The 494,286-nt window shown below is 43.7% G+C and overlaps 18 protein-coding genes and 6 long non-coding RNA genes across 71 annotated transcripts; 15 read left to right on the top strand and 9 right to left on the bottom strand.

Annotated features, from left to right (window-relative positions):
- Nucleotides 1–12,498: 12,498 nt before the first annotated feature.
- Nucleotides 12,499–24,214, bottom strand: LOC114011149 (uncharacterized). 4 transcript variants are annotated; one of them, XR_008749409.1, is made up of 5 exons: nucleotides 23,319–23,777; nucleotides 22,211–22,399; nucleotides 21,457–21,580; nucleotides 20,649–20,790; nucleotides 12,499–17,570 (listed from the first exon to the last, which is right to left on the bottom strand). It is a non-coding gene; the product is annotated as an uncharacterized LOC114011149 (long non-coding RNA). The 4 variants fall into 4 exon arrangements; XR_008749408.1 differs by lacking the exons at nucleotides 12,499–17,570; nucleotides 23,319–23,777 and adding an exon at nucleotides 24,096–24,214 and having other exon boundaries at nucleotides 19,731–20,790; XR_003552951.2 differs by lacking the exon at nucleotides 12,499–17,570 and having other exon boundaries at nucleotides 19,731–20,790.
- Nucleotides 24,215–24,357: 143 nt separating this feature from the next.
- On the top strand, nucleotides 24,358–38,470 carry IGSF10 (immunoglobulin superfamily member 10). Of its 2 annotated transcripts, none has more exons than XM_027781451.2 (6): nucleotides 24,358–24,586; nucleotides 26,526–26,655; nucleotides 28,026–28,416; nucleotides 29,172–33,584; nucleotides 34,237–35,137; nucleotides 36,066–38,470. In XM_027781451.2, the coding sequence occupies exons 1-6, from the start codon at nucleotides 24,393–24,395 to the stop codon at nucleotides 37,972–37,974; spliced, it is 7,938 nt and encodes a 2,645-aa protein (XP_027637252.1). In that variant the 5' UTR covers nucleotides 24,358–24,392; the 3' UTR covers nucleotides 37,975–38,470. The 2 variants fall into 2 exon arrangements, with proteins under 2 accessions (XP_027637252.1, XP_055673159.1); XM_055817184.1 differs by having other exon boundaries at nucleotides 29,172–29,435.
- A 2,035-nt stretch (nucleotides 38,471–40,505) lies between these two features.
- MED12L (mediator complex subunit 12L) lies at nucleotides 40,506–191,082 on the bottom strand. 13 transcript variants are annotated; one of them, XM_055817186.1, is made up of 44 exons: nucleotides 190,558–191,080; nucleotides 183,584–183,688; nucleotides 181,510–181,701; nucleotides 179,466–179,625; nucleotides 177,139–177,308; nucleotides 176,384–176,494; nucleotides 175,692–175,961; nucleotides 173,277–173,426; nucleotides 172,640–172,739; nucleotides 172,313–172,449; nucleotides 160,505–160,636; nucleotides 158,972–159,098; nucleotides 156,661–156,875; nucleotides 155,442–155,546; nucleotides 154,257–154,433; nucleotides 86,042–86,189; nucleotides 85,347–85,465; nucleotides 84,025–84,168; nucleotides 83,317–83,480; nucleotides 82,915–83,046; nucleotides 79,641–79,865; nucleotides 77,024–77,165; nucleotides 76,044–76,179; nucleotides 75,229–75,330; nucleotides 73,409–73,522; nucleotides 70,086–70,285; nucleotides 69,349–69,537; nucleotides 68,316–68,390; nucleotides 68,002–68,192; nucleotides 67,514–67,675; nucleotides 64,825–64,936; nucleotides 63,557–63,646; nucleotides 62,337–62,446; nucleotides 61,697–61,832; nucleotides 61,012–61,173; nucleotides 59,264–59,626; nucleotides 58,092–58,248; nucleotides 56,713–56,930; nucleotides 49,676–49,765; nucleotides 48,831–49,051; nucleotides 46,463–46,619; nucleotides 45,538–45,606; nucleotides 41,701–41,782; nucleotides 40,506–41,263 (listed from the first exon to the last, which is right to left on the bottom strand). In XM_055817186.1, exons 1-44 carry the CDS (start codon nucleotides 190,654–190,656, stop codon nucleotides 41,211–41,213), a joined length of 6,513 nt encoding a protein of 2,170 aa, XP_055673161.1. In that variant the 5' UTR covers nucleotides 190,657–191,080; the 3' UTR covers nucleotides 40,506–41,210. The 13 variants fall into 13 exon arrangements, 11 of the variants coding, with proteins under 11 accessions (XP_055673161.1, XP_055673163.1, XP_055673162.1 ...); XM_055817188.1 differs by having other exon boundaries at nucleotides 76,044–76,164; nucleotides 190,558–191,079; XM_055817187.1 differs by having other exon boundaries at nucleotides 76,044–76,164; nucleotides 79,641–79,868; nucleotides 190,558–191,079.
- LOC129785380 (uncharacterized) lies at nucleotides 73,529–76,268 on the top strand. The gene is made up of 2 exons (XR_008749410.1): nucleotides 73,529–73,675; nucleotides 76,047–76,268. It is a non-coding gene; the product is annotated as an uncharacterized LOC129785380 (long non-coding RNA).
- On the top strand, nucleotides 89,023–91,229 carry P2RY12 (purinergic receptor P2Y12). Its single transcript, XM_027781454.2, has one exon. It carries the CDS (start codon nucleotides 89,023–89,025, stop codon nucleotides 90,040–90,042), a length of 1,020 nt encoding a protein of 339 aa, XP_027637255.1. The 3' UTR covers nucleotides 90,043–91,229.
- LOC101924435 (P2Y purinoceptor 13) lies at nucleotides 93,086–94,558 on the top strand. The gene has a single exon (XM_005233750.4). The coding sequence runs from the start codon at nucleotides 93,344–93,346 to the stop codon at nucleotides 94,424–94,426; it is 1,083 nt and encodes a 360-aa protein (XP_005233807.2). The 5' UTR covers nucleotides 93,086–93,343; the 3' UTR covers nucleotides 94,427–94,558.
- On the top strand, nucleotides 117,244–119,428 carry GPR87 (G protein-coupled receptor 87). The gene is made up of 2 exons (XM_055816966.1): nucleotides 117,244–117,301; nucleotides 117,997–119,428. The coding sequence occupies exons 1-2, from the start codon at nucleotides 117,244–117,246 to the stop codon at nucleotides 119,031–119,033; spliced, it is 1,095 nt and encodes a 364-aa protein (XP_055672941.1). The 3' UTR covers nucleotides 119,034–119,428.
- On the top strand, nucleotides 126,032–143,333 carry P2RY14 (purinergic receptor P2Y14). Of its 3 annotated transcripts, none has more exons than XM_055817198.1 (3): nucleotides 126,032–126,184; nucleotides 140,198–140,300; nucleotides 142,142–143,333. In XM_055817198.1, exon 3 carries the CDS (start codon nucleotides 142,160–142,162, stop codon nucleotides 143,171–143,173), a length of 1,014 nt encoding a protein of 337 aa, XP_055673173.1. In that variant the 5' UTR covers nucleotides 126,032–126,184; nucleotides 140,198–140,300; nucleotides 142,142–142,159; the 3' UTR covers nucleotides 143,174–143,333. The 3 variants fall into 3 exon arrangements, with proteins under 3 accessions (XP_055673173.1, XP_005233816.1, XP_055673172.1); XM_005233759.4 differs by lacking the exon at nucleotides 126,032–126,184 and adding an exon at nucleotides 130,972–133,755; XM_055817197.1 differs by lacking the exon at nucleotides 126,032–126,184 and adding an exon at nucleotides 133,795–134,798.
- On the top strand, nucleotides 149,208–153,026 carry GPR171 (G protein-coupled receptor 171). 2 transcript variants are annotated; one of them, XM_055817196.1, is made up of 2 exons: nucleotides 149,208–150,098; nucleotides 151,826–153,026. In XM_055817196.1, exons 1-2 carry the CDS (start codon nucleotides 150,065–150,067, stop codon nucleotides 152,587–152,589), a joined length of 798 nt encoding a protein of 265 aa, XP_055673171.1. In that variant the 5' UTR covers nucleotides 149,208–150,064; the 3' UTR covers nucleotides 152,590–153,026. The 2 variants fall into 2 exon arrangements, with proteins under 2 accessions (XP_055673171.1, XP_005233815.2); XM_005233758.4 differs by having other exon boundaries at nucleotides 149,213–150,098; nucleotides 151,461–153,026.
- Nucleotides 191,083–197,242: 6,160 nt separating the features above from the next.
- Nucleotides 197,243–210,600, top strand: CLRN1 (clarin 1). Its single transcript, XM_005233748.3, has 3 exons — nucleotides 197,243–197,780; nucleotides 206,613–206,792; nucleotides 207,799–210,600. Exons 1-3 carry the CDS (start codon nucleotides 197,528–197,530, stop codon nucleotides 208,062–208,064), a joined length of 699 nt encoding a protein of 232 aa, XP_005233805.1. The 5' UTR covers nucleotides 197,243–197,527; the 3' UTR covers nucleotides 208,065–210,600.
- Nucleotides 210,601–213,589: 2,989 nt separating this feature from the next.
- Nucleotides 213,590–225,176, top strand: MINDY4B (MINDY family member 4B). The gene is made up of 8 exons (XM_055817399.1): nucleotides 213,590–214,165; nucleotides 215,057–215,186; nucleotides 216,759–216,878; nucleotides 218,153–218,244; nucleotides 218,515–218,680; nucleotides 219,123–219,264; nucleotides 221,186–221,416; nucleotides 223,022–225,176. The coding sequence occupies exons 1-8, from the start codon at nucleotides 213,960–213,962 to the stop codon at nucleotides 223,162–223,164; spliced, it is 1,230 nt and encodes a 409-aa protein (XP_055673374.1). The 5' UTR covers nucleotides 213,590–213,959; the 3' UTR covers nucleotides 223,165–225,176.
- A 3,292-nt stretch (nucleotides 225,177–228,468) lies between these two features.
- On the top strand, nucleotides 228,469–238,873 carry SIAH2 (siah E3 ubiquitin protein ligase 2). The gene is made up of 2 exons (XM_013296278.2): nucleotides 228,469–228,929; nucleotides 237,386–238,873. Exons 1-2 carry the CDS (start codon nucleotides 228,558–228,560, stop codon nucleotides 237,941–237,943), a joined length of 930 nt encoding a protein of 309 aa, XP_013151732.2. The 5' UTR covers nucleotides 228,469–228,557; the 3' UTR covers nucleotides 237,944–238,873.
- On the bottom strand, nucleotides 231,324–237,392 carry LOC129785408 (uncharacterized). Its single transcript, XR_008749470.1, has 2 exons — nucleotides 234,051–237,392; nucleotides 231,324–231,948 (listed from the first exon to the last, which is right to left on the bottom strand). It is a non-coding gene; the product is annotated as an uncharacterized LOC129785408 (long non-coding RNA).
- A 5,145-nt stretch (nucleotides 238,874–244,018) lies between the features above and the next one.
- On the bottom strand, nucleotides 244,019–249,918 carry LOC129785409 (uncharacterized). Its single transcript, XR_008749471.1, has 3 exons — nucleotides 248,625–249,918; nucleotides 244,940–245,689; nucleotides 244,019–244,095 (listed from the first exon to the last, which is right to left on the bottom strand). It is a non-coding gene; the product is annotated as an uncharacterized LOC129785409 (long non-coding RNA).
- ERICH6 (glutamate rich 6) lies at nucleotides 245,680–254,700 on the top strand. The gene is given in 8 exon segments (XM_013296277.3): nucleotides 245,680–246,092; nucleotides 246,095–246,139; nucleotides 248,258–248,339; nucleotides 248,341–248,417; nucleotides 248,573–248,654; nucleotides 249,885–250,037; nucleotides 250,323–250,551; nucleotides 251,009–254,700. Coding segments are annotated over 8 exon segments (1,080 nt in total). The 5' UTR covers nucleotides 245,680–245,956; the 3' UTR covers nucleotides 251,285–254,700.
- On the bottom strand, nucleotides 254,330–262,836 carry SELENOT (selenoprotein T). The gene is made up of 6 exons (XM_055817547.1): nucleotides 262,617–262,836; nucleotides 261,336–261,446; nucleotides 260,086–260,212; nucleotides 258,538–258,625; nucleotides 256,951–257,102; nucleotides 254,330–255,062 (listed from the first exon to the last, which is right to left on the bottom strand). The coding sequence occupies exons 1-5, from the start codon at nucleotides 262,766–262,768 to the stop codon at nucleotides 256,978–256,980; spliced, it is 603 nt and encodes a 200-aa protein (XP_055673522.1). The 5' UTR covers nucleotides 262,769–262,836; the 3' UTR covers nucleotides 254,330–255,062; nucleotides 256,951–256,977.
- A 920-nt stretch (nucleotides 262,837–263,756) lies between these two features.
- EIF2A (eukaryotic translation initiation factor 2A) lies at nucleotides 263,757–280,335 on the bottom strand. Its single transcript, XM_055817546.1, has 14 exons — nucleotides 279,993–280,335; nucleotides 277,317–277,386; nucleotides 276,948–277,022; nucleotides 275,360–275,478; nucleotides 274,092–274,191; nucleotides 273,616–273,698; nucleotides 272,282–272,355; nucleotides 271,990–272,134; nucleotides 271,010–271,126; nucleotides 268,187–268,758; nucleotides 266,034–266,150; nucleotides 265,021–265,149; nucleotides 264,012–264,077; nucleotides 263,757–263,913 (listed from the first exon to the last, which is right to left on the bottom strand). The coding sequence occupies exons 1-14, from the start codon at nucleotides 280,333–280,335 to the stop codon at nucleotides 263,848–263,850; spliced, it is 2,076 nt and encodes a 691-aa protein (XP_055673521.1). The 3' UTR covers nucleotides 263,757–263,847.
- Nucleotides 280,281–281,279, top strand: SERP1 (stress associated endoplasmic reticulum protein 1). Its single transcript, XM_055817548.1, has 3 exons — nucleotides 280,281–280,417; nucleotides 280,500–280,575; nucleotides 280,668–281,279. The coding sequence occupies exons 1-3, from the start codon at nucleotides 280,334–280,336 to the stop codon at nucleotides 280,706–280,708; spliced, it is 201 nt and encodes a 66-aa protein (XP_055673523.1). The 5' UTR covers nucleotides 280,281–280,333; the 3' UTR covers nucleotides 280,709–281,279.
- Nucleotides 281,280–288,624: 7,345 nt separating this feature from the next.
- On the bottom strand, nucleotides 288,625–319,824 carry TSC22D2 (TSC22 domain family member 2). 8 transcript variants are annotated; one of them, XM_013296292.3, is made up of 5 exons: nucleotides 317,142–319,823; nucleotides 304,355–304,428; nucleotides 300,436–300,507; nucleotides 290,999–291,050; nucleotides 290,124–290,220 (listed from the first exon to the last, which is right to left on the bottom strand). In XM_013296292.3, exons 1-4 carry the CDS (start codon nucleotides 319,130–319,132, stop codon nucleotides 291,010–291,012), a joined length of 2,178 nt encoding a protein of 725 aa, XP_013151746.1. In that variant the 5' UTR covers nucleotides 319,133–319,823; the 3' UTR covers nucleotides 290,124–290,220; nucleotides 290,999–291,009. The 8 variants fall into 8 exon arrangements, 5 of the variants coding, with proteins under 5 accessions (XP_005233802.1, XP_013151744.1, XP_013151746.1 ...); XR_008749383.1 differs by having other exon boundaries at nucleotides 290,134–290,220; nucleotides 300,399–300,507; XM_005233745.4 differs by lacking the exon at nucleotides 304,355–304,428 and having other exon boundaries at nucleotides 288,625–290,220; nucleotides 317,142–319,822.
- A 6,213-nt stretch (nucleotides 319,825–326,037) lies between these two features.
- On the bottom strand, nucleotides 326,038–427,682 carry LOC114011154 (uncharacterized). 18 transcript variants are annotated; one of them, XR_003552963.2, is made up of 10 exons: nucleotides 425,583–425,851; nucleotides 424,371–424,471; nucleotides 408,108–408,339; nucleotides 406,269–406,332; nucleotides 403,747–403,984; nucleotides 388,002–388,085; nucleotides 364,310–364,485; nucleotides 363,105–363,246; nucleotides 340,918–341,146; nucleotides 326,038–339,699 (listed from the first exon to the last, which is right to left on the bottom strand). It is a non-coding gene; the product is annotated as an uncharacterized LOC114011154 (long non-coding RNA). The 18 variants fall into 18 exon arrangements; XR_003552962.2 differs by having other exon boundaries at nucleotides 340,838–341,146; XR_008749377.1 differs by having other exon boundaries at nucleotides 340,726–341,146.
- Nucleotides 426,027–431,737, top strand: PFN2 (profilin 2). 2 transcript variants are annotated; one of them, XM_055817044.1, is made up of 3 exons: nucleotides 426,027–426,317; nucleotides 427,689–427,881; nucleotides 429,649–431,737. In XM_055817044.1, the coding sequence occupies exons 1-3, from the start codon at nucleotides 426,186–426,188 to the stop codon at nucleotides 429,744–429,746; spliced, it is 423 nt and encodes a 140-aa protein (XP_055673019.1). In that variant the 5' UTR covers nucleotides 426,027–426,185; the 3' UTR covers nucleotides 429,747–431,737. The 2 variants fall into 2 exon arrangements, with proteins under 2 accessions (XP_055673019.1, XP_055673020.1); XM_055817045.1 differs by having other exon boundaries at nucleotides 429,966–431,737.
- A 4,411-nt stretch (nucleotides 431,738–436,148) lies between these two features.
- Nucleotides 436,149–480,505, bottom strand: RNF13 (ring finger protein 13). 3 transcript variants are annotated; one of them, XM_055817043.1, is made up of 12 exons: nucleotides 480,364–480,505; nucleotides 473,596–473,723; nucleotides 470,669–470,749; nucleotides 465,839–465,964; nucleotides 461,049–461,136; nucleotides 459,189–459,279; nucleotides 458,115–458,220; nucleotides 454,450–454,497; nucleotides 452,986–453,079; nucleotides 441,504–441,583; nucleotides 439,357–439,437; nucleotides 437,382–437,637 (listed from the first exon to the last, which is right to left on the bottom strand). In XM_055817043.1, exons 2-12 carry the CDS (start codon nucleotides 473,707–473,709, stop codon nucleotides 437,605–437,607), a joined length of 942 nt encoding a protein of 313 aa, XP_055673018.1. In that variant the 5' UTR covers nucleotides 473,710–473,723; nucleotides 480,364–480,505; the 3' UTR covers nucleotides 437,382–437,604. The 3 variants fall into 3 exon arrangements, with proteins under 3 accessions (XP_055673016.1, XP_055673017.1, XP_055673018.1); XM_055817041.1 differs by lacking the exon at nucleotides 441,504–441,583 and having other exon boundaries at nucleotides 436,149–437,637; XM_055817042.1 differs by lacking the exons at nucleotides 441,504–441,583; nucleotides 454,450–454,497 and having other exon boundaries at nucleotides 436,149–437,637; nucleotides 480,364–480,504.
- Nucleotides 445,505–458,108, top strand: LOC114011150 (uncharacterized). The gene is made up of 3 exons (XR_003552953.2): nucleotides 445,505–446,623; nucleotides 453,623–453,748; nucleotides 457,084–458,108. It is a non-coding gene; the product is annotated as an uncharacterized LOC114011150 (long non-coding RNA).
- A 6,295-nt stretch (nucleotides 480,506–486,800) lies between the features above and the next one.
- COMMD2 (COMM domain containing 2) lies at nucleotides 486,801–490,667 on the top strand. 2 transcript variants are annotated; one of them, XM_055816896.1, is made up of 5 exons: nucleotides 486,801–486,938; nucleotides 487,088–487,165; nucleotides 487,590–487,672; nucleotides 488,453–488,626; nucleotides 489,136–490,667. In XM_055816896.1, exons 1-5 carry the CDS (start codon nucleotides 486,872–486,874, stop codon nucleotides 489,331–489,333), a joined length of 600 nt encoding a protein of 199 aa, XP_055672871.1. In that variant the 5' UTR covers nucleotides 486,801–486,871; the 3' UTR covers nucleotides 489,334–490,667. The 2 variants fall into 2 exon arrangements, with proteins under 2 accessions (XP_055672871.1, XP_055672872.1); XM_055816897.1 differs by lacking the exon at nucleotides 487,088–487,165 and having other exon boundaries at nucleotides 486,857–486,938.
- The last annotated feature ends 3,619 nt before the right edge of the window (nucleotides 490,668–494,286 follow it).

Raw genomic sequence — 494,286 nt, forward strand, 5'->3', positions numbered from 1 at the left:
ATTCTGAAAGCACAACAGAGGTGGATCAATCCTGCTGCATACAATAAATGTTCACTGATACACTGAAAATATTAAAGCATTATAAAGTATGGTTCATACACAAAATCCCAATTATCACAAAACTGGCAGGGAAATGAAATGTTGGCATGTTTTGCAAAGAAAGCATATAAGCGAAACGTAGTTTATAATATCTCTCTGTTTTATCCAACGACATGCCTTAGTGGCCAACTGAAGATTGATTGGAGCAATTGAAAAGTGAAAGACACCCATTTGTAGTGGCTGCAGTAACTCTGATACCCACCCATCACAGAGTATTGTTTCCATCTTCAAAGCATTACCAAGATCACCTGAGCCACTTTCAGAGATCAATGGACTAAGGTGTTTTGAACTCAACAAACATGTATAAAAATATATATACGTTGATCTCTAACTGTTAACAGTCAGTTTCAAAATCGTATCACAAGCTGATGTGTTTTAGGCAATGGATCCTGCATATGAAATTTATGCAGCTGACTGCTGCATACATGGCAGTGGTCACAGGAACTACAGTGAAAAAAACAGGGAACTACAGAAAAAAACAGCATAGAATACTGTTAGATGACTGGGAAACTAGAGGGGAGCAGGCCTAAACGAGAGGAGTCTTAAACTTCTTAGTGCAATGTCTTAACAAATTTTAAAGTATGTTATGTTCAGTGTTCCTGAATTCTCTGCTGACTGTTGCTTTTGTGCAGTATTTCAGTTTTAACACAAAAGTACAGCTTATAATATTGGGGAATAGAAAAATAATGAAGAATAGTGTGTACACCCAGAAAGACAGTGGAAATTTCCACATTGACTTGTCAAGCCAGTTCAGAAAGGAAATTAAGCTAAAACACTCCCTCTGCACAGGCATCAGAGCTGCTGAACACATTATTTGAAGGAATGGATTTGTGAAACTTTCAGTGCAAAAACCTTTGTACTTGCACATCTGATTTAGGATACTATTCTGGCATTTGCACATTCAAACAGCTCCTTACCACTATTTTCAAACTCCTCGACTGCGTATGAGACATGCTTTCCTACTTGAGCAATATAAACTACAAAACAATAAGGTTTCAAAAGAAAACTGATTCTACCTAACAAACTAAGTCTTTGAGGAACGCACCATGAATCCAGCATTTCTGCTGAGCTGATTAAATGTGTCACCCACCTTTATGCACTGCACAGAAAACAAAGAAATCAAACTGTAGGAAGGCTGAGCTTAACTGGAACAAAGCCACTAACATTTGCATGGCACATTTGGATCCAACCTGCAGACTAACGATTTTTAAGCAGAAAAAAAAGCGCCATTCTCAAAGAAAACTCAAGCCTGAACTGAAGCCAGATCCTTTTTAAATGCTAAATTTCTACGCTCTGTTAACACTTATTTCACCTTTTTATAACTTTATTGCTAATAACAGTGATATGATTTTTAAATACCAGCGACCTTGAAATTTGTTTAAAAATCTCGTTTGAACCTTAATAAAAACGTCTCGCTCAGGCTCTCACTGTAAGGCTTGCACAACAACCTGCCTGTAATTTACAGCTGCATTACTCATTCGGTAACAGGTCCGCAGGGAACCTCACTGCTGAGTTCCTTCCCCACAGCATACTTTGCTTTGAAGTTTTCAGCCACAGACCCAGGGTCTTAGCCCATGTGTACTTGTTTAGCCGAGCCAATAAATCATGCAGCTTCAGCCTCCCTCTTAAAGAGCTGCCTCTTGCCTAAAATGATTTATTAGAAAAACAGCAAAGTCACAATATACTTCTTTTTCATGAAGGTCTCTACCTTTTTTGATTAGTCTGAGGTTTCTGAAGCAAATACTTGAAGGAGTCATCTTGCTCACATTTTCCTTTGTTTAATTTCTAGCACCAAGTTGACATCAGTCTTGTGATATATACCCTGCAAAATCAATGCTACGATTTTGCAAGCACAAAATCTATATCTAGCACAGTGAACGACAGACACTTTAAGACACAGTACTTCCCTAGAATCAAACACATCAGGCTCCTCCACACCTAATAAGCAAAAACATCTTGTAGATGTTTTTATGTTTTTCCACCATGTATCACTTCTAAACTTCAACTTCTGAAAGGAAGTTTTCCTAAGGTTACTGCTCCTCTTAGAACCGTAAAGATACATGTTATTGTCTTTTTAATACACGGAATAAAACTGCAAAAATTGTTGCACACACACTGCTTATCTCAATATCAAGATAAACAAATAACACTAGTTCAATATTTGCATTGCAAGACCTTCAAGGCAGTTACTGGCGCCAAACTTTTTTTTTTTTAAACACTGCTTATTACAGACACGTGAAATAATATTGCAGTAACCTTCTCTTGCTTCAAAAATCATTTATCCATATGAAATAACACAGGGTTTCATCTCTAAATGCCATGAAAAAAACCCTAGATGCTATTTCAGCTTCACCTGTGGCACCCCAGGCACCAAGTCAAGCAGTGGTAAGGCCCCGCACAGGGCTGCAAAGGTTACAGAAAGCCCTGCTATAAAGGTGGCACCTACAAGGAACTCGCAAAATCAGCCTGCATCCTCCCACCGTCAGGAAAAAACAGAGGAGCAGAGCTGGACGAGATAAGGGAATGAGATCTTTATAAGGCTCCTCCAGCTGACTCAAGCTGATAGCATTTGCTCGATATATTTCCGTTCATTTACACCCTCAAATATATCCAGGCACTTTCAGTCTCTCAAGACAGAGCAGTCACACAATCTGAGCCGGAAAAAGAGGAAAAAAAAAAAAAAAAAAAAAAAAGAGTGCTGGCAGAAAGTGAGCCAAATGTGTTTGTCAGAGGCATTTGGATTTGCAAAATTAAGTCCTCTATGGCCAATTCTGAATCCTTGGAAACCAGTGGGAGTTTACTTATGTCATCACTGGATCAGAATTTGGTTCCTCATCCTTACTTATTATGACCTAGAAATTAAATCCAGCTCATATACAACGAACAAGATATTTTCTACACATATTCACAAGGGAAGAGTCTTCAGAAAGAGCAGAGGAAGCAGTATGGCACACCTGCTTTGTTTTAGAAGGCTTGAACCAAAACCACGTGGGGAAAAGGGAAAAGCCAACAAAAGACCATCCATAAGAGAACATTGGGTGGAACAGAGGCTCAGCATAACGAAAAGTGCAATGTGTTTCAACAACAAAGAAAACATAAGCTCCATTATTTTACACTACTTTCCAAAGCATCTGCATGTAAAATATTTGATCTATTTGGCCTCTCTGCCAGATGTTTCTTATTCTTTTTATAGTAGAGATGGGTGAGAAGCAGAGGGCACTTCTTCAGTCAGAGCAGCCTGAGTAGGAATGCCTGTATTCCCTCTGACCTCCCCTGGAGGCAACCTGAGCTTTGCTGCCGAGCTTGGCACAAATACTAGTCAATCATGGATTATTGCAGCTCCCACAATTTTCAATATGTGAGTAAAAAAGTTTTGGTTTGGGTTGAGCAAACAATTGCATTTAACTCCAAGTGCTTTGTTTTAAACCAAGCAAATTTTTAACCACTTTTCAGTGAAGATGTTATGCAAAGATAACATGAATTTGAGAACAGATTCTGTCACAAAACCCAAATATTCCACAAAAGAAGAGCTTGATAAAAATGTGAGCCATGCTGATGTGTTGGCAGCAGAGTCCTCCTGCCAAAAATCAGATGGAACCTTATCTGCTGTGAAATCTAATCTCCATTTGAGGTGTTGTCAAAACACAGGTACAGAGGCAGCAGACCCAGCTTTCTCGGCAGTGCCTAACGGCAGGTCCTGCTGCTCGCTCAGGGACATGGCTGCCTCTCCTCCGACCAGCAAGACACGTTTACCTACGGGTGGGCAGACTGGAGAGATCTGGGCAAAGCAGCTACAAGGAAACACAGGTGAAATTACACCCATGTGTGCTCTCAGCAGTGTTTTGTGAACACACTGGCCTCATCCTTCTATCAGTTTCCTGCAGGGCTGCAAAACAATCTGCAAGAGTCTCAGTCCCCTTCAGAAGTGTTCATTAACTTTATCTTCCAGATGTGTAAACCCAATTACCAAAGTTTTGCTTGTAAACAAAACGTTAGTAGTGCCACTCAGTGCAGCAATAAAACCCTTTCTAAGTCAACATAGTTTTCTCACCACCAGAGGAGATAAACACTTTCTGACTTTCACAGCTTTGAGCTTTGCTTACTTTGATGTTCTTGAGGTTTACAAGATTATGTGCACATATGTGTAATTGCAGAGACTGCAAGACTTCCCCATTCCTGTTGCACAACTATTTAACCCTCTTTTCTAGCTAACCTCTCCATACATTTAGCTTACTTTTCAAGCTTTCTGAACACTACCTTCACTTTTAGTTTAGAAACTACTGCTGCCCTTCTGGATTCAGACCTTAAAAAAAAAAAAATAATCCAAGCCCAAACCCCAACTGTCCTCATAGACTGAGGCTACAGAACAAGGGCTCCTCTCTGAGCTGCTCTAGCTGTTGCTCCATTCATCTTCCCTGAGAGGCATTTTTCCACCGCTTAAAAAGCGGCACCAGAAGCCCAGTAATTTTCCTGGTAGGGCACCGGTTGGATGTGCAAGTATCCAGGCATCATGAGCTAGCATGGCAACGTGAAAACAGCAGAAGGTTTTGGCAGAAGGGACCCCCTGTTGCCTCAGGGCTAGCACTCCAAGTCAAAGCCCACCTGTGACAGCAGCAGCTCTCTCAGGGAAGTTTGAGACTGCAGGATGAACTCTCACAAGGGCTGGGGTCCACAGCAGCTCAACCACCTTGTCCCCAGTGGCATGCTGCAGACAGTCCATGGCACACACCCAAAGTGAAAGCCCAGCACTGCAGCTCCTAGTGAAAGAAGCTCACAGATGGTTGCTGCTACTCAGCAATTGACACAGGAACATAATTAGAATAAAATTTTATTTTTAATTATGCTTCATGCCATCACAGGAAGAGTGGTGCACAAAAGTCTCTGGTTTTGCCCCACACGCATGTTTTTGCTCTCACAACTGCCTGATGTCCTTCTAGTGTAGTCACTTTGGACTTCACATTGTAAACAAAAACAGAACAAAGCCAAAGGTTATCTGTTGAACAAACAGTAAATAAAACAAGCTAGAAGCCAAAAGCATATGAATTTACAGCTAAGTACTTCCAGTCAGTGACTCGGGTCTTGGCTAATCTCAATGCCCAAAAGTGTTTTTCCAGGATGGTGGTTGCCTGGTTTTTTTCAAGGATTCAGAAACAAATTGAGACTTTTAATAAAGAAAAAAAAGAAAAGAGCCAACTTGTCCTCTTTTTCATTCTTTCCTTTCAGTGAAAATAGAATTCTGAAAGTATTTTTAAGAAAAGGAAAGTCTGCTTTAGTTCAAATGCTGGAAAACTGATGATTTTGGCCAGGTACAGTCCTGTTAAGATAGTTCTACCTATCCTCTGCTTTCCCTGTTGAGTGGGTAACTCGCCTTTCTTAGCTGCTCTAAGGGCCATGGCCTCCGTTTGAAGAAGATGAAAAGCCAGTATGACTTAGAGGCTGCTACAAGTACACCACTGTATACCACCCTGCATGCAAACACAAGTCAAAACACAGAGAAAAGAGGAATAGTAAAGTGAAGCTGCTTTAAAACTACGTACTCACTGCTTCCAATTGTTAACTAGTACCTTTATTCTCTGTTGTGAAGTGAAGGGAAAAACGTGCAAAATTTTCACAAATTAAGATTAAAATCTTCTGTGACTAAACGTAATATTTACTTGAAGTAAATCTGGTATTTAGAAATTTGTTTTTCCAAGTGCTTTGAACATAAACCAGACTTTATAAATATGCTGGGAAACATTTAAACTTCAGTCAGAGACAACTGTTTCATTTCAGAAATTAACATTGGCTTTGGGCTGACAGAGAAATAGCTCAGCATGACAAAGAGGCATCATCTGGGCCTTTGATGAAGGACAGCTTATGGCAACAGGTTTTCAACTCATAACTACAACACAAGCCCATGTTATATCACATTACAGAGAGCTAAGCTTGCTTTGGAAGTAATTTGTTCACATATATTATCCAAGTACCATCAGCCCTAAGACAGCATTGAGGAAAAAAAGGCATTTCCTTTTCATACCAAGAAAAACGCTGAAAAGCATGAAAATGAGAGGCAAATGTTGTTGCAGAAGGAAGAAAAACATTGCTCAGGTTTCCAGACAGAGCTGTTGAGCACGTGGCTTAAGAACTGCTGAAAGAATTAAGGGTACATTCCTTTCAGCTTGATTCAACAATTTTCTTCATATAAGAATTACAGTATTAAGCTTACTGTTGTGGAAAGGGAACGTATTTAGCAGCTTTTAACAGAGAGTTACTAGCTTTTAATAGAAACTTTTCAGCCAGTGTTCACAATCCACTGCAGTCTTACCCGAAGACAGGCATTTAAATCTTTACTGGTATAGCTACAGTTACTTGTTTCAGTCATTCAGGAACAGAGCTGTTGCCAATGTCCTGATTTAAATAAAAGCTCGTTTGTACAGCAGTAATACATTTTTACCTATAGATAGTTCCTTATGGCCAGCTGAAACAGGCATTTCTGACACCCTTCTTCTGCTTGGTAAACCACAGGCAGCACCACAAGAGACACAACCAGGCGCGAGGGCCAGCCACACTGCCAGCACCCGCTTCCCCAGCACTGGATGCTTGGCTCCACGTCAGTCGTGTGCCACTGCCTGGCAGAGCCCTACACAGCCATCCACCCGCCCCCCCCCAGCGGCGCCAGGGCCCTGTGCCTCTGGCTGAGCTCCCAGGAGCACCATGTGCCATCAAGAGTGGTTCCAAACAATGTTTATCAATATGGTGAAAGGCACTTTTTATATAAAAATATAAATATATGTATATGTATCAGACACCGGTTGCTGTTTCAGCACAAAACCAAACCCCAGGTGCCAGACTGCCAATAGCCCACTCGGGCTGCAGCCCTGACCCAAGGTTGCCTGCTGGTGTTGGGAAGCACAGACCCTGGAGAACGAGGGCAACCACTGGCACGGTCCCTCCTCCACTGCTGGGAGTGCTGAAGCAAAGAGAAAGAAGGCAGCCAACAGCCCAGAGTGCCTGACCCCAAGGAGACCAGCAGTAAACTACTAACCTGTCATGCAAGAGTCAACTGTGCTGACTGAAAAGCTGATGAGTTCTCTCACACAGCCGTGGTGACAGGTTTTTGAGCCAAGCCGGCTCTTTCAGGAGCCCCTCATGGCAGCAGAACGGCCCACTGGGAGGTAAGTCAAGCCTGCAAAGGGTAGCACAGGTCTGCACACCGGCAGGCTGGCAAAGCTTGCTGCCAAACATCTGGCGGCAGACACAAGGCCCCATGCCTGCAGCTGGGTCTGGGCTGCCACAGACAGCTCCTGCCAGCAGCAGGGCCGGGGTTGCTGCCCCTGGGACCCATCAGCTGCCACTTGAGTTGTCACTAAACAGGCACTGCATCATCTTCAGGAGCAGACAGGAAGCCTGAGATATGCAGGGAGGTTTTTACAGAAGTAAGAAGACCACACACCCTCCTCATAACAACACCAGCAAGTAATCTTTCCTACTCAAGCAAAATAAAATCTCACAGTGCATCAGCACTGACCTGCCTTGAGGGGGACATATGGCAAAGCACAGTATAGCTTGTTTCAGAAATGCAAGCTACTAATCGGATTAAGATAAGGTGCTAAAATTATTTTTTAAATGGTAAGATTCTGTAATCTAGATGGAGTCCATAACCTTCCCATCTAATCTGTTTTCTTTTAAAAAAGGGGTTTAGCCACAGAATGCTAAAGAAAACTAAAAATTATGTTCACCCTTTATTAAAGGTTTACTAAGGAGGGGCAAAAGAATGTAACAGTAAAGAAAAATGCTATTCATCTGGACGAAAAACAAGTGCACTTCTACTCATACCAAGTTTACTGCTGACTGCCACTGGGACAGGATGAAGTGCAATTTGTATTTCTTTTCCTATACAGAGCTTAAACTCTCTGTTGTGCCTGTAGCTAAAGAAGCGAAAAGCAAAGGCTTACCAGGCATTTACTAACTCGCCCTGTTTGCCTGCAGACACTGGGACAACAGCTGTGCTGTTCTGGCCTGGACTCTTCACAAAGCTCAGATGCGTGGATGTCTCCCTCATCCCCTCCGCACACCACGTGCATCAGAACTACACCCAGCTGTCACACACAGGGAACCTTCTTGCCGTGTGAGTGCTTTTGAAGCAGACCCTATTAAATAGGATTTCTCCCTCTGTTCACATGTTAACTAATCTAACAGCCTTTGTTTCTCAGGGCTGAGAAATATGCACCATTATGCATGGCAAAGAGGAACAAGTCCTTGAGAAAGTGAATAGATTTTCAAGTTTGGATTCTGGAAAATGCCATTTAAAAGACTTTACAAGCACCTGCAATTTGTAATGCAGGCATGTATTCAGTGGTTAACCTGTACCACAGAAGCACAGTACAGCAAGCTTGCTGGTGGCAGTATGGAACCCCACAGAAGGAATGTGACACAGTCCTCCCCTCACCTGTTTGCTGGCCCCTCAGCAACCAGGCGAGCTGCAAAGTCCCCGGACCCCCTGCAGCCTGCACAGTCCACGCCAGCGGCAGAGGAAGCTGTGGTTTGGCACGAGCGCTGCTTCCCTGCCAGAGAGACAGGCAGGCCTTTGAACATGCCAGACCACAGGACTGAGCAACAAGAGGGAGCCAAGCCCAGGAACATCCATTTCAACATTTCTGGGAAAGCTAAAACAGCAAGTATGGTATTCTGCTGCTATTGCACTTTCTGCTTGTTGATTGTTCTGCTTCCATCTCCTGCTCTCGAAGGCACAGTTTTGCCTAGTTCTTCCTTCACCCTCCATCATCTTCACAGCTCTTTAAACACACAACTCAATGCCTTCCTCCCTGTGTCAGAAAAAACACCTACACACCACTGAAAGATACGGACAGGGTGGAGGTCTCCCCCCCCTTACTGTGTCCTGTAAATTCCTATTCCAGACCCTTCCCACCGCCCAACCAGACATCCTGCCTTTGCACCTGGCTCCTGCCCTTCCTCATTCTCCCAGTGATCCGGGCTCCCTGGACAAAGGGTTCCTTAGCAGTGGTTACTCTTGTGAAATATATAACAGACTCAACATGAAATGGAAAAACAAAACACTGAGTATCTAACCAGCAAGCTTATGGCTTATACGCGGCATTGCAAATGAAGACATGCCTTTAAAAAGAGGCTATACTGATCATCTGAAATTTGTCTGTGTCAGTTCAGTAAATATAGTTCAGCTACTGCATGAATAATAGATGACAATTTTTTTCAGTAAAAAAAAGTAAGATCACATGCACTTAGACTGTTCTGATTCATATACGTTGCTAAATATAGCCACCCTCTTTAAAGCCATTATTTTTCCCTAGTGCAACAAAAAAAAGAAAGTCATGCTTTTGTTTATGAACTGTATTGAATTAAAGACTTAGTAAGATAGTCAAAGTTTTAGGTTCTTAATGCATCACTATTTAATTTCTGGATGCAAGCCAAGGAATAAACAGAAAAGAACATTCATTTTAGTGGCTGTCAAGTTGCTTCCAGATGCTCTTTCTGTTCCACATCCCTAATAGAAAACTAATAAATAAAACCAGTTTATGCTGGGCTGAATACAAGGGATCTCAAACCACAGAGCCCGAGCAATCACCAGAGGAACCCTGCTTGCCCAAGGTTCCTGATGAAAAAGCCACCCAGCCCGAGGAGCCTCACCTGCAGCAACAGGGAGACAAGAAACGGGAGTAAGGTATAGGGTAAATAAATTTAGGTTTAGTGTACTTTGAAAGCATCAGATTTCTTGACTTTTAGAACAGCAGTCCGATATTCTATAAGAGTTTTTTTATGGAAGAAAACTGTGTTTTGGAATAGTTTGCAACATTCATCCTTGGAGAGCATATTACATTCAGTAATGGAAAGGTCATTCAAACTGACTTACGGTTCTGACACAAACCAACAGAAACATACAGTTAAGTCTGAAACATACAGCATGTTTCCAAAACAAATGAAACATAATAGCAGTCACTTAGGAAATGAGTAAGGGAACACTCTGTCCTCCACCAGTCTGTTCTTGCCTTACATATAGGCCAGTACAAAAAACTTTAGTTCAATCTAGCACTGCAGAAGGGTGCCCAACCTCATTGATTAAGCTCAGGATCAGCAAGCTACTCCAGGCTAGCTGGTTAACAATGGCATTTCCTTCTCTGTTCCCTCTTACTCCCATGAACATGGCACTGATGGAGCCAGATCACAAAGGAAAAGTTAAAGCTAACAGCCCACCGATGGGCCAAAACCCCATTTCACACCTGGGTTAGACAAAGGTACGGCAACCACCAAAAAAGTATTCCCCATGTAAATAAATGTTGTTACAAGTAGAAGTCTATAAGCTCCTTTGGATGTTTTAGATTGGACTCTGGATTCATGGAATTGGAATGAAATTCCCTCCGCTGATAAAAACCAAGTTCGTATTAACTTCTAGGCCCAAGGAACCTAGACCTACACACTTGCCAATACATCCATAGCTCAGAGCCTCCCCACTGAAACAAAGCTCAAAGTGCTCTAGAGATACCTTCGGTCATAAAACTGATCAAAATTCCCACCTTCCCTTATAGTCAGCAAGCCAAGAGTGCAATACAATAAGCACAGACTTTTAACCATCACCTTTACTGAGTTTATTGGGAATTATACACATGATCTCATCAGTGTTAATGCAAGTTCAGTAGCTTACACTCCTGTACGTCCCACCTCACATATTATCAAGGTCACCTCTCCTTGAGACATAAGATATTTGAATTGTGGCCCAGTGTTACACTGAACTTATTTATACACTTAAATCAGACTTTAAACATTTCTACCATTACAGTTAAAAATTAAAGCATCCATTTTTTAAATTGCAGAGTAATATTTGGTTTGTATAATAGTTTGTATATTTTTCTGTACAAGTACTAGGTTAAACACAATCTAGAAACTATTTTGTAGGACACAGGAAAAGTAACTGCACAGTATTATTCAATGCTAGAACAAAAGTAAACAACACAAGACAAATAAAAAAACACAAGGAGTCCCATCTTGAGATGTTTGTAAAGTCATAATTGGAAGAGACCCTGATTTCCCCTGTGGTGATCCATTTTAAACCAGAGCACAAAATAAACATGTTAAATCTAATAGATGACAATGCAGCTTTAGCGTTGTTTAAATGCTGAACTACAACACACTCAAAGCAGAGTTTAAAGCAAGCCAGTCATCTCTCATTTAATTTCATCATAGGAGACAGCTATTACAGGAGCTTCAGATAGACAACAGCTACACAATGGTTACTGTGCACCATTAAAGAAGCCATGGGACAATATTAAGACAAAAGTAGCAGAAGAGACACGCAGAGATCATTATCTAGCTATAACCTCACAGCCTCATTATAAGAATTAAAAGTTTTTTAAAGCATTTTTAATTAGGCATTTTAGACTAGAAAATTGAGATACACTCTACTGAGCATACAAACAGAAAAAGTGACAAGTTTAAACTCTTCGCTTTTCAAATCCATATCACACTTCCACACTGTCTTCTCCTCCCAAATGACTTTTCAGATACTATTAAAGATTGAATAATTTCTATTACTTACATTTGAAGGTTTTAAAAGGGCACACCAAGCATTCTCCCCAACCTTCTTAGCTTATGGACGCAAGTTCTTTGCAAAATCAACACCAACATTACTTCATTTAGCATACTCAGTCCCAGAGACCATATATTTACTAACTGTGTGCTGATATAGCTATAGCAAAGAAGCCTTCTAATGAAAGTGAAACTTACAAAGGAAAGTATATTTTCAATTTTATGCAACCTGCCATGGAAAGTTCAGCAAGCAAAATAATGCCCATTAACTAAACACAGTTCCTATACTGTGAACAAGCATATCCTAGTGTAGTGTTCAGGCTTTCTTACCTTTACAACAAACATCTTCTCTTCCTTCATCCCTGTATTTCACCCCAGAAAAACCTCTAATTTTCTAGTATTGACCTTGACTTAGAAAGACCCATATAAGTATTCCTACATTTGTAAGGCTTCTCACGTCCTGCTTCTACTGGTCTTCAATCATAAGCCTCAAAACAATTTAACTGAACACAGAACAACATTAGGCCTTACCAAACAGAAGGTCTAAGCCTATGCTTACCTTTAAATGCCCCTGTAGGATTGTGGGCAAAATATTAGGCACAGTGTGACTCACTCTTCTAACACCTGAAAATAATGACATTCTCTAGCTAATTAAAAATGCTGACAAATGGAGAGCAAAATGTATCAGCTGTGCAGAAGAAAGGCTGCAGCTGAGACCTGAAAACCTAACATACGTGACTTCAAAGCATTCCACTTTTGTATCTTTTATTTAATTGCAACTGAGAAATATGTAATTGTAACTGAAATAATATATTTCAGAAACATATGCTCATCTGCAACTAAGAAATAAACCACCATGCCTTGTTTCTTTTACCATGCCGTACCTTTTTCCTTCTTTGAGCAGAGGGTTGATTGGGTTGGGGGCGGGGGGGGGGGGGGGGCTGTCTGGTTTTTCAGCTATTTAAAAGATTAATTAAAGGCCAACATGTAGGACCATCTCATGAGATGACAAATTCTTACTTCATCACAAGCAAAAATGATGTGTCATGCATCAGCTTTTTGTTTGTTTTCAGTTGGCTGGTAGATGAGTTTTAAGATTCTTATTAACAAACTACCAGAACATCTTCATTTAACCACTACAATGTACTTATAGGTTACACAGGTTTATAGATTTGTAAGTGACAACACACCACCCCTCTGGGCTCACTTATTTTTACCCAAGACACTGGCTAATAATAATTAGCAATTGTCAAATGGTTAAAGATGGTATTAGCTGTTGAACGACTATGCTATTTCAATTCCAACTGATACATTAAATCATTAAAGATAATTTATTCAGGCATATATCTATATATATTTACACCATTTTTGCATTAGAGGAACTATAATCACATCATTTTATTAGTTAATCTTACAGTGTGATGTAGTACAGCTTTACCCAGAGCATTACGATAAATAAAAGAAATAAAGAATGATGCTTTAACTACTCACTTTCCCCAGGAGCTATGTCTACTGCCCAGCAGGTGCTGCATGCCTCCTGGTGGTGAAGTATTCTGAATTCACAATGACTGCATTTATAGGCACTAATTTCTAAACTATCATATTTGGTAGTCTAGGAGTTTCAGTTCCAACCCAAAGTATACAAGTGTACCTTAAAGTATGCAGAAGACAATGGAAATACCCCAGCTCATTTTGGCTGAACTTCAGAGTAGGAAACTAATCAAAGAATGGCTTATCTCAGAAAATTCACAGTTTGAATTCGTATCATGCCCAGTATGCTCAATTTCCATCATGACACATGAAATTCTACAAAGTGCATCTGTGAGCCAAGAGACTCAGGAGATGCGTGCACTAGGAGAGAACAGAGCTTTAACAAAAAAATAGTCACTCTGTCAAACAAAAAAGACCTGTAGTGGCTCCAGAAGAACAGAGACAAATCCTTTAACCTCGTAAGATTTCTCAGTTTGCAAACTATTTGCAAATATATGTATTTTAAACCACACAGGTTACATTCAGCAAAAAACAAAAGCAAAACAAAGCTGCTGGTGCATTGGTATATTCAGGGGAAAACAGGTGAAGCTTTCCAAATTAAAATGTAAACCTCAGTCATGCTTTCTGCAAACTAGACAAAACTTTCTGCACCTCACACACTAATCAAAGCTATCAAATCATAGCAAAATTACTGGTAGGATATGAATAGATACAATTTGGGTTGGTTTGTTGTTGTTTTGTTGTCTCATGGAAGACAACAGTTTTTTATTATATGAACTGCTTGTATCAAGACAACAAGGGGAGTTAAATCCCTTAATTAAAGGCACCTGATTGTAATTTTGTAGAGACACATAAACAGAGAAGTTTCTGCATACTCTTGGCATAACTTTTTTTTAAAACTGCATATGCAGGAGTTTTCTAATATGTTTCTTCACTTCAGATCAAACAATATCATGGGAGAAATCACAAGTCACTTAGATCAATCAAAGCTGGCTGTAAGAATTTTCTGACCCATGTGGTTACTTTAGAAGTACAGTGTAAGATTGGCATTTGGGATTAAACAGTCATGCAGATCCTGACAACTTAGCAGAAACCATCTACAAAAGAAAGTACTCAAAGTGTAAATTCTCCAGTTTCAAAGTCAATTTTTAAAGCTAAGAGCGGAAGGGAACAGACTACAAGACCTAGATACTTACAACATGCAAGAGATTCAGTGCTGCAATATTTAACTGCTTCTGTTTGTGTAGCGCATTTTTTTGACATTTTATAAAGCTATGTTCATTCAACTTCTTGGTTCTTCTCATGTTTTACTTTTCATTAAGGCAGTCGGTCACAGTTCAACACTGCTGGAAAGCAGTTTCACTGGCTGCCATGAGAACTTTTCTGTGGAACCCATACAGAGGAAAGGAAAGGCAGTAGTGAATTTACTCCCTGCTGTAGAGCTCCAGCACAGTGACCGTCCTCCACTGTCCATCAATCTAAAAACTGAGCAGTGACACCAGTCTGAGGAACAAAAACTGTTGTATAACATATGCACCAAATCCTCCTACCCTCCAGGACCCACCTCATAAGCACTCAGCATCGGAAGCCTTTCCAATTTCAATAAAGCATTGCCTCTGCAATTCACAGCATAGACACAAAAAAATTCCACAAATTTATGCAACTCCATCAGAATCAGATAACAGGAGAAGGGAAGAATGACTATGTAAGCTTAGACAAAAGGAGCACAATAACCAACTAGCAGGAGTGCAGGATATTCAACCTATGAATTAGCACACAAATCAGTATGCAGGCATGTTGTGATTGTTACAGATTCCAGAGCAAGTTTAATTTTTTACAATAAAAGAATAGCTCACCATTCATATGAGCATTTGATTATGGCTGTCCCTTACATTGTCCTGATGATGACTTGCTCAGGTGATGCTGAACCCACAGGGGCACGTTTGACAGCAGCCTAGCCATGGTTTCTGTCTGAAGGCAAGGGCACTAAATGATCTACTGCAACAGCCAATCACACTGGGAACCAAGCCAAGAACTGCAAGAACACCCTTCCCCTTGCAAGGGTCATCCACCCAGTCAGACACCAGCATGATCCAGAGACTGACCTTGAACTGACAAGAGTTACATATGGACTAAGGCATAGTTTTGTGTGATCTGCATTCACTGGACTAACCTTTCTGTATCAGCATAGCTATCTTCCGCTGGCTTATGAACAAGGCCCCTAAAGCTTCCCCAAGATGCTCAATCTAACTTGTGTTCGTCCTGGTAGCTTGTTTACACTGTATACTGCTAAAGTATTCCTGTCCACAGCAAGTAATCAAGACATTACAGCTGCTGCTTCAAATTAAATTTAAATTAAAAGAATTCTATCATCCTCATGCCTTTAATAACGCAGACAACCAGAAAACTTGCCGCCTTGTCCCACACGTGGGAATTCGCAATGTGTAGTGGCCATCACAAAACAGTAACATGCTGGGTTAAGTATCCTTACGGAATATTCCTGCCAAAAGCAATCCAGAGACCTTCAAAATCTGATTTCAATACAGCTTTTGAAATTCAAACCGTTAAAACCCACCGCAGGTAAAACACCAAGGCTCAGGCTGTATGCCTGAATGTGTTTGCTTATAGGTATGAGAGAATCTCAGCCCTCTGTGTGTGTATTCCTCTGATGTACTACTTGGTCTTTTGGAGAGCAGTATACAGCACTGCATTGCATAAAGCAGATGTGACTTACAGTCCTCATATTAATAGTTCCACAAATATACTAGCAACTCAAAAACACTGATTGTTTTTTCAGAATAGATTGATGCTTTGCTGGGAGCTTGCCCCATTCATTACAATGGAACTTAAATGCCTGACTATGACCTTGAGCCACAGAAGAAGTGTGGTTTTTTGAAAATTCCCAACAAGGCACTGAGTCACATAATCCTTTTAAAGGCTGTCCAACAACCCACCAAGACAGCCTTTAACCTTATGATACTTAGTTAGTTACCCTGTTAGTAACCTACATTTCACAGTCCAGCAAAGGAGATCATGTGCTTTAAAGCTTATTTGAAGAAACTGATTTATATCAGAAGCTTCAGTCAGATGTCAGAGTTCTTTATTGCACAGGAGGTACTGTGATCACATCTAAACCTGCTATATTTGCTTTAGAAAACCTGTTAAGGCTACCTGAAGATTTGCTACTTTGACTTACTGTGTAAGACACGGTAAGTCAATGTAAACTTTGCCCTCATGTCTAAGAAGTTGAATATATTACATATTGCAGCAGAATTCTCTCTATGCTCACTCAAGCACAGTTTAATTTCTTAAGCACTCAGCCTCAGAAGCTGAGATTTATAGCTCTGAAGGGTACATTGGAAATACCACACTGAAATGTAAAATACCAGTCTGATTCTGGCTCTGAGTGTTAAGCATTGTCAGAATGCTCAATTCTGCATAAAAGATCCAGATATTTAAGATTTAATTTGGAGCATGTAAGGTTAGGTTAAGACAAGCTGAGAAACTGGAAATATTTTACTGAAAGTGTTGCATAATTTTGTGCTTACAGCCTTATCCAAGGACTGTGACCCAGTACTCATTTCATTGGACTTGGAGGAGGCATGGGCATACACAACATCTGCTCCAGAGAACCACGTAACAACAGTGATTTCTTTCCAGATGTAGCAGTACTTACTGCTGGGTTGTTCTCTTATCTCAGAGTTGTTCTTCAGGCTTCAAAAACTGGCAGATGCAACTGCACCAGATCACATCATTGGGTTTTTCTGTGTGTAGATTATGGCAGAAGCCATACCTTTTTCAAGGGAAAATAGTTTTTGACAGAAGTACAGGGCTCTAGGAGCTTAGTGACTGCTCAGTCCAGCACTGAGCATGGTCAGTTTTGACAGATTCCCGCTCCTGCCTGCCTATTAAAAATGAGACAGTGAGCAGCCTTACAGAACCATAGAATCATTTAGGATGGAAAAAACCTTTAAGATCATCAACTCGAGCCATTAACTAGCACTGCCAAGCCCACCACTAAACCATGTCCCTAAGTGCCACATCTACATGTCTTGTAAACACCTCCAGGATGGTGACTTAATCACCTCCCTGGGCAGCCTATTCCAATGCTTGGCAACCCTTTCAGTGAAGAAATTTTTCCTAACATCCAACATCCAATCTAACCCACTCCACCTGGCACAACTTGAGGCCATTTCCTTTTGTCCTATTCCTTGTTACTTGGGAGAAGAGACCAACATGCACCTCACTACAACCTCCTTTCAGGTAGTTGTAGAGAACCATAAGGTCTCCCCTGAGCCTCCTTTTCTCCAGGCTAAACCGCCCCAGTTCCCTCAGCCGCTCCTCAATCGACGTGTGCTCCAGACCCTTCACCAGCATCATTGCTCTTCTTTGGACATGCTCCAGCACCTCAGTGTCTTTTTTTGTCATGAAAGCCGTGTGTCCTGCAAAGCAAGTCCTTCACAGTGAATTACATTCTTGGATATATTTGGATCTCACACATTTCTGTTAGCTTTCTTTTTCCAGCACAAATTTAAAACTTCTTTTCCTACACAGATAAGAGATGGTGACATGCTGCTTTATCACAGATTTTGATTTCTTTATTTTGTTTGTTATTACTTCCCTATTTAAGAAAACAGTAAGACAACCTGATTCTGTCACAATCAGACACACAATCTGGTACCATACAGTGAACTGGCACAGAAGACATTAAAAGAATTTGGCCAGCAAGAAGCTGTGAAGAAAAAGAACAACATGAAAACATTTTGCAAAGGGCGTTTAAGGAGAACTAGCACAATACAGAGAGAAGGGATAGCGTAAGGAGGAATAAAATGAGGCAGAGTGGGAATGTTGTGTGACAGGAACTGAGGCACCTGGAGTACTGATCTGAAAAACAGCTGGAACAGTCTCACAAGAAAACAGTGTACATGGACGTGGTGGGGGAGGGGACCAGGAATGGCCAGTATCTGCAATGGAAGAACAAATTAAAAAGCAAACATCATCAAACAAAAAACAGGGACATAATTCAGATAAGAATTGCATTAAAAAAAATATCTCTGACACTGATGCACAAAACACATCAGTATGGTGTTCCTTAAAATTGTGTCCTGCCTTCTTAATGTAATTACTTTTGAGTCCTGTAAATGAAGGGATCATCCACCATTTCCTTTGAGATCCCAGCTTTGTGATTCAGCCCCATCACAATTTCCTTGAAGGAAGCTGATAATATACCTGAAGATACACAAGCCTTACGCAGCAACTCCTGACTTGCACAAAACACACACAGCTTCCCTGCACCTGTTTCTGCTGCTGCCACACCAGGAATACTAGCATTCTGCCTCACAAGCAGGGTTGGCCCTAGAGATGCAGACTTGCCGCTTGGAAAGTGAGACTATTCCCTTTTTCCAAGGAAGGAAAAAAAAAGTTGGGGGGGGGAGAGGAATCATTCCTTCCATACATCATTTGCTTTCTGTGACTCCATTAAAGTTTGAGTCATTTTACACTGACTTGTTCATGCTAAGGAAGGAGAAAATGCTCACTAAAAATGTAAACAAAATAATTGAAAAGCAAAATAAGCGCACCAAATTATGAACTCTAATACAGGGTGGATTAGTGTGTGCACTTGAAAAGTCTGTGTATATTTGACTCTGTAGGCCTGGTTTTCTTCAAGGATACGGAGTAGTTAAGTGATGTTGAAATATGTAATAAACTTTCACTTCCAGGGCCTTAGACTTCTACTTGATTTGAACAGTGTTTTTGCCTGAATATAGATCTCCATACTGAAGCTTGGAACTGTGAGTTTTATACCAACACACCAAACTAAGGTTCAGGAGATCTGGTTTGTTTCCTTGTGCTACCACAGATACTCATGTGCTTTTGTGCAAGTTGCCTACCCATCATCCAGCAACCTTCTCCCTCTGTGCCCCAAGACCCTCTGGTTTCAGCTGTGCCTCCCACTACCTCGCTGCCCAGCCAGCTGCCCCCGAAATACAGGTCTCCCTCAGGTAAGCCAGTTAGTTAGTCACACAGCTCAGAATGCAATGCCAGCAGAAGTGAAACAAACATAGCGCTAATGACTGTAACTTGCCTACTGTGAATTACATACACTTCAAAAAGCATACAAACTATACCAAGTTACACAACACTGCCTTTCCTCCTTGGTTATATCATATAAATGTACATTAGGAATTGAACTGCTAAAAAACAAACTGAAACTGTGTTCTACCTTTGGTACAGATAATTTGCTGTGAAGACGCAGTTTGAAAGTACTTTCTTAATTCAGCTTTTATCTTCTTAGCACTACTGAGCTTATAAAGTCAACCACACTTTCTTGCCAAAATATAGTTTTGCTTAACAAAAAGCTCCCTTGATTCTCCCCAGTAATGAATTCCATCTAAAGCAATGTCTTTTAATATTAGACCTGCCAGAATTTGCCAGCAAAACAGAGAAATCAGCATGGGTTTGTATAACCATTGTATTTTCCGTAAGGCAGCCGCGTTAAATCACAACCACATTATAACGTAAAATATTCCACATGTTCTTCAGCAACCTTCTGGAGCGAGAACTTTGTATTTTTTGTAATTAAATACTCTGTTTCTCAGAAGCATTGTAAGAGCTGGGTTTTAATTACAATACACATAGTGTATCAGTACTCTTTTCTTAATTGACAAAGTACATTGTAATTTTAATTATTTTTTTTAAAGCAGATTTTCAAGTATGTGCTTTTGGAAAATGTTCTCAGAAGAAACTTCAGTCCCTTTTCTACAACAAATTATGGAGACTAGTACAAATCATTTGAAAGTATCTTTCATCTCATGTTTATACCCACTAAAAGCCAACACTGCAATGTGTCACTCCAGAAGCCTTGACCTGAGTAATCCAATAGAAAAAAAAAATACTAATGAAAGCAATTCATACTTTGCCCTTCAGACTGTAATTAAGATTTAGAAAATATGCCTAATGATAGCCCTATCCTCTCTTTAGTGCTTAGGGGAACAGAATTCAGTAGGACCAGGGACAGTGTGATCGCTCGTTTTTCTTTGTTCTCAGGGTAGCACCTAAAAATGTTAGCACATAATTTAGTGCCAGTGCTCAGTAGAGGCTTTGTCATTTTTTCTGAGACAAATGCCAGGTAGCACAAGCAGGTTAGTGTTTCTTGACGTAAGCCCCCATGCTGCATCAAACTAAGACCACCTATATGTTTCACAAAGACAACCACTGGGCTGGTAATGAATGTCACCCAGGAGATACCTCAAGTACAGCTCTGGCTGGCATACATGTAAAATCATGTTACTACCAACTTCCTGAACTTCTCATAGTTTGTGTTACATTTCACAGTTTCAGAATACATTCATTTTTTTTAAGCACAGATCATCATGATGTTCTTCACTGTTAAGCATACACAGTCATTTTATGGATTTAGATCACTTCCTTATGTTCAATTTTGAATTTGTTTGAACAATTTCAGAACCTTTAAAAGGTATTTTTGAGGTTTCTTCTTGTCTTTTAAAGTTTGATCTTACCATTACTGCTCCAATTACATGTTTGCTATTTGCAAAGAAAACACAGTGTTAGCTCATAATAGGATGTTTAGTCATCAAATTATTCCAAGAAGTAATATAGGGAATTATTTATCAGTCAGCCACCGCAGAAATATATCCATGCCTGGAAAAAAAAAAAAAAAGAGAAAGTAATTTAGAGTTTATATACAAGATTTCACTACATTGTTTATGTTTTCTTTATCATTGTCTTTCATTTTTAATCTTAAGAAAAATTGATACTGCCCCTAACCAGACAAATAATAACACACCTAGTGTCCACTCAAATGTGTAATACCTAGCTCTTACAGTTAACCTTTTTGCAGGTGTTCTGAGATTTAGTCAATATTGAAAAATACTGTCACGCTGTGGATTAAGTGTTTGCAGTTTTCCATCTTAATATAGGTTATTTTTTCCATTCCAATAAATTAATCCCCCTGCATATGCTTAATCCCTTTTCCTGGCTTTAGATAAACTCTGCCAAGAAGGGACTCTCACAGATACTCCAAAAGCCTTTTCTTATTTATTTCCCCTGGAAAAACATTATGCTTTGGCAAAAAACCCACTCTTTCTGAGGACAACCTTAGAAAGCATCATACCAAGATTGTCAGCCTGCCGGGATAAGCAAGCAATGGTGAGACACTTAATCCAGGTTAGGCATAGTGCACTTATTTAAATCCCATAAATATGCAGAATTTACCTGATATTTAGGCTGGTGTTTTTTCAGACATGTTTGACTAGCTGTAGTTTTGGTTTCCATTTACAGGCATCATGACAGGACAGAGTTACGTACCAAAACATAGCAGTATTGTCGAAACAGCATAGTACACACCACCCATGGAAACGAGAGGTAAGCCATCTGAATAAGCAAAAATACAATTTTCAATATATCATCCTCAGAGAATTATTGTTGTTACCTGTGTAGAAACAAGTGTAAAACACTTAATCAGTTTCCTTGATGCTGCAAGAACAGAGACCTTCACATATTTTTTACCAAAACAGTCAAACAGATTTCGTTTGTCCTAGAACAAGGCTGACGAGAAAAGATAAATACTTGGGTACATGTACTACAGCTTCTGTTTGGCACCATGGCACAGAGGCAGATGTAAGCAGATTCATGCTGACTTCAGATGCATTGGCTTTCCTCAAAGAAAATTGAACAATTTGACAAAATTAGCATGTCTGATAAAAATATCAATGCTGTGGAAAGTCCAAAATCTCAGGAAAAAAAACCCAAAACATTTTGGTTGAAAATTCCTAATGAGTTCCAGGCATAAATGACAATCTCATATGAAGGTTCATGTGAGGTCCATTGCCAGGCATAGTCCGTTTCCTCATAGGCTTCCTTGCACGCTACAAGCATAACCCAGCATCATTTATTTATGTGGATTATGCTGGTTTTCTCTCATTTCACTCTATACTTTGAAGCCAGTCATCTTCTGATCTTTTAAATCAGCAGCAGACAATATGTAAACCAGCAGCGAGAAAGTATTAGACTTTGCTTAGGCAGATTTATTTATGACCAACACAACGGCCTGAGCATTTACCTGTAAGAAAGCAGCAATGGGTTGTGAGTCTGGCCAAACCTATGCAGAGTGCCATCAGGAGTGACTTTGCTCTGCCTTTGGTATAGCTATACTTTAGATAGGGTGGTTTTTTTGCGGAAGATGTGTAGCAACTCTTACCAACCACCAATGACTACCGAGGCATCGTGTTTCAGATGAACAGGAGTATTTCTGCAAAAGAACATGGGGTTATGTGACATTCTTAAGGAGCTTGTTTCTTGAAACAATACTGATTCTTTGCTCATTTGGAACATAGAGATGGAGCCACAGATGTGTAACACAATCAGAACTATCATAAACCTGAGTGACAGCTGAATAATTTTGTGTCTCACCCAAAGCATCTAAAGTCAGCTCCTGTTTGCCATGCACAGATAGAATTTTGTGGCTGCATTGCAAACAGCCACGTTAATGCAATTACTTACGTGCTGCATGTTCAACTAACTGTTCTCTGAGGGATTAACGCTGACAAGAACCAGAGACAAGGAGTGCCAAGTTCATTTGGACGGTAGTGGGAAAAATTTAGGTGCTGGACAAAAATCGGCAATGCTAGTACATGCAGAGTTGTTGGTAGATAATAGTGTTTAAGAGGCAGAGAGGGGAGTGAAAAGTTACAGGGCTTCTCCTGGCACTGTTTGGAAGATGCATTTATAATCACAGAACGGTTTGTGTCGGCAGGGCCCTTAAAGCCCACCTAGCTCCAGCCCCCTGCCCCGGGCAGGGCCACCTCCCCCCAGCCCAGGTTGCCCAGAGCCCTGTCCAGCCTGGCCTTGAGCCCTGCCAGGGTTTTCTTCCAAAGCTCTGAAATTTTAACTTTGTGCATGCAGTGATGTACTAGAATTTCCTGTGGCTTAGAGGGTTCATGTTTCATTTCTAATCCTAACTGCATAAGGATGTAATTAGCATTAATTAAAGCATCTCTGAAAATACACCTGTAAAGTTTAGCAGTTCAAGAGCTATTAGAGAGCCAGGTAACCACGTGTTAAAGCATCTACTAACCCTCCCTAACGCAAACGTTCAGTAGCAATGTGCCATCAGTCAAATTTATCGCAGTTATAAACACCCCATAGCAAAACATAAGGAGCTGAAGTACCGGTGGGCTTGATCGAGAAAGGAAGGGAAAAACCGCTCCCCCCAAGGTGCGCTTGTCGGCAGGGCGTCATCCGCCAGGTTTGCGGAGGGACCGCAACTGCCCCCGACGGCAAGGGCCGCTGTTCGGTGGGTGCGGGGCTGCCTGTACCGCCGGCCGCGGCCTCACCGCACAGCCCGGCGGGCCGGCCGTGCCCGGTGCGGGGGGCGCGGGGCGAGACCGGCCGTGCCGGGGTCGCCCGTGCCGGCAGCCCCCTCGAGGGCGGCCCTGCCGGCCGCGGGGGCACGGGCGGGCTGGCAGTCCCTCGGGAGCCGCCGGCCCGCGCCCGCCCCCCCCCCCCCCGGCGCGGCGGCGCCTCCCGGGAGGAGGAGCCGGCGGCGGGTCTCTCCCCGCCCGGCCCGGCGCTGCCCCGAGGTAGCGGCCCCACCGAGGACTGCGGCCGCCAGCGCGGCCGGGCGGGAGCCGCCGCTGCGGAGGTGGCGCAGGTAGGGGGGGCCGGGGGCGGGACGGTGGGGGCGGCCGGCGGCCCGGCCTGGGAGAAGGGGCGCAGGGCCGCTCTCGGTCCCGTGCCGGCGCCGCCGCACGGCGGCTCTGCCCGCGGGCTTTGAAATTCGTTAATTTTGCATGGAATAATTACTGGCAAGAAAGGAGCTGACGTGTTCCTCTTGGAGGATAAATTGCTAGCAGATTTATAAACACGCCGCATAGCCGGGGTCGTGATGCCACGACAGCCAAATGCGCCAGTTCCCATGTTTGCTTCCCTCGGAGATTACACTTTACCTGTAAGCAGCAGTTCATGGGGCGCATGGCACTCGGACGAGGAAGCTGTGAGGCTGGTTCTTTAAAATGACAAACATTCTGGATGTTGCACAGGGCTAAGTACTGAGAGGGAAGCCAAGAGTTTGGGGTCTGTTTTGTGGGTTGGTTTTTTTTCCAAGTTACAAAATTCTTGTTCTTACTGCTCTTGTTGAGCAACTCAGCACAGATGCCACTGTAAACGCTTGTGTGTTTGGTTTTCCTTGTAGGACTCCGTTCGCTTTTGCTGCAAAGGATGGTTGCGTAGCATTTTCCTGCAGGATGAAGGCAGCAGGCAGAGGCACACCGTGGTGGCTGGGGACCCTCCTCACTGTCTGCCTGGCTGCCCTCCCCAGCAGCAGTGCCTGTCCCAGGCTCTGCGCCTGCTACGTCCCCACCGAGGCGCACTGCACGTTCCGGTACTTCACAGCCGTCCCACTGCACATCCCTCCAAACGTCGAGCGCATCAACCTGGGGTATGTTTAACATCAAGATTTTAAATATTCTGACCAGTTACCTTTCAATACTTTGCAAAGCAGTAATTAAGAGCTTCTGGATTTAGGGCTAAAAATTACCCAAAGCAATAAATAAATCACAAGAGCTTAATGTTCTGCAGCATTCAGGATCGGTTGCAATCACAGCTAGCAAAGACCACCAACGCTAAGTGGAAATTTTGGGGATATATCACAGAGCACGTAAGAACTTCATAATGTTGTGAACTTAAATTAATTCTTTTATATTATCCCAACATTTTGCATCTGTAACATGGAACTCAGAAGGAATCTGAAATAGGGAGAATTTTTTCTGGGAAAAGATAGTTCAGAGCTCAGTGGGCTAGAAAATTAGTATGTGCATTAAAATCTTCAGAGACTTTGCTGTGACATTAGAATGACATACAATGCTGGTATCTATGCTGGTATCTATGTATTTTATGCATTTATGTTCATACGAAATAGCCCTTGTCTGAATATCTCAGGCTCCAAAATGGTTCTGTTCTGTGAGCGGTTAAAAGGAACAGGGAGCAGATTATACCCAGGCTCACCTGGCTGGTTAACATAGTTTCCAGCAAGTGTCCTGTCACATAATCAAATGAGACCAGTCAGCAATATCTGACTCATATGTGTGTTGCTTTTGATATGCGTAACTTTTGCATCATCCATACGTGTATGCAGAAAATATAAAAGGAAGTTTTCATTGGAGTCTTCCCCTTGTCTGCCTTTTGATTCCAGGCAGCATATCCAGATCCCAGCTCCTGACTCCTGTCTGCCCTTTCCTTCTGTTTTGTCAGTGTTGTCCAGAAGTGCTGTATATGAAGTCTTACAATTCAGTATCAGTACTTTTAGAGGACTGTGGGTTAACTTGAGGTGTAGGGCATGTGCTTGAAATACATTAATTACTACTATGAAAAGGCTGTCTATCTGACTGGTGAATTAACCCAACTTATTTGTCACCATGGGGCATGGAAGGTGTGACTGTAGCATGAGAAGAGTCCCTGCGTTAGCTAATCAGGTCATGCAAGTGTGATAGTAGTTATGAAGTCAAAGGCATTGCTGCATAGGTACTCAGCAATTGCAAGGCTTACACAACACCTAATTCTGGGGTAGCGCAGCATCACTACTGTCCGTAGTCACACTGGCTGGACTTAGATGTGACCAATAGTCAAACCTCTTCTAGCAGAGTAGCTCACACTTAAAGGGTGTTCTGTTTCATTTTTGGTTTCCCTGTTTAAATCCAGCCTTGACTGTCCACACTGTATGCATGTACGTGGAAATCTGTGGAGGCTGAGGCTCTGTCTGAGCTAATTAACTAGCAGTGTGCACCATTGAACCTCTGTGGAGTGGAAATAAAACTCAAGACGTACCACTGAGATGGGCAGACAGCACAGTCCAGCCAAGGGCCAGGGTGGGATGGCAAGGCACTCTGCAGAACCCACCTGCGCCATGGCCTAGGCACCAGCCATTGCCATTCAGGGCCCAGGAGAGAGGTCACACCCCAGTACCCCTGGTTCTACCTGATTCTCAGGGGACAGCACAGGAAGCTTGCTCTTGCTTACGGTCCTCTCTGTGATACTGCAGCACTGGGAAAGCCCTCAACTGAAAGAAGGAGGCTTCAACCGTATCGCCAAGCTCTGCCAGCACAAGAGCTCCTTGCTCTTCTTCAAAGCTGAGCATTCTTGCCTGCACAGTTTTGCAGTTGTTTTCCCAATCCACTGTGAATATAGTCTCAAAAAGCTGCCCTGGAAAAGTTACCAAATTTTGTGCTAAAGTGAAGGAATGACTTAAAATTTCATTGTGGCAACCAGAAGTGCTACCTACCTTTATATATTTCCACAGAGTTCTTCTTTTATTTTGGTTTTGCTTGTTTGTTTTAAAACTTGTGAAGTCCCCTGACTTAAACCCAGGTCCTTTGTTACAGTTACAACAGCTTGCTTAAACTGACAGAAACTGACTTCTCTGGCCTGGAGAAACTGGAGTTACTGATGCTGCATAGCAATGAGATAAATACAATCCCTGAAAAGGTGTTCAGGGATCTATATTCATTACAGGTAAGAAGTAAGTGACCTAATCTTAGTTTTTGTTACAACTTTTAAACTACCTGCAGTAATACTAATAAATGGAAGCAGACCCGTGGTCCGTAGCATTTTGGTTTCATGTTTCTTATTGTATCCACGTGACAGACAACAGCCTTCAGGATCCAGTATCCTAACGGGAAATGTCTTTCCTTCCCAGGTGGGCATTCATTCAGGTACAGTTTAAAGAGTCTGACAAACATACTGGTAGACATTCTGTGAGGAATATCTTAATGGGCAACTGCAGCTGAAACTCCTGTTAAATTTCCATCTAGAGCTGTTATTAACTGCTGTTAAAATGTTGTAGCTGTGATAAACTAAGAACATGAGAGGCCTGAATTGTTCAGACAGAAAACACAGTACTGGCTCAGTTGCTGGTTTTAGAGGATCAGGGGCAAGGGTGAGAGGGGAAGTCAGAAGCCAGGTGAGCTTTGGAGCATACAGACCTTCAGGTTTCAATAACTCTCATGAAGGGTTGTTCCGTGCCTGAAAGCTTGCTCGGTAACTCCTTGCAACTGACTTAATAAAACAAGCTTCATGGGAGTCATATAAGCTTTTCATCCCTTATTGGCAAGCAAGATGGCAACACAATTATAGAAAGTTTTAATGGAATTGTATTTGGCAAATAAACTTGCGTGTTATTGTGATTTTGTACTTTTCCTCATTAATTTTCAAAATACAGAATTCTTGACTGTAACAGTATAATTCCAACAGGAAAAGTAACAACAAAAAGGATGTCTTGGGTACCATATTGAATACTTCAGCAATACAGCAGGTTTGTTCATCTCATAGCTACGAATTTCACTTTTAACCTGTCAGCAACAAAATGACACCTGAGACTTGGGGTTTGGCAAGTACACATCTCACATAACATAAATCCTGAAACTGGAAACGCACTTGTCAGTCCTGTTGGTTAAACATCTAACAAAATAGGCTGTTGCATGCATTTTTATACTCATAACACTGGCTAGAACAAAAGCCACTACCACAGTTTATGGTCAAATTCTGCTTACCCTTTTCGTAAGTGTGGTTTCATTGGGATTTTTTGGAATGAGAAATAAGCATTGCTTTATTTTGTGTTTTTTAAACACTGCATTTTGTAAATGTGACTGTAGAAGTGTCACCCTGATGGACTGTTGTGTTGAAACAAGAAAGCATCCTTGTAGTCCTGAAACTAACATCACATTTAAAAATAATTCCTCCAAGTTTTTTTCCAATCACTCGCACTACTGGTCTGGTGAAGCACTTTCACTTCACAGAGGTAACCATCAATCAAAATTTGTTAGGAGTCTCATAACGATATAACATGGGCTAATATTATACATCTGTTACTTTTTCATCAACAGGTTTTAAAAATGAGTTATAACAAGGTCAGAGTACTTCAGCAAGATGTTTTCTATGGTCTAAAGAGCTTGGTGCGGTTGCATATGGACCACAATAAAATTGAATTTGTAAATCCCAACGTTTTCTACGGACTCACATCACTGAGGCTGGTCCACTTGGAAGGCAATTTACTCAAGCAGCTTCATCCAGATACATTTGTCACCTTGCACTATAGCCAAATATTTAAAATATCCTTCATGAAGCATGTATATTTGTCTGACAATGTGCTGGCATCGCTACCAGAAGAAATGTTTTCCTACATGTCTGAGCTAGAGAGTGTTTACCTTCATGGAAACCCATGGTCCTGTGATTGCAATCTACAGTGGTTTGCAGAATGGGCAAAAGAGAGGCCAGGTGAGCTGAAGGCCTTGTTTATGCTTTTTAATCATGTCATAGCATCTTATTCTTTCTCATAAAGGTAATTGTGCTTTATTCATCCATTTATTCTCCCAGAAAAGGCTGGAAGACAGGATTTTTGTAGGTGCATGTGATCAGGATAAACAGATTAATACCACTCAGTTTCCCAGATTAAATGAATCTAGTGGCCTTAACCCATTCCCAAGTGCAACTTCCCTTAATGGAAGGTTTTCCTCGGTCTGTCCGAAGATTCTGTGCACCAGGAGAATCCACAGGGAATCAAGAAAGCTCATTTTTATGTAATTGGCAAGAGTGAAGGCCACATTGTACTTGATTCTTCAAAAAAGAAATAAGGAGCAGGACTCAATGACTTTTTCTGTTGCTGCCCTGAGTGGAGGTTGGACACAGTAGTGTAGTGTTACTCCCTAAACTGCTAGAGCTTGTCTCTCTCAGAAAAAAGCTACAGCCACGTACTGCAACAGAGCCCCCCCTGCATGGTGTAAAAGCACAGGGACCAAAGAGCACTGTACTGAGCTGCAACAGCAACAGTCCTTATGAATTTTCTCTGATGCAACTGCTTAGGTTTTCGCAAGTTACTGTAGGTTTTCACAGGTTGCTTTAAGATAAAATTTTTAAATATTTTAATATTCAAAGTAACGACTTGCTGGTAGCTAAGTCTTTTTTTTCTTTTTTCTTTTTTTTTATAATAAAAATTGTATCACAAAAGCTTACTGCATTTCTCTTCCCTTCAGATCTTATAAAGTGCAAAAAAGACAGAAGCTCCGGTGCTCAGCAATGCCCAGTTTGTGCTAGTCCCAAAAATCAAAAAGGGAAAAGCTTAGCGGATGTTCCTTCTGCATCTTTAAGCTGTGCTAAACCAGCCATACATGACTCCCTGAAATTTAAAAACCTTACAGTGCCAGATGATGGGGATTTCAGTTCCGTATCTCCCAGGGACTTCTTAGCTCCTATAGGATCCATGGTTTTGAACATGACTGACCAAGCCGGAAATCGAGGTAACTTGGTTTGCGATATCCAGAAACCTAAAGAAATGTCTCCAATCTCATTTGACAAAGATGGCGACAGTACAGCACTCAAAACATCATTCTCAGCATTTCTTGTGTGTGGCATTGATTATGAACACATTCAGCAGCTATGGAGCATACTGGCACTGTACAGTAATTCTCCCTTAAAACTGGAAAGGAATGTCCTAGTGACTAACGTGCCTTTTATTAGTTACAAATATAAACAAATCTACTCTGAAAAAGATGAACTTTTTACTAATATAGAGACTGAACTGAGAGCTGAACCATCCTGGTTAATGCAAAGCAAAGTGGCATTACAGCTAGACAGGACAGCAACCACACTTAACACATTGCACATCCAATACTTTACGGATGCTCAGATTATTTTGCCTGCTGCTGACAAAAAAGAGGTGAGAAATAACTGGACCATCATCTCCAGGGACAACAAAACACAAACAGAGCACACTGTTTTAGTTGGGGGGACCGTAGAACTAGAGTGCCAAGCAATTGGAGAACCAGCTCCTGCAATCGAGTGGATATTGGCTGATGGGAGCAAAGTTAGAGCTCCTTATATCAGCGAGGATGGAAGAATCATAGTAGTTAAAACTGGAACATTCACATTACGGACAGCTGATACTTTTGACACTGGGCTTTATCACTGCATAGGCACAAATTACAACGATGCAGATACCCTCACGTTTAGGATTACTGTGGTTGATCCTTACGTGGAACACAACAGCATAAATGGAGCCCAACTTTCTACATTTGTTGGCGAAACACTCTACCTTCCCTGTACATCCACTGCTGTTCCAGATGCTGCCATTAGTTGGGTGTTACCTGAGCATGCAATTCTTCACCATTCTGTAAGAAACAAACATATTTTTGACAATGGTACCTTGAGAATACAAGGGGTAACAGAGCGAGACAGTGGCTACTTCAGATGTGTCGCAGCCAACCAGTATGGTGTTGATCTTTTAGTTTTCCAAGTGCTGGTTAGAAAAGATGAAACCATTCTAAAGAAAAAGCATGTGGCTGCGGGAGAATGGGAGGAGGGCGATGGCTCTGGCAATGCAATGCTGGTCTCTGCCACAGCACAGAAACATCCTTTAGCTACTCTGGCTACCTTGACAGCTAATCAGGAATCTTCTGCCTCAGCAGCCAGAAATTGGGTCACACAGAGTGCACATAAAAGGAATAGCTATGGGAAAATCACTTACAGGCACTACAGGGACAAATTAAGCAGACGGTTTAGAGGACAGAGAAGACAGTTTGTTTCCTCAGCCAGGAGAGTCGATCCACAGCGCTGGGCAGCCTTTTTGGAAAAAGCAAAGAGGAACTCAACTTTGATAGAAAAACGAGGACAAGTTGCAATGAAACCACGCATTCAAGCCCGTACATTCTCAGAAGTACCTGGGGATGAGGAGGAAACATCGGGTGATCTCCCAGCTCCAGAAGAAGAATTCATGATGCCAGTAACAGAGACAGCCACTGTATCTATGCCAGGGAGAGCAACAGAAAGCATGGTAACTGCAGAACCTGAGATGACTGCGACTAAAACTCCTGCTAGGAAAGCCTCTCTCCTGGTTGCTGAGGTAGTAACTCCCTTACCCTCTCCTTTTTCACAGTCTGTGTCATCTGACAGCAGGCAGCCACAAACATACCTAAAACCTACAATTACAAACTCATGGGAAGGATCTGATTTAAGTCAGATACCAGCAAATGGTATAAAACAATCAAATGGAGCAAGCAGAACATCTACAGTCTTCCCTGCTGGGCAAAGGTTTGTATATTCTGGGGAAGGTAATAACCAGCATTTAACATCTGTACCTACAACACCCATGACAGATGTTACAGACACCAGCAAGTCTGTAACTTCCCAAAATGCAGAGGACAGGTTACATGTTTTTACTAAGTCTATTGATAAGAGTTCAACCAAAACAGACCAAGTGTTTGTAGTGACAGTCAGCGAACCAAGTCTTGAATTTGGTCACATTTATTTTCAGAGTACTCAGAAACGAGTAACTCCTAAGCCACCATTGGCCTCAACTATCATGACTCACCCACAAATTCAGATTTTCCAAGATGTTACAACTCATGTGCCCCAGGCCCAGCAGCAATTTGGAAAACAAAGGAAAATTTCTGGTAGGAGACGAATTGTTAGGCCAGGACGTATTCCAAGTATGAAAGAACAAAGGTACAGTTTTGGGAGGCCAGGATCTGTCAGAGGAAGTACAGCTGTGGCTGCAGATGTTCAACTGAATATGAAATATGTATCAAATTTTTCAGCCTTAAATAATTCAGGCAGCTCCATCAGCCCATTTAGCCCAGAAGCACCTCCGTCCTCTCCCTTGACCATGAATATGCCACTGGAGTATCCAGCAGGTGCTCGTCAAAACACAGCATTTCTCAGTGAACAGGAAAATGAACCTAGTGCAACGCAAAAAGCTACCACAGCAGTCATGCCTTTTATTACAAAGGGCATGCAAGATACTACTCAATGGAAACTGGAGAGCAGTGCTCAATTTCAGGCAAATACCGATCAAGTCCAATCTTTTAGCATCAGACCACCACCACCAGCAATCCGCACAGCTCACGTCGCTACAGAAATTACACATACTATAAGCAGTAAGATACTGTCTACCCTTGAATCAGTCTCACCCAGCATTAAGCCTAGAACCTCACCAAAAAATTCCCAAGGAGGAAAAATTACTTGGGAATGTCTCTTTGGAAATGGTGCACAAAAAGAGGTTCTGAAGGAGCTACCAGAGCAACAGCCAGATACGTGTCCATCGACGGGGGTATCAACCATGCTTCCTAAAACTGCAGCAGTATTATCCACATCTAAGATGTCTCCTTTGCACTTTTTGCCTGTTTCAACAGGTGGGAATCACAGCAGCAGTTTCTCATCTTTAAGCAAACCCATCCGTTATGGCAATGGTAAGTCAGAAGAACATCTTCCCACTACAAAACTGCGTTCTTCCTCTAATCCTGCAACGAGTGCAACCAAAGAAATGGATATAACAGGTTTGAAGCCAACAGTTACACCTATTATTACTCCTCGACCTGACACCAAAATCACCAAAAGTAAAAAATCCAGAGTGGAAAGAAAGAGAGGTCAGCGGAGGAAGAGGCCTCCTAAAACATCTGCTTCACAAAGCGTGACTGCAGGCCACGGTACTGCAGCAATTCCCTCTGTGAATACAGCCATGCCTGTCGTGGCAACAGGTAAATCATTAACTATGCCTACAAGTCGTCTGCCTGCAAAACCTCTCTCTGAGAGCATTAGCACAGTCTCAGTGACAGAAATGCCAGCTCTGCACATCCTGAACACACCGGGCGCACCTCAGGACATCCCTACAGCAGGCACGCAGGCATCAGCAACCCCTGTCACATGGAGAAGCATCCAGTCAGCCACGCTACCCCCCAACAGTCGTATTGCTCAGAGCCCTGCTGTGCCGATCCAAACCACACCACAGCTTTCAAAGCCTTTCAACGCTACAGGTGTGCAACCTGCCACAGTCTGTGCAACGCCTGGGTCAGAACCTGCTCAGCGCATCAAAGCCACTGCAACGGCAGGTGAAAAATCACACCAGAAAATGGAAAATAAATTTATCCAAGAAAACCATGTAGCACAACCCGCATTCCCAGCAAGAACAGAGTCAAGTGTTCCTGCTGCCACCAGAGTCATCACTCTTCCAAGCACTCAGCATCCCCCCCCTCTGCCAGCCCCAACAGCAGTTGTGCCACCTGCACATACTGCAAGAACCAACACGCCTCCCTGGCGGGAGATCAAATTCTGGCAGAAGCCATCTGCTAAAGTCATGAAGAAAGGCGACATGTTAACTGTCAATACACTGACCGTACTGAAGGCATCACAGGTTGTGACTCCATATGCTCTTCTGTTGGGAAGGGACAAGGACAGGTCTGCCAAAGGCTGGTCTGAAAAGAGACAAGATCAAGAAACTGCCACCACCAATCCTATAGCCTTGGGCCCATTAAGCAGAAATACTTTTGCAAAGCCCAGAGTAATTGGAGGAAAATTAGCTGCTTTTACCGTGCTAGCTAATTCAGATGCTTTTATTCCTTGCGAAGCTACTGGTAAACCCCCTCCAACAATACAGTGGACCAAAATACTGTCAGGTAAGCTTGATAAACCTCTCTAGGATCTGCCTTCCGTTATAGTCTTGTAATTTGGCAGATGTTCTGTGTGACAAACTCAAGTATTGTTTCATTTAAGAGTACTGTAAAATATCAGTGAAAAGATGAACTTGGAAACAGTGAAAAAGAAAGATATCCCAGCACACTTACTGGAGTGTCTTAATTACAAAACGGTTCTTTAGGGAAATAAAAAAAAAAAGAAATAAATCATCTATATTTAACCATAATTCTGGGCTTATTGTGAGAATATTTCAGTGTTTATTTATTCAATGTTACCTGCTATTTCAGAACAGTGAGACAAAGTGAAAAGAGAAATCTGTCTGTGGTAACAAACCAACCATCAAATCAAGTTAAAGCTGTGCCAAAACATTCCTGAATATGCACAACTATGCCGAAGTACTTTTGGATATGCAAAGCCCCATCTGCTTTATCCAAACTTTGTCTCTACTGAGGACTAAGTTTTGTTTCTGCTTTAAAGCTTTCTCACTGTATATGTAAAATACTATTATTTCTCCCCTTCTTACCTGTTGTCTTGGTTATTTGGGTACAGTGGACCAGGACAGGGAAATTGTTTTCAGGGACCAAAGATAAAGAGATTCTGATGTGCTGCACTGTTGTCCCCTTGCTTCCCTAGGGACTGATGCTCTGGAAAGCCGAGGTGATGGCAGATGGACAGTGTTTGCCAATGGCACGCTCGCCATCACTCGGGTGGACCTGGAGGACCGTGGGCAGTACCTGTGCACTGCGGCCAACCCACATGGTGTGGCACGGCTCCTGGTCACCTTATCGGTAGTGGCCTACCCGCCCCGCTTCACTGGTGGCAGGTTGCAGCTCCTCACCGCTCACTCCGGAAAGCCCATGGCAGTGAAGTGCAAGGCTGAGGGCAGGCCTCCTCCCACCATCTCATGGGTTCTAGCAAATAAAACGCACATCTCCAACTCTTTCACAGGACATAACAAAGTTCACGTGGAACCGGATGGCACTTTAATTATCAAGGAAGTCACTGTTTATGACAGGGGCATCTACACATGCATAGCTAAAAACCCAGCAGGCACTGACACACTGGTTGTAAAACTGCAGGTCATCGCGGCACCTCCCACCATTCTGGAAAAGAAGAGACAACTTGTCGAGGGAATGATGGGGGAAAATCTGAAATTCCCATGCACCGTGAAAGGGAATCCTCAGCCCACTGTCCACTGGGTCCTCTTCGATGGCACGGTGGTGAAACCTCTGCAGTTCATAAACGCAAAGCTGTTCCTGTTCTCCAATGGCACCCTCCACCTCAGCAACATCGCCCCATCTGACAGCGGCAATTACGAGTGCATAGCCACAAGCTCGACTGGCTCGGAAAGGAGGGTGGTGAGCCTCATGGTGGAACACAGAGATACACTTCCAAAAATAGCTACCGCTTCTCAAGAAATGACTCAGTTGAATTTTGGGGACAAGTTGCTTCTGAACTGCACCGCAACTGGAGAGCCAAAGCCCAGGATCATCTGGAGGTTACCCTCCAAGGCAGTTGTTGATCAGTGGCACAGGTAAGAGTCTCTTCCCCCCACCCCACCCCCACCTCTGAAACTTCAAACACTGTCATCTGGTGCTCATCTAACAGCCTGCTATATGACTGAAACAATACTTTGTAAACTAAATTAACTTTTAAACATTTAACAGCAGTGAAACATCTGTGATGATGGCTTGTTATTAAATGTCTAGTAACAGACCATATTAATTGTTATAAGCGGGCGAGGTCTCACCAAAATGAATACAAGTCCTATTTGAATTAAGGAAACCAATGTTAATCATGCATTGGCTGAATTTTGTCATTTTATAGGCAGAAAAGTTATTTACAAGAGATTTTCAAAGTAGGACTGGGGAGGAAGAGGCTTCTGTACTCTCTGCTAAGTCTACCTTTGAGGCCCCCCCCCCCCCCAGTCACGCTTCATCTTCACTTTGGGAGAGGCAGCACCAGACCAGAGCTGGGATGAGGAGGGAGATCCAGGTCTGTGCCCTGCTGCAGGAAAGGCAGCCAGAGAGCAACCACTCAGTGCCAAGTATTGTTCTGGACAACACGCAGCAGTGCTGCTAGCTGCCCCAGCTGGGCACAAGCGTTGCGGGTTATCTGCAAGGAGAAGCATGAGGGAGAGGAGTGCAGGCTGGTGGGATGAGGGATGTAAGGTTCAACAGGCTGGCTTGTTCACAGAACAGTGTTCAGCGAGGCAGAGGTGGCATTGCGCAGCTTTGCGTGCCCACGTGGTGTCAGCAAACACACATATCTAGGTAACAACAAAAGAGGCAACTGCATCAGGCTATAACCCATCGGGTGGGTGGGTGATGCGGACACAGTGCCTTTGGAGGGAATGCCTGTATCATATCATGCTGTTAATACTGTCAGTCACTTCCAGTGCTCAGTATTCACCTCCAGCATTTTGTTCCATAATTCTTTTCCTCATTCTTCCCCCGCAACAGAATGGGAAGTCGAATTCATGTCTACCCCAATGGATCCTTGGTTATTGAGGCAGTTACTGAAAAGGATGCAGGTGACTATTTGTGTGTTGCAAGAAACAAAATTGGAGATGATCTGATACTGATGAAAGTCAGCATCACAATGAAACCAGCCAAGATTGACCAGAAACAGTATTTCAAGAAGCTGGTGCCATACGGAAAAGATTTCAGAGTGGACTGCAAGGCCTCTGGGTCACCCACACCAGAAATATCCTGGAGTTTGCCAGACGGGACAGTGATCAATAATGCCATGCTGGCAGACGACAGTGGACACAGGTCTCGCAGATACGTCCTCTTTGACAATGGAACTCTGTATCTCAACAAAGTTGGAGTGACAGAAGGGGGGGATTATACCTGCTACGCTCAAAACACACTGGGAAGAGATGAGATGAAGATACACCTCATGGTCATTGTGGCAGCCCCTCAGATAAAGCACAATTACAAGACATACATTAGAGTGAAAGCTGGAGATACGGCATTACTGGACTGTGAAGCTGTGGGAGAACCCAAGGCAAAAATATTCTGGTTACTACCTTCCAGCGACATGATCTTGTCATCAACGGGCAGACACTTCCTGCACGCCAACGGTTCCCTATCCATCAGTCAGGTCAAACTGTTAGATACTGGGGAGTATATGTGCGTGGCTCGCAATCCTGGAGGGGACGATACAAAATTGTATGAAGTGGATGTTGTTGCTAAGCCACCTATCATAAATGGTTTATATGTGAACAAAACAATTATGAAAGTGACAGCAGTGAGGCATTCAAAGAAACAAATTGACTGTAGGGCAGAAGGTACACCTCCCCTGCAGATCATGTGGATCATGCCTGACAATATTTTCCTAACAGCTCCATACTATGGGAGCAGGATTGTAGTACACAAAAATGGGACACTGGAGATTCGGAACTTAAGGCCTTCTGACACAGCAGATTTTATCTGCGTGGCACGCAATGATGCAGGAGAGAGTATGTTGGTGGTGCAGCTGGAGGTACTAGAAATGCTAAGGCGACCGATGTTTAAAAATCCATTCAACGAAAAAATAATAGCAAAACCTGGGAAAGCCACCATGTTGAATTGTTCTGTGGATGGAAACCCTCCACCTGACATAAGCTGGATGTTGCCAAACGGCACATGGTTTTCCACTGGCATCAAGACTTCCCAGTTTCTCACAGGAAGCAATGGTACTCTCACCATCTACAATCCTGATAGAGACAAAGCAGGAAAGTACCGCTGTGCTGCCCGGAACAAAGTCGGCTACATTGAAAAGCTGATCATCTTGGAGGTTGGCCAGAAGCCCAGTATTCTCACTCGCCCAGTGGGGCCAGTGAAGGGCATTAGCGGAGAGCCGCTATCACTTCACTGCCTGTCTGATGGCAGTCCCAAACCAAACACAGCGTGGACCCTGCCAGGCGGCAACATGCTGGATCGACCGCAGATCAACAAGAAATACATACTGCTGGAGAACGGCACTTTGGTTATACGAGAAGCCACCATTCATGACAGAGGAAATTACATGTGTAAGGCCCACAATAATGCCGGAGAATCCTCTGTAACTGTCCCTGTCGTTATTGTAGCCTATCCCCCAAGGATTACAAACAGACCGCCGCAGACCATACACACGATGCCTGGAGCAGCGGTTCAGCTCCACTGCAGAGCACTGGGGATACCAAAACCAGAAATTACCTGGGAATTACCTGACCACTCAGTACTCCCCACAGGTCACCAAGGCCGTGCATCTGGGAGCAAACTGCTTCACCCCCTGGGGACACTGCTCATCCAGAATCCCCAGCCCTCCGATTCCGGCGCGTACAAGTGCACAGCAAAGAACCATCTTGGCAGTGATTTAACAGTAACATACATTCATGTCACTTAAAGTAAGAAATACAACATGAATGAGTGTTAACAAAGTCTACAGCTGGACCGACTCATTCCTGGCATATGTATAATCAAAGGCAGCCACAGGCATGGAAGTGCCTAAACACACTTAAGAGTGATCAGTCTGCAATGACTGTAGAAAAGAGAGGAAGGACTTGGGGAAAATTAGACTTAGCATCATTACCTGGCATTGGTTCTTTCAGTGATTAAACAGATTTAATTTAAAAGAAACTCAAGGCCCTTTTGCTCTGTCAGCAAACATTGAGTACCAAACAAAATTACTTTCTGGAAATGTACCTAGAAATTTCAGTGAAGGACAGACTTTCGTATTAGTTTAATATTGTCCACCTTCTATGACTGTTGTGAACATGGATCACATTAAAGCAAGAGTATCCGAGAACCAAAGAGCAGATTTTATTGCGATGCAGATTACCTTCTTAATATGAACATTTAGTATGTTCTTTTTAATAAATACTCAATGGTGAAACAAGTAATGAAGTATGTTTAATAATATAGCTCTGTTTCGCACAGTCTTTTTTGCAGAACTTTGGGATGATACATACAGAACAACTCTGCTCTCATTTTGAAATGAGAGAGTAAGCTTTGTTTAGTGAAAGCACAAAGGCCATGTACAGAGACACTCTGGCTTGGCATAATTTTCCTATTGTCACAAAAGCATTTGTTGAAGATTTTTCACTAGAAAACAACTGCAACAATTTGCACATAAATTTAGAATTCAGATTTCTCAAATCAGCAGATAGCCCTAAGCAGCAACCTTCTGTACCTGAGGGAGAAATGCCTCCGCAATGGTAGGAAATGGTTACCTACATGTTTTATTCTCACAAATCACAGACTGGACTGGTCAAATACATCTTTAAAAGTTCAAGCCAGTAACAAAAGCTCAGTTTCTTTTCTTCCTAAGAGCAAGGTTAATGTTAGGACAGAGGGGTGCATAGATGTAATGCAGCCTTTCCCTTTAAATCTGCAAATCCAGGATCTCTGTGTCTTGTAGAAGAAAGGGCACTGTCCCTACACCGCAGCCAGCAGTGCCCAGCATGGCCCAGTCCTGCTGGAGTGGACCAGGGATGGCACAGCTGAAGCCAGGACTGTGGGAAGAGAGCAGTCTCTTCATCTGTTAGAGAAAGCCTGATGGATGTACAAAGGGTTCTGTAACCACGCCCTGCCTCATGAACAATTCCAGCTCTTTACATGATTTAAAATAATCAAAGAAATCCTAGCACGGTAGCACATCTGTGAGATGCCACTTACAAGAAGGGTCTGCAATGCAACTCCTCAGCGTTAACGTGACAGCAGCATCTGAACCGCCTGCAGTACCATCTCTTGGCAGCAGCTGATGAGCTCAGTGAGAAAGTATTCAAGTACAAAGAGCTAAATGGAAATTCTACCTCATTTAACCACATCACAATCAGCCTGGGGAATTTTTTGATTTTTTTTATTTAAGACTATAACCTCAGCCTTGATTGCTTTTATGCAGCTTTGATCATTTCCTGATGTCAACACACACATTTTGCTGTGCACTTGTTCCCTCCTTGCACAGTGTTGATGTAGTAGCACTGCAATGGTTTGACAATATGAATTTCACTGGTTAATATCTGTAATAGCTTTAGCTACTGTGAAGAACAGAAAATCTCCTTAAAAAAACTGATCAGAAGCAATGTTTACATAGGACTTACCCGACTATTGTAAAAGTCAGCCAAAATCTACTTTTCTACAGATTTCCATGTAGGGTTACTCCATTAGCTGGCTGTACTGCCTCCCCAGTCCTCGGAGCTTGTGCAGTGCAGTCTTCTCCCCTCCCCACAGAACACCTGGCTGCAATACCATCTATAAATGCTTTGTATGGTAAACTAAGCAAATTGAGTTAATACAAAGTAGAGAAAAAATAATCCTATGTGTATTTTAAATGTAGTCTGTGTTCCACTTCCAAAATGAATGCATTTAAAAAAAATAATCATATAGACTTAACTCCTACATTACATAAATAGTAATAAATTTATCGTGTTTTTTCAACTCTAATACCAGCAAAATGATATATTTGCACAGGTTTGAATAATAATGATTTATTTGTGGTAATTTTGATTTACAGTTTACTTGTGGTTTTGCAGTCAGCTGATAATACATAATACCTTACACCACTGAAAGTCACCCAGCTGTCAAGACTCAAATGCGGAATGTGCAATACTTACCGTACAACATCAGTAGCAGAGACAGGTAACGGGAATAACTCATCTAGGGCAGCTTCAGCTACAGAACTGCTGCCATCGCAGAGGCGCCTTTGGCACATTTCCCCCCCTCGCTGTGTGAAAGCTGGTAAGAGGTTTGTTACTGGAGGCACCAAGTGAGACAGAGAGATTCGCTTCCCATGAGGCTTCACTGGGAGCCAGAGACTTCCCTCAGGAAACGGAGCAAAACCCGCTGACTGTTGGAGCCTCATTACTATGTCATGCGCTCCTTTAGAATCAATCACCAGTGAACTTTATATTAAAAACACCAAATATGAAACACTGCTACTTCTAGTAGGTTTATTAACATTACATTGTGGCTTTTAATATAAACTTTAAGAAGTTCTAATACAAGCAATAGACCCACTTCAGCACCTTCTTACCACAATAAGAGCAAGAGATAATTGGTACTTTAAACGAATTTTATAAAGTGCATATGAAAATTACAGTCAAATAAAAATTTATATTGATGCTTGTTCTACCAACAAAGGAGGAGGTGAACATTTTAATGAACAAATTAACTTCTATGCCAGAATTGGAAGTGCCTTTCAGTTCAGTAGTTTGGTCCAGTGCAGTTCTTCTAAAAAAACCCAAAACCACAACAAAACCAAAACAAACAAAACCCAACCAAACAAAAAACAAGGATAAAAAAAAAAAGTGTTTCCCACAAATAAATGAATCCAGCATTCTTTGTCTTCTTTAAAAGTAACAGGACCTAAAAAGCACCAAATTCATAAAATCTGCAATAACATTCTTCAAATAGGCCCACAAGTCCATATATTTAAATCTAGTTAAACACAAAAAAAAAATCCCCAAATGCAAAAATCCCACCTTGTTACATATTCACATCAACTGCAGCACAAAAAATAATTACTGAAATAATAAGAGAAGAAAACTAAAGTCTGCTTTCTAGCAATAACTAGTGCATTGTGTTTTGAATGTTCTCTTCTTCAGTGCAAACATAACATTACATCTCCCTTCCATCTCTGCTTTAGAAGTGTGACGGATGCCCATACTGGTTTACTCCTTGTTGTGGCTGGTTACCTGGTTGATAAAGCAAAGGGAAGTGTTTGTGCCTTACGGCTGTACTCCACAGAAATACAGAAAAATACCTGTTTCATGCAGCAGTAGCAAACAACACTCGGTACAGTCCCTTATGTACCCAACGCATGCAAGATGCGCGTGTTTCCTTGGGGACTTTCCCTGCAGCACGACTGCAGAAGCCAGGGAGGAAACATGCAGCAAACGGCAACTGGCCCACTGGCCCACCAGCCCCAGTGCTGCAGTGACTCAGGCTTCTCTGGTGACCAACAGAAACTCGTGGGATGCACCAGCACGAGAATTTTGGTATTACATCACTACTGGGACAGGCAGACAACTGTTATCAGGTAAACTACTTACAAGTATATATGGCAGCACATCTCCAGAAAGATAATTCCATATTCAAATATACGTATGTACATCTACACACACACACTTACTGGAGAGCTGCTTCTGGAGCTGCCTGACCAGCGCTGCCGTCTGTTGTTGCTGCTGCGTCTGCTGTAAGCCTTGCCTCGGAAACTGTGAAAGAAACATGAAAGGTGAAAGAAACAGGCAGAGCGTGCGTGCCGTGCCAGGTGAGCCTGCAGCTTGTGCCACCCCGTCAGCTGCTGCTGGAGCTGGGGAGGGGGCAGAAGGTGGGCAGGCCGGCCTCTGCAGCAGGTCCCAATGGATTCGAACAGCACAGCAAGGTCACATGGAACAGGCTTCAAACTTTGAGAGCATTTGTTCCCTTCACCCCCCTGAAATCCTGCACATTTCCAGCTGGGTTACAGGTACCACCCATGCCCAGCTGCACGCAAGGGACAGAGTCAGTCTCTGGTTTTCCCACCCCTGGAGAGGCCAGTTTTCATCCTACAAGTCACTCTCAGCTGCTTTACTGTCTGCACTGCTCAAAGACAAGGCAAATCAAAACTGCAACTCAAAACAGACAGCCTTTTCAGCATTTTTAAACACATGCAGTTGAAGCATAATAGTCAAAAGAAGCTTCTAGAAAAGTTTTTTCCCCAGGGCAACGGCTCTTCAGATAAAAAGCAGGGTAAGCAGAAAGCACAGGCTGCTCACTTTGCTGCACGCCTGCTGCAGGGTGGGAGCTGCGCACAACTCTTGGCTCCAGCCGAAGTGGAGACAGATCAATGCCCAGCCAGCTGGGCCAACTCCTCCACAGAGCAAAATCATCATCCTTCTGTTCCCTACCCAAGGCCCACCAGGACTGAGACAAGGACCTTCCTGCCCATGGCATTCAGCACAAAAGGATTAGACACAAAAAGCCGCCAAAGAGATCTGCTGTTACTAAATTAAATCATGACTTCAATCACTTGGAAAGTATTCGGTGTAAATGTACCGACTCTCACATATTGGCAGCCTATTTACTGACCCACGAAGGCTATCGTTCAGGTAAGGATGGGTAGGAGAACGAGCACCCACTTTGCTTTCCACACCTCTGGCTGTCACTCAGGAAAAAAAAATAAAATCATTCTCTATTAACAACTTTTGTTGATCATCCACATTTATGTCAGAGCATGGAATATATTACACACCACACTACTGCATTAGGACAGACAGACCTGCCACAGACTGCCTGCGTGTGTACCCCAGTGGGATGGACACTGCTGGTGCCAAAGGTCTGCGTATACCAGCAGCATTTTCTTCACTTGGAAAAATGCATCACCTGTATGAAAGAACAATGCCTGCGCACCAGCGATCAGAGACTCCTGAGGACAGACAGCTGACGGCACAGCTCCCTCATACCTAGCTACTCCTGGGAGGGAAACAGTGATGAATGAGGTACTGCTATGCCAGCAAGCACAAACTGAACCAAGCCTTCGCCATTTACTGTGTCTTCCTCTCAAGGCCTCCGAGCTCTGTTTCCCAAGTCCTGCAACTTTCCTTCTCATTAGATTTGATGAAAATGCATGTGCTTCTAATTAAGTGATTTTTTTTTTCTGCTTCTGCAGAAGGATACACAATACACCTTACCAGTTTGAAAACTTGGTGTGCTGAATAAAAATGGAGTTATTCAATACTCTAACAACATCATAGGTGCTACAGAAAATGCCTGTGCTTTGTTTCAGTGAAACCTTTTGCTTAATGAAGGGAGTTGCGATGTTTTACAAGACTTCAGCATCTTTTTCCTTTCTGAAACCAAATCCTGTACTTAAAATACGTTGTGTAATCTTCTGGCTAACAGTCCTGAGTAAATGCTGACTTTAGTAAAAAACATTAACCACACCAGGGTTTCCTGGGGACATGAAACCAACACACAGAAAGCCTTCTGCTGTGCTAAGTGCTGGGAGAGGAGCTTGCAGCCAGGCAGGTGCTCACTCTCTGCGACTCTCTCACACATGTTGTTTGTTCTTGACATAAACACTTTAAGAAAAACTCAAAAATGAATGCAAATTATCTTTCAATAGCTGTCAGATAAATGTCTTTCATTTATCCTTACTCTTGCACTTACAAGCCACACCTCAGAGTTTCTCTATCAGATCACACTGATTAATGCTTTTAAACTCAGAAGGTAGCTATTTCAGCATTACTGTTATTTTCTCCATTTTTCTAGAGCAAACTTTTTCTAGTTATCCTCACCTACCCTAAATATGCCTGGAAGAATTGCCCAAATACAGGAAACAAGCATAATGACATTATACATTCACTATTCATAAAAAATACTGGGTAGTGATAGTGATTTGGTAAGATCATTACCTAAACGATAAAAAGCTCCAATTCAGCATACAGGAATGTCTCAGAAGCGATTTTGTTTGCACAGCTGTCTTCAGGCAGCTCTGTTTTATGACTAACGATTTAATTTAAAAGGATCTTCAAACAATGAAACCCATTTCTTCCCCAGCCAGTTAGCAGTACAACCAAGAAATCGAAGGCCCAAAGTCACCGACAGCCACCCGTGATGTGACCTCAGGCAGGGCTGGGAGCCCAGCAGTGGCAGAGCCACCAGCGGCCGCAGCCGACACCAGAGAGAGCAGAGCAAGCGTGGATGCTTGCACAGACACGGCGCAGAGAAATGCCAAGAATCAGCACCCTACATTTCCAAGTGAGTGCTTTTCTCAGTGTCACATCAAAAACTAGTTCCACAACTAGCATCAGTTGTGTACGTGATCCTGCTTTCACTTCAAAACATTACAGAGACAGAAAAATCCACCAATTTATATGCAGCAGCTACAGACTTCTCATCAAGTTTAAATTTTTAAAGATAGCAAGGGCTATTAATTATTACTACGATATATTAACTAGGATAACTCTCATAAAAGTGCATAGCACAGCAAGCATAAACAGGAAGAATTAATTCCGGTGGCAGTAAGGCGTTAATTTACTTTCACCTGCTGCTCTGGGACTACTAACAGGTATCTGTACACCCCCAGGATGAAAGAACCCTGACTTTTCAGCGGGGTTTACTTGGTTCTGTATCAGGTTTTCAAAATAGTCATGTATTTATGCTGCAGTAGGAGTAAGACTGAAGATGACTTTAAAGCACCTCATTATTTCCCCGCCTCTGAATTTGCACAAAGAAATTTAAGGCAATTTGTCTGGGCAGTCTTATTCACTGGTGATGGAAAAGAACCAGAACCGCACCAGTACCCATTTTTTAACTATATCCCCAAGTAATTCTCAAAAGAACTGCTATGGGTGGTTATTTGTATTGTTGGCAAATTAACCATTAGTTTTAAATCAATACCACGAAGTGTAACATCAAAAAGATATGTTAGAATGAACTTTTCCTACACACACACACAAATCTCTTTTTTGCCCAAAACAATGTGCCGTCATTGGCCCAACTTTGGCGTCAGTTTTGACTGAATTGGTGAATGAACCATGGAAGTGCAGGAGGCAGTGTGTACTCCGGTCCTGGAAGGAGCATCTCTGAACAGCAAACTGCAGTGCATTGCTGCAGAGGTGCTGAGGGTCCAGCAGGGCAGTGCATGAGCCCTCCTTGCCACAGCCAGTGTTCACTTGCCTCCCCATCAGAGGGTCGGCAGGCAAGGTCACCCCCAGCGACACCTCAGCGCATGCGTGACCCACCTCTTGCCACGTTTTGGCGAGACGGACACAGTTGCGTGGTCTCCTGCGGACAGGTGCAGTTTTCCTCTGCCCACGCTTGGAGCCTGCCAGGCACTACCTGGATACACTAGGAGGCTGATACCGGGAAGCTTACACAAACCCTCTCCCCAGACTGCCACACCACCCGCCTCGGGAAGCGACCAAACCCACCCCCATCACTACCCTGGCACCTCCCGGAGCACCTGGCAGCCACCTCTGCTTACCAAAGGCTGCTGCGGCTGCACGGGCTGGAGACCAAGCGCCTGCTGCTGCCCTGGCTGCTGCTGCTGCAACTGAAAGAAGATGGGCATTGAAGCAATGGTGAGACGACACACGCTGCCTCGGGGAGCGACTGCGAGCCAAGCAGGATGGCTTTTCAGGAGTGATTTCCAGCACAGGATCAGGGCTGGCTTGCTGCACCGGTTACTGAAGGCCCCATTTGGGAGAGGCCTCACAGCTCTCCACTTCCTGCACCAGCCACATCAAGGCTGATGGGGAGCATTGTTAATAGACAAAAACTCAAAAGTCGGTACACTTAATTTACTACAACATCAAGATATTTTGATAGAATACATTATCATTCCACAAGAACTGGCACAGATAGTAATTGCATTAAAATGCAAACATAATTTGAAAAAATAATTTGAATAATCAGAAGGCCATGGGAAGGATTTTTAATGTAATTTACTTCCTCTGTGCCCAACCCTACGTATTTAGCTGATACACTGACAATTCTCTCCAAATTAAAAATATATCATCAAAATATAGGAAATAGGCCAGATGGGCAGCAAGCCCTTTGATTTAATTCTGGTATACATTATAAAGCCAGAGCAGAACCACTGCTTTGGTCTCACAGTCTGCCAGGCCATTCTCAGATTTAGCTTCCCCAGAGGCATTCTACAATCTCGAAACAATGGAAGTACTGAATTTTACTTCTACATCCAGAGCTCTCCTTTGGAAGCCCCAAATGTAAACTGAATTATTGCACTCAGGTAAAAGCAGTTCGGGTTTATATCACCAGGCTCTGCTGCTCTAGACTTGAAGACATGTGCAAAGCGAGCACATAACCCCACCACCTGGCATGGTGATGCTTACACTCCCTCCCTGCACTGAGACACCCTTTGCCTCTGACACAGCCGAGTCCCTCACCTGGAAGAGCCTCTGCTGTCGCATCTGCTGCTGTCTCTGTCTCACCGACTCCGGAGGCAGCTGCACTGAATTCAGGGTTGGGTGGGGACCCGCAGTCGATGCACTGTCCAGTCCCCCTCCAACCAGGGAATTTGGCTGCAAAGGCTGATGGCTGAGTCTGGTCAGAGGAAAAAAACAACAGATTATTTACAGACAGAGCACAAGTTACTCTAGGAGTACTCAACTGTAAGCTGTGACACTAGGCTTCCATAGATCTAAAAGACATTACATTCTACAGGAAAAATACATTTCCAAACAGGAATGCTTTGAAAAATATTCCATGATAGAAGCTGTACCACACCATTGCCTGGTAACTGATGAAGGTAATAACATGTTCCTCTAAACAGAAACAGATCCAAGCATTCAACTCTTGTTTTATTAGGAAGAGTGATGAGTTTCTACAATTCAAGCAAGAATTCCACATAAGCACCAAAATGTTCTCCAGACCGAAAGATCTCATTACGATGAATTTAGAATTGGTCATCATGAGGTGGTCTTTTTACTTTCTAAAATACTAAAAAAACACACCAAGAAAGTGCTTTCTTAGGATGTTATGGGAGTAATTTAACATTGACAAAGCAGAAAGATATACATGGGGAAAACATGCCAGCTAGCTAGCTCATAATTTAGCTTAGCTGTTTAAAACTCAGTAAAGCCAAGGCGGTCCACGTTAGCAGCTTTATTCCTAACCCAAGGCACCCTGTAAGCTTTACTACAAGGCTGTCAACCAAGCCAAGGCCAAACTTTCTGAAGAGGTGCAACCCTATCCATAATTGAGCATATTCTTCAGACATCCGGACTTGCAAGAATTTAACAGAAGTTAAGGAACCAGCAGAATATACAGTAACATTCACAATCCCAGAAGCGCCGACTTCATTAAATATAACAATATAATGTTATAATTCAATATATAAGCACCAACTTCAATAAATACAGCAATTGATTAGCAAGTCATTTAAGTACACCTGAACTTAGCATCTAAAGGAGATTTTAGTTTTGGGATCAAATTAGAGCTGAAGCAGAGAAAGAATAGCATCTCTACTTGGTAACTGAGCACATCAGTGGCACTCCAGGATAAGTTACACAGGAACAGTGAGACAGGACTGCAGTTCTGGCAGCCAGACCACCTCATGATGACTGATGCCTACGCGCAGCTGTGCTGCTTCAACGAGCTCACAGATGGGGTGAGCGCTGTGCTGCACAGGTACCCCATCACGGCTGCGGATGGGCAGTGCGTGCAGAGGCACACCTTGCAAATTTCGACTGTTCCCCACCCCCCAACTCCCTCTTTAATTTAAGCCTGTGTTTTGGGGAGTCACTCTACATCTATTTGAAGTGGAAATTAAAAGTGATAAAATTTCTGATTCGGTTAAGAGCAGAGCTGGACTGTCGCAGCACTCCCAAAACCAGCCAGCTGCAACAAGGTCTTTTACCATCACATACCAACACACTCTTCATGACAGTCCCTCTGCTGCCCTCTCCTAGTCTCTCCTCATCCAGAGCACACGTTCTCTCTTCCCTTCTCTCTGCTTCTTCCATCTCCCTCTTCATTGGCTGCCCAACCACTTAACAGAACAGCCACAGCTGCACCTTGTCTACATCAGCCAACCCTGAAGCCAGCCCACGGTTGTATATTATCAATTATAATTAACCCAGCTTCATTCCTCTACACTGGACTACGCTGAAGTGTTAGAAAAAAAATAATCTGATTCAAGACCGTCATTGGAAACACCAGTTTTCTACCTTGTTTACTCTGTGACACTCCCTTTTATAGATTTCTTTCCTGCTTAATTTTCCTTCTGCTTCATTACATTTCTTTAACAATTAATATTTCCTCTTTCTCACAGGCATTGCAACTTAGCTGCACCTCCAAACCAAAATCAATTTAGTCTATTCAGGCTTAGCAAAAATTCATTTGTCTATTGCTAGTTAAAACTACCAAGTTAGTCTTGTGTTTTCTTGACTAGAGACTCTTTGGTGAACCTGGAGTATTTTTTGTTTAAAACCACACACGTTTGCATAATATGGATACCGTATCTGTGTGTGTAGTGAAATAAGACCCAACAGCTGTCTTTAAATTAATTTTTATGTTCTACAAACACACAGGACAACTGGGCTACAATATGTGCCAAGACTAACTTAAAATAAAAATTAAATGAGGGAAAAACCAGGGGGAGATCAGAGAGAAAGGCATATTTATTGCTAATTAGACCCAACTTTAACCTCATTTTGATTAATACACTTTATTTGAAATAAAGCCTCAGACCTTTAAACAAAATTGCCATGAAAATCCTGCATGTTACCAGTTACGAGAGCTGCAGAGGCTCACCGCTGAGTGCCTGTCAAAGGCTGGATATATGCAGCAGCCTGCTGTTGAATATATCCGCTGGGCTGCTGTTGCATCTGCCGCAGCCTCTCCATCAGCACGGGGCTGGAATGAGCTGCTGAATATGCTCGGGGGTTGTAGCTGGGGGAGAGCACTACACCTGCAGGCTGCTGCTGCTGCAAAGGCATCTGAGTGCTGTACATTGTGTATCCGTGAGGCATGCTCTGCAGGGAGAAGGGACAGACCAGTAACTCCACTGTGCCTGTATGTAACTTAGCTTAACTGTAAAAGAAAGAGACGGACGTTATCAAACAGCCCAAGCTTGGGCAACCAGAGGCAAGTCAGTGAGACGCAGAGCTGTACCCATGCCCCGACCTGCCAGCCCCCACGCTGCCTGTACCCCACGTCCCTGCGGGTTCAGGCAGCTGCAGCGTGGTCACAGGCAGCAGGATGGCATTTGCACCATGCTCACCCTTCCCCGACAGGCCCCGAGCACCAGTGGGGCTCTGCTCCACAGCTCCATCTCCTCCTCCCCCCACAAAATCCCCAGTACCAGAATGACCACGACATAACAAGAGTTACTGGTATCTCACCTGACATTGCTCGTATTTCAGGCTTAACACTGAAGTACACTTGCCTTTACCAGCAACAACATTAGGAAAAATTAGGAAGCAACCACATTAAAAATGTTTAAAAGCCAAAGCATGCAGAGACCACAAGCATCCTAGAAGGAGGCCCCACCATTACCCTCGGTCACCTGCACGAGGCACATCCCAAGCACAGAAAAGCAGGCTGGGGGCTGTTTAAAAGTATTTTTATGCAGATGCTCCATGGGAGTGATGCAGTACCTGTGCTTGCTGTAACCCTGGGTACTGTGGAAGCTGAGACGGTGGTCGAACTTGCGGAGTGAAAATAGCAGCTTGGTCCATTGGCTGACCCTGAAAGACACATAACCCATCAGATACAGCCTCTGCACCCCAAACAAGTCCAGTTCTGGACACAGAACCCACCAAATTGTGTCCTAAAAAGTCATGGAGAGACTTGATCGCTTCCTTCAAGACAGCACCGCTGCTCAGTGCCAAACTGCTGAACTGTATTTACTCACAGGGAGAAGGAAGAATTGACTGCTGTCTGATGTCTGACACTACTGTAACACTGCAGCCGTGAAGAAACAGCCATTTGCTGAACAGTCCTGCCAACACACTTAAAAATGGGGTTTTGCAAAGGATTAGAAAAAAACATTCTACCTGTCTTGAAGACAGTACATTAAATTATACAGGAAGCTTAGAGTGAATTATTATCTCTAGTATAAATACACAGTTGATATCTTTCTCAGGCTAATTACTAGCTTTCCCCTGATGAAGCACGCAAAATGCTGATTAGCAAATTTTATGACGACATACAAAATACCAGTATGATAAATGGATAAGCAAGCATCTCCAGCTCCCAAGCAGTACAGCTTGGAAACACACTCTGTATTTGTGATCAGCAGACAGCCTTGTTTGTTCACTTCAAATTGCCTCAATATTTATGCCCAATTAATGGCAACTCACTTAAAGATTTGAACTATAAATGCATTAGCATGTTTTGCAGCACCAGGAAAAAATAAAATGTTCGACTTAATTTCAGGACCAAGATTGTAATAAAAATGGTGAATGAGAATTTGCCAAGGATACAATCAAGTCTGTGTATTTTCCGTGCAATTGTGATGCTGCACAGCTGCACTTGATCACTCTGAAAGCCATTCTACTCAAATGAAGCTCAGTAGCAGACACGAGCTGGAAGGCGTGATGCTCCTTCCCTGTAGTTGCACTGTTCACCACAAAAAACTAACAAAAACCCCAAGCCCTCCAACAAAGCCTTCACCATTTTAACCAGGCTATCCTTACAGAGATGTATTATAATTCAAGGCTAAAAGTGACTTTAAGAACACACTGCAAGCAGCAACATGACAATCAGGGCTACCTGGTGGAAAAGATAATCTCCCACAGGACAAAATACCCAAGCACCATTGGAACTCTCCTCCTTTATCTGCTCCCAGCCCTTCAGTGGTAACTGTACCAACTGTTGGCAAGTCTGTAAGCACAACCAGCCGTCCTGCAGTTCAGCTGTTATTTTGCATTGAGCTTAAAAATACATGCATCCTCATTGACAGACCTGGGAAACAAGCAGAGCTACCTATTGTGAACGGGAACCGCTGGGAGAAGCAGTACAGTAGAGAGAAAGTGTTCCAGCTTCAACTGATCTGGCCCCAGGAGATACAGACAGCTGTGACCGGGGCTGGATTAACTGCCCTGTGCTCTGGGTAGAGAACAGACAGAAGGGGTCAAGGGCAAGATGCAAAACCAGGGGCAAAGCTGCCACAGGGCTGTCACATACTCAATTTTTTTCATACCTTCCTTTCTTTTAAAAGCAAACAGAAGAGACTGACCTAGCCAGGCTGCGTGCCAGCCTCTGGAACCACAGCTAAAGGGGTTACAAAGGTGCAGACAAGGCAGCAGGAAGCTCGGATACCACAGGCTATGCCAAGGAGGCAGAAGCTACACTAAGAATTTGTTTTAAAACCAAGCCAATATCTTGTGGAAAATTCCTAAAAACAAATTAGGGAGTATAGAAGGTGCTAACAGAGTAACATCTGTCAGGCCTGACAAAAGTTCAGACAAAATTACACTTATCTGGAAAAAATCTGTAAAATCAGATGTGGAGCTCTCAAAACCACCACCTGGAAGGTGAGGAACTCAAAGGCTGAACAGCACATACATCTGGCAGGTGGGATGCACATAAACCCAGTGTCAGCCAAATACAGGGGGAAGGTATTCAAGCACTTCAGTTTTTTTTCTTTTTTTTTAAACGGAGGCAAAAGAAGAAAAACAAAAAAAGAACAAGAATTTCTCCCAAGAAAATTGCTTCTGAAACTTTTCCTTAAGGTGCCAATCACAGGATAGATCAAGATGTAACCTCAAGTCACCCAAAGGTGAAATCTGATAAAGCCATGACTGATTTCTAGAAAAAAAGAAGTAGCCTTAAGCTCTTCTCCCCAGTGATACAAGCCCCCGTGTGGGTTCTGCCGGGCTGGTGTGCAGAGCGGGGCTCCGTCTGCTGTCCTTTTGTTTCTCTCAGTGGCAGCTAACCTGGTGCACCCAAGAGCAAAGTTTGTCCACTCAGGTCTATGCAGCGTAAAGTGTTCGTCCAAAGTCAGTGGAAGTTGTATCAATGGAAACTGCATTAGGCCCTAATTCTGTAAGAAAAATACTAAATAAGCAGCTGCGTGATCCCAGCAATACACAGTGGGCAGAAACCCACAAGTGAGTTTTGTCACTGACCTTTTTGCCACCGCCTGAAGTGCACACGAAGCAGCGGGGCCGGCAGGGCGTGTGACTCGAGAGCAGCATGCCCGTACTGCAGGCTTCGCTGCCCAGGCCAGGCAAGCACCACACGCAAACCCAAGTGTGAAAGGTAAGCAAAAAGCTGTTCGTTAGGTAGGGAACAGACCGGTTTATTCCATGGCAGCACATGGCCACCAAGCAATCTCCTGCATTGTGAGAGAGCACTGCATTCCTGAGCAGCAACAGCAGATGTTGCTAAATTCAAAGGGGTACTTCTCCCTCCAGGCATAATTCAGTAAAGAGTTAACCAAACATGCGAGCCAATTGCTGCAAGCCAGAACTGTGCATGCATGTCAAACCAAAACAACAACAAAAAAAGAAGAAACCCAAACCTTTTTACTCAATGCTAATGCAATGTTACAGTAATAACCACTGTGCTCTTTGTTCTACATGCACCCTAAACTGAAGCAAAATGTACTGCTTTTTCCTGCTAAGATATGGGTCCATTGCGTATTTGCAGGGAATTTTCTTCTAGGTGGTGCTGGGGCTGGCAAAAGTGATTGTAGCAGCCATGGCACAGTAGGCTGACTTGACCAAAATCTGACCAAATCTGACTTTGAAAGTAGGTAGTAAAACACTAGCACTTATTTAAATAAGATGATGATGATGATAGATTTGAGAGACCTCATGGTATACTTGCTGCATATCTAGATGTGCCCAATTAATTGCAAACATGGTGATCTGTACCCTATTCTGATATGCTATCAGTAATAACAGGAACGATTGCACATGTGTAAAATATGGACAACAGGGTAAGCAGCAAAGCTTTTATAAAAACACATTTTGCGTTGTCTTTCCAATTAGTGCTTTTAACAACATTGCAGTTTCCTTAAGACAGGGCAAAAGTCCTGCAAACTAACTCTAAACCTGCTTTTCTAATTAATACCTGGAAAGCTTTCCAACACAGACATTAGGGATGAAAGTTCATGCCATTATTGGTTTTCCCCAGAAACAACTGAATTCTATGAAACAATAATTTAACAGGTAAGTGTTACCTGTTACTTGCTTTGGAAGTAACAAAATATTATTCCATTAGTTATACTAATAACTGCACATCCTGCCACAGCTCAGAAACAGACCACCAGGCAGTACACTGTCGTGCTCAGGTGGGACAAGAAGTATTTTGGAAGCTGCAGCCCACACGGGGCCAGGGGAGCTGACCCTCGCTGCCTGAACTGAGCCGCACAACTGCGTCCCACTGCAGCGGGAACGGGCCCATGCCATGAACGCTTCAAGTGCTGGTGGCATTTGCTGGCCAAAAAGGGCGTGTGCTCCATCCCCTACTGCTCATCGGACAGGCTAGTTCTGCTACAGTGGGCGGCCGCGGAGAGGAGCAGACCCCACCGGCAGCGGTGAGAAGGCAGCAGAATGGGAACAAACAAACCATGCTTAGAGGGACACGGCATCAGACATATCTTGCAGCCAGCCTGATCTTTCACAGCAAGAAGCACAACAGAAGAGGGAAAAAAACCTGATCAACAATATAGTTATTGTAAATTTTTGTAAGAAAATAAATATTCTATGTGAGCAAGTATGTTCACAGCCTTCCCACATGCAGCCACTGCGCTACCTAGGTGAGAGGAGTGCCAAAGCATATCATTCTCATCAAAAGCAAAGTGTGCAGCCTGTGTGTTCAAAGAAACCCAGAAAAGAAAAAATAAAAAGTTCATGGTCTCAGAGTGGTTACCATTATGTTGTCAAAGCCATCCTGAAGGGATACAGCAGTGCTACAGACATCCTAAAGGAAAAGGACAGGCGAGAAAATAGCAAACAATACAAAGAATATACACGATTAGGCTTGGATTGTTAGTGGAGCAGTACAGCACCTTTATAGAGCTCACCTGTATGTAACTCAAAGAATGACGGTGTTTAGGAATGCTAACAAGATCCTTTTAGATGTTTTTTATGCTTATGAACCTCAATACTTTTATGAAATTTATGAACAGAAACTAAATGTGGAAAGGACTCCTTACCATGCACAGGAGCCTATCAATTCCATATATAATACTCAAACAATTTTTAACAAGTCCTGCTCTTAAAGACCTTGCACCATAGCTATTCATTTCCAGGAGCACAGCATGTATGGCACAGCGCTAAGGAGCAGAGTCCTGGACTGACTTTACAAAACTGCCCAGACCACTGCCAGTGACTTCAAGCTGAGTCGGTAATTCCATTCAGCAGCTGCAGAAACTTCCTTATTTAAGCTCTACCCAACAACATACACCACACAGTAGCAATGCTTACAAAGCATCTTGTTCCCAAGTTTTCAAATACTGCCTTCAGGCTTCTATACTGTGATAGCATTTTCTACTCTAAATCCAGGGCTGCATGAAGAACTACAAGCTCCCCAGGGATGTGTTCCTGAAGGAGCACACCGTGCACGCATGCAGGCAGGCATCCCACTGGGGCAGTCATAGTGCCAGGCAGCATACAAAGTCCCAGTGCCACTGGGACCTCGGAGGGGCTTCTCTGATGCCAGCATTGCCAGCTCACACGTAGACAACAGGGAAAGCAAAAAGCATGGCCTGGTGAATTGTGCATTCCTTTCATTACAGTGAAAGTTTTCACATATCAGGATGAACTAATCTCCCCAAACATCCAGAAAGGCAGAATGTTAGAAGCAGATGGAAAACAACGTGTCCATCTGTGGTACTGCCCAGCACGCCATGAAGGACCTGGCTGTGCAGAACACTCTGTGCAAGTAATGGGAAACAACAGCTGGGTTTGGATGGCTCTGGTTTGACTTAGTTTACATCAGTTTAACTTACACTGACTTATTGCTGAAATAAAAACATGGCTGATACGGAACTACTGACTGATGAACATCCAGCACGTGTTATACGTTATCTGAAATAGGCACCTGAACCTACCCTGTCAAATTGTACTGCAGCTTTTACACTGTAAAAGTTCATTCCAAATCTTATGAAAAAAGTTCACTGAAGACACCTTATTATCTTATTTAGTCATGGATTCATGCCTTCATGATAGTTTATTTTCCATACTGATAACCTGTTTATGTAGCACTTTGGAGAAGTTAACCATTGTTCTTTACACCTCAGCTACTGCCCCTGTTTGAAACCAAAAGGGAAACACAGCATTTTTTGTCCTCTAAATGTGACAGTGTTAAACAGCAGCATTCCTTAAATGTGAAAATGTGTTATTTTACATCTTCATTTACTGCTTTTTGATCCATCTAGCCATAAGTACTGATCATTATTTGTTTACTCAAGGCTCTTATTTAAGCTTGTATTCTATCACAGTAATTGAAAGCCAGTTGAACCCAACACTAAAATAGTGAGATACTGCCTAATGTAAGAAATATTACAGGGTTTCTATTAAATAAGGGGCAATAGCTCACTGTAGAGCCCAGTATCCTAACATGTAGGTTACCTAAATCCTCAGCACCTCATAATGCCCACAGGACAGCAGCGACGGATCTAATATCCACTGTACCACTGACAAGATAAAACACACACCTAGAGTCTTTGGGGCCTTGGGCCTTGGGTGTTTTGTTTTGGTTTTTTTTTTTGGTAAGGTAGAAGACAGCACACGTATAGGGAAACCCTGGTTTCACAATTATGAACAGCCCCATATAAAACTACTGTAGCCCATCAGCAATTTAAGCACTACAGAGGGCTTCACATGCATTGTAGCAGACATTGAAAGAGGGATGAGAAGGATAATGAGGGAGGGAGCTGTAACAAAATAGAGACAGCATACCAGAAATTACGAGGATACTTGCTGAAAAGTTAACCTATTTTCAGCAAAGAGGATACATCATGGAGTTTGAAGGCAAGGTAGCATAAAGGCAATGTAATATATACTGCAGTGAGGGTAAGAATGGGTACGGAAGGACAAACAGGTGAAAAGTTACTGGGTCTACCACCAACTACTGTACACATATTGCTGATTATCTGGGATCCAAAACCCAATTTGTTGCTCTTGCACCATCGATTCAAAAGCAGCCTGTCTGTAGCCATACTCTGAAAACTAGCTCAGATGCCAAAGGGTGTTGTGCAACAGCCATGTGCGGTCTGGCGTACAGCAGCTGCAGTCTGCCGAAGTGTTAGAAGAAGTAGCAGCTACTTCTAGAGAACATGGGCATCTGTCTGCACACATGTATGGAAAAGGCTCTTGCCAGACCTCTTGGATTTTTCATTGTGAAGAGCATTGCTGTGCCTCTGCTGCTTACTTGTCGCTCAGTGGTATGTAGCACCATGCAATTCCACTATGAAAGCCTCTGTGACACAACAGGGAACACCATCAAGTAGCAGAAGGAAAACCTGATTCTATGAAACACAGCAAAAATAGAAGGGACTAAGGGACCAAAGGGCAAATGAAGTTTAAATGCAGATGGTCCTGGTTAAGCAATATTTGGGGAATTACTGCAGTGGCTAAATACCAGCTGGCTCTCCACTCCATAAACCTGTGCAGGGCAAGCAGCCCCCAGGGAAGGCAAAAACCACTGTGCTGCTCTTCAGACAGAGGTTTGAACAAACCTGTTGGAGAGACCGTGACTGTGCTTGCTGCCTGAGGAGCCGCTGCTGCTGCTGTTCTTGCTGCAGGAGTTTCATCTGGAGCAACTGCTGCTGAGGTGTGATTGCATGGATAGAGGGGGGCTGCATCATGGTGCCGGAGCGCCGCTGCAGCATGTTCGACAGGGCTTGCTTCGTGTTTGTTGGAACGAAGGAGCCTGTCGGATCCAGTCTGGAACCACCTAAAAACCACCCAAAACACAAATGTGTTCTCTGCCTTCGTAAGAGCATTGTTGGTACAGATCACTGCTCATTCATCAGCTCCTATTTGGTTAGCTCTACAGTAATGGTGATAAATTTATCTCTGCAAAGGCAGACCACTAGTGAACTGGATTAAACCGTATTACTGACCTGAAAAATTGAACAGGCAAAATAACTTTGAGCACTACCACTTGTAAATGAGAAAGAAAAGCAGAAAGGCTATGGGCTGTTGCACGTTCTATGTCACATAAAACATTTGACTACTACTGATGAAAAACAAAGTTGCATGTCAGATTAAAAGCGTGGTATGAACAGCTTACTATGTCAAGCCAATTTCATAATGGGATGGCAGTAATTTATGCACTCTATGCTACTTGATAAAAATCATGTATCTATATGTCAGACTTACAAAGTTAATCTTACACATTTGTTTTTAAAAGCTGCATTTCCTTAAACGTTTTAGCCACTGTCTGGTATATTCTGAAGACTTTTACACACTTAGAACACAGATCTAGTTGTATTTGGGGCTTCAGAAAAAATATTTAACATTTATAACTGGAACCAAACTTCTAAACTTCTGCGTAATACCCGAGGACACAACAGTATTTCTCAAAAAATCATAAACTGCTGCCCCCTAGAGCAGGTACAATACCTGTTAAACTGGGTACACGTTAACTGGAAAGAACAAAACAATCCTACAAAAAATGAAGCTGAAAATACCACAAAGCTGAAAAAATGCAAGCCCGTGGATTGATTTATTCCATCTAGCAGATGTTAAATTAGCCACCATGTTCCTTGGTATGAATCAAAGAAGAAATAAGCCAAACATAAGGCATTTGTTCCTTTTAATCATCCCTTCTCTTCTTTCACTCCTCATTGAATTTCTACTAGCTTTCTTGTACTATTCACCACAAGTAAGTCATTCTTGCTTATCTACCAAAAAAGTTTAATAGCTTAACAGAGACAGAAAGTTTTACAAAAAACACCCCCAGAGACCTATGGCTAACTAAGGAATAAAATAAATGCCATCAGCAGGCACAGCCTGCTTTGGAGAAACAAAACACGGCTGTGAGAAGTCAGCTTTTGCCACACATCAAATAACGCCACGGTGCTGTGCCTCTGCCTGCCAAGCGCACACATACCTGGTGGGAGGGGCTGGCCCTGCACGAAGAAGCCAGCCTGCTGCGGCTGCCCCACCATGTTGTAACCCCACAAGGCAGACGGCGGATGGTGCATCATTTGAGAGGAAATTGGCGAGTAAGTAGGAGGCACTCTATACAAGTTGTTCTGCGGATATTCCTTGAAATATACAGTAAAAGTGGATGTTACTGACATTCATACCTTACTAACTCATAAATAATGCCAATTTTCCTACTAAATCATTAAAGGCCAGAGACAGTTCCCATTGTCGTTTGCAGTGATGTAAAACACAGATTAAGTCTCAGGCTGCCCACAGGTAATTAACAACTTCATACACACTCCATCCATTTCTACCTTATTGGTAAGTATTTTCTGCAGGCTATGGTAAGGTATATAGCACAAGGACAGTTACAGTATCAGTATATAAATAACAGGAAGAACTTAACTGAAACATCAAATAACCCAGAAAATTATCTTAAAATTACAGCTACTTAAAATGCAACACATTGACAAACTAGCTGGGTACTGACAGAATACTGCCACTTCTACAGCATGTACGACCAGACTGGCAGCAGAGTGAAGAGGACAATTGCACAGAATGCTGCTACTGGAAACGTACATTGTTACTTGGGTGATGCCCAGCATGTTTCTCAAACCCTTGCTCTAGGTGATTCTTCAGCTTAGGAACCCGGACCTCAAAATCCAATAAAAACCCAAAAGGTAAGTATCTCAGAAGCCAGAACAAATTTCACAGTAAAACAGTTTATATCTGTAAAAGAACCTCTTTCAAATTGGTTTCCATTTGAATGGGACCTGGGTTTAAACTGTGTTTGATCTCAACATAATTTGAACTGGAGGAATTTTAGAAATTGATACAAACAGCTGTACTTTACACCGAACGAGAAAGCATATACGGAACCTGAATGATATTTAGTAAGATCTAGTCTACTATATTTTACATAGCACGTAAGGTCCTGAGCACTGTACGTTCCTCTACACTGAGCTCCACTTGATACAAAACCACCCTCCTTCCAACCACCTCCTCTCACTCCATTTATTAGGACCCCCTCCTCCAGGTGCATAACAATTTCTGAAAGCAGCTAAGACAGCACCATGCAACATCAGATGCTTCAGCAAGAGAGGTCAGGTTTTGTATGGGGCACCAACTACTTACATCAGCTCTTGAGCTTGACTTTGACTTTCGCTTCCGACTCTTTGTCTTCTTCTCATCGTCTGTGGCGTGTTTGCCCTGATCTGAGAGCTCTCCTGACTTTCTTTCTGGTTCCTGAGACACAGGTGTGGTGGGCTCTTCCTCCTCCTCTTCTGGAGGAAGGGGCAAGGGCTCGAGGTAGTAACTCCGTGGCTTGGGTTTGGTGTGCATGTGGTACAGGAGGAGATGCTGCTGCTCCTCATATTTTATTACTTTCCTGTCAACACGAACTGTACCAAACCATGCCCAAGAGAGAGGAGCAGGATTTTTGTGGCCTTCAAATAAATCCCAAGGGGACACCTTTTGTTTTGTTGAAACCTGAAGGCCCTGTTTCAGAATAAAAGTGAAGTTAGCATTTTAAGAAAGTTGGAATGCTACAGCAGACAACTTGCTTTTGTACATCATTAGTTGAGTCAGGAAAATCCAGTAAGGATATTTCCCCTCCACAAAATGTACCGAATGCATACTGGTGGAATTTTAACCTCTATCTGAGGCTGCAACTACATAAGAGCAATTATATTTTTATAGTACCATTTTCTTGTAGCTATGCTAAAATTCTCAAGTTCCACCTCTCACATTTTGAAGGAAAAATCAAGTATCTATCAAAAATTTCTGATCTGAGGATACCATTCCTAAAAGTTTACATATTCAAATAAGGGAAGAAAGCCTAAGCACTAAATCACAAAAAAATGCCTACCCAGTCTGCAGAATAAAAAGCTCTGTCCTTCTCTTCTAAATAAATTCACTTACAATTATGCATCCCTTCAAATTCCCCAAAAATCCAAATATACCCCAGCCCCACCCTGCCTTTTTTTCTCTGTCTCTTCTAAGTAGGATCACCCTCCAGCCTCCTCCCAGCAGGTAACAGGTCAAAAAGTTCCCAGGTCAAATGGGCTCTCGCATGTAGGATTCTGCTTGAAAAGCAAATACTTTGTAAGAGCTTTTGCGGAGTTGGACAATACCAGTCAAGACCCTATAGTGCAAGCTTATGTCAACACTCATCACATTAGCAGTTACATACTGCCCACGTGCTCTGCAGATTCAATAAGGAAGGGCATGCAGCAAACATCACTGATTTTTAAATAAATCAGAAAGTGAAAGGTTACCCAAACTCTTGAATTTGCATGAGTGGCATAAAACTGTTTCCATTTAAGATGCATATATACCTAAAGCTCTGAGACTACCTGCAAGGATCAGCAACTCATCCGGGAGAGGAGGATGGAATCACTGCCAGTGCTGGTGCAAGGTCCAAGTCATGCTAGGCTGCCTGAACCCATTTGGCTGGGGTTTAACAGCTCCCTGCGTGCCTTTCTCTAACCCCCCTCCCGGTTTCACCCTCTGCCCGAGAATTTTCATATGGATCACGCAATCAAAAACTGTGCAAGAATATCTGGAACAGAAACACATTTGATACCAACAAACAGTCTGTCATTTGCAACTATTTTTAAAGGTCTTATTCGACAAGCCAGCATTCCTCACTTTTGGCATCACTGCTCATAGAAAGCCTACCTGTTCAAAAGAGACGCAGTGCCGTGGCTGAAGCTTTTGTAAGGACTGGGGTTGCACCAGAAAGCTGTATTACAGCAGACGTACGCTGCTTTTATGATACTGCATATAAAGGCATGTATTGTACAAGCTGTACCTGTTTGCTTGAATTCCTAAGCTTCAAAAATCACGGAAAAACTGAGGTGAAAAAAAACATTTACTCTTGCCTGTTTCTTATCAATGGAGTCAAATCCCGCAATTTTGTTCCCCTTGGTGTCAATCAAGGATCCCATTGGCTCACAAGTAATAATATCACATGTCTGCTTTGGCAAAGGGAGCAGCTGGCGAACCTTGTCAATGCTTTCCGACCGCTTGTCTCCCAGCTCCTTCTAGAGAATAAATACATCAATCAATCAAACAGAAAGGGAAGGGGGTGGGGAGAAGAGAAACATTTCACTGCTTTCAGTATTAGAAAAGGTCCTGTTTCTGGATGAATCATTTCCTTGTACTTTTACTAAATTTAAACAAGTGGCTTTGCAAGGGGTTTTTGGGGCTTTTTGCGTGGGTTGTTTGTTTTCTTTTTTTAAAGAATGTAAGTTACCTTGTAATCTCTTGTTTAAACAGAATGTAAAAACCATGTAATATAAATCTAGTGTCTCAATCATGATTAAAAGTAACTGTCTTGCAGGATCCCTAATTTTAATTTATTACCAAGAAAATACTAGAAGTCTGTCTTCCCACCTCCACACTAAAATTTTATTTTCTCCTTCTACTCCTTGTTATCCTAGTGCTGTTTCAGTCTTGCTTCGTTTTCCAAGAGGCCTTCCCAGACACTAGAAATGACAGGATTAAAGGATGATCACAGAAAGCAATTTAAAGGAAATGCTGAAAATGGCAAGACATAACACTTACTTTTAGTTTTTTCACTAAATTCATGTAAGCCCTTTTGTTCTCCTCAGGCCCTCCTTGGGAAGCGTTTGACAAGTCTGAGGCAAGCGTCCCATTGATGAGGACACCCAGCATATCCAGCACGGTTGTGAACAATTCGCTGAGAGTAAAGACAAGCATTACCCTGAGGAACTACCGATTGCCAAGAGATCCAGGGACAGCTACTCAGGGCAAAGGCCACAAATGCAGCTCTTCAAACAAGCCAAGTTTTTCAGGGCGTTCTGCATACACACATACCTCAGCCTCATGCGTCAGCCCCAGTCTATGCATGCAGGTGGACTGTCAAGACATACACACAAATCTTACTTATAAACCCCAGCTCAGAGCTACAAACAGCATGAACTAACAAACAGTCACTGGGAATTACAGGCTCCCAGACTTCAGAATGTGCTCAGGTATGTGCTTGTTAAAGAAGAGCATCAGTAGTGGCTCCAGTGCTTTCCAAGGCAGAGGTGCTCCCTAACCAAGATCAGCACCGAGCACATAAATTGCACTCAAGTAGTAATAGGATAAGGGTAAGGAAAATGTAACAATAATATACATGCAATCTAAACGTATAAGCACTAAGGACATGAATTAGCTTGTTTATGTAGCGCAGACATACTTGTTGGTTTGCATATCCACAGTTCCTGAAGTGATTATCTGCAGGAGCAGAAGTGCCCAGTCAGTGGTCCACTGGGTGCTCCTCTGCACAGTATCAAACATGCCGCCTACCTGCAAAATAATACATGCAGAGCCTTGCTATCTGCTGTATCTCATATAGGCACGCTTCCTTTATCATACGGATTACTTATGAATAAAACTGCTCTCCAGTCCCACAAATTCTTTGTGCTGAATGCTATCTTGAAAGGCTGACTTTAAATAATTTTTCTTCCCCACCCCATATTCCCAGCAAAAAGGAACTACAGAAAAGCAAAATATTATTACACTGCTCCTTCAGTTCCCCATCCTCACTTTCATGTTTGATGCAACGAATTGAAGTTGGTGAAAAAATTATCAGAACTGAAAAGGTGTTGAATTACAACTTTATAGTTAGCACTTTGCTCCCACACCCAAAACGCAGACAATAATAATATGGTTGTAATAATGAAAATAATAATATAGTTATACAACTAATATAATAATATAATGTAGTTGTCTAACTATATTGACTGCCTAATTCTGTAAAATCCTTGCTTGTTACATGGGGATAAACCGTCAGTGGACAATGGTCTGGAATGTCCACAAAAAGATGATGCATTTCTGAGGTTCCAGGGACACCGAAAGGAAGAAAGCAGCACAAAAATAAGGCATGAATAAGGTATAGGCTTGTCCTTCCCATTCATTTTATATGAACAATGTCCAAACATTATGGCCAAGAGCCATCAGCTGAAACAAGAGGGACGGGCAGAGCAGAGACGAACACCAACGGAGTAGAGACCGCTGCGTCAGGGCCGAGGGGGCACTAACAGCCCTTGCTGTCCCTGGCCAACCCCACTGGGGCTCCCCCTGGTCCCAGCTCTGGGGCCCCAGGTCAGAAGCCTCAGCCTGTCCCCATGGCCCTGCCCGGCCACACCAGGGTTTGTCTGACCCCGGCTCCCCTTGCTGGGCCTGATCCTGAGCCCCTGCTGTGGGCTGATGTCCTTCCATGGACTCAGCCTGTCCCCATCCCAACAGAGGAGCCTGATGCCTGGAGGGGCTGAGGGACCCCCTCAGCTGCCAGCTTTCATTGTGCCCCGGCCCCAGCAGTGCCCTGACACAGTGCTGCTTCCTGCTTACCACCTACTCCAGAGTAGCTACTACACCTTTTTATAACATCAGGAAAACCACAGAAGGTTTTCTTACCAAGTTAAGACGAAGTTGTAGAGCTTCATGCATCATTTGCCGAGCTTTAACATCGTCCTGGTACCGTTCTTCCCTCCAGTTACTAAGGATCTAAGAAAAAGCAATTGAAGTATTTGTGACCATTATCTATAAGGAATCATAAAAGATTACTAACTTTTTTATCCTCGTGCCTGCTTAAGGTTTAGAGCAGAATAAGCAAACTAGCAGAGGGGCAAAAATTAATGTGTAAAAACCTGATAATCTGCTATCAATTGTGTGACTAGATCTTCCTGTTGTAGCAAAAAAGAAAATAAGCAGCTTTGTTACACATTTATTAAAAATATTGTTTCAAACACCCTACTTAACTGTTCACCACAGGAAAGTAAACAGACCTCTTGCACTGGATGCAGCTTCCCAACAGGATCTGGGGGATCTCTGGGTGTGAAATGACCAGAACCTTAGGGAACCTGGACCAGCTGCATTTCAGGGGAGAGACCACACAGCAAAAGGAAAACCCAGGCAGCAGTAACACCAGGGCGGGGGCAGGGAGGGGGGACACCATCAAAGGAATTAATTTAACTAGGATGTTGACATATGCCATAGCCTGGACTGGAGCAGGGAGGCAATATGAGAAAATAATGGCCCTACAGGTATCAACTTTCACTGTCACAGTAACTCAGAAACTAAAGACAGAAAAAAGGAAGCATGGACACACTACACTGGGCATCGTATATATTCTTTTAAAGACAGTCCTAAGGAGCTATTGTAGGCTAGAGCATGAATCAGATGGGAGCAGGAAGCCTTGAGCAGAATCAGCAGAGGCTGTGGAGTAAGCACAAGTGATACAAGGAGAGAGCTGCAGGCAAGGGGCCAGTTTGGGACTAGCAATATCGTTTTTTAAAATATGAAAAAATCCTTAATCTGTGCCAGCTGGAGAAGATTAAGGGTTTTCCTAAAGAAGGAAAGTTTCAAACTTATAAAAACATTTTATGATCAAGCTAGAGACTGAGAACACTGTTCCTCTCAGGACAAACATCTTTTATTGTTTTTCCTGGAAAGAACTGGAGTCAGACTCAAGTTCATTATATTTCTCTGTAACAATTTTAGAAAAAAGATATATTCACTCTCAAAAAGGAAGAAAGACCTCCCCATTCTTCCTTCCTTGGACTGTTCCTTTTGGCACACCATTGCACTGCAATTATCCTGGTTTTATGCCATCTCATACACAGAAAACTGATGACACATAAAACATCTAAGAAAGGGTGCTCATGGTTATGCGCTTGTTTTACCTGATTAACTTGATTCTGCAGCGATGTTAGAAGCCCTTCTCGTTGCTCATCCTGTCCCTTAAGGCAAGTAAGTACCAATGAAAGGAAGGGTTGCTGACTCAAAAGAGACATGCTTTAACAGACACAAATACAGAAGTCAATTAGTAAAGTGATTTTGATACTTCCCATCCTCACTCCCTTCCTTGTTTTGTCTACTTTTTTCCCCTGGAAGTGGCATTGCCTGTATTTATGTCTGTTTCTGCTTTAGTAAATTAAAGCCTTGCCAGACGAATTAAAAAAACATGCACATAAGAAGACAGCGCACCAGCCAGCATAAATGCACATAGTATGCATGTCACTAATGAGAACCCACCTAGCTCAGGGCACTGAGAATGACCAGTAATTGCGTGGACACTTGAAGGCCTGACTCAGAAACAGAACATGTCATTTTAAGACTACTTTGATAACCCAGGGATATAATTTTAGTGGAGATTAGGCAGCTGAAGTTTCTAATCCATGTTAGCAGTCTGAAGTGAATCCCAAGTACGCTTCCCCTACAAGCACTGATTAGAATGACAGCTGCCTAAACTGCACTAGAATTCTAACACAGGCTTAGTAAGTAAACTGAGATGCAGCTTTAGCTGGCTGTAGGAGACATGCCATACCAATGCGAGGGCTTTCAAAGTCTTTATTTAAATTGATGTGTATCCACTATAAACATAAAATTAAGACAAACTGGAAGAAATACAGGAACAAGAATTTGAAAGTACAACATGTGAAGTAGAAGGAAGTTAAAAATGTCAGCAAAGGGACTTGAGTAACAGCTCATGCAATGATTTTTGCAGTTTTAGATATACAAGCTCCTTGACAATTAAATGCATCCATAAGCACAATATAAATACAAATCCACACACACATGTGTCTATGCATTACAAGTATTCATTTCAACTGTTATTTTCATTAGGCATTTAACTTGACAATTAGTATAAAGGAATGGCAAAATCTCAAGGTCCCATAAAAGGAGCAAAATGGAAAGCCTGCATTTTCAAAAGTCATGTTAAACTGAACATCACGGTAGGACCAGCTGTTCATTTTCTCATTAATTTTGCGAGGAAAAGTTTACAATTTGCGACAGTTACTGCAATCACTAGCCCTGCTACACAAAGCTGAGTCTGAAAAAAGAAAGACAGATCTTATGTAAGTTGCATAAAATTTCATACTTTCCCATAGTTTCATTGGGTTTGTGACTCACAGAGTAGTAAAGTTTGGTTTTGATCAAGAAGAGACTGAAAAGCTTTGAAAAGCACACAAGGAAGTAATTTATTGTTACAACTAGAACAACTTCGTAAATGCTTTTACTTCTGCACACAGGAATAACTGTGGAGGAAGGGCTTGACAGTTTCTATAGGCATTTTATTTCGGCTTGAAAGAGGCTTGGGTTAGATTTCCTATATTAGAGCTCTCCCGTAGGAAAAGAAACATAAGACAGAGAGAGGTTCCATGTTCCCTTCTACTGATGCAAGTAGCAAAAGAGCCAGTGAATAACAGAAAAGTGCTGAAATGCTCAGGCACACCTAATAAAGGGATCCAGAAAGCAAGATGTCTTCTTCTGTCTAACAACAGATCAGGCAGGTATTGCAGATGAATTAGGACAAGGAAGAGATGGCTTCATAAAGTTAATACAAAGCATACCTAACTCAAAAACTGAACATGGTGAACAGTAGTCCTATAGGTTTATATATCACATAAGAAGCTTATCAAAGAAACAGTCCAGATGAACTAGGAGAGTCCAACATAACACAGCGTTATGGGCATACTGCAGTTATGATGGAAAGAAAAAAAATATAATTAAATCTTCTAACCTTAAACAGAATATAAGCTAGGTGGAAGAGGCTGGAAAATAGCAATAGATTTAAAAAGCTCCACAGAATTTAATGACAACGAGAAGTCAAAAATCAATACATGCAGCACACAAAGCCCAATTATTGGTTCCACGCTTGGGGAAAGTATACTGCATGAATGACACTGAAGGTGATAAAAAAAGACAGCACATGCTAGTAACATGTAAAAACAAGAAACTTATGGTGGGACCATATACAACCATTAAACACCGCAAGCTCTTGAGAAGTGATTTGCTTTCTTGAACAACTGTACTTTGGAAGAGCTTCACAAAAAGACAGACAGTATTGGAAGCTAAGAGACCTTTTTGTGTATAGTATTCAATGTAACTTCTATCATAGCTCTAAGAAAGTACAAAAAAAAATACAGGCACGATGGAAGAATATTTTACTAAATAACCATTAAGTCACTAAAAACCTTGCATGCTTGGGAAGTTAGAGATGAGCTTAAGCTTAATTCCCAACAGGAATTAAACGACATGACAATTACGGGACCTTAATGGCAAGAAAAGCAGTCTAACAGAAGAGACAACAAGTGCTCTAACTGTTCTTTGAAATCTCCAATAATTCCCATCACCAAGCTGCAGAATCACCACTAGAAGATGTCTTACAAAGCTTTCACGCTTCCTCCTCTGAAACTAATGGTATTTCTTCAAATTTAATGAAACCTGAACCCTGTTTGGGGTTGATAACTTTTTTGCTCCACAAAAGTGAACCAATGAAGTTTTGTGAACCCAAAATCCAGTCCTCGGTAAACTCCTCCTTCAAAAACACCTTTCAGCTCTGTGCACAGGTATTTCCCAAGGTCGTACCTTTTTTGTTTCTGTCTGTCTCTTTCCTTCTTAGAAGATGACCCCAAATGCTGACCTTTCTCCAGCTCCTCTCCTGCAGCTTTCAAGACCCTACCTTGAACCGAGGTAGGCAGTTTTGCTATCAAGGGAGCCACCAGCCACACTCCTCGCCGCTCAGAGGAACTAGAATTAGAACAAACTTATTTCAGCCAAAATATCCATGCAGTTTTGTAACCAGTATTAGCTGTTATAAGACTAAACTGCTTTAATAAAGCAGTTAACACAATGCATCTGGAGTAACTAGTGTGGACTGAGCAGTCACAATTTCTGGTTTCCAGAAAATTCAAGAATAGCAACTACATTTACTGTTAAACAAAATAAACAGAAGTAACCTTCAGGTAACTCATTTCTGTACATTCCTGTTTCAAATGCAAAAAAAGTCTAGGCAATTGACACAAAATTAAGCATCATGTTGGCTAAAATAATTAAAAAGGTGCTACAAAAAATACCTTAGGAATGTCTTTTTACCATTCTGTCTTGTATTACTTGTGTCAGCATTTCCAACAGAGTTTGGATTGAAGAGGCCTATACCAGAGTTAGAAGAGTTATTGTTTAGATCAGCGGATTGCTGAAACACCTCTATTGTCGCCTTTGCAATATTATCCAACAAGCTGTTCATTTCAGCCACAGACCCAGAACCCTACAGTAAAACATAAGTAAACTAGCACATTCATGGTATGTTTGTTCATGGACTACGTTAAAATTTAACATACTTTTTTTGCATTAAATATTTAGATAATAAAGTTTGAAAACAAATACTCACAGGCTCCTTCATGCACTGTTTGATCATTAGTTGCAGCTCCAACCAAGACTGCCGGAGAGTCCACTGATCTAAGTTCTAGGTAAGAATTAACATTACAGATACAAGTGTCAACACTGTACATGTCTGAAGAAAAAGAAAAAAATCTCATAATTGCATACATTACATGTCAAAGCCTCAGCTTACAAGCAGATCATCACCATCACTACTCTTTTTAACAGTCTAATGACAGGCCAAAATATCAGGCCTATTGAAGGATGTATGTTCACTTCCACATTTTTGCAGCTAATATTGTTACTTAATACTTTTAACCACACCAACTTTTCTGAATAAAAATCTTGCTCTCTGCAAAATCTGAGTTTAGTTAAATATGAGTTAGTAATTTGCTCTTTTGTTAGTAATTACATCAATCCACGGCATCGCCATCCGAGTGGATTTGTTCGTATTTAGCACAAGGCCATCTAGGCACAGTGAAAGGCAGCAGCTGCAGTGATATTTTGCAGAACACTGATCACTGTTTTTCCTGGTCCAGACATTGCCATCTTGATTCTTAACAGGTCTATTCAAAGAAAATAAGTTTTGTAGTTTAAGAAATGAAGTGCCCCTAATGCAGCTGAATTTGAAGAAAAGATCAGTTTTCCACTGTCCATGAAGGTGTTGGAGCCTTTTTCATGGAGTAGGAGTGTGTTTCCCCACAGTACAGTCACAGAGCCCTCCTGAGAGAATAGGCATCTCCACCTGCACAGCCCTGAAAGCAGCTCCCTTTGCAGTGGCTTTCTAACGACCGACAATGATGAGCGTGCTGCATGCTTGTTTCTCCCACAACCGTGGAATGAGAAGGAATGAGACACCCAAAGTCACACTATAGAACATTTACCACAGACACTGGGGATCCTGAGCACATACAATCTTTAAAGTATCTAATGCTTGATTGCACGAGGAACTGCAATTCAATGTCACATGGTGGTGCTGCTGATGACAGGTTAAGAGTCAGTGCATCACAGGTAGTTCTTCCACATTTTCCCCACAGCATTACCTGAAGTATGCGTTTGATATGCTGCCTCTGAGGGTTGTCACCCTCGGTGCATTCTTTAATACCATGGGGATAACAGATAAGTTGAAGGAGTTTCTGTGCTTGCTTGTTTGAAAGAACAGGATCCAAAATAAGATCTTTGTCCGTGCACAGCCTCTCAGGTTCTTTTAAACAGTGCTCTCCAACCCATTCCTGTAAGTAATCAGACAACAGATTCACAAGACAGTTTGAAGGCAATATTGACTTTTGGTAAGCTAAACGGAAAATTGATTTTTCCATGTGCAAAACTTTAAGTATGGTTCACGCAACATGTGAGATTAGAAATGTCTTCTGTCATTCAGTACCACCTGAAAGTTTAAGACTGTTAACAGGCTTTGCAAAATTAATTTCTTCTATACTTTGAAAGCAACTTTGTAATAAAAAATATGCTACTGCAAAAGCACCTTGAGCAGACAGCTGATGGACTGATCCTACTGTCCTCTCAAAGGGCTTGAGATTCAGGTAGGAAAAACAGCTCAATTCTGACAAAGTGCAGGGAGATGCTAATAACTAACTAAAGCAATTCCCCCTCCCCGCAGTAACACACTATGTGTTTGAATCGTGAAAATCAGGAAACCCAAACAGAACTCAAATACTGGCATACTTCAATGTTCATTTTGCATCAAAACACATGTTACACTTTTCAAATAAAAAAACATTGTTTCTCCAAATTAAGACAGAAGAGTTGTTTTAGAGGTTACCTGCTGGCAAATTGTTCTTAGCACATATCTAGCATACTCGCTTAGACTAGCAGTTTCTATGGAAACAGCTTTTCCACATGATTTCAAAGGGTGAGAGGAACCCCAGATTTCATCCTCATTGAGTTCATCTAATAAGCCTCTCATATGGAAGTCTTCACTCTTCAAGGAGTTGACATTGTTGCTGCCAATTTCAGCATCACCTGCACAGCAGAAGCACAGAAGCACAGGGTGAACTTCTACCCAAGCCCCCACACCCCCCGACCGCTTACCCGCCCAGGGGATCTTCAGAGGTACAGGCCAGCTGAGGAGAGAGGCAGTCGCATTCGTAAGGGCAGCAGTGACTCTGAAAGCCACCATGTTCAAAGTATTGTCCACTTGTTCATTTTGCATCTTTTTAATGGATGTTTCAGAAGTAGGAAAAGGTTTACACAAATCAAACACAAATAAAGCCACTATGTGCTCAACAGGAAAAAGTCTGCTGAGCATGCGGAATTGCTTTGGCAGGTAAGGAAGAGTTGGGTTACTCAGTCTTCTAAGATGCCCCTTTTCCAAGCCTTCTCTCTTTATTAACAGTCCACAGATCAAGCAACATGGTTCGAACAGTGGCCCCTTGGCCCACCTTACCATGAACCTCTTGACAAGAGAGACTCATCTTCCTGGGAATGGAAAGAGGCAGAGCACGCTGTGGGAGCCTGGCAAACACTGGTGAGCCCCTTCTCTCTGCACGGCACCGGCACAACTCTAAAACCACCATCTACCTGACACCAACAGGGGTGACTGGAGAAGCAATGAAAAAGTACTTTGGAAACAACGCCAAAAAAAATCAGACCTGGAGCAGGTTGCATTTTACGTGTTTACGGGCCTGAAACCTCAGACAAGGAAGATGCAACTACAGCATGTGGCAGTGGGGAAACCAGCCCAAAATGCTGCACACAGTAACACCCCAGATGCTGCAAGGCCATCCAGGAACGTGCACGAGAAGCAGGCTAACAAAGCCTAATGTTTTAAGTTAGCAGAAACTCCTGAGGATCTTAACTGATGCACCATACACGATAGTCATCCCTCAGAAAACCCCTCAGTTTACTGTCAAGATCAACAACTAACACGACGTGACAAGGCTAAATGGCTGGCTTCAGCTACTCAAGCACACACATTCACACCACGGCCTCTGGTTACACATATGCTAGGATTTTTTGCTAAAATCTACAACTACCAGCAAAATATTTCAAACTACTGCACCAAGGAGACCAACAGCCTTTCAGCAGCTGTAGCCACATCCCCAGACTACTATATATTTACACAGAGTGCCTGAAGCACCAGGGTGCACTAGGTCTTCCTGTGCACTCAGTTCTCCCATCACTGTTTCTGTGTTCCCTGGTACTGCATTGCTCTGGACAAAGAGTAAAATAATAATGAGGATTTAGTAGAGTTACTGCTAAGAAAAACTGCCAACACCTGCGCCCGCACCCTGGTTTGTACCACTTAAAAGAGTTACTCCTAAATAAACAGCATACAACCCTCCTTTTCACAAGGCCGAACTTGTATTTGACAGCTTGTCAAAGCCAGAGCACTGACCAAGTGACAGCTTGCAGCAGACAGCAGTGACTGGGACCGGCCCCCCAGCCGGCTCACCCCACTCTCCACTACACCGGGCACGCTCCTGCCCCGAGCTCCACACGGCCAGATGCAGCACAAGGAATAACTCCTGACGGGGAGGGGAGAGGCTGAGCGAACAGCCTTGTCACTCCGGAGCCTGAACAGAAACCATTTTTAAGTAGGCCAATCGCAAAGCAACAGAACATACCCTGGGAAGGGAAAGCAGTTAAAATCCCTCAGTTCCCCCAAAATCCAAGTAAATCCAACCCCCCCCGTACCCCTGACCCAAGGGCTGGCAGGGAGGTCACATCAAGCCCTGCAGGTCCCAAAGCCCAGGACAAGCAAAGACTGCGGGAAACAACCTGACGGGAGCCTGTGCCCAACACATGTGAACAGACGGCAGCAGTGAGCAGCCCATCCACGCCCTCCCTACGCTCAAGCATCTCATGAGGTTGTGAGCACAGCTACATCAAGCCCAGATCTGTACCTGTGAAGGACAAGAGAGAAGAACCTGGCAGGCAAACAATACAACGAAGAGACTGATACTAAGCATGAAGCTAAAGCCATCCCAGAACACTTTGATAAAACTTGTGAAGAGGTTTAGTACACCCAGGAGCAGATTACTGCAGCACCATCTTTCACTGTGTGCAGAGATTATTTTTTTTCTAACACAGATTGTTACTCACAAAGCTTCCTCAGCACAGAACTGGAACAACAATCATTTATCTGATGCTTTTCCTCAGTAAAACAAGTAGAATTTTTAAATAGCTAATGTCAGGTGCTGGCAAGAGACATCTCCAAATATAACGTTCTGGGTGTAGGAGGAGATGTGCTGCAGCAAAGGCACAAATCAACTGTGTGCCCAAATATTCCTTCCCATCACCCTGCACCAGACCCTATCCAAACCACATCCCTGCACAGAGGTGAAACAACAGCTATTCACACTATGCACCATTAATGAAGAAAAATAGCAAATCTCAGCACTCTCAATAGCAAGAGAACGTAGATAATAGCCATAAACATATCTCAAACTCACTCTCAAATCCATCAGTCCATCCCAGATAGCTATGCCTTTAAAATCTTTCACAATGTAGTCACATCTTTAAGGATCATGGGGTTTTTGAGACAGTTCTGAGACACCGGCCAGCAATAACGGCACTCCAGGTGGAGGTATACCTCTGTGGGTATGTCCACATCTGGAAGATGTTGCGCTATAGGTCACAAGAGCTTTAACTGAACTTAATGCCAAACCAAAGCTCTGAGACAGTTACTTATTTGAAAAAACAATGCACTTGTCATTCATGGAGAGTTGCTTAGCAGTGATTCTGTTACGACTTCCACAGTGACAGACACATGATTTGTGGTAAAACACAGAAAAAGGTGGGAAAAATTATTCGAGACCATATTGCCTCTCTATATTTGAGAGGGACTTGCCTGAGTTTGAAATGTACTGGGACTTGGTGGCAGGGTAGGGGTCAAAATGTGACAGTCACATCTGCTTAAAGCCTTGTCAGCTGGGGCTGACTCACCAGAGAAAAATTCTGTCTCTTGACCTGTGGGGGAAACACTACTCACACGCTACAGAAGCACCCAGAGCATCCACATTTTTCTCTTGTCCTCAGGGTTTTCCTTTCCCAGGAGCATTGCTAGGGAAGTGAACTAGCACGATCTGTTTTTTACCCAAACACTAGAACAAAAACATTACACATGACTCTGCATAACCTTACCAAGCATCAAAATTGCTTTTAAAACCGCAAACACAGCTCCCACTTCTATACTGTTGTGAGCAGCAGCCAAGAGGTGACGATCACAAGAAGAACGAATTCCGGGGAATAATTTCCCTACGGAAAGAAGAGTAAACCTTGTAGAAAATTACTGTTACTCACCAACTAAAATGTCTTTTCTACAAAATCCTTCTCATCTAGAATAGCTACTGAAGTACAATAACTGAATGAAGAACTGAATTTTCTGAAACTGAAACTGCAGACCAACAGGTGAGTCACTGAAACCAGCTGGGATACACGGTTAGGCTATATTAACATCAGAATACGCTGTGATCATTTCAATATAAAAAGGAACCTGTTGTTTCACTGGGTCCATGCAAACAGTAAACTTAACCAAAACAGGACACTGAAGTGTATTTTGGTTTTGACTTCACAGATTTAGGAAATTACTTCCCTCACCCAGTCTTCGCAACAAATGAGGCAAAATCAATTAATATAAACGCCTGTTGCACAGTTAAGCCTAATTCTGCAGCTCACAAGCAGACTGCAAAAGATGTCAGTGAGTACTTAGTTTCTAACTTGAAGGAGAAGGGAGGGAGGGAGGGAAAATGGATGAATCTACCACCTTTCTGAGGTGCCTAATGGAGGCATACGTAAGAAAAGTCAGTAACATGGTCATGTTTTGCTTGATTTGTACTGCTTCCTAGAGTTCAGACATGATTTTCCCTACCCATTCAAATCCACTCTTATTTCTAGGGAAGCCTGGGACCATGTAACATACTTATATTACTCAGACGGCATTCTTCACAGCTCTTACTTGTTTTGCTTAAATTGCAATAAAAGCTTATTTATTTCTGGTCAAAAAAGAAACTAATATTACTTCTAGATGGAAGAATCTGACACCACACTTAAGAGCTGAATTATTTTTTTTTTAGCTTTCAATTTCATTTTCCCATAGAAATTGTCTTGTCATCAAATTTGCTGAAATACTTATAAGTAAAAAAACACAGGTTATTTCCAGGCTTGTTTCCTTTTAATTGTTGGGTGCTTTGTCCTTGCCTTTTTCCTTCCTCTTTTGGTCTGTGGCAAAAACACACAGGTCAGACCACAAAATATTCAAATTTGAAAGGAAAGAGAACTACATTAAAACATGCTGAGAACTAATTTCCTCATGTTTCTTCTGTTGGACCAGATGCTTTATTATACCCTATTTAAAATTGCATTTAATTTCAATTTACATGCAAGGCTACTAAACTGCATGATGTGTATTATCCCTATTAGTTTTTGTAACACTGAGAGATGATCCACTACACAAGCTGTCACTGCCCCAACAGTACTTAGTATGAAGGAAGGTGGGGACTATGATAGGTACTGCCAACAGCAGCACTGGCACAAAACCAGTATTAACGGGTCCCAGGCTCACACGACTGTTTCAATGAAGTTCCAAAATAAATGAGAACTATCAGGAGAGAACAGTGCTTCCAAATGTATTCCTCTTTGCTGAAGTGTACACAGATGCTATGTTAAAATTTAATGTTCTTTTTAAAGATGTAATATTAGTATGACTGAGTTTTATGTCAACGTTATGCCACACCTGGGTGGCCAGGTGTTGCGAATGAGTAAGTTTCAGCAAGCTTCTATAGCGTTACATGCATATAAAATGTTTCTGAAACATGTAAGAATAGTATGTATCAACTTTCCGCTGGTGAAATGTGTAATTTTAAACAGGTTATCATTTCAACTTGCACACATGAAATCTAAAGCCATCAAAAACATCTGGGTTCACTTTCTGAAGTGAAAGGACCACACAGCAGGCAACTTACCTGTTCCCTGGGAAAAGAGGCAGACCTGGGGTGTCCTGAAGAGGTGCAGGAGTAACCGACAGGTCATCCTTGCCCCAGGCTCGGCATCTGGATCTCCACAGGCTACGGGAGATGGGACACGGACATAAGGCATCTGCCCAGGACCTCCCAAGTCCCAGTGACAGGCCTGGAAATGCTCTACGTCACAGCCCCATTTTAAGCGTGAATACAATAATTTCGTAACAGGAATCAGCATTTATGACCTTGAGCCAATAAAAACCAGGAAAGAATAATACCATTTTTGGTTAAGCAAGAGACCTAATTAACAGCAGAAAAGAATACATGGTTAAAATGGGTTTTGACAGTCAAAGCAGAAATAAGACACAAATTCAAGCAGAAAGTGAAAAGAAATGTGTGAAGTGGCTAACAAAGACAACCACAGCTACGGTACTGCAAGGCTGGAGGCAAAGTCAATGATGTCAGAGGGAAAATGCCAACATCAGGCAGACTGATGCCAGAAGGAAAGGCACAGCCTGAGTAGAACCAGCAGATATCTGAGCATATAGCACGAAGCAGAAAAGAGTTGTGAGCAGAAGCGTGTGTTGCAAAATACAAAGGGATAGTGCACTGTCAGCAGCTCTCCACTTGTCAAGGTGTGTTCTCTGATCTAACTTGGCTTCGCTCCTTTTGGGAACTGCAGGGACACACATGCTGCAATGCACAATGGGTGGCATTTCATACAAGAACGCAGTTCAGAACACACTACTTATTCAATCAATGAAGACTTCTTTAGAAGCCTTAATTCATTTTAAGTTTTTCTCCTGGTATTTTCTTACCAGCTGCAAGAAGAGAAGGCAGTGCAACATGCTGAACTACGTCTTCCAAAGAAAAGCACTGCCGGGCGATCAGTATAGCAACGAAAGTCGCCAGGGAATCATGGAACGACAGGTCACTCACCTTGAAGGAAAAACACTGCAAGGCTTCACATTAACTGCACACACCATAGCCATGATTATTAAGGAATTAACTATCAGAATAAACAGTTAAACGTTTACCCAGAAGCATTTGTCTCTACATTTTAATGCATTTCCCAAACATTTTATGGCAAATACTGATAGTTCTTGACTTTAACAAATACCTATTTCAAATACCATGAATTCTGAAGTAAAAAACATTAGCCTTACGAAAACTTGAGAAAATTTTATAGTTCTATAAAACCAGATAACACTGATACTCATTCCTTAGCTTTACGACAAGACTATATCCCCAACGTATACAACTTCAATCTGTTCCTAAAGGCATACATAATCAAACTATAGGTAAATACATTGAATCAGATATTAGATAACATTAATCACTATAATCCTGCTAACTTTAACAGGACGATGGTAACTTACACCAGGAGAGTAAGAAACAGCAAAGTGTACCACCCCTTCTACAATCTGAGAGGCAACACCAAAACAGGCTCTTTAAAACAGAGGTAGTTATTTACACATCCATCAGCATTTCAGAAAAAAATAAATGGACATGCCTGCTCCTTTTGAAGAGTATCTCTGATATACTGTATCACTTCATAATAAAGAACAAAAAGTTACAAAGAGAAAGTTCTAAGCACTACCCAAATTCTACATTAACCCTGAAGATGTAGGGAAGAATAAAAATCAACCAGAAATCTCATTAAAAGCCTTGAAAACTTAAATGGATACAGGACTAAATTTGTCCTCCGCACTTTGTATTGAACAGAAAAGTTAGTACACCTCTAAGCACACCCTAGGCAAATAGGTTTAACAGGTATTTTGGAAGACATTGAACTTACATCCACACTGCAGAGCAGATCATTGAAACCCCAGACATGATTTGAAGAGCAGCAAAGAGCTTTTACGACCCCTAACCACTCTGAGCTAAGCACCGTGCAGCATGCTGTCAGCTCTGCGCAAAGGTTTGCTATGTCATTAATCCTAGGAAAGAAGAGAAAAATTAGTACAGAAGCAGGACCTTTCATGAACAATACATGTTTAGGTCAAAGCAGATCAGTGCCTGGCAGAAGAACCAGTGTTTCCTTACTTAAGGTGGGGAATTATGTCTAAATGTGGTTATGCTACTGTACATACAACATATAGGAACTAGACAATCTTTAAGGTCCCTTCCAACCTAAACCATTCTGTGATTCTATGATATAACCTAGTGTTAACTCAGTGGTGGACAACTAGAGCATCTAGAAAATAAACCACCAGTATGTGACCTGTATCCCTAACTTGCATCCATCCAACCTACAGTAGCATAGGGTCTTTATTTTGTGTAAACCCTACCCTGCACACCCTGAGTTCCTGCGCAGAGCTGCTCGGGAAAAGGACCAGAGCACCCAAACCCTGCTGCCTGCAGCCCACCACGGCAGATGACCTGCCCTCTCTACGGGGGCATGCTCTGGCCTTCCCCCAGCGCTGCTGCACCAACAGCAGCTCCATCCTCTTTCACGCAAAAATGTCATGGAAACATGGTACGCGTGGTGCACACCTCCCCAGTCCCAGGCCACCACCGAGGTCTCACTGCAGGAGCCCTCTCCATGCCAGGCCAGCCCTACTGTTTAGGTGGGAGAAGAGTCACAAAATCAGTTGGCATTAATGAATTTTACTTCATAGATTGCATACTGTGTGATTCAGTGTATGATTCAGAGTTACATAACATCTTAAAAAACAGAGAAGACTTGACTCATCCCAGTGCAAGTTATTTTTCCTCTGCTCCACAGTGAAACTTGTTTGGCCACATTTAGATGTTCCCTTTTGTTGTCCTTACAAAACTGCTTCCTCTCAGCTGCTCTGCTCTGCCAAGGATGCGCCACATTTCATAGATTCACAGACTGGTTTGTGTTGGCAGGGCCCTTAAAGCCCACCTAGCTCCAGCCCCCTGCCCCGGGCAGGGCCACCTCCCCCCAGCCCAGGTTGCCCAGAGCCCCGTCCAGCCTGGCCTTGAGCCCTGCCAGGGACGGGGCACCCACAGCTGCTCTGGGCAGCCTGGGCCAGCGCCTCCCACCCCAACAGCACAGAATTTCTTCCTTTAACCTGACTGTCCCCTCCTCCAGCTGCAAGCCATTCCCCTTCAGGCACTGGAAGCTGCTCTAAGGTGTCCCCGGAGCCTTCCCTTCTGCAGGCTGAGCAACCCCAACCCTCAGCCTGTCGCACACCAGAGGGGCTCCAGCCCTCCGAGCATCTTCCTGGCCTCCTCTGGACCTGCTCTGGACATTTCAAAGTGGCTTCATACTGAGGCCAGGGTGAAGGACATAGAACTGCACACACTTTGGGGAGGAATCAATCAGAAAAGAACCCCCCCCCAGTTTTCCTTAAGTTTTGTGGTCTGTCAGCAACCTTTTAAAAAAGACTGCCAGCTACTGCTGCACCTAGGCCTAACAATCACGCCCAAGAACTTCCGAATAAAAATTGGAACAGAATCAGAGCAGAACACCAGGTTCTGCTGGTTTTGATTGTGTAAGAGCAGCAGAGGTGCTGGGAGCAGGGGTAAAGGCTCCCACCGATCCAAAAATCAGTGTATGTTTCACCCTGCACCACTGACTGCAGCACAGAAACCCAGGGTACAACAGTCTCAACACTGCAGTGCTGCAGTTTGCGCAAGGGAGCGGAGTCTGTGTGTTTACACACTGGAAGGAGGAAGCAACTGAGAGAACATCTGAATTATAAAAGAAAACATACTGTCAGTGCAAAAGCCTGATACTGATGTTGTTTTACTGCCGGGCTTCTTCGCTATACTTCTTGTCAGTGCCTTGAGCTCATCTAAGAAGGTCTAACATGGACATGAGACCCAAGAAGGTGTCAGGACACAACCCAGTCAGACAGTGCTGGGTGACCTGCTGCAGTGCTGACCTCGTCCCAAGCTCTCATCACTGGAGATCGACTTGAACTAGCACCATGAGGTCCCAGATACTCATAAAATCTGTCAGCAGTTACAACTCTAGCAGCTTCTAGCCAATGAAACTCGTAATACCTTAAAAAAAAGGGGGGGAATCTACATACTACATATAAAGATGAAATTCGTAATAAATGAATTACACATTTAATAAATTCAACACCGATTGTATCAGAAGGAAATGACCTAATGCAAAACCCTTCCTCATTTATAGGCTTCTAATGAGCAAAAGTTGCGCTGAGCTGTTCTGCCTCAAACAGCATATCTGCTGATACAAAAAGCTTACCGACTGTCTTACAGTACGTACTTTCTACTCGTTCCTCCATTTTGTTAGATTATGCAGATTGATTTAATGAAATCACTCAGAGGAAACTTACTGAATACATTTTCAGCAACCAGAAAGAGTAATGAATGAAAACAATGGCAAAAAGATACAAATCAAAAAGGTGAAAGGAAACCTCATATACGTCATGTAAAAATCCATCCAGTTCCGATTCCAGCACGGTTTCCCTTACCTGCCTGCATCTTGGTGCCCCATGCACACGTTCATTAGCGCATTGCAGACAAAGCTGTAGCGGTTGGCTGCGTTGTCGCTCAGAATCTTGCCCAGCATTGAGTAGTTAATGCTGTGAGCTGAGGGATTCTCAATAAAATCTAGCATGAACTCTGGGTCCCACAGTAAATTGGAATTCGAAGGCTGAACATTGCTGTATATTGTTTGCTTCACCTTAGAACAGGCACTACTGAGGAGCAAACAAAAAAAAAAAAAGAAAAAAAAAAAGAGTTGCCAAAAAACGTACTTTGCAGGAATGCTGTGGAACATGCCATGTGGGGTTGGAAAATCCTCGTTTGGTTACCGTTCTGTACACATTTTCAAACTCATTTCTGATAAGGAGCATCTACCAGAAAATAAGGCTGAAACATCAATTTCATTCAAGTTTTCCTGCAGATAAAGTCTCAAGCTTCCAAGATGCTTCTATGGCATTTCTATGACTGAAATCGTGAGCAGCTGGATGAGGACCACACACTCTTTCCTTCCTAGCAATGACTTCCTGGAGCATCAGATGTGAAATGTAACAGTGCTTCATAACGCTGCCCCCCCTCTTTATGTGTTATGACACAGCAAACTGCAGTGGCAGTAAGAAGACTTAATTAAGGAAAAATGAGAAAATTTATCTAAATTAAAAATTTCCATTTAGTAATAATGTGACATAACAGACAGCTTTTTGAAAGATTAAATCAGTAAATGGAGAAGGTAACAGCTTGACATTAACAGTTACGACAAAAGGCTAAGAAATATTTCAGGCTAGGAATACCTGTATGTTAATGGGCTTTCCTCAGGGGAAAAAAAAAGGTGTTAATGAAGGAGACAAATTTCACACACAAAATGTTCTAAGGGGCATTTCTCTCAAGCATTGGGTCTTACACCACAGCTGGAAACAACATCCACATGTACAAACTTCAGTAATTATCCCAGCTGGGAAGACGTCCTCATTACTGAAAAGATCTGTCAATTGAAATTAACTTAAAATACATTAAACCTTTGGAATTTCTTAGAACTCCACTAGCGCCTGGATCAAAAGACAGAGGAAGCACTGTGCTGCCTGGAAGACAGACGTCTGTGACCTGAGGAAGGAGCACGATGTGCACAGCAGCGCCTGGACGCAGGGCTTGGAGGGCAGCCCTGGGGCCCTTGCCACTGCGCTGCCCCTGCACATGCTGCTCCTCATTGGGATGCTCCAGAGCAGGAAGAAGAGGCTGTTAGCAGGATAATTAATCTACAAGAAGGGTAATTAATGGCCGATGTTAACCCTTGGCTCTAACAGCCAGTGTGACAGCAAAGAAAGAAAACCAACCAGTGGAAAACGAACAGCCCATACCCCAAACATCAGGCACTATTTAAACGGGCATCCTGGGCACACGTACATCCCCGACACTGCCACACCACAGCATTTACCTGCATTTACCACGGGTCACAGAAAGAAAGGCCCCAAACCCAAGCAACACAATACTAAGTATGTGAGCAAAGCTGCCTCTGAAACTGTACTTGCACAAGGAGTAATGGTGGGGCAGTGGTCAGAAAAGAGATTTAGGGGGGGGGAAAAAAAATTGAAGGAATGATTTAAAAAAAGGAAGTTTAGCAAATGCAACTAAATATACCTAGCATACTAAACCAAAACATGCAGCTCACTTAGTAAAACACGGTCACAAGAAATACTGCAGATGACATCAGGAGCCGACTGTGAAGCACTGCAACATATGGAAGGTAAGTCTCTAAATTTGACCATTTATGACCTGTACTTTATTGTCACTTTAAACTGTCTTAGAGAAATAGCTGGACTTACAGCATGCTAAAAAGGAACCAAAAAGGTTGCCATGTACAAGTTGCCAGACAACTTGTTTTGGTTTTGTTTCAATTGCAGCAAGGAAACCAAGAAGAAAACAAGCGTAGCACTCTTATCTTACACAAAGCTGTTTAAAAAATTAATACATAAATTTTATTACCAGTTTTCAGAGAATTTCTAACTCCACTTGGCTGAAAAAGGGGGTTTATTATTTAATATAGGATTTAATACCCTAAGTATCTCTGTATTACTAAATAATGTTTTTATTTGCTACTGTTGATTAGTACTAATAAAAATGTTATTTTTTATTGTGTTACTGAACTTTAGGTTTTAAGCAGAAAAATGAACATAAGACTATGACACTACTGTAGTTCTTTTAATTTTTTTTTCTAGCATTCCTCTTATTAAATGCTACTGTTCCCATGTGTTTGTAAACCTATTAAAATATTATTACCGAGAAATTTTTTCCTGCTCCCTATGAAATGAAAACCACAAATCTGAAACATGCAAACCAAAACCAGGTATATAAACCAGGAGGGGAAATAGTAACTGAAGTGGTTTGTAAGTCTCACAAGACGCGCGTTTGCATATGAAAGGTTTCCACTCCCCCTTTAAAAAGTAGGAGCCAAAAACACAGCATATGGGTACCTAAAATATTTTTTTAATTTAAAATCAAGGAACTGAACAGTCGAGCAGAAAACTTCACAAACTCAAACATGTTTGTGCCTCTCCCCACATCAAAGGAAATATTTAATAGAATATTACAGCTGCGTCAACTAAGATTTTGTTATTTTTCTACCCCATGTTGTATGTATTACAGCCAATTTGCTGATGCATTATAGGAACCAAATCAGTCACATCACAATCTGCAAAAGCAAAGGTGTGTGGAGGTGGGTCCAACGCTGCACGGCACAGCTGCCCCAGCAGCCCACTGGAGCTGGACGGCCCCCGCTTCCCCACGCCTGCTCGCTGCACCCCGGTGCTGCTGGCTGAAGCGCCCCACTGAGCTAACCACAGCGCTGCAAGGAAGGCTCAGCCCCTGCTGCTCCACAGCAGGTACCCACTCAGAGCGAGGACTTCGCAGGCTCAGGACCACACACTGCACTGCCACACCGGCACGGGCAATAGAATTGCACCAGTAAAGGTAAAGCAGCAGAGGCAACAGCATATTTTGGCAAGTGCTGGAACAGGCTGCCCAGGGAGGTGGTAGAGTCACCATCCCAGGAGGGATTTAACAGATGTGTAGACGTGGCCCTTAGGGACACGGGTTAGCAGTGGGCTTGGCAGTGCTGGGTTAACGGTTGGACTTGATCATAAAGGTCTTTTCCTATCTAAACGATTTGACAATTCTATTTTCCATGGAAAGCAAACCAAACTGAAACCACAGCAATCTACATCAGTATACAGGCTAGACAGCGGTGAGAAAAATCCCATTACCACCCACCTGAAGAGGTCTCCAAACTTGCTTCTCAGGTGGCTACAGGACACATACAGATCATAGAGGTAAGCTAAAATACACCTTTCTGGGGACGAACACTCCGAGGGATTAACGACGTGCTTTACCACTCCGCACAACCTGCAAAAATAAAACCATTTTGAGTTTGTTGCAACACACCTTAGCGTGTGTCTCATTGTTACCTATGACACAAACCCCACCATTAGCTGGGCAATGTGATGACAGACCTTGCATCTACAGGCTAAGGGGACTCACATGAAGCTCACCTGAGCTCACTTACAGCCTTCCAATAGTAGTGTGACAGTCGGTCTCACTACTGAATCTAACCCCATTTTTTGTTTAAGAGAGAAGACTAAAAATACTTTTTGGGAAATTGTAGCTGCCACAAACCCTTCAAAGACTTGTGCGGTTTGCTCCGAGTTGAGGATGAGGCAGGCATGGTAACGTCGCAGCACGGCGACGATGCAGACGCACAGCCCCGTTGTGTAGCTTCCTGCCAGGCTGGATGACTTCAGCAGCAGCTCTGCCTCCACAACACTCAGCTCGTTCAACAGCTGAAAGTGCATACACAAAATCAACGAATTTCCAAATTAAACAGGTAGAGTTAAGCGGAAAAAAAAAAAAAAAAAAAGGGAAAACTATATGGCAAAACAAAATTAAATTCCTTACTCACTAGAGAACAAGGGAAAGAGGGAACAAAACAAACTGCTAAAGTATAAGAACTGTCCCTCAGAACTGCTCTTCAGAAATACATGGCATTTCTGGCACTCAGATGCTTTACTGTGTAATATGATGGTTCTGTCTGAAACAGTGAAGCCCATCCTAAAATGCTTTGTGCTAAAATAATGAGAATTTCATAAATTTTGAAAGACTGAAAAATAAAATACATCTATTGATTCTCTATAACTGTCAAAGTAAGACAGAAGGGAAGTATCTGGCACTCTGTTTCAGAAGTCAGGAAACCGGAACAGATAAAAGCACATGGCAGCAAATGAGGAGAATTTGCAGTCCATCTCCTGGGGTTTTTTTCTGGTTTTACAGAAAATGTATCACAGCTTTATCCTGATGTAACCCTCCCAAAAAATGAACCCTGTTTACCTGTATTGCAAAGTCGATCAGTCCACTGATATTCAGTGCTGGCTCCATGAGATCAAAGATGAGCTGTATATGGTGAGCCAAAGGAAGATGATATGATGTTCCCGAGGCAAAACTAGTTATCTGTTCAAGAACGTTACTGGAGATCTGTGAAAATAAATGTTGAGAAGTCACGTGGTGACTGAGGGCTTCTCAAATACACTAGTGCTCCAAAAATCCTGTTTTCTAAGCGGCAATAGCAAGTGACAGCATTTTGCAGATAAAAGCACTAACAAATAGTACATAAATATACCTATTACTCTACTATCCAGCAAGTCAGTTGTAATGCCGTTCTATTTTCAAAATTGACAACAGAAAATGGCGTTCTGCTGCTTTACAGCTGAGTGTCAAGCTGTTCTTAACTTCTACAATACCAATTTTTATTCTGTGGAGTATTCTGCTTTAAAGAAGAGGTAAAATAGTTTTTCTTTTCCTCTTACTGCATTGTAATTTTGTTATTGATGGTTTTCAGATAATTAATAACACATTATCCTGCAAACAAAACATGTAATAAATTCATTCAAAAGACTAGATCCAAAGGTGTCTTACAAATTAAGTATCAAACATGTACCTCTTTTTCTTTTTCTTAAATATACTTTAAAACAGTAACACCTGGCAGAGTGATGAAATCCTATACTGATACATTCCCACACTTACAAGTTCTACTATAAACCAGGAAAATTAGGCTTGCCATTTAAAACAAGTTATTTATGTTTTCCAGGCAGCCACTAATACAGCTAATACAGCTTTTTAACAGTAAACATTGATGATAAATTCTAGTATCCAGAAAAGAATAAACTGTATTATCTACCAGCTTCTCAAATAGACACACTCAGTGTGTTGCACAAAAAACACAGAAGAGTTCACTGTCCTTATAAACACAGATACAGTAACATATCTTACACATACGCAAGAGATTAGTTAATTAGTACCTAATTTACCAACAAGCCTTAAACAACGCTGTTAATGGAAATTTATGTAAAATTTATTTCAAATTTTCCATTAAAAAAATCTTGACATCTACAATAATTCAGAAAGCTTCTTGCAAAACAAGCAAGCATCACCAGCCCCACCCCCCCAACAAACACACACAATCAAACCCCCACATACCTACTGAAGCAGGTATTTTAGAACACCAAGGCAGCATTTTTAATCTTGCCTTTGAAGAAACACTGCACTGAAAATTCTTGGTATATACAAAACACTTCTCAAAACCTAGATTTGCTTCCTATTTGGTACCTCTACAGCAGAATGTAAAAGGCTACAATTTTATACAAGGGAAGTACCTGAGATGTCACCTGATGTTGATCAAAATAGGACAGTTGCTGTAGTTTTGTAAACACGGTCTCTAGGGTTGGAAATGCTTCTTGTTTGGTCTTCCTGGCTTTTTGCCCTTCATCCCCAACTTAAGAGATAAAAAATTATTTTGGTCATTTTATATTTAAGCAGGAGCCCTAGTAGTTTCGCATTATTACCAATTTAAAAGACAGCAACACTCCTCAAAAGCTTGTGACTACATAAAAACCTATTTGCCTCAGTTTTCCATAATACTCAGGACAAATATCTGCCACAGCATGTAACAGCATCAAAGCTACTTCGAGGTTATTCCAATGCAAAAAGCCAACACCCAAGAAAAACTGAAAAACAGCCATACAGTTTTACTAGGAGGGTAAGGAATATGTATCACTCACTGGCCAGCATCTCATTTTCCAGGTTTTAGCCTAACGCAAGTGTTTACAGACAAGTTGTTATAATGGAAAATGGGGATTTCTAAGCAGAGTGGCCCTTGGCTGCCCTGGCGTGGGTGGCAGACTGCACTTGGTGCTGCAGGACTCTGTTCAGTACTTCACCCAGTGACCGTCAAGGGGATGAAAGCCAAATTACATGACCAACATGCATGGCTCCAGACAACTTGCCGAGCACCTCACAGCTCCTGTGATCTTTGCTACAGGCTACCATACAGCAGCATTAAAGCATTTACCACCCATTTCAGTAGTACTCTTCTTATTCAGAATTTTGAGGATGTCTTTGGTAATCTTCTTCAGCTGATGCCTCGCTTCATCACGCTCCTTACCAACGCCATAAAGGAGAATCATGCGCTGGTTACACTCATGACTTGAAGATTCATCCTGAAAAAAACAGGTCATGAGTGAAGTAACTTTTTTCTGCTATCACCTGCAGAAACCCAACCCAAGTTGCTCAGACTGCAATAAACAATAGCTAACTCCTCGTCACAAGCAGGATCTCCTGTGGTTATCAGCGTGGAGGAAACAGTGCCAAATGAATTCACTAAAGCGTAGGGTAAAAATACAGAGGGAAAAAATGTGATCTGATATTATGAATCCAGTATGTATCTATAACAACTGAGACAGAGGATGCATACGGGTGACCCTCCTAACTGTCCCCTAGACTGATATTCAGTAGCAGATTAGTAAAATGAAGACAGATGTCTAGAAACCGCGTGACATTTCTCTTATTATGTACAAGTCAATTGAAAAAAAGATGCAGCCCAACTCCTAGAATTCAATTTTGTACATCCCAAAGAAATTGAAATACATATAGTTTATTTAAATTGCTTATATTTAGTCTTTCAATAAAATGTATCCTAAAACGTTGATGCACTGTATATAACTTAAAAACCTGGAGCACTCCTCTACAATTCATATACGGTATAAATATTTTGTTCAGTAATATACTTACCTTTTCCAAACTAAGCAAGCACTACATCTTCCAACTACTTAAAAAGTTCTTAAGAAACAAGGCTGCGTACAAAAATACTACTAAAGAATCACAAGGCAAAATGGCAGTAGACGGGACTGTAACTCTGTGCTCTGAAAAGTTGCACAGTCTTACAAAACACATGCTCTCTTTTAAAAATAGTGACTCCCTTAGTAGGTCAAAAGCAGGAAGTAAGCCTCTAATGATTTTTACAAATTCTATTTCTCTCTCTTCTAGAGGAAACAAAAGCAGAAGCACTGACAGTGTCACCTGGAATTTGCAGCTGTCTGGCTAAGAAACCAGTTCAAAGTCAGAGGAAGGTCTAAGTCTCCGCACTGGGATGCACAGCTGCTCCTCCAGTCTCTCCTTGCTCCGAGGGATTCACGCATGAACGCTCCTGCAGGCCTGCATGGCGAGGAGCTAGCGGAACTGCGAGCAGCCTCTCTCAGCAACACCACCTTCCCACCACAGGAGCCACCCAGGCATTGCATCACTTCTCAGCAGCACCCTACGGTAATCTGCTCTTTGATTTTGGCTGGGGGGAAGGTGTCTGATTTGTGCATGTTTAGGGAGTACTTACTTCATTAGGGTCAGACTTGGCAGCTGAATCCGTGATGTGCTTCAAAGCATCAGACAATTTATTTCTGTCTTACAGACAGAAATAAAGCCTTGGAGCTCTGTAAGGAAGATGTCAGGGATGTCTGGGAACTAGCTGACAAAGCATGAACTCCCCCGAGTGCCTTATTTTACAAAGGCAGAGATAATACAGAAATATAGCAATTTTTACAGTTGCATCGCTACACACCTGAACGTTACTCCTTTTGAAACGCAACACTGAGCGATTCAGCGTTCCTGCCTGGCTTTCCCAGGCAACCGGGCTGGAGCAGACCTGGTCTGATCAAGATTTTTGGAGTAAGAGCAACAGTTTTCAACCCGGCCCCTGTTATCAGTTAGGCAGATGTCAGCCTCCTGGTGTTTGTGGGCAACCAGCCAGCGGAGGAACTCTTGGTTTTGTGGCCAGGGTGGGCTCGGAGGGGCGCAGTGCTACGCAGGGGGCTCAACAGCACCTTCACGCAGGCGATCGCTGCAAAACATGGGAGGCTGCAACTCCCACACAGCTCCTGCATGTTGGCTCAGGTCAGTGAAGCTCTAAATTTATTTGCAACACACACAGCACTGGTAAAGCAAGCGATTTAGGAAAATGACAGGACAAACTGTCACATTAGAAGTAAAGGTATCCATTAATACCTACATAAATGAAGCTACAAGTATCTTCAGACCTTGCTGGCAAATGTATAACCACTGAAGTAGCAAACGCCGTTAGCTGCCCTAGTGCCAGTACACAGGGCTGAAAAGCCGGTACTCCTCTCCCACTTTCGTCCCCTTGGAAGCAACAAACGGTGACTTTGTGGGGTGCCACATCCACCCGCTGAATACCCGGGTGAAATGGCGGCAGCCTGCAAGCAGCTGTTCCCAGGTCTGAGCAAGGGCAGGCAGGGGGTGGCAGGGATCAGCTTCAAGGACAACTAAAAGTGAGGCTGAAATAACACCACTGGGAGAGACTGACAGCCAGCCAGGCTGAAATACAATAAAAAGGGGTATTTGATTCCTTTTACTTCAGCCCAGCACTGTTAAATCCCCAGTCAAAAGGAGTTTAAATGCTATCCCTTCCCATGCCCAAGAAGATGCTGAAAGGGGCATTTCTCCTTCCTCCCTGGGAGGAGAGAGACAGTTTGGGCACACGTGTGTCAGACAAGCGAAATCACAGCCCAGGCCCCCAGGCACAGCCACACCGAGCAAGAGCTGCGCCATCACCTACACGGTGATGGGAACAGGCAGCGTGCTGCCAGCCATGCCGCCCCCCCAGCCCACCACCGTGCTGGCCCCTTGCCCAGCCCTGACTGCAGGCCTCGGGGAGGCTGCGTGGGCAGCTCAGGAGGTTAGGATGGAAGCTTGGGAGGTTGGGATGGGAGCTCGGGAGGCTGGGATGGAAGGGCACCTCAACATTTCAGCCAAGGAAGATGAAACCAGGCTACCTTACAAACATGGCAACATCTAGCACTCTTCTCCTGTAGAAACCTGACATCCCCGGCAAAATAAAACACAACTTACAGCAGTCAAGATCCCCACAGAAATGCTCCCAATGCAAAAATTAAGAGTAAAAAGGTTGAAGTCTTATGACAGATTAACTCATGATTTCATTTTTTTGTTTTTTACAGGGAGAGGGGAAAAGACAAAGTGCAAATGAAAGCCACAACCAGCTTCAGCTACTCTAGAAACAACAGCAACTGCACCAGTGATAACAAAATCAGTCAAGTAATTTTTCCTTTGCTTTACACAATTCTGTTCCTAGTGGGTATCATCATGAACAGCCTGGCAATGTGGGTCTTTTTTAAAATATCCAGTAAATCCAATTTCATCATCTTCCTGAAGAACACTGTCATTTCTGACTTCCTCATGATCCTGACTTTTCCATTTAAAATCCTTAGCGATGCAAAATTAGTATCATGGGTACTGAGAGGATTTGTGTGCCAGGTCACTCAGGTTGTATTTTACTTCACCATGTACATTAGCATTTTGTTTCTTGGTCTAATAACTGTTGATCGCTATCAGAAAGCCACTTCACCATTCAGATCATCAACACCAAGGAGCCTTTTAGGTGCTAAGATCCTGTCCACAGCAATTTGGATATCAATGTTTACTCTCTCATTACCCAACATGGTTTTAACTAACAAGAAGAAAACACCCAAGAGCGTAAAAAAGTGTGCCTTCTTGAAATCTGAGTTTGGCTTAGTCTGGCACGAAATCGTAAACTATATTTGTCAACTTATCTTCTGGGTTAATTTAGCAGTCATAGTTGTATGCTACATACTTATAAGTAAAGAACTGTACAAATCCTATAAAAGGACAAGATGCACAGGAAAAGCATCCCAAAAGACTGTAAATCTGAAGGTTTTCATAATTATCGCAGTGTTCTTTATTTGTTTTGTGCCATTCCACTTTACTAGAATCCCCTACACTTTGAGCCAAACAAGAGACGTTTTTGAATGCTCTGCTCAGAACACCTTGTTTTACTTGAAAGAGAGCACGCTGTGGCTGACATCGCTGAATGCTTGCCTAGATCCATTCATATACTTTTTCCTTTGCAAATCATTTAGAAAGTCCTTGATAGACATGATGTGCAAGAACACAGCATCATCAGAACTCGGAGCACGGATGAAGGAGCAGAACGAAGGAGATGACACAGATGAGACGCCGCTCTAGAGCTAAGAACCACCCATACCTGTTCTTGGCGGGCAGAAGCAGCACAAATTCCGCAAAGAATATCTAGAATCACCAACTTCCTTAGAAATTGTCCTACAGATGAAGCACAAGCACCCTGGAACCAACATCACTGGTTGCAAAAACGGTGAAACTAGAAAGCTTGAATAAAACAAGAGCACCGCCTGACCACCACCTCCACACCTGTCAGAATTGCTAGGAAAATGTTTTAACTTCTAGTTGGAGCTGTAAGGAAAAAAATTTAACCCGAGTCATTAAGTACTACAGATGAGATTATGAACTGCAAAGATTTTACAGAAATAACTTAGCTTGGGCCAGAGTAAAATCCATGACAACACAAGATCTGGAAAATGCAAACAAAATCCACAGTAAACGTGATTTTTAAATACAGGGAGTTGTCACCTTGTATACAGCTGGCAGACAAACAGAAATATAGGACATGTAGATAAACTGTTTATCTTTGCAGATTTTTGATAACAGAATAACATTTTGCTTATCTAATTATATGCTTGCAATTCTTAATCCATTGATCAATAATTAATAGTTGTATGTCAGAGGAAATTATTTCATAATCAGGCTTATCTTGATGTGAGTTAAATCTTCAAATACTTTACCCTGCTATATGAATAAACAAAAATGTACACTTTTATAAAGAACAATGTGTAATATTAGAAAATATACAAAGACTATTTACAGAATACTTAGGTCTTAGGGAAAAACAGACTCATAGTAAGATCTTTACTGATTATTAAGGGAAGCTTTTTTGCACTACACAAAAAATTTAACCACTTCCTTTTTTTCATTTGGGAAAGCTGAAAAAGAAAACCAGGAATGTATTTTCAGGTACATAACATTTTCAGGAATCATAACAACTACAGATGAAAAAGACCCTAGGCTACTGCAATAAATTATGCTTCATTTATCATCACTGCAAAACAGCTCCAATTCAGAAATACATTTCACCATCATGCAAGAGCTCAGTCCTGGCAAAAGCCATTGCCTGTCGACCCTTCTCTGGTACTTACCTGTGCCGGGCAGTGCACTGGGTGTTTTTACAACAGATACCCAAATTTCCTAAAAAGCTGAAAGACAGTTCACTTACTTTAGCACTCAGCCTTACAGTTTATGCATCTCTTAAAACCTGGACAAATTAAATATTTTACAAAACATTTTGTGCACTGCTCATTCTGGTATATACGCCGACACTGATTACAATCAGTAACTGGGTTACACTGCAGAAAACAGGGCACCATTATTTCCCTGGAACTGGCGCTGCTGGTCACTGCAGAGCGTGCTCTCCACAGCCAGCCCCATGGAGCCCAGGACTGATAAACTCCAGCTGATGCCCCCCACCCAACACTCATTCCCCCCATTTTTTGTACCTAAACATGGAGAGAGAGTAGCAATTATCTAGCAGCTGCTTTTGCTGATCAGATGAGCTGTTCGGACAACAGATCCTACAGCCACCTGCGAGCCATCCAGCAGTCACTGACGGGATACTTGGAACCTGCCTCTGGCAGCTGGGAACAGCGCCAAGGGGCCAGTCTGGGAGAAAACATGGAAGATGCTGCTTTGGACATCAGTCCTGGGGTATTGCAATGGACTCTCTCAGCTTTGCAGAATCCCTGCTGAATGAACAGAAGTCGGGGCAGGCAGCTAGGGACAGCTCTCACTGATGACAATGGCAAAGGTGACTTTCATCCCGGCCATCCTCAAGGCTCTTTGCTTTCTGCCAGCCATTTAATGACAACATCAGCATGCATACCTACATTAACCACAACGTATATGCTAACGCACAAACTTACTGTCAATACAGCTGCAGCCTGAGAACCCCAAAAAGCAATTCATGTCTGCCCACAAAGGGATGGCTTGAACGTGAGCCATTTCCCGCAAGGCAGCAAGGAGCCAGAACCCTCCGTCACATCATTTGACAGGAAAATAAAAGACAAATCACATGACTAAGTTAAACTTATACAAAAAATTCTGTTTACAGAGAAATGTACTAGATTCCAACATTATACATAATAAACACATAATAAATACATAAATAAATAATAAATACAAAGCATACCATGCAACAACAGCCTCTGCCAGAAAATAGCTGTAACCAGCACGCTGTACCACCTGGCTACACTGACAACAAAATAAACCAAAAGTTCCATTCTGGAGATCAAAAGTCAAGCTCAGGTTTATGTGTCAATATTAAGAGGCCACAGAGGGAGGGGTACAATTTCTGAATATGGTGGCGCACATGATTTTGTAGCTGAATAACCCACTGTAAGGATGACTCTGACCTGACTTGCTGGTCACACATTTGTTGACTAGTGCTGTCCAGAACAGGGGAGCGCACACACACAGACAAGGGCTCAGAGCTACATTTGAGGATTATCCTGGAAAACTGTCAGGAAACAGTCTGTGTTTGTTCACCCCACATCTCTAAAGGAGCCAAATCATAATGGCACAGTATAGGTGCCATCAGGTCTGCCTCACACAAACCAACAGCTGGAAAACGTGCCTGTCTCAATGGATGTGGTAATTTTTTTTCTTAGTATAGGAGAAAGCAGTGTACTTTCTGACAGAGGGCAAAAGGGAGAGAGAAAAACAACAGCAAACATGATTAACTAACTCGAGTGATACATGAAAATGAGGAAGGAAACAACATACCACACCAACAGAAAAAGTCTCGTCTTTCTACACATTTCTCCATTCTTAATACTTTGCTCGACGCTTCTGTTGGCAGAGGAACAGCATATGAACCGAAGACAGCCAAACACACTCTGAAACGGTTGCTGCCAGGTTTGCTCAGGTACTTGCATGATTGCAGCGTTCACGTGGTGTGATGGGGCACTCTGTCATCTGCCTTTCAGATGTAAGAGGCTGATAACCAGCAGTGTGCATCTTATGTGTTACTTAAAATTGTGCTGAGAAAGGAAAAATGGAGTATGCTTGGTAAGAAATACCAGAAGTCGCTTCCCCAGAAGCACCTTGCTTTTGGGACATAACTGTAAAATTTCTGTTTAATGTTAAAATACATTTCCATGTAAATGGTGCTCTAGGTAATATGCTGTTATACCTTGCTATCATTATCTTAGGCCTCCATAATGAAAATATACCATTTTAACTTCTCACTAGATGTTCGTTTGTAAACAACTTAAACTTAGGCAAAGATTTACATTTTCTATGAACTAGACCGGCTGATTTCTATTGAATGCACACTCAGGTTTTGTGCTTATTTGCATAAACCTGCCAGTCACTCTAAGAAACATGTAATTTTAAATATAGAATGTTATATTTTATGTTTTCTCTCTCTTTTCACCCAAGTCTATTGCAAACAATGGGAGACATGGCAAATGAGAGTATTGTCCACTCCAGTGGAGCACCCTCCTCCACACAGCAGTGCCACCGAGACACCACGATCACCCACCTCGTCTTCCCAGTACTGTATACACTCATCTTCCTTCTGGGACTTGTACTTAACAGCCTGGCTTTTTGGGCTTTCTTCCAGATTCCAAGCACATCAACTTTCATTGTCTATCTGAAAAATATCTTAGTTTCTGATTTTATAATGACCCTGATGCTTCCTCTGAAAATCCTAACGGACTCTGGACTGGGACCATGGCAACTCAAAGCTTTTGTCTGTCGCTTCTCAGCTGTAGTATTTTACAATACCATGTACATTAGCATAGTGCTACTCGGACTCATTGCTTTTGACAGATTTCTCAAGATTGTGAGACCTTTTGGGAAGTTCTGGGTGCACAACCTGACCTCAGCAAAGATCCTGGCGGGTCTGGTCTGGCTCTTCTTCTTTGTTCTCTCTCTGCCTAACATGGTCTTATCAAACAAGAAAGCAACACCCCAATCAGTGAAGAAGTGTGCCTCACTGAAGAACTACTTTGGACTCAAATGGCATGAAGCCGTCAATTATATCTGTCAGTTTATTTTCTGGACTGTTCTCATCCTCATGTTTCTGTTTTATATAATTATTGCCAAAAAGGTATATGAGTCTTATATAAAAACACAGAAGAAAAACAACAAAAGTGAACAAAGGATCAAGGGGAAAGTATTCATCATTTTCACTGTGTTTTTCTTATGCTTTGCCCCCTTTCATTTTAGCAGGGTTCCCTATACTCTGAGCCAAACGACCACCCACATGGACTGTCGTCTGCAGAACCAGCTCTTTGTTGCGAAAGAAAGCACTCTGTGGCTGGCTGCCACAAACGTCTGCATGGACCCCCTGATATACATGTTCTTGTGCAAACCATTTCTAGAAAAGGTATTATGCAGGAGAATAAAGACATTTCAGAAAACAGTTCATACAAACCCCACAACAGAACTGGACACACGAACGTCTGCTACCGAATCTTGACTGCAGCTTCATGCTCTACAGTCTCTGCATATTCATAGAGAACTTAAAAAATACTTTGTTTTATTTCTGCTGTGGAAAATGAAAAGGCAGTTGTACTGTAATATTAATACTTAATAAAAATGTCAAAATGAATTTCCTTATTTACTCTCACTGCTCAGTCTTTACAGACAAAAAACTGTCACTGCTGGCCCTGATCAAACACCGATCCCCCCCCCCAAACTGTGCTCTCCTGCTGACACCATCACTGCTAATCAAATGCTGCAGAAGCCCCGCTGTGTCGTGGCAGCACCTGCCCAGCCCCAGTATGGTTGCATGCATGCCACACAGCGCCGTGCTACCTCAGAGTCACTCATGTGACTTCCAGCCATAACCACGTCGGTCTGAACAGAAAACCAGCATCGGTGATGCTTAAAACTACGGATGATCAGTTTGCAGTCTCGTGTTGCTCTGCTGCCTCTGCAAAGCGAACCAGAACGGAGTTTTTTCCAATTTGGTCACTAATTCATGTCCACGTCACAGGATACAGACAGACTGTAGCCCATGAATTAAAATACCTTCCTATAACCTAAGCCAATCTACAAAATAATTCTATCCGCTTTAAACAAGAATAATTTACTTGTTAACACTTAAGCAGCTTACTGACTATAGCTGCTTTTAAGGACGATTTGGCTTTAATTGGGATCAAACCCCAGAGCTGTTAACTTTGTATGTCAGTAATTCTTACGCTGGGTGTCAGCTCAGCCAGCATGTCGCAGGGCAGGGAAGAGGAGGAACCATACTTGACAGAAGGAAGAAGGACATGGTTCCTCCCCATCCTTACCCGCCTCTCTCACACACATAACTGCTTTTCTACTGCCTACACACTGTTTCACCATCCTTCCTCTCCATCCTCAGCGGGGCTTTGCGGGAGGGCACAGTTGGCAATACCCCAGCCCCCAGAGCACGCTCCTCGCCCAGGACAGCAGAGAACCCAGGATTGCTCCCCTGCCACAGGCACCCCAGAGCTGTGTGGCATTCACCTCTATCCCACCACTCGCAGAGAGGAACACCCAGACATGTCCCCCTTGGTGGCACGTTCCCCATTCCCAGTCCCATCCACAGGCAAAGAGAAGGCAGCAGGCAGCACTGCCTCACCCTCGTCGCCCAGCAAACCCTTCTCCACCTGGCTCACTGCACTACCCGCAGACCTCTTCCTTAGCTGTCCTACAGGGGAAGTCCAAATAGACTGTGCCTAAAGAGAAATGCCTTTCTAATCACAAATCCTGGGATTTATTTCACTATTTTAAGACGTGAAAGAGATACCAACCGTTTACTGACTCCAACTCTACAAAGCATATAAAAAACCCCCACAAAACTGTTAAACTTACCTTAGCCCTCAGCAATCATAGAATCACAGCATGGTTTATGTTGGAAGGGACTTTACAGCTGCTTCCTTGCTTCTCAAACATGTTGCTCCTGCTGCTTGTCCCCTGATATACCTGCCACCCCAGATGACTACCTCTGCACACTGCTCAGGTGACGTGGCATTGCAGAAGGGACCTCAGGGAAAGCATCCCAACTTGCTCTTTTCCATCGGCCCTACTGCTGGCTGTAGCTCCCGTCACCCCCTGCCCACTGCCCCGTACCTGGGCACTCAGCTCCTGCTGCTCTGTGACACTGCAGAGCCAAAGCGTGCCAGTCCACAGCACCTCGCTGAGGAAAGAGCCACGTCCCTTAGGAACAAACTTCACCTCTTCTTAAGCTCTCCTGCCAGCTTTATGCCTCCTCACAGGTGCCAGATGCTTTGATCACCACTTGATTGCTGTTTTTAGAAATTAAGTATTTACAGCAGCCTAATACAATCACGCCGGTTGCTCCACACAGCCTGTTTTTTTTAAAACTGTTTTTAGATTACTGTGCATTAATTACATCTGCCTTTGGGATTCCCCAGCCTCTGCCACACAGGTAGATGTATGTCTTATTTAGCAATTTCTATTCACTCGATCTTCTCCACTAAGCACATTACATACTTTCTGTAACTGTAACACCATTTTACAACTGGAAATTGAACTAATCCCCAGTCAGCTTTCAGTTGGGTCTGAACTTCCCTATAAATCAACCTTATCTCAAACGGTGTTTCTCTCTCTCAGGATTAATTGCTATTCAGGAATTAATTCCTCTCTCCCCACACATACACAGTGTTTAACAGGATTAACTTCACTATTTTAGTTTAGGTACATTTTTAGCTGCTAAAATAGTCAACACTTCAGCAACTGCTTAAAGAAAAGTATGAGGAGCCTGAAAACGTTTCTCTAAGCCTGCTGACGTAGCACAGCAATTAATGTAGTGACCAGAGCTATACATCAGGAGAAGATGGTTTGTAAACCAGCTGTAACCTTCCACCAGGCAGGTGCCCATGGAAATCTCTGTTCCTGAGCTTTGGGCATAACAGGGAAGAGTTCAGCATGAAGCTTTGCAGCTTGGTCCTCCCTCTTCCAAATGAATCACACCAGCATAGCTGCTATGAAGGTGCCCAGAACTCTCAGCATGGACTTGTATCCAGCTCTGGATTTAAAAGTGGAACTCTGGGCCATTTTTGTGGTTATTACAGAGAAAGACAGTAAAATAAAATGAGCAGTGTGGCAGCAATAAACTATGAAAATGCTGAAGAACAGAAAACTTACTCCGCCATGGAAGTTTGGGGTTTTTTTTTTGTTTTCTCGTTCCTACTGCTTATAATACCAGGCTCACTTAACGCTGTGCATAAACACATACTGGCATTACACACAGTCAGAATTACGTACTAGGAGCCTGCATGTAAGGGTGGGTGTAACCACAAAATGGGCTGAGTTGGTCCTTAAGTAAGGGGTGTGCCAAAGGTTTCAGAGGAGTCTTAATCATCTGTTTTTCAGCTGCTGCTTCTTAGGTAGGTAAAAGGCAGCCAGAGTTACTAAACTCTGCAGCACAGAAATGCAAAGTGACTGCAAGAATAGAACATCTGGTTGATCCACTTACAGGAAAAAAAAAATTTCCCCTAAATTCTAACATTTGGGATTTTGCACTTTTTTCTGCACGTTTTTAGTTCCCTGCCTCCAGATGGAAGTAAGAATCCTAACAGTTAAAATGCCTCAAAGTTTAGGTCTCTGATTTTTAAGCCTCAAACAAATAACCAAAGCAACATGTTATATTTTACACCTGACCAAAATGGAGACATGTTTCAAGAACAGACTTCCCTCAGAGAGGAGGAAGCCATCAGCCTAGACCACAGGCAGAGAGTACCAGAGCATTCTGCTCTTCTGGGCCCTCCAAATTTCTTTAGTGCAGTCATGGAATTTAGGTAATTCAGTAAAGTTTACAAGTGTATTCAATGCAACAGTCACAATTTTTCCAAAATGGATTTTTCTCCCCACTTAACTTGAAAAGGCTGGTCCTGACACTCAGGAGCTGCTGAGAAAAAAACTCTTGCTTTTCCTAGATTCAGCAGTTGGACAAGACAGAGCAAATGCATGTAACATTTCCACATGTGTGCTTATGTGTGCTTAATCCGGCCCATCACCACCATGGGGCAGCAGCAGGGCTTTTCCTTTCCACATCGAAACGTTCACTTGCTTGGCTTTCTCTACGCTCCAGACTAGAAGCAACAAACAACCTAGAAACTGGAAAACTGGCACCAGGGCTTACACTTGTTCAAACTATTGACACTTATTGTAAATATTTTTACAGGTTGTTGGGTTGCCAGTAGGGGAACTAAAGGGCACCAGGCAGCCAAGTTTTGCAGCAAATCAATCCTACTTGGGTACATAAAGGCTTAAATACATTTCTTTGTATTATTTATTTTACTTGTGTTTCAGAAAAGGGAAATGCATTATACTTTTGCCTAATACACGCACCATCTAGCCTTCCGAACTTTGTATCAGACTGCGTCTTCAGAAGGACAGCAAGTTAATTCCTGAATGCCTAAAGACAAATTCTGCACTTCAGAATGCAGACTACGTGTCCCGACTCTGGCACAGCGATACACATTCCTCCATCAAGGCTCCTACAACCCTGAGCACTGAGAAAACTCTCATAACACACAGCAGTACTGCAATTAATTAGAAATGCAGAACAACCATTTGCATCATGACCGAGAGCTGGGAAGCCAAGTCAAGCAACAAAGATGTTACCCATACGATGACACGCAAATGCACAGAGCCCGCAGGTCGCATGTGAAAACTAAAGACACTGCAATAGACCTAAGCCTATAGACAGGATCAGCCAGCCACCGTGTGTAACTTCAGGTTACCTAGAAACATAGCATGAGGACCTCGAGGATGGGGGGAGGGGGGGGGGGGGGAAGGGAAGGGAAGGGAAGAAATGAGTCAGTTTTTAATTAGCTCCATTCCCCCCCTCCTTCCCTTTTAGTGACAGCCACCAAAACAGTGATTGAAGCAAACCACCTAAGGAAATGGGAAGTGTCAAACTCCCATGAGCCAATTTCATTGACAAAAGCACCTCCATCTTGCACATCTGAAGATACAATGCTGGAGGAATCCTCCCAGTGTTGCAAGCTCTGATCCTGCTACCACTTTTCTATGTTTGAAAAAAAGAAAAAGCCAGTCTTATATTATCCAGGTGGCTAATCTGCTTTAAAATAACCCTGTAGTTCATATTGCTAAATACGATAGTAAAGGAGTTTTAGAATGAAGCAACACAGTAGTTGTTGCAATAACGTTGTTCAGGCTCTTATGAAATCTGAGAATTGCTCTCTAATCACCAGAATACAAAAAGGGATATCCAACCTTTAAATAATGTGAACAACAGTAAAGTTGTAAGTTAGCTTTCAACTTTTCTTTACATCAGAGCTTCACATTTCTTTTGCATTGTTTTTACGACAAGCTCCACAGCATTTCCTTTTCAAGTGCCAGCTAGTCTGAACTTGCTCCAGCCTGAGAACAGCCAAACATGTTTGAATTAAAAGCCTGCTAGGGGATGCTATGACAGTGGTTTCTAACCCATCAAGTTTTACTGATACACCAAATACAGAGATTTTAAAGAAAAGTGAATGTGCCATTGCACCACATTAAAAAAAAAAAACAACAAAACATTCTCATGTAGATTTTAGGAATCTATTTAACATACAGACTTTGGTATGTGTACTCCATTCACAGAGTACCAACTACTAAACCCTTGGGTCTCTGTAAGAAATTCATTTGTATTTTTAAAACATTTCAGTTTTCACTTCTAATGTCTTTCCTTCTTCCCCACCACATGCCCTGCAGCACTGCTTCCTAGACCCCAGCCTAGGACAGCACCAACATCAGAGGTGCCTGAAGAAGAGCAGCGCAAACCAAACCATAACGCTGTTGTGTCGTGTCTTGACCGAATTCTGCAGGACTGAGCCCAGAGAAATGGATGCATCTGCCAGCACCTCCCCTGGGTCAGAATCATGCCCCACTCCAGGGATGCAGTACAGCACCATGCTTGGGAATGCATGGTCTTGTGCAAAACACAAGTCAAGTGTGTAACTTTCAGATTTAAGTGTTAAAACTGCTGTTTATGATCTGCCTGCAAATCTGCTTCCAGCCCTCAGCCGCTGCACTCAGACTTCCCAGTTCCCAAGCCGCTGGTCGAGGAGTCTGCTGTTCCTCAGAACAGAGGCAGAAGCCAACAGAGCCCCGGCGGAGGGGCATGCTGTCAGGCAGCCTGTGCACAGCAACACTGGAAGCAAGACCAACATAGTGTGAATGCTTTGTTTAGCGTGCAAGCTGTGAAGTCTCTGCTCCTCTAAGGACCTCTGACACTGGAATTTTGGGCTGTCCAGACATCCCAGAAAAGAACCATCTATTATGAGGTATGTCAATGGAAGAGAGGTTGATTTCTCCCGCAAATTCTGCAGTGTTTCCCCTGAAATGTCAGAGGGCTTCTCTTCAGGAAACCTACCTATGTGACCTACGAGTGGATGTCCACTGTTGCATCTGGATGCGTGTTCAGATGTAGCTCGAGAGCGACGCTTTTGGAAGATGGGAACTTCGAAGAGTCTAATTCCAACCAATTCTTGAGAAGCCAGCACAAGAACCCACCTTCACACAACTCTCCCACAGTTAGAGACAGGACACAGCTTGACAGCACCAGACTGCGAGCCCTGTTCACATCGCTCATCTCCACGGCCCACATGCCTGATGGCAGCGAGTCACTTACAAGCCAGCCTAATCTCCAGCTGGCTCCTTGAGAGGATGCACTAGCCAAGAGGCGAACCGAACAGCTTCAGATGGGCAACTGGCCTGAGATGTGGTGAAGATAATCTGTGTGCACAACAGCAGCCACAGACCATGACACTGCACAGCTACGCCCAGGACTGGGGTCCTTTGCACAGTCAGGCCCCACAGGATACAGACAGAAAATCACCACTGGCAATACCCACAGGAAAAGACCAAGAAGTCACCTTGTCAGAGCGTATATTCACAGAGCCCTAGCACACATACTGACAGGTCTAAGTTGCAACAAAACCAAAGAATAGACTCTTTGGCCTATGGCTGTTTTACCAGTGATAACGGGAGAGGAGACCACAGTGGTGGAAAAGTGGTGAAAAAGGTAAGATGCAAAGCTGAGCATAAACAGGTCTGACTCCCAACATGTGGTGTCAGGGAAGAGATCTGAGAAATCCCCAAAAGAATAGAGAAAGAGATTTAAATGAAATCCTCTGAATTCTCAAAAGGAAGGAGATGAGGCTAACCCCCAAAATCAGCACAGAATTTGCACTGCACCCTGTCCTCAGGTAAACCAGGTCGTACTGAAAGTCAACCAAAGAACTCACAGTATGAGGCCCATCAGGAGCACAATGGACAGAGGGCAGATGTTCTCACAGCTCTGGAGCCTCCCAGCTACTGCAAAGCCATGGGAGAAAGGCAAAACGAACAGCCTTGTACACTCCCCAGAGGCAGAATGAGGTCTCCACTTAACGGAGAAAAAAGACAGTGATTATTACAGAGACAGGAGAGAAACACCTTAAGAGACACAATGCTGAGAAATGAAGCTGTTTGTGCTGTTTGCATGGCTACGCAGTGAGCTGTACCATACCTGAGCTGCACTAACTGAGAATAGCACTTACCACCATAACCCAGGGTGGCTCCCACTGCTCTCTCCACGGGATAACTTCTCAACTAGGAGGAGCAGCCTACAAAGCCAACAGTCAGGCACATACTCCTGTCTTACACAGGCTTCACTCAGAACAGCAAACTGGATCACCACAGGTAATGTTAGGGTGGAAAATGATTGAAAGCCATGGTGGAGGTGAACCAAAGAGTGGAAGGAAAAACAGAAGGCACTATTAGTCTAGAAACAGGACAAGCAGCTGGGAGGGGAACAAAACACAAGCAGCTGCTGCTGGAGCACAAGGGACAGTTGAGAGAAGGTGAAATAGTGGCTGGCACACACTGCCCTACATAGCCATGTGCAAGGTCTGAGTTCATCAAATCTCCTCTCCCTAACTGCAGAAAAAGCCTTCTGCATCCTCAGGTTATGCAATGTGCGCACTCCAGCATGTGCATGCAACAGGGACCACCAATTAATGTCAGAATATCCAGCTCCTGAGATCAGTTTGGCAGCTTGTAATAATAAAGCTGAAAACATATGACAGAAGTATAACACGTGTTCCTGCTGGCTTCATTTGCATTAGCTGGTTTGCCTTGCAAAAGCTGGTCTTCAAAGATGAGCTGTGTCAGAAGTCTCCTATGATCAGGGACTGTACCTGATTCAAGGGAGAAGTCCCGAGGCAAGCAGGAATTTTACAGTCTGCCCACTAGCAGAAATGTGAAAATTAGTACCAGGCTCCCCTAGACACATGGCCAGGGGAAGCTGTTCACAACAACGAAGGCAGTTGGTAGGCCCTGCTCTTGCTCCTCACAAGGCTCCACGCAGCTGTCAAGGGCACCTATGCACAACGCTATGCAGTTTCAGGCAAGGGCACCTGGGGATTCAGTCCCTCAGATCTTTGAGGAAAAAAGAAAGAAAAAAGAAAAAAAAGAGCGTATGGAGAGGTCCAGGCAGAACAGACAGAGCAGTCTGAGAGAAAAGTGACTCTGCAGCCATTGCACTCTTGTAGCATTAAGATTAATTTTTATTTTCTCCTGCAAGTTAAATGAGGGAGAAATAAATCTGATTTCTTTTTAAGAAGGTGGCAGAAATGGTAAATTAATGACTTCGTGCTCTACTGACACAAAGCAAAATTCTGTCCTGAGGTAACTACTGCCATGATTATTTTGATGCTGTTAAGGCACTGAATTATCTTACTCTAAATATGTGTGCACCCAGGACCACTGACAGCCCGACTGCAGAAGTCTGTGGGCTCACAGACAGAGTCATGAAGAACACCTTCATGACAGCAAAAAGCCTGCAGTAAACAGTCTAGTCATTTTAGCTTAAATGTTTAGCTACAGATTTAACATTTTACTTTCATCCTACAAGCTATTTAGAAGAGAGAATCTGTTCGAAGTATGTTAAAGATGTCTAAATATAGTCAAATTAATAATTGACATGATAATCTCAATTAGCAGATATTTGCATCTATCCAGCACAAGATTTTTCAGTATCACATTAAATTCACATTCACCCTGCAGCCAAAACTGTATTAACCAAAAGGCACAGCCACGGTTGCACAGGTTGCTGTAAAACACAACTTGAGACTGTTTGCAACGTCTCCCTGCATGAAGACTGCTGCCTTTAACAGGCACTAACCCACCTCTCAGGTGAATCACTGTCTGCGTCCTGGGCGCCCGAGCTGCTCCGGAGCCAGGAAGTGAGCGGGAGTGCACCGCTCACCTACCCTGGCATGTGAGTCATTCCCAGGAATGAGAAAGCCAGTTGCTCCAGTTGCTCCTGGCCAGGGGAATTCTGACTCTCTGATCAGGTATCGCAAAAAAAGCCATCGGAAACAAAAAAGCCTACTTCCAGATATGGTTTACTTAACCACCTTAACGCAAGAAATACTCTCATGCCTACTGTAGTTTCAAGAAGCATTCCGGAGGTGTCTAAGGCACTTTGGAGATGCAGCTCAGACACAAGCAGAAGGCAACAATGGCGACAGGTAAGTGATCTTTGACCATCTGAAAAGCATTTGATAAGTTGTTCTGTGAATCGTCTTGCTCTTAATCACCCTCAAGTGAAAAGAAAACAGGAATTAAGATACAGGTGCTGAAAACCAGGCTTGGAACCGTAAACTGAATATCAGATCAACTAAAAGCATGGAAGTTCTCAAAATAGCACAACTTTACTAACCTTTTATTTATTCATTAAACGTTACTCGTTATCTTTTTCCCAATGGCAAAAAAAAAAAAAGGTTTTCTACTAATCATTCCTTCCAAGATATGAATCGAAGTGCAGGAGGGTTCATGGTTTCAGTAACTTGCTTCCTGGCAGAGGTTAATTCATATAAAGTTAAGATTCAGTAACTATAACATCTGAATTTGTTAGAAGAAGTTTGTACTGTATTCCTTTTCACCTCTTTCAGTAAAGGAAAGCATACTTGAATTCTCTTAATTATATTATACAGAATAAAGGTTCTCTTCCTTCATACTTCACTCAGATCATGTTAAAACTTGTCAGGTTCACTGGAAAAACCACATAGCTCCGAACAAACAACTTACAAACTATACATCTGATTAGTCTCAAAGTTTGGGAAAAATATATGGCGCTTTCAAAAACCTATGTCATTTAGGGAGTCTTTCAGATTGAAAAGGTTATTCTTAGTTAGGAAGAACTGAAAGCAGCAGTCCGATTAAAGTTTTTTATGTTAAAAAATGACTTGCCGTTTGTGCATTGTAAGGACTATAGACACCTGCCTTTACCTGTGCTTGGTCTGGAAAATCTGGTAGCGTTACCCACTTTTTTCACATCTTTTTAAAGAAGATTCTGCAATCTTCTTTCAAAAAGGGAAACCAGGAAACTGGGGCAAGCATTCAGCAGATGTCACAGATTCACTCTCAGAAGTACAGGTCCCGGATCCATGAAAGCCTCCAGCATTTCCCCAGCTACGAGCCTGCTCTGGCAGCCACCTTACTCTTTGGGTAGGCAGCCAGCTCTCAGGCAGCAGCCAGACCTTCTCCTCCCTCCCCACTCTACGGGAAGGGAGAGCTGGCAGCACCTGGGGACACCCCCCAGAGCAGAGGACGTGGGTCAGCTCTTGCAGGAGGCAGAGGAGAGCTGGGCAGCAGAGGTGGGAGAGAGCCGGAAGCCACACAGGGACCTCAGAAACAGAAAGCATCTGTTCTGCATTAGGGGGTGTGAGAAAAAAGCACCAAATTTTCATCAGCACTTGCCATGGGTTCCTCCTCCCTCCCCACTGAGGGTTGCCTCTCCCAGCTCAGCCCTGCTGTCTCACCCTCGGCTCCCCTCCCTAGCTGCCAGGGCCCCCCGCCGGGCAGGGAGGGAGCGGGGAGACCAGCTCGCCCAGCATCTGCATCCTGTCATGCACTAGCACGCACCCATGCCGTGTGCTGGAACACCAGAGCTCCCAGGGTGCTGGGCCGTCAGGCCACGTGGATCCCGGGAGCGTGGCTATGCTGAGAAGACAGACACCCAGGCAGACCGGGAACGAGCACCGGGAGGCAGACAATCACAGTCTGGAGTTGTCTGAAACAGAAGTAGCCCTTCAGAGGCTAGATGCTCCTGCTCAACCGTGAAGCCTGCTCTCTCTACTCACTGCATGTAGCAGTAGACCAGCTATACCCAGGAACAAATGAAGGGGGAAGCTCCTTCTCTTTCTATGACAAGTCCATTGCTCACCTTCGCACAACAAAGCACAGAAAGCCTTCCTCTTCGACCAAATGAGCACCCGGAAAAGCCAGTCAAGACATGTGCAGTAAGACTGCAGCATCAAACTCAAAGTGTGCAATATTTATTAAAACTTTGAAACTAAGTGAAAACACTCCTGACATAAACCAAGAGCTACAGATCTACTGTACTGCTGCCAGCTCTCAGCGATCCACAGGAAACCAGGCTGCAAGGGACACCAACCCAAGTGCTGCCAAGAAAGCTCCAGAGGAAGTCAGTGATATTAATTCTTATGTTTCAGTGGTCTTAACCCTTCCAAACATGAAATACTAACACACCATCAATTTAAAAAAAAACATAAAAAACCTGCACCCTCAATTATCAAAAGCATGTTTCCACATCTGACCAACACTGAACCTCACATGAGATACTACAATAACCACAACTTCTTGGTTTTCCTCTGATATGTCACCAACCGACATTTTCCCAAGTGACAACTGATAAGCAGTATAAATCGGGCTTATATTGCCTTCCCTGCACCAGCACCTTCTGCCACTATACAAGGAAGAGCCAAGAACTGGCAAAGCAGCGGGGTCAGAGGAAGAGCTGCAGACCCCTGCAGCCAGCACCCTGAGACCAGCCCAGGGTTTGCAGTCCATCCGTTTCTGAGAACGCCAGAGTGGGAACTCTCCAGGCTACTGATCAAAAATCGGGGCTGTACCGGGCTGAACTTCTCCCAGTCACACCCCAAAATCCCTGTTGTCCTTTTCCTTCCTCTTTGAAATACTGGTATTGCTGCAAGCAGCTAACATGGTCAGTTGTGTCGTAGCACAAAACAACTCAGCTGCCAACAGCAGATGAGGATTTTTTTTCCTTTGGCAATGTAAATTAGAATTGCACACAGAAAAAACAACAGAAATTGTTTCAATGCAAACTAAAACACTTAAAAGAGAGACTGGAACTACTAAAAGTTTAAACGGCACTGTCCAAATGCATGTACCAATAATTCCCCTCCCCCCCCCCCCCCCCCCCAGCCCCCCAGGTATTTTTTCATGGTAACCCCTGTAGTATTTGAGAGATGTGGCAGATGCACAATAGCCAGAGCTACAATGGGTGAAGCTGTAATGTGATCAGTCACATACTTTCATTCCTATTCTTTTTGACCCAGACAACACCTTGACTGTTTTTAAAGTTTCAAAGTTCCATTACGAGCTTTTTAACAATTTTTTCATTGCATAATACCAATAATCAAACCTACAAGCTAATACTTTCAGCAAAAAGCTCCAACAAATCTAGCCTGACAAAGCGGCTTCACCTCAGAGGCACGGAGCGAGCTGGCGCCTCTCGGGAGGTCCCTGCGGCAGAGCAAGCTGGGCTTGCGGGTGGCTGTGTGGCACCAGGTGGCTGTGTGGCACCGTGCTCCGCAGCAGTGCCCAGCCTGCTCGCCTGTGCAGAGCCCAGCTCCTCTGGAAGGAGCTCAAGACCACCCAAGCACCACATGCTGAAACTTGATAACTAGTTTTTGCTTTTTGCCCAAACTACTGTGTTTCTAAAATTTTCAATTTAAAAGACTATGACTTCAGGATAATAAGGCACACTGGATAAGTAAGAAACTGGGTAAGTCTGGAATTGAAGGGTGATTATTTAACAAAGATTTCCATGCTGCCCATTGCGCCCATGAAAACACAAGCAGAACAGGAACAGAAAGGCTGGGAGAGAAGCTTGTGAAGAGATTAGAAGAGGCAAAAGCCGAAGTTATTCTGGAAAAATACATGTAAATATATATTGCTTCTGGCCTCCCCCTTGGAAGGGAAGGCTAGAAATGTGACCTGGTGAGAGATTTAACACTGTGTCTTCCAAGCACCAAAAGAACTGTTGAAAGAGGACAAAGTTTGCTAAGGACACCAAAGAGGGAGGAGCAGCTGATACCCCAGCAGGTCACGCTGCCATCCAGCAGGACCTGGACAGGCTGGAGAAACGGGCCGACAGGAACCTCATACAGTTCAGCAAGGAGAAGCGCAAAACCCTGCCCTGGGGAGGAAGAGCCCCCTGCACCACGACAGACTGGATGCCAACTGGAAAGCAGCTCCACAGGGAATGATCCGGTAGACAAGCTGAATGTGAGCCAGGAGCATGCCCTTGCAGCAAAGCAGGCCAACAGCCTCGCAGGCTGCATTAGGCAAACCAGTGCCAGCAGACTGAGGGAGGTGATCCTTCCTCCTGGCCCAGCGCTGCCGGTGCCTGTAGTGCTGGGTCCAGATCTGGGCACCCCAGTGCGACAGAGACACAGACATATTGGAGCCCAGCACAGGGCTACAAATATGACTCATGTACCAGAGCATCTGCTGGACCGGAGAGCTGGGACTGTTCAGCCTGGAGAACAGGCAGCTCAGAAGGACATTATCCACGTGTACAACTACCTGAAGGGAGGGTGCAAAGAGGATGGAGGCAGGCTCCCGTCTGTGGTGCCCAGTGACAGGACAGGAGGCAGGAACTGACACACAGCAGGCTCCATCTGAACGTACAGGGGTTTATAAGTGGCGGTGTTCTGGTTTGGGGTTTGTTTTGGGGTTTGTTTTTATTTTTTTTAATTACTGTGAGGCTGTTCAAGCCCTGGAACAGGTTTCCCGGGGAGGTTGTGGAGTCTCCAATCTTAGAGATACTCACAACCTCACCAGACATGATCCTAGTCAGCCAGATGCAGCTGATTCTACTCTGAGCAGGGAGCTGCAGCTGATGAGCAACTGCAAAACACAGTGTCAGGAAGGAGCTGAAAAGACTGCAGGCGGAGGCTAACCCGGCAGCAGTGCACAGGCGGTGGTGCCAGGGGAGAGGCCAGGATTGCACTGCTCAGAACTTCAGGACTGCCACCTACACCTAATCCCACTGAGAGCCCTGCACATGGAAGCTGCATCTTGCAAGGCATATTCTTAGTGGTTCAGAGCATAATTCCTAATGGTCTTAATGGGGTTCAAAGAAAGCAACTCTACAGGGTTACAATACAGATTCCACTATCAGTAGGTTTTCTGCAACCAGAAACAACCATCAACAGCATCTTCTACAAAGAAGCAAAGGAAACATTCCAGAATTAATCCTTTCCTCCTGTCTAATTAGAGGCTGCCATATACTGAGAAAACATTAATTATCCAAACTCTGCCAACCATTGCATTGCATTCACTTTTTTTTGATGTTGTTTAAAAAAAAAAAAAAAAAAAGGAAAGAAAAAAAGGCAAGCAACTGCAACACACAGCTCCTCCTCCACCAACAGCAGCCATTTACCTGTTGCCCAACGGGACACCGTTTCTGTTGGCAGTTCTCCCCCAACTCTTCATGTAAAAGCAACTGCAGCCTAAAGCAGGCGTCCTTTAGCACTACACTAAATACTGCACTGCTTCAGAAACCGCTGGCCTTTGCTGTAGAAAAGGCCAGCCTGCACACAGCCAACGGCTGCAGCCAGCCTGCAAAGGGCAAAGCACAGGACATGGGACTAGGACACACAACAAATGCGTGACAGTAGTTTCTGCTTTTTGGTCATGAAAAATGCACATGCTTGTCATTAATGCAACAAAGGATGGGAAAGCATTTCTTCATCATCATTTAGGAACTATAATGCATATTCAAAAGGAAAGATAACTCATCTATCTTTAGGTTCTTCAAATAAGTTTAAAAAATAGTCTTACAGTCATGATTAGCAACATTTACTAGATTTTGTAACCTCTGCACAGAATCTCTGATTGAAAGTAAGTAATACTAGTCCATGAACTTTTAATAAGGAACAGTTCTAAAGACAGAGGTGAAGGTGGGGGGAGTGAAACCAAAACCAAAAACATGATAGTTCAGGCAGCATCCCCAAAAGGTCTCATGTCAGAGCTATCCCACACAGGGGAAAATCAGGGTTCATAATCATTCACTTGAAATGAGAAGAAAATTAATGGTTAAGTTTGGACAAAATATTCCAAAAGTGACTTAAGTTTGACTTTGAGAAAATTAGATATGTCTCAATAATTATTTTTTTAAAATGTGGAAATCATGTTATCCTAAGGGCATATTCCCCCAAATTTGAGAATTTTGCATATTAAACAGTATTATTTAATGCTTACTGCAGCACTCTGCTACACCCAGTTCAGGCTCTCCTGCAACTCTAAAACCACTGAGTTACAGGTGCAAACTCAGGGTGAGATTTCAGGCAATACCTACAGTACAGCATGAGTATCTATGAATAATAAAAATAGCTGGTTACTCAGGTGCAGGGTAAAGCTAGTGCAGGCACTAGAAATATGTATGGTGCTTTTAGCTGTCATATACAAAGGACCAAGAAAGACTAAAGCCCAAATTTCAGTAAGCAACTGCATGCAGGAAGCTCTACAGGTTACAGGAATGGCATACAGATAAATTTTTTTCGGAGATGCCTCTTGGGCAAAATGACCATGGGGAAGGAAGTCTCCAGTAACACCATGTCTCAATGCAGATGTGGAGGGACTGATTCTCCCTCATGCATACCAACACAGATGTCAGCTCAGTGCTCAGCACAGGCTTCCACAGGTAGGTATGCTCCCCGAGCGCTAGCGTCATCTGTCTGCTATGGAAGACAAATGGATAGGATGGGCAGGGACAGGAGAGCATCCTGGAGACAAAAGCAGCTGCTGCACCAGCTGAAGGCAGAGGGAAACAAGCTGTACCGCACCTTGCCCAGGGCCAGGACACCGTACTGTTCAGAGATGCGTGAGAGAAAAGTCAGGCTGGAATTAAGGGGGAAGTTCAAGGAGGAACCTGAAAACCAAGAAGGGCATTTTGTACTAGACACTGAAACAGATGAGAAGCTTTCTGAGCAGAGGCAGTGGGTTCCTGTTTCTGGATATGACTAAACAGACAAGCACCGTAAGCCACAGCTGAAGACAGTTATACTCTAGTTCTTATTTTCCAGCCTCTCTGCAATGCAGTTGGTTAAGCATGGCAGTGTTACCACATTACAGGGAACTAGCACACACAGCCTGCATGCCCACCACCACACTGCTAGGAATGTGGGCACTTGAAGCTGAGGGCACAAAGCCCCACAGAGGGCTATTTTCACCCTCAGCCACCCCACATTGAAGCAGTTCCCAGTTTGAAGCAGCCAACACGTGCCAGCTAGCTGAGTCAGACACGCAGGGTGGTGGACATCACCATTTGGCTCAGCCAGCCTTTGGCAGGCACGCAGGAGTGGGCACTTGCGGACACTACCACTGCAGCAAAGTGTGGCCGAGGCAGGGCCATCCCAGGAGCTCCCCACGCCAGGCAGGGCCAGTGACACCAGGCTGTGGGGCCATGCCTGGTCAGGGCATCTCCCGGGATGGAGATCCACAGCCTCCATGAGCAATCTGCACCTGTGTTTGACCACCCACACAGTAAAAAGAGCATTTTCTTGTGCTCAGATATAATTTCCAGAGTCTCAGCTTGTGCCCACTGCCTCCTGTCCACTGAGTAGAAAGAGCTGGGCTGGGCTCCCTCCTGCCAGGCAGCCATGCGGACTGCAAAAGCCTTCTCTGGCCCAGGCTGAACCACCTCAGCTCTCCCAGTCCCTCCATAGGTGAAAGATGCTATACTTGGTATATGATTTGAAGGACAATGTCTTACAGATGTTTGCCTCATTGCTTAAACCCCAGCCCTGAAGCCACTGCAATGGCTACAAGCTGTGCAACATGACCAATGCAGAAAAGAATGAAACAAAATGGTCTCTGTAACTTAGCCGTCACAGTCCAATTTTTCCACATAGAGACAGAAACTGCAAAATGGGGCAGATGCTTTGGTCTACAAGCAGCTGTGGTCCTGCTGTGCACAGCAAGTCTCCAGCTAACACAAACATCACACTGGTTCTTGTCACCATTTGCATCGCAGCAACAGCATCGCATCTCTTGGCCCAGCTGGCACAGAAGCACAGTTCCAAGGATGGGGATGTGACAACTAGAAAAACACAAAAAATAATAAACTGTGCAAACCACAAAAGTAAGAGCCACATACTCACTCACTATAGGTACAAATTCCAACAGGAATATCAAGTTATTCCACTATGCATTACCATACACTTTTACTAAACGGGAGATGGACAATCTTTAACAGAGGCCTGTGAGGAACAAAAAAGTGGTAGCGTCCTAGTTGCTGAATTGGGCTCTCTTTTAGTTAACATGGAAGAGCACTAATGAAGATAAATAGATGCAAGCAAGGGAAAACAGAACATTAAAGCTTGCTCAGGTGATGCAGTACAGGAGTGGACTGAAATAAAGAAGACAGCAGGGGTGCAGACTCCACTTGTCTGCTTGCAGAAGCTTTATGCACACATACACTTACCCTGCAGCCTACACCAATGCTTTTTTCGCCTAAATCTTTACAATTAATTCAGTGGTTTGGTTCTGATGGGCAACAAAAAAAGAATATAACTTCAGCCAGCCAATTGCTAATTTAATAAACTGCTGCCTCGCATTTCTATTGTTTACATTAACTCTGTCATTTACCAGACTTTACGGTGATGAACGCAGATTGACTGGCAAGAAGCCACACATCAAAAAGTTATGTGCTCAAATTAAATTGTATCACTTAAAACTCCACAGTGCTATGACCTAGAATATTGAGTCTAGTTCACAAAGAGAATTTTCTGATTTTTAAAAAGTTGTAAATAGGACGAAAAAAGAGCAATTAGATTTGAGGATATAGAATTTCTTTGAACAGTGAGGCAAATTAAAGCCTGAGTCATTAGAAAAATCATACAGTCATTCCCTACCCATATGACACTGAAGTCTGCCATTCCACCTATTATTTAATTTCTCATCTGAGGTTATAGCACTCATGCATATATACCAGTCTATCAACATTAGCAGTAAAAGATTACCTCATCTGTGAAACAATAGGTACTTAACTTACACTTAGCGCAGTTGACAGCCTTTAGGGGAATGGCAGAGGGGAAAAAACCACCACCAAGTGCGTAAACTACAAGTAGTAAAAAGTATTCTGGTTTAAAAAGCTACCTGAATAAAGGAGCAGCTTCAAAACCAACCAAGCAGAATATATTTGTATGGAAGAATGAGACAGCTAATTTGAATGAGATTGGTCAGAGAAAAGTATTTGGAGAACTCGACAAGGAGCGGAAAACCAGCCTTGCCCAGCACAGAAATACCATATTCAAACAAAGCCGCTATCAGAGTGCAGAGTCAGTGAACAATTAAAAAATATCTTAAAATACTCTGTAATTACAGAGAAGACAGTCTTCACCTCCCATTCCAAGAGAACACATGGAAAAGGGTGAATTCTCCATGTGTGCTTTCTTCCTGCTCCTAGAGTCTGCAATATAGTTGTCTTGATCAGAAAAAAATAAAGCTTCTGGAGTACTAGGATACACCAGATTTGACTCAAATGAGCCTTGCTCACCTACCCTAGCATGTAAATAATGAAGCCACACCACTCCAACCGCTCAGTCTACCACAGTACCGCTTAGCCTGACAGACTTAGGTAGGAAACTATAGAAACACGTTTGTACCGATGAGTCTAAGCAGCACCACCTCTGCGTATCCCAAAATTTTGTCACACAACCAGCTCTGTGCCTGCAAGAGGCGATGGTGCCTGCACTTCTCTACTGCTCCCCACAAACCTGTTTGAGACTTTAAAGCTTGAAACTACAGCAGCGTAAGGGAAAGTCTTCAGCACATAATTAGGGCAGCTGTCAGTAGGTGCTGTCTCTAACCTCCACCCCTTGCATGCACCAAAGCCTCCCCACAGAGCTCAGCTGTGCCAGCAAGGCAGGATACAAGAACACTGCTAATGCCGTTTAGCTGCCACGGTTTACATTTGTGAAGAGCTTGCTGCTTTCTTTTTCCAACCCATACTTTGTTGGGATGTTTTTGGAACATTTTTTAACACTGAAACCATCAGGAATAAGATGACACAGAGATACCCATTCAGAGTCTCGATCTTAACTGGCCTGCAGGAACAACGAGCAAGCTGCCAGTACGGCTTCCAGCGACCTGGATTTCCTTGGGCCATTAGAGTGCGATCACATTTTCACTGGCCAGGAAGACATATGTGGCAGGGATCCCCCATGGTCAGTACTCTGGGCAGGAATCATCAAGCCCGTAAGGGATTTGCTAAAAGTATGCATTTCAAGCCAGCGCTGCTTAAGAGATGAGGTGCTGCTGCTCCTGTCCCACATGCAGCACCTTCCCACACTGCCTCTGGAAGGGAAACCGAGCCCAACAAGCGAGCAGCCAGGCTGCTTCAGCAAGCATAGATTTTGCATAGACTGAGGAGATAAGCACCTGAGCAAAGTTGCAGGACAAGCACAGGAGCAGGGCTCATACTATTAAACCCTGAGAGTCACAGGTGTGCCCGTCAGAGACCAGGGACTGTAACACTTTCCCCAGAATGGCACAAAACATGCCTGTCCATGCAGAGCCTTTTCTTACAGTGATTTAGCCATTTCTGGTCCAAGTGACTGCAGTCCATCCTCTGCAGTAGTTTTCAGCTATAAAACTATGGGCTGCATCCCAAGACTCAGACTAACAGCCCAGTGGATTCATGGAGCAGTACCTGAGAAACAAGACACTACCTACAAGGAGGAAGGAAACTGCATTTTGATCCACACTGAACAGGGGCTTGAGAGTCTCAAGGACGTTGTGGATGGCCTGTCTCTGCTGATGGCAAAGCACAGAATGCAGACAGGAATGCGAACAGCACAAGCAAGGCAGGGAGAGGCCAGAGGGCAGCTAGGCAGAGATCCCCTGCAGCAAGGGAGCTTTCTCACCAGCGTCAGAAAACATCCACCGGTTTTCTGAGACAGAGAACCTTTGAGTTCAGAACCTTTAAGAGAAAGAACCTTTGGAGAGCACAGGGGCTGTCTGTACGTGAAGAGGCATTCACAGATACTACCTGGTGTTAGATTTGTACGGTCTCTTCGTGACAACATCCACCTAAAAGGATGGATGGAATGGTGGAAAAAGGAAGAAGCCTTCTTTGACAGGATTTAGAGCAAATCCCTTCAGGATCTAGAGTAATGGATAGTGCATGAAAAGTCCATTTAGCACAGATCTGATCCTCAGCTCCATCAGACCCTGCAGTATTTCCCAGCGTTATAGCATAGGAACACAGGAGTCAACAGATGCACTGCCTTGAATCTCAGGCAACACACCCAATGCTTTACTAACTTCTCTAGATGAGGGATCTGGGAGAGTAAGCGCTTGAAAGGCCTGAGAAAACAAAGCTTTCCAGGGACCACAACCAGGAATTACACAGACTTAAAAGGAACTCCGCAAAGCACGGAAATAAGCATCTCATTTGCCTAAGACGACAGATATGCATCTTTTCATAAAGTCATATATTCTTTTGATCTCAGTGCCTCCTGGGCAAAAAAAAGGATAGCTGCAAATCATAAACAACAGCAAAAAAGCGATAGGTTACTGCTTCTCAGACCAAGAGAAAACACAATATCTACAAGTATCTACAATACCCCTGACAATCTCATTATGGATCCCAGTTGTTATCAGAGCAAAGTATGCCAGATAGGAAGCTAAATCAATACAAAGCTTAAAATACTAGAATTAGAATTTTTGCTAAGGCTTTAAATGTAATTATTTGCTTCACTGCCATCTAGCGACAACTCTGCGCAGTTCATAACAGCGATAATCACATAAAACAAGTTTAGATCTCCAAAAGCGCTTCAGTAATTTTATCATCTATTCATTCCCATATGAGAGACAGTCAGGTCCAGTGTAGTTGCTAACATCTGAACTATTTTTCTGGTTTTCCTACTAAAACTTGTTAACAGAAAGTGAAGCATGGAAAAATTAATGCATTTGCATACTGTGTGAGTAAAGCAATAATCTGGAATGCAGTCTTATGAATTAGCAATGTCAACATTCCTTTGAACAATATCAAAACATTATAAAGCCATTATAGCATAAAATGAGATTTGCAGGTTTTTAGTATTTCCTATAGGCTGGCTTCTGAAGCATTTCATTCAAAACCATGAGAAAGGAACAGGAACTTAAAATTTCCATCCTGGTTTGCTGGATAGACTATAAAATTATACACACATATCTCATAACTATGTCTGAAACTTTTTTACTTAAAGAAGTGGGAGATGATAAACTTTTTAAAAAAATGCCACTCTCAGGCATCCATCGCTGTCCAAGATCAAAAACAAACAAAGGCGGTCTAAGCAAAAGATGCCAGGAGTAAGGTCAAGGGCCTTTACTACGGAGTAAGAAACCCACTGCTACAGCAGCAGTTCATAGCAAAGGCATGAGGCCATGAAACCAGCATGCTCTGGCAGCAAGGAGGCAAACTTCACCTACTGCAGTAACTGGGATGGCATGTTTGCAAATACTTGAACACTAACCTATTTTTGAAGCTGAGAAGGGTGGTGTAGAAATACCCACCTGGAGACTATTAAATCCAGAACCAATTTACGAATAGAACATTCTTGGCCAGGCTGTTAGAGGCTCACTAGCCACAGCCCAAGTTTTTGGAAAGGTTTAGTCTAAGTTTTTTGACAGAAATCAAAATAAAGAAGACAAGTTTTAAAAAGTTGAAATCCAATGTATTTTTACAGAAGTTAAAGTTGAACTGGAGTTTGCTGGGACAAAACACCCATGCAAGATAACACAGCTAAGGACAGCAAAAAAGCTGGCTGCACACTGGCACCGATCTCTGCAAAGCACCGAGGGGAAAGACAGCGTGTCAGAGCTGATCCCAGCACAAACATTTGCCACGTACCTGATGCAGACCTAAGGAGGAACTGAGGAAGTAAGATCGCAGAAAACATTAAATGAAGTGTTTCAGTGGCGACAAAGAACCCAATGACCATGAAACAAGATTTTCTTAAACCTCATTTGTAAAACAGTGCACAGTATTTGTCTGTGGGATTTAAGGAAGCTTATCTTAACTGGAGCAGATACAGAGAACGGCTGGTATCTTCAGGTCTTGCAGAAATACAAGAAGGGTCTGGGCTTGCTTCACCACAGTAAGCGAAGTCTCAGCAGAGCAAGAAGCACACACAGGGCTAAGTATCCGATATGGAGATGGGTTCTTTAAATGAAAGGAACTGGTACAAGAATATACAAAAGTGTCCACAGAGACAGTTGGGCTGGAAATTAGAATAATGTTGCTAAGTATTATAGCAATAAGGCTCCAGCACAGTTTTGTTAGTGAAGTGGAGAAAGGGAAATAGTTGTACACAGTAAAACTGATAGGCTTATGAAAACTAATGTGGCAGGACTGCCTGCAATGATGCAGTGGATGCCCAGCTGTCAGTGAAGATGTGGCAATGAAGACCTCAATAGCAGAACAGCTGTGCAGCATCTAGAGACTGGCCATCAGCACACCTCAGCCCTTTCACTGGGAATTCTAGAGGATGCCTATTTCACAAAGCTTTTGCCATGCTGGGGAGAGAAAGGTGGGGTCTTCTGTTTTGCTTTGGATTTAATTCCCATTTATTTTCCCCAGAACATAATGCTGGCACTGCTCATGCCGCATCCTGGATCTACAGCTGCCAGTGGGACTCCTGAAAAGCACTTCAGCTGAAAACCTACAGCAACACAAATGATGGGGTACAATTTGTCTTATGGAAAACTGCCAGGTAAAATACTGTTGGAAATTTCGCGATTGAGATGTGTTTACTGTATTACCGTCAGTTCCTACCAACATTTTAAAGGAGCCAGTCATTTCAGTAAAGGCTGTCTAAATACTGCTGAGTGCTGCCACTGTGGGTGTCAGTCCCGGTTTACCACACCAGCCAAGTTCAGAGTATGAACAATTTGAAATAAAATGTGATACAGTTTTATGAGACAAATCTGAAGTATTTTCACAAACATTTACACATGAAATCTTAAAATCTCTAGAGACTGATTTTTAAATACAGTTCAGTAAACTAAGATTTAAATGAGTGTTTTAATAAGCCTGAAGAGTCTCTGGATCCAGAGTCCTATCCCTTAGGTAAACAGATTGCCTTGGCTCATGAGTTGCATTCTGTCAAGACAGACAACAGCTGACACCCTGTAATTGTGATTAATAGTTCATCCCCGATGTGCTGGCACACGGCTGCACCCACCCACACCCCATGCAGTACGATGGTCACTGCAGACCCCATCCTGCAGCAGGGAGCGCCCAGCTCCACCTGGATGGCAGGTGGGTTATGGGATCTCAAATCCTTCTCACATTTCGCTAACTGGATTCACTGGCTCTCTCTACAGAGAATTCCCTCCGTGTTTCTTCAAATATTGCAAAGAAATGTTTATGTGCACAAATCGCCCCTGCCGCATGGCAGCCAGCGCCAACCAGAGCCCCCGGAAAATGGCACACCCGCTGTGCCCATGGAGCACATCCCCGTGCTGCAGTGGAGCGGGTGGCTGCCATGGCACAGCCACAGCAGCCCGTGGCAGGGACCAGCCCCGCACACAGCACAGCACCCAGCCTGGGCCTCACCTGAGCTGCCAAGCAGCATTCACCCATCGAGCTGGGTTTTCTGGTCTCCTCAGGGCAGCAGGAAGGCCAGGCAGGGAGCTTGTGGGCAGCACAGGAACCTTGGGAATATATACACACTCACACCCTGCATTTTTTTTTGCTGTCAAACTATGTGCCAAAGCACCCTTGTATTTCACCAGGAAGCACAGATGCTGTGCTCAGAGGCTAGCAAGCCATTTGTTTGACACGTGCATTACTTCAGAGCACTGTTTTAAAACCTAGGTTTTCCAGGCTGGTTAATCTGAGCAGCCTCCAGAATTGCCCAGAGATGGGACATTTTCTAGAGGGTGGCTCTAGAATGGCCCCGTTTGTAGAACACTAGAAACATACTTTAAACTTCTTTTCCCTCATTCACACAGATGATCGTCTGAGCCAAGACAACAGTACCTCATCCAACTCCACAGCAGGCTTACTTGGGAACTCCACACACAACGAATTCACCACCATCGTCTTGCCTGTGCTTTACCTCATCATCTTCCTGGCAAGCATCTTGCTGAATGGCCTAGCAGTGTGGATTTTTTTCCACATAAGAAATAAAACAAGTTTTATATTTTACCTCAAAAACATTGTGGTTGCAGATCTTCTAATGACACTGACGTTCCCATTCAAGATAATCCAGGACTCACAGCTGGGACCATGGCACTTCAACTCCTTCCTGTGCCGATACACCACAGTTCTGTTTTACACAAACATGTACACCACAATTGTGTTCCTCGGACTCATCAGCATTGACCGCTACCTGAAAGTAGTGAAGCCTTTTGGAGACTCCAGGATGTATAGCATCACTTTCACCAAGATCTTATCTGCCTGCGTTTGGGTTGTAATGGCTTTCCTAGCTTTACCAAACCTGATTCTTACAAATGGCTACCCAACAAAGAAGAACATAGATGACTGCATAAAGCTGAAATCTCCACTGGGAGTCAAGTGGCACACAGCTGTCATTTACATCAACACCTGCATGTTTGTAGTGGTGCTGATAGTACTGATAGGATGCTACATTGCGATATCCAGGTACATTTATAAATCGAGCAAACAATTCATTAGCTCATCAAGCAGAAAGAGAAAGCATAATCAAAGTATAAGGGTTGTCGTGGCTGTATTTTTCACTTGCTTTCTGCCATATCATTTGTGCAGAATACCCTTTACTTTCAGCCATCTAGATAAAATTTTAGATGACTCTGCACATAAAATCTTGTATTATTGTAAGGAAATGACACTGTTCCTGTCCGCATGCAATGTCTGTCTGGATCCAATAATTTACTTTTTCATGTGTAGATCATTCTCACGAAGGCTGTTTAGAAAATCAAATATGAGAACCAGAAGTGAGAGTATCAGATCACTTCAGAGTGTTAGAAGATCAGAAGTGCGCATATACCATGAATACACTGATGTCTGAAGCCACACCCACAGACTTTTGATAATTTGCAAGGGTGTATGTATATCATGTAAATAAAAGGTATCTTTGAGTATCTGACCATGGAAGTTCATTAAGGAACGTGCAGACATACACAGATTTTCCACTGCAGCTTACTAACATCCATCTCAAAATTCAAAAGCTTAAATCCACACAGAGATCACGTTCACTTCAGAGGGGGTTTGGGGGTTGTTTTGGGTGGGTGGGTGGGGGTTTTTTAAAGGCCAGCACAAGCTAAGGATGCCTCAGCTCAGAAAGCAACCAGGAGCTCCAGGAGGCCCCAGCCAAGATGGACAAGCTCTGGCCTTGGAGTGGGATCCAACATCCTCGGGGTTCAGTGGATGGCTGCAGAAGGGCTTGTAGCAGGTGAAGGCGAAGAGGCGGCCCATGCTCCTGTGGAGACCCCTGTGTGCCCATTGGCAGGGCAGCCATGGGGCTCGGTCTGCCAAAAGTGTTTTGCTGCTGGCCGACCACCTCTCAGCTTTCCCTCTCGGGCGTTCGTGGCACTGGCAGCACCATCTCGTCCACAGATCAAACCTAGCAAAGTGCTTCTCACCCCTTTCAAAATACCAAACATAAAAAATTTACACACGACCCTCGTTTAAGTCTCATCTCAAAAAAAAAAAAAAAAAAAAAAAAAAAAAAGAAAGAAAAAAGGCCAGAACCCACCAAACAAAGAAAAAGACTGTTAAAACAGCTTTTAATTCCCATTAATCTCATTCTAAGTGAGGGCACAACAAGAAGTGTCCCTTGACAGACTTGCATGTGACAAGACTAAGCAATCAACATCAAACTGAAAATTCCATTTCCCAGCACTTTCTATGCCTGCCTCATACAACACAAATAAGACTTGAAGCATTAGGATTTTTTTTAAATTCAAAATTATTTATAACTTCAGCTGCTTTCAATTCTTGGAAACAATAATAGTGTGCAATAAGCATGTGAAATTCATTTTTGGAGGGCAGCTCAGGCAACACCTTTATGGTATTATTTTACAACATGGTACACACAACCAGAGCAGAGGAAATATTAAAGGAGAGGATCCAAAATCAAGGCAAAAATAAGAAAGGAATAATAAAAGGCCAACACAGCAGCTGCTACAGGACAAAGTGTTGACTAACAGCTACATTATTTAAAAGAAGAAACCAAGCCCTGGAGAGTCCCCACTAGAGCTCTGTTGGCTGGGAGACCTCAAGTCGTTTCAGTGTGATTCTGGCAGGTACTCCAGACTTGTTAACAACAAGGGCACCGCTTGTCGCAACTGCTGTGCACACATTCCCGAGCTGGTTCTGCACCAGCTCGTCATGGCAGAGCGGGGCAGGCAGCCAAGCTGGCTGGGGCACCCACACGAACATGGTGGTGAGAGCCACAACAGGGTCCAAGGCTGCTCCAGCAGCTCCTCTACCCCAGGACATGGTGCAGGGACCTCTCAGGGCAAGGCAGAGGCAAAAAGACAAGTTCCTTCTCCTTTCATAGCTGCACTCTTCAAAGGAGGCCATCTCCCACCAAAGGGCACGGGCCACGGTTGCCTCCAGTGCTCCCCAGCAAGCTCAGAGCAGCTCAGCCAGGGGCTCCAGCCCAGAAGGCAGGGACAGGGTGAGCACGGGCTCCCCAGGGACGAGCTCCCCAAGGGCTGGGAGCAGGACTTGCAGAGGTGTGGGGAGCCACCCCCAGGAGCATGAATTCAGTCGCTCTTGGCTAACACGACCATGAATTCGCAGTGCTCCAGGAGCAGCCCGGGCAGGAGCGGAGCAGGGACAGCCCCAGGCTCAAACACTGCGCTGCACAGCCCCGACACCTCCTCCCCTTGCCCTGCCACCTCCCCAGGCACCCTCTGCGGCACCGCAGAAATCAGCAGGGAGGGTAAGTTTGGCCACTCAGCCTGTCCACTACAGAGCTGAGGCTACAAGGATGTGTTTGTATTTAATCCTATAAACAGAACAATGTTTATATGAATCATGTTGTCCTGTACTTCACTGGGGATTAAAGCAGAATCGTTTGGAGTAAAAGCTGCTCATACAAAAAATAAAGAGCCAACCTAAAAAATACAAATTGCAAGGAACTGACAGGTGTTTTGAACAATCAATTTTTATATGTATCTTGTGCAATGTAGTGCAATTGAGCAAACAGAAGATGGCAATAGTCCATCAGCAAGCACTTTACTCACATAAGGACTTCCTTTTAACAAAAACATTTTGACAAGAAAATCCTGAAAATGCAGCATTCAAGTAACAAGCAAAATACTGCATTGGAACACTGCATGATGAAGTTTTCTGCTGAAACAAGGGGTTGGCTTTGGGGTTTTTTAACAGTTTAGTTTTAGATTCTGTTTTATACATAATGAAAAAGTTTAAGTGTAAGATCATGTTTGGATAATATATTTGGATTAATGCAAGTATTCTGAAACAACTTACATTGTTCAGGGGAGATCATTTCTGGAAAGGAAGATAGGATATTTTGTATATTTATCCTACTTTAAATAAAAATACTTTAAATGGCTAAAATACCACAGAATAAACCCTGCTTTCCAATCAGCTCTGTAGAAAACTATGTTCACACACAACCTCAAAGACTAGTTCTGGGATAAAGTTTGCCATTTTGAACTCTTAGGGGTCTATGCACATACAAAACCAAATGAAGAGAGCCACTTTTGGAACTGGGTTGCATAGTTTAAATTCTCGTAAATGAACAGCACACTGCATTGGTTTTGTGAAATTGTAATATTTAGGACTGGAGATCAGTTACATAGACAAAGGCATTAATAACCAAAGACTCCCTTATTAGGTCTTATGTGGTTAAAGAAAATAAAGACCAAGTGCATCTGGTCTCCCTTTTACATTGTAAGTAATAGTAAATCAAATCACAGAAAGGTGTATGGCTTGTTAAATTGTGCTCAATAATTAGCACATTAAATTCATATATACACATACACCACTGGTCTCTGCTTTGCACCTATTCCCCTTTTAACACTTTGACAACACTCCCAAGGCTACAGGAACAGGCAGGTACACACAGCTTGTCTTCTCCACTAGAGGATATGGCTACACAACATCTCCCAGTAACATGCTTATTTACTTATGAGGCTGCAACTTCCCCACTTTGTGCCCTCCTGTCCACGTGCACACTACCCCACAGTAAGGCTAAGGCAGTTGGGTCATGCTACTGCACATTCCCTGATGTGCTCCATGGGCTCAGCACGCAAGACAGATAGGTATCATTGTATTTTTACTTTCTTAAAGTCTTCTCCAGTATTAATTTCTTGAGCTGAATTTTTCTATGTAATATAAAGCTTATCTTGATTTACCCAAAACCACCTTTTGTCTTGCAAGAAGGCATGCAGACCCATTACAACAGGTTTTACATCTGCTTGGAGAGAGATGTTAGACTGCGCAGTCAAAACTGTGAACAACTGCACCCCTTACTAGATGGGACTACAGCTAAGCCTGTTACTAGTGGACAGGCTATTTGCAGAGTAACGGTGCTACAGGTAAAGATGGCTCTTCCCACCTTCATTGCCCACTACTGCTCAGAAACCTTTGCCAATTGCACCATCGGAACTGATGCTCATGGCCTGCTAGACTTAAGGCTGCTCAACCACAGACAGGCTATGCGCTTCCACCAGTCTCCCCGATACCTGGTTTCACCCAGGATCTTCCATTCTCAGCATGCTCTAGCTCCTCCTCACCATAAACAACAGACAGTTGAGTCTGTCTCCCACACACTTCACTGAACTAAGTCCTATCAGAAGCAGATCACAGAATAAGCACACACCTAAGATTAAACTGAAATAACCTGACTCCCTAGACAATATTTTCAATATATAGTACAGCAGAGTATTTCTATGTGTAATGTATGTACACACAGACACACTCTATAGGATTCATCATACGTACGCAGAGCAAGAGAGCTTGAACCCCTCTCAGAATTGTAACCTTTTTCCAGGCAGGTGGTGGACTACCTACCCAACTCCAGCAAAGCCCAAAGAGATACTTCAGTGAAAACATGCCTGTTTGTCCGTAACCAGGGACCACAAAGGCCAGGCAAGGAGACTGCAGACCAGGTGTGCAGGATTCTCCCCTTGCACAGCAGGCAAGCCTGCACACCAAATGGTGAAGCTCAGTGACTGCTGAAAACATGATCAGATGGCCACCCACATCTCTTCTAGCATGCAGCATACTCCCCTTACAGGATGTGCACAAGCACATACTACACTTTCTCACTACCCACTTAATTTTTTAACTAAAGGCTGCATTTAGATAGGATCTCCTCCTAAGAGGAACAGTACTGCTGTTCCCTAGTATGGATTCATACTACCAAAAAATCTACTATCCAAAGCAACTGCACCCGGGGTGATGCCCTTCAAAGATCAACCCAAAGATACCCTTTCCAGGGAACCAAAGAGATAAAGCAACCAGTAGTTTTGGGAAGTGTAGGCCCACAAGGGAGCAGTGGGGCATCCATATGAACTCCCGCACCACAAAGAGACGATGCAGCCATGCACTCCCAGCACACAGGCCAGCCAAAATGAGTCTCTGCTCTGAAGCCTGACAGCTTGGATGCATACAACACTTCACTGTAAAATAACCCCCAAAATAAGTTTACTTTATCTTGACAGGATGTATGTGTGATAATCCTTTATCACTGTTTTTTGCACACACTTACATATACAACAGTTCTTTGATGATAGCATTTGTGAAATATTTTCCCAGGGCTAAAAATGAATTATAAAACAATCTCCTACTCCCCAAGTACCAGATAACTATAATTTGTCTGGATTTGACATGGAATTTTAGTCCTTAAAAGTTCTTCTTTAAAGAAAAGAGTACAAGAAAGTTTGTAGGAAAAGTCTCAGGCCTTGATCTATTACTGTCACTTCAGAGAACCACGTGTGGACATAGGCATATGTAAATTTTGGTTGTGCAGTCTGAGACTCCCATTTTTTATAGGACCCTATAAGTGAAACATGGTTTTCCAGGTGGAGGCATGACAGCAGATCAGACCCGAGAACGCAAGGAGCACACAATTCATGAATATTTGTTTTTGTTTCTCTTTTTCTTCATTTAGGAGGCTTTGCATTAAATTGTAATTGAGTAGCCCAGCCAGAACTCTCCATGCCATGGGGTTATTTTGGAAGAAATGTTATTTGAACATGTACTTAAGAGACAGCTCCAGACTGCTATCTGTGCAGAATTTTTGTCACTACATACATTATGCTCTTTACTTTTGAGGTTTCTTTAGAATAAACTTTACTGTAGCTTTCCATCACTGCAGCTTCCTAGGAATCTTAAAAAAGGAAACTAAAACCCCAAAAGTTCTAAAAAATCTTTAGAACATCTTTGTACCGACGCACACCACAATCTCATGAATCAAGCAATCATAATTGTGTAACTAGCACAACTGTGACTGGGATTATTTAAATGTGTCTCAGCCGTGTTCTCAGCTCTCCCCACTGGACCCTGTGCAGGAAATATTTGCCAGCAGCTTTGCTACAGGAAGACACAAAATCCAGAAGTCCTGCAGTACTTTTGTAGTTAGCATGCCTTTTAGTAGGATTATTCTATAAAAATATTTATCTTGTTCATCCTGCTTTTATCAATTCAAAAAGCTTGGCCACAGATACAAAACAATCTATGTGTTTTCACATTTAGTGGGGTTGGAAGCACTGACTACTTAATTAGAAGGTTTTGATAATGGGGTGCAGACCTGTAAGATTAGTAGCCAGAGATACTGCTTATATAGGGCAATGGTTTGGTGTAAGATCTTTCATTTAGAAAAAAACAAGTCTGAATGTCACCCCTATTCCTGTTCGCAAAGGCTTCAAGAGCTGCCACCCCAACTTGTACTTCTGTCATCAGACACATGAAGATCCACACTACCACCATCTGCCCTTCCAGTCACCAGACATGCTCTGATATGCCATCAGTTTTCTCCCATGTCTGTCTATGTGTGTGTATATCTTCCAGTTCCGATACACAAGTCCATCAGCAGGACTACAAAAAAAGTCTCTTTTCATAGGCACTGAGCTCAGACAAAAAGTTAGAATTATTTTCTTAACAAAATGCCAGCTAGACCAGCAGAAGTGAATTTTGGATTTGGGGGGAAAAAAAGACTTGTATAGCTAAAGGTAAAATACATTATCAGTTTGCCTTTAAGCCACCAAAATGATACAATATACAGCAGGGGTCTTCCTAGTAATCATGCTCACTTGCTTGCTTTCTAACCCTTTGGAAATAACACCTGTTTAGATCCTTAAACATTAAATTTCGCTGGCATTTTGAGAAAATATCCATGTCTGCATAACAAAGTGACCCTCCAGTTTGCCTTGCTGTTTAGAGTCATTCCAATGAAGTGAAACTGTACACAGAGCTGAGACATCCTGCCCACCCTTTAAGCTCTTAATCCCCTGTGCTGGACAACTGCTTACTTCTCTCACAAGCATGCAAAAAATTATCTGTGCTGCAACATTTAATCCATCAGCAGATTACATTTGAAAACACTGCGTTTTTCCTTCTTTTGGGACTCACATACTCATGGAGAGCTGCACACTTCGATCTTTTACTGGAGGCAGCACTGTGACTGACATACTTAGTTCTAGTTTAACAATTCCAAATAAGTTTTAACCAAGAATGACATTTCAAACCAGAAAGTGCAGCCATGCAATTAGGCTATCTGACAGCGACATATTTTCATGAAGTATGAAAAAGTTATCCCCAAAGTTGCTCACGCTTGGATTCTGTTATCTTTCCGCATATTACCATTTTTAGAATAATTTCATATCAATGGCTATGAAGCTTAACTGTCTGCTGCATCATGAGACCCACACAACTTTTCAGAGAGAAACCCACATAGCATCCACACATTTCAGCACTTCAATTTATATTCAAGATGACTCTGCCTGCTTAGAATTGAATTCCCTTCCCAACATACACTGGCTACTTGTGATCTTCAGAGAGGAAGCCCAGTGACACTTCACTTCTGGTCCGCTAGCAATGGTATCTTGCCTCTATTGCTCAAACACTCTGCAGCAGCCAGAGCTCGCTGCAGCTTCCCTGCACGAAGCAATGCTGAGGACCACCAGTGGCACAGCCCTCCAGCCCCATCGTCAGGAGAGCCAGCTGCTCTGAGCACACCAGGTGTGTCCTTCCCTGAGATCAGCTAAGCAGGAACGAGCATCCTCTTAACTTAGGCTTGTATCTGCACTGTGTATTGCTTTAAATTAAAATTCCACCCTCAACTGAAGTCTTGTAACTATTTCCACCACAAGCCGTTTTTAAGGTATACATACCGGCACTGGCATGGTTCACAGGGGCTTACATATTTCACTTTGTGTCTTCCCCTTTCCTGGTGAAGAAGATAACAAGCTTTGCAAAAAATATATATGTAAACAAGATCCTGAATGTACCAGGGCAATGAAGCATCCTGGTTCCACGCACAGCCTGGAGCTCTGGACGTCTATAAACCAACGAGTGCTTTACAGTGAGAGCACCACCAGAGTGGGCACCACTATCTGTCTGCCTTTTTATTATTTTCTTCCTAAGCAATGACTCCTGACCACCATAAAAACTGATTTGTGAGTTACTCAATATATTGGTTGGGTTAGTTTAGCGATTTTGTATTTCTATCAGAATATGATCAAGTTTTAAATAATGATAAATACTGAAGAGACAACTTTGGACAAAAAGAGCATGTGAGCATATTAAACACGTCTGTTTTACTATTGCATCTATATAAAATTACTCACACACAGCCTTTTTGATAAACTCCACTGCCAATAGTCTGCTAGAACTATACAGTGGAATCACTCCATTCAAATTACAAACCTGATAATGTGTTTTGTTTAGTTTGTATCATGTTTTAAGTACAATGATGGTCATCAGAAGCCTTAAACAATAAACAAAATGGAAAAATAATACAACAGAGAAAAGTGAAGTGAAAGGGAGCAAGGAAATGTCACTAGCCAGACTGAACACAGGATGGCTATTTAAAGCGACTGGAACCACTTTAAACATTTAACATGAGAAGTTGCATTTTGAGGGTTGTTTTTAAGCTTTTCCTCCTTTACCTCAATACATTAAACACACATACAAACTTGTGTTCTTAACTCGGTAATAAAAGCAAACACAGTTATCTTTATTTCCTTCTGGGCAATAAGCTAGTGAGTTACAGCACTATACTGGAAACCTGAGGAGCAGGGTCACACTCGCCACCCAAAGGTCCACTCAATTTATTTTAAAATACTTTGCATTCACCTCCCCATAAATATTTTGCAAAGAAAACAACCCTTGACTTTGCAAGAACTAAATGACAACTTTTGACTTCAACCTAAAGAAATTTCTCGTCTAGAAAGAATGAATTTAAGATTCCAATCAAAGGCAGGCTGCGTTTAACAACTTTTGCCTACTCTCATTCTGGGGATGCAATTACATTATATAAGTACGGGGCTAGTATTGTTTTCTTCAGAGGAAAAAAGCCAATACAAAACTACAGTTTGTTAAACATTCACTCACTCAACACCAACCCCAGAAGTGCTAACTTCCAGAACTCCATTACACGAAGTTGAGAAATAAGGAGAGGCAGCGCTAATTTGCAGCACACGTGTTGTTCAATGTATCTTTACACTCAGCTGAGAAGTAACAGCCATACCTGCCATATGCACATTACACAAGACATTTCTTTTAATGTTGTCAGGGTTGACAAGACCAAGATGCTTCACTTTCTGTTTCAAAGCATTCTCCAGTTTTTCTTGGGGGCGGGGGGGGGGTGGGTGGTGGGTGGGGGGGTGTGTAGCACAGCAGCAGCATGAGGGATGGGAAAGGATATCCAAACAACTATGATCCAAAGTAAGCGATACATCTACTGTACAACAGCAAAGCCCCATTTCTAGCACGAGAGCAACCACAATCTGAGACAAGACCTCAGGAAAGGAGCTCAGTGTTAGAAAGCACTGAGAATCCCTTTTAAGCAAGCTGGAATTTTTAAAGTCAGGGAATAATAAACATGCAATCAAAATCTAAACATGCAACGTGCATGCAATCAAAACTGTGCTACAGTTTGCCTCTCGTACTGAAGATCAACTCCAGCTCTGTGCTTCAGCTCTGACTGGCCTGGGATCAGTGCATGCTAAGGTCACACCCTGCCCACGTGCTTTCATTAAAAGCCAGAAGTATCTAAACCGCAAGTTCTGTCCCACTGACAAACGAACACCTCGTGACTGATGACGACACGTAAGGGGAGAAGATAAATGCATGAGACTTGCTGCTTTAGTACAGAATTGGTCAATCTTTTGAGCAGTTCCCACTTTCAGCCTTGCAGTCCCAGAGCCTGGTATGGATATGACTGCAGGGATTTTGCATGTACCTACACTCGCCAGAGACTAACAGGCTACCACATGTAAAAATCAAGAGGTTTCTCCATGAAGAAGCACCTTTTTTGGAAGAATAAGGTATATGCACGCATCCCCCCCCAAACTGGTCATTTCAATTCTGTGCAGCCTCAGAGGCTTGCATGATCAAGACAGTGGGGAAGATGACACCACACTGCTCAGATGACTGCCAGGTGTGACATTGCCAGCAAACCTCTGGTTAGTAATGAAAATTAAAGTGTAAATCTAACCAGGCGAATCTCCTGACAGCACAAGATATTGAATGCACAACGACTCAGAGTGCCAACGGATAATCGCATGGACTTTCTAATCAAGACACTGCAGAGCAGAGTCCGGGTCTGTGGATTTTATGACACTAAAAAAGGAAATTTGCAGGCAAAGCACGGAGGAAGTTTACTGCTCTTATTTATAACAAAACGACAACAGAATCCCATGACCAAAAGTTTCCATAGCTGTTTCCATCAAAAAAGAAAGACAATGCACGCCTATGTACAGAACTCAAATGCGCCTGTTTCCTAATGGTCATTTGGTTACGACCTTGTGGAGTGCTTATTCACCAATGGCATCCCAGAGAAAACTAAGATATCTCTTTCATACTCAGATAAAGACATAAGCATGATGCTTTTCTCCCTCTAACCAGAGCAGTGAGACTGCCCAGAAAACTAGTCCCAGGACAGTACAACGCAGAGGAAAAAGGCAGTGGGCTAGTGGGACGGGACAGCTCTGAGACCTGCCTTCCTCGAGGCAGAAGTACTGCAAGGTCAGCGTAAATACTCCAGATCACACACCTGTGCTCACATCCACCTTAGCTAGAAGTCTATTTTATAGATCTAAAAATATCAAATTACTGAGTCATCATTCAGGGATGGAGGCCTATGATTGGACTGTAAATCAGCTAACCAGCCCAGGAAGGAACACTACGCTTCAGAAAAACATGAAAGAGAAATTGCTCTGCACTGCAGAGAAGAGCTAGATCTAGCTCAAGCTCGCTGTACACAGGAGCAGGGCACAGCTCTGCATATCCACACCTCCTGGCATGAACTGAGCACACGTGCAGTAAGCCTGAGACATTCTAACACTGGTAATGCAGATGCGGCTGAAGGGACTTCTGTTCTCACACGTGTACAAGTAACATTAATGAGCCCTGGTCATGCTGAAGTGTAAGAGCCATCTCCAGAAAACCAAGCCATTCTTCTGGCCGGAGCCCCACTCCCATACCACATCACTACCTTCAGGTCCAACACGGCGCACAGTCACCTCTGCTGCCAATGGAAAGCTCATAGGTGGTTTTGGGCCACTTTGAGGAAACTGGGAAATAAAAAAATTGGGGTTAGAAATAACATACTAAAAAATAGTGCTTCCTTCTGTCTCTGCCTACGAAACAAAAGGCACCTTCAGCATAACTGCAACAGCAGGGACTGTACAGTGTAGCATCTTTAATCCCTCTGCAAAAAGCCTGTTGTGATACCAGACCTGCAGTCTCCCTTGGAAATCCTGATGTCTTCTTAGATCTGCTTTGTAACCAGCTCCTCAGCTCCTTTTCAAGCAGCAACAGAGGGTAAAAACCCAGCTTTCAGTTACAGGAAAGTGGGGAAAGCAGCCTGGTGCTGGTACCTTTGGAAAACAGCCAGGCAGGAGGGTGAGGAGAAGAAAGTAGGAAAAAGCATTGGTAATTAAAGCTGAAAGAAACCTGGAAAAGCTGGCTACCAGCCTGGGCTGTGCCCTGGAATTCACTGCCAGTTTGCTTTGAGGTGCTAAGTCTTCAAACAAGAGCATTTTACCAGAGCCGAGTCCTTCAGTGATGTGTTTGCCTTATTAGCCCATAGGAAAGACTATTTCTGTTGCACAAAGGTTGGTAGTTCAATCCAAATTGTTGGCTGCGGGCACAAGTCCTGATTTTCTGATGCATCAGCAAAAAAGGTTATTCAGTTCTTTGTTAAATACTCAGTTGCTTGAAACAATAGGAACAACTTTTGAATGTTTAAGCTATTTTCTCACCACGCAAATTTTCCCTTTTGCTGGGTCTTTGAACAATGGCCTCCTTCAACAGAAAGTTTGGGGTGCTGCATATAAAGTGAGAACTGCCCTGGGAAGGAAGAGGTTTAACTGAGGTTGGTGGACAGTTTTGCTTTGCCAAGAGGTTCCTCTTACCCTTTGTTTTACGTTTCTCTTTCAAACTCAGTTATCTTGACAGACAGCACTTTTCTTCCTCTTCTGCTAGGCTCTCATCTGAACACAAATGGAACATTGCTTATTTTAATTTTAGGCTTAGATCAGGAAGCTATGGGAAAAAGTTTATTATGGGTCACACCCTGAAAGTTGACCTTGGTCTCAGAAGGGATATCAAGGCTTCTGTTGCTGTTTCTGGGGAGAGATAAAAAAAAAAGCCAACAAAAAAACCCCAAACAAAACAAAACAAAAAACCCAAACAAAGAAAGGGTGCTTTTTTTGTTTATGTTTTAGAATGAATTACAAACTGTCTCAGAGGGCCAGAGGTTTTTAAAGCACTTGTGATCAGCCAAAGCCTTATCTGACCCTCTCCTCCCATCCTTGCTGCAAAAAATGACAATAGGGTGCATGGAAAGAGATGAAAAGTTTGGCTGACTAGGTGCCCTCTGGGGAGCACCTGAAAAAGCTTTGTGCATCCTCCTGCAGCTGCAGAAGGTCTGCCAGAGGCAAATGGGGCAGGCTTGCCCTTGGATAAGCCTCCTCACCCCGCACTGCAGTCCAGAGCAGCCAGCTCCAGCAAGGCCTCCCAGGGAATGGGCTTCGCAGCAGGGCGGCGCGCTGGAACGGGCAGGCCCCAGCGCCAACTTCGGGCAGCAGGCGTGCTCGAGGAGACTGTGGCAGCCCTGGCCCAGCCGAACATGGGCAGGGAGCAGCAGCACTTCACCCTTTGGAGATGTGTTCCTGTCACACAGCCGAGAGCCTGGGCCACCTCCAGCCCTGCACAAAGCTCAGCTCTGCCACAGTGAGACTGCAGCCCAGCTGTAAAGAAGAAACAGCTTGTGTTGCCAACGACTCATGTCTCTCAGTGTGAAACTGGGCTCCCAGCTCACAGGCATGACTCCTGCCTAGCCAATTTCCACATTCAGAACGAGGATGAGAACGGAAACAGAGTCTGTATTTTTCCAAAACATGCTTCAGTTAAAATAGTACCCCATGATGAGCAGGGGAAGGAACAGGCTTCTCCAGGGCCCCCTGCCCGGCCCAAAACCCTCACCGATATGTTGAGCCTCAGTTAAAGGAACATGTCCCAGTAACGGCAGTTTAACAGCCCCTCACCAACCCTGGCAAAACCCCCGGGGGTCCGGCAAAGCACTCAAAGCAGCATGGCTCCCCCCAGCTGCTCCCAGCCCATGCCTGTGGCACTGGGCACCGGAGCAAAGCAGCAGGCTGGTCACTATCGAGCCTCCCCTGGGAGGGAGGGGAAGGGCCCAAGTGGGGCGCAGGCACATGCAGACACTGGATGTGCGCACGTGTGTGCACACACCCACAGGGGAGCAACTGGCACTGGGAATGAAGCAGAGCAGGTCGTGCCAGGCAAGTGTGCTGAAAGGGTTACACTTGTGAGATGGAAAAGAGTGAAGAGACATGCAAGTTCTCCTCAAAGCCTTCTAAGGACTCTAGGTGCATGTCCTTCCTGAGGAGGGTTAAAACCTGCAACCTCTGGCGTTCACTGCTTCTTCCTAAGTTACAAGTTTAGCCCTCTCTTCTCCTGAGGCACATGAAGAGCTGTAACTCTTTAGGGCAGACAGATTTCCTTCTATTTGCTTGACACTGAAGCCTGACAGTATGAGGCATGGCGCACAAACTCTATGGGATGTGAATCCTAAAGCTACAGCCCACCAGCCCCCAGGGAAGACATAGCATCACAGGGCCCACAGAAGCAGTGCCAGGGAAGCAGGCTGTCATCGGCAGGATCCCTGTGCCAGGCAGCTGAGAGGGGACCAGAGTGTGCCCGACCTCTGATGCCCAAGAAACTGAAACCAAACTTCCACATCACAGCACCTGCCTTCCAGACACAAAATGCTCAGATTTGGGTTCCTAGAAAGGTTGAATGCTCACACTGCCACGTAAACAGAATATAAGGCAGGTATAAAAATTCTCAATAAAACAAACATCCAAACTCATCACCTGAAAGCAATGAATAATTGACAATTATGGCTCTGAACTGGGAATCTTAGGAATGAGAGAGGGGCAAGAATACTCACAATGCAGAGACAATTTTGTCTCTGAAGATACTCCCTCATTTCACTAAGATTCAATGAAACTTGAGGGGAGAAAAGGTCTGCAGGATCAGGTTAACACACACTGGCCCTGTGTAAAGGATGTGTACATGACAGCAGTGCTTTAGTAGAAGGTACATTAATTTGTCCACACCTTTTGGCTCCTTCTTGTAAGGTGGTAAACACCCATAGAAGGAAAGTCCATGAGGAAATTGTGTCTTTAGGGCTCAAGTTAATGTAAAGCAGAGCTCAGGTCACGTACTAAATGTTCATTAACACTAATGTACACAACTTACATATTTCACTTTTCAAAAATAAACATATAAACTTCAATTTCTCTCCCCAAACCTCAGATCTCACTCAGGATACACTACTTTCCCACATTCATGGAAAAGAATCTAATTTTTGCATTACCATACATTTCCACTAATTTCGTCTCAATTTCAAAGCCTCCCAGTGAACATATGGGAGGAAAGGGAAAGGAGGAAGACAGACAGGTGATTAAGGTTAAAAGAAAAAGAAAAAAGAAGAAAACCAAAAAACCCAAAAACCCATACACCAAAGAGTCATCACTTATCCCAAGAACGCATCTGCCAGCCTTTGAGCACGCCCTGAACAATGGCAATGTAAGCCCGTACGCTCCAGTTCAGAAAACTCCCATTAAAAAAGCAGAAGCTGTCAGGGTAGTAAGCTTTACAGAGAAGGTCAGAGCCAGGCCTGGGAACAGCTTAAGAAAAGAAAACACCAGCCTTTAACTTAGGATTGCTTACTGCTTTGCCAACTGCACAAATGCATCTCTCTTGAAACCAGTTCAACACTGTTCTTCATGGAAGTTACGTGTAAGTACACAAAAATAGCACTGGCCATCTGCAGCGCTTGATATCTCGACCACATTTGGCCAAGCAGCCAGGCACGATTCACCAGCTCTTCAGCTTCCTGCTTGCAGAGACACAGCACACTGACCCACCAACACTACCGAAGCAGATAATGAAGATAATATCGCAAAGCATTTGCTTAAAGAACTAAAGCCTATCCAGCTGCAGAGGAGCAGCAATGGGTAAAGCAGAGCACACAGAAGACTGCACTCCAGCCAGTAAGTAACAGAATCTGCTGTAGCTTACACAGTCTTTACAGTGTTTTACATTCTAAGGCACTTCTAAAGGGCTTATTCTGTAAATCTGTTTCATAGCTGAAGAGGGACCACACATGCAATTTTATACTTCTTTCCAGGTGAAAGACTCTGCCTTTTCATTACGCGTTTCTGTACGTTACCAATGCTTTCAAACATTCTCTTCTGATTTTTAAATAACTACCACTATAATTTCTTTTTTTTAAATCAACAAATAATGTGAACAGAAAATCATCCATGCATTATGCAAACCACAAACAAATTACTTAGAACACAAATGAGCACTCATAACTGTAAATAAATACAGAAAACCAAGGCAGACAAACTCTCACACCTATTAGGCTGAGACATGGAACAGCCTTAAGCTACGCCAAAGGCTGCTTCTCTATAGGTAAGCATTGCTCTGTTTTGTGTATCTTGGCAAAAGATATTTTTCTTAAGCAACTACTTTTTTAATTTATGACTGAGGAAACATAACTATATAAACCCCACAGATCAAAACATTAGAAAATAGAATTAAAACCCAAATATTTAAATGACAGATGCTACTATTAAAATAGAACGTTAAGGGAACAATTTCTTTATGTAAGCCACATTTTACTTCTTTAAAATATTCAGGTTTAGGACAATAAAACTACTAATCATTAAAATGTTTTATTAACATATTGTCCCGGTTTTAGCTGCCACAGAGTTAATTTCCTTCCTCACAGCTGGTACAGTGCTGTGGTTTGGATTTAGGATGAGAATGATGTTGCTAACACACTGATGTTTTAGTCATTGCTGAGCAGTGCTTACGCTAAGTCAAGGGCTTTTCAGCTTCTCATGCCCTGCCAGCGAGCATCCTGGGGGGCACAAGAAGCCGGGAGGGGACACCACTGGGACAGCTGACACTGACTGCCCCAAGGGATATTTCACATCATATGATGACATGCTCAGCATACAAAGTGGCGGAGAAAGCTGGCCAGGAGCTGCTGCTCGGGAACTGGCTGGGCATCGGTCGGTTGGTGGTGAGCAATTATTTTTCATTTGCATCACTTGGTTTTCTTGGGGTTTATGTCTCTTTTTGTTATTTTTCTTTTCATTAATTTTTTTCTTATTACTATTTTTTTTTCAATTATTAAACTGCTCTTATCTCAACCCATGGGTCTTTCCACTTTTACCTTTCCAGTTCTCCCCCTCATCCCACTGGGGGGGGGGGGGAGTGAGCAAGCAGCTGCGTGGTGCTTAGTTGCTGGCTGGGGTTAAACCATGACACATACTAGAATAATTCCAAAATTGATAGTACAGTTACTTCTAAAAGCTGATCTGTTTAATCCTCTTAATACAAAATTATAAACTGACCAGTCCTTATACCCTGGTCCTAACTTTTCCTCTTACATCCACCATTCCATAATTCAGATATTCAGATACTGTAACTGATAGGAGACAGGAAGAATCAGGGGGGGGGGGGGGGGGGGGGGTTTGAAGCTCAATTAAAAGAAGCGGAATATTTGCATTAGATCTGAAAATGATCCCACATGCAAACAACTCAAAGCATTCTCCATGTTTCTGTGTGAACATCAGGGTTTGCACAGATACTTCACAGACTCTAATCATTTAATGTTAAAATGTTGTGGGTTTAGAATAATTTAGACCCTTGTCTAAGAATAAGAAATGAAAACAGAATGAAAAGTTTAACTTACCAGGACAATTAGGCTGTTACATTTCAGATTTCAAAAGTAGCATAGGGACTCCTGGGCAACAAGAAGAGATGAAACAATTGCTGGTGGGTTTTGCAAGACAGAAATAAAATTCCACCCTTGGGGCGTCCTCAGGCTGCAACTAAAGGAGCTTGCACTGCCTGCTTGTTTTAACAAGAAATACACAATCTTATCTACAGCTGCACTTTACACCTGTTGGCTCTCCTTACTCGCTCTGTCCTTCAGAACACCAGAAATTAATCCTATATGTCAAGAAAACATCACATAAGATCTTTCTGATGTAACAACTTTGGTCAGGAAAATCTTGTTATAAAATGCTGTCAATGCTAAATGCTGTCTGCGCTAACTGGTGCCATTTTATGTGGCATGCTTTTTCCTGCCAAGCTATCAGCAGTAAGCTTTTTACTTAAGCTTTGTTCATGAACTCAGCAGAAGCGATGCACGGGTGGGCGACATGCTGGAAGCACTGTCGAGGCAGCCAGACCACCCCCTGGCAAGTTCAGGCGTGGGGCTGCCGGGGCTCCAGCACCTGCCCACGTTACCCCCGCTCACCCCCACCCTGCCTCCTGCCAGGGCAGTGCAGGGCACTTCATTGCTGTCATCCAACCTGGGGACAAAAACGTTTATTTTCCTCGTGGCTGGCTTGCCTGAAAACATCAGCTTGCAACAGTTTTGTTTTTTTTTAAAAGAGTGAGAAGATGGGGAGAAGAAGGAAGGAGGGCAGCAAGGAGAACAAAAGCTTGGTACTCGGTACTCAGATCTGAATCAGTTTTAGCAACAGATGTTTTGGGTCCAACTGGAAATGAAAATTCATTTACAATCATAAAAAAGTCAAGACCTTTTACTGCAATACTGCATACTTCTGAGAACTGTTGATGGGACTCCTCTCAGCCCAATCACTGGCAGGAAATGCTTCTAACACATCGAACTTAAAAGCTTGGGAATGTTTTTTCCAAATATAAGGAATGAGAAACACACATAAAATCATTAATTCTTAAGAATTTATGAACATTGGCTGTGTTACACAAAGAAAGTCAAACCTTCATACCCCCATCCAAGCCCATACAACCAGCCAAAAGAAAACAGGCAGCCAGGAGCTAATACAGTCCCAGCAATGAGATGTCACAGATTTATTCCATGCTTTTTGTTAAAATACCACTTTAAAAGTTAGATGATACAGCCAATTTTTTCCAAATTGAGTAAGTCAACTGCTCCCTTCAGTTAAAGAGATGAGGAAGAAAATCCATGCCAGGACCTACTGCTGCCCAGTGCAAAGCAGAGGGCTCCAGTGGTGGTCAGGTGCTGCCACTCTGCTAGGTGGCACAGGGTCCCTGTCTACAAGGTCATTCATGGGGCTGCAGTCCCTGTGCAGGCATCAGTGGTGCTAAGTGGGGACACTGCCAGAAGGGTCGACTGCACATGGCTTGGCGATGCAATGCACACAGGAGGAAAAAAACACAAGGCTGACAGTTCAGAAGGCCCAGCAGCACCATCAGGACTGGCACACGATCTTAGGAAAGCCCCACAGGACAGCATTCTGAGTTGGAAGAGGTCCAAGTCCAGCTTTTGTTTGATTCATCCCATGTTTAGGAAGTCGGGAGTTTGTAAATAACAGCATAGCATGAAAAAAACACTTCATCACCAACTGCAACCTCCTCCCTCGAGTATCTTAAAATTTTGCCCTTTGGGATCAAAAGTGAGAAGTACTGCTAAGATGTAATTAGTTGTTTACACTTCTGTTCTTCCCCTTACTAACCACAGACAGGACATACCCAGACACCAAGGCTCGTCCGGGTTGGCAGGAGCCACTGCTACTCATGGGGATGCAGCAGCAGTGACCTTCACAGGACACATGGCCTTTCTCAGCCACTTTCACAGGGGATGCTACTCTCACCGGCACTCCGAGGAGCTGCCTGAGTAGAAATATGGCTCACTCTGTCCTCTCACACCAGACAAGAGTGGTCTTGAAAGCAAGAGATGGAAGGCACAGCAGCAAGGAACAAAGACTCTCTAGAAGTCACTGTCACATTTACCAGTCCTGCTTTCCTCTGAGCCATGCTGGAGGATGGGTGCACTGAGTGCCATCACATACGATGCTATCACAGTTTTTCACTTACTGCTTTCTGCAACAGGAATGCTATTTTGTATTTTCTATCATCCTGATTCAACTATTCATCCTCCAGTACATTCTATGCATCTACAACAAACAAGAACTACCACCACCCAGTACACCATTTTAAAGGGTTGGATTACTACACGCTGTATTTTGCATGCTTTTAGTCTCTTAAGTATTAAAATCCAGACATTGCCTTACAACAAATGTTATAATAAGAACAGAAAAATAACAAAATCTTCATCCCTTGGCAAACTCACAAGAAGTCAAACAGGCCAACATATCTCCACAGTCACAGCAAATATTCCTTCCACAGGAGACCAGCCATTACAACCACGGACCCTTGAAGGTCTCCACCTGGGCATCTACCCCACCGGCTGCCAGGCTGAGCACCTTTGTGCAGATGCAGAAAGGCTGGAGACCAGCCCCGAGAATGCACCAGCTGTGAACCACCCAGGTGACCAGAGGAGAGCACTTTCCCTTGGACAGCCCCTGCTGGACCCTGCCGGTTCTGCCCCTCAAAATGCCCAGCTATGTGCCTGCAGAGAGCACCCCAGAGAAACGACAGCCAGGATCCCACCCCCTGCAACTCACAGCTAGCAAGCCCTGCTTTTATTTCCCTCTGCTGGTCCAGCTCCTAACAAACGCGTGAGCACGCCCACCCTCCAAAGCCCCACAAGGAGCCCCACAGCAGCCTGCCCTGATGGTTTCCAGCCAGCAGCTGCCCGAGCGCTGCTCGGAGCGGGAGCTCCGGAACGTGGGGCAGGCAGCTCACACCACAGCGGGCAGGGGTACACATCCTAACTGGGGGCTGCTTTCCCACTGGATTACACCAGCATGGCTGGGACTGCAAGTTCAGACCACTACCAATATTCCCTACCACATTACAAAGAACATCTTAAAAAAAATTATTCTTCTAGCACAACTCAGCACAATTTGCAATTGCTTTATTTTGTGTATTGCGCTTCCTCTTTCTCTAGATTTCTCATAACATCAGAGGTAACATTTGGCACGATCTTCCACCCTGATAAACTCCATTATGCAGTTCAAAAAAGATTTCTGGGGACAGTGAATGCCGTCAACAATTCCTGACCCCATAATTGCATTCCCTATTTATTTATTAGACAGCTGCATTAATTTCCATAAACAGCTAAAATGTGAACTCGGTACTACAGAACCTTTATCATATTCAGGGTAAAAAAAACCCAAACTTGTAAATATTACTCTTATCTTCAGTAAAGCAGCCATAAACTTTTAAATTTGACAACCAAGTTACAGAAGTCAAGAAAAAGTGCCTTAATGATATTGGAAGGATTACAAATGATAGTGTGAGGGTTTGAATACAGAAGTAACTAAGCATTTGTATATGGTTTATGTGACCTTCCTTCTGTGCATTTTGCCAAGCAACGTGATTTGCAAACCGAGTAAGTTCAAAACTTGTATATATTTTACCAAATCAGTCTTGTTAATTTGGTGAATCAAGTTTGCTTGTTTTGCAGTAGTTGATATTATTTACACAGAATAAATATACTTCACGCTGGACCAAGCATTTGAACATGAAATGCTGCTGAAGTATGAAAGAGTATTCTCACAAATCACAAATTGCTGGGTGCTAATACATACCCTCCAACACACACCAAACAGCAGCAGTTACACAGCAGCAATAAAACAGATGTTTTAAGAATTGGAAAAAGGGTGTGTGTGTGCAAGAATCCTTAAGCTTAGTCATCACCTCAAGTAGCATTTGGACCAGAGTCCTACACTGACCCACCAATTAACATCAACAGAGAAGTGTTCACAGTTTCCAGATGAACCCTAGCATGGAATGAAGGGTGAATACCTGTGCCATTTCAAGCTGTGTATTGCTTAGTGGAGCTGCTGCAAGTTCTCAGTAGAGAAGAGAATGTTCTCGTTATGAAGGTTTAAGGGCAGCTTGAACAAGAATGCAACCAGAACAAGCATGGAAGGGCAGCTCCTCTATAAAGTGGAAGCATGCCTTCTGCCAACTACATGCAACCCATCTCTGCAATCCACAAATCAGCAGAGCATGGACATAGCGGCAGCAGTGGTTATGAGGATCCAGAAGCACCAAGCAGCTGTATAAAGGCCACTCTGCTAGACTGATTCTTTACCAGAGCACAGGAGTTAGTCCATGTGGTGCCACATTGCCACAGCTCCTACGGGATTCACACTGGGACTCATGGCTGATGGAGGAACAGGCTAGCAAGGCAACAGTGTTGGCTACCAGTGCTGAACTATTCAGAGCAGCAGGGACAAGGCGTTCCACCAAGAGCTGAGTGCGTGACCAGGTGACAAAAAGAGCAGATGAATTTGATGGCAAACACAAATTATGTGACATGCAGCATCATAAAAGCCTCTAGACTTACCCATGCAGTGATGGGCTTCAGGTTGAACATGACTGCTCTATGAGTTTGTCCCTAACTGATCTTGAAGTCCTCCTGAAAGATCAGAAGACTTGTCTGCAGTACTGATCATTACAGTCAAAACAGGCATTGCACTGTGGGAACCCCTCTGCACCACAGAATTACTGTCCTATGTTATAATACACAACTCTAACAAGTGTATTTTCCAGTCTCTCACATAGGTCTCCCAGCAAGAAACGAGGCCCTGTGCCCGAGAATGGAAGGTGCTTTAGACCCTTAACAAAGGGCACCACAGCAGTCAAGTCACAAAAGGTAAGGACATGCCATTGGTATTGAAAGATCTACAGTCTGACTTGGACTTTGGCCTCCTTCTCAACCACAAACAGTTGATAAACTTGCTGGTATCAAATGTAAAATTTGTCGAGGGTATCTTTCACGCTACACAGACTCAACATACTTTAGAAAGCTTTAGGGCCCACATCTCTAAACATATGCTTCTGAAAAAATCCTTTGTTGTATGATGCCTCAGCACAAGAAATACTTCATGAACCCCTATCTGCTACTAAGTGCAAGTGTACTTTGCTTCAGGAAACCCTACAGAGCAGGAACAAGTTCTAAACACATCATAAGCAGAGCAAGAGTCCTGCTTAGACAGCCTGACAGGAGGAGAAGAACACATACACAGTAGACAGCAAGGGGAAGAGAACAGGTTTTAAATACAGTGTGTTACCATCTTAAATAAAAATGCCATTCGCTACTGGTGCTTTTCCAGGAGACCCTTCTAGTCTTCGCAATGTCACCCTAAACCTTTACCTCCTAAATCTTATTAGGATTATTACCTCCTAATCTTAACACACCTATTCACATGGTAGTTATAGCACCTGCTCTCCACACCATCTTTTCCCTTTAAAAACCCAACCAAACAAAATCAAATGCCTTGAGATGACTAGAGCTGAAACATAAAGATAGGATGGCAGGTCACTGTATGGGAGAACTACCAGAAAGACATTAACTACAGGCTTCAGGTGTGACCACGGGTAAATGCCTGCTCCGTTGTTATCCATGCAAGTTCTAGAACAGCACCTAAGCACTGGTCAGCTTTTACAGGGTCTGCAAAAAGGACACAGAAAACAACACCGCAGAGGAAACAATTTTGCCTATTTGAAAGAAAATTTCCAATTCTAGTTATTGCAAGGTTGCATTCTGTTTGAATCTGCTACACTGAGGCTTCAGTTACTGACTCTGAATTGTGGCAATATGGAAATTCTTCTTTTTCTAAAAGATGAGGTGGGGGAGGGGGAGCAGGTTTCACAGCTCCGTGGCACTAATTTTCCAGTTGCCTAGGTTCCCATTTGCCAAATGCAGCAGCATTAAATCCCGTAACTGCTCTGCCCTCCCTACAGAGGACAGTCCAACCCCCTTAGACATTCTGTCAAAGAATAGCAGGCAGCAGATGTGACTTTTTCTTGGAGATACTCTAAAATTTAAATCTGACTGACTTGAGAGGACAGCTCTAGCTTCTACGTTATGCTAACACACACACTCCTGAGTGTCATGCTACTGAAAGTTTAAAGCAAACTGTGCTAGCTGCACATACAGGCTTCTTTGAAGTGAACATTAGAAAATACTGGCATACACTAGATATTTCACACTTGACTAATAGAAGAGTGTTTTTTATGTCTGTAAACAAAACAGAACACTGGTTCAAGGAATATTTGTGTCCCCCACATGCTGCCTGGTAAACCAGTGCTAAAAATACATACTACTCCTTTAAGGCTTAATGAGATGTACTCAGAGTCACAAAAATCACTGTGGCCCAATCCCCCTCCTAGTTAGCAGTGCATAGGCTTGCTTACACCCGCAGAAAAGGGGCAGCACACGGCATGAGGACAACGGATTAAAGTTGAACAGAGAAGCAAATGGATTTTCTGTTCCAAACAGCAGCATGCCCTTCAATATCATCAAAAAGTGAGACAGCACCACATGGAAAATACTAAGTATGCATCCCTGCTGGAAATGATATGGTGTGGAAACATGGTCATTTCTGAGAAGCATGCCAAATTTATTTTGAAGTAAGAGTAGAAAACTTGTACTAATTAACAGAAACCATAGTACCATTTTATCTTACTGAGACAATCTTTCTCTGCTTCTAGGAACAAAGATATTGTAAGATGTTCAACTCCAGCACAAACTCCTTGGGAAACAACTGCAGCCACAGCACAGTAATAACTAAGACAGTCATCCCCCTGGTCTACTGTTTAATTTTCATAGTAGGACTCTTGCTGAACAGTGTAGCAGCATGGATCTTTCTGTATGTTTCTAGCAAAAAGAGTTTTATTGTTTATCTCAAGAACATCGTTCTTGCCGATCTCCTAATGAGCTTGACATTTCCTTTCAAAATTCTTGCTGATTCAGAAATTGCACCTCCACAGCTCAACATCTTTGTGTGCAGATACTCTGCTGTTGTTTTTTATACAAACATGTATATCAGTATAACATTTTTTGGCCTTATAGGTTTTGACAGATACTACAAAATTGTAAAGCCTTTACTCACCTCCTTTGTTCACACAGTTAACTACAGTAAGGTGGTCTCCATAATCATATGGCTATTGTTAATGCTTATATCATTTCCAAATATGATTTTAACTAATGAAATCACTAAAGAAAATTATTCCAGAAAATGTATAGGTCTTAAAAGTGAGCTTGGCAGACAGTGGCACAAGGCATCAAGTTATATTTGCACAGGGATTTTCTGGGTTGTTTTTCTTCTTCTAATAATTTTTTACACTTCTATATCAAAAAAAATATATCGCTCTTATAAAAAATTCCAAAGGAACTCAGAAGTGACCAAGAGAAAAACCAGTCGTAATATATTCAGTATCATGTTTGTATTTGTCATTTGCTTTGTACCCTATCACCTCTGTAGAACACCATACACTCTAAGTCAAACTAGCTCACAATTCAACTGTCAGTCAAAAACATCTCTGTACTATGCAAAGGAGTTTACTCTTGCACTGTCTGCTGCAAATGTGTGCCTTGATCCCATTATTTATTTTTTCCTTTGTCTACCCTTTAAAGAAAAGCTGTATCAAAAACTGCATCTCCAGCTGAAAACCTCAAGTGATGTTGAAATTTCTAAATCCAGAAGATCTAATACACTTCGGGAAGGTATGAACAGAGTGTAGTCTGAGGTCTGTAAAACAACGTACATTTCAGAAAGTGCATTCAAGAATGCAAATGTTTCAAACTGAACAGATGAGACCCATCAATAAAACTGAAAAAAAATTTCAGTGTAAAATACCAAGTGGTGTTTTTCTGTATAAAAACATTATTGCATATTGCCAATATATTTACTATGTGCTATTTCAGCTGATGCTATGATTGCATTATGGTGTGACACAACCTATCTGGATATGAAAAAGAGAGAGAGGAGTAACTGGAACACCACATTCTGGAGCTCCAGGCCATGGTTCTCTGAAACGATTATCCAACAGACCCAATAATCAAACTGTTTCGCTGTTGTTTCTCACAAAGCCAGGCACAACACATATAACTATCAACAAACCAGCCTGAAGGGCCTGGAACAACCCATCACTCCATGTTATCTGGAGCAGACCCCTCAGAAGCAACACGAGCAAGTTCAGCCCAAGTCTCTCTGACTTGGCCTCCACCAGCCGATAAAAAGAGGACTGAGATCCAGAGGGAAAGCTCTCTCCTGTGTTTACCAGGCCACAACATATAGGGCTGAAGGCAATGTGCAGCTTGGGAAAGGACTCTGTTCTAACAACTGGGGGTGGGGTGGGGGCGGGGGTGGGGAAGTGAGAGGAAGGAGGGAAAAAAAAGGAGGAAAAAAATACACATCAAATCCTTAAAGATCTGCACAGAGCCTGAAAACCCCTTGGTAAAATTAAGCTAGGGAAACATTCTATAAAATTAGGAATTAAACATGAGTAGTTGTCACCCTTGGACACCCAACGTCAGAACATTTCTATAAAATGCAATGCTCAATATAAGCAAGTGTTTAAAGAGGATCCTTCTATAACCTAACCAGCCTAGCTACACTGTACCATATTCCTCAGGACTCTTCTGAAAGAACATGCTGTACGCCAAAAATGTTCACACCAAACTGACTGGGATCTTAGTAACTCCCTTGCTGTTGCTGAAGAAGGAGGTAAGAACACTCAAGGAGCAGTCTGGAAACACACACACAGAGCTGTCTAGAAACTCTGGGATATATTTAAATCTAGAATGATTTGTTGGTTTTCCCATGCTTTTGGCACAATGATAAAGCATTTCTCTCTGTACAAAGGTAATACCTGAAAGCCACCAACCTTCTATATATAAAAATAATCTCTTTTTAAATTTTTCAGTGAAGCTTTTTTTTTTTTTTGGTTGATTTTACCATTGTACAGGGAAAACACACCAGTGCATAAAGTACCCACAAAAGCTTTCAGGCAGTGGCTCTGGAAGATTAATGCCTTCATTTTACTTAACAAAGATGACATAGGAACAGAAAACAGAAATAACATGCTTTACTTTCTGCCACTGTGTTTCATTTCAGTCCTAACAAATAATCTCTCAGGGTGAATTAAACATATGGTCTTTTAACCTTCTCCAAGGTTGTGGGTAACATTTCTCAGCCTGAGACCACCAATCTACAGTTAAGAGTATTTACCATCACAGAGGATTGTATTTCAACTAAAGGACTGGACAACTCTGTAGAGTTTAAACACACCTTTATGGAGCGTATTTACCTCCCTTTATTTCCCACTTGCCAACCACAAAGCATCCAGCACCCGACACCTGAGGAAACCTGGATATTCATCCTCCTCCTGAACCAGCCTTTAGGGAACATGGGTTGTTTTTTTAAAAGAAAACGCATAAAAGATTATTTATATGGTTCTTTCAGAGCTCCCTGACTCTTGTCAAACTGACACTTTGCAGGCTCTTCTCTCCAAGCAGGGGAAATAGTCTGTTGGAGAAGGGAATCTGCTGCTTTGTGGGAGATTTTTTTGTCATTTATGGCAAAAACACTTAGTTCCTTACATGGCATGGCTTGGTATTTGCCTACTTAAATCTAAGTAATTGGAGCTGTGAAAGCACACTGGCATACAGAGATGAAAGCAATTCTACAGTATATGTTTGTATAACTTTGTAATTACTTTCCAAGCTTTGAAAAAATTATTTGTATTGTAAAATTGTTTCCTCACCCCACCAGATTAGTGATACGGGAATGCCAAAATTTTACATCGAGGCACCCAGAACGGATGCCAACCAACACACTGTTTCAAAAACGACAGTAAGTTTCTAGCTTTTCGTTTGCTTTGACAAAATATTTCTCCAATAGCTTCACTAGTCACAAGATGCTTCTGTAACCCCTGATCCTACTGCCATCTGCCACTGTGTGACAACTCTCAAATAGCACTGTTATTAAACCAAATTTCTACTCCACTGTCCCAACCTTGCTCTTTATTTAGCTATGGAAGGGAAACTGGAAGGGAAAGGTATGGGGCTGATTTTTTGTCTGCCCTGGGTAAGTTAATTCTTTCAAAGCACATCATGCCTCAGATAAACCTAGCTGGCTCCTCAGACACCCAGAAGTCTTGTGGTCACAATAAGTACCAGCTCTTGCCTTGTCAACTTACACCTGGAGGAACTTCCCTAAAATTCTTTCCGTGAAAGTTACAGGCAACCCAGAGCTAAACAAGGTTCCCTTTTGACAGTGACCCAGTCCTCAGCTGCAGCTTATCCTCCCAGCTTACGCATCATTTCCCCCCATGGCAGCACAGGAACAAGAGGTTGGGTTTGGTCAGTTTATTCTTTGGAGAGCTGATTCAGCTGGACCTAGAAACTCTCTCGCAAAGGTATGGTGCCCCTGGTAAGAAGTGGCCGTGGCCAGCTGCCAAGAGATGTCAAGCACACATTTGCTCAGAAAAGTTGCCATGCTCACACATTTCAGCCTCTCCTCCCCCAGCCTGGTAGGGTTCCTGGTCACTCCTTTGTGAGGAGATGTTGTTCTGCTGTTCCAAACCTTGAGACAGGACCCAGGTAGGGTGGGATAAATCTGCTTCAAAAAGCCCATAAACACCTCACCCTTTAAACCACGCATCCTCTCGTAAACCTGCCCTAGCCATTAGCGACACTGCACAGCTGCCTACCCAGAAGCCAACTCAACATTACACCGGACAAATGACAATGCTGCCGTTACTGTGCAATGGGTTATTTATGTTAATACTGTGGGGTAAGGCTTCAAAATGGACCATTTTCTCTGCCACTGATAGAGCGCAGTAATTTTCCAGGAAAAGAGCTGAACCTAGTAAACGGAAATCTTTCCTCCAAACACTATTTCAGGACAGAAAGCTCACTCCACAACTGCCCCGACATATAAAAATACCCTGGTTGTGCAGAAATCAGCAATACGACTCACAGAGTTTAATTTTGCAGGATGCTGTCTCAAAAAATGATCTCTACTGTAAAAGAACAACAAAAGCAACATACCAAAGAGGAGGCAGATGCCACTTTACCTGACAAGGCCATACAACCAGCAGATGTAATGAGGCAGCACCCCTTGTACTGGCTATCTTTAACACAAAAGGAACAGGAGGGAAGGGCTAGCTTCCCTCTGCCAACACCCATATTTTCTCATTTCATCCCAATAATTAAGTCCAATAAATAGATTTTTGTGAGAAATTTTCATTAGCAGATCTAATAATCATCACTTCAGGGCACTGCATATCTGTAAAACACTGTTCAAACAATTAAAACTAAGTATTGATAATTGGTGGAAGGCAACAGGACAGGCTAAGGAGCTCCTTGCTATCTGACAGGAGGCCGGTGTGCTCGGCTGGCTGCTGATGACATTGGTGCCCAGGACATGGTTATCTACCTGTATTATCTGGAGTTCACAGACTGGTTTGTACCAAGCAGACCAGATCTCCCCCCTCTCCAACAATGGCAACAGGCTACACTAAACACATCTTACTTCCTTATGCTCTGAAATCTATATCCATCAGTTTTTTCTTCATCCAATATAGTTATTTCTGCTCAGAATTTGTAACTACCCCATACCAAGATCACTCCTATTTTTCATTTACAATGCAGATATTACAATGGGATAAAAAATTTTAATCTGTCAGTGAAAGTCATGAAAAGACATAAGAGAAAAGACTAAACTGGATAGTGTGTACGTGTTTGTACACAAAAAAACCCCACCACCTTCTTGACTACATGATTGAAGGACGGCAAAAACACCACTCAGAGATTGTTCCTCAAAGACATACATCAATACCGAAACAGTGACCACGACAGCCAGGCACAGGAAGAGAGGAAAACTCTCTCAGGACAGTTTGTACCATCTGCTCGTCACTGTGCCTCTGATACCAGTTTTGAACACTTCTGACAATTAAAGATAACCTGAAAGAAAACCAACTGTTTGCAAGTGGTTTTTCCTGTCCACCACCACATAAATGATACAAATCATGATACAACCAGGGTTTCCCATCAATTCTCTATGATATATCGACTGCAAAACTTCTACCTATGTGCATCTGTCTGGCTTGCACAGGCACATAAACACACACTGAAGAAATCAAAACTCAAAACTCCAAATTAACTCTCAATCTTTCAGTGCCTTTAACAGCACAAAGTGCTCATCCCCTGTGAGCAGAGCCCAGAGGGGCAGACGCCTGCTCTCCCACACCCCAGGCAGTGCTGCTCCACACAGTCCCGACACTCCCCACGCACAACGCTGCAGTATGACATTTCACAGCTTCAGAGAGTCAAACCCCAGGTAAGGAGGACCCACAAGGACTCCAAGGTACATCCAGACTCCCCATCCATACTGACGGCTCTCGCATCCTTCACGTTTCCCCAGCTCCTCTCTGCATCCCCTGTGGGTAATCCAGCACGCGGCCTCCAGGAGCCAGCCCCAGATCTCCCCGCTCTGTGACACCAGAGCCCTGGGCTTTTTCTGGACACAAAACCTTTCTCCAATTGTATATGCAAACTGTGGTGAGGTATCAGAAGTGATCCCGATACAAGGACCACCCACATCAGTCTTTGCTATGTCCAATTCAAAACACAAGGTATCCCGATTCTCTTTTAAAGGTCATTGCATTTCGAGGCCCGGGGAGGGGCGGGGCGGGGCGGGGTGGGGGGGAGGGGCTGTTTAAAGGTTTAGATGTTACTTTTCCTACCTTTGTTGTCAGAAAAGATTAAATCATTTTGGCTAAATTCCTGCCCACACCAGCACCCTTTCCCTTCCTTTCACTACTCCACAATCCCAGGAGTCAGCCTAAGCAGGCATGAATCATGGAAAATTTCAAACAAAAAGTAAAAAATTCAGCAAAGTTTAAACAACCAAAAATAGGGTTTTACGATGAGAAGCACTCAACAACCTTAATTACCACAAAATCTACCATCTAAAACTGTAATTTATGAATGAAAATGTCCTTTAAATTAGACATATAGGTAGGGGAAGAGGATGACACTGAACTACAATAAAAACAAAGAACTACGACTCAGTAGATTCACACTCTCATGTTTCTTCTCCTCCTAAAACATTTCTGTAGGAAGTGTAGACTATTCTTCAGTAAAGGCTTACCTAACCATCACTTTGCCTTTTTAGACTTGGAAAAGTTTTCTGAGCTATAAACGGACTCTACAGAAAAAGGGGAGACAGTGAAAAAACTGACTGAATGCTACACTTCAAGTTTTAAAAAAAATAAATAGAAAAATACAAGTATGGAAAGATCCGTTTTACATGATGAGTGTAACACCATAAAATTAGTCCATGTTTACTCAAAACCAAACATAGGATCATCCCAGATCATGAAGCCCTGCAAACATTTTGACAAATATGGTCAGAACTTTAAGCTTATGACTAAACTTAAAACCAGACATTCTTAATTTGTTTCTTCACAAAGCTCTGGTACGTGATTTGTAAATTCCTGTGGATTCGCAACTACAACTAAGTGCTAGCATTTTAGGGTTTCAGTGTCATCATCAGGACCTCAACACCCTAGCCTAGTGTTTTCTCCAGGTTTAAAAAAAAAAAAAAAAAGGGGGGGGGGGGGGGGGAAGCTTAATTCTAAATATTTTCCCTAATGTATCGGTTTTATTTTAAATAATGCTTGGCAAATGTCCAAAGGCTTAGAATTCTAATTGTTATCAGTAGAATCTCTATGCACAATTTAAGTTTGCAAATTAGGTTGCAACGCTAGGAAAAAAACACTCATTAGATTTCAAAAACCTGGAATCTCATGCAGGAATATTACAATGAATGAGGACCAACTACATTGCAAAATCCTGATTCCAGAGAGATTGTAAATGTAAGATGTATGGAGGAGGAACAAGACTTTCAGATTTTTAAAAACAAAAGAAAGGAACAGCCATTGATGGCACACATCTGCAGCCCCACATCAAGAATCTGGGACTAACCTGATGGAGGCTTTAGGAAATCCATGAAAAAGTCTTCAGGCATGACAATAGCAGGAGAGAGTGGAAATTGCACTGATTTCAGGTCAGCTAGGTATCATCCAGCTTACAGCACTATTCACCATTCCCGTCGGCTCTCTGATGTGGCCAGGTTAAGCAACTCTGACAATCTTCCCTCCACAAAAACTTATTTTGAATCATAATAATCCATGCTACCAGCCACATTATCATGTCTACCTCAGCTCTTTCACAGCCATATTCCTCCCCATCGTTCTCTGTTTTGTCCCGCACAGCACCAAGTGCCTGAGGAGCAGCTCAGCACCATACTACATGGGGCAGAGTGCGGAGAAGGGCACTGCCCTCAGTGTGCCTGCCACTCGGCTGTCAGCTCTGGCTTCAGGAACAGGAAAGAGAGGTCTCTCTGGGCTGTTCCGTCAACACTGACATCTTACTCTCACCATTCTTCTAGGTAACTTCCACGTGATCTAGTTATTTGAATGCTGGTTTTAACTGCGTCAATCAGCACATTTGGAAACCACAGACATGTTTTAAAAAAACAGCAGACACTGCCAGAGGAAAAGATTAACACACTATCGGACTGTGAGAGCAGTCACCAAGAGACACCAGACCTTTGAAGACTAATGCTCAGAAGACCCCAGAGACCACTAAAGGCAGGTACGTGCTTCTAGCCTTTGTCTGTTCCAGCCTATCTAGTTCTACTGAACTATTAACTGTGCCAAGTGCATAGAGAGTCAGGCTCAGGTATTTACCAGAACAGCCTTTGCTTTGCCCATAGTCAGCGTTACTTGCCTGCAGCCATGCTGCAGCCTTGGAAGCTCCAGTTCCAGCAGTATTTCAGGGCTCAGTCTGCTGAGCTGCCTCTTCGCTGCTTGCTCCTTACCAATACTGCATGTACCCAAGCCTAATTCAACTCAGTTACAGGTGTTCAGGACAACAGAGACCACCTGCAGAGAGACTACCTGCAGAAATCCCACTGCAAGAAACAAACTGCTTTTACTCCCCATTTTAAATCACTGGAGCATCCACAATCATTTTGGTTTACAAACTGTGCACATCTGGAGACATAGTTTACAGCAGAAAATAAATGTGTAAATGCAGTAGTTCTCTTACATTGTATATTAAAATTAGGAACAATATAATGAAATTAAAAATGTTGCAGTCTCATACTATTCAAGACATAAATGTATTGATTTTCATTCCAAGAAACTCTACTGAACATGTCTCCTTTCCCACATTCTATGCAGCGATCTGACAATATAGCAAACAAACAAAAAAACCCACCTCGGTTACGGAGTAGCACATTTGGTTAAAATGCAACCAAAATTTTCTACTTTCCTTCCCTATAATTTCCAGTGAAGCCTAAAGAGGAAGTGAGCACAATTATTTTATAGCTGCTTCTTTCAAAATGTGCTTTTTCTAAAAGCTGCATAAAAATACACAATTAATTTTCCTCAAAGCAGGAAGAGAGAGTAGTTTGCAAAAACTTTTAATTGATTAGAACTACTCGCTCATCTAAAATACCCACTTATTGGCTTGATGGTGCATTAACTTTGGAACTCCTAATACATGTTTATAGTACAAGACTGCTACAAATATTGCCCTTTTTTTAGGCACAGTTTCAATTGTTCAAAATTAATGACATTTTAGTACGACCATTATTAACCAGATGCCTAATGTAAACAGATTCAAACCTTTTTCTTTGGTGTTTCAGTTGGGGGTGGGGTGGGGTGTGGAGAGGGTGGTTTTGAATCAAAGAGTCACTGAGGAAGACTGCTTAAGTGGAGAAGTTTCTCAGAAGTCTATATGCTTTCAAGAACAAATCCCAATACATCTCCAAACTTTTCCGACATGAGAACAAAGCCCTCTTGAGCATCTGTGAAGGAGCATGAAGAGAAAAAAATACTTCTTCCCAATTGCATTTCTTCCATGAAATTAATCAAACAAAATTTTCAAAGAAAAACTACTGTCAGTCAGGAAAAGCTGATGTCATGGATGTCTTCTTCGTTCTTTTTGTAGGTTCTTGATCTCTCCTATTAGCAAAATCAACTTGCACAAGAAATTTACAATGTCAAGCAATGTTTCACAATGCCATGTCGGTGAAGAAACGGAACCTTTTACCTATTTTTACTACTTGATTTTCCTAATAGGAATTATTGGAAGTTGTTTCGCACTATGGGCATTCACACAAAAAGGTCAGAAATGGAAGTGTATGAGCATCTACTTAATTAACCTCTTAACAGCAGACTTTCTGTTGACTTTGGCATTGCCAGTCAAGATTATTGTTGACCTAGGAGTTGCATCCTGGAATCTGAGAATATTCCACTGCCAAGTTACAGCCTGCTTCATCTACTTGAATATGTATTTATCAATTATATTTTTAGGATTTGTAAGCATGGATCGTTGCCTTCAGCTAATGCACAGTACTAAGATCTACCGCATTCAAGAGCCTGGATTTGCCAAGATGCTATCTGCAGTCGTGTGGACAATGGTCCTCCTTATAACAGTGCCTAACATGGCAATTCCAATAAAAACCGTTGAAGAAAGACCTGGTGTGGGATGCATCGACTTCAAAACAAAATTTGGAAAAGATTGGCACGTGTTTACTAATTTCATATGCACAGCAATATTCCTGAATTTTTCAGCTATGATACTGATTTCCAATTTCCTTGTGGTTAGACAACTCTGCCGAAACAAATACAGCGAGAGTTATGCAAATGTGAAAAAAACCCTCATCAACATAACGCTTGTAACTGCAGGCTACCTGCTATGTTTTGTTCCATACCACATTGTTCGTATCCCCTACACTTTGAGCCAGAACAATACCATAACCAACTGCTCTCTGAAACAAGCTCTCTTTAAAGCTAAAGAATCTACCTTGCTGTTTGCAGTATCAAACCTCTGTTTTGACCCTATTCTGTATTACCATCTCTCCAAATCATTCAGACTGAAATTTACTGAGACGTTTGCAGCACCCAAAGAGGCAAAAGTTTCCACAGACAAAGAGGTACCAGACAGAAGTGAACAGCAAATGCAAAAGTACCGATTCTCCAATACATCAGAAGAGCATGCAATCCGCAGTATGAACAGCCATAATGCAATCGCAAGCATGGCTACCATGGTCAACAACATTCCTGCTGAATCATAAACCCAAGCAGAAGGAAAAAAACTGTGTACTATACCAATCGCTTCGTTATATGTTCACATAGTAGGTCTGAACTAGCAGAATGTTTGATAGTGCCTTTCAGAAATAGGTCCAGGTACCAGTGATGACCTACCAGGGATCAGAACACTTCAGAATACATGTTCAGACAGGCTCAAATATACTTACATGTATTTATGGGAAACACCTGAACTCACCTTTTCTAAGTTAAATATATTAAATGACTTGCTGCAATCAAGTGAAGAGATTATTTAACAGCAATTCTTCAGCTGTGAAGTTTTCATATACACAACTAAACCAAAAGCATTTTAGAGGGCATTATTTACTCCGGAAAGTAGTTTTAAGCTGCACCGATTAAAGATTATTGTACCTGTTTACATCATAGCTCCAGTTTTTATAAATAAATTTGTTGTTCTTGCCAAGTTCTACTGCCTTTCCTTGCTGCTGCTTCAATGAATATCAAAAAAGCTAACGCTATTACAGAAAATTCAAGGAAATTTAAAAATTAAGATGAAGTGTAAGTGTAAATATCCAGTGCATTCTGTTTGCTTGGGTTTTTTTAAATAAAAATTTATAAAACAGCAACTAAATTTATTAATATTCTAGTTTACTATTACTTTCAGAAATAATGCATATGTAGAATAATCAATAATGAAAATTTTAAAATCAATTTGCATGGGCAAAATCCAGCTATCTGGATTAGCTCCATCTGTAAATCAAAAAATATTTCAGAAACAAAACCAAATCAAGTTATCTTTTTTTCTAATCCTTAAAACAGGCAAAGTATGAATAAAACTTTGCACAAGCATTCAAACTCTCCTGAATAGAAATAGCTCACTCTGTATCCTCATAACAACTCACTTGCAATAAATCAGAACCCAAACTCTGTGCAGTAAGAAATTTAAAGCAAAGAAAGCTATTGTTATCACCTCATAATCTCACATGACACTTACTGTATTGAACTTTTTAACAATTTTAAATCCTTTATCATTGTTGTTTAAAAATAATATTAATATCATTCTTGAATAGATGCATTCCAGTTCAAGGCTTGTTCAATATTTGGGCCCTTTTTCCAGCACAGCAGTAAACATGAGAAGTCATCTGAATGAGGGTTTGGGATCTGGAATGCTATTCATGGGGCTTTCTTCAGTTCCCATAAGCCTACAGACAAACACAACAGCAGCAGCCAAAAATCCACGCTAGAAACAGCTAGGAGTGGGTGGGAGGAAATAACACCATTCTGTCCCTTACATTTCACAGCTATTTCTTTCAGATATTTTGGTATTCATCCATCTGTCCAATGACGTATCAAATTTTCTATTTAGCAAACTTTTGTTAGACCCTGAAAGGTGGTGGTTTTATTGCGCTGCCTGTCTCCTTAACCAAGTCATCAGACATCACTATACCTCTTATTACGTTCTTCCAGCTAACCCTTTGGATGAAACAGAGGTGCCCTTGTGCTGCACTAAAGCCACCCTGCAGCGTACAGTGTGTGCACGCTGGCAGCAACAGCACCATGCAAACTGGTCAGGAGCCCCCAGGCAGAGGTCACACAGCCCAACTCTCTTCAGACAATGAACTTCTCTTCCTTTAAATGCTTTGCCAGCACATCAGGCAGGACCGTTACGCATGCAAGTACAAAGGTCACTCACCAGAGGTATAGGGAAATGCGTTGCATATTGCAAATGACGAAGGAGGTCATAATTGGATGGGAAAATCAGTTCTCTCAGTCTTTCCCTCTTGACTGACTTCTCGCTGGTAACTGAAATTCTTCTGTCTAAAGAAGAGTTCACATTCTCACAAGACTCCCCAGGCATCGGAGAAAAAATCTAAGTCATGTAAAACAAACGTTTAAGGTAAGTGTAACCTCTAACTTTCAAAATTCAGCAACTGCATTCAGAGATATGATTTTGTTCTTGCTTACAGTTTCTTTTTAAACACCTGAAGTTTTTTAAAGATAGACAAAGCAAGGGCAATTGTAATCAAGCCTGAATTTTAAGATACATATACACATTATGTCTTCTCTATGCATATCTCCACTGTTATTTAGACAAATTTTAAACTAGCAATATTCAGCCAGATTCAGACTGATCTCCACACTTCTTATGCTGCTGTGACACAGAAACCACGATAAGCTATTCCAGTGATCAAGGGAAAATAATGAAAAGGGTGAAGTGGGAGGTGACAAGAGACATTGTAAGCAGGCATGGATATACTTGAAACCACCAATATGACAGATGTCAGGCAGAAACAGGGGTCCTGATATCCTGCAAGTGGATCTGCACTGATAGGTCTGGGCACAGGAGTCCTTGCGGATGTAGAACAAGGACCAGTCTAAAGGAAAAAACTAGGAGATTCAGGAGTAATGCAGGATCAGGCTAAAAGTAAGGAAAGAAGAGGGGGAAACAGATTTGGAAGACAGAGCCAAAACATAGAACAGTCACTTGAAAAGCAAATGGTATCAATGGGGTTCCTTGATATCAAAAAGTGGATAGCTCTGAATATTTATTCACGCTTAACTGTAATACACAGCACCCTGAACACACTGGGGGCAAGGGGGAGGAGGAGAAGGAGGGAGAAAAGACTGCACATGCAAGTGTGTGTGCAGGGGCACAACTAGGGGAAGCACCGCAAAGCAGTAACTTGTCATACAGCAGAGATACAGAGAAAGGAGGCGATGCACTGACACAGGAGACACAGGGACTGGAAGCCAAAGGACACTGGCTGTGGATGGAAGCAGCAAGGTGGTGCTAGGGGCATGGAGAGACATTCAGTGGCAACAGCAAGCAGCAGGCACAGGCTTCAAAGGCATGCAGAAAATTGAAAGTTAAACCTACTGGAAATTCCGAACCAAAATCTGCCTTAAAGTCACTCTTGTCTACATCATCAAAAATACTAGCGGTTCCTGAGTCAATGCCCATATGTTCCATAATACTATGATCCTAATAATTGCCAGAGAGAAAAACAAGTATCAGTCACATTTTATAGAAGACCCATTTAACTGATCACAGGTAAAACCAAGCACTCCACCTATTTAAGAATTAAGAAAAAAGCACTGACAGTTTTCAGATACTGACTTTTAAATCTTTATGACAAGCCTTAATTCACAAGGTATTTCTCAAGCCTAAATCCACAAAAGCATAGAAAAGGGCAGGAGCCAAAGGGGGAAACAAAACTTTACAGTATATCCCCATGAGCAATTTTGCCCCAGGGACACCTACAGAACAGAAAGCTGACTCTTGTACCTTCCTAAGAGTTATTTCCTACTTTATTGTACCATGAAAGGCAACTTGTAGAAACCCCCTATATTTCGGGGCAACTTTGGCCATGAGACCAACTTAAAAGACATACAAAAGAAATATGAGAGAATGCTTTAGCTGCCCACAGGCACTACATGGACTGTGCAGCAGAACAACAGGCTACGTCTCATCACACGAGTACACACATGGTCCCACAGCCTTGAGTTTAAAATTGTCTTCCTCTTGCACTACTTTTAGAAAAGGTTATGAACTGCTCATCTGATGGAAGGCTCGGCACTGCACCTGTACACATCACGAGGTTTGGTTTCACAATCTCTGATCAGTGGCTGTGCAGCATACACACTGCCAGCAGATGACCACACTGCGCATGGCTCACACCCATGCTGTGCCAACATGCTCCATACCATACAGAAGATGTGGGGCTTACTCCAGGCTCCACATTGACCCCACCTGCTTAAAGTTCTCCCTTCTCTTCACTGAAGCACACCTGCAAGTAATTTTTTCCACTGGTACATTTAGAAGTCTACATTGTGCCTTTTTGTTTGTTTCAAGTTACTTAGCTCACCAGACAACTGTCAGTTCAGTATATTTGCAGCAAAACAGCAATATTTACAGCTATGTACAAGGATGAAGCTAATGGATCACTTTCAATCTTCTCAAAGAGAGAGAAAGAGACAAAGAGACAGATTAAAAACCCTTAATATATCTGAAATATTAATGCTTTGGTAAAAAAAAAAAATATCTACATTTAATGAAACAGAGTACCAAACATGGGAGAAGTAGCATGAAGTGTTACCTCCAGTTTCACATCATGATCCTTAGAATAGTGTTCATCCACAGTTTCCCCATTAGGTGAACGTGGTCTAGTAGTTGCAGTGATGGATAAGTCTCCACGTGATATTAAAGTGCACATGTATGCATCGTGGGAGAAAACATCATGCCGAGTGAATTCGGAAAAAAGCAGCACCAAATTCACAAATTCTATCTTCTCATGATCACTATTTGGGTCAGCTACCCCCCAAAAAAAATAAATAAAATAAAATTAGACCGTAGTTTCAACTTATACATATTTGGGTTTCAGCTATGCAAACTGCAAACACCAGCAAATTAATTTTAACGGCCTACTAAAAATGTCTCGGCCATCCTGCACAGGTTTCTCTTTGTCTCCACAGAACAAACCACTTCCCATCTGATTTATGTGTTTTGGCTTTGCTGGCAGCTCCAGGCACAGGACAGATTTCAGCAGTGGATCCCAGAGCATTCTACCCCATACACATCTGCCCCAGTTGGGTAGGTGTGTGCCAGCAGTTAAGTACAACGTTCAACTGTTTCTAAAAATTAAGAAGAGGGGGGAAAAGGATGAGGACATCCCTTGTGTGAAGAAAAATTAAAGCTGAAGCCTTGGATTATAACAGACTACGCAAGAGTTGTCCTTTCCCCTCAAATTATACTACTATATTAAATGTTACTGTCTTATCTATAGTACTTTCATAATCATAACAGAAAATCTTTTAAAATACTTTCAAAGAACTCAAAATCTCTGCATGCCAGGGTTCCAAGATGTAAACGCAGTAATTAAAGCTTGATAGTTTAGTGTATTTTATCTGTTACACATGCTCATGCACATCAGGAAAAAGTTTATTAAAATAAATACATGTTATTTTTCCAGTGCCAAAGCAAAGCCTAGAGAAATACATCATATAAATTTTTTTTATTAAGTTTTCATTTTTCACAGCTATATTTAAATTGACTTTTTCTGTACCACAGAAAGGTTTGAAACATTGCAGTTAACAGAAAATAAGCTTTATAGCACGCCAGCATTACTGGGCAAAAAAAAACAAACCCTCCAGCTCCTGGACTACCAAATCCAAATCATCAACATTTATTTAAAAGAAAATTATGCTTTACAAGTTCAAATTAGTTCATTATATAACACTATTTCTTTTTAGAAATTCTCACTGCACTGCTGCACAGAAGCTGTAACAGTAAGCCCACCAGCACACCAGTTCAGGGCCAGAACTCTTCCCTGCAGCCCACAGTCCTGCTCACCTGGAGTTGCCTGCCGTACACCAACCCCTCAAAAGTAAGGTGTGCAGACCAGACGCTGTATGGAGCAGCATCAAAAAACCACACCCCTGCTGATGATCTGCCCTCCTTCAAAATACAGCCATTACATGCTTTCCATTTTTGGAGACACAGAAGCTCAACCACCATAAAAACAATACAATACCACAAAACTCATCCAATGCTTGAAAATACTGAGGAATATTTCAAGCAAGGAAAACATTCCCTAGCTGCTCGCTGCTCTCCCTACCCTGCCTTGCAGAGCTACTCAGGTGAAGAAGGACGATACCGTGTTTGAAACAAGCACATCAGAAACATGAATCTAAATAACACAAATAGTTCAGATGGTTTATTAAAAAACAGGGTCACCACTAGCACGAAAATAAAGCACTGCCACTACCTTAGGAGTCTGTAGTAATTTTTTAAAGAAGTTTTGCCTTTTTTGGATGTTGAGAGTTTTCAGCATCATGTTTCAAACCACTGAAAATCCTCTTTATTTTAAAGGCACCAGGGATTAGGGGGAAAAAAAAAAAAAAAAAAAAAGCACTAACCAGCAGTACTTAAGATACTAGAAACACAGGCTACAGTATCAGGCAGTTTTATTAGACCAAGTCATTTCATAGAGCAATCTATGATGAACAAAGATCCTCTTTCCAATCCACCTATTTGTCAGCTAACAGCTTTCAACTTTAACACTTGTGTGTAATTTCCAAGTCAGTCACTTCTAATGTGGATGTGTCAAAAAGAGGCGAGTGTTTGATGTCAAATAACCACAGAGTGTATTTTCCCCAAATCTCTTAACAGCTTAAACAGAAATAAACGTACTTTCTGCCCATTTTCCTTTTGTGAAAGAAAGAAATAAGTATCACAGAAAGATCTTGTAACAAGGCAGGAGATTTCTCAAAAAGTGGTGCATATGAAAATAGAGCAGATAATCACAGGAACTGCAAAAGACCTGCTACAGCAAAACAGTAACTTCAGCAGCCAGATAGCAGACCAGTGGCTTCTGATCTGCTTTGGAATATAAATTAGTTAATACTCACATAATGAGGGAGCTTGTGTATCTAAAAACCTTAGCAGGACATTCTGAAAAACAGGAAGACTGGAACCTGTCAAGGAGGCTGAAGACAGAGATTCCTTTTCATCTAGGACTTCAGATTCACCACATCTCTGCACAGTTAAATAAATTTTTAAAAGCATGTATCTGACACCCAAATGCATATAACATTCCCACAATTTGCATCTGAGGCAACTACACATGTGATTATCTCCTACCTCTTCATAAAATCCAGACTCTCTCTAGAACAACAGGTTTTCCCCATTACCTAGTTTGGTTATTTCTAAGGTGTTTTATTTAATCATTTTGGATTACTTATTGAAAAGGAATGCCTGAGACATGTACCATCATCTGCAACAACATAGTTTCATATAAAAGTAGAAATTTAAAGATATATAACTTCCAAGACCAATGTGAATATGAAAGGCAACTCCTCTTGTTCGCATAAATTACACTAAATATAGTAACAACCAGGGCAAACATCTCTGCTTTGAGTGGATTTTGGTGACAGTGAGGCAGAAACAATACATGAAGCTCCCTTCCCTCTAATGAATAGTTTGTGGTGAGGACCAGACAAAGCAGAGAAGCTTTAGAAAGTGAAAGTCTTTTTACACCTCATAATGTCTGTGTGTCTGTCTGCACAAATGCACAAGTGCTCTCATCTCTCTATCCCCACACCCAGGCTGAACAGACACCACACACCATTTTCCTGGGGACCCTTTTTTCTAGGAAGAAAAGAAAAAAACAAACTAAACAGAACCCCCATCCAGTAAAAACTGCCTGCCAGGCATTGCAGGGATGCAGGTGAGGCCAAGGCAGCGGTGCTCCAGCTATGGGGAGGTACCACTGGTCCAGAAAGCTGCTTCAAGGCTGCAGTGAACACACTGCCTCAGATAATCCTCACTACAGAGCAAATTTAGTATTACTGAAGTTTCAAGAAGTGTCAGCTCATGCAAGCTGGAGTAGGATCCTTTCCCACAACACTTTATGCCGAAGACACTAGTGTCCTGCTTCTCCAGCGAAATGCTGCATTTCCTCTGAAAAAAATGGAGTTCTACAGAATGCAAGATTTAAAGTTACACTCAAATTTTGCCTCAAAACAGATCTTAGTTTTGGAAACTTCCCAGGCTCTCCCACCAACTGAACAGCTCTGCCTCACTGGCCAAACCCACACCCCTCTTTTTAAGGCACTCCAGTTACTGTGGTACCCCTTTATTTCTTTATTTGGGCAAGTAGTTCACAGAAGTAAAATATTTCAGACAAAACAGACACAAATCAGCTAACATAGACCATTTTGAGTTTGGATGCAGTTTCTTTGTATTTTAAATAGAAGGCTTTTTCATTTAAAATTTATCTAGAATTTAAAAGCTGTATATTGATGAAAAAAAAATCCCCAGTGCTCCAAATGGCATCAAACTTACTTGTTTTGTAATGAGTAGAGATTAAAGCGATGTTTCCTTAGAAATATCTTATTTTTAAGCATACTGTTCACACTATTCTAGAAGTAGAAACAACTTACTTCTGCTTCAATTTCTGCTTGCCTCTTCTCCAGGAGTTTGGCTACAGCCATGGCCCTGTGCTTACCAGACCTTTTACAGCTCACAGCCCATTCACAAAGCAGCGTCACCACAGCTTCGTCGTTTGGGGCTACCTGTTCAGTGCAAGAACAAAGACAGAAAACTCTTTCACCCACACAGCCAACAGGCTTATTTTTGAGCAAACAGCTTGCAGCAACCAGTGTTCTGGGGGATGAAGACAAAAGCCGAGTTTTGTTCTTTAGTACTGACAGATGCACACATTTGCTTTATCCGTAGTGTTTTGAAATGAAATATAATCTGGAAGCCAAAGAGGGAAAATTCAGTTTTCACACTGCTGATGCTTGAATCAAAAATTTCCTTTATCATAACCTTGCTTCACAAAAACAGAAAAGGGTGATCTGCTTTATGAGCAAGAGAAACAGGAAAAGCACGCCACACAGAGCCTCTCAACCCAATTAACCACACAGAATTTACGCTTTCCCTACGTTAATTCTTCCAAACCTCCTCCACCTGTTTCCAGATCATTACTTGCATCCCACTGACACATTAAAAAAAAAAACAAACCCCACCTCTAATCTCTAAATGTCTATCCATCAAATAACCAAGGTCAAAAAATTCCCAAAAAGCTCAATTTACTTCTGACCTAACACAGAGATTTTGAAGAAACAGTACATGTCTTTAGAAAATCTGTATTTACGGAATAGCAGTGGGATATAATATGCTTATATCTATTGACTGTTCATCCAATCTCTGTTTACACTAACCACCCACATTTTGGAAGTAATTTTTTCTTGTGCAGTACTGAACTGGATCTGCTGAACTTCCTCGCTCCTGCCCAAGCTGGCGCCTGTCTCCGAATGCTTACATAAGACCAACCTGCAAATTAAGCAGATGTGATTTTTCTTCATTCTCCAAGATTAGTGGAAACTACAGTTACAAGTAAACATTAGAAGGGCTAGAGTCAAGCACAGCACCCTCAGAAAGCAAGCCTGGAACCTGTCAAGGTTACTTTTTTGAGAGTGATTAGGAATTACAGACCCACAAGCATGAAAGTTACTGCTTCAAAGCCATCCCAATTGTCCTCCTCAAAAATTACAAAAAACCCAGTGCTTATGCTAAACAAGGCTGGTGTGTATGTGCACACGTGTCACACACAGAAGCTTCCTGTAAACACACTTCAAGGTGACAGAGAGCCAGTGATACTAGATGACTAGGGGCAGCGGGAGTGGAGGGAAGAGGGGAAAATGTTTTTCTCTCACCTAAATGAAGTGACATGGTAACATCACCACTGCTATGGTTAGATGCAGCCAGCTAACAACAGAGTATGGATACTATGTACTTTTGAAGGCAATGCAGAAACCTGAAAGACTCTGATCTTCACACTGACTTCTTTCCCTTTCTACTAACAAGAGAAACCATGCCAACAAAAAAAAACCCCAAGCGTTTCCCAAGCAGGAGACACCAACTCAGAGGTTGGGCGCAGCATGTCAGGTCACCCATTCGCTGAAGCTGCGCCCGCACTGCATCACACCCTGCGGCATCCCAGGGACAGCACCACAGGGCCTCCTCACCCTCGCTCACAGGGAATGGTGCCTCTCGCAGAATGGCTGAGCAGCTTATCTTCTCAAACAAGGCGCACGTGATGCTTCTACAACATAAGCCCTCCAGAAAAGTGACGATGGAAAGCCCTGAAGAGATGAGGCAATGGGGCACTAATGCTGAAGGTCAGAGCTCATTGTGCTGGGGCAAACACAGAGAGCAAAATCCTGGCAAGAGAGATTTAAAGAAAGGCTTACATGGGGTACTTCTGAAGGAAAAAATGGTTGTAAGTGTCCCTACCTGGTTTTGTTGTGGCATAAAGAAAAGTGCTTAGGCTGTTTGGGAAATGTCAAATTGCAGAAGAAAAAAGCCAATTTTTTTCCCTTCAATTATCTTCCTCCTGAGAGCAATGAGGGTGCTTTTCCTCCAAGGAATATGCACACTGTACAAACGTTGCCAGCACGCAGACACTGAGGTATACATATGCATGTGCACATGTATATGTATCTCCTTCAGACACTGCCTGAGGTACTAAGCCAAGAATATGAGCCTGTTACTCAGCTGTCCTCAGAGCCATGCTCAACTATACTAAGCACTGAAAAGCAAAACTGCCAAAGCCTGCAGTCAGTGAGCTAACCACTTCCACTGCTGCTGCTCCTGCTGCTCAAGGGAACAGATGTTTAAGCCCTATGACAAATGTGAGAACAGCCCAAAGTTAAACTCCTGTCACCATATACAAGAGTACACACAAACAAAATTCAAACCTAATTTATGTGCCCATGTTTTGGGAGTCCTAGTGAGTATCACTTGCAACTTCATACCTGTGTCACTTACCTCTGACCACTACAGACACCAGACTTGGCAGGGCCTACCTTGCCTCCACTGCTGAGCCCTCCAGTCCCCGAAACCCATCACTCTGTTTAGTAAAATGGGAGCACCGTGCTGCAGCAAGCAAGCCCACAGAACAGGCATATCACAGAAGTCAGTCATACGAGACCAGCCTGCTCAGGGTGGGCTCCCATGTGGGCCACAGCCAGTGCACCCCCAGGTTACAACGCCAGATGCCAGAAGGCCATAGACACTCATCATCAGACATGCTCTCTGCACTTAAGAGGTTGTCATTAACAAGGTATCTTATTTAAATTGCACACACAACTGTTACGGTCAAGGGCTAGGGCTTACTTAACCAAGCACATTTCTTTCATGTTTTGGTTGTTTGTTTTACAGTCTTTTATGAAACTCATTGACAATAAGCAGATCAGATTGTGGTCAACAGCAAATTGCGTATTTAGAGTTTTAGGTATTAAACCAGCACGTGTTAACTGTCAGGGTTTTTTGGTTTTTAAACTAAAGATTGCATAAATTACTTCTATGATACCCCAAAGAAAAGAGAAAACCCAGGGCAAGCTGACCTTTTTCTGTTAAAGCTGAATGTTATTTCAGTTATGTCAAGAAATATTATGGGAATCTTACTTTTGAACAGCACTTCCATGTGTAGCACTGTATTAAAATTCTCTTAAAAGGGAAGAATAAAGGACAAACATTTGTGCAACTCACAAGAAAGTAGCATGAAATTATACTGGTCAGGACAGCACTGAGGTCTACATAAATTAAACTTCAGGAGATTTCACAGAATGACTGATCTGCTTGCTTCAAGCAGCTTTTTTTCAAGGGACAATCTGTTTTTTTCAGGTGGGGGTGGTGGAGGTGGTGTTAAAATTAAACAACTAGAAAGAGACAGCTCTACAGTTATGAAAATGCAGACAGTTAATTCTCTTTTTAAACAAGTCATCTGCTAACACTGTGATATTTATTAGTGTAAAAATATAACTCCCCAATTCTGTGCCTATAAAAAGCAGAATTACATTCTCAGAGATGTAAGAATCCAGCATCACCACAAATCAAACACCTAGAAGTGATTGTGAACCTTAAAAAACACAGTGTTGATTCTGCAGTTTCACATATATGCAGAACGTAACCTCTTTTGAAAGGAAAAAAAGCCTACCATAAATACTTAAACCATCAAAGGTGCTTATCCGCCTAAGAATTTCAATCACACTACTTTTAAGTGCATAAAACCAGTGAGTTTGGTTGTCAGGAACTTACATGTGCAGCAACTAAAAGTAAAAAAAAATATTATGTGAGAGCAGGTACTTATTTAAACCGTCTGATAAACACTTCTGTTGGGCAAGCTGACATCACCAGAACATTTCCATTCATCTGGCTCTGGGAACACGGGCCCCTGCAGCAGCTGCAAAAAGCAAAGTTGAAGTGTCTAACCAGCAAATATTTTATTTTGCTTTTGACTGAAGATAATAAATACATTTGAAATCTGTATCAAGTCCCTGCAATATAAATAATTACCCCAAACCCCTACATTAAGTACGCCTCTACAGCAGTACATGGGCAGTGAATGACTACGCTAACCAACCCACACCTCATCTGTAGAGCCACAAACTGGAAAATTAGTAAGTTCAGTGCTGGAAACTCCAGTGCTGAGTACTCGCTGCTTTACTGAGTACACAGACAGGGGCGTGCTGCTCCTGGGAGCTGGGGCGGCAGCAGCCTGTGACGCTGGTAACACACATCACAGAGCTCTATCTCCCTGCCCTGCTGCCTGCTGCATGATTTCCGCCCGCCCAACGTTCACATGATAGCTGTACCTCATCACTTCCCCCCTTCCACCACGTTATTTAAACATGGTAAGAATACAGTTAAGTAACACCTCTCAGAATAATCAGGCTCTGGAATAGTCTCATTTGGGATCCTGAGTCTGCAGATGGTCTGGCCTGTGGAAATGCAGACCACATTTCAGAAGGCCTCAAACTACTGCCTTGAAGAGTATCATTAAGATCACATTTGTACCCTTAAAATCTCAGGGGCACGAAAACAAGAACGATCAGTTCACACGTCACTTAACGAATACATTTTGTAGAGAAGACAAGACAAAGGGTACAGGAGTAGAAAACAGGTGCGGATAGGCAGGAACTGCAACTCCCTTGGTCCAGGTGAAACCCTCCCATGGACAAGACCCTTCCTCAAGATTCCCAAACCTTCCACGAGGCCTAATGAAAGAAAAACACTTCAAGGTGACATCAAATGGAAAAGATTATCTGCACCAAGTAACACACACCTGTGAAGCAAGATTTGAAGTTCAGGCAGCTCACTCACAACAGTTGTCTTTTAGCCATGACCCAAAATACCATGACCCAAAATACCTGTAATCTTCTGAAAGCCACCCGTCACACCCTTTCAGAGAAAACCAAAGCCTAATTTCCCCCAATTTATAACTGGACCACAAGGTGGGTGAAAAACAGAAGAAAAAAGCTGGTTTGGTTTTACTTTTAAAAAAGGCACCGCAATTACTAACACAGGAAAGTATCAAAAGGAAAGTATTAAACATTACTGGTCCTGATAGGTTTGGAGACAGGAAGCCAAAAGTACTATTAAACCTCTGCCTCCTGTAACTCTGAGCCCTTTCCCCACTACTCCTTGCTTTTATTATTTAATTTAAAAGTTTGCTACTAAGGAACTAGTTTGACATTGCACTAGCTAAGGCCACCATTGAGGCACCTGGACTGCAGAAGTTACCATTTTGTGGTGGAGGCAGGAAGAGCAAGGCAATAACGCCCAGGAGCTCAAATCACTAAGCAAAAGGAAACCCCAGCCACCTCCTACCTCACCCAAACCTCTCCCGACAGCAGCCAGCTGTGTGACTCAGTGCCGCTGGGCAATGCCCACGCTGTTTGTCACACGTGCATGCCTGGGAGCTGCCGCCCAGCCCAGCACCCTTCCTGCACTCGGAGCTGCTCACGGGCATTTGCTGCAGGCAGCTGGGTGCACTGCCTCTCACACCACTGTGCCTGCGGGCCTCAACACCTTTCAAAGGAGAGAGGTGAACAGCACCTGAAAAGCTTTTCTCCTACCCAGAGACACATGGCTGCTTCTTGGCGGGGGGCAGCAAAAAAAGCTTATAGCAGGTGTGCTCTTACGACAGTCATAGATGCCTATATATATATATACACACGTGCTCACACATAGATATATGTATGTGTATACATATGTGTATGTGCACACGCAGATCTATGTGTGTGTGTATGTATATGTATATACATACTTATATGGCTATTCCTGCTCCTTTCAAAACAGGAAGATACTGAAAATGTACTCAATGAAATCATGCAACAAATCCGGGCAGGTGCTTATTGCAAGCCAAGCCCATGCTGCAGGAAGCCAGTCTGTCCTTAAACCATGAAGACTGTTAACAAAACAAAACCAACAAATCTGATTGCTTCCTAGTACAACAGAGTTCAGACTCAATACACAGAGCTGCTTTATTCCTAATGTTGTAGAATTTTACCATTTAAGAATGCTCCCTTTACATACTAACTAAATCTCTTTTTTAATGTAGACAATCTAAATAAATCTGTAATCACAATTCCAATTAGTATTTTCAGATTAACTCCTCAGTGAAATAAAATTAACTTTTTAATATTAAACTCCAAATCTGCTTTCTAAGATGACAAAGCATTTTCAGAATCCATATTTTGATTAAGAAACAAAGAAGGGGTACAATACAGCAACATTTATTAGTACAACGCACTTTCTAGAGAGAATGGGTGAGGAACACAAGAGCCAGGAATGAGAGCACTATCAGATTTTTGTAGAGTGGGGAGAAAAAAAAAAGGGGGGGGGGGAATAATAAAAGAGGGGCCTGTGTCATCCACAAATGCCTAGCTCAAAATCCCAAATCCATGCAAATTAGCTCTGCTCACAAAACAGTCCATATACAGCTCATTCCATTTGAAAACACATCTGCACATCCATAACAAAGGAGCTCCTGAGGTGTACTGCTCTCTATGGAAAAACTGTCCCCAAAAGTTTGGGTTTTTCTAAAATCTAAAAGCTGCACTGACACTAGCAATGCAGACTAAAATACGGAATATGAAAAAATGCCTCTGACTGCAGCCCAAGAGGGACAGTCATTATAGGATGGCAGGCAAGCCCTCTCTGCAGCACAGCACTAACAACAGCTCAAAGACAAACCCTTTTATTGGAGTACAGTTTGCATATTTGCTTTAAATTAGGAGACCATCTTCAACAAGATATTAACCTCTGCTTTGAGGTTGTCTAATATAAGAAGAAAATACAAGTTGTGTGTTCTTTTTAAGGACCCTATCAGTTATTTGAGTCACAGAATAAATGTTTCCCTTCCAGAGAGGTTTTGTACTTCAACTCCCTTAGATGCTCAGGTGAACAGGAATCTGATGTTGGATTTACTGAAATAATAAAGGGTGAAAATACCCACACCAACAAGCTTCAGGTAACTGTGCAATTTGAGCAACTGAACTAATACTAACTACATTAAAAATATTATAAGAATGCTCAGAGCTCTATTTTCTCATGTGCTTGTGGAAATACTCTGATTCTGCAGATATTTCTATCCATTTTATTTTGCTCATCTTATCTCTCTTACCTGTTATGCATCCCAACACACTCAGATTCACATCCCTTCTGTAGTAACAAACTATTAAATTGTAGCTTACCCACTAAAAAGGCGTGGTTAGATCTTTCTCACAGACAAAGTGGGGCTGGGGTTTTTTTTGTTTGTTTCATTTCCAGCAAAGCGATCTCAGAAAGACAAATATTAACTCTCTGCATTTGTAACAAGCACTGTTCGTGAGAACCAAGTTCAAAACAGGACTTTTTCACTCTAAAATGAAAAACATCTCTTGGCATCATAAGAATTCAGCTGGACTTCAAAGGCAACATGGGAAGCAAGACCTAAATACAAGTTCAGAGACCTAAACTCTAAAAGCAATCCAAGGCACAATTATCCATGAGGTTTCATGATTCTACACAATGATTTCAAGATATTTAGTATCAGTACTTAAAACACCAAGCACTCTCCCCTTTCATCCATTTACCACTGCATACTAGCTAGTAAACACCAGTATGAAGTTTCATTTAATAAAGTATTCCTCTCAAAGCTCAGGTATATTTCAAGCTATACTTAACCAAATTGTATTTTTCTACACAGGAGACTATCAAAGACTTACAAAGTCTCATCAACCATCCTAAACCAAAACAAATTAACAATTAAGGGCGGGGGGGGGGGGGGGGGGGGGGGAATCCTTTCTCAATTCCCTTCCTTAGTTCTACCTGTGAAAGACTGAGACAGACAATAAAACACAGGTAGACCAAAAGTTAGGTGAGAGTTGAGAGGGTTTAAGCCACAAGAAGATGACAGGTGAACTCAAAGAGAAGTTTTCACAGACATTATGAAAAAGTCGCTATTGCATTCTCTAGCTCATGCTTCCAAGGACTCTTACTTTTTTGCACGAATTGACTCAAGTCTTCAGAGGGAGTGACCTTTAAAGGCGGTGGAGAGAAATCAAAGCTGCTCCCAATCTGGATGAGCGCAACATAACTTTAATTTAAAACTCTATGGTAGCAATGCAAACTGTTTACTGCATTTATTTATTTAAAGATACCTTCACAATAACTACTGCAGTGGTAATCATTCTGGAGCTGTGCACAAGAGATGTTCTGAATCAAGGAAACATCAGATGGAAAACACCTGCAACTGTAAATAAGGCCAGTAGTTTTCTCTGCAATACCATCTCAAATGAAAGTGAATTTACTGGTTTTTGCCACGTCATAGATCTTGAGACATCAAGTCCTCCTACTCAACCCATCTACTGAGAAACTAGAAATCAGTGAAGCAGAATTAGAAGTGAAAGGTCCCGTGCATTACTCACTGTGCACGTAGCCATGCTCCCAAGATAGTACTATTCTTACCATATTGTGATGCTACATTTTTATTGGCTGTCAGGCCTTCACATCAAAAGAATTCAGCAACTGTTATCATCATTTGGAACTTCATGGATGAAAAACTGAGCATCTGCCAGATGGATTAAGTGCTGCTTTCTGAGTTGCACACAGAGCCTGATGGAAGCCCTGTGCCTTTAAGGAAACCTACCACATGAGCACCCAGGCTATGATAGAATCATTTAGGTTGAAAAACACCTTTAGCACCAGAGTCCAACCATTAACCTAGCACTGCCAAGGCCACCACCACAAAACCATATGTGATCCATGGCTCAGATGAAGCTATTCTGATGGGATTACACAGGGACCATCACTCCTAAGACACAAAGACAGTCGGAGAGAAACTGCAAAGCAATTCTTATCTCCTACTTAAAGTCTGCTTAATAATGCAGCATTTAATAATGCAAACAGTGCTCCTCCATGCTAAGTCTCTCCAAAGCACTGGAGAAGCATTGGATTCTCCTCCCACTTCTTGTGGCCTATCTCAAGGTCAAGAACAGAGGGTTCTGGGTCTGGTCCAAACATGGATTTAACGTAACATTTTCTCACACAGCTTCAGTGTGCCACCTCTGTCATACACAACATGATGCTCAAAATCCAAGCCTTGTTCAATGCCTGCCATCCATCTGCCTGATGTGTCCTACTCAAACTCAACATATGGCCACAGCTCCATTCCGTTGTCTCATGTTCTGTCACCAGATCCCAGCCTTCAGAAACATTCCTCTGCATCTCCCTGTGGGATGAACAGCAACTCTTCCCTCTGCCGGGTCCAGGAAGCCTGGCCTTAAAGCCAAACTGTCTACACCTGCCTATCCTCCCTCACGTCTGTCCTTTGCTCTAACACTTGGAAGTCATGAGTTATGTATTAAAACAATTCTGAAGAAATCAATGGTGTGCATAAAAGCAGCACCCTGAGCACATTTGTCTGTTTTCGGTCTCCCTCAGAACAAACTTTGTAGCACGAGCCACCCTCATTCCATTCCTGCACATGCCCAGTGCTTTGGAGCACCACTCTCATAGGTACTTGTGCTGGCATCATTTGCAGTCTGCATAGCAACACTTTGCAATCCAGCAGGAAAAATGGACAGGAAATAGGATCCAAACATGTTCCAGCTGGGCTCACATCAAAACAGTGGGAGTAGATATCTGTCCTTCAAAGTACATATTGCTTTAAATAACTATGTCAGTAGGGAGACATCCTAGTGATGGCCATCTTTCTTACAAAATAAAAGTCCTTACAGGCTTACATGAGTTGCCAGCTGAAAACAGAGCACACACAATCTCATAACTCATGGCCTTTTCTGCCAAGAAAAAACAGCCTAAGTATTAAGGGGGAAGGAAACAGAAACAATAAAAGACAAACAGCATCACATGTGGTGACATCCTTGTGTGCTTAACCTTGCTGCACCAGAGCTGATGAGCAGTGGGTGCAGCGAGGCACCAACCTTCACTGGGTGTCTTGGTTAAACCATGACACTGGGATGCAGGGCAGGGCATCACCCACCACAGGTGCTCACCACCAGCCTGCCTGGGAGGTATAAGCAGCTAAACGCTACGCTGGTCACTCAAATGTAATTTTGGAAGCTCCAATCAAAATGTACAAGTACCATCAATCAGGCATTCAGCATCCCAAGGCAACCTCTTGTCTAGCTGCCAAAAATTAAGCTAGAGCCAAGCAACAACGAACAGCCTTGAGAACTCCAGATGTGGTTAAGAAGCTGCAGATAATTTTAAAGTTAAATTTCACACTGTCTCCAGACCCAGTAAGATAAGACTGAAACTTTCAAAGGTAATTTTTCTTCTTTCAGAAAGAAGTCAGCATCTTCTTTGCTTCTCTCTTCCGAACAGTCTCCTGCAACTAATGTGCAAACATAGGCACACTGTCACTTGCACATGACGCTGCTTTAGTCCTACTCAGCATTCTTCATCTCAGAGTAAAATGTTGTGCCATTAGAAGATAGGTAGCCCTGCAAATTAACTAGACCATAAAAATTTGGTTCCCAGAACTGGGGAGCATGTACTTTAAGGGAGCTGTTTAGGAGGCAAAACAGGCATGTTTTCAAGGCAACCCAACCTCACATCATAAAGTACCATAAAACAAAGGCAATAATAGCAGACAATCTACAATAAGAACAGAATAATTACTTTCAGAAGTCTCCCTAACAAAAGTGCTTTTTGAAACACAAAGAAAGGGTTTGCTAGTACAATTGTAGCCAGAAGCCAGAAAAACTTTTTGCAATACAGGCAGGGAGAACGGAAAAAAAAAAAAAAGAAAAAAAAAAAGATAAAAAAACCCCACAAATACAACTGCAGCAGGGCAACAGCACAGAACCATGTCATCTGACCCCATGGCAAACAGAAACGAAAAGCCGGCACTCAAATGACAAAGCATATCATACTGTACCCATTTTAAAAACACAAAAAACCTTCTGTGTTGAACTCCTGACTTCATCCAAGCATCAGGGTTAAGAACTTTCAGCAACTTCATCTGCTGCTGTAACAGCTCTCCTTCCTCTGTTTCTCCCTCATTACCATAATAATGTCTTTGAAATACAAAGACAATGCTGGCAAGCATCTCACCCCTACTTACCGGTTCTGAGCTTCACATACAGAGTTTATTGGTAGGTACATCTCTCTGGAAATGCTTCCAGAGATGTTATCCCCCAAATATGATATTCTACTTATTTACTGCAAAGTCATTAAAATGCTGATTGCCAATTATTATGCAGTATTTCTGTGCAAAGGGTCTTGAATTAATGTTTTTAAAATATTAATATGAGCAGCTATGACAGATTCACTAATGTTTTCCATTTTAAAACTTTACTTCAACAGTGTATTATTAAAGCCTGCTATTTCTTCTCTTCCCCAAACACTTTCCAAGGAAACTCAAGAGTTTGACATCATACATAGGCCCAGTGACATTATCCTCTGATCGGCACTGTACCAAAAATAAATTCAAAAAAGGGGGAAAAAACTGTAAAATGGTAAGGATTTCTGATAAGCTTTTTCCACGAGCTCTGAAAATGGTTCCAGGAGTACAGGTGAAAACATGAAAAATCAGAGCAGTATATAGTTTTAGAATATATGTAATATATTCTATAGTATATAACAATAGATGTAAAAGTTGTTATCAAACAATAATCCTGAATTTTATTTGGCAGCACCCAAAAAAACAAACTACAAAACCCTGAAAGATCAGTTCTCCTAAGAGAGGTTTACAGTACATAGAACTGAAGAATTCAATTACAACAGCAGAGAGCTGTTTTCTCCTAATAAATCAAATGTGTATTTTTTATTTACTACTTGACAAAGAAAACACAAAGCTTTTGGATCAAATATACACTACACACAATTCTCCTAAGTTAAAATAAAATACATTGTCTACAGATTATGAAGTGAGAGGAGAATGTAGCCATTACCTCTTGGTTATCTTTATTCTGATTTGCCCAGAAAATCTTATGATAAAGTGTCTCCATTGAATTGCTGGAATCTGATCTGTCAAAACAATGCCGATCCAACACTTCTAAGGTGTGCAAAACTCGACTGATGGTCACCCCTAGAGATGGGAGTCAGATGGGGGGGTGGGAGGGTGAAGAAAAAAAATGTTTACACAGGAAGACACTGCATTACATCCATCTGTCAAATCTATTACTAGAATTAATCATATTGCAAAAGCATTATACTCAAAGAAGAACAGATGTAAACCCTAAAGCTCCCAACATTTGTTTCCTTTTGAGCTGTCCTACCTGCGGTTGATTCTTGGCACTTGTCAAAAGACCACCGCACCTCCACAGCACGACCTCTTTGTTTTATCTGCTGTTCTACTTCATAAATCTTTGCCCGAACCTGTAAAAAAAAGACAGCTGCTAATTAGCTAGTGGTAGGAAGTCTCAATTTTCATTTCAGGCTTGTGACAGCTTTCCTCAGCAGGAGCAAGGTACCCTACAGTGTTCCACAACACTCCCTACATTTGGGAACAACAAACTGAAGTATATTCTATTCAAATGCTTTTTGTCTGTCACAAATCATCTTCTACCATAAACTATTTTTTCCTTACATCTGAGCTAGCTGAAGTTAACTTTCAGCATGTCTGAAAAGTCACATCTCACAGTACAGTACGCCAAGTTTCCTTATTTGCCATTTTACATCTTAAAGTAATTTCAGTTTAATAACAGAAAACATCTGACTGTAAATAAAATCCCTGGTATTTTCACAAAAACCAGTACCCAAATAAAGTACAAAGTCATAAAAAACTAGCACAACACTATTCTTGAAACTAGACCCACAAAAATATCTAAACTTGGCTGTAGTCCTAATGATCACAAATCATTAATTGGGAGATAAATCAGATCTTTAAATAATCTGACAACGAAAAAAGCTCACCTGCTGATTAAATGCTGAATTTCCACCTGGCATAGGTAAACTAGATGGAGCAACTTGAAGTAAATCCAGAGGTGAGCCTGGATTAACGTTCTTATTTTCATTTGTGGAATAATTCCACACCAAGGCACTTGGGCAACAAAGAGTTACAGTCTGCAAACAATAGTATAAAACAGAAGTAATTTCTTTCTCTAAACAGGTGTGATAGACAATACGAACAATAACAGATTCCATGAGACTAGAATCACTTTTGGTCTAACTGCTACAGTGAAAGAAACAAGAAGAGAGGCCTATGCACAATTACTTTAAAACACTCATTTGAGGAAATTCAGCTTCTCTTTTAATTATTTAAATATGTATGTGTTCAATTCTTATTTGCACTGCTTTCATAAAACCATCAAAGAATATCACCAAAGGCTAATTTCAGTCAGATCCTTTCTGTGAAACTTGAATGGGCTTCAGAAAAAAAGAATTTTGGTGTTCAGCTTACAGAAAGAAGCTACAAGTGAAATACTAAAATTTAAGAAACTAATTAAAATCAACTCTTCTGTCAAGATTTTAAAGCACAAGAGAGTCACTGAAATGCACCAAGAACTAAAGATTTACTTAGAAAGATTTTCTGTTGACAAGCTTCAAAGCAGCTTGTCAGAAGGTACATATTACCCTGTAGCTGTTGGTGTTGTACAGAGCAAAAGCAGAATGCTTTGGTGTTTTGGGGTCAGACCTTAAATATCATCTAAAATGATGGCAATTAATTCTTCTTACAGATGGCTATTTTTGAGATGGCTGGACTACTTCTTGGGAAGCTCCCCCAGTCCAGATCCAGATTACAAAGCAGCACCTTAGCAAAATCATTGCTTAGAGAAGTGCTCCTCTGAAAAGGAGGAGAGTTTGTCTGAATCCAGGCTGTCCTCTGGGCCCACTTGGTAGCACAAGGCAAAGGGGTAGGGGAAAAAACCCAGAGAAAACACACACACATAGACAAACCAAAACAGTACATGAAAAGCAGAAAGACGACCAGCTGTGTTGCTAGTGGAGAGCAGCTGTAAAGCTGCCAGAGTACACAGGTATACCCCAGCAGCCCAGGATGGAGCCAAACGCTGACGTTCCCAGGACAGATCCATGTTCAAGAGGAAAAACATCACAGCACACTGAGAGCTAGACAGAACCTAACTTCCTGACCCATACACCCTCAGCAGAGAGAGGGATGCAGATCTTCTCCCACTTACTTTCTTCAGAGGGGGCTGACTGAGCCTTCCCTGCATACAACCCAGCCTGCCTCCTGGCTCTGGACTTCCCACACTGTGATGACCGTAGGGGAAAGCAGCAGCCCTCAGAGAGAGGGCTGCATACTGCAAGAAAGTGTTCTTTTACTGTGGGGGTTGTCCAGCACTGAAGCAGGTTGCCCAGAGAGGTGCCAGAGAGGTTAAAAATCCAGCTGGACATGGTCCTGGGGAATCTGCTCCAGCTAACCCTGTCCGAGTGTGGGGGGTGGACAACGTAATCTGAAAAGGTCCCTGCCAACCTCACCCACTCTGTGATTTTGCGATCCTGCAAGCATTCAGTATACTCCTGATACCACCACACCAGGACATCTCTGTGCAATAACTCCCACCCCACCACCCCACCCCCCCCCATCCCCCCACCCCCCCCCCATCCCCCCCACCCCACCCCCCCCACCCCCCCCCCACCCCCACCCCCCCGAGACAAACAGCAGGAGGGCTTCAGGAAGTCTCAGCAGGTCAGCACTCAGGAAGGCAAACAACAACTGCCGCTCACCATACAAGTCCTTTTTTAGAAAACAATTTCTGTCTTGACAGTTCTGCTATTGCTGAGCAATAAGCTTAAGTGAACAGTCTCTTCTGTTGATGAGGCAATACAAACTGCTCATAATTCTGACAAAAACAGAATGAAGCAGCCTGCAGCGGCACCAAGCATCAGTGACAAGCTGGGAAAAGCAAGGGAACCCTCAAAGGTTAGAACTTGCAGGAGCGTGTATGGTACTGCCTTCTGCCCAGCCACACTCAGCAGACAGACAGGGCCTGGCAGAACCATGTAGGCTCACTGCGGATAAGGATGTGATGGCAGAGCATTACTGCACCAGAAACACTCCATCACAGAGGGAAGGCCTGGGGAAGGCCATCCCTGGGCAGCGGAGTCACTCTTTCCTGCAGCAGAGGTGCAGACAGACACACAAGCACCACAAGCTTCTCCAAGTGGTTCCACCATCATGCCTCAGCCCCTGTGGAGAATCCAGCTTCCTACTCCCTCCAGACCCAATCAGTCCTCACCCTTTCATCAACACAGGTACATTTAAAACCACAACTAGCACACCTTGTCACACCCGAAAACCACTGTTTTCCAATGAACTGCATGGTTATAGCCTTGAAAACAAACAGCAACAGAACATCGGCCTACCTGCAGCATACAACTGAGTCCATACACCAGTGGACGGTGTTGAGGGCAGGAGAGGAAATCTGAGCAGGCCAGCTGTACTGGGCTCACCACAGGACCAGGCGCAGTTGGACTAGGGGCTGCCAGAGGAGGGTTACTTGGTCCAATAATCATATGAGGAGAGTGTGCAGCTACAAAGTTGGGACCATCACTTAGCAATAAAGACAGGCGTCTGGCACAAAAATAAGCAAGGCGACGGGATAGGTAAGCTGATTGAACAAACTCTTCTGAATACTGAAATTAAAAAAAAAAAAAAAGCATAGTTTACTACACAGTCTACTCCATGTATTCATTTTCTTTAACAACCTAACATTAGGCATGCATAAACTGGAAGGGATCACCTGCAATATTTAAGAGTCCAGAAGATAAAAAATAAAAAAAGAGCAGCTCAAATGCCAATCTGTACTTCTGTCTCTTCAAAACTTCATCTGCCCTCCAGGACCAGTTACAGTAACAGAATCCTACCAAATCAAGTTAAGGATTATAAAGTATGAACATTTTAAAGGTGTTTATAAATTCCAAACATGCACTGTGCAATATATTTCCTTAAATGTCCTAAGTAAAAACGTTCATATAGGTTTCACCACCACAAATATTAAAATCATTCATGTATGAATCATGCTTATATTGACTCTGGCTTTAAAATATGCATGTACCTGCAACATTAGCGGGAGCAACAGCTTAAGAAGATCATCATCAGTGGGTCTGATTTTTTCCAAAACATCCAGTATCCACGTCAAATACTCATGTCTCTCAAGCATTCCTTCCTTAAAGGATTTAAAATAACAGATCACATATTAACTGGGAGCACTGAACAAGCAGGCGTGTAATTACAAGTTTCATTTCATTTCTGGTTTAGGTCTCATTACCCACATCAGCACAGAGCTACCAAGACCCTCAACCACCTCAACCATGCAGGAACCAGCCACCATCACAGCAGTCCTATGAATAGGGAAGCAGCTGCGTACAGCAGGTCAAATTCAGCAGGCTGTCTGACTTACGGCTGACAGACTCCCTCCCAGCAACCCTTCCGATATTTCTAACCTTGGGTAGAAACAACCAGAGTTATTCTGGGCTAGAACCATGTGGAACTGAACAGCCAGGCCACCGTTCCAACACCCAAGGTTTCACGCACCACGGTGGCTGCAGCCTGATATAAAATAATTTAAAAGACCCTTAAAAACATGGGATACAGAAGAGAGAATAATTGAATACCTTGCTGCAATCGCAATCAGGCACGCTAAGAAAATCAAAGCTTTTTCAGCTAGCAAATCTTTAAAATTAATTAGCATTTACAGTTTATGCAAGTCTTATGACAAAAGCTACCACTAAGTTCTAAAATTGAACTTTCCAAGAATGGTAACCTAAAAAAAAAAAATTAAAAAAATCCATGCACTTCTTGGAGTATTACCTGAAACATATAAAATGACAATTTTTCATTATATTCCCACTGCTTCAGGGCTTGTTCCATCTCTTGAGGCATCACTACAGAGCTGTTGCCTTGACTGGAAGTCACATGATAGAACTCTGCAACCTTTGCCAGCTGCTCCCGAAGGTATTTGGTTATAATTTGAGTCCATTCTACAAAATAAGCCTACAATTAGAACACTTCAGCTGATAAAAGGTTTCTTTCACAGTGAGATTTGAAACAAACTTACATTGCCTTTGTCATCAAATATATTCCTCTAAAGCATTAACCCATGGTTGCATAATGCAGCACCTAGTGGGAATTAACGGACTTCTTACATGCCTCTCCTGTGCATTGGTCTCAAAGCACAGATACTGTCAAGTGTGTAAGCAGCCTGCTAGCTTCGCATGACGTAAAAGGCACTGACACAAAAATATGCCTTTAGGGAATCACCTGTCTCTTTCATCAGATTTCAGCATTCAGCCACAAAACAGCCTTGAAATAGGTAAAATAAATATACTCCATTACTTCCTTCCATCTGGACCTTTACGTCCCTCTTCCTTCTCCCTCGAAATACAGCCAACATAAAACTCACCAGGACTTTGCACAAGCAATGGGATGTAAAACTGTTCTTTCTACAACCATTCTGTAACAGACAACTCCTCCAGATTTTTACTCTGACAAGAACGCAAAAGCTCAGGAGCAGTTTTTTAGGTCACAGTGACCAGCACAGTGCAGAGGTCTGCAAGCAAGACTGATTATCTTTCCTTTGTCCTAGATAAGTCAGTAGTGCTGTTTAGCAAATACAGAAACCTACTAAAAATTACCAGGTTTTCCTCCATGCTTCAGTAACAATTCTGTATTTAGCATAACCTGGAGAAATTAGTGAACAAACTTGCTTGGTCATACACATAAAGCTTTGGGAAAAGAGGAATTGTAAGGCAGGCATTCTCTTAACAGTAACTGGAACAACCAATGTTATTTGTTAGTATCTCAGAGACAAACATCTCACAGAGCTGTATTTAATCAGCATGCAGCACATTTCAGAAGAGCACACTCTTCTATGAATACATAATGCAGTTGCTTTGACAACCTAAGCCTGTTTACTGTCAGTTACAGGAACTACCACTCTCAAACACAACTATTTTTCACTGTTTACTACCCACCTCAGACTTCAGCTAGCGCGTTCATTCTTTTTTCCCTTTGCATTTGTAACTGGCAGTTCTGTCAACATAAACAGACTACGTGTTGAATGCTTTTCTATCCATATCCACTGAAATTTCTGTATGAAGCTAGCGGGTTTTAGTGTTTCCATAGAGCAGTTTAACCACATTACTTCAAACATTCACTCACTTTTGGAAAAACAATTCCAAATCTACTACTTCAAACTTATTTCATGTGACAGTATGAAAGAATATTTTCCCAAAGCAATTACCAATATCTCTGTGCCACTGAGTTAGGAAACCATGTAACCCCCTTTCTGTTACCTGAGGCACAGATATAAAACATTTTGGGAACTGTCAAAGGCTGCTCAGTAACATGCAGCAAACTACTTCCCAAAAAGCTCTCGATAACCTTTGCAAAACAGGGAATTTGGACAGAGGACACAATCTTCAGTAACCTACTTCAGAATACTTGTTCGTAACAGTCATGGGTCCCTCAGCCCAAAGACACCTTTACCGGCTTCCTTCATCCTCGCTGTGAAGCAGGTGCCACCATGGGCACCATCCTGAAGCAGAACCAGAGCAGGAGCACCTGCCTACCCCGATGCACGTGAACCTTCCCAGTAAGCACAAACCCCTTTTACTTTAAAGAGCTACTACTCCCAGCCACAGCAAACTAGGTCTAGACCAATTTATCACAACAGAGTGGACAATCTGCTTTCCTCACCTCCTCCTTACTCCCCTTTCTCCCCCACTTCCAGACAACCAAGAGGGTGTTTGTTTTAACTCCACCCTAATGAGCACACGTCCCAAGCAAAGGAACAGCCCCAGTCTTGGTGCACAGCATCACCACTTCAGTCCCTCAGGAGAGGCACAGATGCTCTCTTTTCGCTAGCAGAGGTATTCACACCAGATTAGGAAAACAACCAGCCCACACTTGCTGTCTGCTCCAAGCCTCCTGCTAGGGTCTACTCAAAAAATGCTTACAACCTTCAAGAGGAAAGGGAAGACAACCTGAAAGGCTGGAGAGAGGGGCTGTTCAGCATCTCTTGGTGTGAAGAGCAAAAGGGGAATTTGGGAGAAGGAAACTGCAAGTCACCCACCACAAACAAGAGGAGCAGGCCCCTTCAGCTATTATTATGCATTTAGACATTAGAGGTTGTTTACCAATATTTGGGTCAGTGGCCTGGCGTTTCTTGATTTTAGCTTCAGAAATAGCAGCATAGTAGGCACATGTCATTTTGATCAGCCATGCCGCTCGCAGCAGTGGCACAGAATATTTTGCTAAGTAAGCAAAAACATCTTCTTTTTTACTGAGAATAGGAACCTGAAATGAAACAGGAAGCAAGTTATATCACACAGTCCAAATAGCAGCTGGCACCTGTGGGTTAGCCCAGGCCTCCTCTGCTCAACCCCGCACTACCTGGACAGTGGCAGAACTCTTCATCAGCCTAGGAACTCGCTACACTGCCAGCACCTGTTGTCTAGACACACAGAAACTAAGAGACTTAACGAAAAAGAGATACTGCCCCACGCTTCCCCCACGTTTCATCAGGAGCATCCTTCCCCCTGCTCAGACATGCCTACAGGGCCACCAGCAAACCTCTCAATACAGCCAAAGACATGCAAAGTGCAGAAACAGTCCTGCAAGCTAGTCCTCAGAAGCTCTGGGAAATGGATATACCAAGGGTTTGGGTAAGGGCTCATCGACACGGATGCTGTCAGTTTTGTTGGGTGCCCCTGGTTCAGGAGAGTCCACAATAACCAGAGTGCACCAGGGAAACACAGCCTGGCCAGCCAATACAGCCTGCACTGGCTATGCACACAACAGGGCTGGTCCCACAAGACTTCCAGGTAAAGAGTCACCCTATTGGGTCACAGCAATCCTTACATTGTTCACATAAACGTAGAATAATTTCGAAATGCATTGTTAAAGCAACATATGTGAGAACAAGACATTTCATACCCAGTGCAGACAGAAGGGAGCGCAAGCACAACCTACCAAAAAATCCTCATTGCTCCTTCAGGCACGCTCAACCTTTCTGACAGAGTGTGTGAACAGAGGTGCATCGGCACTGAAGACAGCAGCAAACAAAGCACTGACCCTCTCCTGTTATGTTCTTCAATGGTCAGTCTAGGGACTCTACAGAATCGATTTCAGTGTTCTTAACATGCTTATTTACTGTTATCAGTGGGTTTATAAATATGGTTATTAAAAAAGAAAAAACAAACTTAAAATAATGAAAGACATCTCTCTAGCAATTCCAGTCACAAAGTTAACCTCTTAGAAAATTAAGGGGAAACATAAGGTGGTGGCATGCTTGCCACAGCAAAGCTCTTGTTCTTCTGGTGGCTCTACTGGTGGCAAAGCAGCACATATTCTTCACCAACTGCATGGCAACAGACCAAAAACTGGTGAAACTTGTACCTTCTGTTATTTTGATCCATTTATGTTCAATAGTCTTGGAGTACAAGTTCCCTGTTTCAGTTCAATTTATACTCATAAAAAATCCCAGATACTGTCAGATTAGCTGCTTGTACACAGAGCTCCAGGAAAGAAAGGCACAAATAAAAGCACCTTTATTACTGTGTTCTAGATACTGCCTTGGATGAGTTTTAATGACCACTTCAAACTTATTTTGTGCTGCTGTTCTTAACAGCATGCAGGATCCAAAAAGATAGTTCAAAATTGCCTCTTCCAGTTATACAGACTGCTACAAAGCAGCAAGAATTCTCCTTAACTGTAAACTTTAACAAGAATGCAACTAATAAGACTGTTAAACAAAAATTGTTAATACAAATTTAAATGCAAAGAGCACACAAAGGGGTTGGAGTTAGTGGGTAGGTTCTTTTAAGAATGCATCAGCTTCCTAGCTTACTATGTCCTTGCCAGACACAAGAATTTCTGTAAACTGTTCCTTTGCTTGAGAAATAGACCCTTGAAGTGAAGTGTACAGGCAAAGAATCTGGCTGTCAATACAATAAACATGCCTGAGCTGAAACATAGTCATTCAAAGGAACTTCTTACCAGCTAGATCCCAAGTTCCCCTTTGCCCAGGCACCCTCCTTGCAGAGAGGGAACACACTGCACAGCAGCAGCTGCCTCCAGCACTGCTCCACATCCAGCACATTCAGAAATACTGCCCTATTCTTACAGCCCAATTCAGTACAAATCAATATCCAAGAAATGGAGGAAGGAGTATTTTGATACCTTTTTTGCTAAGAGAGTCAGGGGTTTACTTCCTGCTAAATCTGTGAACCAGTTGTGAATTGCACTCTGAGACCGAGCAGTAACCAGCCAGTAGTTGTCTTTGGCATTTACTTGTGGTTTCTTCTTCCCTGTGTCCTGGAAAGTGTTAAGTTTTAGCTTTTCCGCTAGTATGCTGCTAAAGTAAGCGCCAATCTGGTGAGAAAAAAAAAGGCAAAACATATATGACAACGCAGTAGGTAAGCATCTATCCTACATTAATGCACGAAGGATTTCCACGTGAATAGATGCAGTAATCACTCTAGTTCAGGCTACCAATCTAATAAGATTACACTTTAATTCCCTGCAGCTAGGAGATGGGGATTCTTGATTTTAAGCACTCATGCAACACTTCTGCAGTATCACTGCAGAAGGTGCAGGTCAGCAAAACCAAGCCCAAGATGACCAGTCCCCAGATACCAGAGGTACAGCTGCCGTTTAGGCCAGGTCATGGTGAATGCCCAGAGCCACATCCCTTTGGCTGATCAGCGTCTCAGATTCAGGCCGCAGTTCAGGGTATTCTTACCAGGTCTCAGAACCCTCCTCCCCTTATTTACACTTTACCATAGCATAAAGTGTGTAAATACTGGCTTTTTGCTTCTATCTAGAACAAACTACGCTCTCGCAAGAACCACTTTGATTGTCTTTCCATCATTAGTTACAGCAGGCAAAGGTTCAAAGATCTGGGTAATCTAGGAAGTGCTCTGATTTCTATTCCAAACACCTCCACTACTACTCCATACATCCAAAATAAAAAGCTTTGCAAGATTTGCTTCCCCAGCATTTTCAATCCCAAAACAGCAGAAAAAAAACCAATATAAGTTTTACTTCCCATGTAAGCTTATTTACTTTTCAAAATTACTGTAATAGAAACTAATTTTTAGGCCTGTCAGTAAGAATAAAATGTTTTATTTTCTAATAAATATATTCATAGCTAGGTAATTTTAAAATATATGAAAAGCTTTTAGGAGATACTGAACTTATTATGGTAATTCTACACTTAAATCTTCCAAATAACTACAAGCACTTTCTTGTGAAATTCCATTTTACTTTTCAAACACTTATGTTCAATAGTCAAAAACACGAATAATTAAAACATAAGACAGAAAGCGCGTGCAAGTAACAATTCTAGAAAACAAAATCAGAAGAATGTAACAGGAAAACCTTTAACATTTCAACAATAGCAACCCTGTTATTTACTTGTATCTCTTCTTCCGCTAAACTAAAAGAGCATCAATGTGTAAGTAAATTCACACTTTCCAATAAGCCATAAAAAGTTATATATTTTAAAAGTCAAACAGCAGAAAATTACTTTGGCTGAAAACATTTGTATAAGCTTCTTGACAACAGTCTCCTTTGAAACCACTTCTTCCTGCTTTCCCAACAGAATGCCGGGGGGGGGGGGGGGGGTGTTGGGGGCGAGGGAGGGAGGCTGTGCATGAATCTGGACAAATCCCTCATAGAAATAGGGGATGTTGGGTTTTTTCCTAAACAGCTACTATTTTCAATTTGAAGGACTAATATTTTACTTATTTTTATTGCTCTTCTGTATATCACACTTCTTTGATACTCAAAAAACACTGCAGGAAAGCTAAGCTGAATTTCACTAGACAATCCAAGAACACATTTTCAAGAGACCTGGACCACAGTGACCAGTTTCTCCTGGCAAAAAACACCCTGATGAAACAGATAACAAGATGAAAGCAGGCTAAAGATGTGTAAATACTAGGAGCTCCCAGGGAAGGAGTCACTACTGTCTTTGTAAGTGAAGCAAATAAAAGAACAAGAGCAAAAATTAACATCTCTTCTACACTGAAGTGTGCTAGTCACGTTTTGCTCTTGGCATCCATGTTTTCCTCTGAAGGCTGATAACAGTAGATAGCAGAAACACTGTGCAGCCTTCTTACGTTAGTTCTGTAATTAACTTTAATATGAAGACTTCCAACTAGAAAGCAAAGCAGTCAAGAACTAAGTGCAACCCCAGCCAGCTTGGTTCCAATTTCAGTGAATATACTCAGACTGAAAAGCCCTGTCTTACCTTTGAGGCATTAATGACAATATTTCTAGCAGATCCATGCTCATCTCCAGAGAAGGCAGGTGCATTACTGAAGCCTTGCTTCACATTCACTGCAGTAAGTTCATCCTGCAAAGTGTTTTAAGAGAAAAAAATGAAATGACAATTTAAGAAGTCACATAATTCTGAGAAGCACGTTTTTATAAAGAAAATGTATGTATTTGCTAGTATGTTCCACTCTGCGTTCACCTGAACCCTCAAAGCACTTTGCACACCCAGGGGATTTCAGTGAAGGGGAACACGATGCCACTCCTATCCTCCAGTCCCCAGTAAGTGTTTGCCTTACTACAGGCTTCAAGGCCATAACTTGGTAAGGATGCCACTTGTTTTCCTGAAAGAGGATTGCTGCCCATGAAAAGGGTAGCAGGAAACAAGGCCTTGGCAGCCTTCATAAACCCTGGAGTGTTCCCTAGCACCCAGCTATAAATCTTCCTCATGAAAACAGTGCCAGTCACCAGCCATCCTGACCAGAGGAAGGGCAGCAGCGCACCCTCCTCTCCTCGAGATACACCAGGATCACTGGAACCAGATGCATTGCTCCACAACAGAATGCTGCTGCACATCCCTCGTTATCGCCAGAATCATGCGCATCCATTTTACCAACATGAAAACATGTTTGCATCCTTGTTTTCTTGAGTTTAAAACATTACCATGTCACTTTGTGGCCCCACAACCACCATTTGAGAACATCTACTGAAATAAGAAGCAGACCACCTCCAGCAGAAACAATTTCAAGTGAACATCTGTCCCTGTTGCAACAAAACCCATTTCTTCTGAAGTTACTTTCACAGTGGAAGCATTACTAGTCTCCTAACTACCAACACACCTTCATTTTGCTGCTTATCGGTATTTAAGCAGGCTTAGCTGGATCATATTTGCAGAAAGAGCACAGACCAGACAGAAGTGGGGTCAGTAGCATTTGGTGGAAGCACACACCCAAGTCTTCACAAATGCAGCGTGTAACTTCCTAAGCGAGCCCCATCCTTCCCTGTCTTCACTCTATATCTTCACCAAATTAATATTCTTCCATGGAGGCTATGCGTTTACTCACTTATGCAGGATCACATGCCTGTCAGACTAAGGTTTACCTGCACCAGTTGAATGGGAACTTGGCTTATTTGTTTTTCTTAATGTCCCTCTGAAGAGAAGGCACGGATCTCCCCCAAAGAATCAGTTACTTCCCACCAAAGATAACTCTACACAAGTTCAAGCTGTCCATGAACCACTGGTAGTGGGTGAGATAGTGGAACAATCGCCAAGCTGACTGTGAAATAACCTATAAAAATGAAGAGCAACTGCCATGCAATCAAACAAATAAAATAGGCAAAAATAAAGTTAAGAATGTCATAATTTTACTAGAATATTTTATTACTAGTTTTGGGCCACATGTCTCCCCAAAAACAGAAACCCAGAAGCTTCCGTTTTGTTTATCCTGATGCTTTGCAATGCATTTTGCTTTTCAGTATTTTTGCAAAGTTCGGGAGTAACACAGAAAACAGTAATGTATTTAGAAATAATCTCTTCTCTCTAGAGTTTATGAAGTTAGCAAGCCTCATCTGAATTTTAAATGAAATCAACAAGAAGTGCTGGAACACTCCTCCACCCACACTATCCCCAAGACAGCCTTGAAAACACAGATAAAGGCAGAGAGGAAAGTGATCAAAGAGATTATAAGCAAATAAATAAAAGGTAAATGGCAAACAGATAGAGGTATATGTTACTATTAGTGCTATTTCCATGGATAACCCCAGTTGTGTTATCTTTAAACTTCTCCTCCTTCGAAAAAAGCTGTCTATATATCATTATGCTGAAAATAACTAAGAACCGTATGTTGTACTGCTGTATCTACCACTGCTGTAGGAACAAGCTGCGGATGGACTGACAACGAAAACACATCAGTGTTTTCATTTTGTCTGTCTCAGATTATTAGCTCAGATTTCTCTCTGCCTTCAGCAGCAGCTCAGAAATTTTAAACATGGAACATAGCACAGTTGCATAACCAAACACCGACTAAAATGAAAACACACATCATCTGTGAATGCAATGCACAGAGATAGTTTTACAAATTAACAATAAAATGGATGTTCACAGAAGCTCTCATTACATCTCACCTACGCCAGCTCCATTAACAGCTCAGGGTCATTGCCTAAGAGCACAGCTGGCCCCTAGCAGAGGGAAAAGCTTCCTGGGCAAACAGGCAGCAACACCAGCACAGCTAAGTTGCACAATACTGAATGTAGCAGGGTTAGGCCCGCCTTCACTTGGCTTGATCTCCAAGCCCTCGCCTAATGAGAGGACAGGTGTGCTGCATGCTGCTGTCACTAAGTGACACGCTCTGCACTGCAACACGCTGGATCCTCTGGGCTCCTGCAGGGATGCCAAGCTGCCTTTCAAAATGTCAAGCAGGGCCCCAAGCGAGCCCAATCAAGGCTTAAAACCTTTTGCAATTTTAAATAGCCAAATGAACGTTCAGGCCCAAATTGCGTTCGTTTCAGAAATAATTTTAATCCTTTTGTGTGGGATATTCAAGACCCACTGAAGTACCTGCAGCGCTCTCTGTGAACACAACATGTAGAGATGGCTATCTTTACAGAGAGGAAGCCCTACAGGAGCTCAGCTCTACAAGAAGTCAGACCCCAACTTAAACCTGCACACATAACTTCACCCCATCGCAGCCAGGACTCTCACAAAGCATGTTCAGAGGAGGCACCTGTAGCACCTACCCAGCCAGCTGTGGTCGCGGCATTCAAATCTAGATGAGAACAAATGCACTGACTGCTAGGACCAAGCATCGAAGCATTATTGTTGGGTGTTCTGGACTGTACAAATCCATATTAATTTGTTTTTAATTATGAGGAACAAGGTCTTTCAGCTTAAGCATTCTTCTCCTTCCTTATTATTGCAGTAACACTTGCTGACTGCAGCACCAAAACAGTAAGAGAAAAGCAGAAAGCTAATGATGTCTAAAGGTTTTGAAAAACAAGGAACTGGCCAGTTTATTCCGACACCTGAGCTGAGCAAACAGATGATATATAGAACTATACTATTCAACAGTCAAAACCAAGGAGTTTTTGGAAGACATTCTTTTTCTCCCTGACCTCAAAATATTCCTTCAGCAAATAATTTTAAAAGTTGTCTATATTAAACTCATGAAAGCAACAAAACTGATCTTTTTAACCAGTCATTACTTTTAGATCCTCTCACATGTTTGATCTTTTGCTTTGTGTCTTTTTATTACAACAGGGCATGTACTTCCAGCAGCTCAGAGCAACCACCACCTTAGCTTGGAGGCCCAAACCCTCTGCATGAAAGTCCAGGATTCCAACCTGTGGCGTAGCTGCTGCAGCATCAGCCTTCCACTTGCACTCAGCTTACGCTACCCAGTGTTGGGCTTGGTTCAAACAATGAGATCAAATAATAACTCCTAGAAGATGCTGTCTCATAGAGTTCGTTACCTGGTATGCAAAGAGCCAGCCTCTCCTACAGAGCTGAGATATCATTTATTGCATAAATTTGCAGAGATGGGTGCTAGGTGGCAAATCCACAAAGCTAGCCCACCTCTCACACATGGTAAAACATTTCATACTTTGAACAATTGTTTACAATTATGTTCAGTCACGCTTAATTCTGATGGGTTCTTACCAGCCTGGTATCCAGCTTTCTTTTCTTCCATGGTACATGTTCTGTTGGGAGAGGGCTTTGTTAGTAGCGGGCTTTCTTTGCTTGAGGGGGTAACTTTCAGTATGCTAATTAGCATAGTTCACACACAGTACAAGTAATTTTCTGTTTGGTCTTATTAACCATTTGGTTCTCCTTGAGCTTATCTTGTTACACCCTAACTTGACATATTTGTGGTGCCTATCCCTTCTCCCAAGGCCATGTTTTGTTAACTATTTTCAACATGTTCCATTTTTCAAATTCTTTCTTGTTTTCATTATAGATATTTACATACTTTGTCTAAATTTCAAGTTTTATCTAATACTGAGCCGGCTGACTACAAAAAGACAGTATAAAATACTGTGCCAGTTATAGATTACTAAACAAGCTACATTTCATGATGAAGAGAGGAATAACAGTATTTAGAGGAGCATTACCCACTCTGAAGTAACGGCTCAGAAGTTGCAAGCAAGGAACTGCCCTACCCAACAGCCAGCCACAGGCAACGGAGACTAGGAAGATGAAGTTCTGTTATAAACAGATATGGAGAGGGCCAAGAAAGACTCCCAAGCGGCATAAGGGGATTAACACTGGAGAGGTCTCTCTGACAGAAATTTTAGCTGCTTTACCCATCCTACCAGTGAGAAGGTGGTCTGGGCTACTAGAGATTGTAGACGTCAGGGAACTGAGCCTTGAAAGGGTCAAACCATGCATGCTATGTGCAGAGAAGGCAATTAAATTTCCTCTGCCAGAAGGCTATTTCTCAGCATAAAATGATGTTGATTGTGCTTTTTTGTGCTTAGCAATTGAATTAAACTGAATTTAAAAGCATTACTCACAAGTAAAATCACCAGGATCTGGCCCTGATGATATGGTACATTCAGTGGTCATATCTTTGGCTTGTAATGAACGCAATTTGTGTTATGTTTTATCTATCTTATGGAGATAACAACAATCCAGAGCACAAGAAGTGTTAGAAAAATAGTCCACCGGAACACGTGCCATCAGCTGCTCCTGCCAGGGCATGATTTCCAAATCTCCCTCAAGCTCCACAATCAGCAGCAGGAATTGCTGATTATACGGAGAAACTATGTGCAAAGCACTGTCCAAGGTTCAAAAAAAAAAAAAAAAAAAACAGTACAGAAAGACAAGGAAAGCTAATTCTTCCTAAATCTTTCTCTTTTAGAGCAATACCAGGTGTTAAAAGCAGCCCCAGCAGGTAACTGCATTCAAGCAGAAGCTGTGCGCTATGCAATTTAAAGACTTCCCTTCTGCCACCCCCTTATTTCTGCAGAGAGCATGGAGCACACAGGACACACGCCAACGCTCAGGGGCTAAGCATTACCCCAAGCTTTCCACATCTTGTAAAGTAACAGATTCCCACCCAGCACTAAGGTGAATGCGCTCTGGAGCATGAGAGCACGGGGTCCCTGGAGGTGCTAGCTTCTCTTCTAGCAGAGAGGGAATTTAGAAAGGCACAGGGCGACAGCTGGCAACACTAACATCACCAGGCAGCCCCTTTCCACCTCTACTAGGACCCATAAATCCGCATTTGTCTCATTTTTCCAATGACAGAAAGACTTCACCAGCCCAAAGGCTGGGATGGCACAGGACTGTTTCCTGCAAATGCCCCCATACAACACACACTAACACTGCACGTACACACGTGGAACAAAGACTTTCCCCAAGCCACATTTCAATCACATTATGGCAAATAACAATGAGCCTGTTGCAGTTCTACTTACAAATGCACCCATGAAACGTATTTTAAATATTAACCATCTGGGCACTCGCCACTTCCATTCTTATTGTAACCGGCTGCATATTTATAAATGTGTCTACAATAATCAATCCACCACCTGACTAAAAATATTCAACAGTCCAGAGCTAAAAATTCATCTCCATACATTGTCATAGCTGAGTTCAGATACAGTTCTGCATGCCTGGTCACGATCACACACCAAAGAAAATATGTTAGAGAAGTATTTCTAGTTACCATAATCATCAAGTTTGTGAGTATGATGAGTAGTGGCATAAGGGTGAACAGACAGAAAAGATGCTAGTGGTCAAAAAACTGAGCTATGTCTCAAAGGATTAGTAATGGACTTGAATATGCATCTTTTACTGTGTGCTGTCCAAGCTCCTCTCAACCAGCACTGACCAACAGTCACTCTCTGTTGGGCGTTCTCCAGCCTATGTGAGCCAGATGATAACGCTCATGAACACTTAACAAATTACCCTTAATTAGCCTCCTTTCTGGAAGTCTCAACAAGACAACAGACCAGGGAAAGAGCAAAGCATGAAGAGCATTGCACAGCTGACCTGCTGCGCTTGCTCCGTTTAACTGGAGCTCGTCCTCACTGATGAAGCCTGATGGCTTCTACAAGCATCAAATTCAGCGGGACAAGAAGGGGCCAGGACCACCAGAAGAACAGGACATCCTGGACCACCACGCAAGAGGCAGGGGTATCTGACACACACAGCTTCCAGTATGACTCATGACACAACGCACAAGGCAAATCTCAGAGAAACCCACCGACTTTGCTGGGAGACATCCCATCCACAAAAGCCCACCAGAGGCTCCTTCCACCCACCTACAGAGGGCCAACGGCTCAGAAGCGAGGCTGGGAAGCCAGGCTGGGGAGAGCCCACAGCCAGCGCCATGGCTTCTGGCCGTGCCAGCCGTGCTGCAGCACCCACCCGAACTGCACGCTCGCCCCCTGCCCCGGCTGGCGGGGGTCTCCGTGGGTCTGGCTGGGGCACCTGGGAGCAGGACAGCCACAGGCAGGCACACAAGTACAAGCTACAACCCTGCTCACCTCTGCTCTGTGTTTTCAGGTGTGTTTGCTGACCTCCAAAACCCTCCAACCCTTCAGAAACACAAGTGGGCAGCTCAGCAGGCCCACGCTTGCCTCGGCTGGTGGCGCAGCTCACCCTCACGGGCCGGGGGTCTCCCCTCACGAGAGGTGACCGTACTCCTGACAGGCCCCTGTCCCTCACGGCTGGCGGCCCGGGCCCCTGCCCTCCCCGCAGGGCGAGTCCGGCTCCCGGCCAGCGGGGAAGGCGCCGAGGCCGCGGTGGCGGTGAGCGGGACCGCCGCCCGCGCCTCGCCGCAGAAAATGCAAGTCAGCGGGCGGCTCCGCGGCCACCCGGCGCCGCTCAAAAGTTTCGGGGGAGGCACCGGGCCGGGAGGCGAGGGCGGCGGCCCGCCGCGGGAGGGAGGCGGGCACGGGGCTGGCGGCAGGGCCCCGGCACCGCAGGCACGCTGCGGCCGGTCTCACCTCCTTCTGGCGCGGGTCCTGCGGGTAGACATCGGGCGGACCCAGGCGCGGCCGCTTGAGCGGTCTGTGCTCATAGCTGAGGAGCCCGAAGGCGGCCATGATCGCTCATGTTCGCCGGCGCGGCGGGCGGGCGCTGGAGCGGGCTCCGAGCGCCAGGGAGCAGCACTCGGCGGCTCGCCCCCCGCCTCACCCCCGCCGCGCCGGGGGCGGGCTGCGCGGCGCGGCGGCGGACGGGCGCGGGGGCGGTGCAGCCCGGCCCACCGCGGCTCTTCCCGCGGCAGGTGTCGGCCGGGACCGCCCCGGGCCCTCCTCCCCGCCGCGGGCACTGCCGGCGGGCCCCGCGCTGCCCCTCCGCCACGGGGCGAAGGCCGGCGGATCTCCGGTCCCTGAGGGGGCTGGGCGCGGGCAGCGCTGCCTGCCCGGCCTGGCGGGATCGGCTCCCCCCGCGGGCGGCTGTGCTCCCGCAGGGCCCCCTTCCGCCGCAGGGACACGGCACCCGTGCCTGGTCCCGTTGCTGACGCGGTTCGCTTCAGCGGAGGAGTAACGCAGGTGGGCGCAGCGCCGCGGAGGTAGGGCCGGCACTCCGCCGCGGCAGGCAGGAGCGGTCCCTCGGCTTCCCGGGGCGGCTCTAGCGCCCGGCGCAGCTAACCGCGGGGGACGGCGCAGCCCCCGCCGTCCGGCCGGGCAGGGCGCGAAGGGCTCGGCTGCTTGGGGTCTGTCGGAGAACCCCTACTCCCCTGCCCATGACTACGGAGCGGCACCGTGCTGCTTCGCCAGCAGTGACCGTGACCCCTGTGGGGCTGCAGCCGTGGGTGGCCCTTGGACGAGGCGCTTGGTCCATCTCCCTTCGGCTGCCGCTCCCGGTGCACGGCCCCAGGCCCCGTGCCCCGCTTTTCCCGAGGGATGCTCCCAGGGGCCCGCCTGTACCACCCAAGTAGATCCGCTGATCCCACTGGATCGGCCAAGCAGGAAACCTAGTGTCAGTAGAGGTGCGGTTTCTAATTAGCGCACCTTCAGAACAACAGTAACAGGACATCACAGCCTGCGGGCTCCAGGGGCCCCGGGCACAGGTGGCTGCCCGCACCCGCCTTCCCACCGCGGGGCTGGGTCGCAGCCCGTGTCCGCCGTGCAGACGCCCTCGCCCCGCACGGCGCCGCCTCCTTAGGTGCTGGAGCGGTAGGTGCATCCCTGTATTCGCATTACAGTAAAGCAGCATGAAAACACTTTCTTTCCCCTCTCTACCTGTTACGTGTGCCAGGTCCTCTCCTGGTGCTACTTCTCCAGGCCAGTACAAATACGAGGTACTTTGGAAATACAAGATTAAACAATCAGTTGCAAATAAGTCTAAATAAAATTAACAGCAGCACTCTACAAATGAGCTTAAGTTCCAATGTAATATGGACAAGAACAGGAAATACAGGCAAACCCTATTTTTTTTGTCTCTAAGCAATTCTCTGATCAAGCCACAGACAACTTAAAAGCTGAGGCTGAATAGGCAATAGCAATAAAGTTGAGTAGTAATGCCCTACCCTGTCTCCTATTTGTTAATGCATCGTCTACTTAAATCTTTGCCACTTTTGTACTGAGTTACTTTTCACGCATCCAGCTGTGGTGCTCACCAAAAGTGAGGATCAACAAGTCTGAGATCATCAGACTTTAATATCTAGCTCTGAGGTGCCCTCCTTGACAGATTTATCAGACTTTGTATGCAATCCAAGGGCACACTCCAAAGACCAGCAGTGTTTATCAGCTCTTTTCCTTCACTCCACCAGTGGATAAAAATGTTTCAGAGCTTTTCATAAGTTACACTGGCACACTAAATCAGTGTTGTGGTCCCTGGCTTTGGGAAGATTAATATCACTTATGTTTTAAGGTAGTATCTTTATATTTTATTCCTGAGACTTTGCCAAACACATCTTGATGCATTTAAACACACAGATCCCAGTCTTTTGGTGGTGTTTGTGTCATGCAGAATGGTCTGACACTCTCATGATTTCACCCACTGTTCTGCGTTGATTTGCCTGCATTTTACAGCACCCCTATAGCGCAGGTGTCCCAGCAGAGACTGGCCCCATGAAGTCCACAAGTCAGGCTACAGATCTGCACTATCCACTGCTCCTGTCCTCAGTTCAGTCCCTGATGTTTGTGAAGTCCTGGTTCAAATCCAGGTTTTTTTAAACCCTCAAGCCTGAAAACATTCTGACCTGAAGCTTTAAGGTTTTTTCCAGAAACACTGCCAGGGAAGCCAGGTTTGGTTGAGCTATCTCTGTTCAGAGGGGAAGAAGTATTTCACATTGCCTTTGGTCAAGTGAGTTGTGCCTTAAGTCACCACTTTAGTATGGGAATTTGAGGAATAATCTCCGAATAAAGAAGAATGGCAAATACTAGTTCGTGGTATGGTGGTTTTTTTTACCATCATGACTAAATTCTTGTCATATGCTGTGACTTTGCTGATGGTAGTTAAAAATAGAGGATAACTTTGAAAATACTGGGTTAATTATTGTTTATATGCTTTCTTCAAGGACATCTCATTGTTAATATTTGCAGGTCTATTCAGTTCCCATGGTAATGAGGGACAAATGGCACCACTTGTTGGCTAGAATCAGCTGGAGTGCCATCATGCAAGCTTCCCACAGGTGTTTCTGCTAACATGCACATCACTGGGTCATTATCACTCTTGGTGTTTTCATCCTGAACACTACTACAACCAAGGATGGCCTTCCTGGTAAATTGGTATTAATTCTACAGCAATTGTGACATGTTGGAAAAGAGCAAAACAATCAGCATCAGTTTTACATCTATCATGAGTCATTACATGACTGGATATATAGAAGTTTTCATCCATAGAAGTTATAAAAATCCAGATCTCTTGCAAAACTTGGCAGCAGTTTTGGAGGTCCAAAAATCTTTTTCTACTCTAACTTTACCATAGGATAAATTTAATTGATAAAATTAAAAATAAGTGTCCATTTGACTGCAATGATTGCCAAAGATCAAGTTCACACAGCACATTTCAAGCCCCATTAGAAATAGCATGCTAATATTGCTTTTCAACAAGTTACTGTTCTTCACCTGTCTGTATCTCACATTGCATATTTACCCTTCAGTATAGCAAACCAGGGTTTAGGCATCTGTGGGAGAAAAAAAGGAGGTGGTTCTTTTCCACTCCTCATTAACAGGCATTTGTTCTCATCAAAAATAGTTCAGTGCATTTTTTGCAGTGGTTGTTCACCTCATGCACTGTTGACCTGCCTTGGTTGCCAAATGCAGAGTCGGTGAACTGGCGTGGTACATAGTGCTGCTCATGCTGGGGACAGACTGAAAGAGGAGCCGAGCACCCGCAGTTGCGACTGAAGTCACAAGGATGGTAGCATTTTATACATCACCACTAGTACTCACATGTCATCTTATACTTACAATGAAAACTGAAATTAATTAGTTAATCTTCATACAACACTCCAGTGACTTGGGTTGAGAAGCATTATAGTCTATTTCTTTAAATTTAGGTGGTGGTTTTTTTTAAAGTTTAGTAGTTGAGGGAAAATTTGAGGTGAAAGTACATCAATGACAATTTAAAATCAGCCCTTTTCAGGAACAGCTACACAGGAGCAGACAACACCATGTAAACAGGGAGGAAAAGTGCCAAGCCCTCTACAAGGTTAGGCACAAGCTGAAAAGCCTCCCAAGCCTCCCATTGTGCCCCATACAGGTACAGCATAAGAGACAGGACCCCTGCATAGCTCATCATCCAAACACTCAAGATTGTCTGATAATAAAGCCTTGCCCTATTTTTTTTTTAAATAAGCGAAACAATGACAACAGTCTTTCCTTTATCTTTTTCATTGTGTGCATGCCTGAAGGGAGAAATGGATATTTAGGGAGACAGGAAAACATTCCATCAGCAATCTGCTTGCAGAAAAGCCAGGACCAAAGAGCAGGACCAAGAGGGAGCAGCAACCAGCCAGGATTCAGGGAGAGGTCCCAGGGTGCAGCATTGCTCTGCAGGGACAGGGAACAAAGGAGCTGACACCTGATGAAGGGCAGAAGGCAGGGAGGAGCAGCATGCCTCCTCACCAAGGGCAAAGCCCCAAGCAGCCAGCATGCAGGAGGGGGGCTATGGCAGTAATGGCTGGAGCCTCCAGAGCCTGTCTGAGCCACTGCAGAGAAGGGCAGTCATCTCCCATACTGCAGTGAAAAACAGGAGCAGATTTAGTAACACCTTGGACATATGGGATGGGAGAAAAGACTTGAGCAAGATGAGTAAGCTGCAGAGGAAGGCTCTTCTGCAGCAAACAGGATGGAACTACCAGGAAAGACCTGACTGCAATGCAGGCTGTGAAACTGCTCATGATGCTGCATGAGGCACTGCTCCCAAAAGGAGCACCCCAACACTCGGGCCAGGAATTAAGTATCATCCTAGACACAGCAGAAATTTTACAATATTCCTTGGCTACTTCAGTTTTTAAGCTTGTCCTTGAACTGTGATTCACCTAAGTCTTGCTTCTTAGTGTGATATTACCAGAAAGTGGCGAATGTAATGCTTCTGAGGGAAGAAACCAATGTTTCTGTTTCCTCTTTTTATCTTGTGATTTGCTGCACCTTCTTTGTTCTTGTCATACATCCAAAGCAGTATTTGTTGTGGGGGAGCACACAGCGTTTGCAATAAAATATCTTCTGTGATCATCAGATACCTCAGCTTCACTTTTTCCGTTAATTATCCATTAGTAAATAAGTAATAATTATCCACTCTGTAAACCTCTTATTTGTTTCACATGCTTTAGAAGTGGGAAGATGTTACAAAAACCTGTCAGAAGTTCACTGAAGGAGACCCTTCTTTTCTAAAACCAACAGCCTTTAACATCAGAAAGCATGACCTTTTTCTTCCCCCTATACTTGTTTGATAAACACAGGACCAGATACCAGGAAATATTAACTGCCCAGAAAGCAACATTGTGTTACTGCACAAACACAAAGAGACCCTGTCAGATGCCTCCTTAGTGTTTGCTGCAGAATTCACAGCTGGAGTTAGGAAGGGACTTGTATTGTCTGCCATGGCACATATTAACTGAACTGTTTTCAAACAAATGCAGTCAGGATCCATAGCTGATAACGAATGTTCCAAGAAAAAGTTACTCCAGGGCAAACTCCAGGACAATCCTTCACTCTAATTTCTAGCTTCTCTATGCACAGTGTTATCTCCAGCCCATCCTCACGCCACCAGCCACTGCCTAGCCTGCTGCAAGATACGGCTGGACCAAGGCAAACCCCCTCTGTGCTGGCTGCTCCTGTATTGCCACCTCCACTTTTCTGAGGGCTTCTGAAACATCTTAGCTCATTCAGAAAATTACGTAATTTTCCACGGCATAAACTATTTCTCCATATGGAAAGACTATCAGAAAGCTGACTCTTGGAAAAAAAGCATTTATCTGCTTTGGTGACTACAATTAAAAATTATTTCCCCTCATCAAATTCTTCCAGGACATGGCCATTTTTATATGCATACGTTCAAGTCTGTTCCTTTCACTGCTATTGCGTTGGTGATAATCATAGTAAAACATCAGAGTCCTTCAAGGAAGAATAAATGCATTCTGCTCAAGTAAAGTATTCAAAACAGTCTTTAAAAATGAGCATTTTCCCCAAACCTGTATGGATTCAGCACTGTGCACAGTGCAGGCTCCATGGTTAAGGATCCCAGCAGTACAGCAGCATGCTATTTTTTTGGTTACAACAATCACACCACAACCCACAGCTTTATTTAAGCATTAGCTTAAAAAAAAAAAAAAAACAGTAGTAAATCGTTTTTCTGTACACAGCCTTGCTTCATTTTAATGCCAAGTAATGCCAAGGTTGTCTCAAAACCTGCGTAGTTAAACCAGACTCTGTCTTTAAGCCTATGTGATAGGATATTCTTAAACCACTTGAGTACTCCTGCAATGGATATGCATCCAGTTAACAAACCACTAAGTTGATATGGTCAGGAAAAAAAATCCAGCCCTCCGTCTGCCAAAGTGACTGGCAGTCAGATTGATGCAGATGGCCATGCTTCTGGTCCCAGCCGAGGCCCTGAGTCAGCCACACCCTGGAGGATGGGTTATTTCATGCCTCTGACTTTGGCTCGCACAAAGAAAGGCAAGTGCCCAGCAGCAGCAGGAGCCCAGCAGTGCATGGCCTGCACGATGCACCGGGAGCCAGCATGCTGCTGAGCCTCAGGGTAGGTTGGGTCTTCTGTAAAGAAGAGAAAATGTGTTTGTGTACATTTGAAACCTGAACTGAAACGCTTGTCTAAGCATTCTACACACTACAGCCAAAACAATACGATAGGTAAGACACTGCCCTTGCCAGGGAAAAGCAAGTGTCCAAATGCAACCAAATACTGCAGAGGGGCCCTCCTGGCGTTGCAGGGGTACAGTGTGTTACCTGTGCCATTGCATTCAAAAAAAGGTGGGCGGGGAGGGGGGAAGGGAAGAATAAAGCAGCTTAGCATTGCTAGTTTTAGAGGAAAACCTGGAAAAACAAAACCCTCTGAAAACTTCCTTTTTAGAGGGCAGATAATCAGATGCAGCAGCCAAGCCTGTCTCACATCCCCAGCTTGCCCAATCAGGCAGGGGGCTGGGAACAGCAGAGCACTCAAATTACCGGGAGGTCCCTTCTGTCATCCTAAACCCTCGTTATCAAGTGACAGAGGATGCACTGGAAGACTCTACGAACTGCTCTATTTTCCAGCTTATTTAAACACATCAGTGTGCAAGCTGGAGCTATACAGGAGGGGACAGGGGAGAAAAACCTTGACAGCATCTCTCAGGAAACGTGTGCCCCGTGGATGTCCACAGCTGAGGCTGCCGGAGGAGAGGGCTCATGCCTCAAGCTGGGCTGGCTGCATGCCAGGGAGCTTGGCTCTTTGCCATGCTGATGAAGACCTTGTCGCTGCCTTGCTGAAAGCCGCGTCCCTTCAAGGACTTTGCACACCACCATGCCAGCCCAGCAGAAGAAAATTATCTTTTGCATAGCCGGGGTGCTGAGCTTTGCTTGTGCGCTGGGGACCGCAGCAGCCATCGGCACACAGCTGTGGGTTAAGGGGACGATACTCTGCAAGACGGGAGCGCTGCTTGTCAACGCCACCGGCCAGGAGCTGGAGAAGTTTATTGGCAAAATCCAGTATGGGCTTTTCTATGGCGAGCGTGTGAGACAGTGTGGGCTCGGGGGGAGACCTTTCCAGTTTTCATGTAAGTAATAATGTCATCTGAACTATTTAACACCACACTGCTGACTGCTAGGGGAGCTGGGATATAGCTGCCCCAGTGTCCCCTTGCTCAGGCACAGCACCTAACAAGCATGAAATTCTAAAGCAAATGCTGCTGTTAACAGTGTTCTGATCTTCAGGTTCAAATAACTTATCTTCCGATACCAGTAAAGCCACACTAACATTTTCAGCTATCTATACTTCAGTTACACAGATACCTACATTTCAAAAGATTTATACTATTACTTTAAAAGGAACATTTTTCGTTTTCAATTAGTCTGTCACCTTCCTCTGCATGTGTGTCAACATTACGTCTTATGTGCTTCATGAAAAAATGAACTGAACTAGCAGAAATCTCATGAAAGAGCTGGAGCATAGATACGTTTGGCTGCTGTTGAGAAACAAAGCAGCCAAAAAGTTAGCAATCTGCTGCATTAATTGGAAGAACAGCTGGCTGATGCTAGCTGACATTCAGTCAGTTGATCTGCAAGTTGCATTTCATATCTGACATACAGAATTTTATCAAAGACTGTTAGCAATGGTCTTGCTTTGCATGTAATATTCATAACCTATTTATCTTCAAGGATAAGATCAATAAAATGATCAAGTGAACACACAGTTTGTACATAGCAGCAGATTAAACAGATAATAACAAACAGCCATTTGTTATATGTACAATGTGCCACCTGAAGTTACTGCTTCTAACTGTGTTTTGTATTCTGCTAGAACAGCACTGGTAAATTGCTTACATGAGTCATTTAAGGCAAGGTAAGGTTACCAGATGAAGTATCAAAGATTATTTACTGTATAGTATTTTCCCCAAAGTAGTAGACCAAATTAATATCATATTAAGATTTGCCATCTCTAATTAAATTCCATTACTGGTCTATTTATACAGCTGAAGTTCTCCCCTCAATTGCTTTGTTTGCCATCACAGTGTGCAGCTATTCCACCCTGCTAGTTGTAGGCTGGGGTGAATTTTCAGAGGGGTCTACTAAATCTCAAGGAATTTGTTTTCTGCTGTAGCTGGAACTGTTAGGAACCACGGCTGACAAAGCGGCTAGCGATCAGCAGCTCCAGGCTGGCACTTGTCCGGGTTCATTACAGCCACAGAGTGGTGAGGCACAGCTAAACTGGGGTAAAACAAGGACAAGACGCAGCTGCAGCGCTGGCCAGAGCCGTGCCCCGTGGGCAGCCTCACTGGCCCTGTCGGGTGTGCACCCCAGCTCCCACACCTCCAGGATGGAGCATGGCTGAGTAGCCCTGCCAGAGCTCCCCAAGCCCAGAGAGCAGCAGCAGGATCAATGCGTGGGCACTTTGGTGCAAGCGAAGTTACAGGAAGGTCACCCACAGCAACCTGGACACAGGGCAAGCAGCAGGGCAGCCTCTCCGGTCTGGATTAGCTCAGTGTGCCAGGCAGGACTAAACCCAGACACAACAGGCAGCCCCCATGCCAGAGAAGCTCATCAGCTTCTCTTTCTAATAATTTTCTTTCCATGTATTTGTTACTTAGATGCTTTTAAACCATTTCATTGATGTGCCTCGCATTCAGGCTCTCATCTGTACATTCCATCATTATGGCTGAAATATTTTAATATACTGCTTATGGGATTGTAGCAATAGTTTCAAAAGAATTTTAATTTAGTGGGCAGTGCGAATTAATATAACAGGTACAAGACAGTACAAATGCACAACTTGTTAGTTATTATTTAATAATATTGATCATAACTTTTTTATTAGCTCCTAGTGCTACATCCAGGCAAGCTCTGGATCTGTGCAAGTACTGCAGAGCATTTTCAACCAAAAGCACTCCAGGGTTACAGAGTTTGCTCCCACTATGGCCATACATTTTCTATCTACGCTCTCAGAAATCTCATGTAACCAAGCTTTCCTACCCAAGTATTTACCAAACTTGCATTTATAAGTATAGCTTCAACAGTGCACATAGACACAAAATGTAACCAAAGAACAGAAATAATGTGAAGTTTTTGATTAGTCACAGCTAAGCAACCCACTTTGAAATGGTAAAAAAAACCAATGTTGGAAGAAGGGTTCACCGGAGTCAAGAAGATGCTCAATACGAGTTATGCATCTTGCTCAACTTTATTAGTTTCTAACACTACTTATATAGAACCGATACACATGCATATTCGTAAAGCAGAAATATAATTGGTTAGTAGTCTCTAAGTGCGCGCGGTTCTCACACCCCTAATTATCATGACTAAAATAAGCATTCTATCCATGTAGCTCATTGTGTTGTTATGCTTCAGCCTTGTAGTTTGTTACTCCCTATATTCCCATACTGCTCCCTATCTTTCTTGGCCCTGCACCTGCTTTCCCAGCAGCTGTAGCTTGCTACAGCCACGGCCTGTTGGCACAACATAATTACTTGGTCTCAGGATTCAAGAATAGCTCAAGGCTACCTTTCTTGTTAACTTCAGCACGGCAACTTCAGCACAATTCTGATTACAGGCCTATTCTAATACCAGGCCTGGATCGTGCAGATCTTCAGAGATTCTAAGGCCACGCTTCTGCAGCCATTCTTCTACAAACCAACACACAAAACCTAAGTGTTCATGCAGACCTGCAGAATCCTACTGCACGGGACAATATTAAAAATTGATTTCTTTAACAGGAGTGCCTAATGTATGTATTCAAAGAACTCCAAGGCTTTCAGGAATTGCATAAAGAGTAACAACATTGGAAGAGTAATTCACTCAACATCAATCAATATCACTGCGCTCATTTTCAGACAGAGAAAATAAGGCTTGAAGCATGTGCTTCAATGCCTGTTCCCAGGATCGCAAATCAAGGCTGGATTTAATTTTATGCCCAAGACTCCTCAAGTGATAAGCAAAGCTGCTAAGATGCCCGTGAGGGAGCATCATCCTTGCCTAGGGAGAGCAGCCTTGTTCCCAGCATCCCAGCCCACCAGGCATCCCTCAGAGCAGACCATCACCTGCAGTAGCAGAGCTAGCCAGTCTGAAGCACTGGTGTCAGAAACACAGCCCAGGGGCCTGCGCAGACCTAAAACCAAACCCAAGCTTGCTTATTAGAGCATTCTTTTACCTTTTCTTCTCCTTCCATACAAGCCGAGTATTAATAGTGAAATATTTCACTAGGTCTCGCTCGCAACATTGCAAGCCTGTTCCTGCCTTTACATAGCAGTCTGAAAAGGTAACGCTATGAGGTGACCTCTGGCACTACTTATACCTGAGATGTAGCCCATTTACAGCCCAAAAAATTTCACAAGCCCAGTCCTACTGACCATGGCACTCCACAGGGCAGGGTTTGCCTCTGCGGTCTTTCACTGACAGTGGAGGGCAGAAGCACTGCTGTCCTCCTCACAAATTGTTCTCAGATCATCATTTATTTAGATTAAAAAGCAAACGCAACACTTATTTGAATAGGATTTCTATTTAGAAACAATGATTAGGTGCCTCCGCAAAATATACCTCTACTAGGAGCATTCCCTTCAGAGACCAGTTATGAAAGAGGCTGGTTTGTGTTCTCTGGGGCTGCAGCAGACCCATCCCATCCGAGTCAGTGCTCTCGGGAACTCACTGGGAGCATCCTGGAAACAGGATAACCATATACAACATACACATCCATAGTTTAATGCACTGAAGTGCACTTTAGCATGTCTGAGAAAAAAAGGCCTGGAAAATAGGCTAAATGATTTAGTTCTATGTTTGTTCCCATTAAATGCTCCCCTCTGACCACTATATCTCTTTTAATTGTAATATGAATTTGCTCTGCCAGCAAACCCAGTTCAGCTGGGGCAAGCCTTCTGCTTCATTTGCTCTTGCCGATTCTCATCAGTTTCTGGGTCAGCAGTTCATTTTCTAAAGGTCACTGGCTTGCATACCTAACACCATTCATTCATTACAATGAAGGAATGTTTTTCTTTCAAGATGACATAGCTGCTGGAATTAATTTTCCAGATGTGTCACATATAAAATTCTAATAACATAAACAACTATAAATGCAGGTGCCAAGGGAAAGATTCAATACAATCCAGTAACATTTTCTTAAAATCAAGAATATAAAATTGTATTATTAAACACACAGTTTTGCATGTTCTCCCAAAACACCAGGTAGAGTCACGAGAACTAATACTATTCCTTGTAAGTCTGTACAAGTAGGGAGTCTTCGGCCTCTTTGTCGCATAGCCTGAATGGTACAATAACAAAATTGCACCTTATACCACACCAACAGTACAACTGCTTCTCACGCCTGTAAAAATATGAAATAAGTAATGAAAGGTCCAGTAAACACAAGGTCCAATTTCTAAAATGTGCTTTGTGTTTATTAAGCACAACTGGCCAAACTGGACAAACAATAAGTAGCCATCAGCAAAAGCAACCTTTTATGCAGGCAAACTCATGGAACTGTTTGTGTTGGCAGGGCCCTTAAAGCCCACCTAGCTCCAGCCCCCTGCCCCGGGCAGGGCCACCTCCCCCCAGCCCAGGTTGCCCAGAGCCCCGTCCAGCCTGGCCTTGAGCCCTGCCAGGGACGGGGCACCCACAGCTGCTCTGGGCGGCCTGGGCCAGCGCCTCCCACCCCCACAGCACAGAATTTCTTCCTTTAACCTGACTGTCCCCTCCTCCAGCTGCAAGCCATTCCCCTTCAGGCACTGGAAGCTGCTCTAAGGTGTCCCCGGAGCCTTCCCTTCTGCAGGCTGAGCAACCCCAACCCTCAGCCTGTCGCACACCAGAGGGGCTCCAGCCCTCCGAGCATCTTCGCGGCCTCCTCTGAGCTCGCCCCAACAGTTCCATGTCCTCCTTATGCTGGGGGCACAGAGCTGGACGCAGGGCTGCAGGGGGTCTCACCAGGGAGGAGCAGAGGGGGACAATCCCCTCCCTCGACTGCTGGCCACGCCGCTGGGGATGCAGCCCAGGTGCGGCTGGCTTTCTGGGCTGCAAGCGCACGTTGCTGGGTCATGTTGAGCTTCTCATAAACCAACGCCCCGAACATGATCTCCCCAGGGCTGCTCTTAGTCCATTCTCTGCCCAGCCTGTATCTGTGCTTGGGGCTGCCCCGACCCGCACGTAGGACCTTGCACTTGGCCCGGTTGAACCTCATGACGTTCGCGTGGGCCCACCTCCCAAGCCTGTCCAGGGCCCCCTGGATGGCACCCCTGCCCTCCAGCCTGTTGACCGCACCACACAGCTTGGGGTCGTCGGCAAACTTGCCAATTCTTCCTGTAGGTAAATAGGTACATTTAGCAAACAGGTAGTTTTGCTGTGTGCAGCGCTTGCCTACACAAAGACAGCGAGCAGCAGTGTTCCTGAGCTCCCCGCGCATACAAGCCAGGCTGGTGGGGACAACCCCAGGGAAGGGGGTCTGGAGGAGCAGAGGCTGGGGCCAGCGCCATCCCCAGGAGCAGGCAGCTCCTCCATTACCCAAAGGTGTGAGTGTCCATGCAGCACCCCAGACGGTGGGCACAGGGCTCTGCTTGCCCTCTTGTGCCCCTGTGCCTTGTGACATCTCCAGGCCGTGGCCCCCTGTGGGCACTGGGTGCCCCTCTCCACTCCCAACCAGCCACCAACAATGGAAAAGTGGATACTTATTTAACACAGCTTCAAGAATAGTTTGCAAACATTTGGTCCATTAATTTCCCTTTCATTTGGTCAGGGAGGTAAATTGACTTGACACCACATTACCTGCTTCTCTGTGTTTACTGCACGGCAAGCTGCAGAGCTGTTTGCTGGTAAACATTTTACAAGGTAGAGTAATTTATGTGAGGCTTTTTTACTCTCGGCACGTTACAGCTGCAGCGAGGCAGTGCCAAGGCATTATTACCCCCACTTTAATCATGCCCCTGTGGATCAGGAGCAGTTAAGTGTATTTGATGATTCCTTCTAAAATACCTGTTGTTGCCAAACAAACATGAGTGACTAAAAATTATTCTCTCATACTGAGTCTAATTGACTAATCCCTTGTGCCCTAGCTAAGCAGGATGACAATTTGAAACAGTAGCTAAAAAGCTGCATACAAATACTTAATTTTGCATAATTTATGCATAAAAATACATAAAAATTCCTAAATTTTTGTGTACATAGTCACAGCAGCCACAACATGGCTGGAATGCAGCGCAGCCTTCCGCAGCCTTTGGTCAGTGAGCAGGTGCTCCATCAGGTAGCAGTCATTAACTCTGAGCACAAACCCGCAGATGCCCTGGGCTGCCACTTCCACTGCTGCAACCCGGCCTGCCCCGTGGGCTCTCGTGGGGCAACTGATATAGTGGCAAATACAGCCAACATAAAAGCTCCCGGCTTTTGGAAACTTAAAGTTATACAGCATGTGGCAAAAGCATCACATTAACTGTGTGATGCACCCGGTACTTGCACTTACCCAGCAAGAGCCTTCATACTCAGTCCCACGGCACACAGCTCTGCTGCAAACAGCCAGCATCCCACCTGCCAGCAGCAGGAGAGCTGGCCAGGCACAGCACAGCACCGGCCTTTGCGGCTGCACACTCATTTTGTGTGCTCTATCTTATTTTAGCTCTGTACCCTCTTCTTTATCGTAAGATTTCTCCATTTCCTTTCATCGATTTATCATCTTCCCTTTTTGCCCTTGGACTTCCAGGCACAAAATGTTCCACACGTGTTTTACTTGGGGAAACAAACACAGGGGAGAAGGTTTTGGTCATTTACAATGTGCTCATTCTTTCAAAATTCCATTCAGAGAGTTTGTTGCAAATAACTCATTGCTGTAACCTTTATGAATTTCTCCCTCTCTAGTACCATACTTCATTTTAAAAACAATTTAAGAGACTAATGTATGTACAGAAATATCCTTCCTGTTTTTTACAGATTTTTATCAAAATACCATTTTTTTTCTATTTTCTAAAAACCAGAAAAAATATTTAGAAAATTCTATTTTCTAAAAAATATCAAAGGGTAGGAGGTAAGAAACCTCCTATCTTTTTAGGTGTCTGCATGCCTCTGGCAATAACTGTTGGTGGATTGTCACACGAACAACTGCACACGTCATCTTCCCCAGGTATTGTACATCCCTGGAGCCTTCAATGTCTCCCAGCAACGCACAGTGCACAACACATTTAACCTGCCAGTATGTCAGCACTGCAGTTTCACTAATGATTTCCTGCTTCTCCATAATAAAATGTGGACTTCATAACTTAAAGAAGTATTATTTAAGGTTTTCAGAAATAACACACATTTTTTGCCAAAATTTTTCAGGTATAAGCTTACAAAAACAGCACTGTATGTTGATATTAAAGCAGTGGAATCACTACTCTGAAACAGAATGGAAGTCAGCATCTCATCCTGGAGCAGCTCTTTGCTTCCCTGGCAATGAAGTGGCCAAACCCTGACATCTGTGCACTTTAGGCACATCAAACCCAAATAAATGTGGTGCTCCAAACCAACCACACCCCCCAAGGCTAGGCCCATGTCTCCTGCCCAGCCATCTCCTTGTTTCTCCATACAGCCAGAGCTTGGATATTCCAAAGGACTTTGTCCATCACACGTTGCCCATGATGTGGTCCAGACCAAGAGGCCAGCACAAGGGAGAGGGAGCCCGAGGGACCCCTATGCTCACAGGGGCTGCCCAGCCTCCCCTCTGCCCACACACCCATCCTGGCAAGAGGGAGCCAGAAGCAGCATCCCTCAGGAAGGGGAGCTACCTCACCCCATCCTAGGTACCCCAAGACACACAACACATGTTATATGGATACTGGCAGAGCATTGGGAACTTCTCATCCTCACCTGACCCTCCCTGCACCTGTGTTTTGGAAAATAAAATATATACAAGACTCTACTGACCAGAACAATCCAGTGCAAGAAACATGTTTCATATGAATTGCTGACCACTCCAGGCAAGGGCAGGTGTGCAGTGGCACACACACTAACTGTAACTAAGCCCACAAGCTGATTAAGGCACAGGCAAGCAAATAAATATCAATTGCTCTCTGCTCACTGAATAAGCCAAGCAGGTATCATTTCATTTCCTATCTCATGTCCCTCAGTGGGACCTCATGAACATAAATGCAGAGAGTCTGTTTCTGGACTTACTGCCCCCCTGCTCCAAAAGAGGGCTAAACGGCCAAGCCTCTAGCCAAGGGAGGCAAGATCCCACCCATAACAGGCACTGCGAGTAGCCCCTCATGCCATCCTGCATGCTGGTACAAGGCAGACCTGCACTTTCAAATACAGCTCCCAGTTTTTTTTCCCCCCAAGAATGTGCTGTTTGCATTAAGGACCAAATACCACCTTGGCAGATGGTAGGCATGTAACCCTCCACCTTGCATCTGCATCTGGTTTCTGAGGAATGAATAACCCCAAAAGCCTCATGTCCTGAACGGTGCCTACCGGTGGAGAGCAGCTTGTTTTGCCAGCCAGAACACTGGGGTGAGGGAGCAGCCACCAAGGATGCTGATCCAGATCAGGCCCCCAGCGTTTAAAGATCTGGAGGTGCTGGGGGTCACCCCTCCGCGAGCCTGGTGGAGACAGCTGTGGGCAGGTGCCAGGGCTGCGGAGGTGCCATTCTGCATCTGCACATCCAGGGGGATAACGTGCCCAGGGAAATACCCTCAGGAAGGGGAGGAGAGGCTTTCTCTGGAGCTGGTCTTTCTCTCCTGGCCAGTCTACTGAGTTTCACAAAACACTTCTACCTCCAAACATCCACAAAACCTGTTTCTAGTTAGTAACTTCATTTTCACTTTTGGTTGCATTTGGAAGAGCACAACTTAAAACAATTATCACAAACCAGCAGGAAATCCCTGGCCTGACTTCTGAAATGACTTTATCTAATATGTATAATAACAATTTGTTCATTTTGTTTTTAGTTTTTCCAGATTTGCTCAAAATTATCCCTGCAAGTATCCATGTTGGTGTCATTCTCTTCTGTACAGTACTGATAGTCTTTGCTCTGGTGGGAGCAGGTTTCTTCATGTTCAATGCTTTTGGCAGCCCTTATGAAACCCTGCACGGCCCCATCGGGTTGTACCTCTGGAGCTTCATTGCGTGTAAGTACCACCCCACCCCTGGCCTGCCTAGCTAGTGGCTGTCCATGTTTGCTACTTATGTTGGATTTATTGGCATAGGAGACCTTATTAAGGACCATGGCCACACTGACTATAAACTGGCAAAATAAAGCTAGGTAGAAATGCAGATGACTTTGCCATATCAAAACGTTTTTTCCAAATTGGAGTTAAGAGATAAAATACCAAAACCCTTCACGAGGGCAGGCGATGGGATGGGATGGGTACAGGCAAGCAGGCAGCCCCGGCACCTTCAGCCCTTCTGCATAAGCTGGCAGAAAAACGGGATGGTGCCCACAAGCCCCAGGGACCTGGAGCTGGGGATGCATCATGGGCAAACAGTCAGAGCCAGGAATTGTACCAGAGATGGGAAAAAACAAACTAACAGTCATTGATGCAACTGCTCATATTTACCACAATGGGAGGTTTCCAGCTGTGTAGGTGAGAGCACCACTTAGACAGCAAAACCTTCCCAAGGAAGGAAGGAACTGAGAAGCAGAGGGAGAGATTGACAGCAACTTGCTGTAAAAGCGGTCTCTGAAAAAACACTGCCAGCAGGGATAACGAACCATCCCTGTCCCTCTGCCACTTATTGAGGGTAAAGCCCATTCTCTGTGCTGCTGGCTTGGCTGACAAGAACATTTACTATTACTTTACAAGGTATTACTATTACAATCATAATTTAATAAAGTAGTATCTATTTATCTTTAAACATGAAGACAGTATGTTCAAGGGGACAACGAGCAGCTTAAAGCTGAAAGGGCACAGATACTTTACTGGATCAGGGTACTACAGCAGCTGTGCTAAATATTACTGGTCCCAAGCCAAATTCAATTAAAAAAGCTTACTAACTTCAATACCCATTGTCTTGGATTCTAAAAATAATCCCTATTAAAGCTAAGTTACAGTGGCCATAATAATGCTATCAATATGGCTTTTGATCGTGATGCAGGGACAGCTGAGATGATGAGCATCTCCCCCTCCATTTCAGGTTCCTGCGGTTGCCTCATCATGATTCTTTTCTCTTCAGAGGTGAAGATACACCACCTTTCAGAGAAAATTGCTAATTTCAAAGAGGGAAGTTTTACATTCAAGACTCACAGAGAGCAGTTTGCAAACTCGTTCTGGATCATCCTGGTTTGCTCTCTGGTGCACTTCCTGAATGCCTTGCTAATACGATTTGCTGGATTTGAATTTCCCTTTTCAAAATCAAAAGATTCAGGAACAACCACTGGAGCGGTTGACCTGATGTATTAGAACTACATAGTTAAGAACATTTCAAGCCATGAGGTTCATCACTACTACATTCAACAGCCACCAGGTGTACTAACTTGTAAATGATTAAAGATGTTAAAAGAAGTGAAGGTTTCAAATAAACAGCAACATGGCATATGCAGTAAACTAAAGAAGACAAGCTATTTGGTAATGTCTAGATTAAAATTCCTTCTCTTTCTTGGGGTAAGACCTAAGACATTTGCCTTTTTTTCCAGTAAGTTATTTGAAAAGTAGCTGGTGCAAAGAAAACCAGTAATATCAATAGCGTTGAACAGGATCTGGAAAATAAAAGGAACAAGTTGCAGTAGAGGCACACACTATCACCAGCAGCAGTTTTGCCCTTTACCCCTTGTGAAGGCAAGGATGCAGTTGTTACTGCGTCAGGGCACTGGAGAACAAGGACGCTCAGCAAATCTACAGGTATCAAACGAGAAAAGAAAGTGTACAGGCTTTGCTCCTAACACGCATCAGGCTCCGTCTCAAAAGCACAACACTCAGAGGGAACACAGTGCTACAGCAGGTGCTTGCGGGACAAAAGCCAAACACCTGAATCCACCATGAGCACTTTAACCTGCATGGCAGCATCATCATTTCTGTCCATAAAGCTCTCTTTTGGGTTTTTTAGTTTTAACAAACTCAACTGTAACTCTTTGGCCCTGAAGCCACAAAAGACATCCCTGCCCCACACAATCACTGTAGCTGGGGGCTTTACTGGCTTGGTTAGAGCACCGTGCCCAGCAAAGCGGGTTGTAGAGAAGATGCAACATACTCTGTCCTGCTTGCCCGAGGGAGGCAGCCTGGCTTGGTGCTGCTGAACGCTCCCTGCAACACACCAAGGCAAAGAACATTTCCCAGAACAAAGTGACAAGAACAAGACCAAGCACCCTTCCCACTGCACCGCACCCTCCCAAAGCCTCATGGGCAGAAGCATGAAGAACCTTGCCCAGAAACAGCCCTGCAAACACTCCCTCATCAAGTAACACAAATAAACAAAGTCAAAACCTTTGGCAAAGGGCAGCAATGGAATAGCACAACAGACAAGTTTCCAAGGCATGCCACAGCTCAGCAGAGACCGATGAAGAAATAACATGAGGTTCTCTACCCCAAGGAGTGCAGGAAGCCAGAACGGACAAACACATCAGCACTTGCACCCTTAAGCATCGGCAAGGTGGTTAAAGCAACCGGACCACTCATCCTAGGTACAGCTAAACCAGCCCTGTTACAGACAGACAGATCAAAAGAGCATTAACACCACCAAACACTACCTCCTCGGGATTATGCAGATGATGTAGTGCTCATCACAGGACATAAAAACAACACTGAAAGCAAATACAAGAGGTGCACAGAGAGAACACTGCTGCCCCAGCTGCCCATATATACGCAGGGGCTGCAGGCTGCTTCTGCACAGCTGCAGCTGAGGAGCAATCATCCCACTCGGCACCCACTGCGTCACCTGTGCTGAATATCAAGCCCAGGCACCTGTTAGCATTCACCTCTGAAAAAACTATATGCTCCAAGCTCCAGCAACTTGCAAGGTGACCTCACTGACTTTTATGCTATTTTTTTATACTTTTACTACAAATGGCAAAACATTGCTGGTTTTTTTTGTAAAAGTTTTGTAAGTTATACCACTACTCCACAAATCCTTTCACAAAGCAGCTCTGCCTCCTCATGGTGTATCACATCTCCCTAGATTATGACACTGTGTAAGGGCTACTGCAAGTTGCCACAACCCCCAACTTTTTTTCATCATTTTCTTCTTACTTGATATGCATATTCTTCCTAATGTGTCTTAACACATGATTTGTATTACAACTCATGGAATTGTTTACTATACAGCAAACAATGAGGAGTAACACTTCATCCTTCTTGCTCCTGATGCATCATGAAGCTGCTCTGTTTTGCAGCTCTGTAGCAGCTTCAGCAATCCCTGGCACATGCCATCAGATGCACAGCCTGCTCACATCTGTGCGGCTAAGCGATACTTGCCAGTCCTGAAGAAGGAGTTGGCCCATATGTGTAAAATACAGAGTTGCACAGAAGATAAACCCATTCCCACCCCTTTTGCTCTGCAGCTCATGACTCGGGATCCAGGGGCTTTCATGGGGGGATCACCTCACAAAGAGCCCAGCTCCACCACTCCCCCCACATCCCACCTCACTTACGAACATGAGCCCAGCTGTTATTTTCATTCATATCCAGTTCCTGAGGCAAACATAACAATTCTTAATAGCAAAATAAAATGAAGACAATATTTGTGTGTTTGACCAGCTGAAAGTAACAGTTGGAACAAGCGTGACCTGCTCAGCCTGTACTCCTGGATGAGCACCAGCACATTTCCTGTGGCTCACCTGTAATCAATGAGCATTAGCTAAAGAAGTTTTGCCTGCTTCATTTCTAGACTAGCATATTTCATGATTTAAAAAACAACAAGAATTGTATAGTGAGGAGAAACACATATTTTGAAGGTTCTTGAAAAATCAGATTATTTTGTATTCCAATAAGAAGTTAGTATGAATTTGTGTCTGTGTGTGTGCATGCAGTGTGTGTACATATAAATACAAATATATATGTATATATATATATAAAATCAGTATATGGACACAAGAGAGCATACCAGGCTTAGACCACCGGCCCATGATGCTGATGTAGGGGCGAACAGCAGAGCATCGTGTTGCAGATGTGGAGCTCACCGTGCTCTCTGGCCCTGTATTGCACCCCACTGCTGTGACTGCCCTGAGCAGGGCTCCTGGAGGCCATGCTGCTGGCTCCCACAGCAGACCCTTCTAAAGCACATCCACCTTAACGGATTTTATTGTCAAAGTCACTACCCCAAGCAGAGATCATTTATCATTTGGAAATAGCACGAACCACAAACTTAGTTGACTTCCCCACACCAGCATGAGCGGTACACCCACACCAAAATCTGTGGATGTCATTCCATAAAGCACAGCCACGAAATGAGGCACATCAGTAAGACCTGGCAGTATGGAGAAGTTCAGTCATTAATGCGGCAGGAGCGATGCTAATGACACCTGCAGCCAGACACCCTACAGCCTGGGCCCAGGGTGGGCTGAGGGATGCCCCCCCACTGCCTGACACAGGAGGGATGCTCAGCGCTGGCTGTGGCTGCGAAAATGCCAGTGCTGCTGCCCTTGCTAGGAGCCTTTCCTCTCTGAGTTACTGCAGAGCTGAGATTGTGCTAGGGAAGAAGTTAATTAAGCTTCACAGCTTCCCCTCCAACATCTCAGAGCATTTACCTACACCATGGAGAAGTTGGGAGAGCTCTGCGCCAAAGCCCTGTTGATGCCAGTTAGGGTTTCGCCCCTTGGGCCAATATTCACTCATACCTCTAGCAAAAGGGTTTTGACATCTGGAGACAGAAGCTGCCATGGAAACGCAAAGCTTCACTAACTTCTTAAGAGCATTATTTTGGCTGCCAGACATTGTTCCTGTCGGAGGCCAGGAGGTGCAAGTCCACATCCCCTTCGGCCTGGCGGTGGCACACAGATGGGGATGTCACTCAGCTGCCATCACCCCGAGGCTGGACGCCACACTCCCTGGGTGGCAGCGGGCAGGCACACAAACGGCCCAGTCTGGATGAGGTGGGAAAAGGGGCGAGAGGAACCAGCCCCTCAGGGGTGACAAGCTGGGGTGGTGTGGACACTGCACACAGCCAAGGGATGGGGTGTCCTGTGCCACGTCCTGCCTCCGGTTTTCCAGACCAAAGGCTGAACCAGGCAGGGGAGTCGGGGGGTGGGGGTCTGCCTTCTGCAGCCAGGTCCTGTCCTGTTTGCTGACGTGGTGCCTGAATTTGTCATCACCACCAGCACCAAGAGTTATGTGGACTTGATGGGCAAACCCACATTTCAGTCCCTCATTTTGTGACTAGACACAATGCCACACACATTGTTGACAGGATGATGCTATTCCTGATGGAAAACACAATAATGGGTACAGGACACTGTTCCCCACCACAGAAACTGCTCTGTTGTTTCACCTGGTGTCTCCAAAAGGGCGCAGCTTGCTGGAGCAGCCTGCACAGCAGGGGAGAGCCAGGTAAGGACATTTGTACCCATTTCTCAGGAACTGGTGCCTGCTCCAGCAATGGCCAGTCCTACAGAGCCAGGTTCATTCTCCCCTGCCGTGAAATACCCAAATTTGGTGAAGTCTCCAAATCTGTAAAGGCAGCTTGTCCCACACCCTGACTTCTAACCCCTGGAAAGAGACAGCGTGGTTTGCATCAGCCTGCTCCATCGCAGTTCACTTACAAATGTGGAGTAGATTTGATCTACTTTATTGTATTTACAAATCCATAGGTAAATCTTTTCTCCTTATGTCAAAAATCTGAAGAAATGACAAGAGCTAATAAAAAATCGACTAATGAGATCAAACAGTGTTTATCAGAGAGGGAAGGATCAACTCCCTGACTTTCCAGGCCAAACTCCTGTGCCCACATGCAACCTAGGGAGGCAGTTAAATGAAGCAGGGATGCACTCAGTAGAGGACACTTTGCCATTACAGGCCAGCTCCTAAGGGGCACCTTTCTTTTGAGCCAAATTCGGTTCTTAGGACTCAAGAACTCAAATCCCATTGACTGCAGCAGGAATTGTCCTCTGCTTCCCGCACCTGGGAACATGCCAGTGAGAAGAAAAGGCCGGCCTTAACTTTGATTATCCCAGTTTATAAGCACTCTGGAGCTGTGACTATTGGTAGCACAGTGGTGCAGAGCTGCTGCTGCAAAGTTCCCGTGCAAGAGCTCTCGCCCTGCAAGCACGCGGTGGTCCTCACCCCAATACACTCAGCACGACACCCCCACCTGGCTCTTCCCCTGCCTTCTCCCAAGCAGAAATGCGTGGTTCACACTCAATTTGTTGAGAACATGCTGGATACTCTATTCTTTCTATAAGGAAGTGCTACTCCAATAGAGGTAAAGGGAATAAGGGATTTTATGTCAGTTTTTAGGAAGCCAAAAGACTGGAGCCTGTGTTGCACCAAAAAAAGAGAGCAGCTTTTTTTTTACCAAGTAAAAACACATTTTCTTCAGCTGGAAGAAAAAAAACCAGGCATTTGATATCTCTTGTGCAGGCTAGCCCAGGTAGTTTCTCTTTTCACAAACCAAGATTTGAGCCAAGCTGTTCCAAATGACCCTGCAGAGAATGCAAAGCCATCAGAGCCGGACTGTGCGGCTGCCCCAGACAGACCGAGCTCAGACACACCTGGGGAAACCCAGGGCAGCCCTCCGGTGTGCCACAGGGAGCCAGGCTCAGCTTGGTAACATCAGCTCAGCCTCACGGTTTTTCCACCAACATTCAGACAGATACCCCCAGTCGGTGCGTTCTCACAGACTGAAAGAGGAGAGAAACAACCATGAGATTTCTGTGACCTCAGCAGCACGCAACCAGTGGGGTTCCCCCCACTCAGCCACGCAGTACCCGATGTGCCCGAGTGCCAGCCTTGCTACAGGGAGCGGCAGAAGTCAAGGGAACATCGGTGCATGGGTTTTGCCTTTCTCCGGCTCATCACCCCACTGAATTTGCTCAACTTCACAGACGTCTGCTAAGTCTGCTTTTTTTTTCGCTTGAGCTATGCACTTCCCACCCAGCCCTCACAGCCCTGAGTCCATCCCTCTTGTGGTCAGTCGGCACAGAGGGAGCTGCAGCCCTGCAGCTGGAAAATACCCCCTGCTCCTGCACCAAGCCTGAAGCCAGCCCCTGCAGAGCTGCAGTCAGCTTTGTACAGCACTCTGTCCAGCATTAAACATTCATGCTGCTTATACAGCGAACAGAAAAACATGGACTGTGACGGGCCCTCATGAAAGCTTAACCACGGCGTGACAGTGGGAGATGACAGCGAGCCCCAGGGGGTGTCAGGCAAATGGGATTCGGGTGCTGGCATGGGTCTGGGGGGAGCTGCTCCCTGAGCAGTCCCAGCACCCACATCCCTTGGCATCACCTGGAGCACAGGTGGCAGCAGATGGGTGACCATGAGGCTGAGCGCACCATGCCACAGACAGAGCTAGAGGAGATCACCAGCAGAATTTCAGATCTAAACAAATGGAGAGAAATTTTTAGTTTCCATGGGTAAGTTTTTTCTTCTGCTTCATTATTGCATTTTTAATTGCAGGTGTTTTTTTAATACAATTTTTTTCAGTTATGTTTTATTACAATACCTATGTGACCATGGAAAAAGGTCTTCAAGTACCCAGTAATGCAAGTACTACAGCTTTTACCCTTCCTTTCCCTTTGCAGTTCTTTCCTGTCTAGTCTCCTGTTTCTTCATATGTTAGCAATGCCTCTGCTGTGTTGGTTGTTTTTTTTTAATTTGTCTTTCATTTTCCCTTTTCAGCCTGGAAATCAGCAATACAACACATCAGGTAACTGTTTCTCTCAAAGGTCACATTTTGTATTTGTCTAGTGGTTTTTGCAACCGTTCCACCAGATTAGCATACTGAGGAAAGCACACATCTATGTATGTAGCACAGCAGAGCATTTTTATGGAGATTTCTTCTGCTCCTCCTTTAAGAAACATGTTTTCTTTAAATAATATAAAGGAGTGTCTTGCTGATCTAAATCAAAGTGACAAGAGTAGTCCAACATGAATTAACCTTTCGTTTAAAAGTAATGGTTTTCATGGTTGGTTTTAGAACACAGGAAGAAAGGATAACAAATTAAGATCTCTAGAATATAAATATTTGGAAAGCCTGCTGTGTCTTTAGGTTGAAAAGGGTGATGTTTGTTCCCTGTAGTTCAGACAAACACAACATTACTTTATACTCCAATCATTAGCTTGTAGGGACGTATTTGTAACGTTTGAGAAAAGCTGGAACTCAAACACACCAGCTGCCTCCCCTGCTGCTCTGTGAGCTCACCCCGGGCTGTTGTGCCCACCCCTCTGGGAATACGAGGCAGCGGGTAACTTTGGGTGCCTCGCAGCCATGGGATGATGGCCTGTCTGCTCCTCTCTCTGTGCAGCGAGGCCAGGGCAGCGATGGCGATGGCCCACCTGCAGCTGGGAAGCATCACCCCCCCCTCCACCGTGCCCAAGCCCTTCCTGCTGTCTCCAGACACAGGTGGCCAGCCCATCTCCTTGGAAATGGCAACGGTGAGCATGCCTGCTGAATTAAGCATGAGCTGTAATTTAATCTCATTGAAAGAAAGAGACTCGAATGTCACCTGGCGTTCTGGGAGGCCCGTGGGCTGCAGGCTGCAGTTAGCCGTAACAGAAGTACATAACCGTAATGATTTATTTACGAGACTTTTAAAGAACACTGCTGCAACACAACCTTAAAACTAATATACAATAATTCTCATTAGGTAACAGGTCAAATGACAAAGTGCAATGTTTCCCTGCTCTTTGGTGCTTTCCTAGTGAATAGCCCCAGAACAGGAGGCAGAAGGCCATGAGGTCAGTAACATATTTCTACTCTCACCCAAATATCTGGTGTTGACAGCACTCACGAGGGTGCCCACTGCCCCTGCTCATGGGAAGAGCCTTCACCAGAAGCTCGGGGGGGTTCTGTGGGTGATGGCAGAATGGGCTATAGTGCCAGCTTTACTGCCCGTAACCCCCCACACCAAACTAGTCCCCTGTCACTTGGGCACAAACTTCATGAGAAGCTCAAGGGCATAATACCAGAGGTGAAAGCCTGGCCAGGGCTGCATTACTGGATGCACATTGAAAAAATCTCCAGCCCTGAAGAGATTTAGATACACAACCGTGCTTACTGTCAGCTTCATGTGAATCCACTCCTCCAGTTCACAACCCACTCGCACAAATCACCCAGATCAGCAGCAAGTAATTTTCAATGGGAAGAGCCATGATGTATGTTTGGTTTCCTTTGCTCAGCTAATACATCATTCACAAAAATTAAAATTAATTGGAAAACATGTTCCAGGTGGGCCCTCACTGTGTCCACAGACTGGCAGTGCTGCCAGGAGGCAAGCTCACCCCTCCAGACACCCGCACCCTGGCAGGTCCCTCGCAGCACGCAGCACAGGAGAGGGAGGGGGCAGCCAGGGCCAGCACCCCCTGGCCATGGGGCAGTGTGCTTGTGTTAAAAGTCACCATAAATGAAACTCAGCGGCACAGCGACAGCAGGCAGAGCTATTTTAGGTAGGAGCCACATGTTTTTTTGAACTTTCTCTTTTAATTCAGCTGCCAACCCAAAAGCTGGCTGTGCGTGCCAAGACAGGTACTAGACACAGGACACGCTCCACAATGGCCACATGGGCCCTCCGAGGTGGGGGCCACAGATGAACCCTGCTCTGCTCCCCACCAGCACTGCAATGCTGCTGTGCCGCTGCTGTACAGGGGGCTTGCACGGGCAAACACAGGTGTTTAGCTCTGTCCTCAGAGGCCCTGCTGATGACGATGGGCACCTTGACCAGGTCTTCCACCAAGAGATGTGGTGTTTCTGAAGGTAAACTATTTACACACTGCAACTGTACTTCACAGGGGTGGCTGAATGCTGAGTCAAGCACACTGTATTAACCACAAACATCATCTTTGCTTTGAAATTATGGGGCCTGATTCTCAGGAGACAATTTTATACCACTCTGGCTGCAAGCACACATGCTGAACCTGTATCCTGAGGGCCTTCTGACATTAAACATCCTTCACAACACTAGGATGTGAAGGGAACGGAACCCAGCGCATCCTTCTCCTCCTCGACAGGGGCTGAGAAAGCTGCTATTTGGAAACCTGTTCCACCTCTTCAGCTGTGAATGGGAAAAAGCGTACTTCAGGTTTCACGAGCCGTACTCTGACCTGGCCTATGCTTTGGAAGCAGAGAAGGTAAATGTTTCTGTGCAACAACTGGCACTGTCTCCCCAATGTCTCTGGGGAGTCACCTTTGGGAGCTGGAAGCCAGCACTGGGTGCCTCAGCAGTGCACATGCCTGCTGTCTGTGCTCTACACGCCTGCACCCCACATTTGCACCTCACCACTGTGCACCCCTGCACCCCATGCCTGTACCCTATGCTCTGCATGCCTGCATTCCATACTTACACCTTGCGCTCTGCACACACTTGCACCTCACGCTCTGCATGCCTGCACACCGCACTGCATGCTGCCCAGCTGAGCTTTCTCCATAGGACAGGTGCTATGGGCTTCCAACCGCAGTCACACTCCACAGCTGTCCTGAGCAAAGCTCCACGTGCCATTGCAGTGGAGGTGCTGAAATGTGTCTGGAAGTGGGATGAGCTGTCCTGATCCAGCAGCACGCTGCAGCCACAAACTTTAAATACCATGGTACTAAAAGTTTCCAAAGCAAAGGCTCAAGAGAGAAGCAGCAGGCTGTTGTAAGTGGGCACAAATAAGCAGTACTTGCCTGTTTCTATTTTGGCAATTAGTTGCCTATTTCCTGCTGACCCACCTGGAAATCAAATAAGTGAATTCACTGACATCTTCATTTACTGAATAAGGGAGATTCTCTTCTTCCTTATTTACCATCATTACACTGCCCCCAAAAAAGCAGAAGACTAAGATACACACTTAAAATTGCAAATTTTAAGGAGATTAAAATGGTTTTTACAAATGCAGGTGAAACACTCTGAGTTGAGAGGCTCTGTGACTGCAGAGAGAACAACAGCCCTGACAGGTTCAGCCAGCACAGCAAGGAGCAGGCATGGTCACCCTTGTGCATGGCCTCACATCAGCCCCATGCTGCCTTGAGACTCTGGTCCATTTGCTGCGACGCTGGAGGAGAGAAACAAACCATGGCACTTCTTGGCATACACGGTACCTGGACTACAAAGCCCTTCCCTGCAGCTGCAGCACTGCAAGGGACAGACCCCTGCCCAGGACCTCCCCTCCCCATGAGCACTCAGCCAGGGCCACGCTGGAGCCTTTTCCTGCATAAAGCCTTCTTGGTTTTAAGCACATATGATATTTTTCAATTTACTTTTCCATTTCTCTCAGGAGTTGTAAACATGGCTTCCGAATTCCCATGTCAGCTGACACTGACAGTGGGATGGCTCACGCTGGCCAGGGGCTGCTATGATTTACAGGAGACTGACACAGCACGTGCTAGTTCAGGCACTGGGGAATGTTGTCTTTTCTGTTTCTAGTGGGGACCAAGAGCCATTCTGATGGCTGTACAAGCACACATCATCAAGTACCTGCTCTTTGTAAGAAACACGGAATATACTCATCTGGAAAGGTAAGTAGCTGAGCCTTCTTCCCATGGGACATACGGAAACGATTTCCTTGCATTATCTGGACTAAGACAGACTAGCGCCAGGCTCTAGGTTTAACCAAACTAGACCCAAGTTCAGGTTCACAGCTACAGGTGAGGATTTGCATGCAGCAGAAAAGCCTTGTCTGACACCCAGGCAACACTTTCTCCCACGAAAACGTTCAATTTGTAAAAGTAGTGATTGCTCTTTCATCCCGCTCCCTGGTGCCACCGCCTCTGTCTCCCGCACCGCAGGCTTTGCAGGATAAACCGGCGGGAGCAAGGGGAGGCGCTGGCTGCAGCCCTGGCAGACACCCTGTGGGCAGCAGGAGAAGGTGGGAGAGCCGTGATCTGCCTCGTCACTGCAGCCATCCACGTAATGCCAAGCAGAGGCTACAAAGCCGACAACTTCACAGAAAGAGTGAGTACAAAAATGCCTTCTGCAAACAGGATTTTCTTTAAAGACATTTGGCCTGAAATTCTTAAAGACGAGAAACGTAAAATCTTATAAACCTGTTCCCTAATTTACAGGGCATCACAAACTGTGAGCACTTTAGAGCCACGTCCCAGCGGCAGCCTGTAAAACACTCCTGCCTCCTCACAGAGGCCTTAGGGCAGTCCAGAGGCTGCCGTTCCCTTTCGTTAAAGGCTGGTCTTCCTTCTCCCACAAAAAGCAGAAACCAGCTAACGTAAAGGAGTTCCTCTAACTCTTCATATAGAGAGCTGAACTGCTCAGTTTAGGAAGGGGCATTACTGCATTATTCTATCACTTGTCTAAAGGGAACACTGGATTAAAAAGCTCAACTTTTTGATATAATTGATGTTTCCTTTACAAAATCTTCCCCTACACTTGTGCCTGACAGATCCAGCTGTTTGAGTTCTCTGAGAAAGCAGCAGCTCAGGAGTTCATTTTTGACCATATAAACTGTGTAAGTATGGGGTATCTGCTTTATTCTGAGTTACCGTGTTGCTTGCTTATGTCTTATTTCCCATTCGAAAGCGGACCTTAAGGAGCTCATTCGTTATCACCTTCAGCAGGACATTCAGACTGTTAATGTACAGTTAGTTCATGGATTATGTTCAGCCTTTCCTATGGGAAGTGATCGTGCTCCCACTAAAATCCCCAGGACTTTGTACATTACTCAAATATGAGATACAGTTCCTTGCAATTTCAGCAAAAATCTGGGAAAAAAGTGTACAAAACCAGTTCAGCCAATAACTGGAAGTTTCTTCTTCCCCCCCCCATCCCCCCCTTTTTTTTTTAACCTGAACCTATTCAACAAAATTAGTTGCAAAACCTTCCTGGAATAACACATTATTAATTTGGCTCAACATACTCACTTAAGGTTGTATTAAAGCAGAGGAATTGTTTTAATTAAACAACATATACCTGCCATAATTACTCCCCTGTGATTACCTGTTTCTTTTTCCAGTTCAAAGATGAAGGAAGTCACGGAGTAATCCTATTTTTATACAGTTTACTCTTCTCTAGGACACTTGAAAGGTATTATTTCATTTCTAAATCATTTTCCTCTGGTTTAGTTAAATCTTCTGAAATGGTATTTTCCTTGTTTTACTTTAAATGTCTATTCTTAGTCGAATGTGGAGAAGCAACTGTCCAAGAGGCAGACACAGACCCGCTGGCCAGACCCGTGTTTCACAGATACGGATCTGCCTGCACAGGCAGGAGAAGGCAGGAGGGGCAGCAGAGAGAAGAGAAACCCTTTGCACACACAGCAAAAATAATGCACTGTATAACACCAGGAGTTATCTCACCTGTAGTCACTGTTACAGTCAATTACACTTAAACAGGAAAATCACAAGAAGTTTATTTGAACACAGAACTCTGCCAGTGTTACTATGCTGGCAGAGGTCACTGAGAAGTCTTCCTAAATCCGATGTAATTAGATTTGGGTAAAGATGCTTTAGAAAGGTACAGAGGCATATTTATACCAATATAAAACATGCTTCATACCAATGTGACACTATGATAGCTATTTAACAAAAAATTGCACTGCTACTTCAAATAGTTGTGTCCAGGCTACACCAGAGTGTACGTGAGGCTGTTCAACAGTAACTGCAGCGAGGGAAATCTCGTGGGGTTGCATCTGACTCTAAATTAGAATTTTAGGAATGGATCTGAAGTGCAAGAGCCCCAGCTGAGCATAAAACTGCTGTGCCAGGACAGCACTGCTGTGCCAGGAGCAAACAGAATGAATGAGTCTATGCAATTTCTTCCTGTTGCCTGTTAATCAGACAATGATGTACAGCAGTCCCCTCCGGCACTGATTTGGCGCTACTGTAATACTCCGTGCTTGGTTATACAGGGTCCAAGAAGATCTAGACTGCACAGCAACTCCTCTCTTAAAATTCGGTTTTGGAAACATCACCTGTACACAGGTAAAATTAGCCTCATTTCTCAAATTCTCACTTTGTATTATTCCCACATTTGATTTAGGAAAAAAATCTCACTTGTTAATCCAATATAAAAAAAAAGCATAAAGCCGCAGAAAAATACTTTGCAACTTTTCATCATGACTGTCCATTTAAAAAACAGATGATGATGATAATAGTAACAACAATAGTAAAGCCACAGGTAGTCTGGCGCTCCTCTCTGCTCATGACAGCACTGGGGGCAGGACACCAGCTGCTGTTCTGCAAAGGACTTTTGCTCTGCTGCCTGATGGCGTGACCGGGGCCGTTTCCCTGCAGGCCATGCTCAGTCTGCTCCTAACAGGCCGAGCCAGCCCACACAAGCTCAACGACAGCCGGGGGCCAGGGCCCAGCAGTGAGGGCACGGAGACACAGTGGCGGAGGGGCCCGGTGGGCTACCTGCACTGGGACAGGGCACAGGCACAGCGGCAGGTGAGCGCTGGCGCAGCCCCGCAGCCGGGGTGTACCTGGGGTCCGTGCACCAGACACTGAGGCTTCAGGGCCAACAGCTGTGCCCAGCGCCGGGCTGTCCCCCTCTCCCAGGTGTGCCCCAGGCTGAGGACACCCCGGCTGCCCATCTGGCTGTGCAGCGTCAGCGGGAGGTACAGCGTTCTCTTTGGCACCGACAGCCAGCTCCTCTCCGACTGGAAAATGGAGAGAGTCTTCCACCTGTACTTCTACAGCGGGCAGCAGGAGCAGAGAAAAACAGCCCGTCTAACCATAGGTACGCTCCACGCTTACCGGGGCAGGAGGGGAGGTGTGGCTGTCACGCACAGATGGTGCACAGCACTGCCGTGTGTATAGTGGGTGAGTCTACTTACACATACAATTCAATGCTCTGTATTTAATATATTAATACTTACACACACTGTATCTAACATTAACCTTTCATGGAATTTGAGGATCCTACTCCAAACAACAGCGTAAAAAGACACGAATAAAAACCTGGCTTTGAAAGGACCATGACCACTTTGGAAGGAGTAATGCTCTCCAGCAGGTAGCACATTGCTGGGACAACCTACAGGAGTATTTTCTATAGAAGTAGTAACTCCTGAGTCCCTGCGTAAACTCCGGTTTGCCAACACCCCCCCAAGCCCACAGCTGTTTCCTGGGCATGGTGGGTGCTCAGCGCTGGCGCAGCCACGGCCGAGCTGTTCTCCAGTGCTGGAAGGTGGAGCAGGGCTCTGGTGGGCAGGTGCCCAGTGGGCTGCCAGCAGGATAGAGCCTATCGCACCCACAGAGCATGCAGCAGGGCGGCACCGGGCTCACCTCTCTGGGCACAGAGCCCGTGACCTCGTCCCAGCATGGGGACAGGCAGGACTTTGCCATTTTTTCCCCTATTCCCAGATGTGGCCAAGGAGTTTTTATTGGAGAAATGACTTTTTCCAGATAAAAGATGCAACTGCCACTTTGGTGTTACAGACTCAATAGGGATATATTGTTTAAAACAGTGTTTCATTTCCCATTGCTATTAAGCCCCCTTCAGACCAATACAAATGCCCTGCTGACTAAGCATCCTAGAACAACTAGTTGGGAGAAGGGAAACCTACAAACACACACTCCTCTCATGCGACAAATCCCAGGAGAGAATGTTCCTGTAAGTGCAAAGTTTAAATACAAATGGAAGCAGAATCTTTGCTTCACGATTAGTTCAACGTTTTGAATAAACCTATTTCTAATGCAGCGATGCTGGCATGCAGGGTGGGTTAACAGCCTGCTTTCAGCATCCAAGTTAAACTTCAGTTTATATTTTCCTGCGCAGCAGCCAGGTGCCGCTGTGACTCTCATGTTCCCCCTCAAGTTTTAAATCCGCACCAAAAGTGAACTGCTCCTTGTAGCATCAAATGGGCTGCAAACCAGGCTGCTTGCTTAGGATGCAAGTTTCTTGTTTCTCCGTGCCACTGTGCCCCATTTACCTTCGCTTTCTGAATGCCCAGTCCCTTTTCCTCGCTCTCTTTTCACTATGGCATTTAAAGTAACATAAGAAACTTGAAATCACTACATTAAAGGCTAAATTTGCAGGAAAGAAGGGCGAGTCGAGATTCACGGTCATGATAGGCAGCACGGCCACAGATAAGGATGTGTGCAGCTGTTCAGAAAACAATATGCAAATGTACCCTGCAGGGAGTCGAGAGCTGCATTTATAGCACCTGAATTTCCCAAGTTGGGGGCCTGCACAGCACAGGGGGCAGCACCCACTGGCCCAGGGCGGCCAAGTTGGGGCAGGGCAGGTGCCACACATGCAGCAATCCAGCCACTTCTGCCTTTTTTTTTGGGGGGGGGTGGGGGGGGTGTTAAGACTTTTTTTTAAACTGCATTTCCTTTCCAGACACTCATTCACATCACTGGGAAAAGGACCAAAGCGAAGACCCAAGCAGCCCAGGGAAGAGGCGTCCGTCCGTGGAGATGGCAATCAGGACCAAGTGGGCAGGCGCAACAGTCAACTGGAATGGGACAGACCCCTTCTTTTGAGGAGTCAAATGGGACAGATCCCTCGTTCTGAGGAGTGCCAGCATCTCCCACTTGCTGCCAATTCCACCAAACACTGTGGTCTGGAGGAGACAAAAGGCTTTCACCAATAAAACAGCCTTTGGTGCCCTGAGTGGATACGCTGTTCAGCAAGGCATTACACCTGCTGCAAAAGCCCATGACAGTGAAGAACAGTCACAAGTGACACTGCCTCACGGCATACACTTCCCAGGTGGTAGGATGCAAGTTCTGCTTCCCACAGCAGCTGGCAGAAAAAGGAAAGAGGGTGGCAATTTGCTTTCCTCATGCGCCCAGGTGACCTCTGAATTGAACAGAAATTCCAGAAGGGGGGCAATGACAAGTGCAGACCCCACATTAGCTTGCTAACCAGCAGGGTCCTCACCCTGGCTGGGTGAATCTCAGGTTGGTTACAACCACTTCTTTTTTATTATTTTTGTAAAATTCAAACCGTTTAAACTTCTGGATCACTTGCAGAAAGGTTATTGTTCTCAGTACAGTTGTCACTAGCAACACACATTTTGGTATGAGTAATAGGTCTTTTTTGGGTGACGTCTATAAAAAAGAAGTGGAAAGTGATTAACGTGAGCAAGGAGCGATGCGCACTGCCCGCGCTCACCAGGCTGCTGGAGGGTGCCAGAACTTAGCCATGCTCAGAGTCAGTAAAACCACTGAATCATAGAATCATTCAGGCTGGAAAAGACCTTCAAGAGCAGAGTCCAACCATTAAACCAGCACAGCCAAGTCCACTGCTAAACTATGTCCCTAAGGGCCACGTCTACATATGTTAAATACCTCCAGGGAGCACCCAAAACCTGGGGGCACTGGCGAGAGGGCAGCCCCCAGCACCAGCCATGGAGCTTCCCGCACAAGCCAGAGCCAGACGGTGCTGGCAGATGACAGGCAGCCTGCCTGCAGGCAGCAGGGCACCCACCCCACCAGAACCCCCTACCAGACTGGGGAGGCCACATTGCCTACCTAACAGCACCTGGGGCTGCCCGCAGGGGCTTCGCATCAGAGCCAGGGTCAAAAGGGTGGAGAAGAGCCCACCCCAAGGCAGGGACCTTGCAACGAGACACTGCAAGACAGCACTGATTTTAACTGGGGAATGCCAGCATGCGCTTATGCAAATAATGAATTAATAAAGAATAAATGAAACTGTGCAATAAATGCTAACAAAGCTCAGTCACTGAGCACAACATGGTATATTGTGAGGCTAGTATGCCATATATACTAAACGGGTTACTACACAGATAAAAAGGTGTGAAGACCAGCCTTCCAGAGCTGTTTTCCACAGTGAGGAGGCAGCACCAGCCCTTCCCCTTGCTCTCAACAAGCCGGGGGCACGGTCAGCACACCCTGCCCTGCCTGCACTAGCTCTCACTGGTGCAGCAGAGAGGGGCCCCAGCACTGCTGAGCCAGTGCCAGCATGTCACCCTGCCATGACTGTGCTGGCAAGGCCAGCCACTGGTGCAGGCTGGGGAACAGGGTGTCAGCAGCAGGGTCCCCCATCCCTTCGGCCGTACCATCACCCCCAGACACCTGTCTCTCACCCCAGCCCCTGCTCAGGCACACCCCACTGCTCCCCATCCTGCTCACAAAACTGGATGAAGCAAACACCCATCTGCTAAAGACAGAAAAAGGAAGAGAAACCATGCTGTATCAGACTGCAGGAACAGACACCCTCACCACCTCCCTCAGGCTTTCATCCTTCTGCCCCCACGTCTTCATGTCTTTTTATAACCTTGCAGCACAGGACTAAATTTAAACTGCTGATTTCCCTCAATGAGAATCAAGTCCTTGCTCATTTCTCTGAGGGGGCATATCACACTTATGGGTGCTTCAAAAATGAGAAGCAATGATGACACAATCTGGCTATTAGTCAAGCTTGTCTGAAAAAAACCCCACCGCTCCAGCACCTCAGAAAGCTCTGTCCTTGTGACAGGGGCAACAGCTACAGTTTTTCACTTCTAGTCTGCAAATTTCTTTGCAGAAGAGAAATAAACCTTGCAAAAAAACCCACGCATCCCACAGATACTCAGGGGTGCTGTCATGCCCTGAAATACAGGAATATTGGGGGGGGGGGGGGGGGGCGGGAATCAGGGGCTACCTAGCAAGGAATGTGAGCAACAAATCCAGACGCACGCAAATGAAACTCATGCCATGTTTTGGCACCTTGCACAAGTCAATCTCCAGGACGAAACACGTATCAGAGCCTCTGCCAGCTCATGGACAAGCTGCAGGTTTTTACCTCCAAGGCAGTCACACAAGAATGGAGAAATGGGATCAGCTGCAATGAAAAGGCTGTTGGGGCCACACATCACCTCTGAAGACAAACTTTCCTGGCAGGTAGGAAAGCTGTCAGCTCCTCCCCACACCGATGTGCCAGCATCTGTCAGTCTCGGCTGGGTACTGCCGCTTCCCTCCCATCCACCGCCCTCCTCTTCCCAGCCACATAGCCTCAGAAAGTGGTGGAAACAGCCATAATCTGTGGGGCTCATCTCCCACACAGATCTGGTCACCAATGGGCAATGGGCTCTGAAGCTGCAGAGGAGACAAGCACAGCTCGTTTCTGTATTTACCACCGTTTTACAAATTATCTTTCTATTGCAAATAATTATTCTTATGGCACAGCATGGTAATCCACGGCACCGCAGGGAGCCAGGCTGTGGTTATCTCCAGAGACTGGTGTCTTCTTTAGCAGAGGATCAGTAACCCTGAAGCAAGCCAGTGGCAGCCTCATACCTTTCTGGCACCAGCTCAAAGTCTGACTTGTGCTTTCCCATTTATCCCAAGAAGAAATGGACTCTATTCAGAGTATCTTTAAACCTGACACCAACCTTCTAAAATCTATTTTGTACATTATTTGTTTCAGAGGAGTCTTTGGGGCTGCTAGAAAAAAGAAAGAAGAGGGACAGCCACATTCTGACATTTTTAAAAAATATTTTTTTTTACATATATAGCTTAAATAACATATTTTTAAATTATCCTGTATTATAGAAAGCACAGAAAACCCCACGTTTTATTTGTGTAAACATCCACAGCATTTCAGTCTATTTGTGACAAGGCTCTTATTTTTCCCTCTTCCCTATTCCACAGAACATAAGTAAACCACAAACTAACTAAGAGGTCTTCTCCAAGACCATAGGATTATTCTGGCCTTGTTTTCATGCCAGGCTGTGGGATCATGGGGAAGAGAACTCAGCACTCCAGGATGGAGACTAGAATCTCAGGGCCTATCAGCTTTGATTGCCTCAAAAGACACATGCATATGCCCATGGCAAAGTTTTTCAATAGCTTTTACAAACCAAGTTCTATGTTTTGTTTTGATATAACCTATAGATAAAAAAGGTAAGAGGGAAATTTCTCAGAAATCTTAGTAACTCAGTAGCCTTTTTTAGTCTATATATTGTATGGCCATACAGTTTCTAGAGAAAATGGTACAAACATCTCAATTATACCATGTCTGAATCTATTATTTTTCCCCCAGCAGTTAGTAATTAAAGACTTTGGCTTCCTGTTGTGAATTCAGTTTTAATTGGAAGCATTTTGGTAAGCCCTTTGTGAAGATTTTAAGCACAATTTTATTCCAAGATGCCAAAATACTGTCACTCTTTGATCGTGATTTTAGATATTATTTTTTTTAAACTACTCAGTGTAACTCACAAATCTTCCCTTGGTACCATCTGACTTCTAGGGCTCGTGGAAAGACAGCTGTCACAGGCTTCATTCAGTGCAGCACTTGGTTCCTATAAAAATGCACAGGTGCTTATTTCCATTTGTGCTTTCCTGGTGAAGCCCACCCTATGTGATCTTGTTAATTTGTACCTGATAAAGCCCAAGGCCTTTTCAATACACCCCAATGCACAGTGCATTATCAAATGATTTCTCAAAACAGCAAAGGAAAACCACCTATAAAACACTGTTGGGAGAACTGTATACAAAAGGATTTTTTTTCTCATTTCTTGGCATGTGCCATCTTGCAAGGTTTAATGGAATTTTACAAACGTGAGAAAAAAATCAGACTTCAGCTAATAAGGCACCTTCTCTTCAATGAGAGCTGAGTAGAGATAGTGCCTTAACTGAAAATTTTGCAAGGCCTGGAGTCAAGAATGAGTCACAAACTGCACATCCTAAAGGAACGCTGGTAATAACACCGCTTCAGTGAAGTGTTAAAAATGTCCCATGTGGGTATCTTGGAGGAAAGTATTGCTCATTTAAGGACAAGAAGCCTCGGAGCCAAACTGCAAGAACTCTTGGGAAAATAATGTACATGAGAAAAATGTGCCCATTTTGCTGACAGGAAATAATCTTGTATGATCTAGTGTGTTCTGGTTGCCCTGACTGGGTGTGCTGCATGGGGCACCGGGCAGGGCTCTGCACACAACAGGCGAGCACTGCATCTACGCCCAAAGCGCGGAGAGCTGTGACACCGTGGGCGCCGGAGAACACCCAACAAGCAGCCCATACACAGATTATATATAGATATATATGCGCGCCTGTTTAATGGCGACTCCCACCACCTAGAAGCAAACAAGTTTCTTCATTCCTCAATCTTGCTACAGTAGGCAAGAAAGTTGGGAAGATTTCTGTCCTGAGCCATCAGTGGCTTCATTCCTCCAGTGTTCATGCAACAGATCGCAGCTTTTTCCCTACCAAATGTCTTTTCCGTGGGGAACGAAAGCACAGCCCGTCGCCCCTTGCCAGGTCCCCAGGTGTAAAACCAGGACTAAGGAAGTCGCTCATTCCAGGGAACGTTTCCAGCCAGCCCAGGACACCCCGCATTGCCCCCTTCGCGTTTGTGGGGCAGCCCGGCCCCGCAAGCGCCGCCCCGGCCTGCACCCAACCCAGCTGCCCCAGGGCGCCGCCGCCACCGGGCCCGGGCCCCGCCGCCCGGGGAAGCCCCCGCCGGGCCCGCAGCCCGGCCAGGCGGGAAGCGCCGCCACAGGCTCGACCCCGGCAGGCTGGCGGGGCCGCGCCCGGGCGGGCGTCCGCGCCCCCGGCGGAGAAGACCCCTCGGCCGCTGGGGACAGCCCGCCGCCCCCGGCCCCGGCGGGAAACTGCTCCTCGCGTTCAGGCGGAGCTCCCCGCGGCGCAGCCCGTGCCCGCTGCCCCAGTGCCGTACCAGGGGCACCAGTGCTCCCCCAGCCGCCGCCCCGGCCGGCACCTGCCTCGGGCCGGGAGCGCCGAGACGCGGGATGGGCCGGGCCATCCGCCACCTCATGGCCAGCGGCAACGACGCGCGCGCGCCTGGCGACGGCCCCACCCGCGCGGGGCATGCCGGGAGCGGGACGGAGGCCGCGCGCAGCCGCCGCTCGGCCCAGCACCGCCCCCGCCCGCCCTCCCCGGCGGCCCGATGGTGGTGGCGGCGCGGCGCGATGAGCCGCCCGTCCTCTGCCGGCCCCGGCGCTAGCAAGCCCTGCGGCAAGCAGCAGCACGCCCCGTCCCCCGCCGTGCCCGCCGCCGTCCTCCCGGGGCCCGGCGGGGCGTCTCCGCCGCCTCCCCCGCCGCCGCCGCCCCCGCCGCAGCAGCAGCAGCAGCAGCACCACGAACTGACCTCGCTCTTCGAGTGCCCCGTCTGCTTCGACTATGTGCTGCCGCCCATCCTGCAGTGCCAGGCCGGGCACCTGGTCTGCAACCAATGCCGGCAGAAGCTGAGCCTCTGCCCCACCTGCCGGGGCTCCCTCACCCCCAGCATCAGGAACCTGGCCATGGAGAAGGTGGCCTCGGCCGTGCTCTTCCCCTGCAAGGTGAGGCGCTCGGCGGGGGGCAGCCTGGGCCCTCGCTGCCCCCCGCCCTCTGGGGTCAGGCTGCCCGCGGGACCCTCGGCCGGGGGGCGGGCACACCGCGTGCACCCGCCACGCTCGGCAAGAGGGAGGGAGACCTCGCGGTGGGGGGAGGGGGCTGAGGCGGCGGGCACGGCGGGGGGGCGAGGCCCACCCGTGCCGGTGCCCAGCGCAGGCACGGCCCTGCCGCGGGGTGCGTTTCTGTAAGGGCAGAGGACCGCGTGATCCTCTCTTGGCCCGAGAAACAAACAAATCGCGGCTGCCTGCCAGCAGCCTGCCAGCGGCCGGGGCAGGTGCAGCGGCTGCGCTGGCCTGGAGCCGCACGCCGGGGGGCTGAGGAAGGGAGAGCAGCCTGGTGCGGGGGCTCCCGATGTACCTCTCGCCTTCGTTGATACAGAAATCTTGCACCTCATGATAAGACTTTAAGGGGGTTTCTAGGGTTCATCCAATGTAAGCAATCGCAGGTTCCACTTGGCAGCTCGCAAAAGGCAGTGATTTCTTGGCATTTACAATAAAGCCCATGCCACAGATACCCAGGAGTCTCCTCCTGCAGCAGCACGTGGGACACATCCAGAGCCACCACAGACAGCAAAGCTGTAGCTCTGCAGAGTCTTCCTTTTCTGCTGGTCCATGTCCCCTTCCTCCCCTTCCCCAACATAAACACAGAACAGAAAAGGAGTCGCTTGCTGACCTCCATTAGCCTGTTCAATAGTTCTGCAGGTTTCTAAAGTAAAATGAGACAATGGGAGTGCTGCCAGACTTCTAATGATTCTTCCCAATTCACTGAAAATCCTGCTCTAAATTTTGCCCTCGTGTTTGGCACAACTGGTAGATAGAAGGGCTAGACTTCCCCCCACCCAGTTATTTTAACCTATGCTGATGATGTTCAGTCTTAACAAAGTGTTTTGTGGAGGCAGCAGAAATTCTGTTGGTGTCTCTCAGTGCTAGTTCTCTGCAGCCCTCCTTCAGAAGGGGCAGGGGCTGGTAAGCTGTCAAGTCAGTAATTACATCTGAATTACTCTCCCCCCCCCCCAGCCTGTTCTGTCTTGGCACTATTTCAAGTATTTGGATTAAACATTTAAGTCTCATTTTTCTAAGTCGGCTTTCTACTTAAAAGAACTAGGTGAACTGCTCTAAAGTTCCTTCCTAATAGACGTTGACCAGGATGGCAGATAATGTACAGACAGGCAATGCTGAGAGGGTCCTTTTTACATGTTCCTGGAGTGCCTTTTGATATACCTCTGTAATATCAAAAGCACTTCAAAACCATAGGCTGAAGTGATGGAGGGACACATACAGGAACTGCTGGAGCCATTGCTGATGTGGAATATGAGAAGAAAGTTCTAAAATACAGAGCTGTCTGTGGTGAGGTGGAGAGCTGTGGCCAGGCTGGCAGTGGGACCAATGGAGCTGGAGTGGGCACTGCTGGGCTCCGGTGGCACATGGCGAGCTTTCCAGTGAGAGCTGCGCGCAGGCACTCACCACCTCTGCCTGCAAACGCCAGTCCCTAGCAGCAGCTTTCCCTGGCCAGCCCGCAGGAAAGTCGCTAAGGATGCACAGGGAGTAATGGCACCTCCAGAGCAAATAGTCTGTGTCAGTTCCCGCAGCGTGTCAGTTCCCGCAGCGTGTCAGTTCCCGCAGCGTGTCAGTTCCCGCAGCGTGTCAGTTCCCGCAGCGTGTCAGTTCCCGCAGCGTGTCAGTTCCCGCAGCGTGTCAGTTCCCGCAGCGTGTCAGTTCCCGCAGCGTGTCAGTTCCCGCAGCGTGTCAGTTCCCGCAGCGTGTCAGTTCCCGCAGCGTGTCAGTTCCCGCAGCGTGTCAGTTCCCGCAGCGTGTCAGTTCCCGCAGCGTGTCAGTTCCCACAGTGCAGCATGGTTGGTGGCAAGAGCCCCTACCACCTCAGGGGGCTGGCTGGGTCACAGGTGTGGGGGGAGGCTCTTGGCAGCTGGCAGGCTTTTGATAGCATGGGGCTGTTTGACTGCTCACCCTTGAACAGGAGTTAAGCACACGGTGGCAATAACAGATGGAGTGTGGCGGTGGGAGGCAGGTCCTCTCTGCTGAACACAACAACAAGTGTATGGAGTCGGTCTCATCTGTGACAGCTGGTACTCCCTGCTTGTCATGAGCAAAACAGATGCATCCAGGCTGGAGCGGCTCCCTGGACCAGAGTCTTTGCAGCCCTTCATTTGCACCATGGTGCAGCTCTGCTACATGCAAGCTGCCAGTCTGTCCAGCAGTTGAACTGTCAGGCTGGACTCCCGCTGGATTATCCCCGTGCATGGCAGATAAACAAAGCATGGGAGAAGGAAGAAAAAGCCTACAGACTCCTGTAAAGAGGAGAAGATAAAGACTGTCCTAACGTACCTGTCAGGTGTTACTTTATTCACTTGGTAACAGAAAGGTTTCTTATACCCTTAATTGATGAGCTTGGCTTCTTGATCACCCCTTGAGGTCTTGGTTCTCCATGGGTAGAGGAGTAAGCACCAACAAAGAGAAGTATGTCTAAGAACACCCCACACCCCATTCCCCCCCTGCCCCCCAGGAGAACTGAGTAGAGATTCCTGCATCTGTTGGGCAAGTTCTGGTTCAGGTGTGTCAGCTGTAAACACTTCTCCAGTTGGGCATTCTCTAAATAATAAGAAGGTGTCTAGCACATACCGAGCAGTTAAGAAAACAGCACTTCAGAAACTTCTCCAGGTATTACTCCTGTGGTTGACATTGTGCTTTTCACAGCAGTGGTGAGGAGAAAGAGGGATGCTGGTGAGGTTTGCAATGGCTGAAGCAAGTGCTGGTGATCAGGCAGCTTAGTGTCATGGTTGTGGGACTGGGAGAGCTTTGCCTCTGAGCTGGCAGTGTTCTGGTGGTCTCTGCAATAACCCAAGGTGCAGGTCTGTGCTGGCTGGCACATCAGAGGCTCCAACAGGCAGGAGGCTGTAGACTTGGCTTGTGCTGTCCTGGGGCTTGGTTTGGCTTCTTGGTACAGCACCTGCAAGCCAGTTGAGAGCTGGACAGTGATTTTGAACCAGCAGCGGCTGGTGTGCCACACCTCACAGCTGCCTGATGAGACACTAGTGCAGGCAGGAGCCCTGGGCCATGGCGTGTAGAAGGGGACAGCTGGGGCAGTGCAGGGTGTGGCAGCAGCCCCTGGCCCCAGCTGCGCATGTGGGGAAGCCGGGCGGTGCTGCTGGCAGCACAGAGAGTTCCCCTGTGCCATGCTGCCCTGGTCACACATGTGCCTCTGAGTTGCCTGGCATGGACTCGAAATAATGGTGCTCACAGGGGCCCGCTGAGGTATGACGTGTGCGCAAGCTTGCACTCTCCCTGTGCACCCACGTCTGCTCCTGAGCTACCTCGCTCGTCAGGCACCCAGAAGCTCCTCGCAGAGGTGTAAATAAGTCTCTGTTCCTCTTCCTGTGCACACCCTTTCTTTTATGTGGATTTTGTCTACCATGAGCAATTCCAGCTCTGCTTGCTTTCACTGGTCCAAAGAGCTGCAAAGTGAAATTAGCACGCATTAATGCTTTTCAGTCTTACTTCTTGGGCCCAGAAGCAGCAACACACTGTCAGGACTGTAATTCTCAGTCGGTGTTAAGTTGGCCACAGGCAGCCAGCAGGGAGGTGACCCACCATGACCCTCGGCAGTGGGCATCCATCGGCTGCTGCAGCAGTACCAGGGGCTTCAGCAAGGACCCCCCCACGCTGCAGCCAACAGACAGCAGCTCACTGTGCGCAAAGGCCTGGCCCCGGTCTGGCTTGCCAGTGGTTTTCACAGTGTTAAGAGAACCTGATGTAAGTTTTCTGAGAGAGGAGGCTGGGGGGGGGGGGGGGGGGAAGTCAGAGCTCCAGAAAATGTGAAAGAACAAGTAGAGATAGTGGTCTGTCTGGAGGAGGTCCCTGCACTTCTAGAGACAACTGTGAATGGTACTCAAAATAAGTAGGATTGACACACAACACAGCTGACAGAGAAAGGGGGATTTGGCATTGCCCATGGCTATAGCTGCTTTGAGAACTGTTCTTAAAATGCTTTCAGAAAGAATTACAGTTACTGCATCTCTGCACCTTACAGGGCATCTGGAAAAAATACAGGAGTATTTAAATCTTAAAGTCACAGTAAAGTTACTAAAAATGTGAAATGCCTTTTAGTGCTCTGAGCAATGTACAGAAGATAAAATGTGCATCACAGTCAAACTCCCAAATTAACGAGTGCTAAAAGGAATTAGTTGCTTTCTTTGATCTTCTAAATAAGTGCAAGTGGGAAATAATATAAAGGTGCTCTCTAGTTATGAAGCTGACTTAATTTGGATATAGGTTCTTATGTAACTTTGGGGGTTTTGTCCGGTACTGGCTATGAAAGAAAATAAATCCTGTGAGTTGGAAGCTTCTTCAGCAGACACCAGAATCCATTTTCATAGCAGTTGCGTGAGACATGCTGTGATCATTAGCTGCTAAACTTGGAACTGTGACCTGGCTAACTGAGCAGCGTAGGGTGGGAAAGGCGTTTCTCAATTTAACCACTTCATCCAAAGCCCATGAGAAAACAAGCAAGCGTTGTGTTCTGTTGTCATCAGCAGAACTGCAGTCCTCATGTAACCACCAGTATTAGCTGAGATCTGTGCCCTGCTCTGTTTTGCTAGCCTTTTGTGGTGGGACTTGACAAACAAAGATGTTCATGCTTGAGTGATCTTGGCATGGCCATGGAAATTATGTGGGACCAGCACTCCTCATCTGCTCGCTGTAATACTATAGGCAGTTCCTGCTTGCATTTCAGTTTATAGCAGAACTTACCTCCAACATACATAGGCAAAACCTAGCCCACTACTGAGGACAGAATATCCAAGAGCAAATTCAGTGTTTGTTTACATACTGATAGCAGCCCGGTTAGGCAGCTATGTGGATGGCATTTAGGAATCAATGTATCAGGGGTTGGGGGGGCACACGGATGATGCGACCAAACAAAAGAAAAAAAACCCACCCCCAAAAAAACCCTCCTGCATAGGTACACCCATGAGTTCTCACAGCTGTGATTAAATCAACCTAACAATAAGCACATGGGGCTTGATTTTTCAGGAGATTGAAAGCCTATCTTACCAGCTTTCCTAAGAGTGGCGATGTTCTGCATCTTGGAAGCTAGGGCAGGTATGTCATGTGAAGGGAGTCTTCCAAGATCCTCAGACACAGCCTTCTCTAAGTGGAGATACTGCTATGTTTCTGACTCTCCAGATGGTTCTGGTCCTTTTGAAGAAAAGTGAATCCAGTAAATTCATTGTACTGTACTCTTAGACTTTGCTTTGTGTAAAAGCCTTGCTGCACCTCACAACCAGCGCTTTGTATTTTAAAAGTGGCAGGCATAGTGAGACTGCATATAAACTAACAAGTCTTAAATAATACCAGATTAATCACTTTCTTTAATTTTCTTTAGACAGGTGGTAGGAGGTAGGCAAAACCACTCTGTCCATAGACCACTGTTGCTAAACCATCAGTTCAAGGGAAAACATGACAGGTTTCCCATGTAAGCAAACCACTTGCAAACAGAAATTTCACATTCATGTTGTTATTGTATGCAAACTTACCTACCCCTGTATATTGTCCAGTGCTGCCTCTGCAGAGCTTTTCTTTCATTTAAAAAAAATTATGTCATTTGAAAGATTTTAAGTAAATATACTAAAGCTAAATAAGGTCACACTTCCTATTTCCAAGACATAGTAGACTCTTAGGGATTTTTTTAAAATAAAAACAGAGTTTGTTTTGGTTTTAATTGAACAGACATCTGTTACACACAGAGGTCAGCTTACATCACCTACCTGCACATGTGAATAGAGCTTGTATGCTTAATATGAAATAACACAACATTCACTGCTCCTTTCCCAGGTGAGTCATAACAGCAGACCCAGCACTGGTGGCAGAGCAGTTTATAAATGCACTCTGCTGGGTCCCTGGCTGTGGCCCAAGCTGGGTTCCTCACCAGTGCAAGGCTCTGGAAAGCACTTGCCATTTTCTGGGCTGGACCTCACTATGGATCCCCAGGAGAGCTCCCTAGGATCACTGCTAGACTGGGCTGAGCATCTGTACCCAAGCTTCTGTATATACTTTGACAGGCTGGAGGAATCTTGAAAGCAGGAACAGGTGTTTTACAAAGCTCTGGAGAAGGGAGGAGCACAAGAAGGTGTCGGTCCTCGTCGGCTCCCTGAACATTGCTGACACACATACAGGAGCAGATAGGCCTCTTCTTTCCAAAAGCATTATTTGTATCTCAAGCTACTTGCATACTAGAGGGAGAGTTTGCTGGGTAGAGCAAGCGGGATTTGGACTATTCCCAGCTCTGCCACTGATTTCCCATGTGGCTTCAGACAAGTTACTTATCCTGTGTCCCTGCCTGCCTTCATTTGCAGGGTTGATAATACTGGTCTGCCTCTGCTGAGCACTTTCAAGCTTAACTGATGGTTTCCAAATGCTTTGGGACACTCAGACAGTTATCCTGTCAAAGTGAGGTTCAGAGCAGCACATGTGGAGTGATACATGTGGCAAGAACATGGCATGCTAAGTCATGTGTATGGTGATGACCTCTGAGCTGACTGTTCCGCTTGGGAAAGAGAATACAGTGCTAAACAAACAACTATGAAAACAAGTATATAATACTTTCCAGCATGAAATACTACAAATGATGAGAAGCGCAATGAAAAAGCAGAAAACAGTCATGCCAGGCCAGGCACTAGTGGCATGCCTGCACTGTTAACACTGTGCGCAGCCCTGGCTCCCAGTCTCAAGGATGGGGTAGAGGTGGAAAAGGTGTCCCAGGTCAAGTAGCTCAAAGGTATCATATAACCTGTACACGGGAGAGATGAAGCAGGCTTTTTGAATGACATTCGCCAAGCAGCATGAAGACAGCAAGTCAGTTTTTGCTGTTCATCATCTCCCATCATTGGTAGGGCTCCTTACCACACGAAACCCGCAGTGATGGGTTTGGGAGCATGCCAAAGCAGATACTTCTCCCAATAAAGGGCAAAAGCCACCGCTATTTGCTTGTCATTGTATTTACACTCTCGCTTCTGTAGTCACGGCTGGTCACTTATGCGTAGACGTCTGGGTTTGCCCTGTCAGCAGCTTATATATTCTTATTTTTGTTAATGAGGTTCAGACGCAGAGCTGCTTTTCAACACCTTGCACGACTGAAGTGCTAACAGGGGATATGAACCTGGGAAAGGCCAGTGGGGCTGGAAGCACACACGTACCTGGGTCCCTGCAAGGCATGGCAGACCATGTGTTTCCAGTGAAGAGGCTTCTGCCTGGGGCAGGAGGACCCCTTTGTTCCACTTCAGCACCCTGCAATAAAGCCAATAGCAGAGGATTAAGCAGAAGGGGCAGACAGAGTAAGTGAAAACTCACCTTAACTCTTCATGGCTTATAAAACAAGCTCCTCCAGAAGCACAAGGTCTAGTTTCTGTCCCAGTATTCCTAGTGCCATTTTCACAGCATGGGTGATTTGCATCTGGGGCATTTAACCCTTTCAGCTTGCACACATATTAACCCAGAAATAATAAATTATGCTGAAACCAGGACTTGGTTATATCTGTCCTCAAGGAAGTGTCATAGCACCCTTAAGCAGCCATGCACATATGTAACCTGTGTGGTAGTGTTAACAGCAGTGCTGATACCACTACAGATACCTACGGACTGTGGGAGCTGTGCTCTTGGGGAGAACAGGAGAGGCTTTTTTTTTTCTATGGAGGTAGCATGACAGCAGTAGGTCAGTGTGGACAATGGAACTGACTGCAGAAAAAGGAAAAGCTACCCTGGATGTTTAAAGAAAATTAACCCTCTGAGTTGCCCAATGACATTGAGAGAAGTTAGATGGTACTTGTGTGCTAGCTTTCTGCTCAGTGAAAAATCATCCTCTCTCTTTCCACTTCTCACAATTGCAGTGTTGAAACTGTTCCAGTGTTTAAAAAAAGCTGTGGGGAATATGCATTTGAATTTAATGAGAGTGCTTTTGCTCTGTGATGGTAATAAGGTACGTCTGTTTAAAATACATCACTCTAGTAGCTGTTTGCTGAAACTAGAATCCTTTGTTCTTTTTAAAGAAAAGAAAAATCCAAACCAGGACTACTTCAGCTGATCTGGACTGATCAGATCTAACTACAACAACAAATGTAACTACAACTCAGCCTTACAATCCATTTTATCTAAGTGCTTGCATTAGGAAAAAAAAAAAACCAACTACAAAAGACAAGAAGAATCCATTTTAAAATGGAAACAAAAATAAGTAAAGCTCAATTCTGAATCCAGGGCTGAACAGAAGTATCTAATGTAAAATTTGCTATGAGAACAAGAATTCTGGTTGATAACCAGTTTCCAGTTGACAGGTGGGAGCAGTGGACACTAGTGCTGGTGCCTTTCCTGATGGCTTGTATTTGGTCTTTTTCTAGTATGCCACAACAGGCTGCTCTCTGACACTCCATCACACAGAAAAGCCAGAACACGAAGACATCTGTGAGTATCGTCCCTACTCCTGCCCATGCCCTGGTGCCTCTTGTAAATGGCAGGGATCCTTGGAAGCTGTGATGTCCCACCTCATGCATGCCCACAAAAGCATTACCACCCTTCAGGGAGAAGACATCGTTTTTCTTGCCACAGACATTAACCTTCCTGGGGCAGTTGACTGGGTGATGATGCAGTCGTGCTTCGGTCACCACTTCATGCTGGTGCTGGAGAAACAAGAGAAGTATGAAGGTCACCAACAGTTTTTTGCCATTGTGCTGCTCATCGGCACCCGTAAGCAAGCAGAGAACTTTGCATACAGACTGGAGCTGAACGGCAACCGCCGCCGGCTGACCTGGGAGGCAACACCCCGCTCCATCCACGATGGGGTGGCTGCAGCCATTCTGAACAGTGACTGCCTCGTTTTTGATACGGCTATAGCACACCTTTTTGCTGACAACGGAAACCTCGGCATTAACGTGACTATTTCTACATGTTGTCCGTGATGTATTTGCATAGCTAGCAAAACCTAGGCTGTCTGGACACTGCTTTACTTCACCATGGGTTTTCTTGTTGGGGTTTTTTTTTGTTTTTTTTTTTTAAATGATATTCAACTATGTCATCGTGTGTATGCTAAGGTTCCTAACTAGCCAACATTTTTAACTTTGGAGAGAAGAGGAACAAGAGCATCCTGTAAGTAATGCAAGTGGGAAAAGGTCTTTTTAAATTCTTGGGTGCCTTAGGAAGATTCCACACACAATTAGTTACCTTTTTTAATTTAACCATCTGTTATTTAAAGAGTGCTTCCATTAGACATACGGCTTAAGAGACTTGAAGGTCTGCATTCCTGTTTGGAGCACACCTAAAAGCCCTTTCAGCAGGAACACAGACTTTCACTGGTGAGCTTTAATAACAGTTTTTAGTGGGTGGGAAAGGAAATAAATCCAAACAACCTCTCAGTGAGAAGTTGTGATTCAAAGGGGAACAATAGGTACTTCAGTGTTGATACTCCATTTCCTGCTGCCTTATTAAAAAGGGATGGGCACTGGATCGTTTGCTGTGTTTTTAAGAGAAAAAAAGGGGAGGAGGGACTGGGGTGATGCATGGTAGTTTCACAGAGCATGGCAACTGCCAGCTCCTGTCCATTTTAGGGGGATCAGTGAGCCAAGCACATGGCACGAGCACTCACAGCTGGGTACAGGTGAAAGCAGGAGGCACGTACCCTACGTATCTCAAACAGCTAGAGCAAACAATATAGAAATACACTCAAGCAGTCCACGTGCAGCTTCCCTTGGAGACAAGTAATACTTGACTATTGATTATTGTAAAAGACTAATAATATAGCAAGAGCTTTATGGCCAGTGTTGCGTCATTTGCTATTTAAGTTTTGTTGCCATATTTACTTTTATTTTGTAATAAATATTTTGCAAAAACTACACTGCATAGCATCCTGTGCTAACATGCCTGTGCGTGGCAGTAGCTGTTGCTTCCCGGTTACTTAGTGCCCTCTGCCTTGCTAGATCTGCTGGGTTCCCCTGGCACGGCATGGGCCAGCTCACCCAGGCAAGCAGCAGGCACGCTTGCCCGTGCCACCTCCCAGCCCTGCTGCTGGAGAGGGCTACCTTACAGCACTAGCAGAACCAAACCGGGTGGGGATTTGAGTCCTAGGGGCAACTGTGACAGCCTGACTAGTGCAAATTGAAATCACAGTCTGTCACCCACCAAAGCTGAATCTGCCCGCAGCTCCCCCTCTGCAGCCAGAGCCTTCTGTCTGAATCACATAAGAAAAATACTAGTTCCACGTACAGCTTTACAGAATATTAAGATGTTTGCCACTTGCAAGAGGCAATGAGTTGTGAGGTGGTACAGTCCGCTGAGTTACTTAACAGTAGGGAACTTCACGATAGTGAAGTAAATACACTTCACATGTAAAAATACACATAAACAGATGAAGCTTGGTGTGAATAAATATAGTAATACATAGTGAGGATAAACAGTCCTAAATGCATTCCTCTAAGGAAGAGCTCTTTAGAGTTATGACAGAGTCCTATGCAAACCATCCAGCACCTGGTGGCAGTCCCCAGAAAAGCACGAGAGAATGACCAGAACCACATCAACAAAGGGAAGCTTGTTCCAGCCTTGAGAATTTGGAAGTGACCACAGAAAAAAACCCCCAAACTTCCAAGGAATTACTCTAATCTTGTCATGTCCAGTTCCTATAAAGGTCCTACATTTGATCTCATTTACAATGTGCTGGCAGAACTCCAGGAGCAGAGTGAACTAATTTACACCTGCTTAAGCAGGATCAAAGTCAAGCTCAGGCTCTGACAGGCGTTAACACCTGTGCTTTCAGCAGAACTTGTTAAACAAGTATTCCTAAGGATTCAATTCATTTTCCCATATTTCAGCAACATTTATAGTGGAAGATAATTTTTCTTACTGACAGTTGGAGCATAAGAGATTTTTCATGTAAAACAAAACTCAGTGTGTCTTTGATTATTGGATTAATTAATAGCATTAATCCTGCTGTGTTGCCTATAACCCACATTAGGTAGGTTAACATTATTTCAGTAGGTCTTTCCACACCATTCAGTTTTAAGGGAATGGCAAACTTTTGTTTCCTCTCACAGCAAAACAAAACCCCGACACCTGGTATCTTTTCTGACTGAAACTGAATTTAGGATAAGGAATACCTGAGCTGCTGCTGCCAAAAAGTGCTGTGTTTCCTCTTCAGATCACTGAGTGAACAGGTGACATTCATTCCAGCACTTGATCCAAGTGTTTCAGGTTTTTTTCCCTACACAGCTGGGTGCAATGTAGCTGGTAGGGCTTCCCAAGGGTGACATCCAAGGGTCAGAGGCAGGAGAGGCATGCAGGGCACCAGCACCTTGCCAAGGGAAGTGGTGGTACATCAGTAAATGTGTGAAAGTTCCTCAAAATATTCAGAAAAAAAGTTACCGAGACCAGCCTGGTTTTCTTAACAAAACTCCTGACCACCAACAAAGCAATCTGACTTTGAAATGGATGAAGATGCCCAGGGAAAACTGCCCAGGAGTCGGCCACAAAAAGGGAGCTGCAGCAGGCAGACCTTGCTGCCACTGGGAGCCCTCCCACTGCCCAGCCAGGCTACAGCAAACGGCAGGCACGCAATAGCCCCTCTCAGCTGTACTCAACACCGCCTGGGAGCCAGTAACTGCACAAGGCCACCTGGGCAACCATGAGTTGTGCCTATGAAGCAGTTTTTCTGTTGAGTTGCTATAGTATGTTGTTGACAGCTCTCCCTAAAAACAACTTCCACTTTAAACACAAAAATGCAAAAACTTTCAGGTACTGGGTAATTTGTAACAAGAGTATAGCACAACTCAGCTGGTTCCTGACTGTATCTGTGCCAGCGTCAGGCTGTGTTTGGTGTTGGGACAGGAGCTCACCTCCAACCACACCACAGTGCTGGCCACACCGCAGCCAGAAGCGAGAGCTGTGGCAATACCGTGATCTGTGCCAAGCAACCGTGGAAGCACTCTCACAAGACCCCAACGCTACAGGGAGCTGTTGGCACCAGTGCCAGCTGAGCAGCATGTCCAAAGACCGCACTAGTACCACAGGCTGCACCGCAACATACTCTATTTTTACAAATGACTGAGACATAATTTGCTCCAGAACTCACGTGCTTATAAGCCAAATGCAAATTCCTACACAACACCCAGATAATGTAGTACATGTGCGTTGTCCTAAAGTGAACTAAAGCCTGCATTTGTTTGCAAACAATGTATCTGAAGAAAAAGGCTTGCCTTCAAGCTGTAAGCGCAAACTCCTTGGAGGGAATCAACAGCACCTAGTCCCACGGGACACATCAGCAACAGACGCTTGTTAAATGACACAAACAGGAGAAAACCGTATAGGCAGGTGTGTCAGGTGCAGGTGTGTCAGACGGCCAGCCGAGCTGCCGCCGGCCCTCCCGCGGTCGGCCCACGCGCAGGGAGCGGTGGCCGCAGCAGCGGCACGAGGCCCCAGCGGGGCCCGGCGCTCCTGCACCGCCTCGTGCACCTTCAGCTCCCGGGGCGGCGCCGTTTGGGCCCCCCGCCCTGGCCGGGCGCCCGGGGCGGCTCTCCCACCGACAGCCCCTGCTCCACCACACGCAGGGCCCCGGCCTGCAGCTTTACGGGGCGCCCTGTGTCGCTTCCGCCAGCGGAGGAGGCCGCCCCGGCCGACCGGGGAGCAGCGGCCCGGTGCCGCCGGGGCCTGCAGCCGAACCACCCCGTCCGGCCGCCCCCGCCGCCGGGCCCTGTCCCGGCAGCCCCCGCGCCCTCCGCGTCGCCCTGGAGACGGCGCGCGCCAGCGCCTGGGCCGGGGCCGGGCCGCGCGGAGCAAGGAGCGGAGGGGCCGGGTAGCTCCTTCCCGCACCGCCCCTCTCGCTGCCACGGGCGGCGCCCGCCGGCTGAGGAAAGGGCACTGGCGCGGGCCCGCGGGAGCTGCCCCTCCCGGCGCGGGCGGGCTGCGGCGAGCACTCTCGGCCGCCAGGCCGCGCCGGCTGCACCTGCCGCGGGCGGATGTTGACGCGGTACGTTCGGAAAAAGATTCTTCACCGGCGGGAGCGCGGCAGCTGCTTCGGGGCTGCTGCGCGCGGCTGAGGGCGGGTTTGTGCGTTACGCAGAGGGAGGTGGCAACGCCAGGCGGGGCCAAGCGGAGACCCGGGGGCGGCTTCGCAGGGAAGCGTGCGTGCGCGCCCGCCCTGCCGCTTCCCAGAGATCCTTCCGCAGAGCGGCGGCAGGCACCCAGGCCGCCGCCCAGGGCCGCCCATCGCGGTGCCGCCGCTCAACGAACGCCCGGCGCCGCCAGCCCGGGGCGGAGCTCAGGAGGCGGCGGCAGCAGCAGCGCCCCGGTCCCTGCGCGAGGAACCGCCAGAGCCCCGAAAACGCGTCGGCTTTTCCCCCCTCCTGCTCAGCCGAGCCCGGAGGCACGGCATCGCACCCCTGCCCGCGGCGTCAGCGGTACGTGCTGCCCCCTCCCACCCCCTTTGCGCACACCGTGCAGGCCCGGTGCTTCACGCCGAGCGCCAGGCAGCTCTGCTCTCCTCAGCAGGAGAAAGTCTCCTGCATCTCGCGTGCCTCTCAGAGCAAGAGCGACCCGCGACCCGGGCCACGAAACACAGCGCAGCTACTGGAAGTGCTAGGGAAAGCTGCGTGCAGACCCAACCACACAGGAAGGGGACGTCCACAGCCCATGGCAGATAAACGTCGCTCTCTTTCAGCCGTTGGAGGGCGTTTGTGTGGAAATGCACTGTGAATGCATTTGCAGCAGTGAAGCGTTGTAGGCTTTGCACTTCAGGTGGAGCTTCAAAAGTCCTTGGGATGATGACTGTTGCTGTAACGATCAAAGAGCAGAATAACCAAACTTGTGCCAGGGGTAAACCATCTACCTGGGTTTGGATGCAGTGCCGGTAGAACGAGATGATACAGAAGCTGCAAAGCCCTTTAGAGAGGGCAGAGTAAGAACGTGGAGCATCCACCTGCCCTGAGCACCGTGCCCCAGGTACCAGGCCCTGGGTCCCTCCATGCCACAGTGCACCCAGAGCCGTGCCCTGGCAGTGCAGCTCCACTGATGCACTTTGTGCTCCCTGAAGCTGCTGTTTCTCAGGTGGGGTTTGTGATCAGTTGCCCATCTGTGACACAGCTTGATTGTAGAGGATGATAACTGCACATCTTTGAACTACAGTTTAAAAAAAGTTCAAGCAAACCAGTAGCCACATCATTCAGCCTTCTAAAAGTATAAGTGGCTCCCATAGCACTGCTTTCCGCTTTTCCTCCTGTGTTGATGCATTCACTTCCAGGTGCATTCCCAAGCTGTGGTTCCCACTGCAGGCCTGGAAGCTGGCTGTTGACCTGGGGCTGTTGTGATTTTTACCCCATCCTTTTCAAACACGTTCCGATTTTTCCATACTTTCCAAAAGAAGAACTTAGAAAGGATTTGGTATTTCTGCTTGCCCAGAGTTTCATCTCACTGAGTGTTTTCTGGGAAGCAGAACAAGCTTACTTAGAAGGGCAAGACAAATTGGGCGGCAAGAAGGGGGGACTGAAATTCAAGATTAAAATATTTAGGAATGTGTTTAGTGTGCCTGAAGGGGAGGCTATGGCAGCTGGCATGCTGGCCATCTCAGTGTTCAAACAGAAAGTGATGTATATGGGAAGCACACAGTTGTGCACCTGAGGCAGCTGGATGTCAGTAGCGCTGCCCACTGAGAGGAGAGTTGGGACTCCTGGGGACAGCGACAGACACCCAGTCATCTGGCATGCTTCCCATTGCCCCAAAGACCAAACAACCCTTCGCTGTACTCCTTTGTACAAGTATTGATTGTGCTTGGAAATGAGAAAAAATTTCAATTGTCTCTATAGCTCTTTCTCCTTGGGACAAGAGAGGCTGGAAATGCTTTAGAGGATAATGCAGTATTAGAGATTAGTGCTACAAGTCACCCTAAGCACTGAATGACTCCAGTGGGACGATTTTGTAAAGCCCTGATCCAATTTTAGTACCCAGTTTCAGTCCCTCAGGCATTTGGGAAGGGTGACATGCAGATCCCAAGCCGCCCTTCTGAAAGCGTAGGACCAAGTCTGGCAAGGTGGTCTTGGGCAGCTGACGTAGTTGGTGAGAAAAGGCTGGCATGCTGAAAAAGGAAGAGAACAAGCATGGCTAGAAGATGAGCTTTCTGAGAACACAGCACTGCTGTTAAGTAATTCTCCTTATCGCTTTTACTTGCAGCCCTGTCAGAATAGTTCAGCAGCTAAGATGTTTTGTGTGACATGGAGATAAGGAGGCACCCAGGTTGCATATATACATTTTATGCTTAATTAATGGTTTTACCCCTGAACCAAGATACGACTCCACATTGCTTTTGATATTTTTTCTACATGGAGTCCAAAGACTGTGAGGCTGTTCAAGAAATCGTTGTGCATGCTCCCCTCCATAGGTCTGTCGACCCTTCTGGCCTACAGACCCAAACTGTCACAAGAAAACGTACAGATTGAGGTGGGTCAGTGGTGGGCATTCCCTACTGTGTGGCTTTTTTTGTCTATTTTAATTCCTACGATTCCCACGTAGGAAAAATAAAAATAATGCCCCTTGCCAAGCCAGTGCAGACGTTCCTTTATGAAAGGGTTCTTCTTTTGTGAGGCTGTTGGATCGATGCTGCTTGTGCACACCTGAACAGCAAGAGGCTGTACAACTCCTCTCCCCACCCCTGTATCCTATGTTCAGAATTTCCTACCAGATCTTGCCCTGTGGCTAAATCAGAGATGGAAAATTTATATAAATACTAGGTATACAGTCAAAGAATACAAGCAGGGAATAGAGTTCCCCATAACCCTTAGCAGAGTAAAGTCACCAGAGAGTTAATCCTAAGTGTGAGGTGGGAGCAAGGGAATTTCCAGGAACTACACTCCAGAGAAGCTAAGTATTTCAAATTAATATGTTCAGAAATGATCTGAGTGACAGTGCTAAACATACAGTACCGTATATGAAGTGTAAGTGAATCACACCAGCTAAGCAGCCTGGAGCAAGAACCCTTCAGCCCTTGCTGCTGCTGCTGGGTGGCAGCTCTCTCTCCAAGGATGCTGAGCCAGCTCTGTGGCCCTCGGGAGCAGAGGCATCAGACATGAAATTCAGCAGTGTGCTCTCGGCAGCTGTATCTTCTATCAGTTTCAAAATTTCAGAATATCTAGTATCCATTCTCAAAATATATCCTGCAGCAGCCCAGATTTGCATCTGGTTAAATATGCTCCACTCTTTTGCCATCAAATCTGCTGATGTTTCCTCATGAAATTCCCCGCAGATTTTCCTATGGTCAACAGTGCGACTGTTGCAATTCTGCTGCTGACAGATGTAATACCTAGAGACAGGTAGAGCCAAAAACACAACTGCAACTGTAGGAGGGATAATACTTGGGTCTAGCTTTTACCTCAGGTGCTGAGACAAAGCTTGAATTTGTATTTCTCTATTTTGCTGCATGAACGGTGACATGCGTTTGGATTCCAATTCCAGAGTCACGAGAACTCTGCAAGTTTGCCTTCTGCTGGACTGTTTAGCAGGAGGCCCAAAGCTTATATAAATATCTAAGCCTATAGCACAGGCTTAAAGAAAAGTAAATCAGTATACCTGGCAGTGAACTAAACCATTCATTTCCTTGAAGTTTTCTTTTGCTGTCTGATGGTGCGAGTACCTCCAATTACGTACAGCGTACAGACCAAAGCCGCTGGCAGATCCTGTCAAATAGAAAGGAAGCTAGGTAAGAAAAAGAGTGAAAATATTCTGGTAGACTACCCTGTTTTCTTGATCTTGTGGGCAGCTCTCCTTCTGTTTTACATAAAAGCTTGATACAAAATCCATTACAACATTTAGCTCTGCTGTCAGTAGAGCTGATGCCATTGTAATCAGAGTCTGTTCACTGAAATCTCTGTATGGGAGCAATTCCTTTTTGGTGAGTTATTATTTTGGTGATATTCCGTTGCCTCTACCTGTTATTTGCAATTATGCGAGTGGATAAAAAACAGGTTCAGAAACTTGTGTTCCTACAGCAAGGATATTCAGTACTTCTAGCTTTCAAAGCAGGATATATGAAACGTGTACCAGGAACGCTTTCTTTTTCCAGGCAGCAGGAGAGACAAATGGCCAGTTAGCTTTCCTGGCAGCAAAGCTGACAAGCGTAGCTGAATGTGAGTTTGCATTTCCTTACGTATTTCTTTGTCTATTTATTGCAACAATTAATTCAATGGAATTACTTGTCTCTAATGCTCTCTAATTGACAGGATTTATACAGTGACATGTTAGTTCATTGTCAAGTGTGCATTCCCATTAAATTAGATACTGCTGTATTAAATAACCCCTTACAGGAAAAAACAAAATCAGTTACATTCCCATTGCACAGAGAGGATCTCCTTGCTGTAACTTTCAGTATTTATACCTGAACATTTCAGCTGAGATGCACCTTAGAGAACAGCAAGTTGACGAAGCCAAGCCCTTGGAAGGTAGGAACTGCCAAAATCAGGGTGATCAGCTGTGGCAGTGCACTTCTCCCCCTCCTCTGAGCTGTTCTACGACCTTGGGAGCTGCAGCTATGCCTCAGTGCCTTGAGTAGCCAGTTGGGCAGTTAGGCACCCCTTGACTGCACCAATTAACTCTTACTCGGCTAAGGCAGAGAACGGCACTGAAAATCCCATTGACTGGTCAAAGCAGGGAAGAAGAATGGAAAGAAATCAGTCATTCTATGACAACCCCAGCACGTTCCTGCTGGATCGCAGCCTGAGTGGTAACCAAGTGGAACGCACATTGTTCCTGGAATTTCTGAGAAAAGTACCAACTCAGGTTGCACTCGGGATTGAAATTTGCTGATGACTGAAGTAAATCATCTCACAGCCTTATAAACAGCAGTCCCAAAGTGAGACCCTTTTGAGCTCTCCTGGACCACAGCGGGCTGTGACCAGCACCTCCCCCTGAGCGGGACACCGCACACAGCTCACAAACTGCTAAGTCTGCGGTACCACGATACCAGGGGGGGCATCGTGGGAAGGCAACGATAGGGCCTGGGCTGACACCCCTGCTCCTCGAGGCTCAACCCTGCTGCCAACACTGAGGAACGCAAAGGCATAAGACTTATTTCACTGAGCTCCAGCACAAACTTTTAGTAGGTATACCTTTGCTGTAATATATATTGCAAGCTTGAAGTAGTTAGGTTAATGATATCATTTTGTGATTAAAACCAAACTGATTTGCTGCTAAAATCTTATCAATTGTGAACAAACTTTCTCTTCCTCTCTCTCTCCCCCAAGGTCTAACCTGTTGTCCAAATCTGCGACTAAGAATAGATCCAGTCACACCTAAACTCTGCCAGAGTTTAGAAAACAAGGGGGCCTATTCTGAACCTCATTATTCAGCGGAAGGGTCTCCCTTATTCTTTGCCCCACTTTCTATATCTTTCCCTTTCAGACATAAACTATCAACCAAGTCTGAGACTAAGATTGAATCCAGCCACACCTAATCTCTGTGGGAGTTTAGGAAGGAAGGGGATCTCCTCTAAACCTCATGACTCAGTGGATGATCTCCTTTACCCTTTATAAACTTTGACCTTTATAAACTGTTTCCAACTCTGTCCTAAGTTGATTTATCTCTGTGCATTTACTCCATGTAATAAGTAACAGAGTGAACCTTGCCACCGAATCCTGTGTAGTCAGATTTCCACATATTCATATTAAACCTATTTCACTTAAACTCTTCGGTGGTAACTCTTTTCAGTGACCTGACCTAACCACTCCTTTTGCGACATCAATGTTTCGCCTAATCGGGTGAGAAGACTCCACTAATTCCTAGCCCAGGCTGCGGATGACTGAGCAGCCCTTTGGATTGAGCTATAAAATCAAAGGCATTTTGACTAAGGACAGATTAAATAGATTTACAATATGAGTATATTTTCACAGAGGACAGCCAGGCACCGAGGCTTTTGTGGCACCAGGGATTTCAGATTGTCAGTCCTCCAGAGCATGGAGCCATGAATGCTATCCAAAAAAAAGTTACTCTTTACTCACACAGATGCGTATATATGCCTAATTGAAAAACTACATCTTTTTTTCATAGCCCTGTTCTCTGAAATAGCTGAACACTTTGGACTGCCCTTGTCAGATAGAAAATACCCCGAGACAGACTCCCAGGATGGAGCATTTCAGCCAGAAATTCCCACTCCCCCAGGTTACAGCCTCTCTGCTGAGGTGGTCAGGCAGCCCCAACATCAGCGCTGCCAGCCCTACCCCATGCACACAAACCCTCCCTTTGCTCTCTAGGTTCAATTCAAGGCAGCACGATTTCCTACCTGCTTTCTCAGGAGCCCCCATGGCTGAAGGGCTGGACACCAGTGCCCGGTGTGAGCAGCAGAGCCTGCGGAGCAGCCCGTCTCCCACCGCATCGCCTGCTGCAGTGTTACCCCCACGTGTGGAAAGGCATGTAGCTGCTGCCTGATGGCAACGGGCTGCACCTCAGATGTGTCCACACTCCCAAGCTGCTGCAGCCTGGCACCTGCCCGCCTTTCACAGGCAGTTGGTGCAGGGCTGCTCGGCTGCTCCCATCCATTTTACCATTTCTTTTTCAGTCTTAAGTAGCAAAGAATGAACTGTTGGAAAAATACTACAAACATGGAGGGAAATTCCTTACCCTGCTTCCAGATGGCACAGCGCAGTTATTGCGTCCTTCACGGGGTCCATTTGCCTGCTTTAGTTCAGAGTTGTAACTAATTTTAAGTGTGTCCTAGTCTGCTTTATCACCAAATAACCTGGTCCACCACTCACACTCGCTTTAACAGTCTGAAAAAAAGCAGTATGAAACAGCTTATAGAGCTCTTGGTCTGAAGTTTTTCAGATCAGCCAGTCTTCAGCGAAGGCTGGGCACCTGTGTCTTTAATACTCATCTTAAGGAACTTAAGGAACGTGCTAGCCCAGTGTTCAAGCCCCACGCCCAAGTTCTGGCACTGCTGGCTGAGCATGCTCCCAAAGCTCCATCCTTCCCCTGGGGACAAACCAGCAGGTTTCCCACAGGCTGACTTCCCTGTCATGCAAGCAGGAGTACTTAAAAGGTGCATGGACAAACTGAAATCACCAGTATAACCAGGAGTACTGTTTGAAAAATAAAACCGTGGCCATTTCACCAAGGGACTCCACAGCTTTCAGGCCACCTTTGCCATTACTTAAGCTGTAACATTTTAAGCCACCCACATTATCTTTCCTTACTGTGGCTGACTTCCTTCTGACCCAGGGGTGTATCAAAGCATACCTGAGCTCTGTCACCAAAGCAACCAGGCCCCAGACTCCTTCTCTGCTCTGCCCTCCAGGCTGCCTTTGTCCCAGGGTAGCTGGCGGTCGGTCAAGGCAGTGGCAAATGACAAAGTGCCATAAACACATGCACTCACTTCACCAAGTCTTGCTGGAAGGAAACCCCAGTGAGACACAAAATACCTGCTGTTTGGATACCTTCAAGTCAGGTTTCCGGGCAAGGGCCTTTCCCCACCTCCATTTATTTGGTTTTTTTCTCTGGGAGGATAATACCTGCCCCTGTTCTCTCTGCTGTCATCCAAGTTGAGTACTTTCATCACTTCACTTTGCTAGGCTCATACTTTCAATCATAAACATTGTCCAAGAACGTGTCTTTAAAATAAACTTGCTAAGCGGTTCTGCCTGGGTTATTGGTTGTAAAACAACAAATGTATTTTCTGTATCTCTAACCACTCTTGTCAGTGTATACAGAACCCTTCAATATAGGGGAAAAGTACTGGCAGCACACCATCATTCTGCCTTTAACACAGTGATCTGAGTAATACATAAATTTTTATACTCCCAAGTAACAATCTGAAATATTTAGTATGTAATGATAGACCAACCAGACAAAGAAAGGGGTTATGAACACCTCATCTGACAGCAGCTATCCATCTGGAAATGTGGCAATCACTGTTGTACGAGAGAAAGAAGGGCTTATTTGTATCGTACAGGAAGACAAGCTGAGTAACACCAAAATACAAGCAGTATTTAAATCTGATGACAGAAGTACTTGCTATTACCCAAACAGATCTGTGTAGTACATTCAAGTTGTTCAGAGCAGTTTTACTCGCCACTGCACATTTTAAATTTCAAGGGTCATAAAGGGTATTTTTAATAGCATTCAGAAACTAAAAGACAAATATTGCAGCTCATGGGCCTTGCTTCGGGTGCTTCCCAGAGGAGCAAGGCTACCCTAGCTGTATCTTGAGAGGCGGGGATTAGATTCCAAACTAGCTGTGCCTCAGTCCTGATCCTCTGGGGAACAAGGGACACCGGCTGCGAGAGCTGCAGGGTTCAGAGTTTTGATTTTCCTCTCTTTTAGGTTAAACACGAGCATTCAGGGAGGGCAGCATTTGGACCAAGCAGACAGCAGGCTGAGAAGGTGGATGTGGTCAAACAGTGTCATGTCATCAGGAACTCACGTCCCACTGAGCCCCATCTTCATCGCCCTGAACCGGCATGCGGGGGTCAGGGTGCTGGGCCAGAACAGGACCAGTTTCCTTCCTTGCCATGGGACAACAAGCAAAATCAATGTGGGAATCAAAGTGCAGGTATTTCTCAAGCACATGGGCAGCTCCACGCAAAGCCATTCCCTACTGCAGAAGCAGGGTGGCCAGGAAAGCTCCCATCCTTGGGGAAGCACACTCATCCCACAGTGGGTGCTCCCTATGTTGCCCCATAGTCCTGCCCCCCAAAACAGCAAACAGCAGAGGTGTACCTGTGCTCAGTCCCACGCAGACAGGGGGCTTGCTAGCCTCGGCAGCCCTGGCTCTCTGCAAGGGGCTGTAGAGTGCAGGTGCTCGGTGTCCTTGGCTGTGTCGCCAAGGGTCACCCTGGCTCTGCCACGGGTATGAGCCATGTTCCAGATGGGCAGGGGTGCGCGGCAGCTCCCTTCCTCTGTGGGCTCCTGGCACAGCGACAGGTTTGTCTGCTGGCAAGAGATAAAGCCCCGAAGCCCTGTCCCACACTGCTGTGGCTCTGCTGACACTGTTCACCTCCACTCCCCAGGTCGGTGACACTGGACAGCTGCCTCCCTCCAGCCGGCTCAGCGAAGATGAGCTCCTGCTGCTTGCCTTCAGGGTGAGGATTCTGCAGCTCTTCAACAGACTGCGTGGATGCCTAAACTTTCCTTCTAATGAGCAATGGGACAAAATTAAGCCTCCAGCGTACTTTATCACACAGACTTTAAAGATCTTACAGCTTTGCACAACTTCTGACATAAGCCATGAGCTATGCAGCTCAGTCAGGGCAACAGTAAACGCTCCAGTCTGGCAGCACATATAGTGTGAAGGCAAAGCGAGGCAGAGGTGCTCCCTGACACCGCAGCACCTGCACAAAGTCAGCAAGGTTTTGCCTGCAGCCCTGCTGCGCGCCCACACTGAAGTGTATCTTACCATGGAGGCTTGGAGAGGGGCTTTGCTCAGGGCAGAGTAAATCCACACTTGGGATGTCGGTGCATTGCTCCTGAGCAACCTCCCTTCTGCCTCCTGGCAGAAACCAGCCCAGGCTGACCAACCAGTCATTTCAGCCCATGGAAGCAGCACAAAGACAAAAGCAAACAGAGAGAGCACAGCTAAGTCACAGCCTGTGACAGGTGTACAAGGAGCAGGTGTTTGTTCAGAAGTTGCCCACACAGGCACTGCTCTACAAAACTGCAAATCTGAGAGTTCAGTTCTGGCCTGTTATGCCATTGTAGTTCCAGTTTTCAGCAGGGTTATGTCTGATTTACACCAGCATGAGATGAGGCTTCAACACAGATGTCTGCTGTGAACAGCTTATGTGTAACGGCCCATTTTTTACACTTGTGGCAGGAAACGTGAGACCCTTTTGTCCTTCCCTAGTCTGCACCCAGCTCACAGCAAGTCCAGCAGACCTGCCATCTACCCTTCTGCTTAACAAGCCAAGATCAACAAGCTTGAATTCACCCCTCAGATTTATTATTTAATATCCATTTTGTACAGGTGAAATCAATCAAGGGTTCAAACAGGGTTTTTTTAGATAAAGAGGTCTTTACACCTTCAGTTTTTAAATCACAAAGTACCATTGTGCAGGAAGGGAGAGCAAAAACCTGCAATTTTAGCACTAGGACAGCACACGGGTATCAGTACCTGCTGCTCCCCAGGGATGCTGGTTGTTGGACCCTTCTACACAAAAGAAAGACAGATTTAATAAGACGATTAAAGGAGGAGAAAACCCTTCCAGGATTATTGAATACACGGAGAGCACAGGGGGCCCAGGAAGCCCCGTGCTGAGTATTTCTGGAGGCTGGGACGGGAGAAAGGGTGAACGCGAAGCAGCATACACTTGCCCCAGCATCTGTCCCACTGGGCACCCCCAGACACAGGCTGCTAGGCTCAGGACACCTGTGAGCCAAAACTGCCCAGCTGGGCACCGATTTCAGACTGGAACAAATTAAAGCACCACCTGATTAAAGCACCACAAACAGAGTCAGCAGTTGGTGTTTGGCAACTGGTTTTAGTAAGGCTGGCAGGTATCACTGCCTTTAATGACCGCCAAGGTTCTTTATTTCCATTTTATTGTTCCATTTTTCCCTCCGGAAGAGCTCTACGAATGGCGGTAGTGGGGCTTGGCCCAGCCCATAAAACCAAGCCTGCTCTGCACACCCTAAAACCCAGAGCAATTACAGACACGACCAACGCTGCCCAGCCTGTGCCCCACAATGGGAAAAGCTTCTGATGCATTTAAGAGAGATCAGCAAAAGCTCTCGCACACCTAACTCCAATGTATCGATAAGCAATCTTGACAGATGAAAGAGAAGGAACACTGGGAGCAGCAAGCAGACCGTGAACAATTCAATAGGCAAAGCAAAAGCTGTGCAAGCCAGCAAAGCAAAACAAAAAGTAGGGCGATATTGTGAACTGCTCATGGAAAGTCTTAGCCTAGCAACACATCTGTGCATTTATTTGTTTTCTAATTTGTCTGAGGTGTATAATTAATGAGAAACTGAAAATCTATCCACACTGGAAACTTTTGGTTAATCTCTTTCAGCAGAGAAAGCACGAATTACCTAAAAGAGATAATTTCATCACAAAGCAGCTTTGAGGCCACTGTGTTTAATGGCAGTGATGAACAACACCTTTGTAACAACTGGCATGGACTTTTCTCTCAGCTGGGTGGAGCGAGCTTTTCGTTACCCAAAACACTTCCTAGACCAGCCCCTAAATCCTCAGGGAGGGTGAAAGAATTCTTACACACCATGACAGTTGCCTTCATCACCACTCTCCAGATTCCCTTCTCACCTGATTTACTGTCCCAAGAGAGGTAATCTCCCTTCCCACCCAGAGAAGATATTGATAAGACAGATCCAGGAAATACTTCAGCTGCTTTTACAAGAGGCATGAAACCCTGCAGCCCAGAGCAGGGACGAGCAGGAGGCAGACACTGCCGAGACCAAGCTGGAGCACGCCGCAGCCGAGACATACAGTGGTGTGGAGGAACTGCAGAGCGGAGGCTGCAGCCTACAGCTCACACTGACCCGGGAAGCCAACCTGAGCAAAATTCCCAGGCCCTGCAGCAGAGTTGCCTTTGAAACTTGGTTTTAGCCCAGTGAGCTTCCCCGGTTCAACAGCACCTGAACTTTGGTCGTGGCCGAGTTTTGGTAGGTGCACAAAACTAAACCACAAAGCTCCTTCCAAAACACAGAGGCATCACGTCGTGGTTTCACCCCAGAGGGCAGCCCAGCCCCTACGGCCACTCTCTTGCTCCCCTTGGCTGGGATGGGGGAGAGAATCTGGGGGTGAAAGTGAGAAAACTCATGGGTTGGGATGAAGACAGTTCAACAGGTAAATCAAAAGCCACATGCACAAACAAAGCAAAGCAAGGAATTCAATCACCATTCCCATGGGCAGGCAGGTGCTCAGCCATCCCCAAGAAAGCCACGCTCCAACACTTTTAGGAAGACAAACACCATTACTCCCAGCATCCCCCCCTTTCCTTCTCCCCCCAGCTTCATATACTGAGCATGACACCATGTGGCATGGAATATCCCACGGGTCAGTCAGGGTCAGCTGTCTCGTGCTCCCCCCAGCCTGCTCGCTGGCAGGGCAGGATGAGGAACAGAACAGCCCCCAACACCGTGCCAGCACTTCTCAGTTGACAACCAACACATCCCGCTACCAATAGTTTTTGGCGCAAATCCAAAACACAGCCCCATACCCGCTACTATAAAGAAAACGAACTCTACCCCATCCCAAACGAGCACACTTAGACAAGACAAGCGCCAGATTAATGACTTTGGAAAGCAGGCTTTTTATGCATGTTTTTCAGTTGCAATTTTAAGAATATCCATCAGTGACTCAAACAAGGTACTTCACACAGTAAATGAGAACTCTTTATTTAAATTAACTTTCTTGGTTTCTATTTAGGACAGTAGAAAGGCCCAGCTTTTCATCTCTTCAGAATGGTCAAGAAGAAAACATCTTCAGCTGGCCAACACAATTTAAAACAGCAACTGACCTTAATTTTTACTGAACTCACAAAATGATGTAACTACCCTGCATATAATTTTGTTTATATAATTTAGTATATAATGCACTGTTCAACTCTGCCATATATTTTGAAAAATATACAAACCTGCTTTAACCACATTAGAGATATTTGACAGCTGTCAATTACTTAGCAGTTTAGGACAATATCAGACACTCCTAGAACTTCATTTTAAACTACAAAAAGAACATAAATTCATATAAAATACAACAGATTAAACAAACTTCTTTTTTCTGAGGAAAAACTAGGTATCAACTCAATCTGCCATTGTGTGAAACATGAATATAAAATAAGTTACAATTAGTAATGCCTGCATTGTTGAGCTATGAACTGGTCGAATGAAATCTTAAAAAAACTATACAGTATTATTGCACTCCATGACTGTGCAGTATCCAGAAACATGCCAACACTGAAAGAGGTCTTTCATTAAGTTTTTTTTCAGGAGGCACAACGTGGCTGCGAGAGAAGCATCCAGTCTGTACTAACAGCGTGCTGTCTTCAGTACAGGCCTTCATGGGTCTGAGCCACGCTGCCTTTGGAAACCACCACTTAATGCCTGGAAACGGAGACACAAGCATTACAGTCGGCAACTGCTCCCGCATTAAACAAGCAAACCATCTCCAACACCGGCAGAACAGAGAGCTGAGGCATGTCTGTGAACGAGGGAGAACCGCAGGCTACGCGTGCTTTGGATTATAAAAGCTGAATTACAAGCACTCTCTCTTGGGAGGTCATAACTCACGGCAAGAGAATACTGCTCCTATGATTTCACCCTGGGCAATCACCTACAAGGATACCATCAGAATGATACTACGTTAGCGTGAATTTAGACAAGGAGACATTAAAACACAAAGTCGCCAAGTCTCAGAATTAGACTCTCTAACCTGCAGTGTAATTTCCTACAGGGATGGAAATACAACTGAGTGGGGGGTTTTCTTGCTGTTTTTCTAAACTTGTATCCCATTACACAAAATTCTACGTAAGAACAGCCTTAGCATGCTTTGTAAGCTCAAAAGCGACATCAGTCTGCTTTGCAACAAAGAATTACTACCGAGACTGTCAAAATCATACATATTGGATGTTAAGCTCCAGCAAGTCCATCTGAAAAGTACAGGAAACACCCAAATTTTTAATGCTAAATAATGTTTAAAAAAAAAATAGGAAACAACTTACTTCATGATTGAGATGACTTTTGCTAAATGACTAGGACAAACCAGACTTAACTGAACAAACAGGATATGCCTGCAGTCAACCGTTCCTCTCATTCCCTGCATGAGGACTTTCAAGGTCACAGCCCCTCTGAATTGCTCTCCCTGCTTCAGGAAGCTGCAGGGGTTAGTGGAGGGAGAGATCGATAAGGAAAAAAAATGGGGTTTGAAGTCTGAGCTCTGAAGCAACAAGAAACAAGGGAGCAAGCGCTGGTTACTGAGCGTGGCTTCCTACAAGGGGAGAGACTGCCTGTAGTGCTCTGACAGAGCTTGGGTTTCTCTGAACGTACACCTCCAGGCGCTACGTTCATGCTCATGTAAATGCAAACTTTCAGAAGCCACATCACATGAAACAAAGCTCCAAAGAAAATCTGTAGAGGTGTCTGAACAGTGCCAGGTCATTAACTGTGCTGCAGCTGGGACCAGCTGGTCAGTTTAAGGTGGTGAGATGAGTTGCAAGGTGTCAGTCAACAGAAATGACAGCACAGGGTCTGCCGCTTGAGAGCAGGGTGTCTGTTGGAAGGTAACACCAAGACACCAGCTGCTCAAACCAAAGTGTCCTTGAGCGAAACACTGTACCACAGCACATCAATACCTCACCTACACAGTCTCCTAAGCACTGCTCATTTTTGAACCAACAGAAGTCTTTTTGTACCACATCAATGTTCCCATGAAGAATCATAAACTACATATTTTGAAAGCCACAGGTGATACAGGAACATGGAACTGGTTTGTCATAAAAATATATAAGCATGGATTTGAACCCTCTGCTCCTAACAGTCAACAAGTATTTGCAAAAGGTTAGAACAGTGCAGCACACAGGTGGCAGCAAGAAAATGCTCTACTTTCCAGGGTCACAGAATTCAATTAGGTTACAAGTTAAGAGAAATCCTTTGCACACACTCTGTTTTAAAGCACATAACACAGTCTTGTTTTCGGATCTCTGCAAAACACAGTTCACTAACATAAGGCCTTCTGCACGCAGCAACACATCTTTTCCTGCCCAAAGGAATGCCAGCTTCTAGTTTTGAAACAGGCAGAACAAACCCCAACCCAAAACCTCCCACTGAAACAGTACCCGTAAAATCATAACTGTCAATTTACTTAAAGTCACTAGAGCTGGTTCTCCAGTAAAACACTTTTAAATGAACAAACACACAATTACAATGTTCAATCTGCAACATGCGGTCCTTCACATCTGAGTCAACAAACAACTGGTGACTAGAAGAAACTTACAAGAAGTTTCAGTGCTGATAGATGGGGCTATGATCGATGATGAGGCATTGACTCCATATGCACGTTGAGCTTCATTTCATTATCAAGAATTTGTACAAGCTGTTGCATGGAAGGAAGGTGGCCAGACTCCAGCTTAGACCACACTGGAACATCTACCACAAAACACACGGGAGGGGAGAAAAGCACCATTACATTGACAAAGTCAGAAAACATGCACTGCTATTTTAAACATAAAATTGAAAGTGTCTAGGAACCTATGCACATTGGTACTATTTCATATGAAGGAAAACATCTGGATCAACAACACTTCAGACCACCAGCTATACTAAAACCCAGTGCAACTAGGAAAACCAGGAGTCTAATGCTTCCACTTCGAAGTACATCATAGGGATTTAAAGGTTCAAAATATCCACTGACAGAACACCTAAAAATAGCAAGTGCCAGAATAGCATACCGAGTTTTTTAAACCATTGCTAAATCTTTGAAACTGGTAGGTCTCATTAGTCTTCATCTCACTCTGCCTAACATCTAAGCCTGGCCCTCAAAAGTTCTGCTTACCACGATCTGGCTTGGAAGGTTCCACTCAAAGTAGCTGCAACCATTACCTGCCACCACCCAGCCCCAGAAATATGAAAGGCAGCACAGCCCATAAATACCACAGGGTAAAAACGACATTCGTGTCCAATGTTGTCAAATAACCTGTTCCCCCAGCTATCCCTCACTGCTATAGCACTTGTTAACTCACACTGAAAAATACATTGTTCTCATCTACATAAAGCAAAAGCCAGATGGAAACCACATTGTCCCAAAACACAAACCAGAAACTTGGAGAAGTCCAGATGTGCCCGCTCACCCCTACAAATGCTCTGCTGCCCATTCCAATCTGAGATTTAGGACTAGAAGTGCACTGAGTTTAACTATTCTGATGCAATACAGTCTGTCTTTAACAGGTTCTGCACTATATGACTTGACTTAGAAACTACTATGGTGCAAGATTTATTTCAGTTATCATAAATTGATATTATAAAGCACAGAGCTGGATGACACGGCTGTACCTCCAGCTTGAAAAATTCTGTACTCCAAGCTTACGTAAACTCTAAAACTATACAATTATTTGAAGGCAGAAGATCCACAGACTCTTTCGCTGTCCACTGGTACTGAAAATGTGGAAACAGCAATGGATTCGACAGGATTCCAAAGCTAAACCATAATACAGAACAGGATAGGGAAAGCCTGTAATTAACTGGAGAGTACACTTCCCTAGCTGATCCTTTCTTACTTAACGCACATCACATGCAAGAAACACACGATACAGTTACTCCAAGTGACCAAGCATTCTTCTAGGCAAGTTTTTATATAACTATCTCAAAATATACATAACTGACATCTCTATAAGCTGCTTTATCAGACTTCTATGATTTTCATCATTTACTGTGATACAGAACAGCTGACATTTCAAAATGAGTGTCAATTACCACATACCATCACATTTTAAAACATACCACATTTCATAACATTATCCCTCATTCGCCCACAATCCATGCACACATGCAACACAATGAGATTCCTTTAAAGTTCTCAGCTCACCATTCAAAGTTATTTCAAATGCACCTGTTGACATACACTGGTTTTCAATCATGTTGCTCAGGAAGAAGACCATCATACAAGCATAAACCTAGAAGAGAACAAGAGAGAATCCCAGATGCTTCAGCCATGTGAACCACAGTTTATTTAATTCACTCTTAATAAGCACTGGAATTTTACAGGTGTCCTTGAATTCACCTCTGCAATTTACCAAGTAATCTTCCCATTGCATAGACACCATCCTTTCAACCTCTTTTTAAAAAAGACAGTGCACGTCACCTTCCCTAGACAGGTATCAAAACGGTTCTGAAACCATCCAACTCACAATCCTGAATCAAACCAAGTTTTATCTTCTCGCTCCTTTTCTCCACAAATCTACGTGCATCTTAACAGCCAGCTGGCATAAGTACAGGGCTATGATGGCAGTTGCAGGGTGACAAGGGAACGCAGCTGTTTCTACATATTGCCCGTCAGCGTTAGGGCAACACTGCGGATCAAAGAACCACAGGCCAAGACACAAACAGCAGAGCGAGTCAAATTACATTTGTTCACAAGAATTGTCAACCCTCTAGCATGTCTTCAAGCTAATTATCTGGAATTTTCTTTGTGCATTGGTGCCTCAGGGTGCAATGATGTAATCTTCAGCAACACAGCATCTCCCTCCATCACCAGTGCCTCTATAATTCACTTTTCACGCACAAGGGCACATTCACACAAGTTACTGCAATACTGAAGAATTTAGCATGGGCGAACTGTTAGTCGTTTACAACATCACAGATGTACTGCAGCTAGCCTAGCTCAGTAGCACATTTGGCCCGTTTAATTAATCAGGATATATTACAGCTTCTATGCATTCACATGGACTGGTGACAGAGACCCACTGCACTGGGTAGCTCAGTTTCAGGATTCATGCACCAATAAAACACATACAGCTTAATAAACTTATAAATTGCTTTTGTTTAGTAGAATAAATCTGGAATAAGGTTACTATAAATCAGAGTACAAGAACATTAATCTGTTAGCATCATCAGTACTGACTCATAGGAATATTCATCCCACAAGGCAAAGCTAGTCATGCCCAAATATGTTCTGCAAAAACTCCCACAAAACTTCAACTTGATTTTTCTAATCACCATCTTAAGTGCATGCCTCATCTATTAAAAGTCTGATGAAAGCAACAACTGCAAAATAGTTATGAGACAACAGAAAAGGGAAGATGTAATTTTAACACCAACATTGCCAGCTTGAAACGCTACTCTGGAGCCCTAAAAAATGAAACCAAATTTTATCAACTTTGTCAGTAACGTTCATCTCAGCTGTGCTTCTACAGCAATCAAAACTGGGTCTGCCAAAAACATGAAGCACTACTATTAAGAGTAATTAGGCTACCACAAAACTCTCAAGTGTATTTAGTTACAGAAGCTTAAAGGTTCTGTTAAGGCTGCAGTGCGTGAAAGTTACACCAGTAAGAACTGTGAAGTACTACCAGAGCACTCTCATGAAGTCATTCTAAAATGGCTTTGAAAAAAAAGAGAAAAGTATACTGTTTACCTTATTTTCTTGGCCCCACTGCCAGATGCTTGGAGCTTGCATGCCAAAGAAAGCAAATGGATCCTTGCCAACAATTATTAAGCCTATTAATACTAGTTTGAAGACAGACAGGAAGGATGCTATGTGCCTATCAAAAGATAACACATAAAAAGTGACTCAGAAGATTTGCAATTACTATTTCACCACCTTATAGCTGTAATTCATCTCATTAGAAGAATTTTGATAGTGTACAGTCAAGAGATTCAGAGGAAATGCAGGTAAGTTTATCTCCCTGAAAAAAAACCCAACAAAACAACAAACACAATAAAACCCAACACACGTTAACAAAAACCCACATCCTCAGACAGACACTATTCTTGTACACCTTGCATACAGATTTTTTTCTTTCCCTAAGCAGACCTCAAATAGAAATCTGCTTTCAATTTATACATGTCCAAACTGGGTAATACATCCTGTTTGTTAAAGAAGTTGTTCCATATTATAGAGACACATTTAATTGACATGCACTACTTCCTCATAAAGCATCTTGCCAACAGATGCAGAAAACCCTACAGTTTTTTTCCAATAATTAAATCTATAGCCAAAAAGCAAACACTGAGGTATTCAATCCTGTACCATTCTTACCATTGTAGTTATTACAGTAGTTAGCTCAAGAAGTGGTTCAGAAGCCACCATAGTAACTATGGCATCACTCTAGCATGTACAGAGTGGTCTAAATAATAGGAAAAACACTATTTTCATTTTGTCTTTTTCCAATTTTTGGGGCTTCCCCTCACCTCCCTGCCAACTGTAATAAAGGACATCCTGGTAGCCTCTCTGATGAGGCTAGCTCTCCCCTGACTTAGATGTCAAAACCAAACTCTTCCCTCCTCTGCAACCTTAACCTACTGCAGGAATTTGTCAGTAAGTGCATAAGCCTGAGCAACAGATGTGAATTTATGTCCAGATACATCATGGAAAAAAAAAGCCAGAAAACCTCACTGTGAAAAAACCCTGACTATATAATTTACTTCAGAACAGGACAGGACAGGCCTCATCATACACACAATCAGATGGTAGTTTGTATGGAAAACTAAGGTGGCTATCTGGAAGGGAGAAAGTAACTGAGCTTGCATGTAACCATAAAGAAAAAACCCCATAGGTTTCTATTTCCAATATTATTTATGTGTAAATGCACACGTTCACCACTCACCATGCTGTGCCTGCACAGTGGAAAAAAAGACAATTAGTACTGCCAGTCATGTGCTTACCTATATATAGGTTGAGGAAGGTAGTTCTCCCCTTCAATTCGGATGTCTGGGTACCGCTGGCTAATAACCCGCATGTACTCCTCAAACACCCGCCTGTAGCCTCAGGAGACACTGAACACAGACAGGGATTGTCATTGAAACTGGAGTGCTACATTTTAAAGTAGCTGCCGAACTGGCAACACCGCTACTCACACTGTTCACAATCCATAGTTTAACGCAAAACCAAAATTCTTCATGCCAAAGAAGAATGCCGATCTGCGGCGCGGTTACACGTCAAAAGCCCCGAGAGCCGACGGGTCACCCGGCTGGACGGACCGTCTGCACGTACCAGCGCAGAGGCAACGCTGTGGTGGAGCCCACCGAGCAAGGCGCAGCTTGCTTCCCCCCCGTAAAAATTAAGTTAGGAAGCCAGCCTGCCTACCACCTCGCTCCGCGGCCAAAAAAAGTTCTCCAGAACGCCCTTTTAATTCCCCCCTAGTCCAACGCAGCCCTTCGCGGGACAGCCCACGGATGGGCTCCCGCCGCTCCCCGCCATTTCCGTACTTGGCCGCCGTTAATCGGGATGAACGTCACGGAGCCGCCCCTCGGCCAGCTGCTCTGCAGGAGCTGGAGTAAAAATTACCTGGCTTCGTCCCGCCACATTAGGTACCGAAGTACCTGCAGCGAGCGGCCTTCCGCGTGGCAGGCCCAGGGGGCCGCCCCCCCCGGGCACCCTCTGCCCGCCGCAGCCAAAGCGCCCCAAGGTGCTGCCCCCCGCACGCCAGTGGCACTGCTGCAGCCGCCTGCTCCCCGGCCCCACTCCCAGCAGCCGGCACCACCACTCTCGGAGGGACTTCAAGGCCCCCGATCCCGCTGCCCGCGGTCACTAAATCCATTTTTAAAGCCTCAGCCCCCCCCGCCGCTCCCGGCGCACCCGCAGCCGGGACACCGCCACACCTTGCACCCGCAGGGCCCGAGGCTCACGCTCGGCCGCGGGCCGCCATTTTCCCGGAGTCATCGCCCAGCAAGGCCGTCCGCCAGCCCCGCTGCCCCCGCAGCCCGGCCCGCTCAGCCGCGCCGGCCTCGCACGCCTCACAGGCCCCGGGGCCGGGATGCCCCGGCCGCTCGCCCAAGGCGCTCCCCCCGGCCGCACCCCCGGGGCCGCCGCACGCCCGCCGCGGCGGGGAGGGGCGAGCGCGGGCGTAGCGGGGCCGGCCGGGCCGACGCGGGGAGGACGAGGAGGGAAAGGGATGCGTAGGCCCGGGCCCGGCCGGCGCCGCCATCTTGCCGGGCGGCCCTCACCAGATCTGGAACTTGAGCAGCGGCCCGGTAGCGTAGGCCATGCGCAGCTTCTTGGCGGGCAGGCCGCCCTGCTCCGCCGAGCCGCCACCCGGGCCCGCCGCCAGCGCCAGCAGCAGCAGCAGCAACAGCAGCCGCCGCCCCGCCGCCCGCATCTCGCCGCCGCCGCGGGAGCGCGCGAGCCACCGCACCAAGGGCACGCGAGCGCCAGGCCCCGCCCCAGGCGCGCCGGAAGAGCCCGGCCTCCCGCGGGCGAGAGTGGGCGGGCGGGGGAGGCGGTGCCGCCACCGGGCTCCAGAGAACCCCGCCAGGGACAGGGCGGGCAGCAGGCGCCGTGACAACCCCACTGAAGGCACAGGGAGCCCAGGCGCGGTGACGGTCCCACCGAGGGCAGGCGGCACCCCGGGGAATGCCACCAAGGACAGGGGGGCAGCAGCCACCTGACGGCGCCGCCGAGGACGGATTTAAGCGCAGGAAGCCACGGAGCAAGCTGCCCCCGGCCCGCCGCCTTCCCCGGGCCGCGGTGCGGGGGCCCCCGCGTGCTCGGCTCTCGGCTTTTAACGCTCACAGATAAAGTGACCAGGCAAGAGGAAGGGGGAAGTTAGAACTGGAAGGAAGGAAAATAAAAATCACACAGGAACAAATACTTGCAAGGCTGACCACAGCAGCTGCAGCACCTGAAGCTTCATTTATCCTTAGCAGTGAATTATTTTTGATGGTGGTGGCATGGTCTCGTTCTTTTAAACACTCTGCCCTTGAAACAGAAGAACAAGAGTACTTTTTATTATCAAATGCTCTTTATTTTTATCTACATCCCATTATTGCATAAAGATCACATCTTTTTAAATATAATAAAGCTATCAAATAGGTAAACCTCATCACCCTCCCTCACACTCAAACAAGGAAAAGGTAAACCAACAGGCTGCTTCTGGGCGTTGGGGGTTTTTTTTGTTGGATTTTTTTTTTGGGGGGGGGGGGGGGGGGGGGCGGAGGGCAACATGCTTTAAGAACATAAGCACATTTCTAGTTTGAACAGCAGCAGCAGCACCAGCTGATGTGATACTCGTTACTTGTTTAGTTTCACAAGTGCACAGACCTTTAGGAAAGCTTTGTAAAAGGCAAGTATGCAGCATATATCCTCAGTCATTTGCTGAAACATTTTATTGTGTTCAAGTTAATACAAATTATATTTTTCATTAACTTTGTGCTAACACCACACCAGATTTCCAATGTTTTAAAGACCCAGCTCTAGGTCTTCCAGTTCCTGAAGGAGAGCAGTTTCTTTCTGAATCTTCTCCAACTAGAACAAAAAAACAAACAAAACCAAACACAAAATGTCACAGATGTAGCTTATGATAAAATAAAACTTGAATAAACTCCATACATCTGGAACAGTACCTGATTCTTCTCTAGCTGTTTGCCCGCAGCTGCCTGTTCTTTCAGCTGCTCAATTGCCTTTAGTTTCTGGAAAAAAACGAACACACACACATACCATACTAAAGACAAAAATATTGGTGAACCAAGTAGAAAAGAAAGAGTCTTAGAAGTTCCTGCACTTGCAATTGCCTGATTTACCAGGAGGCAGGTCTCAATATGGAAGGCACATTTCATTCAAGCATCTTCAAGATGCTCAGTCCAGAATTTTTCACCAATGAAAGACATTTCCTTCAAGAACAAAACCTAGAGAACAGAAGCACTTAGGCTCTGAAACATAAACATCACGCATTATCTCACTGAAGGGCTACATCCAAATTCAGAAATGACTCTTCCACTATCACTATCCCTCTTCACCACACATTTTCCTCAGAAAGCTTGGACTATTAATCCAAACAGAGACCACAAAAAGCAGGAGGCAGCCAAGAGAAAAATAGAAGTCTTGACGGATTACACAGAAATGGGATTCTCTAGCCTTAACCAAAAAAGTTCCATTCTGAAATTACTTAATCCAAGATTGGCTGTCAACATCACAATCATACCATTTAGAAGTTAGGGAAGAAATCAAAACCACAGAGCATGGTTCCCTTCTCAGATCCAAGATCCAATAAACAAGCAGCCCACACAGCTGCCTCCTAAGCACAAACACCATTAAGCCATACCCATTCCTTAACTGCGACAACTGGGTGCACATGCAACAGCGTTCATAATAGGAGACTGGAATATTCCCCCATGCACTCATCAGGGGCTTCCACACCGCAACCTCCAAGAAGATCTTTAGGAGTCCTGGCAAGTGATGACCTCTAGTGTTTTACAAGATTTAAACCAACTTCCTTTTCCAAATTCAGGAAATTACCATCTGTGTAAATGCTCTCCTACTGAGCTCAAGTCACCTTACAATCAGACTAGATCTTACAGACCCATCTCTTAAGAGAAATCTGCTCTTTGTTAGAAAAAAAAACCCAACCCTCACCTTTTTTAAGTTCTTTATCTTCTTGTCAACTTCAGGATCTCCTGATGTAACGGCAGGCACAGCACTCCGTGGTGCATTCTGCGATGCTGAGGATTGTGTACATTCCTGGTTCACATCAGCTTTGGCCTCCTGTAGACAAATAAAAAAACCACATTATCTAGAACACACCTTTAATTATAAAGGGACTGAAAAATGTCTTTAGTGATTTTAAGGGACCCATTTAATATTACTTCCTTCACTAGTTTGCTGGTATACTCCAAAAATCGTAAAATGACTTGCTTTGATGTATTGCATCACCTATATATATGCTTTCCACAAAAGAAGGGTTATCTGTAACAACTCACATGCTGTTTCTTGTTTAATTTCTACTTCCTCAAGACACCAACCATACACAGCACAGGGAAATATCAGTAAGAACAACATGACAAATACATATACAAATGTTTTATAAAGCAGACTGGTGGGTCATTGCCTCTGAAGCAAAAGAAAGGGCTCAAAACCAGCGTAAGAAATTAAAAAAATATATTATTTAAAGAAATTATTACTTTAGAAGTTCAAAGAAATTAGAAGACTAACACTAAAAGCTGATTTTTCTCTATCTAACCAAAGAACAGCAAGCAAAGAGGTGTCACAGAACAGGCTGTCTTTGGTCTGCCCTAATAATGTGCCTCAGCCCTGACCTGCTGGGGGAACAATGAAGCAGAAGCAAGTCCATTCTTTCCTCTCATCTAACACTGAAAAAAACCATGCAAGTTGTCCGAAGGTGAAAAGCTAGAATCACTTAGTCTTAACATTGATTTCTGCTAATGTTCACAGCAACTAACCAAAGCTGTTATTTTTAAGTCATCCTTTTGTACCTGCTTTAAAAAGTCTACCAGCCTGCTCCACAACTTGGCACGTGCAAGATACGTGGAGGGCTCTTGGTGCAACTAATGGTTGCTGCTCGGCAACTGAGCTGCACCATTTGTGAAAACTGATTAACATTATCCCTGAAAGAACTACTTTTGCAGTACCTGTTTCGCAGCTTTTTTTGCTTCATGTTTCCTTTGATTTTTGAGAGCTGTTTTAGAGAGTGGCTTATCACCGCTTCCCAACTGTGGTTTCATATTCTGAGGTGGCTCATCCTCATGCTGCAGGATATGCAAAATTAACAGTTAGGAAGCCTGTATTCCATGTTGGCAAGCGTGTTGCTACAAAAAGCCTGAGTGAACCCCCAAACCTACTTAAGACAGGACCATGTGCAAAGATGAACCATAAAGGAAGAGGAAGGAAAAACAAAGAAAGACAGACAGACACAGACAGACACAGACAGACACAGACAGACACAGACAGACACAGACAGACACAGACAGACACAGACAGACACAGACAGACACAGACAGACACAGACAGACACAGACAGACACAGACAGACACAGACAGACACAGACAGACACAGACAGACACAGACAGACACAGACAGACACAGACAGACACAGACAGACACAGACAGACACAGACAGACACAGACAGACACAGACAGACACAGACAGACACAGACAGACACAGACAGACACAGACAGACACAGACAGACACAGACAGACACAGACAGACACAGACAGACACAGACAGACACAGACAGACACAGACAGACACAGACAGACACAGACAGACACAGACAGACACAGACAGACACAGACAGACACAGACAGACACAGACAGACACAGACAGACACAGACAGACACAGACAGACACAGACAGACACAGACAGACACAGACAGACACAGACAGACACAGACAGACACAGACAGACACAGACAGACACAGACAGACACAGACAGACACAGACAGACACAGACAGACACAGACAGACACAGACAGACACAGACAGACACAGACAGACACAGACAGACACAGACAGACACAGACAGACACAGACAGACACAGACAGACACAGACAGACACAGACAGACACAGACAGACACAGACAGACACAGACAGACACAGACAGACACGAAAAGAAAAAACAAGTATGTACCCTTTGTCTTTCAAGTAGCAGAAGACAGCGCGAAAAGGGTTTCAAACTCATCCATTGTCAAGTTTGGATGGCACTATGCTATATGCCCCAAAGATTTGTTGGATTTCTGATAAAATAACAAAATCAGCATGTTTTCTATCTCAGGGGGGAATAAACCAGCACAAAATGAACGAAGCTTGGCATTTTGCTTTTGTCAACAACTTTTTAACTCAGACTCCTAGTGACAAGAAAGGAAAAATGGGTTGCTGGGTGGAGAGATGGGGTGGGGTCTCTTGGGGGTGAAAATTGGGGGGGCTTAGTCTTTTGTTTCTTTAAGGGAACCCTTAAATGAGGAGCTGCGTTGTTTTAATGCATATGACAAGATTTCTTGCCCATGTAAGTAAACGGAATTATTTTATTTAAAGCATCTTTTTCTCTACTACCTCTACTCATTGATCATTTGCAAAATCAGACATTAGCATTCTTAACAGATTCCTCACCAGTCGAGCACCAGTCGTTCCTTCAAAAGCACAAGGCTCAAAATCAAAAGTTCTCTAAGCCTTAAACATCAAGGGTGCAATTGTTAAATATGATTAGTTGCTACTCGGCCTACTTTGAAAACTTGCAGAGAAGAAATTAATTAGACAAGTAGGTCCTTCAACAGTAACCTGTTTAAACTGCAGCTGACTTGCTGACAATCAAACCTCTTTCTAGCAAGTAAATTTAAAAAAAAAACAAACCACCAACCTGTTGGGAGGGCAGTCAACCACCCATATAGCTGGGTTTAGACTGGTAAGTCAGGTCACCCAAACCAGAGGCTTCTATCTTAACTAGAGTACCCAATTTCACCATAAACCAAATTTGCAGTTTATTATTCCAGTGCATGTTGCAGAGAGTTTTTTTTAAATGTGCAAACGACTTTGTCAAAGGATAGTATTTGGACCAAAGAAATTTTAGTTTTCTATCGTACATCCTTGCAAACAGTGAGCAAAGCACCGAACAGGATTATCAAGAAAACTTTTCAAAAACTCCCACAATACTACTGCCAGTCTGATGACTCTTCTAATGTCCCTCATTAAAAATATACATGTATTTGAGACCAAACTTCAAAGACGGGCAAAGCGATGAAGTAGAACAACTTAGTTCATGTATGAAACCGTCAACTTACGAGCTTGGAACTTGTTACAGGTTTGTCTCTCAGGGCTGGAGGTCTGTATGCTTGGGCAGGCTTTGGCTCAGCACTGGGCAATTCACTTGGAACTGCCTGGTATTTTACTGCTTTCGCAGGGAACACTCCATCCAAGAAGGGCTGCCAGGAAACTTGCCACATTTCTTCTTTTGATGGAACTTCATAGTTGTGTAACAGAGAGCCAGTGTAGTGCCATATCTTGTAACCATTACTGACTCGTAGCCTTGGAGCACATGTAGCTGTTACAATGTGCTCCCCATCAGGACACCAAGCAAAGTATGTGGAATCCGAGGCTACCGGTTTGGAAATGAGTTTGTAGTTTTTAACGTCCCACACTTCCATCTGTCCCCTGAGATTTCCAAATCCTGCTAGCACTAGGATGTGTCCGTGGGGGCTGTAGTAGGCAGCATTGCGAGGACCGGTTCCAAAATCAAACACAGGGTCACATTTCAGATTAAAAACTGTTGCTTTGGCAGGCATAAAACCATACACAGCACAGAACTCAACAGAATTGGGGTTCCAAACAACATCATAAATAGGACCATTTTTTGCTAAAGGAAAAGGAAAATACACAGCTATTGTTAGGAGCTTGGATCTTTTCAGTGCAAGCAAAAATAAAATTAATAGTGCTAACTTCATGCTTTGCTAAAATGCTGTCATCTAATTACTGACTAAAATTAATTCTGGTAACAATAGAGGTAGAAACAGCAATTTATCTTCTGATACTTTTAGTTAAGGTTTGCAACAATAACTGCAGCCATTTCAAATTACCTCTGTAGGGTCAGCATCCGCACTTTTTAACAGTAAGTGTATTTTTTCCACATAAAACAATTCCTTTCCCCCCCACACCCTGCTTGTTATTCAGGTATGATCTCTCAGGACATTCTCAAACTGTCCTACTGGAAGCCTGCAAAACCAGGAGTTTTATACCAGCTGGACACCAATTCCTCTTCTTTTAATCTAAGAAATATTGCATAGCTCAGCTTTGTAGAGCTAAGAAATACTGATCTAAACTATCTTTGGACCATGCTCATGCACGGTATTTTATAAGACAGATTTTAAAGTGAGACAGCACACAAATTATTTTAGACATAATGATTAGAACTTGTCAAAAGCTATTCTGTGGGTCAGAACATTAGAAGATACTGAAGAATTAGTGATGAAACTCATGTAAAATACACAGGGGTAAATAAAACCGTAGGTCACTATAACTTTTCATAATCTGGTTTTCTTTACCTGTATTTCAGAAAAATGACAAGTGCATTACTGACAATTCTTAAATCCAGATGTTGACCCAAAACAACAAACTGTTTTAAGTAATTCATTCCTGTTAGGCTAAAGCCTCAGTATCTTCAGAAACTAAGCTGTATGATCACACTGTCTGTTTTTCCCTTTAAAACTTTTTAGAGGACATTAACCAAACACCACTGCAGAGACAGAGAGGTCTGATGTAAAATTACGTTTCTGCACATTTCACAACAGCGGGCAGCTGGAGAGATGAAGGCAGCTTTATACAGGCTTCAACAGCAAAGGCAAAGTCTGCAGCATGAGCATGGGTTAGTCAAAAGCAAAAAACCCTCTACAAACACTAACATGAAAAAAAGGCTTCAAAACTGGACCTCAAAAGTAACCAGAAGACACAAATTTACAGGAAATGAGGCCCCACTCACTCCAAGTGCTGACCACTTGCTTTTGTTGGAAAAATTTTACAAAACAGATGTCAGCTTGTTTTTTTCCTTGAAAAGGAATAGCTAAATTGAACAAAAAATATTTATAAACCTACTGTTAAATAAAGATGCATTGGAAATAACTTCAAAGGGCGAAAGAGTTTTTAATAAGCATGTAATTAAAAAACTAGTGTTCTCAATCCCAGAAACTGCTCCCAGAGATTCTAGATATCGAGTTATAATCCTGATTATTTCTCCCCAGTGAAGTTAACAACAAAGGGAAATGGGGCACAGTACTTGCTACCACAAGGTTTGCTACAGAAGGCAAACTGAAGGTGTTCTCCCAGTCAGCAAGAAAATATATTCATGATCTCTCTACAGTCACTTAGGCATATATACTGCACACCACCCCTGGTGTTTTGAAATATTTACAAGCCAGCCTCTCTACAACCCCAAACAAGACAAATGTTTAACAAACAGCTTAAGACAATGAAAAAATACCACCATAGGGGAAATTAACGAATGGACTTCCAATTCAAACAAAACACTGAAGTTAAGCACACCCACTTGCTTCCCTCCAACACGTGTTTTTTGAGTCTTGGAACATTTCCCATTTTACAATGCAAACTTCTATTTTCCAATATACTTCAAAAAATTGTGCTCTCTTTGCTCCGGTTCCTTTAGTAACGGTATCATTTGCATGTCTATAAGTGCAGGTAGGATGATTCTGTTTAGTAACATACCTTCCTGCCCATTTTGGATTCTCAGACATTAAGTTGGGTCCACTGTCCAGGTATTTCCTCAGTAAACTTGCACAGTTCCCTTCTTGTGCACGTTAACACCCTCCCAAGCAAATTATTTGTATATATTAACTGAAAGTGGGTTCGCTTTGCCACTGACATCAAGACAAGTACACCAAAGACAGCAAGATAATTCAGCTATGAAGAAAAAAAACCAAATCAACAAAACCCACCTTACTCCAAAGTAAAAAAAAATTCTGGTGAAGGACTTTTTTTAAAGATTACTTCCTTACACTAACAAAAACCCCCTCGTACATTAAACAAAAGCTAGCAAAACACCAATTCCCACTACTGAGAGTTATAATACAATGAAAAAATGCCTGAGAGCTACTTACGCAACTGAACGACCGCACTTTCTCCATTTGTTGCAATGTAGTGCAGAGTTTGCTCTCCATAGTACGAAGCACCTGTTTTATCAACTTCTGTACTAGCTATTACTAGCACAGCAGTGGCTAATAGAATAGACATACAGTTACTCAAAACAATTATTGCAAATTATATAAACTATTTCACAAACTACAGTGAACAAAGAGAAATTAATTCAATTATGAATTCCAGTTAGTTGCTTGCATAGCTGTGCTGTTATTCTCTTCTAAATTTAATTTTTCCTAGATGTTAACCCACACAGAATGAGTACGTTCCTTTCTCAGATTGAAAGTGTAAGCTAAGTCTATCCATTCACTGCTGAATTATGTAAAAGTGAACATACTTTTGCAGCCATAAAAAAAAGGTATTAGTCTAAAGCAGAAACCAAGCATCCTGATCAGTCCTTGAATAAAATGTTTCATCAACATCTGTTACATCCAAAATTGTGTGCCTACATGTGGTTTCCACACATAATACCCTCCCTCTATTCCAAACAATCTGGGGTTGAAGTAAAATGTTTTTTACAAAATTATTCTGAAACATCTCATTGCTAACAAACAGCAAATCACAAAGGACTGTGCAAGTCATCCCAATCGTGATACGTCTGTATATATACAGTTTTACAGATTAAGAATGGTTTATACTCAGGTATAATCTTATGTTTACTGTCTAAATACATCACAGCATGCTAAATTAAATTTAAATTTGCTATTCAACTTCAAAATTTACCAACATGTAGAATATTCTCAGTTACGATACACAAAGTCATGGAAACCAACACAGGGAAGTTACCAGCACTACAGGGTAATCAGAACTCTAATTCATTGCATTGGTATTAACAGCTATCTTCCGTATTTATCTGCACGTGCAAATTAAACGCAAAACCCACACAGAAAAAGTAAATCTAAAATGGGTAGAATATAAAAGTTTAAATAGACAGCTGTTATACCTTTTTTGTTCCATAGCATCGTCACCTTGTCAGCTTTAAAGAAACTTTTATTGGCTAGTGCAGACTGAGGGCCACCAAAGTTGGGATACTGATAGAGTCTAACAAATGATGGTGCACCTTTACTGCCCGGCACATATACAGCAACCTAGAACAAACCCATGACATTTTATTGCAGATGATATTCTTGGTAGCACAGGGTCTATTCACTATTAGCAATCTGTACTAAAATCACAGTAATTTTATCTTTTAAGAAAAACAAAAAAAAAAAAATTGGAAATAACATCAGAGGTACCTTGGTTGGCTGTGCTCCTGGAGATAACACGAAATCATTAACCTTTTGCAAATGTAGTTTATTTGCAATAGTATCTGGGGGGGGGGGGGGGGGGGGGGGGGAGGGGAGGGGCAAAAAAAAAAGTCACAGATGTGATTATGTTAATGACAAGTGACATTAGCCTGGATTACTTAACTATACCTTCTTATGGGCCTGTATCATGAATAATAAAGAACAGTATATACAATGATAAAGGATTTCTTTTACTAGGCAAACAACCATTACTCTCCCATTTCACCACAGATTTTTCTTTACAAAACCAACCTGAACCAAACCTAGGCCTGAAATCCAGTATTTGGAAGTTCAAACAGCAAGGAAACTTCTGAACCCCACACAAACATAGCTTGTGTTTTAAGCAAGGCACAGTGTTCTTCATCCTATCTGTGCTGACCTCAGAGGAAGCAGCATCAGTCATGCCCAGCTAACATGCACCATTACCCAGAGCCAGGGGTTCTCCCCTCACACCTTTACTGGATGCTTCTTCCTGATCAGAAGAATTCACAAAGGCCTGTTCCATGCTGAACATTGCCCCTTTACACAAACAACATAGGCGAAATGCATTAAAAACTGCATTAAAAGCAGCAACCCACAACCTCATTACAGCAAGGAAGTCTTATCTGAGCAGCAGACCTCGTGCAGGAACAGACAATCCCTGCTTCCCAAGTATAGCTTCGTTAACATCAGTAGGGCTAATTCTCAGGAAACTGCATCTCTCATAGGCTGCATTTTTAGCCTCCAGAATAATTCTTTTTTCAGCTTTATTTAAAACAAAACAAAAAACCACCAAAATCACACCCCCAGCAGTTTTCTTTTAGCCCTTTAAATTTTTGTTCCAATTCATTTTTATCTTCCTGCTTTTTTCTTCCCCTTTCCCTCTTCAACATCTATTGACTCAAAATATTCTATCAATATAAATTTTCTCATGAGTCATTTTTTTGGTACAATGAACAAATGGCAGAATCACTGACAGAATACACACAACCCAAAGAAGCAATCATAGATCACATCCTCTACTGACAAATACTGGATCTCATTAAATGAGGAACAATAAAGAATCAGGCCTCTGAAAATTAGATGCACTTTGTACTAGCTAAGTCACTGAAGAGATAAACAAGAAAGTGAAAACATACTTCATTAAAATATAATGATTCTGAATTACAAATTCAAATAGAATGTAGGCAATATTTAAAATAGAAAGCAAGCAAAAGAAGAAGTGAGGAAAAAAACCAGAACAAGCCACTCAAAAGAAGACACCTATACGGAATGCAATGAAATGTATAGAAATACTTGCATACTGAAGTTGTTGTTTTCAAAAAAGTGCACTTCATTATTTACATTCCTGGCACAAATGCTTTCATCATCTGCCCAGCAAGGACACCTACATTTAAAGAAAAAAAATTAGAAATACTAAATTATGTTCATCTTTAGCAGTCTAGGACTTTTTTCCCCCCCTCCACTTTTAAAGCCAAGGAAATTCAAACATGATACATATTTCAAATGGATAAATGACATCTGCTAAATAATATATATATAGCTATACTTAGTTATTGTCTCCCTAACTTTCTCTGTGGTACAAAATGACAGTGAACTTATACTAAGAAATGAACAATTATGGTTACATACAAAGATACTTACAAGTGCAGATATTTACTTTCAGCTAGTAGCAGGCAGTATTTTGAAAGCAAACACACTAAAAGCTCTATTTAACCTGGATCAGATTTTGGAAAGCACAGTTCTTTTCCAGATACTAACTGTTTGTAATGTTATTTACCAGTTCTGCAACTTTTTCTGGATGAAAGACTTTAAGCATTTTCCAGTTTTCACATCATAAAGTTGCAGGTTGGGCAGCCCCGCTGTGCCGTCTTTAGCAGCTGCAATAAAAACATGGATTACAGAAGTGGTCTCTGGGGATTAAATCTGCTTCACCGTCATGACATTCTATCTCATGATTCTACAAACAACCAAACACGCTTACAAACTTCTTACAAGAAGCACCTTCCCCCTGAGGGACTAAATCCTAGACTGCTAATTGCCTTACACATTAATATAAATCCTTCCACAGTCTTTCAGTCTGCAGGAAGAACTAACATTTGGAAGTGTAGGGTTTCTACTCCCCATTGCAAGACTAGGACCACCAACACTAGCACAGCTTCTTTTATGCGTGTTTTTTAATCAAAATCAAAAGCCACCCTCTTGGCAAACACCACAGGTATTTTCTCCATTCCTATGTTTTGTTCTGACAAGAATACAATGCATTTTGCCCATCACACTGCAGTCACGGCTCTATCTGTGAGCTGTACAAAATGGTTCTGTGGGTTTAAACTCTCTACCCTCCTACTTATTCTGGATGCTACAGCCTGCCCACTTCTACCAATGATCTGGAACAGACCTTCCAACAGTTCTCTTCACAATCTGGCATCAGTTCTGTCACTTGTGCTGGTCTTTTCTTACCACCTGTCCCAGACCACCCTTCCCACACACTCAGCTTGTGGCCAGCTCTGTCTGTGTAAGGAAGCATTTACACCGCCTACTTCAGACACACAACTTGGATGCAACCTAAATCAGGAACATAAACTCCGCAGAGAGGCAGAGGAGAGAAAAAAAACCCTCTGGACAACGGAGAACACTCAAGTCAGCTAGGCCCAGTGGAGGACATGACTACTCCGAGACAGCTTACAATTTTCCTTGTCTATACATGACTATAAACTGCTTGAACAGCATATGACTCAAGCACACTCTTTGCACTAAGATCAGTTAGCAATTTTTAGAAACATGTGATTTACGTAATAGAGTAATTGTTAGCACATGCACTCTGATTTAGCGTTTATAAGAACGGTCAATACCAGATGCTTTCAGAAGATGGCATCCCTCCCTCCTCCACTATGTACTTGATTACCCATATAATTTTCTGTGTACTTTCTATACTGCTCATTTAGCCAATAAACATGCTACAGTGATAAATCAGGTAATAGAAAACCTGCAAACCAAATTAAAATATGCAGTTAGCCCGTGTACTTTTACAGCTGGTAAAATACTCACTTGTATAAGCCTGCCACGTTGCCAAAACATTATTCTTTGGCGAGAATTCAAGGCAAACTGCCTTTGGAAGATCGAAAGAACGCAGTAATGCAGCATTGGTGACATCAACAATATTTACTCTGGAACCAAAAGATGCTATTTCAATAAAGCATGCTTAGACTAGTTCATTAATAGCCAAGGTAACTTTTCACATATTTGACTCTTCTAGATCTATCCCAGATTTGGCCAATGTAACAAAAATAGAAGAGGTTTTTTCCCCCTCCTGCTTCTACTAAATCTTTGCAAGAACACATTTTCAAACCAGATACCCAAGCATAACTGAAACAAATGAAACCATGGGTCAAAACACATCACGTATTTTTATCTGCAACATCTAAACTCTGAACAAGAGACAAGCTATACTCTATTTCTATAGAGTCCACCCACACTCCCCCAGTGCTAAAGCTGAGGAACAGCCAACAGGAAGATTCTAAGTGAGTTAAAACATGCCTTCATCCCACGTATTTTTAAAGCTTTTTTATCTATAAGGATACAGCATTCAACATTTGGGATTTTTGAGGTTGGGGGACGCAGGGAGACCTGAACAATAAAAAGCAAAGGTCAGACTGCTGAACAAAAAAGTTCAAGCAGCACCTCTGAACACTGCATATTAAAGATCTGCCACATACGGAGTCCAAAGAAACAAAAAAAGATGCATCCTAGCCATTGCTGTTCTCAGAAACTGCACTAGGAGCCTGTTCCTCATCATCTCGCTAACTGCTCCCCCTCAAAAATGAAGGAAGACAGACAGCCCCCAGAACAAAGAGGTATAACGGACCAGAAATGTTTGCCATTTGGAATATTCTCATTTCAAGCATGGGTACCTGGATATACAACCTGCCTGGTTGTTTGAAAAACATTTTTCCCCACAAATATTTTCTGGAAACGAACCTTTCCAACTGACAAAAAAATGAAGTTTTTAATGAAAAACGAAGAGTCTGAATACTTTGGAGAACGAGGAACAACAGTGGAAGTAATGAATCCTACATCTGTGTTTCCTACTTTAAAAGAAATGGTTAAATGGCATTGCTAAATACTTTTGCAGGGGGGGTTTAACCTGTTAATAATAATACCAACATTTCAGAAGAAGCCTTATCACCTCTTTAGAGCAGCAACCCCATGGTGCACTCTTATGTGAAGGATGATCTCTAGTGAACTCTATAATGCACCTGGTCTATAAAGAGTCCTGTGATGTTTGTACATGAGGTACATAAGACTAGTCATTTTCTGTGAACTTTACTAACAGATTAATCCCAGAGAACCAGGTACTCTGTTACTGGGAACTATGAACAAAAAAACCAAATAAAGCATATCCAGATTCCATGGGAATGGGTGCGTTATAAATATAAGAAAAATGGCAAATATTTCATCTGATATTCAGGAAACAAAGCCGCTACTGTGGATAAGGCAAAAATAAACTGCACTTAAAGCGTGTATGCAAACACTTGCATTAACAGCATAGCCTTTACACAGACAAGAGTACATGGGGCATAACTGATCCAGTTTATTTAACACAGACTACACGACTAATATGATAAAATGCACCTACTTTTCTCCATTGCACCAGGCAAAGAGGGAACCATCCTTGCTAAAAGCAACAGCTTTGCAGTTTTTTCCAGAATCCCTAAAGAAATAAGTAACTCACATTAACACTCAAACGTACCACATAAATTATTTTTGACAAAAACAAAAACCAACACACCAATTTTCCCGCTGTGCTTCTGAGTAGCGCTTTTTAACACTGCAATCTACTCTGCAGTTGTTCAGCGATTATAACCTGGCCAGTGAGAAGTCAGGCACTGACAGTAAGAAAAAACTAATTTATATTTACAAATTTTTCAATTCTGGAGTCCATCTTTACTTTTTAGAAATTTATTTCTTTTCTGCAAAAGATCAAAAATAGCTGTAGTAACAGTACCTTTGAAATGTTGTGCTCTCTGTGAAACTAGGTGGCCCATTCACCATATAAAGCCCTTCGGATCCTCTCACTGGAAGAGTAAACAAATATAACTACTCATTTCAAATCTGGAAAACTGTCCAAAGCAAAAAAGCTTTTTCTAATTTGTGAACCTCAAGACCAGCACGCACGTTTCCCCTGCTTGCCTTTTAGAGTAAACAAGAGAAAGGATTGTAACGGACATTCATAAGGTAGCACGTGCCAAGACACCTGTCTTCATCCAAGGCAGCTGGCAGGATTAAAACACAGGACAGAGGCAGTGAAGGGGCAGAGCCAAGCTGAGCTATCAGCCACAGCACCAGAAGCTCTGACACACAATGCACAGGCAACTGAGGCACCAGTTTGCTGTACACCTCTGCAGATGCACAGTGACCGGCCAGCACCACTGCAGAGCCAAGGACTGAGGCGGGACTGCTGCCACTAGTCCCAGCCTTCCCACACCCACAGCCCTGCAATCCACTCCCCGCTTCAGCTGGCGTGGCCCCTCCAGTGCAGCCTTCCACACAGGGTCGGTCCACGCACTGGCTGGTCCCTCTGCCACAGGAGCACTGATGTCAGTGCAAAGGGAACAGAACTGCTACTGAAGGTAGCAGGGCAGGGTGGGACAGACCCAAAGTAGGTGTGTGGCAGAGGGGCTGAGGGGAGGCACCCCTGGAACCCCCCACCATACCCCTGCTCTGTCAGGGCCACTGACAGCAGGCTGTGGGGCTGTGCCCAACTGGGAGGTGAGGACCCCCGAGGACAGGGTGCCCCACAGCCCCTCTGGACAGCCTGCGCCTGCATTCCATCTCAAAGTAAAATAGTTTTTCTTGTATTTAAATGCAATTTCCTGGATTTCAGTTTAAGCCTATTGCCTACTGTCCCATCACTGGATACCACAAAACGAGAGCCTGGCTTCATCTCGCAGGATGACCTCAAGCTACAAAAGAGTTGCACCTGCATGAGGAAGGAGGCTGGGAGGACATCTTGCCCTAAAATGGCCGATGGTCCTCAGCTCCCAACCCTGCTGCAGGAGGCCCTTTCAGGAAGCCCAACTTGCAGAGGCTGAAAATGCTCCATCATTGCAAGAGCCACACGAGAGCCCTGCACAACAGAGTGGGAAAGAGTGGCCTAGATACTCCCTAAAACAAGGATTAGCTGCCTAAACACAGGAAGAGCATTTGCCAAAGAAATATTATGTTGGACTGGGGTTTTTTTGCTAACATGAGACAGGATTTGCCCTATTGTTAGTTTTAACATTGAAGTTCAACTTGGAGAATACAAGGTGTGAAAGAAATGTTAATATAAAATGTGTTTCATTTTTTCAGAGACATTGCCATGTTCATGACATCAGAAAACAAACAAGAAATAACGACAGACTCACACTAAATCATCCAGTTGTGCTACAAGCATATTGAAAATCAAACTTAAACAACAAAACAGGCAATTTTTATGTAGGCACTAGCTGTCTTTTATGCATTTTCTTGGGACACCAAAGATGCCTGCTGAGGTGGCAATTTTATACTGTCAAACACGACTCAAGAAAGCATGATCTGCGCTAGCTCAAGCTACATGTTCAGCAGCTGTATTATTCTGAGGGCACGTTAGGGCCAGCAGCATGACAGCAGGACGGCAGTGCTCCCGCTCAGCCAGGTCAGCCCGTATGTGAACCATGCGATGGAATCCACGTGCCGATGCAGCAACACCCAGACGACAGTAACATCTGCCACCAAACCTTACGCTGCTCTTCAGAGCTGCTCTTTCAACTACCAAGTACCTTACCTCTCTTCATAGCACTTTGGAAAGTAACAAATAGGAAGTGTTTTAAGCAAGAGTTTAAAACATTAGTTTGCTAGATTTCAAATCTCCACCTGCTCTGTAGCCCTGTAAGTCACTGGGGGAACACCATGCCCCTAACATACCTCTGGAGTATGTTTTAACAACACTTTAAATGGGATCCACTAGCTTCACACCCCTGCCCTGAGTCTATTCTCCAGGTCCTCCGGCAGACTCCCAAGAAAAATTAAGATCCAAATTTGCAGCAGATCGCAGACAGCAGTGAACAGTCCAAAATCCATCCTGCGCAACTGCAGTCCCTGACGTGCCCAAATGAGGATAAATACCCTGGCGTTTAATGCTTAGAGACACTCCCGAAAGAAAAAACGCGCGTCCCTTGTGTTACAGGCAACTTTAACAGTAAAAGAGAGGGAAAAGGCAGGCGGCCTCTCAGAAGGCCGCGACGAGCCCACGATGTGTGGCGAAGTCATCCAGAGCTCGGCTCGCTGCGGAGGCCCTACTAGGCCGGTGCCCGTGGCCTCCAACCCTGGGGGCGCTAGCCCCTGCCGCCAGCCGCCCCAGGCCACAGTGCCTCCGGGACCGCTTCACCGGCTGCCCACACGAGAAAGGCAGGCAGCTCCGCGGGGCGGACCACTGGCGGCTGCCTAGGCGAGAGAGGGACGGGAGCAGGCAGCCGGCGCCCGCAGGGGAAGGCCCGGCAGCACTCTGCCCTGTCCTCCGAGCGGAGAGGGGGTTGGGCCCGGCCCGGCGGGCAGAGCGGGAGGCACCGGGGCCCAGGGCCGGCCACGCCGCGGCCGGGGGAAGAGGACCCGCGGAGGACACGGGCACGGCACAGCCCCTGCCCGGCCGGGCCCAACGTACCTGCCAGCAGCGGCGCGGGGGGCACCATCTTTGGCTCGGCGGGGCCGGGGCTGGGGCCGCGTCCGGCTTCCGCTTCCGGGGGAGCGGCGGCGCGGCCGCCCCAGAGACGTCCACGTCGTGCGGGGCGGGGGCGGGCACCGGCGCGTAACGCGAGGCGCCGCTTCCGCCCGCTGACCCGGAAGTGCCGCCGCCAGGCGCGCGGGTTGGCGGCAAGAGGCGGCCCCGCCCCCGCGCGCGTGTTTCCGGCGGGCGGCGCCGCGCGGTGCTGACGCTGGCAGCGGGCGGCGCGCGAGGCCGAGGGAGCGGAGCGGCGGCGGCCCGGGCCGGCCGGGGGTCGCACCATGGTGGCCAAGCAGCGCATCCGCATGGCCAACGAGAAGCACAGCAAGAACATCACGCAGCGAGGGAACGTCGCCAAGACCTCGGTGCGCGGGGGCCGGGGCGGACGGGGGGTGGGCGGCGGGGCCGGCGGTGGCGGTGGCAGTGACGGCGGTGCTGTGCCCGCAGAGGACGGCCCCGGAGGAGAAGGCGTCGGTCGGGCCCTGGCTGCTGGCGTTGTTCATCTTCGTGGTTTGCGGATCAGGTAAGCGGGCGGGGCAGGCGCGGGCGGGCGGGCCCCGGTGGCGACTCGGGCCTGCCCGCCGGCCAGCGCCCAGCTCCTCTGCTCTCTTGCAGCCATCTTCCAGATCATCCAGAGCATCCGGATGGGCATGTGAAGGGGCGCCGAGCCCCGCCCGCGCCCCCCGGCGCTGCCATGGACTGTGCCCCCCCCGGCCCGTGGCGGCGGCTGCTGGGGGGCAGCGCCCGGCATTCCAGGTCCCTTCGCCAGTCATTCCGAGTTTCCTAGCCCCTGCCACAGTGCCTTGAACAGCACCACATGTACAAAGCAATAAAATTATATTGTTGATCTACAATCGTGGACCTGCTTATTGGGCGAGGCACGCAGCCCTGCTGGCCCTGACACGCCGAGCTGCGCGCGGCCTGGACACTGGGCGCCGGCAGCAGCGGCGAGCACCGGCCTCCAGAGTAGTCATGGTCTCTGTAGCTGGAAGTGGTTCTGCTCGAAGGTGGGAGCCAGGATTGCCAGAGCACGAGCTTGAAGCATGTCTGTGACGCCGTGGCCAGCTGCGCAGCGCTCCGCAGCTGACCCCTCTGCCTCGCCCTCTCTGTACGCATAGAGTAGTCTCACTGCAGCATGCGGCAGTGCCCTAGCGCTCGCATGCTTATCATGACGCAAAGCTTTACCCTATGCCTCCTGTCCTAATAAACGCGAAATGCTTGTTTGTATAGAGTTAGTGGGTGTTACTTAATTAGAAACCAGCACGACTGAGCCGCAGCTGTTTCTGACATAACCCGATGCCGAAGTTTCGCAAACCACCAAGCAGCTTGGGCCAGAGCTGCCGGCTCACCGAGCCTCTCCTGGCTGCAGGCCACAACTGTGCTGTAAATACTTGGACAACTTTCAACAAGTGGTGACAGTTTTGAGTTTTACAACATTGTATGGGAATGTTTTGTGCAGGTACAGGGGCCCTACCCTGCCGCTCCCGCCCACAGCTCTGCTTATGTGTGCAGCATCTGCAGAGTGTGGTGTGTCTTGCGATATATATTTAATCCTATTTAAGGTAGATCCTGCTTTCAACTGTTTTGCCTAACGATGGACCCAGTACTTAACTGCTTTCCTGCAGATGATCGCAGTTCCTTCTTAGTGATGCTGAAGAAAAAAAAAAAAGCCCTCCTTACATCTGTAGATGACTGTAACTCGAGATCACTGGAAAATGCTGCTATTGATAGTATTTTGTTGCTGATAGCCTGGGCTTTGCGTTGGCCCCTCGCTGTCCGTTGTGGTAACAAACGGCAGCCCAAAATCAGTCTGCTGTTGTATGCAGTTGCTAAAGGAAGATTCCTTTTTTCAGGTTTCTTAGAAGACAAATTAAAAACCTGGTTACACCAGAAGTAATAGGAAAAAAAGTTTCTGTAGAGATTAATTAAATGCCTGTTGGCCGTGAAGGAGCAGATCTTTTGTATGACTTGTCTTATTACCGTATGATATTATTGGGACTGGTGTGAACCAGCGCGGCCGGCCGAGAGTATGCCCCCAGACTGAGCCGTACAAGGTAACATGCATTCCCTGTTCTCGGATGCTTGTATTTTGTAAGTGGTGGCAGCGGGGGGAAGTATGTATAATCCCTGATTCTAAATAAAAGTTCCTTTTCAAATGTGAGTTGTGTTCATTTTGAGGTTGGCAAAATGGTGCCTTGCTGGGTGTTGAAGCTAGAGCGCTTCCTGCCGAGTGCAGCTTAATTAGCTTCTTCCCCAAGATGAGTCCCGTTGGCACAGGAAAGCCCCGTGTTTGGCTGTGCTGGGGTCTGGCCGTGCCAGTGCTGCCGAGCCATGGGCTGAGGGGTCTGGCCATGGAAGCCACCTGGCACCGCTCCCCTTCCCCTTGGGGGCCAGCCCCTCTCCCTGCGGGGTCCTGCAGCCGGCCACATGGTAGCCCAGTGTGCTTTCTCCACTGCTGGCATTGCTGGATTCAAAGGGCAGAACCGCATCATTAGTCACATGCAAATAAAGGGATATGCAGCGGCTGCTTTTGTTGTCGTTACAGCCTGAACAACAACCCGTGCCTGACAGAGCAGGGGCCAGTGATGGCCTCCACCAGATAACTACAGTTTGGCGCATCGTGCTGCTCGAAAACTGCTATTGGATTGGAACAAAAACATTCCGGGGTGCTCCGCATTGAAAAGTGGTGAAAGTGGCATTGCAGCCAAGAACAGTGACTGCACAAGGGGTGAGAAGGAGCTGCAGCTCGCAGCTGCTTTCGCGATGAGCTGACAAAACAAGAGGGAGGTCATTCCTCAGGATATGGGGTATTAAGTATCAGGAAAACACAGAAGGGGGACAGGGCAAATCACTGTAGGAGCTGCGCGATGAGTGGTGTCTGCTTGCTTTGTCGGTGGCCTAAGCCCTGACAGGGGGGGTCTCGAGCGGTGTTCACTCTACGGTGACAGCTGAGGGGACGTGGATCATCCCAGGTTATTTCTTCCAGGCAACAGGTCTTTTATTTTACAATTTTGCGTTACACTGGAAGAGTGACTTGATTTGAGCACGTGAAACCACTACAAAATTTGCTTTGACCAACAGACTCTATGTGCTCGGAAAGATCCAACTGCTTGTGACATGATATGATTTGAAAAGACAAAAAGAGAAAGCAAGTAACCCCCTGCTTTGTTTCTAGGGTCCTGCGAATGGCAGATGCTCTTTGGTGGCTGTGGAGCAAGGAAGATGAGCCATTGGTGGAGGAGGCTTGTTAGGGAACATGTCAACGAACTGGGCGTGCAGAGGTCCACAGGACCTGACAGGATGCACCAGCAGGAGAGATTCCTGAGGACTGGAAGAAAACAAACGTTGCCTGTCTTCACAAAGGGTGAGGAGGAGGAGGATCTTAGGAAGTGCAGACTGGTCCACTTTAGCTCATTACCCCAAGGCAATGGAGCAAAGCCTTCCGGAAAACCACTTCCAGGTACACGGAGGACAAGAGGGTGACTGGGAGCAGTCCTGGATTTATGAACAGGAAAAAGCACTCTATTAACCTGCCAGCCTGCTGCCAGGAGACGCCTGGCTCAGTGGGGGACAGGACAGCAGTGGGTCTTGCTTAATTTCGGCACAGCTTTTGATGGGGTCTCCTGCCCCAGCCCCACAGGCAGCCTGGTGAAGTAGTGGTTGGGTAAGCAAACAGGGAGGACCGAGCCCTGGTTGACCCACCGGGCTCGCAGGGCTGCTGGTGGCAGCACGGAACCCCACCGGACACCAGTTGCTGCTGGAAGTAGCTCCACAGGGAAGGGCCTGGGGCTGGGAAAGGCATCACCAGTGGGTGGAGGTCTCCTACCCCTCTGCTCAGTGCTGCTCAGCGCATCTGGAGCACTGCACTCGCTGATCCTAGGCTCCCAATAGCATGTGGACAGGGACACACTGGAGTCCAGCACTAAGCTGCAAAGTCGATCTGATGTACCAGGGGGCTGAGAGTGCCTGCAGGAGGCTCAGAGGAGATCTGACAAGTGATAGGATGAGCAGCAATGGGCACACGCTGAAATACAAGAAATTCCATTTACAAACAGGGAAAAAAGCTTCTACTGTGAGGGTAGTCAGACCCTGAAAGACATTGACGAGGGAAATGGTGGAGTCTGCATCCTGGGAGACCGTCACAGAAGGCCCTAGGCAGCCCACGGTGCCGGAGCAGGGGTCCAGGCCAGCCCCAACGGTGTTCCCACTATGAAGGCTGCAGCGTACCAGGCTTGTTTCTTTTCAAAAGCCTGAGAGAACAATATCCAGGTTTATTTCCCTTCTCATGAGGCTGCAACATCTCACTGCCAGGAACTGCTAGAGCATCTCTTTTTGATACAATGGCCTGCAGCAGTACGGTGTCTGGGCAAAGTAACATGGTACCATAATCCACAGAAATGGTCAGGTACTTCCATCGAGCTGACCTCGCTGTCCCATTGAGATGATGTTATTAACTGCACACAACTCACTCGTCTCTTAAATCCGTGTTCATTTTTTTTCCCCGTGAAGCCTTCTCAAGGCTGGCTGTGAGACTGTGCTTCAGTGACACCCATCAGGATTGGTGTATGCTTTGCCCCGTTCTCCTGCCAGGCCTTTCCTCGCTGCCGCTGCATGGCTTGACCTGCGCCTGCAGCCGCGTCTCCGACATCCCACCGCCCCAGCATCACCCCGCGCAGCGCCGGCCGCGCCGCAGGGTTCCCTTCCCCTCCGTGTGTGCAAACTGGCAAACCACCGCCCGCTGCCGATGCGAGAAGCGGCCGGCGCTGACACCGGCCTTGCGGGCCATGTCGGCCACAGGCATCCGCTCGGCCGTAAACAGACGGGGCGGGCGGGGCTCGCCCGCTGGCGGCGAATGCGGCACCACCGAGGCGCAGCCGCGGCGGCGGATGCGGATGGAAAGGGGGCAGCCCCGTGCTGCCAGGGGGTGCGGGGCGGGAGCGCGCTGCTCGGGGCGGCCGGCGGGGAGGGCGGCGCGGCCCGCAGCCCCCGCAGAGGGGGGTGGCCCAGGACGGCCGGGGGCGGCGAGAGTCCCCCGGGGACCGGCGGCGCGTTGGCCGCGGGCGGCCCCCGGGGCTGTGCCCATTTTTCCCACGTGGGGCCCAGGCGCCGACGCCGCAACAGCAGCAGCCGTGGGCGGCCGGGCTGCACGTTCCCCTCCTGCTGCTCACAGCACCGCTCCCTGGGTTAAGCTCCGTCACTGGTGGGGGGGGGGGGGGGGGGGCTGGGAAAACGCCCCACCCCCCGAGCTGCCCCTGGCAGCGCGCTCCGCAGCCCAGCGCGCCACCCCCACCACCGGCACGGAGCCCGGACAAGCCCCGGGGCCGGCGCTGCCCCCCCCACCCCACCCCTCCCGGCCGCGGGCCCAGCCAGCGGCGACGGACGCGCGAGGGGGCGTGGTGGCTCCTGCCGGGCGGCGGCGCTCGGGGCCGGGCCGGCGCGGGGGGGGGCTGTCGCGCCGGCGGGGGGAGCCCCGCGAGCCTCCGGAACGGGCCGTCCGCGGAGAGCAGCGCTCCTTCAGCACAGGCAGCGCATCACGCGGTGCGCAGAAACCGGTGCCCTGGCGTGCTCGGGGGGGGGGGGGGGGGGGGGGGGGGGGGGGAGGGGGGCAGCGACACACACAAAAAATAATCAAGGCCAAGGTGCCTGTGCTGGCTACGGGAACTCAGGATTGCCACGTCCCATGCCTCACTGGCCCAGGTGACTAGCCCTTCCGGGGCACTTCAGTGCAAACTCAACAAAACCTGCTCAAAATGAAGTTCAAGGGGGCCAATTCGCTAGACTGTTGCTCAGTTGAAATCTCACTTTGGAGTGCAAAACGTTGCAGATCTGTTACTGAATGAGCCCAGGCAGGAGATGCTATGAGGGACAGGCAGTTTAGCCACCCCTTACAGTTCTTCCCTCTCCTGCTCCTCTCCTCCCAGCCAGCAGCGGTGTGCAGGGCTGGCAGGAAGGTACCCCCTTTGCACCAGCCTGCTGCCCGAGAGTTTGCCTAACGCCATTTAGAACACCCTGCCTGCCTCCACAATGTCCCCCGTGGCAGCCAGCTCCAAAGTTCACTTTCTGCCATGTGAAAAAATACACACTTCCTGTAGGTGAGATGTGGTTAATGGCAGTCCTGTGCTCACCTCGCCTACCTTCCCTGGACACCTTCTGAGCTGCCCTTGCCAGCACTCCCACAGCCCACTCCCCTGCAAGCCAGCCACTGCTTTCCAGGGCTCTCAGCATCAAGCATTTCCTCTGCATCCTCTGTCGGTTTTGTGGCCTTTCCCTGCATTCTGATAGATCCTCTTCGAGGTCCAGGGGCTAATTCAGAGACACCACAAAGCTTTAAGACCTTTCTGCTCTGGCATGCTTTCTGCCACAGACACCTTGACTGCAGTCTCCCTCCCATCTGTGCCAAGTGCACACAAATCGCAGGGTCAACCTCATTTCAAAGCACAGCAGGTCAGCCCAGCAGCTGAATTACTGCTCTATTGGTTATGCTGAAAGCTATGGAGGTATTTCAGAGGCACGTGCCACAGGAATATGCAACAGCACTGCAGCATCACATTTTAAGAGCCTGCTTCCACACACAGCTCCCTAAAAAGTCATTTCCCTGAAAAAGCACAAAGGCACCCAAAAGCAATTAGCTGACACCAAGCGGCAGGAGCAGTGGGCACAAACCCATTCACAGCACCCGCCAGACCCCCGAGCACGGGGAGCGCCAGGCTCTTTGTTGCACAGAGCAGTGCACACGATGCAGTGATGGGTGGTTGATTGACATCGCTGGTGCCGTCACACGTAAGGACAACAAAGAAAGGCTCTGCGGCAGCGGGAAGCGGACTGACACCATGTGCACAAAGCAGCGCAGCAGCTAATACGGCCCAACAGCAACACAATCATTTGTCAACAAGCCATTCTTCCCCATCCGAAATCCAACGTTTAGTAACATCAAAATGATCATCTCAGGCTGAGGAACTGCCACTCCTTTCTCTCCCCAGGCAGCAACCACGGACTGCCACTCGGGAAGATAGAGCAGCAACTCAAAGACCCTCTTCTGCCATTTCAGTGTTATCACACAGCAAACGGAGTTGGCATTTAGAGCTGAAGACAACTTATCACCACAAGAAGACTAAAACCAAAAAACAAAACCAAACCTGACAGGAGTGGAGCAAAGGAAACAAAAGATTTCTAATAGTATCAGTTTAATCTTTTGTTTCATCCCCTATTTCCAGCAGGTTTACTAAAAGCCTTTTTCTTTTGGAGAAAAACACACCTCTCCAGAGCACCTACGTGTAACTGGATCTAACTGTCCTTGCGCTGCACAGCTCACCCAAAGATGACTCCACACAACAAGCTCACAAGCATGATGAGAGGGGGCGAGGAGATGCACAGACACCAGCTCCACAGGAATGCAGACGTGCTTAGGACTGTCTCCTCTTTGGCCCGATTCTCTATTTCTATGGTCAGCAGGACATTAACAACTTCGGTCATGTTTCATATGTCTCCATTCCAATCCCTAAGAATGAACTGAGAGGTAGTGTGTTCCCTCCATAAAGTTTTAATCAACTAGTCACCCAAATGACTTCTGTTCCCAGAAGTCCCCCAACTTGTTCCTTTTTACTTACTTTACTAGCTACATCCTTGCTGTATAGCAGGAGTGAGCTACAGGTCACACTGGAGAGAAAAGACACTTGGCTACTGAAATACTTTGAATTCTAATTTGCATGCAAAGCCCTCGTTTCAGTAGAGGATTTACAGCAGTATACATGCATGCCTGTAGCAGGCCAAGAACAGCAATGTACAACTGAAATGAAGATCATCACCCACCCCCCACCCCTACCCTTTTCTGAACTGTACTGTGAACTGACGCTTACCGGCAATGGGTGATGCTCCAAGTTTCTGGAACATGGGACAAGGATGCTTCCTTGAGACCTGAAGATACCAAAACTCGCAGTTTCCAGTGTTGCTTCTTTTGTTTTACCTACCACACAAACCTTACCAGAGTTAGATATACACAAGGGTAAGATACTGAAGCAAACATCTGCAGGCAACCTGATGGAATAGGTGCAGGCTCAAGTGTGAGCTACACTGCAGCACGCTGGAGCAATGACTCAGAGCTGTGCCTGCCCGGGATGGCACGCTGCACAGCTTGCTCCTGTAAGCGTTCCTCAAAGGTGATTCTTGGTTTTAACATACCAAACTGTTCCAGCACTCCAGCACACAGCCAAATGTTAATTTTATATCAATGCAAACCCAAAACCAATAGTGTCACCAACAGCATCGGAATTACACTTAATTAAATTAAATTAAGATTATTAAATTAAATAATTCTAATTAAATTCTAATTAAATTTAATTCTAAAAATTCTAAAAAATTCTAATTAAATTAGAATTAAAAAAAGTCTGTTGCAAGAGAAGCGCTTACAATTTTGGCATTATTCTATTACTGCTCACTGAAGTTGCCTTTCTCCATTTTGTTTAGAAAAAAAAAAAAAAGGGCTACTGAATTTAGCCTCACTGTAACAATGTATGTTTATACATCGACTTGACACACTACGTTAGTTTACACAAATGATGGTCTCTCTTGAAGCTGTATTTATGAAATGTACATTTTTAATTTAAATACTCAGTATACACTGCACTTAATTTGCATGTTGCATTTATTAAATACATTAAAATCTGCAATGTAACAAAACGTTTTCTGCATACGAAATTCAAAACACCATTTTAAATGAACAAAAAATGGCTCACTTCATTTATTTATTTTTTTTTTAACAACTAGTGCATAGCACACTAGCTCAGCTCCACCAAAACCAGCTGTTCTTTCTTTTTTATTTGACATTGTTCACAGACTATTACATATTACAATAAGAGTGCTGGATAAAAACATGAGGTACGAAAGTGGTTCAAAGATTATAGGTCATGCAGATCATGCTAGACAGCAAAGAAAGTTGTGAATGAGAAGACACTAAATAAAAATACATAAAGAATGTGCATTATAAAATAAAAAAACCCTCAATTACACAGCTTTGCTTCTTTGGTTACAAAGTAGGTTGAACAATTTCACAGCTTTTTATTCCCACCCAAAAAAAAATAATTATACGAAACGTCAAGCAGAGGAATCATGGCAATTTATCTCTATTAGAAAGTACAAACAGAAATGAGCAAAGTTTTCTTCATCAAAATAGCCCATCAATTATTTATTATATCACAATAACTGGTGACTACCTGTACAGATGCACTATGGTCTTCATACTTACACTCTTTACAAAATTTACATTCAAGCTGGATCTTTACTACCGTAAATAAATACCAAAGGTAAATTGCCATTAGTGTTAGAAATATGCCAGGATTCTTTTGTTCAATTATTGCCTAAACATTTTATCTATTGAACGCAATACCATCTATCATTTTACTGATACATACCTTTATTTAAAAAAAACTTAAAAAGTTCTGTGACATTGCTCATGTACGTTATGAAAATAGCAGCCCTGTAATAAATAAAACAAATAAATGAAACTAACGTAGGCAAATGTTACTTATCTTGAAAGAACAGTGGCTCTCACAATGAATTGTTACTTCTTACCAGATAGCAAGGCTCAAAGTAATCCCCACGGGAAATGGAAACTTTGGAGAGCCACCAAAGCTCTTAAAGACCTCACTCCTGCACACCAAGCAGATGCATCCTTTGCATTAAAAACTCCTCCTATGACCTCCCTTGTGCACCGATGACATAATGGACACCAACTGCGCTTCATGATATACCAGTGAGGGACAGCTCTTGAAGAATGATTGTCTAATACTGAAAAGGCCAAACACACAACAAAAGCATGGCTACTCGCTTTCATATAAAGTGGAAAGAACATCAGTGGCACACAAGGACAGACTGCTCTCAGGTTTCTGTTTTCAAAGGAGGCAAGAAAGCTTTATGCTGAGGAGACATTCGGCTGCTGTGGAGGTTGCGTTGGCTGCGGAGGCTGTGCTATCACTGTTTGCGCTTGTGAAGTGCTACTAGAATTGGCCTGTTGGGTTGAAAGTTGGGATAACTGCTCATTGTTTGAAAGAGATTTTAACAGTGCATTTTCTCGTTCAAGTAAAGAGTTTCTTTCGACTAATTCTTTTATTTGTTCCTTCAGAACTTCCACTTCTTCTCTTACTGCATACATTAAATGGCTTTTCACTAGATCCTGTGAAGAACAAGTTAACAGTTACACCAAGTGAAAGAACAATTTCATTCCACTCCACCCCCAGGATTCACTATTTTACTGCTTTAAGCAGTAAGCCCGGAAAACTAAGGCACTCCTCCACTAAAAATACATGAGTAAGTTAGCCTTCAAGAGCAAATAACCTAGCCCTTCTATTCACTGTAAAGCGGCCCTTACATCAAAAGCTTTGTTTCCAACATTCAGCTCTAGTCACCTCAGACTGAAGAGGAGGACTAGAACTACACTCCAGCTACTCAGAAGGAAACCATCAGCTCTGAAGCTTTGCCCTGGAGGTAGGAGACTGTGTTACACAATCCCAAGCACTGAGATGTATGAGAACCAAGTAAGAAAGCCTTTAAATCAGCAGAAGCAAAAATCACACAGATGTAACCAAAGCTGAACAATACATCAAGGATGGTATAGCATAAGTGACAATTAAGAAAAACCAGTGATGAACTGCACTAAAATAAGATACCTAAATGGACTATTTATTTTCAGCACCCCTTTAAGTTCAATCAGCTTGTTCACAGAAAACTGTAGGAAAGTTAACCTAAGAACATTTCTGGGCCAACACTAAAGGCAATCTCATGGTTTGTGGTCATCCCATAGTTGATGCAGAAAAACCTTTTTTCACATGCTGGTCTCAGTCTGACCCGATGAAGGGGTGTTACAGACTCACAGAAACTCAATACAGCTGGAAACTTAGGATTGATGATGAACCACTAATCCTATGAGAAATAACAACTTATTTTTTACTTACCATTGCCTGTTCTATTTTGTTGTCAATGGCAACAACGCTTGCACCAGATCCACTGTAAATACAAGGAGAAAACTCTGTGAGCATTACTGCTGTATCATTCAACTGAAACTACGCACCCATTGGCACCCACAGGACTCCTTAGAACATGCTTTCACTGGAAGGCTAAAGCGTCAGATTCAGGATTTCAGTACACAATCATGGCAGGTTCCCTGTGCCATATTGCCCAGTACAGTTAAGAGCTCTTACCACTCCTTCAGGTTCTGACTCCTCAGACTATGCTTATGACACCCCTAACCAGAAAAATGCATGAGAATAATTAACTGCTCTGATTCTTCCCCTCGTTTTTTAGCTTTCTTCACTGGGGAAAATGGGGATTCACGGGATATTCATGGAGGTCCTTACCTCTATTTTTATTTCTGCTAAGTTGCTCTCACAGAGTGTTAAGAAAACTGTTGTGTATTCTGTGACCTCACTTGAGGACCACCTTCCAGTTAAAAAGTTCCTGGATCAGCACTGTGTTTACAGCTTTGCAACCAAGCGGCAGTAGCCAACAGAATAGTAAGACAGAACCAAAGCCCCGAACTCCACAAGTGTGCTCACACAGTTTCAATTAATTCTTGTGGGACCATGTTTAACATCTAAGAAATGTACTGCAGTTGGCTGGTTACAGTTCCGGTCAGTCTCGTTCCAAAGACATACTAGTGCAGAACAATCCCACAAACCAGTGCCAGCCTGAAAGGCTTGCCAAGCACTGGGACAGGCTGCCCAGGGACTGGTGGGGTCACCCTCCCAGGAGGGACTTAACAGACGCGTAGACGTGGCCCTTAGGGACACAGGTTAGCGGTGGGCTTGGCAGTGCTGGGTTAACAATTCTATGAACAAAACATGTCAGTCATCACTACAAGAATGTGTATTTGCAGTGTGAAACAAGATTTGAACTACATCTTCACATCCCAGGTTATGGCAATCCAGGCCTTAACATTTTTGGTCTGATTTCAAGTTACAAAGCAAGAACACAAACCAGTTGCTCACTTGTAACTCTCTGGAATCGAAATCTAGGGGGGCTGGGGGTGTCCCTGCTCTCTTGCAGTCTCTGATCTCTCAGTCTGGCGAGGAGCTATAGCTCTCTCTCCCCAGAAGGTCAGGCAGGGCAGCCTGCACGGTAGCCACAGAACCCTCCCCCTACACACACGTGCTCTCGGTCCCACACTCTCCATGTCTGCTGGCCCATGCTGGGTCCCAGTGGTCTGACTGCACTCCACAGTTCCATGTCAGACATAAGATGGCAGTTCTTGGACTATTTACCAGGCCTGCCAGTGATAACTACTGATAACGCTCCCCCTGCGATGGAAGTTGCTATCAGCAGTGTGCAGCTACATTTTAAAAAAAAGCGTACAGGAAAAACAGAAGGCTTGCAGTCATGCTTGGAAACTCACCTCTGTGAAAATACATAACTCGCTGAAACCAAGTGTTAAGAAAAAACTACTTAAGACTTTTTAAAATGAGTATTGGCAATATGCTCAGCAGTATTAGTTACATACATGAAACAAAGCTCAGCTATTGAAAGAATATGACACTGGAGAAATCCATTTTAACAAGTCTCACAAGAATTGTCAGTACTTAGCAACAAACACAAGTAGAGGGAATCAGCTTCTCAGACAGAGAGTAACAGCCTCTCCTACACTGAACAAAGCTTGTAATCGAAAACAAGGAAGTGCTCAACACCCATTTCACAAGAAAACTGTCCTAGCATCTTACTGTTCTCTAAAGCCTCTTTCAAGCCGTATTTGTGGTAAAACTCCTCAGAATAAAAAGTACACGTAACTCACGACAAGTTTAAGTATTCCTTTCCATCCTGAATTAACATGTTTCAGATATATCTGTCAAAAATGTGTGTTTAAGAGTCATTGAAACCCCCAAGACTGCTCCATGTCCCTGACAGCCTTCCACGAACACCACTCCAGAATTAGGTGAGGTAGCTCTGAAGAGATAGACAGGAGGAGCAAAACTAAAGCAAACAGCACGCTTTGTAGGGGGACCTGTTTCTGCATCTTTACAGCATAACTATACACCTTTTGTGTCAATACTTTTCTAGTTAAATTTGAGATTGGGACTTTGTTGATCTATTCCTGTTTCAACTACTTTGCAGTTCGGTTAGTTTTAAAATAAAATCCCTTACACCACTCAAAGGTAACGCGTTCAATCAGTTCCATGAAAAAGCCTCTCAGGTGGAAGACAGGCAGTCTCTTCCCCTTCATCACCTGAAACACTTGTACCCACATGCACGCTGCTGAAGCACCTTCCCCATGCCGTACCTTGCGCTCCCAATTCTTGCCTACCTTCTACTACATGAGCGCTCACGATGCGGGTATAAGAACCGTCCCTGCCCTTAAGTGTGATTTGAATAAAGCCCAGGAAACTACCTCTCTCCCACCCATACGTTACACTTGAAGCGATACTAACAGACAGTGACGAAAACTGTAGGCAGTTTATACACTACTTTTATTCATTTGAATATTCTTGTAGCCCTGATCTCTTGGAGCAGCTTGTGCTGTTATTGAAGTACCAAGTCAGAATTCCAGTCCCACTGCCTGCACAAATTCCAGTGTCCCTTAGTCTCCAGGCGCAGAGCACAGGACCACATGGACCACTGCATGCCCGCCCCAGGAGAAGTTCCACACTGACAGAGTGGCCTTTCAGATTTTTATCAGGAAAAAGTTGCACCTGACTATATTTCATTTCACTTTCTAAAAGTATATGAGATTCTGTCCTTTGTTCATTTTATAGTGCTCCCCACAACAAATAGCTCCTGTGAGGCATTCAAAAGCAGAGTACTCCAGTGCCAGCTGTTCTTATGGTGCAGTCCAAATACACTGCCAAATCTTAAGATTCTGTGTTTTTCTCAAATGCTTTGCTGTTGATATCAAATCCTAGTATGCATAAAAATACTTTATCCCATGGCTGTAGAATGAAACTTACAGATACAATCCAGTCCTTATGAAAAGGCCAGGAAAAAATACTTCTTTTTGGATGTTGTAACTGGAAAGAGTTTGATACGTTCTGTGAGTGCACCATCCCACTGTATATCCAATGCCTCAACTTGCAAATTCTTGAGTTAGAAGTGGACACTATTTAGCTCTTGTAGGAAAAGACTGATCACTATGCCGTGCTTTTAGACCAAAGTGATTGCTCCAGGAACTACAGAAGTCTGACAATTATCATCAAAACTGCAATACATAAAACAAAAATCCACATCAAGTAACGTTGGGTGGCTGAAAGGGATGAATAAGGTATATATATATTCTTTTTTGTAACTGCAAATTTCCCACTCCCAAGCTGAGCTTTTGCAGACAACTAGCTACCACATATACACACTGTAATTTAAGAGAACAACTCAGTTTGACGGGGACCTCCAAGTTAAGGTTACATAAATGAAAGCTCTGACCAAAAAGAGGTTATATTGCTACACTAAGATCATTCTAACGACCATCAAGTACAAGGCGAGATTTATAATCAACAAAAATGACAAAGATTGCCAAGTACAGTTTGTGTTTCCAGAGATGGATGGTAAACCCAACATTTTTCCACCTTACACACCAGACAGGCAAAACTGTATTCAGTCTGAGAAATCCTCATTTTGATAGTTTAAAGAAATCCTAGTGGCTTAAATGTAATTTTTTCACATTTTACTCAGAAAGACCCAAGAGGAAAACTAGATTTTGACTGCTAATAGCACTGCTTAGCTACAGCTCATAATCAGATATGCAGCATTTGCAACAAAGTGCTTTATCACAGACTTACAGCTTGCAACTTGGAATTCTGTATGTTGTAATTTAGGCGTATTTCTCCCATATGCCTACAACTCTTCACTTGTAGCACTGTACATTTTTTGTTTCAAATGTCTTGCAATGAAAGTAAGAGAAGTGTCTTGGACAATCATGTACATACAGATTGAGAAAATGGGAAGAAAACTGCTAAGTCTAAGTGCAAGCCTGATTTCTAATACATATTACACAATATACAGCAATCACACTTTCCATAAGGCGCATTCTTAAAAGCCTTGGTATACTTCTAACTTGGTTGTTGTGAAGGCTTTTGCTATGGAGACATGGTATCCCAAGTGTATGGCAAGGTATTACCAGAAAGATGTTTCAGTACCATCATCAAGCTATAATAGTGTGGGTTTTGTTTGTTTGGTTTTTAAATAGTGCTTGGTAGCCCTGTTAGGATAACACATACCAGTGTACAATTTCACTGAAAATATAGATATAATGATCAAACAAGTCTTCTTTGTAAAGCGTAACTTTGCAGTTCAAGAAGGTTTACTTACTAGAGACTATTCCAAAACCTGGACAACACTGTTCCTAGAACGGGAAAGTAAATAAAAGTAAGGGACTTAACTGAGGATGGATGGATCAGAAGACAGCAAAAAAGGTTAATGTCTTAATGTTAACTTATTACTGGCTGGAGGAAAACTTAACCTTCATCATCACCTCACACTTGCAGGCACCAAGATCTATTTCAATGGTGAATTCAACAAGTGCCACTGTACTCACCTTGGTGTTTTCACCATTGATGTCTTTAGATATAACTATCATCCTTCTAAAAAGATACACTCTCTATTTCAAAATTCACTGTGAAATCTAGGTAGAAAGACTAGGAATCAAACTTCAAAACGAAGATATTTGCAGCTTAATTCACTGCATGCTTAAAAAAAAAGAATGCAGTAGTTCATTTTTAGAGATTCCACAGTCCTCAGTAATGTGTATACTTTCATTCCTAACGCATCCAATATTGGTGTAGAGTTATAGGGAGCCCTACTTTGGCACTGTCAAGTACTAGACTAGGTAATAGCATTTCACATTTAAATGAGACTGCACTTCCTACTCATTGGATGATAAATTGGATGAAGCTTTTTTAGTCTGTAACAAAAAACATATTTTGTATTCAGCTGTATTACTGATTAACTGCATACTACTTTTCCAAGGAACTTCTTACCAGTAAGTCACCTCCCCAAGACTGCCAGAATGCATGAGTTTTCTTGCTTTTCCTTGACATTTCTTTCAAATTTTAGCATCAGGAGTTACTGTACTATTCACCTCATGCTTTTAGATAAATAAAACCCATCACACAACATTGCTAATCCTGCAAGAGTGGAAAAGACTGCCTGCAGAGCAGACTACAAAGGGTACACCAATGCTAGCATGCCTTATCTAATAGCCTCCATAAGACAACTCTTCCTTTAAAGCACTAGATCTACTTTGCTTTAGGTTAAAGTGGAAAAGATGTTATACGCTACAGCAGGGGTCCTCAAACTACGGCCCGCGGGCTGGATACGGCCCCCCAGGGTCCTCAATCCCACCCCCGGTGTTTACAGACTCCCCCCCCCCGCCGGGGGTGAGGGGGGGAAACCAAGCAGCCGCAGATGACTGCCTGCTACTTCATCTGCGCGCCGGCCCCCTGGTTAAAAAGTTTGAGGACCCCTGCACTACAGTCTCCAGCAGACATCCCTGAATTGAGTGATCTCCCCTAGCTCTTCTAATTCTTTCATTGTTATGGCTTTAACTCAAATTATCAAGCAACCTTTCTGGAAGGAACAATAAGGTACTTTCAAGTGTTCCCACATTTGTTTTGCTCGCAACTGAACTACAAACTAGAACAGTAACTCTGCTCATTTATTCATTCCCCTCATTGGTTTTCTCATTTATGAGCTACTGCAGTCACTTAACCAGCTACTCTTCATGTCTTACCATGAGTTGAGCTACTTAAGTCTGTCCAGAGAAACCCTGTCTATTCTTGAAACAATTAAGGCATGTTTAATTAGCCTCCATCCAACTATGAGATTTTATACTGATAGCTTCCCAATACAATCAATTATCTAGCCTTGAAATATTATCTATCCAAGTATTTCAGATTTTCATTTTTCTTTGTCAAATCCACATGAGAATGTAAGAAAGTCCAAGGCAGTGAATTCACAGCCTCAGGATTACTGGCAGGTGCCTGGCTTTCCCTGCAAGTCTACTTAAGCTCCACATTAGTCAGCTACTCTGTCAAACAGAAGTACTTGCTTCCACTGGACAGCTGAGTTTTCTTCAGTTTTACATGAAACTCTGAAGATTAGTTACTCAACACAACCACATAATTGATCTCAGAAGCAACACGTGAGCTCGATAAAGACAGAATGCATCTGGGGAAAACCAAGATAATGTCTGAGTTGAATTGATTTAGATTTGTTGATTGGTTGGTTTTGGTTTAGTGTTTTGCGCTTTTTTTGACATTAAAGAAAAACGTAGCTCCTTCACAGGTTTGAGTTATACTAATGAACCACACACTCTTCCCTACACATGAAGACAGTCACATTGCACACTACTTCCATGAGAAGCAAGCATCAAGAAGAAACACATTAACCACAACACTGACTGAATCAGTGTGTTACATAAAACATCAGCCTCGTCCTAAGACCCTCTTTAAATTCCACATGGAGTTTGAAAATTTTTAAAAGTTTCACCCCTAAAAAGAACCTCCAGATATGGCTACAATAAAATAGTGGGAAGTGTGTAACACTTGACTTTCCCGTGTCTCCAGGAAGAGCATCTCATTTAACAGAAAGGCCTGGAATAGGGAAAGGGAAGTTTGGCAAAATCAATCGCATGAAGAGGTGCTGCCTCATTTATCACATTTACATAAGAAAGATGTTTACCAACAACACTTAAAACACATTTATCTGGATGGTAATATGGGGAGAAAATCCATCTTTTATGAGTTAATTTATATTGTGAAGGTTTAATGCTTCACACAAAAATTCATTTGAAACCTAAAATCCTACTGCTTTAAATTCAAGTTTTCCAACAACTGCTGTGTTTTAGGGAAACCCATCCAAAGCTCCTATGGCACTGCTACCATACAAAGGCAATCCAGGCACAGAAGAGCAGCCACAAATATGCCAAGAAGCCATTATTCCCCTTCTTAATCTTCTCAGTAACTATGCCAGTTGCAAAGACAGACCCCTGAGACTTGTGCCCTTAGCAACAGCTATATGAACACTACGCAGAAAAACATTTGCAAGCTTCCTGCTAACGTGTCAGTAATAACTAGTATTCCACTAACATTTAGTGGTTTGAATGTTACCAGCACTCTTCCCTGCCACAGTGTGCTACTGAAAAAACAAACAAGCCTCTATTTTACTGGAGCAATTCAGCAATCTTTTACTGTCTATTGCAATAGCACGTGGTCAGCTTTGTTGACTTTAAATGGTCCCAAGAGATGGCTGCTCATAGGAGAATCATCTGTATTTGTTAGGAAAAAAGTACTGAAATTATACAGGAAAATTTTCTATTATGTTTACACTAAAGTCTCCTACCCAAGCCCCTGAGGTCAACAAACTACTTCCGAAGGAGCTGCAAAATGTAACGAAAAGTCTACCACCAGCAGGCTTAAGACCTCTGTGTTTTGCGGTGGGTTAACCCCCACATCTTGTGATGGGGAAACAAAGGGATTCTGAGGAAATCACATGAGCTTATCATTCCCATAGCAGACATTTCTCTTTCACAAACCAGAGATCACAAAAAAAAGCCCCAAACCACTTTATTGTTATCAAACTATTTAAGTCTGACAACCTGCATCAGAGGCCATCCCACCTACGGGAAGCGGAGCTGGCAGGGCGCTGTTGATTCCTGTCCTGCTGCTGGCAGAGCCACACAACAGAGCTCCACCATGCCCAGACCCTGCAAAGTGCTCCCCAGAACTAGTTTTGCTGGCTGAGGCCTTGAAGCTCCCTTCACTGGAAGTTTATTGTTGAAAGCTTTTCAGTTTCAGTCACCCCAGTAAGGCAAAACCACCTCACGTGATCTTAAGAAAATCTAATAACTGGGGTATAAAAGCAAAACCTGCTAAACCCAGTCAAAGACTTTGAAATTTGAATGGATTGGAAGTTTAATACTTGCATCAATCCTGATGAATTCAATTCTATGTTTTTACCACAAAATGTTCAACAGCAAAGATGCAAGACTATTTTAAAGGAAGCAGTCTGCACTCTTCTACCTGAATTTAACATTTTTCTGTAACCCACGCTTCCAGTACTTGCCTCAGATGTTGTACGTAAACCTCAGACTTGTGAAGCCTCAATCTTAATCATTATATATTTTATTTTAGAGGGGTTTTTTAAATCAGCTTCCTCATCTTAAGAATTATTTCTACTTGAGACATGAAAATAGAGAAACAGATGAAGGCTAGGCCTTACAGTGAACTTTTGGTCTATGTGCCAGATCTGTATTCAAAGCCCTGAAGCTTGTTTCAGTTAAATAATGAAGTCCTTGGAACCTAAATACCAACTCTGTCCCATAAATACAGGAAAGTAGCATCATCCAGAGCTTAAAGCAAAAATGCAAATTTGTTCAAGTTTCTGCTGAGAAAGAAGACATGCTTTTGAAACTTAGCCTAATGCTAGCACTTCAGCAATAAAAAAACCAGCAGTATGCATTAGCGTTACTTTTAGCCATCAGTGTTGTACACCATACAAACTTGCCAAGCAAACTTTAAAGGACTCAGTTAAGCTTTGCAAGTTGAAAAGCCTCTCAAATCAAATACAGCCAGTACAATGATGAAATAATTATTAATACTTCAACAGCTAAACAAAATTTGTATTCTACAGAGCTTGTTAAGCAGAAGTATTGTGACAAGCCAGAGCATCACAAGGCAGGAAGTCACATAATCACTAGGATTTCAACTTGATGACAAAAAAGCCCCTTCAAAATAATTAAAGCACAGGAGAGAAACACTTTGCAGCTACTGATGAATTAGTAACATCTCTGACAAATCATATCTGTAACAGATATGACTTTGTGCACTTCATAGCAGTTTCTCTCCATGAGTTCAATGCTAACTTAGTAGACTTACTTTGCCCTTGTATCTTGTCACAGTTGTTTATTCCCCATCTACCTTTACTTAAGCAGAATGAAAGCAAGCCAGAAAGCTTCCTTTCCTGGTTTTGAGACCAAAGATTTTAACTGCCAAAATTGTTTTTAAATGTAACATTTTCAGAACTTGTTTTTAGATCTAGGACTCAATAGCCACAATGCCAGTTTCCTTTTTTTTTTTTTTTTTTTGGAAAAGGAAGCTGTAAATATTTTAGTGAAGGTCAGCTAGTAGCTGACTAGCATTAAACTCTTTCAGCTTACACATTATGTATGAGATACATGCATAATGGAAGGAGGAAAAAACTGTCATGTCACATATTTTAGATCTATTCAGCTTTAATTTTCAGTACAAATACTTCACATCTGTGACTGTTTTTACACCTTCACGCTGCAAAAGCCCAATACGAAGTTCAAAACATAAGCAGCAGTTCTGTGCAAACAAAAACGACAAGAAACTTGCATAGAGCAAAGCTGTTCATGCATACCTCAACATGTATGCATTCCATACTTAAGCATTCATACCTATCCCAGAAGGTCTTTGACTCACGTAACTTGTTGAAATGGAACGCTTGGTAGAATGCAGCTGACGGATTCCTATGAGATCCAAGAATCAGACAGACATATTGAAAATGGGTATGTAATACAAATACTAACTGTCTTATTTAACCCGAATTACAAAGTAAATTAGACATCCAGACAGGTTAAATTTATGTCCAAAAGTTTACAGAAGTCACAGAATGCCTAAAGAATAGTATAATTGTTGTTTCTATGAGTTTCCATTAAGGACATACTGATTAAAAAAAATATCTCTAGCCCTACTGATTTTCATGCTATTTCAAGTTGCTACCATAAAAAGATGACTGTAAACTGTAAAGCCATTAATGAAACATATTATGTCATGCCAACAGTCTTGTATAGGTAAGCTGTATACCGCTCTAATGCTATACATGCCTAAATTCAAATGATACCGTTTTCATATTTCACAAATGTCTCTGCAAACAGTACCTAATATTTCTAGTTTACTTAGCACTCTATATTCAAAACACATGAGTTCTCCAAGGGAACCTAGAAGTCAGAGCTAAACACGCCACATTCAAGCTACGACACATTAAGTTATAACTGAAAACCAGATCAAGGTAAAATTGAAAAGTGGAATCTAAAACATTGCTGACTTTGTAAGCGGTTGTCAGTCATCCTCACGGCTCCCCTGCAACAGGGCAACTGTTGTTTGGAGGGGCCTTGCCAAGCAGCAAACCAGAGTGCTTCAGCTACCACCATGGGTCTCACAAGCCTTCAGCACAAGCTCCAGTAACCTTGCTGAAAACTGGACACTACGGCACAAACCCTGTCACCAGTGCCAAACCCCTGAGACAGCCTGACCCTCCCTGTTCAGCACACATTTGCCCCATAGACAGCAACTATACCAAGAGTGCAATTTAAATATCTTAATTCTCCAAAGTGTCATTTGAACACTTACTGTTTACAAGATACTGAGTGAAGCACAAAGACAAAATTCTCTGCTGCTAGTAGCTGTACCAGAGCATTCTACTTAAGCTTAGAAACTGCTTTTATCAATATTGCACTTCATCCTTATGCTGGTATAGCTGTGCCAGCCCTAGAGAAGAATGCAACAGCTTAACTGAAAAATCTTCAGAAAAGTTAGTATTAGTTCAAATTCCTTTTAAAGCCAGTTTTAAAATGAGAAGTTTATACCAACATTAGAAGCACAAGCATCTATTACTTTTCTAGGTTTATGGCAAGAATACTTCTTAAAACAAACTGTCTTCAATTATTCAATAATTTCCATTTAAGTACAATTACTGTATAGTTGAGTTGATCTCACAGAACTAAAAAACCCAAAACAATGACAGAAGCAGCACTATAACAAAACACTCTCTGAAGTAATACGATTCCCATGGCAGGTATACAACAAAAACCTCACAAGGATAACAACACTTGTACATCAGCAATGATCAGGAATTGCTTATTTAAAGTACTTGTCACTCCTCCTCCCACCTTCACCACTCCATCCTTCAACCCCCCCCCCCCCCACCTAATTCAAGTCTGGAATTTAGCTTAAGGCCTGCTACAGAAGCTGCTTGATCAAGCTGGTAAGCATCGTGCTCTTATATTGGCATTACTTACGTTTTTATAAGTGTTGCACTGTTGAGTGACAATTAAATACAACTAATTATAGGAAGAGCAACACAATAGCTAAAGCACATTTAAGTAACACAGGGACTTAACATATGGAAAGCAACCGGCATCTGCAGGCCAAGAGAGCATTCCTTTGTTGAAGGGAAGGAGAAGGCCCAAGCTCTTCTTTCTAATTCAGTTGCCTGTGAGGAGTATGTAAAAAGTCTCTTCCTCAGAAAGTGACTGGAAATAGAAAGTCATTTAACTTCCAAGATAAATTTACTTGCAGCATATAAAACGCTGTTGTTATTGTTAGCTGTAAGAAGTTGTGGTTTATAACCACACGGCATGTATTTCATACGGTCTATTTTTATACTGATACCCTATATGCTATATATTCTTGTACTATTCTTAAGCAAGTATCTGGAAAGGTATGAGAAAGCTGTCCTCATTAAATTCTCAGTTGACCCCCTGCTGTTGAAATTGCTTTTGCATTACTTCAGACAATTGAGAGACTATTTTCTATTCTGTAGCAAGATGTTAACTGGGTGTGTGTGTGTGTGTGGGGGGGGGGGGGTGCTCCCTAAACAGGAAAAGCAAATCCACAGAGGTAGCGTGAATATTGCCTAATGTGCAGGTCTGAACTAATGCAATTGAGTTTCAGACTGTTGAAGCATCTATTTTTAACCACATCAAATAGTAACAGGTCAGAGAATTACTAAAAACTCCTTTCAGTTTGCAGAAGCAATTAAGAAAACCACTTACAGAAGTAGCATAACCTAGCCTGCTGCTGCCATGCCACAGCTGAAACACCAGAAGTCCTATTGACACTGCCATAACTGGATGCAGAGACAGCCTGGACCAGAAAAGCAGACTCCTCAGGTCTCCTCTCCAGCAGCTGGCTGGGTCTGAGACACTAAGACTCCCATTGTTGACACAGTGGGCCAAGAGCTGTCCAGAAAGGCGACGTCCCTGTCACTGAACCAGAGAATAAGCGCCCACCTCCTCTTCCATGGGAGGTACACCAGGCACCTCTCTTCCTCGATCTCTGTTGAGAGGAGAACAGGTATTCCCAAGGATAGAGAGGCTCAATTCCAGTCCCAGAGACTACAACAGACAACTAGCTTAGCACGTTTAAACATTCAAACTGTATCTCGATTGGTAAAAAATGTCTCCATATTTCTATAAAGTCCTACAACACATACCATACTTATTTCCTTCAAAAGCTCACAAATGTCGATATTCACAAACACACTCTGTTGTTAGAAGCCATAACCGGTTTTTATGCAACAAAAATTTGATCTAAATTTAAAGGATAAGAATTTATTCAGTTCTCTGAATACTTGAAACTTCAAGTTGTCCCTTTAAAAGGGAAGTCTAAACCATATCCAAAGTCTTACCTCATATTTGAAAGAGTATTCTCCCACTGCCATTAATCAGAGCAAGTACACGCCAGATACAAATTTTATTCTAGAGCTCTGCTTTGCTAGAAACCATGCCCATGAATACTGGCAAATTTTCAAGTATACAGATAAACGCCTTTTAGTTTAAATAATGATACTGGCTTTGGAAGTACTGAGTATCAGTTTGGCACACAGAGGCTGCTGAACAGATGTCTTTTTTTCTAGCTACTACCTTTGAAGGAGGAATAGTAACATCAGCTTCAGTGATGTCATGAACAATGTTTCAATCTTCAAACTACTGACCAACATCAGCAATTAAGGCCAACAAATGGAAGAACACATAAAGAATACCACCCTCCCCCACACTCTCCCCCCCCTCCCCCCAGGTGGCAAAACAACAACAAAAAAAATCATACTAGACCACTTCAGTTCTCTCTCTCAGTATCATCAACTATTATTTTCATTAACTTTGAGAACAGGAATGATCCAGAAGATTAAAAAGGCCTAAGCACCTGTCTTTGAAGAACATGAAAATAACAGGTCAGACAACCTGTGCTCAATACCTCAGAGGAAAACCAAAGCAGAGCAGAACCACCTATTTATATTACCTAGACAGCAGCAAGCCAACATGGATGGCCTAACAGGCCTCATAGAAAACACACAGAAGATGGGATCACGTTATAATAGTAGAACTTTTAATGCCATCTTGCATGACATTTTCATCAGTAAGAACACGGTTTATACAAAGCGGGTCCACCATTGATAACTACTCTGCACACGCGGCTCTCCAATGGTTCAGTGGAAGGATGCATCAAACAGAGCTCTCCAGGGGTCTCCTCCGAGTGTGTTATAGGATACTTTAATCCATGACTTGGGCAGTGGAGTACAGACTATCTTTATACCTGCAGATGATCTGCAAGCACTCTGGACAGCAGGAATAGAATTCAGGAAGATCTTGCCCAATTGGAGCAATAGTCTGAAATAAAAAGGATGCAATTCAATAAGGATAAGCATGAAGTATTATGCTCTGGTAGCAATAATCAGCTGCACAAGTACAAAACATGGAACGAGTAGGTGACTGCAATTCCACAGAAGAGAATTTATTTAAACAGAAGTTAAAAAATAAAAAACTTGCAAAGGCGTCAAACTTGCAATACTCCTCCTGCACAGAAAGTACACATACTAACTGAAGTCTTGTTCTACTCAGCCTTTCTGAGCCTTTACTTAGATTTCACAACCAGTTTTTCATACCAGCTCTCCAAAAGCATACTGAAGTCCAGGTAAGACCACTAGAAGATATGTCATACTTGATGATTTTTTTTTCCAATAATCAGAATCCCTAAGTAGAAAAATTAAGCATTTGAAAGAGATGAAAGAGACAAGTTACAGGCTTCACACAGTTTCAAGTATCTGCAGAGGAGAAGAAAACTCATTCTCATACCTGTTAGATATAAGCACAGCACAAACATTACAGGGTTTAATTGCAGCAAAGAAAGTTTAAACTGCACCTCAGAATTGTTTTACACATAAAACAGCAAGGACTAGAAAAGACTTCTTACAGAAGCGGTAGGATTTCCACACTTGTCATTCTAGAAGAGATCAAGCTGTTACTGTTCCAGCAGATTTCAGGCCCTTAAGTCTCCAGAGCATCCCACAGGCCCATCTTTCACAATTCTTTGATAATTCAGGACACTGCTAGCAAGAACTTTAAGGCAGAAGTTCTGCCTTTGAACAGGATCAACTCCTATAGGGACCAAATTCAACTATCAAATGGAAAAGAAAGTAGTAAAGAAAGAGGCTGGTTTATACTTTGAAATCAAACTGCCTTTCCATTCAGTTGCAAAGTTCATGTCTTTTTTTGGTGGAAAGTGAGAAATGACCATTCTGAAACAAAATCCTTCTTAGCTGCAGACAAAGCTCATACTGAAGCACCGAGTTTAAGATTAGAAAGAATCAGTAAAATATCCATTATTCTAGTGTTCCTAGTCTTAGAAATAAGGTCATTAATCATACAGTGATCAACAGAACAGGGAATTCAACCGCAAGCTTCTAGCCTCCTATCCTTTGCACAGAAAGCTACAGGAGCCTGGTAACATGCCTGTAAACTGTGTTCTTCAGCCACATTTATCAAAGAAAAGATGTTAGTATGTTACTTTGTACATCTACATTATTTCTACATTGTCAACAGTGACCTAAAGATTTTAAGAAATAAGTGTCTCAAAACCAGCCTAAGGATGAAGTCAGCAAATAAATGTATTTAGCCTTTAATCTGCATCAGAATTATTATTTAACAGTCAAGGGACTGCATAAGTAAGCACAGTCCCAGGTAAGATCAGACTATCAGCGTATATGGATGTGTTTTTACTGTGGTGGTCAATAAGGAATCGAGGCATTAAAAAAAAAAAAAAAAAAAAAAAAAGGAAGGCAGTGCCATCAACTGCCCAATCTGATGTGCACTAAAGGACAACAAATAAATCCCTCCCTAGTTTCTGAAGTTTATAGAAAATTGGAGGTATTATTACCCAGAAGCATTTCAAACCTCAGTTAGTTTTTTGTTATATGTCCTACCAATCACCAATAAAAGGCTGTGTTTAACTAGGTTACTAGCTATGACCTGCAATAAAGACTGATTAGAGCTGATATCCAAATTAAAACACCTAGCGCGGTTTACTGAAGTCCTGAACCAGGGGTTTTGCAGTGACTTGATCATAGCTTATCAGGAAACTCCCAGTAAAGCTTATGACATTTCCAGATTATGTTTACACTAGTAACAGAATTCCTTCTCTGTTCCTCTTCTTTTAAAAGACATTTTACTTTTATAAATTTGTATCACCTTCTATTTAATGCAACAGCAACTCTGAATCAGCTTTATTTCATAAGACATCACCTACAAAACAGAGTAACTGGAGTACAAAGCTTTGCAGGAGAGAATTAACCAAGACTGAATGTGGGGAAGTCTGTGTAACATGCCTGTAAGCATAACTTAAGGAACAAACCCTCAAGATGAAAGCTCTTAAGTTTTGTGTTTACATATTCTGTTCACATAGTTCCTTAAATACATTACACTTGAAAAACATATCCTGAAAACCCAGCAATAATTAGACACTGTTACATTCAGTTTTAGGTGCATTCTAGCTACAGATGACAGGAGTGTAACTCAGCGGCCCACATGACCGTTTTTGGCATAGCAGCTCTCAACTAGCACAATGGGTTTTAAAGGGGTCACAGGCTATTTCTAAATGAAAATACCATACAGCGGAGAGAAAACACACTGTATAGATCTGATCTCCCCTGGAAAATCAAGATACACAAATTTAAGTGCTAAGAATGACCAAAATAGGACACGCTTAACAGCAACAGCCAGATGTACCACACAATAGTGCCAGTAGCACCAGCACTCAAGTTTCAGCTGCTTTCAAACAAACTACGCACTCCCACCCAACACTTTCAGAAACTATGAAAATCACCTTCTACTGAGAGAACTAAAGCAGCACACATCACCTGGAACATGACAGGGAAGTCTTGACATCAGCAGCTCCATTTCCGCCAGCTGCATATTAAAACTCCTGATGTTTGGTTTTCAAGTATCAGAAAAGAAAGAACTAGACTTTGGTACCAGAGTTGCATCCTCCTTTCCATAGCAAGGACCAGAGCCCATACTTTCTTTGCCTTGCCTCAAAAGAGGATTTTGGAAAATAATCTTCTGCACTGACTAGAAGTCTCTGAGAAGTGAATGAGAGATGACTGTCTCGACTGCAGAGGTTAAGAAAGTCTGGCAGCGGCCTTTCATTGATCACTTGCTTGCTCTGTTGAGATGCTGGCATCGGCTTTCCCCTGCCCTGCGGGCTTGGCTCTCTAGAAAAGAGACCAGTAACGTTCTTCAGTCCCTATGAATGCTAGGGAAAAGAATAAAACCACTTTTACAAAAATTGGTCATGAGAATGAAGCATGGACTGAGCAGGTTAGATCAACATTAATGGTCAGACCAGAGGGATGTAGCAAATAATCCGAGTATTTAGTGAGCAACAGTCAGACGCTTCCGAAATGTTCCAGCCCACCCTTAACAAAGAGCAGTCACTGGTATCACCACAAGCCCTTGCCTGAGGACAACCACTATTCTCCTCAGCTATACGGGAGGGATGCCAACAGTTTCTTCTCTCCTCCTAGTACTGAATGGTTGTAGAAAACATTTTTATACTTGACTCACCACTGCCTTTTAAAACATGCTCAAGGCCTTTAACAGTCCTCTACCAAATCAGAGCAGATGCACTACACCATTTCATACCATTACAGAACCAACAGACCTCACGTGATACTGATTTGTGAGACAAAAGCTGACCTAGCCTCACTTTTACACTTTATCATTATCTGATAAAATAGCAGAAAGTTTTCTCCTCCTACACCAAAGAATTTGAATACTGACTATGAAAATCTGGTCTAAAAAAACAAGAAAAGATTTTGACACAGTATTAAATTCAAACTCGCTTCAACAGGTTACAATAATTTAGCAACAAGTCTTCTGCAAATTACAAAGCTCCTAGCTGTAAAATCAAGATAGTTTCTTCTACTATACACTTCACAGAACAGCTAGCATAAAAACATTCTGTAACACAGGCATTTCAAGAAGAGTTGCTTTACAGAAGATATCCAGCCTAGATGTTTCAGGGGGAGCCACACCTAGTTACTAACTTCAGTCTACCAAGTTTTGCTATTAACAGTTCGAATCCTTCTCTGATTAACATCACTTTGTCATTTCTGCCTTTCAGGTCTCTGGTAGACACTAAAGCAGTAGAGCATAGGAACATGAAGAACGAGATGTTTCCCTTGATTTTGTTACGTTTTTTGAAAGCCTGAGTCCAAGTTTCTATTACAGTTTACATATACTGGTGAAAATTAATGAGGCCAGAAGGACATAATGTTTCCTGTTCACAGAGCCTTGGATCAATAAAACAGCAGCACCTTGCCTTGAGATGTAACTAAACAACACTAGTCAGTAATAATTTTATTAATTAAAATAAAATTACCTGTGTAGGTAATAATCATTCACTATTTCTGAAGGAGCTTTGCTGAAGAGTTCAAATAGTAAATTCTGATATGACTATTTGATACTAATCATCGAAAGAACAGCACAAACACTCAACTTCTAAACCTCTTCCATCTGATTTCAACAGCTGCAACTCAAAACTCTAAGGTTCAATTTTCTTGGGTCCCAGAAAGTGGTCCCCAAACCTCAGGAGTGCTGTATTGTAGACAATCCTGTAATCACAACAGCTTTCATGTCATTCAGGACTTTATTATCTTTTCCATCCTCTACATCCTGTGTTCCCACTTTCCAAAGCCAGACACAGTGCACAATTGGTTCACTCCTGACTAGTGCTTCTGTTCCAGCCAGGTAACCAACGCTCTTTGTGCTCTCCCTCCCTGCAGACAGCAGCACCACAGATATGCTTATTAAAACACTGTGTGCTAATAAAGCAAGGCTGTTTTGTGAAGGCTGTCATGGTTGTCAGTCAGGCTGAATTTTAATTACATAATCCTACAGACTGCGTACGGACTAATCTGAGTGATTCTGTTCTCAAATCAAAACACGTAACAACTGTAAGATTTCTCGTACTAATGACTTGTCTTTCACTGGATAAAGTCAGCCTCCAGTTCCTGCAGGTAGAGTACAAGACAATGTAGTTCACTTGATGTACAGCTTAGCTTCAAGAAAAAAACCACAATAGATCACACCTTCAAAGAGAAACAACTGTAGATTAGAAGTTGATACACTTAAACAGAAAGTCTTTGCTGGACCCAGTCAGGGATTCTTGCCAGTATTAAGAAGCTTTCAAGAAAAGCCACAGCGTGGTGGGTTGGCCCTCGCTGTAAGCCAGCTGCCCACTGACCCGCTCTATCAGTCCCCTCCTCAGCAGAAGCGGGGGGGAATGAAGATAAAGGCAGTTTAATGAAGCAATAGCAGAAGTCACACATGAGCAGAAGTGAAGGAAAACAAAAGATGTTATCCTCTGCTTCCCATCAGCAGGCAATGTTCAGCCACTATCCCAGGAAGCAGGGCTTCTGTACATGTAGCGGTTGCTCCAGAAGACAAACGTTGACAAACGTTGCAAATAACAAATGCCCCCACCCCCCTTTCTCTTAGCTTTTATATCTGAGCAGACGTCATATGGTATGGAATATTCCACTGGTCACTTTGGGTCAGCTGTCCTAGCTGTGCCCCCTCCCAAGACCTTGCCCACCCCCAGCCTACTGGTGAGAGGTGGGAGAAGGCTGGAGAGACAGCCTGGGTGCTGTGCGAGCCCTGCTCAGCAGCAGTCAGAACACTGGTGTGTTACCAGTACCCTTCTAGCTACCAGTGCAAGCACGGCGCTATGGGGGCTGCTACGGGGCTCAGCCAGACCCAAAACACACAGAAAGGCCCATCAATATTATCCATGTTTGGATTAATTGAGACAAGTTTAAAAAAAAAAAAAAAAAAAGATTTACTGAAAATAAGTTACATGGTTTCAACAAACATCTTGAACTTTACCTCACAAGGGACAGAGCCTTCAGCATCTATTGTAATTTGCCAATTACAATCACTGTGCCATATTATTCTTACGCAAATTATTCCATTCAAGAGAGCAAACTTGGAATGCATTCATTCAAAAAGCAGACCCTAATACACTGGGTAAAAGGAAGTAGTAAAACCCAACAAATTCCGTATTTCTGAATTCAAGGGATTCACATTTGCTAATATTGCATTATACATCGAAAAATCCGGAGATGTCAAAACTCCTAAAATTACTGACTTTTACACAACTTGGCTGGTAAAAGAAAAAGGCATTTATTAATACATATGAACATGTTACTGTAGAGGATTAGGTTCCTACTGCGTGCTTTGCCCACAAAGCTCTATATCCTCAAACCTATTGATGAAAGGGAAAGCTGCTTGTCATTACTGGTGAAGGTGGCCTTGCACAGTGGAACAGCTGACTTGAATATTCATCTTCAAAGAAAATGGCCCCAAAATGAGATTTTTTTCTTTTCCACTAAGTTGCAGCACAGCAGTTTCAGATATTCCAGTTACCTGTAAGTACAAGTGGTTCCTGGTTTTCTGACAACAAAATATTTCAACATCTGTAGGAAAAAAGCAAACTGAGAAAACAGATTCAAGCAGACTCAGCCAAATTCTATCTGTCCTTACTTACGTGACATTGGTCAAGAGAACATCTATTAGCAAACATTTTAAATTAAACAGCTTTTAAAAAAGTTATTAGAACCTAGACCACGAATGGGATGGTTTATTACATCCTCCTGCAGGGAGGGTGCACAGAAGACGGGGCCAGGCTCTTCCCAGCAGCGCCCAGTGCCAGGACCAGAGGCGACGGGCACAAACTGACACACACGAGGTTCCCTGCGAACATCAGGGAACACTTTGTCGTCATCACTGTGCGGGTGCCCGAGCCCCAGCACGGGCTGTCCGGGGAGGGGATGGAGTCTCCCTCCTTGGAGGCATTCAGAAGCCATCTGGACGTGGTCCTGGGTGAGCAGGGGGCTGGAGATGATGACCTCCAGAGCTCCCTTCCAATCTCAGCAGTCAGCAATGTGACTGGTTTCTGTTATTGACAGAGACCCCCCTATTTCAGTTTTTAACATTTAGTAAGTACTAGACAAACATGCCAGTTGTCACTGTGATAGACAGCTGACACCGCTCTATGGTACTAATTAATATTTCTACCTTCTCACTGCACTGTTAAAAGCATTCAAGCAAGCTGTCATGATACAAATGCATTACTCCCAGCTTCAAAGGAAGAATAGATATATACAAAAACCCTCGTGGAGTAATTTTTTTGTCATGTAAAATAAAATTAAGACAAGGATCCAGCTGTCTGTCATGTGGCTGAATAACTCACCTACCTACCCTACATGAGTAAAAATAGATGATCCCATAAAGCAAAGAATTTACTAGCACTCAATACACACTTGTATTTATAACACGAAGTTTAAAGATAGAGGAATTCTCAAGAAGTGGAATGAAGAGACAACCTTACATTGCACTTCAAGTGACCTTTTATGTCTGGAGAATCTTCTCAGAAGACAGTAGCTTTAGCAGTTACTATAAATACTTCTATCTTTACACTTTGTCAAATATAGGAATAAAAGCAGACACCTGCGGCTGACAATCTAGATTTATCCACCAGAACTGTAACAGTTGTACTTTAGCAGGAATCTCACAGAAGTTTCTTATGGAATCATTGCTGACACACAGAAAGCACAAACAAGGTTTGCATTTTCCATGAGGAACAGAAACCACCAATCACCAGCTTTAAAACTGAAAAATGTATATATAGCCTCAAAATGCAACAGGCCAATAATCAAGTACCCAGTGCAGTAACAGGGAACAACCTTCTACTACCGTGTCACCTGAAGTCATAAAAGATTATCAGCACCTCATCTAAAAATACACAGCCTGAGAGAAATTTCAGCTCTTCCATAGTGTGACAGTAGTTCAGTAGTCCTGCCTGCTCTAAGAACCTAAATATTCAGCTTTAAACTTTTAAAAAAAGAAGTTTTAAAAGCTTCCATGAAACGTGTGCTGTTCCTACTATACAAGACAGCATTCACAAACAAGCCAACTATGGAACACTTGCATTCTTCTATAGGGGAGCAGAAAAAAAAAGTAACACACAGCAGCTGAGCAGAATACTTAGGAGTACAAGGTACAGAGAACTATTTATATTAGAGCTGGTATACTTTTTTTTTCTCCAAGCATTTCCCTCCATTCCCCCTTTTAATAACTATCTCATCTGAAGCACAGCTCATTAAAGAATGTATTGACTACTCCTTAATGAAAGCAACTTAACGTTTAAACTAGGAAACAGCACTGTCAAATGAGCAACTACATTCTTCTGTTTACATATCCTGTAATACTCAAAAAATGAATGCACAGCAGGACAGGTTTTCCATAATCTATAGGCTGGTGTGGTGCTGGAGTTACCTTATGTAATTTTTGTTATACAAAGTACAGCAAGAAGTGAACACAACTAACTGGAGCTTTGTTTGCATTCACCATCATTTAGTTATCACCAACTGTAACGTTCACCTCAAAAGTCCTATCTGAATGTTTTTCCAATGCTGTAGTTCTGGCCATCAAACTGAAGGCACTCACGGCTCTGGAGCATGTCTGTCCATGTTTCATTCTCACCTGCTTCTACAAACACTCATAAACATAAATCCTTCAGGAGGAGAGCTGAAAACATTAAAGTCCGCAGTTGCAGTAGAGCTCAAATCTCAGTATGCTAGGTTTATAAGCAAAAGCGAAGAAACGGACAGTATTCAATAATAATGATACAATTTGAGTATTGCTTACTGTCACATATTTGCAGAATACTTTCTTTTTTCTTCAGAAGTACAATGAAATATGCATCTAGGGCAATACATAAGGATATCCTTATCAAAGTTACATTAATGCCCATGCCTGGTTTCATCCTTATACTATGAACATGGTCTCAAGAGCTCAATTTTATCAACAGTTAGTACACTATACAAATACATGATTTAGCTGAGCAGAGATATATGCTGCAAAGAGGTCTGCACAATCAGGTTTTCAACAGTTTAGCTGCTGTAGTTGACAGTTCACAATTGCAGCCATTCATTAGCGTTCCTGGAATACAGCCTGCACAGTTCAAGCTGGTCAGCTATCTCTGGAAAATGATCTATAATCTGCTCCTTTTCCAACATGCCTAGTAATATTTTGTCCCAAAAGTCTGCCAAACATGTAGGAGGTTTGAACAAGCTTTCTCAGTAACATTCTTTTAACAGAGACAACGTATTTCTTCTCCCCCAAGAGCCAACAAAGTTATTAAGCCAGCTGGAATATTACGCTTGTGAACTACAGATTTGTGTATACACGGGCATAAAGGTGAGTAGAGAAACTGGCATACACTGATCCTGAAATCCACTCAGGTACTCTAACTACCCTCCATCCAAAATAATCAGTACCGCTGCTTAAGTTCAACCAATGAGACTCAGGGCAATTTTGAGATCCAGTTCTACTTGTGTTTCTGTAGCATCTGTCAGACTCCAAATTCAAAATGGATTGCAATATTCACAGCTGCCTCAATAAGATTAATACTTCCCCCATCCTTGAATACTATTGCAGTTTATTCTACTTGTAGCCACATTCAGAGAGGAAAAGATATTAAAACTGTGTTATGCTGTAGATTTTTCATAACTTCCACAAAACACATGTCTGTTTTTAAGAGCTTAGCAATTTAGACACATCAACTGAAAAAAACACAGCTTTGTTTTTTAAAGGAAGGTGTGACACGCCAAACATTTTTTCTTGGTGTTTTTTGTTTGGGGTTGGGTTTTTTTAAAATTCTTTTGGACCACCTACCCATCCTCTTTTCCCCTCCAGGTAAGATTTTTTTGATTAATTGATTCTTCGTTATTCATGAGGTCAATGCAAGAAACCACAGTTTTGTCTAGACTACTGTAAAAGTGTACTAGAGTATCAAAACAAGAAATTAAAGGTTTTGAGGCAAGGTCTGGCAAAAAGTCAGTTCTACATCTATAGATACATAGTTCTATACATCTATCTACATATCAGGCTACATAACCTTATGTCTCCACATCTATCTACAGTTCATTTCAAAACAGCAGATCATAAGATAGCAATAATACAAAGAACTTTTTTCAGAAAGATGGGAACTGACCAGCTTTTTATATCAGACCTCTCCATCTCACACTTAATGTATTTCTCACATTGTTTTCAAAGAACTCCCATCCTAAACTATGTTACTTTTAAAACAGCTCCTCTTCATATTCAGAATGTTGAATGACTTACTAGACAAATTCAAGTTACTTAGAGCTGTACAGTATTCCTTGATGAATCATTATTTTAGAAGATTACTATAGGAGAATGATCTACACAAGTTTGTTAGGCTTCAAGTATGTAAGCTTCAAATATTTAAATACAATTGAAGGTGTCAGAAGAAACATAGATACCTGCCTACACACTGACCACCCCCTCCCCCCTCCCTTCCTGGGTATATTACACATTAATATTAAGATAAAAGAGAGAAACACTTTCCATCAAATTCTAGCTCTTATGATCACAAAATAAACTCTAAACAAAACCAAGCATTAACTTCCTGAACCTGCAGGCAGCCTAAAATAGTGACTCAGAATGTATGAACTCCCTCTGCACCCTATTAGTTTTACCATTGTCAATACTCAGCCTGTTAAACACTTGAAGGTCTTCATTAACTATTTCACCACTGATTTCAGCAGATAAAGCAGCTGGGCATAAGCCCATGGGAGTCAAGACACAATTTAAATGGCAGGAGAGAGGGGGAAAAAAAGCAGGAGCAAGAAGAGGACAGCAGACAAGCAGGAGACAGTTTTATAATAAAGCCTTCTCAATGCGTAAAGCAAATAAAAACGAAGTGGTAAAACAGCCTTAACAAGCTACTAGGTTTTCATTTTCTCCTTTTTCTGTGAAATCAGTGGAAGTCAGGCTACTGTTTGAGGGGAGCAAAGAATATACTTAGATCTACTAGCCCTGTATGCAGCTCCTACTTTGTACAAAGTCTAGGCCTATTTAAAGTAAGTTTTTATTGCTTATCAGTACCACCACTAAAGAAAGCTATTCCAAGCCAGGAGAGACCCTCACATACCGTGTAGCTCCTTGCTTAGTGTACCATTTCAGCAAATGTCAAGGTTTTATCACCCAGCACAGAAGCGGACAACCAAGTAGTACACGTTTCTTTTCAGATAACCACAAGTTAAGTTTCTCTACCAAACATCGTAATATGGCATGTCAAAAAGTGCTCTGCATTTAGAGTCCCTTCCTGTATCTTAATCATAGTTCTCATCGCTGAAGCTTCTGTATAAGTTTTTTTAGAAACAAACCACCTGTGAAGCAATACTGCAAGGTGGCTCGAGTTCAAAGACAAAACTATGAAAATAACTTTAAAAAATCACTGTTCAGGGTAACAGTACCAAAAACTGTCTCACTAGTGTGTATCACAAAGTTAGTAGCCTACAGGTTGAAATAAGTAGGACAATTTTTCCTTTATTATATAAAAGTGATTCATGTGTCACAGATTATAGTGTCTGTTACTATCATTTATATAAATATTAAGTATTAGAAGCTATGCAAAATGAGTGCAAAACACATTCCTTCCTTTCTGACTCCTTAATCATCAGAATGATTAAACACAAGCAAATCATCTTCTGATAATATACTGAGCTATAAAAAAAACCGTACCAGCTTGAAATCTAACCTTATTTGCACAAAGAAGAGTTTGTCAGCTGTGTCAGCAATCCCCTTAAGGTAGGCACCACTGCTAGAAAAATTTAACCATTTAACTTTTTAAGTCTTTTACCACTTTAAACAGAACTAGCACAACTCTCCAAAACACGGTTTTTGCTTGGATAGAGGCATTAGCAGTCACTATCTCAAACGCAGTGTTAGTCAAAGTTCAGCCCAAGACCTACATTACTGCAGATTTAACTCTCCAAACACTAATTTGTCTTTGAGGTACCTTCTCCATCCACTACACCCTAACCCGGTCGCCACAGCTGCTTTACTAAAAGGCACTTGGAGCAACACTGACTGTGCTATCTTGAAGTCCAGTACTCTCCCAAGGTGAGGGAACACTTACAGGATAATTCAGCACATTAGACCTTTTCATAATGGTGTTACTCCTGTTTTAAAAATACAAATACATAAACCCCACATGTATTTAATTCCTCCAAATTGCTGTAATCCCAACAGTAAATGTTAATTACACTAGTCCAGTATAACTGCACAAGAAAACACTGCTTTGCCTGAAAAGTCTTCTCTCAAACAACTCAAGAACACTTCTAGTCATCACACTACCCTTCAGAGCAGTCTGACAAGTCTGTGGAAACAAGAGTCACATACATGCTTCCTCTCTCAGGCCCCTGGATGAGTCTGCTCATACTACACACCTTTGTTACAACTAAGAGTTCCAAATTACTTTCCCATAAAGGAGAGTCATCATAAGGTTGTACCTTCCATTGCATCTATATCTTTGCCCAAGTAAGCGGTGGTTTTTTTCAATGCAAAGGATCATCACCTGTAGAGCTTTCACTGTGCAAGAGCATATAAATTCACATCCAGATGCAAGTACTTTCCTTACCGATAAGGTGCAAACCCAACAGCAGGACAAAAATCAAGAATCTGTCTTATAAGCCTTGAAGTTTTCCAAGATATCTCATCTGACGGCCCCAAATAGCAATACACTTCTATTTTTAACACTGCAACGTAGTGGTGTTGATAAAACCATCTTAACCTAGCCATCATTTTACAATGTGTTCAGGGGAAAGGAGAGAACTGACTTCCTCCCATGCTGAGCAACTGGGTGCAGAAGGATAGCTCTCAGTCTTTGATTTGGAAGTAGTCATATTATTTGTGCATTAAGCAGCTTTCAGGCTACTTTCTGCCCCATTTAGTGAGATCAGTAATCACACTTGCAGCCTGAGAGGAACAAGTACAGTTCACTGCTTGCCCAAACGCTTTGCTACCTTCTGTACTCTTAAAACAACAAAACAAGTAGCCCTAGTACATTTCAGTACAAATTTCTGAAAATATGAACTTGACAGTAACTCGATAGTAGTGGTTTCCCCCCCCCCTTAAGAAAAGGTATTTTTATGGCATTACAAAATAATTCATACCTGTCTTCATCACCATCAACAGGAATAGATATGCCAAATACAGAGCTGGCAAGACTGTTCATAGGAGTACTTGCAGGTAACTGAAGAGGATTTGCTAGAGTGTCTGGAATGAGAGGCTTCACAAGAGGTTTATTTTCAGCTATAAGAGAAAGTGGTGGCTGAGGTAGGGGTTCTGATTTTCTTCTAGTATCATCAATCTGGCCTACTAAGGATTGAGCTTGGGTCTGAAACTGTCCGAGGTTTGACTGTGGCAGATTCGCAGGTACATTAGGCGTGCCCTGCATTAATGAGTGTCCGACATGCTGTGGCTGAACACCGGTACTTCTGCTGACAGAAGTATGGCTAGTCAGCTGGGACTGGACTAGTGTAACAGGGACATTTGGCATAGTAACGGAAGTGGTGGTAGACACACTAGGCACACTTGTACCCGGCACAACTGCAGGCACGCTCTGAACTCCAGAGACCACAGCATGGGGAGCACCAGGCATTCCGGACACTTGACTGCTTCCACCCATTTGATGCTGAGTCACAGATTTCTGTTGCACAATCCCAGCATGTCCAATGCCTTGCTGCACCACACCTCCTGCTTTCGGAACGGCAGTCTGACTAGCTTGTGTCTGGCCACTCTGCATTAATCCCGATCCCTGTCCAACTGCTTCACCAGGCTGTGCCGACACCCCCATCACTGGTGCTCCCACAGGTGAGGGATTTTGGCCGGTCACCTGCCCCACAGGAAGGTTGGAAGCCACAGTACTTGGAACAGAGCCTGTAGTAGCCTGTTGAATAGTTCCTTGAGACTGCATAATTGTCATGTGCTGCATGTATTCGGTCTGACCAGAAGGTTGCGTTGGCAGTAGATGCACTGGTGGAATCTGGGACTGAGAATAAGCAAACTGTTGAGGCTGAGTCACTGGTATGTTTGCCTGCTGCACCTGCTGCTGTGCCACAGGAATGCTTGGCTGCCCTACTGTCACTTTTGGAGGTGCCATGCCTTTCCCATTGGGTCCAGCCTGTGTAACACCCTGCGTATTTACCTGTGGCTGCGATTGCTGTGGCACCACCATTTGCTGATTTGCTACCGAAGCCCCAGAAAACATAGGCTGAGCAGTACTTTGAGGCACGGCCCCACCTATGGGTTGTTGCAGCTGCTGTTGTTGCCCAATGACAAAATTAGGTTGCTGTAGAGAGGACTGGTTCATTTTCTCTGTCTGGATCAGCTGTGACACAGCAGTCAGGGAACTGTCAGCTACAGAATCAGGGCCATGGGCTGACACTGGCACAGCTGAGACCACGACGGAACCTCCTGTGGCACCAAGGCCGCTGTCCCTCTCTTGAGCAGCCTGCTCAAAGGTGCTGCTGTGCCTAATGCAATCTCCAGTCCTGCCCAGGACACCACCACCATCCGAGTCCCGGTCATAATACTCCATACACGTCCATCGTCCTCGCCTATAGGGCTCCCCTGTACCATGGTCCAGCTTGATCACCCTGAAGCGTGAGCTGCACGCAGCAGCTACTGTCTGAGACATTGTCCCAAGAGCAGCAGATGCAGAAAGCCCTGTGGAGGGCAAGGCGGTTGGAGCACTGCTGCTAGCTGCCACCGCAGTGCCAGGGGCAGTAGCTGACAGGGGGGCCGCAGAGCTCTTGGGCACAGCCCCCCCACTGGGGGCCACAGCTGGCGGAGCCGCAGCTACCCCACCCGCAGCCACAGCCAGCTGCCCATCCAAAAGGAGGTTGGGAGAGATGTTGCCAGGAGTTTCAGCCTCACCCACGTTGTTGAGCGTCTCTTCTGAGGAGCTCCGCTCACAGACATCCTCGGGGCCATAGTCGGTGGCTCTGGAAACGTCAAAGATTTCAGAAGACACGTCCTCAGTGCGGGACTCATCCGGGTCGTCCAGGCTCTCGGTGTCCTCGGTAATGCTGCTGGCCACCTGAGCAGTGGTCACGCTGGTGATCTGGAAGCAGCTCTTCTTCTTGGCCGGCATCTTGGACATGTTTCCTGCGCGGGGCCGGTCTCCGCCGGCCGGGGCGCGGCGTGCACGGGGCCGGGGCGGGCTGTCACGGCGTGCCGACCGGGCCGGCGGCGCCACCGCACATCCTCCGGCTGCTTCCTGCGGCGGGCGGGCGGGCCGCGGCGCTGCCGCTGCCAGGCCGCGGGCCGCGCGGGGGGCGGCGGGGCTCCTCCTCTTCCTCCCCGTCCGCAGCCCTCCTCCCGCGGCCGGGATGCCGGCCGCCGCCGCCTCCTCCTCCCCGCCGCAGCCCCCGCTCTGAGCGCAGCGGGACCGGCCAAGCGCCCTGCAGCTTCCTGCCGGCCGCGGCGCGGCGCGGGCCCCGGGCGTGCGCAGCGGCCGCAGACGCGGGCCCGCAGCCCGCCCCACGCGAGGGGCCCCGCGGCGGCCGGGCGAGGCCCAGGCGGCCCCGTCTCCCCCCGCGCCCTGTCTCCGCGCTCTACCTGGAGACCAGCGCCAGGCGCATCCTGCTCGGAACCAGCCCGCGGGCGAGCCCCGCGGCCAGCCCCCCCCCCCCGGGCGGCGGGCCGGCGCTGCGGCGGCGCGGCGGAAGAGCAGGCGAGGCGGCCCTGCGGCGGGCGACCCCCTGCGCTGCAGCGGCGCCGGCCCCGGGAGCGCGGGCTCCGACTGCCGCTCCCTTCGCCCAAGATGGGGCTCAACTTCTCCTGCGCTGCACCCTGGGAAGGGCGCGGCCACGCCCCCGACGCTGCGGCGTGATGACGTCACGCCCCGCCGCCGCTCGGCGCAGGGGGAGCACGGCGCGAGCGGTGGCCGCTTGGAATGTGCCGCCCGCCCACTCCCCCCGCGGACCGTCCAGCTTGGTCCCGCCCGGCCGCGCGCGGCCCGGCGGCAGCTGGGCGCGCGAGCCTCCCTGCGGCCTGCCCTGGGGCGCGAGCCCGCCCCCGCCCCGCGCCTCCCCGCGCTGAGGTGCCGCGGCCCAGCTCCTGCGGGAGGGCTGTTAACGGGGCATCGCGGCCAGGGCCCTGTCCGTAACCGTTTCGGGCGGCGGCTGACGGTGTTTAGTTCTTTTATGTCAGCTGTTGTGTGGCAGTTGCCCCGGCACGGTAGGAGGTTATTCCAGAAATTCGCTCTGCCAGTTATGAAAATCGTCGTATCTCCAAGCCTAAATTCCTAGCCAACTTGTAGTCCCAGGTCTATACTCACGAAGGTAACCGGTTGCTAGCTACTTCTCATAATTGCCATGGCCGTTCCCAGAGCCTGACTCTGCGTGACTCGCAGTTCGAGTAATCGCTCTTAGAGACGAGCGAGCAGAGCCGCACGCAGACCTGCCGGCCAGGCACTGCTGGTGCCATAGCCTAGGCCATAAGGAGCCTACCTTTGGTGTCTTCAGGTGCTCATCTCAGAAATCCCTGATATGTAAGTCAACTTTCTGTTGTATCTCATTTCTGTTATTACAGTCACCAATGTCATCAGGGTTTTCCTGTATGATAATCTGGTCCCGGTTTGAACAGTTGTGCCTTGCCACTGTACCAGTAACCTGTCCTGGCCGGCTGTCAGGTTGCAATCTGCTTTAAGACCAGTTGTAACATACGGAAGATCCCCACTATTAGCTTCCCTTTGGTTCAGCTGTTACCTGTAAGGGCAAACAGTTCAGCCAAGTTCTGATTTATTTGGCAATTTTGCATGCTAATCCATCTCTTCTGTATCTATTTTCAGTAGTATTTTCCAATATATCATCATACCGAATACTTCTTTGGCTTCAACAGAGCTTAAACCTACTGCATTAACAGTGTAGGGACTCATTTATGTTAGGAAGGAGTTCTGAATCTGGCATGAGCCACCGTGGTAAATTTATCCATTAAATTTATCCATTATTATCAGGCCTGCTGACTACACGAACTTTAGCAAATGCCCTTCCACTTTTTTCCACCCCCAACATTAATTTGAAGTTCTTATCAACTACTGTGCTAGCGCCAATTCCAGAAAACTTCTGCAGGAGATGTTTGGATGTGTCCATTCATGTTATTAGCATCTTCCATTAATCAGATATTTCAAATGGTCTGTGTCTCCATACTTGAACTTTCTGTCATGATTATCCTGTGACACCTTCTCATTTCTTCTCATGGAGGAAAGAATTCTGATCATCACCCAATTCTCCATTTCTTTGACCATTGCTATAATTCAGTGGGAATCTGGTAGTGTCATTTGACCAAATGTAGAAGATTACCAGTGGGGTTTTCTCTGTTAGCCCCAGGTCAATGTCCCACAGTTTCTGCCCTGCCAAGTACCAAACTCCCGCTTTTCTGGGTATACTCTGGGTAGAGGACTGTCCCTTCAGCTATTGCCATACACATGGGTAGTCTCTTTCGAGTCCAGAATCTCAGGTTACACCCAATCTGTTCTGCTTTCTGTTCTGTGGTGCCTTCTGAATTCTCCTTATGTGTGCAACATCCTTGGTTTCCATGTCTGTGTGCATACAGTGTGCCAAGACTTGCTTTTCTTGTCATCCTCCTTGGCACTTTGTCTTCTGCCTACTTCTTTTTACACTAATTTGAACCTTATTTTTGATTCTGTTTCTCTGTGTACTAGCTCATCCCTTATTATTTCCTATCCTCATATTCTTCAGTGTCTGCCTTCTAAAGTTTCTTCATTCTGCATACGTTAGGAGATGGTGAACTGTCTGTGTGGCATGCTTTTTGCTCCTTAATGATTTTCAATTCCCATTTGAACTCCATTTGTAATTCTTGGGTTTCCTCCTGCTGTACAGGAGTTTTCGCTCCTGATACAACATGAGGTCTGTCAGGCAACACTTTCTGGAGTAGCTTCTACCAGGTGCCCACAGGAGGATAAAGCATATTCTTTATATTCCGTTTGCTGCCATCTTATTAGCCCTGTGATCAAATCTACACTCTTAATCTTTTCTGTCCAACCCTGCCTTTGAAGGGGGAATAAAGACAATGCCCCAAACTTCCTCCCAAACAAATTCCTTCCAACATGCGATCCTTTGTTTCCTGCACCCTGCATGGTTTCAAATATACAAATGTTAGAGAGGAAATGTAATATATGCAGTAAAAGATCTCAAAAAACGAGTATTATCAACTTAATACTAATTTGCAATGTTAGAACTTTGTATTTCAATCTAAGAAATGTTTTACGTTCATGAGAAAGTGTATTTTTGGCATGGGCTGTGAGGTGTTAGACCTGAACCTGCCATTAGCCTGGGAACTATTGCTCCTTGTTCTGTGAGTCAACCAAGTGGAGTCTGATAAAAGAACGGAACTCTGTACTTGAGCTGAGAGGGCGATGCTGCTTTGGCAACTTCAAGTTTCATTTTAACAGGCAGCATGTGGATGTGTCTGGGAGTTTTTAAATCAGTCATGACCACAGTGGATTAAATAGCCAAGGGAAATTGGCTGAATGATGGCTTCAGCTTCATATGGCTGAAGATGTACAATAATGCAATATATTATACAGCACTACTGTTTATACCACAGACACTAATGAGGTCAGCAGGAGTTCTGGGTCTTTTTCAAGTTAGTGTAAAAGCTGTGGGGAGGTGAACCAGCTGGGATTGTATGTGGCACAGATTTTACATAAATGATGATGATAATCTTTGAGGAAAATTTCACCAAGGCAAGAAATAACTAGCTACAGGAAATAGTAAAAATTTGAGATATTTTTTAATATGGATTTTTAAAATTTCTTTGTTTTCAAACAGAAAGCATTTGGGCATATTAATTCAATACATTCAGGACAACATATAATAAAGCTGTTCTGGACAGGAATACATTTTAAAAACCTGTCCCCACATTGATAAATAGGCATATCAGTGGAAAGATGCAGAATGGCAGAATGTTAAGAGTGAGACAATGCAACAGATACTTTTCAGTCAATAAGGCAGTCTGTAGAGAACTGTTTATCATGAGCGAGATGGCACAATCTCCCCCAAACTGTATATATTTAACATTTTATTTCCAATATAAGGTAGTTGTGAAGATTCTTATTGATCAGCTGTTGGATTTATGTGTGGCGTTTCATCTCAGTAAAAAGTGAAATCAAAAAAAGTCTCCCTCAGGAAGTGACATTTTAAAAACATGCAAAGGACCCTTAAAAACAGAGGCAGAAGTTACTATACTAGACCTACCCCTGTAAGTGATCTTTCAAAACGATTATAGGAAGGACACTGATACGTTATTAGCAGGATGAAGTTCTTTCCCACGATAGAGGTATACAGACCCATAACAGATAAGGTAACACTTTTTTCAACATTGAACAGCTACCAGTAGGTTGTTGAAGGGTAAGCTGCTAGGCTGTAAGAAGAGATGCTTCTCCTGTGCATCTGTAAATGTAATTTACAGTAAACCAAAATGAAATGTTATTTTCTCTTCATTTTTATACAACTACTATATTATGTTAGTGTATGAAAATATGTGTTAGTAGAATGGTCGCCTAATTTTGGTAAGTGGTGAAATTTAAAATAGCAAAGATGCTATTTTAGAATCCATTAATTTGTCACCGTTGTTGTTCAGAATAAATTAACATTTGAAATTATAAAATTTTAAATCCCAGATTCAAAGTTGTTTGCTAAACCCTCCATATGCGAACTGTGTATATATGTATATTTTAATGTAATATAAAATGTAATGAGGAATGGGCTATTTGGCTGACATTTAGTGTGGTCTAGCAAAGGAGAAAGGGAAATTAATAAAAAGTAAAATAGGGAAAGGATGAGGAACAAGAATGAACAATATAAACTAACAAACCAGAAAGGTTTCTGAAAAGTCAAGTATAAAAATTGCTATAGCCCACAGCCAGGTTAGCCAAGATACAGACAAATAATCCACACAATGGCCTTGGCAACATTACACTGATAATGTTTTTGGAAGGTTGACTTAGTGCTGAACAACATTCTAGTATGTCAGGCACCAACATACCAATATTTTTATTGTGTCAAGCATGTATATATTCCTTTTTTGCCTTCGAGAAAAACACCTGCCACAGTTAGTTCAATTCCCACAGGACTCCAGTTTGAGTTTCTGTGAGTGTCAGCTGCATGGGACTCTCGTGGTTTCTGTCTGTGCGTGCGTGTTCCTGTTTTTTCAGGATCTGGCAAGGACAGATTTAGCAGGCAGTGGTGAAGGCAGCAGGCTCCTTTTCAGTGCTCCTATGCTGTGTGACAGAGAATTTTGTGTCATTCTTCCACACTCCATCACCTTCTACCATTACATATTTCACTAGGAGGATCCCCTGACAGACTTTCAAGTAGCGATGAAAGCTGTAAGTGGATTTCCACACTTGTGGTACTACTGTTTGTAGGTGGCATTTACATATTATGGCCTTTAAAATCACGTGCCAGTCATGCAAAAGACATGGATCTTCTACAAAACCTCAGCCTCAGAGGCTGAGAGCGCAGATATGCTATCACAGATGACAGAAGACAAAAAAGAAGCTCCTCTAGAGTGTAAGCTATAAAAACTAAAACACTGGCTGCCTGCAAGTATCCAGTGAAAATGGTACTAAAATGTTCTGTTTGTTTGTTTATATGATTTTAAATAGCCAAAAGGTGGTCCTTCCCACTTAATCATCGCTTAAATCTGTGTATCATTCAGACAAGGATAAAAGCTGTACATTAAAAACCCTAAACGGAGTTTGCACAGGCACACACATGCTCACATCTAGAGATGTATGCTTTTGTGTATAAAGTTGTATATTAATAGTTGTCTACGGAAATTCAAAATTTTGAAAATCCCTAATGATAACATTAAAAATACAATGTTTTTAAAAAGAAAGCTGTATGAATTATCAAAGGGAGTTGGACTATTTATTGGTATCTAGAGTTCATGGGTTCAAATTTCTTAGCCTTTAATAACATTAGGTGATTATTGTTGGAGATTAAAAACTAGCCTGGGGAAGCAGCGTGATCTAATAGATAGGGCATTTACCCAAGTATCGGAGTCCAGATTGAAACTGTTTGTGTGGATTTCTGTAGGAAAAGTTCAGGGGATTAGTATTTTAACTTCAGTCTTACTCCTAAATTGGTATTTATCTGCAGTGTGGCCTTGTACAAGTTATTTTTCCTTCTTTGTGCCTTTTTTCTCTCCCATCTATCAGTCTGCCTTGACTGTGGATACATAGAAGTCTCCAGGGCTCTGCCTGCCTCTTTTTGTGTTGAGTACTGAGCGCTACATTTTGGTCAGGCTATGTGATACTGTCATAGAAATAGTAACATGCTGGCACAATAATGGACAAGTGATAAGCAATTAATTTCTCACTAGGTTCTTCTCAAATTTGAACAGGGATTTAGGAGTTACTAAAAATTCAACTTTCATGTATCTGAATTGAGGTTTACCAATTTGGTATTTTAAGAGTGCACTCCCCTTCAGATGACTCTTGTATCAAGATCCTGTATTAACATCTTAAATTTTAAAATAAACAAAATAATATCAGAAATTCCTTTCCTCCACTGTAAACTGTACAATTTCCATTTTATTAAAGTAGTGGTGCTAGTCAGTAAGACATTTATCCAAATTCTTGTTTTTAAAACACATCTAAATTACCACAAATGATCTCAAACCAGACTGAGATGCAATGGTAATTCGAATTTCAAGTTCTTTTGAATTTCAGGCTGCAGGATGTTGACTGCAAGACCTGAAGACAAATTCCAGGTTAGAGACTGCTGGAGGGAAGAAGGGCATAGAAAAGGGCAAATGAGTTACTTGAATGTGTAAGTAGGATTTTTGCATTTATAAAGGCCACTAACTATCAAGAGAACCAGCGAATAGTAGCTGCAGTATTTAGCTTTAGGCTCTTCTTAAAGTCTCATGTGACAAAAAGCATGGAAATTTCCTCTTTCCTGACCCTAACAAAATTGCTCTTTTATGTCTTTCCAGTGTTCATTGTCTTCTATATGGACAATAATAGGCATTAAATGCAACAACCAGTGAAAAAAATTTAGTATGTCCAACAACTGAGAACAAATGGAAACTGTAACACATATGGAAACACATTTAAAGTGCAAATAGAAATTAATACATGTTACGAGATCTCACCAGTTTTTGCTAGCCCGATCCTGACCCCTTTCAAGGCAATGGCAAAACCCATTAAATGTCAGTGGGAGCTGTGTTTTACTTAACTGAGCTATGTTAAAATCCAAGATGCACATTTGTACTGATCAACAGACAGGTCTTTAGTGTAATACACTCTTCTCCTTGATGGGTACCTTTACTTCTATACTATCTTGTGCTGCACCTGATTGTGCTGTTTGACTAGAAGCAGTCTGGGGCAGGACCTTTCCTCTCTTTAGCATGACTTGTCAAAGACCCTCTAAAGAATTATGTAAATAATTTAGGGAAATTACAGCATTATATGGAACAGTTGCCTGAAGAGTGCTGGTTCACTAGGGGAGTCTGAGGTTAATAGACTAGTTATTGTCAATTACTTCTGGGCTGTATAAGCCCCTGTGTGGTTTTCATCTGTTTGATTTGGCTGTTCTCATTTACATAGTTACTCTTAGCCTTGTTGTCTGCTTTATTTCGAATAATTTGTGGTTTAGTGGCAGAAATAAGAAAAGGATAAGGAAAATCTGAGCTGCAGATCCAGTTTGGAATTGTAGTACATTCTTGATGCTGAAAAAAAAGTATGTATTTTGAAGGCATTATAAGGAAAGTACCATGTGTCGGCACTAGCAGTGAATTATTGCTGCAGGAACACCACTTTTAGGGAAGGCACAGAGCAGACCTAGGTTTGGTCTGTATTTTAAAGCCAGGAAATAAATCCTGGCTTTAGGATAAATAAGTCAGGTTGGTCTGGCTTTTCTTTTTCGGTTTGAAAATGAAACAGATTGTAAACTTGATATTTAGTTAATACACTAGATTGCAATGAAATTTAAACACACAAAAATTCTTCAATTTGATATATAAATAGATTACAGTATTTTCAGCATTCCAGCCATATGATCAAGTACAATCCAGATCAGGTTGCATTTTACCTAGTTAAAAAAGCAATGTGAATGGTTTCAGATATCTTATGTGGAGTTCAGCAGCATATTCTCTCATATATTTAAAAATGTCGAGTAAAGACTAATATCAATTGTGGAGAAAATCCACATTTCTTCAACAGACTTTTTATGTCTTAAATCTTTCTGTTTGACATGAGTGTATTTTAATGGGACATCTCAATAATTCATCGCTGGATTTCCTGGAATCTAAGTTGCTTGTTTTCTTGAATAACTCTTCTTTGAACAGTAAGTAATCACGTTACTTTGTGCACGAACAATTATTCAGGTTTTCTTACCAGCTATATCAATTATCTCTCAGTGTTAAAAGCATGAGTAATGGCAGGGCATTCATTGTTTCAATTAACACTGGATGTCGTCTAAGCAAAAAGGGAATGTACACAAATTTCAGATAGCTAGTCATACCTTAAATAACCTGTGGCATGACTTGATCTATGGTTATAGATCAGCCTGCACTGCTGAGCTCCTAACATGCAGGTCTCATGTAATACTTGTAGGATAGGAGTAAGAGGAAGTGCGGCATAAAAAAATCATCTATTTCTAAGATGAGAGAGCAGCTACAGGGTAGACATTAAAGCAAATGCAACTCTATAATATTTAGATGGCCTATTTAAATAGATTTTCCAGGGAGTCCTGATTGTTTGGAATGGTGATGTCTGTGCTCTCCAGCTAGCTGAGACAACATTCATTTGGTTCAAGTATGTAAGATACTCGGGTTCAAAGGTGAACCAGTATCTCTGCCCCTCACATTTCACTTCAACACATGCAATGCCTTTTCTTCCCCTTTTTACTGGTTAAGCATGCGTTCAAGATCAAAGATTAGAGCTAGCTAAATAAAGGTGTGTGGGAGCTTCTACATATTTAGGTTCTGAGTAATTTTTGACAGATCTATTGCTACCATATCACGTGGGATACAGATTAGCCAAAACTGGTTCCCTGGCCTGTTTTTGCATAAACATGCTGCATAAAACTTACATTCTGCAATAGCTGCAACTTTGCTACAAAAGCACAAATACTGGTTTTGTAGTGGATAGTGGATTGATGGATAATCTGGGTCCAAATGGAAGCTGTATACAAAATACATAGAAAAAGTAGTACTTCTGTGGCGAATTCCTGCTTTTCTCATCAGACTGTACAGGCACTATAAAAGCCTGTAACTTTGCACATACTGAAATGCTTGTGCTGTCAGACACAAAAATGGTGTGGCAAATATAAACCTGAATTCTGTTTACATAAGTCTCAGGTTTTCTGCTGCTAATTTTGTTTTTGAAGTTAGGTAAGTAGTTCCACTGAAATAGAATTGTCAGTGAAATGGAGAAATTACTCAGCAAACCCAAAAGTGTTAGAAGTAGAGAAGCAATAGTTATGTATGATGATCTGCATTTTGTATTGTTATTATTTTATAATGGAACACTTCCATTATAAAATTGGTTAAAAGAACAGGCACAATTTGTTGTCCTTCATCATTAATGCTGAAGAAGTGATCTCAGTATATATATCCATGTGTACAAATTCAAAACACTTTCAGAGATCTGTCTTGGGAAAATGAGAAAACAGAACATTTGCGGAAATGACTATCCTGAAGCTTGTCGGAGTAAAAGGATGGAAGCGGTACAAAATTACTTCTGGGTTAAATGAAAAATATCACAATACTTTAAAAAAATCACAACTAGGACTTCCATAATAATTACCTCTTTTGTGGCAAGCCCTAACAGATTCTGCATTAGGAGTCTCATCAGTGGAATTGTCCTGAAGGTGTTAAATAGTATGGAAACTCGTTAGTAATACATTGCAAAAGCAGTGATATACTTTCATTTGAAGGATGATTTGTTAAATAGTATGGAAACTCGTTAGTAATACATTGCAAAAGCAGTGATATACTTTCATTTGAAGGATGATTTTTTTTTTTCTGAGTTGCACTACAAATAAGTCATTCCGTATAGATAAAAATTAGCTTGTGAATTTTTCAAGTTAAGACCATAGAGTATTTTTCTTCAGGGGCTTATATTCTGTTAAAACATCTGAAAATCATTAAAGGCTATCGATACAAAGTGGTCTCCAAGAAGAGGAGCTGTAGTCTCTGCAGGGAGTAGTCAGGACTCAGTGACTCCTTCTTACAGAAAGAGAGGGGTGGTGGCTGGTTTTTTTTCAACCACAGTCACACTCTTGCTGATGTCTGAATAAATTTGACAGCATCCGAAGTGAACTAGTAGATGGGTTGCACAATGATAGCATTGCTCTGCAGCAAACATGACATCAGAGCAGTGAAATTTAAGTATGGAAGGATATACATGCATATATCTATATGATTGATATATATATATATGTATAGATATGATATAGATATATATGCAGTAGATAGAAAACAGAAACAGCAGTTAGGTCCTGGGCTTTACCCCAAGGGAAGTCTTGTGGTAGCGTTACTGTTAGTGGTGCTGACCTGTGCAATGCACACCCAGACACCCAAGTCCCGTCTCCCAGTACTGCAGCTGACCAAATGCCCTTGCAATGTCAGAAAAAGTAAAGAAAGCAGCAGTATCAGAAACAGGAGGTTAGTGTAACTGGCATGGATCCAGCACTCCGTGTGTTGTTCTTACGCAAACAGCAAGGCTTCTTGAATGTACAGGTCCGGGTAAGTTGCACTTGAGGGGCTTGGGGAGTCTTCCCATTCTTGACACACCTACCCTGCTGTTACTGCCACTGCTGTTGTTCCTAATGCTGTGTAAATGCAGTAAAAAAACCTATTTCTGTTACCTGTTGCCATTCCTAAAATCGTAGCTGTGAATCTCAACTCAACTGGAAGGTCACAGAGAGAGCTTGAAACAGGCTCTTATCAGGACCTCAGTCAAAGGGTGGGCAGAAAAGCACTGTCTTGTACAGCACTGTCAAGTATCCCATAAGAAAACAGTATTTCACCTTTATACTACCACTAGTCCTCTAATTTAGCACTCTCTCTGCTTCCCCACCCATTAGCACATACAGTAGTTCTAAAACAGATTTCTGTATAAAGTGCTAGCTGGAAAACTGGTAACTGGCTGTCTTCTGTAGCTGGTTTCAACAAGACATGAGTCCATTTTACACTGGCTTTAGTGATCATCAGCAAGTACATTATACAAGAGAATAGAGACAATTTTTGTCAGAAATAAATATTTGTTCCCCACTGATGAGAGGAATCCTAATACAAAAACCATGAACTCACCTTCAGAGCTTGTTAGTGTCAGACCATGCTGTTCTATTGCAAAAAGGCAGCCATTTGCTTTTCATTTACTCTAACAAGCAACTACTGTTTCCCCTTCTGCTTAACAAGGCTTTATTTAATCATGCAGTGAGTCTCATGTACAGCTGTTAATTCTACATCCTATTTATATCAATGGCATTTACCTTATGTTAATGGTTGCAGAAAGTAAATAGTAATGTGCTGAGGACATGCAAAACAAAATATGGTTTCTGGCTTGCTAAATATTCATCACTGAGCATATTTTTCCGCAGCGGCTGCCTTGCTGTAATAAATAAAGTTAAGGGCTAGGCCATTTTATTATTAACCATTCTATATTGACACATAAGAAAATTAATTGCTGTCCTTTTCAAAAGAGGAAGCTGCTGTTTTGCTGTAGCACGACATACAAAGCTATAAAAAACAAACAAATTTTGCTTAGAAAAAACAAATACATTTATTGATATATTATACCAAAAAATATTGATATATTATACCAAGAAAAGGTAGTTCTGGGATATCATAAAGTGCAGTTCTTATATGGTTGTTTAGTTAGTGATGGAATTAGAAGCAACATTATTACTTCCTTATTAGTGGATAAATGTACTGAACAGTGCAAGTATGTGGAACGAAGTCTTGAAGTTGTATGGCTCTCCACTAAAAATGCGCAGAGTTGGGTGACAAATTAATACTAGCAGGCATACATGAAATGCAGGCATCAAGCTTGAAATCCTTGTCCACGCAGAACTCCCATCAAAATCCACTTTGAAAATAGGTGTCAGCAAGCATTTAGCAAGTTTTAGCAATGTCTGTTAACATAAAGAAGCAGTTTCTAAACGCATTGCACCCTGTGGTGCGTAGTTTCATGTAAAATGCTAGTTAAGTGCAGGCACTGCTGATGATTTAACTTAAACCTGAACTGGCGACAAAGCCTGTGGAATTCTCAAGAAGTTTTTAATTGGATTTGAAAATGAGATGAATACACAACCAGAGCTTTCAAACATAACATATGTAATAACAGTTGCTGGAACTGCAGTGAAGATAATGGATTTGTACTGCCTTTCCCACACTATGGCATTGTGCTATGGTTTGGTTTTGGCAGGAGATGACAAAGAGATTCAATATCATTCTGAATGCTGCCTGAAAGTTTCAGGCATTAAATTGTTATGACTGGTTCTTTTAATACTCTTCCAAATACTAAAAAAAGTGTCCGATGCGTTTATATTAAAACCAAACATGGTTTGGAAAAATAGTAAAAAATATAGAGGTGAATCCCCCTCTAACTGAAGTAAACCGCAAGATCTTCTTTTACTTCCACATTCTGGTCACAAACCTGTAAAGATAATATGCATTCATTTGAGAATGGGCCACTCTAATAAAATGAGATACTTGGCAATTATTATGCAACATATTATTCAATATCTCCAAGGAGATTTGCGCTGTGAAAATATATGGACTATTCCTCTCTGAAATAGTAAATCTTACACTTGTCTGTTCAACCCGCCCCCCCTTTTTTTTCACCTTTTCTTCTTTCCTCTTTAGAGACAGTAACAATTTAAACTCATGCAAGTGTGGTTCCCGTAAGAATGGCTCTAAAATGCTTTTGGAGTTACTCTACCACTTGAATTAACCCTATTCTAGGTCAGCACAAATTTGACCTGTATTTTTCATTTGCTTTCTTTTTCAGTTTTAACATAATGTTTGAAAATGGAAAAAAAAATCATCTGCTCTACTTAAGCAGTAGACAAGGTTTGATTACAAAATACCATGAGCGACGCAGATTTCCCTCCTTGGACAATAGTACTTGCTTGTACTGGCTGATACTCATGTTCTACAGAAAACACACTTCAACAGCACATAGTAATGCACGTTATGACTAATTCAGCTTATAAGCAGTGCTATTGTGGTCTCTAGTATAGGAGGTCTTAGCTTTTTTTCAGCATTGTCACACACAATTTTTAGATGATAGTGTCATACAAAGAGAAGATCAGCTGAAGGAAAAGAGAAAAGTTTTTTCTGATTTTCCTAGTCTTTCAGCATTAACACCTTTGGTTTGCATTATGACAACTGTATAAAAGCCATTCAGTTTCTTACTTTTTCCCCCTCAGTGAGGCACTCAGACGATTACTAACTTACTATGAATCAGGCACTGTCTAGATCAAAGACCCCCCTGTTTTTTTTAAGTTTTAGGACATTTCTCCACCTAATTATCTTGGAGCTGATTTTTGTTTTCTTCTCATCTGGTGCCAGTAACAAAAGGGCAGAGATGATAAGTGAGATCAATATTGTTCTCTGTTACAGAACTTCAGGTTGCACAATGCTATACAGTGGATCAAACAAAATTCTTAAAGAAGGTCTGCAGTGGTCCCCCGGATCTCAAACACCTCGACGGGAAAGTTTGCCTGCAAGTTGCATGGCTCTCACCCAATAGTCCTTACTATTTAGATACACTCATTGAATGCCGGTATGTGTAAACCAATGCAATACAAGCTCAGCACAAGATGTGAACTATAAATGGAAGTTTTCATTGAATTAACCCTATTCTAGGTCAGCACAAATTTGACCTGTATTTTTCATGATGTGAATTTTCAATGAAGGAAGGGATGTAGGTTATGAGAAAACGTTACTGTCAGAGTGTGGGTGGCCCTTGTGCTGTTTCAGCATGGGGGGGGGTCTCATTGCCAGCAATGACATGGAGATGACAGGCATGCTCCTGCTCTCTTCTACCCTGGCTGAGGGCGACTATGGCAAGCAGTTCCCTTCAGTGAAGGAAACACAGGGTGTAATTCTTGGTCTCATTGGCTATATTGTGCTTCAGCGAATGAGAGTTTTTTTCCCAGGGTGATGCTAAGGGTTACTCTGTCCAGTCATACTCTGCTCTGGTTGGAAGACTGTCTTATCATCAAGGTCTTTACGAGTTCACAGAGGTCAGAATGAACAGGAGGAGACAAAGATGAAGTGGGAGTATGATGCTGAAATACGGAACAACAGTGCAGTGAAACTGTGTTTTTATTCTATGTAGACCAATATCACAGTTAACCTGTGTGAACAGATCAGTATTTACTCTTGTGGTAAAAGACTTTTCTAATGGTAAGTAAATATATAGTACGATAGATTTAGCCTGTGGTAAAGTTCCTGGTGAGCTCTGTAAGAATGTGAAGGTTAAGCGATACCAATGTACACGCAAGTAGCAGAAAGGGGGTTCACATCTATTTTGAAGTTAAAATTTGCATGCAGGCATGCTGTTCTGATTAGCATGACAGTATACACATAATAATGTATTTGAAATTACTCTGTTCAAGAATGCGGACATATTCAAATTTCTTAGTCAGTAGCTCGATACCTAAGAAAATACCCACTTTTCTTCCAGTGTACTTCACAGAACCAGGCCACCAGCACCATCATCATACAGCCAACTGTTAAAAGAAATATGCCCTATCTTCTGTATCAGGTACAGTCTGTTTCTTTAGTGCTGCTTTGGTATGCAGAGACATTTCAGCCTCTGTTGAAATGTAATTAAACAGGTGGATTTCAGGGGAATTTCCTGGAAGTTCTACAAGGCTTACAAATAATATCTCCCAATTTTTTCAGTTAATAAAACTGAAACTTGAATTGTAAATGATTCACTCAAAGCTGCAGACCAATTTAGTGCCCGAAGTAAAATTAATATCTAGGATTTGTTGATCTCCTGCCTACTCCTGTGAACACTAAACAGTGCATTGTGTAAACTGTCTTGATCATGTATGTGCATTGTATAATACATGTTGCAGTAGTCTGTTCTTTCCGCAGTTGCATTTTTGCAGAGGCATTGACACCATGTAGCATTATGGGGGGGAAAGTGATTTTGAGTGTTAAATTACTAAAGGATTTTTGAGTCTATACTTCTTTGTGTGTTCTCAGACAACAAGGGAAATGAGGTTCTGCTTGTAACAGAGGTGATGCAGAGCAGAAACTTGGAAAGCTGGAGATGAAGTTGTGCAAGGGGAAGGGAGATGCTTTCAGTTCTCTCCCACATTGTCCACTTGTATCTTTCCCTATTGCACTTGCTTTCTCATTCCTGTTCCACCCTTTGCATGTGTGGCAGCAGGAGGAAATTTGCTAGGTTCATGGTGAAGAAGTCTACGTGGACAGTCGGTGCTGCTGACTTCCACAGAGCTGCAGTGGCTTCCCAGAGCTGGCGGTCTAGTGCTTGGTCATGAGTCTCGAGCACAGCGCTTTGAGAACTGCAAGCCCATGTCTTTGGTCTTCCTAGCAGATTGCTAGAGGTTTTACATAAGAATGTACATTTGGGTCATGTCAGCATAACTGAAAGCAGCAGTTAGATCTGGGTTAGAACTAGATGATCTTTAAGGCCCCTTTCAACCCAAACCATTCTATGATTTTGCCTTGGCCAGTACTCGAAAAAGACAAGCCATGAGACATGAAATAAAGTCAGTAACAGGAACCTGACAGGGACTTGCGTTATGCACAAAGAAACCCCAAGTGACAAGTTTGTGTGACTTTACCCTGTAGAATCTGTAACGTCTATTACTTCCTTCCATGACTCATACTCAGTTGCAAGCAGATAGGAACCCTGTAACCCTGTTTTTGCTTTGTAAATCATTAGACTTAATACCTTTCAGCCTCGTCCTGCTGAAATACTAAAATGGAAACCCTCACAGTCCCTGCTGGCTCTCATTCTAGCCTGGATGAATTCCTCTCATCAGTAGTTACTGGCACTAACCCACTCAACTGTAAAAGAAAAAGTTTTATGACAAGAGCGCTTATGGTAGATCATGAGTGCAGGACAATCCTTCTTCCTTCATTTTGAACTTATGTTTAAAGGAAATAACACATGGTAAATTAAGCCGTTTCGGGGATCCACAAATACGTAGCAGAAAAAGCTGAGAAACATACAGCACAGTAACATTCTGGTCTGTAAGAAATCTATCTAGACACTATGCTAATTCAAAGAATAACAAAAAGTTGTAATGATTGAAGTGATCAGAATCTGATACCACATCTGGGTGGGTGCAGGGGGCAGAGATGAGCATTCTACAGGTTTTCCCAGGCACAGAACCTGAATCTGTGAGCTCACATCACAGCTCTGATAATAAGTAAACTTGAAAGCACTTGTCCGCAGTCTCTTCCATGCTGTGTTGCGAAGAAAAATTATCAGAATTATCTTGGAAGGCATGGAAATTAAAGATGTGTTAGAGTTTTATGAGCTTATTTTCACAGGCTATACAACAAAAAGAAAAGAGTAATTCAGAAATCACTTTCCTAATAAATTTCATGAGTAAAAAATTAAAGTTTTTTAAAAATTTACAATAGTGCATTGCATAGGTGCTTAGAAGAAAACAATAGAGGCAAAGATATTTGATGTCAACTTGGCTTCCGAATTCACTAAACATAATGCAAGACAAACCTTAATTGTGCTGGTATCTATCTGGAAGAATTGCACTATCAAGTGGAAGTAATACAAAAATTGTGTAGAATCTGACTGTAAAAATTGACTTCTGGTAACACAAACGACCTGACAAGTACACAGTGGATATCCATGAGAATTATTGGATTATTGAATTTTGCTTCAATTTCCTACATTTACATTTTCCACCACAGCTTTTTTAACCATATGCCAACTGCCCACCAAAGATTTGATTACCCACCCCAAAAAAGGCCCAAGAAAGGAAACCTCATAAAACTATTGTGGCTGTGTATATTCTTATTTTATTCTCCTCAGTGGCATCCTGAAGCTTTAAAGGACTATGAGAACCCACACTTCTGTATGTGAAATCACCTCTGCATAAATATGATCCTTGTCTTGAATCTGTATCTTTTTGAGAATCTGAATTTCAGCTCCTAAGAAGCCATGATAAATAACAACAGTCCTTACTCAAGCAAAGTCACCCTTGAAACAAGGCATCGTCTTTGTGCTTAAGGGTTCCCATTGCAATAAGCCACAATTTAAACCATTACCACTGGAAAAAATGCACAGAGCTGCCACTCAGAAATATTGAGGCTGGAACCATGGCTGTTATGAAATTCAACAAGGACAAATGCAAAATCCTGTACCTGGAAGGGAAGAAGCCTGTCAACGGTGCAGGCTGGGGACCAACTGCCTCGCAAGAAGCTCTGCTGGGAGGCCCTGGGGTCCTGTGGGCAGCAGGCTGGAAGCGAGCCCCCAGCATGCCCTGGCAGCAAGGCACTGTGCCCCTAGAACAGAAATCTCGCTCACTCCAAGGAGGTTCATGCTACATTCTCACTGTTGTCAGCAGACAGGGTAGCCTTTTCTCAGCAAATCTCAACCAAGGGCCTTACTTTGTGCCACTGCAGTCAGCCAATTTTTTCCCATTTCTGATGTCCCTAGACACAAATCAGAAAAATAATACCAGGCATTGCTCCGTCTGTGGGGGCTGTGGTGGTGGCAAGAGCAACAGTGGCGATGGTAAAATCACATAGAACAAACTGGAGTCTATGGCTCCTCATAGGTCTGTAGCCAGAGAAATGCCTTGTATTGCAGCTGTGTTGGCTGTCTGCTACACTCCTGTGAGGGTCAAGAACTGCAAAAACCTGTCACAGCAGTGTCACCGCAGGCCTTAATGCTGGGTTGGTCTCATGGTTCTTCAGGAGGATGGAGTGAGGGAATGGAGAGGTAGACCTGTGAGAGGAACTATACGGTGAAACTGTGCACATCGTGGGCGTTTTCAGCTGCTAAAGTCCCCTTTTTTGTCGTAACAGAGTTTCTGAGGGGGAGAAAAAAAATCCAAACAAACCCCAAAAACGTGAAAAGGGAAGATTTAACACCTAGTCCTTTGATGCCCTAGTCTGTTGAAACATGGTGAATGGCAATAAGAAGTGGATTTGGCATCCTTGTGCAGTGGATTACAAATGGCACGCAGAATAAGGAAATGTGTTCTAATCCTTGTATGGATGATAACTCATTCAATGATATCAAGTGAATTTCTTCACCTCATTACATCACAGTTACTCCATTTTCGAAACAAAGTTGATGAATATCCAGCATTAATCATATTGAGATCTGCAGTTATAAAATAACAACAGCATGCGCAAATTCAGGATGACAAATGATCCACATGTAGTTTTGTGATCCTGGCCTATGGCAAAAGCTGTATATTGCCATGACAGTTTATTCAATAGCCTGTAGCGGTCACTAAGTAAGCAATGTAGATGATGAAATAACTAATACTCAGAATTAAAAACTGTGAAAAGATTTATCAAGTTCACTATAAGGCTTCTCTAAAGACTTCCTCAATGTCTTGTTTGGAAAGCATTTTAAATTCATCACCATCATCATTATTTTTATGTTGCTAATTCCCAGAGCCCTACTGAAGTTTTATGCATTGAAAAGAATAACAGCATTATTGAAGTAGGTCTTCAGAATTGACTTCATGTTTTTGTTACTCAATATGTATGGTAATTTTGTGGGTGTTAGGGTCTGGCCATAAATACAAAAAACTGATTATCATGTGTTCATCACTTATCTAGGTACTATCTAGCTTAGCTTTTCACTAGTACTTGCAAAAAATTATTCCAGAAAAGCTTTTTCCATCACACGAGAATGTTCATGAATAGGGCTTATTCATAGGAGCAAGATTTACAGGGCTGGGCCCAAAGGTAGCAAATACATTGAAGTTTCATAGCATTTGAAAAAAAAAGAAGAAGGAAACTTTGTATTTGAGCATGAATAATAGGTCCGGAACATATAATCAGTGGTAGTCTCTATGAAGACAATCCTTTTCCAATGAAACAGGATCCAAATGGGTGTCAGAGGTATGTTCACCATTCACTAACATTAACTTCAACTTCTGTGCGTGGTGTGCTTAAGGAGAGACCAATGTTTTTGTATTAAATTGGAGGAGAATGGATGCATTCCTGTTTCTAGGATAAGACCATCCAGGCCGTTAAGATATCAGCCCTGTGGCTTTTTATTCCAGTGAACAGGACAACTCAGTCCTGACAGTGCCAGTGTTACAGCCCCTCTCGTCTGTTGCCTACCCTTGTCCTCGACAGACCCGTGTGTATGGTGGCCTTACAGGGTGCTTGCAAGCAGAAAAAATTCTCCATCATCTGTTACAGTGTGGCTGTCCATACAGGCACACAGAGCAGAATCTGCTGCCAGGGACAAGCTCTGTGCCAGCACCAGCTTGCCAGTCTGCTGCCCGTCAGAGCTGGATATACCCTGGCCAGACTCAGAGGTAGGTGCGGGGCTTTTTCCACTCTAGACAGATTACGTGGCAGCAAGCTCACTTACAGAGAGCAAAGGTGTGCAAGATGGAGTCTGGTCTGTTGGATATTGCCAAAGTGAATAAAATTCAAAGGCCTTATTTAAAATTTAAACTTAAAGTTTAAAAAATTTACAAAATTTAAAATGCTTTACCCATACCAGTTCAGAGCAATTCCCACCCTTAATGTAAACCTCTGCATGAAACAATGTTTCCTTAACCCGGGACATGCCTTTATAACCACAACTTTGTTTCACACACGTATGTATGCCTCTAAAATTGTCTAGTTCTGTCTAAGAAACATAGGAAACATATCAGAATGATACTCATTTTGGGGACATGTACTTAGCTGTTACCTTGGACCCGAACAAATCTATAAGCTTTAGGCATATGTAGTATAGCTTTCATCCAAAGCTTAATTTTATTTTGAATCCTGTTGATGAATTTACTGTACTGATTTCAAAGTCATAGGGCATGTTAGCTGGATGGCTCAAATTTCTTCGGAAAGGGGATTGTATATTTATAAGTATAACAGTAATATTCAGAGTGACATCAGTAAGGGGTATAAAAATAATCAAAAGAGTTTAGTTAAAGAATTAATACATTACCACATAGGATAACAAATGAGGAGTGGAAAAGTAGGATTCCTCTGTGGAGGTTTCACATAGCTGCCTCCCTCTATCCTGCTTTCCTCTCTCTTACTGATCATTAGGGCTGGACACTAGATCATATAGATCACTTTAAAGTGGTAGACTTGGTATTTGGGCAAACACCAAGCAAATGTGGCCGCTAAGATCTTGTAGTCCTTCACAAATACGGTATGGTTTTACTAAGGACTATGAATGACTATGGTAAAAATATAGTAAAGACCAGGCATATATGGTTTTTTGGAGATATATACTGTGAGCTCAGCTGTTTCATGCTGTGGGAGGACCAGTGTGCTTGTTCTCTGCTACTTTCTTACCTGGAGATTGCTTCTGCATGTTTCTTCTTTCCAGTTTGTTCTTCCAAGCAGTGCAGACAAGCCCTCAGTTCCATCCTCCCAGAGCACGAACAATGTGTCGTCACATCTTGCGGTGACTTTGTAATGTGGAGAAACTGGCACGGTGATGAGATCACGCTTGTTCTGTTTTCTGACCTGAAGGAATGTAAACCCACTGACCTCATATATGTGCAGAGGCTGGCAGATGCTTTTATCCACACCACTTTGTAATTCAACATTACACTTAGCCCTTACACTGTGTCATGCAGTGCAGAAATTAAGTGCAAGCGGTCTTACAAGATGCTGCCATTGCATCAAGAGTAAAAGCAAGCTCCTTGGGTAGGCTGACCCTGACATGAGGTGGCCCAAAGGTGGCTCAGAGTCCCTCATTCCCTGGGCAGGCCCATGAGAAAGAACCAAGAAGAGAAAACTTGGCTACTGCATTAGTTACTGCAGAGGACACCTCAGAGGAAAAAGTGTGATGGGCAGTGGAGTCTCTAGAGACTGCCACCTGAATGCAGGTGAGCTGTGGGAAGATCCTCTGGAACATCCAAGACACCAGCTACCTGCCCCCCTAGCTGCCTCCGTGCAGCCATGTGAGCCCCACTGTGAATGTGCCGTGTGAATGCCCTTTGGAACGCATTCACTCCTGGTGTGACTTCCTCGTGGAGGTCTGCAGGCAACAACTTCATGAGTGTGCAAACTGAATGTTCAGTCTTACCTGAAACCAGCCTTCTCCCTGCTCTACTGCAGCTCAGGTTGGCCCCAGAGGCAAATCTGTGGCACCCCAGTTGAACAGAGGTTACCCCTGACGAAGATGATACAGCCTTTGTTCTGTTTGGGCAGGGAATAGGTTCTGAAGAGGATCCACCTCTGAGCAATGCATGGGAGGCACGAGCCATCCACACATAATAATTGCTATCGCAATCTAGAACAGTGAAAAGCTGGTATCAACCTCTAACTATACATCCTTGTCTTCTCCTGTAGAACTGGGTGCTCGGGCAGCATAAACTGGATGTAAAAGGTAGAATTTACGTGACTTTAGCTTGCCTAACTCTAGTTGCCTTCAGCATACGTAGTTGAGGGAAGGGTGCTGAGGTTCCTAGTGTGCTCAAAGGATACCTTCAATAGCATTTAGCACAGGGGCATTTAGGCATAGTCTCCTTGATGGTGATCACTTACACTATATGAGAAGGTTGCAATCTCTGAGTAATCCTATTAATTAATATAATTGATTATATTAATTCTGATGTGCAGAGAGAGCTTCCATCCAGAATGTGCCAGAGAGAGGTACCTGCTACTGGTGCGCAGAGGATGTCCCAGGATCGGACAAAGCAGGGGAGGCACATGGGAGAGTCAGTTTTGTTGCACTACCTTCTGCACGAGTGAACAGTGGTGAAGCGCCACTTGTCTGAGCTGATCTTGCAGAAGGGCTGTGTGCTCCCAGCTGGGGCTCGGCTTGGGTGGAACAGTCTGTCTCAGCATGGGTTGCTACAGCTTGATGATGGTGTGGCCGCCAAACACTCATTTGCAGTTGAAACAATCTCTTATTCCGGATTTTCTTTAATTCAGTTTCCTTCCTCCAGTGAGGCTGGGTGAAAAGCTTTACAAGCAAATGAACAGAATTATAATATGTACAGGTTGTGCTTAAATAGAAATTATTTATTAGTATTACTTCAGCTACAATAAATAAAATAATCTCTTGCAGAAAAATAAAATCTATAAAATTACTATGGTGTAGCTACAGGCAAGGAAAAGATGTTTCTGCTCCAGCAATAGAGCTTTTGTATTTCAGTAAGAATCTAGTTATGAACCCAGTTCAGTCCCTGATGACTAGAGAAGTCTGGGGAGCAGAGAAGAGCAGAGATAATTAAGGAAAAGCTCTGATGAGGATAATTTAGAAAGTAAGCAGCATAATAAAAGACCTGTCCGTTACAACTACAGGTTATTATCCCAAAACAATCTCTCAACCCAAACAATTTTGTTTTCCAATGACTTTGAAACAATGAGAAAACATTGTAAGATCTATCCATTTGCACACTATGGATTCATGAAAGATACTTCTGAATCCTTACAGCATATGTTTGCGCTATGCTACAAATTATCTAGCTTTACTTTGATTTCAGAAGCTGTAACAAGATGGCTCATGGTTCAAATCTGTATTAGGCTGCAATAGCAAGAGAAGACAAACAACTGTTCTTGCATTTGACATTTCAAGTGCTTTTTAGCAATGTTGAATATCCAGACAAACCAACATTACTGTGAAAGCCACTGTGGAAAATGATCAATGATAATACAGCCAGAGACAATTACAAACATATAAAATAAACAAAACTGGCATTTTCTATAATATGCCTCTAAGGTGCGATCCTTTGCTCTGCATCACATGCATTTGAAAGGATTCATAGATGTGCCACAAAGAGTCAATTTGTATATATAGCAAAATTAAAAAGTAGGTCACAGTTACATGCAAAAATAACACTTCTCCTTTAAGAATGAATAGCTAAGAGTCATTACACCATGTTGTATGTCCACAGGAGAAGAGTTACTGACTTCAGTGAGGATAGCTGTGGGAGCAGAGGGGTGTGAAATCAGGTCCAATTTTTGTTTGCTTATTCTAGCATAGATCCTCCTTAGAAAAGCAAGAAAAAGGCTCTTTATTCCTGCAAAACTTGTGGTGTTATCCTCTGTAACCTTCACGAGGGTGGGGAGTTAATACCAGAACCTTTGTGCAGCTGCTCCCAGGCTGGCTGCCTGGGGCCGCTCTCCCAAGGAGTTGAGCAAACCTGGGCACCCCTTAATGCAGCACTGAGTTACACTGTTTCCCCCCAAAATGCAAAGGGTTATTACTGTGGGAGTAAGTTCTCTTTCTTAGAAAGAGAGGCATGGATTTAGGGGGGAAATTAAATGGTTTGGTCATGTTCCCACTGACGCTGCTTGAAATGGCAAGACTGAATTATCTAGGGAGTATGGCAAAAGTCTGACATAATTTGGCAGTTTTAATTAATAGCCTCTATTCAGCTGTCAGAACCCAGTGGGTCTACTGACAAGACAGACAGATGACTTATCAGCCTCTACTAACATCCTGTGTAGATGCCTTTTAGGTAGTAGAATACATGCTTAAAACCGTATCCTGAAGTCTTTCACAGATGCCCAGATGCAGATTTGTATCTCAGTTACAGATTTCCTTGAATGAGACACTCAATTTAAGTCCCTGAAACAAGTAAAACCTGACACAAAAATGATTAATTATTGAACAAAAAGGTATCATCATGACCATCTGTGAAGAAAAAGAAGGGGGGAGTGTCACCACTGGAAGTAAGAAATTCACAGTTGTAAGGTCTCATAATGCATTTGCTGTTTAGGTTTTGTTTTACTTAGCCAGATCAGTAATAGATTTTGGAATTGCTAAAATGACTGCTTAATATGGTTTCGGGTGCTGTTAATCAGTTTTGCAGTGAAAGAGATTTCCACAGAAGAAAAATGTGGAATCCCACACTCTCATATTGCAGAGACAATGTCTTCAGCCTCATATAGTGCCAGACCTGGTCGTCTGCTAGGGAATGTCACTGAAATGCCTGCAGCTGCCACTGAAAGTTCATCAGCCCCTTTCAGTAACCACAGGTAAGACAACAGGGATTTCTACATGGTCTGTCCCAACAGTGTGTGCTCAGCTGCTCAGCAGAGCTCCCTCTTGTAAGAAACCACACTATTTCTTGTGAGACACACGCAGTGTAGTGTACAGGACAACAATTACATCTGACCACACTAAACCTTGGCAGTATTAGCATTATCTCAGAGTTAGCAGTTGAATTACTGTGGGTATGTTCCTGCGACACCCGCAAGCAGCACTGGGTCACAGGGGAAGCTCCAAGCTGTTGGTACTCCTCAAGGCATCCCTCCTGCAACTGCCTTCTTGCTTTGGAGGAGGTTCTTGTTTGGAGAAGGTCCTCTCAATGCTGGAGCACCTAAAAGAGCTTTTCTTTGTGGGAGAAAGCAAATCTGTGAAAATCCTCAGGCCAGCCTGGGGACCCTTCATTTCAGGAAGAAGCCATAGAGCCTTTGGGAAACAGCCTACACCCGTCTTTTGCAGGCAGCGGAGGAAAAGTTACGTGTCTCCTGACTGTGTATCGAGTGATGTGTACCAACTGTGTGTGTGTGTAAACACAGTAGAGTGCACTTCCAGCTTAAAGGAAGTAAGGTCAGCACTGCAGGCTGAGGGAGCAGAGCTGAGCTTTAGCTCACACCTGAACATGTCTGGTCTCCAAAAGTGACAAAAACAAGCCTTCAGGTTAGTACTTCGGTCTCTGTATCATCCCTGCAAGTGAATTCATATACCCACACCAATTAATTTTGTTTCATTCAAGCTTCAAGCTGTGTTGAGATCCATGGGGTAATATAGGGTCTCCTGTATTACTTGCCCTGCATGAAAGCTTCTTGTGGGGCTGCTGGGAGATTTTGGAAGCTGTGAGGCTATGGCAAAAAAATAGGTGGGTCTGGTTTCCCTAGTCATCATGTTTAGTATTACACATGCCATGATGATGAAGAAGCACTGTAAACCATGAGTCTGCTCGCATTCACTGATAAGCCAGTCATGCAAAAGGCTCTTTGGAGTAGGAATTCAGCAGAAGGCATTTTACATCTGTCAGAAATAATTTAAGGGTGTGGAGTGACTCATTGGGAACTGCATGAATAATCAAGGCTTCATTTTCAATAAGACAAAGCCATGAACTTTTGTCTGGCACATCAGTGGGGAACATGTTCCCTGTGTTGGGGATTGTGTTCTGGGGACCAATGCTAGCAAAAATACCAGAAGGAGGGATTTTTTTTCAATGAAAACAGACTGGCCACTTTTAAAGTGCAGCTCTGTGTATGCCAACATCGCATGGATTTAAGGCTGCAAAACTCAGAGTAGAAAATAAAACTGAGAAGGCAGGCAAGCCTTGCACTGGTGTGTGGTCAGAAGTTTCTGCTGTAATCAGACAAGTGATATCACATCTCAAGGTGTGTCAGTATCCTGCATCAGAACAGTATTGCAGTGAACCAACACAAGAAATCCACAGCCTCAAAGCAGGCGTGGGTTGGGATCAGTCCCAGAGAAAAGCCCTTTCCCACCACCAGGTCATTCCTCGCTCGGGAAGGCATGCATAGCACCTGCCCTGCAGCAGGACTGCAAACCTTCACGTAGACAACAACAGGGGCTTCTCTGCCCCAACAGACTCTGACTCCTGTGTGTGTCTCCATCCCTCTTCCTGGGTATCCCTCCTAAATGAAGCTCTTTTGCAAATGGCTTGAAGTGAATCTGTCATCAATGTCTTACTTACCATAAACAAGTTCTCAAAATATATACCTTAACTTGTCATGACCCTCACATGTAATGGTCAGCAGGACCTGCATGTGCAGAAAGGTGACTGGAAAAACCCGAGGGTAATCGGTGAGACATCTTCCCCACCCAGAGCCCAGGGACACCTTCTCTACCGTAAAGATCTAACAAACTCTTCTTGAGATATCACTTCTTAAATTTTTTTTTTCCAGAACAGAATATCATTTTATTTATAATCAGGTAACGTGTTAGGTAAACAGCTAGTTAAGTCTAATGGACAGAATGAATAGTTTGAGAAACAGTTGATGCCAGGTAAACCTTAAAAATAAAGGATTAAACTAAAATTCAAGGCATAAACTTTGAGACTAGAGCAGAAAAATGGGAAATTAAATCAGCCTAAGTTGAGTGTTTTAATATTATTCAAGGACTCTGATCTTTCTCCCTTGCCCAGGTAACAAGCACAGAGATTTATGTTTCAAAGGAGTGAGATTTCACCCTTTCCTTTGCCCTTGGCCAAGGATAGAAGTTGCCAACCACTGCTGGTTCCTACTCGCTGCATGGAAATGAGGAGCTTGATATTTTTTTTCCTAGACTGCAAATCTGGCAACAATAGGAGTTGTGCCAATCTGAGGTTCTGATTTGCTGCGCCATGTAAGAAGAACAGCAAGTAGAGAGGAAGGTGGGATCATTTTTTGGCTGGCCTGTGCCAATGTCCAGGGCCAAGGTACCCTCCAGAGTCAGGTGCTGTGACCCCCAGCTTGCTCCTTTGAAGCTACCAGGTACTGCATCCCCTGGAAGACAGAGCTGTCTCTGTCACAGAAACCCTGAGAGCTGGAAATACCCACAGCACTTGGGAACTGGAGACTTGGTAAATGTAAGAGATGGCAGGGAAAGCTTTATAAGCTGAGAAAAAGCAGGGAGAAATCTTGCGAGTTCCGGTCACAGATAGGAAAACTTGCATCAAAAATGCATCAAGTGATGGTCTTTAGCTGGTGTTACATGTGTAGTAAGGTCCAGAGATTGTCACTACAGATCAAGTATTTCCAGTACTTATTTTCTTTATGTAAGTTGAAAAATACTTCAAAAAAGTAGTGATTAGATTACAGAATAGTCTGCTCTTCATCTGTTTTGCAAGGACAGGGCTAAATTCATCACGACCACAACTTAGCAGCACTTCATAGTGCTACTTGATCCCACATGAGTAAGAGAGACAGTGAATGTGAGCTCTGGGAGTGCAAGTCCATGAAGCAGGCATGTTCTGGAGCAGGGTGAGGAATGCAGAGGTGTGTGCTGGAAGGTGTGGCAGGTATGTGTGAGCTGTTAATGACTGTGTTGAAGAAATCCTGGTGATACAGAGGTGAGGGAGTCCAAGAACTGGAGCACAACCCATACTTTGGTATCAACTGAAGCACTGATCTGTGGCCATAGCAGCTGGTGCAGGTTCCTGGCATGGAAATGCCGCTCAGCAGTAGCGATTCTGAATCTCACACACTAGCAAAAGTACAGGCCTGCCTTGTTATTACCTTAATTTTCAAAGACTTTATAATGCTTCGCATAGCCATCCTGTCCTTCATTTGAGACTTCACCAGACAGGGCACTTCACAGCTATTACCACCCTCCTTTTCACAAAGGCCTCTCTGAAGCTGACCTTGTCATCCACTTACAAGCAAGGAAAGGCAGCAAAATTAGGGGTTTAATTTACTCTGATGGAAAGTTAATAAAACTGATAGAGGAAATGTGGCAAGAACACTGTCTATCATTCATAAAGCTGAAATACAAAATAAGTTCTGCAACTTGAAATGTATGGAGTGTGTCATATTATGAGTCAAAGCTGTGGCAGGGTCTGAACTTGCCTTTTCAGCTCTGTGACTGCGTTGTGGGTCTCTTTCCTCATTTTATGGCTTCAGCTGCGGCATACGAAACTGACCTGCACAATCCATACACGAACGCTGCTCTGCCTGCCCACGTTACCTCGCTGCAAAGAGACCGAAGCACGGGTGATCAACATTGTACCAAAATTGCTCTTCTCCAGAAAGTTTGGTGCTGTTCACCATATTTGCTCCACTGGCTGTCACAGTCCCCGTCGGTGGTCCCACGCCGCTGTGAAGGGCTGTAGCGTACTGGTGTGAACAGCCGCAGCCCAGCGGTGGACACGCTGGCTGCAGTCAGCGCTTCACACCTGGAAACAAGCTATGCCTTGCCTGGGAAATGAACCATAGGCCCAAGTGGTCTTTCCTAATTGGGGCAGTTGTCCCACCCAGGCGTCACCTGCTTCTCCCGCAGCCAGAAGGAGGGACAGGGATCACGCCACTGGCAGGTGAACGGCTGTAGCCTTGGCCCCACGTCCAACCAGCAGTACATGATCAGGCATGCTACCAACAAGCACTCCCAGGTATTCCAGGCAGGAGACAGGCCGTGCCCATCTCATCTAGATTTCTGAGATTTTTCCATCCCAAAGACTTGGGTGGGTGACTGATGTCTGGGGTTTTTTATTCTTCTGTGTGGTAACTTAAGATGTCCACTACCAGACAGGATTTTTGGTTCCTGAAGAGAGGCAGCCACAGCTGCTGAAAGCAGACATCTTCAGCGGTTGCACTGCGTGTCTGCTGACTCTGGGCCCACTTATTCCTTCATCTGTTCTGTCACCAGCCCAGGTCTGCTGATGTGGAGGGATTAACATACAGTGCCAATAGCCTCTTGCAGAAGTACTGCTCCCTGGCAGTACCCAGAGTCCCTGCAAGCGCCTGCACTGCACAGTGTGGTGGGAAACGGGCACATCAGGAGGAAGGGGAAGGACATGCTGTACTCTTGTTCTGGGGTAATGCAAGGAGGGCTTTTTGTTGGAAATGTGAGGTATGTGCCAAATGTTATCACTGCCATTCAAAAAACCAAAAGAGCTGCTCTGGTACAGTCATCTATGTATTAATGTCTGGTTATTGTGAAAGCTAAGAAATGCCATCCTGTCTACAATAAGAGGCTATGGCTGAATCATATCCTTCAGTAGATGTGCCAGGAGGAATGCAAAGGAGGTTCTCATCACTATGGATGTCAGTAATCAACTTTCCTGGGAACCAGTGAGGGGTCTAGAGGCCCACGGTATTTGACTCATGAGTTCTTTTGTTTGCATGGGTTGATCCTTGGAAAGCTGCTGTAGTATATGCTGCAGTCTCCTCCTGAGGAGAGCATGTTAGTCGTTCCTTTCCAGGAGCTTTACAGACCCCTACCCAAGAGGAAAATGGATACCATCACAGCAGTTGTCTGCCATGTCCCCAGCTTTTCTATGCAGAACAGATTCGTGTCAGCTGAGAAGGGCGGACTTGACCTTGCATGTGGACAGTGCCGTAACACCACAATTAAACTCTAATTCTTTAAATTTATGCACTTGGGAGTATTGTCTCAGTAAAAGCTAGCACATCCTGTGCCACTGATTTCTTCCAGGTTGACTCTTATTTAGATCTAATTGTTGCAAGAGAAGAAGAACAAACTTAGTCAGCCAGAATGGTTACAGGAGGAAGAGAGAAATCAATTTAGGAAATATGAATCATTTGAACTTCACTAAAGTCCTGAATGGGGAAGCTGGGGCTCAAAGATAATAGAAAAAATCTGTTCTGCACTGGAAACAAGCCGAGTCCTGTGGCTCCTAAGTGGGTGTCTAACGGCAAGACTTCTCGGCTTCATCTAACTGAAGATGCTTGCTCATCATTCTTGAAAAAGATACTCTGATCTTTTTTGTTCCCCTAACAGTGCAAAGAAACATAGCTTTGTATGTATGTTATGTGTCAGGGAAGTTCATGATGTGAGAATGAAGCAAACTAACAACTCCATCATGTATTCTAGCGAAGTCCAAAGTAAATTGTTGCAGCTAACATTATAGAATAATGTTTTCCTGGTAGAGTCTAGTGTATACAGTGATTACAAAATCCATCTGCTTTCATGAAAAAGGGGATTATAGTGACTGGTTTAAAATTGGCTACTTGGCCTGACCAAACAGCTTTATCCACTGCAAAGATCATAAAGATTTTTATCACTGTGGGATTAAGGCATTGATTTATGTCTGACAGTAAATTAAACTGAGATGAGTGATGCTGTAACCATTTTGTTTCCTGCCTTGACTCACTTGGATGTTGCTAACTAACCCTGGAGGGAAAATGCTGAACAGGAATTCTAGCAGCTCCTGACTCAGCGCAGCTTACAGCCCAATGCATTAAAGATTACTAGCACTTATTTCAATACATTGCAGTAGTAAGAGTTGACTACAAAGAAACACGTAAGGCCCTAGCAAAATTGAGTACTGAGCAATACAACATAAAGTTATATTTAATATATATAACTGTAAAGTGATGTAACTAGAAAAAAATTACAGCTTCACCTATGAAAAATGAGCTGACTATTACCAGGCAGGAGCAAGGTCCTGAGCTTGTGCTAGGTAGTGTGAAAGGGTCAGCTCGGTACTCTGCAGTGGTCAAAAACCCCCAACAGATTTAACACTGGCAATTATTTGGAGACCAAAACAGAAGACATAATTATGGCAGGGTACAAATCCAGGTTTCAGACACTCATTTTTGAGCACTGTTTGCAGTTCTGGCCACCTCATCTCCAACAGATACATAACTGGATAAGATTCAGAGAAAGGCAATGTGCTAGAAGCCATTGGGCAGGGTGGATAAGAGTGCCTGCAAGAGCAAAGGATCGTTAACAGCCAGGTTCAAAGCAAATCAGAGGAGGTTGTTCCTCATGCAGCAGCACTAGCCCTGCAGAGCACTTTGCAAAGGGCATTTGCAAAGACGTGCAAAACCTTCTCAGGGACTCAAGGGGAAAATGGACATGTATGTGGAATACAGCCAGTGGAGTTACCAGAGATACCACAACCAGGTCATAAAATCACTTGAACTAAGAATATTAAAAGCTGGGAGGTTAGCTGGGGAAAGAGCAGATAGGTTTGGCATTTTCTTACTGTTTTGTAGGTATCTGCTTGCAGCTGGGTTGAGAGAGAGGACACCAAACTAACAGGAGCCTTGGTCTGATGCAGTATGGTCTGTGTTACGTCACACACCAGACTATAAAGTATGGCTTTTCAGAGGCTGCTGTGTGTCTTACCCATCTGTTCTTGCTTTAGGGCCATCAACCTCCAAGACAGTGAAGTGGAAGGCAGCCTGTGGTCATAGGAGCCTTGGGTGTGCAGTTCAGTCTACCACTGCACGTGAATCATCATCTGACTGCACCATGATAGATTTAGTAAGGAACTGAATGCCATCCTTCACAAGAGCCAGTATGAACTGTTCTGCCCTGCCTGCACGTTTTCAGCACGGGGAGTTGGCCAGCAGCAATTCTGTAACCATTTACTGGCTTCATGCTCTCTAATTATAGAGAAGCCAGGAAAGAAAAACACGACTGATCTCTAGCACCGACCCAGTGAAGATCAGGCAGCAAAAAATGTCTCTGGGTTGGGATCAAAGTATGCATGAAGAGGCAAGAAACATATTAGAGTGATCCAGCTCTTCACTGTGTGGCGTTGCCATTGCTGAGATAGCTACAGTTGCTACCCCAAGACTAAACCTCTAAGTACGCAGCCATTGAAAGACACCCAGTCTCTAGCCCTTCTGCTTGCAGAAACACAGCTGAGACTCTGTTAAGGGCACAATACATCTCTGACATGCAGCTGAAGATTGAGGCAATCTACTCCTTCCACTGTGGCTTGCTTTTTTCTAATTTTGTGTTGCTATTCCCCTTCTGATAACTGAAAACTCTGACGAGCATTTCAAAACACTCCTCTGAAAGAAGGATGTGGTGTTGGTTGTGGATGTTTAGAGCCACTGCTCTGAGTGATCACTGATGCTCACGGATGTGAGAGTCTGTGTAAACAAGCAGGGAGACAGATCTGCTCTCATATGTTGACTCTTAATGTTGTGGGTCTCTGGTCTCAGGAGTAGCATCAGAAAAGATGTCCTGCTGAACAGTATCCTTATTTAAGCAGCGGCTACCTTAGGATCATGCCTGCACCTTCACTGGATGTTACTGTGCACCTGTGTTCTGTGTTTTTTTCATTTTAGTGTCACAAAGTTGTAACTAGAGATCCAGCTGTCCTCTTGTAATGGGTTTGTGTGGCAAGGTTTTGGTAGCAGGGGGCTACAGAGGTGGCTTCTGTGAGAAGATGCCAGAAGCTTCCCCCATGTCTGATGGAGCCCATGCCAGCTGGCTCCCAGATGGACCTGCCAGTGGCCAAAGCCGAGCCTGTCAGCCACAGTGGCAGTGCCTCTGGGACAGCACAGTAAGAAGAGACAGAAGAAAAAACAATCTGCACCAGCAGGAGACAGCAGTGAGACTGTGTGAGAGCAACGGCCCTGCAGCCCCCCAGGTCAGTGCAGAAGGAGGCAGGGGGCTCCAGGTGCTGGAGCAGAGATTCCCCGGCAGCCCGTGGACAGCCCCCAGCGGGGCAGGCTGTGCCCCCAGCCCTTGGAGCCCATGGAGGAGTGGATCCCCCCCCCGCCTCAGCCCAGGGAAGGCTGCACACCGGGGCAGGTGGATGCCCAAAGGAGGCTTGTGACCCGTGGGCAGCCCACGCTGGAGCAGGCTTGCTGCCAGGACTTGTGACCCCCCAAGCTGCAGCAGTCCATTCCTGAAGGACTGCACCCCGTGGGAGGGACCCACGCTGGAGCAGTGTGTGAAGAGCTGCAGCCTGTGGGAAGGAATCATGTTGGAGAGGTTCATGGAGAACTGTCTCCTGTGGGAGGGACCCCACGCCAGAGCAGGGGAAGAGCGTGAGGAGCAAGGAGCAGCAGAAACAACGTGTGATGAACTGACCATAACCCCCATTCCGTGTTCCCCTGTGCCACTCAGGGGAAGGACGCAGAGAAATCAGGAATTAAGTTAAGCTTGGGAAGAAGCCGGGTGGGGGGGAGGAAGGTGGGGTGTTCTTCTGACTTGAATGGTAATAAACTGATTTTCCTCAAGTGGAGTCTGTTTTGCCCATGATGGTAATTGCTGAGTGATCTCCCTGTCCTTATCTCTACCCACAAGCCTTTTGTTATATTTTCTCTCCCCTGCCCGGTTGAGGAGGGGAGTGACAGAGTGGCTTTGGTGGGCACCTGGCATCCAGCCAGGGTCAACCCACTACCCCTCTAAAGGCACAATTTTAGCCAATGACAGAGTCACACAGTGACTGTTTTCCTGCCTGGTGCAATGCACACAAAGCTCTGCTGAAAGCTTCTGTGGTGGGCAAAGGAAACACCAGATATTTTGATTTGGAATTGTCTCAGTTTACGAATTATCTTGGAAATCCACTAATCACTGTTCAGGCATGAAATGAAGAGATTGTTTGAAAGATGTCAGGAAAACCCTCACATCTCACATGGAATCATCTTTCCGGGTTTTGTCTAGCAGAGGCAACATGTCTAGCAAAGAGGACTTTTTCTCCCTATAGCCGGAGGTGATACTGGCGTCCCTGTGAGCTGTAAGCAGCGAGGTAGCAGGGCTGTCAAAGCCTCTGAGCCCTGAGTGTAACCCGTGTAACACAGACCAGCACAGTTCCGTGCCTGTCTGAAACTGGTCCCAATCTGCTGCATAGTCTTTGGCTCTTCCAGGTGCAATAGCTGTCCCGACTGAAGACTGTGACAAACTCTGATCATCCAGAGACTTGTGACAATTCTTCATCACTCTGGTACATACCACTCATCGCTCCAAAACTTAACCTTTATTCTCATTCCCACCTTATCATTATTTGAATGGATATAATGTTTTTTCCTTCTATCTTTTTTTTTTGCTAAGTTACCTCAACTGTAATTCCATAACTGCTGTAGAACAATCCTGTAAAATCTTTTCAAAAGTTTGCTACCAAAAAGTTTTGTCTATGGTGTATTTTAAATTGTATTCCTAAGGACTTCTTTTACAACTGTTAAAAAAAGCACTAAAAAATCTGAAAGCTGACTGAATTCTGCACTTTTTGTGTGCAAGCCAATAGACCGGTATAGCCTAAATGCTGGGCAAGCTCAGCTGTTGCTCCCAGTAGTGCAGCTCATCCTCATTTTGGTGGGAGCTGAAGCTCTTGTGTCTGCTCTGGGCTGCAGGGAGCTGTGGCACAGTGGGTCAAGGGGGGACAGCTCCGAGTGCCAGGGCAAGCAGGCAGCACTGTCTGTCTTGCACAGGTTTTCAGCCATCCTCAGCTGCAGCTTCTAGTTAAAGCTCTGGGACACCAGACGAATTTGCTAAAAGGGCTCATAAGGCTTTTTCCACAGGCAGCATCCTCATCCAGCCATTCCTCTGCCTGGAGCTGGCACCTGGGGAGTGCAAGCATCAGTCGCGATCCCCTGCTGAGCCTTTTACTTGGGACCGGCTGTCCCTGATTTCCTTGGAAAACACCTTTAAACTTAGTGTGCTGTGCCAGCTTCTAGAGGTGCCACCCAGGTATGATCCCCATCCCTCCACTGCTCCCAGAGCTCACAGCTCCCTGCAGGGCAAGCCAAAATCCAGAGACAACACCAGGATGATACTGGAGGGGAGCGATGCAGACAAACAGGTTGTAGAAGGAGCAGGGGAAAAGCTGGGAGACATCTTGCCAACGCTGCAGTGAAGCAGCAGGGGATGACTTCAGGGCTGAGGCTGTGCCCAGCAGCCCCCTAGGCTCCAGGTGGGGAGCGGGTGCCCACCAAGCCCAGGGAGCTCCGGGCCAGCTGCACAGGCTGGCGCTCACACAGGCAGGGGCTGCTGCTGGGCTTCAGCAGGCGTCGAGCGTATTTGCAAAAGGATTAAGCAAAATAAGCCATTGGGTTTCTTCGTGCCCCCATTCATGGAGCCTAGTCACTTCATCTTTCTTTGTCCGAGTGGTATTTCAAGGCCTGTATTTTAAGCCCACTGGTCCCCTCAGGAGTGCATTACAGGCTGGCTAAATATTATGTGGTCACCTGCAATGCCACAAGGACCTAAGCTGCACTCTCCCCCACTACAAAGCCCCTGTACAATTCTGCTTTTGGGAGCGTGTATGCAGCAGGCACAGATGTTGGCATCTGGTGTCTGCTCAGCTTTATTTTGAGGTATTTAAACTTAGCAAACTGGCTTTTTTTAGGTCCACATGCATAGATCAGGTGGTCACCTGTGGCAGTATGTTTATTCCCAGATTCCAGCTGCATTCAGGGAACAGCCTTCTCTAAACATAATTAGGGCTATTTAAGTTGCTGCTCACAATTACCTCTCCGTTCACACAAAACAACACATACTCCCTCATTGAGCAATAACTCCTGGAGATACAAGGGTGAAAAGCCACAGGCAACTTGCTGTTGAGCCCCTCACAGATTTGTATGGTCCTGCTGTAAATGGATGTTTACTTCTGAAGAGCTGCACACCTAGTGTACTCTGCCATTATACTAGTTTTCAAACTAGCAGATACACCTGGCAGTTCAACAGTTGTTAATATCCTTTAGCTTCCCTTGCCTTTGCCTGTATTAATCAGTCTGTAGACAGATACAGAAAAGCCTGTATTCGGGGACAGATGTGCATTTAACTGACAACACAGCAAGTCCTTTCAGCTCTGGTAGGTACATTTCAGCCTGAAAGGCTGGACAACATCAAAAGAGGACAGTTTTCACATCATGCTGACCATGCTCCCCTTTCCTTGGTGCCTCTCTTCAGCCTAAGACTACAGTGCTCCTTTCTTCTCTCCACCTCGCCCTCTCCTGCCCCTCTTCCTCCTCCACTGTTGCTGTTTCTCACTGCCTTCAAGAGGACTGCTTCAAGAGCAGCTAGACCGTCCTCATACCAACTCCACATTGAAATTTAAACACTTCTGAGATCTACTAATAACATGTTTCTGAAATATCACAGGCTAAGTCCCGGAGAAGGATGAAACTGAGCTAACTGCAAGCAGAATTACACACAGTGCTATTTACCAGGGTCTTTTCTAGCAGGCTGTATCAAAGAAACAAAAATCCTGTCATCATTTTTAGACCTTTTTTTGCCTGCATATCTCACATGATTTGTGTTTCATAATTTTCCTGCCTGATAACCAGTCTCATCTGCTACCCAGTCACTGCAAATTAATGCACAATAGAGAGGTCTGAAGAACAGTACTGCACAGGATTTATCTCTGTTGTTGACTTTGCTGTGCCAGACACATGGTGAGGGGAGAGACTTTGTTAGAGTTCAGAATTTGCACCTGTGAATCTCATTTTTCATGGTTATCTCTTGCTCTGCGTGCCCCCTGCACAGCAGGAGGGAGGCAGCCCGGCATGCTGCCAGCCGCAGGCACACAGCTCCAACTGTTCCGGCAGGGACTCACGCTTTGAGACCTGGGTGGCTTGGATCCTGTCGACACTGCTGCAGCGTCAAAGGGTGCACTGACACCTTGTGTCACACAAGTGAGATTTGACACAAGAAGAGACACAGGAAGGTTAACTCTGACAGTTTCCTCAGTGTTCCACTGACATCTGGACTCCCCACATTTTTTTTCTGCCAGCTGCCTTCATGTGGTTTCAGCAGATAAGCTCTTCAGCTTTTGTCCTTCCTCCCGCCCTAAATCATTTCTGGGATAGCAACAAGGTGATCATACTAAATGGATTATAAAACTTACTTGCTTTTAGGCTCAGCAGAATAATATTGCCCCTGTAAGGGCTCACATTAGTTTGAGCAACGTTATCCTGGGTCTGTGCAAGCGTAGGTGAGCAGAACTTGGCCCTAGACTCAGCCGCAGTGGTTGCTGAGCTATCAAGTTATCTGGAATAAGAGTTTCATTTTCAGAGCAGTACAATTTTCTCCACAACGATGTTATCTTTGTTCCTTGGTTTCTGGCAGCAAAGCTGCTCACACATGCTATTAGCAGATGGCAGAAGACGTACGCAAAATTTGCTCTCAGAACATTTCTTCCATTCTTCCTCCCAGACCAAAGAATTGCAAATTCAAGCTAAAAGACTGCACTAACTACAGCTCTTTTCCTAACAGGGCTACAGATAGTTAAAAGCAGGCTCCAGTAGAAACCTCTCAAATATTTCAGTCTCTCTGCTATAGTTCAACTACTCAGCACATTCCCTTTAGTCAGAAATGCAGGAACTGCATCTCTGTAAAGCCACACTCCTTGGTGCCCTTATGTCAGCTCCTTTTCAGGATCAGCTGTTAACAAGCAGCAGGCATGGCAGGAAGGCTGAAAACTTTTACACAGTCTCTCCTGTAAGTTGAGGTATCCATCTGTGGCCCACAGCTAGCTGCCGTAGGCTTGGCAGAGCTTAGTGCACTTGGTGTAGACCAAGATGAACACATAAATTTAAGGAACAGGCAAACTGCCACAACGGGCATACACTAAGGAACATGGATGTGTGCACACTGTTCAGCCTCCAAAAGGAGGAGACATGAGCCTGATGAATTCTACATCATCCCATATTTATGCTGTGATGAGCTGAAACTAAACTGGGCTTCCAGTGGAGCTGCTTTTGGAGGGAGTCTGGGAACTCCTGTAACCATGTGCTTGAGTGCTTTCCTGAATCAACATTCCCTTTCGATCTAGGCGTCTTGTCTAGGAAAAGAAATGGCTTTTTGAAAAGTCTTCTTATTCAGGGTTCTTTTATTCATAGCATACAATTTTTTTCTGCCTCCCTCAACTGAGGCAAATCCTACTCAGGATTGCTCATGAACTTGATGGAAAACAAACGGATGAAAGAGCACTGCTTTGAGACTGCCTCAGCCTTCAGACCTTACATTAGCACTTATTTTTCATCAGTTTTGTTTTGTCCCCAAAGGACAATTTTATTCCAAGTTCACAAGCTTATGCTGAAAAACAACAGAACATTTCCAAAGTCCCAAAACTGTGGCAATGTGAGTCTATTGCTTTGGATCCAAAGTTAAACTTGGCATGTAGACCCCATGTAGCACCAAGTGGAACAATCGCATGTCAACAAGAAAGGTGCAACAGTTCCAGCAGTCCAGGATAGTTGTGCTCAGATACCTGCTCCACAATTCACCATGTCTCCGCCCACCTGCCACCACCGACTCCTGCTTCCCATGGGGGCATCATTCAAAGCCATGAATTGCCTCCTGGAGGTGATGCCTCAGCCTCCACGCAACCTCCTTTTGCCCAGTGACCAGCAAGCAGCGATCTCACTAAGCCTCTGCCTGAAAGGCCTCAAAGCCTCACATCTGGCTCGCTCCAGTCATGCCTCCATGCCAAGGTGAGCGGCTGTGCAGCATGCAGGCTCTGGCTGGAGGAGCTCCACCGAGTGCTGCGTGCCACAGCATCACTGGACCATCGCTGCCACTGGGTATCGGCATCACAGGCAGGGCCACCAGCCTGGAGATTTTTGAGTTAAAATCCCCAAAGAGAAAGATATCAACCATAAATCAGCTACGCACTGCAGACCACAGCGGGGGACAGCCAAAATCTGCCTTCAAAGGACTTGTCAGGCAGCACAGGCTATGATGCCCCATGGATACTGGAGGTTACTGCTATTTTAGAACACAAGATTGAAAGACTGAAGTATTCATATATTCTGCTTGCTACCTGTCTGGATTTAGAGTTTCAATTTTCAAGCCACTACTTCAAATGTGAAATCTGAATTATTCTTTATCCCCACACACAGATACTTGATCAAATAATTAAAACCTGTCTCAGCCATCCAGTTATCACGTTGATGTCTTTCTACCCTGTCTCACAGAATTTGCACCTGTTGTTAGATAATGCAGACAAAAGGGGTACTGACTACTTGCTTTTGTTCATGATTGTCTTTAAGTTTCAAGATTATTTAAAATAATTTTCTTCCATACAAATAGACTTCCTATTGTGCACTGTGCTGTCTCATCAAAGAAGGAAATCCAACTCCCTATTTTCAGGAAATCTTCAAGTTTTCAGGTGTTGCTGTTTCCACACGGTATGAAGGCCCATCTCTCCCTGCATACCCATGCAATTCTGCTGGCAGTCCAGAGCAGAGGGGAAGCATGTAAAATGCTGCTTTGTGTCTCTGCCAATATTAAACTATTGAAGTCGTACTTTTATGTGCACCTGGTTATACCTTCCACTAAAGAGAGTGCATGGTAGAGGCACTTTCATGCCAACTATGGAATTAATTTTCTTTAAAAAGTATTTTCCCTAAAGCTTAATAGAGATTGCAGCCCTAGATAACTCAGTTGCTTTGTTCCAGTGTCAGAGGCATGCAGTGGAAAGAGCTGAAACTCTGCAGAGAGGGCACGGCTGGACCCTGGCATGAACACTGGTGGCCGGACAGCCGAGTGATCTCCTGTGTGCAGGACACCCAAGGGCAGAAGGGAAGAAAAGGCACTGGGGGAAAACAGGATTTCTGTTATATTTTTGTTGTACTTGGGTTTTTTGTTGTACTTGGCCGGGGGGGGGAAGAGAATTTGTCACCTGGCTAAGAAAGCCAAGTATGATGTACTCCACAATTCCTACCTAACTCCATGAAACAGCTTATATTGAGTGCTGTTGATACCTCAGATCTCTCCTGTGTTACCTTCTTCTCAAGTTCAAAGCTAAAAAGCTACTTTTAGTTGGCTACATTTATTTGCCCTTTCCTTTCCTTAAAGCAAATATAACCAGTAAAATTCCTTGCATATTTCTCTCCATCCTGAAGTTTCTTTTCTCATTTGCCCTCCGTATAATCAGACCCCTTTTCACACATGGGTGAACCTAGAAAATCATTTAGAGCAGGAACCATGTGAACCAGTTCAGTGAACATCAGGTAATAGTGTCTTCGAGGCCTTTTTGAAGGTCAAATAGTTCTGGGTAATTTTTCCAGCTACTTTCTTTGTTAAATGAAAGCCCACCGAAACCAGGAAAAGAACAAGATGGTTTTGTAAAAGTCTCTAACTCACGGGTCCCCTGAATCTGCCTGCCCCATATCCCTGCATGGTTTCCTTCTATGTTTTCTCTCTGAGATGCCCGTCTTCACAAGTCACCTGCTTGTGCATAATTTGTATTGCTCACTGTTGCCCTGAGAATGGCTGAGATTTTCAAATACACTTCTCAGTAGATTCTTAAACTTCTAAGTTACTTCCAAGCTTTTGCAAAAAAAAAAGGCTTACTTTTTGTTTGCATCATGATACGAAAGACAATCTAAAAATCATCCTGGACACACACAGACAAACAGGAGAGCCTGTGAGTGAACCTGGCCATCTGTGGTTGCTTCTGTGTAATTTCTCCTACGTCAAGCATTGTAGATGGGTTCACAGTGCAGCTTTTCCTTCCAGGCCCTGTAAATTTGGGTATTATTGCTAACTTTGTGATAAGAAACTACAGCACTGATTTAAATGAACTGGTAAGTCTTACACCCACAAGATGGTCAAATAATCCCAACCTTCATACAAAACTAGATAAAGAACATCAAACAAAACTAAAGAACGTTTATGTTCTCCTTTTAAACGGTGCAATTTCAACTACAGAAGTAAATAGATTTGTTTTATATTAAGAATGGAAGCACAGAGGGACTTTGCTACATAAAAATTCTATTTTAGGAGAGATTTCTGTTTAATGAACTGGACTTGTTTTCTGAAAAACAACTTGTAATGAAGAACAGGACAATGCCACTTAGTCTGTAAATTCATTAAAGCAAAGGCTTTTTTAGATTGCAAAAGCTTGCACAACAAGGCCCTGGTTTGTCCTCTTAGGAATGCAATACCAATCCCCAATCCCAAATTCTTTACTGGGGCTCCAGACACTTACAAAGGTTATGCAGAGTTTGCACTGCACAGGATTTTTTCCCTGCACATAACTCTGAATGTGCAAAAGTATTTCCAGACTCTGGACAATGATCATTATACAGACCCAAATATAATGGCGGTCGCGGTCAGATATATGGGTGGAGAGACGCATATGAATGGGCAGGTATATACTGAAATGGGCTCATCTTAGTTAAGAAAAACATGAAAACTGCCATATATACATTTGAGAAAGTAATTTTAATGTAATGCAAGTGCATTTAATGCTAATCCCCAGTACAGCTGCACAGGTGAGCGCTTTGGGCTGCTGCAGTTCACCTAAGAAGAGCCAAGCTCTGTGCCCTGCGCCAGAAACAGCTGCTGAGAGCTGAGCTCCGCTTCCCACTGTGCATGGGACCCTAACTGGGCACAAATCCTTTCTGCCCTGCAGACTCCATCCCTGTGGGCACGGGCTCTGGGGCATGTGGGATCATCCACCTGGTCCTCCAGAAAGGTGACAGGCAAGGGTGCCCACCTCCCCTGTGTCTGCTGCTATGGGGATCCATGTCCTCCTGGGGAGGAAAGCCTTGCCCCATTCAGTCCCAGTCACTGCTTCCGACTCACTGTCCCCAACATAGTGGTGCATTCCACCCAAAGACTTAAAACTGTGTTTAAAATACATAAATGTCAGAAAAACTCCATACCCCATTTAAAGATTTAGCTCAAACTCCTGTGCCATTCAGCTTGGGAGACGAAGGAGAGCTTTTGCAAGAATTAACAAAAAAGAAGTTGCAAAATGCACTCACAAGGTAGTAAAGAAAAGGAAAGCAGTCACAGCCTCAGCACAGCATGTCTGCATTAGGCTGAGCGATGCTGGGCTCTTGGGGCTGTCAGAGCTGTTTGCCTCCTTGACCGCTTGCACAAAAGCCCTTCTAAAGCTTTATCCTAAAGGAATGTAGTGTCCAGCAAGGACTGATAGTGGTCAGAGTAACCAAGTCCCCGCAGGCATGTGCTTCCAGGGAACAATGGGAGTTAACCACATGCTGGGACAAAGTCCCTCATCAGCAGAGCAAGGGCAGAGCAGGGCAAGGTGACGGACACTGTTGGCTTAGACAGAGAAAATGCAAGAGCAGAGTCAAGGCTGGGAGAAATCTGCTCTTCAGTGGCACCATGCTATTGCTTGAGAATTAAAACTACTTGTTTCACCATGTTTTCTTTGGGGATACCGCTGAGGGACCTCTGAAGAACAAGGAACACTGACAGCCCTCCTGTGAAGTTTCCGTGGCTTTCTGCATCCTCCAGGTGACAAATGCTGGCTCCTATCTGTGTGGCTAAGTGCTGAACACAAGTCACTTCTTGTCTTCCAAACCTATTGTTGCTGCTCTTCCTGGGTGCAGAGTCATTAAGGCATTCTATGAGCCATACTGGGCAAAGTAGTCATCTGCCACACACCTGATCAAATCCAGAAAAACCAGCATTTATACATCAGAGTTGCTCCAGGTCTGGGGTGAAGAAAAAACTCACTGGTTTTCAGGGCATTTGGGTGCTTGCTAGATGTATTTGTTGCTTTTGGAGTAGCTGTCAGAGGCAAAATGACTGGAAAAGCTCAAGAATGTCCTTTGGGGGCAAATACTAAAAAACGCAAATCAAGATGAAGCGTAGCAGTGCACTGCTCCTTACTCCTCCTGCCTGTGGCATCAGACTACTGAGGTCTGTGGATTATTTCTAGCGCTTCCATGACAAGCAACTTTTGCAAGCTGTCATTATTTCACAAGGATCTGCACCTACAGGGAAAATACTGCACAAATCAAGATGATGAAAGTGACTTCTCTGTATCGAGCTCTTCTGGAGAACACAGACTGCCTCAGGCTTTAGATGCCGTCGAAGACATAGGGACATAAGATTTGTCTGAGGTTCATCCAGTTCAACAGTGTCTCTAGTAGCTGTCATCATCAGCTCCTCAGGGGAAGGCACTTGAGAACTGAAGTACTTGGGCCTGACTGTATCACTTGAACCACATTCTTGCGGACTATTTCAAAGATTTCCAGAAGAGGCATCAGATCTCAAAAACATTTCCAATCTTCTGGAAAGTATTTGCTATTCCCAATATTTTGCAGACCATAAAGGAACAGAAACAATTACACAAATGCGGTTCCCAAGAGGTTGCTCAGTAGAAAATCTGGACAATAATCAGTAGATCAATGGATTACCTTTGAAGCCTTTCAAAAGGCTTAGCTCCATCTACCAACTTCTATTCCTCAGCCACCAGTGCTGACCTGCATGGTGAGATCCATGCTGCACTTAGCTGAGGAGTGCCAGTTTCACATTCTTCTGGAACTCTCAAACAGAAAAAAACTAGTTTTGGAGGTTTGTTATTCAGCTTACTGATTTGCTGCTCCTTGGCTCACAGCTGAAGTGGAGATGGGTCCTCTTGCTCACCTGGTGAAACACAGTTCTCCTGAGGGAAGATCCTCCTCAAACATCTCCACAGCAGGCGCAGACACCAAGATTCACGGAGTTTCAGAGCTGTGCCTGCCCCCGTGCCCCTTTTGCACCACAGGCATCAGCTGGGCTGCTCAGTGGCACATGCAGCTAAGCTGCTCCCTGGACATGGGCTGGTTATCGCACTGAGCATTAGCTCAAAGACAACTTCTGAGAACCCCCATTTGAGACATTTAAGGAACACAATTAGGTAGCTTGCATAGACACAAACACTTGCATAATGCTACAGATACCAACATATGGTTGACCCATATTGCCCCACACAATAGTCACAGCAAGACATGCTGCTGCAGCACAAAACCCACCAGTCACAAAGCTGTGCACTTTGTGTGGGCTGGGAAGATCCCTCAGTGCCAAAATAAATGGTGGATGAGCCAGAACGGCTGGACTCCACAAAGAGGCTGCAGGTGGGAGAGCCTGAGACAGAACAAGATGTTTTCAGGGTGTTTCTGTCAACAGGTGGGTTCCAAGGAGAGGGACCGAGTGCTCCTGGGCTGGGGGAATGCTAAAGATATTCAGCTGTTGCTAATAAGAGGGCAGCTCAAGGAACACTTACCAAACTGGACTCTCCTCATTTGTCACTGACATGGGGACTTGCCACATACTGCTGCAGTCAGCTTACCTTCTCCCCTCACTTTTGCTGCCTGGCTTTAGCAGGGAGCACCGGTGAAAATGGATGTCTGCATGCCACACAGCACCCTTTGCAGCTGCAGGAAGACTCACCAGCCTTCCGCAGTAAGTGGGATGGGAAAACCCTGGCTGAACTAGGTTTGTGCAAGACGGAGTGTCCCCTGAGCGAGAGTAATGCACAATGTGGCACACTTGCCAGCTGTGACTTGTGCCCTGATGGGTATGGCTACAAGTTGTGGGCAGAAGAAATCACCCATCCATGCACCGCATACTGCTCAATACTCCCAGCATTATCCTGCATTTGTACCATTCCACAGAAATACATGTTATTTAAAAAAATATGAAAAAGTGTGTTAATTCTAATTATTTCTAATATTATAACTATTCACCACAGACATAGACCCAGTTTTCTCTATTGAACTGCAAACACAACATCTTTTAACTAGTCCTTTCTGCATCATTAAAAAATTGCTGTTTGACATACCATACTCTCTTCCCTTCTTGTCTGCTTTTATTTCTTGATGCAAGTGAAGATCCACTCCAACTCCATTTATCTTGCTCTTGTGTTTGCAATGAAGGATTTCACAACATGCACACAGAGATCTTTTTTGAGTAAGCATGAAATTCTGTAATTAGAAAAAAATAGAGACCAAACCATTTCAGTATTCTCAGATTACAAACATGTTGTTTGTCCCCATTAACAGCAGTCTAAAACTGTAAAATATATGGTGTAACGTTTGCAACATTTGTATAATGTATATATATAATTTGTGAAAGACACATTGTCCTTTAAAATCAGCTACATTTAATAACTTCTGGTTACTGTGTGTATTTGCAAACTGTAGTAAATCACACAATTTGAACAATGCTGGGAATAAAATGTCTGAGTATCAGTGCTACCTAAAACACCATGGCATCTAGACACTAGATTTCAGCTTGCATCCCTCCTTCCCACAAAATATATACATTTTCTACACTACTTAGTGGCTTGGGGTCAAAATGCGGCCCAAGCTGGAAGAGGTCCAGTGGCATCTCTCCCACGCTGCACTGGAGATGAGCAAGCACCCTTGGGGCAGCTCAGGGGCTGAGACAGTTTTGGCAGGCAGGGCAGGAGCCTGTATTTAGCAGGGGCAGACCTCTCCCTCTGATGGCAACCCTGAACTGGCACCATTTGGCAAGCATGTGTTTCCTGTGCAAGTATGGATAGCTTTAATGAATGATACATTGATTTCTTCTGCTGGGGTGGATGCCAGGAGTTCTTTTTATCATCAGTAACATTTCATTCATTATTTCAGCTGCTCCCTCATGGAAGGAGCACAAAGGACCAGGCTGCCTGAAGTCAGAGGGCTCCCATGGGGAAAGCAGCAGCAGACCCCTCAGAATTACTGCTGACCAGACAAGCTGGCTCAGAGTGGAAAGAGAGAGTATTAATTTGGATTAAATGGAAGTAACTGGCTTAGTATAATATGACAGCTGTGCCAAAGAGAATGCCACATTTTCTAGCTGCAATCCCTACTGTTAGATCTCTGTGTTATATTTTGGGTATTGGCCAAATCACGCTGGCTGCAGAATACTCTCCGTTACTCTAAGTCACTGGAGAGGGGCAGATCTGTCTATATTTAGGTCACCAAGTCCCCTGTGATAATCATTACTCCCTCTTTGTTTTAGTACTCTGCTTTCTATTTTTACCTCACATATTCTGCACCAGGTCTAGATGCTTGAAGAAGACAAGCCATTCTTTACTCAGAAGAATTAATGGCCATGCCTGTAGTTTGTTTTGCATTTACTTCTTTCTTCCTTTCTTCACGTATGGGTCTTCTTATAATGCAGACTATAAAGAGCACTCCAACCAGAAAACAGCAGATCTGAAATTGAAAGAAAAGGATGAATCAAATGGTGATAGTAGACAAGGAAAGGCATAACATTTGTAGTGCAGTTTTCCCTAAAATTTCAGTCGCATCTGCACTTGTTTAAGGTTATGAAGGTAAATTTGATAAAGAAAGCAAAGGATTTGTGGATGGCCAATGCAAATCCTAACAGCAGAGCTGCCAGACTGAGACAGGAACAATGCTCACAGTGACCTTCATCCTCCATCAGCCAGGCTCTCTGCCATATTTGCAGTCAATGGTACCACATTCGGGCAGGAAAATGGCTCACTCAGTAAAAACGGTGGCAAAACTTGGCACCATGTAAATAAGACATTCATGTACTTCTCATTGTAAGCCAGTGTTATTTCCGAACGACTGATCTCTGCATGTTCTGTAACAAGAGCTAATAGAAAAATTGGCATTTTCCATTAATACGACTTCAGGAGTGTTAGTTTGCATCACTCATCGATCTGAAAAAAAGTCTACAGGACCACCTCAAGGTGCTTTCCTTCAGATGCAACTGAGCCTGGCTGGCTGCCTCCTCCCTGAGATGATGGAGCAGCTCAGGTGCAGCTGGCAAAGGGACTGAGGCTGCTGCAGGGCACAGGGTGCTTCGCTCTGGCTCTGCACATTGCTGCCGGTCCACCCCTGCCCTCAGCCTGACTGTTCATCTTGCTTCCTCCAGGTGTCCTCCAAAGGAACTTGACCTGGCAGAACATTTTTAACTTCCTCCAGCTCTCCTGGTTTGTGAACTCAAACACAGCAGAGATGTGCATGCTGCTATCCCCTGCCATTCTGGAGAGCACAGGCAGCACCAGCAAGATTCCCTTCTGTCTGTCCTGATCCCTTTCTGCTTTCCACTAGGGCAGGAAAAGCAAGACAAAGAGATGAATTCAGAGGAAGAACAGCTGTGAGAGTGGTCCCGGAGCCAAGTCCCCTCCCAGACAGTGCAGGGGTCTGTACCGTCCCCCCACCTTCCCCGGTGCTGTCCTGGGATGTGTCTCATAGGCAGGTTTGCACTGGAGACCTGGAGCAGGCAGCTGCTGCCCCCGGGGAGCTGCCCACCATGCAGGGATGTCCAGTATGGAACAGTATTTGTTCACTACCTTCCCTCACCATCTCTTGCCTTCCCCCACCTGTTGCTGCTGGACACAGACTGCAGGAGAAGAAAGCCAGCAGAGCATGGTGGAAGGAAAATGTCTGGGAGATTCAGGCCTTGCCAGTTATGATCAGGATTCTCAGAGCCCCTTCCCTGCAGGACATGCTTTGGAGCAAACTTTGCGTGGTTTCAAGTAATACAGATCAAAGTGGTCTTCCCCACTAAAGAGGAATCCACCAGGCAACAGCAATGCTTTTCTCAAAGTAGAAAAGGTATGAAGAAGAGCATAGGCAAGGAAAAGGGAAGAAATGTCTGAAAAAACCCTCTAGGGCTGCTGGTGATAGGAAATGCACAACCTCTAACCTGGTCAGTGCACAAACAAACAGCACTCTGGAAAGACACACACCTACACACAAAAACAAAACAAAAAAAAGAGAGAGAAAAGGTTAAGAAGCACCATCTCTGAGCAGCTGAAGAGTGGTTGAGCCATCCTACCCCTACCAGTAACTGCCCACTGCTTGGGAGCAAGGAGCAGCAGTGTAGCAGGCTTAGGACTACAGCACAGATAGTTTCTCTTTCCTTGCAAAGGTCTTCTTTGCAGGTCCTGCGTGTTTTTAACTTCCACTAGGTTTTGCTGGTCACTGGTGCTGACAGCATGACAGCGACAACAGGTCAAAGTGTGCTCATTGCTCGCGGTAACTGAACTAGACCCTTTACAGCAGTTCCCCTGTGTAACATCCAGCAGGTGCTGCGGGTGTAAGCCTTCCTTCCCAGTACTGCAGGGATGCAGGTCCTCCCTGCTCAGCCCTGTCTATAGATAGATTTAGCTCGACCTTTGTCATCTGCCTGCACAAGTCACACATTCCCACTGAGGATTTATATTAGACACCTGGCACTCCCTCCAGAGAGAAGGGAATTACTGCGTGGGGCTTGCACAGTGGGACAGCAGTACTGGACACTGAGATACCTGCATCCTTTTCAGCCGCCTCACTCCCTGAGCTTAAATCCAGAGCGTGAGTGCCTCGACTTGACTCTGGGCTGAGTGGATCACCACAGGAGACATGCAGAACGACTCCAGCACCAACTGGCACCAGACAAAACAAGGCAGTAAGGAAAGGTGGTGACATGCAAGCTGGAAGGGGAATAGAACGGGGAGGGTGGGGAGAGAAATTATTTCAGAGCTGGAGCTAATTTTGCAAAATCTGGCTGTTAAACAAAGAACCACAGTGTTTTTAAAATTCTGCTTATTGAATTAAGTCACTCTCCTGCCAACTAGATTACTTCATCTGGCTGAATAATCTGACACCTCTTTTTAGAAAAGAATCTGCTAACATGACCAACTCAGTATGATGGCATAACTAATCATCCCCTTCACCATGCTCTCAGGGAAAGTGGCACCACAGCTGAAAACAAAGCCCTTTTATGGGAAACTTCTATGGAATTTAGAAAAGACTTGGAATAGAAATTAAAAGCTAACTCAAAGCATTTCTATTTTGAAGCCTAACAGAATCATGGATTGGTACCTATAGCCTAGCACTTTTAATACATTTTCATTTATGTATGTGTGTATGTAATACAATGTAATGCAAAATGTGCATTCTTTTGCATTAAAATTTAAAAGGAAGAAATAATTTTATTATTACATATTAGTAGGTGGGTTTGGAGCATGACGTTTCTCCTTGGCTTCTGAGCATGTCGTTCACAGTAACACTCAAAAATCAGCTCTGAAGTCAGGTAAATGGCCTCCCTTTTCTCTCTATGTTAGAGTGCTGCACTGCCAGCATGGCTGGATGTTCACATTGTTATTTGCAACAATAATAATAATAAAAAAGATCAGGTCTTTATGGTGCTGGATGTGATTTTTGTAGTCTCAGAGACAGTCCTTGACTCAAACAAGTCTGCTTAGGAGAAGGGAACTTCGTGTTTTATGTAAGGGAGCATATGCAGAAAGATTATCCATGCTACCTAAGTGAGATTGCTGGGAAACTTTTTTCTGGATGCCAAAGCAGTGGCTTCTGAAGATACATGTCTGCTAAAAGGAAGCAGACAGCTACTAAACTTCACCTTTTCTTAACTTCTTTACTGCTGCAGTTTAATTACTGTGCAGTCTGAACACCTGATGTAACTGATTCCCTCGCAAAACTCCCCTGCAGACAAACTTCAGCTCTCCTTACAGCCTAGAGATGTGACAGTGGGACAAATGCAAACACACTGAATTTTGGCAAGTTAAGGCCACCCTCTGCCTGCTTCTACGGTATCTCCAAGACATCACAACTTCTTCTTTACCTCCAAGACAGCTCTATCAGTCTCTGAGGGCCTTTCCATTCCTCTGAAATCCAGTCCTTCCTTCTTGCCCACTGATTTCCTGCTCAAAAATAAAAGCAGGTGTTTTACCCCCAGTTGATACTTGCAGTGTTAAAACACTTGGATGTCACAGAACAGTATTACAAACAAAACAACATTGCTAGAAAGAGCTGCAACCCTTTGGGACAGAAATCCCAACAGCATTTTTTGGGACCTCATCTGTGTGAGAGTTTGCTGGTCTTCAGAGTTCTTTGGTGGCTTCTTCTGTATATCAGATTAATTTATGGAAATCATCAGACTTCGTTAGATCAAACCGTAACATCTCTGCCCACAGACAGACAGATCATAGCCTCTGGCCACAAGCTGTGCCAATCACTGGTTCTTAAACTAAAACTAACTATTCAACTGGCATAAAGATCAGCATAGACATATTTAGATCAGGCTATGATTTTAGCTTAAAGTTATTCTCGGTGAGCATTATCTTGAGACAGCTCAATATCAACTCAGGGCAAGATAGGATGAGGATTTTGAACCAGCTTAGTAAAGTCAACTTACAGAACATGTCTTTAGTTAAACCAGTTCAACTTCGCACAGTTCTTGAAATAACAATCGTTTTTATGGCTAGTGCTCACCTGAAAATGGACCTGGTGCAATGCAGCATGCTTTACTTGCCCCTTTTCTTTCTCACTCAAAGTGTGAGCTGGAAGAACAGAGACACTGTCCCTAACTTCCTTTCATTCCTGTAAAGCTGGATCCATGAAATCCCCCTAGACACCACTTCGGTTGCTGGCCTCAGGCACAGAGGCAAGTGTAGCTAAGAATGGAGTCCTCCTGTATGGCTGGCCTGCAGACCCACAGAATCCACAATACACACAGATCAGGAGAGCAAGCAAAGAGGCTTTGGGGACCCCTCAGCTTCATGGTTCCTGTGCTCCTGTACTGCCACCCCTTTGTGACCTCTCAGCTGTCACACTCCTCCTAGAAATGGGACCCTTCCCAAGAACTCTGTCAGTTCTCCAGGGCTGAATGGCACCTTCCCCCATTCCCTGTGCAGAGGAAGAGCCGTGTGTTTCAGCAGCACACTGTGCATCGGGACAGCAGCTATACCAGCTTGTTCAAAGGCCACTCACGCTCACTGACTTCAACGTGTTATAGACCAGGCACTGTGTGAGGACACCAGTCCCTGAAAGGCTCCTGCAGAACATCTAAGACACCAGTACAGTTGGTTGCCACTTCAGAAAGAGATATGGGTATCCTCTCACTTGTGCTGCAGTTTTACTGCAAAGGAAACCCAGGCACAGAGTCACGCAAGCATGACTACGGGCCCACACGCCACACATGCACACCGCCAAAAGGCCAGGCCAACACAATGGTAAACACTGGAGCACTGGGGGGTCTGGCTGGGAAGAGCCTTAACTTTCTCCTCCTGCACCATGAAACCTGGAGCCTCTGGATGCTGGTTCGTTACCCACTGTAATGTGCTGGTCACAGGGTACACTACAGCGAGCTGTGCACCTTCTTTAACGCAGTAATTTGAACATACCTGCTTTTCCACTTAATACAGACAACCGTTGTTTCAATGTCCCCTCAGGACATTACGTTCTCCAGAGAAAGGCCTGGGGACAAAGAGCATCTTTTGAAGGCTCTCATTACTTCTGTGCTGTATTTCTCATATCTGATAAGCCTATCTGTGAAACTCCAAAAAGAGATGGTTATCTCCTCTTACACAAATAACTTAATCTAATGTTACTTTGATACAAACCTTCCGTGATACATTTCTGTAAGCAAAGAACTACTTAAGTGCTACCCTTGAAGAAATACTAGCATTATGTTTCACATCTGTCTCACTTTGACACTAATGAAGACTACTTTTTGTACCAGTTCTGCCCTTATACCATTAGTCTGTTTTTTCTTTCAGTAAGCAGTTATAATTCTATTTACTAGTTACTGCAGTTACTGCTTCAAATACATTCCTCTTTTGAATCAGCAAAACACTGAGGATATTTTACATGAAAGAAACATTTATGTGATTTTGCCAAACAGTACAAAAGGTATTTTGTGGATTTTTGGATTTGCCCAGGTTCTGTATATTTATATTTCTTGATAATACTCCAGAGTGTATGAGAAAATAACAACTGTGCCTTGAAAACTGTACTAGCCCTTGCAGGCTGAAGCCTAGGTCAAGGGTTGTAGCCTTAGGCTGTCAGTCAGCAACACACTGACCTTGTACTGAACCGTATTCCCATCACTGAACATTAATTCTGACTTATCCATGAGAATGAACAATTTTCCAATGACAGAACAGACTGAAATTGGTGATCCTGGGCTGGCAGGCTCTAACTAGGTGAGAGTCAAGTCCTGTTACAAGTCTTGTAAGCACGACTGAAAGAGGCAGCCGTTCTTCCCACATATGGTCCACAACGGAGGCTGTGACCAGACAAGGCTGACTCAGCCTACGGTGTCTGCCACCAGTAACAAAAAGGCTCCTGCAAGAGCAAACCCCACCTGCCCCACCATGCACTTCCCAGCAGGGCTGGGATGCACCCTCAGCCTCTCACATGCTTTTTTAGAGAGTCAACCCAGCGAGGGAGGGACTCAAGCAGATGGTCTCTGCAGGCTTGTGCTCCAGGGCAGCTTTGCCTCTGGGGCTCACAGGCTTGTGTAACTAAGCCTGGCATGTCCAAGCATCATGGCTGCACCCGCAGCTACTAACCTCACCCACAGCCTGCAGGCAGGATGCTGCATGTCATGCTGGTGGGTGCACCAGGGACAGCCTTTGTAGAGCAGCGTAGCATAGAGCAAGACCAGTGACAGGTTTCTTTGTCTGCTGCATTCACTAGATTTACTTCACTGGCTGTTGTGGTCGTCACCCTTTATTTTTTAACATGCAGACAGGCAGAAGACAAAAAACTATCGCATTGCCAGCAAATATCTATACTTTTCTACAAAACATGCATTAGACCAGTTTAGGCCAAGCTTATCGTAAGCCTTAGATCTCTGCATGTTACTCATTCCAATGCAGAATCTAGGGCTAACCACAGTAGAGAGAGAAATAGCTGAGGCACAAGACACAAGAAGAATTTTAAGCATTTACCACTAAAATACAGTATATATTAAAAATACTGTCAGTGTTTACTGCTAAAGTCAAGAGCATCCGTGGATTTAGGCTTTGTTCTGTATTTCACGCTGAGTTCAACAATAAATACTCAATCACAAGAATTTAGTTGCTAAGTTCAGAAGTTTTTAAGGCCCCTCAAAAAGTTTAAAATGACTCCCTAAAGCAAAGGGCCTTTCACAACTTTCAGAACACACTGAGGTTATCGCAAATCACAGACTCAGCGTAACTGCACATCCTGTTGAACAGAGTACTGTTTTTTAAGAAGTAGTTTATGAAAGAATGAATCAATTAAGAAACCTAGGTCAACGGTTTGATGTGGAGCCACGCCTGGCTCTCCTCACCCACTGTGGGCCATGTCCAGCACAGACCCAAGCTTCAGCACACAGAAGCCACAGCTTCTCTGGCTCCTGGCAGGACATCAAGAAGACGCAGGGCTCAGACTCACCCAGGGAGACTTTACGCAGTGACATCCAGCAGAACTAGAAACTGCTCTAGCTGTGGGGGTGGCTTCTGAAGCACTTTCCAAACCCCTGCTTACAGCCTAGCTGCAATAACCCCAATAAACCCTGGGTGGGGGAAATGCTGGAATTCAGCAGTTCATGCAGTACTGTCATTGTCAGTTTTACTTGTTAATTAGTGCTCCCAAGCCCCAAAACGCAGTTGCAGGTGGGCCACAGAGAGCAGGCATCACTGCCTGTGGGAAATGGGTACTACTGTGGGTGGGATGCAGAAACTGCTGCAGGTGGAACACAGGCACCGTGGCTGGCTCCGCTCTCTGGGACCCTGTGGGGGCACACACAGCCCTCCAGGACAGGTCTTTCTATGCGAGGTGAAAAGCCTTTCACAAAGGGACTCTTCACAATTTAGCTTTGTCTTCTCTCTTGCTTATTTATAAAACAGAACAGAAGCCTGAAATGCTGGGGAGCAGAAGGAACAAGTTTGGGGTTTTTTTCTCCTTGTTTAAGAAGTATTTAAGGAATGTTAAGTCTGCCTGGATTTGCTAGAGGGTCTCTTGAGGTCCCTCAAGGACGTTACTTTTCCCATTGCTTCCTCAGTAAACATACAGACTTTGAGGACCAGAATTTCTCATCTACAACACAAACTAGCAAACTCCCACACTTCCCTGCAGCAGTTAAATTTGTTCTTCTTTATTTCAAAAAGCCCAACTCCTTCCTACCATCCCTTCAAAGTTCATGCGACACCATCGAAGGCTCAAAACCAGTGACTCAGCCTGGCAGCTGCATCACTAACTACCCGCATTGTTGATTGCCCTCCAAGGGCCCAGCAAAGCCAGCCAGGAAGGGCTGGAAAGTAAGTCTTTCAGAAATGTCAGTCAGAAAGATGAGTAGATCTGTCTCAGAGGTTTGCTAAACCCCTGAAAAAGCAAATACATGTTGCTAACTGAAAAGAGAAAAGATAAAAAACACATTAAGCTATTCAAAGCAACGAATAAAATAAAATTATTCCAGTGAGGAATACCTGTATTTGAAAAAACTGATACAGGCAGAAGGGCTGCTGTCTCTTCCAGAATGTACTGCTTCTGACAAGACCTTAACCCCTTGGCTGGTATCACCACTAACACCTGAGACAGCAAACAACAGCTAACCCTTACACCATTTTTGTGCTAATGACTGAACCAAGATAACTGGAGTCCCTGGCAAGCTTCCCATTTAATTCAATTAACTCTAACGAGGCCTGTGGTGATTGCACCAGTCAGTATAAGAAAACCAGAAGCCAGATCCTTGGATTCAGATGTTAAAAATTAAAAGAAGTCTCTCTACCACAACTTTCTTGTACAGTCTACCCTGCTGTTACTGAACAACTCAGCATATCCTCAACAGTTCCTACAAAATGGTGTAGAAAATCATCAATTTCTTCTGAAAATGCTCATCTTTTTTTCTGAGAAAATGGAAGCAACTTATTTCATTGTATACTTTTTTTAAGTTCTGAAATGCTCTCTTATGTGCCAGTTTAAGCAAACATTACGCTGCATCTCCTTACGTCTATGGAGTGTTGCAGCTGCAGAGCCTCCAGGAAGATCATGTTTCCCCTAATGCAACGCAGATGTCTTGATGGCCAATCTGCTCCACAGGCCCAGGGAGCTGCTGACCTCTCCCTGGGGACCCCAATACTTGGAGAAATTTAGGTTCCTTAAGTATTAGCTGAAAAATGCAGCTTAACAGGGAAAAGACCTCAAGTGGAAATTTACTTTGAAGCTGGTTCAACAAACTGAACACTACTGAGTCTGGGAATGTCAAAATGTTTCACATATATAAAAAAGACATTCCTGACTCTTCTTTGGAGTTCTAGACCCACAAAAAAGAGAAAAAAATTCTTTGGTTTTAAGATTAAAACAAATGACTTCTATATAAATTTCTTATCAGACAGATTCTTGATTTTATTAGTCTCATAACTTCATTTCAAGGTAATGTCTGTAGAACACAACAGAAAATCTAAACTGTGTCCAATATACTGTTACAGAACCGATTTGGTATATACTAGGTCTCTCCTTCCCCAAACTCATAAAACATCTGATTCCACTAACACCATTAGCTGCTTTTTGCAAACAACTGTGAAGAGGAGGAGGAAACCTGACACAGCTGCTGGCGTTTGTACAGATGCGGCTCTCCAGCATGTTTGGGCAGCAGTACCAGAACAACTTGAGGCCAAATGTGAGGAATGCATGAAAAGTATGACATTGGTGCAGACCCTTGTGAACCTCTGCAAGCCCTGTCAGAACACACTTAAGGCTGTTCAGCTGGTGGGATGACTTGACCAGTGGACATTCTTGACTGTGGTGTGGGAGTGGAGGATGCCCCATACTGCACGCAGACTTCTGCTATGATGGGCTGATTACGCCCAAGAAAGGAAATGAGCATGTCTGCAGATCTTAATGGCACAAGAAAATCTGTATGTTTGCCTGCAGTAAGCAAGTTACCCTCTTAGCACCCTGCTAGCATGAATCAAGTTCACGGCCCAGCTGTATTAGGAAAAAAAATCCTGTTCATACAGACATGGCCAACGATGGATAGTGATCCCACTGGGTCACTTCCAACATGCAGTATATTTAGCCAGCTACGGCTGTGGGGCATGGCATCCCATTGTTCAGCAGACAGAAATCCTGCCCTTGGGAGGGCTCATCAGGTTACGCTCTGCGGCTGTGTAGAGGCCAAACACAGGGGCTGCTGAAAGCAGCCCTCCACCCTGAGCAGCAGCTCCACAAGCAGAGGCTGTGCAGGTGAACAGCCCCAGGCTGCCAGCTTCTCTCACAGCAATCTCATCATAAGCGTGCTTGTAATACTTAAATGAAAACACAGGTAATATTTTTTTTGTGAAAGCACTGACCATCCATTAACAACTAACCTGTCAGTTCAAGCTTAGAGAAACATTAGGAAGAGCTTAGATTTGTTACCTTGCAATTCTGATAAATGTAAAAAATAAATTAACCGCAGAAAATTAAGCTGTAAGAACAACTGGTATATCCCCTCAGTTGAGACAACTTCCAGGTCTGTGTGATAGTAAAGAAAAAATACTTTCCAAATATTTTCCTTTTACTTTCAAACATTCTTCTACGGTAAGCCACAACAGGCTGCCACATATTTTCCCATTCACGTTATTTAGTTAAGAAGTTTTGAAATAGAAAGAGATTTGCATAGATGTTTCCTCAGTGGTGCTTTTGAAGTGTTATGTCTAGGTTAACTGGTAAAATCCCTAAATGTCTGTATGCTGCCAACATAAATAAAAAGTATATTTAAGGATGGGGGATTATCCATTCCTTGACAGAGCTGTGCTACATACCAGTTAACTGTCATACATAGTCAGTTCCTAGCAGCAATTTTGTTTGAAGTTCAGTCCAGCACAAATAATGCTCGGATAGGCTTTTCTCCTGGAAAACAAAGCCTTCAGACCTTCAAAAGGAGCTGTAAGGACTCATATGTGACCATTATCTTAGACGTATCTCAGAAACAGCATGAGCCAGTAGAGATCTTTGAAGCTTCAGGAAGTTTTGTTTTCTGTGGGGAAAACTGGTTACAGCATTCCTGTCATCTTCTGGCCTATGTGAGCAACCTCCAAGATGGCTGAGAGTCCAACAGGGAAGCCAAAACCAGTGTTGACAGTTAACATGACGCTATGTTCCTACCTGCAAGTTCACTACAAAATAACAATTTTCTGCAAAGAAAGCTCAGCCGCTCTATGTCAGCAACCAGTCTTTGAAGTTAGAAAGCCTGTGCTGTGGGTCCAGCTCATTAACATTAAATACACGTTTAAATAAACCTCTATGTTTTATAGAAGTTTTTCTCATACCACAGCTCTGATGGATGGAGATGCCGAGCAGGGATGCTGGGCACTCATCTCCCCTGCACTCCCATGTATGTGTTCAGTATCTTCCAGAAAAGAATATAACCCTTCCCACTATGCTCTAAAACCTGACTGTGTCCAGGTGTTTTCCAGAGGGCCCAAGTCACCCTTCCAGACACCACTTTTATGCTACTTTAAGATCCATGAGGGATAACACAGGGGAGATTAGAGCCATGCAGAAACACCTGCAAGCTGATGCAACACCGTAAAGCACAATTACAGTTGAAACTCCCACCCTTGGCAGTGCTGATGGTTCCATTGCAGACCGGCCTCATGCGCTGCTGTGGCCGTGCTGCGATCTGGAGCTGGGTTGCATGGAGCAAAGCATGTTATGCCCAGAAGAGCACCAGGCTGTGCTGGGACTATGCCAGCAGCTGGACCAGGACAGAGCTGAAACCACTGCTGTCCTTTGCTCTGACACCCTCTGTCCTGGCATGGCCCAGGGGACACACAGCGGAGACCCACAGGTGGCCGCTGCCCAGAGTACACTTCTGTCCTTCCTCACTGCTCACATGTACGGGGCCAGAGCAGTGCATGTCTATGGCATCCTGAAGTTAGCAGCCTCCCTGTTTCAGATTTGTGAGTGAGCTCCAATATAACCATGTTAAGCAAACTTTTCTCTCGTGCCAAATGAGGGTTAGCTGAGGTAGAATCATGACCAGGGCTGGTGGCTGCACAAGTTGTGGATGTGCAGCAGGATGGCAGTAAAAAAACTGAAAACCCCCCCCTCAGGGCCCTTTAAAGCATTTCCAAATGCTGTCCTGATACTCCTGCTGAGCGTCAGGTTACAGGGGCTAGACAACTCGCTCAAAGCAGCTGCAGAGCCATGTCTAAAACTGCATCACCTGCTTCACAGCAAGAGCTGACAATAGCACTAGCATGAAACTAAAATTAGAGGTTTAATTGAGCTCTGCGGTCACTGAAATTGATGACAGTTCAGCAGTTCACATTCCTGATTTTTCTTGTCTGAAACAATCATAAAATCAGCTAGCATTCATGTTTCTCCCTGCTCCACAAGGAAAAGCCCTGGTAGCCTGGCGCACCTTGCACATAGGGAGCCTGTCTGACACCTCTGCCAGGGCTCTTGCTGTTCCCAGCAGCAACAGACTTGGAAAGAAAACGTGTGTCTGCAAATCAGCATTGTTTTACAAAAATGGGATGCTATATTCAATGCCAGAGCATGGGAACCATCATCAACCACAACCAGTGCATGAATACATACACGACACAGTACATTAGAAATGGACAAATAAAACCACATGCAGGATAATGACAGAAGATTATGAGAAATAAGACAGAAACAGGAGCAGAGAAGTCAGGCTGTCAGTTACATGCTGAATCTGCACTGCACTGGAATTAACAGGGATGGTATTAATGCTGAGTTTGCCTAATTATTTGAGATGGAAAGAACTATTCATTCATTTACTTGGGCCATTCAAAAATGAGAGTTTGAGCATTCGAGAGAAGGACTAGGTTGCAGGATGCACACCCATGAGCACACACAAGGTGTGTACTGGAAAAGCCTCATCAGCTGTTCTGCTGCCAAGGCTGAGATGGGACTCCCACTCAAAGTCCTCTGCTCTGCAGGACAGCTAGCTCAGCGCTACACATTCTTCCTCAAGGAGCAACTTGGTTCACATGTTAGCTCTAGAACTGACTTCCTTTTTTTGCCATTAATATTTCTGGGATGCAGTTCTGATCCACTGGAGTTGAGCAAAAACCGAAGAAATTCAGCTGTCTGTAGTTCTTGGATAATTTCATGTAATTAATTCCACATGTGATAAAGGATTAATATATAGATTGAAAGACAATAATAGATTGCCATTAATATTATTGTCAATACTACTTCCTTCCCAAGAAGTGTGTCGTGCCTAGACCTAGGCAAGTTGCCTGTTTTGTTGCTACCACTTTCTCATGTAGTGTTCACAGCTGCAGAGAAAGACAGTAGCAGGGACAGGGATCATGAGATGCAATTGCGCGGGGTGACCTGGTCCTACATGCAGGTAAGTCTGGAAGCAATGTCAGGCTTCTGCTGCTGCCCCTAGCAAAACAGGGAGATGCTAATATTAGTAGCAGATGCTTTCACTTCCTTACTCATTAAAACACCAGATCAGGGTGTCAAAGTGCGCAACAGGCCCAGCCTCTACTGAAAGGAACATGAGCCTTTCCATTGACTTCACTAGGGTGCATCATGCATTTCAGGCAGATAAAAATGCACCTTATTTAATCGTACATGTTATTTACAAGTTGAGGGGGGTTTCTTTAAGATCCAGAATGAGAGACCTACCATATTACTATTAAAGCTGCAAAGTCAGAGCACTAAAGCAAGCACTTCCTCTGCTCCTGTTTCAGAGAAAATGTGCTGAATACCTGCTGTGAAGTATATGGCAACACGCAGGCTCTTGCAGGCTTTCAGTGCAAGTACTCTGTGTATGCCCTTCTGCCTGCAGCGTGCTCACCTGCCATTTGTGCGAGATTGCTACAGTTCTATTTTTAGTTCACTGTTCTGTACGTTCAGAGTTTCTGATCCATAAATACACCTCCTCACAGTGCTGCTTTCTGAAAAGCCACAGTGTGCTCCTGCCTCCACTCACACCTGAAGCCTGATTGCTGATAGTGTTGAACATCCTCAGTGTCTAGCTTGCTTTTCATCTGGCCAGCAATTTTATTCACACCCTCTGGTCCAAATGTTGCCTGTGGCTCTTCACCAGTTCCAGAATCTCCCAATTCTATTGTGACCCACGTGGAAGGAAGGGGCAAAGTACAAGACCTGCTCTTCACCTCAACTGTGATAAAGACCTGGGCTTGGCTGGGCCCCTCCGATACTGTTCCCATTCCTATGAGCAGCCATGTAATTCAGTACAATCACCACTCAGCTCACTGCAGCTGGTCGGTCGTCTCTCCTCCTCCCTTCTTCCTACACTTGCTGCAGGCACAAAATGTTCCCAGGCTCCCACAGTCATCCCCTGGGGTATATGCCAAGCCCATATGTTGCTGTCCCCTTCCACATGCGTTTTCAAAGAGGCAAAAAATTCACTCCTTGGAGGTAAGACTTCCTTGTGCGCTGTCCATCCAGCAGAATGAAGAAACCTAGCCAAACTAGCCACAAAACCATGTCGCTGCTTAGTAAGACTTCACTTGATGTTCAGAGGTATCAATTAATACTATTAGACTTATACAGACCACCAATCAGCATGTATTTTAAATGCCAGACATTTTTTTAAGTGATGCTTCCAGCTGATGGGTAAGTTCCTATTTTAAGGTAACATCACATTCATCAGTCACAAACACTGCTTTAAACATCAAAGTATTTCCCTTCAATAAGTATCATCTGCAGAGTCCCCATATGCAAGAAGATGTCTGACAACTTTCTAGAACACCAAGGCATAATCAGAGTAAAGAACTGTGCTTTGAATGAAAGCTTAAGACTTTGGGCTAGAAACACCTCCTCCTGAGCAGCAGCAATTGCAGCTCACGTCACAACATTCTCAACAATCACAGCTGAAGAGTCCCATTTCAAAAGTGATTGAACATTATAATACAAAGCTAAACACTTGTGTTCCTGGCTGTAACAGCCCCATGGGGCTCATTGTCCTTCCAGTCTCTTATTGTATATGAATTATCCTCCCAAACAGCCACTTTTCTATCAACAATATGCACAGCATCTTTCCAACAGCAAAATGGAAATCCCTGCAAGTATTTCTGGTGCTGCTTCCAGCCAGCAATAACAGTAATATGATCCACGAGTAAATTCTGGTTTTGTTGCTGAATTCCTTTGTACAAAGATCTTTACTTTGAAAAGGTTTGGCAACAGTGAGGCACAAGCTAATTCTAAGGTGTGAATCAAAGAAGATCTGCAAGTTTCTGAATCACAGAAAGGAACTGTCTGCGGCCTCTCCTACCACTTCTGTCAAGAGAAAACATCACAGTTCAACTATTTTAGATGCAACTTCAGACCTACTTGCTGCAGCCCTACAGTTCTCCAGCTCCCACAGCTCTCATGCCTCCCCAAGCACAATGTGGCTGAATCCAGAGTCTTGTCTCAGAACCTGGGAAAGTTCCAGCCTTACCCAAACCTACTGTCATTAATGGGCCACATTACCATGGGCAAAGTTTAGTCTGCAGTGTTAGAGAGTTGAGTAAATTATTAATTCAGGAGAATCCAGCAGATGCTTTGTGAGAGAAACAGGTCACCAAGGAAAGGACAAGCTGCTCTTCATGTTGTGCAGCACCAAAAGCCCTGAGAAACTCAGAAGCAAAGCTACAAACACTAGTGCAGCAGAGGCAATCTTCCAGTAATGGTGTAGTGTCTGTGGCCCAACCCTGCTGCAATGTAAATGAAGGCCCACGATTGAAAAACACCTTCTGTGCTCCTTTGCTGCTAAGAGAGCTCCCATCCAAGGCAAGGTTGTTCCAAGGATGGGGACGGCTCTGCTGCGCTGCTTGTAGCAGCCTTGGGGAACACACACAGTTGTTCCTCCAGACCCAGTTTTCACAACTTGTGAGGCACCGTTCATGGCCACGTTTAGTCAGCAGCTCAGCTGCAGGGGTCACTGGCAAAACCTGAAACAACAGGAGTTTATTTCTGCCCAAGCTACGTGGTTGGCCACCCTGCTTCTTGCAGTCCCTGGAAACAGGGTGCTGGGGCTAGAGCTGCCATGAGCACTCCCCTAGCATTTTCTCTCTTCATTCACTGCTTACCACAGACTTATCTCCTCCAGACATGCGGGGACAATGCTGAGGGCCAGGAGGCTTTGATGTATCTTGCCAGTACCACCACTCGTCGCTCTCCAGCCTCTAACAGGCCATTTCACTGCTCTGCCCCAGTTCATGGGTCAACACCACCTATCTTCTTTCTTAAAGCAGGCCTTGAGGGTTTACAGATGACAGGCACGGTATAAAAATTAAGCAGCACTGTTTGCAGCAGTGGACGGTCCCCCATCTCCCAGCAGTCTGTGGGATCTGGCCATTGAATATATGGGTGAACTCTCCCATAAAAATCAGTATCAAGCATGCTTAATCTTACTTAATTGTTTTTGTATGCTGTTGCTCTGCAGCCTGATAGTTCATCTTCTGCACAGCTCCATGGTAGATCACAGCCATTTGTCAAACCAAATTGTTCCCTGACATATATTTGCCATCTGCAATCTATTCCTTGGTTTCTGGCACATATCTTCAGTGCTTTCTTTTGAAGCCGTTTCAGATTTCCATGGGCTTCTTCATAACCTCTACCAGCAAAGCCTCACACAGTTTTGTTGACAGCTGTATCATGAAAAGTATTTTACATTTCTTTTGTTGTTCCTCTTGCTGCATACACACAAGTTGCTACGTTAAGGGCTGCTTAGCTGTGTGTAACACGCACCAGGATGTGGAAAGCAGATGATGTCTTGTGAGAGTGGGTTATTGGGGGGGTTGGTTTGTTACAGTTTTGCAGAGATAGTTGCAGCTCCATACATTAAAATGCTGACAAATAAAAGGCATTTGAGCAAACAGGTGTGAAGCTCTGAAATTACAGATTACTGCTAAGCAAGTACAGAGTTAATTAGTATAATTGATGTATGTTGTGTGTTCAGACAGCTACGTGTCATTTCACAAAGGCAAATCCAATGCTAGTAAAATCAGAGTTAGGAGAAAACTTGTGAAGTTATATTTTCCTGCTCAGGCTCTGAGGACCAGCAGGGTCTGTCTCTCTGTCAAAGGCACCCACTGCGCTCTGGCTGTGAACAAGCCAGCAGGCAGGCTGGTTATTAGGGGTAGGCCAAGCAAAGCTACGGGACCTCTGCTCTCACCTGGCTGTAGCACAGAGAGAAGAGAGGCCACAGCTGGATTTCCAGCCCAGAAACAGAAGCCTGGTGCAGGCAGTATCTGTGCTTCTTCGCCCCAAAACCCGACTGTGCTGTGACTGTGTCATCCTTGATGCACCCTGTATCCATGGAAAGTCTCAGTCCAAAGCAGTCAGACACACACATCCAGATGCAAAAACCTCCATATGTATAGCAAAAGCCAGCATTAATAAAACATTCAGGTACTGGCCTCTGTGACTCTCAGGATACTCAAGACCCTCTACCCACACATTTCACTCAGCACAGTGCCATGTGAGAAGTACTAGGCTGGATAAAAAGTGAATCTCTCCCTTTCAAGAAGCTTGCATTTCAGTTTCATGATAAAGAAAAACCCACTTAAAAATAAATTAATAAATTCACCACTAATCCCCGCGCCGCACCCCCAACAGAAAAGGGACTGCAAATATCTGCAGAAGATGTGGGTATCTGAGAGCACATCTAGGAAATGTGAGGTTGTGGTAATACTATGAAAGCTGGAGAATGCTGGGGACTAGACTGTTTTTTCTGCTAGGCTGAACTCAAATCTGAAACATCTGTTCACATAACATGAGATGAGCTCTCACAGTCAAGTAACATAAGCACAAACTCTTCCTGAGATCAGTGCAGAGCAACTATCAGTGGAAATCTAAGAATGCAGACACTCTGATGTTACCTGCAAGCTCAGAATAACAACGTGTTTTCACTGCCAGCAGAAAAAATTAGTACTTTTTACAAGTATTCTAAGTCCTAAACCCTTTGTTTTTTCTAGAACTAAGTTGTACACATCATCCTTTAGGAGCTATTCAAACTGGCCATTAATGGCTATAAAACACACCTCAGACCAGCACAACTGGCACTTGAACCACGGGTCTTAATTCAGCCTTACAAAGATAAAGGTCCATGGAAAATACTCAAGTTTTGAACATGCACTACCACTATTAAAAGCATAATCTGAAGGGCAGAGGCAGAATTTTAGCTGAAAGTGGTGAGGACAGAATTTACTCGCAGAATTCGCATCCAGATCTCAGTTCAGGGCTAGCATCCCTCATTGCATCCTCAGGCTTGGCAGAAGAGGGATCTACATATTGTGCACAGCTCAGTTCTCACAAAAATGCCTATGTATGTTTACACAAGAAATACTTCTCTAACTATATGAAATACAGTAAATTCAGAAATAGTTCAGAAATAGTGCAGTGGCAAATCAAGCAAAAAGCTGCAGAACCATGCACTATCTAGACCTTTCCCTGCTTTGGCAGCTCTAAAGCAAGCGTTGTCTGTAGCTCTTCACAAAATCTCTGGTTTTAACATGTTTTGGAGAATGAACTCCCTCCTGTCAGGGAAACAGACTAGAAACTGGGGTCAGTTTCTGGTTCTGTATGTGCATGTAAAAGTCAGTTTCCATGCTGCTTTTCTCAAATCCTTTGTCTGCCTTGCCTGTTTAGCAATGGCTACATAGGGACTAGCTATGCACTTGCACAGTAACCAAGGCAGGGAACTGGATTTGAAGTGGAGAGCTCTAAAAGCCACGCGAAAAAGAAATAAGAAGAAAAAAGGGTGGGGGAAAGAAAAAGGTTGTATATGGTACCCAGTAGCTTTTCAGTGTGTGTGGGAAGGCCATTCCCATTATTTTTGCCTTCTCTTTGTACAACAGTAGATGGAGCTCTCTTTTCAGCAGCTTCAGGAGTCCATTAATGCCTGCAGTATCACAAATTCGAGCACTGTAATTATTCTGTCAGCACCTGCTAGGGCTGCTGCATGTGACATATCTGTGGTGGTTACAAAGGAGGGATCTCAGGCTCAACGGCTGCCTGCTTGACATCATTCAGCAGCACGAAATTCCCTGAAACTTGTAAATGACAAAAATGTTTGATTAACCACAGTATTCCTTTTCCTTCCAGTTAAGCATTGTGTAATATTCTTCCTTTCTTTTGTAAATTGTTAACAGGATTACATGGAATTCAGCACAGTCTGGGAAATGAGAAGGCATATTTTATTCCTCCTGCAAAATAAGGAATAACAAATTTTACTTGCCACATTTAGAGAGAACGTATATCAAAATTGCATTGCCTCTGAGCAGGGAAGGATTTTGCAGGAACTAAAGGTCAAGGGATCTGTGGCAAGTATCTCAATCACTGCATGAAGATCTAATGCCTGCAGTCTGTATATAACAGGAGGACAGAGGAGGAGGGATGAGAGGAACACTGGCATTTACTTGCATCTGCAAGCTAGAAAAAATTACAAATGCGTATGTTGATTTTCTGTCCCTGCCACCATCTTCATGTGCTACTACTGCAAGTGACTGCCTGCACAGACACAGGCAGCCTTCCTAGCGTTGTGCACCACAGGACCAGAACTACAGGTGGCAGTTTCCTCAAGACACATCAGACAAATATGCAAAAACAGCTGAGAAATTAAATACTTCAGAGAAGTGAGAGCAAAGTTAGGCTGCTCTATGTCTTTTTTGGTAGGTTTGGGGGTGCAGGGGGGGTAGGGGTGAAGAGGGTGGTGGTTGTTGGGGGTTTTTTGGTGCTTGGTTGTATGACAATGCACCATGCACATCCTGCTTCATTCTGCTGCACATCCAAGTGCAGACTTGACTTTAAACAAGAGTAAATCACATGCTACTGACTGTCAGGGAAGGCTAGGCTATCCTTAAAGCCAGTGTATAACTTGTTATTCTCTGGCAATGTGTACTGCTTTACAAGCAATACTTAAAAAACATATTTTGACTTTTTTTTTTAGGTTTGTTAAAGAAGATTTCATGTTATGCAAGTAGGAGAACTGAGAATATTGTAGAGATACATGAGATACTGGAGATTATATTTGCCAGCAAGGTAATTCAATATACATCTATTCTGGCATTCAATAATTAAAGAGAGGCCCCCAGCAGTGAATTGCTGGGTGATTATCTCACAGCAGCAGCTACCCTCAGCCACCAGCAAAGTACCAGCACCTGCAGACAGGCACTAGCAACCACACACCACATCTTCAGAGACAGGCATTGAAATGCAAGCAAGCAGTACTTTTGGCAGAACAGATTTCTCATTTCTCCGAGTAGAGGTTAATAGAAGGGAAACTGGACATCCATCTCTGAAGACGGGCATTTTCTATTAGCCTAGTAGTAAAGGACTTTCTGGATTTAAGACCTTATCCTGCCTCTGATTCTGCATAGACATAATGGTCTGTTCAGACAGGATCCATGCTTCAGCCTTAACAGGGCAAAAATCTAGGTAAGGGCTTTGACATTTGGTCTTTAATGACTAGAAGCCAACAGCTGACAAATTAAATACTTCAGAAGTGAAAATTAAACAGTCCTGCAGTCACGAGTGCTGGCATATGGAAAGCTGCCACTGAGCTAATAATAGAAGTGTCTACCGCAGCAGAGAGGGAGGTCCCAGCATCCTAGAGCAAGCCATACATCTGGGCACTGGGAAGACAGCCATTAGGCAGTGTATGTTTAAGTAGCACATACTTGCTACCTTCCTGCCAGCTATTCATCTTTTGTAACCACAGGCCAAAGGCAGCAGTCCACAAAAAAAAATGCAGCACTGGGGACAGAAGTTAGATTGGGCTCTGCCCACCAGGCTCCCATTTTAGCAGACAAGTTCCCTGTAGCCACAGGAGCACAGAAAGGTCCTTCACCAGCACACTGCCTGGTTGAGTATGCCTACTTTACTTAATTCACCAAAAAAAGGACAATTGGTTCATTTGTCCCACATTTTCATTTGCATAAGCTGGACACCAGCCACTTTCTCTGGATACTTCAGGTATCTATAAAGAGCATAAAACCACCCAGGGATAGTCTTCCTTGCTCACTCCAGCGTGACCCTTGCATAACTTCCTTGTGCACAGTGGAGCTGCGCTGCTGAGAAATGAGAGGAGAACTGGGAACTACGTGGAAGATGAACAAAGCATGCAGGTGTTACTCAAAACCAAGGATGGAAAACAATTTAGACAGGTGGTTATGGAGCGAATCAATAGTGCTTGTGTAAGGTATGCACCTGTTAATGAATGATAGAGGAAAGCAAATCAGGACAGTGTAACTACAGACAGACAGCAGCCAAACTACGTATCTTCAGTTGTCTACAAAAAACAACCCAAGCAGAGACAGGAAGACCAAAGTAGGTGATATGCTATGGTAGCCAGCAGCAGGAACATGTATATTATACTGCCCTAGGAGGAGAAGCACACGCACGTGAAACATGCATCACCCATGCAGGTGTAACTCTTGGAGATGACAGACAAGGTTGATTCACAGTAGTGTCCTACACTCTGTAATGCAGATAGCTGAAAAGAGATAATGGGCACTAGAGAGCAGAAATGAGATAAAGCACTAAAGAGAAGAGGGAGATAAAGTGCTAAAGAGGAGATATGCATGAGTACACACAGAGAGAGAGGAATAAGCTCTAATATAAAGTACAGGCAGGCTCTGCCAGATTCAGCACTGAATCACTGCTTCTCTTCCTGAAGTATCTGGCCCTTGTACTTTCAGAGACTTTCAAAGGTACCAAAGCTGTAGAAAGCTTTTGGCTGCATCACTACTGAGCAAGCTGGATAATAAAGGGCAAACTGAGCAGAAACAGAGCAACTCAGCTGACGTTAGGGATCCATCCATTGAGGGAAGAGCAGCTCCTGGTGGAGCTAGCAGGGAGAAGAAGCCTTTGCTCCCAAGGAAGCAAAATGAAATGAAAGTCCAAAGAAGTTTCTTGGCTGTCTGGTTCTGTACCCACTGACATCCACCGCAAAGGGTTTTTGCTGGCTCAAGACAATGCACCACTGGTTTGGGTGATGACCGCAGAAGGGATAATTAGGTCATCTTCCCTCTTTGACAGAAAAAAAAAAAAAAGACCCAAGTGTCTCAGACTCACTAGCGATTTCTGTCCAGAACACCTGTGAAAACAACAGACTTTGGAGTGATCAGCATCTTGTTCTCTGAGTTTGAGCATAAAACACCTGGTGTACACGCACAAGCTGTTTTTCAGTCAAGTCTGACACCCATTGCCCGTAATAATGGCAAATGCATCCCAGGCTTTTTACTGTAGGTATATGCTCAAAAAAATCCAGTCCTCTGCCCAAGATTGTAACAACAAAAAATAACCTCAAAAAGAACCTGCAAATTCTTCTATTTACTGTTTCAGTGCCGATTGGTTAGAGCTGCTCAGAAGCCAAGAGACTGTCTGACAGTTACGTATCTTCTAGCTGCTTCCAGCAAATACAGTTGCTGTCTTCCACATGCAGAAGGTCTCCACAAGCAGAATTTAGCCGACAATTCCATCCTTACAGAGGCTTCACCTATGGGTACTGCATCATCTATCAGTAGAATAAGGCTTTGATATCATGTCTGGTTGGGAATAAGAGCTTCAAAAAGCTCAGAGCTGCATCATCAGGTTATTCTGTTGGTAACCTTTTGCTAATGTCCCTTCAAGCTTGCCAGAGCACAAGGTTTGATCCTGCAGCACTGACTACAGGGGACACACCTGTGATGGACTTCTTCAGGGCTGGCCAGCTTCCTCCACCTGTGAGGAAGAAGGGATGGCTCCTTCTCCTTGCTCAATATACAGGCTACTGCAGCCAGGCTTCTCACCAGCCAGGAACGATAAGGAATACTTCTGAAGGCCTACCATGGGCACAGAAAGAATTTTGGCAGCAAGGATGGTGCCCTGGCCTTCCCTACCTACTACACACACATTCCCCCTCCCTTTGGTCCCTCTATGCCCCTTCTTTTCTTCTGCCACCTTTGGTCTCTGTGCTCTCCCGCCCCTGCTTTGGCTTGAGTGGTGTGTCACAGAGCATGTGAAGAGCATCAGGAGGGTTCATGCCCTCTTACTCTCTTCATGCCACTCCTGGGAAGGTGACACTTGACCATGCATAGCAATGGTGTTAATACCACTCAGAGCAGTAGCTCATAAATTAAAATAGCAGCAACACTGACAGTACTCACAGGTCTCAGAAAAGAAAGGTGATGTGGAATTGGCATGTTCCTCTTTTCCATGACAGGAAACATTTCAACTTCTGTTACCAGCACAAACATTGTTTGCTTCACTCATTCTTTGCAGCTCACTACACTCTGCATCAGGACCACACAAATAAGGAAAACCACAGTACTCCTTTATGCTTTCTATGGGAAGAGCTCAAAATGCAACAAAACCCAGCCTCTCTGTGTTGTACTTTGTATGTTCCAAAGCGTTCAGCTGCTCATCATTTATCATGTCACAGGCTATGGATGTACCAGCCTTCTAAGTAGAGCAAGCGGATCACCCAGCAGTCAGCTGCTGCAGTGAGTGCAGGACAGGCAGCCTGTCTAGGGGCCAGAAGATCATGGGCCAGCAGAGGCTGCCAGCAACAGTGCTAAGAGGAGCCGTCAGCCAGCCTGCCTCAGTGAAACAAAAATCTTTCATTTTCTATCCAAATCCACTGACAACAGAGTAAAGAGGCTCTCAAGTACATACACAGCACTGTCTTAAGCTACCATTTTTCAATTACTTTTCAGCTTTATGGCCTTTCACACAAGAGGAAAAATGGAGGCAAGATGCAGAAAGCAATCAGTTTCTATTTCAGCTTCTCATGCATTCACACTGAAACAGAGTTTGGATCAGGTGCACCCCCAGGAAGTACTGGAAAACATTCAAAGCTTTGTGAAAAATTGTTTTTACAGGACACAGGTCATTTTGGAAATCACAAGCAATGGGCACTAAAGCATAACAAGTTTGAAAGATATCCTTGTCGGAAGATTCCTATGACATTTTAGACACCCAAAATAAAAGTGTATGACTTCATAATGCTAATCAGTAATTCCTTAAAGAAGCCTTACTGGAAATCACAGGTGAATCCTAGGGACTTTGATCTAAACTGGAATCTGGCTGCTTCAAATCTCGGTGCAGAAAGGTTCATAATCCTGAAAATGACAGAAAGGACATAGCAATGACGTATGTGTAAGAATAAGATCCATTGTGGGGTGGGAAATAAATCTGACTTAGTAAAACCAGGACAGGATAAGATGTTAGCCTTACCTTAAATGGTTCTGAGCTGCAAAGTCCCTCCACTTTTTGGTCTGAGGTAGGCTGCCCACATTACACTTTAGCCTGCCCTGAAGCACTGTTGACCAGAGACCCCCGAGAGGGCGGCGAAGTAGACTTCCCCAGCACTGCACAAAATCCCCCTGCCTGCAATGAGCTGTGGAGCATGCACCACAGCAGTGCCACTCTCCCCACCCTTCTAAATTCTCCCGGGAACAATCAAAATAAATGAATCAATCTTCTGACCCTGAGCTACAGCAGAATCCCAAATGCAGCCACAGTGACCCCAGAGGCTCGGTCCGTGCAGCAGCCTGACAGCAGCCCAAGCACCTGCTCCAACACAGCACTGCCCAGCTGGCACAAGCATGCTGCACAGAGCCTTCTGCCTGCTCCATGCCTGGGACCGGGGAGCAGGACAGCAGGGCTGTAGCCAGGCGAACCTGCAGCCCTTTGCACTGGCACTGGTTCTGTGTGGCCATTGAGACAGGGACCCTTGGTGAGGTGGCTCCCCACCATCATGCCTGATGGAGCCCAATCCCCCAGCAGCATGAGACCATCCCCAGGGTCCCTTCCACAGGCTTGGCTACAAGAGGCAAATGTGAATGAGGGGCTGGCTCATTTGAACAAGCAGCAGCAGGGCCATCACACCCGTCTCAGCACCCCAAGGCATCTGATATCCTGGCCCAAGACAGGCCTGAGAGAAAGCAGGGCAGCTTGGATGAACAGGAGGAAGCTCTTGCCTGCAACGCACCCTGCGCTGTCAGGGCAGCACTCACGCCCATGCCAAGGTCAGCAGCATCGCATGCAGCGTCCAGGGAAGGCCACTGGCCATGTGGGGCCCTGCTGCGCTCAGGCCACCTCACCCAGGTGCAGCACACAGCGGCTCCACTGCAGAAGCCAGCGTGGCACAGAGGCAAAACAGCCTCTTTGGCTTGCTGCAGACCTGCTGCATTGGAGATGTCTGCATGCAGCCCAAGCAGCCGGAGGAGGCTCCAGAAGTACAGGCCACCAGCCCCAAGGCCAGGTGCTTGAGCACAGGTGGCTGGGACATGCTCGGACCAGCCCATGTGGGCACCCTCTCTCCAGGGGACAGCATGTGGCTGCAGCACTACCAGGCCAATGCATGCCAACGTACCCCATGGCCAAGGCAAGGAAACAACCTCCCAACACCCACATAGGTGCCAAGAAACGTATAAAGCAGTCCAGGACTCTTCACTATGCAAAACCACAGTGAACTGAGCTGGCTGAGCTCCCCAAAGCCTGCAGCCAGCTTTGGGAGGTCTGCAGCAGCCCAGCAGGCCCTGGCGTCAGCTCCTCATCCTCCTAGGCCTTCTGGGGAAAGCCAGGAGGGGACAGACAGCTCCAAGGCAGGGTGCTTGTTGCCAGCATCACAACCTGCACATGCAGGTCTCCCCCTCAAGCCATGCTACCTCTTACCGCAGGTGAGAGCTAGCAGGAGCCCAGCAGTGCAAGCACTGGCAGCAGCCTGCTTGTCTCCCCCATGCCTGAGCAGTTCATGCTCCAGCTTAAAGAGTCTTTGTTAAGGACTGAAACATTCTGTTTTTTCCTGGGTGTGTGATGCACACTCAGTCCTGGATGCTACTGGAAATACTAAGAAGGAGGCATCAGTGAAGGCCACCTCCCTTCCCACAAACAGCTTGAACGTGCTTTTTTGCATTAGCTTTTGGTTCATTTGTCTGTACTCTAAATTTAGGCAATGAATTAGCTAGATTTTTTAAATTTTTTTTCTCACTAAAAGCTGGCTCAACCAGCACTGTCTTTAGTGATTGCATACATGGCTTCTAGGGTATTATGTACCCATGTTTGGCCAAATTGCTATAGTTTTCCTCTTTAAGTGAGCGTTTTCCAGGGGGAAACAGCATTTGCAGTAACAAGCTGTGCCTTAGGCCCCAACAGCACAAACTACAGTTTACCGTAACATACCAGCTACTCCAGATTTATTCCTAGCCTACATTATATACGGTATGGAGGTTCCAATAGCTGCAATTCTGCTTCATGCAGAACGTGATTTTCTTTCACACACCAAGCACCAGCTTGCACAATAGCCCAGCGGTCCCTTAACTGAGTTCTTGATTTTAAAGGTTAGAGTGAGGTCTCCAACTCTGGTCTTAGGGCATCACAAGTATCAGATATTTGTGTGTATGAATGGGGTGCACAACTACCCCACAGCTAGTATATGCATGTGCAGCTCAGAAATGTAAGAGGCAGAGATTTGATAAAAACTTGGCCACCAAAATGCAAAATCAGAGAATATAGGGGCAGAAATCTATTTTCAATTCACAGTAAATGCATGTTTTATGGATATTAGTTATCTGTGTGGGCCTTGAAAACCACTTGTACAGAATAAAGCAGGTAAGCAGTCCCACCATTTTCCTTACCACCCAAAGACAGCATAAAGCACTAGCTTTGGTGATTTAGTTTCCCAAGTTTCTTAGATTGTTATGTAAGTAGATGAGAGACAACCACAACAGACATCTTGCTACCTGTCTCTCCTCAGCTCCGTACTCTCACCCTCTCTCAGCTAAGTGCTTCCCTTTTCTCCTGATTTCATGTTACTGCCAGTCCTGATTTTCCTCCCAGATGGCAAACATCCATCTCCTGGCTACATTCACTTGCAAGAAGAAACAAGCCTTCTGCCTTGCTCTGCACAGTATTAAAACAAATGACACAACACAACTCCACAGCTAACCATAACTGCATCTAACCCACTAAAAAGCTGACGGACCAAGCTTGCAAGACAAGCTGCTCTCAGAAGTCTCAGTCCTGTCTGTAAAACACAGAGTGCCAGTTTTAAGAGTAGTCTATGTGGTAGACTGAGGCCACTCATTCAGCACACTAAAGCTAGGTGAACATAGAAACAGCGTTAGCAGCTAATTGTTTCCACAATGGGAGAGATTTATCCTGTAGTGCTAGATATTACAGGTTTCTACACAGTGCGGCACCTGCTCAATAAACCCAAGATTAGAACAGATGTCAGAAGACACTAGCACGCATGTAGAGACAATGAAGAAGATCCAATAAGAAGAGACACAAAGACATCTTTAACTCCCATCATGATAACTAGACCAAGGACGGAGGCGAGGAAGCGCTCTGTTCATCACTACGCTCCTTTCTTTGAGTGGTTCTCACCTAGGTAAACAACCCCCACCTGAGTGAAAGTCTGGAGCTCTCTCAGTAAAAGGCAACAAACAGCAAAGCCCAGCAAAAAAGCATGCAAGTCTAAAGCCACAAGTCTGAAGTTACTTGAAGATACACACATATATGGAAAAAGCCTCCGGTTTAACACATGGGTTATAAAAGCCAAACAGTTGTGCCCAGTAATGCGATCAAATGCCATCCGTATTCCATCAGAGCTTAAAATAGGTTGAGTAACAAGGCAAACAACTGTAAAAATCCTGAGCTGCTGCCAAGGGACACACAGCAGGCAGCATCATCGCACTGTTTCACTTCCAGCAACTGTGGTGTTTGTAGAAAGAAAGCCTCCGTTATGATTTGGGAACACACCGAGCTGAGTGTTGATACAGCCGACAAGAATTTCATTGGTAGACTACACACAGCAAAAAGATCCACAGACCACAATGATAACCCAACCCGGCCCCAGCATTACAGGCAGTGCATGCATGCACCAAGTGGCTAGCCTCCGAGAACACCCTCAGCTGCCAGTACACAGGCAGGAGTCCCCTTACTTCATTTACCCAATCCATGGAACAAAAACTAGGTGCAAGTCCATGATCCATAATCCTCCCAGATCCTCTGAACTCACTCTGTCAAGCCCAGGTAAGTTCTCATGTTTTAGCTATTGAGTGTGCAGGCTTTGTTAGTGCTGCAGGCTGAGGCTTTGTAACAAGCCCCAGGAGCTTGGTACATTCCATTCAGAGTGCCAAAGGCACTGAATAACCACTTACATTTGCATTTGCCTAAACATACTGCAAGCAAATAGCAGGAGCAGGTTTAGCACTAACGAGCACAATTAAAAGCAAAACCCACCATCAATAATTTGGTACTTTTCCAGAAAGACCAGAAAAAGCCATATGAACCAGAATCATTGAAATGGTACTTTTGTACTACAGCAAGAAACAAAGACTATAAAGTTTGAGATGTTTGACAAGAACTTTAAAACCTATTTTTAATCAATCACTACATTGTATGAGCTTATCTGTGGATAAGATAAGCTACTAAATACTGTTTCTGGGGTTTAGACTTTTTGCTACAGACATGCAATCAATCTGTTGCAGCCTGAGCCCAACTGCTTTTCTCTGCAGCAGCAGCAGGATCACAGAGAGGTAGCCTGCCTTCGAACAGAACTGCTGCATTATGAATCAGACCATGCTCACCAGGAAGAGGCAGGCTGTAGCATTTAGGGTGGGCTAGAGAGCCAAGAGACTTGGGGTGCTATTCTTGCTGTTGCCAATGATTCGCCACACGACCTTGTGAAAGTGATTTAATCATTACATACATCAGTTTTTCAGCCTCTTCATGTTAAATATCAGTAATACTGCAAAACACCCTGGAGGCTGCTTGCTTTGGAAGGGAGAAAAAGAATTAGACTATCTCTCAAAAAGAAAGAAAAGAAAGGAAAGTCTCAAAAAGAAAGACTGCATCTGGGTGCAGTCACATTTCTGATTTCAAAGGCAGTTTGGACTGTGTTTGCAACAAAGGCTCTAACCCAAGTAATAAAAGAGAAAATATCTGTTAAAAAAGGAACAACATCCCCTTACAAGTATTTTATCACTCTAGGTGTTTGATGAGGCAGACATTACTATAATCAAATGCCTGTGAGATGTCTGGATGCTGTGGCAGTAGATGCCTCTGATACACCCGACTAGATTCATCTTCACAGCATCCCTGTACGAGGGAAGCAGGACACCAAGCACTGTTTGGCGTGAAGATGGTTAGAGAATACTCCCATAGTTAAAGATAGCCCATGTCACTGGCTGTGGTGATGTATGCCAGCGTGATTATTTTTACAGGAACTCTGCCTGGTAACAGCAGAGGATACAACCTACAGGTGGTGGAGAGAAATTCCCACTCACAACTGATTATACACCACAGCCCAGGGAGCACACCGGTGCTAACGCAGCCCTTGCCAACAGACATGTCAGCCAGCCCATGGGGCAGTATGTCGTCAGCTGAAGCGTCTCATCAACAGGAGTTTCACTGAAACTGTCTCAACCTGGCCAGACAGCACGTCATTCTATCTGGCACACCCTGTGTCAGACCGCAATAATCAGTGCTATAGACATGTGACAGCCTCCGGAAGGAAGCACCAGATTTATGTTGAAACCTGAAAGGTCCTTAGTTCACACAAGTTTTCAGCAGGGACTGTGGCAGAGGTTTCCTTAGCACGGCTGCAGGAGCAGAGGCAACTGCTCCAATGGCCAAACCTGTTCCATCCCAATCAAACACCGGCAACAGGTGCCTACAGTCCTGCTCACTCCCAGTTTCTATCTAGTTGCATTGGATAGCTTCAGCTGCTGACCAACGACAAAACCCAGCTCTGCATGACCTCAAGGAGCTATTAGTTCTGCTGCTGCACCACAGGATTTCATTCCTCCATAACAGAAGGCTCCAACATGCACAGCTTACCCCAAAACATCCATGCTTCAGTATCAGAATACACCACAGACCAAATCTGTAAACTGTTTATTTGCTGTGGCCGCCCCCCAGGGCTGACTCAGGTAAGAAACATGCACTCTGCTAGACACACCATGTGCTCTGCTAGCCACTGGCCACCATCCACCTACATGCCAGAGCCCAGGACATGGAAAGAAAGGTGGAGAAGGCAGGCAGAAAAAGAGAAGATGATCAGAAGGCAAACTGGTAAGTAAAAACCAGAGTTGGAGCACAAAAGAATGTGGAAAATGGCAGGGAACACAAGTGAAAAACCTTTATAAAACTAGAGATTGCACAGAACTGTTAAAGGACCACTGGATAGTCTGTGGAAGAAGGGGAAAGTTAAAAGATAAAGGCTACATACACCATGAGCATCAGAAATCTTCATGTTTACTCTTCTGAGACTTCCAAAGCAGCAAATACAAGCAGCAAATGTCTACAAGAAAATTCTGCTTCAGCTGGGGTAGGCAAGGCAGAGAGGCAGCACTGAGCCCAGGAAAAGGCTCTGCATCAGCATCCCCAAAGTGCAGCAGGCTCTGCAGGACTGAAACGCAAGCCTCAGCCTCCACTGCAATGGGAGTCTCCACAGAGGAAAAACAAGTCTTCATCTGCTGTATTCTGTGTGTGTAGTGTTTTTAACTACATTTCACGAACCTGTTGTCACCAGATACATGTCTGTGCCAAAGTCCTTTGCCAAAATACTGGCAGCAGAAAACATGACCACTGCCTGATTACCACATACACCTTCAAAGCTCAAGCTCATCTTAGATTGCATCCTGCAGACTGGATTCACAGCTCCACCTGAACACACCACCTCATGGTTTCTTGGGTTGAGCTGTCTCCTCTTCCTGTGCACCATACAATCTCACAATTAGTGTTTTCACTCCTTTACTTCTAGATTAGCTGTACCTTTGCCGAACAGAAATACTATGATTCCCAAGAAAGGAATTGTGACAAATCACTTCAGACAGCAACAGCAGCTCTGTGTCTGCTAACACAGGGTAAAGTGAGGCTTCTGGACAGGGACTGTCATTCCCATTTTACAGACAGGAAAATAAGCCCCTCCTGAAGGCACGGATGCGAAATGGCCCTTTTGAAGTGACTAGATCAGCTGGTTTGAATGCTAATCATCACTTGTGTTTCCTCTGCGTTTACCAGGTTAATCCCATGGAAACACAGGAGCACAAGCCATTGACTCTCTCCCCCTATGCTCTGTAACACCCACAGATCTTCACCTCAGCCTTTGTTCAGTCACCAAACACCCTTTTATTGTAGATCCTCTCTGCCAAATCAATTACACAATCAACTCGATTCAGATAAACTCAGGACAATTCCTGTACCCACAGCCAGCTTGAAGTCCTGTGCTGCTTCTCCAGAGGGCTTTGCGTGCCTTGGCAATCATGAGTTACTGCGCTCCATGACCGCAGTATTTCTTCATTGCCAAAACAACCATTTACAAAGTCCCAGAGCTGCACACAGATTACACGAAGCCTAATGTCAAAACACCTGCTTGTGCCACTGGACTGGCATGCCTGATGGCATCCCCACTCCTGGCAGAAGTCAGGGACAAGTCAGGGATCCACCAAGTCAGCCGGCCTGAAGACGTCAGCACACATTCAGCTACAGCATGAACCTACAGCAGAGAAATTCCTCACAGACATCCCCAGCGCACACTAGGTGCAAGGCAGCTTACCCCACTGTCAGACACTGTCCACATGAAGACTTGACTTAGGATAACTACGTGTTCCTGTTCTGGCATCCTGCACATGAATTTCTCCACGTGGAAATACTCTGAGGATCCTGGCTGTGCTTGCAGAGCTAGCACAAAGAGACTGGGGGGACAGAGGCACACCCCAACAAATCACAAGAAAACCCACAAAACAAACTGAAAAGCCTACCGTAAGTAAACCCCATCTCCTCAACCCTGCTAAACCTTTCTGTTGCCCTCCAAAACCATGCCTCACAATGCAGCACAGCCTCTGCACAGCTGAGCTAGCTCACATCTCTCTGTGCTCTTCTCCAGGTGCCTGCCCCACCACTGTACTAACACACACACGGCAGTCATCAAAAGGGGCATCATCTGGGACTCCACTGGGCCCTCATAACAAAACAGCTTCCCAGAATAGAGCTATGCTTGCTGAAACCTGGTCAAGACCAATAAGCAAGGCAGAGACTGATACAAGAACTCAAACCATTCCAATTTACCCTACCCAAGCCCGCCACCGCACACAAACCCTGTTTTAGTTCTGCTACTTCTCCCATTTGGAGAAGCCTCCTTGACAAGCACACAATGTGGTTCCTTCAAGCCCACAGTAATCTCAGCTGTTTGTGAGACAGCAGTTCTCTATCTACCAATGGATCAAATGGATTCCAACCTCTCCACCAGAGCCAGAAGCAGATTTTATTTTTTTTCCCTAGGATTTCCTAAATGTTTTAATTGTCTACCTCTGAAATTTGTAATTCTACTTTTTGAAGTCCATATTCATGAAGGGAGACTGAAATGACCAAACTGTTGGTACCAGGGAGAAAAGAAATCCTATTTTTCATTCTTCAGCTGCGGTTCATGACACCTCATTTCACAGTCACCAGCCAGGAAAGGACTTACATAAGAGTTAATACAGAGATTGAAGTGACTTACAGAGCATTTCATTAAAAGAAAAACACCCTGCAGAACACTGAGAAGGAACTGTATTTGCATACATCACTTTTGCTGAGGAACAGAACAGCGGTTGGGACTGGTGTGATGTCAAGATTTGGCAATATTAAACATGACTTAATGCCAGAGACACCTGGATGTATCAGAGAGTCCAATAAAGGGCCACAAGGATAAGGAAGGGATACCATACAGGGAAAGACTGAGAGAGATGGGAATTTGCAGGCTTGAGAAAAGAAGGCTTGAGGGGATTTTATCACTGTATAAGTACTGATGGGGGGAGTAAACAGGACAAAGTCTGACTAAGTGGTGTCCAGTGACAGAGTAACAGGTGACAGGCACAAACTGAAATACAGGAAGATGCGTTCAAGCACAAGATATTTATTTTTTTTTCCTATGAGGCTGGTCTAACACTGGGATAGGTTACCAGGGAGGCTGCGCAGTCTCCACGCTCAGAAGGTAACTCTGCATGCCTCACAGCGCTCTGCATGACCTGCTCCAGCTGCCCCAGCTTAGAAGAGAATAGTTGGATTAGATGATCTCCAGAGGTCCTTTCCAACCTCAGCTGTCCTTCAGTTCTGTGAGAAACAGGAAGAACACAATTTGTTTAGCCTAGAAAGAGAAAGCTGAGGCTGGGCATAACAGGTCCTTTTGGAGACAATGATCCATGCTTCTTCTCAGTACAGATTGAGAAGCAACAGCCTGGTTTGGGGGAAAGACAATGTAGGCTGAGATACTACGCATAGGGGTATCTGAAGTGCTAGAACAGACCACGGAATAACATCAGCAGCAGATTTAAAGAGAAAAATGGGTGAACAGCCATCAGGATGGCCTAGGTATTACTAAGGCTCTTGCTTCCAAGTGGACCTCACTTCCTATCGTATTTCAGTAATTTAAGACATTTACCCCCCTTCCCCACAACTCCAAACTTCCATGCTCCAGGGTTTTTTCATATTTGTAGCACATGAAAGGCTCTGAAATGGCCTTATAAAGCCTCAGAAGAACAATGCACCTTTTTAAAAACACTATTCCAGCTGCATTAGTAGATTTAATTATTTCAGACCTAGAAAAGCCGACTTAAAAAAAACAGTGAAAGTCACAACCTTCCAAAAGCTGGAAACTCACACTTTCCCAATTTATACTCTGTGGCCAATGAAGACACAATTTCATCCAGTCTATGAATTCCTTAAACTGCTTGGGCTTTTCAAAAATTCTTTTCAGTTCATTTAGTCAAAACTAGTACTTACAGAAGCATGGCTTTGTTATATACTGTTTTAATATGCGTGGCTTATCATAACCCAATGTAAGCTGTGGTCATCCGAGTCGTACCCAATGGCTCCTCACTCTTCAGCACTTTGGCCAGTATCTTCCTGTCTGGTTCCACAGAACTGTGCAGGTCACTTAACAGAAGTGACAAACCCTCCCCTTTGCCATGTGTTTCTGCAAATAAGCCTGTGGGAAGGCTGCCCACCATAATACTCCTTTTGCAATTCAGCAGTATGCAGCCAATAGTGACCAGACATGGACCATGGGTAGGGACTGCAGGACAAGCACAGATGTTGCTCACTAGCTTGCCCTCTTCTCCTTCTCTCCCATCAGCTGAGCACAGACATTATGATCCTACCTGGCATAAGAAGGTTATATCACAGTATGTATACGGTTAAGGAAACGAGAGTCAAGGTGAACCCTGAGTGTATGTTGCCAGATAGACCACCTAAGAGAACAGAAAGCTCTGCCTCCTCTGTCAAGCTCAGACCACTGCCACCTGTGATTTAAGCCCAGCTCTAGACAGCACTAACAGTGAAAACAAGTCTTTGCTGCAACCACATCACAGCAAAAGCATAGAATTACTTCACCAATCTTGTAAGTATAACACTGTTGGGCTTAAAGGCTGCAGTGGCAAACAGGATAGCCATCTAGTAACATGTACCAGCAGACAGTTCACCAACGTATCTGACGTGTCACCACTGTTGATGGCCTTACTGAAGGCTCCTGCATACCTGGTGATTATTAATAGCACAAAGGCTTACTTCTTTCATGTCCATAGTGTAACAGGGATGCATTACAGTCACTTTCTCATAGTTTCATTTGAGACACCAAGCACAAGTGCTCTGACTCCAAAGATTTGTGTCTTCGCCTCAGTTTCATACAGTAAGAGAAGTGAAAGTGACATTACCGAAAATATTAACTGCAAGCAATTTCTTTTTTTAAGCAAGTTTGGGCCCCGTTCTCTGCCAAACTAGAGCTCCTCTACTTCTCCTTGGATTTCAGCCCTTGCTTCAATCCTTCCTGCTGCCAGGACACAGCAAAACTGCAAAGCTTCCCTAAGTAATCAGCTGAGGATTTCTTCATAGGCAAGGCCACCACCAGCGTCCCTCTCTGCTCTCCTCTTGGCTATACCCCATGTAAAGAGAGCTCAGAAAAGCACTGACCACAAACACATCCAGAGCCCTGCTACTCCACAGAGCTGACAGTCCACGCTGACACACAGCAAAGCTCAGCTCAGCCAGGAGCAGACAGCGGCTTCAGTAAAGCAGCCTCCACCATTTGGGTGACAGAGCAGAGAATGGGTGGCTTCAGCCTAGATATCTTCAGTGAGTCTTCGCTCAGGTGGAGCCACCACGGCAAGAAGCTGGCAGTGGGCAGGAAGAAGGATCTGCGGACAGTGGTTCTCAAAGAAGGAAGGTGTATGCAGGCAGATGGAGAGCTGTGGAACCCAGAGGGCACAGTCATTCTGTCTTATCAGCAGGCCACAAGCCAAAATGACAATGCTCCTCAAAATGAAAGAAAAATATCCATTAAATTGGGTAGCTCAGGAGGGGAAAGCCGCCATGACCTCGTTCCTGCCAGCAAACTAGCTGGTTTGAGTCCTTCAGCATGTGAAAAGCACACTGGTCCTTACCAGCAGAAAGCATCGCAACATTTCTTTTACCATTCCCTGGGGTGGGGGGGATGATCTATACTCTGTAGGGAAGTTTTGCAATCTTCAGGAAAGCTCAATGGAAAAGACAGGTAAGAAAAGTTATCTGATCTCCAGACTGATGAATTTAACTTGCTAGTATAAAAGTGCACACTGTACATCTAAGCAGAAATCAAATACCCTAAAAACACCCCAAATGCAGCATTGAGAACAGGAAATTGTTGCCTAGCAAAACACTAACTTCATTCCAATTAACACCTGCACTTTTCAGTTCCATTGCAAATGGTGAATTTGCTTTCAAAAGCTTTGAGCTTTCAAACTCTAAAGTACACTAGCAAAAATTAGTCAGTTTTATTATCTAGAAGCAAAATCTAGAAAGCAGGTGGTGCAAAGGGACTACCTACTCGAAGACCTACCCTTTCACACACCATTCACAGGATCCACCTTTGTGTGCTTTTTTAATATTTTAAGTATTCCTTTATTTTAGTCTACATTTGTCTTAATAAATGTATCTTCAATATTGGAAGTGGTGTTTCTGGTAACACCATTTCTAGTGTTGTACTGAAGCTGTGGAAAAATTCGTACTAACATATCCTCTTAAGTGTATTACAAAACATGCAGCCTCACCTTGTACTTCAGAATGCACTAATATTAGTCGATCCACCACATCTTGTTTTGGAAGAAAGCTGGAATGTTCCATGCTCCAATATGGCATACAACAGGACCGCAGTCACTAGGGAAGGAGAATATGCAAGCTTGTGTCCGCCTATGCCTAGCTGGTTGGCGATCCATTTGCGCAAGTTTTGTTTTTTTAAAAAACAAACAGATCAACCCGTGGCTACAAATAGAAAATTAGCTTTTGCAGGTGGCAGCTTTTAGGGAACTGGCAATAAGACACAGCCTATTCCAGCAGCTGACACCTGCTCGTAAATGACTGAAAGGCATAGCCAGATGATGTAGCTATTGCAAGAGCAGACTGATCATCCCAGCCTAGTTCTCAGCCAGCAAGCAAACAGACAATGCACAGGCATTTTCTCCCACACCTGCTTGCATCTGTCTTCTGCTTTGTGTTTGTCCAGCATCTTGTCCAACAGGCCTGGTCTTTCAGGAAGATCCTGCAGCCTTTGGAAACACAAATAGCCATCAAGAGGTCACTACTGTCAGTCTCACTGGCTTGTTGAACATCAAGGTAACCAGCTGATGAAAAGTCAGTGGGAGTCTTACTTACTTCCTTGGACTGGACAAACAGCGTACACATGGGCATGCAGGGACCTCACAGATTCTCCCAGTGGAACCATGATTCCCACTGGGTCAGCACAGGGCAGCAGGAACACCTCAGGAGCAAGGGGTTTTTGGAAAGCTCTGTGGCATCATGGCAGTGCAATACAGCTTGCTCCATCTAGCATCAGAGAGGAGCCAAAGCTCATGCCTAATGGGTGCAAGGTAACGTACTTTCCTTCATGAGCACATGGAGCTTGCCTTCAATTTACACTAAGGTCCTGAGCGATGAAGAGGAAGTAAGCAGCCTCAGAGAGGCATAATATGACTTCCCTCTACACCACAAACTTTAATCCTGGTATGACTTCCTGTAAGGCAGTAAGAAGTCTGCTACTGCGGTCTTTTTTTAGTTGTTGCTTATATGCCATTATCAATGTGGAAAACACAGGATTATAGATAATATTGCTAGCATTTTTTCAACCAAACCAACTTCTAAGCAAACAAGAGATAGTGACTTCTGTACAAAATAAACAAACCCCCCTACCGAATAATACACTGGATTTCTTTGCCATTGCAAGATGCTTTACTTTCACCTAGTGGACCACTAAATTGCATTTGAAACTACTCAGAGGTGGAAAATAAACACATAAAGCCAACTAAAACCGAGTTATCTTTTAAATGGAAAAAGATATGTTGTTTCCACTAGTGTGGCTAATAATTGCTAGCCTGTCTCTGTAAGCAAGAACTGTCCTCGAATCTCACCAAGGCCAGACTAGCAAACCAGAAGTTTCTCGGCTGCACAAACGGACTCGTACTTGAGAGTGAGCAGAGATGTTTAACACCTGTTTGACAGTAGAAATAAAGCAAATCCTCACCAGGCTTCATTTCACGTTATGGGCCAAAATCCACACTTAACATGAGCAGGTGGAACTTGCGCCAGCCTGGGAGAAATGTTACAATCATGCAGCTGAGCCCCAGGGCTTGTCTCACTGCTTCCATCCACCTCCCTTTGCTAGTGCAACACCAACAGCAAAGCAGGACAGCATCTGTTCTGCGGTAGAATAGCAGCACTGGGACTTTCTACCATACTGAGAGGTCAAACATATCTACATAAGATGTATAACACATACGTACTTGCTTCTGTTACAACCCATGCTGTCTGAAGACCCAAGTTGTTGCTGAGATGCAGCTTCAATGAACTCAAAGCAAAAATAAATACATTTAAAAATAAAAATCAGTCACTGCTTTACAATTCAAATTCATGTGAAGGAACCAACCTGTGAATGCAAAATTAGATCAGTCCAGATTCACAACCAGATTTTGTATATAAACAGATCAAGCTTGTTCAATCTTGGATTTGTCCCATTTTCAGGATTTTTCTAGTTTTTGCCATGCTTTTCCTAAGCTGCGGACTCAGGAGCGCAATATTTCACATGTGTTACAATCACACGCGTACTATGGCGTTCCCCTTGTATTTTCTGTTCTCTCTCATATGTACAGGGATAAGTATCTGTAGATACAGCATTTGGAGTAGCTCTACCTACTGTCAAGGCTTCACATCACAACTGTTTCCAGGAGTCTGTAGCATTGCAAGATTACAACTGTTCCACCTGTATTTTCCATGCTAAGAGCCTGTCTCAAATTGAAACCTTTGGATTTGCAAAAACCAAATCAGTATTTTCAATACAAAGAACAGGGAACAATACAGTACTTAAAGCATTAAAAACATTAACAACTGCAACCTCAGAGGAGAGTTTGATGGGCAGGCAGGAGGAACAACAGATAAACAAAACAGAGAAAGCAAGTACTGCGTAACTACTGTACTGCATTACAATGCAAATTATTCCCCAAAGAATTATGTCAAAACAAGGTTAAATATTTCACTGGGACTAATACTTTATTTTTATAAATCAATCTGCATAACGTAAGCTGGTGTCCTTCATGTTTCAATTTTGCTTACAGTAATAAAACTAACTCTTCAAATCATCCCCAGCTATATGTTATTTTTATATCTAAGAGCACCAAGTGATAGAAGCTTGGCAGGACAGATCTGACTAAGAGAGAAAAACTGTTCTACTTCCCAAACATACCAGAAATGGACCACGCTCCACAGCCTGACTTTAAAGCAGTAGGATGAAAATGACTCAGCCTACATTAAAATTAGAGGTATGATGAGATCGAGACTGCAAGATATGTACTGAATTAAATGCATTCTTACTTGAGTTAAAAAAGATTTTTTGTTAATGCCTAGTAAAGGCAATACTGGAAACCTAGCAACTTTAGATGTCTGTGAAATAGTCAAATCTACAAGGTATTTTATGGAGCCATGAGTGCCACCTGCCATCACCACCACTGTAGGAAGGCCAAGGGTGACAAAGTACAGGAGCTTTACAGGGCAGGGATGGCAGTGGGGCCTCACTCCCTGCAATGCTGCGGCCAGTCACCCCCAGGCTTGAGCTGCCAGCATGGGAGGATGAGGCAAAAACAGGACAAAACACAACAGTGGTTGCACCAGGCCACATGCATGCCCAGCAGCAGCAGCATCCCAGCAGCAAGGGTTCCTGCCAAAAGCCTCTGCAGTCACCTTCAACTCCTCCAGCCGACCATTTACCAAGATCCTCATGATGGTTTCCCCAAGCCCACCTCTTCCCCACCACCACCAGGGTACAGCTGCAGCCCTGGCACCTGCTCCCCCAGCACAGCAGTGAGATGCTGCAGGCAGGTGAGTGCTCATTTCCCCGCTCTCTGCAGTGCTCCAGCAACAACCTGAAACATGTGGCACCATCACTCATGAACAAAAGCTTTTCTCAACTCAAAAACTGACACAACTTCCACAGTTGTAAATCATTTAGCTCAGAGTAACCCTGACAAGTTTTGCTGCACTTTCTGTTGCTTCTCTTTGTGCTCATAAACAGAATTACAGCATTTCTGGAGCCTTTTATAATAAATACCCCCCATGTATAGACACACATATTTTTTTAAAAAAATATATAAAAGTATAAATCCTCCAACACTTTGGATGCTAGATGAAAAAAGTATTAGCTGGAAGAGTTTGCTAGGCCAAATGACCAAACCAAGACATTCCCATTCCCCTCCATCCAGATACACTACTTACAGCCAAGAGGAATGTGTCACAGCTCAATGTTTCTGCCTGCTGCCTCCCCAGGCTTTTCCCTTCTCTTACAGGAAATCCTCCAGCTGGCCCTATTTTGTTCTGCAGTGCATTTTAAATTCAGCTTCTTTGCATAAATTGAACTCAGGTGCATGTAGGCATTTGGTACTTGTGTGTGGGTGTTGCTCCTGGTGAGATTTCCTTACTTTCTTCATTGCCTAGGTTTCCTTCTAACAAATCCCTAATGAGCAAATTAGAAGCAAAAAAAGAAGAAAGTAATTCTTTCAAATATTTTCTGCCTTTCTGCAATACACACACAGAGACACTCTTTAAAGGAATGTGAGAAACCAACTGCCACCAAAGGACTCTGCATCTCCCAGCATGGATTAACAAAGCCCTGGCTAAATTCATGCTATATGATTTGCACAAATAACTGTTGCAGCTTTCTCCTTTATAGGAGGACACAGAGGACCACACTCCATCCCTCCAGTCAGTGCTGGCTGCCTCCCTACATCTCTAATACAAGCCTAGAGTCACTCAGCTGCTATTGAGCAGTGCTGGCACAGTACTCTGGAGGTCAGGATGACAGGCACAACATGGGTGACCAGCTGTTTAGGCACGGGCCATTTTTACTAACCCAGTACTGAATGGTGGTGGTGCATAAGTGAGGATGAGAAACTACAGGCCACAAGCATTTGGATGCTAACAATTTTAAAAAATCAGCAAGAATAAATCACAAAGAATCTCTCACTGACTGAACAGTATGGTGTCTTGTTTATCTGGATGGATGTGTGTGAAATAAAGGTACCACTATAAAAATAATTTGCACCAGCCGCTTGTGAACGGTGTTCCAGTCTGAATATGCTCTGCTTCAGTGATGACGGCAGTTCATCACCATCACATCTCACACTGTATGGCGCATTATAACAACAGGGGGTCTAGCTTTGCTCTGTCTGGAACACTCAAATTTTTTATTTCCCCAAACCTTTATGCTTAGAAGCAAAATTATTTACAAGTTGGTGACATAAAATACCATGGGTCAAGTTTTACCCTGGACATTTATTCTGTGGAGACTTAAGCAAATGCACATTGTGTTGTTCTAAAGTTTTCTTGGGGAAGGGTCATGTCCATAATGGGCACTAGGCTCTCAGAGATAAGGGGGTGTAGTATGTAAAACCAGGTGCCATGCCATATACTGTGGCCTGGGGTGCTTGTGGAAGGAGATACTTGGGTTTGATGCCACTGCTGATGAGCAGTTCAGTATCCCTTAAAATGTCTGAGCCTTGTGTAACACAAGAGAAGGGGGCAGAGCATCTTGTAAAATGCTTGGCTGAAAGCATTGCTCACAGGAAAAGTAACAATGGGGTAGAATTTAATAGATTGAGAGACAAAAGGAATTTTGAGAAAGGAGGAAATTCTCCATTCCCTGACTGGATACTACGTTCCCATTTTTCTGCAGGAAAGTGCTTTATGTGTTTGATAAGGCAACATTTTATGTATTGGTTTCTATCCACCATCTACTGGAGATCAAACTCCATCACTAGTCCTTGCATTGAGTAATACTTTGTTTTACTGAAATGTGTATGTTTGTGCACTAAAGTACTGTGATGTTTAAATAATGTATATGGGCTATCACCACTGTAATAACCTGGTATTTGAAAGGGGTGCTCTCCCTGTAGCCTGGGAGGGAAATTAAGAGACCAGACAGCGACGGGGTGTGCAGAGCTGTAAAAAGTACTGGCAGCATATGGTGTGAGATGGCCTAAAGCTACCTTCCTGGCCAGTGCCTGGGCACTTCTGCTGCTGTCTGCACCCCCGATTTCTGACTTAGCAGTGTAATACAAAATATACTGAAAACACAACACAAATGTGAAATAGCAACTGCAGTACACAGTTCAGTCCCCATACTAGTGTGGTTCCCATTACCCATCTCCATAATCCACTCACTGCCATGACACTAGGTGTCCCTGGTCACTGGGAAGGGTTATGTGAGTTGATGTCAGCTCAAGCCTGCAGGTCTCTTCGAAATTCCTCTGCTAGTTGTTCAGATGTTTTACCTTAGGTTGGGCTGAGCCATGTAATCCCTCCCTGTACCCCCTCTGCCAGGTCTGGCTAACTCAGGGAGACATTTATACCCCTAGCTGATCCACTCAGCTGTTAAGAGCTGTTTATCTATAACAAAAGCCACCCTCTGGTCCCCTTCATGATGAGATAAAGTCAGCTTCTTCGTGTTGCTCTCTGAGCATCCCATCACCCTTGCCCATCTCCACTGAGCACAAAGCTTTACACCATGGCCCCTCGTCCTTCAGGAGGCCAAAGGATGCTGTGTTCCTGTACTGAGCTCCTGTGCGGTAGTGTGGGGGTATAACTCTCCCCTCGGTTATGCAGAGCCCAGCTGGAGCTGCGAGACTCAGCAAAAGGGCTGGTGGGTCACCCAGGAGTGGCACAAGGAACTTCTGACCCTCCCATCTCCTGCACCCAGCCCTTTCGCCTGCCTCTGCTGCGAGGAACGCAGAAGTCCTTACCTAGCGAGGTGCCTGTAGGTCTGCATCTCGCTGCTTCAGCCTGCCAGAAAGGCAATGACTGTTCCTGCAGAAAAGTCCCAGGGAGAAAGAAAACACAGTTCAATTACCTGATGCCACCTATTCACATACGCTGAATTTTGAGGGGCAAAGCCCCTTGGGTCTGTTCATCCAGCCAGTCCTTGCTTTCACAGGGTCAGGCGAGACTTCAGGAAAGCATGGATTATGCGTGTTTTCATAGCAAGGCACTGTGAGAGGGTGAACAGGAAAACCAAACCCTAGGAAGCTGGCTGCTGGTGTAGCTGGAGAGGGTGAATCACTCTTGTTTTAGAAGCAGTATCCTTAGCCTGGAGCTAAAAGCAGCAAAATACAGAGTAAGGTAGGGCACTTGCTGTGAAGAATATCCTCAGCTGGGGTTCTTTTTGTTTGTTTTGTTGTGGGTTTTTTGATGCTTGACAGCTATTACCACTATATAGTACAACCTGTGACAACACAGAGGATGTAATTGTTTTGCTCTGAGAATACAGGGCAGCATTTTCACCAAACAAGAATGGACATGTTGGGTTGTTTTAATTCCTGGCATAGCTGGGCATGTCTTATCTCTGGCTTGAGAAAACTGAAATGCATAATGAAGACAGCCAGTTGTCTTGTTAGGTAACTACACGCAACTTTCACCACAAGATAGGAGTTGTTGGCAAGATGTGGTATCAGTACAGAGAAACTTAGTATTGCCAGCTGAATAGATCTGTCACATTTCTTTCTGCAAATTTATGTCTACTACTACTACAAATAGCACAGCTGAGTGATAAAACTTTAAAAAAAGTGAAAAAATATTTTCTCTATTTTCAAGTCTGTTTGTCTTGTGAATCTGACAGCATTTTGCTTTGTCAAAGTCATGTCTCAGGCCCACAGGGCCAGTGCTTGTGTAAAGTGTGTAAAGTGATGAGCTTTACACTCATGCTCATCATTAACAGCAGCAGAGCTTAAACAGGCTTTGCAGCAACTTGTATGGGACAGAGAAGACACTCATTAGGTATCTTTTAACTAGGAGACAGGAATAGGATAACCTTATACAGGAATTTTGCCCTTAAAACACTGAAACGTGCTCTTTAATGTCTGCTGGCTAAGGCCTGGCCCTCCGGAGGCTGAAAAAATTTCACGTTGTCAGAACCTTCCTTCCATGAATAGTCACACTGATTTCATGTACTTCTTTAGGACCAGGTCTTAGATGACACTATTTTTAACTACATGAAGAATATGCAAGTCTAAAACACCTTAACTCTCCAGCTGAGTCTATATATATTTTAAGCCATTCTAATAAGCACATAATTGACATGTGTATTATTCAGCAAAGAGTCAACAGCAAGTGCTGCAGTGAGTCTCATGTCACTAATTTCATTACTGTACAGAAATATGCTACTGTAAATTAACTAGTACATTATGGTGTGTTATAAATAATTAAAACTAAAATGGCAATTGACAAAATGAATGAAGCAAGAACATTCTGTAACCCAGTGTTCTTATCCTACTTAGTAATTGCCTGATTTGAGTAAAACACTAAATTTGAGTCTGTTTAAGCACAGGAAGGATTTTTTTAGTATCATTTATTAATTTGGAAAGCACCTCAAAGGCAAAAAAAGTAAAATATGTTAGAACCTACACATAAGCCACTCCCAGATACATCAATCTGCACGCTGTACAAAATAAACCGCTCCTTTGACACCTTTCACAGGCCACTGAGGTGAAGCCAAAGGGAGCAAACCACAGAAGTGGTGACCTACCCAGGACAAAGCTCTGCTGCTGACTGTGGGACATCAAGACCTACGGAAGAACCCATCCTACCTGATCCTGGAGGACAAGGGAGAGAGAGGAGCTTCGCCAGTCACTCCAGTTGACACCACTTGATGCTCAAGGAGGTGAACAGGAATTATCTGTTTCATCAGTCAGGCTCTTTCACAGCAATATCTGCTTTACAGTGTCACAGGCAAGGTTGATAGCTGAGTGTGGGGTACAGAGTCAGGAAGAATAGGTTCTGCTTTAGCATGTGAATTTAAAGCTGTTCAGCTTTTGAGACCTACAGATTAGAAGAGACAGATAGGTGAACAGCATATAAGCAATATCCCTTTCTCCCCTCCTCATTATGTAGCGAGGATATATCAAGCTGTAGCCCTATATATAGTACCATATAGTACCATAGATGTGGTAGAGGGATTTTTAAAGCAGACCAAAGATGCTTTTATGCAACTTCTTAGAACTCTGCTCCATTACTTCAATCAATAACAAGTGTCAAATTGTTTTTGCAGACATTTTCTGTTGTTGTTATTTTTTAATTTTTATTCTTCAGTTTCACCAAAATAGCAGGTCTTTTTTTTTTTTTTTTTTTTGATAGACATAAAAGGGGCTGACAAAACCTGCTGCTTCATTATCTCCAGGTGAATTCCATATTCTGCTCCTTCAACACTCCCAGCTATGTCAGGACAAAAAGCTTTATCAATTCATCTACTGTTTATTCTGTCTGATCCAGCCCCGACTTTCATCAGAATGGAGACCAATCCCTGCTGACCAGTTAGGGCCAAACCCTGTGCTACATCCCTGCAGCCACAGCACCACAGAGGTGAGCACCATTGCCCACCTTCCTGCTTCAAACCAGCAGGTGGGATGCTGAGGGATGGTGTCCCCAGGAGGAACCTTCAGGGAGAACTCCCCATGTGGAGAGGGCTCTGACCCTGTTTCTGTAACCCCCAATGTTACTACTTCTCTGGAGTCCACCATAGCATGGAAGGGTCCTTACTGGTGCTGGCTCAAGTGCATTCGCAGACATCCCTGGGCTGCTGGCTGGATGGTAGAGTGCACCCACCTCCCCATTCATGTGAAAGCGAAGAGGCAGAAGAGCTTTAGATATCTGCCTAACCTTGAATGGTGCAGTTACATTGGAGCAGATGGAAATCATAAGGGACAACAATCCTCTTGCTTCACAGTGTAAGGCAGCTTCCACCTGGCAGACTGGGGGCATGAACAGCAAGTAAGAATGGTCCAAGGGGAAAAGCTCATTTGTAACTGCCCTCCAGCCATCTGTTACTGCCTACACGCGCTATGACACCCTTACTTGGAGGCTGAGCAGAGGACCTGACAGCCTGTTCTGGTACAAGACACCCCACAGGCTGCCCCAGGGAGCCTCTGGACCATATGAGATTTGTCAGGCACCAGGTGATGGTGGGAAAGAATGGGATGCTCCTGCAGGGATGCACTTCCCTAAGAGATCCTGACTTCTGGATAAAGCCTTGTAGCTGAGAACAGAAGCCTGTAATACCATCCCACCGTGGATGAGGACACCAGTGGGTTTGCACTGGGTATAAGCAAGGATGGTTTAAAATTCTCACTTTTTTTATAATAATGATGGATTAATACTGTCTTTGCTAATCCCCCAGGGCCAAAATAGCAGACGTAAGACTTCCAAGCTGCAATGGGTGCTCACAGCTGTACAAGCCAGAGACTGTTAAGCACTCAGTTTACTCCCACAGACCAACTATTTCCTTCTTTTTTTATAACCATTTCTTTAGGCAAGTCTCTCCTGGTATTTTAAAAATTCATTTTAATCAATTTAAAATTAATAAAAAAATGGTGAAATCCTTAGGGCCTGAAAACTCCAATCTCTGCCACACTGGAAGTGATGAGTCAGCTCCAGCACGGCCTGCCATGGAGCCTGCTGAGGGACGCCGCCAAAGAGCTGCTGCTGCGGTGAATTAGGTCACTTGGTTTGCTATTTACAGAGAGGCAACCGTCTCTGCAATTGGATGTTTCCTTCTTTCTGATGTGAAAGAGCTGCCGTACTCCAAGGGCTGGACCACCAGCAACACCTCACTGTTGCCACAGATGCTGTGGCTCTGGTCTGTGCATTTACCCAACAGAAGCGCAGCTGAACCTCTCCGACAGGAGGGAAAGGACCGTGGCCACCGGCAGCAGGATATGGTGACAAGCAGGGTCCTGGCCCACTCCTGCAGTGCTGCGTGGTGTCTCCTCAGGGGACTCCGGACTCCTGCCCTTGTTGCTAACCCATGCTTTGCTCGGGGTAGGAATGGCAACCAGCAATCCTGAGAGCCAGTCCTCTGGCTCGTGCTGCTGCCCAAAGCAAAGACTCAAGCCCAGGCCCAGCTCTGCTCACTTCACAAGAGAACACGCACTCCTTCAGTATCAGGGGAGAGCTACAATGCTCCCTTGCTAATCACCCTGGGTCTAATTGCTGTGCCATGGTCCTAAGAGGCAGCTCCTATGGCAGCTCTCCAGGGCATTAACATTAAGCCTCCACTTTGAATACTAATGTGGCACGTGAGCAAAAGCAGTTCCTACCTCGTGTGCCCACAGCATGTGAGCCATGCAGGCTGGTCACCTCTGTGTCTGTGGGCCACAGCAGCGTCTGGATGCCAGCCTGGGGCAGGGCCAGCCTGGGGCAGCAGCAGACCAGGTGTCTGCGGGAGGCTGGTGTCTGTGGGCAGTAGGCAAGAAGTAGTGCTGTGCCTCGCTCCCCATGCCCAGTGCCAGGGGACAAGGGAGGCTGAGGAGCTCTTACAGTGCTCTTGCAGCATGAAAGTTCCCAGTCTGTAGGAGGGGAGCAGGAACAGGACTAACAGAAGGGCAGAAGCCCCCGTAGCCTGCCCACAACATCCCTGTGTTCAGTCCTCTCTACCGGCTGACCAGGCTCAGGCTTCCCCAGCATGTCCCTTCTTGGACACCCTAAAGGTGGGCACAAGGGTTCCTGACGCCGAAGGCCATTCCTTATAGCCACGCGATGCGACTTCTGTTCCCCTGGGCTGGGAGAAGGACAGGAAAGCTATATGCCAGCCCTTTCAGGAACAGCCAGGCTCTGCTGGAAGCAGAAAGGCTGCCCATCAGCTGGCAGCTACACTGAAAAACAGATCTGAATCACCACCAGCTTACAGCACTTATCTGAAAACACTGGTGACCTGCTTTGGAAAAAACAAGTATATAATATTGCGTGACAGTTGGCACCACCACTGCACCCCTGCCCAGCTCTGCCCTGGAGTGGAAAGGACTGGCCAGGTGGGAAAGCAGAGAAGTCAGCTTGACTCCCCTTGCCCCAGCAGCTGCTTGATTTCCTTCCCAGGTGTAGTTCGCCTAATGTCAGTTATTCCTCCCCTATGCTGGAGCACCAAGAGAATCAGACACAGTGAGGGTTTCCCCTTGGCAAGAGAGGAACACACAGTACTCAGGTGGGCCACTCAACAGCAAAGAAAATTGTCCAAAAAAAGTGCTTGCACTTTCTCACAAGCAGTTTCATGTCCCCTACAAGCAGTGGCTGCAAATAACAAGATGCCTTGAGTAATTAACTGAATGTTCTCTGGATAGAGCTTGTAAAAGGAGCTTATACGTATTAAACTAGAAAGAAAGATCTATTGTCTATAACTTGTTCTTTACCAACAAACAAAAGGCTTGGACTGAATCCATCTTAAAGCAAAATTTACAAGAGCCTTATGCTGACATTATTCAATAGAAAGAACTAAACAGAGTCCAGGGCATTTGTGAGAGGCTGATCATAAAAAGCAAGGTTTGTAGTCTGTTTGGTTTTTTAAGAAAATCAAACACTCTCTCTTTTTTTTGGCATTAACATGACAAAGTTGTAAAGATTTAGCAGTAGCACTGTACTAGCCTTCAAGAAACACACAAAACAACTGCTCCCTTAGCTAGATCAGCTGCTCCAGCAAGCATTATAGTTGCCATTATCAGAGCTGAAAGTGGAAAGGAATTCCTCATGAATGCACTGAAGGACAAAGGATCTTGCCTGTCACAAGGGCCTGTATAGTGCTAGGTGCTGGGACTACAGTATCTGCATCCTGACATATGCTTGCCCAATGTAGTCTGCTGTTCCGCTGGGAGAAGTAACACTTTGATAGTAAAGCAAAATAATTCTACTCTGTGAATCACTATTTTTTTACTTGCAACAAAAGCCAAAAGCCAATGTTCTACAGTCAAGACAAGGTAATCACAGCAACATGGAGCTCCGCTAGGTAGAAACACAACAGCTACTCAGCATCAGCATTACTAGGCATGACTCAGATGCTCCACTGTATTTGGAATATACTGCAATAGCAGGCAGTTAATATTGCTGTGTAGTCTGTAAAAAATGGCATATAAAGGAAATATTGTAGCTATTTAAATGGGTTTATTTTGATACCATCAGAAATAAACTTGCTGAGTAAACCAGTATTTAGCCCTTTATCTTTATAAGTGGCCTTTACAGAGTAAAATAGCTGATGCTCTCCTGTGCCGCTGCCCTGAATCTGCTGTTACATTTCTGTGGGAGCAGGTGAGAGTAGCTGTGTCATGTAGCAGCAAAAGGCACCAGGAAAGCCTTGGGAGGCCAGCAGCAGCAGAGCCCACCAGCTTGCGCCCCCCAAACAACCCAACCCAAGAAACCCAAAGAGGATCCCCCACCCCCAACAACTGTATGAAGCCTGACAAGATGACTACTACCATCCTGCAACTCCATACACTAGCTGAATACACCTAGTTTGGCCAGTAAACTGTTAAAAGCAGCCACATTCTTCTACTAGAGAGTAAGCTTTGATAGTTCCACCTTTCCCAGCTGTTGGTAAGTGGCTCAGTACAAAAGGTCAGGTTGGGAGTTATCCACAGCACAGGGCTTTCCATGCTCCTGGCAGACTGTCTCATGCCAGTCATTATGGAAACCAACTGTCACAAGTGGTTTATGACCTGGGAAGACACAGAGACACATCGGCTGCCACAGAGAGAAGAGCAATCGTAGGCTGGAGGACTAGGCTCACTTTTGAGACCAATTCCTGCTCTGGCGATTGTCTTCTTTCTCACAACAATCTTCAGAAGGGTCCGGCCACTTCAGGGACCCAGAGCTCTAACATTCCTGCTTACCAGCTGCTAAACTCACAAATGTCTGCGATTCTGAAGCTAGTCTCCAGAGACCCAGAAAAAGTTCTTCTGAATATACTGGGAAGCACATCAGTCTTAGCACTGCAGAGCAGCCTGGTCTCTATTTCGTGCTTAAGTCTCTCATATTCAAGAACTGGTTTTGTCTCCTCTGGAGTGGAGCAATGTGACAAAATTTATTTCCTGCTCACCTATTAATATTCAGCTGTGGTAGAAACAAAGTATTTTGGCTTGTGCCCTCATTTGCTCACTGAAGAGAAATAAAGACTAACCAAAATGGTTGAACATGTTTCTTTTTTAAACTAATAAACAGGATTTCTTTAATGATCAAAATTGAAGCCCTGCTTCTCCAGAAGGCTGCAGGGTGACCAAGACCCAGTGCAATGGTAGATGATAGAATAAACCTGTAAAGTTTATTTGTGAGATTTCAAAAAGCTTTCCTCAGATGTCACAGACTGCGCATCACAGGTATTCTTGAGATAAATAACAGAATTATGTAAAGAAACAAACAAACCTTTCCTTACCTATAAAACAGAAGGTGAAAAGAGATATCAGTGACAATTTCTTGTGTATTCTTTGCAGGTCATGTCTAAACCGCACAGTGCAAACAATTGCATGCCCTGCTGAGGACTCCCTTCCTACTCATGCACTCCTACGGGCCAAAGGCAGGCCTGTAAGAATATTGAAAATTCAAGGTCTGATTTTGCAGTGAAGAAATAAAAAAATATTCAATGATTTAATGAAATTTGTTATGAGACACCATTTCAGTTCCCAACTTCTGTTTCTTCCTATTACTGAGATTAGGTCAGGGTAAAACACAAACATCAAAGCACTGTTGTGATGAAAGAACAGTTGTTTGCTTTCTTTTCGTGGCCAATTAACACAGCTTGCTAGGAGGAAAAAAAACCCCACCCCATTAATGCTCAAAGAGGAGCAAGCTCAGCTTTAGGTCATAAGCTGCTTTCTATGGTTTGGTTTGCCACACTTACTCTGGAGCCTAATTCTGTTGAAGCAGGAATCATTCGGAGATCAGGAGTGGTATCATTCTAAGGAAGAGGATATGATCAGATTCAGGCCATGGGTTGCTATAGAACTTGTCTCTGTTTGCCCTTTCCACTTTTCAGTCGCAGTGCTATCGTCCTACTAGACCGCCAACACAACACAGGGGAAGAACTCCATACAACTTTTTTTGAAGCGGTATTTGAAAGAGTGCATTGTCCTCAAGTGCCTGATGCATTCAATCCAAAAAGCATTTGCTACAAAAGGTAAATAAAACATTACAAGAATCAGATTTACATCTAATCTACAATCTAACCTCCGCATTTACAAAGGGGAAACTTTTCCAAATCTTTAAGTCAGAGGAAGTCTTGTGAGTAAATCCTATACCCATCTTTGAAAATGTAGTGTATGCATCTGCTTTTCCACTTGCAAGGAAAACGGAAGAGTTGTCCAGCCACATTAATTGGTATATAGGACAATGAGATAAAAAGCATCTAAAAAGAAATAAAGTCAGCTTGTGTATTGTGCAGATTTTACAACACTTATTTCTGCAGATGCATTTTCTGTATAACAAGGCATCCACATCCACCACAGCAGGGGAGCTGCCAAGTATAACAAAGAACACTCCAGCATGCTTTGATCTGTAGTAAATTTAAAAGGTAGTTTTGTAAAATGAAATTAAAGTGGAAAGAAATAGTGGAATTTAACCTTTTTATGCCCTGTATCAGTAATGCCACCGGGAATTACAGCTTCTCATTGCTCTCCAGATGCATAAGGAATCAAGTATTAGTTATTCGTTCCTACTACTTCTGTTCAATCAAAAGGTGGCAAACTACTTCCCTTGAAACCGCTGCTAATGAAGTTTTAGTGTGAATGCAACTGGTGACAAGCTAGTAAGAACAAATTCTTAAAAGATACTTAAGCACCAAAATTCCATTGATTCATATGGAAATTATAGCTTTGAATACACTTAAACCTGGTCACAAGTAGCAATTAAAATTTTGCCAGGTCAACAACAAAACACCCTTCTGAAATTACTTTCTTCAGCAGGGTCTTTTTCTGAAAGCAACCTGTCCTGTTTCCCTACTCAGCATGGCCAATATTGTAACCAGATTGCCATATGTAAACCCTGCCCTCTACAATACCGCATGTACTCTTCCATACATAATATGGTTCCTTAACAGTTTTATACTACAGTAGAAATCTTTCAGAAATATGAGCTTTTGCTCATATTGGTGATACTGCATTCATGTAAAGTCTTCTACAAAGGTTCCTTATTCTGTGATGTGTGCGGAGTCCCTTGGTCCCACTGATAAAACATGAAAGATGCTGAAGGATTAGACCTCATGAAAGCAATGGGAGTGAGATGCAATATGCAATCTTCTTCTTCATCACCTCCAGTGTCCTGAGCACGGCATGCCTTGCGATTTCGTCCCCAAGTATGTATATCTTGGTTCAGTATATTAAACCATTTAATAAAATAGCAGAAGGGCTGTGAGTAGGAACTGCTTACATACGTGCTACTTCAGCATCTGGACAACAGTTTTGACCAAACCAGTCTCTGGCTGATAAGAACACAGGCACCCAAGAACAAAACTAGACCTACTTCCAGTTATTTCTGTGGAAGGCAGAGATGGCCTTAAATTTCTGATATGCGCTGTGCAGCCTGTGAGACATGGTGCTTGCTAAATGCAAAGTATTAACCACTATGGTTTCAAAGCTGTTTTTTATTTGTTTCTATTTGTTCAGTATTTTCACGGTTAACACATGGAAAAAGTGAAAGTGCCTGGTAACATGATTCTAAATTGTTGGCTTTGGTAGCATGAAGTAAAAATGCAAATGCATTACTGAGTGAGCAGAGCCAACAGAAGGCTTGGTCACCCCCACGACATCCTGAAACATAAACAGGAACTTTTTCAGAAAATGGCATTACCTTTATTCAGCACAGCCTAGTTATCAGCTAAATATGCAGCACATTTTCAGCACATCTAACTTACAACAACTTCTGCCATGAGCCTGAGAATACATTAAAGGGTGCTCATAAGAATGATTATAAAGCACCTACTAGGCCAAGGAGATTCTGCTGCAATATTTTAATTTTCATTTAAATTATAATTTACACCACTCTGCTAACAAAAGGAAAAAAGGCCACTTTAAATGTAGAAGCAAGCACATGTATGTCCATTTATTTTTCCTTAAGTGCAAGTAGGTTAAAGCTCCATCTAGTGCCGGGGTCTTGGAAGTTACTGAGAGATCTGCAGTCCAAAAATAGCAAACACGTGCTCACAAAATTATCAAGCAGGAAGCCTTGCATCAAAGCAGTCACACACAGGTGACAAGAAGGCTGCTGCAATTGCTCTTAGTGTGTAAGGGCTTAATTTTAAAGCTGCTGTATCTTGGACCACACAGAGAACATGGCACTACCTGGACAGGGACAAAGTGCTCGAAACACATGCCTGCAACAGCGAGGAGTGCCAGCCTGCAGTCACACGTGTACCCAGCACCACTCTCCTCGGCAGTGCTCCATGATCATCGCCGCAATGTTTTGCGCTACTCTTTCTTTTTGGATCCAGGGAGCGGGGTGCAGAGAGGGAAGCACCGAAGGCAGCACACTCCTCCCAAAAGCAAGGGCACTCTCAAGAGAAGTGGAAAATTCGTAACTTCTCAGGAAAAGAAGGGATTTGAATCTTGGGTTTCCCATTTCTTGCCAAGTGCTTGCTCAAAGGGTTGTGTGGAAAAGGTGACAGCACCCGGACTCCCCCCAGGACCACACATCCCTTTGTTTCACAAGGACCCCGGCACTGGTACATGCGCACCATTCCCAAGGAGCAGCCTCCAGGTCTCACTCTCCAAGAAAGCAGGCTGGAGGAGAGCTGCCTCCGTCCGCCAGTGCTGTGGGGCAGGCATCCTGCACCACTGCCCTCAGAGCTGTGGTGTCTTCCCCGCTGCAGCTCCTGCAGCTCCTGGAGCCGGGGACCTCACACCAGGTTCCATGCCCACATGGGGTCTGGTCACCTCAAAGCTAGCCAGAAACAAAGCAGGCTTCAGGACAGCTTCAGGACTGAAACTTTGAATTTACTAAGCATGTTGAATTCCAGTTTGGGATCTATGCCCCAGCTACATTCTCTTTTCTTTCAGCAGAAAATACTTCAACACATTAGCTGCCAACCTTGAAGCAGGGTGTAAATAAGATCGCTGTTTTAACTCTGGGAAGGAACTTACTGTAACAATATTTCATAGTAGTTGCAGTGTGGCAAAAAAAGGTGTTTCTGATTAACGCTGAAAATACCTTAAGACTAGAGTAAAGTTTACTATATTTTAATTATATTTTGAAAACTACCTGGGACTTTTATTTATTTACTTTTATACCCTTCAGAAAAACTACCAGGAAATCAATCAATCAGTATTTTTTCACATACTTCAGAAGATGCTTTACACACCAGGCTGCTACTCCGAAAGAAGGGCAGAGCACGGGGAAGGTCTATGGGGGTGGGCGAGGGGGAGGAGGGAGAGAGAAGGGAACTGCAGTAGAGGGGGCAGAAATGCTCGGCTGACATTTGCTAAACTCAAAGTACTGGTTTGCGTGCTGTAAGGTAATCATGGTTATACTATGGTTATAAATGTTAAGTAACTCCTTTTATAGTATTTCTCTTCCTGTTACAGCATATAGTTTCTAAAACAGCAAAGACAGAAAAAAATATTTAGTGATTTAAATTAAAAACAAACCTTTTTTTGCCATCTTATAAAGCTTTTTTTTTTTCCTTGGTCTTTTAACAATCATTTGACAGGGATGATTATCCACTCACACTACTTAGTAATAGAAGCTACCACATAAGCCACTGCAGCTACAATGCTTTACGTGTGAAGAGTGAAGTGCAGTCTTTATTTTTCACCATAAACTATTCTTTAAAAAAAAGTTGTTGGAACTACAGAAAAAAATGTAAACAAGGAGAAAGAGCTGTGTGCAATAGGAAGGTGTTATAAATGAGTGAAGTGGAAAAAGGTATAATCTGGCACTGAGGAGATGTGCCATTGCCTCTGCTGCAGCCACACAGCTGATGACTGTCCCCAGGTCCCTGCCAAGAGTAGGTTTTGAGAAACAGTATACGTTTGCCTAAACGCTGCCTCCAGGCTGTCTGTTTCAGCACAAGAGTTCAACCTCCTTCCAATCAAAATTTGCTCAACTAACCCATATCTAAAACCAGGTTATCACCAGTTTTGAAAGGCTGACACCCTTACTGCTTAATATACAGATTGACCACCTGCCAGCAGTTTACCATTACCTCCTCCACAGACACCTACTAACAATAACACAAGAAAATGGGGGTCTATTAGAACAAACACATTAAAAAGTCCAACTGTTGCTAATGTTCCCTTTCTCTCTTTTTCTGCATTTTATTTTATTTTGCAATGGTAACTGCTAAAACTGCACCTGTTTCTAGCTCTGTAACCAAAACCATGCTGTATGTCACAACTGCCTTTAACTTATAACATAGTTATTATAAGTTAACAATAACTCATGAATGCTATTCTAACTTAATAATTAGGGCGAGGTCTGTATAGCTAAGGACAGTCATTCTGCTTGTTCAGTCAAAGCAGTAACATGTTAGACTTTTTTTTTTAATATATTGAAGTTGTGTATTTTCCCTTAAGAAAAGTGGTCCTCATTCTCCATTTTACATTTGAGTTTCAAAGAAAACTGAAATAGGAGGAATCCTTTCACTCTTCTAGATGAACACCTGAGTTACTAATCTTTAAAAAGCACTTTGCCAGTTTGACAGTTATTTTCATCCAGAGTACAGACAAGCTGTATTAGATGCATCTAACATATGTCTTCACATAACCTAAGCATGCACTGGGAAATAAAGAGTTACAAACATGTACAACCAAATATCAGGTGTGACCAATTGCGGACACTCCCAAGTGTGGCCTGATGATGCAATGTGAGCTGAATTGCTGGATGGGGACCCCAGAAAGACAGGAGAGCAGAGTCACATAGGAGATGACTGGGTTCCTCTTCCTCACAGTAACACCACCAAGAATCCAGTCCCAGTTGCTGTAAAGACTGATGATAAAAACCCAGAGCCTGCTTCAAAACAGTGTATGATCAGATGCTTGCCTCCACTGGCACTTACTATCCAGTGTTCAACCAGTGACGCTGGGGGGGGCACAATCCATCAACAGACCAGTATGCAATCAAAGCCATGGTCTCTTGAAGCAATCTGCCAGGTTTCTGCAGATGCCTGCTTACCACCATGCTTCATTAAAAAAAAAAATAAAATTTTGTAATGTTACAGAGCATTATAAAGTTAGAACTGTATAATTTCTCTGGGAAAATATGGCTTGTTATATTTCAGAATTATCATTAAATGCTTTTGCAGACAGTGAATGTTTTGGGTGGAAATCATGCATGACAGATAAATTTATGTATCTGTGATCCAAAAATCCTTTGGACTTTTAGCATAGAACAAGCATTGACAGCAAAATTATTTGTGATCAGAGGAGGAAATATCACCCAGATAAACATATTTACAGATACTGTCACTGAAAGAAAGCTCAAGGAAGGAAATAACGTACTGAACAAAGCTTCAGAGCTCCCTGGCTAAAGCATGTGGCAGATGGAATAAGCAGTGCAAAACCAATCACCTATGGAAACTGTGAGCTAGAAAAGCATAAAGGTCTGTCAGTTTGATAACCGGAACACAACCATGCATAGGCAGCCAGGAACTGGACACAGACTGACACATACGTGGACTGCCAGGAACGTGCTGCTGACCTCGTGGTCATGTGTTCAGCAGAGGGTTCTGGTGTTACTGCCTGCAATGCAAGGCAACATTAGGAAAAAGTTTGAGGGGATTTTTTTCCTTATTGTATGCCAGCACAGTGCAAAAGTGCGGATCAGCTGTTAAAAAGGTAAAATTGTACAACAGTCAACTTCAACAGCGAAAAAAACCACAGATGAAGCCCGGGAAAAGTTAAATGTTGTTCTTTTTCATCTAACAATTTCTCAGCGTGGTCAGTGAAGTTCACAGAGATCAGAGGTATAGACTTCAGGCAGTAATAAGATTGTTAACTGTTCCTGTCTAACCACACCGTGCTAACAGCCATAAAAAATTACTGTGTTGAGAGCCCATACTTGCTCTGCTCCATTTTCCACCCTTCTGCTTTCCCTCCCTCTCACTTTGTGCTTCTTCAACTCCCTCACTGCATTTCTTAGCCTTAGTTTCCACCTTTCAGATTAACTCCTATACCACCTTTCACCCACTGAAATTATCAGTTAACAAAGGCATGTAATGAGTCACCACTGCACTTGGATAAAATAAAATAAAGAGCTTGGATTGACAATGCTACCACCTTCCCTCCACTATGTTAAGCCATCTACAAAACTTACTGAATTTCACAGTATATACCCTTGTTTCATAATTGAAAAATTAACAGAGGGCTACCTATTTGGGTTCTCTTTGCTTTATTTAAAGCAAAACAAAATAGTGCAGGATCTAAGTACACTGAAGAGCCTGACTGTTAAATCTTAATATACAGAAAGCTGGATCATATAGGCCTGATTCTGCACATCTCGCAAAGGGACTCTTACCAAGGACGACACCATTACGAACTGGAGACTACCTGTCCAAGTAAGAATCTACATATAATATACTTTCATTTCTAGGATTAATGTTTATGTTTTGTTGGTCACCAGCGAGATCAAGAAGTTACTTTAAAAACCAAAAAGCTGAGCAAAGTTCCATGATTTCAGACATCTCTTTTAGTGCTTTGGCCAGTCTATAAATCAGATCCATGAAGAGCTGTCCTTCCTCAGATTTAAAGCATTTCTGGAAGCCACCGAAACTGAAGCAATCTCACACCCTTATCATCTGACACAGCAATACCCCTACACTTGCATCTGATTTTAAAAGTGGCATTTTAGGTTTGTTATGTTTGAATTTGATGGTTAAGTAAATGATAGGGAAGGAAAATAATTCTCAACTGCTTAAACAATTAATCCTTAGAAAGACAAAGGTTTTGCTGAGCTGTCTATACTGGTAAAACCACACCCAGGCAAATCTTCTCTATGGAGATGAAACTCTCATCCACACATGGAGTTAAACCACCATTCAAACGACCTGAGATACACCAGAAAAGCATCTTTTCTTCAGAACTTCCTGGATGGTTTCAAGTGCTGTTCTACAGGGCTCTCTGCAGCATGACCATAGCTATGCTACCCTCGACAGGACCCTTTTCATGGGCAGGTGTAGCTATGCAATAAAACCTTGCACTGTGATCTTAATCTAACAATTGTTGCATTCTGTATCACTGCATCTTTTAAACCTAGCTTCAAATTTTCAGCTCATTAATAGGTCATTTTTACAATATATTTCCAGCTAACACTCATCCCAGCCTTTGGTGGCTTCCCCGTTTTTCAGTGAAGCCACTTCAGCAGTTGTGGAAGTTGTGGACTCTGTTTTCTAGTCATTGCCACGAGGCTATGAGACAGGCTGCTCCTGGCTTCTTGGCTTTAATCAGCAGAAGTGAATCTACTAACTTGCACAAGTTCTAAATCAGTTTTACCCTCTGCACTTCCAAAAGCACTTGTGGTAAAGACTGCCACAGGAAAACCAATATGGTCTGGAGAGGAAGTCACCAGAGCAGCACCTCAAACTGACGCGAACAGTGGCAACGCTGGAGGCGAGTGATGCATTGAGTGAGCTCTGGGTCTGTAAAGTTTAATTTTCACAAAGAAGTCCAGCTGTGTTCTGTTGATGGTCACTTGCCCTTCCTGTCTACACATAAATGCTGGTTAAAGTTCTTCAAATGGGCCAATTTGGTCAAAAACAGGAAGAAGTCAGGACATTGTAAGAAATCTTACCTTTGGCTGTACAACCATTTCGAGCAGAGCAGCACCTCTGGTAGTTAAAAAGCCTGGCACAAAACTCGTATTAATTTGTTGCACTAACAAAATATACGCCCTTGTCCTGGGTTCAGCTGGGATAGAGTTAATTTTCTTCCTAGTAGCTGGTACAGTGCTGCATTTTGGATTTAGTATGAGAATAATGTTAACAACACACTAAGGCTTAGTTGTTGCTAAGTAGCGGTTACCCTAAGTCAAGGACTTTTTTCAGTTTCACATGCTCTGCCAACAAGGAGGTGCACAAGAAGCCGCAAGGTAGTGGAGCCAGGACAGCTGACCCAAACTAGCTGAAAGGATATTCCATACCATAAAACATCACGCTCAGTATGTAAAGTCCTTCAAGTTTTTGGGCAATTTCAACCTTCATGTTACTAATATAAAAGCAGTCAAGTTTCCCACAAAGCCTTAAATAGTACACTCTCACTAAGCACATTCAGTACTTTAAAATTCTTTCAAATGATCATTTTTCTTAGATGTGATCCAACATAAATTTTAGGCAAAGTTCTAAATCGAAGCAAAAAGACCAATAATTTGTTACAAGCTGCAAAAAAAAGCAAAATCGTGGCTTTACTGTGCAAATACTTTCCAGAAAGAACTACCAGGCAGAATGCAGACGGAAACTAAAATATGAAAAATCACGATCTAGCATTTATCATGCATGCATAGCTTACATGGTTCAGACAGCACCATTTCATACATCAGTCGAGGTACTGATGTTAAAATGACCCGCTACTTCTATCACGTTTAACCACAATATTTTTGTTTATATGTAAATCCTTCACGTAACAAATGTCTCAGATTCCAATTAAGACTCGTAACAAAAAATACAACTGGAACTCCTCTCTCCAACAATCTTGAACATATAGAGCACATCCTTATTTTCTTAAACCAAACAGTTTCAAAGGAGCTGTTGCAGTAGTGCCCATACAAATAGCATTATCATGATTGCTTAACACAGAACATGATGACATGAGGCACCTAATAGTAAAAATAATATTAAAGGATTATGTTTTTTAGAAAAAGCACTGGTGACTGCTGAATCTTCAAATTATACAAGCTACCTGGTAGTTTTGTAACATTAAATAATGGTAATCCAATTCAGGCTTCACTTTCTAAATATATTAGTAGAGTTTCTTCACAAATAACGACAACTAAGAGCTGAGCTACCAAGCAGGTGGCAAATACTCCACACTTGTCCATCCGTTTATGTTCAGGAGATCCCAGACTTCCATGCAATTATTTACAATTTAAATCATTAAAAGCAGACAACTGTCTTCCTGCATCGCTAGCAGAATCTGCTCATCAAAATAGCACTCACTGCTGCTCACCTGGTTTATGCAGCTATTAAAAAAAGGTGATACTCCCCATGAAGCAGTGGTAATATTACCATTCTGTGACATCCAGGTGAAACGTTGGGTTCATCAAAGAGGCAAAGCATTGAACCCACCACACATTAAACTGGCAAGACTCCAGAAGCCCAGGGGACCACCATGTAGTGCCACACACAGCAGTTCAGTAGCTGTCAAAACTGCAGCATTTCCCCCCAGACCCAGCCCAGCTCTGAGCTGGCAGCGACTGTTGGGTCTTTACCTCCTGTGAAACAGGACCAGACATGAGGTTGTGAGGGCTCAGAAACACATGCTTGGTCCTCAGGCTGAAGGGATGGACAAATGTGTGCAAGGGTGCATGCAAGAAAGTGAGAGGCAGCATAGCCTTTGCCTAAAGCCCTGGAAACCCACAGGTTCTTCCACAAGATACCTCCACGCTTGTACCCAGCAGCCCGCCATCCATGTGAAGCCCACCCCTCTCGTTAATCAAAGAACAGTGATGCTAGCAAACAGGCAGTTCCAAAATTCCCAAGGCCTGTCCCTGAGTTCAGGGTGTCCACCTCTATATTTATTAAATCCACTTATTAAAGTGAAACAATCTGGAATCCTTATTGCAGCTTGCAAAAACAAAACAAAAAAAAAATCACGCCCCCATATAGACAAAAACCAAACAGATTTTGGTTCAACTCTAAAAATAATGGACCCATCAGCCTCCTGTTCATTTAAAATGGATGCATTCCATTCTGTGCAAGTAGTAGCGTTAAACTGGAACCTCTTACAGACGAGACTTAAAAGGAGAGAAGTGGCCCTCAATGGCAACTGCAGACAGAAGAGAACTTTTTCTCCTTCCCATGGAAGGAGTCTGTGGAGGAAAGATGATGAAGGCAATCCAAACTTCACAAAAAGCTTCAGCTATTCAAAAAGCCAAAACCAAATTTAAAGCCTGTAACTCACTGGCAGATACAATGACAGGAGGATCTTCTTGGTATACATGGCTGGCTGGAAAAGGATAAAGCAAAGTTCTGATGCTGTCCCAACTGACTGGGGGAAAGGCACTGTGAAAATAAAACAAAGTGCTTATGGAATTAAGCTAAAAGTTGCAAGTAAGCTCTTTTGAAAGTATTTAGTAATCTAAGCAATCTCTATTAGTATCTAAACAACACTCAAACCCATGATGACTCAACTAGGTTTTAAAAGGACTAAGAACACCCTGAACTATGCTGTGGGGACATGCATTATAAACACCTGATGGATATTCTTCGTCGGGGAAACAACCTCAGGGAAAGACAGATCCAATTTACTGTATACTGTGCCTCGGCATATTCAGGTATAAGATTTAACTTCTTGAATTAAAGCTTCAAAGTCAAATTACATGGACAGCTACTTTGCATCCCAGCTGTCTCCATCTCCCACAGAAACACAACAGATACCAAGTAAGCCAAAACCACCCTGCTCAAAAGGAAGGTGACCCCTCTCACCCCAATTTCAATGTTAAAGATGATGGAGCCATTGCCCTAAAACACACCCTTGAAGTTGCAGGTGAACATTCCCACAACTTGTAACAGGAAAGTCTTGAGCAGTGATCCTGCCCAGGGCCCAGTATCAATGCAGCAAAATACGGGTATCAGACCTGGACGTCTCACAAAGGAACAGGGAAGCTAAATTATTTCAACAGAAACTTGGTGGAAACTTGAAGAATAAAACCTGAAATCGCCACTCAAATAACCAGGCAGAAATGCCATATAACAGATGCTAGTGTGTTGGAGGGGAGCCCACCAGCTCAACACAAGACCAGCAACCTGATACAGAGATGTTTTTGCTAGGTGGATGGGACACTGGTGCAGTTCAGCATGGCAGCGAGAGCCGCCGAGCACGGCCAACTGCCACCAGCATCACCAGTGGCACCTTCCCCAAGGACACAGCTGCCGAGTTACACAAAGGAAGACGTGGAAAGTACAGAAATAGAACATAAATGTAACCAGTGGCGCGAACGCTGCCACGGCCCCAAGAGACAGACCTGGGGCAGCGAGGCCTGGGCCCAAGGCCTGCGGCTGCGCAGGGGGCCGCGGCCGGGCCCTCCGGGCACTTCCAGATGGCGCCGCTCTGCCGCAGCGAGGTCCCGCTACGAGCCTGCCCTACCACTCCTCTGACACGCCAGGGGTTTACCTCAGCAGCGGCCGGGCGTCCACCGGGGGAGAAGAGCGCAACTGCTGGGGCCTGAGAGCGACGTTCGCGCCTCCCCAGCCCGCGGCCGGGTGGCCGAAGGCGGCAGGCCGCCCGGCGGCGCCGCAGCCGGTACTCACCCCAGCGGCCGGGCCGGGGCTGAAGGCGGGCAGGCAGCGGGCGCGGGGAGCGCTCTCATCTCCCGGGCCAGGCCCTGTCGCACCCGCCTGCCACAGGCCGGGCGGGACCGGGAGCGGGACCCCGGCGGCGGCCGGGCTCCGCACCCGTACCGCGCTCCTCCGCCCGGCGGACGGCATCTCGGCTCCGCCGCTCCCGCCTCAGACGCTGCGAGCCGAGCCGGGCGGTGCGGGGGGCGGTGCCGGGCCGCGCCCCTCCTCCCCTCCGCCCCTCGGCGCCGGCAGCGCGGAGGGCTGGGCTGGGCCGCGCCGCTCGCTGCAGCGATCGGCTCCGCTCCGCCGTCGAGGAGGGAGAGGAGAGAGAGCGAGAGGAGAGGGACGGGACCGCGCGCCTCGCCTCGCCCAGCCCCGCCGCCCGGCCCGCGCCTCGCCGCCCGCCCCGCTCGCCCCCACCGCCGCCCGCGCGAAGATGGCCGGCTGGCAGAGCTACGTGGACAACCTGATGTGCGATGGCTGCTGCCAGGAGGCCGCCATTGTGGGCTACTGCGACGCCAAGTACGTCTGGGCAGCCACGGCCGGCGGCATCTTCCAGAGCATCACGGTGAGGGCGGCGGCGGGCGGGCGGGGAGGCATAGGGGAACGGCGAAGCCTGCCGGTGGCACCGGCCTAACCCCGCGGGAGCGCGGCGCGGCCGTTAGCGGCGGGGCGGCGGCGCCGGGGGCACCTTGCGGGGCGGCGGCGGCGGGCCCGGCGGCCGGGGAGCGAGCCGGCCGCGCCGCCTTTTTGTCTACGGCTGCCGGCGGCGCGGCGGGAGAGGGGCCCTTCCCGCCGGCGGGGCGGGGGCGGCGGCGCGGCCCGGCCCGATGCGGCGGGGCCCGCCCGGGGGCCGCGGCACTGCCGCGCGGGAGCCGGCGGGGAGGCCGTGCGGGGCGTGCGCGGCGGGGCTTGCGTAGGGGCCGCCTGGGCCCGGCGCTGCGGCGAGGCTTACGTGCGCGGCGTAGGAGGCGTTCGTGAATGCCCACCTCGCCGCTGGCTCCATGTTTTTCACCGCCAAGATGGCGCACTGCCATTGATTCCTCCCTCCCTTCCCTTCCCTTCCCTTCCCTTCCCTTCCCCTCCCCTCCCCTCCCCGCCCCCCCCCCCCCCCCCCCCCCTCCGTCCTTCGCCGCCACCCCGCACCCGCCGCTGCGGGACCCGCGCCGCCCTTACATAAGGGCCGTGCGGGGCGGCCAGCGCGCTGCAGCGCGGTCTGTTCCGGCCGCCCCGCCCCGGGCACGGCACGGCATGGCGGGGCCGAGGCAGAGCAGAGCGGAGCCGGGCCGGGCAGGGCCTGCGGCGGGCGGGCGGGCCTGCGGCGGCCGCGCAATGCTGGGCCGTGATTGGGGGGCTGGGCCCAGCCGTGACGCTGCACTTTGAGGCCGCCGCGTCGCGGCCGGGCCCGCTCCTCCCGCCTCCGGCTCACCGGGCCGGGCCCCGCCGCGGCCGCGCTCCCCCCAAGCGGGGATGGATGGTGGCGCGCCCGCCCGCCCTCCGCCCCAGAGCTGCGGCCCGCCACTGCGGCGCCGGGCCGAGCCGAGCCGCGCCGCAGAGGGTGGCTTGGCCGCCGCCTGTTGGGAGCTGCCCCGGGCTCTGTGGGGGCCGCCGCAGCTGTCGTGCCAGGGCTGAGCTAATGCCCCGCCGATGCGGGCAGATGCAGTCGGTCGGCATCGAGGGACAGGTGCTGGCGGGGCCTTCGGATCCGCCAAGCTGGCGGTTTGCTCATCGAGACGCGTGGCCCGTGCCTGACTGGCCTCTGTCGCCCAGTACCTCCTGGCGAGAAGCCGGGCCCGAGGGTGCTGCGGGCGGGCCAGCCGCGGGTAACAAAGCCCGGGGCGCGTCCTGCGCGGGGGGGGGGGGGGGGGCGGATGCATTCTAAGTAGAAACTAAACAATGAAAAACTGCTGTGCTAACTTTGCACTCTTTCCTTTGACAGCCAGTAGAAATAGATATGATTGTAGGAAAAGACCGAGAGGGTTTCTTCACCAATGGTCTGACCCTTGGTGCGAAGAAGTGCTCTGTGATCAGAGATAGCCTGTATGTTGACGGCGACTGCACAATGGACATCAGGACAAAGAGTCAAGGTGGTGAGCCAACATACAATGTTGCTGTAGGCAGAGCTGGCCGAGGTAAGTGTGATTTTCTTCATTTTCAGATTGCTAAATTCAGAACACAACCCTAAGCATAGACCAGCTATTAATAAAACCAGACTGCTGTATTTAATGGTTAATGTCAGGCAGTGACATAAGGAGGTGGTACATGGCACTGGTCTGGATGACTAGATTTCTGCCTGGGAATCACACTTGGCCCTGTCCCCTCCTGTGATCGCGGCTGAGTACTAGATTGTGAAATGGTTAAACAGATCTCTGACAAGCAGGAAAGAACAGACTACTGCTTGGAGTAAGCTTACCAAGTATAGGATAACGATAATGTGGTACCTAAAGCCTAATGGTAGGGATCTATTAATGATTGGTAGCAGAACTAGCTTTTTCATTGTAAACTTCTCAACAGAAAGTTTTATCCTGCAAAGACATGTATTCCTGGTACAAGCTACTCCTACTTGCCTTTTAACAAGTTCTGCACTAACTTTTCTTGTGCTTCCTATTGAGCTCTCCAGTTTGTCTTCAGGCAAAGAAAGCCTGTCCGATTTGGTGTCATTGAGAAACTTGCTTTACGCTAGTACGCCTACTCCTTGTGATGCTCACTTAACTTACAGTAAAAGCTATTGTGGGGAAGGCACTAGATTTGAATATAAAAACCCCAAAATACTCAAACTGCCTCAAAATGCTGGCTACAAGTAGCATGCTTCGGTTCGAGATATCAGGCCTAGCACTTTTTGGCAGGCTGTGGAACAAGCTGGGGAGCAGTGGATTTTTGCTTATAAGTATAAAACCCAAAGTAGAGCAAAATTTGTCTGTAGGCTAAAGCCGGGTGGCAGTGATACAGGATGTTTGCAGCACTGAAGTGAAACAAGCAGAGTTCTGACTGCTGCAGATTGAGAAATGCCAGCAAGAACTGTCTGTCTTAAGCTTTTTTTGTGAGCAAATTGCTATGGAGATGTAGAGTCATCTGTAGGTAGACTGACTGCAGCACTTCCAATTACAGTACTCGCAGCTTGGGAAACAATTAGGGTGCTTGTGGCCCTTATTGTGTCTGTGTACCTGCTGGTGACATCTGCTGGCAACTCGCAAGTGGTGTTTGCTGGCTGGGGAGCCTTGGGGTGTTCTTGTTCAGCAAACTGGGACACTTCACCAAAATTATGGGAATAGAGAGGGTTAGCATTAAAATCTTCCCTGTGTTTTGTCTTGGGCACAAAGCATAATTTATAGTTGTACTGTAGGGGAAGTCAGCCCAGTTCCAACCTCAGTGGTTTTTGGTGTTGGTGGAGTTTTTTTGCTAGCATCAAGGTAGTCGCTCTGGTTCTTACACCAGTAGTGACCACTACAGATAAGAATATTCCCTCTTCTGCTCTTCAGAGTCACATTTCTTAGAGATACACTACTGCTTTTGTCCCTGACAACACTTCTTTCCTCCTGCTGCTCCCCCCCCCTCCTTTCTTCTTTTTTTTTTTTAAGATGCAGCCAGGGTTTCCTTGCTGGGTGATGATGGGTGGTGCTGATGGTAGAGAGGCACTGTGGTGCTTTTTTGAGAGAGTTGGTAGCATTCTTCTTAGCAGTGAACTCCTGCGACTCACCTAGTTAGGTAATGTCCCTGAGGATAACTCGTGCCTTCTCCAAACCCTCTCTCCATCTGTATTTTTACAAGACTCCTGTTAAACTAGCTTAATAGCCAAATACTAAATCTGGAAGTTGAGTGTGTTTATTGCACTGCCTAAAACTTGCATTATTTCCTTGTCTAACAAACTCTTTTTAAAACTTTTTTCTTTTCTCTTTCAGTCTTGGTCTTTGTAATGGGCAAAGAAGGGGTCCATGGAGGCGGATTGAATAAGAAGGCATACTCAATGGCAAAATACTTGAGAGACTCTGGGTTCTAGTTGCTAGGCAGACTGTTAAGTATTAGGGGAAGATTGCTATTAAACTTTCCTGGTGGTGAGCTTTAAACCTTACATTCTGGAAACTTTACTAGCAATGCAGGGTGATGGGGTATGAACCTGTGTCTCCTTTGTATCCCTTTGTTGGTGGGGAAAGGTGTTTTTGGGTTTTTTTTCCCTTTAATTCTGTTCATTTCTGTTTTGTTTCCTTGTGTACTCCAGCATTGGTTATAGTCATGGGAAAGGAAGGTGTCCATGGAGGGACACTCAACAAGAAAGCATATGAACTGGCTTTATACCTGAGGAGGTCTGACGTCTAAGCAGCCTCTCCCCATCCACCTAGCAACTGTCTTCACCACCACCCAGTTGTGTTCAGTGCTACCAGACTGTAGATGGTAGTTTGTGTTTTTTATTTACCCATTTCCTAATGTCATAATTCCAGTTACCCTTTGTTCATTTATATGTTAACCACTGTATGTAACCAAGTCCCATATCTGGCACCATTACTGCACCACAAAGATGATATGCATGATACCTTGAAAAACTCTTGGGAGGGTAATATGCCAAGTGTAGGCTTTGCTTTGTCTTAGCAATTAGCGTGATATTGATGACTAAAACAACTTAAATACTAAACAAGGTGCCGATTGTACAATCTAATTTGATCAATGCCTCTTCAGCACTTTGAGCAATTACACAGCTCACTAGTCTTCCTTTCATAGAACATGGTTGGGAGGAAAAAAAGTGCATGCATATCTTTACTACTGTCCCTCTTTTTTTTTTTTTTTTTTTTAAATCCACATTTGTTTGCTTACACCCATTTTTATAGTGCCTGGTTTGTTTAACCGATTTGCCACTCAAAAGCTATTAATATTATGTTAGTTTTGTCATTGCACTTCACTGTAGGCTTAAGTCTTTTCTTCATGTCTGAAGCTTGTAATGCTTAACAAGTGCAATCACAAAACTATGAAAGGGTACAGATGCACTTCCTCCCATGACCTTAAAACCACCATCCCGAATGAATCCCCAGACATTCCATCATTGCAATAGCTCAGGCACTTTTTCTTTTTTTTTTTCCTTTTTTTTTTTTTTTTTTTTTTGCCAGCTCCTGTTCTGTAGTTGAATTGTAAAAGGCTGCCATTATGGACATTAGATATCCCAACATAACCATCTGGAGTGTGTCTGGTTTCAGTTTTTCATAGGACCAATTTTAATTTGCAGCTTGGGTGTTGTGGGGTATTTTTTTTGTCATTTTTGGTTTTTTAATATGAAACTGCAATGTCATTGTGGAAAACTGCCACCTTCAGCTATACTGGGAGATCTCTGACTCCAGTCTTTCTGCCAGATCACTTACTGGTAAAGACTTTTGCTGCTCTGAAGCCACTGTTCGGATGAAGGTTGGTAGTTTGAAAGCTAAACTGTCAAAATGATGCCATTTCAAATTTAAAATCTCCATTTGGCCTGTCACACCCTTGCTGCAGAAATTATGGAGTGAACTGCCTTGTGCACTAGTCATCTGAAATGTCTGTAACCAAACTCTCAGTTCAGGCACGGTACTAACTTGTATGTCCATTTAAAGAGAACTGCAGAACTCTGTATACAAAAGAATAAATGGGAGATGGTATTGGTTGGAATAACTGACTTGGCTGTCTTGTGATGAATTTTTTAATATGTATTCTGTGCCATACTATTGTTTTAAAAAAAATAATGAACTGTTGCTATTGTGAGATGGATTTTAACTGACTATGAGGGTTTCTTTTGAATGGCACTACTTTAGGGGACATTCTAGTATTTGCTTCTACTGTTGGGCCTTGTGGATAATGTACAGATTTAAACAAATTCTTGTTGCTGATTTGTCCACTTCTTTCCCTGCACTTTGTTACATCTGGGATACAGTCTAACTCATCTGATTTAATATGCATTTCAAAAAATGCCATAACTATTAAAAACACCTTGTTTACAGACAGATGAAATAAATTTATTCCAACCAAACAAAATCAGACTGTTGGTAATTTTTTCCCTCCCACAGGCATCCTCCCAGGCCCTCCTTCATTGCATGGCTGGCTACCCTAGTACGAGATAGAAGTGCAGTTGTCAGGTTTGTAAGACGGCAGTAGTACAATAACAAAACTTTAGTCAAAGGCCAGGCAGTTTTTGGGGTAGATTTTAAATTGGGAGATGACTTACAAACTGCATTTGTCTGACTCTGTGGCAAGGGGGTTTCCCTGCCACGTGACACACACCCCCCCCCTCAATATGCAATCCCTGAAACAAGCTAGAGGAGACTACTGCCCCATGATCAGTTTGTTAGGGTAGGTGGCAGGCTAGCCAGGGTCAGCCCACCACTGCAGAAGAATGTGTTCTCCTTGCATAGGGGAGGGACAGATTTAAGGTCTACTCCCCCAGCAGAATTCTACCTGGCTTTTGGTACTTGTGCTACCCAAGTGCTCTGAAAACAGGGGCCCTGCAAGGAGACAGTGCTGGTGAACAATGGGAAAAGAAAGGAAAAACCCAAACCATAGGAGGTGGTTAATCTTTGGCTGAGGCTAGGGCTTTTCCTCAGTCCAATGCCAGTTTAGATATTGCCATTAAAATGCCTTTGCTCTCGCCTGCCTTCCCCTACATCCTCATCTGCAGCGTAAGTGTTGCACTCACACACTTGACACTAGACCACTTTTATACACAAAGTGTTTATCTTGAACTATTTTGAGTTGTTTCATGTCTGAACTGTACCTTCCAGCTCTCAGTGCCAAAGTTGGAGTGGACTAGAACAAGCCCATAGCTTACATGCATTGAGGAGTAACAGGTACAGAGGCTGCAAACCTCTCACTTCCCTCATAAAATTATGTTAGTGCATGAATCCATGTTTTGCTTTGTTTAAAACTGTACTCACAGTCTGACTGCAGGAATTTTTAATATTTTTTTTCCTGGTGGGGGAGAAGTATGTCCATCCTGTAAGCCATTTCATAGTAAGGCCACAGCTAGAATTCACTGTGATGGTATCTCAGAGGCAGGAACAGCCATTAGCAGTACACACTAGAGTACTTTCCATCCCATTCCTTATTTTAATATTGCTCATTTCCAATCAATTCCCCTCTCCCAAGGAGGCATTTGTATGCTGCCTGTATACTTTTTCTTGGTAAGAATTAGCTGTTGCCAGATAACCTAAATACCATTCTTTAATAACCTGGACTCTCAACAAGTTTTACATTTTCAGATTAACAGACAATTTAAATGCAGAGAGTTATTTTCCTATGCTAAAGTTTTGAACACTGAACTGTCACTTAGGTCATGAATTTGCTTTTTTTTTTTCCCTGCAAAAAGTTACTAGAGATCCAGTGAGACACTTTTGTCTCAAATATTACGAAGTTCCATGTGAGTAACTGGTTTTACTTTGCTAAAAGCCAGCCCAGTGCAGTACTGTGTACCTCTAGTCCTCTGGCAAATGGGCAGGATCGCGCTGCTGAGGGCGTCACCTGCCATCCCGCATTACAGCATTCAGAACTGTTCCAGCCACTTCAGCCAGCACAGTTTATTAGGCTTTACCCCTCTTGCCATTTTACCCCTCAGGATTCATACACAGTAGCAGTAGAGATGCCCAATCTGTGTAGTTCTTGTGGGTTCTGTGCTCACGGTTTGTTCTTTTTTTACCCTCTTGCTACCATGGTTTGTAGAAACTTCACTTGCACACAGTCTGTAATACCTGCTGGCTCTTCCAGCAGAGCTCACCAACTGCCAGATTTATTCACCGTGGTTTACAGCGCCTGCCATTTTATAGAAAAGTTCTCTGGCTGATCATGTGCTTTAGTATTGCATCTTTTCTTTTGTCAGCTGTTCCCAGCCATAAGGAAGCTAAGCACTCACCACACCCTCCCCACCCCCGACTTTTTTTCTTCTTTTAGCACAGGGGTCCTCAAACTACAGCCTGAGGGCCGGATACGGCCCCCCAGGGTCCTCAGTCTGCTCCCCCGGTATTTACAGACACGGCCCCCACCAGGGGTTGAGGGGGGAAACCAAGCAGCCGCAGATGACTGCCTGCCACTTTATCCACACGCCAGCCCCCTGGTTAAAAAGTTTGAGGACCCCTGTTTTAGCGTATGTTCTTATTCAAAGCTTGGGTAAAAGAACAGAACTGACATTAGACCAGAACTTACATAATTGCTTAAAAAACCCCAGATGATAAGAAAGAAATGGGAAAGATGTGCAAACTAAGAGCACCACAGAGAAGAGGCACAATTGCTTCCAAGGATGTGGCGTTCTTTTAAGGGTAGTTCTCAAGTTGTTCAGTCAGTCTCTCTTCACACTCAGGAAGGTAATTCACTACTGACTGACTTCCTTCGCTTTCTGAAGGTTTACTTCCATCCCCAATTACTTAGGCCTCTTAAGACTGCCTGGCGCACACTGGAAGCTGATGGGGGCTGCATTTATATGCAGAATCTCAGGGCTTTAAAAGTTTTAATGGTGATGTCCAGGCCATTCTAATCTATCCCTTACTTTCACCAAAATACATTTATGAAGTTAATTGTCAGTGTGCTTATTTTTTGCACCATAGTAATTCACAGACAGATTTTAATTATAGCAGCCGCTATTACTTAGCCTTTCAGAGGGTCTTACTGTTATAATGAACATGTTATTTAGAATTCTGTTAGAATTCAGTCAAAACAGCTCACTATTCTGAACTGCTGACAGCACTGCATTTTTAATATTCATTATATTATTTTGTACGTAGGTACCCATTATTACTGTTTGTTCAAACACTGGCCCCGGAACTCTCCCAACACTGTGCACTGTGTCAAGGTGGGTGAGGAGAGTTGTTTTCTTCTGCTATTTAAATCTCCTTTCCTTGACTACTGACCTGTCAAGAAAAATACTTATCAGACCCATCACTTTATTCTAGTCACTTCTTACTGGATTCTTCCCGCCCCCAACAAATGAATGCTTACATCCCCCTTTGAGGGCAAGCTTTAATTCCTGCCCTCTTCTGACTCCTTTTCCAAGTAGTTTGTTCTCATTATGCAGTGAAAGGTTTGGTGCAAGCTTCTTTGCAAGGAGCTATTTACATTAGCTGTACAAACAACATTTCTGGTAAACTGCCCGTGATACCCATGCCATTTTATGCAGAGATGGTATGTTTCAGGGGTCCCATGAAGTACTTTTCATTTCAGACACTAGTTACAACCACTTATTAGAAGAAAATTTTTTTTCAACTGGACAATCAAGTATGAACTTCTTTAAAGCACCAACATCCTATTCTTGAAGAGCTAGAGATTGAAGTTACATTAACAGACTTCACATAAGCAAAAAACCCTAGAGGTCACCTGTTTATGGCCTAGGGCAAAGAAACAGTGCTATTTCACATGGATAATGTAGCAGGCCACAGCTCTAAGAAAAATCAGTATTCATCTTTTTCTGTGGGTTTGAACAGGCCATACCTTTTGAAACAGACTTACCCAGCAAGTTTTAATGAAATATGCAAGTCCTACTAAGAAACACTATGAGATACTCAACCTTCTGAAGTATTTCTAACAATAAAGTGCTATTTATTCTTTGATTTTCGTTCTCGCTGGCAACAGCAGCTGACAAGTAAACTGTACCTGTGGCACAGAGGAGGTATGGCAGGGGGAGTATCGCTACAATGGTTGCTACCAAGGCCTGCTGAAATAAAAATTTACGTTAATACCATTAGCAAATTTAGAAAATAGAACATTTTTTTCAGAAACAAGTTTTCAGAAATCAGTTTTCACATTGGGACTTTACTAGACATAGGCAAGCTGAAGTGGAATTTTACATGGTGAAAATGTAATACATTTGCCTTTAACCCCGTGGACTGCTGGTGGCAGTGGTTTGAAGATTAATCATTCCTTCCTCATTATCCACATCTCATTCTACAAAATAAACTTTCTACTCTCAGCCAGTCCCACAGCATGGATTTCCCCTGCCAGGTTGAAGCAAGGAATGTAGCTGCAACTGTGTATTAGGTCAGAAATAACAAACAGAAACACCTTGCCTGTAATCGCCTCAGCCCAGGATTCGGCGTTTTCTGACTCCCAGGACACAGGCTCTGAAGGTGTTGGCAGGTGGGCAGGAAATACTAATAGCACACTAGTCTTCCTTTCCTCTCGCCCATACAAATTACATGTACAGACCCAGACTGATTCAAACTTCTCCACTAAAAGTGAACAACAATTAAGGTTTTCTACGTAACTCACTCCTGCATGGTCATGTCTGTATGTACTGGTCAGTACAGCCCTTTGTACTGTGACACACAGCACAATTTAAGGTAACGTTTACCAAGGGACCTTAATAGTTGCATCGTCTGGATCTTTCAAAACACTTCAATGTTAGTAATAAACATAGAAGAGCACACAATGAAAGTAACTCAAAAGTTCAATAAATTCCTTTTGATACTTAAAGTGGAAAACATGTTTATTAACATTCTTTCAAGCTTTCCTTACTCAAGGCCATATAAAAAAAATCTCTGCATTTTGAGTATGTGTATGTTTTTACTTTCTACATAGTTACAGAGGTATTATATAGCATTTACTTTTTCCATAATACACTGGTAAGTACTAAGTTCTGTTAAAACAGTTATAAGCACTTTTTTTCAAATCGGGTATTTGAAAAGAATTTTTTATATATACATAGTTTAGCAGACTAATGCAGCATAAAATGCTCTTTAGTAAGAGGTATATGAGTTGAGGATCAACACAATACTTACCTAAAATTATTTTTCTATGTGGAACAAAACCTCTGTTTTGGTCATACCCACTCCCCCCCACCCCCCCACCCCAACTCCCACATCACCACTGGAAACCAGACTACCTTGTGGTAGCAAGTAGGGATTGTTAGTGTTTACAGTGGACCTTACTTTGTGAATTGCTCAAAACTAAAAATATATGCTAAATTTCCTTATCCTAGGAACTGCTCAATGGAACTGCTTGAACTCAGCTACTGTGGCAAACTCCAAAGGATTATTTGGAACCACTGCTTTGAGGTAAGTGGAATTTCTTCTGCTTTGTTTTGATACACCAGCTTACCGAGTATTGATCTGTTCTGCATTTTTCTTTCAGTAGTGGTGACAGTTTTTAGGAAAACTCTGTACAAACATGCAAATACATTTTTTGTTGGGCTTAAGGGGTAACACATACCATACATGTAACAAATATTGCTATCTCTATGACCCAGTTGTAGCTACAAAGTGGGAAAAAGTTACTTCCAGATAAATCCCATTTGAACAAGATACATTTAGAGTCTGTGTGATATTTCTATTGATATAAACTACTAACATTATTCATTAGCATTGTGAAGTCCAGTTAAACTGTTCATTTTGAGAAGACAGAACACATGACTGAATACCTGAATCAAAAATAAATCTATCTGTAATGACTTAACCATAGTACTAACTACATGAACTGCTGCTCCTACTGAAGAAACTGAATGGATTACAGATTAAAATATATTCCCTACATAAAGGTTTGTAAAGTATAGCCTTAAGAACTCTTTTGTTCATACACTATTCACCATTAATAGTCTCAAACAGTATTTGCCACTCTGTACTCCCTTTCGTCATTGGGCTGTAGTTGAACTACTACACTTTCTTCGTTTATTCCATTTTCTGCATCACTGCTATCAATATTTTCATTGTCATCTTCCTCATATTCTGAGGACTCAGTCATGTTCTGATGGGAATGCGATTCTGACAAAGCCCCGAATGACTGAGTACTAACTGAGGCTAATGGTCTAAGCAAAGGGGTATTTTCAGATACTTCATTCTCCTCTTGACTACTGTCTGTTTCAGAGTCAGAGTCCCCCTGAGAAGGGACCACTTTCTGCTTACATACAGGACATGTTTTTTTTGTTTTTGTCAGCCATGGGTCCACACACTTGCAGTGATACGCTGTTAGAAAACAAAACACAAGTACATCGTTATCTAAGTGAAAAGGACAAGGAAACCTGCTCAATTGTATTTAGTAACACAGGACAATTTTCAAATTTAACTCGTACAGAGAATTTTAGTCACAAGGTGGTTAGCACGTAGACTGTGTATCCTTATGTATAAAACACCTAACAGATCAGGAGCTTGGCCATATGGTTATATGCAATAAATACCCAGTTCCTCTACTGAATGAATCCAAGAGCAATCCTGCAATGAGCCACATTTGACAAAATAGGCTTTAAAAGCTTCTGGAGGAATCACACCCACCTTGCAGCAGATCTGCCCACCATCATTATCTTCAGAACACCTCTAACCTCCACCAAGATGCATCGAAGCACCTTGTTTTTAAATAAAATTACTGCATGATTCTGCAGATTTAAAATTAGGCACTGCAACTATACTGGCCTTGTTTAAAAGAATATGTTTGAAAGCATCTTACTTTTGGTATTAAAATTTAGCTCTGCTTATTAACAGGGACTTCTACCTGGCAAAGAGCTAAGTATTTACAAGGGTAAGCATGTTGCGTATAGTACCTGTTCAAGCACTTTAGTAGCATGTTCTCTACAAGAACAGATGATGGTGTGGTTTTGGGTTTTTTTTGGTTGGTTGGTTGGTTGAAATTTGTCAGCCATCTTTGACATTGGTGATCGGGTTTAGGTAGCTTTGCAGTCCCCAGCTGGGACAAATCTGTTCTTCCTCTTCTGAGAATTCTCTGTCAACTCGTTTTGAAATTGCTTTTTAGGACTGAGGATTTGCAAAGCTCAGTCTGTCATCTGCTATGTTGACTGTGGATGTAAGGCTGTAACAGCAGTTGCCTCCTTTTAAAAATCTTAGTGGCATGGTATTTGCTGCTGCAGTGCCTGGTCAAGAGCAGGAATTTAATGAGAAAAAGCTGGGTAAAACTGCACCCAGCCAAAATAGCTGTAATATAGTTAACTGACTGCAAGGTAGAGAGAGTGTCTCAAGCTAGGAAGGATGAATCCTATCTTTCTTGATAGATTTTACACAGCTTTTAAACTTTTTTTTTTTATATAAGTTTAGAGATGTTCTTGCGGACAGGCCTCTTCCAGATTTCTAGATATAGGCCCTTAAAAATGCTTCTTATACTTGCATGCAGTTAGAAGCCGTCTTATCTTATGCATAGATACATACATGACTACTAGATACACCTTCTGCAGTGGGCTGCATTTGAAAAAGACTGTTCAGACAGTGCAAACTTGTCACAGTAAAAATATTCCACTGATCTCTGCACTGACAACACTGACTTCCAAGTGCAGTCAAGGCAGCGGTCTGTATGGCTACAGGGTAGATTATACCCCTTCATCCCTATGTCACCAATAGCTGGATCATGTTCTATAGTTTAATTAATCTTGGAAAAAGTGAAAGCTTATTTAAATGTAAAAAGTAACTCTGGAATGTGTCCCTATTAAATACAGACATTTAGGGGACAGCATCAAGCACAGATTTTCTTTCATGTGTACATCCAAAAAAAAAGTACAAAGTAGGAATGCTAGCCTTTTTTTGCTTCTAGACAGAGAAGAGTTTGCTCTTAATTTGTATATACACTCCTGCATATTAGCAAAAATAAATCTTATAAATCATATTCATTGTGGGGTTTAGACATGGTGTTTTAAAGACCTGTTTTAATACAAATACCAAACCTAAAATACAGCCTCTTACCATGAGAGCATGGAAGGATTCTGAGCTTGTCTCCATCCTCATATTCATCCAAACAGATGGCACATACATCGTATTCATCTCCTACAGCACATAATTGAGAATCACTTTAAAAGATGTGCAACAGACCTTTTCGAACACATGCATGGAGGTTCTTCTTGGTTAGTTTCACAAGCTGGAGAAACCATTACTCTTCCCATTCCATGCAAGGGGCAGGTTCTTTGAAACTGTATAGTTGACTGCTCTGTTTCTTTCCTTATTAGGACTATAGCTCATACACATTCCCTTCAGGTTAATAAAAATACTTTGAACTGTGTGAAGTGCTATCTCTATAATATTATATCATTCTTATTAACAGTAAGATAAAAGAACTTAATATAGGATTCACTTTACTATACAGGTATTAATAAGATTTTTTGAACAACAAAAACAACTGGGTAAAAAAGCAGAGTAATAATCAAGAATGAGTCTAGTCACTGGAGAAAGTTTACATTGTTTTGTAATTCAAACCTCACAAATAAGATATACATTATTGATAGTACACTGTTGCGATACATTGTATGACCAAAAGATAAACACTTTTTAGAAGTCAATTTATTCCCATTTCACTTTTATCAAGGCCTTTACAACATGGTCCTTTTATCAATCCAAATGGTTCTTTCCAATTTCCTGGACCACACTGACCCTCTAAAGTTTGGAGTTACACCAGCAGCTTATGTCCTTGTCATTGTTTCACCCTGGCAGGCAGTCCTTGCAGCTGCTCGCCCGCCCCTGCCCCGTGGGACAGTAGAGTGTCTCATAAAAATGAGAAAGCTCATGGGTTGGGATGAAGACAGTTCAATGGGTAAAGGAAAAGGCACGTGCGCAAGCAAAGCAAGGAATTCCATCGCCATTCCCACAGCCAGGCTGGTGCTCAGCCATCCCCAGGATGGCAGGGCTCCAGCATGCCCAACAGTGACTTGGGAAGGCAAAGGCCATAGCAATCAACTTCCCCCTCTTCCTCCCTCCCCCAGCTTTACGTGCTGAGCATGATGCAATATGGTACAGGATACCCCTTGCATCACTCAGGGTCAGCTGTCCCCCCCCCCCCCCAGCCTGCTCATTGATGGGGTGAGAGGCAAAGCAGCCCTTGACGCTGTGCAAATGCTGCTCAGCAACAACTAAAACATCCCTCTCTGTTCACAACACTGTTTTCAGCACAAATTCAAAACACAGCCTCATACCAGCTACTATGAGGAAAAAAATAATTCTACCCCAGCCAAAGCCAGCACAGTCCTTTTCACAGAATGTTACTGCAAATAAAGTTGTAAAATACCACAATTTTCAGTATCACTTTTCTCCTCCTAATCTGTGTGTCCTTGAATATTTATATTCAGTATTTAGATAGCCTTCCTGTCCCGTCATGGGGCACCCTCCCTGCACCCAATTCATACACATGGGAGAGATCCCCCCAAGCCTCCTCTTCCCCAGGCTGAACAGACCCAGCTCTCTCAGCCTTTCCTTGTAGGAGAGATGCTCCAGTCCATTCATCTTCATGGCTTCTCACTGGACTCTCTCCAGGAGCTCCACATCTATCCTGTACTGGGAAGCCCAGCATTGGATACAGCACTCCAGATGTGGCCTTACCAGTGCTGACCTTATTCTTACCCCATCTTTGTTTCCTTAGCTTCAGAAACTGAAGTCCAACAGCCTTCATCCTTACCAGCATCTCGAACAACTGCTGGAGCTAGAAAATGTCATGAAATTCAGCAGAACTTAATCTACAAACATGTACATTCACAATGCATTAAGCATGTGTGTTTCTCAGGACAGTTGAAGGCACCTGCTCTTTAGCCTAATTCTTCAAAAGGTGACACAATACCCTGAATAACATTTCTTGCAGATCTCTGTTTCATACATATACAATGCTTTTCGTAGTTATACAGCAGGTGTTTTTGTTGGCAAAGGGGTGGAGAAATTGGTGAAAGGAACAGCCTAGAGACACTGGCAAAAGACAGAACAGCAGAAAGCAGAACAAAGCAGTGAGAGAACAAATACAAATCCATGGTACGTTTCTTAAATTTAAACCATCTCCCTCAATGCAGATGGATTCAAAGACATCCCTCTCCAGGCAAGGACAGAAAATCCTGAATGTTTGGTGCCTTCCTCACCCCTCTGAATCTAGGATTCTCTTCTGTGAAGCATACACAAGCCCAACAGAAGGGGAGGAGACTGCTCTTTCCAGAGTGGCCTGTAACATAAATTAGGGCACTTAATGAACGATAAGCTATGTAAATAAAGAGAATCTAATATAACATGCTCATAGTAAAGGTAGACAATGCCTTTGCCAACCCATTTCTAGAAGGAAGAAATACAGCACATCTTACCTATGTGGACTTTGGTATAACATTCAGTAAAGTTCTATGTGTGAAATGATTGTTCTAGTCAGTAAGATTAGCAAGGATTGGTAGAGGGGGCTGAATAAATAGAAGTTGCTACTGGTGGTGTTGGAAGAAGTTCATGAGGCTGGAGGAAAGTTAACGGTATTGTCTTTTTACAAAATTGCTTTGGAACAATACCGATACACAAACAAGGAGTGCATCGACTATACATATATGAGATGCAATTAAGGCAGCATCACCAAGAGGGTAACTGGGATAGCACAGAAAAATCTGCAAATCTGGAATAATGGTACATGAATGAAATTCAGCACTGTAACATGCAAGTGCATCTATTTAGGGATTATGCCCTTGGGCATTTTTAACTGAGATTTCATCAGTTACAAACAATTGAGCAGCAGCAGAGTGTACTGGTTGATCACTACAGTGTTCCTAATGGGACAGAAAAAGAAAAATGCAACAGTAAAAAGCATCAAGAGCAGAGTTTCCAGAAGCAGTAAATACTGTTCAGGAGTCTAAAGTGACCAGCTATATCCTCAAAAGATTAATTCAAACAAACCCTAAGAAATAATAATATCACATAACAAAGGAACTACCATACAAGGAAAAAAAGTTGATAATATTAATCTAACAATGTGAAGGCTGAAAGAGGATTCAGCTTCCTCTATAAACAACACAGAGGGCGATACCACGGGACAGAGAAGAGAAAGAAGCTGTAGCAGGGAAGGAGAAGAAGGGGGAAAAAAAGCAGGGGGAGCAATCATCTGACCAGGAATCATTAGGTTGGAAGTGAAAAGAAAACTTGACCATTGGAGCAGTGATATTCTGAACTAGCCTTTCAGGACCATCAGAAAGTAATCCTGGTAAAGGGCCAAACCGCTCCCTTGCCCCAAACCTAGTTCTAGGTCAAGGCTTTAGATGTGCAACGCAAGTTCCTAAGAGAATAGCATCTGGAAGAAGATGGAAATGAATATCTTAATCCTAGAAGACAATGAACTAGGATAGAACCTAGATCCCCCACCTCCTGCCTAAGACTGCCAATTACTAGACTACAATAGGTGGATAGTGCAAAGTACACCTTTTAAAATAAACGGATAGCTGAATTTCATTTTTTAAGGAGCTGCATTTCATTACAGGTCTTGTGAATACTTACCCAATCAAGCCTCAAGAGGGACTTAAGCAGTGAAAGGGTCCCTGTCACAGTTTGGATCCCTTGCTTTGACATAAGCTGGATTAAGTATCTGCTCAGCTCTGTCAAGATGGGAAAAGTTCTGGACATGTGCACAAATCCACTGTATCTGCAAAAGTTGGTGAACTCTTCTTTCACACACCTTTTGCGACTTAAACACATCCAGTGTGGCTACTCACTATTTCCAGATGGTAGTTCTCCTAGTATGCCATTAGCACTTTTAGACAACTGAACTCTCCTGTCTTAACACCATCCAGTACCATGCCATCTCTTCACAAGCAGCTGCTTGCTAGGGCTTGCACACTCTCCTGACCATGAAGTATTCTTCAGATGCTTGAACTACAGTATACCAAGAAAAAACAGGACTAGCCCAGCCTGCCTCTCCTCCCATCAAGTCCTCTCTGTCACATGGCTAGAAGCACATGTGCCAGCAGGCTAAACTGCAAGCCTTCCTATCACCTGACTGACATGTTTGGTTGAGGAACTGGATAGTAACAGGGTCAAATGATGCAATGCGTATTTGTACATGCTATCATAAGGGCAGTCATCAGTCATCTGTTCAACGTGGTGCTCAGGTGCCTGCATCCTGGTCATATACTTTGTGATGAGGAAAGGCACCAACGGCATGCCTCACGAAAAAAAGATTATACTGACCACCTTGTCCAAGAAACAGACATCCCAGATACAGGTGGCAATATCCTGGGGGTGGCCCCAAAGAGCTGTGTCACACTCTGCGTATTTTGGCTAAGTATTTGTAATAGCAGTCCTAGCCCACTAAGTCTGATGGTTCCTAACCTGTACCGTCTTCACAGCTGCTTAAACTCCCAGTGCTCACTGTTTATATTTTCACCATCCTCAGGGCTAGCTAACATCCTGGGGTTTACTGTACACCAAAGGAGCTAGGGAAGTGGTGTGGCATCCAGCTGTCTCCAGGAGAGCAGAGTTCCATCACACATAATGGTGACTTGGGAAGACAAGTGCCATAACTCTGAATGTATCGTTGTGGTCGTCCTTCCTTCTTTCCCCAGCTTCTATAATGAGCATGACATCATACAGCATGGAACAGCCCTTTAGCCAGCTCTCTGGGCTGTGTGCCCTCCCAGCTTCCCCTGCCCCTCCAGCCTTCCCACTGGTAGTACCTGAGAAGCTGAAAAGTCCTTGACTTAGTATAAGCATCACCTAGCAACAACTGAAACCATCAGCATGCCATCAGCACTGTTCTCCCACCAAATCCTAAACACAGCTGTACCAGCTACTGAGAAGAAAATTAACTTTCTCCCACTCAAAACCAGGACAGGAGGTACAGAGATGTAGATTCCATCAGAAAGAGTATGTGCAGAGAAGGTTCGCTCTCTCATATCAAAATACAAATGGGAAAAGGCATACAGCAAGGCAGAGACTCCCAGTAAGAGAAATGGAGGCCCCAGTGATCTCATTGCCTCAAGGTAAAAGAAGGGTTGAGATGGCATATCTTATTCGCGGTGCCCCTTAGGGCAGCTCTCCCCATCTCCTTTCAACCTTTTCTACTTCCTTCCAAACTCCACTTAAGGTTAGCCCCATCCATCCCACAAGTGTTTCTTCATCAGTCATCCTCACAACTCAATTCTCTACTCCCACTCCCCACAGCATCACCTTAATCCTCTCCCAGCCCAAAAAAAGACTTGATAGAAGTTTACTATCTGCCACACCAAAACTTCATTGCTGCACATCACTGAGGTTTGACATCAGAGACATCTGATTTAAATGTGTAAGACTGATGCATGCTAGGTTTAGCATTAACAGCCCCAAGAATCCCTTGCATATAGTTCACCTTTCCACATACACATACCACACAGAGCAATCTGTGACACAACATTGTTTAGCACAAATTTAGGTTTTATTTCATAGCAACTCCCCTGTTGCTTCCCAAAGCACCATCCAGATTACATACATGAGACAAACTGGGGAGAAATCAGAGGCACAGTTCATGCTCCAAGCTCGTTGAAAACAGTTGATATAATAACACAAGTTGTCTAAATGTTGTTTTGGGGAAAAGGTGAAAATCACGGGGCAGATTTCAATAATGTGTTGAAATGAGCCTCCTCAAAAAACAGGAGGCCCAGATTTGGGTCATGAACTTAACCTACATTATCAAGAAGGTTGGGAGTGAAGAAAGCAGGCAGATATTGCATTACTCAGAAAATATGTCCTTCACAAATGCTCCAAGAGTAGCAGAGCTTTCCCTTTACTGTAACAAAACTGTATGACAAGACAGAATTTTTAGAAACTCAGCTCAAAATACGTTTTGATACCATGCTGCTAAACCCAATGCTTTTCTACAGATGGCAATGTTATCTACATTAGGTTATCTAAATAGTCAGTTTTCAAAGACCTCAGTTTTCATATGCAACTCAGCGTGACTGTTCTGTATCTGTCAAGTACACATACGGAGACCAAGGACATGACATTAGGAAAATGAAGAGCTGTGCACTGGCAGTGAAGGAGCTGAACTTTCCAAGGAAGTTGCAGAACGCTAAAAACACCAGTGAATCTTCTGTGAGGTAGAGACACAAAAGATGAATCTCTATTGTCATCTCAAATTTCAAGTACTGGTTCATGGGGAAAGAGAATCAGCAAAATGAAGTTGTTTAGTGACAGAAAAGGAGCAAAGATGCACTACTTTTCTGTTTCTGTGTTTGGAATAAGATCACTAATAAAGGACAAACATGAAAAATTCAAGACTTAAAAGTTCTAAAAAGCAGCTTGACCAGGATTTTTCATTAACTGTGTAACAATAACTTCACTGAGAAAAATAAACTTTCTTTGCAGATATAAAAAAAATAATCTTAAGCATAATTCCAAAACGCAAAAAACCTCAAATAAATGGAGTGTAACAGCTTTTCCCATTTAGTCTGTAAACAATCTAACTTGCACAATTAGCCTTGATCATGTTTCAATACTTTCTCATTTAAAAAAAAAATCATAAAAACCAAACTGAAGAATTACAGTAGTAGCCTAATAGCATTCATATAGAAATAACTGTAGCTTCAGCTTTTAAATAGGGACACAGCTTATATTTCACATTACCAGAGTAGACGACAAGCACTCCACTGCCTTGATTCAGGATTTTTGCAAGCCTTCTTTTTCAGATGTTAACAAAAGTGAGCTAAGAACTGAGCCAGCTCATAACCAATAGAGCTATTTAATCTAATGGATGTGTTTAGCTGCATTATTAGCAGGTGCCTTTTGCACCATTCCAATATCAAAATAACATTTACTATGATGTAAAAAATCAAAATCACACAGGATTGATTTTTGTAGTGCAGAGAATCATTCTACGATAGAAACCCATACTGTGGTGCACACAATTCTCTGAAGTCTACAGCAACTAGCATTCTGTAGACTTAAAAATTTTCAGCATAAAGCACATTCAGGGCAACAGTTCTATTCTGGGCTTTTCTAAAGGTGCTGTCATTTTTTTAAAAAATACGTACAACACCTGGTGGTGTTTATCTAGAATCTCTCCTGCAGGGTGGAAAATACAGAATAGAATCTTACACAGGATCATGACTGTGACTTGTTGCTGTTCTGTTAAGTTTGTGGGTTTTTTTAAAGGACTTAAGTATTTCAGAAGTGCTACAGACAAAACTGAAACTTGGAATCTATTAGAGATGAAAACAGAAGGAACATACAGCATGGGAAGGGCTATCAACTGTGGTACTAGGTATGTATTTGGAAGGATAAGAGAAGCCTACTTGCATACAATTCTTTTCTTGCCTCATTCATAAAGCTTGCTCTTGTATTCCCTGTGCAACCTAAACTCCCCAAATAAGCAAAAGTAAGCAAAATAAGCCCTCTCATTTTACCAAAATAATGGTTACAATTGATTTCTCCTATTTTATGATGGCCATGACAGAATTTCTACTGCATCTGTCTTTTGCCTGCACCTAACACTTCCAGTTTAGAAGAAAACAGAACAAAAACTTTTAACCTTCCTCCCTTCCAAAGGTATAGCAACAACAAGGTATTTTAAATAGTACTCAGTTATATAGCAGACAGAAAACCAAGGCACAGAACACATCCTTAGAAGCTGAGTTCTCCACATTATTAAAAGCATTTCTCTATTTGCGAGTGTAAGATAGATGCTGAAAACTACTCATACCTATGTAATAATAAACTGATCTCTAATGCAGTAAAGTCCTTGTGTTACCTACTGCCCGATGTGTTATTACAGATCACATCAGATACACCAGCCAGCAGTATGGGTACAATTAACAAAGACACTGCAAGTTGTTTAAATTACAGTTTTGCTAAAGCTAGTGGTTTGACAACGGAAAAAAGAAGGTAGACAAGACTGCAAGAGATCAGTGAAGGAGCACATCTGCAGTGTGCTTCACTGTCAGCAAAAGTGAATTACAGTAAAAGAGTACACATGCATGAATTTCTTTCATTACAAACTTTCTTAAACCAAGAAGGCAATAAAATGAAGACTTAATGCCAAAAAAATCCTCAAACCTAAACAAAAAAACCCCAACCCATAGAATTGATAGAGCATTGCAACATTAAGTATTCAATTTCCACAAGAGCACTGCAAAGTAATAAATATTCCCAATCCTACTTTATAGGGATGGAAAAGAAAGCCAACAGGTTATTTTATCTTGGCACGCAGTAAATCAGAGTAGAAGCTGCAACTCAGGACCCACCAGTTCATAGATCTATTCTCTAATTAACAGAAATCCATGATTAAGATCAAATTCTCATCTGTTTCCCAACAGATAAATCCCAAGGGCTTCTGTGGTGGCAGAGAAAGTCTGTGAAATGTGGTTAATAATATTTTTCTTAATATATAGTATTTAACATAAAGGCAAAGCTGATACCTGCTGCTGGAAAATAACACTGCTGTAACCTGGCATTTCAGAAAATAAGCGCAGTGGACATGAGAACCACTTATAAACACAGTCTTTCTGATAGTTACTATACAGCAACAGGATAAAGGGAAAGCAGGAGAGTGAAAAACACCTAATGGGCAGGTAGGAAAAGTCTGAGAGATTAAGTAAGAGTCCATCACTGCCAGACCTACATCACTGACATACGAGTTTTCATTTAATGTTAACACAGCAAAGTATTTCAGCTATAGCTTTTTTTAGAAATTACTTCCTCTTTTCCTGTGACATTCCTTCTCTCTGTTGTTTCTATTAGTCAAACCATATTTGTGAATCATTTATAATCAGCACGTTATTACCACATTCAACACAAAAATGAAGGACAGTCAGTACTGTCAAGGGCATGATACCCCAGAGGGGAAAAAAGAAAAAAATACAACTGTCTTTTTCTCCACTAGTCATTCAACAGGTATAAGAAAATCCTGAAAAATGATAGCACACAGTTCTTGAGTAGGCTTATCTCACCAAGGCATCCCCTGGCAAATGAACAGCAACACATTCAGAAAAAAAGTGATGCAGCAGTAAAGCATCACATCCATTTCTAGGCCAGGTAAATACAGATAGAAGTTGTCTCAATAAGGCCAATGCTGAAGTTCTCAAACATGGAGGCCACAGACCTAACTGACACCATACCGACCAACTGCAGCAAAGGTATTTCTCTGACTCTTGTCAAGGCCATGTATCCCAGCCTACCTCACCCAACTTCACAGCCCCATCTTTCATTGCACAGTGATAGGCAACAAGCCCTCAGCCCAGCTGCCTCACCTGCACCCACTGGATCCATCAACTGCAGTCCAACCGCAACACTACTCCAACAGGTCATTACACAGCTTGATTAACACTATTACCCAGCTTCTTGCTCTCAGCATGGTTTGTGGAAGGGAGGCAAGCCCACACAGCAGCCAGGACCAGAAACACCAGCCTGCCTAAGCACAGCTGCCTGTATGGTTTCTCCATGAATCCTGCAGCCTCCTGGACTAGTCTCCAAGTTAGTTTCACCTCCGTGATCACATGCCCCTCAAAGAACAGAACATTCAGTTTTTGAAAGGGACGTTTTACAGACATCTTTTTCTCAAATACCTGTTACTGTATTTCAGAAGCTGGCTCAGAACTACCAAAAATCAGCAAAACCAGGACGTATGGAAACTGCTGCAAAATAAACTAGCTTGCCTAAATAAACTGTGCATGAAGAGCCTATAGAAAGCAAAATTATCTTCTACTTGGCACATATGAATAAAAAAAATATTTTCAGAAACAGAATTATACACCCACATGCATGTATACTTGTGAACAATGAAAAATGGAAAAATGAAGCTGCCAAGACATCAGTAGACCTTGTGACTTATTATCTCTATTAAACTGCTACTGTACTGTGCAGTCAAGCAGATGGGTCAGTAATGAATGGTAACTACATCCATCACAATCTCACGTGGAGGGAAAAGACTAGATTTAGGAACACACAGTAAACTGCAGAACGACACTCTGAAGCAGATTTTTAAATGGCATTCAGATACATCTATTTCCCACTTATTGCTCATTTATATGTATCAATCTGCACATAGAGATACGTATACAAAGATTCAATACATGATACTTAATGTGTATTTACTTAAAACGACACATACTCTTACAGCTTATTATTTGTCACGTGTTGGGGCTTTTTTCCACGTGTACATAAAGGATTTCAAAGCTGACTGTCTCCAGTTAAACTGTTTCATTAGGTGTTGAAGTACGAAAGAACTTTTTTTCTTTTTTAGAAGTCTTACGGATGTAGCACCTCCCAAATTCTAGATTCTTTGTCAGGCATCTAACCACTCATTTAAGATCCTAACTTTTGACATGCAATGTACAAAAATATTACTTAGTTCATTTTTAATTTCTTAATAATATGCAGACACATCTCTTTTGTAGCATACTATCTTCACTCAAGTTATGGTATTTTCTTTTTACAGGAGTGAGAGGTTACACTGCAACTTCATTGCAGTTAAAGATGTAAAAATCTTTCCAGTTTTGGCCTAGGTTGCATTCTAATGTAGTTAGGCTAGCTTGGATATAATAGTATATATTTCTGAAAATAAATTCTACAATACATACCAATTCAGATCTTAAGCTTCCTTCAGAGTGTTCAGATTTGCTAACAATCAAGTTACAGGCACATTAAATGGATATGTCTTTTTTGCTGTGTTGACTTTTGTTATAAAGACATCATACAAAAGGTATCAACTCCCACTCACCAAACATTCACATGACCAAAATGCAATCCATTTTGTAAGGAACCACAACAAGGCAACTGCTCCAAAACTCCTTCAGTGTAGAAAACACATTCTGCTATATGTATGCAGCATTCTGTAGAATTATTCGAAGGTGAGGCTTCTTGATTAGAACTTTGCAAAGATAGTCAGTGCCAAATCTTCTGTTACTGCATTCTCCATTCATTACAAAAATACTAAGTGCCTGATCTAAAGCCTACCGAAATTAGTAAAAGATTCCCATGTGTTACAGTGGTACATGACTCAAATCCTATTTAGAGATGATTTATGTATTTTCTGTGTTAACAACTCTTCAGGTATGTCAGAGTGCAATCACCTCTACAGAACAATCCTCTTCGTTACATCATCATTTGCCTATCAACCTATTAAATTCCAGAAATCCATTAAAGCCAGCTTTCCCTTAATATGCCTTTTACAGTAGTGAAACCATTTGTTAGGCAGTGATTCATGATACACAAACCAATGCAAGAAAGAACAGCATCTACAGTGTCTTTAGCTTCAATATGAACATTTCAATATGAACAGATTTTTAAGAATATGCTGGAGACAAAACTCTGCATTCCTAAAAAACAGGATTATAGCCCACAGGAGTTACTTTCACCTATCCTTCCAAAGCAAAAGTAAGATTGTTTGGATAGGAAGTGAATGGATTTTGCAATAATGTCCTGAGAAATTATATCTTTCACGAAGAAACACGAAGCAATATATTTTTACTGTAATTGCCAGAGGTTATAAACTGCAAGTACTGGGTCAAATTTTGTCCTTTTAGCAAAAGGACTTTAAAAAAGCAATGCAAGGTATTAATTTCACAGCAGTAGAACCAAAGTGATCATTTGCTTAAAGAAACCGAAATCCTAGTTGAAAAAAAAAAAAAATAAGCTTTTTGTTCTGTTGTTCATAAGCCACTCAACACAGGGGATATGCTGGATATTTACGGCCACATTGTATTTACAATGACTGACTGCCCTCCAAACAATTCATACTGTGTAAGGTTCAGCAAAAGCAAAGAGGAAGGAGAATGAGGAAAACAGTGATAAGATTTTCATAGACTGGCTACTTAGTGATGTAAGTCCGAGATAATTACAGATGCACATAGTTAGCTGAAAAAGAGATTAACTGATTTCCTTGAAGCAACATTTTCCTTGCAAATTTCTCTTTAAAGTGCAACATAATTTACTTTGTATTTTTATTCTGGTTAGATTTCATAAAGAATTAATATGAGGAAACAAAATTAGTATTGGCTTTCTTGGCTTAAGCACACTTTTTAGAGTTAATTTTAACTCCATAGCAATAGCACAGATTGGTCATTACAGCAAGGTTCAGTCAACCCTGCAGAGGAACCCACTTTTTTTTTCCTCTCCCCCTGCTCCCCCCCCAGTGAGGCTGACTAACATTGCACTAATATGGTACCTACTCAAATTGAACATCTGCTTTGCATAAAGCGAGAGCAATGTCATTAATAATGCAGGCTAGCTTTATCGAGGTCAAAGAACAGTAAGTGGTTCTATCCTTGAATCCAGGCATATCCCCTAACGCAGTCACTGTGCCTCAGCAAATACATTCTCTATTGAAATGTGTTATGTAGTAATCAATCATTTCAATTAAATACATCTTCCACCTTTTCTTCTCATACCTTGCAATAGCTTGTATGAATGAACAATCAGATGTTAAAATGGTAACACGTTTAAAAAGCAAAATGGAGAAGGAAAGTATCAGGTTCTTTTCTACTGTTGGGGAGTAGACTACAACAGAGAAGGACTTAAGGTAGCTTTTCTACTTCATTGAATAAAGTAACAACTTTATTTCTTATCTTGTTATTAGACCTTGCATAAAATTCATCGCTACAAAGAATCGCAATAGCAAGTATTTTGGCATTAAATTTGAATTGCTCTTGCCCTCACAGAACTATCATGATTGAATGAAAGGACCAATCCTCGGGAAAAGCAGATAAATTACACCCACAAGACAGTTTTGTTTTTATAGTCTCTACAATGTCAGGCAACTTCTGTGCCGCTAGTATTTAGCGGTTTCCAGACAAATAATCATGGAAACACACAATAGTGTGGGTTGAAAGGGACCTTCAAAGGTCATCTGGTCCAACCCCTTGCCACAGGCAGGGCCACCTCCCCCCAGCCCAGGTTGCCCAGAGCCCCGTCCAGCCTGGCCTTGAGCCCTGCCAGGGACAGGGCACCCGCAGCTGCTCTGGGCAGCCTGGGCCAGCGCCTCCCACCCTCAAAGAATTTCTTCCTCGTATCTAATCTAACTCTACTCTCAATTTAAAGCCATTCCCCCTTGTCCTGTCACTACATGCCCTTGCAGAAAATCCCTCTCCAGCTTTCTTGCCAGCCCCTTTAGGTACTGTAAGGATGCTCTAAGGTCTCCCCAGCACCTTCTCTTCTCTCAACCCATCCTCATAACAGACATGTTCCATCCCTCTGATAATTTTTGTGGCCCTCCTCTGGACCTGCTCCAGCAAGTCCATGTCTTCCTTGTACTGAGGACTCCAGAGCTGGATGCAGTGCTGCAGGTGGGAGTTCCAAATAATGGAAACTGTATCACAGCAAGCAACTGCTGTGGTTACTGTTAAGGAGGGCACAACAAGGACCTTCTGTGGAATTTCTGTACAGATTCTGTGGCGCATTAAGCAGCATTTTAATTCTCAGCCACAGTCTGCTCTGTTTCCATTAAAGAAATGTTAGAATTTACCTACTTCAGTGATAACAGGGCCAATTCAAATTGAGTGCTTTCACTCCAAATTCTATTTCAAGTGTACTCAAAATTATCTCCAAAACTACAACCCCCCTCAATATAGAGTCTTTTTGGTGTTAAAAACAACAGGGTCTAACTAGTTAGACAAAGAATGATCCACTTGCCTTTCTTAAATTTATGTACAGAAAGTTTCTTAAGCTGATCCTTCCTAAGCCGATTCCTTCTTGCTCTGTGTCTGTCTTGCACAAATTTTGTGATCTGGAAACAGACATAAGTAAGACAACATGAGCAGCAAGTTGAAACAGCAGAAGAACAATAAAAGTTTTTATTTACAAGTCTTCGCAGTAAGTTAGTTAAAAGGGAACCCCAGCTTCCCTTGCCCAGACTCAAGAATAAAGCCTAAAGGATGTTCTCCACGACCATGGCACTATAAACTGAAAATACACAAGGTTTTTTTGAAAGGAGAGAAAAAAAAAAAAAAATTATGTTCATACTATATAAAATAACAGCCATCACTGCAATTCGCTACAAGGCCCATGCACAGTGGGATGGCACATTCCAAAGCAAAATACAATTTATTAAGTTTGACTAGTTTTGCTTACACTTTTAGATTATTATTACAGCTCTTTTAAAGGATTATTCCAATGTTTATCAGTTTTCATAGTACCTAGAGGTAGTTTGGGAAGGAGCAAAGGAGTTACTTCAAGCCATAGTTACTTGCTGTCTTCAACTACACTATGGATTCTGTTTCAGTTTTCTTAATAGTCCCTAATGCTACTTCTATTCGATTTCTAATTCCAGCACCTGTGATGTGACATTCTTTTTCAAATATGACGACAAACAACAAAGGCCTTAACCAAAGTAACACACTACCAAGTCTTTTGAAGTCTGCAGAGGTGCTCTACACATACCTACCCTGTGGATAAGGTAAACACTGAGAGTATTAATATTATAAACAGCATTAATATCTCTCACTTCAGGAATCCCCAGAAGGCACTGATATACTTCACAAGAAATCTTTTTGAAAGTATGAATGTATGTATATTATGGCCAAATAGTATTTTAGGCCATTTGAAACTAACTGGTTTTGGCAAAATAGATTTCTTCTTCTGCATTGCACCTGGCTTCACTTTTCAAGCCTATTTGGATCTAAACTGTTCAGACTCTTTTTACCTCAGTAAACAATGAGCTGTATGCATAAACTACAGTTTTTCTGCTGCAGTTCAGATACTTAGTAACAATCAGAGTCTCACATTCATTTCTTAGTTCAAAACAAGATACCCTGAAACAAGCAGGGCCAAAACCACAAATGAATGAGGATTAAATCCAACCTGGAGAACCTCCCTGGGATCAAGTTCACTGCACCTGTTAATTGTCCAGTTCTCTAATCTACCAAGATCCCTCTGTTAAGGCCTCTCTACACTCAAGGCAATACATTTACATATCGCTGGCAAACTTGCTTCACATGCACTCAACTAGTGTGTTCAGGTCATTGATAGTAACATTGAAAACACCTGGCTGTGAAGTTGAACCCTGATGAACACCACTAATGACCTGCTGCCAGCCAGATGTTACCCCTTTTACTACAACCCTTTTGAGCCTATCCCTTCAGTCAATTGTTCACCTACCGACATATGCATGTCTAGTGTATGGTGGATGTTTTGTCCAGAAGATGACTGTAAAAGACAATATCAAAAGTTTTGCTAAGAAAAAACAAAACAAAAAAACCAACAACCAAATGCCAAAAACCACAGCTCCACACATCTACTGCTTTTCCTTTGTCCACTACATGGGTAATCTTGTTATAAAAGTACATTAAGTTGGTAAGGACTGAACTTTCCCTCCACAAACCCACATTAACTTTGACCAATGACCACACTGTCTTTCAAGTGTTTTTAAAAAACTCCCAGAATAATTTTCTCTGTAATTTTACCAGGCAATGAAGCGAGACTGACAGGCCTATGATTATGGAGTCATCCTTTTTCACCTTCTTGAATACAGAGCAAATAATATTTGCTAGGTTCGAGTCAACGGGGACCTCTCCAAATTCCCAAAATTGTTGACAAATAACTGAGAGAGGTATCTTATTACCATCGGCCAACTCTCTCAGCAGACGGGCATGATGCCCATCAGGCCCACAGACTTACATGCATTCAGTTGCAGCAGTAAACCACATACAAGTTCAAAGTCAGCTGGGAGTTACCACTTCCCCAAGTGCTTTCCTACATCTACTGTATCAATTTTTCCCCTAATCCTTACTCAAAGGCTCTCTGCCATTTCATCCCCTGATGCAAGTGCTGTACAGTCCAACCCCTCCCTTACACACAGTGCTACCCCTCTGCCTCACCTGCCCTGCCCATCTCTCCAAAACAGCCTGTAACTGTCCATTGCAGCACTCTCCCCACTAAGTCTCACGCCAATGATTTTGTAGCTGTGGGAGCTCTAGTTCCTCTTGTTTGTTCCTCATACTGTGTGTGCCAACGTACACACATTCAGATGTGTCCCAGTCTACTTGGTACATCACGGAGCAGAGAAAAAGCCCTCGCAAGCACACCATCCATCAAACATTATCATGCCACCCCATAGCTTACCACCAGTGAGCCTGGATTTATCCTGCTCCCCCTTCGAACCTGTACTACACTCTGGAAAACACTTTTAAAAGACTTCTTCCCTTTTCCTTTCAGTTTAACACGAGATGTGTAGATGGACTTTGTAATTTTCAACATTATAAAACCTCCTTCCAAAACCATCCAGACATCTGTCCCAAATACACACTATAGATAATCCTGACTTGCAGACATACAATATAATTTTCTCCTGGTTCCTGTCTGGTTTTCCTCTACAAGATCCTAAGACATGAAAAGAACAATTAATTTTAGCACTGACTACCTATTACCACTAACAGAAGAGAAATTCAGGCCTCTCAAAGCCTTTACTTTTATAACTGGGACTAATTTGGAAAAATAAATTCTTAATCATAGTTTACAGACGTGCCCCTTTCTACATTTCCTCACAGTGCATAAGCAAGGAAAGACAGCACTGGAGATTAGTTTAAACCCCTGAAATTTTCCTCACCAAATGTTTATTTCCCCTTCTCATAGCTAATCCTACCTACTAACTGTTTATTCCTTTTGGACTGTGTATATGGTTCTTCCCTGTGTATTTAATTTGGAATCCTGAAAGCTCAAACTCACACATCAAGCAAAAAATATTTTTTATCTGGAGCATCAGCACGCTGATACAAAAATACGCAGTTCTTAAAAGGTCAAGTTTTCAAGAATCAGTATCTATTAAAGACAGTATATTTAGACTGGACATAATCAAGAAAGTCTTTATTATGTGGATGGTGAAACATTGGAACAGGTTGCCCAGAGCTGTGGCTGCCCCATCACTGGAAGTGTTCAAGGTCAGGTGGGTTGGGGCTTTCAGCAACCTGATCTAGTGAAAAGATGCCCCTGCTGATAGCTGCAGGGGAGGAGGATCACAACACAGACATGACAAAATGATTTTTAAAGGTCCCTTCCAACCCAAACCATTCTGTGATAGCTTCTGCTAAGAGAACTCACTTATGTCCCAACAACAAACACTGTACAAATTTATTTACCTCATTCCTCTGACATTTGTCATGCCACCTTTGATGCAGAAAACAGCTGTTTTCATAGTGAGGGAAACATCTGCAGTTCTAAGGAGAGGTGGCCTTTCAGTGGGATTAGCCTTGTGCATTATGTAACTAGTTCCTTGCTAAAGCAATTGGTGAAATTAGTCTGTAATACAGTTCAGTTCTTGACCTGAAGATGACAGCACTGAAGTCCATAAGGAATTTTTGCAACTAACTTGCCATCTAAAAACAAAAGCAGCTGAACTGGTGAGAAACTCTTGAAGCAAAAGAAGAAGAAATATCCTGAGAGTAAAACTAGTCTATTTTAATTTTTAATTTCCACGGCAGTGGTCATGATCAGTCAAGCTCACGCTCCTCATGATTACAGTTTTCATATGTTCCCCCTCCTTCATTAGTTTTCTCTTCAATGGTAACCTTCTAAATCGCTCTTTAAGTTACAGAGCCCCTAACTATTCTTATTACCTTTCTCTCCATTCCCCAATTACTATCTTTCTGAAAAATGATGGATCAGGGTTTCAGACCGTATTTTGATACGGTACAAAGCCAGTACTTATGATTTCCAAATGATGCTACAGTCCCTTTCATAGCCTTCTTCATTCCATTTCTTAAGATAACCAGTATTTTGTTTGATTTTTCAACTTAGGTGCACTACAAGCAGATTATTAGTGAAGCTCAAGTTGGAATATTGATGGTCTCAGAACAGATGTTTACAGAATATCCCTGGTGACCAGACTCCTTCAGAAATACCATCTCTCCTCACCTCAAGCTGCTGACTTTCAGCATACAATGGTAAGGCTATACATTCACCTAATTAACGGAGACAAGATCCTTTATGAGCAAGGTTATTACCAGGAGATCAAACAAGACAAAGCATTGGTGAATTTTACCTTCTCACTAGCTGATCATTTCTGCTTTATTTTCACAGAGCTGCTGCAATTTTGTTTGGGACAAACATGCTCAGGATTGTCAATTAAATGCATGACTTACAGTGCAAAAACCACTAACACAGGAAAAAGTATTTTGTGAAAATATTATATAAAAATCAAGTAATGCATCAACTGTTATCAAAAGGTAAAATAAACTGGTCAGAGACAAGCAGAGATTCCAAGAAGTGGGATGCTAAGTATTCTGAAATAATGTATAGCTAGGCTATTTTACCTTTTACAGGAGACATATGCCCAACCGAGAACCTCTATAGGTGATGTATATGCTGTATGATACATGCTGTAACAGGTTTTGAGCTTGCTGACTGATTAGTGTATCTGCAGTAAAAACCAGCAAGACCTGCACTGTGGAACAGTGGGGCTAACGTTTATTAAGCAGCGCAAGTTTGGTCAGGTGGGACAAACTCAGTGTATGAGAGCATGAGGACAGGTCATTCTTTACAGGGTGAAAAAGAAAGCACTTGTGCAGCTGAAGAGCAGAAGTGAGGACAATTCTTTGTAAGTAGTTATGTGCCAGGTAGAACATTCTAAGGGCAGGATCCTGTATCACTTTGCCAAAATTCTGCACCTGTTTATTGTAGTGAGACAATAAAGGATTACAGGTAAGCACGGTACAGGTATGCACAGTACACAAAGCTTTCTCTGTTCCTTTACTATACCCCTTCACTTAAGTGACAGCTCTGTGATGATTTGTTTGAAAGAAAGAGCGTTATTAAAAGAAGGAACTTACCATAAATATGACGATCAGAATAAGACAGATCCCTACTATTATTAGGAATGGAATTAAGTAGTACTCCAAAGGAAGACTGAACTCCGGGATTAACACAACATGGCCACTGTGGGGAGAAAAAAGGTAACAGTTTCTCAGTAATTTAGAATTTAATGAACAATGAATTAAAATAAATACATTAAAAAAACATTAAAATAAAATGTTATCGCTAGACACACTAAAAGAACACCTACCTGTGCACAGCAACATAGAAAATTCAGCCGATATCCACATAATGTAAAGTCAATTTAGTAAGCTGGCACAAGCAGTCAGAAACACCCAAAAAGGTACAATGTATAAGTGTAGTAGTTCTGTAACTACTATTCATGTGGAGCCACACTTTACTTATCAAGCAGTTTCATCAGCAGGGTGTCTACTCAAAACTAGCTGATTAATTTAGTGAAAGGACATCAGAGATACCTGAAGCAAGATCATAAGACTAATAATATGAAACTCGCTTCCTTTTCCATCCTATTGGAGGTATATATTTTAACCATCTTGTTCCCACAGTGCTTTTCAAGTTTTTAACTTAAAAGCAGAACAGAAGCAGGGCAAACCTAATCATGTACACCATTAGAATTATTGTAAATGCATCATGCAGATTCACTTAGCATAGAAAGTTACTTCAGGCTTGTCTTAGAACTATTAATAAAGAATGGTGTTTAAAATTCTGTTTTTTAAAGACTAGCACCTGCGTTCAATGGGAACTGACATACATTGTAAAAAGAACACACTCTTAGATCTGAAACATGCATACTCTCATGAACATTTCTGTGATTCGTATACCATTAGCTATGTTTAATGCTATATGAAAATGAAAAAAGTAGTGTTTGATAAATATCTGGTAACCCTCTTGCAGGCAAGCAATTTATATTAGTTTTTAAAACGTTTTCTGCTCATCGCTCTCAGGTACAAGGTTTCACCTGGAATACCTATAGCCTCTGCCATCAAAACACCCTGTTTTAAATCCATAAATATTAATGAGAGGCAATGACTTAATGCAAGGAGTAACAGTTGTATGCAAGGTTAACTTACCCCTTTTCATAAGTAAATTCTTCTTTAAGAGAATTAGCTGATGTCTCACCAATAAAGACAGAAGGGATGTCAATCTTCTTTAAAACCTCAACTGTATGAAACAGAACTATTACTACACAGACACTCTATGGGCACTCATAAGACTTCAAAATTATGAGACTACACAACATGAAGACACATTTTAATAGTGACAGAGACTGAAGCACATGCATGTTACATCTTTCTGTCCTGTAAGAAGTGGTATTGTTTTTCCTACAACGCATCTAGACTTTATTGCATTTACAGAAATGAAAATTCTTAATGGAATATTTAAGGGAGCATAAACCCAAAATATTTGGACAAAAAAAAAAAAAAAACGGAATCAGAGTAATAGCTTTAACCAGAAAATTGTTCTTACTCAGACTTTATTAAGTCACACAGCTCCAGTGATTTCCAGAATTTCTGGCAACTTGTATGATTTTGTGATCTCGTACTGTAAATTTTAATTAATCTTTCTTCCCTCCATTTCACCCTAAACATAAATGACCACACTGCAAACAGCTGTGGCTGGAAAAGGTCAAAAAGAAGAAAGAAGAATGAAGAAATCCCACATCTTTGTATCAGTCTCAAGAAAATGGATGTAACTGTCTCCCCTTCTCTGCTTGCCAGTGAAGGCAATAATAAACCTAGAAGATGCAACACAACTGAAAATTAAATCCCATATTCTAGAAAACCTTCTCCTCAGCTTTACTTTATATAGATTTGTACATCTGACTTATGCTTCAATTTAAGGGTCAAAGCACCTCGTTAGTCAGTATCAAAGCATTTAGGTTCCCCAAGGCAAAAGCGTACATAGCTTAGCATCACCTCACACAACCCAAGCCTGCATTTGTTGTGAATCTGTTCTACACTGATTTCTCAGCAAAACCTGAAAATAAGATTCACACAGGTTGAAAATTCATTAAAACAACTTTCACGTAGCCTTCTGGGCTACTCTACTGCCATTTAGTTCGCTGAAAGTTCATTTCCTAGTTTATCCAATAGTGTTTCCACTTGGAAAGACTTTTTTTTGTTCTCATTTATGCTCTTGTTCCATATTAAGCTCAAAAACTAGACAAAATAAAGAAATGCCACAAAAAAAGTTTTAACAGCTCTACAGACAAAAACTACATACCACAAAAGAAACCTAGTATTTTTACTAGATTATAAGATGTTCTGAACACATTCACTCCATGAAGGGTTAAAATTGGAAAAGCTAGCATCAGAGTAATCAGTAAATGGCACACTGGTGTCTCAACATTCTTTTTCCAACTGAAAAACTGAAGATATGTACATGTAGTATGTATTCATATGAAATTAGAATCCACTTGTCCAAAGGAACAGAAAAATGTACACAATAGTACAACAACAAAATGGACTAACAAACACTAAAAGGTCATATTTTAAAGTTTGATTTCCTTCCAAAAGGGTAGCTTTTTACTTTTCTGCTTTTAATTGACAACACATCAGCCCTTTAAATCTATTTCATAAATGTAACCATTTAACCCAAAACAGTTCAACTAGAAGTTAAAGGAAAAACAAAAGAAACACTCAGAGAATTTACAAATTTAATACCACAAACAATACACAAGTATACATGGTTTTATACACACGTGTTCCATTTAAAAATGTTAAAAGCAGAAGGATTTCTGTTTTTTTCTGGAGGGGGTGTGGCAGTGTTCTTTGGGGGCTGGGGATTTTGGTTGTATTTTTTGTTCTGTTGGTATTCTGTTTTTTTAAAGTGAGAGTTCACCATAATACTTTATACTGATTTTAACACTGTAAACTCTAGTGGGTGAAATGATTTTCAAACAGGAGAGAAGAAGTGATACCTGTACTTACTGTCGTTGGATCCCATGCTTATGAGGTCATCAGAATCAACATTGTGAACTATCGCTGCCTTGTATCCAGCTCTCTGTGCATTTAAAACCTGTAAGCCATACAAAATACTTATTAGAAAGAGTACTACTTCAAAATACAGTAAGCTGTCTAACCTCTCTAAGACAAGGTACACTTTCAGGAAGTTATAAATATTAGCACATCATCATTTTCACTTACAAAACAAGTGTCACCTCTCAAAATGTAATCTCATAATTATTCTTACACTCATGCAACACTATTTTTCCAGGAAAATTGCTTAATATTATCTGCCAACAGTTTTTACAGATATTAAAAACAGGATTTAAAACTTTCTATGGGTAGGTAAGAATAATATATAATCATAATTAAAAGGCACTAACTTACTTGGGTAAACTAGAAATTACCACTTGATAAATCATGAAGTTACATGAGCAGTTATCTTTTCTGTACCTTTAGAGATGGGTAAATATCTTACTTGACAGCCCAAGTATTCAGAAGCTTTCTCATGGAAGTACAAAATTATAAATATGGGTACAAAACTATAAATGCATTGTATACAGTTACATTTGATATATATTGCCTTTTTGACAATACAAGCCAAGACTAAGGTCCATGTAAATGGCATCTGCTGCAGTGATTCACTAATGAAAACATAACTAAGTTACAACTATTCATTTTAGATATTACTTCTATAATGCCTTCATGACAGTATAAAAACTCCACAAGATGCAAAAAGCACTAGATAACCTTGATGAACGTTTCTGTTTCATCCTGTATTTACCTCCTGTTTAAAACTATGCAATAAAAACTTTGCTATAGCTGGAGAGACTTGCTCTGAACTGAGACAGTATGGGACACAGCAATAGCTTTAATTTCCACTTAGATGCATGTATTTATTCCAGGCCACTGTAATGCAAGTACGTACTTATGTAACAGGCAAACAACCAATCATTAAGTACAACTGAACAAAAGATCACAGCTTTAAATACCTTTGAAACTGGAGAACAGCTACAGCGTTCTGATATTGCAACAACACAACAGCTTTATTAATCAGTCAACAAATACCAAATCCAGCACCACATACATACATACAGACCAACCTTACAGAACCTGGTCCGCTCCTGCACTAATTCGCCAAGAAATCACCACCACCTCTTTTACAGCAGACTGTCATCACCAGATCTGAAAAACCCAGGGGAAAATTCTGCTGCTCTTTATCAAGACCTCCACCCTCATAGTTAAGATAGGGGAAAATATACGTCTCTTCTCAAGAGACACACAATAATGAGGAACATGAGCTGTAGAGATGGAGAACATCCACTGATTATTCTAAAAAAAGGTTCTCCAGGTCAAACTTGAAATACACAGCCTTTTTGCATGCTGCACAACAGCAAAAATAGGCAAAAAAAAAAAGGGCATGAGAATTTTTAATAAAAAGTCTGAAGACAAGGAAAGGATTTAAAAGCACTGAACATCTATGTATCTGAGCTTGTGACACAGAATGGCAGTAATGGAGTCAATGACACACAATGGCAGTAATGGAGTCAATGACACACATCACAGATCACCAAGCATTGAAACTGAAGAAAGGAATACAAAAGTTCATTGACCTGACCCTTAAAGCTGCCTGGTTATCACAGGTTCTTAATCTTCATATGCACACGAATGTGCTATGGTGGTTAGTGATGGTTTCTATGTAGTACAAATTTTTTGTTTGCTCATTTCTTTATCATGTTCTGATAGACATTTATTAACTGTCCATTATACACTGAAATATGTCCTTCAGGGTAGTAAATAATTTATATTACTTAAGGAAATGTTTTAGTTCCCTACACACTTTTGCTACCTACTTGTAACATAGGTCCTTGGTTTAATTATTGGATTATAAAGTGATGGTCTTTGTGTAAAACTGTATGTAAACATGCCTATAAGATGTTCAGCTGACAGAGGGTTACTGGATCAAGAAGTGCTATTAAAACAATCACAGCCAGACACCTCCTGCACCAGCTACCAGGAGGGAGCTGCAAAAAGCATCAGCAATTGTCTGTTCAATTATTTTGTCAAGTTGTAACTTACTTCTCCCCTCCTACCCAGGGCCCCAAAGACAAAACCACTAATTGCATGTAAAAATGGGTTAGTGCTTCAGTTTTGATGCACATCTAAGCAGGATGGTACAGCTTCAGGAATTAATTTCTTACTGCATAGTAACCTTCCACTACAAGAAAATGACAATCAACTCTTCACTCAACGGTTACATGCCTCAGAGTGCCATCTATCTAGATTGTCCACCCATATTCCTAAAAACTGTATTACAAACAGCAGAACAATGTTATTGGAAAATGCAGACACCTTGAGAAACCCCAGTATTAAAAAAAATAATCAGTTATAGATATAAACATAAATGCATGGTTGGGAGTTTGGCCAATATTACATCATGAGATAAAACATCCATCGTGCATACATAGAAAGATACCACGTTTAATGATGCATTTGCTAGCTTTTGTGCTTAAAGAGGCAGTTTAATAAATTAATACATTAAAGAGGCAATTTAATATATTAATAAAGTAAGGTATTGTTTACTCAAATCACATATAATCTCAGATCGTTCTAGTAAGTTTTTCCACATGTAGCACAATTTTACATTATGCTTATTTTGCCAAACCTTTTATATAGCCAGAAAATATGTGATGCTTCCTACATGATTCCAGTAACACATTTCAGACTCACTGATAACCAGACCCTAAATGCAGGCTTGAGAAAGAGGTTTTGTAATTGTGCAGGGGTGGAAAGCAAAGCACTGCCCACTCCTGACAAGTCCCTTCCCGCACCAGTCATCAACAGAAACAGCAGTAAAAATCAGTTGTATTAAGTGAAGAGACACATTCCAAAAGGCTCTGAACCGCTTCCACTTGCTTCCAGCCTTTACCCTTCTCCTACTGTGACACAGTTCTTCCTGTAAGAAATCACTAGATGGCGATAGAGAGATGTAAGGGAAGAGGAAACAGTTTCTGTTAAAGACTGTGCATCCTGTCAGTGAAGTAGCCGATATGCAATACAACTCACATCTCAGTGCACATGCCACTTCCTGGCAGAAACTTCAGGACAAAATGCTGTAGTATGTATGAAATTATATAATGCAATATTGCAATAGTATTAACAACATAATATAAATTCACAGGCCAGCAAGTACATAGATACCCATGCCTGCCTAGGAACTTCTGATCCACTTTCTGCCTCGCTCTTTGTCTAATAAAAGAAATCTGTGGGAATCTACTATTCCATGGATACTAATTGAAATATAAAATAGAACAAAAAAATTCTTACAGAGCTAGCGTGATTTAGTCCTTAAAGAACTGACCAATACACTCAACGGTAATGTATAAATCTTCAATTTTCCACAAGGAAAACTCGGAGTTGCTGTCAGTGTGTGGCAACTCAAGATGTGTAAAGTTTAAGTGTTCACATTTACTAAGTTGACAGCTATGTGGAAAAGCAATTCTGCATGTCTTCCCCTCATTTGACTCTTGCCTTATAGCTAAGCAGCTTTCCAAAGCTTCTCGGAATTCCTGTGGCAACAACGGAGATGTCATTCTTCTGGTTTAGCACCAAAGTAAAAAAGCTGAAGGCCTGGTCATAATGCCAACTTCTTCAATAAAACAAGTTGTTTTCAGCAAACAAGCATGTGCTGTATTTTTGATTTAAAATGCATTCCACTAGAAAAATTCTGGCCTGTTCTTTTAACAGTGTCTTCAGCAGTAATACTGTCCCATCAGTGTAGGGGACATGAAAATTATACAGGCAATGGGGACATGAAAAAGACAAATAGTCACTTGCCCTTCCTTTTCCCACTAAGCTATATACACACACGGTGACAGGTTTCACAGTACAAAATATTGGAACTCCCGAGTTTGATTCAAAGACAGATTACATTATCAGAGTCTGCATCTGCAGCTGGAATCTACAGTCTGGGTAGAATTTACACGTTTAACCGCAATACCATGTAACTGAACATACCACACAGCAGCAAAAACTGTTGGATCTCCTTTCAGTTCATTAAAGTCAACAACAAATGGAAAAGCCCCGTCTTCCTTAAGACATCCTTAGCTGTCCCATGTATTAGGGTAATTTTCAAGAAAAGCATAAACCCTAACCAAACACAAATAATTCCCATTTGTATTTTAGAAACAACACAGGGAATACTCCACTGTGGCTGCTGGTCAAATTTTTTATAATATAAAAACTTCATAATATAATATCTAGCTATTGTACCCATTTAAACACAGTTCCATCCTGCTACTTGTTCCTGTTTCTACCTGGCAGTGCACTGTCTCCTCTCCCCGTCAACCAGCTGCGACACTACTATTGTTCACAGGGTCTCAGTGTGAGCCACAAGAAAATGATCCAGATATTAAAAAGAAAAACCAATCAGGAAACTGGCTTGCAGATTTTGGGTGCTTTGTTATTCCCACTCCCTAATCTCCTCTGACTCTTGGCAGCGAAGAGTCTTAACTGGCAGGAAAAGTTGATATTGCTACTGAATGCTTTCTATTACAAAACTACACATCTGTCATCCTTATTTGTCATGTCAGGTAATTTTAAACCAAATCACACTACAATACTGCTTTATCTGCCTGTAGACAGTAAAATTCTCCCTTCCCTTCCCATCAGCAGCTATCCTGCTGTTAGCAACAGATACTTTTCTGAAGCACCAGTAAATTCTTTAAGGCCTTGAAACAGAAAGGGGGAAATAATAATAAAAAAATAAATCTTACCTTGATATCGAAGTTGCACTCAAGCCTTCGAATTAACACAATAAAAGCACTGGATGAGTTGTCTTTCAGTGGAGGTGGGGCTATAGGCTCACATGCATTCTCTGGTTTTGAATTTATTAGGAATCCCTAGAAAACAGGAACAGAAACAGGAGCTTCATTTCTCTTTGTTTTAACAAAAGGGTTGGCCGACAAGTGCAAGGAAAGAAAACTGCATGTTTTCATACAATAGGTAAACAAATTCTTATCAACTCAGTCCTATATCATAGCAAGATTTCAGCTACGTCCCTGGCTATTTATTTTGATTCATCATAATCTTTATGCCTGTAAAGAATAAGAAAAGAAAATATAATTTTTTTCCAATTACATCATCTGAAGTTCGAATGCACTGACACTAGTCCTTCTCAGCAATGTTGTGAGTCCAGGGTTGACTACTCCCTTGAAACTTCTTCCCTGCTACTGTAAATGCTCTGTAAACACTGCTGATATGGAATCTACCCAAGACAAATGCCAGAACAGTATCATGCATACTGCACAATACTATTCGTTCTAGCTCAAAAAGAATAGACCTTCCCTTTTCCTTTACTAGAATATGCTTGGTTTTTTGATCAAACCTCTACATCACCTGAGAAGGAGCTTCTTTATTAACTTGATTAATATTTTTAGTTAGTTAATAATTAGATTGGTATTAATTAGATTCCCTTCTGTCAGTCTCTTCACAACAGACCTTGATTACCAAGATACAGAAAAATCCAGGCTGTACACTTAAAGAGTTATGTCTACCCTTCATTTGAAATACACCTCTTCAGAAAAACTACTTCCTCTGTAAGGTGTTTGTGCAATAAAGTCACAGTGTGACACAGGCTTTTGGACACTAATGCAATGGGAGCATCATTTGATACAAGATTATTCCTGCAAGAGTCACATGTGTTTAAATCATTTTTAAATATCGAGCAAATTACCATACAGATAAAGAGTGGCACATTGCTAGAAAATAGGAAGTAATTTGTTTTATGCAAATAAAGATCATGAGAAGCTGCATTACTGTGGGATCAACGAATTAGTGCTACAGTCCTAGATACATTCTTGAGACCTTTAAAATCTGTTTTCACTGACAGCTTTAGATATAGAGATGTCACCACCTGTGTATTAATAATAATTACATATAAACATACATCAGAACTGTCAGCCTAAACATATATAATGTATCTAAGTTTATATATATACAGTTCACATATATAAACTGCCAGTTTACATGTACTTTTTATATATAATCTTATATTTTATCCATAAATACATATTATTCATAAAGTTTAACCTACAGAGAGAAGTAATTTTGGTTTGAGAATAGATTTTTGTAATGATAATACCCCTTTTGGCAGAGAAGCTACACCAGCAATCTGTTCCTTGCGAAGTTTGTGGTGACAGGCACAATACTACACAGTCTAACAATTAAAAGCAATATCGACTGAAAATTATACTCATTTACTGACAGTCAAATTTAGGTCCCTAAGGTTCCCCTTATTCATATAGCAAATGCTACTTATGTTAGGTAGTTTCACACAAAGCATTCAATTGATATGCCTGGAAACAGCTACATTCTACAGAGAACTTGTACACAGATCACACACCACCATGCTACAGTTAATACATACATAGGAAGCCAAAGGCTAACTATGACTAGACTGGGTTTTTCTTAATGCTGCCATATGTTCTTAAACACCTTTAATTGAGGAGCTATTATTCTAAGAACACAGGCACAAACAACTGATTACTTTATGCCTAGAGCACACCAGCCATCAAAAAAGTAAAATTAAAAAAAAAAGAAAGCAAACACCTAAATTTATGTTTTGGCACCAGTTACCATAGAATCTGACAAAACTGTGTTTTACAGCTTGCATATTAATTAACCTTAATCATAAGCATTGAAAAAGTAAACCATTTTCATCCTACTGCAACCAATATCATACCATTTTCTATAAATAATCAAAATTTTAATGCAAAGAAAAAAGTTTTAGTATTATATCAGGACTAAAACTCATTATTTCTACATAGGTAATGGCATCTACCTTAGTTAAGACACAGAGCTGTCTAACAGTTAAAAAGGTTAGAATCAAAGCTCCTTATATCTATTTTTGATGTATTAAATTGGCTCACTACTTGGGCAAATCACTTAATCGCCCTCTGTTTCTCAATATAGTTTGTAAACAACTATACAGCTCTACCACCACTTCTCCCCATAATAAAACCCACTGGGCATGAAAATGAAGACTTCTTGAGGTTTCATTTGCAGAGGAATTCTTTGACTTACAGGAATTTTTACAGCAATTTATTCCCCTTGGAGATTAAAAGAACACCACGCAATCAAAAAGTAATCCAACCTTGTACCTTCACATCAGCTTCATTTTTTGCATATTGTTCACTGACAAACACTGTAACATCAACGATGCTGCAAAGCCAGATTTTGGAGCCATACAGGTTACAGACAGGATGAATAGGAAAGCAGCTTTCTGACCTCATGTGCTATTCACAGTCTCCATAGGTGCGTAAGCGATAGCAGTCCCCTTCACAAGCACCTGGAAGGTGGTCTGCCTAAATATATTTACAGCTTGGACTTCCATACAAAATAAAAACATACATATCTCAGTCATAAACACTTACTCAAACACTGTTTAAAGTGACAGTCAACCAATTCACTGCCACGAGACTGACTCATGTAGCCACTTCCACAATAAAAAAAAGTAACGAAACCTGAACTTCACACAAATAGTGCACTATTTGGACAGCTAAACTAAATTGTCTTTCTTGCAGATGAGCGCTTCAACTACATGAGAGGAACTGAAAAAATGTTTTATCTGAAACAAACTTACTACCACTGACTACAAGAATGTAATCCTAGAGAAAGGGAATGGTTCGTGTCATTGCATAGGCATCTTACATCAACAAAAACACAGTGTGTGCCCCTTGTTTTGGAATTCACCCAGCAGTTGACAACAAGCACCAGCTACATATCTCAGCAAAAAAACTTACCTCAGAGGATGGGAAGACTGTAACTGAACTGGATATTCATCTAGCTTTTAAATACTTTTCTAAGCAGCAGGACTATGACACTGGTTTACAGTGTTAACGTCACCATATAAAAATTTTTAAATAATTTATTTTCAACCTCTTCTTATTTTACACAGATAAAAGTGAGTTTGTCTTTACACCAGTTACTGACTACTGCCACAAGAACACAGACAGCTACTACCTTAGCAGAAGTTCAGAAAAAGTAGATAGACAATGCCTTCTCATCATTGCCTATGGAAGCTGCAGTTATTTAACTTTCCCATAGTTCTTTCCCATTTCACCTTTAATGTCATTTCCCTTCTATTAATTTCATTCAGTCATTCTACACATCTTACTGCATTCCAAGTGTATCAATCACACCAGGCACACGGAAAAGGAATTATCCCAGTGTACAAAACTGTCTTGTTACTGTATTTCAGAAGACATTGGGTCTTCAGAATTTCTCATCTAGTGCAAAATACTGATAAAGCCCCATATGTATTCCCCAGGTTACAGCCATCTTTGATATTTTTTTGCACGTTAATCACTTTGCATAATACGTCAACATGACTTTTCTCTTTCCAGTTCCATCAACATTTGCAAAATCTTACTTCTGTCTTCTCTTAATGCTAGCTGCATTTTACAGTTGAATATGGTATAATATTTACATTCTTTTTAGTTATGTATCAAAGAAAACTGGATTAACAAAATTTCAAAAAATTTAAGTCAAATGTACTTTTTCTGCTAATTCTATATATAATCACTTACTAGTGCCTTTTGCTATTAGTCCTATGACAAGTTTGCAAGTCACATCATGGCATTCCTATCCCAGTATGATTTTATTTGGAGTGAAGACACTGTAACTGGTAACTAACTAAAACGTGTATACGTACTACCTGCATTTTGCCCACATAAATGAAACAGAGTACAAAAAAATAGTATTAGTGCAACACAGGCCTCAGAGGAGCACAGGGAGAATGGGGAACTTCTCATCTACTAACCGTTGCAGGCTGCACTTGAAAGGAAACTCTAAAGAGAGGGCACATGGTCAATACCCTGCTATACAGCCACCAGCTTTGTGGCACTGCCTGTGGGAGCTAAGGTAGACCCACATTCCCTGCACATTTCCATTCAGTTACTAAAGAAATGCAAGGACGGAAGCAAACTGACAATACTTCTTGTACTTTCCCCAAGAAAACAAGCTACAATTCCTTTACACAGCACTCTTAATATGGGCCACATGCAAGCAATATAATCCCTCTTGCCCTTCTGCATTTTACAGCGTGAAGGGGCTCACCAATACATAAACCTACAGAGACAGTAAGTCCTCCAAGTATTTTTTTTTTTTTTTAAATAAGACAAATAATTCAATCTGGCATCCACCAGCTCCAGTGTAAGGTAACTGACATCATATCATATCACCACCAACTTTGGAGAAAACAATGGTCTACCAAACTTACTTTCTTAGATTCCCATCATTCAGCCATTGTTTAGTTAGTTATTAAAAATGTTCAACAAATTCCCTCTTACATACAAAAGGTCAGGTTACCAAAATTCTTGTCTTTAGGAGAGGAATCTCCCCTTCACAGGCAATGGTTCATATCAAACATTTGTTCTGCTTGAGCAGTAGGTTCATCAGTTCAATATTTATTTTTTCCTCAGTACTATATTCATTTAACTTTTCCTTTTTAGCTTACAGAAGAAGTGTTCAGCAGGTACAGTCCTAATATATATACACATATATATTTTTTTAGGGTATAGATCAGATTTTAATTTTTTTTTTACCTTCAAGCCTTCTGCTGGCAGCCTGTAGCCAAATCTAGCAGGTAGATCATCAAAGGTCTGGGTTCCATTTTCAAGATTATACTAAGAGAAATAAATTTTAAAGAAAATTCAGGTTTGCAATGAGAGAAATTGAAAACAAGAAATAAACACCACTGCAAATATTTTAATCTTAAAAAAATATAGCAGACATAGGACCTCTTGTGACCATGTCAATAAAACCACAAGATTGCTTCTTCCATTTGTCTTCCACCCACACGGTAACATGCTTATCCAGTTGTTGAAACAAAAAAGTTACAGATCTTCTGCTAAATCATCTGTATATTAAATCTTTCTTTTTACTGCCTACAACTCAAATACAGTCATATTTGCAGAAGAAAAACTACAAATCACCCAAAAAAACCAAAACTGTGATGAGCGGGTGGGGGTTTTTTTGATGGTGGTGTTCTTTTCAGTTTTTTCACTTTGAACTCACTTGCGCACAGGGAAGAACAGCTTTTAACAGGTGGGTTGCTGTAGGCAAAGAATAGCCTCCATCTATTATCCCTTCTCAATTCCCTGCTACCTATACAGGTTAGCAGCTGTAAACTATCTCTACAGTTTTGTTTTATACCAACAATAAGCTTTCCTTTCAAAACAGAGGAGTACTGTAAAGACTTCAAATCTGTGGAAGCTTTGCTTTCCCTTTTCTTTTTCATCTTTTGTAGCTCTGTGATATGCCTAACCAATGCAGAATCCATACAAAAAAGTGCTAATTTTATGTGTGCTAAAATTTTTGTCATTAAAAGTACAAGAAGTTATTTTCCTGCAAAAGTTGTGAAATATACAGTAACTGACTGGAATGCACATCAGTTGATAAGTTTTATCAAATAGTTTAGTGACTCAGAAATATTCGTCTATTCATTGTATCATCCAGTTGTCATACCGAACAGTCAAGTAAAGAGCATGTTTATTTCAGAGGGACAAGACGTCTAACAGCCAGACTCAGACAGGGGAACTCAAACTATAGCTCAAAGAAAAACACTACCATGATTTAACTCTTTTGAAGGTGCTTCCTCCCCACAAACTTTAATAAAATTGAAGGCAGAAGCAGGAATGGAGCTAGGTTTCAAGTAAGCATTTCTGTTCTGTGTAATCAATCTGCTCCATACAGCCCCTCCTCCTGGCCATCCATCCTACCATCACAAAACACAGCTCTGCACCAGTCTGCTGCCTTCCTCCATCCTCACTATTCACTCATCTACCTTCTTCAAAACATCCTTCCTGAGCTTGTGCTGCAGTAAGGTTTCACTTGAATCACTTAGGAAGCTCCAACTTAACCGAGGATTCAGATACAAACCTATTCATTTTTATCTCGGATTTAAAAAATAACCAGTGATGCTTCGTATACACGTAACAGCACTTTATACAAACATAATCCTTCATTGGAGGCTGCAACTACATGAGAACACAGAAGCATAACAATAACAAAGAACTAAAGAATTTCTTTCATTGGCAAATTCAAAACTTTGGTTGGAATTTTGCTCCCCCAACAGGCAATTAAACCATGAAATCTCTCAAGATTATACGCTATCTGCATGCCTTCAATTCCATGTGACACAGTGTGCAAACATTCCCTCTTCTGAGTATCTCTTAAGCATTCCACAGCACAGTATAATAAGTTCATCTCTTATTTCCTACTTCAAAAATATTCTTAGACTAGATCTGTAACTTCCCAATATGCAAGAATAAATGACAATTAATATTTAGATAGAAATCACTGTAGAATACCACACAGAGAAGCTTAAATAGAAGAAATTAAACTTCAAAAATGCCTATTTTTTTCCCCTTTTTTTGAGGCTGGGGAGGCTTTTTGTTTTGTGGGGGTTTTAAAATATCTTTTCTAAGACAGGAATTAGCAAGAATGAAAATTAGGGTTTTTTTACGAAAAAAGGAAGCACAAGCTTGATGGGAGATGAAAGGGAGGAGGGAAAATCTGGTTTACAGTAGAAAGGCAGTTTAAAATTTCACAATACAATGGTGATGTCAGTTCCATAACAAAGCAATTATCTGCATTGTTTCTTAAATTTTTTATCTACAAAAAAGTAATATAATAGTAACAACCCAAAGATCCAAATAACATAATTCTGTATTCATCAACCCACATTACCACAAACTTTTAAGTATTTTTGTTTTAACATTTAGCTTCAGGGGGTTTTCACTGTGTGCCCCTATAATTAATATGGTATTAACAACTCCCCTGGATATCAATGTAACTAGCAGAAACTATAGAGACTACAATACTTAAGTTTAATTATTTCAATGGCTTAAGCTCTGTACTACAGACGCATATAACTTCCTCCATAAGGCTACATAAAATATAAAATCAGTAATAAATAGCCCAGCAGCAACTTTTACCACTGACCCTATATTGATTATACTGTTTATTAGCCTTATCATTTCAAATTCTACACACCCAAAAATATTATTCCTAACAGCTATTAAAAAATATATCTAGGTGTAACATATAAAAAAACTTTACTGACAAGGCCTCCAGCATGTACATAAACTATACCAGCCACAGAAGATTATTTTACTTTACTTAAATACACTTACCCTACAAAACGGCACCCATCACCAAAATTTAAATTGCTGTCTAAGCCAAATGATCATGGAATTTTTTTTAAGGAGGTTATAACATGCCATAGGATATATGGTCAGAGTAGAACTTTTTAAATGACTAAGGGAATTCAGTGCTTTCACTGTCATGATATCTGAGCACACGTCACCTGTAAGCTCATTTGAAAATTTACAATTTGTTTTTTTAAACTATTAAGGCAATTCCATTCCAAGCAACCTGCTATAACATTTACTGTACTGATTCATTAATAGAAGTTTAAAAGAAGATTAAGTTTTACAGAGATTTCATCTATGTAGAAAAATATACTTACTGCTAAAATATCTGCCTCCACAGGTAAAAGATTCAGGAAAGCAAACAACTGAACAGTCAAAATAGTGTATATCTGAGTAGCAGACAACATCAGCATTCCTATTGATAACAGCATACTTTATTTAATACCTGCAACAACAAAAAAGTAGGGGGTCAAGGCATATACTAGGTATTTTCCTCTGTAATTCCACTGGGCTCAACTAATCAATTAAAACTTTTCTCCTAAAGAAGCATGCAAATTGTTATTGTATGTTTACTTTTGAGAAACAAGTACTCTTTAATCCACACAATTACTTCAGACATAGAAGTCCCTGTTTCTAAGAGCACATAATCTCCAAGGGAATATATGCATAAAATTATGATAGTAGCACTTCAAAAACTTTAGGCAACACACAGCATTGCAAGCAGATAAAGGAATGAACATTCACATGATATTAAACATCCTTAGATGTTCGTAATCAACGCTTTTTTAACATATATCCAAATAAGCAAAATAACTCGTGTGCCTAGAGTAATTCTACTAAAAACATTTATTCCCAGTATACGCTTGCAAAACCAGCATGATACCCCCAGGTAACAAACTCAAAGTAGTTCTATCAACTTCAGTGAAAATCACAAGTGCTTGAACGTGAATGTGACTCATGGTCTGGACAGCAGATTTAGTCTCCTGTGAAGTGTGTGCATTTCTGAGACCTTTAAAAAAACCAACACAAGTACTGTGTAAAGTATGCTTGCATACATTTCACAAGTTCATGACATTAAAAGGAAGTTAATTCTGCTCTGGTAATAAATTCCCTGGAAATAGGGGAGCACGTTTCCTAACGGCAACTGTTTGAAACCGCCGATTTATCATTAAGGAAAATGTGGAAAAAAAAAAAAAAAAGTGAGGAGTCTGCTTCGGAGGAAGCAAACCAAACATTTTATCTTTGCCACACAAAGATTTTTTTTAAATGTTTTAAAAACAAAAATTAAGGGCCTGAATGCCCTCCTTGTATGAGCAATGATACCTGCACCCTTACTGAAGTCAGAGTACCATGTTAACCCCAAAACAACCCCAACAACCACACCAAACCAACAACAACATAAAACCCCAACCAAAGAAAAAAAACACAAAAAAAACCCTGCATGAACAGAACTTTGAACTTCCTCTCAAATTTAACACATGCACTGACTACAATGGTAACAGACTTCATTCTGTAATCTCTCGTATCAGAAGTTAACCAATTTACAATTATACATATCTTGAAACCTCAAAATTTGGCCCAACAAATGATAAAACATTTAAATTTTGAACATTTTAATTCTTTCCAGCAAAGGCAAAAGCTAGCACTCAAGATAACGATCCACAGCACCGCTCATTTAGAAACTCTAGTATTCTTTGAAACTGGTTACAGATTACTTTCCACTTGCCTTTTCCAAATAATTATTTTTCAGGCACCAGTAAGAGTCCCAGTCTTGACAACAAACATGATGCAGGTTGAAATATCATTTCTATGACTGAAAAAGGCTGTTCCTTAGAATTACAGAATTTACTGGATGTCTGTAAAGAACCATCTTCCTCCATATTTATCACAGGACCCTCCAATTTATGCTCTCACAATCCACAAACACACAAACAACATGGTACAAATCTGCCACATTTGCTAAATAGCACATTTAATGTAGTAGTAAGTGGTGTCTCTGCGAAGCTTTAGCTTAAAATGCTCAATACCATGGACATTAAATCCAGTGCAGGTCTTTCAGCTTCTTATACAAACAAGAGGTAACTACATTAATACACACTAGTATGACAGTAAAAATTCTAGTAGCTAAACGGCAAAATCAAGAATCCAAAATCTGAGGTTGGGCGAGGGAGAGGAATAAGTTTCAGCCTTCCACACAAATGACACCTTTCAGTGCACGCCACACACACTGAATGAAGCAAGGTTCAGTAGGGGAAAAATGAGAAAGTGATTTATTAAACCATATAGCCATTTCTACACAAAAGGACAAATGGATAAACTGAAGTTGCACAAGTAGCCACAAAAGTAGTATTTCCTCACTTCTGAGTCCCTGAACTTCCACATAAACGGTACCTTTTAATACTTTTTGCACCCCTTAGAAATTTCCTGATGTTTTTAAAGGGATTTAAATTCCTGTAAGGTATACTTTCCACAGCTTTCAGTAATGTAGGGAGTTGACAGCCTTAATCTGCATCGTTGAGAAATGCAATCTGAACTGGAGGAATAGTTCGCTGACAAAGGGATAGAGACTTCCAGAGAGGAAAGATGTGGAACTAGGCAAGAATCCTGGCCAGATGCCCATTTATCTTCTCCCCCATCTCTCATAACCTACATGTAGAGGCTTCTGCCTTGTGTGATCCAAAACACACAAAATGCCTCTCTCCACCCCAGGCTCCCCCCTCCCCCCCCCCTATTTAAACCAGCATCTGTTTTCTCTACCTCTTCACTGACTTAACCCTTTCTCTTTCTTTTCCTCAAATGTCATATTCTGTCAGTTTTATTAAAACAGAAGTCAGCATCAATGTACAATTTTAAAGTGCTAGTATAACATGTTCTACAATTCTGTGCATGAGTCACAAAAATACACTTAATCTATACGAGCATATTATGAGCCTTTATAAGCATACTGACATTGGAGACATTTTCTAAACTTGCATTTTAAAAGAACACATTTTAACTATGTACTAACCTAGACCATTTAATAGCTGCACTTCCATCTACAGAACTTTGGAGGTAACAGCCATAGTTCATTTCTGTGTGCCATGCTCTTACAGTCTGAATGTACTACCCAAGTTCAGTGGAACAGCTACAAGCACACAAGCTGTGAGGGGGAAGAGTCAGCGGGATTCTGCATTATGAGCCACCTAGATGAGGGACTCCTCATCTGCTGGACACGGTCTTAAAAAAGAATGACAGAGAACTCTTCACACAGGAAGTTTATTGCAAAGAAAACTGAGTGAGGTAATACATTTTAGTGCTTAAACAAATAACTTTTTGTTTTTCTGTTAAGAGGACCATCTTAACACCAAAATCCCTCTAGAACAAGGAATAGTAATGGAGAATTACCCTAACTGAGCCTCCTCCCACAACATACTTTCACTTTCTAACTTGGGATGTAGTAAGAGGGGAGCGCACAGTCTGATCATCATTAATTCCCAGAAAACATCTGGCATTAGGAATACTCCAGGAGAATGGTGGCAGTCACTATTAATAAGCAGCAGCCAGGAGGAGCCTCCCCCTGTGTTCTCACTTCTAAATCTTCCACTGCATAACCACAACCTAATGCCAAAGATTGGGACCTGTTCTCCACTGACAGGTCATGTCTGACAATTTCTTGTTGTACTGTTGCTACAGTCATAATCCAGTCTTAAGACAGACAATGATTAGACATCTACAGAGGAACTGCAGGTTCCCCTCAGGCTTAGCTATAACATGATTATGTGCAGGCAATCTCTTAAGGACACAGAAGTACGAATTACCGTATTCCCCTCATGAAAACTCACACCTAAACGTGACCAAGCTAAAAAAATCCAACAATCAGAATGCCAACACATTCAACAAAAACCATGTGACCCACTACACCTCCTACTTCAGGCTACAAAACAAGCAACAATTAAGTGCCATATCCAGCATGAACTCTAATCACTGCCATCGCTGAATGTGAAAGAATTGCTTCGTCCACAGACAACCATCTATCTTTAGTGATTCTTCTCGTCTCACAGTAAGAAATTACCTGAAATAACGTAAAATTATAATAGTGGTAACTTAAAACAAAAGCAAATACACTGGATCCAATATTGCTGTAATAGTTAAAGTAATTTAGGGACAAGTTTTATAAGTAGATAGCACGTGCTTAATAATATTATCAGAATATCTGGATCTCCTCTAATTTCTTCTATTGAAGGAATCAGAAATACTTCATAAACAATTAAACTCAATTAGGTAACCCAAGTTGTTTGTATGACTACGTATGAAAACCTCCAAGCTGAGGCTTCTCATTTAAATGGTTCCATGTGGATTTGTTTTCATTTGACCATACGTATTTCATCCTGAGAATTGTAACCTCGCAGACTTACATCAAGAAATCACAGCCAAAACTACTATGCTCTCTTTCAGGATCAAGACACACCTAAGAATTCCTGTCTTCCTGTCCCATCCTTCATGGGTTTTTTAAGCAGAAAGCATTGTCCCATGATCTGATGTCCTCAACTTTAATTAAATACTGGAGAGTTAGAATTGATTTAAACTGATGCAAACGTGAAGATAATTAAAAATTGTTATTACTAATGGGAGGAAACAGCTGAAACTTTCAAGAACAGTTCTCATGATTCTGACTTAGTCATTAAGACATATGATGCTTTGTGAAACTTCCAACTGGTTAGCAGAACGTAAGTTACAGTCAAAGGAACCTGTAAAGAATTATGAAATTCATGGGGGTTTTATCTCTAAATTAAGATTCACCAGTTTCTCTCATCAGCCTGCCCTAACAAAGAGGATGTCAGTGAAACTGGAAGGATAAAGAACAATCGTTCAAATAACACAATCACTTTTACTATGACAGAAGCAGCAATATCTTTGAAACTATCGCATTGTTTTAACCAACACGATAAATTCAGCACGTACAACACAGAGAAAGAATTAAAATAGGATTGAGCAAGGTTAGAAAATAGCACAATTAAAGTTGTCCTTGAACCAACACGTATGCACTTGCAAACACCACGCAGTCTTCCCTGTCAAGGATTTACATATATACGGATTCTTCTGGACCCCAGAACTATTGCCTCAAATGTAAGCAAAAAAAGCCTTACAATTTCTGAAATTCCATGGCTCATTTGTGGACAACACTGTCAATTGAACAAGGCAGCTTAAGAGCACACAGAAATTCAGATGTATGTAATTAAAGACTATACTGTAAACCACACAAAAAAGTTAAACTTGACTCTCCATTGATCTTCAGTACCTTACACCTAGTTTTCCAGTGTGAACAGACACATTTCTCCTTTGGATGGTTTGAAAGTTGTTTGTTTTTTGGGGTGTTTTTTTTTTCCAGTTCCCACTAGAACTCACAAAACAAACTAAGCCTGTGGAGCTACATCCCTCTGTCACAGGACTGAACAGGATCACCACTTCAGAACTGAGGAAGGAAAAGTGTGGGGCATGCTGGATCACAGCATAGCCATAAGCAACAAGGCAACTGTGAAGTAAATGCACTAATTTGGGATGCATCAGACAAGGTATTGCCCTTGAAAATAAGGCAGCAGTACTATCATTGTATGTACAACAGAAAATATGTTGCCAAGTACACTTTCAAAGAAAAATATCCCTTCTCACTCAAAAATAAGGATGACTAAATAAGCTCCATACAGAACTGACAAAACACAATAGATGCATCTATCTGCTGTATTAGACACTAAGAACACCTTGCTTACCTCTTAATACATTAAGAGTATTGTTTGCATTAATAATCAGGGGTTATGAAACACAGTGGGGTTTTTTAACACCAATACACTGACTCCCAGACTAGAAGAGGCAACTTCAGTAGAAAACATTCTTCTGGATACAGCCTCTGCATCCTATGAAAGATAACTAACCCATTTCACACTTGCCAAAATGAACAAGCCTTGGGAGCACGCTTAAGACAGTTGTCATGAAGAAATTACATGGCTTGGGACACAGATACGAACATTCAGAGCTTCTGGCAACTAGCCACAAACCAAGCTCCACAAAGTCTATGTAAATATCTCAATTAGCTTTAAACATATTTCATACTGGAAGACAACACAAAGCAATTCCTCATCCACATGCTTACGCTCATACTTCAACAGTCTCAAGAAAACAGCTCCTTCCCCTCACATTGGTGAAAAAAACTGAATGTATTAAAGAAACTTAAATTCCATTTTAGTGCCAAATAGAATTGCAGTACTTACAGCAATCACAAAAAAAAAATCATATAAACATAAACTCTGTCCTGCCACAAACTTGGTGACAACATTATAAATATTCTGGTAGATTAGGCTGTACCTTCCAACATTCCACAAGCACAGAATGAACGAAAGTTAAACAGATAATATCAATAGTTTTCAAACGTATCCCCCAAAGCCCCCATGTTTCAGCTTTCTGCAGTCTGATGTCATCATATCATCGCTGACCCGAATCTCCACCCAAGACCTATCCACAGAACTGAAAACTAATGCGCACAAAGAAAGTTCATCATTCAGGTCCGATAAGATGGGAGAACTACTCCTCTCTTTTTTTTTTTTTTTTTCATTTTTTTAGTAGCAATTTGGTTGTCAGCAAGCCAGGCTCCGTGCTACTCATTATCTTCCAACCATAACCAGTATGGGATATAATCAGTGCAGAGCCAGCCTCAAAGAAACCACGCACCGGGCAGCGCAGTGAAATGCCAGAGCGAGGGTTCAGCTTCCACCAGCCTAGAAGCGATGCTGCGGGAGAGCCCCACCGTCCTCCCCTCCCTTCCTCCGAGGAAGACCTTGGACGCCGGCTCCAGCGACGGCCCGCGGAGCAAGGAAGCAGGCAGGCAGGTAGACCGCGTCGAGGCCGGCCCTAGCTCCGCCTGAGCCGCACGGGCGGGCGGCGCCGCCTCGCCCCTCCAAGGGTGGAGGCGAATAAGCGCTGCGCAACTGAGCGACAGGCCCAGTAATTCCTTGACCGCCACGAAGTCACGGCGCCCGGCAGCTGGAAAGAAACCCAAAGGGTCCCGGCGACCGCGCGCCCGCCCCAGCGGCCCCCGCCCCAGCGGCCCTCACCTGCGGGCCCGGCACAGGGCCCGGCGCGGGTAGCCGAGGGCCGCGCCTACGCCGATTCCATAGCGCGCTCCGTCCCCTCAGCGGCCGCGGCGGAAATCCCGCCCCACCGCCGCACGGAGAGAGAGACTCCGGCCCGGGGCAGGCCATTGCTCGCCCGAGCTGCCACTCAGCCGCCGACGCGTGACGTGGGGCGGGCTTCGCGGGCGAGCGGCCCCGCCTACGGGGTGCGGGGAGGTGCTGCCACTGCGGCTGCCAGGGGCCGCGCGCCGCGGCTGGGCCGGAGCGGGGCGGAGCGGGGCGGAGCGGGGCGGGGCGGGGCGGGGCGGGGCGAGGCCGGCCGGCCCCTCCCCCGCCTCTTAGGCCGCCTCAGCAGCCTCAGCAGGCGGCGGGTTCTTGGGGAACGTTTGGGCTGTAGCTGCGTATTTTGTCGCGGCTTTCCGATACTGGCGCTCGGCGCGGCGCGGTCTCTCAGCCCATCGAGTGCGGCGGAAACGCGGCTTGGGCAAAGTTTGCCGTCGTCTGCGAGCTCGGGGTTAGCGTAAGGCAGAGCGGGCGGCGCCGCCGGGGTACGTGGGGAAGAAGGTAACTGGGGTCAGCTCGGGCCCGCCCCGCCGCCACCTCCCTGCCGTCACCTCAGTACGGAGCCTACTGAGGCGCGGCCTGTGTGCTCTGCCGCCGTTCGCCCCCGCAGCCACCTCCCGCCCGCGCCGCGGCCCTGGCGGGAGCCCAGCACACTGTGCAACCAGAGCGTCGAGTCCTGGCAGTCTGGGAGGCAAGGAGGGGTCTACCCCTCTCGCTAACTTTAGCCCAACTCTGTGTTTAAAGGGACCAAAATCAAACAAAAAAACACACTTGAGAAATGTAAGCTAGGCATGAAAAGTAAACGGGACGGGAGGAGGAGGGAAAAGGAAGGTAGTGGGGTAAGGGTCGGTCTCTTTTCCCAGGTGACAAGTGGTAGGACAGGAGGAAATGGCCTAATGTTTTGCCAAGGGAGGTTTAACCTGGATATTAGGAAAGATTTCTTCACCGAAAGGGTTGCTAAGCATTGGAACAGGCTACCCAGGGAGGTGGTGGAGTCACCGTCCCAGGAGGGATTTAACAGACGTATAGACATGGCCCTTAGGGACACGGGTTAGCAGCGGGCTTGGCAGTGCTGGGTTAACGATTGGACTTGATGGTCTTAAAGGTCTTTTCCAACCTAAATGATTCGACAATTCTGTGATAATGAATGTACTTGCTATATTATGCCATATACCACTTTCGTAACCTTCAGGGGTTGATAGTATCTCATACTTAAGCAAATAGTGAGCGAAAGTCCTTTTCCTTCAATGTGAGGTATGCCTTGCTTTTAACAATATTTATGTAAAAAAATCATGTAGCCTTTCTCTGAAGTTTATTTCTACACCAATGTGTGTCTTCCTTTAATTACTCTTTTCCTTCATGCTTACCATAACACTTTCTCTGGGGAAGATATAGGATCTGCTATCCACATAGAAAGCACATGTAGACTAGAATTATGATTGTCTGACCAGCCACTTGGAAACAGTGTGAATTTTTATCCTTTGACCAGCTTCACAACAGGTAAGGAACTTAACTGGTATTTGAAACATGTTGCCTTTGCCCAGCTGGCTGCTAAGTTTCAAAGCTGGTGTGGTGGGGAGTTAACTAGTAAGTGAACAGGCATTTCTCAGGCCAATTTTGTTTCACTGGGAAGCAAGGATGTAGAAAACACTGTGATTTTTAATCATTTTCCCCCTATATGCAGGAATACTTAATGAATTTATTAGTTGCTCGTTGCTGTAATACTTGACTACATGTAAATCAGGACTTTTACCTTCTATATTCATTTGGCAGCTTCTGTCAATGTTTGGATGTTTGCAGCTCTGCATTTTTCTGTGATAGCAGTACCACTGTACTGGGAGATCTAGTGACTGAGGAAAAAGGAAGGGAACTCCTGAAAACATAATATGTTTTCTAGTTTATGACACCAATCTTCTCTATCAGGAGAGGATGAATGGAAAAGTTCGTCTCAATAATGGGAGATACTATCTGGAATTTTTTCCCCTGTTTCATTGTGAGGTTGTGGGCAGCATTGCTAGAAGGTATGGATTTTTCTCTAGCAGCTCTATCTGCTGTTATTATTTTGAGGCCAACTGGGGAGCTAACATCGTTCACACAAGTTAGAAGAGATAGCCCTTGCATATACTGTTTTTCCTTCCTGGAATGTTAGAAGTATTCGACAACTTTGTCAATTTTCTGAACTCACGCTTGGGCTATTTTTAAATGGTCATATCTAATACAGGGCATTTACATGCTCAAACAGTATTTCTTTTTTATGTGGCATACCATAGGATTCCCAAGTGAACAGGATGACTGCAAAGGAAAATGCCTTACAAAGATGGATCCCACCAGTTTTGTGGCAGTGGAGAGCATCACAGCTCTGCAGCTGGATTGTACATGAGTACAAAAGCCTACTTTTGAGCAAATCCTTCCAGAAATTTGCGCATGCCAGTTAGGTAGATAATATCTTCATATTACTCGTTGGTTCACTTTATATTTCCAGTCTTCAACTTTTCTTCATTCTTTTTCCTTGCCATGTATACTCTATTTCTCTGTACTATCCTGCTGATGCTCTTATGGCATGAAGGAAACAAGCTGCCATTCTGAGCCTGTTATCAAAATTGCTAGAGTAGTTCACTTATTGTACATATAGATGTTCAGGGAATTTTTCCTCCCTTTTTTATGCATGTCATCTCCCCTGATTTATATCTCTTTTACCTTCTGCCATAATTTTTATACTTACTTTTCAAGTGTACTATTTATATTCCTTTTTCTCACTTTAAACTTATGTTCTGATCAGCTTTAGTTTAGGATTTCACAGTCTGTTACTGTACTGTGTTCTTAAAATATGGACATGCATATACACACGTTTCCTCAAGGTAAACCAGGGGTTTTCTGACTTCAGGCTTAAAAAAGTTTTCCAAACATAATGGAGATACATTTGTATGAAGACGATTAAAAATAAAAGATAAACTGTCCTGTTTAGGATTCAATTCTGTACTGTTTTCTGGAGGAAAAAATCCTCCAAAGTTTTTCACTATATTATGTATATCTTCTTTAGAAATGTACACAAGTAAAATTTGTATCTTTCTCAAAATTATTTTAGCTAATGCTTTAACTCTTGTAAGGCTAATTGGTCAACTAGCCTGCTGATAGGAGACAGTGCCTACATGTAATTCTACCAGGGTATGTATATGTGTTCGGAATTTCTAGGGCAGAAGGATGTATAATCCTAAACAGCAAAGCCAAACTATTGGCCAAGAGAAGAGACAACAGAATTGATCTCTTGTTTTGGAGTCACTTGATCTGAAATATGAGTAGAAGAAGATGGCAGTCTCCTGCAAAAAACTTAATAGTGATCCACCAAACTTTGGTACTTGCATAGAGATTCCTTGTATATCTTGGTAAACAAATACAAAGATTACATCCATTAGGATCTCCGTTATTGCCATGAAGGAATTGATCTTTGTAAAAACATATTTTGATAGTTTGTCAGTTAATTAGAGGTCCCACTCACTTTCAAATACTGGCTCTGGTCTGCCAACGTAGGTTGCATTTGATTGTGGCTGTAAAAGGTTGAGAGATGAGGTTGAGACCTGCCTGAGCAGAGTTGCTAGGGAGAATACTCTGAACCTCCATTTTATTTATGGTAGCTTTAAAGGGAGTATCTTCTAGAACATCTATCTTTACTTGCCACTGAACCGAAGACAGCAGGAAAATGTGTGATTTACTATAGGCTTTCCAAACACAGTTCCCTGGTTCTCTTTCAAAATACAAATATCCATGAGTCTTACTGTAATTCAAAGATGATCTGTCACCATAAAGCATCCTTCAGACCAGCAATGAGAAACTAAATGGAGAGTAAAAGATGATGTATTAATAACAGCAAGGAATAGTAATCATAAAAACAGACCATGTTAAAAGTGCTAAAACCAAATTTTATTCTTACTAGGAAGGGAGTTATGTTACACAATCAGTTTTTCTTCTGGAGATTGTAATATATTCTATGGCAGGGGTTAAATGCACTTTGGAAAATGGGAAAGGATGTCTTGAAATCAGAATTGCCAATGCAGTGAGAGGACTGCTGTGCTCATTATATGTAAGCTTACCTAAACCACCCAGGTCTGTCTGCACTCTTAAAACTTTTTAGTTCAAGTCCTAGAAATGGTCTAATTATAGTAGCATGGACTATCATACTGGTTAATTTATTCTGCAGTATACATAAGTTTCTCCTCACTTTGGTATTCGCATCTGTAATTGGAGGTCATATTCTTTCTTACTTCAGAGTTGCAATATTTTAAGATCTTGTGTGTTTCTCAGGTGGAAAGTGTTATGAAGGCAGAATATAATCTTTTAGGGGCTGATGCTGGGTAAGAGAGGAACTGTTGGCAGGACACTGAAAATTGCTAAGGTAAATCAAATCATCAGCTGAGCAGAGGTCCTGAGCAGGGGTCAAAATTGGCAAAGGACAGAAGGAATTCAGATGAATGACTGAAATCTGGAAGAGCTGGGTGAGTTGGCAACTGAGAAGGGCAGTTAGTTTCTGAACTGTTTGGGGTTTAGGGTGTTTGGGGTTGGTGTTTGGTTTTGGTGGGGTTTTTTTTGCTTTGATTCAGCTTCTGGTTACACCAACCAGAAACTGGTTTAATCTGAAATAAAGACTCTTTAATTATTGTTCAGCAGTACCAGTGAATAGCCTAGCCTGAGTGAAGTAGAGGGTAGATTTAGATGCGATATTAGGAAGAAATTCTGTGCTGTGGGGGTGGGAGGCGCTGGCCCAGGCTGCCCAGAGCAGCTGTGGGTGCCCCGTCCCTGGCAGGGCTCAAGGCCAGGCTGGACGGGGCTCTGGGCAACCTGGGCTGGGGGGAGGTGGCCCTGCCCGGGGCAGGGGGCTGGAGCTAGGTGGGCTTTAAGGGCCCTGCCAACCCAAACTGTTCTGTGATTCTCTAAGTAATACTTTTCCAAGTTCAGGTAGAGGCACCAAGTGAAGAATACAAAAATCTATGTTGTAGCTTGGAAAAAATATGACAAGGACTGTCTGCAGAATGCACAGGTCAGATATATAGAAGGACTTGACAAATAAGATTATTTGGATGAGCTGATGAGAAACTTTGCTGCTTTGGGGGTGAACATCTGCTGGAAGGTCATGCTTGAAATCAAAAAACTAGAAACAAAAATCTGCAATCCTAGTACACCGCCAGAAGTTGTTTGAATTTGTGAGGATGACTAAGAAATTACATTCCCTTCACACTGATTCACAATCATTACCTCAGCTTTCTCCTTTATGATTTTAAGAAGTAATGTCAAGCTCTCCACTAAAATCTTCAAAGAACACGTGCTGAAGTATTACATTTGTCAGTCTCTGATACCTGTGCTTGTAATATTGGACTTGCTCCTGGAAAGCATTGGAGCTGAGTAAGGAAATGGTTGGGAATGAATCCATAGTATATTTTCAGATCTTTCCATAGCAGTAGGTCTTGGTCCTGAGATCTATTGAGCATCATTAAGTAGAGCACTCAGCAGCATGGGTGAATGTTTAAAGCAGGGTGGGGTGGAGGGGGAATGGAAATGCTGGACAAACTTAGCAAGACCAGACTATTTTAGGTTGTTAGCTTCTCATGAGAAACTCATGGTAAGAACCCTGGCCCCAGTGACCTTGCAGAAACTTGTACCATACCCATTTCCCAGCCATAAAATTGCAAAAAATTTCCTGTAGATGCAACTGTGGTCATGTATGAGTTTAGAAATTGGACATATAATGGCACCGGAACGTGCCTATTGGCAGGTGCATTTCGTCTAGATACGTGGGATAGCTGGGAAGAGCTCCTGACCGCCCTTCCCGTGGAAGAGCACAGCGTGACCTGAGGAAAGGCCAGTGCTGCCGTCTGGTAACCCAGTACGGTAAAACATTCTTCCATGCACGTTTTCCAAACGCTATTCTGTCCTAATACAAAGCCTTCAAAAAATGACCTGCCTTCCTTTTTAACAAAACGAACTATACCCTGAAAGAGAAAAAAGATTCACGAGAAGTTACGCATGTTTTCAGTAATTCAGAACCTTGTCCTTTTGTCTTGGCGGGGCTCTGTTTAGCGTGGTAGGGGTGCGGCCTTCAGCGGGGGGACAGCACCGCTGTGGCTAGAGGCGCCGTCGCCGCGGCGGTGTCCCGTTTGCTGCAGGCAGGCCGGGCCGGGCGGAGCGGTCTGTAGCGGGGCAATGCCGTGGCCGGTGCCTTAGGGGCGCGTTGCCCGCTGCGGGCGCCCCCCGCGACGCGGCTTCCCGAGCCGGTAGCGTACCCGCTTCTGACAGAGCGGCGGCTCCTGCGCGGCGGGCTGCCCGGACCGCCCCCTGCGCCGCCCCGCCGCGGCCGCCTCCGAGCCGGCAGGGGGCGCGCCTCGCTCCGGCCCCCGGCGGGAGCGCGCAGGCGCGGCGCGGTGCTGTGGGTGCGGGGATGCTGCTGGTGCTGTCGGCGGAGCAGCGGGCGCACCTGGGCTGTTTGCCGCGGGCGGGCGCCGCAGGTTCGGCGGCCGCGAGTCTGGCCCGCCCGGGGCCCTCGGGGGTGGGGGGGCCGGGCGGCGGTGCGGGGCCGGGCCGGGCCGGGCCTGGCCTGGCCTGGCCTGGCCTGGCCTGGCCTGGCCTGCAGCGCTCTCCTCTCCTCTCGTTTCAGCCGTCGGCGAGCTGGGGCGCCTGGCGGTGGAGCTTCTGCGGCGGGGCGCGGCGCCGCGGGCCTGCGAGGCAGCCGCCAGTAAGAGCCGCGGGCACCGTGCGGAGCGGGGGGCGTCGCCCCGCCGGGGGCCCGGGGCGCGGCCTCGGCCGTGCGGGGCTGCCGCGGGAGCAGAGGGGGCGGCCGCGGGGTCCGCCAGCGGCTGCCGCCCGCACCCGTGTCCCGGGGCGCCAACGCGCGGGTCGCTCTGTACCGGCGCGAGGAGCGGGTTTGGGGCTTCCCGGGATCTGTTGTTTCGGTTGTTTGCTTCGGGTAGGGGAGCTAACTTGCTGTTTGATCCCCTGGCGCTATTTGAAGGGTGCACAACCCTCGACTTTTTTTTTGTTTGTTTTTTCCTTTTCGGTGCGTATTTTGCAAGTTAGCTTTTGTTCAATCTGCAGGTTTGAGTATTGTTGCCATGGTGGCTTCATAGGGAAATAAAAGGTATTTTGTGCTTTTTTTAAAGGAAAACTGAACGTTGGAGTTGACACTGTTCAGCGTGTGGTAGAGGGACTAACATACCTTCTTACTGAAAGCTGCAAGCTCATGGTGAGGATGCTTTTGCGTAATGAGAATTCCGGGATGCGCTCAAGAGATGTCTTTTAAACACTTAATAGCTCTGAAAATACTGATGAGTAGGGAAAACCTAGTTCAAAGGTGTGATGATGTGTACTCTTTTCATTTTAAAGAGAGGTGTCTCTTACACTGTTCTCTGATTAAAACACTGCATCTGTGTGAATGGTTCTGGAATTTGTATTCAGTGTCTGAAGCTAAAACTCGACATTTTAATGGCATGTTGCAAGAACATGTGTTAATTTAGTCCGTGTAGAGAAGCATACAGCAGGGTTAAGCTCCATCTAAATAACAAAACTTGAGTGAAGATCTTGTTGTTCAGCTGCTCTGCAGGATGCATGCTGTACTAACCCCCTGTTAAGTACTCCTTATGTTTGTCTGACACAGTAGGTTGGAGAGCTTTTTCAGCTCTGGACATCAGAAGTTTGGGCAGGTGTAAGCAGGTATTGAAAGGATAATAGATAATTACTGTTGCCATTGGGAAGACTTTTTACTGTTGATATAGTGGAATATCTGAACAATGGAGAAGGGATACAGAGAGAAGTAATTCCAAATTAAACACAAGCGGGCATTGTTTTGAAGAGCAGGTGGGGAAGGGACTGAAATACTGCAGAATCTTCCATTGAGGTAAGGTGGCTTGACTGACAGATAAATTACAGTGTATTGTGGTAGAGTATTGTTGATCAGAGAATGTGTTACAGTATGAATGCATTGTAAATTGTAATTGTATTATAAGGCCTTAATTGTTATGTCTAGATTTCAGAGATAGACTTCCAAGATTCCATTCACGTGCTGGGATTCTCTGATGAATTGAATAAATCACTGCTGCAGCTGTACCTTGACAACAGGAGAGAGATCAGAAGCATTCTTGGTGAGCTGGCCCCAAAGCTCCCCAGCTACCACAGTCTTGAATGGAGACTGGATGTGCAGGTAACTTCTGCTGTTTTCAGTGTTCTGTATTTTACTTTATATTTTTTTAGCATCATAAACAACTACTAAACAATGAATTTATGTTCTTTCAAAGTCATTGAGTCAGCAGTTTTTCACGTATTTCAAACTGACATAATTCTGTTACTGCATCAAAGATAGCTAGCTATGAGATGAACAGAGTATGTGAAGATGCAAAGTATTTGTTGCTTTATAAAAATGGAATTCATAGCTCCACGTTGTTTTAAAAATGTTAGTGTATACTAAATACATCCAGTCTTAATTACCACCTAATTTTTCAGAAATATTAAGAAAACATCGATTAAAGTGGATTAGTGTTGCTTAATGATAAAGCTAATAGACTGTGTATGTCTTTAATGTAGGTGAAGAGAATTTTTAAAACAGTCCTCCAAGCAGGTCCTGCAAACCTGTTGTGAATTGTAAATACGAAAGCTGATAACCATCTCTTTGTTTGTTTCCCGATTCCTGTTTCATCTGACCTGCTCATGCAGCTTGCAAGCAGAAGTTTGAGACAACAGATTAAGCCTGCTGTGACTCTAAAGCTGCATCTTAATCAGAACGAAGATTACACTGCCCAGGTGTTGCAAACTGACCCTTCTACCCTCCTCCACCTAATTCAGCAGCTGGAACAAGCATTGGGGGAAATGAAGACAAACCATTGCAGAAGAATAGTGCGCAACATGAAATAGTATTGATTCGTGGCTGTTGTGAAGCAACTAAAAACAATGTTCACAAACACGTTTTAAGGAAAAATAAACATCTGGATCAGATGAAATACTCTCCTGTGCCAGGATCTCAAGCTAGTAATTGATTACAGGCTGAATGTCCTGTGATGCTACTTATGCACCTGCCTGATATGGTAGTTGGTTTTGATTTGCTTGCAAATGCAGACATTCACCATGCTATGCTGAGAATTTCTTTAGCTCCAAGTTAGAATAGTTCTACTTGAAGAGCTTTCCTACATTAAGTAGAGCTGTCTCAATATTGTATGGTGCTGCATATTTATTTTTATGTTTATCAAGTAGTTTCTTCCCTTAGTTTTGCTTCTCTTTTGAAAATAGAAAAAAAAACCACGAAAAACACCCTATACTGGTGGGAATGATACTTTACAGGAATGTTTCTTCCATTCATACTTGTGTATGTGTAAGGGCACATGTCAGGCTGCTGCCCTCTTCCTCCAAAGGATTCGGTCAGTGCAGAGGCTGGGTGTTGTGGTGCTTTTCTACCCTTCTTATGCAGTGAAAGAAAGTATAATGAAGCTAACACTGCCATTTTAGTGCAGCTAGCTATAACCCCCACGAGGCAGTCTTGTGCTTTCTGCAGGGAGCAATTGCTGTGGAAAACCCAGTGGCCTAAGCCTGAGTTAGCATACTGATTATATGTAAAGGTGATCTGAAAAATTGCAGAAGTAAAACCGTGGGCTAGGAGGAAGATTAAGAACAGTGCTAACTTCTGCTAAATCTGATCTTGATGTTGTGATGCAACAATTTTTATTCCCATTCAGATGATGTGCTCATAAAGGAAAGACTAGCCAAGTGTTGCAACATAAATGATGCTTTTCTGTGTCTTACAAAGGTTATGTCAGAAGTCTCTTCCCAATTGTATTCTAATGCAATATTTTGTAGCTTTCATGACTAAGGTTAAATAGTTTTACTAATGTTCTACCATCACTAGTGGAGAGGGTGCGTTGTAAAGCCCTTGAAGTGTATTGGAGAGGCAAGAGAGAACCATAACACCTACAGATCTGGCAGTAACTGTATTAGCTGTTTTTCACGGCAGCACCATAAATTTTGGTATTAGTTGGGTCTCTACATTCACAAATGCATTATTTTCTTACTCTTATGAATCTTTGTATCTTTGAGAAGGTACCATTTTGAATGAAACCTGCATGGAAGAAGTGCTTTAATCAGTAACGCTTAATACCACTTTTAAAAAGTTAGTTTTCTGGAATGTGGAGTTGCTTATTCTGTAATTGGTCTATATAGTGTGGTAATGGTGTGAATAAACTTGATTTCTTCTTCCACCTATGAATCGGCAGTGTGTTTCATGGACCACCAATATGTGGTGACTTTTTTTTTCCCCATAAAATCATAGCATTTTTTTTCACATACAGTATGTGGTAATTAAATGTGGTCAAATGTTACTACTTGGGATGTCTGATTAATATTTTTTTTATGTAATTGGCCAATGTTTTCAGGTGAAACACAAGAACAGCCTATACGTAGGCCAATTTTTTTCATTCCATCTCCTGCCTGTAGCCATAGTCTAGAACTCATGGCAGCAAACTAGAAGTTTTTGATACAAGTCCTAGAAGCTTTTTGTGTCTCATCTCACTGCTGCCCTATGAATCTGAACATCTCACTGCTGCCCTGTGAATCTGAATTTAAGCTTTCTCTTAAACTTTTTCAAAAAAGAAAATCAGCTGCTGTAGAGGTAGTTGGTATGGTGGTCAGTGCTAGCAACTTATGTGTGTCACACCCTGAAGTATGTGCTAGAAGAGAAGGAGGGGGCTTCCCTCAGTGATCATGAGTAAAATGGACAGTTCAAAGCAGATTTTGTGAATGCAGAATGTCATTAGAAAGCCTGCATATTCCTGCCCTGCTCCTCCCACCCCTTTTCTTTTAAGCTTACTACAGTAGTGTAGAAGTAAAAATTGCAGCACTGAATGGTCTTGTTTCATCTAACAAAAATGACCTGAATGGGGCAGGGTTAAACTCTGAAGCTGGGTGAAATTTATAGAGAAATGCAAACTGCGGTAGTGATCCATGAACAGACTTGAGGAGAAAGGTAAGGAGAGAGGTCCTTTACACCAAGCATGTTGCTTTTGAATGGTACCTTTCGGTTTGTTCTGGGGAGGAGTACTGAGCCTGGAAGGGCAGCTTCTCAGCAGCTGGGGCTTTTAGCTTAATCATCAGAAAGGTGGATTTGCCTGTATGTGAGGTTGGAACAGGTCTTTCTACTACAGCTCTGCAAATACCCCTGGCCGCACAGCACATGCGACAGCTGCCACAACAGGAGTACTGATGTGCAGACAGAGCAGAACTACATCTAAACCGTGGTGATCAGCGTGAGTGCACAGCAAATGATGCTTGATGATGATGCAGCCATGCTGTGGTGAGTTACCAGTGTTGGAATTGCCTGTTTTGCAGGGCAGTTGAAGGTGCACAGTGAAAAAGCATCTACTTCCATAACCTATAGATAGCAGTGAAATAATTCAATTGTGGATCTGGATTTTTTCAGTTTTAATATAAATTCTGTCCAAAAAATAAAGGTGATACAAAGTTGTCTTTTCTTTTTTTACTTGTTTACTCTTGTGAACTTGCAATTGCTTTATAGAAACCCTTGAACAAGATACAGCAAGTACAAAGCATTATTCACAAGCTATTAAAAAAACCCAAACGTAATATTGCTACTTGTAACCCATTTTCTTTTTAATAGGCTTTTTAAAATTTGCTCTGGTATCTAGCCTTTAAAAGCAAAGTTGAATTTGAGGCTATTTCTGTACTTTTTGGTTTGGTTTTGATTGATTTGGGTTTTTTTCTTGCAAGTCTAGAAGAACTGATGATTTTATAACACAAAAAAGTAACTTTCAACTTACCTCTTAAAAAGTTCAGTAACTTACTTTTCAAAGTGACCAATCAAATTCGATTTGTAGGCAGTGCTACATATTAATCTTTTACAGACCTCAATTCTGAATAATCTGTGAGGAACTTTAATGTGTTACTATTTCATCTTTAGAGATCTATTAAGTGTGGAACATGATCTGTTACCCTCTGTGCAGAACTTCCATATGTTTTGTGTTACTGCAAATTTAACTTTGTTTTGCAGAACTGCCCTTCCTGTATGTGTCAAGTAACTTCTGGTTTTATGGAGCAAGCAACTTGTGAATTGCTCCTTGGCACCTTTCTGATAGACCACTAAATCCAGGCACACTTCATGTCAGTGCAGAGTGCAAGTGCATAGAACAATCCAATTCATTTAAGCATAAACTAGATTATTTTCTTAAAAGCAGTTAGGCTCAGCCCTTTGCTATATGCTTCTCAACAGACAGGTATCCTGGTTTATTTTTTCCTGGTCTAAACAGCAGAGGGCAGAGAGTTTTATTTTTATAATCTACAAAGCCTAAGTTTTGCTATACCATTATTTTCACTGTTTTCCGATAAGAATTGTTCATAGTCTCATGACAGCCTGGAATGTGTTTCACCTTGTATTTTCCAAATTTGTGATCAATTTTAAACTGAAAACAACAAAATTTCCAGTTTTCAACCACTGTAAACCATTGCTTATTGATTCTGCTAATGACTTTACTAAGCCACTTAGCAAAGAACGCAATATAACCCAATTCTTAAAACTTCTAAAACTCATAAAACAGGATAATGTAATTGGTTTGGTGGTGTAAAATGATAATATTTTAAGTACTGAGTAAACTCAAGAAGCAATGCTTTTCTTCCTCCTGTTTTGTTTTGGGTTTTAAATGAACTCCATATGATCACTGTCCATTTTGTAATATCGATTGTTAAAGTTTCTGATCCAAGTTTTAATCAATTTAATCAGTCCCTGAAGCATATTTACTCTCCTACAAGCTTTATTTTCTTGTACTTTTGCTTGTGCCTGCTATGCTTTCTTGCAAGCCTTGAATGTACTAGACTAAATACTTTCTCACCTTTTAACTGGCTAATTAATTCTGTTTCTTGAATTACGTGGGGAAAAATGTGTTTAAACAGCTATGGAATTTACATATACACATATATAAATAAAATCAGTATCTGAACTTTGGATTAGGCCTACAATTCTCATTTAACAGAAACCCCACTGAACCAAGATTTTTGTCTTAACATTGCATTTTTAATTTCATGTTAAATGCATTAGACCTGTTTTAGTGCTGTTTACAAAATGTGTCCATGTATAGACTCAAAGGTATGAATGGTGATCTTGTTTCAGTTCCAGTTTTTATAAGAATGGCTGTTTCCTATACTGTGACTTTGTAATATTAACAATAGTGTGTAGGGAAGGAAGTCCAAGATGAGGAATAACCTGGCAAAGCTCCATGAGTAAAGCTCTGCTGTTTCTTACTTACCTAAATGAAGGGAAGGAAGTCTCCTGTCACTCTATGCTTAGCTTTGTGGTCAGGGTTGGGTATATTAGAGCACAGTTTCTCCCCCCCCCCCCCCCGCCCAATATTCTAGCTGATTTTTTATTTTCAGGATAAATATAAATTGTGGCAGTCCGATTACTGCAGTTGTACCTTGAAATCTGAAATTTCACTCACCTATCAAATAATTTGTATCAATAGAAAACAATATTATTCCATTTAGGAATAATACTGACCAAGTATGCTGCAGAACATATGAGATACACTTATTACGCACCCCCCCCAACGTTAAAAATGTAATGAGCTTCTACTGATCTTACTGTTTTCCTTTCCCTATCTATTCCTCTGTCAAAGTGTTGTTTTTTGGCAAAAGGAAAACTTATGTAAATAGATTAAAACTGAATTTCACTTTATGGAATCTGTCTTGCTCTGTAGCGTGCTTGTGTGTGTGTGTGAACATTCACAGTGCTACTCCTAGTGCTCCCAACAGATATTTAAAATACCAGAACTGCAGAAGTCAAGAAGCTTCTCTACCAGGCCTTTCAAGCAT

The sequence above is a fragment of the Falco peregrinus genome, chromosome 12 (genome assembly GCF_023634155.1).
Source record: "Falco peregrinus isolate bFalPer1 chromosome 12, bFalPer1.pri, whole genome shotgun sequence".
Lineage (NCBI taxonomy): Eukaryota > Metazoa > Chordata > Aves > Falconiformes > Falconidae > Falco > Falco peregrinus.

Coding starts and splice junctions, on each gene's coding strand:
- IGSF10 (XM_027781451.2), top strand. CDS start 24,393: ATGAAGGCAGCAGGCAGAGGCACACCGTGGTGGCTGGGGACCCTCCTC. Junction 26,656..28,025: donor GGGATCTATATTCATTACAG/GTAAGAAGTAAG, acceptor TTTCATCAACAG/GTTTTAAAAATGAGTTATAA. Junction 35,138..36,065: donor GTTGTTGATCAGTGGCACAG/GTAAGAGTCTCT, acceptor CCCCCGCAACAG/AATGGGAAGTCGAATTCATG.
- P2RY12 (XM_027781454.2), top strand. CDS start 89,023: ATGAAAGCCACAACCAGCTTCAGCTACTCTAGAAACAACAGCAACTGC.
- LOC101924435 (XM_005233750.4), top strand. CDS start 93,344: ATGTTATATTTTATGTTTTCTCTCTCTTTTCACCCAAGTCTATTGCAA.
- GPR87 (XM_055816966.1), top strand. CDS start 117,244: ATGGTCACTGCAGACCCCATCCTGCAGCAGGGAGCGCCCAGCTCCACC. Junction 117,302..117,996: donor CAGCTCCACCTGGATGGCAG/GTGGGTTATGGG, acceptor TCATTCACACAG/ATGATCGTCTGAGCCAAGAC.
- P2RY14 (XM_055817198.1), top strand. CDS start 142,160: ATGTTCAACTCCAGCACAAACTCCTTGGGAAACAACTGCAGCCACAGC.
- GPR171 (XM_005233758.4), top strand. CDS start 151,510: ATGTCAAGCAATGTTTCACAATGCCATGTCGGTGAAGAAACGGAACCT.
- MED12L (XM_055817185.1), bottom strand. CDS start 190,656: ATGGCCGCCTTCGGGCTCCTCAGCTATGAGCACAGACCGCTCAAGCGG. Junction 83,047..83,316: donor ACCGCACAAGTCTTTGAAGG/GTTTGTGGCAGC, acceptor TTATTTTTGCAG/GTTGTGCGGAGTGGTAAAGC. Junction 49,052..49,675: donor CAGGGTTACAGCAAGCACAG/GTACTGCATCAC, acceptor TTCTCCCTGCAG/AGCATGCCTCACGGATACAC.
- CLRN1 (XM_005233748.3), top strand. CDS start 197,528: ATGCCAGCCCAGCAGAAGAAAATTATCTTTTGCATAGCCGGGGTGCTG. Junction 197,781..206,612: donor GAGACCTTTCCAGTTTTCAT/GTAAGTAATAAT, acceptor TTTTGTTTTTAG/TTTTTCCAGATTTGCTCAAA. Junction 206,793..207,798: donor CCTCTGGAGCTTCATTGCGT/GTAAGTACCACC, acceptor CCTCCATTTCAG/GTTCCTGCGGTTGCCTCATC.
- MINDY4B (XM_055817399.1), top strand. CDS start 213,960: ATGGGATTCGGGTGCTGGCATGGGTCTGGGGGGAGCTGCTCCCTGAGC. Junction 218,681..219,122: donor CCGACAACTTCACAGAAAGA/GTGAGTACAAAA, acceptor TGTGCCTGACAG/ATCCAGCTGTTTGAGTTCTC. Junction 219,265..221,185: donor TTTCCCATTCGAAAGCGGAC/CTTAAGGAGCTC, acceptor CCAGACACTGAG/GCTTCAGGGCCAACAGCTGT.
- SIAH2 (XM_013296278.2), top strand. CDS start 228,558: ATGAGCCGCCCGTCCTCTGCCGGCCCCGGCGCTAGCAAGCCCTGCGGC. Junction 228,930..237,385: donor CCGTGCTCTTCCCCTGCAAG/GTGAGGCGCTCG, acceptor GTCTTTTTCTAG/TATGCCACAACAGGCTGCTC.
- SERP1 (XM_055817548.1), top strand. CDS start 280,334: ATGGTGGCCAAGCAGCGCATCCGCATGGCCAACGAGAAGCACAGCAAG. Junction 280,418..280,499: donor GGAACGTCGCCAAGACCTCG/GTGCGCGGGGGC, acceptor CTGTGCCCGCAG/AGGACGGCCCCGGAGGAGAA. Junction 280,576..280,667: donor CTTCGTGGTTTGCGGATCAG/GTAAGCGGGCGG, acceptor GCTCTCTTGCAG/CCATCTTCCAGATCATCCAG.
- EIF2A (XM_055817546.1), bottom strand. CDS start 280,335: ATGGTGCGACCCCCGGCCGGCCCGGGCCGCCGCCGCTCCGCTCCCTCG. Junction 275,479..276,947: donor GCCTGGTGCAATGGAGAAAA/GTAGGTGCATTT, acceptor TTTTGGTTCCAG/AGTAAATATTGTTGATGTCA. Junction 272,356..273,615: donor TTTTGAAAACAACAACTTCA/GTATGCAAGTAT, acceptor CCCCCCCCCCAG/ATACTATTGCAAATAAACTA.
- TSC22D2 (XM_005233745.4), bottom strand. CDS start 319,132: ATGTCCAAGATGCCGGCCAAGAAGAAGAGCTGCTTCCAGATCACCAGC. Junction 300,508..317,141: donor GTTGATGGTGATGAAGACAG/GTATGAATTATT, acceptor TGGATCTCATAG/GAATCCGTCAGCTGCATTCT. Junction 291,051..300,435: donor TCAAAGACCTTCTGGGATAG/GTATGAATGCTT, acceptor TTGTATTTACAG/TGGATCTGGTGCAAGCGTTG.
- PFN2 (XM_055817044.1), top strand. CDS start 426,186: ATGGCCGGCTGGCAGAGCTACGTGGACAACCTGATGTGCGATGGCTGC. Junction 426,318..427,688: donor GCATCTTCCAGAGCATCACG/GTGAGGGCGGCG, acceptor TTCCTTTGACAG/CCAGTAGAAATAGATATGAT. Junction 427,882..429,648: donor TGTAGGCAGAGCTGGCCGAG/GTAAGTGTGATT, acceptor TTTCTCTTTCAG/TCTTGGTCTTTGTAATGGGC.
- RNF13 (XM_055817041.1), bottom strand. CDS start 473,709: ATGCTGTTATCAATAGGAATGCTGATGTTGTCTGCTACTCAGATATAC. Junction 461,137..465,838: donor AGTGCAACTTCGATATCAAG/GTAAGATTTATT, acceptor TATGGCTTACAG/GTTTTAAATGCACAGAGAGC. Junction 437,638..439,356: donor AATCCTTCCATGCTCTCATG/GTAAGAGGCTGT, acceptor GTTTTCTAACAG/CGTATCACTGCAAGTGTGTG.
- COMMD2 (XM_055816896.1), top strand. CDS start 486,872: ATGCTGCTGGTGCTGTCGGCGGAGCAGCGGGCGCACCTGGGCTGTTTG. Junction 487,166..487,589: donor GGCCTGCGAGGCAGCCGCCA/GTAAGAGCCGCG, acceptor CTTTTTTTAAAG/GAAAACTGAACGTTGGAGTT. Junction 487,673..488,452: donor CTGAAAGCTGCAAGCTCATG/GTGAGGATGCTT, acceptor TGTTATGTCTAG/ATTTCAGAGATAGACTTCCA.